This window comes from Ceratotherium simum, chromosome 38 (genome assembly GCF_057802395.1).
Source record: "Ceratotherium simum simum isolate JZ-2026a chromosome 38, ASM5780239v1, whole genome shotgun sequence".
In the NCBI taxonomy this organism is placed as follows: Eukaryota; Metazoa; Chordata; class Mammalia; order Perissodactyla; family Rhinocerotidae; genus Ceratotherium; species Ceratotherium simum.
In genome coordinates, this window is record NC_141937.1 from 10,270,432 (window position 1) to 10,807,168 (window position 536,737).

The 536,737-nt window shown below is 44.5% G+C and overlaps 3 protein-coding genes across 3 annotated transcripts; 2 read left to right on the forward strand and 1 right to left on the reverse strand.

The window, feature by feature from the left end:
* Positions 1 to 112,846: 112,846 nt before the first annotated feature.
* Positions 112,847 to 392,036, reverse strand: ZDHHC14 (zDHHC palmitoyltransferase 14). The gene is given in 11 exon segments (XM_087425093.1): positions 112,847 to 114,140; positions 115,605 to 115,659; positions 115,661 to 115,722; positions 130,072 to 130,174; positions 135,724 to 135,833; positions 136,964 to 137,066; positions 150,609 to 150,657; positions 153,908 to 154,045; positions 183,301 to 183,459; positions 224,178 to 224,338; positions 390,980 to 392,036. Coding segments are annotated over 11 exon segments (1,584 nt in total). The 5' UTR covers positions 391,225 to 392,036; the 3' UTR covers positions 112,847 to 113,741.
* Positions 392,037 to 433,229: 41,193 nt separating this feature from the next.
* On the forward strand, positions 433,230 to 470,504 carry TMEM242 (transmembrane protein 242). Its single transcript, XM_004440707.3, has 4 exons — positions 433,230 to 433,384; positions 434,253 to 434,353; positions 443,275 to 443,412; positions 468,824 to 470,504. Exons 1-4 carry the CDS (start codon positions 433,297 to 433,299, stop codon positions 468,920 to 468,922), a joined length of 426 nt encoding a protein of 141 aa, XP_004440764.2. The 5' UTR covers positions 433,230 to 433,296; the 3' UTR covers positions 468,923 to 470,504.
* LOC101387589 (L-lactate dehydrogenase A-like 6B) lies at positions 456,445 to 464,718 on the forward strand. Its single transcript, XM_087425094.1, has one exon. It carries the CDS (start codon positions 459,373 to 459,375, stop codon positions 460,516 to 460,518), a length of 1,146 nt encoding a protein of 381 aa, XP_087281220.1. The 5' UTR covers positions 456,445 to 459,372; the 3' UTR covers positions 460,519 to 464,718.
* Positions 470,505 to 536,737: the final 66,233 nt, after the last annotated feature.

The following is a 536,737-nucleotide window of genomic DNA, read 5'->3' on the forward strand; positions in this document are numbered from 1 at the left end:
CATGGGATTATAAAATGCCAGTCCTCTCATTTATAGGGGCAGAAATGAGACCAAGGGAGTTAAATGACTTACCCATGGCCACGAATTAAGCCAGAGCAGGGACAAGAGCCCACTTGTCTTATCACAATTCTCCAAAACATTTCATTTTCAAACTAAAAATATTTTAGGTGAGAAGTTTGAAGGGAGTTTTGTGAAGGTCAAGACAGTCATTGCTAAAACAGGACAAGGACTCCTGTCCTGGACTGTGCTGGGAGCCACCCACCCACACTGAAAGAACAGCAGAAGTGTGACATCCTTTCATCTCATCTCACGAAGTCCACCCGCCCAGAGGAAGAGTGGCTTCTCCCAGTCTAGAAAGTTGACTTCACTCAGATAATCATGAAGGGTCCCGGGCAAAGTTGGGAGTCTGTCTTCTGCTTCCATTTGATCACCCATTCACACCTCTTTCTTCCCTCCCATCCACTGCCCTCCCATCTACCTCCTTCCTCTGACAGGCTTCCTCAGAGGTGGTGCCTAACACAGGCTCCTTCAGAACCCAGAACCCCGGCACTGAGCCCAGCACACGCCACGTTCAGTTACTTCCTCTACGGCCTGAGTTTCCATTACTCCTGTTGGTGAGACCACAATTGATTAGCTCAGAAATTTTTGCATTGGCAGACCAAGATTGCACTTTCCAAAGAAGAAAGAGCTGCAGCCAGGGCAACAGAAGTGCTCTGTTCAGGCTTTGCCCTCTTTTCATCAGGCCAAGGGAGATGGAGTGATAAGGATTCCCAGGAAGCCTGTGCTAGTGACACAGCTGGTGGCACAAGGAAAAGAATGTCCATTAACTCTTGCCCTGGGTTTGTTCAGTAACGGTTAGGTGTTATAACTGTACACTTATGAAGTTAAAGCACTTTTGTTTTAACTGCAGAAATTAATAACTTAATGGTCATGACTCAGAAACTCTCTAGTCCAAACATTTTTTCACAGTGAAATGATAGTTTTTAAAATTCGTCTTCTAAAAACTTGAAGTTTCTTAGATACAGCTATAATGGTTCAACAAAACACAAATACAGACCCTTTCCTTTTTTCTCCCTTCTTCCTTAGGGGCACAGACTTTCCTGCTGACAGATCTGAATTCTGTTACTTACAAACCATGTGATCTTAGTACATTACTTAACTTCTCATCCTCAGTTTCCTGAACTGCAAAATGGGGATGATAATAGTGCCTATCTCATGGGTTTGTTGTGTGGGTTAAACTAGATCATGAGCTCAAAATACTTAGCATGATGTTTTGTACATAATAGGCACTCAGTGCATATTAGTTATAATTCTTCTTGTTTTTTTCTCTAGTCAAAATTAGATTGTCCTTATGTTCCAATAGCTCAGAGTCCAACTAAATGCTAGGTCAACTAATGTGAAACTAATGTGGGAATATGAAACTATGAGAAGTAATGTAGAGAGCCAGCCCTGATGGCCTAGTGGTTAAAGTTTGGTGCTCTCACTGCTTTGGTGGCCTGGGTTCGTTTCCCGGTCATGGAACCACACCACCTATCTGTCTGTAGCCATGCTGTGGTGGCGGCTCACATAAAAGACCTAGAAGGACTTACAACTAGGATATACAACCGTGCACTGAGGCTTTGGGGAGAAAGGAAAAAAAAAAAAAGGAAGATTGGCAACAGATGTTGCCAATACAACAGATGTTAGCTCAGGGCAACTCTTTCCCTGCAAAAAAAAAAAAAAAAAAAGGTAATGTGGAATGGGATGAAAATATGTGATGGTCACCTACTATATGTGTTGGAGGATGGAAGAGTGGGGAATAGTACAGATCCCCAGAGTCAGCCTGGGTCCGGCACAAGGGTATATCTTCAGCTCTCACTTTATGAGTTAAATGACTTAAAGTGAACCTCAGGGGCGGCCTTGAAAATAAACAGCAGAGAGGGATGGGACAGGTGCCTTGCCAATCACAATAAATGTATTAAGTCCTCACCTTGTCCCCAGCACAGGTACAGGTGTTGGAGATAAAAGTCCCTGCTCCTTAGAACTTGCAATCTGCAGAGGGTGGGGGAAGACAATAAACTACGATTACATGTAGAACATGCCAGGTGCTTCAGCAAGTGCTCTGCGGAAAATCAAGCAGAGCAAAGGGATAAAGAGAAGCAGGAGAGGTTACTCTATAGACGCCTTTCCCTTGGAGTTAGGATAGCCGATAATGTGTATGAAAGTGTATGGTTCTTTGTTTTGGTTAGTTGACTAATCGGTTGGTTTTAAGTTTTGTTCCATTTTGCCTAAGTCACTTCTCCCTCTCCACTGTCTGGGAGACACAAGCCATGAATAGTCATGGGACATAGTGTCCAGACCTGGAGATTTAGCGGGAATCTGATTGCTAGGATCTGAGCAGGCAGGAAGGGACCGTAGGTAACAGCGGGAAGAGGCTGGAGGTTGGTGAGGCTGCACAGATGGCAGAGGTGGCACAGGCAGGCAGGGTTAGGCTGCAACGGAGACTGCTGGCTCTGGGTTCTGTACTAGCCTATTTGCTCGGTTTGGGTAGTCTTGATGTCCCAGGAGGCAGGCTGGGATAGGAGACTGAGATCAGGGCAGTGATGGCAAGATTGGCTAACCAGTTGGCTTCCCAAAGGAGCTTCCAGCCTCCGGGATTGCTGACGTCCCCTAAAACTTGTCCCTAGGACATTGCTTTGATTCTCTGACCTGTTAGGGACAGACTCTGGTGCGAGTCCTCAGATACATCTTTACAGTCAGTGACTGGACACAAAGAAGTGAATAATAGTGGCAGTAGGAATAGTTGGGTAGCAAAGGACATTTTGCTGGCTCATGTGTCATGGCTCAAGTCACAGGCTATGGAGAGTTACTTTTAAAGCTGAAGTCCCACCTAATGTGCCAGCACGCACAAACACACACTCCTGTTCCTTCTTCGTGGAAGGCAATTCCAATGACAGCGCTTATTAAACACAAGTGCTGGACATTTATTGCTACTGCCATGGCTTAGAGTGGGCATTGTGAATTACAGCCTCTGTCCCTTGGAGTCCTGCTCTTCCTCAGGCCTTGGATCAGAAAGGCCACCCACTGTTGCGTGCTGAATGGTGAGCAGGTGGCTGTTGAGTTGGGCAGTCCTTGGCTTGAAACTCACTTCTGCTGCTACCACCTGTGTGAATTTGAGCAGGTTCTTTAATCTTGATCCTCAGTTTTCTCATTTTTAGTGAGCGTGCCCTGAGGCTTGCTGAGAAGATTCAGCACAACTGCCTTTAACTGGAGTAGCATGCTGTTCTAACAGATCTTAATAGTTATCAATAACTATCTGCTTGGTGGGCTTTACTCTGGGTGCCAGTTTCTTATTGCAGTTTTCAGATTTATAACAAATTTCCTCACATGCTGTCCTGCAATGATTACAGTTTTTTTTTTTTGGTGAAGCAGATTGGCCCTGAGCTAACATCTGTGTCAACCTTCCTCTATTTTGTATGTGGGTCACCGCCACAGCATGGCTTGATGAGTGGTGTAGGTCCGTGCCCAAGATCTGAACCCTCAAACCCGAAGTGGGGTGCGCCAAACTTAACAATTGTGCCACCGGGCTGGCCCAATTACAGTTTTTTCATTGTTCACATGCAGTACCTGTATTTGTTCACTCCTAAAGTATTTCTTACTTCTTTTCCTTTCCAGTCATTCTTCTCTTTCTTCAATATTCTCTTTCTTCATCCTCATTGTGTTTCATTTCAGTCACTTGATATATTTAATCTCTTCTCTGACGTGTCCAGTGTCTCTAGTTTCTCAGAATTTTCATAGGCACCTCAGCAATTTTTCTGCTTCTTAAGATCATTAAACCTTTGATTAAGTCAGGAAATGTCAAAATGCAAAATATTCTTTTAAGTAAATAAATGCATAGAAACTCACACTTCTTATAAACACAAACTCTGCGTTAATTTCAAAATAGGTATCAAGTTTAATGTTATACTTTGTAGAATTAGAGAAATTCTAAGCTTAATTTTTAAAAAGAATTAAATAACTGTTCAGAAACATATATGGTTCTTATAGTCACTATCTACCAGTTCCCTGGTCATGTCAATATTTGTAAAGTAAAGGTGTAGTTTTCAGGTGGATCGTTCATTGACTGGAGTGATGTACGCAAGAGGCCTGGCCCACTGCTTGGCACACACTGGGTGTTCAAGAAGCAGTGGCTCATATTAGGGCTAGTATGGTCTATTAGCTGCTTTTTATTTCATGCACAAAATATTTGAAAGCCTATTATGTGCAAAGAGCTGTGGTAGATAAGCTCAAAGTCATGAAAAATGCATTTTATGCTCTCCTAGAATTTAAAAGATCATCAGGAAAATAAGACATCCGTCCTGCTACCACATGCTGAGGCCTCAAGGACAACAGTCCTGGCTAGCTATTCACTCTTACTAAACAAATGTCTGCTCCTTCCCGGAAACAAAACTCGCATGCTCTTGCCATGAGAACCACTGGGAGAAATGCTTGTGTTTTAGGAACCTGTGGTTTCAGAAGTAAAGAGGAGGAACAGCTGTGACAAGCAGAACAATTTAGGGGAGTCAGTCAACCCACAGTGCCCCGAACCCAAACCCCAACACATTGGCCCCAGGGGTAGCACGCTTTGCAGTCATCCCCTACCTCAAATGTCTCTCATGGGAATGTGATAGTTAGAGACTAATGTAGCACATTCTTTTGAAAATGTAATTGTTTTTTGGAAGGATTAAGGGGCTATTGGTCCCTTGTAAAAAACTAGCCTGATAAATATTCAGTAAATTGAATTTATTGAAATGAAGGAGAAGTGAATAATTTTGCAACATGGTTACTAACTCTGTTTGAAATCACATACCTATGCTCTGAGCAGGCCTGGGTCACGTAAAACAGGGATCCACGTTCTTTCCTCAGTGGGAAGTTATCAGGCCTGGCTACATAATTTGCGGGGCCCAGAGCAAAATGAAAATGTGGGAACTCTTGTTCAAAAATGATTAAGAATTTCAAAAAATGAAATTAGATCCTTATCTTACACCATACACAAAAATTAAGTGGAAATGGATTAAAGACTTAAATGTAAGACATGAAATCATAAAACTCCTAGAAGAAAACACAGGGGAAAAGCTCCTTGGTGTTGGTCTTGGTAATGATTTTTTGGGATATGACACCAAAAGCACAGGCAACAAAAGCAAAAATAAGCAAGTGGGACTACATCAAACTAAAAAGCTCTGTACAGTAAAGGAAACCATCAAGAAAAATGAAAAGGCAACCCATAGAGTGGGAGAAAATATTTGCAAACCATATATCTAATAAAGGGTTAATATCCAAAATATATAAGGAACTCAAACAACTCAACAGCAAAAAAACAAATAACCTGATTAAAAAATGGGCAAATGATCAGAATAGACATTGTCCCAAAAAAGATGTACAAATGGCCAACAGTTATTTGGAAAGTGTTCAACATTCCTAATCATCAGGGAAATTCAAATCAAAACCACAATGAGATATCTCCTCATACCTGTTAGGCTGGCTATTACCAAAAAGACAAGAGATAACAACTGTTGGTGAGGGTGTGGAGAAAAGGGAACCCTTGTATGGTGGTGGTGGGAATGTAAATTGATATAGCCATTATGGAAAACAGTATGAAGTTTCCTCACAAAATGGAAAATAGAACTATCATATGATCCAGCAGTCCCACTTCTGAGTATATGACCAAAGGAAATGAAATCACTATCTTGAAGAGATATCTGCACATGTTCATTGCAGCATTATTTGAAATAACCAAGACATGGAAACAACCTAAATGTCCTTTGACAGATTAATGGATAAAGAAAAGGTGATATGGTGGAATATTATTCAGCCATAAAAAAGAAGGAATCCTGACATTTGCAACAACATGGATGAACTTCGAGGACATTATACTAAGTGAAATAAACCAGACACAGAAAGACAGATACTATATGATCTGACATGTATGTGGAGTCTAAAAAAGTCAAGCTCTCAGAACCCTAGATTGGAACAGTGGTTGCCAGGAGCTGGGGGGTGGGGAAAATGGGGAGACATTGGTCAAAGGGCACAAACTTTCAGTTATAAGATGAATAAGTTCTGGGGATATAATGTATAACTTCGTGGCTATAATCAATAATACTGTACTGTATACTTATAATTTGCTAAGGGAATAAATCTTAAATGTTCTCACCACACACAAAGAAGTGGTAACTATGTGAGGTGATGGATGTGTTAATTAACTTGATTAAGGTAATAGCTTCACAACGTATACACATATTAAATCATCACATTGTACACCCTAAATATAAATATTTTCTATTTGTCGATTATACCTTAATAAAGCTGGAAAAACAAAGAAATTTAAAAATAAAGCTAAAAAAAAGAAAAGGCAAATATCCCAACAAAAGCACAAAGTGAACAACATTGGAAAATTCAGAACAGAGTTAAGAGACAAGTGGGATGTGATTGAAAGAGAGAATGTGGGGAGGAATTGATATCAGAAGTGAAAATATACAAGCATGTTCCAAATTGAGGAAAGACATCGATCCACAGATTTGATTAACTCAACATCCCCTAAACAAACTAAATACACAGCAAACAGTGTTGAACTGCACTATGGTCTAAAAACAAAAGATAATGAGAAAGATTTTAAAGAATATAGAGGCCAAATAAGCAAGAAAAAGGCTGACAGCTGAGGTCTCAACATAAATAAAGACAGACATCAGTGGAACACTAGTTTTAAAGAGGTAAAGAAATCTTCTGTTAAAACAGAATTCTATACCCAGCAGCAATACCGCCCAAAAATAAAGATTTAAGAGAAGCTTAAGCTAAAACATTTTGTTGTTAGCAGCCTTGAATTATAAAAAATACTAGAGTGAGTTCTTAAGTCCAAAGGAAAATAATCCTAGATTGAAATCTGGAAATGCAGAAAGGAATGAATAGTAACAAAAAGGATAATATATAGATAGATATAAATGAATATTGTTTTATGAAGCAAGATTAGAAATGTCTCATGGAGATTAAAATATATGTAGAATTAAAATGCATGATAAGAGTAATACAAAAGTCAGTAAGGGTAATAGTAGAGTTAAAAGTGTTCTAAGGCGTTAGCATTTGGGGGATGTGGTAAAACTAATTTTTTAAATTAAACTATATTAAGTAAAGTATTCACGATTTAGTCATTAGTGGAACTACACAAAGATTTGTGTGTGACTGCAGTAGCTGTCACTCTCCTGAGCCTGGTTCATGTGAGTCTGCCCCTCTGATGCAGAGTCACAATTAAGGTGGTGACAAGTCTGTTTCTGAGCCTGCCAGGTGTGTGGCCACAAAGGAGTCAGGCAGATGCACTGAGGGAACATGCCACTGTGGCCCTCTTGTGTGACAGGGAACACGCTCCTCAGCATTGCTGCTCATCAAGTAGCTTCCTGCTTCTTCAAATCTCTATACAACGGGATGGAAAGGAAAGAATCACCATGAGGGATAATTTTGTTGTTGTTATTTTAATTTCTATTATGGAGAATTTCAAACATTCAAAAGCAGATAGAATGGTCAAATGAACTTCCATGTACCCCTTATCCAGCTCCAGAAACCATCAACTCATGGCCAGTCCTCTCATTCCTACACCCATCCACCATCTCCCTCCCATATCATGTTGAATAAAATACTAGATGTTGTATCATTTCATCGGTAGATATTTCAGTAAATGAATGTAAGAGACATTTTGAATGAAGAGCATGCAAGACTTGGTGACCAATTATATGCATGTGGAAAGGAAGAAATGAAGGTAACTATGGTTCTAATGCTGGATAATAATAATTGCTAACATTTTCTTAGCACACACTGGGTGCCAGGTACCGTTCTTGGCATGTTCTGTATTAACTCTTCTAGGGAAGGGAGAAGCCATTAATAGAAATGAGGTGCTAGGGAGAAGCCCAGGGTCTGACTTCTTCTGTGGCTGGGTGCCAGCACCTCTGGGATTAACATGATCTTTGTTTTTCTTTGTTTTTTGTTTTTGGTGAGGAAGATTAGCCCTGAGCTAACATCTGTTGCCAATCCCCCTCTTTTTGCTGAGGGAGATTGGCCCTGGGCTAACATCTGTGCCCATCTTCCTCTATTTTATATGTGAGACGCCTGCCACGGCATGGCTTGATAAGCAGTGCATGTGTCTGTGACAGGGATCTGAACCTGCAAACCCCAGGCCGCCTCCCAAGCAGGGCACAGGAACTTAACCACTACGCCACCGGGCTGGCCCTTAACACGATCTTTGAAAAGAGAAATTTAGTGGCCATGGCCCAGCATCCTTTAAGGAAGAGTTTCAGAATTGGAGGTGGCAAAGGGGTGAGGGGCAATGATGGCAAACATGTATGTGTTAACGATGATCAGAGGGTATGGACTAGACTTGCAACCTCTCTTAGACCCTTTCCTCAAGCCCCTCCTACCCTGATGTGGGATATTTGCTCCGACTGCTGCTGTCTGTAGCTTAGCCCTTAGTCGCTGTGTGTAAGCAGGCTTCCTTCCGGGGTGGGTAGCCCCATCTGTCCTAGCTCCCGTGTCCTCTCCCTGAGGAGGGGTCAAATTCTAGCCTGCAGCTCCCCGCAGTTGGCCGGGCTGACCCTGACTGAGTCTGAAGAGTGGGTATCTGGATGAAGGCACTCGGCAGATATTTGGAAAGGAGAATAGGGCTCTAGAGAGAGGATAGGCCTGAAAATGAAGACTTAGAGACAATAGAGCAGGATGTGAGACATTCGAGGGAAAAACTGTGGAGGCATTGCAGCCAGGACCGAAGACCAAGCTCATGTGGTATAGACGCTAACAGGGTAATTCCCAACAGGTCGGGAATGATGGAGAGAAAGGATCACGGCCTTTCCCTGTGTCTTATGATATGGGAACAAGAACACTTAATTAAAAAGATGCAGAATTTCAAACATTTTAATGCCATGGGGAAATCAATTTTTTTAATTATAAATTTTTAATTGAAATAAAAACATTTTATATTTGTAAGGGTCTTTCACAGACCTCAAGTCACTTAATTTGCATTTAATTTGAACATAAAATGATTGTATTTAAGATACCAACCCTGAAAGTATAATTTAATAACACCATGATTAAAAATGTTCAGATCATTTGAACATTATTATAGGGATTTTTTTAGTCATCACCAGCTTCTGAAAAATCACATGAAAACTTGAGAAATGAAAAGTTGTCAACAGAAACACAAAAAGGGTTTTTTTGCCTTAATATTCACTATAATGTCAAGTAGACACAGAAAAAAAAATAATTTCTAGAATCCAAGATGAATAAAAGAAACAAACAGCCCAACCCTCTCTAGCCCTTGTCTTCTCCATCAGGTCCTTTGATATGGCTTCAGCTTCTGGTGTTAGTCTTTGTCATCTTCTCTAAAAGATTCTACTGACTTCTGAAAACTATTTTTATAAGGATGATTATAAGCCTCTCTACGCTTCCACATGTTATTGTCTTTCTTGATAGCATCATGAGGATTTCCAAATAGAGACTAATGTTTTCACATGCTACAGGAAACGGAGTGTGAGGAATGCAAAGTAGATGCCACACAAAGACCCGGCCTCTCTGTCCTGGGAGGGAGAGGCTCCTGTTGCATTTGGGGGATGTATTAGTCAGCTCGGGCACTGTAACAAAGTACCAGAGACTGTGTGGCTCACACAACAGACATTTATTGTCTCACAATTCTGGAGGCTGGAAGTCTGAGATCAGGGTTGGCTGGTTCCTTCTAAAGGCTGTGAGGGATAATCTGTTCCAGGCCTCTCCCCTAGTATATTAGTTAGGGCTCCCCAGAGAAACAGGACCAACAGGATGTGTATATATTTAGAGAGAGATAGATTTAGTTTAAGGATTTGACTCACGCAATTGTAGGCTTGACGAGTCCAAAATCTGATGGGATGGGCCAGCAGGGTGGAGACCTGGGGAAGAGTTGCAGTTCAAGTCCAAAGGCAGTCTGCTGGCAGAATTCCTTCTTGCTGTGGAAGGTCAGTCTTTGTTCTATTAAGGCCTTCAACTGATTGGACAGGGCCCACCCACATTATGGAGAGTAATCTGCTTTACTCAAAGTAATTTTCAATTTCAGCATTAATCTCATCCAAAAAAACACCTTCACAGAAACATCCAGAATAATGTTTGACCAAATATCTGGGCATTGTGGCCCAGCCAAGTTGACACATAAAATTAATCATCACACCCAGCTTTTCGTGGTTTACTGGCAATCTTTGGTATTCTTTGGCTTATATACGCATTACTCTGATCTCTGCCTTGATGTTCACATGATGTTCTCCCTGTGTGTCTGTCTGCTTCCAAGTTTTCCCTTTTTCCCAGTTTTTCTCCAAGTGTTTCCAGGACACTGGTCAGATTAGGGGCCCACCCTACACCATTATGACCTCGTCTTAACTAATTACATCTACGAAGATCCTATTTCCAAATAAAGTCACATCCTGAGTTACTGGGGTTTAGGACTTCAATATATGACTTTTGGGGGGACACAGTGAAACCCCTAACAGAGAGTGGCCTCCTGGCAGGGCTTCTTCTACTTGCCCCCTCTTCCCTGCGTGGGGTACGTCGACCAGCTGCTCCATCTTGGCCTCCAAGCAGCTGGTTCTCTTCAATGTTCCCCACCTACCTCTTGGACCACTCTTTCTCAGGCTCTCTTTAAAAAATATCCTTTCATTTTTAAGTTTCAAAAGTAATACATAAAAATTGTAAAAGATTAGAATAAATAAATGAAAAAAAAAACTACTGTTAGCATTTTGGCATGTGTCCTTCCAGATTTCTTAATCTCTTCTTCTTTCCCCTGTACAAAACATTTATATGCAGTAATTCCTTATTAAAAACTTTTTTATTGCAGTAAAATATATATATATATATATATAACATAATATTTACCATTGTGACTATTTTTAAGTGTACAATTCAGTGGCATTAATTACATTCACAATGTTGTGCACCCATCACCACTATCTATTTACAAAACCCTTTTATTGCCTCAAATAGAAACTCTATACCCATTAAGCAATATCTCCACATTTCCCTCTCCCCCTCAGTCCCTGATAACCCCTAATCTACTTTCTGTCTCTATAAATTTGCCTATTTTAGACATTCTATATAAATGGAATCATACAATATTTGTCCTTTTGTGTTTAGCTTATTTCACTTAGCATAATGTTTTCAAGGTCCACTCAAGTTATGGTATGTCTATATGAGATTATATGTCTAACTTCTGCCAATAGTACATTGTCTTGAATATTGTCAGTTAATGTTAAGTTTTAAAATCAGGAATGTAAGCCTTTTAACTTTCTTCTTTTTAAAAACTGTTTTGTCGTGGCCGGCCCCATGGCGTAGTGGTTAAGTGCACGTGCTCCGCTGCTGGCCGCCCCTGTTCGGAGCCCGGGCACGCACCCACACACTGCTTGTCAGGCCATGCTGTGGCAGTGTCCCACATAAAGTGGAGGAAGATGGGCATGGATGTTAGCTCAGGGCCAGTCTTCCTCAGCAAAAAGAGGAGGATTGGCACGGATGTTAGCTCAGGGCTGATCTTCCTCACAAAAAAAACAAATAAATAAAAACTGTTTTGTCTATTCTAAGTGCTTCACATTTTCATGTAAATTTGAGAATCAGCTAGTTGATTTCTACAAAAACAACTTTCTGGGATTGTGATTGAGATTGTTTAAATCTATAGATCAATTTAAGGAGAATTGCCATCTTAATCTCCAGACTTCCTATTAAAGAATTGCTGATCTCTCCATTTATTTAGGTTTTCTTTAATTTCTCTCAGAAGTGTTTCATAATGTTCAATATTTAGGTCTTACACATTGTTCATTAAATTTCCTCCTGTGTTTTTTGAAGCTATTGCATCAAAAATTCGATCTTCCAATTATTCAATGCAAGTGTATAGAAACACAATTGATTGCTGTTTATTGACCTTATATCTTACAACCTTGCTAAATTCACTTATTTATTCTAGAATATTTTAAAAGATTACTCAACATTTTCTACATGGACAATCATGTTTGTGAATAAAGACGGTTTTATTTATTCCTTTCTAATCTGTATGTCTTTTGTCTCTTTTTCTTACACTAGCGTACTGATTAGGACTTCCAGAACAGTGATGACTAGAAACGATGACGGTAGAAACACATGCCTTACTCACCGTCTTTGATAGAAAGCTCTCATTCTTTCACCATGAAGTATGATGTTAGCCAAAGGTTTTTCATAGATGCTCTTTATTAGGTTGAGGAAGTTGCCTTGTACTCCTCATTTGTCAAAAATTCTTTGTCTTTTTAAAATCATGAATACGTATTGAATTATGTCAAATGCTTTTTTTTGTTTACCTCTATTGACATGATCATATGTCAGTCTGTTGATGTGGTGAATTACATTGATTTTTAAAATTTTAACCAAACTTGCATTCCTTGGATAAACTCCACTTCATTTTGAATATATTATTCTTTCTATATGTTGCTGGATTCTATGTGATCACACTTTGTGAAGATGTTTTGCATCTTGGCTCATGACTGGTATAGATTTTCTTCCCTGTAGTGTCATTGACTGGCTTTTGCAGCAGGGTAGTGCTGCCCTTGTAGGATGAGTTACAAAGTATTCTTGCTCCCTCTACTTTCTGGAAAGTTTATGTCAGCTTGGTATTATTTCTGCCTTAAATGTTTGACAGAATTCATTTGTAAAGTCAAAGTCCTAAGCCTGGGATTTTCTTTGTGGGAAGATTTTAAATTACAAATTCAATTTCTTTAGTTGATATAGGCTTATGTATACTTTTTTCCTTGAATCAGTTTTGATAATATGTGTCTTTAAAAGAATTTTTCCATTTCATCTAAATTGTCAAGTTAATTAGCACAGTTATTAATAATGTTCGCCTATTATCTCCTTTTATTTATTTATTTTTTTGCTGGGAAGAATTTACCCTGAGCTAACATCTGTTGCCAATCTTCCTCTTTTTTTCCCCTCCCCAAAGCCCCAGTGCATGGTTGTATATCCTAGTTGTAAGTCCTTCTAGTTCTTCTATGTGCGCTGCCACCACAGCATGGCTACTGACAGACAAGTGGTGTGGTTCCATGCCCAGAAAACAAACCCAGGCCGCCAAAGCAGTGAGAGCACCGAACTTTAACCACTAGGCCATCAGAGCTGGCTCTATTCCCTTATTATCCTTTCAATGTCTGTAGAATCTTTAGTGATGTCCTCTCTCTCACTCCCATTACTGTCAGCACGTGCGTTCTCTATTGTTGTCTGGTGCTGCTGGTCACTGTGCCCTGCAGGAGCCTGGGGCTGGGGGAGCCATGCACACTGCAAGCACAGAAGAGCCAGAAAGAAGAACTCTTCCCCTTTGCAAATGTTTCCCAAGTGCTTTCTACTGACAAAGCTTAACATCAAGCCATCTGGCAAAGGAAAAATATTTAAAGGGCCCAGATCCTTTTTCACAGAGCTGGCAAAAAGGGTGAATTTGGAGCCAAGAGGCCATAAATCATAAACCAGCACAGGATGGTTTGTTAGGCAACAAAAGCTGACTGATGGAGGTGTATATTAGACTTTTTTGGTTTATCTTTGGAGTCTCTTAACCCCCTTTTCACATTTTCCATCTCTTTATCTCTCTATGTTGCAATCTAGGAAATTTCTTGAAGACCCAAGTCTTTCCTCAGCTCTGTCCAATCTGTTGTGAACCTATCCATTGAATTTTAAATTTAAAAATATATTTTTTCATTTCCAGAGGAGGTATTTGGATCTTGTCTTGTTACATGGTCCTATTTTTTTTACAATGATTTCTACACCTTTTTAAATATAATTTATTATTATTATTTTTGTGTGTGTGTGAGGAAGATCTGCTCTGAGCTAACATATGCCGATCCTCTTCTTTTTGCTGAGGAAGACTGGCTCTGGGCTAACATCTGTGCCCATCTTCCTCCACTTTATATGGGATGCCACCACAGCATGGCTTGTCAAGCGGTGCATTGGTGCACACTCGGGATCCCAACTCGGGGCCGCCACAGCAGAGTGCGCGCACTTGACCACTACACCACTGGGCCGGCCCCCTTCAAATATAATTTTAAAGACTGTTGGTTTATCATCTCTTTCCAATTCTATTATTATCTCAAGTTCTTGCTAATCTTTCTGTTTGCTTTGTCTCTAGTGAGTTGTTTCCTCCTGTGGTTTATAATTTTTGTTTCTGAGCTCATTTCTTTAGGATTTTTTTCTGAGAAAGTCACTTGTATTTTCAACTAAGAAAATATCCATGGAGAGTAGATTATATTCTCTTCTTCTAGGCAATTCTCTTCTTCTAGAGATTTCACCAGCTTGAGGCTAATTTTCATACCAAAAGTTTAGCTTGGAAATTCCCACACAATGAAAGTATTGTAAATTTCAACTCCACACCTCTGCATGGTGTAGCTTTGGAACTTCAATATTTCATGGGAGGTATTTTTTCTCCCAGGACTCTGGGCAGGGTACACTTTGTTGTTGCTTTTCTTGGGAAAGTAGGAAGAGTTTTTTAGGCCCCCTTTTACCAAAAGGACAGCTCACCCAGGATCTTAGTTTTGTTTTGTTTTGTTTTTTGGTGAGGAAGATTTGCCCTGAGCTAACATCTATGCCAGTTTTCCTCTATTTTGTATGTGGGATGCTGCCACAGCGTCGCTTGATGAGCGGTGTGTAGGTCCACACCTGGGATCTGAAGCCATGAACCCTGGGCCGCTGAAGCAGAGCATGTGAACTTAACCACTATGCCACTGGGCTGGCCTGATCTTAGTTTATTTAAGAATCTCAGTTCCAGCTTCTTGCCTCACATGGGCCCAAGACTACATCTCCTGCCCTTGCTTGAGTGTTAAAATCCCATCCCTAGTCTTCAGGGCCTATATCCAGATCTAATTCCTGCCCTCACTACACATCTGAGACCTCAAGTTATAAGATTACTACTCACTCTGACACCTGGAGCTTTTGAGCTTAGCTATGCATTTTAAGTAATTTTTGTTATATTTTATCTACAGTTCCTATGTGTTTGTGAAAAAGTGGTAAAATGGGAGTGGGTTCTGCATTAGCTCACTATACTGTGTTTCTGGAAGCTGAGTGTTAGATTTTTCATCATTCTAGAATTTACAACTGAAGATTTTAAGCAGGAGAGGGACATGATCAAATTTATGTTACCACAACTCTGGTGGATCTAAAAACAAATTTTAGAAGAATGTGATTCGCGACTGGAGGATCAGTTAGAATGCTCTTGCAATAGCCAAGATCTGAGGATGATGAGGTAGTGAAGGGTCTCCATTCCCCCACCTCCACTCAGGGAGAGTTCTTCTCCTTTAATTGAGAAGGGAAGACTGTGAACTTGAACGGTCAAGGGAGGCTTCGAGGAGGAGGTGACAACTGCTCTCATCGTTGAAGGATGCGGAAGAATTATTGGTGAAAGAAGTTATTGGTGACGGTGAGAGGTGAAAAGAGCCTTCTTTTAGAGTGGACAGGCACAGAATGAGGCCAAGAAAGGAAAGTAGTAGGGATGCACATGGCTTAGCAAAGGACTAGGGAGTAGGACAGCATGCCCAGAGTAGACGGGCCAAATAGGGGGGCAGTGGAAGAACTGATGGAACCTGATTGGGGAGGCCATTGAATCCCCTATAGATATTCTCATTGTTGGTGATTATTAACAGCATTTTTGTGATTACTGTACTGGGCTTTGCCAGTGCAGAAGCCAAAAAGGATATTTTGTTTAGATGGACACATGATGCCAGTTGGGTCCAAAAATGTGGCCATCCAAATTTTCAGATCATCCAAATGTTCTGTTGCCATGACAATCTGAGTTTAAATTTCAGAAAGAAAATAAATGTTTGACAATTGATTTAAATCATCCACTTCTGACTATGTCAAAACAAACAGTGTTCGTTGGTTTGGTTCCTACCAGCTGCCATATTTCACTTGACTTTAAGATTATTTATTAGACAGTAGGATACAGATGGATGTTTAATTTGGTTTATATTTTAAAAAATGAGATTGGTGATTGTTTATAGAGAAACTTTAGGATGTTTTATTTTTCCCATTAAAAGTTGCATAGCCAAAATTATACCCACGGAATAATGTTTCACAAATGTGCTTCTCTCCATAATTATCAAATATTTTGGAGAGTTTGAGTAACTCTTACATCTGTTGCAGACATGTGACTCAGTAACCTATGGCATATGCAGAAATGGAGAAATGGAAATAAGGACATAGGAAAAAGCCTAGATGATGGATTTACCATACAGAGCAGAAAAGAAGCCAAGAGAAAATCTTTTCTTTTTAAAATGATGAATAGTTATAGAGTAGCTCAATTTTAGGCCAAGACTGTTTTGGCTATTTATTCTTCTTATTAGCCTCATAAAAGAGATAAACATACTTCTATTAAGTGTATGGAGTTCCAATAAAATGTTCAAATAACAACTTCTAACTCACAGACAACCAGCGAGATGGTTGTCTATTATGGTGGCAGGCACTTAATAATCTTACCCCAATACCAGACCCTTGGCCAGGAAAAACTGATGTATGTACTAAATTATAATATACAGGTCTTTTCTTACCCATCTGGGTATATTCAGTACCTGACATGGCACCTGACAGAGAGTAGACACTCAATGAAGCTTTGCTGAATGAATGTATGTGTAAATGAATACATAAAAAGATAGGATAGGGTAACATAAACTTATATTTAGATAATAGGGTATACAACAGGGGCTGTAAATTCAGTGAAAATTTTACCCAGAAGAACACTTTGAGCAAAGTCGAGTGAATCTAAGCTTTATTTTACCTCCTCAGGTGGGAAAAGTAGATTTATTTAAAATCCCATAGTTTCCAACTTTTTATTGGTGTCATGTGTTCCTTCCTCATTGGTGGTGGGATACAATGTAACTTAGCACGGCTATCTATCACAAAACATGAGAAAATTGTGCCCGGAGTCCCCTACATCTGGCAAATTGGAGCAGGTGCTGCCTGAACCCACATGAAAACAGGTGGGAGGGCAGGACTCAGAAGAGCAGGGTGTGCACTGTTTTTTAGAAAGTCAGGTCTGGAGGCAGGCTGAGGGTGGTCAGAGATGGTAGAGAAGGAAAGATGGGAGGCAAAATCAACTGGAAAGTTCAGGTAACAGTCCAGGTGAGAGATGATGAAAACCAGGATCGGGATGGTGGCCACAGGGACCGAGAGGAGGGACACTTGAGATGCTAGGACTCGGGACTCATTGGATATGAGGAGTGGGACACAGGGAGTGTCAAGAATGAAGCCGAGGTTCCTGGCATGGGTGGTCGGGTGGATTGGGATGCGATTATTCAACACAGAAGAGCCAGGGAGCAGAAAGCATGGGGGTGCAGGAGCTGCTGGGTTGCTGGATGAAGTCTCAAAACCATGCTGCTGTGACTCGTGGGCTCTAAATCTCACTGAGGGCTTGCTGCTGAACTTGCAATACCTTTGTAAGGAAAACAACATACATATTTTGTTATTTGTAAATATCAATGTGCCAAATGTTTGTCTTTTTTTAAAGCTGTGCCACACCTGGCTCCCCTTCCAGCTTCTGGGGCACCCCTCCCATGGCTCATACTGGTGGGGCACAGAGCACTGCTTCTCCTGTAGGAGTGAAGGTGGGCTCCTCTCTCCCCCCACACTCTGGCCGCCAAGACTCTGGCACGTGCCCTGGGCTCAACCAATTGGATGCTGTGATGGTTCATTTTACGTGTCAACTTGGCTAGGCCACAATACCCAGATGTTAGGTCAAACACTAGTCTAGATGTTGCTGTGAAGGTATTTTTAGACGAGATTAACATTTAAATCATTTAACATTTAAACATTGAGTAAAGCAGATTACCCTCCACAATGTCGGTGGGTATCCCTCAAACAACCCTCAAACAATCGGTTGAAGGCCTTAAGAGAAAAAAGACCCATGTATCCCTGAAGCAGAGGAATTCTGCCAGCTGCAACATCAGTTCTTCCCTGAGTCTCTAGCCTGCCCACCTGCCCTGAAAACTAAAGAGAGCCAGTCAGTTTCTGTTGCTTGCGATAATGAGCCTTGCCTAATGCAATAATACATGTTCATCTTAACAAATGGCAAACACCAGAATAGGACAAAGAGATAGAAGAAATTCACATATACCTTGATACAACTAATTTAAACACTTTTCCACTTTCCTTCCAGATTCTTCTATATGTGTTTTACACAATTGCCTTCATATATATGGTGTTTTATCCTACTTGTTCATTTAGTGTTTTATGAATGTATTCTGAAGTGTCATTAATTACTAATAATCGTACTGATATTCTTGGTCCTATTTCAGTCCTCTTGATGTATGCTTTCTGTTCATTATGCTTCCTTCTTATTTTCTTTGTGTGCATCTCTTGTCATCTACACTATTTTATTTGCTTTCATCTCCTAAAGTGATTTGGAAACGGGATCAAGTGATTTTTAGGTTTAAAAGCCACATGGTTAAAATCAATTTCTCTGGTGATTAAAGTTAAGAACAACATTTGGACAGTTGGACAGATCCCTTTTCCCCACCCTTTCTCCTAGGTTTTTGAGTTATAACATGTGTTAAGTATTTGCTTATATAAATTTTTTTTAAGCATTGTTTTTTGCTTAGTCATTTTGGAAACCATATCCTGAACATTATGTATATGTTCACTTGGTTGCACCACTTATTGCATGATGTTCTCCTAATCTTTGAATGATGTTTTAGGAAGGAATATAATGGTGTATTTTTTGAGCCCTTGCCTATATGAGACCATCTTTGTTATTTTCACACAGGAATGGCAAGTTGGCTTGCTCAGAGAAGTATTCTCATGCTATTAATAGGAACTCCCTATGGAGGAGAGTCAGAGTCTCCCTACTTTCTTTCCAGCCATCCATCACTGCAGGTAGGATTCAAAAGGATAATTTTCAACCCAACTTCATCCACTCCGAAGTTAGTGGAAATTCCCCCACATTCTGGTATATGGTTTTTCTCCCCTCTCTAGCATCCAGTGGTGTTGCGAGTTCACATACTTTTGTGTACACTCGTAGGCATTCTAATGGGAAGTTCAGAGACGGTCTAGCAAGCAAGCCATGGGATCTGCCGCCATATTGCCCCCAAATGCCAGTGCTGCGTTAGTCAGCTCTTCTTAATTTCTTAGCCTTAGGTTCTGCAGCTATTTTAGATTCTTAGACTTGTTTCATCTGGACTAGTCAAGCTTCTCTGGTTGCAGGTAACTGAAACTAACCTGAGTTAGAGTAAAGAGAAAAAGAAACTATCACAGAAGAGCACAGGAAAGTTTCATGGGACCCCAGAGTAAAAATGTAACTGAGTCTTAATAGGGAAGTGGAAAGTTCTTAGGACTCTTGTTTCTTGTTTTGGTTTCTCTCTGCGGTGCTTCATAAAGATTAATAGAAATCGCTGACGTCTACTGAGGACTTGGTCTCTGCCACAAGAACCCTCGGAGAGAGGTATTTTTTATCATTTCCGTGATACGTATGAGGAAGCTGAGACACAGAAATTAATTTGTCACCCTGTTTGGAGGTTGCAGGCAGAGTTTGGACCTCAGCAGCCTGGTTCCAGAGCTGAGACCCCTAACCTCTTCCATACTCAGGTGGGTCCTGATTAGGATGACATCTCAGAGGTCACCCCCTCGACAGCATCCAAAATCTGTTTGAACATTTTCAGTGGTGGATGGGGAAGAGAAGGTGATCTCATTTGGGGCAGCCTTAACCAAGCAAATCACTCCCTATATTGAGCTCAAATCCGCCTCTTTGAAAATGTTTCCACTGGCTGGGTTTCTGTGCCCTGGGGCCACCTTGAACCCATCTAAACCTCAATCTGCCTACCTGCCTTTGAGATATTGGAGGACCTACTGTAGTGGCTGCTTTGGACTTGACATCCTGAATTCCCTCAACTGTTCCCCAGATTTCTTAAGTGTCCCCATCATCCTGTTTCCCATCTTCACAATGTGCCCCAGATCGTGCGAGCCACCTTTGATATAAACAGATATTTATGGAGAGCATAAAATCTCATCTTTGTCACACCCAATACTCACCTTGTTCTCACAATAAGTATTTTGTAATGCCCCCCATAGTATCCAGAAGTAACATGCATATATATGTATACACACAAATATACATATATGTGAATATATATCCAGCTACCTACACACATAATTTAAAAACAAATATAATGTCCTAATTATAAAATTAAGGAGGAATAAAAGGAAAGTAATTTAGGAAAAAATAATATGTAAATGCTCAGGCACAGCCACATTAGAAGACATAACGAAATGGTTCTCTGCACTTACTTGTAATAAATGTTCATATTCACAAGAAGTGAGAAGATCAGAAGCCCCTCTGCGGAAAAAGTACAGAAAATGAAAGTGTAAAGATACAAGTATGCACTAGATAAATAACAGGCCAAAATTATTTATATATGATGAAAGAAAGAGGAAAAAAGTCTTCTTTAAAATCATGACACGTGCCAAAACAAATTATAGATAGTTGACTACGAGATATCCTCACAGGTGAGCTGTGAATTCAAAATAATTTCCTGCCCCAAACATATCTTCTCTATTGATTTCCCTAAATTCACTCTGTAGTAATTAAGCTTTGGAGGCCGTAGGCTTCAATAGGTGATGATTGGAGAGACTGGATTGGAAAGAGAAACAGTAGACCTGCGACAGAGAGGCTGTGGGGTGGACCTCTGCGGCAGTGTCAGAGGGAGACTGAAAAATAATAAGCAACTAAAGAATAAATAATTTCAATACGCAATTCACAATGTATTTCTTATCACTGTGTGACAAAATCAAGATATGTACATTTAACAATAAGAAATATTTTAAAAGAATCCTTTTAATGAAATTAAACTAGATCTTTGTCTTCATGTCTCTCTGCTAACTAAATAATTTTTTGGTTGTAAGGCAGTTAAAAGGAGACTCAAAAAATCTCTGTGACATAGTCGTATATGAAAATTGCAAAAGCAGAGTGATGAAGGTGTGTATGTTGGCTCCTCAGACACCGTGGGCAGGCAGCATTGCTATAGGTGACCTCATTTTTCCTAAATAGTGAGCAGTTTCTCGGTAAAGTTTCAAACAAGACAAAGTACAGTCTTTTCTCCACTTACATGGTAGTTGCATTCCTGGAAAATTCAGTGAATGTGCACACTGTGAAAAAACATGCTTTGCATTTATATGTAAAATGGAGTTCTAGGCTCAGATATTTATAAAAAGGTCTTTTTACCTCATGAGTGTCTGGTGGGACACTGGAGATTCATGTAGACATGGGCCAATTCTTTATCTCAGGGTTCTGCCCACACATTCCAGGAAGACCAGCATCTCTAAACCTCACCTGCTACATTCCAGTAGCACACCCCTCCCCCAATAATAGTGACAATAGAAAAATGTCCCCATGAAATTCCAAATGGCCCTCAAGGGGGATGCTGTCCCAAGGAGACATGCAGTGTTAGAGTAACTGATTTACATCCCTTCTCTAGGACACAGGTAAGCACTGGTATGTACAAATCCTTCCACACACGATTTTGATTCAGGGGACAAACTAGTTCTAAACGTGTCTCCTGAGCCACCACTTTATTCTCTAATTTTCGTTTACCATTTTCCTAGCTTTTAAAAAAAGCTGCAATAAAATACACATAACGTAAAATTTACCATTTTTAAGTGTTTTAAGTTCGGTGGTACCCAGTACATTCGCATTGTCGTGCAAATATCACCACCATCCATGCCTAGTTTTTTTATATTTGAAATTCATTCAAGCTTAGAGCAAGGTTGTAAAAATAGTACAAAGAACTTTTTCTCCTGCGCCATTTAAGAGTGAGTTGCTGCTATAATATCCTATCACCCCTGAATACTTTAGTGTGAAATTCGTAAGAACACGGACATTCTCCTAAATAACCTCAATGCAGCCATCAACATCAGTAAATTGTAACAGATAACGTTCTATCGTCTAGTCCTCAGATCCCATTCAAGTTTTGCCAATGATCCCAATCATGTCTCTTGTAGAAAACGATCCAGTCTGGGATCAGGCATTGTATTCACTTCTCATCTTTCTACAGGCTCTGCTCGTCTGGAACAGTTCCTCAGTTTATCCTCAACTTTCAGGATCTTGATACTTTCAAAGATTACTAGCCAGTGATTTTCTAGACAAATCTCAATTTGGATTTTTCTGGTGTTTCTTCACGATTAGATGCAGGTGATGCTTTCTGGCAGGAATATCACAGAAGTCATGCTGAATTCTTCTCGTTGTATCCTCTCACGTGGTATGAGATTTCAATTTGTTTTATTATAGGTAGTATTAACTTTGATCATTTGATTTTCTCTACTGTAAAGTTATTCTTTTTTATTGTGTAATCAAAAGACTTTTATGAGGAGATACTTTGAGACTATGAAAATATTCCATTCCTCATCAAATTTTCACCCACTGGTTTTAGTCTCCATTAATGTTTGCTGACTGCACTAACAGTTGCTATGTTGTCAACTGGTGATTTTCTAATTCCGTCATTCCTTGTACATTTATTAGCTGGCATTTTACTGGAAGGAAAAGCTTTCTTTTCTCCCCGTTTGTTCTATTTCATTGTGTCAGTGTAGACTTATAGATTCCTCTTTTATTCAGTGCTATCATTTCTTACCATAATTACTTATTTTGATGCCAAGTTATTTATTTTGTCCTGGATTTGTGCAGTGTGAGGCCCACTGAGCTGGTTTCTGCACCCTTTTACCATGTCTCTGTCATTCATTGAACCCTTCCCCACTCTCTGGCATAAGATATTCTAGGCCCATCTTGTTCTTTCTCTGCCCTCATCCTGGAATCACTCATTTCTCCAAGAATTCCTGATTCCTTCTAGTAGAGAATGATATTTAGAAACCAAGATCTAGACTCTAGGTGTGCACATTGTAAAGGGGGTATCACTGCTTTCAGACAGAGCTAGAGCTCTATATCTATCTATCTATCTATCTATCTATCTATCTATCTATCTATCATCTATCTATCCATTTATCCATCCATCCATCCATCTATCATCTGTCTATCCATCTATCCATCCATCTATCTATTATCTATCTATCCATCCATCCATCCGTCCACGCACACACACACACACCATGTATGTATCAGACATTTACATTTATATTTATTTATTTATCTCTCTATATTACAAACCATGAGTTCATACCAATACTTCTACCTCCAGACCTAACACCACAGGGTTCATTCTAGTTTATTTATTTTCTACATTTGTAACTTCCTTCTCTGTCAGTGAGAAACCTCGCTCCCATTTTCCTCAATATGTTTACTTATTGGATTGATGTTCTCTGTAAGTAACCAGCCCGCTGCCACCCCACTCCCTTCCTCGTCCTGTCTCAGCTCCAACACCCTGCCCCAGGCTCCCAGATATGGACACAGCCTGGTTTGCCTCCCACTTAGTGGCTTTTGAGCCAAATTATTCAGAAAGGAAGGATGGCAGGGAGGTGGGCAGGAAAAAACCTTCCTAACAATTTCAATTACATTTTTGTGTTACTTTAAATTATTTAAGTTTAATTAGAAATTATTTATGTGTTTCACACTAAAGAGCACCTGCAGTGTGCCAGATACTGTGTGCACTTTACACGCATCATCTCATTTAATCCTTGCAACCACTCTTTGAGGTATGTAATGTTATTCCTTTATTCATTTTACAAAGGAGGCTACTGGGTCTTGGAGAGGTTTCATGGTAGATGGCACAGCTAGGTGCCAAACACCAAAGATCATCCTCGATATTAATTACTAAATATTTAAGTATTTCCAATATATAACACCTTCTAGATATATGTCATTTATATATCAGCAAACAAATTTTCATCTCCTTTCTTTGAGTTTATACTTTATATTCTGGTGAGCAATAAAAAAGCAGAGCTGACTATCTTTTTGGAATAACCGAGCTCCTTTATGGAATGCAGCCACTTAATTAAGTCTCTGGACATCATCAATGCCTAGAATAGTGACTGCATATAGTGGGTACTCAATGAATAGCTTTTGCGTGGATGAATGAACAATCTATGTATCTATGAAGCACATGATTATAATGAAGTAGAAACAATGCTTGCCCAAACACTGTCCCTTCTCCTCCATTGACATATAGGAGGCCACACTTCCCTGTCCCCTTGCGGTCAGGTGGGATCTTGTGACCAGTTCCTGTCAACGGAATGAGAACAGAAGTGACTGTGAAACGCCCCTGTGGTATGCCCTAGTCACTCCCGTCCTGCAGAGGCAAGTTCCAGATGGCACAGCTACCATGTGGGGAAGGCGCTGGCAGCCTGGCTCCACCCCCAGTGTATTTCCCTCTGTCCTCCCACCGCCTTGCTGACCCACAGGAGATTTTTTTTTTGTGAGAAATGAACCTTTGAAGCCACTGAGGTTTTGAGGTTAACTTGTTTCTGCAGCATAACCTGGCCTATCCTGACTCTCTTCTCTGCTTTCAGAGATACAATTTAAATAGAAAAAAACGTTACATTCCCTATTAATAGTCCAAACACAATTGAGGCATCAGTGTGAGCAAATGCCAGTTGTGAGATTTATGATAGAAACAGCTTGTGAGAATATTCACGTAAAAAGGAAGCACTAAGGAATGCAGAAACATCAGCTAAAAAAAAAAAAAAAAAATTGAGTACACAAATTCCTGGAATTCAGCCACAATGACCGAGCCACTTGCTTCGAATCTCATGTGAATCACTCCTAAGCTTGAGTTCAGATTCGAACTTCCTTTATTCCTATAATGCCAGTTCCTCAAGTCACACTTCCTCTTTAAAGAAAATACTGATTTTGTTCACAGAGTTGTCTTTTTTTGTTAAAGATCTGACATCTTTTTTGCTTATAGGAAGGTGAGAAGTACAATTTTATCCAGCAACTGGTTAGCTTAGAACTTCCCCATCAAAGATGTTTTTACTGTTACACTAATACCAAAAGTCATTCCAACACTGAAATGGTATTTGAGGTTAAATTAGGAAGACTATTTCCTTCACCCAATGTACTTTTTAATGCTATTCATATGAAAACTTATTATAACAATTTTATATATAACAGTAGAGAGAATAATATAATTCTTATAAAACTGTCATTCTGATTTTTTTTTTTTTTGGTGAGGAAGATTGTCCCTGAGCTAACATCTGTGCCAATCTTCCTTTATTTTGTCTGTGTGATGCTGCCACAGCATGGCTTGATGAGTGGTGTGTAGGGCCTGGCTCGGGATCCAAACCTGCAAACCCCAGGCCACCGAAGGGAAGCGTGTGAACTCAACCACTACGCCACTGGGACGGCCCTTCGATTTTTAATTGTTAGCATTTTGTCATACATACGTTATTTTTTCCCTTGGCTGAAGTATTTTAAAGCTAGTCTCAGATAGAAAGACAATGAAACCTTTTTGTCCCCCAACATTTCTTCCTTAAATACTTCACTGCACATCTCTCAAAAATAAAGATAGTTTTTTTACACGATCATACTACCGTCTAACAATAAATTCCTTCAGAATATTTGATACCCAGTCCATATTCAAATTGTCCCAAATGTTCCCAAGATGTATTTTTATATTTCATTTTTATATTTAGCTTGATTTGGGGTCTAAATGAGGTCACATATTGCATTTGATTGCTCAATTTCTAGTCTCTGCTAACCAATTTACTTTATTTTAAAATTCATCTTGACAGGAACCAGATAAGGATGCCCACTGTCACCACTCCTATTTAACATAGTATTGGAAGTCCTAGCCAGAGCAATCAGGCAAGAGAAAGAAATAAAAGGGATCCAAATTGGAAAGGAAGAAGTGAAACTGTCACTATTTGCATATGACATGATTTTAAATATAGAAAACCCTAAAGAACCCAGCAGAAAACTTTTAGAAGTAGTAAACGGATATGGTAAAGTTGCAGGATACAAAATCAACATACAAAAATCAGTTGCATTTCTATACACTAACAGCGAAGTAGCAGAAAGAGAAATTAAGAATACCATCCCATTTACAATTGCAACAAAAAGAATAAAATACCTAGGGATAAACTTAACCAAAGAGGTGAAAGAGCTGTACACTGAAAACTATAAAACATTGCTGAAAGAAATTGAAGAAGACACAAAGAAATGGAAAGATATTCCGTGCTCTTGGATTGGAAGAATTGACATAGTTAAGATGTCCACACTTCCTAAAGCAATCTATAGATTCAATGCAATCCCTATCAAAGTTCCAACAACATTTTTCACAGAAATAGAACAAAGAATCCTAAAATTTATATGGAACAACAAAAGACCCCGAATAGCTAAAGGAATCCTGAGAAAAAAGAACAAAGCTGGAGGTATCACACTCCCTGATTTCAAAATATACTACAAAGCTATAGTAACCAAAACAGCATGGTACTGGCACAAAAACAGACACACAGATCAATGGAATAGAATCGAAAGCCCAGAAATAAACCCACACATCTATGGACAGCTAATCTTTGACAAAGGAGCCAAGAACATACAATGGAGAAAAGAAAGTCTCTTCAACAAATGGTGTTGGGAAAACTGGATAGCCACATGCAAAAAAATGAAAGTAGACCCTTACCTTACATCATACACAAAAATTAACTCCAAATGTATTAAAGACTTGAATGTAAGACCTGAAACTATGAAACTTCTAGAAGAAAACATAGGCAGTACGCTCTTCCACATCGGTCTTAGCAACATCTTTTCAAACACCACATCTGACCGGGCAAGAGAAACAATAGAAAAAATAAACAAATGGGACTACATCAAACTAAAAAGCTTCTGCACAGGAAAGGAAACCATCAACAAACGAAAAGACAACCTAACAATTGGGAGAAGATATTTGCAAACCATACTTCTGATAAGGGCTTAATCTCCAAAATATGTAAAGAACTCATGCATCTCAACAACAAAAAAACTACCAACCCAATTAAAAATGGGCATAAGACCTGAACAGACATTTCTCCAAAGAAGATATACAGATGGCCAACAGACACATGAAAAGATGTTCAAAATCGTTGTCAGGGAAATGCAAATCAAAACTACAGTGAGATATCACCTCATGCCCGTCAGAATGGCTATAATTAACAAGACAGGAAACAACATGTGTTGGAGAGGATGTGGAGAGAAGGGAAGTCTCATACACTGCTGGTGGGAGTGCAAACTGGTGCAGCCACTATGGAAAACAGTATGGAGATTCCTCAAAAAATCAAGGATAGAACTACCATATGATTCAGCTATTCCCCTGTTGGGTATTTATCCAAAGAACTTGAAAACACCAATGCATAAAGATACATGCACCCCTGTGTTCATTGCAGCGTTATTCACAATAGCCAAGACTTGAAAGCAACCTAAGTGACCATCAAGGGACGAATGGATAAAGAAGCTGTGGTATATATACACAATGGAATACTACTCAGCCATAAGAAACGATGAAATCCAGCCATTTGTGACAACATGGATGGACATTGAGGGTATAATGCAAAGTGAAATAAGTCAGAGGGAGAAGGTCAAATACCGTATGATTTCCTTCATTAAGTAGTAGATAATAACAACAATAAACAAACACATAGAGACAGCGATTGGATTGGTGGTTGCCAGAGGGGAAGGGGGGAGAGAGGAGGGTGAAAGGGATAATTCAGCACATGTGTGTGGTGATGGGTTGTAATTAGTATTTGGGTGGTGAACATGATGTAATCTATGCAGAAATAGAAGTATAATGATGTACACCTGAAATTTATACAATGTTATAAACCAATGTTACTGCAATAAACAAAAAATTAAAAAAAAAATTCATCTTGATTTGTTTCCTTTCGCTTTTCTTCTATTTTTTTTTTTATTCTGCTTTGCCAAATCTTTTCTTCTTTTTTCAGTGGAGGAAGTTTGAGCAAGACAATACTCCCACCTTGCATCAGAGGAAATCTAGTATTTTTTTTTTAAGTATCTCATATCTCCGGCCTTTAAAAAATATATATATATATTAGCCAAATGCTATTTTTATAAATTAAATCATTGAAAATATCTAGCTACTAGAGTGCTAGAGAGTAAGAGCAAAAATTCTTTGGATGATGTGACTTAACTTTTACATTGTTCATGTTTGCAAAGTTCATCTGTGTCAGAAAAAGAAACTCTTTTATTAAAAATATTTAAATGAAATAGCCTTCTCTCAGAATTAAGACTTTTCTTACTTATTCCTCAAAGAAGTTTCCTAGTGAAAAAAAAAACCATATTGTTTATTTGTTTGTTTTCAGCAGTCTCTAGGGGCAATGTGATATGGTAGTAGAAAAAAATACTAGCTGGAGATTTAGGGAGTTAGAAAACCTGGGTTTAGTGCTGCCTTTAATGAAATAATGATCTGAATAAGTCCTGTAAGTTTGGCCGAAGAGACTTCGTTTCTTCGAGAGAAAGTTTGGCCTAGTTGATGGACAAGATATACTTGGAACATTCTAGAATTTCATAATGCGATGTGACTGAAAACAGTGAAATCTTTTTTTATCCCCCCAACAAATATACCAGGTCTAAGTCTTCCAGATGAGGGTTGTTCTGCAAAGCAGGCCCTTTGGAGCCACGAACTAATTTCCCTGATGCTGCCACCCCTTAAAACATCCCTTAAAACCCCATTAAAAAGAAACATAAATACTTTCAGAATCAGTTTACAAGTCATACAAGAAAATAAGTACTACTACTTGATGGCCACATCTCCCCTTTTATTTCGTAAGTGTTTATTGTGGATTTGCTACTTACATGAAGAATTCGGCCAGGTGCTGGGGTTGCCGAGGCAGAGATGGGCACAAAGATGAATAAAAGTTCCTGCCTGCTATGGAATTGGAGATCTGGTTGGAGGGGGGAGACGGGCATATACACAAAACAATTAAAGGGAATGAGTAAAAATCTGGGGGGGATGGGAAATATCTGTAGAACAGCCTTTATATCCCCAAAGCCAAGATCCTTGGGTTTGAGAAATGGACCTCCTGGGCTAGGAAGGCCTTAACTTACATTTTGAGACTAAGAAAGTGACTCCCCCGTGATCTTTATCGAAAGTGGTTCTGGTGTCATCAGGCTAGCACTGGGAGGAAATATCAACAATAGCTGGAAGTGAGAAAGCTCAGAGCATCCTTTCGGCAAGGTTGCAGCCCAGATAAACACACTACACACTCAATAACTTAAATAATTAGTAAATGCTCCTTTAAGAAATAAGCACATCGAAGGGTTTATTGCACTATGAAGGAATTTTGCTACTTATGTGTTTCCAGATAATCCCAATTAAATATTCTAGGGTTCGGATGTTTTCAATGGGGTTTGATTTCTGCTGGATTATTTTTTTCCAAACCTCTTGTTAGATGATTCCTTCATAATCATATCAATAAGTGTCTCTTATGTTGACTGGAAATTTTAGTAGTCACTTGTTGATGTTACTTGGTGCTGACTCCCAGACAAGACACTGGTAAGAGAGAAGACATCATTACCCCATGCAACGCAGGAGCTTGTCCTACTGGACATAAATGTTTCCTTGAAGTGGGCTGATTAGCGATTGTTGTGGATGGACTCGCAGAGTGTCACATTACCGATGTAACACAAGCAATTTCTGCTGAAAAGAAAGATGTCACATTGCCAAGTGCTGGAGAAGTATTTGTTGAGGGAGCTGGGCACAGCTATTAAAAACATTAATTAGCATAATCATGATTCTCATTCATTTATTCAAGAAATAGTTATTGAAAACCTACCAGGGACCAGGCCTGAGTGCTGTTACGGTTTATGGTTATTTCAGGTGTTCTCAGTCATCTAAACAGGAGACCGATTGCACAGTCCTAGAGGAGACTGGTTGACATTCAAAGACAGAGACTAAATTCATTCTTCACTTAGCTAGTAAGAAAACTAATTTCCATTGCATGCAGTAAGACTACAAAAATTTCTTCTGAATGGAACAGACAACAGTAATAGAAGATTACCACCAGTAATTTAGACTCGCTGAATTAATTTAACCTACGTATGCAGTTTGGGAAGGTGAAGAATTATAGATGATATCAAAGTAATTCAGCAGCCTAAGCTAGAACTGCAGTAGTCTAATAGATGCTTATTTAAAAACTCTCTAATACAGTCTTTATAAACAAACAAAATGAAACAGCAAAAACAATCTTACTAAAAACCTCACAATCACAGACCTAAAATGCACCAAAGTGACTCCGATAAAATTTGTTCTCATCCTATGGTTTCCCAAAGGGATCCAACAATGACTATCAAAAGAGTTAGGAGCTAGACCCAAAGGGTTTAAGTTGATCCAGCTATTCCACCCTTCGAAGCACCTACCTCTGCAAGCTGCTACTGCTGCTATTTGGGGAGTGAAGAGACAGCCAGGAAGGCAGTTTCCTCCCCACGCCCCACCCCCAAGTGCTGGAGGACAAGAGGAGAGGAAGGGCAAGGCTATCTGGGACAGAGGGGACCATGGGTTGGGGACAGGGTCTGGTTGCAGAGACAAGCCCCAATTGCAGCATCTAAGCTGAGCTCAGAAGCAGTGCCAGCCCGCTCCTCTGGGATGCGGGGACTTTCCCTGGTGAGTCCTCCCAGCGGCCACACCCACTCCTTCTAGCTATTGGTGCCCTGTGTTGAGGAGAGCGAACAAGGAGGGAGCGAGATGCCAATGTCTCGCACTCCTTTGTAAATGGTGACAGAGAGGAAAAGCCGTTGGACATGATTCCTGTGCCCTTACCCTCCTTGTCAACCTCACAACAAGCTGACCACAAGTGAACAAAATCCAAGAAACCATCTGAGCCGCCTGAGTGGCTTTACCCTCCCTCTTGTCTCTGGTCTTGCCCTTCCTGTTTCAAACTCCCCGTTGTCTGTCAGCCACCTTTCTTTATTTTTTATTTTTATTATTTATTTATTTATTTATTTTTCCCCCAAAGCCCCAGTAGATAGTTGTATGTCATAGTTGCACATCCTTCTAGTTGCTGTATGTGGGACGCCACCTCAGCATGGCCGGAGAAGCAGTGCGTCGGTGCACGCCCGGGATCCGAACCCGGGCTGCCAGCAGCAGAGCGCGCGCACTTAACCGCTAAGCCACGGGGCCGGCCCTCAGCCACCTTTCTTTACACTTGCTATTCGTAGACTTTGCTAAATGAAGGGCTTTGATTTGAATAGAGCAGGTTTTGGAAAGCAGAGTTGTGTTAGAGACTACTGGTTTCCCCTCAATACCCGTTTTTCCTCCTAGTAATCCACAAGAAACGATGAAATCCAGCCATTTGTGACAACATGGATGGACATAGAGCGTATTATGCAAAGTGAAATAAGTCAGAGGGAGAAGGTCAAATACCGTATGATCTCACTCATTAAGTAGTAGATAATAACAACATCAAGCAAACACATAGAGACAGAGATTGGATTGGTGGTTACCGGAGGGGAAGGGGGGAAGGGAGGAGGGTGAAAGGGATAATTGGGCACATGTGTGTGGCGATGGATTGTAATTAGTATTTGGGTGGTGAACATGAGAACATGATGTAATCCATGCAGAAATAGAAGTATAATGATGTACACCTGGAATTTATACAATGTTGTAAACCAATGTTACTGCAATGAACAAAAAAAAAAAAAAAAAAAAAAAAAACTCCCAGAAGAAACCCAGAATAATAACTACATCTCCCAGATGCCCTTGGGGCTCGCTGGGGTCATGTGGCTAAGTTCTGACCAATGGGAAATAAGCAGCAGGGGTGTGTGCAACTTCTAGGAAGTATCTCTAAAGGGAGAGGGCATACCTTTTCTCCCGGCCTTCCCCCTTCCTGCTGGTGGCAGTATGGGTTGAGGGGGTGATGGCGGGAACTCCAGCACCAGCTGGGACCCAGAAATGGGAGCCACGTGTTGAGATGGGTGAAGCAACAAGACGGAAGGAGCCTGGTCCTTGCTGATTGTGGAGCTGCTCTAGCAACCCTACATAACTGATGCTGGGGCCAAATAAAGTCTCTCTTATTTAAGCCTTTGTTATTTTGAGTTTTCAGTTTACTCAAACCTCATCCTAACTGATATAAGAGCTGTAAATTGCTTTTAGTTAAAATAATAACTAGCATCGTTCGAGCTCTTACTCTGTTCCAGGCAATGTTTTAAGAGTTTTAGGTTTATTAACTCAGTTAATACAACAACCCTATGAAAAAGTATTACTATTATCCCTATTTTATGGATGAGGGGTAAACAGTGGTGCTAAGTCACTTGCTCAAGGTCATACAGCTAGTAAATGGCAAAGTCAGAACTTGGACCCAGGCAGTATGACCCCCGAGCATGTGAAGTCTTATCTTCTACAACAGAGGTTGGCAAACTACAGCCTGTGGGCAAACCCAGCCTGATGCCTCTTTTTGTAAAGTTTTTTTGGAACACAGCCACGTTCATTCATTCATGTATGGATTGTCTATGGCTGCTTTCACCCTGTAAGGGCAGAGTTGAGTAGTTTCAACAGAGACCAGTTGATCCCAAAGTCTAAAATATTTATTACTTGCCTCTTTACGGACAAAGTTTGCTGACCCTTGTTCTATGTATGATCTACTGTCTCTAAACCTGACTTGGAAAAATGTGAATTTATATAAAAGATGAACTAGGGGTGATTTTTTACTTTAGAAAGTAGTTGACAATAGGATTTCCTAAACGCTAAGAAAAAAAAATTTTTTTGAGAGGCCCTTCTGCACCAGGAACAGCGGTAGGCCCTTTATACAACGTTTTAGTTTATTCTTTACAACCACGCCATAAGGGCGATGTTTTTTACCCCCATTTTGAAGATGAGGAAACTGAGGCCTAGAGAATTAAGTAACTTGCCCACAGTTTCCCAGCTATTAGTGGCGAAGCTAGGATTTGAACCCAAGTTTTTGATTCCAGTCCTAGTCTCCATCCACTATATCATGCCATCTCACTTAAAGCATTTAAAATATAATTTAATTTACAGAAAAATGGGCTTTCCCAGGAAGACAGATCGTATTTGTATGTTGTAAACCTTACCATAAGGCTTTGACGACATAACAAACTTTAGTCAAGAATTATCTAAGCCTTCGTTATAGGTTGATGATTCCATATCAAACTGATCTTCAGTGGCTTTTGGTCTAACATACGCCTACCTAGAAGTCCTGGGAAAACCAGTTCTAGGATATCTTTGCAGAAGTCTGATTTTTCAGAGTTGTAAAAGAGATTAACAGTCTTTGGAACTGCACTTCAAGTATAAATGAGATCTCCTTTGAATGAGAAAAACAAAACATGGGAATCTTTCCAGACAAGCCAATCCAGGCATAGTTCATTGTTGATGCCTTAGCCAGGCAATGAGTCATTGATCACTTAGCCAGGCTATGACTTTAATCTTCTAAGGATTATAAACCTCTAAGAGAACCTCTCAATGTTTTCCCTTGAAAATATTAATATACATATTTAAACAGATTTCCAGGCCTTTGGAATGTTATTGACAACATCTTTGTTCCCTGGACCCCCAAGTTAAGAGCTTCTGTGTTAGTTCTAGTGTCCTCTCTCTATTGTTATTAACAATATGACTTTGGCCAAGTTACTTAACCATATTAAGCATCAATTTGTTCATCTGTATAGTAGGAGTAATAATAATATTTACAAAGTGATTGTGAAGACTGAGATAATTCACAGAAAGTGCTGAGCATACGTCTGTCACATAATAAGCATTCAATAAACATTAGCTATGATTATTAGAAGTGGTTTATCTGTTTCCTAACTTTATAAAGTTATGACCAAAACATATGACCATTCCATATGACCATATGACCATATGGAATATGACCATATTCCAATTGATGAGGACTCACTGACCACTGCTTATATTTAGCACTGTGCTAGGATTTGTGATATCAAAACCTCATAAAACTGGGGGCCGGCCTGGTGTCATAATAGTTAAGTTCGCGTGCTCCGCCTTGGTGGCCTGGGGTTCGCAGTTTCGGATCCTGGGTGCAGACCTATGTGCCACTTATCAAGCCATGCTGTGGCAGCGTCCCACATAAAGTAGGGGAAGTTGGGCACGGATGTTAGCCCAACTCTCAGCAAAAAGAGGAGGATTGGCAATGAATGTTAGCTCAGAGCTAATCTTCCTCACCGCCCCCTCCAAAAAAAACCCTCATAAAACCATGGGTCATTCAATTATGCTACAGAATTTAGGACTTAAGAATACATAAGGAATTAATAATTTATAAGAATAATTAGCATTCTATTAATGAAATTGAACTTTCTTAGAAATTAATATTTATAAAATATTTCCCATGTTTTCAGGATTCATGATGATGATATTGGTGACTAATGTGGATGTATCCTACACAATCTTGAGCAGGAAGTGATGACATAATAATCCCCTGAGCTGCTTCTCGCCTTGGAGGGCAAGGTAGGGATATTTAATGATGTTTCATGGGAAGCATCAGAGTATCCATGGGTTAGTGGAATGGGGGGTCATTTTTTAGATTCAACCATTAGGGATTCCTCTAGCCCCCCTCTTTGTTAGGGGCACAGAGCTCAGAGTAGAGAGACAGAGAGCTGTAGACTCAACAGCCACAGTTAACATTTCTTTCAGCAATGTTTTATAGTTTGTCAAGGTAGAAGTCTTTGCATAGCTTTTGTTAAATTTATCCCAAGTCAGCCATCAGAATCCAGTGACTGTGATCAATTTCAGACCACAGTGGCTGGGGTCCTTGGTCAACTACATTTGCTCTAGCGGGAGGTCTGCAAAGTATATTTTCATGATGACTGCAGAACTCCAGTACAATGTTTAATAGAAGTGGTGAGAGTGGGCATCTTTGCCTTTTTCCTGATCTTATGGGGAAAGTGTCCAGTATATCATCATTAAGTATGGTGTAGGCTGTAGGTTTTCCATAGGTCTCTTTATCAGTTTGAAAACCTTCTATTCCTAGTTTACTGAGATTGTTTTAAAAAATTCATGAATGGGGGCCAGCCCGGTGGTGTAGCAGTTAAGTTCAGGCATTCTGCTTTGGTGGCCTGGGGTTCCCGGTTCGGATCCTGGGTGCAGACCTACTCACTGCTCATCAAGCCGTGCTGGGGTGGCATCCCACATAAAGGAGCTACAATTCTACAACTATGATATACAACTCTGTACTGGGGCTTTGGGGAGAAAAAAGAAAAAGAGAAAGACAGGCAACAAATGTTAGCACAGGGCCAATCTTCCTTAAAAAAAAAAAAGAAAGAAGGACTTTTTAAAAAAAAATTTCATGAATGGGTGTTGATTTTTCTTGAATGCCTTTTCTGCATCTATGAAATGATTATACAGTTTTTATCCTTTATTCTGTTAATATAGTTGATTTCATTGTTAGATTTGTGAATGTTAAACTGACTTTGCAATCCTGGAATAAACCCCATGTGGTCATAATCTATTATCTTTTTTAATATATTATTGGATTTGCTTTGCTAATATTTTATTAAAGATTTTGTTCACAAGGTATATTGGTCTATGATTTTTATTTTTTGTAATCTCTCTGACAGGTTTTGGTATCAGAGTTATATTGACTACACAAAATGTATTGGGAAGTGTGCTTTCTTTTTCTGTTTCCTGAGAGTTTGTGTAAGATGAATATTATTTCTTCCTTAAATATTTAACAGAATTCACCAGAGAAATCATGTGAGAAGGTTTTTGAGTGTGAATTCAATTTCTTTGATAGATATAGGGCTATTTATATTTTTTATTTCATCCCGTATCAGTTTTTGTTAAGTTGCATTTTTCAAGGAATATGTCAATTTCATCTAAGTTTTCAAATTTATTGGCATAAAGCTGTTTATAGTATACCATTTTGATAACTATAAAGTTTGAAGTGATATACCATTCTTTCATTTCTGATATTGAAAAGTTGTCTTTTCTTTCTTTTCTTCTTGGTCAGTCTTATTAGAGTTTACCAATTTAATCTTTTCAAAGAATCAACTTTTGGTTTCGCTAAATTTTTCTATTTTTGTTTATTTTTTGTTTCATTGATTTCTGCTCTAATTTTTATTTCTTTCCTTTTGCTTACTTTGGATTTATCTTGCTAATCTTTTTCTTGCTTCCTAAGGTGGATAAATGATACTTGGATAATTGACTTTATGCCTTTCTTTCTGATATAAACATTTAAAGTTATAAATTTTCCTCTAATCACGGCTTTAGCTACAGCCCCCAAATTTTGATATGTCATAGTTTCGTTATCATTCAGTTTAAAATATTTTCTAGTTTACCTTGTGATTTCTTCTATGACTCAGGAGTTATTTAGAAAATATTGTTTAATTTCCAAATATTTGAGGCTTTTCTAGATATCTTATTGTTATTGATTTCTAATTTAATTCATTTGCGGACAGAGAACATACTCTAAAATTTCAATCTTTTGAAATTTATTGAGACGTGTTATGGCTCAGCATATGGTCTACCTTGGTGAATATTTCATGTGTGCTGCTAAGAATGGTTATTCTGAAGCTGTTATTCTGCAGGTGTGATGTTTTATAAATGTCTATTAAGTCAAGGTGGTTGATATTGTTTAAATCTTCTAAATCCTTAATGATTTTTTGGGGGAGAGTCTAGTTGTTCTATCCATTTCTGAGAAGAGGTGTTAAAATCTCCTACTACGATTGGAGATCTGCCTGCTTCTTCCTTTATTTCTGTCATTTTTCTGCTGCATGCAGTTTGAAACACTGTGAATTGTTATGTCTTTCTGATGTATAGACCCTTTTGTAATTACGAAATGTCCCTCTTTCTCTTTAGTAATACATCTTGTCTTGAATCTCTATTTTGTCCAAAATTAACATAGCCACCCCAGCTTTCTTGTGCTTATCGTTTCCATAGTAAACCTTTTCATCTTTTTACTTTCATCCTATTTGTGCGTCTGTGTTGAAAGTGCCTCATGTGAAGGCAGTGTATACTTAGGTCTTGCTTGTCTGATGTGGTTGAGTTTGTCTACCATCTTCATATTTGGTTTTCCATCGTCCCATCTGTTTTTCTTTCCTCTGTTTTTCCTTCCCTACCTTTTGCGTGAATATTTTTAACATTCCATTTTAATCCTCTCCTGACTCTTTAGCTATTAGTTGCCCTAGTGATTACAATATATGTCTTTACTTTATCACAATCCACTTAGAGATAATATTGTACTGCTCCACATACCTCATAGGAACCTTATAGCAGTACAGTTCCATATGCTGCACACACACAAACACACACACACACACATACACAAACTTTGTGTTACTGTTGTCATATATATATTTCATCTACCTCAGGCCAGTAAGGCTGATGGTTTTTGCCTATAAAGGGCATGGGAGTTCGGGAAGCTTCCTCAAGGCACAAAAAACAAAGCTACAAACTTCCAAAACTCACCAGGTACAATTTCCTTCTTCCAAGAGTAAACTCCACTCCAGTTTCTACCTGCTTTTAGTCGCTCTCCACTGCTTTCAAATATTCAAAAAAAAATTTCCCACTATTATCTCTGTGGTTTAGTCTCACCAAGCTACTCTGTCGTTACGAGGACCTAATCTCCACAGTCAACCTTTTTCAGAGAATTTTGTAAGAAATTAAGCCCTTCATTGAAATCAATCAGCAAACACTCACTGCTTTGGGAAGATGCACATGCTTAGGCTGAGACTTTGCCTTCTGAACTTAATGCAACAAGCAAACACCCTAACAGAGACAATAGCATGTGGTCATACAGAAGCGGTTCCAAACTGGGTTACTGATGACTTGCTGGCACCTGATAGCAGAGTCCATCCTATATTCTTCACGGTTTCTTGAATGGTAGGCTGTATGGATAAGTGAACCATGTGAAATGGCCACTGTTGACTGTTTCTTTGACCTTGAAAAACATGAATGTTGTACATTCAACCAAATGTTCTCTTACAGAGTGTGGGTCTCAGTCCATCTTGAACATTTTCTCATCTTCGCCAAGTCCTAAAGAAGCACTCTCTGTGTTGTTATATATAGACACAGACAGGATGGGCATCCCCTGACTATTGGAGTCACAGCTCTCGAAGACAAAACTAGGTGAGCAGCCCCCTTTAAAGAACTCTGCCCTAATGAGGAGTGTTACCTGATGTGGGCGCCACCCCACATGTTATACATTGATATTAACACCAGTAACAGGTAGTTGTGCTTTCTTGAGGCAGGAGTTGATTATTTTGATGTCTAAAAGTCATGGTCCTGGGCCGGCCCCGTGGCTTGGTGGTTAAGTGAGCGCGCTCCACTGCTGGTGGCCCGGGTTGGGATCCCGGGCTCGCACCGGCGCGCTGCTTCTCCGGCCATGCTGAGGCCGCGTCCCACATACAGCAACTAGAAGGATGTGCAGCTATGACACACAACTATCTACTGGGGCTTTGGGGGGAAAAAATAAATTAAAAAAAAAAAAAAAAAAGTCATGGTCCTGAGATGGTGCTACTAAAACCCTGTAGACCCTAGCATTGCCAGATTAAAAACAAACAAATAAAAACAGGATCCCCAGTTAAATTTGAATTTCAGATAAACAACGAATAATTTTTTAGTCTAAGTATGTTTTGCTTCTTTTATAATTATTACATGAAACATACATAGACTGAAAAATTATTTGCCATTGATCTGAAATTCAAATTTATCTGGCAAATTAAATTGGCAATTCCGTGGTCTCCATTCAGTGCTGTCAAAGCGGACAGGCTTCTGGCCCTGGAAGGCCTCAGTCGTAGGGAAATGGGCCTTTGGTTGGGATGTTCAGGATCCCATCCCTGGGAGGAAGGAGGCACCCTTGGCAGGGAGGCCAAGTTCTCAAGCCACCCTGCGAGTCAGTCACCAGCTGGATGCTCATAAAGAAAATCTTTCTTTTGAGAGCTCCTATAAAAATAATATTTAGCTTTATCTGGGGCTTTACATGTGAGTGTACTCTATAATTATTCATTTGCTAATTGCCACAACATCCTGTTGAGGTTGGTGAATGTTTCTACTATCCTCATTGTGCAATAAAGTAAACAGGACAGAGGAGGAGGCTGACTCACAGGGTAGCCCGCAGGCCAGGAGGCGACAGGCGGGAGAGCCCAGGCGGGGCCTCGTGTCCTGAGCTGCTGGTCCACAGGCAGGCTTGCCCCAGGCTGGCCCTAGCAAACCCCAATAAAAATCAGAGAAGAGGAATAAAGAAGATGCTCTGAAACGCCTGAAAACTGCACATTGTGAACAGCTTCGTTGTTGGTAAATGAAATAGACCAGAACAAAAATATGTTGAAAGGGAACTATTGAAGACAGATTTTCCCCCAAAGAAGAGACTAGATTAACCACTTTTTGTTTCTCCCCATGGAAAAGTGAATTTTCTTGTCAGTGCCTGGAAATGAAGATAGTAAGAGAAGTAAAATTGTTCCGTACTGTAATAACAATGATGGACATTAATTATCTCCTATATCAGGCAGTTTACACATTTGGAGAACTTAATCTTCACAAGTCTACATGTACTACTGACTGTCCCCGCTTTACTGATGAAAACGTGTACGCTCAGAGGGCCCTAGAGACCTCTGAGACGCACACTGCTGCTAAGTGGAGGAGGTGAGATTCAAACCCAGGCCCTGCCTGACTCAAGCGCATGGACCATTTTCTGCATGGCCCCATCCACCCACACACAGGAAAAAATCCAGCACACTCAAATCCAATTACATTATTTGTCCTTTCAAATGCCATTTAAATTAGCTTTTTGTCTATTCTGTCTCTTTATGAATTCTAAAGCAATCTCAGGACGAGAGCCGTGCACACCCACCGACAGAGTCTTGCCAAGGCTCTTAGCTCTGAATAATACTCCCCAACACAAATCCTGCAGCCCTCTCAATAACACTGTGAGGACTGTACAGTTATCATTATCTTCCTTTGCGAGATAAGGAACTGATTTACAGAAAGGGTAAGGGATTTGTCTAGGGTCACACGGGGCCAGAACACATCTTGTTGAAAGATTGAGGAAACTGTCTTCAATTGTCAAAAAGTGTCCCCAATCTGCAATTTGAGTGATACACACTTTTTCTTCACAAGTATTTTCCACCCCTTGTCCCATGACCAGCAATTGCAGACAGGACTCCCTGCTAATTCACTTTCAGGGGCTCCCTTGTTCTGGCAATTCGTGGTGTGACATGGAAGCCCTCCACCACCTGGCTTTGACCTACCTGTCTAGCTTCATCCCCTGCCCTCCCTACAGGAAGCTCTCATTCAGGCCAGGCAGGTGATGTTTATCCTCTACGACCTGCCCACAGTGCCCGCCTCCACACCTTCATCTCCTTGGTTTCCTCCTAGGAATATGTACAGTGCAGTGGACCGGGTTTGAAGCCAGGTTGCTTTTGCATCAGTTGGACCTGCGTTCCAATTCTCTCTCTACCACTGCCCAACTATGTGACTTTGGGGAAGATAGTACATCTGGAGAATCTATTTTCTAATAGATTGTAGATAATGGGGGATTAGCGATTATGTATTTAAAGCATCCAGTATGATGCCTAGCGCAGAACAGGTGATCAATAAATGGTTTTTATTATTATGACACATCCTTATCCTCAACTCTATTTAATTCCTAACCATTTTTCAAGATTCCCTCCTCCCTCAACCAGCTCAAGGTCATTTCTCCCTTCTCTGGACTTAGAACGAATTTTCCTCTGATGGCTCCCAGTTCTTGCTCTCTTGTGTTCTTTTCATAAATACCAGAAATATTCACTAGGGAGTGTTGTGGGTTGAATCGTGTCTCTCAAAAAGATATGTTCAAGTTTAACTCCTGGTATCTGTAAATGTGGAAATAGGGTCTTATGGATTTCCTTATTTGTAAATAGGGATTTTGTGGATATAATCAAAGATGTCATACTGGATTAGGGTGGGCCTTAATCCAGTGACTGGTGTCCTTATAAGAAGAGGGAAATTTGGACACAAACACATAGATACACAGGGAGAACACCGTGTGACAGTGGAGGCAGAGATTGGAGCGATGCATCTTCAAGCCAAGAAACACCAAGGATTGCTGGCAACCACCAGAAGCTGGGATGAGGCAACGAAGGATCCTCCCCTAGAGCCTTCAGAGAGAGCATGGCCCTAACAACACCTTGATTTTGGACTTCTGACCTCCAGAACTGTGAGAGAATATATATCTGTTGTTTTAAGCCACCCAGTTTGTGGTAATTTGTTACAACAGTAATGGGAAACTAATACAGGGAGATTGCTCTTTTTTCTCCCCAGCTAGACAATAGGCTCCTTGACAAGATCAAGGACTGGCCTCCTCACATGTGGTCCGTGCTCAGCATACCTCAGAAGATTGGTGAAATGTGAGAGTGACCCTGACTGCTGGGTCCTGAGTACCTCTTCAGCTCTTCTCACCACCCAAGAGGCAGCCCTGGGAGCCCATCTGACTTCAGTGCAGACCCAGCACCCCTAAAGTCCTTTGGGTTCACGCTGTTGGCAATAACACCAGCAGGAGAAATTCACTAAATAGTTTCCAATTCCCCATTTTAGCAGTAAAATAGTTCCTAAAGTATGGAGAGAAAGCATGATGATAGGCACTGCACATTGAACCTCTAGAAACTGATGCTTTCATTGGACGAGGACGTTACTGTATTGTTATTTCAGTGTTAAAGAGAGACATCTCCTAAAAACTCAAACATTCAGTTAAGAGAGCAGTAAATCTTCTGTTAATGACAGGGTGACTCTTGAAAAGAGCCCTCATTTTATATTTATTCCTTCCTTTGTCGTTCACTTTGATACTTGTTGTGTATTTACTAGGTGCATGACACTGCTTAATGTCACCTGTGTAAAGATTATTATATAATGGAACTTAAAGAAATTCATGGGCTTGGCCATTTCAATTTTATTGTGGGGAAGGACACTGATATTTGTTGAGTGCTTGCACTGAGGTTCTGTGGTAGAAACTTTAATATATGATTTCAGTCAGTTCTCCTGAGCATCCATGAGGTAATTATTTCAATTTCCATTTTATAGATAAAGAATCCATGCCTCAGAGAAACAAAGGACTCGTCTTAGGCACATAGCCAGTAAATATCAGACCTGAGATTCCAATCTGGCTCCATCTGATCCCAATGTCATTGCTCTCGCAGGAACTTCACAATCCTTCCTTCCATCAGAGACCAGGCCTCCCTCAGCAACATAACCCATGGGGATCAAGTGAAATCCCAAGGGACCTGTGGGACAGGTATCCAGGAACCCTTCATCAGGCCGTTGGCTCTCTACTTTCTTTCCAGTTATTAGCCTCCTCCTGTCTTCATTTTCTCTCTCCTGAGGTAGATGTTTGTTGTTTCTTTTGGTACCTACTTCTGGTAATGACACTCCCTTCCTTTAGGGTTTGATGGGAAAATTTCTTCCCCAGTGAGAACTTTTGAGCCTGTGGGCTGTTAATCAGGGTGTTCCCTCTTCCTGGTCACCAGAGCAATCACATGACCCAAGCCAAGCCAATCAGAGATTTCCCCCAGGACTTTTTCATACCATAAAGGGAAACAGAACATACCACTTCTCTGTGGTTGTTGTCCTGGGGTGATGTAAGCAGGATTTCTTGTGATCACAGCCTCTTCTCATTCTGCCCCATGGAGAAACACTGGGATGGTTGCTGAAATGAAAGATTGAGAGGTCCAGTGATGTCATTTGAGCCCCTGGGTCCAGTCACCCCTGTGCTTCTTAATTATTAGCTAAAAATCCCCTTTTTGTTTGTACTAGTATGAGATGGGTTCTGTAATTCAAGACAAAGGGTCCCAATTCACAAATCCAGCCACACTCAATGGGCCAATATTTCAACCTCTCTTTTGTCAAACCTTAAATTCCATTTCCCCATTTTCCTTCTGTTCATTCACCTAGAAAAGCCTTAACTCTAGGTAAATTCAGTTTCTCTGTACTTACACTTGGGCACTGAGCTCCCCTGGAGCAGACAACACTGCTGTAAAGTCCTGGTCCCCAACTTGCCTCATTTCACTCTTCTATTCTCAGTAGCAACTACTTGGAACCTTCTCCACCCTCCTCAAACTATGACTCTCCACTTCTCTCCTTCCTTTAGCAAATGACCTTGTTCCTACTCAACAGAGCAAACAGAAGCCACAGGAGGACAACCTCTTTGCTATCTCTCCCTAAATTGTAGCAGGTGGCAAATTTGTGAAAATTAAAGGTGGCTACGTTTGAACCAACTGTTCTAAGAGGAAGGGCAGAATTCCTCTTGGGGAGAGAACTGCTCTTTATTTTCAGAAAACTTCCTGCCTTTTGTATTGTGCAATTGAGGGAAAAATAAAGGTCACTTCCCACAGCACAATCAAGTCACCAGATGGTAAGAGACAAGAGAGTGTTGGCCACTGGAGTACAGACCCGGAGGGAGAGGGGCCCAAGCCTCATAACACCAGCCTGGCCTGGAGGAGAAAGACTGGGGCCACTGAAAGCCTTTTTGGTCCTCATTTTTAAAAAATTTCAAGGTTCCCAGCACAAGCCAACCAGCTAAACGTCTGTGCATGGCATTTGTATTGATCAGCAACACAGCGTGCTCTTGTACTGGTGTTCCCCAGCTCCTTTCCACGGCCGTGGGAAAGAGCCAGTGCGACTTCCCTGAGACTGGAGTGGCTGCACTGTGGGACAGGGATGCCTGATATTCCATTGTAAGTTGTTTCCCACTCTGTGCTGTGTCTCATCCCCACGCTGTTCTACAAGCAGCCTTGGGTTCCTGGTACTGAGGGGAATTAAAAGATGGGCCTCACACCTGCTCGGGGCAGGACAATGCCATGCACAGTGGGGCTCCCTCTCTCCCCTCTTCCAAGGCCATTTAGGTTGTAGGAGCACATTTCAGAGTAGTCCTGGGTTTCCAGGGGGAGATAAATAAGCAGCAAAGAGATGAGAGAGCCGAGCACATTTGACAAGGTTTGGAGCCAGGTGAAGGTTACAGCATGCACGGATACAAGACAAGGTGTAACATGGTACCCCTGCCTGCCCCCAGCTTTCCCCAGATATACCAGAGGAAGGTGACCCCTCGCAGGGTCTGCAGAGAGGGACACACTGGACTGCTCTGCTGCAGAGGGGTTATTCACATGGCAGACACTGGGGTCAGACTATGGCAGGGCCTTCCTTACCCTGCCTGAGGCTAATTAATTCCATCTGTGCTCTGGACCTATCTCTGCCCTGGACGCTCAGTCCATCAGTCATCCCCTTCTTTATACAGGCATCTTCCTCCATCTATGACCTATCTCCCTCCTCCCACTTCCAGCCAAACTTCTTGAAAAGGGTCATCTACTTTCTCCTCCCTCATCTCCACCCACTCACTCTTCCACAGCTGCAACCAGACTTTCACCTCCACTGCTCCACTGAAAGCTTCTTTCCAAATTCCCTCCTTGTGGACACTCTCCTGAACTCCTCCTGCTGGACCTCGGGCTGCATTTGGCCCTGTTGCCCATGCTTTCCTGGAAGCTGTTTCTTTCTCCAGGACCCTGCACCCTTCTGGTTGGGCTTCTCCCCTTGGCTGCCTCTTCTCAGCCTCCTTGCAGACTCCTCTTCCCTTGTTGGGCCTTCATCAGGGGTTGCTCTCCTCTGGTCTTGCTCTAGACATGTTCCTTAGGGGACCTCAGGGACCTTCTCTACTGTCAGTTCTCCAAACTCCAGAGTGAATATCCAGGAATGTCAGATTGTTCACTCAGCATCTCCAATTAATTGTCCCATAAACACCTCACGTTCAACATGCGCAAACTGAACTCATCACCTCCCCTTGCTCCTGCTCCTCCTCGCCTGCTCCATAAACAGCATCCTGTTCACTGGGACGTCATCCCTGGCCTCTTATACACCCTCACTCCTAACATCCAACTAAGCAGCACGTCCCGTCAAGTGCGCCTCCTAAACATCTAGACTCTGCCCAGATCGTCCCATCCCAGCCGTTGCTGTCTCTTGCCTAGATCACAGCAAAAGCCTCTTAACTGGTCTCCTTGCAATAATTTTGGCTCCTTTTCGGTGTTGCTCTTTGTACTGCACTCAGTTTTCTAACATGCAGATATCTCATCCTGTGACTCTTGTGCTTTAAACCTTTCAATGGCCTCTCATCATCTTAGGCTAATGCAAGCTGAACCTTTTACCCAGTACACAAGGCCCTTCTTGTTCTGGCTCCTGCTTAAGCTGCCTGCCTTGCCTGCCTCCTTCACCCCCCACTAGTAGCCCTGCTCTGTCCTGCTTCTGGACACGTGACCTCTGCACGTACACAGCCTGCATGGGGAGGTCGAGACCACACCTGCAGTGTCCACATTCTATCTCCAGCACTTGTCACATTGGCCGTGACCTCGTAGGGACTCAGTAAGTATTTGAGGAATATGTGAATGAATTTTCCTAATCAATTTGTGTTTTTTCCCCTTGGCTTTTCTTAATAAAAGAAATGTAACATTAAGGAAAGTGTGACATGAGAAATTATTGTAAATTTATTTTCTTAGGAAAGAAACGTGAAACCATGTGAAATGATGGTGGAGTTGTGTCGATGCTTAGTATGTTTTAAAGAATAGTTGTACAAACCAGTGTCTCAACTGTAATTGCTTTAGTGATTACGTAGTCACTGTTTCCGTCAGGTACTGATATCATGTTTGTAAAGGCAAGAACTGTACAGAGAAGATTCCATCTTCCGCCTTTCTGTCTCACTCTATGGTTCTCCCTGTGTGGGCTTATCTATGCTCGCTTTAATTTACTGCTTACTCCTCCATGAGTCCCCAGTCTGTATTTCTCGCCCAGATTAGTTGCTGAGCTCCAGACTCTCCCAATTGCCCACACGTATTTTCACCCCAATATTTCCCATATTGGGGCCCCTCAGGGTCAATATGCATAGACCTGGTTCCTTTTACCACACATGTCTACCATTTTCCCTGTCTCAGCGAAGGTCCCTGTAGTAGTTTTCTGGGGCTGTTGTAACAAAGTTCCACAAACTATGTGGCTTTAAAACAGAAATTATTCTTTCACGGTTCCAGAGGCCAAAAGTCCAAAATCGAAGTGTCATTAGGACCATGCTCTCTCTGAAGGCTCTAGAGGAAGATCCTTCCTTGCCTCATCCCAACATCTGGCGGTTGCCAGCAATCCTTGGTCTTCCTTGGCTTGAAGATGCATCACTCCAATCTCTGCCTCCATCGTCACATGGCATTCTCCCTGTGTATCTATGTGTTTGTGTCCAAATTTCCCTTTTCTTATAAGGACATCAGTCATCGGACCTACTTAGGATCTATTCCAGTATGACCTCATTAACTTGATTATGTCCGCAAAGACGCTGTTTCCAAATAAGGTCACAGGTACTGGAGGTTAGGATTTGAACATCTTTCCCGGGGACGCAGTTCTACCCACTTCAGTCCACTATCTTCTCCACTTCTTCTCTCCAACCAGAAATCCTTGACTCCTCCCTGTCCTCTCCTTCACTTCCCACCTCCTAGGCTATTTATCCTATTTCCTGAACATCTCTCATTTTCCCCTCTTTTCCATTCCATCATCTTCGTTCTGGCCCTAATCCAACTAGATGACTACAACGGCTTCCTCATTCTTCCTCTCTATCCTTTTGCTTTCCCTCCAATCCATCCTTCCACCAGGTGCTTCAGTGAGCCTGGTCAAATGTGAATCTGGTCACGCCCTGCTGGCTACCTAGAATTTCAAATGGCTCTCATGGCCTTTGGGGCAGAGTCCAAGCTCCCTAGCAGAGCACACAAGGAGCCTGATTTCCTCTGCAGACTAACCTCCTGGCCTGTCCTCATGTACACTAACTCCAGTCACAGGACCATTCACTGTCCCCCCAAGGTGCCCACACTCTCAGGTCCCTGTGCTCTGTTCCCTCTGCCAACAACTGCCTCTGCCCTTCTCTGCCTTGATGCCTCCTCTTGGATGCCTTCCCAACCTGCAGGCTGAATTAAGTGTCTTTCATTTGTGCCTCTAGAGCCTCAATTGTTGTATTAGGAGGAATCTGCCAAGGAAAATAAGGCCCTGATTGATGAATTAAACTTTATCGTAGGTATGTATGTATAGGAAAAAACATAGTACATGTAGGGTTCAGTACTATCCGTGGTTTCAGCATCCACTGGGGGTCTTGGGATGTATCCCCCAAGGATAAGGGGGGACTACTGTACCTTGTTGCAGCAGACCCAGGAAACCGGTACAAATGCTGTATAAATGGTATCACTTTATCTGTGGGATAAACTAAGGAAACACCATCCTTTAAAGCCCAAGGTCCGCCCTACTCCCCCGGTATGTCCCACGTGGCCCCTCAGGTGACAGCAGCTCACTGACCCTGCTCTCCCCATCCTCCTCACCTCAGTCCCTCTCTTTACCTCTTCTCTTCCAAGGGGAAAACACCAATTCCTCTCCCTCTTTGTCATATGCAGAGCAGTGTAACCCAGTGACAACTGGCCCCTGCCCTCAGAGTCACTTGAGTGACTTATCAAAGGAGGGAAAGCTTATTTTTAAGAAAATCGACAGAGTCCCTTTGATAACTGTGCATTTACTTGTCCTTTAGCAGCTATGAAAAAAGTACAAGTTGTTGAATGACTACAGCATGCAGGTTACAAACAGAAAGTAGAGATTACCTCCATTTACATATGGGGAAACTGAGGCTTAGGCAGGGTAAGCAACTTGCCTGAAATGGATCCAAGGTTTGAACCTAAAACTATTTGACCGCAAAGCCCTTCCTTTTAACTGCGTTACTAAGTCGACTTCAAAAGATGTAAATATTTGGAAGGGCTTGCCAAATTTCCCCTATTCTTCCTGTAATTTTAGCATTTTATAGATTTGGCTGCTGTAAGTGGATGTAAGACACTTGAAGAAATTCAGAATGGTGATCCATATCTCAATTATTTGTAAGAGTTTATTTTCTCATTTAATAATGAAAATAATATTTATTATTTGGTCTGGAGCCTACAAGCCTGCATAACAATTCTAGTAAATTTGTAGACAGTTCCTTGAATAATCTCTTTATTGTGTTATACCTTAAGCTTTGGAAAAGGACTGTCTCTTTTTTCTTCCCTGACGTTTAAGCATGGGAAGAGTCACAAATTTTCTTTTAAACCTTTATAATAATAATTTTTTGTCAAAAGCAAATTTTATGTTGTATGAGATTCAGGCATCCTATGAAATTCTTAGCCAAATAGAATAATAAATCACTCATTTTTAAAAAGCCTTTTCTGCCATGTGGCATACTCATTTAGCTTTGGCTTGAATTGATAGAATGTCTTAGCTTGAATTACTAAACTAAATGAAACTTGGGTGAGGGAAATTCCTGTTTGACTCAAGCAGCAAACTTGAAGCTCATGTTATTAAAATGCCCTCAGTCTCATAAGTGTCTCCAAAGCTGGTAAACAGTGAGTCTTTTGTCTTCTTCCTGTTCTCATGAACTGTCATCACAGACCCTCCTTGATATGCTCTCAGACGCAAGTTGCGCTGAGCTGGGCCCCACGAGCCTTCCTGACACCCATGTCCTGCCTGATGGGATAAATCAACAATCTCAAGGCCTTGGATGGAGGCCAAGTCCCGTTAGCCAGGCGAAGATTCTGGATAATCATGTAGAAGACATTTAGCCCAGGGCAGGACCAACTATGTAATTTGCAGGCCTAGAGTAAAATGAAAATGCGAAAGTGACAGTTCAAAAGAAAGTGAGTAAGTATTTCAAGACAGAAACAGCAGGGCCTTAACCAAGTGCTGGGCCATTCTGAGCACAGCCCACATGCCCATGAAGCCAGCCTCGCCCCTGGGGGGCGTCCTTCCAGCTTTCAGACTGTTGGTGTTCTCCTTCTTTAGCCTATCTTCTGGGGCCTCTCTCTCACCTCCGTATTTAATCAGTCACCAAGTTCCACTGATTCTGTCACCTAGATACCTTGCACATGTGCCCATTCTCCCTCTCCCTCTCCCGATGCCTTACCTCCAGTTTCACACCCACCCTGCTCTCCACAGCTGCCCTACTCACAGTAGAGATCCCATCCCACTTCTGTGGATGAGCCTTGGGAGGCTTCTCATTGCTCTTGGTGGAAGGCCAAACACCAGAACATGGACCTCCAGACCTCTCCCTTTCTGTCTTGCTTCCTTCCTTCCTTCTTCAGCTCATGCCTCACTCTCCATGGCCCTGGGTGTTTTAGTCACCCTGACCTTGTCCCATGCTTCTCTGCAAACAGGGATACTCCAGCCTCTGAGCCTTCTCACAGGCTGCCCCTTTGGCCTGGTGTCCTTTCTCTCTGTCTTCACGTGGCTCACTCGTAGTCAGCTGTCAGGCCTTGGCTTAAGTGTGACGTCCTCAGGAAGCTTTCCCTGCCTCCTAGACTAGGATAATTCCCCTGGTTCCCCACTCTCTGGCATTCTCTCTCTGCCCATTGATACAACTCATGACACTTGCTCAGTGTTTTTCCTGTCCATGAAGGTGGGGTCCCACCTTGCCTTGTTCCCAGGTGCCTGCACCATCGTAGAAACTCTACAAGCATTTGTTGGTGGGTGGGTTGATTGATTCAAGGCTGTGTCATGAATTCAATATCCTGGAGAAAGAACTACATACTGTCATTTAATAGTGAGGAAAACACGTTTGCTGTTGCTGCTACTGCATAAAAGGCAGTAGAATGTATAACATTCTGAGCAGCTATTGGCTCTGTTGAATGACAGTGTGACCCATCTGAACAACGACTGCTCATTGGAGATGTCCACTGCTCGTGTTGGTCTTTGGTGTGTTTTATTTTATTTTATTTTATTTTTTTTTAAAGATTTTATTTATTCAGCTTTTTCCCCCCAAAGCCCCAGTAGATAGTTGTATGTCATAGGTTCACATCCTTCTAGTTGCTGTACGCGGGACTCGGCCTCGCGTTGGACGGAGAAGTGGTGCCTCCGGGCGCTTCCGGGATCCGAACCCGGGCCGCCAGCATCAGAGCGCGCGCACTTAACCGCTAAGCCACAGAGCCGGCCCTAGCATCTCTATGGTATTTTATTTTATTTTATTATTTTTTTGTGTGAGGAAGATCAGCCCTGTGCTAACATCTACCAATCCTCCTCTTTTTGCTGAGGAAGACTGGCCCTGGGCTAACATCCGTGCCCATCTTCCTCCACTTATACGGGATGCCGCCACAGCATGGCTTGCCAAGCGGTGCGTCGGTGTGCGCCAGGGATCTGAACCTGCAAACCCTGGGCTGCAGCAGCAGATCGCGTGCACTTAACCGCTTGCGCCTTTGGTGTGTTTTAAAAGGTTCCATTCAGGGATTATTTGTGATCTTTGGTTCCTTCTCTATCTTTCTAGTTTGTGATAGTATGCATGTATTACTTTGATAACCATGATGACTCAAGAACTCCACAGCAAATTTTGCTTTAAAAAAAAGTACCAAGCAAGAGGAATTTCCTATTGGGGTTCATTTTCTTTGCAAATGTATTTCTTCTGGCTGGAAAGAGGAAACATCTTCCTCCCTTCTCCACACATCATAGAAGAAATGAAGAGGAAGTTAAGTACAGTGTCAATGAATATTCTTACAAAATATTTATGCAAATGTAAGAAAGCAAACACAGCCATAAAGCTATGCTATGAGTGCTGATGATCACCAGGGATGATGTTTGCTGCTTTTGAGGCCCTGAGCTATAAGAAAAGTGAGGGCGGGCCGGCCCCGTGGCTTAGCAGTTAAGTGCCTGCGCTCCGCTATTGGCGGCCCGGGTTCGGATCCCGGGCAGGCACCGACGCACCGCTTCTCCGGCCATGCTGAGGCCGCGTCCCACATACAGCAACTAGAAGAATGTGCAACTATGACTTACAACTATCTACTGGGGCTTTGGGGAAAAAAAGGAGGAGGATTGGCAATAGATGTTAGCTCAGAGTCGGTCTTCCTCAGCAAAAAGAGGAGGATTAGCATGGATGTTAGCTCAGGGCTGATCTTCCTCACAAAAAAAAAAAAAAGAAAGAAAAGTGAGGGCAATTGCCTTCTACCCCAAGGCCATGGCTGTACAAAACAATGTTTCTAGCCTCACTGGATTGTCCTCAAACACTTTTTTTCCTTCTGTTATATTTGTCTTCTGTTATATAGATAAGAACAGGAGGAAACAAAATTAAGAAAAATCTATGGATAGACCAGGCAGGGATCAGAATGTCTAGTAAGGCTAAAGGGTTAGACGAACTTGAGGCAGGTCAGACCAGCAACCGATGGGGTGACCAACAGTCCCAGTTTCCCTGGGACTGAGGAGTTACCTGAACCCACAACTTAAAACTGAGATGGTCCTGGACAAACCAGGATTGCAAGTGAGCATAAGTGAGGCCATCTTGTTATGCTAAATAGCCCCAGCCCCTCCTTTGTGTGACAACTCACTGCTCTCCACGTACTCTAAAAAAATTCACATGCCCTCCGCTTATGTATGTACTCCCCAAGAGCTTGATAAATTAAAACTTTGTTTTGTGAGTTTCTCTCCTGGAACAGGCTGACCACAGGCGGGAAACACACTTACAATGTATCCGTCACAGCTGACAGAAGAATGGAACAATGTGATGCCTGGAGCCCGTCACAGCCTGGAGACCAACATCCCTGGACCCCCTCCTTACTGCCCATTTTCCCCATATAACTGTTTCAAGATTCTGTAATCCTTGAAGATGTTTTTTTGAGACATTAGTGTACCATCTTCCCAGTTATGCTAACTAATCGTTTTAAAACTTCCCGGTTCCTAACTTTGTGATTAATTGGCTGAGATCGTAGTGAGCAGAGCAAGTGCGTTACTCAGTAACAGGATGAGCTGATCATTGTATCACATGCTGGCGTGTGAGACAGCCGATGTGGTTGCAACAGTGCCTCTCCCAGGCCGGCCCCTAACAGCCCCCAGTGTGATGCTACTTTGCTCAACATCTCTCCCCTAAACTCCACCTGAGGACCTCATAGCATTACCATTGTCCAGGGCAGTTTTGAGCATCACCTCTGGCCTGAAATTGGGAACCCACGCCATAATTTTATCTTCAGCATGTCACTTCTTTTTTTTTTATTTTCTAGAATGAAACCCCTTTGACTTTTGTTTTAAAGTGATTTGTGATTCAAGAGAAAACAGGATTGTGGTATGAACTGAGATTTTGATACATTAGAACTGTCAAAATTATTCCCTTTAAGTTGCACTGAATGCAAATTTCAGTTCCTAAAAAACCCAAATAAGGTCGTAAATGTTAAGGGAAGGAGGTCTGATCTATCCCTTTTCCTAAAATGATGACCTGGTAGGAAAATTGCCGATTGAGGAGAAACGTCAGGAGTTCATGCTAACCCAGAGACATGCTACAGAGCTGTCAGAACAATTATTCTGTTTCTGCTGCAGTGGGTAGAAGACAGGAAAGTTAGGGTAAGCTCTAAGTGAGGACTGTCAGAAAAATAGTGTTGAGCCCCACTTTATACATACGACCTCCAATGTTTCTGGGATGCCATGAAGTAGGTGACGTCATCATCCTGGTTTTGCAGAGGAAGCTCAGAGAGGTTAAGCGACCTGAGGACAGGCAATCAGGTTTGGTCGTCTCCAGAGTCAGCAACAGTCCCGCTATTGCCAGGCTGCATTTCTGTTCTTCAAAGAGGGGGAAAAAGTCTATCTTCTACCTGTCTTATAGTTCTCACGCTAGATCAACTGAACAGAGCTGGGAAGTTATACCGCCAGGGAGCTAAACACCTCCAGCTGAGTAAGAGAGGCGAAACAGAAGCTGTTTTTTAAATTTTTTTAATTTTTTATTTATTTATTTTTTTTGTGAGGAAGATCAGCCCTGAGCTAACATCCGTGCTAATCTTCCTCTTTTTGCTGAGGAAGACCAGCTGTGAGCTAACATCCATTGCCAATCCTCCTCCTTTCTTTTCTCCAAAGCCCCAGTAGATAGTTGTATGTCATAGTTGCATATCCTTCTAGTTGCTGTATGTGGGACGCGGCCTCAGCATGGCCGGAGAAGCGGTGCGTCGGTGCGCGCCCGGGATCCGAACCCGGGCCGCCAGTAGCGGAGCGCGCACACTTAACCGCTAAGCCACGGGCCAGCCCTGTTTTTTTTTATTTTTAAGAAAGATTCTCTAAGTAGACCCTTTATTGAGGGAATTGTTCTTTATAGATTACAAAGAACTTTCACATTCATTGGGAAGAGGAGGAGGAGCAGTAGCACTAACAGCGGTGATAATAATAATAGTGCCTTTTATACAGGACTCATCACATGCCCAGTGCATTGACCTATATATTTTTTTCCAGTTTTTAAAACAATCCGATGAGGACTCTGAGGCTCTGAGAGGTCGCTCAGCTGGGACTTTATCCTGAGGCTAACCCCGAAGTGCCAGCTTTTCAAGTTTTATCACATCATCAGTTTTTAGTTTGTTTCTCTCATTTTATGGTTCAGGAAAATTAAGAATCATTGAAGCTAAAGGACTTGCTAAGTTCACATTCTTGGAATGATCAGGGCCAGAGCTCACACCCAGGTCACCAGAAGCCTCTGCATGGAGGACTCAGAGCTGGTGTCTGTGGGAGGCTGCCGGTCTTTCGATGTCAAGTCAGCCTGGCACCCAGATCTCCATGGAAGGATATGATTCTGAGATAAGGATGTGTGTTAGTTAGAGATCTCTTGGTTGTATGGGATGGAAATCGTCCAGAGTTAAACAACTCAGGAAAATGTGAGTTTTCAGGAGTGTCCAACAGAACCAGGAATGAGCCTGGAGCCAGGCCTCAGGGAGGGGCCAGACATAAGCCTGGGAAGAAATCAGCGCTTTCTCTCTGGTTTCTATAGACCCACTTCATCTGCTCCCCAGTGCAAGGGATGGAGCATGGACGCTGGCTGCACCCACATTTACATAGTCTAAGTCTAGCGAACGGGAAAGATTTCTTTGTTCCATTTCCTTTTCTGGGAGAGGGGCCTGTGAATGGATAAGTCTGGGCAGAGCGGACACCCTTGCTGTAGACAGGAGGTAGGTGACATAGGACAAATGACGCCAGCCTAACTCCTTGGAGCAGGGGAACCAGGGTTAGCAGAGAACTGGGAATTATCGTTAAGCTGGACAGATGACCCAGTAGGTGTCCAGGTGTCAGAATTCAAAATAAGTTAGAATGAAGCATTACCATAACATTTGGCAAAAATCATGATGGAGTTAAACAGTGCCTAAATTAGTGAATAGATACCTAGCCAACTATTTATTTCATTAAAATCTTCTGGAAAATATGTATGTACTATAAATATTATCTTTGTTGTTGCAATTAAGTATTTAAAAAATTTTTTTGTAGTGATAATTTAGTGGGAAATGTTCTAATATAACTCCCCATCAACTATGCTGATGGGCCCAAGAGCTTTTATTAGTGTTTTGGTACAAAGGAGTCTGCCACAATAGATTTTCCTGGCTAACATCCTCCTTGTTCCTGAAGCTCCCTTGTGAATAAATATTACAGTCTTCTTGCAAGAGAGTGGGGATGGAAGATTAGCAGATGTGAAATTTTTGGCTCTTGATGATGGATGCTGTCCAATCTACCCAGGGTGCTTTCTCTCTGGAAAATTACTGAACTACATTTAAATGATAAACAAATAAATTAAAAAATGAGCACCTTGAAGCCCCCACCTCCGTAGCTGTGTGCCTCAGTTGATTGCTGCAATGCAGTGGGACTGGGAATATCGATGTATAAACGTTTGCCCCTAAGGATTTCAGATCTAATTGTTTGTGGGGGAGAGGAGGGTCGGAGTTGGGGGTCAGCTGTCTCTGAGGGTGACATTCATCACTGAATGGAGCAATCTCCTTCTCATCCTAAAAGGCTTATAACTCTTGGTCCCTTTTCAGAGACTCTGTATCACAAGTTTACACTCAGCCTTTGTTACTATTTTAAGTTGATTTGAATTATTTCCATGCAAACTCTCAAAGCATTGGTATCTGTAATTATATTTTGCAAGAGGTATTAAGCTCAGGCAGCATATTTTCCAGTTTAGTGTTGCAAGGCCATAGCTGTAACTTCTTGACACATGGTTTTTCAATTCCATACAGTACAGAGGAAGAGACTTAGTCACATCTGGCCTCCCCAAGGAAGTGTCAGGGCCACTCCACTCCAGCAACATTCCTGCTCAGTGTGGCTTCACTCCACGAGACCCGTTTCATGCCTGCCATGTGACGGCCCCACCACCAATGTCAACAAATGATTCATTGTCAGCTCGGAGGGAAAAACAGACTGTGTAGGAAGGTGCCATAGGGTGATACATCCGGGGTTTTTCCTGCCTTCTACTGGGTGACTCTGACCTTATTATCACACGTTCAAGGTGGAAATGTGACGTAATTAAACTGATTTACAAAAGCCACATACAGAAACCAGTGTAATTTTCTTAGCCTCAGTGTGGTTAAGGTTTACTTCCTCTACCCATTTATAGCAAAGGCTTTTGGACATGGCTGGTGGAGAGAGCCAGCTTCTGATAGAAGATCTATTTGCTGGTTACTGCTTCTGTAATTTATACTTTCCCTTCAATTTTACCAAAGAAAAGGCCTTCATGGCCTCAATTAAATGTGAAGGTTGTGTTTCTCTGCCTCCGTTGGCCATTCCAATGTGAAAGCCAATGAGCGTGAGCAGAATAATGATCTGGAAATACATTCAGAGAGGGCCCAGGGATGGGAAACAGATTATTTTAGATCCAGAATATCAGAGTTAAAATTATCTTGATTCAGAGCAGCAACTGGATCAAACAGAGACCTAAAAATGCATACATAAAGCAAGCATAAGTTTGCATATGTGCACTTGGAGCTTGAAAAGGCAGCTTGGACAGCTCGGTTTGTCAATTTTCAGAAAGACACCAAGGTGAGGTTAATGAACCTTGACCCCTGCTTTGCGTTCTTCCTCTGCTGTAGAAATTCTGCCTGGTGAGAATCTGGCGTACTTCATAGACACTATATTTGGAGAAAAACTGCAACACGCTAGAAACTTACTGAGGCTGATTCTAGAATGGCCAGTAATTAATTGGGAGCACTTGGCCATGTTTCTTAACATGCAGAGTTTTCCAGGATAAAATTCATACTACCTCACCTCAGTGTTTTTAGGAATTGCCAATAAAACAGATTGTCAAGCCTGTGGGAAACGTAAGCTGTTAACTGGCACAGTGGGTTGGGCCACTGGGATCAGGCAGGTGCATAGAGAGGGGGTGACTCATGGAAAAGGCGGGGTTCCACCTGGGATGGAAGCTTATCTGGGTCTCTCCAGGTAGGAAAAGTGAGTCACTAGATTCATGGCTCCCTGCTGACCCGCTCCTGAGTCAACCATCTGAATCCCAGGACCAACTCCATGGCTTGTTTCTTGAAATCTGATCTGTCCTGTTCCCTTCTCAGCCTCACTCTGTTTATTAAGTACTAGTTCACAGAGAGAGTAGGCCCTTTTCTGTAGAGACCTGTCTCTGCTTTAGTTACCTGAATTCTGTGGAGAAGTCCTGGAGATCTCTTGGAAAAATTCCTTGCATTTTGGGATGGTCTGGCCTGTAAGCTCAGGGGAGCTCCCCCACCCTACTCTCTCCCTGCCCTATGGCAGAGGAGCCCCAGGCCCCTCTCAGCATCAGAGAGGGCAGGTGGACCATGCCCGGGAGGGCTGACAGCCTGTCATCACGATGCCAGCATCAGCACCCTCTGGAAACCACTCTCCATCTGTTTTCAGGGAGCAAAGAGAAAGCTGCTGTTGTACGTTGCAGCGTACATTCTTCGTAGGGTGAGCCGGAAAGAGGCCGGAGGGCATTTTTGTTGTTTTTATTTTCCATCTGATTTGGGAGACAAATCAGGTGTTCATAGGATTTCTACCAGCTTCCTTTATAGGAGAAACATCTGTTCCTCAAAAGTGCAGCAAAGCCAAGGAAAAGAGAAGAGGATTCTGGTTACAAATCGAATCTGCCACTTGGCAAGTGGTCTTGGGGATGCTGCTCCCAGAGCTGCTTCTAGACCTAACTTTTCCTGCCCAGCCTGAAAGAGTAACTTTGAGCTTGTGAGAGGGGCAGTCCCCGCCATGTGATCACTGCTTCCTGGAATCTTCTTTGTCACTTTGCTTCCTGGAGTAAGCCCCACTCTGGGAGAGCTCTGGCCTGGCTCCCTTCCCCACTGAGCTGTTTCCCCAGTTTCCAAGTTCCAATTTTTACTTTTGTCCTCAAACTTTTCCTAAGCGCACTGTGTCTGCAGTGGAAATTGAAGTTCCAGATCAAAAGCTACATTTAACCTCCTGAGATATGCTTGCTCTGGGCTCCCCGTGCCCCCGTTCTCCCTTCTTGGATCCTGAGGAACTGAAGCAGCGCCAAGCTTTATAATATGCATCCCCCCTTCCTATACCTGGTTTCAATGAACCCTTATGATAACCCAAGAAGTAGCTAGTCAGGTATGGTTAGCCCCATTTTATGAATGGAGAAACTGAGGCTCAGAGCTATGGACTAGAATACTTCTAAGCTCATACAGTTGATATGCAACAGACCCTGCCTTTAGGTCAACCCTTCCACATCCTGCATGCTTACATCTTTTTAAAAAGCCCTTTTTAGCTTAAAACCTCTTTCTGCTCTGCAGGGCACAATGCTAGAATAATAGGAAAGTGGTGACTCATAACCAACTTCTGACTTATTTTATTGCACATACAAAACAAGGCTCCCTACCGATTTTTCCAGAGAACATGCTACATCTTTCTTTTAGAACCCTCTTAAACTCCAAGTGTAACTGACAGCACATCAGGGACCCCTGATATATATTATTGTCTGAAGGGAAAAACAAGACATGCCTTCAACACTCTAAAAATAAGTGATTCTATGAAACTAACACCACAAAAAGGAACTAAAGAAGGATGTGTCAGCTGTTCGAATACAATCAACTGATTACCTAGAACATTGTCAGAAATACACATCTGTGCCGAGGGTGGCAGCGGGTGGAGTCTGCCAGAAGGAGAAGTGCTTTATCACTGCCGTTCTTTAGAATTGCCACATGTGGTGATAATGAAAAGCAAGCCAATTAGCTGGTGTTCGTCTTCTTAAATTCTCTAGGGACAAATGCACCCTGGCTCCCATGGCTCCCTCCTTCCCCTAGGACACCACCAAGTATAACCGGTGACTCACATTACCCATCAGATCAGATTTTTTCAAAATTATTCTCGTTGGTCTTCTTTTAAAAATAAATAAATCTCACTTCCCACTGCTTGGTTGCCAGATCCTGCCTTCCCTAACCTGGTCCCCCGCCCCGCGTCCCCAAACCCGCAGCTGCCTGCAGGCTCCTCTCAGCCAGGCCTGAGACAATAAGAACTGCAAACCCCCTCCCCATTAGGGAGTGGGGACTGGGGTCAGTCTGCTGCTGGTCCTGCCCACACTCAAGCACAGTGCAGGTGACCAGCTCACTAGATTATCCTCTATCGGATCCTGGGTTTCTTCCGGCCTTGAAATCCAGCCCTGAGTGTCAGGCCAGGCACCTGGTGCCCCACTCCCTGCCACCTACTGCCTCCCTGTCCCCAAATCCTCTGTTTCCTCCCTGGCTGGCCTCTATATCAACCTGGACAGAGCTCTCTGGAACGGTGACAGTGGTATCCCCTGAAGCTAAGAAACATTCTTGTCTATACCCTCTTCTGTCATCCCCTCTCCAACACCAGCCTCACCAGACTGATTGAGGTCAATGCCACCGCCTTGGGGGAGAAACGTGGAGGGTGGTACCCTCTGGCCTGGTTTCAGTGGTGTGCTGGTAAATGTTAGCAACTGGCTCTCTGGAAGAAAAGAGCCTGAAATTGTAGCGCCTGCTCCATGGAATGAATACTCCCACCATGGCCAATCTCAAGCTGTCACCAAGACATCACCGAATGTGGAGTTGGGAAAGAGATGCAGAGCAGCACAAGGTTATGTATTATTTCCGCTGTACAGATATAACAGATGTAAATAACCTCGACAGCAGAGAAAATAGCGAAATGTAAATAATTAGGAAGTGACGAGTTTCAGGTGTTTATTACTTTTGTTTTTAGTAGGGTTTATTCCATTTGTAAGTTTATATAACTTAGTTTTAATAATAGCCTTGTTGAACAGCAGCTTGCAAAATTCCCCAAAGTTTAACGATTGGTTCTCTTGAGCCTGTCCGCGCCAGCTGCCGCACATCACTGCCTGGCGTGTCTCTCAGGCCCCATCCTCCCACGCTCCAGCTAGTCTTAGTCTTACCCTGCCAGCAGTCTGCAGGATCTCAGTATTCCTCTAGCCAGGGCCGTGTGACTTCGGTTCTCCTGGTTGCTAAATGCGATGCATAAATTCCAGTCCTTTGGGCTTCCAGGGGCCTGTGACACGTCCTCCTTGAAACTCTCCGACACTATTCTTTCTTGCCATTGTCTTTAGATCTCTTCTAAGGGCTCATGTTCCTCTGCTGGCCCTTAACCTATTGATGTTTCCCAGGATCTGACCACGATTCCTTTCGGTCTTCTATTCTCCTTACTCGGAATGTGAATGTGGACGTCTCCTCCATCTGAACCTTTGGCCCAGATCTCTCTTTTGAATTCCAGTCTCATCTATGCAGCTCCCTGCAGCCCATCTTCATTTGTCCATCTCATAAGCAGCTCATACTCAGCATGTACCATCATTCCAACCCCCCCACCTTGTTCTTTATTTATATTCCTCACTCAGGCATTCATGCAATCATTCATTCCATAAATATTCATTGATTACCTACTATGTAGTGTCACTGTGTCACATGCTGGTAATGTGGCACTGAATAAGCCACAGTCCCAGTCCTCATGGAGCTTATTCAAAGGAAATGGTGTCACCATCCGCCCGGTGACCTAAGCCGGAGCCCTGGGGTCATCCTTGACTTCCGCCTCTCCCACATCACTTATTTACAATCATTTGGTCAGTCAATCTGAGCTATTCTACTTCCTAAACAAGTCTGGGACCCTTCCTCTTCTTCCACCACGACTGTCTTTTCTTAGCTCCTTGTAATTTCTCTCCTGGATTACGCTGGAAGCCCCTCACTGGTCTTTCCATCCAGAGACTTGCTGCTTTCTCATCCGTTCTCTGTAATGCTGGTATAATGATGTTTCTGAAACCACATTTCTGATATTGCCACTTTCCTGTATGAAATTCTCCCAAGCACCCTCCTAGCCTTCAGAACAAAATCTATGCTCCTTGGCAGGAAATAAAAGCACTTCTATGTAACCTGGCCTCTGTCTACCTCTTCGTCTTTTTGTGCCCATTCCACTTGGGACCTATGCTCCAGCCACAGGGACCTTTCTCAGGCCTCCCCCGCTTTCCCTCTGCCTGGAATCCCTCCACGTCCCCCGCCACGCCAACCTCATTCCCTTCTTTGATTGCCTGCTCCTCCTGGTCATCCTTCAAACCTTGCTCTGATGCCCGTTTGCAGTACGGCTGTGCAGTAGGCCTTGCAAAACAAGGGAGGGGCACCACTGGCATCTGTACTAGTTGTAAATTATCATGACGATTTTCTGGCACATGGTGTTAAGGTGAATGGCGCCATTAAGGCCATCAGCAGGGCTGCTCCTGTCACCTCTTCCTGCAAGTGTTTACTGGCCCTTCCACGTTTGGTGACTCTTCTCTGTCACTGCCGTGTCATACCATATCGTAATCATCTGTTTATTAGTCCACATGCTTTTCTGGAAAATGAGCTCTTAAAGGAGGAGCCTGTGTCTTTTATCTCTGCATCCCTGACAACAAGGACATCGAGGGCAGGGCCCCAAGTAAGCGGTCAATAAACCCTGTTGAATGGATGACTGTATAAATGGTAATACAGTGAGGTGGCCAAGCGCACGGGACCCTGCCTGAATCCTGGTGCTTCCTCTCCCCTGTGGTGTGACTTGGTCACATCACTCCACAAACTGGCTACCTCGTCCAATGAGAGGGAAGCTTAAGAGAGAAAAGTGGCTGTGGAGCCCCCAGCACATAAGTAATAAATGGTGACTATTATAGTGACCGAGTATTTATAGGTGCTTAAGTTGCTTCTATGTTGTGCTTCACAGTTCACTTTTCTGGACTCTCTTCATCAGTTTGTTATTATTTTCATCTTCCTGATTTTTACTAAGGAAGCAGCATAATACTGATGTTATAGATGTTCTTACTGCCAGCTCTTGGGGTGGGGTGGGGTGGGGTGGGAGGGTTGGGTGTAAAAGACGGGTTGCCCTTCCAAGATTTAGTGTGGTGATGTTTGAGTTAATGTCACACACACAGATGACAGTTAAAACCCGAGGAAAGGCTGTCAAAACGATCTGGATTATCCGGCTACTCCCAATCACTCTAGGGCTCGGAGGCCAGCCTCATTTGCATATTGGCACCACTTCCTTCGTTGCTGAGATGCTCTGCTTCCTGTCGCCACCGCCCTCTGCTGGCTGCAGTCAGACCCTCCCAATGTGTTTGACTATGTTGCCCCCTAGGGATCAGGCCCAATTTTCAATGAATTTTTACTTGCTAGCTGGAGTATCTCCCACCTGTGCGTGCCATGTTAGAGACTAAGGGGGTACCGAAGTGATTCCCATTGTCAAGGTGTGAGGTCCACATTCAAGGAGCTAGAAACCGACCATCTGGGACAAGTGTAAACCAGGATCGAAAATCGGAAGAACGCTATGCATACAGTGACGTAGGAGGTATTGTGCCTGGACATGGCTTGCAATGAACGACGCAATCGTATTTATGTAGAGCTTTGCCATTTACACAGAATTGTGACATGCATTTTCTAATTTAACCCCTTCAACCACACCTGTGGGGACGATGTTAATGAAACAAAAGATATTTAGTTGGGAGATCGACCCTTGCTGTCATCAGATGTGACTATTGACAACTGCCTTGTCAGTCAGCTGACTCGATGTCTCATCTTTAAGGTCATACTTGAAACGCAGTCTAGTTTCAGAGGAAAAAAATCCTGTGAGTATGACTCACCTGCATTATCTTTCTGAAGCACCTGAGCTTCTGACTCCTGCCTCACCAGTAATATCTGAGAAACCAAAGCATGAGGCAGACAGATGCAATTACCAAAAAAAGCATCTTATGGGTAATTTTCAATTTCTGTCTTGCAACCATGATCCTAGAAATTATGAAAGGGCACTTTTAGGATTAAAAGGGTTAGGCTCCCTTTCTTTGTAGGAAAGGAGAATCAAAATCATGCTGAAACGGTATGTTTTTTTTAAAGACACAAAACTTCTTGGAAACAATTGCTTTTAAATCCCTCACATTCAAGCTTAAATCACAGCGACATCGGCACATTATAATTTATTTGAGTGAGTTAAATTGAATAGTGAGAAAGGGTACTTTTCTTCCTTTAATCTTTGAGAAAAAAGGACAAACTCCAGAATTATGCCAGACAGTGCATCAGTAGTCTTTATTGCTCCACACATTCAAAGAGAAATGTCCACAAACTCTGAGCTGGTGTTTTTCTATCCCAGATGCATTCTCTTCCCTACCAGGAAGGAAGGAGTGACTAACACTCAGGAATATGGTGCCAAGAGAGGCCACTAGGAGAGAGAGACAGCTGAGAGAGAGAATTTCTCCCTGGAGATTGTGAAATACTCTTTGTCAGGACAGAAAGCATCTTTCCTAGGAGTTCCCCCAGCTTCCCCTTGCATCTGGGTGGCCAGGGCTGGGTCACATGTCTATTTCATGTGCGTTGCTAAACTGCCCACTGGCCAGGGAAAATGGCTTACCAAGAGTGGTTTGGATGATTCTTTTTGGGTAGAATGGATAGTGGGGACTTAACTACCATTTTGGATACTGTGTCTGGAAACTTCAACAGCCAGAGCAGCTGTTCTTTGGTTTTAGGCAGATTACAGGTCTTTCTGCTTCCTATTGTGGGGGATCAGAATTTGCGACCCCAAAATGTGTCTGTTTGGCTTGGTTATTTTTAAGAACAAAAGACTCTGTAAGAAACTTTGACCTTCCTCTTAACTGCCTAAAAGAATTTAAGATAGAAGGCCTGTCCCAGGACAGGCCATCATCATAGATAACTCTGGGTGTGGTAGACTGGGAGTGTCGTGGTTAAGCCCATTTTTATCAAAGTTCTCTCTCTCTCTCATGGGTAACACTGTCCAGAGATGGCCTAGCAAACATTTGTTTATCAAACATTTGCCTTTCCATGTCCATGTGAATTGCCTTCCTCCCCTTTGAAGTCCCAAACCACTACCCCAACATTCTCCTTTGTCTTTAGCTGAAAATGACATTTAAGGTGGTGGCTTTGGCCATTTTGGTGAGTTACTCAGTTTTCCTGGATTTCTCCCATGTATACGTGTTATTAAACTTTGTTCGATTTTCTCCTTTTATTCTGTCTCATGTCAATTTAATTCTTAGACCAGCCAGAAGGACCTGGAGGGTAGAGGAATAATTCTTCCTCCTCTACACTATTGAGGATCTTTGGTGATTAAATGAAAGCAAAAAAGAGATGCAATTACATTTGTACTCCAAACTTGAAGAGCAGGACATACGTGTTATGTACATGTAGACAATTTGTGGTCTCATGGGAAAAACTTCAATCCCAGGAGCCCTCCCATCACAAGCAGGAGAGGGAATGCTTGTTGGGTCTCTCTCCATGACATGACCCTCCCCATGACAGTGGAGAGATCCTTTCGGGGCATCTCAGCAGCCCCTGGGCTAATAATGATATTGCCTGAACAACCTCAACCCCACCAATCTACTTTTAGCCAAAATTAAAATCCTCCAACTTCGGATCAGAAAAACATTATAAGTAAAATGAATCTTCTGACCTTACTTTCAGAGGGGCAGCCACTGAATGCAGGACAATTAGAGTTTGTTTTCTCCAGGATCCGTCTGGCCTTGAGACCAGCGGGATCCCCGAGGCTCAGAAGCGTCAGGTACAGGGCAGCATTTCCTTTCCCAGAGATTGTGTTCTTTCCGGAAATACCTTAGCCTCCTGAAATAGTTTCCTGGAAGTTGTAACTGGAGAGCAGTCAGACCAGCGGAGATGTTTAATGTTGGGCAAAAGTGAGGCTTGTCGGGAGCTCAGTTGGGAGACGGGGAAGAAATCCCCCTAGTCGTGTCTCTGGCTTGGGTTCCAATCTATCAAGGGACGAGCCTTTAAAGCATGTCCCCAGCAGTGTGTCTACCTTCTTGGGTGGCTGCATATCCCCGTTTCTCCCTGCATTCTTATTCTGACTACAGCATTTGATGCTGTGAGGTGTGGTAGCTGTACAGTTATGAGGGAGAGCTCTCATTCAGAAATTTTGGCACAGAAACCCGAAGGCATGGGACAGATTTATGACGTGTTAATGTCTACTTTGATGACATACGTTCATGCCCATTTCATACAATGTTATGTATGTATAGACCCACAGAGCACTTTTATGTCTCAAATCATAGTAGGCATCTGATAAATGCAGACGCTGTTTGTAGCCTACACAACAACTGCTCTGACTTCTTCCTTGCTAACAGAACCCTGATTTTGTCCGGGTCCCTGTCTTCTCTGTGTTTCTCCTGTCAGCCCTTAAAGCAGAATCTTGATGACTCTGGGCCCAGTGACCAGTTTAGAGTGAATATGTGACCCAATTCTGGCCAATGGGACATGGGGGAAACCTGGAGGCATCTGGGAAATGTTTCTTTGTTTCTTAAAAAATATATAGAGAGAAGAAAGAAATAGCCCCTTGTCTTCCTCTGGACTTTGTCAGAGCTGTTGATGACGAAGGGAACCAGCCAGAGGGCAAAACTGACCTAGTGAGTGTGGCAGACTGACGAAGTATAAATTACTTGGATCCTTGAAGATTTTGAGTTGCAGAATTAATCCACCCTGAAGCAGCTCTACCTCTGAACTTCTTGTCATATGAGATTAAATCCTCTTGTTTAGACCATACTGAGTTAAATCTGAAAGCATCCTAAACAGTAATCGATAATTAGCTATCATCTCCGTTCGCAGGCTGCTGGTCCAATTGCCATTATACCAGTTCTTCTACCCTCCATCTCAGCAGGAGTTCTTCTAAGATTTGGGAGGATCTCTGCCTGAAGCCCACTTTGAAGAACAGAAACACACATTAGCACAATCACCACTACTGATGGTAACTACTCTCATTTCTACAGTATATGCTCTGTGTGAGGCCAGTGCTAAGCCCTTGGCATACACTATCTTATTTAATTATCAAAATGACTCCAAGAGGTAGGGACTGTAATTATTCCCATTTGACAGATGAGGAAACCGAGGCCCACAAAAGTTAAGTCATAGTCCCAAGGTCTCAAAACTAGTAAGTGACAGAGCTGAGTGTCAAAGCAGACTCTGGCCACGCCCTTGAGCATCACCCTGAACTCTCTCCCCAACTAATCATGGGAACGGCAGACCCGTGTGGTGCAGAGACCTCTTCACTTGATGGCTTCTCAGAATCCACATGTGAGTTCCCCAGAGATGTGAAATCTAATTAGACTCTAGAGGTAATTGAGTATATAAACTTCACTGCTTGACGTGAATTCTCTTGTGAGTTTTATTTAACCTCTCCGTACTTTACATTCTCTACTTGTGAGGTTGTGACAAAGTGACTTTCCACCACCTACTTCCTCAGGATACGGGAAGATAAATGCGATAATGCATCTGAAAGCATTTTGCAATATTGAGAGGAAAAATACCACCAAAAGCCAGGCCATTGTTAATGTGATTTTAATAACTCCTCCCAACTCTTGGGATGTTGATAGTGTAATGGAACACCTTAATTTGTTGAAAATTTTCCATACTGCTCCTTAAACTCTCAGGAGAAAAGGCTCTGTGAAAATGAAAATGAGAAATCAGATGAATTATTAGCTGTCAATTATGTGTTCTTTAATGCTCAAGATTTTACACTGGACAGAAGACAAAGTTGTGTTAAGTATGCGGCCGTTCTAATTTTACACTAGTGTTTGTAAAAGATATGCAAAAGATGGACCCTTTTATAAAAGAAAAATTTCTTACAGATGTCTGATGTCAACCTAAATTATTTTTTATTATAACAAATATGAACAAATGAAAACTAGGTACAGAGTCCCTGTACTGCTAGAGCTAATAGAATTGTAAAACCAAGATAAATTTACAAATTAGATAAAAACAAAGTGACAAAACCAATAAAATTTGGACTAATAACAAATTTGTTTGGTTGAAATAAAATAAGTTGGGTTTAACAGTATAAAGAGCAAAACTGTCGTTTGGTTCTGCATGTTTAAGAGTTCTAGTTCTAGACTCAGGCTGTTAGGTTAAAATGCCAACTCAGCCTCTTACCAGCTGTGTGACTGCGGGCAAGTTATTTAACCTCTCTGAGATTCCATTTCCTAATAGGAAAATGGAGATAATAGCACTCATCTCAAAGAGCTTTAGTAAAGATTAAAGATGGTAACATCTATCAACTATTTAGCACATCATGAGGGCTCAATAAACGTTAACTATTATTAATTATATTATTTATTTTATTCCATTAACACTAATTAAGAGGATTCCTCTTTTCCCTAAGTGTACTTTGTATGGGATTAATAATTTCAATACTTTGTTTTCAAATTCAAGATGATCAACCCTTATATTGAAGCAAACTTTGTTAGCTAGCAATCCTTGAAAGCCAAGGTCGATGAGGTGTCACTTAACAGTATAAAACAGCCTTGACATTTGAAGATAAGCTAAATTTGAAGCAGTACTGAAATTTGCCTTAAATAGTTAAAACAATTATTGCCGGAATTAATAGAAGAATCACTTTTCATTATATGTCTACTCTTGTACTTAGTGCAAGCTGAGAGGAATGAAGACGGAACAGAAACCTGGCTGCTCCCAAAGTCAGGGACACTGACTGCTGATAGCTACTCTACACTTGAGAGTACTCACTTTGTTGTGCTTTTTTAAAAATTGGAACTATTGCTGTAAGGTATTATTTGGTCAAGTTTGGCTAAGAAATAGACCCTGTTTTTGTTCAGAACAAATGTCTTTGTGTGTGTGTGTGTGCGGGTGTGCATGCATGTGCATTCTTGTAGGCTGGTCTTTATTCTGTGTTTAGAGAATATATTTTCTCAAAGTTCATATTTCAGACAACAGTTTTTATTAATCTAATCTCCAAGGAGCCTTTGGTTCCCTCCAAAGTGCTCTGCAGAAATGTGTCCCGCTCGTCATGTTTCCACCTGGAGAGGCTCCTTCCTCTTTTTATTGCCAGCCTCCTCCTCACTCTGAGTCTCACGCTGGGTCTAGGATGGGAGGGGGGTTTTGTTGCCCTTCTTTTGGGTAGGAAGAGTAACTTCCTGAAAACCAATGACCCACTGGGCAGAGACCTGACCCCTTGAAACTTAGTATTTAAGGGCGACAGGAAACGTTCTGCCCGGCAACGGAAGCTCAGGAGTATGACTGTAAATTACTTTATGCCCAGCATCCTGTAGGCTACACAACTGCCGCAAATGACCTGTTTTGTATATTTGCATTTTTACTGTTTTTTTTTTAAAGAGAAACAACCTGTGCCATAAATATATACAAGCTCAATCATAAAATATTTCAACTTTTAGGTGTAATGCTCCTCATGTTTCAGCTTTCACAGAAGGATTACATTAAAAAAATTGATAATTAATTATAAATTAAAAAGTAACTTACAGTACACTGGATTCCTGGGGTTCTACCCGCAGGACGTAATGACGTTAATTCCAATATTCTGTGCATTTTTATTGACTGTTGTTTTGATTCTATATCTGTCTTTTTGTGCTCCAGGAGAACCAAAATTCCAGAGCTAGTGAATTTTAATGAAGAATAACAAAGTATTTATGTAACGTTCTATTTAAACAAGATTGAAAAATCTTCCCTAAATTTATTTGTTTCCATGCTTTCAAAGCATAGTTGGAGAAGGACAAAAGGGCAATTTTGGATGAAGGTAGTACTTAACGAACTGAGTAGGTTGGAGCAGTTCACATTTTACAGAGCCTGCCTGACTCCCCACGCAGGATAAGCATCTAACCACGGACACGCTCTGCCACGCATGTGTTCACTCCACTTCCCCCATAGAAGTCAATCTTTCGTAGTCTCATTCTTGGATTTGTTAAAAGAAGAAAATCATATGTTCTTTCTGTGACTCGCCCTTCCTTAGGTCGGGCAAGTGAAACTTGAGGCTAAAACCACCCCAGGCAGAATGAAAATGCCAAGCTTTCCAAGTCAACTTTTCCTGAGTTAAAACCAAACAGGGGTTGTGAAGGATCAAGTCCTCTTCTTGGATCAACAAATCATAGAGGGAACAACAACAGTGTCATTTGATACATGGGGAAGGTTACTGTGTCTGCAAAGGTGTTTATTAGGTTTAAATAAGAGAGACGAGAAGGAAGAAAAGTTCCTGAAGTTAATATAAAAATCCACGCCTGGACTTGCAGGTTAGCCCAAAATGGCTTCTTTAGCTGAGTCCTGCAGCCTTCACTGACACCTGGCTGCAGCTATAATAATTGCTGCTGTTAATTGAGCACCTACTGTATACTGTACTCTTGACATTTGTAATTTCTACTCCTCACAATAACCTAGCAAAAAAGGTAATTTTATCCCCACTTCGTAGATGAGGGGGACAGAGGCTCAGAGAGGTTTGAAACTTGTCCAAATCACACACCCAGTAAATAGTGAAATTGGGCTTTGAGCTTAGCTCTGCTTGACTCAAAACTTGTTCTCTTTCTGTTTACCATCATCTTTGCTTATTGCAGAGGCCCTGTTCTCCTTAAAGTCATAAAGAAAGATGAGTCCAGACTGAGTCAGGAAAGTGCCACTGTCACCCCATTGGGACGCTAATAAAGATCCAAGGGAAAGAGGTGCAGTTTTCCAGGCTCTTCTTGGTCTCAAGTGGTGGGGGCATGCACCCCTGGCAGCGCCGTGCATCTTCTGTGGCGTGGGAGGACTGAGTGAGGAGTCAGGGTGTTGGGAGTGGTTCCATGGGGGAGTTGATTCCACTGGAGTGAATACTGGAGGCAGGAGAAAATAAATGTGCTTTTTGTTGATTATCGTCTCTACTAATCTGCATGTGATCACTGGAATTAAATTTTCTTACACATTCCATGAGTCATGTCTTAAAATTGTATTGAAGATTATACCTGGAGATTGCACCGATATACTTAAGAGGCTACAAGAGCCTCGTAGATATATAGATCATCTGTGGTGAGATGGGAGAGGCAGGGTGGTGCACGCACAAAGGCATTGCACTGGAAATCAGAAGACAGGTGGGTTAGTCCCCGCTCTGCCACTCAACCACTCAGTGGCAGCCAGGAAAAATCATGATAGTGTAAAAAGAATAGCTGCTGTTTTCAGTATTAAGCATTTACCATATTGTAGGCATTAGATTAGTTGTTTTATATACAATACATCATTTAATTTTCATGATCCCTCCTCCAATTCACTCTCAAAAGAAAAAGATTTATTTATGATTAAAATAGATAATTTCAAGAAACAATTTGGGATGGGGGTAAGGACCTCTGAAAATCCAGTCTCCATAAAAGCAACAAGAACACTATCAACAATCATCAAAATCAACTTTTTCAGAACTCTGGAAGTTAACCAAAGACTTGCAACAATACCAGTAGCATTTATTCAAGAAAAATGGCTGAATCTCGGTAAGAACAGTGAGGTCTGTGGAGTTTTAACTGGCCCTATTCCAAGACCCGCCTCTCCAGCTCCTCAATAGCCTTGAAAATCAATAGACTCACAGCTACAGTAGCTGTGAAAATGTGGTCTATCCATACAATGGCATATCTTTAGCCATAAAAAGGGATGAAGTAGTGATATATGCAACAAGATGGATGAACCTTGAAACCATGCCAAGTGAAAGAAGCCAGGCACAAAAGGCCACATATCTTATGATTCTATTTGTGTGAAATGTCCAGAATAGGAAAATCTTTAGGGACAGAAAGTAGATTACTGTCCCTAAAGGGGCTGAGAGACAGGAGTAGCGGGAACGACTGCCAATGGGCGTGGGCTTACTTTTTGAGATGACGTAAATGTTCTGAAATTAGGTAGAGATGATGGTTGCAAACTCTGTGAATATACTGAAGACCACTGAATTGTATACATTTTAAAAGGGTGTGTTTTATGGTATATAAATTATATCTTAATAAAGCTGCTATAAAATAAAATGAATAAAGTAAAATAGAATAGGTAATTCACGTCCATGGGAGAAAAAGAAATCAAACAGCACAAAAGCATATAGAATAAAAAGTAAGTTCCCTTCCACTCCCGTCGGCCTCCAAGTATCTCTCTCCCATGCTTTATCGTGAGTCCTTTCAGAGATTTTTAATGCATATCCAGCTTTATATGTATACTCACATTTTTTTCTTTTTTAAATTTTTATTGAGGTAACATTGGTTTATAACATTATATAAATTTCAGGTATACATCATTATATTCCAATTTCTGTGTAGACTACATCATGTTCACCACCCAAAGACTAATTACCATCCATAAATGTACACGTGGGCCCTATTACCCCTTTTGCCCTCCCCCTTCCCCCTTTTTTCTCTGGTCACCACCAGTGTAATCTCTGTAGCTATGTGTTCATTTGTTGTTGTTTTTATCTTCCACTTATGAATGAAATCATACAGTATTTGACTTTCCTCATATGACTTATTTTGCTTAGCACAAGACCCTCAAGGTCCATCTGTGCTGTCAAAAATGACAAGATTTCTTCTTTTTTATGGCTGAGTAGTATTCCATTGTATATATACACCACATCTTCATTATCCATTCCTCCATTGATGGGCACCTAGGTTGTTTCCAACTACTCACATTTATATATAAATGTTAGCACACTATACATCCTCTTCAAGCCCTTGCTTTTCCATTTAAACAGTAACACTTGGCAATCCTTCCACATTAGTACATACATATGAACCTGCTTCCTTTTTATTCTTTTTGTTTATTTATTTACTTATTTTTTGTGAGAAAGATTAGCCCAGAGCTAACATCTGTTGCCAATCCTCCTCTTTTTGCTGAGGAAGATTGGCTCTGGGCTAACATCTGTGCCCATCTTCCTCTACTTTATATGGGACACCACCACAGCATGGCTTGACAAACGGTGTGTCAGTCCACTGCCGGGATCCGAACCTGTGAACCCTGGGCTGCCCAAATGGAGTGCGCGACGGCCCCTAAACCTGCTTCCTTTTTTAAAAAATTACTATAAAATGCTTTTTTGTATGGATGTGCCATAATTTGTTTATCCAGTCTCCTAATGATGCATATTTTTAGGTTGTTCCCAATTTTAGATTATTAAAAATATACAAGATCAGTGGATTTATATGTTTTCGATTTGATAGATAACGCCGATGGCTAAGTCACTGCAGTTGCTTCTAGCTCGTTGGCCAGAACTCAATCATAAAGCAGTATTTAGCTGTAATAGAAGCTTGGAAATGCAGTCTTTATTCTGGGTGGTGACATGCCCTGTTAACAATTTAATTGCAATGGAAGAAGAACAGATATTGAGGATAAGAAACAGATTTTCCTTGAAACTTGAACTTCTTTGACTTTAAAAAACACTCTCTCCTTGTCCTCTTCCTACTGTCTGAGCAATCGTCTTGAGTCTCTTTGAGGAGGGACCCTCTACGTCTGTTCTCTCCTTACTGAAATGCTGGTGTTCCCAGGGTTGGATCTTTACTCCTCACTGACATACTCTCCCTGGGCAACCCATGCATTCTCACTGACTTAACTGCCATCTCTAAGTCATGACTCCCTAATCTATACCTCTTCCCTGTGCCTGGGCAGTGTCATAGTTCTCTGCTATCTGGCATCACCTTAACAATGGACAGAACCATCGCAGGCCTAACACCTTTCAATCTCCTTTTGAAATCAAGGTTTTGTTAGAAGTCTGAGCTGGGATTCACAGGACTGAGGTGAAATTCTCGTTCCCCAAATCTCAGGTGAACCTGGATCCCTCTCAAGACTTTTCAAAGGTTGATGGGTTGGTGCTTATTAGAGTCCTTGTTGGATGTGACTCCTAAAGCAAACGCCTCCAAACTGGTGATGAAATTCTCATTTGCAGGTTTGCCCTGCATGAGATTCCTTCTACTTATTATGGGATGGGTTACTTGAGGTGGTGGCGGGGATTTGCCAAACCTGGAGAGAATTGTGAAAGATGTTTCAAAGAGGGGGATGCTTAACGTGTGTCAATATCAGATTTCTCTGTGGAGCTCAGCCTGGGATTCTACATCTCATACTCCCATGATGCTAACAGGTACCATGTGGTAAGTAAACTCTAAGAGGATAGGTTAGAATGCTCTGTTTTCTCTGTGACACCGCCCAGGAGAGCACAGAGTCCATGACCCTGGAGGTGAGACCCCAGCACTAATAAATTACTATCTACTGGACATCTCCACAGGGCTGTCTCTTGGACCCTGGGTAGGTCACTTATCCAGAACTCACGCTGCCCGCCGGCCAGCTGCCAGGGGGTGCGCTCTCACTCATGAAGGCTCAGCTCAGGTAGGGTCTGAAGCCTCTCCTGATCCCTCACAGAGAATTTGCCCATCTCCTCCTTTATGCTCTTGCACTGTCCCCCATCCATATTCCTACCACCCGCATCCCATCCCATCCCTACCCAAGAAAGGCAAATATATCTCTCAAGTGTGTTTCCTTCTTCCTTGTTTTTCATTTTACTTTATTTTATTTGAGTGTCTTCGTTAGATTGTAGTTTTTCTATTTCTAACACATTTTCAATTGTGCATACCTTTAGTTGCGGATCCAGGGAAATCAATTTTTATTGTAGACAATGTAGGACGTGCTTTGAAAATATAACGAATCAATAGATATCGGCCCAAACCACTTGATCAGTGAGCTCTGAGTTCATCTGTTTTTGTTTTTACCAAGTGTTTCAAGCCTGCCTTTTGCCCAGGCCTTAGGCCTCTGACACCACTTCCCATGAGCCTTGTACGATGTAGGAAATAATAGCTGTCTAAGGAGGTGAGTGTGTTCAGAAGCCATCTAGTACATTCTCTGTTGCCAATGGAAAGAGTGTGGCATTTGGAAACTGAAGACTTGGCTTTTTGTCCTGGCTCTGCCTCTTAGTAGCTGTGTGATTATAGAAAAATCACTTATGTGGCTGGTGGTATATCTCATCTCTAAAGTAATATCACCTCACAGAGCTTTTCTCAGCAGGGCGTTTGGGTCGTTAGACATCACCAGCATAGTGCCGAGGACCACAAAAGTGGTGGAGACTTGGGACAGATAATTAAATCCAAATTATACAAATAAAGCTTCAAAGTCAAAATTAATAAGAATTTAACTAAATGTCTGAAAAATATAACCGTAGACCCACTCCTTTAGCTGTTAAATTTAGTGTTTATGAAACTTTCATTACGTTAGAAAATTATTTGCAGATTAAATTTTTTTTACTTTGCAAAAATTCCTGAGTGTCTAGATTATCTCCAAGAACTGACTGCTGACCCTAAGTTAAATAAGTTACTTGAGCAAAACAAAAAAATTCAAAGTAATATGATACAAATCTATTTAAAGTGGGATGTGTGTGCATTTCAGTAGGTTTGCTGTGATGTAGGGTGCCCCAAAATTCAGAGTCCTAGGACCCAGGAAGATCTTAACATGGCCTTGGTTGTGAGGATTAGAAGTGTTTACATATGTGATTAGTGAATTGTAGAAAAATGCATTAACTCCTCGGAAAAATCTACAGAAGAAATACCATTGCCCCAAAAGGCCACCAGCCAGGAACCTCTGGGAACCACTAAACCCGTGGTTCCCAAATCTACGGGATCATTCAAATTGCTGGGGAAGGGAGTCGGGGTGGTGCCTGGGAATGGGTATTTTAACCAGCCCTCCAAATCATTCTGACAACTGGCCAGATGTGGAAACCAATGGGTTTTAACCACAGCTCATCCCATCTCATTTCATTTCATTTTGCCCTTGGTTTGCCCTTTTGGAAAAGAACAGCTGATCGCTCTCATCTAGACCACATTTCTTCATGAACTCTGTTGCCAAGTCTTTCTCAGCCAGGCAGGATAAGCCCAAGACCATGCATAACAGTCAAACATGGCTTTGTCTTCAGCCCTTTCCTTCTCAAACCTCTCCCAATCTGTAAGGAAGTACTTCCCAACACACCTTACCCCCACCAAGTCTCATCCTTTGCATTGTCCTTAAATTTCCTTCTCAAACCTCGGATGCTTGCTGGAAGGTCTTTTCTCTTCCCTGCTCTTTCGTTCCAGGTCACAGCTTCTGCAAAATGTTTTCTATTCTAGTTTTGCAATAACAGGCATTTGAAGGGATTTTAGGGTAACAGTGCTGTCATTGCTGGAGGTCAGGAGACTGGAAAGAGGAAACTAGCAGAGTTATAGCCCCTGAGATGTCAGCAGGGCCAAAACTGGGGTGGGGGTAGGGGGGAGGGGAAGAGAGAGGTTAACTTTTGTTCCTCTGGCACTTCACCTTTCCAGGGGCAGGAAGTCAATTCGACTGACAGAATTATGGAGCCAGATGGGGATGGCTCTTCACTAATCCAGAAGGGAGGTTGGAAGGAGGTTGTCTGCTGGAAATGTGGTAATTTTAGTAAGAGTCTTATTTTGGCTGCAAAAGTAGAGGTGGCTGCCTTCCTTCCCTGGGGGAGGCCTTCCCTTCTCGAGGTCCATGTGCTGGGTTGATTTGTGCAAGGAGAATGCCACCGGAAGTATTCAGCATTTACCAACCAGGCCTGTGGCATTCTTCAAAAACTGCAGATTTAATGATTTTTAACGGAATGCAGCTAATATAGATATTTAAAATTAAGATGAATTTTCTTGTTGCATGAGATATTTGTCACGCTCAGATTTCGCCTAATAACAGCACAGTAAACAACACCACCAGCACCGATACTTTATTACAGTGTTTCTGAATGTGCGGCCAGTGATTCACTTACGTCAGAATCACCCGGGGGTGATTGTTGAAAATGCAGGTTACTGGGCTCAGATGCAGGCAGTCAGAATGTCTGAGGTGTGAGGCCAGGAAATCTGCATGCTTAGCTAGACTCTTAGGTAATTCCTAAGAATTTCAAAGTTTAAGAGTCGTTGATTGAATGAGTACCTCATAAGTGCTAAAGACTTTCTCTGATTAGAAAAACATCTTCATAACAACCTTATGATGTAGATATGATCATCTCCACTTTTACTCTGAACCTTCGAGAAGTTGGATAACATTTCTAAAGTCACACGGGTAGTAAATGAAAAGGCCAGGATTCAAACTCAGGTCCATCTAATTCTGAAGCCTGCGCCCTTTCCAAATTGCCCCCCATTCCTGCAGAGGTCCCCATGTCTGTCAGGCCACGGAAGTGGCCTGTGACATGTATGGTGACTGAGACAGCATTGACTGGGTGCGGGAGAGCCCCTGGCAGAGGCCCTAACTTTGTGGGAAACCCGTGGCAGTTGTGAACTTCTTTTCTGACAATTGCTGTATTTATTCTCCTTTTAATTGTAGGGGGCTCACAGCTCCTGGGAGTCCATGCTCCCTGCCTCACTGGATGATTTGGCTGACTGCGGACACCCATCTTTTTGGAAACTGAGATGAGAAGCAAAGTGTGGCAGACGCTATTGGGAACCCACCCAACGCTCATTGGCTCCCCTCCAGGTATTGGGTGACTCTGTGCCTCAGGGAGAGACTGGGCCTCACCATAGCCCTGGTGTGTGATTCCTAATTAGCTCCATTATACTGGGAATTCCATTCTGCTGGCTAGTGATTCAGCAATGGGCAAGTGCTTGATTCTTGTCACTGAGATATGAGAGAATGTCTGCTGGGAGGTTTCTGAGACAGATTCCTTCCTTATCAAGAGCCGCCCCAGCTGTTCCATAGGGAGAGGCCAGGATAACACATTGCACAACTCTAGGGGGCGCCAGCACATTGAACTCTATGTGGACAGAGCCCCTTGGAATTACACAAGGGATTCTGTTCAGGCAGAAAGCAAGGTGAAGGGTGCCCCCTGGAGTTGGGCAACATGGCCACGCATGGAGAGAGGGTTTCACCTTCACCCACTGAAACGAGCCATCTGGTGTTTCCAATCCCGTGTTTACATGTTATCATCAATTGAGTAAAGATTTCGAAACACAGAACCGTCTAGGCACAGCAGGCTTTCTGGTTAAACCGTGTTGTTCCCTATTTAACAAAGGCCAAATTCTAGTGTCTCCTGAAGTTAGTTCATGCTGAAGCCCTCCTGAGAAGATAAACATCTTCAGGTTGGAATCTTTGGGAGGGTCAGGTGGGATCTTGACTGCCCAGGACTTGTTCAGCCTTTGGCAGCTTTGACGGAGCAGTTCCAGGCCACGGAGGCTCTGAAGACGGCGGCCGGGGCCTAGCTGACCCAGCCTCCCCTGGCAATGAGCTTGGCTCCTACTTGCAAAGCCTCAGCTCTCAGTTTTCTTCCTTTCCCCTTGGCCTTTAATTGTCACCTTCCTCGGGACATTCATCTTGAAAAGCCAGCTTCCTCCTCAGGCACTCTCTGTCAGCTTGTCAGGACAGAGAACTCGGGGAATATATGTCCCTCCTGACTCCATTGCGAGAAGCTTCCCGACCTGGTTGACCCTCAACTCCCTGGCAGGCCTGAGGCAAACAGCTGTAGTTTCTTAGCCTGAATCCAGGCTTCTAAATTTTTCCATACGCTCAGGAAGGGACAGGGCACCGTCCCCAAGTCTCTTCTGCCAGCATGAGGTGGTCCCTGCCTCCAGAGGGCCCTGGAATATTTCAGGAGTCTCCATCTTCAAAGAGACACCAGGCGACACAGTGACAGCCAAGGGCCAGCAGTGTGTATCTATGTCTTATCTATGTTTGGGAACCCCCAATCATCTTCGTTAAATTGGATACCATTTGTGAGTAGAGAAACTCTACTCAATGTTGTACAACAACAACCTCATTAATTATCAATGATAAGAACAACAGTTATAAAAATAATAATGAATAACAGCAATAATGATCATGATGATGATCATGATATAAGTAGTAACAATTTTATTGGTGATAATAATATAAAACTAAGGAGATGGAAAGTAAATACTCAGCAGTAGTTCCCCCCAGGTGTCAGTATTACGTTGGTTTGGAATTTATTTTTGTGTGTGTGCTCTTTGATGATTTCTTCCTTCTCTGCATTGAGCAGGTATAATTGCATTACTTGGGGAGGAAATTTGTATTTTTAAAAGCCATTTGAAAGTGTTTGCTATGTAGTATTATGTTCAAAGAAAACAATCGGGATCTTTAAGAAGAATTTTTAACCTGAATTCAGGCTAAGAAACTACAGCAGAAGCTTACACTTAGCAGAGGGATTAAATACCATCCAACGGATTTGAATGGAAGAGGGATCATCTCAAAGTGTCACCGCTTGATCTGACCATCCAGGTGCACTCTGAGAGGTCACATTTACACTTTTCACAAGCAGTTAACTCATTCTGAGCAAATATCTTAAAACGTACTGTAAATTTAACATGGCAATCAATCTAGTCTTATGTAAGAACCATGTTCTTTACATGGTTATGAGCAGGCGGTCATCAGGACCACGAGGAGACTCAGATAATGGTTTCCACCTCTGGCTTCTTAGGAAAAGAAACCACCTTCTTCTCCCCTTCCTTCTTTCCTTCCTTCCCTTTTTTCTTCCTTCCTTCCTTCCTCCCTCCCTCCCTTCCTCCCTCCCTCCTTTCCTCTCTTTCTCCCTCCCTCCCGTCCTCGCCTCTTTATTAGAGGAAAATTTTGAAAATACTAAGTAAAAGGAAAATGAAAGTCATCCATTATTCCTTCACCCAGAGGAACCACTATCGATAGTTCGGTTTATACCCCTCCACTTTAAAAAAAAAAATTTTTATTGAGATATAATTCACATACTGTACAGTTAATTCATCTAAAATGTACAATTCAAATGCTTTTAGTGTATTCACAGAGTTGTGCACCTATCACTACAATCAATTTTTGCATATTTTCACTACTCCAAAAAGAAACCCCACACCCCTTAGCCCTCACCTCCCGATCCCTACCCCCACCCCAGGCCTAGGCAACTACCGATCTACTTTCTGTCTCTACAGGTTTGCTTATTCTGGACATTTCATTTAAATGGGATCCTACATGACGTACTCCTTTGTGACTGGCTTCTTCCACTTAGCTTAATGTGTTTGAGAGTTATCCTTATTGTGGCATGGGGCTGGGGTAGTTAGGTTATGCTTAGAAAGAACTTCCTCTATGACATTTTCTTCTAATCCTTTTATGGTTTAATTTTTACTGAAACTTTTGTTTTGGGCTTTACTTTGATATAAGTAAGAATTGACTTATGCAATGCAACTCTGCTGCATTCCAAGTCACCACCAGTTTTCCTAGCACCTTTGCTTCCTCACTAATGGGAATTCTATCTTTATCATTCTAAATACCAGTATATGTATCAACACTCTATGCTACCTCTTTAAGAGAGTCTCCAACTTAAAATTTGAGAGGCAAAGCAGGGGAGGAGTTTGCATAGTGTCTTCCCTGCTGGGGTTTGACCTCCTACTTCAGTGTGGTGGTGTGGCAGGCACAGCCGCCCTTGACTTTGAATGTAGATTGCTCAAGCCTCAGTGAACATTGGAGTAACTGAAAATTGTAACCTCTGGTTTCTAATAGAGCCTTTTAAAGAAATCACCTTTGGAGGAGGTGGGAAAGAGGTAGGCAAGAGGAAATAGCCTCAACATCCTTCATTTTCACCAGGAAAAATAACCAAAGTACAGCTGAGACTTTGCTCCTAGGATCGCTGATTAACAGGCAGGTAGATCTTTAAAACCCGCTTGAAGCCCAGTGTCAGCCGTGCCTTCCTTAGAACATTAAGGGACACTGGGGGAGATAACGGGGGCCCCTTTTAGAAGAAACTGTTCTGCCTGCTGTAAATGGCAGTTCAACATTCTAAGCAAATCTCAGCGAATCCGTGACTCTGGGACTGGAGTGAGGAATCACAGGCTCCATCTCACCCTGATGGGAGGAGGGGCGATTGCTTCTGGTCTGTGCCATCATGTCATCTTGCCGTGGCGAGCAGATAACATTGTGAATTTATATCCTGCAAATGCTAAAAATAATAGTTCCAAGGGTAGATGCAAACGCAGAGGTAGAACTTTAGTTCAGACACAGGTTAAGGCAGATAAACCACGTCATATCAACAGACTCCCTCCTCTGAACCATTACCACTCATCGTTGACGTCACTAATTGGAGAATTGATTATGTTTAACCTACATGTCGACTGGAGATGACCCTGTACTTTAGGTTTTGAGTGAAATTGACTTGTACCCCCATTCTATGTGTACTTGGAGACCTAGTATTCCTTTCAGACTCTGGGGAATTCATAGGATGAGGGCCATATGTTTGTATACGAGAACCGATGCTTATTTCTGTTGATGACTGCCGTTACTTTTCTAGCGCACACATATGGAGCATGTACTGTTTGCAAGGTGCCACGCACGCATCTTATCTTTATGAAGCTTACAGTCCAGTAGGACCTGAAGCGTATAATGATCACGTGTCACAGTACTGTGCCATTAATTTAAAGTTTTATTGTTTATTATAATAAGCTCTGATTGATCGTGCTCCATCTTTTGCCCCTGTGGCATGATTATCCCACCACAACTTAAAAAAGTGGAGGCGATAGTGTTGGGAATTGATGGGATGTAATGAGTATGGCATCTCCCACCAGCTGGAGATGGTTCAGCATACTGGAAGGCCTTACCCACTGGCCTCTGATTAGCAGGGGGGATGTCTGGACCCTGTCCCCAACGGAGGATGTCAAACCGGGCGCTTGTCCCTGACGTGGTTTGAAGCTTCCCAAGGGCACAGATGTCCTTGCTATTTGTTTGTATTTGGGGCTAAATCTCTTTTCTCCTTCAACTTTGAGTTTTGGGCTCCATTTTGGGAGGGTGTTCAGAGGTTTTTATAAAATATTCATTGAAGCCAAAACAGGAAAAGCCTGCCAGGCTCTCAGCAGCCTCTGGAAGGTTGGTTTTCTTGGTGCCTGGAGGAAACCGCCAAGGGCTGAGCCTGAATGATAGATTTGGCACAGGAGGCACAAATCCAGAGTCTGAGGAAATGAAATGACAGCAAACTGAGTTTGCTGCACAACAGACCTGGAATTATTAGTTCCAGTGAGAGGTTAGCTCTCTCAGGGAGTTTTTTTTTAATGTGATTCTGAACCATTCTTTTAAGAGAACGTGGTTTCATAAGATTAAGGAAACTTTTAGTATTGGGAAAAAGAATTTTTATCATTTATGCCCTGTCTACTTTAAAAAGGGTTTTGAAGTGGCTTAAAATATTAAAGCAAGAACAAAGTAGGACAGTGAAAACGGAGATAAGAGGGAGCTCAGAAGCCAGGAGCTAAGGGTGAGGCAGATAAATTTAGTGCTCATTCTAGAAGTTTCTAATTCAGGACATAAAGGTGGTTGTGATGGATTGTACAGTTCACATTGCCTGATTAGAGAAAACCTTTCAGAGAGCTGGATATTTTCCAGGTGCTGAATTTTATGAGGCATTTTTTTGTGTGAATCCTCATACGAGGGGCCTTGGGGAGTATCTTGAATAACGTCTTTGCAGTGATTTTGTAAAAGGTGTGACAACTTAAAAAAATAGACTAAGAAAATGTGAGCAAGCATCAGTGTTCACTTGTGGGATGACCAGAGTCTTGTGCCTTCTCTGAGCTTCAATTCCTTCACCCCCTGCCAATCTCACAAGTTAACTAAAGGCAAAGAGAAAGGCTTTGCTAAAATTGCTGTGTAATAGAGCAAAAAACAGCTGCAAGAGGAGCTGACAGTAACCACCGGAGTGAAGAAACATGGAGAGAAAAGTGAATTTGCAACAAAAATAATTATAGAGGTTGGGAAGCCCTGTTACTACCCGAATACAGATTTAAGATCGTGTGACCACAGACTCAGGCGAGACTTAAAAGGGTTTTCCTCTCATCTTTTGTCTGCAGCTTGGTACTCATACCACTAAAGGAATCGTGGTTGGCTCATTATCAGACAGAGATCACAAAAGACATGATTTTTATCTTCATGTATGTCAGCCCAAAAAAGAAGGTAATTATTGGAGAAATAGATTTGACCTTTAGATAACTGAAAGTATAAGAAAAAATTACCCCTTTGCAGCTTAGAGCTTAGGAAGAAAACATCAAAACAATTTACCTCTTGAGCCGCAAGCATCTGCATCAACCATCATTGGATGGTTCTAAAGGACTTCCACCGGCACCCAGTTCCCTTTGTAGGGGAGCCTTTGAAACTGTGATCTGCAGGCACTGGCTTCAGGGAAAGGAGCTGCAAACCTCAGTGCCCGGAGTCAAGGGCGTAGTTAAGGAGAGCTGGTCTGTTTTCCTCGAGAACTTGGAAAGGCGCCACTGAACAGAACAGGGGCCACTTTAAACTCTGAAGATGGGTCTTCCAGGATTTCTGCCTGAATCTTTGCATTCCTAGGACTCGTTCATGCAATCAACACATACATTTTGAGTATCTCTATGTGGCCAGGCATCGTGCAAGGGGCTCGCACCACAAAGAACAAGAACAGACACACCTCTGCTCACTTAGAACCACACTGAGGAGCCAGGAGAAGCGCTAGGAAGGGCAAGAATAGGGTCTACCAGGTTCTACAACAAAGGAGCCTGACCTGGCCCCAGGTTGGGGTGGAGGCTGGAGGGGCGATGGGCAGACCTCCCTGGGGGTGAGGCACTGGAGCAGATGGGTAGCTGGTAAATGAGAAGGAGGTGAGAGGGAGGGAAGGGCGTTCCCTGCAGAGGGCATGCGAAGTCCCAGGAGAAAGGCTTTTAGGTTTCATCCCAAGAATGAAGGCCATTGGCCATTGTAGTGTTGTAAGCAGGGGAGGGTATGATCAGATCTGGGTTTTGAAAAGATTCCTTTGGCTGTAGTTTGGAGAAACAGTTAGAGAAGGGGCCGAATCAGGTTACTCTATCCCTTGGAGTAACTCTGATTTTACTTTTGCTTCAAGCTTAGGTGATTAATTTGGATAATGCTATGGGTTTCTATCAGTTAAGACTACAGTGACCCTGCATTCCAATTTGCCTGGAGCAGTCCCAGTTTATTGCCCTGGTATGATTATTAATAATTAGTGCCCTTTTCACTCTCAAAATCCTCTGGGTTTGGGCAATGAATTATACGATCACTCTCATTAGTGTATTTTCAAATACGTCCTATAAGAGAACACCAAACAGATTGGCTTGCCGGTAAAGGTGATTTCTGGCTTTCCTTCCTAGAGAGGCCAGAGTGAGGGCTGCTTCAGGGTTGGCTGGTTACCTGGATCCACGGCGTCTTCACAATTCTGGGTTCTCCTTGTTTCTCTACTCTGCCTCCCAGAGGGTCAACGTGATCCTCAGCCTGTCTTCTCCCTTGGTGACAACACTGTCTCAGCAGCCCAGAGTTTGCAACCACACAACACACCATGCGGAGGGCAGACGGTCTTTTCTAGCAAATCCCTGCTTGTGTTTCATTAGCCCAAACTAGGACACAGGCCACTGCTGAACCGATGCTGTAATCGTCTGAATGCCATACTCTGTGCCTGAACCCACCACTGTAGGCATAAGATAGAATTACCCCATTCTCTGTCCTAGACTAATCAAGGCCCTCACTTGATGGGGGTCCACCTTTCCCAACATCCTTGGGCTGCATGAGGTCAGAGAGGCTACTCAACGAAAATATGAATTCCCTTAGGAAAGCCAAAGGGGAGGATGGATTCTAGATGTAATCAATACAGGACATTAGGACATTGGGATTCTTCTGTAGGTGAGGAGGTCTAGAGAGGTTGCTCTTGTAGAGCTTGTTGAACAGAAGAACAGTCCTCCTCTTATGGGGAAGCTTGTCCTCTTTGACCGAGTGCACAGCTTCGGGAAGGATGCATGTGGGGTGAGGGAGGGAGAGAACACCCACCTAGCCAGACAGATCAGCCCAATCAACCCTGGCGATCATTGGGGTGACAGATGTCGCAGCCAGATCACCCTCACATCCATTGTAGCATTTTGGAAAGGGAGAGTTCTTTATCTTTAAAGGAAAACAAACTTCCTTATGACTTATATCTCCTTAGCAAATCTTTGTGATCAGACATACTCAAGAATATTCAAGAACACCCAAGAACCAGGAGACTTAAGTATTGACTCTTTCAATTCATTTTGGAATCTCAAATTTACCTCTATGTTTTTCTTTTTACTGTTTTGGCATCGCTGAGCTCCTGACATGATATATATTTTTTCCCTAATGGTGACTCTGCCTTCACGACATCATCTTCAATGAGTTACCTTCACTCAGTCCCAGGAGAGGCTGAGACTAAGTCAGGAAAAGACAAACCCGAATCGAGTTTGTCTCAGCATCTAAATGTGTTTGCCTCTGTCTTTGAGCCTTGGCTTAATTCCAAAATAAAGTGTAAATGTTTTAGAATTGACCATTATTTTGTGTTTTCTGACTTTTGGCTCTCCTCCAGGAACATAATAGCTAACCTCATAATTTTTATGAAAGACTCAGACAATTTTACCCTGAGCTTGAAAAAGGATGGAGACAATGGTTTTTTTCTTGATTCTGGAGCCACTCTGGAAAAAATCTTATTATCATTCCAGCTGCGGCCACTTGAAATGAATGGCCAGAGGAGAGGTCCATGGGGGAGTCACTGCTTTCCACCAAGAGGTGAGCCTTTCCAGTGGGTCAAGGGACACCTGGCCGGTAGCCATACTTGAGCTCATTTGCCAGCACCCCAGAAGCAGGAGGCTGTGGGATGTACCCTGGGAGTGGGGTCAGAGTGGGCCCCGAGTGGGCCAACAAGAGAATGGTGGGTGAGGAGGCCTGTGCAGGACCTCAGAGAAAGCACCTGCCACCCAGCGACACCAACAGGCAAGGGAGGACTGCGATGGCACTGGCCGACCTCCGTCTCCTCTTCACAACACATTGGAAGAAGAAGGGGCAGGTGGAGAGAGTGGTAAGAGAGCCAACACTGTCCCTTCTGATGTCAAATCTCTGAAGCGAGGGCCTCATCACTGCTGGCAGGAGGTGCAGATAGGAAACAGAAGTGGATTGACGTGGATTGGACAAGAGCTGTGTTTTTTTAATAATCCTGCATCATCAAAGAAATATGGAATCAGAATAGGATCACTAAAAGACTGGAAATATATGAGAAAAATAATTTCATACTCATTCAGTGTTCAATACCAAGTTACACTTGTCCAATAAAGCAGTTAGCTACACACGTCTAGTATGAGTTATACTTTTATTTTTTAATTCAAGAGTTCTAAACTCATAGATGTAGAGTTTCTTTATTATGGCAACGGCTTTTGTATCTTTCATGCCAGAGTTTCTTTAGAATACATAGAGACACAATGACGTAGAATTTGAGTTCGAAGAGGCCCGTGACAAGCTCAGGAGGCATCTCCATAGCTATGGCATTCGGCTGCGTCCCTAAACAGGCCCACTCAGCCTGTTACTTGCATGTGAACTGATGTTTCAACAAAACATTTACGGAGCGCCTACTATGTGCAAGGCCTTGTGTCAGGGGTTGAGAGGCAAGGTTGTTCGTTACAAACCTGCTGCCTTCTGGATTCTTCTTATCTAGGGAGCTGGGGGCAGGAAATAGCATGACAATGCAAGGATGGAGCGACCACTGAGAACTGGCAGGGAGGTGGGGGAAATCTGGAGGGGGAGAGATGGATGGTCTCCCTCCCCAGCCTGGGGATGGAGAGAAGAGCAGGCCATGCATGTGGAGCCGAGGAAGGCCTGCCTGGCGGAGCACAAGCTGCTGTCGCCAAATGAACAGGAACGATGAAGAGCAACTCTAGCTAACCCTCATTCAATCCCAACAGCTCTCCTCACTAACTCCAGACAGTACACATCAGTGGATGGACCCGGCTAGAGCCTTCTGGTTGACCCGTGCACCAGATGCTACGGCTATTACTGTTCGGTCGATAAAATGCAGAGATGGGCCTCAGGAGCGTTGAGCAGGATTCACAAAGATATTGGACATTGAATTTGCTTTGTGTTGATATTTTTTTCCTCATTCCAAAATGAGGCAATAATGGACACACGGCATAAATCACTTACTGGCAGAATGAGACGAATTTCTAAAATGGGCTGCAGCAAGCAACCAATTTCACATTGAAAGCCGCTCCTTCTAAACGCTGAAAAGCTATAACTCAACGAGCCTAATGGATTTTGTCCTGTCTATTCAATATCTTCTGGGGCATTGAATTTAGAACGTAATGCGTCAGGGAAAAAAAAGAGAAAAACCCTCCAGCAAAGCACACAAGCTTGAATATTTTCAAAGTAAAACCCTTCAAGCTAAAAGCTTTCCTTCCTCCTTGTTCCCAGGCATTTACCACTGTCTGCTGGCCTCTCCATCAGACTCAGAGCCTGCCTCCGAGTGCAGCAGGAAGAACATGCTGCCTTGCTGTGAACCTAGCTCTGCCACTCCAGATGTGGGACCACTGGCAAACAGCATCTGCCTTCGAGCCACAGTTTCTCATCCGTCCGTGGACCTCTATAGGGCTACAGTGATTATAAATGAAAAAAGGTTACAGAGGACTTCAGACAGCTCTTGTCTTAGAGTGGTTGCCTGAAACATGGCAGCCATCACGATGGTATTTTATTTATTTATTTTTTTGCTTAAGGAAGATTCACCCTGAGCTAACACCCACTGCCAGTCTTCCTCCACTTTGTATGTGGGTCGCCGCCACAGCACGGTTGACAAGTGGAGAAGGTCCACGCCTGGGATCCGAACTCGTGAACCCAGGCTGCTGAAGTGGAGCGCCTGGAACTCTAACCACTAGGCCATGGAGCTGGCCCCTTGATGGTTATTTTTAAATTTACATCCTCTGCCCCCTTAACCACTGCTTCCTCATGTCTGGCTGAGAGGACAGAGGCAGCCATTGCTGCCTTATTCTTACCCAGCCTTCTCTCCGTTCCATCTATGAGAGGGACAAAAACCACATAGGAATGTCCCTGCTTCATTAAATAGCCAAACACACCATGACCTCCTGTCATTCTAGAAGATATTCCTGGTGGGCGGGGTCCACCCAGCTCTGGTTTCAGTTAAGCTTCAGGGGAGAGGTTTCCAGCATCCCAGTCTCCTCTTTTGGGAATGGCTGGCTATTCCTTTCCTCAGCTGGGTGGGGCTGTTTTCCAGGCTGAAATCACAGAGGCCCACCCTTGCTGCTTGGAGCCCAGGGTTGTCCCTGCAGGGCCTGGGCCAGGCCAGCCAGGATTCCAGAGCCTGCCAGGTTGGTCATGAGGATTATTCTAACCCACTGCTTGGGAAACTCAGCCCTGGAAAACAAAGCTATGTTGCAAGAGTTCTTCATTCCTTGGTTGCACACCACCAAGTTGGTTGTAAATTTAATGTAATTTGAGTTTTTCTCACAGATGAGTCAGATGGCAAGAACACAAAAGAGTTGACCAAACCGAGCCAGGACTCTTATTTTTTAGACTTTATTTTGATTTTTTTTCTGTTTATAGATAGGTCATTTATCCCATAATCTTTACAGAAGAGAATAATAAAAACAGACACAGATAGGGTTGGCTTCTTTTATTTTGGTGAGGAAGATTAGCCCCGAGCTAACATCTGTTGCCAATCCTCCTCTTCTTTTCTAAGGAAGCTTGGCCTTAGGCTAACATCCGTGCCCATCTTCCTCTACTTTATGTGTGGGACGCCTGCCACAGCACGGCTTGATAAGCAGCGTGTAGGTCTACACCCGGGATCCAAACCTGCGAACCCTGGGCCGCTGAAGCGAAGCACACGAACTTAACCACTATGCCACTGGGCCGGCCCTAGGCATGGCTTCTTTATGCCAGTGGTACCTGAGGGCTTAGAAAGAGGCTTAATTCGGAAGAGCATTCTTGACTCAGGCACCGGGCATGAGAAAAACATAAGGAAGAGAGAATAGATATTCACTGCCACAGTTCCTTTGGCCTGGGCAAAGATTTGTTTCCATGGAAGCCTCCATCTGGCTAGTATACAAGCACCTGTTTTCTTTACCTTGGAATGGACAATGGAGGCCCATTGAAGAATGGCAGATTAGAGTAATCATATCAAGTTCATGGTATATATTTCATTCCCACGCTTTGTTCATGGCAGACATTGTGAATGGCACACAGTACTCTTTCTGGTACAGCCTCAGAATCCTTCTCGACCCAATACTCTGGATAGTCACCAACAATCTATCAGCGTAGCCATAAGGGATGAATTTTAGTCACCATCCCGAAGGTCAGACTATCATCTGAGCCTGGATTTATGAGAGATTGTCAGCTGTCTTGGAGTAGAGAATGACCTGTTCTCTCCTAAAACATAAACCATCAGCTGCTTCTCACATTGTGGTTGACCCAGAAAATGGTTTTAGACAGAAGAATCAATGAAATTGTTTTCTGAAGTCATGCATTCCCAGTGGGTTAGGCCACTGTAACTCCAAAGATAATACAGGTCAATGAGGTATTGCATTTCTGGGCAGAGCAAAGCTCATTCAGGCTGGAAGCAGGCATTTGTTGTCATTGGGGATGATTAGGCTGTTTAGGGCCCCCTTGAGGGGACACCTCTGGCCTCTGGCATCTTTTCCAGATTGAGGATGATCTGACTGAGCCCCTGGCAGGCAGACCTTCTCTTCCAGCGCCGAGCTTTCAAAAGCAATCAGAGGTGAGAGGAAGGGTGAATGGGTGGACTAGAGAATGAGAGGAGGGAAAGGTGGGCGGGGCCAGGGCACGGCTGATTCCCTGCCCCTCCTGGCAGAGCAGGTATTCTGCGCTGTGGGTGATGATAATGGGCTTAGTCTCAAGAGCCTGCCAGATGGCTCCCCAACCCTGACATTGCATTCCCCTCCAAGGGTGCAAATTACCTGGACCTGACTGCAATTCTCCTAGGTACAGACTACCTATCCCTGCACAAAGGGTCTACAGAAGGCGACTCCCTTCAGCTCTAAGGTGGTTTCCATGATTGGGCTGTGGACACCGTCAGTTGCCTGCCCAACAGCCATGCATTCTCCCTTCCTCTTTCCTAACAGAATCCAGTCTCAGAGGAGGATTCCAATAAGCCTAATCAATTGTGTTAACCCCATGCTGCTTGTCAGTGATTGGTTCATCAATCCAGGCTAAGCCAATCAGGGTGCAGCATCCAGTTAGATGCTCCTCTAGTGGGGGAATGGTTTGGGATGAGCTGTTTTTAAGGTTTCCCCAGTATGGCTCATACTTGCTTTGTCTTTCTTTCCCCCTCCATCCAAGAGGGGGTGAGCAAGAAATGGCCACCAGACAACATGTTTCTGGTTGCCGTGATGTGGGCAGCCCCCACCCTAACCTTGCTCATGGTCTCAGAGGTTCCTTTAGAATCTTTTAAATCTGTAGGAGTTAAAGAAACATTGTGGAGTCTAGCAGAGGTCAGGAAAGAATGTGTAAGAGAAACATCTCCTTCCTCCCCCAGTTACCTCATGCATAACTGCTTGCTCTCCAGTGGAGGAACCAATAGAGGGAGATTAGGATGCTAGAAAGTCCCATCTTACTGGGAAACATAGTAATTACCAAAGGGAAAATCTCATCCAGCCAATGTGTTGCCTTGCTGGCCTGTTCTGTGTCTGTGACCAGGAATTTCGGGAGGCAGATCCTTTGTTGGAGAGGACCCCATCCTCATGTCCTAGCAGATGCCAGCTCAGAGAAGCCCATGGTTCTGGGAGTGCTAAGCCCTCGTCTTCCTCTCCAGACTGAAATCCTAGAGCATTCTCAGGGACCAGGTTTTAGTTCTCTTCACATCTGACAGCCCACCACCCTAAGAACCATAAAATCACAATGACAGAGGTAAAAATAGCTACTACTTATGTAGAGCTACAAATTAGCTATGTGTTCTGCATGGACCATCTCTACTCCTTGAGTGATTCTGAGGAGGAGGGAGTATGATGCCCACTTTACAGACAGGGAAAACTGAGGCCTGTAGACACAGAGGAGTTCACCCAGGAGCACACAGTTGGTGAAAAGTAAGCCTCAGAGTCCATAGAGGTTGGTCGGTCCGTAAGTCGCACGCCCTTTCACTGGGCAGCACCACCTCCCACTGTGCCAGTACCACCCTTGCCTGCCAGCCCATCTCCAGCTCCTGGTCTTCACTGTGGTCTGACCTGGGAGGCCGGAGGGTGGAGAAGCCGGACTTTGTCAGTCAGCCGGCTCCTCAGCCAGTTTTCAGACCCAGGGGGTGGGGAACAGTGTCTTAAGCCACATGCATGCCCAGGAACCAAGGACCTCAGTGCCATTCAATAGTTGACGAAGCAGAAGCCCAGAGATGGAAATGGCCAGGTCTGAGCCACTCAGGGCAGTGACAGGACCAGTTATTTAGCTCAGACCCTCTGCTCCTGCCCTGGTGACAGTGACCAGTCTGGCCAGGTCAGGACCACAATTTAGACCAGCTCCCAGGAGATGCTGCCTGGGGGACAAATGTGGCTCTAATTTAATTGAACGTTGACAACCAGAGGCTCACAAAATGGGCAGGGGTTGCATTTATAGCAATGCTTTGGTGACTCTAAGGAGAGGGGACCCAGAGATGCTGTTAGGGTTTATTGAAACACACGGCCAACTGAGAGAAGGTTTCCTTCCAGGCCTTCAAATCAGGGGCCAGTGGTGCAACGGACAATCTAGCAAATGACTAATGTTTTCTGAGTTCTTATTGTGGGTCACTCCCACGATACAAGCTGTCTCATCTACGCCTCTGTCACAACAACCTTGCAATGTTGGGGCTGGCAGTGTCATTTTGAAGATGGAAAAAGGGACAGTTGCAAAGATTAAGTGACTTCCCAAAGGTCATGCAGCTTATAGGCAACTGAACCAGCACTTGAATTCAGAGCTGCCTGAATCCAACACCCATGTTCTTTACATTTCTCCAGACTCTTCAATGCAGAGGACTTTTCTGCTGCAAACTCATGTTTTTCTGGAAGCCAGAAGAACAAAGAAGGCTACCCCAGAAAAACTTGAACGATGACTAAAAAATCACTTTTTTCATTTTGATAAGCTTGAGCACCAGGTGCCTGGACCTCTCAGGTGAGTCTGACTCCACCTGGAAGGAGACGCACAGAGCCTAGATATCTTACCTGTCCCCCAGGTGGTGGTGGCTCTCAAGTGGATTCACAAAAAGTGCAGCAATTTTTGCTGTCAACTGAACTGTGCTCCCCAAATTCATATGTTAAAGCCCTAACCCCAGTGTAACTATATTTGGAGAGAGGGCCTTCAGGGAGGTAATTAAGGTTAAATGAGGTTGTAACAGTGGGGCCCTAATCCTGTAGGACTAGTGTCCTTATAAGCAGAAGAAGAGACACGTGAGAGCTCTCTCTCTCTGAGTGCACACAGAGAAGAGGTCACGTGAGGACACAGCAAGAAGGTGGCCATCTACAAGCCAGGAAGAGAGGCCTCACCAGAAACCAACTCTGATGTCACCTTGATCTTAGACTTCCAGCCTCCAGAACCACGAGGATATGTGTCTGTTTAGGCCACCCAGCTGGTGGCATTTTGTTATGGGAGCCCAAGCAGACCAAGACAAGTTTTTTTAGAGATCCTCAAAGCCCACATCCAACATAAGGCAAGCTCTGAAGTCAGGGGATCTCAGATTCATCCTGACTTCCCATTTAGCAGGGACCTGCGGTTTCACTGTACTTCCATGAGCCTGTTTCCTAAGACTGATATGATAATTCACCGAAGTAATGCATAGAAACTGCTTATTATGATGGGTGGAGCACATAAGGATATTATTATTCTTATTCTTATGAGGTTATCCTTACTCTGAAGGAACTGGCAGATGCTATTTTTTTATCAGTCAGAGGATCCTTGGGTTCAGTTGCTCTGGGTCTTTACAGGTATAGTCCAGTGGTTCCCAAGCACATAGTCCTTGACTCTAGCGCATTGTTGGGGTAAGTCTATGGAAGTCCATGGCTTATTTTCAGCATATCACGAAGTTTGTGGGAAGTCACCCACTTGCCCACAATGACCCTGCACAGGCTAACCAACACATCATGTTCCTTTGCTTTTGGCTAGAACTAAACAAACCTCACCAAGGAAACACTGCTTATCTCTAGATGACAGAAGCTGAGATCAATAGATATACGTGACCTTGATTTATAAGAAAATAGGAACATAAAATAATTATTATCTCATCCTGGACCCCACAGGATACACGGAGAAAAAAATAAAGAAAAGGAATCCTAGTGGGTGAAAGATGAGGAACCCTTGCTGAAATGGCTGCACTGGTTTTGGATATTTTTACCCCATAAATTTTATAACAATATTGTAGTGTTGAGTTGAGGGCCTGCTTGCTCTTTAATAATTATACATGGTTTAAATATATAATATTCTTTTGCTACACTGCTCTGAGTCACTTGAACCCAAGGCATGTAAAGAACCTGTGGAAGCCTGGAGGGCATTCTCACACCTGCCATTGTGCATTCGTACATGGACTCAACACCTGGTGAGGACTTTGCTCCTCCAAATGCCGGGTGCCAACTCTGCACTCCACACAGGGCTTGGAATGCCTTCAGTGACATTGCCTTTTATGTGGAGGGCAGGATGGAGTCCTCCAGTGGGGCATCTTGGTTAACCAGATTTGGCACACTGAATGGCCTCAGGAAAGGCTCTGTCCCGGGTGCCTGAATCACTCAGGTCACTGATATGAAAGGAGCAGCTTCTGATGTAAATGTAGTCCAGAACAAACAGACCACGGACTCTGGCCGACAGGGTCACAGAACACAGGATATGTGTAGCCCTGGATTAACCAGGTCTTTCTGATGTTTTGATGTTTGGGCCTTGCTGACCCTGAGGGATCGCCCCTCCCAGGACTAGCCAATTCCTGGAGTTAACAACTGGCCAGAGAGTGTGCCTTTCATATGCAAACTCACCAATCCAGAGCCCATACCCCCAACCACCTCCTCCATCGGGCTCTCACACTCCAGGCCACTCTTGCCTCAATCAGCCCAGGCCCAGGTACCAGTCACTAGGGATAGCCTCTACACTCCAGAGCCCGCTGAAATTATTCAAACTCACCAATCCTAGATCTGCCTACCCTGAGTCACCATTCCTTCCCACAGAAACCAAAATAAAGGCTCTTGCCTGCATTTTCCTCCCTGCCCTCAGGCTCCTGGCTGACCCCCGTGCTTCCCTGTGCAGCCCTGCATGGCGGGCTCTGTCTCCTGCTTCTTGGAAACTGTGAGTAAAGCTTCTTCCTCCATGACAGTCATTTCATGCCTGCGTCTTACCATACTTGATTAAAACAAATCCTGGGTATCCTTAACACAAGCCTCGAGGAGACGAAGATCAGTTCAGACACACCAGCCCTTGGCCAGCTACCGAGGGCTACACACAACCTCTGCTTGCAAATTCAAGGCAGGAGCAACAGTTTTGCAAGAGACAGCAGTGCCTGGGGAGAGTGTGCTGTTCACGACCCACCTGAAGGATGCTCGGGAGCTGTGCTAATATGGTTCATGTTCCCAGGCTTGTAGACAAGTGTGCATGCAGGAGACCTCAACAGAAGCTGTAAATGAGGGTGGAGGCAAATTCTAAGACTTGCATTCCCTGTCTCCACCTAGACTCAGATGAGGACTTGTAAGAAAAACAAGAATGTATTCTGTATTCTTGCATTTTCCCTCATACGTTTATTCATCCATTTGGTCAAATACTTACTGAGTATCTATTAGGTGCCAGGCACTTCACTGGGCACTGGAGGTCCAAAGATGAATAAGAGACTGTCTCTGCTCTCACAGAATCACAGGCTAGTTAGTGGGGGAGGCCACTATGAACACAAAGAAAAAACAAACTGTCTAAGATTAGAGACGCTAATAGGGTATGTGCCAGAGAAGGGGTAGAAGAAAGGATTGGGGGAATGAGAGGGAGTGGGTAGGGAGGGCTGCAAATGGTGCAAAGTTTCAGCTGGGTCTTGAGGGATGAACAGGAGTTTGTCAGGCACATCAGGAGGAGGCGTCCAGGGGAAGTGAATGGAGATTGAGAAAGTATTACACACTCAAGAATGTGTGGATGGAGCAGAGCATTTGGAATGCACGGGAGTGGACGAAGCTGGAGAAGTAGGATTTATATGTTGTCTCAGTTTCTATTGCCACATAACAAACTGTCCCAAAACTTAGTGGCATAAAATAACTATGATTATTAGATCTCATAATTCTGTGGTTTGGCTGGGCTCCTATGGGAGGTTCTTCTGCTCCATGCTAGCTGCCTTCAGGTGGGACCTCAGCTGGAACTGAAACACTCAGATGGTCTCACTCATGTGTCTGGCGCGTTGGCTGGGGTGGCTGGACCTCTGGGGCCCGCTGGACCTCTCTCTCCATCAGGGAAGTCAGCTTCCCCCATGGTGGCTCAGGGCTCCAAGAGACCAAAAGCAGAGCTGCCAAGTTTCTCGAGCTCAAGGTCTGGAGCTGGCCAGCATCCCTCCTGCTGCACTGTGTTGGTCAAAGCAAGCCACAGGGCCAGCCCGGATTCAAGGTGGGTGAAGGAGACTGTGCCTCTGGTTGGATGAGCTGTGCACGTGAGCAAAGATGAGAGGATATTTGCAGACAATCCCCCACGAATGTCATCCTAAGGAGTTTGGATTTTGCCTATAGATGATATGAGGAGCCAGTGAAGGGTTTAAGAAGAGAGGAACATGGTCAGATTGTATTCTAGGAAAAACGTTCTTCCTATAGTTTGAGACTAGATGAAGAGAATAAGATTAAGAGTGGAAAGGACCATGAGGAGGTTGCCATCTATGGTTTAGGCAAGAGGTGATGTTGTGGGTTGAATAATGTCCCCCAAAAAGATATGTTGAAGTCCTAACCCCTGGTACCTGTGAGTGTGACCTTATTTGGAAAGATGGTCTTTGCAGATGTAATCAATAGGATGAGGCCATTAGGATGGGCCCTGGTCCGACCTGACTGATGTCCTTATAAGAAGAAGAAAATGCCTTGTGGAGACACAGGCACACAGGGGAAGGCCATGTGACAACAGAGGCAGGAACGGAGTGATGCAGCTGCAAGTCAAGGAACACCCAGGACCCCTGCCTACCAGCAGAAGCTAAGAAGAAGCAAGGAAGGATTCTACACAGCGTCTCTGAGGGAGCACGGCCCTGCTGACATCTTGATTTTGGACTTGTAACCTCCAGAACTTAGAGAATAAATGTTTGTTGTCTTAAGCTGCTAAGTTTGTAGTCCTTAGTTACAGCAGCCCCAGGAAACTGATACAGGTGACCATGGGTTGCCTAGGTAGTGGTGGGGGAACGGAGAACGGAGGACAGATGGCAGAGCTATTTCTGAGGTTGAAAGAGCTCAGTGGCCGACTGCACGTGACGGTGAGGGAGGCGCACAGGACGATGCCACAGGTTTGGGCTTGGCAATTGCTCTGCAGGCTCCTGCTCTCTGTTTCAGCCAGAGTTAGTCTTTGCTAACGCTTGTTAGAATTTCCCGACTCACTGGGATCACAGCTGCATGTACGGGAAATGCAGGGACCATTGTTGCTCTGTCCAGCCCACAGCCAGTCCACACTGATTTTCCTTTGCGGAACCACCCTCTCCTGCTCTCAGTCCATGTGGTCTGAGGGGGGCTGCCTCTTCGTCCCCTGCAGCAGAGGGCCCCTAGGTCTGATGTAGCAGAACCCCGGTGTCCCCTGAGCTCCTGTGATTGGCTCAGAGCTGAGCACAGACCCGAGTAGGCCTCCTGAGATTGCGTCCTAGGACATGGCGGCTTGGAGGAGGAACGCTCCGACTGTCCTGCACAGGTGCTGACCTGGGAGGACGTAAACCTGCAGCCATCGGCGACTGTTTTGTCACTCTGAAGGCTGATTCTATCTGAGCGTGAAGCCAGCCTGGAGGAAAGTGAGCTGAGAGATGGAAAGAGAGAGAGAGAGACTGAGAGATCAAGTCCTTTAGACACAAACGGAGCCCTTGTATCAATCTGGTCTGATGCTAGATCATCCTTGTGAAGCAATAAATCCTCTTATTTGCTTAAGCTACTTTGACTTGTGTTTCTGTCACTTGCAACCAAATGAGTTTTTTTTTTGTGTGTGTGTGTGTGTGTGAGGAGATCAGCCCTGTGCTAACATCTGCCAATCCTCCTCTTTTTGCTGAGGAAGCCGGCCCTGGGCTAACATCCGTGCCCATCTTCCTCCACTTTATATGGGACACCGCTACAGCATGGCTTGCCAAGTGGTGCGTGGGTGCACGCCTGGGATCCCGGCCGGCGAACCCCCGGCCGCTGCAGCGGAGCGCGCACACACAGCCGCTTGCACCATTGGCCGGTCCCCCAAGCGAGTTTTGACTAATGTACTTACGTTGCTGGGTAGCCATGCAGATTAACTGGAGAGAGGAATTGCAAATTCCCGGGAACTCAGGGCTCAGTACTGCTCCTTCTGGTCCTTTTCCATCCCCATAGCTGTCTTCTGCAGAGCCTGGGGGAGCGAGGGGTTGACCCAGAGGGGTTTGCTAGAATCACGGTTTATCTTACGTAGACCTAGTTTCTTCAACACAGTTTTTCTGTTACTCTATGCAACCATCTTCTTTTAAAGTCATAGATACTGAATTGGAAATTGAGGCACCCAGAATGAATGTCCCTCAACATTTGCTGGGTGGTGCAGGTAGGGCTGGAACTCCGAAGCTCCATCCTCACTCGGTAGCATCCTCTGAGAAGCAGGGACTTCCATAGGACAGGATGGGGGAACACAGCATCGTAGTAATCTTACTCTCCCTAGGGATTTAGGAAAATCCAGTCATTTTAGAAGAGAATGTCTTTTGGTAACCACAGAGCTTCTAGAAAAACTGTTCTAAGGAGGTGCCCGTCGCAGAGGGGCAGGAAAGCCCTCACGTCCTTGCATCTTCGGAGGTAATCACACACAAAGGTGCGAAGGGGGTTTAGTTACTTCTTCCTCTCGCAGCAGCAGAATCGTCCTATATTTTTCAAACACCTTTCCTCTTAGGATCCTCTGAAACTCCTCTAAATCAGGCAGTCGGATGTGTGCGAGTCTAAATAGGGCTTTTACTCTGCAAAGGAAACCAAGCTACTGATAGTGAGGCTGAAATAGCCCCAACCCAGGAAATCCTGGACCGATTTTCCTGACTGCCAGCTTATACTGTGAACATCCCTAGCTCCCCAAAGATACCGGTGGATGGAAACGTCACATCTCAACATCCACATCTTCAGACAGGAACTGGACACTAACCAGGGGGGCTAATCCATGGGAAAGAGAGCCTGCTAGAGTCAGACTCAAGACCGAGGCCATCTGATGGGATGTTTGTTCCTGCTGTGACTTTTCATGAGAGAGATACTTGGGAAATGTCCTCTGTTGGCTTCACGATTTATCCCACCATGTAAATATTTGCTTTGATCATTAATATCATATCATTACTTTCTTGAAGATGTGGCCTGTGTTTGGTTTTTTTGGTTGTGTTTTTAAAAAATATTAATAGGCTTTATTTTTATTTTTTTTGTCAGGAAGATCAGCCCTGAGCTAACATCCATGCTAATCCTCCTCTTTTTGCTGAGGAAGACCCGCTCTGAGCCAACATCCATTGCCAATCCTCCTCCTTTTTTTCCCCAAAGCCCCAGTAGATAGTGGTATGTCATAGGTGCACATCCCTCTAGTTGCTGTATGTGGGACGCGGCCTCAGCATGGCCAGGGAAGCAGTGCGTCGGTGCACACCCGGGATCCGAGCCCGGGCCGCCAGTAGCGGAGTGCGTGCACTTAACTGCTAAGCCACGAGGCCAGCCCTAGACTTTATTTTTTAGAGTAGTTTTCAGTTCCTAGCAAAACTGAGCAGAAAGTATAGGGCTCCCATATCCCCCCACCCCTGCCACACGCACAGCTCCCCCCCATTATCAACTTCCCGCACCAAATGGTACATTTGTGACAATTGATGAACCTACACTAACACATCATTATCACCCAAAGTCCATAGTTTACCTTAGGGTGCACTCTTGGTGTTGAGCATTCTAGGGGTTTGGACAAATGTATAATGTTATGTATCCATCATTATAACATCATACAGAATAGTTTTGCTTCCCTAAAAATCCTCTGTGTTCTGCCTAGTCAACCCTCCCTCCCCCCAGCCCTTGGTAACCTCTGATCTTTTTACTGTCTCCATAGTTTTGCCTTTTCCAGAATGTCATATAGTTGAAATCATACAGTATGTAGCCTTTTCAGATTGGCTTCTTTCACTTAGTAATGTGCATTTAAGATTCCTCCATGTCTTTTCATAGCTCAATAGCTCATTTCTTTTTAGCACTGAATAATATTCCATTGTCTGGATGTACCACAGTTTATTTAACCACTCACCTTTAACCACTCATCTTGTTGCTTCCAAGTTTTGGTAATTGTGAATAAAGGTGCTATAAACATCCATGTGCAGGTTTTCATGTGGACGTAAGTTTTCAGTTCATTCAGGTAAATACCAAGGAGTGCGATTGCTGGCTCCTATGGTAAGAGTATGTTTAGTTTTATAAAAAATCACCAAACTGTCTTCCAAAGTGGCTGCACCATCTTGCCTTCCCACCAGCAGAATGAGAGTTCCTGTTGCTTCACATCCTCGCCAGCTTTTGTGTTTTGGATTTTGGATTTTGGCCATTCTAATAGGTGTGTAGCGGCCAGTGTTTCTTTTTAATAACATTTTGGGCAACATTTCACGTTCTGACTTTGGATGCTGCAGTTCAATCATCTTGAATGAAAGAAAAGTGTAAGAGAAGCAACTCATACGTTCATCATTCACTAGTCAAGTATTTTTTTGAGTGGCTACTATGTGCCAGACACTGGAGATTCTCAGATAAAAGATGCTCTCCTTGCCCTCAAGGAGCTCACAGCCCAGTGGGGAGAATGAGCAGCATAGAAGGACAATGAGCACTTGGGGTACATAGGTGGCAGGAGACTGCTGTGCTCCTGGAGGAAAGCGTCAGAAGAGGACTCTAATCTAGAGAGAAGGGGAGGGGACAGGGTGCGCATGGTGAGGAGATGGCCCAGGAGCCTCTGTTGAGGGGTTAGAAGTCATAGGTTACTATTTCACGGCTGTTGCTTCTCAGGAGGACCCCTGGACCACGTGCCAGCAGGGGGATGACAGACAGGAGGGAGGGAACTGCGGGTGTGGAGGGTGGAATCTGCAGATCCACAGGCCCAGCTGGTCCTTCTCCAAATGCCCATGAAGCGCCAGTCTTGCCCTGAGAGCGCCTCTGGTCTAGCAGCAGATTATCCAAAACCTTGCTTCCGGGATAGTTTTGACCTCTTCTCTTTAATCCTCAGAGCTGGGCCCAGAGCTGCTGACAAACTAATTCTAAAAGGCTGGGTTCAGCTTATTGATTCCCCTCTCCTTGACTCACGCTCTGGTGGAGGCTCAATGAGTCATGAAATGGCCATAAACAGGCGGCAGACATCAGAAGAGGTAAGTGAGGGGCAGGGACCCACACGTGCTACCTCCACTCTTGAGTCCCTGACAGATGGCTGTTAATATCCACCCCCCCCCCCATAACTGTAGAGTCCGCTCAGCATCTCCGCAAGTGTCTGTGCAAAGGTCACCTGTTGGGAGGTGGCGATGACGCAGGAGCTTCATCCTGCTTTAGAATGGGAGATGGCCATTTCCTTCTGGCCCTCACTGGCTTCTTTTTTTTTAAAGTAACTCAAACTAGCAGTATTTACACACCATTAAGCCCAAGCAATTATGATGACTGTGCTAAAAATCCATGAAGAGAGAAATGTAAGATTTTTCCACAAACACAGGGTATTGGTATTTCTCAAACTCATCTGAAGTTAGTAGGCAAATGACACATCGATGGGCCTTCTAAGCTGGAGCCAAGTGCAGCAGGACACACAGCAAGTGCAGCTTCTGGAGGATGGGAGCTGGGGTGTGGGTGGGGGGGGGGGCGCCTGCTGCTGCGATGTTGAGTTCCCTCTGAATTAAGATCTTTCGTCTATTCAAAAAACATTGAGTGCCTACTCTGTGCCAGGCATTGCTCTAGGAACTGGGGATACAGGAGTGAGCAAGACAGAGTCCCAGTTTTTATGGAATTTACGTTTTACTGGGGGACACAGGCTATAAACAATTCAATGTCATATATAACATGATGTCTGGAAGCAAAAACTGCTCTGAAAGATTTAAAAAGCAAGGTAAAGGGCTAGAGATTGAGGGAGGGGGTGGGTGTTTCAGAGACAGGGCTTTGAGCTGAGGGAGTTGGTCACAGGATGCCCGGGGAAGGAGGTCTCGCCCAGATAGCAAGGGGAGGGGGCTGCGTGTGCCTGAGGAGGAGAGGCCAGGGTGGCTGGAACATGGCCAGGAGGTGGGAGGGACAGGCAGGGAGCTGATTCCATCCTTGCGTTGGCCCCACAGACCATGAGGTAGAAACTCCACATGGCTGGGAACCAAGCGCCTCTTTGTGGCAGGTACAAATGTCATAGTCAGAAACTTTAGTAAAAAAAGCTAATTTTTGAGAACTACTTAATTTCCAACTCTGAGCCCACACAGCTAAAAAAACTCTGAGCCACACAGCTAAAAAATTAGTCTAGATACTTCTAGGTAAACTCAGTCTAAGTCAGGGATTTCTTTAGTTGAGTTAGAGTCTCCTCTGACTCTCACACTGGAGACTTCTCTAGAATCTGTGTGCCGTTTGAAACAGTGTCCTTTGGGAACAAGCCTCTGGTCCTTGAACGCTATCAGCTTGGTGGCCTCTGCAGAGACGTGACTCCCCTCTCGGCATCTTCGGTGTCTGCCTCAGCTGCAGTGAGGCCCAGGCTCATGGCATCCGGCTCTCGGCAACCCCATCTGACCACAGGCAGGGCCACGGCCACCCTAGGGTGCTGCTCACCTTGTAAACATTACAGATCTGTGTGTTTGCTCAGAAATGTTGTGACATACGGCAGTAAAGCACCGTCTTCTTGCAAACACCAATCTATTATGAATTTCCCCAACAGATGCAAGAAACACGTCTCGAGGACCCTTCTCCTAGGTTGTGCGCAGGTGCTCCACATGGTCCAGGCACAGGACATCCAGTTGCTTCTCTCTGCCCATCTGGGGCCTTGGAGCGAGGGGGATGGGGTTCTCTGTCTCTCTGCGTTTACCAACCTGCTGCGGTTTCCACTAGCTGCTCTTATGCCGGCTGACAGAGACTGTCTCCTTAGATGACCCAAGAAGTGAGGCCTGGTCCCGTCTGCCTTCAGATTCCTCCAAATCCCATGGAGAGGGGTAGGCCTCCCTCGATGAGACCCCACCAAGGTTTGCCCTCTATGGCTTGAACATCTCCTTCCCTCAGTCCAGGCAGAATTCTCCACTGTTCTTCCTGTGGTGGAAAAAAATGGCCAGTTGGTATCCTTCCAAATCTTTGTTTATACTCGGACTCAATAGGTCTTTTCTCTTCAAGTTACTATCTCTGCCCTGGCCTTACAAAAGCCTGTGTGGATGCTCCAGGATAAGAATTGACTTCTTTCTTCTGGGCTGTGCCAGGACCCCCTGGACGGGCCACGGGCTCAATGAGTGGAGGGTGGTGGTGCAACAAAGAACTGAGAGGAAATATCTTGTTTTTCATCCTACAGCTCATCACTGATCTTGCTGTGAATTCTTCCAGGAATGAGTGGGGCACAAATTCATAACTTGTCAGTGTCGCTCAGCTCTTATAGACGGGCTGATTCATGATTAGACAACATCACAATGTGGCCGATGCCTTGATAGAAGCTGCATTGGTGGAGGCTGTAAGTGGCTGTGGATACCACCCTCTCTACTCTCCCTTCTCCCACAGACTCTTTATCACTCTGACTTCCTGGCCTCCCTCTCCCCTTCCCCAGGAACAGACCAACCAGCCACTCTTCAGAGCAGTGTTTCTCAAAGTGTGGTCCTGAGTGGTTCTCAAAGTGTAGTCCTGATACTGATACATCAGTATCACCTGGAAACTTACTAGAAATGTAAGTTCTCAGGCCCCACCCCCGACCTACTGAGTCAGAAACTCTGAGAGTTGGCCCAGTAAACTGTTCTATCCAGCCCTACAGGTGATTCTGGTGCCCCCTAAAATTTGAGACGAGCTGTTTTAAAGGACTGTCGAGGCATCTCTGGCCCGCTGCCGTCAGGGTTGGGCAGAGGGGAGACGGGAGGTAGTTATGCAACCACTTCCTCCCCATCACAGGGCGTTCTCAAAATGCTCTATGCATTCCTGCCTCACCTGCCCTTTACCTTTGGTGTGTCCCCGGTTCCTTGTTGTTGGCATGTGACCTTCACAATAGAAGTTTTCAATTCCTGAAGAAGACCCTCAGAATTAGAAGCAGTTCCCTGTGCAAGCAGATCCACGTAGGTGACACACAGGTCTTCCTGGTACAAGTCCTGCAAGATTCTGAGGCATTATCCATCGAGTGTGGCCGAGCCATCAGTTCACAGCCAAGCAAGCCGCCATGTTTCAAAGCAATGGGACGAAGATAGGTGTGGTTCTCAAAAAGTGGCATCTAGGGAACCGACGTGTGGCCCCTGGGCTCAGTGGGCTGCAGGGCTGCTTCCCTCTGCTCAAGTTCAAGGTCTGTCCGGACCTAGGCACCTCTGTGTCTCCCTCTTAGACGACATCTTAAAACGCCAAGGCTAGGGCCAGCCCTGTGGCCTAGTGGTTAAGTTTGTTGTGCTCTGCTGCAGCAGCCCGTGTTCAGTTCCCAGGCACGGACCTACACCACTCGTCAGTGGCCATGCTGTGGCAGCGACCCACATACAAAACAGAGGAAGACTGGCTCAGATGTTAGCTCAGGGTAAATCTTCCTCAGCAAAAAAAAAAAAAAAACCCACCAAGCCCTGCAACACCTCTTGACATTTTTCAGCAACAATTTCTTTCTTTCTTTCTTTTTAAAAATAATTTATTTTTTAAATTTTTCTTTTTTTTTGGGTGAGGAAGATCAGCCCTGAGCTAACATCCATGCCAATCCTCCTCTTTTTGCTGAGGAAGACTGGCCCTGGGCTAACATCTGTGCCCATCTTCCTCCACATTCTATGGGACGCCACCACAGCATGGCTTGACAAGCGGTGCAGCAGTGTGTGCCCGGGATCCGGGCCCAGGCCGCCAGCAGCAGAGCGTGTGCACTTAACCGCTACGCCACGGGGCCGGCCCCAAACAATTTATTTCTTTAACTAAGGATTTTATCATTTTCTCTAGAAAATTGGAAGGAAAAAACCCTAAGAACCTCCTTTATTCCTGTAATCTTTTATATTTCTAAACATGTTAAACTTAGTGTTAAGAGCAACCAAGGTATATGCAATATAGTTTCATGCATTTTTTTTTAAAGATAAATTAGTCTAGGTCTATAAAGTCTCCTAGGATTAGCATTATGTTTATTTACACTTGCTCCAGATTTATTTTTAAAATGTTTTTCTTCTCCAGGATCCCAAATTCCTGAAATCCTATACCTCCAACACGTTGATCCTGCCAGGTCCTCTTCATTTTCCTGCTCAAACCTACTCGCCCTCTGCTTCTTGCTCTTTGCCAGTTAATATAATAAAAAAAAATGTTTGCTAAAATGTTAACGCTTTGTGACTCCTGCGCTGTCGGGTAACATATTTGCTCTATGAGAGAGGCCTTCAATGTCTGCAACTCAGAATTCTAGGTGCTATGGCCCGTGGGTGGGAGACAAGGTAGGTTTGGCTCCTGAACCTGGGACCAGGTGAGCCAAGAAACAGTTGAGTTCTATGGATTACCAACATGCTCATAACCAATGACGACCTCTCTATGACTACTCAAGCGGGAGTCTTCTCCCTTCACTCTTTAGAATAAAAAAATTAAAAAACCCAAGATATTCATGTGAGGTCTCTACTGCTTATCCCATTGCCTGTGTGTCAGGGACGTCCCAGGTTTGTGAACTGGGAGGAACTATCAACACTCGATTCTCTCCTGGTGTGCACCCAAGTATCACTTAGACAAGCGTTCTCAATTTGGGATGACTTGAGGGCATAGTCCTTGCTTTGCGGATAACCCATCTCCTCTCAAAGGCATCAAGATCCTCGCTTACTGCTGCAAACCATCTCAGAATTGAGTCTACAGCCAAATAATTTCCGATGTCTTGTGGATCATCTGTATATTTGTCAGCTTTTCTATAAAACACTGAGACTTGAATGTAGTTCAGCTGGTTACCATGGGTTACAAAAATGGAAGTAGATTCTATTAAAAAAAAAAAAGTATAAGAAAAAGACCTGCTTTCCTCTTAGAAAAGGCACCGCTCTCCTACACAGCTTGTAGAGGCTCCTTCTCCTTCCCAGCAGGTGAAGAGTGCTGAGGAAAGGGTGTAAGGAATTCTTCTCAGAACGGATACCACCTGATGATGCACTGATAAGGAGGTGTTGGGCATAAACAAATGCCAGTCCCTTCTGTTGATAATGCAGAATTTAAAAATAGATCAGCCACAGCAGCTGGAAGCTCACACATGAATTCTTGAAAACATATAGAAGTCCATTGGTCACGAGGAAGCGCCAAATCACTAAGAAGCTGACATGTCCAGAGGTGGCCAGTTTCCTTTCCGGAGGTCCCTAGTTTATATCCTGTACACGACAGAAGCGAGGGGGCGTCCTTGTGAAGAGGGAGGGGGCACTCAGAGAACTCCAAACCAGTGTAACAGGTGAATTTGAGGGGGCTATGAGCGTCATAAGAGGGCTCCTCATAGTCACATTTTCAGTGATCTTCCATCATGTTCTCGGATTAGATTTTATTGCAGAAAATTAATTCTCATCTAGATCTTGGGAAGCCAGCTGTATGAGGCAAGGCACCCCAGGATTCTAGTGAGATAACAGAGCATCAGTTGATGGGGCCTTCCTATGGCCTCCACCTGGCTGATCTGCAGTTATTATTTAGGGACGTGGAGAACTCTATTTGACATTTCTACGAGAATATTGGTTTGGAACAATCTTTGGTGGCTTCTAAATCCATCTGTTCTCATTATCCCCAGAAATTGTGTTTTCGAGTGCAGCTTCCAGATTGACCTAACAAATTAATTAAATTTCAATCCTCAGACTAAATTTCAATCAGAAAATACAGATGCTGCCAATAGATATGTTTGCTCAGCAGATTTCTCAAAAGGGGACGTTAAGAGGAATCTTTGCATGTTGTCATCTCCTTTGTACCTTTCCAGAGTGTTGATTAGGTCAAGGAAACCTTTTTGAGATGTTTTACAAAATAATCAATCTTTTTTCAACATGATGTTTAATGTCAGCTAGACACGCCTCAAAGCAATTACATGTTTTGATTCAAGATATTAACAAAAAAAAATAAATTTTCAGCCCCCAGTGAGTTGTCCATGTTTGGTCAAGTTGGATTGAGCTGTGGAATCATCTAGAATTTCTGCCAGAAAATTATCTCAGTTGAAATTCTGAAGGCTCCAAAGAAAGAGGAAAAGCTTGTTTTCAAGAGATACCTTAAAAGCATGGCTTTTTGAAGCAATTTAAAGCATTGAATTTAACTATTTAGAATCTCTGGAAATAGCAAATTTAAGGATTTCTTTCAGGTTTTTATTGTTGTTGTTGTTTCTAGTAGAGACTTTAAAGAAATCTGATGAGTTCCATGTGTTTCTTAAGATGGATTTAATCTATCTGGCAGTGAAATAGCAGCAGATGGGGAGTCCATGCTCCAGGAGGCTCAGGGCTCTGAGGGTTTTAGAACTAGGCTCAAGGCTCAGAACTTATGGAAGTTTGGGGTTCAGGAATGCTTAGGGGTGTTTAGATCCTAGGACTGTCATTAGTACTATTTCAGGTAAATTGTGGACTATTTTGTGGATGGCCTAGGATCTAAATACCATTTATGATTTTTGTTTCCATGAGAAAATATATTCCAAGTTCTAAGCCAATTTATGGAATATAATCTGTTGGTAAAAAGTGTACATAATATGTATTACTATATAAAAAGTAGTGTGTACTAATATAGCACAATCTCTAATACATTTGAGTATATGGCATATACTTTCATATATGAGTACACGCCACATCCTCGTGTCATTCTCAGTTTGTCATTACAGAGTAGCCTGGTTTGGGACATGAAAGGGAGCTACTGTCCATTTGTCAGTCATTTTGCACCTTCATCAAATACAGTCAGCTCGCCTAGCGCCTGTTCTGAGCACGTGGACTGATACTGGCATCAACACCAGTGACATGCACGGTGCTGTCGTCTGTGCTGGTGGCAGTGATCACAAGAGAGGTGGTGCCTGTCCTTCTGGAGTTCAAATTCTGTAGATGAGAGTTAGAACCTTAGATGGTATCTTGACACTCATTTTATGATGACCTGAACAAGTCATTTAATATTTCCTGCTCTGTCAAATGGAGAAAATAATACTGATTGCCCATTCATTTCATTGAATCGCCCATGTTTCTGTTTCAAAGTAAAAACGTGATTTTAGCGAAGTTGCATATAAATATTTATTGTGTGTCTTAATTCAAGGGCAGCTTTTACCAAAGATCTATTATCTAGAAATAAATAATTATGAGTATATGGTACATACTTTCTATGGTATATAAAGTGACGCACATTGTTCAATGACTAACACTATGTCATATGTCCAACGGATGCTTGTTAATGGAACTAGTTAACAGATTTTTATTAAAAAAATGTTTTAGGGGCCAGCCTGGTGGCGCAAGCGGTTGGGTGCGCACGTTCTGCTGCGGCGGCCCGGGGTTCGCCGGTTCGGAACCCCGGGTGCGCACTAACGCACCGCTTGTTAAGCCATGCTGTGGTGGCGTCCCATATAAAGTGGAGGAAGATGGGCATGGATGTTAGCCCAGGGCCAGTCTTCCTCAGCAAAAAAGAGGAGGATTGGCATTGGATGTTAGCTCAGGGCTGGTCCTCCTCACAAAAAAAAAAAAAAAAAAATGTTTTAAAGCATGTAATCCACAAATAATCCAAGTTATCTTACTATTGGTCACAAATAGTATATTTTAAAAGTTCTCTCACTTTTTTCTATCGATAACTGACTTAAGATCCCAATTTTATCCCAAATTAGAATGTGTGCCTTGCCATAGGAAGTGAAGGGGAAGAAGAAGAGGCCTCAGGTGGGCTTGTGGAGGTGAGCCAGACGTCGCATGAGCACTGAGTAAGACTTGCTCCTAGCTCAAGTTGAATACACGACCTCGAATCTCAACAACTTCATTTCTTTACAGTCAGGACACATAAGCGGGTAATATAGAAGGTGGCCTTTCTCTGAGGCCCTTAGGTCTCAGGATGGGGTCCCTCTGGGAGTTTGGGTCTTTGTTTCTTGAACTGTTGTCTCTGTATCCTCATCACCTCCATGCCACCTTCCTGAGCATTTGAGTGTCCTGCCTGGCAGGCCTCCATGTTTTATGGGGAGAGAGGACAGTCACATGAAAATATAAATCACAGGTAGTGCAGAAAAAGTATCAAATGTGTGACAGAAATGTTATGGAATTAGATAGTGGGGATGGAGGTGCAAACTTGTGAATATACTAAAAACCACTGAATTGTATAGTTTATTTGATTTTTATTTTTTATTTTATTTATTTATTTATTTTGGTGAGGGAGATTGGCCCTGAGCTAACAACCGTTGCCAGTCTTCCTCTTTTTGCTGAGGAAGACTGGCTCTGAGCCAACGTCTGTGCCCATCTTCCTCTATTTTTTGTATGTGGGTCGCTGCCACAGCATGGTGTGATGAGCAGTGTGTAGGTCTGCCCATGGGATTCCAACCAGCAAACCCTGGGCCGCTGAAGCGGAGCACACGAACTTACCCACTACCCCACTGGGCTGGCCCCCTGAATTGTATATTTTAAAAGGGTAAATTTATGGTACATCAATTATATCTCAATCTAAGAAAATATGTGATGGACCAGGTATTTGAGGAATTCAGAGGAAAGGAGTCCCTCAGGCTGTCAGAGATCTCACGGAGGTGCTGGTCCTTGAGCAAAGCCTTGGAAGTGAGGAAGGACTCAGAGGAGTGAGTCAGGGAGAGAAGAGAGAAGGTGGGGAGGATGGGAAGCACATGGGTCCTGCTAGAAAAGAAGAGGGACAGATAGTCAGAGAGGGAGGCACAGGAAGAAAGAGACAGAAGGATGAAAAGAGCAGTTGGGGCCAGATTACAGAGGGTTTGATGTTGATCCAAGCAGCATACGGGCAAGAAAAAGCCTTTGACAGTCTTACATCTGGGACCTGAGGCGTGCCTAGCAACAGTTGAGGAAGATCAATTTTCCCTGACGGATTTGGGAGGAGAGCTCTTGGCAGCCATCATAACACTCTGGGGTAGATAGTCAAGGTGGTAATAAAGTGGAAAAGAAGCACAGATTTGATGGATATTGTAAAGGAAGAATGGCCAGGACTGACACCTGATTGGACACGGAGAGTAAGGGAGCATCAAAGACCACTCTGGAATTTTCAGCCTAGGACCCTACTAGGGAAGCAGCAACTAGAACAAGGGTTGGTTTGGGGGAAAAGATGTTGAATTCAATTTTAGGCATTCTGGTTTTGGGAAAAAGATGGGACATCTAAGTGGACATTGAGCCAAGAGTAGCATGCATGGCGATCCCAGAAGCTATTCATTCATAGGAAAGGAAGCCAGGCCCAGAGGCTCCACATCTTTCCCAAGGCTATAGAGCTAGTTGTAGGCAAGTTGGAGCCAGAATCCTGTCTGGAGTGCTTTCTGCCTAGCAGGCGGCTGGTTCAGAAGTGGGGCTAGCGCTCGGGAGGGAGGTGAGATGGAGACGGAGAGTTTGGAGCCTACAGTGGAGGCGAGAGTAGAAGGCATGGGAATGGCGAAGTGTCTGCAGGGGAACGGAGTGAAGGAGAGCAGAGGGCAGAGGACCAAGCACTGCATGTGTCCTCATTTAGGAGGTGTGAGAAGGAGGCGGAATGCAAGGAGATGCCAACTGGAATAAAGACAGCAGTGTCGCCGAGCCAAAGTGTGGGAGCTCTGGGGAGAAGCACAGAGCTTGCGTGAGAAGGAACCTTCGTGATCATCCAACTGCATGGTCGCTTTTCTCTTCCAGAATCACCCACTGATGCAGCTCCAGAGTCCAGATGTTGAAGAGAATGTAGACCAAGGCCACTGGATTTGGCCACTGGAGACCTTGGAGAGCGCCGTCTCAGAAGCATGCCGTGAAGGGAAGCTGGGATGGAGGACAAGGAAGAGGTGGTTTGTTTTGTCTTTTAAATAGAAGATGGTTTGGTGACCTAGGAAAAGTTACTACTAGAATGAGAGAAATTGAAGATGCAAGGGAGACTGGGCTGGATCCTGCGGTCTTGGAAGAGATGGGGTCATGCCTATTGTAGCAAGTAGGAACTCTCTCTAAAGGGAGAGAAAAGTGGATGAAGATAGAGCTTTTTTGGTGGAGAGGAGAATGAATGCGACAACTCAAGCTGGAGGGTCTCATTACTCAAGCTGGAGGGTCTCATTTTTTCAGTGAAGGAGGAGGTGAGATTATCTCTTGGGATTATCTAGTAAATACTCATTTTCCACTTCTTTCTTACTAAGAGAATCCCAGTATTGTCTGGGTCAGCAATGTGCCCAGCTAAAGCACCACATTTCCTAGCCTCTTTTACAGATAGGGGTGGTCATGTGACTCAACTTTGGCCCTGGAGAAATCACAGAATGAGGTTTCTGGGAAAGCTCTTTAAAGAGAGCCGTCTTAAGCATCATATGCCCATTTTGCTCTTCCTCCCTTCTCCTTCTTTCCTTCCTGGAATATAGCTTTGAAGGCTGGAGCTGCAGCAGCTATCCTGTGACCATGAAGTGACCTTGAGGATGAAAGCCAGTGCTAAGATTGGCAGAGCAGAGAGAAAGAGGTCAGGACACTGATGACATTGTGGAGCCACCACACTGAGCCTGGATTGCCTACCTCTGGACTTATTTTGTATGACAGAAAAGACATCTCTTTGTCTAAGCCACTGTTATTTGGGGATTTTGTTACTAGAAGCCAAACACAATTCCCATCTGGTAAGGTTGGAGGCTGGTGTGTGTTAGAAGGTGGAACACAGAACAAGTGGACTGGGGGGTTGAAGTTCTGCATTGCTCTAAAGTCATTTGTGAATTGAAAAAGTTGAGAATCACAATTATAAGAAACCAATCTGGATATCTGTGATCAGAAAACCCTATTATTATCCAGATGGTGTCTACATAGTGCAAATTCATTGAATGCAAATCGATCCTACTCTTCCCTACACCTTGCTGAACTTGACAATATCTATCTTATAAAGATAGAGGTTTACATTTGATGTCATTAGCAGTTTTTATTGAAGGAGGAAAATACTTTATTTCAGGTTTAAGAAAAATTCTGCAAACATTGATTAAAACATGAAAGGCACTTAAATAAGCATAATTATTTCTGAAAACATGCAATGTTATGTCTTATGGTGTGCTCACCATTGTTCAGATTTAGGACTTTGAATCCACTAAGATTTTACAATGCCTTTTTTTAAATGCCAAAAATTTTGACTATTGTGAAATACCAACCCAGAATGCCCTGGGCAAATGGTTAGCAAGGCTTCAACCTTTTCTTTTTTTTTTTTTTTTTTTACTGCAGGCTAAAACCATCTCCAGTCATATAGAACCCAGAAAACACATCTCGTTCAATATACCATATGGCCTTTATGTTTAACAATCCATCTTAAAACATCCCTGGCAATTAAGAGAGTTGCTCATTCACATCTTCATAAGCAATGCCAAGTATCTTTTAAAAAGTCAACAATTGATGGAGGAAAAGTCTTTGCCTTAGCATGAGATGCTCATCTGCTTTCTAATCCACTCTGTATGTAATTCCTGGGGTTCATGCGATTGAAAAAATAATTTCAATTGAGGCCATTTATCTAGCTGTGTGGCAGCTGCAAATTCAGCTGCTCCAGAAACAATCTAATCTTCAACCTCCCAATTATTTTTAACATCTGGATTCGTGTACTAACCACTCGTATTTGAAAACCCATCTTGGCTGTATTATCAGGACCGGGTATAAGAGGCAAGTAGACAGAGGGTTAGCTGATTTACAAAACTCTTAGCATCTTTGAGATTTATTGGAAAGAAAATGACACTTCAGCTTATTTAATATTTCAAAGATCACTTATTCATATAAGACAGAGAGACACGTTTCAAGGGAACAAATGAGAGGCAGGTTTTTTACGAGGTAACATGAAAAACAGCATACAACACCATACGCAGACCTCCAGGGTCGGCGGAGGGGACCAGGAGGAATAGGAGTCCATTTGAAAGGCTCTCTCATTTGGATAAGAATATGCTAGACTCCCACAACTCACAGGTACTTAAAAATGTAAACATCGATTTGATTTAGGCTCAGCTTCCAAACAGTTGTAAGGCATTAATCAAAAAAGTATATTTAACATTTGTTCTCTTATTCTCTTCTCTTACCCGATCAAGAACTAAATGGGCTACACCGTGTGTTCATGTGGATGAACGAAAGACAACTAACGTTGGAAACATTCCTTCAACTATTAATGCGAACCCCTGATCCGTTCTAGCTAACTCAACAACCGTAAGCCAAGGTGGAGAAGCAGTGGTATCCTAGTGAACTGGATGGTTTGTGGGCTGAGCTTTGGAAGAGGGCAGCCAAGTTATAGAGAAGTATTTGCTGGGGTGGGGAGCACGGGGGTGTGAGACCTGCAGAGGACCCAGTCAGGCTCTGCCCTTCGGTAGCCTCTGTGTCCACCAAAAGGTGAATCCCGGATGGCTCGAGTTCCAGCATTTTCCTGGAGATGTCATCACAAGCCCCAGTGCCAAGGACATCTACTGCCAATTTTGGCAAATCCACTTTTCTTGCTGTTGAAGGCCCAGGCCCAGGGCATGAATAGCTAAGGGAAGCCAGAGAAGGGGCCTGACCCACTCAGGTCTCAATAGGAACAAGGCTCAATCAATGCTGTTTGCTTCTCGTTTTGAACCCCAGTCAGCATCCTTAACACAACAGGTGAAGACCGCAGTGCACTCAGGGGGGTGGGGCAGAGCTCTGAAAAGACTCTTCCTCTCTGCTATTCTGGACCAGAACAGGGATTCGGCATTTTGAGGGCGCAGGGCGGGGACATGCCTTCATTCTCACAGGCTGAAATAACTACATTTGAAAGCTGGAGTGAGCATTTTTCAAGTGGGTACAGCACACTTGCTGGGCTGATTCTCTCCAGGCACAGAGTGACATGTCATCATGCCCTTTCGGATGCAGGCTATTGGCTGCCCTGATGCTCCTTCCAACATCCTTCCCAGGGACCAGGGCATTCAGGCTAAATTCAGCCTTCAAGTGCCTGGGAAGCCTGCGGTCCCCAGAGCATTTCTGGGAGAATGAAAGCAGATGAATTTTTAAATAACAAAATGAGTGCGTATGTGCATGTGTTTGATAATAGTCCAAGCTTTAATAGCATGGTAAAATATTTATCTTATTTTTTATAGCTAGCATGCAATCAATCCATAACACACTGAAAGAACTTAGAAAGATCAAGGTCTACTCAGCCACAGCTAGATGGAACCACTCAACATTAAATATATATATATATCGGTTAACAGGAAATGCAGACCCATCACCAGGCAAGTCACCGTCCAGAGACTGTCCCTCCACCCAGCAGGAACAAGGGAGCTCCTGAGAGCACAATCATCCATTCTGCAGACTCTCCATTCTTTTCCAACTCACAGATTGAAGGGTTGTGGGTATTTCTCTGGTTTGGGGTTTTAAGAAGTTAATTGTCTTAGCAAATTGGACCACTCAAGTTCATCTCCCTCTTGGACCCTGAATAGTCTGATTCGTTTTACCAAAATTCCCATCCCTTCTTTGATAAATGACGCTAAGGGCATCCAGGGGACCAGGTTGAGGGTAGGGTGGGGGATTGATAATAAATTTTAGGGACATATTCATTATGTAAAGACAAATGAATGCCGATCCTTGCTTCCTGGATTTTTTCATAATGAGGTGGGAAAACGGGCTGGTCATGGGGAATCAGCAACCACGGAAGTGGAAATAGTTAGAAACGGAAGGACTCTAAAGACCATTGTCTTTGTCTTCCAGGTGAAGAAGCTGGAATGGACCGGGCCACATGGATACCAGAGTGAGAATTGAGCCACCCTTCTCTTCTCACCAGGGCTGACCCTCTCCAGGGGTCCCCGGGGAGCAGACGGAAGGAGGCAAAGAGCAGGGCTGGTTCGGGAAGTTGTGGAAGGCACATGGTGGGGCTGTTGCTCTTTGCTCACAGGCAGTGCGTGCGAGGAGAATCCCTGTGCGTTGATGACTGTGAGTGTGTGTGGTTGTGTGAGGAGGGGCTCTGTCCCTTTATTATAAATTTCAAGTGAGTGCAAGTAGTTAGGAGGTCCAGAAAATCGAAAATGGCTACACACAATTTACCTTTTCCATTTTCTATTTGCATATACAATATGAAAAATAAAAATGGTTCAGCGATACCATGATGCAAGAATTCTACAGTTATTTTCAGCACAAATTATTTTTTGGCTTATGAAAAACTGGCTTTATTCCAAATAAGACTTGAAATTGTTCTTTTCTTCTTCTTTCCTCCTTTCTGTTTCTTTTATATAAAAAAGCAACTCCTTCTCAGGAGAAACAGCCTTTTTCCATAAATGCAAATTGTTTGGGGCTTCCTGGACCACTGATCAACACATCTTGTCTTTCATATGGTTGAGAGGAGCAAGAGCATGATTTGAACTTGAGTAGATCTGGCTGTTGGATTTACCATCTGGAAAGAGGCAGGGACAGAAGCCGGCTGAGTCCCTGCAGCTGCCGCCACAGTGACTTACTCCCTTAGCACAAAGCCAGTTCCCTTCTAGACGATAAATGAACGTGAATGAAGCGGTAATTTTCTTAATTCCATTCTGATTAGTGTCTGAGTTACCTGATCTTGGCCCACACTGGAGGCTGGTTTCTCCTCCTCATTTTCTGATACCTTTACTGGACCTCAAGTTGCCCTTCTGAGCTTCGGGGATCCATTAACACAACACAGAGCCGAGTAGACGGTCCCATCGAGCACCTCCTCCCTGAGCACTCTCCCCTCTACCTGTCGTAGATTAACTGCCATGTGACCATCTGTCAATGTGGAGCCACTTCCACTAAGATTGTATCAAAAAGAGATGATTAAAGAAAAAGAAAAAAAAAAAAGATGGAAAGCTACTCTTTTATCTAAGAAATCATCCCATAAATACCCCACGATTCATTGATCTGATTTTTGGCTGTTTGGGGACCACCCCTCACTAAGGAGACTTCAATAAAACCAAACTCCCTGCAGGCCATCGGATAATTTTGTTGTCATTTAAGCTGTTAAGGATAACTGTACACAGATCCAAAGTAACAGAGGACGTCATTTTATTGGCTGTCCATGGGAAGTTTGGTCACACAAGGAGGAGAAGACTGTGGGGGGTGTGGTACAACACAATGCTCGGCTGACTACTAAACAGAAGGTTAACTGATCCTTGATACATTAGAACCCCCGCAGCCCTCGACAGCCCGGGTGCCACCTATCCATGTGCAATTAAGCTGAATAAGCTGGCGAGTGACGGCATTGTCCATTAGTCTTGGCTTGTTGCACTGTCTTCCCGTAAAACAGCACTTGAAAATTCACAAAAGTAAAAGAAAGAAAGAAAGCAGCACTTCCTCTTGAATACCAACACCACTGTAAACAGACTGTCGCGTGGCATGCAAATCCACATCTGGTCGTTTGTTCCCCTTAGGTTTTCGTTTGTGTTTTTCTTTTTAAATTAACAAACGGAATGGCATGTCTATTTCAAATATTAGTAGCATAACACTTAAGTGCAATTTCAGTCTGGCCACAGGGGTCGTAAACCTTCCGGGTGTCTGTCCCAAGAGCAGCAAGTAGACTGCATAACATCCAGGCATCATCCTTTCCTCTGAGTCTGATTGCAGCCCCCGGAGGCTCCCCCCTCCCCATGCCCACCCTTCATATTCCAAACGCCTGAAAATAGCTACTTCACTATTTTCATTATTATCATAGCGGTCAGGGTGGGGAAGAAAATTCCAGTAAAACCAAGCTGTAAGCACATGGGTCCTGCCTGCCTTTGCCATCAGAGAGCGATCCATTTACTCTCCCAGTGTGGTCTCCGTGCCTCAGGACCTGGAGTTGTCCTCGCCATCATGCCATTGGGTCATGAGAAAGTTGCTGTTGGGGGCGCCCTGTCTCCCCCTCCCACTGCCCGCAGTCGCAGGGCTGGGGCCACACGGTCACACAGAGCTGAGCTTCACCAGGCCGCGCACTGAGTCTTCATGCAGAGCGTCCTGGCTGGCCAGGCCCAGGACGTGCATGGTGCGGCTGTGCGCCAGGGGGCTGCCTGCCAGCATCCTGGGTGGCGAGGGTGCTTCCTCTGGTGTCAGGAACTGGTGGCCCATGTGCTCCTCTTTCAGGGGCAGTATGTCTGTGAGCACGGCCTCGGCGGAGAGGTTGGGCATGGAAGAGGGCGGTGTGGGCTGCCCGAGCGTCAGGCTGGCACAGGGCGTGCCCAGGCCTGGCTTTCCGGGCAGGTGCAGCTCATCGCTGGTCAGGCTGGGCTCGCTCTGCAGCAGGGGCGTGGCTGCGGCCTGCAAAACGAATTTGGTGCTCTGAATGCACTGGTCTTGGTCGCACTGAAGAGCAGGAAGGAGCCAGCAAAGAGAAGGCGAGATGAGATGACATGGGGTGGGGAAAGAAGGGGGCACAGGGGCAGGGGGAGGGTGGGATGCAAGAGAGAGAAACCCGTTAGTGACACCTCAGTCAGACAGGGGCAGAGAGCATGCACAGTAGCCCAGTTTCTTTTGGAGACACCCAGCATGTGGTTAATATCAACACGTGGCACCTACATAAGCTGCTCCAACTAACAGTCACCCACAGGTGCCTGGGGAGCAACATGCAGCCTCAGACTACAATGCTCCTGGCCCTTGTTCACAGACAGGACCTAACTTAAAAACAGTCCCAGAGTCACAGGCTTTACCACTGGCAGCAGTTGGAGGTGGCTGTTTCTTGTATGCTGAAAGCCACTTTTTTGGGTGTGTCTGAGGAAGATCAGCCCTGAGCTAACATCTGCCAATCCTCCTCTTTTTTTGCTGAGGAAGACTGGCCCTGTGCTAACCTCCGTGCCCATCTTCCTCCACTTTATATGGGACGCCCCACAGCATGGCTTAGCAAGCAGTGTGTCAGTGTGCGCCTGGGATCTGAACCGGTAAACCCCGGGGCCGCCGGAGCGGAGCATGTGCACTTAACCACTTGCACCACCAGGCCAGCCCCTGAAAGCCACTTTTACTATATTGTTTTAAATATATAGGAGCCTGTACACTCATGTTCATAGCAGCATTATTTACCATAGCCAAAAGGTGGAAGCAACACAAGTATCCATCGACAGATGGATGGATAAACAAACTGTGTTATGTACAGATAATGGAATATTGCTGAGCCATGAAAAGGAAGGGCATTCTAACACATACTACAACGTGCATGAACTCCGAGAACATCATGCTAAGTGAAATACACCAGACACAAAAAGACAAATACTATATGATTCCACCTCTATGAGGTACCTAGAATAGCCAAATTCATAGAGACAGAAAGTAGAATGGTGTCTGCCAGGGCCTAAGGGCAGGGGGAATGGGGAGTTATTGTTTAACATATGGAGTTTCAGTTTTGCAAGATGAAAAGAGTTCCGGAGACGAATGGTAGTGATGGTGGTATAACAATGTGAATGTACTTAATGCCACTGAACTGTAGGCTTAAAAATGGTTAAAATGGTACATTTTATGTTTTATATATTTTACCACACACAGAAAAAGAAAGAAAAACACAGGGGCAATAGAAGCTCCTGAGGGTCTGATCAGACTGTTCATAAAAGCCCTAGAATTCTCCTGTGCTAAATTTTCGTCACCCTCAAGCACCACTAGCTGAGCTTCTGTGGGTTTTTAACCTGTGAAAGAGAATGCCAACATTTTAGAAGATACTTCCTTTTCTTCTAAGTGTACTTAAATCATATCACATCTCATGTCCTCTGCATCACTTTACTCAGTGGGCAAAGGAAACAGTGTAGACACATTTCTAGTCGGTGGAACGTGGATCTCTGATACTTTTGTAAACCCTTCCCTTGAGCTACGGACAAGTTTCAGAACAGCCAGAAGAGACTTCACGTGATTCTGAGATCTTAAATGGGAGCCTGCATAGTAACCCGTTTCGGGAGCAGCTTTTCTGGGGGAAGGAGGAGGAACAGGTGTGGATAACAGGAGAGCATATCGGGCCTTTGTGCTCAAGCAGTAAGCTAGGCACTCCACTCCGTTCCTTCAGAACTTCTTAGAACAAACACGATTCCCCTCTTGACAGACAAAGACCTTGAGGCTCACGTGGGTGGTGGCTTGCTCAAGACCTTACAGATAAAAGTAAGGGCTGGATGCAGCATCTGGGGTTGGGATTATTCCACTGCAAAACTCTTTCCACCACTGCACATTTGACACAGAGCAGGTGCTTAAGACAGTCCCCTTCTCTCTTTCTCAGAAAACTCTAGAGTTACCGCAGAACCGCATCCTAATAGCTCTGTGATGGAGGAGCTTCACCCTCTTCCCTCCACCCAGAACTGCCATCACTCACTCACCACCTCTAGGCACAGAAGCATCCTGAACCAAGCAAAATGTGGCCTTCAGGGGAAGAGGCAGAGTTTACCCAAAGTCGAAATTCCTTTGGCTTTTATTTCATTTGCTCCAGTGTGTGTCCTTCCTAACCAAGTGGGTTTCTCTCTAAACCACAAGTGATAGGCTATCCCCTATGCTGCCGTCGCCCAAGTCTCTGAGAGGAGCTGGAAGAGCCACAGTCTCTAAGCAATTCACAGGTTTTAGAAGTTAAAAGACCTTGCTTCCAGGACAGAATAGACTCCTGAGGGAGCTCTAAGAAGGAAGGCGAGTCTCAGGGGAGATCCTGGCTTTTCTCTCATTGCTTCATCCCGGTCAAGGTGTTACCGCGGCCCCTGGCCCCATAAGACATTAACCACAACCCTGCTCAGAACAAGCCTGGCATGTTCTCTTTAGCTTACAGGAAACCACAACAAGAGGAAGGAGGACATGGCTGAGACGTAGAGTCAAAACCCCTTAAAACTGATTGAAGGCAACACCGCAGTCTGACTTGACCTGACACAGACCCCGCAGCTCATTATACGCTCATTATAATACATTACCATGCTACATAACACACCCACCTGCGCCATGACAGTTTACAACTGCCATGGTAACGGCAGGATATAACCAAATAAGGAAAGATAAGAGGTGGCACCCTTGTTCCCCAGAAAAGCCGGCCCTGTTCCCCAAATACTATGAGTATTCCTTCCCTTCCTTACCTAGACTCCTTATCACAGCTGCTTAATCACCCCAAGAGCTGAGAGGTTGATTTGTGAACATTGTTCCCACTTCTCCGTTCTTTGGCCATTGAATAAAAGCTTGTGCGTTGAATGCTCAGCTTTGGTTTCATTTCAAATCTCTGACACCAAACAGAAAAGGACCCTCCGAGGAAGAAAGGGCTGATTGTGGGTTTGAGGCCCACCAGCTCTGGGCTGTTCCTTGGGTCCCCTCTGATTGTGGGTTCAAGTCCCACCGGGGGAAGCAAAATTGGTAACAAAGGGAACGTGGAAACATTGAGATGCTGAAAAAAGGACTGGGAAGTGAGGGGAGGCTGCTCGGATGAGATTAAAACTTTTTAACAAAAAAGTGCTTGAAAGGGGCTGATCGTTGGGCATCAATTGTCATTTCACACATGCACACTCCCGACCATCACCTGTATCATTTTTGCCACAGCAGTTCTTTTCCAGTGGGTGACTGAGCTGCTTTCTCTCCTCCTGCAGGGAATTTCAGCTCGGGGCAGGGAGGCTTCCTGCTGGGGGATGCAGAGCAGCGCAGCTGTCAGGCTGCAGACAGCTCTGGTCCATGCACGTTTGGCTCTGCTCTCCCATACTGTCAGTTTTGTTCAGCACAGGACGAGGTCCATCCTGACAGCACGGAGGCGGAGAAGAGCAAGCTTCCTGATTAAACATTCATCTTCTGGAAACTATCCCATGGCTTTGGATATCTTGTGCTTTGCAAAGAACGTTTTATGAGAATCACCACTTAGTCTCCTTACTAACAAGACAGCTGAGCTTCTGCACTGCTTCCATTTCCTCCACGTAGCTCAGTCCAGCCTCAGACTCTGGGCTGAGAGGCAGCTGCAGAGATCTGGCCCTTTCCTGGAGGAGGGATCTTGTTCTCAACCTTCCTTCTGGAGCCCTCACTCATCCTAATGCCTTCTGTCCACACAATGCCCCCCGCTCGAGGGAAAGATGACATTGCAAATTAGATTCGCTTGTCTCTGTTGATCCAAAGAAAGCCTTTTTTACTAAAAACTAATTGGCAAATTCTATTTTAGGGATTAGCCCAAGTCCTTCTGACTGGCTCTTATGATTCACAGAGAAATATGTTAGAGGTCAGAGCTGGGGGAGACTTTCAGGGTCAGGAGGCACAAGCATGAGGGGAGAAGTGAGGTCCCCTCTCTCCCTCTCTCTCTCTCCCTCTCTCCTGGTCCAGCGCTCTTTTATTCTTCCTCATCACTCCTCTCAAGTCATGGCCTGCAGCAGAGCTCATGGGCACCCACCAGAACCTTCTAGGGTAAAGCTATTGCCAACAGTGGTCTGTTAAGTTCTTTAGAGCTCGTGTTCCTCAGGAGGGTCACGTGGAGTCTGCTGTGCCCTCTGAGACTTTACAAACGTCACTGTGCTGAGGTGAACAAGACGGCACACACCTGGAGGTGGACTTACTCTGAAGCTATGATGCCTAAGTTCAGGGCCCCTTGCTCACACGGGCCTCCCAAGGCCTTGCATATTGTTTTGTTTTGCATATTCTTTTCTTTCTTTTTTAAAGCCAAATGACTTTTTTTCTTCTTCCCAAAGCCCCAATACATGGTTGTATATCACAGTTGTAAGTCCTTCTAGTTCTTTTATGTGAGCCGCCACCACAGCATGGCTACTGACAGACAGGTGGTGTGGTTCCATGACCGAGAAATGAACCCAGGCTGCAGGGGTGAGAGTGTGGAACTTTAACCGCTAGACCATAAGGGCTGGCTCTTTTTCTTAAGGACGGCTCCAAACTGCATGACTGAGACCCCTCCAAACCTGGGTCCACTCCTGCACACACCTATCGGCGCTTTCCCCTGGCCACACTGACAGCTTGTTAAAACTGTAACAAACCTGTGCTCAGCCTCCTGCCAGGACCCTGTGGAAAATGCTCTCCAGTTTACCAGGGGTGAAGCTTAAATGTGCAAAAGAAAAAATGTAGCCTAAACCATTTAAGTAGAAAAAAATCCAAATGTAAGTCACTTGGAAATCTTTTCAAAATGACTATTTTGAATCCTGGCTTGTGTTATCTGACTGTGAGCACCTCTTCTGCACAGATTTGTTTAAACATTTTAAAAGATGACTGTCTCTCTGAGTATAGTTATGGATATTTCCCATGCTATAGGGCCTGCTTTCATATTAATAATTAACCTACCTTCTGTCCCGCGTCCCCTTCCCCCAGCTTAACTTGTGGCAGTGATATCGTTGAGCACAATTACTGGGACCATGAACCTAAGTGTCTAAATCCTGCTTGTATCCCATAACTTTGAAAATAATTCACTACATTCAAACTGATTTCCGTTTAGAAGACCAATTCCTTTTTGGGGTACCCAGGGACCAGGGTATTGTCCAGATAAATGGGAGAGTATGGGTTTTATTAGATTCCAACCAAGGATAGTGCAATGTCTTTACTTAGCGGAATTTATAATTCTCATAATATGAACTTTGCAAGTTTTGAACATCTTCTTAGAGAAAACTGAATGACTAGGGGATATCCGATTTTTTAAAAATGTCAGAGCTTGTCTTCATTTTGCACACTGCCAAAAGTCCAAGGAGGATGGGTTGATAAACCTTCGTGGCTGCAATTCCCATTAGAGAACTTCAATGGAGAGAACGGCCAATATTTTCAGGGTTACTCTGGAGATGACCCACGAAAAAGTGTTCTGGCACCTCTTCCTTTTTACTTTTGCCTCTGATTTTTATTTGCCCATTTCTTGCTGATTTTTCTACTTGATCTTCTTTCTCTCTGGCCCCACTGATTCTCTTTTCCTCTTTCCCCTCCATCTTTTCCTTTCGTCAGATTCCCTCCTACTTCTCTTTTTTCCTCCCTTTTTCTTCTTCTTCCTTTCTCCTCTTCCTTCCCACCTCCCTCGTTTCTCTCGTTTCTCTTAGCTTGACCTTTTATACGCCACCACCCCACCTTCCTGGCTTTTCATTCGGGGACTCCTATCTTCAACCAGCAGAGGGAGACATCTCTGTTCCCTTTTTCCTCTCAGAACTCGACAGCAGGGCTTATATTGCAGCCTTAACCCCAAGAAACCGTTCGGTATATTTTAATTTATCTAATCAGTTATATAATCTTAAAGAAAAACAACCAAGCACCCAGCTCTTGGACAGTGACAATCCATCTACTATGAACAGGAAATTGAGAAACTCCTGTTTTCATTCCCAAACAACCCTTTAGAGGTTCATATTTATCAAATATTAGGTTGAAGCGTACGAAATTGCCATTTTTAAGGTCAAAAATCATCCAAATGCTGAATACTAATAGAATAGAAACCTGATAGAGTGTCTATGAAAAGCATCAAACTAATACTGTCTGGAGTCCTGGACCATTTGCTGTAGCTCCATAAGTCACCATGACGGCTGGTGGATTTACTGCCCAAATGATGCGTTGGCATTTAACTCACAAAGAATTTTATGGCTTCAGATGTTCGGATGTCACACATATTATCACTTAGTGTTGCAATTTAAAAACACCATAGAGATAATTTACTTTCTGTTTCTGCAGATTTTCAAATAAAACTGCTCATGTTGGAATCCATTTTATTCTACCCTAGCTGACTTCTTGTCTGAAATAAACCTAGTGTGCAGATTAAATGCTGCTGAAAGCAAAGCTAGGAGTTTTCTAGAGGGTCTGTATACAAATTAAGACTGAATAAGATTATTTCTTTTGCTCCAATTCTGTCAAAAGTACTAGCATTGAGCATTGTTTATTTCTGCTTGGCTGTGAAGTCATGTTCTGGGGTCTTATGAATGCTCATATACAGTTGTGAAAGCACTACAAACTTGTCAAGTCCCCCTAAAATGTAGGCTAGGAGGAAAACTTCCTTTTTATTCTTTTATTTAACATTATTATTTAAGTTATTTTTTTCTACTCTGTGATTTTTCAGATTATGCATGGAAAGTTCTTCTGCAATACTAGTTTAATAAATCACGCAACTGCTAGGTTTAGTCTTGTTTTGACATTGGATGGAGGGGGATTAAAAATTAGGTTAAGTCAATACAGTAAATGATTTTCTAAAAAAAATGCCAACAGCTATGTACTATGTTATTATCTTTGTGTTTGGCACATGATCCCAAAGGATCTTTGTGGCTACAATGCCACATATAAACATAAATTATGACTGATGCTATATAGAAATTAAATTATTTGACAATCAAATGAGATATGCACTAAAAACTGGCCCATAACTGGATATCATGACTGTGCATACACATATTGTCATGGAAAGAACTTCAATAGTAGGTAATAATAAAAGCCACTAATGAGGAAAATAGAAATAATGAAAATATGATCCTCAGCTGGCACTGGGGTTATTTGTGTGTAAATCCAGTGTGGCTCCTCGGAATTTAATGGGCATTCAGATGACCAAGGATAAATCTGGGATTTATATGCTTCATTTTATCATTTTAGATGTCACTTCACTACTTCTCTAACATTTTCTTCCTTGGGAATTTGTAGCAGAGGAAAGATCGCTTAGGTACTAAATAACCACTACCATCCCCAAACTATGTGAGATGCTAAGTTAGTTTTCCCATTTTTGAGATAATAAATAAGACCTCAGTGGACAATTTGATACTAGCCATCTCTCAATATTTACCTAATTTTTCTGTCCTGCAATATCAGGGTGTTTATCTAAGACTTATACAGTCTCTACCTCATAATTTCTAAAATAGCACATATTTCCCTAGGAGCACCTTTCCTATCATTCAAGAAATACCTTTCTGATCTGGACTTTGGTCCTAAAATAAAATAATAGGAAAAGTTTGACCAAAGATACCTAGGACCTCTTTCCCTCCAGCCTTTCCTTCCTCTGCAAATGAACAAGCCGAGTCTGGTGCTAAATCTAAGTGTCTCCATCAAGGTGGAAATACTTTTAGGTCAGAGTAATCATGTGCCATGGCTAATTCAGTCTTTATTGTTGGTAGAGTGGGTAACAAAAACGTGTGTCTGGGCATATAGCAATGTTGGCTGCAACACGTCTTCTGATCATAGAGACAAGGCTTCTGTTCCCAGGAATGACGGATAACTCATACTGGACTAGTACGCCCCCTCTGTACAAGACAGTATATAAAACTGGCCAAAATATGTGAGGCAAATGGTTTCCAATAGTGCACAACAGATGATGGAAGATTGCACTCCTTGAGAGAAGGGAAACTCACAGGTGAGCCCCAGAGTCAACTAGCTCCTTTCTTGGGAAAATTTTCCAACCATGGTGTGGGCTGGAATCTGAGCAGAGCAGAGCAGAGCAGTTCTGCTGAGTGGAGAAAGCAGAGATCAGAGTGTAAGGAAGCTTAAGTGGCTGGATCTGTAGGGCAGGACATGGGAGAAGAGGATGCTGTGCACATAGGGGAGATCAGAAGTCCTAGTGAGGGTCCTCCACAAGTCTGTAGCCAAAGGCTGTGCTGTGCATGTGCAAGATGAGGGCCTCCCCCTAAGCTAACAAGATAGCAGCTGCAATGGGGCTGAGAGAGGAATAGAGATACTAGAGGTTGAGAAAAGTAGTGCTGGGGACACTGATCTCATTAACACCTCCAACACTTTTTAACATCCCTGGCATCCAGCTAGGAAATAGGAAGGCTGTGCCTTAGGAATAAGAATTATGCCCTACAGGGCCGGCCCCGTGGCTTGGTGGTTAAGTGAGCGCGCTCCACTGCTGGCGACCCGGGTTCGGATCCCGGGCTCGCACCGACGTGCTGCTTCTCTGGCCATGCTGAGGCCGCGTCCCACATACAGCAACTAGAAGGAGGTGCAGCTGTGACACACAACTATCTACTGGGGCTTTGGGGGGAAAAAATAAATAAATAAAATCTTTAAAAAAAAAAAAAGAATTATGCCCTACAGTGAGACGCTGGACCAGCCCTACCAAAGCCCAAATCAAATCTTGACAAGATCTTTAGGGGATACAGAATTTGGAAGTCAAGTTCCTCCAAATTAGAGGGGCCTGAGAAACATCTTGGACTTTCCACAGATCTGTACTAACAAAATATAGTACAAGCCTACACAAGTTCAAGATGATTAGCCAGTAATTCAACTGTCTGCTAAAACAAGAATCAACACTCTTCAGAAGAAGATAACAAAATCCAGAGTAAAATGTATTATCCAAAATGTCCAATATTCAACAAAATATCAATAGACATACAAAGAAATAGGAAAATGAGCTCCAGAGTAAGAGAAAAAAAGTGGTCAACAGACACCAAATCCAAGACACCCCAGATATACTTAGCAGATAAAGACTTTAAACAATATAATAAGTATATACAAATAATTATAGAAAAAAATGGTCTCAATGAGTAAACGGATAGGGAATCTTAGCAGAGAAATACAACTCAGCAAAGAAACAAAAAGAACCAAATTAAAATTCTAGAACTAAAAAGTATAATAACCAATGTGAAAAATTCTCTGGATGAGCTTAACAGTAGATTGGAGATGGCAGAAGAAAGAATCAGTGAACATGAAGACAGATCAAAAGAAATGATCTAATTTGAAGAAGTGAGAGAGAAAATTTGCAGAAAAATGCACAGAGCCTCAGAGACCTATCCTCTGGGGCAATATCAAATGGTCTAACTTATGAGTAATTGCAGTCCTAGGAGAAGAGAGAATGAGAGGAGGCAGGAAAAAAAAATTGAGGACACAATGGCCAAAACGTCCTAATTTGAAGAAAAATGATAACTTTCAGACCCAAGAAACTAAATGAACTCTGAGTAGTTGAATAGTGGAGATCACTCTTGGACCAGGTCAATAACTTACTTGGGTACTGATATGTTTTCACCTGGACAAAACTTTAGCACTTAGATTGGACTAACCTAAAGTGTTGCAAAATGGTTTGGGCTTGCGGGAGCAAGTGGAGAGAAAAACAGTGAATGTAATTTGTCATTGGTTAACACTGTCATTTGTAACAGAGCAGAAACTAGAGATGCTTCACAGGTATTTGCCAGGTCAAGTTGTAGGTTAGATTATGGAGAGGTTACACATTCAATTCTGCAGCCTGGTTTTATGAGTCACGATGGCACATTAATCATCCTTCTGCAGGGGAGGCCTGGGTGATGTGATTTCCTTAGATCTGAGAGGAGCCTTCATGCCACTCCACTCCATAAGAAGACCTTCCCACCTGGGAGACTTTGCTATATGGTTAAGGAGAGCACTTTTCCTTAGAGTCAGACTGCCAAGGACAAACTCTCAGCTCAGTCACTGGGTAGCTATGTCACAAATTTAACATCCTGAGTCTCAGTATCCTCAAAGGGGTGACTAGAATACTCACATTGAATGGTTTTGTGAGGATTAAATGAAGTAATAATGTACGCAAAGTGTTTGGCCCAGTGCCTGGCACACAGCCAATCTCTCTCTCTCTCATTTAACCAACATTTACTGAAACCAACTACCATAGGAACTGTTCTAGACAATGGAGTTATAGTGCTGAACAAACAGCATCAAAGCATTCAGTTATTACTATAATTATTATTAAAGCCAGAAATGCTTTTAATAGAGGGTAAGATCTTTCATCCACAATTGAAATTCATATATCCCTGAAATTTGGCTTAAATTTCCTTTAAGGTATACATGATTGATAACAGATCCTTTCCCAAGAGTAGATTTTGATAGGGGAGAGAGGGTGAGGATAATGGGTTGTGGAGACTGAAAGTATGTGGGAGAAAATCACCTTATACACAGTCAGTATATGCAGCTATAGTGTAGTGTAGTGTAGCATAGGGTTAAGAGCATGGACTATGGGGTCAAACTGTGAAGTCTGAGTTAGGCAAATTCGCTGAAGCTCTCTGTGCCTCAGTTTTATTAATCTGTAAAATGGGAATACTATTAGTAGCAGCCTCATAGGGTCAGCATGAGTTATCTATGAAAAAGCCTTGGGACAGCACATGGTAGGTTACACACTGGTAAAGTATAGGATATGGTAAACACTATCCCAGTGTGAGCATAAATGAACTGGAAAGAAGAGAATGGGGTGGAGACGTGCCAAGCTTCATGTTCTGCTTAGTGCTAGCCCTGCCTGCCCGTGACTGTCTCCTCTCTCTGTACTCCTGTTAATATGGTACTTTCACCACAGAAGCCCAAAAAGAACTGAAATAATAAAAAGGCACATTCTCTAGGTGCTTGAATGGCCTATAAATGCACAGGAGAAGGGAACATTATCTGGCACGGTGATACTGGCCTGTTGACAAGACTGAATGGGCTGGAGGTCTTGGATGACAGAGAAGTCTGCTGGATAAGATCTGCATTGGAAGGGACCCCAAAGGTCAATGTTCAGCCCTCCCACCAATGCTGTTCTCCTCTGTCCAGCATCACTGGGGGTGCTCAACTCCCCTAGCCTGAACATCTCCGTGGTGGGGGCTCCTGTCAGCCATGAGCTCTGGGTGTTGGACATTTCCCTCCTGGATTGAGCAGGATCTGCCTCATGGGCCCACCTTCTCATCCTGGTTCTGACCTGGGGGCCACCCAGAAGACATCTCATCTTTTTCCCCATGAGCGCTTTCAGATCTGGCCTCTCATGAAGACGTTCTCATGTATTTGGGAGCACTCCCAGCAGTGGATAGGAGCCTTGGGACCACAAAGATTTCTCCCAGCTTTAAGTCAAGTGGAAACCCGGGGTTCTCATAACAAAGGTGGCACGGCGAGATAGAAAGTGTACAGGGCTCCAAGTCGGTTAACTTGTAAATTTATCTATGAGGAACTCACTTACTTTATAATTGGTAATGATTTCTACGTAATTGTGTGTGTTCTTGGGAATTCTTATGAACTGAGACAAACCCAACCTACCAATTACTTCTAAAATATAATGAAATTTTTCATGAATGCTAAATTTAACAATTAATGAAGTTGACATATTCATGTGTCTCATAGACATGAAACATTTATTAATTTTGATTTTGCAATTTTCTTTTCAGGTCTTAGAGCTTTTTTCTTTTTTTTCAGGTCTTAAAAAATTTTCATGGTCCCTGAAAAAGCACATAGGCATTTTGCTGACAGTGTCTAATGGGTAAAGCACCCATGACCTCTGGTCTCTGGCCCATGGATTAATTTGATCCTACCAAGGCCATGACTTCATGAAGCCATGCTGCCACGTCACTGCACCACAGGGGACACCGTCCCTCCCATTCCTAGTTCCACGTTTAGGGTGCAGCCTTTTGCGGGTGTGACAAAATTGGAGGAAGGAAGGAAGGAATGAGGATAGGAAGACAGGAACAAACTAACATTTGTTCAGAACCTCCCATGAGCAAGCCCCTGTGAGGGAAACTTTCACATACATTCAACTGAACACTTAACTAGCACCTACTGTGTGCCAGGCCCTCTGTTATAAACTGGCGATGGGAGGATGAAACAGACAGGATCTCAGTCAATTCCAACCATGATCCAGGGAGGTGAACATCATCATCCCCCTCTTCATTTTACAGTTTAGGAAATTAAGCCTCTCGGGAGGAAGGGACTTGCCCACGATCACGAGCTACAAGCCCAGGGGCTCTGATCCCACACTCCACTCTCTCTTCTTTGCCCCGCTGTGTCGAGTACTTAAATCTGTCCACTTTCAAAGTGTTTTCTTCCGTTATCTTGCAGAATTATCCTGTTCTATTATCTTCGCTAATACCCAATTAGGCCAGGAAACTTGATTTGGCTTGGCGGGGGCAGAGTTGACAAGGGCGGGGGGAGAGAAAGTTAGGAAAAGATAATAAATACTGATTAAAAAAAATAATCTTCTAGAGCCAGCCCTGAGGGCCAAGTTTGGTGCTCACTGCTTCGGTGGCCCAGGTTTGGTTCCCGGTCATGGAACCTGTCTGTCAGTCGTCAAGCTGTGGTGGCAGCTCACACAGAAGAACTAGGAGGACTTACAACGAGGATATACAACCATGCACTGGGGCTTTAGGGAGAAAAAGAGGAAGATTGGAAAAAAGTACAAATCTTCAAGGGGAGAATAAGGAAGGCCTCTTTAAAACTTGGTGGCCGACTTTAAATGCTCCCCATGTGGAAAGACATCTCTGCACACTTTATCACTGGCTAGAACATCCTGGTCCAGGGACTTGTCTCCAAGACTCTCCAGGAGTTTTAGGTTTCATCTCTGAGTGGAGAAGGTGGCCCATGCTACTCACTGATGTAGCACTTCTTTACCTTGGCGGTCCATGGGCTTCAGTGGCAGACCCTGATCCTGCAATTGTAGGCAAAATGTCATGTATGTGAGCTTATGGGGACACAGATGTCATTAGGGTTGTGATGGCTGAAGCGTTACTGTGCTGTAAGGCTCATGGGGCGGACCTGCCCCTGGGTCATTTCTTTACACCCCATAGCGCTTTCAGTGCTTTGTTCTAGAAGCTCTTCAGAAAAGATCTGCGCATGCCTCAACGAAAGAAGGAATGAAGCTCTTGCCCTCTTTGTGTGTGTTGATGGCGAGGCGGTGCTGGGGGCGGTGGTGCATCTCCCACCTCCACTCAGGTGAGCGTGGCAGAGAGGTGTGAAGTCTGAGTGCACTGTCGGCCTTGGCAGGTCATCCGGGTCATTGGTCCTCACTTATTCCCCCATCACAACTCAGGACACCATGGCCTCCTTGCTCAGGACTGAAAGAGGCTCCACTGCAGGGTCCAGAGCTCCCCCTGAGTCCCTGATCTGACCAGCTCTTAGTGTCCTGTGGATGCTGCTTTCAACCCTTTCCCTCGCTGCCCATACTCGTATCTCATCCCCAGATACAGAGGAGAACAGGAGGGCAAGGAGTCTTAGAGTTCTGAGTATCCTCGTGCTTCCAGACATACAGCTCCAGCCAGAGATGAACTGATGCCTCAAAAAGAATCCACACATTGAATTGAACTATAAGCGGTTAGCTTCTTCTTAACCTCCGAAGTGTCCTTTCCAAACAAGCCTCATGGCATCACAGACCAGTGCCTTCACGGTCACGGGTTACCGGGAAGGTGGCCTTCCCATGGGAATAGGCAATTGCACCCTAAGCCCTTCTGCCACACCAGTGCCCATGGGGGTATGCCCTTGACAGGAGTTGCGTGCAGGTGCAGACTGACTGGATGCCAGAGGGCACAAGAGCAGTTTGCTGAATCTGATTAATCATAGAGAGTGAAACGACCTCCTCATTTCCTTCGTTAAACCTGCCCTCTCTGGCTATCACAGAGGCACACAGTAGGTGCTCAATAAAGGTTTGTTGAATTAATGACTAATGCCTCCATCCCATCTTGACCTAAAGTGGCTGAATGTTGTCAACACCTTCAAGATAGCCTTTGTTTATTTTTTAAATCCAGAGCAAGTGCAGAACATGGTGAGACCAGTACTATGGGAGCCAAGGGGTAAACGTTAACAGAAGCTCACTGGTTCTGACAAGGACAACCGCCATCAGAGGTCTCTTCCAGTGAAGGTTCATACGGCCTCCTTCACATGTCTGTTTATGTCCTGTCCCTGACTGCCCACCATGAGGGCAGAGGGACTGGACCCCACAAACCCTGCACCCCTAGCACCTAGTTGAGTCATTGACACACGGTAGGGACTGGGGGAGACTTGCTGAATGAATGCGAGGTTACGCACACAGCGTGTAAACACATGCACACATCAGAGAATTGATTAACGGATGCTGTGGTCAGAGTCCTGGTTAGCTCTGGCCTTACAGGACATCACTGTGCACCTGCAGGTAGTTGAGAAAGACTTCTGTGCACGGATACACTTGTCTTTATTGCCTGTATACTTGAAGGCTGCAGTATAGGAAGTGACCACAGGTGTTAGAGTCATCAGACTAGGTTTGGATCCACAAATGAGTGGCTGTGTGCCCTTGGGTAGATGATCCACCCCTCCTAGCTTAAAAAAAAAGCGAGGGGCAAGCACGCCCATATCCCACTGTTGGTTTGGGATTAAACAAAATACTGATCATCAAGTGCTTTGAACACAGTTGGTGTTCAGCGAACACCATCTCCTTTCCTGTGGGCCTGTTTACTCTCTCTGTCCTCATTTTCCTCCTGTGAAAAATAAGGAGGGGTGACCCTCAAGGGTCATTTGTGTGGGCGAGTCCCATGATCACTTATGGAGTGGAGCCGTCAGGACGGGCACATAGACATACTTTCTTTTAAAGAAGATGAATTGTTAGCAAAGCAAAACAAAACAACACAAACTAGCCGCCACCATTGCCAACAGAGAAACCCAGCAAGCTTCCACTGGGGGCTGGAGCCTAGTTTCCCTGGCTGTAAACCCGGCTGGAGGGTCACTGGGATTAAGCTATTTCTCTTAGCCCAAGTGCTTGGAGAGACTCTTGGGACTGTTGGCTTTCACCTTGTGGTTCTTTATACACAGAAACAAGGAGCCCCAGGAGACTGTCAGCCCCCACCTCCCCCCACCCCAAAACGCAGGTCTTTGACCTGTTTGTCAGAGAAATTCTGTTGTGGGAGATTCAGGTCTACAAGAAGCAAACAGTGCCCGGGGGCCACAGGCTGGGTCCCTTTCAAAAACGTGGAACTTCTTCAGGGAAATTTGTTCCGGATGAAGAAAGGCCATTGCCTTACAGACACCTAAGGAATGCTAAGGCGCTGAGGGTCAGGGCCAGGCCAGGCTGTGATTTCAGGTGCCCATGGAAAGACTCCCCATTCCCCAAGTCTCTCACCCGCAGCCTGGAACAAAGCACGATGGTCCATGCCTCCATGGATGCATAACCTGTAAGCCCTCTTCAAAGAGGCACTCACCCAGTCTTGCTGTGAATGAATGAACGCCTTGTCTGATAATTCACACTAAGGTGTGAATGGCTGATCTAAGATTTTGGCTGAAAGTGGGAAGAACTGGCAGCACTCCTCATCGCACACTTAAAGAGGGGGTGGGGAGGATCAGTACAGTTGAGGCAAAGGGACAGAATGGGACTATCCAGACAGCCGGCTCTGCTTTGGGCAGTTGTATCTCGTCCCCCAGACAACACCCTGGTTCTGTATAAGGGGCTTTCCATCAGAAGGTACCACAGCTGTTTCCGGAAGAGGTTTTGCATATGTACTTCCCCCTATACAACCCTCAACAAACCAACCACTGGGCGGCCATAAGCCTTCCTTGGATCTTGCCTTAATTTAAGGCTTCTTTTCCCTCATCTGAGCCCTGCAGTCCCTGGCTGTCCCAGGAAGCTTTCTAGATGTGCTTGGTTTGTTACTGGGTTAGCAAACACAGAAGCGGAAGAGAAGCCTCGCAGGGAGCTGCGGCCCCAGCTGCAGGCAGCCCGTACCATGTCGCTCTGCGACTGCGTGGCCCCGTACGCGGCCATCCCGTTGGAGGGCGCGGCTGGCTGCGGCGTGTCAGGCAGGATGTACCCTCTTCTGTCAATTAGGCTACAAGAGAAAACAAAACAACACAGGAGGGAGAGAGTGAATCAAAAGCCAAAGACACCATCAATGCTATTTTAATTTCCATCTCGGGGGTCCCCCTTTCTGTGACGGGCCCCAGCTCAGGCACCTTGGGGTACACCTCTGCTCACCTTCATGTGTAATCAGACACCAAATTCTGTCGCTTTTGCTTTTAAAAGTGCCTGTAGCATCTGTTCCCTCCCTGCCACCTGCTGCAGACCCCCGCCCCATCTGCTGGCCTCATGACCACCAGCCTCTGCCCCTCCCGTCCTCGGTCTGCATCGCCATTGGCGTTTTTTCTAACGCCCAGTCCTGCTCACGTCGCCCCTCCTGCTTGCACAGCTTCAAGGCCTCACACAACCTATCCCCAACTTCCCTCTCCAGCCTTAAACCCACGTCTCCTTATCACACACACGGTGTTCCTAGGGTCCTGCCTTCAGCAAGGTGTCTGAGCACCCGCTGTGTGCCAGCGCACTGCAGGGGAACAGAAGCCACAGGCCCTGTACGCACGCTGTGCTGAGCCACCTCTGTATTTTTGCTCAAGCTCTGGTTTTTTGTTGCCCAAAGTCACTTTCCCTTCCCTCTGCTGTCCACTCTTCACGGCGAGGTTCAAGAGCCCCAGCCCCTGCTCTTGCCCCTGTACCCGCTTTCTTCCTTTATCTGCTTCTCCCAGGCCTGCGTGCGACCCTCCTCATGGCGCAAATCACCGTTTGCCCAGCGTCACGGCGATGTGATACAATCTTGTCTAGCAGCCTGCGAGCTCCCGGAGGCAGTCTTCATCTTTTCTTGCCCCACAGCACCCAGCCCGTGCCAGGGGATTCGGGCCCCTCCACTGTGCCCTCGGAGCCCCCAGGCACCCGGGTCACATCCTGTTGGCACCCCCTGTTCCCACACCTGCACCGTGATGGAGTGTAAACTCCACAAGGGCAAGAACTGGGTCTTCTTAATCCTGTATCTCCATGACTGACACCTAGTAGGAGCTGAGCAAATGCTTGTGGATTGAATGAATAAAAATGACAAGTTTTCTGAATAACGTTTCTAAAGACATCTTTTCTATACTCTACGGTGCTGTTGCCCAGATAGAAGGTAAGGGTGAAGCTTTACCGTGCCATCAACAGAGTTGCCTTTTTTGTCTCCCTGAGTGAAGGCTCGGTGTTGACCTTGAGTCTAAGGGCGGAACTGCAAAGGGCCATAGGAGGTTCGGCTAATATGTGGGTGCTCGCTCCCCATGTGGCCTCCTGTTGCGTGGGGCTCAGATCACGCTCCCAGCACAGAACCCACCCTGAGGTCCTCAGAAGCTTCTGTGCAATACCCAAAACGCATCCACGTGCCCACACACATCCCCCTCCCGAGGGCGGAAGGCTGGGCTGCTGAAGATGCTCCTACTTGTCCGTCTGGCTTTTGGAAGACGGGAGTTATCATGGCAACTACTAGCTTCAGGTCTCCAAGTGACGGAATAGCAAGCCATTAAAAAATACTTGTGACAGGATCTGGAAATGGGACTGTCTCTGCTTCAGTTTCATCCCCAGGGGTTCAGAAAAAAACAATAGGCAACAAGAACCTCCGTCCTCCAAAGGGAGGTGCTGGACCCCCCAGACAGGACCGGCAAAGGGGGTTCTCAGACCCAGTTTGCAACCGCCTTCAACGGTATAAAAGATCGGAAGTGAAAAGAGCAAAGACAGACGTCTTGGGAAAGGGAGTCACCCTCACCCTGCTGATGAGAGAACCAGGGAGAAGGCTGGGGGTCGGGGGCTGGGCGAGGTCAGGCTGAGAGGCCAGACACGGGTCCCCTGGGAGAGAGCCAGTGTGTGTGGAGTTGGCTCGAAGGGGCATCTCAGAGGTTGAATTATATCCCCCCGAAAGATATGTTGAAATCCCAACCTGAGCAGGGATGGAGGAGTGGAAAGTGTTCACTTTCAATGAACTTCAGAGTTCTCATTCACTGAAATGACACTATTTTGGAGGAAATGAAAGTGCCCTGAGTCTTTTTTTTCTAAGTGACAGGAGAAATTAAGGGACTTGCAAGGGATTTCATCCAGGAGCAGAGAAAGAACTAGGTCATCAAGAGAGTCTGAAGGGCCAGCGGGGAGAAAAAACAAAGTTGTTGCCGGCCTGCATCCTATGCGTTCATCCTTTTTAACGTACCAGCCACGCATCCAAGGCTGCAGCACTATGCCCCAAGTTTCCTTCTAGCCCTCACAATTGCCCAGGAGGGCCGCACTCCCCTCATCTCATCTCTTGCCTCATCCCTTGCCCCCTCTTGCCCGCCCCTCATTCCCACACACTAACTCCTTCAGTTCCTCCTCTGACAAGCCAGGCTCTCCCCTCATCTCTGGGCCTTTGCACATGCTGTTCCCTCTGTCTCTCCTCCCACAATTCCTTTCTCCCAATTCCTACTGATCCTTTAGAATAGATCACGACTTAGACCCCCCTCCTCTGGGAAGCCCCCTAAGTGTCCCATGGAAGCCGCTCCCCGCCCACCCCCATCACAGCCCCTCCTTCACTGCAGACTTGCCATCAATGGGGCTGTATCCCCCATGAGATGCACGCTCTCTCACGGGCATCCCCAGCACCCAGCACACGGCTTGCCACACAGCACATGCCCGCTAACAGTGGCCAGGCGAATTCTTACGACTGTTGACCCACAGCACCAGCCCATAGGGTCTGACCCTGACCCTGACCCTGACCACACTGTGGGACTTTCTGTCTTTCCAACCTTCCATGCCTCCTGCCAGACTTGTATGAACACCCTCTTCCCCAAACCTGGCCATTTCCTCCCACTGCCACCCATGCCTCTGGGGACACTGTGTAGGGAACCCAATGTGGGTCTTTGCCCTGGAGGTCCGTAGCTCTCACTGGGAAAAATGAAGACGTTCTCTCTCTCTCTCATGAGTGCATCGTGACCCCACTTAAGAACATTTTAGAGGCAACTCAAGTGCACGATTCTGGGCACACAGGTGGTTCCTAGGCCCTGTCTGAGGCGTGGGGCACTACTCAGCAGATGGGCCTGGCTGGGACGCCCGTGGAAGGCCCTGCCCCTCTTAAGGGCACAGGGGTTGGGCGAGGTAGGGCAGAGGGAGGAGAGGGCAAAGAAGGCGACAGGAGGGCAGAGCAGAGACAAACACCAGCCCCCCTCACTTCTGCCCAGATCAGCTCTGGGGAGCCTGCGGGCAAAGTGGGAGGGCTCAGTGGCCCATCTTCCTTGTGCAAACCCTTGTGTAAACCCTCGAGTGATTCAACGGTTTGTTAGAGGAGGCCCATCCTCCAGAAATGCCCCAGCCAGAGGGACCTGGATTTTGGAAAGAATATAGTCCCAACTCAGCCAAAACAACACATTTAATCCAGTTGTACAAGAAATGATTTCGGTTGTGACAAGATTTGATCTATAAACGATACAGAGCAGCGCCAAATGCAAATCAAGGACGTGGGAACAAGAAAAGAGATTGGACAAAATGTGAGACTTCTAAATTCCTTTTCTGGATTCAGATGTATGGTTTAGATACGGAGAAAGATGCTTGCTCGGATCTCTTTTGTCTCTTACGCTCCTCCAAGGCCCCCAGCCTGAGTTTCATGACCTGGCCATACTTTCCACAAATAAACACACAGCAACAGGAAACACCAGCTAAACTGTGAAAAACCAAGCACTTCCTGAGGGCTTTTCTAGCCTGAAGAGCCCCAAGAGGGATCCCCGGGTGAGTCTGGAGCTCTCCTGGAGAGTCTTGGGGCTCTCTTAGCCCCTGCTGAGCAGTGTCCTTCACCTCAGACAGGGGCTAAGAGCCACCTGTGTGCCCAGAACCGTGCACTTGAGTTGTCTCTAAAGTGGGTAACAATGTGCTCATGAGAGAGAGAGAGAGAGTGTGTCTCTTGGAGGAGCACCATTGCTTGACCGGCACCCGCCTGGGCATGCCTGTCCCTCGGCCTCAGGCGGCCCCTCCATCCAGTGTCCTTGGCTGCCCCTTCCAGCCAGACTCCCTGGAGGAAGCCTCTGAGAGTCAGGTCAGGGGGACTCTAAGGGCCCCCAATTCAGGAGGAGAGTGGCACACTGCTCTCCCAATTCTCTAGGCCCAACCTGGAAAACGATCAATTTCTAATTACCCAACAGCCCCAGTAACCACAACCCAGCACCAATTAATAAATGGCCTTGGAATATGTGCCTGGAATTTTTTTGTGGGGGAGCATCACTCTTGCTTCCCTAATGATGTTTCACTGAGGCTGCTAATAAAATGAAGTTTGCATTCCATGAGCACATATCCGCAATGACTGGCCATGAGGTCTAGCTTACAGTGTGGCTGCCTTGGGAACAATCCCAGTGGTTTTGTGGTTTCTCTCCATTCAACACATTTAGAGACCAAAAGGGCGGAAGTAGTAACAGCTTGGAAACTCATTCTAGAGACCTGGAATACTTGTGCAACAAACAGTTTTGATGATGGTTTGATTAATCTGTTGGAAATAGTCTACATGGGTGTAACTCACAAATAATCAAGAGTTGACTGCGTGATCTTGGTCGCATTATTTAAACTCTCTGTGCCTCCGTTTCCTCATCCACAAAATGGGATATAATAGTACCTACCTCATAGGTACAGAGTGATCTTTAAAAGTTAATATATGTAAAGAACTTAGGGCAGAGCCCAACACTTTTCAAAAAATGGCAGCTACTGCCATTATTAATATTATTGCTGTTTTATCGTCACTACCATCTCGACTTCTTCAGCCCACACAGATCTATCCCTCTGAACTATTTTAGCATTTATCTTCTGTACAACTCAGCCCTTAGCACTTATTCCTACAGGTTTTCTAGTTGCTTCCTACATGTGTGTCCTGGCTCCCTTACTACGCGAATGGCAGCTCCCTGCTCATCACGGATGCTCAACATCATTCAATAATTAATGAGAGGGCTGGCCCCGTGGTTTAGTGGTTAAGTCCTCGAGCTCCGCTAATGGTGGCTCTGGGTTCAGATCCCGGGCGAGCACCAACGCACAGCTTGTCCAGCCATGCCGAGGCAGCGTCCCACATACAGCAGATGTGTAGAAGGATGTGCACCTATGACATACAACTATCTACTGGGGCTTTGGGGAGAAAAAGGGGAAAAAAAGGAGGAGGATTGGCAATAGATGTTAGCTTGGGGCCGGTCTTCCTCAGCAAGAAGAGGAAGATTGGCATGGATGTTAGCTCAGGGCTGATCTTCCTCACACACACACGAAAAAAAACAACAAAAAAAAAGAAAAAAAAATTAATGAGATCACACGCCTCAGTTTCCCTATTTTGATCCTTAGGAGATTTTCCCCAAACTTGACAAATTCAGTGGAAGAACCAAAAAGGTGCTGAGCATAACACAACAAATGGAGGCAGGTCTCTGTTTATTAAGGCCAGGTCTCCGTGGCGCAAAGTGGCGTGCTGAGCTGGTGGTCATTGGGGAGGGTGAGCAAACCCCCCAGTGGTGGCCAGCTCTCTACCTCGGGAGGCCTGTGCTGACACAGCTATGGTGTCTGCTGTCCCGAGATCTGTGCAAGAGCACGATGCCTTGTGAATCTTACCTCGGAGAGATGGGCCCACACAGGGCAACACAGCAATTGGTAAAGATATTCCCGTAGCTGTAGGGATTGTAATTTTCTTTACCTCTTTTATTCGACCAAGAGCCTTTAATCTGCAAGAAAAGAAGGGTCAATAACATATAACATCTTTCATACCAATGCCCCAGTTTAGGCGAATTGGACCACGAGAAGGCCGTAAAGAATGTAAATAATCTTTACTCATTTCTTCAGCAGGAGAAACTGAGATACTTTTCTCAAGAAAAACTGGATTTTACCCCAAATTTGGAGATATCTCAAAACAGCAGGACAGACTAGGGAGAAAGTAACATTCTCTGGGGACAATAATCTCTTATTTCGACTACGTGGTGCTAAAAGGCCAGCTCACAAGAGCCAGTGGAGATTTTTCCATACTCAAATTTAATGTGCTAAATAGTAATTAGAGGAATGGTAGCCAAACAGTTAACACAGCTCCCCTAGTTCCCAATTTATAGGCTGTCTGAATTCAGCCTCAGTGTTGCCAAAATAATTTCACAGATACTAATATTCATAGTTATAAAATACTAATAACCATATTAATATTCTCTTAACTCACATATCTCATCAGCACCAATTTTCTCAAGCCTTTAAGGCAACTTGACTGATTCCGAGACTTTTAATTCATCTACCGATAGAGACTTCTGTCAGACTCTAAATATTCAGACCAAAGAGGACCAGGCTTATGAAGGTACATTGTCTGATATTACATTTCCTGTTTTTATAACTCCTCTCCATCTGCATTAAGTATAGGCAGATGATCCCGGAGAAAAAGTTAAATTTTGGGTCAGAGCAATTTCCTCCAAAAATGAAACGAAGACATTAAGTATGCAAGGCAGACTCATACGTTTACTTCGAGACGTCAGCCTGCCACGATCTCTCTTCATTAGGGGAAGTGCGATAAGTTGCTTACAGAACGATTTAAAAGGAATAGAACAGAATCTCTTCCTCAGGGCTCGGAATTGGGTGTCACTTGGCTGATCTTAGTATCTAATTGATACTAAGGAAGCAAGACAATTTAGAGATTCCCAATAGAGAAACTGGAGGAGAGCGCATGAAAACGCTTCCACTGCACATTCTTTGCTCTCAGGGACTCATGTCTGGGATGGGATGTATGGAAGACCTTGGCCCCTAACCTCTTCTTTCCCTTTTCCCCTCCGCCACTGAACCCCAAAGAACACGCCCATGCCCCATACCGCCAGGAACTTACATCTTCATTCGTCGTCTGGTTGGAGCTGATCAGGTATGTGTGGAAACCCGAGAGCCCCACGATGGACCAGACGGAGAAGAAGCACACCACGGCCTCCAGCACGGTGACCTGCAGTCAAGGAGGTGAACTGGCAGGACAGGAAAAGCTCTTAGGGGCCCCAAGGAGCCGGGATGACTTGAGATTTGGACAGGAAACACCCACAGACACTTACTCAGGCCTCTTGGGTCTACCTAGCCTCACATGGTGTTCAACCCAGCCAGAGGGAGACCCTTCAGGGCAGGCATGATGCCACACTGTCCTTCACCTGCACAGCACTCATGCTCAGTCAATGATTGGTGGGCTCCCTGAACATCGCTTGTTTGCTTTTTCATGGTTGACAGTTCCTCTGACTGTCCTCCCCACCTGACCTTCACCTTTTCCTTGTGACTCACTGTGTAGCCAACCACTGTGGCTGCAAAACCAGGAAGCATGCTGGCTGGAGTTGGCAGCCGCCCAGGCCTTCGATGAAAGAACCCAATACGCAATATCACTTCAATCACAGACTAATTGTGGCTTCCGAATGCTGAGGACAGTAGTAGCAACAGGTTTCTCCTCTGACCTGATGTTGAGGCTGTGAGTAAATTGTCACACTAGCAACAGATGACAGTTGTATGCAGGGCTGATCGTGGGTGGCTATAGCCCTGGCAGGGTTTATTTTCATGGCTTTCTCTCTTCCTGGACGGCCCTTTCACCCATTGGTGGCTGCTCACCCACATCTGTGGGCGGGTTTGTCAACAAGTGGTGGCATTTCTCAGAGTGGAATCAGGGTGAGGGGTATTTTTACTTAGGGGACATTTTCCCAGCCCCTCAGCCAACCCCGTCATATAAGGCTGTCCTCAGCTAACTGATGGGGAACTGGGAGACCTGGATGCTCACCAGACACCAAGCGACTGGAAGTCTAGAGTTCCACAAGACGTGCTAACACCACAGGAGGAAAAGCTTGGCACTCTTCAGCAGAGAAGATAAATCAACCAAGACTGTGGCAATTTGAAAAGACTAGAGAACTTTTCTGTCCCCCAAATGTTTATAAAATTCTATTTACAACACACAGATGCTTCTCAGGGAAAAAAACATTCATCATAAGTCTGGGAGTTTAAATATACATATGCATCTCCCAAGAATAAATTACAGGCCAGAGAAAGTAAATACTTCTGCTTCCCTTCTACTTCCAAGGATGGAAGCCATAGCTCGTGCTTTAATACATCACCATTGATTTTTTTTCAGGATTGGATATACTTTATCTTTAGACCAGAGAAACGAATACATTATCCAGTGCAGTGCGATCACCTGCCACGTCATTATGAATGAACGCCACGGTCTGGGCATATGGGGCTGCATACAAAACAGGGCAAATGAATGGGCTCCTGCCTGTTGACTGACTATAAACCATTGGGTCTGCTCTTGGAGAAGGAGAAAAATGCTTTACTTTTCTAACGTTTAAACTTCCAGAAGCTCACAGAAAAGCACCACCCTGAAATGAAAAGGACTTCTCAGGAGGAGAAGAAATTTTCTTTGCCAGCTGGCCAAGAGGAAAACAGCCCCGCGCAGCCAGGGCTTACAGATTGCCGGCACACGGTGCTCCCAGCAGGCCCTGGCCTTTCTGCCTGGAGGAGGGAGGTGAGTGAAGGGGGAAGAAGCTACGTCTCTCGAGAAGAGGAAAACTTAAGGCGGTACTTTGGAAAAGCAGGTAAGTATAGATGGGTAGGGAGGATCGTGGGGCAATAGAGAGACGCAGAGAAGCACACCCCTGCCCAGGGCTGCCACCAGCGTGGGCAACCCCTTCATTTCTCCAACCCCTTCACTTCTCCATCTTCAAATAGTTATGGCGGGAGGCCTCGTGTGCATATGGGGACACTTGGACAGTGGCCCATGTAGCAAAGATGGTCTTGTTTTCAACTGCCTTCCCACAGGTCAGGGTTACAGATGTCCCTCCTCCTACCCTCATGTCCCCACCCAAGAGGGGACAGATGAGGGAGGCAAGCCACACGGGATTCATGCCCTGCTCTGGTTTGAAAGCAGAGGTGAACTGCAATCCAGGGAAAATGATGAGGCAAGCAGTGGGAAGACCGAGTTGGGAAAACTGTGTAAAGGGAGATGATGCTGGCAGTGACTTTGCACAGGCTGGAAGGGAAAGACAAGAGATAGAAAGATCGAAGAGGAGGTGACACATGATACGGAAGCAAGAAATGGTCAAGGGCAGAAAAGACAGAAGAAAGAACAGACCAAAAGATTTATTTTCTGAACAATACATGAAGAGCCGAACTTCCATTTCAGAAATACATATGGGTCACCAAAAGTTTCAATCCAGGCAGAAAGATGGTGATGTCAAAATATACAGAACTTTCCTATGTGTGAGCTATATAAAATGTGGCATATAAAAGCGGAGAAGGGTCACAGAATTTAAAGCGGCTACTGCCCAGCTTCTGGATGCTGTCCCTTTTGCAATACCATTTACAGTGATTACCCCCAAAAGAGGCACTGTTACCAGCGGAATGTGGAATCTTAAGGGTTTACAGCAACACACAAAAAAATGCGGTTTTCTATATTAATATCTCATGTGCTTTAGAAACGTTTTATAAATAGCAGAAAGTTTCACTGTTAGCTCACAGCTGTGTCAAAATGACATGAATTCAAGGTAGGAAGCAAAATGCAGCCCACTTTCGTCTCTCCCCCACACAGCTGACGCTTCTCCCACAGTATGTCTTAAGGAATAATCATCATCCTTCCTAACAATGTCTGGCATCATTGGCTATGTGTCAGAGGTTGTTCCAGAGGCTTCACTTGGATTAACTCACTTAATCCTCAGAGCAACCCAGTGAGAAGCACAATTCCCATTTAACTGGTAGGTAAACTGAGGCAGAGAACAGTTAAGTAGTTTGCCTAAGAAACAGCAGAGCTAGGATTTGAGCCCTGGAAGTCTGGCTCCGCTGGTACTACAGGAAAGCTGCAGGCTGCTTCCTTTCCTAATTCTTGCTGAGGGACAAGCGGCTCTAGGCTGACCCCAACCTCTGCTGGGGGACATGGGGACGCTCCTCAGCAAGGATTCTTGAATGAATGGCAAATTAAGGAGTCCATTCTCCTTCAAATTCACTCTCAGACTGAGGTACAAATATCTGAACAAACTAGCCAATAGCTAGATGTTGAAAATATCTATGCCATAATAAGATTAAGAAACATAAATTTCTCTTAAATGTATCAAAACCTATTTACTGACTTTTTTTTAAAAAGAGAAATGAGAAGAAACATGGCAACTCCAGTAGGAGCCAATTTAATAAGCAGTTGGGCGCTTATTGCATTAGAGATGGGTTCCAAATTATAGCAGTTACCACTGCCAGCTTCTATCTGTCTCCCCGCAGCCGCCAATAAGACAGTGAGCCCTGTTGTGGCCAGGGGTACGGCTTTAAATTCCCCACAGCCCCTAGCCCAAGATGTGGCACATCGTGGTACTGACTAGATGATTACAGAATTCAAAAATGCTGATAGGCAGGCGCGCTGCCATTGAGTTTCCGCACAATTCCAAAAGAGCTCGCTCTGTACCCTTCTGGGCACCCAGTTCTGCGTTCAGGACAGCAGAGGGTGGGGAAGGACACGCTCCCTGCCCTAAGGGAATAGGGGTCTGTTTCCTCTCGGGAAGGTAAGCAAGGGGAGACAGCTTTGCAGGGACGTGGAAATAGTGTCGGGCAGAATGGTGAGGAGTATTTGGAGAATCATAAAACGTGAGAGATCATGAAACCAAAGGTTTTTAACATTTTGGGTCCCCACTTTTTTTCAGAAAAAATGCACACTAACACACTTTTTCTTATAATTCCAGGAGGCTTAAAAACTCCCCTGGTGCCCCTCCATGGATATGCATGGATCCCAAGTTAATATGTCCTGATTTATTCTAATCCTTTCATTTTACAGGTAGGAATCTGAGGCCCAGAGCAGTAAAGCCACTTACAAAAGCTTATACAGCAGTCCACGGCAGACCAGAACTAGAACTTGATCTCCAGACTCTAGGAGAGAAAGAACCCTTCCCAAGGCTCCAAGCTATGGCAATGTCACATGACAGGCCCTAACTTAGGGGCCTCAGAGCTCACGACAGCAAGGCTGAAACTGCCTGTGACATCGAACCTTGTTCATCAGTCCCACGGCCTTAGAGCCACCCCTGGGTGAAGAACTCGTCTCTGTTAATACATCACTGCCCATCTCTCCACATTCCAGCCATCAGGCTGGTGACAGTATTTTTTGCCAAGTGCCAAATCCAGAAAATAGTTTATTTTTAAAAAGTTTGTATTTCATGTGGGTTTCCTCTCCGACCAAAATTCCCCGGATTCCAGACTGGCCAGGGAATGCTGAGGCCAAGGCCCTGCCTCAGGCCCTTCCCTTTCTGAGCACTGGGCCTATGAGCCCCGGGTCCCGCATGGCGATGAGGGGCATTTCTCTGTGGGTCCCAGACACGTGTCCCTGAATCCTCATGCATCTTATTCTGCGTCAGGTCTCTGTCTTGGGTTCTGATGTTTAAAACATACGAAATAGATGTTGTTGGTAATCATTTCTTTTTTTCCCCTAAAAATTACAGTAAAATAGGCAACGCTCACTTACAGGAAGAGTTTGATGGAAAGCAGATACCAGTGACACCTCCCCTTGTTCTTTAGATTGAGCGTCTACATCAGCATTTAATGCTTTTAGATATTTAGGTTCAGGAACTTGTCAGCATATTTTCCTCATCAATTAGATAACCCTATAATCCTTAGACAGAGACAGGAGGATACAGCCTGTGCGCCTGTGCCCTGAGTGCCCATCACTGTGTCTGGGGTGGGGGCTGTTGACTTTCCGATGATTTACGTGACAGACACTTTGAAAATGGAAAGTCACCGAGACCCTCCAGACTGGATCATTGATCATCATCTTTCCGTCTCTCAAGTGCTTGTCTCCTATATGCTTTTATACCAGCCAATAAAGGGGTGTAGTTGTCCCAAATTAACCTAGGAAGTCACTATAACTCCAGTCAAAACTCCAACTGGAATTTTAAAAATGGAATTCGACAAAACTGACTCTAAAATTCATCAGGAAGAGAAAAATGTACAAGAACAGGTAAGAAATTTTGAAAAAGAACATCATGGGGGTGGGGGCGGGAGAAGAGTTTTCTAGTAAACAAAACAAGGTAAGAACAGCGCTGGAACAGCAATGGGACAGGACAGAGTCCGAAACAGACATTTCAAATTAGAGCTGAAAGAACAGATCGGTGGGTTCTCAAGGCGTGGCCCGTGGACCCTTAGGGTCCCGAAGATCCTTTCAGGGGATCCTCCAGGTCAAAACTATTTTCCTATCAATAACAGAACATTATTTACCGGTTTCGCTCTCATTCTGCCATTCAGTGGCTTCTTCTGGAGGCTGCATGATGCGAGATGATTGTCCTCACTCTCAGGCTAATAGAATGAGCGCTTGTGCATGCTTGCATTTTAAATTTAAAAATTTCTCAGTGTTAATTTCAAACAGGATATGTACAAATGTACATATATATAAAATCTATATAACCAGAAGTTCTTTGGGGTCCTCAATAATTTTTAGGAGTGTAATGGAGTCCGAGACCCAAAACTTTGAGAACTGCTGGAATAGAATAGTAAGCGGTATTGGGACACTTCACGAAACATTTGGGGAAAATAAAGTTAGATCTTCAACTCACACCACGCACACAAAATTATATTACAAATCAATTACTGTGTTAAACTTAAGAAACAAAATATAAAGGTAGTAGAGGAAAATAAAGGAAATATTCATATAATTTTGGGGTGAAGTTATAAGGCACAAAACCTAGGAGCCATGTAGTATAAGAATTATAGTTTGATTTTGTTAATAAATTAAAAATTTTTGTAGAAAAAGTAAAGTTAAAAGGTAAGTGACAGATTGGGAGAAAAATACTGGCAAAAGATATTTATAAGACTATTATTGAGAACGTGTTAATAGGAAAAGAACAAACAACCCAATTAAAAATGGACAAAGTGTATGAACTAGCACATGGAGATTAGAAAAAAAAGTCAACAAACATAAAAATATGTGCAAGCTGATTACTATCCAGTAAATGGAAATTAAAACAATGAATTTTTTCACCCCATCAAATTGGCAAAAATCACAGCACTGAGAACACCCAGTGTGGGTGAAGTTGTGGAGAAATGAAGCATTGGTACAATCTCTTTAGGGGACAATTTGGCACATCAATCAACATTTAAAATATGCCTAACTTTCAACTCAGCGATTACACATCTTGTCGTCAATCCTAGAGAAATACCAACACTTGTGCGCAAAGAGTAAAAGCAAGAAAATCCACTACCTGGTTTTTTGAGCAGTAAAAAAATTAAGAAATCTAAATATCCGTCAGTAGAAGAATACACTAAAGTTCATCTATACTCTGGAATTCTATAAAGCAGACGAAAAAAGAATGAGGTAGATCTACGTTGACATGGAAATACTTCCAGGAAATATTTAAAAATCAAATTGTAGAAAATGCAAAGAGTACGATCCTTTTAGGTACAAGGAGTCCCGCCAAGCGTATATTGCACACATATGTATTCAAACTCTTAGAAGACCATCTGGAAGGACCCATGAAAACTGACAAGAGTTCCTACAGAATGATGGACGGAGAGTCAAGAGCAACGCTTCCTTTTTACTCTGACGTTTCTGACTATTTAAAATTTGTTACACTGAGAATATGTTCTTGTATTACTTGGGTGATTTAAAAAACCAAACAACATTGTCCCCCACTTTGTGACCTCATGAGACGTAATCTGATGCTTATTCTCCACGAAACTCCCTCAGTCAGACTGGTAAGGGGCAGCGGGAAAGAATCTCCGTTCCCTGGGTGGAGAGAGGGACTGGTAATTAGTTAGGAGAACAGGGTCTAGTTCTGGCAACTCCTCTGAGCATAAGTAACCTCTCAGTGCAGGGCCAGCTGTAAGAGACCTAAGGATACCTGTCCTACCTATTTTCTGGGGTCCCTCTGAGGATCAACAGATATCAGGATGGACAGGCCTTGAAAGCCTGGTGTTAGAGAAGGCCCGTGCTGCCTTCATTCATTTTCCATGGAGCCGTACTGTGTCCTTCCTTTCTGTGGTCAATAGGGCCAAATCCAAGCCTTCTACCGAATACCATTAAAACCGAATGGCCACCCACTATGCCCTCCGTGCCTTTCAGACACATGTGCCTGGAAATGAATGCAAATTGGGGATAAAAAGGCTTTCCATTAAAAGCCTCCACAAATGTCGAATCAATTACCATTTGATTTACTAAACAGTGAAAACTCTTTTCGTTTCGGGAGCGCTTATCGGGAACAATAAGTCATGATTAAAAATGACTGTAATCCTTTTAATTGGACGTTAATGCTGTTACACTGAAACGGCTGTTGATCGGCAGGGGTTCCCCTCTCTGGGCTCTTCCTCAAATGAGGCCCTGCTGCTGGACCTGCGCCTGTTCCTGAGGGCTGCCACCTCCCAGAACCCCAGAAGTCTGCGAGGAGGAGGCATGGCCACGTGGCTCCCCTGACACCGCGTGACTGCTAACATTTCCTATGAGGTGGCACATTATCTCTGTCAGGCTCATGATTTTCTCTTCCTCCCATATTTTATGCAAGTAACTACAGAGGACCCTAGAGTTACTCTAGGTTGATGGGGAGGTTTCTGTGTGATCTCTTAGGTTCTGTTGGTAAACGTACCTCAAACAGAACTCATTTCTCCCTAAACCAGTGCTAGGTGACTCCCTTGTCCGCTGTAGCCCTCTCTCCCCCAGGGCACCCAGGGTCTGACCCGTCCTCTTCCTCCTCTCCCCCTCCTGATCTGCCTGCAGAGCTTCTCCCAGCCAAGCTGTCCCTTTGTCACAGATCTCAATTTGGAGGGCCTTTCCTCTGCAAACATCTCCTCACTATTTCACTCCATTGTGTTCCCTGATGGAGGTGAATATTCTTAAAAACAAAACAACAACAAAAAACAGCTCTGATGATGTCATTCACCTGACCAAAGTCTTAGCTGGTTCGCCAGGGGAAGAAGGCGGCAGCTCCTTCACAGATATTCAATGCTTTCAGGACCCCCCACCCCTCCCTGGGAGCAATCACTCCTGATCACCCCCCATCAGGGCTTAGCTATCACAGCGCCCGCCCCTCTGGCCGCCGTGTGTGAGTCTGTCAGCGCATCTGTGTGCTTACACCGTCAGGGCGGAGGGCCGGTTGACTGGGACCACCGACGTGCTCCCGGTGCCAGCATCCTGCGAACCTCGCTGAGCAAGCGAATGAACACAAGCCCGGCTCCGGCCCTGCGGGGGGCCTGGTCGTCCCCAACACACCCGCAGCACCCTGCCTAGGACCTCTCCCCTCCGTTTCTCCTGTTAGAACTCCACCCATCTTGCCAAGCCCTGCGCAGACGCCCCCTGCCGAAGCCTCTCCCGACTTCCCTGCGGGATGTGCCCCTTCCTTCTGGACCCCACCCCCACCTCCAGTGCACTCCGTGACTTTTTTACGACACTTAAATTCTGCTTTTAAGAACTCAGAGTCACAGCCCAGCTCTTGGCATCAACAGATGTTCGTCGAGGCGAAGGATGAATCACCCTGCCCCCATCACTGCCCTTTTGATTGAATGTGCTTGGAGGGTCCCTGCGGATCCTTCTTGACTTTGTAATCCCGGCAGGTTTTGCACATGGTGGGCGTTCAGTAAAATGATTTTGAAAGAAACAGATGCCGAGCGGGTCTCCTTTGTTGGAACTTGCCGGGCTGTGTGGACTGAAGACCCAGTGCCATCCTTTCTGGAGGAGACTCTCCTTTCGTCTCCTTCCCAGGGGGTTCTTGAGAGTCCACAGTGCTGGGCAGCCAACCCACTGCCCACTGACCCCCGAGGGGCTCCACTCCACTGCCTCTGCTTCTCTGAGGCAGAGATGAAAGGGAGGGAATGGTCTCAGGTCACAGAGAGCCAGTAGCAGGCAATGGGAGGCGGAGAGGAAAGAGGGAGAAGAGGAGGGAGGCTGGGCCAGGGCCTCTGAGGCCTTAAGTGCTCCCCGCAAGGCTGACCCTGGTGGCCAAGCATCCTCCCCCTTCCCTCACCACAGACAGGGCTGAGGTGCACACAGCGAGGGGCCCTCGGAGTGCCCGCAAAGGAGCCAGGCATTCTACCCACAGCCATTTATGACGTTCTCTCCCTGCACTCCTCCCTCTTTCCCGTCTGTTCTCTCCTTCCCGGCTTTGCCACACTCTGGAACTAGACACCATCCGGTCTTGGCTTCCTTAATGAATGAGCTGGCTGATTCGTCTCTTCTCAAGTCCTGCTGGGTTTCATGTGGGCCCAAGGAAGAGCTTTTTGTTTACCAATGTTTCCATCATTCGCGTCAGTATTTCTGATAAGGTGTCTGATCGGTTGTTAATTAGCCATTTTTGTTTCTCATCTCTCTCACTTCATCAACAACATTGTTTTTTCGTTGGCTATTTTGCAGAGTAAATCCACTGGGAGAAACCTTTGCCTGTGCCCTCATTTCTCATGAAAATATTTATTTATTTTTTCTGAGGAAGACTTACCCTGAGCTAACATCTATTGCCAATCCTCCTCTTTTTGCTGAGGAAGATTAGCCCTAAGCTAATATCTGTGCCAGTCTCCCTCTATTTTGTATGTGGATCGCTGCCACAGCATGGCCACTGATGAGTGGTGTAGTCTGCATCCAGGAACTGAAACTGAGCTGCCAAAGCAGAGCGTGCCGAACTTAACCACTAGGGCACTAGGGCATCAGATTGGAGACCACAGAAAAAATTTTAAATGTAAGTTATTTTCTTGTGGAGAACTCTCTGCAGGGGTCACTTGCAAAGGTTACACCGGACTCCAGTCCTGTGCTCGGATAATTCATCCAGAATGCTTCCTCTTGTTTCAGGAACTCGGTACCCTACGGACTCTCGCTCCGCACAGTCTGCAGGTCTGGAGAGGACGAGCTGTGGGCAGCACTGCCATTGATCAGAGGACAGCTTTCATGAGCGTGAGATGTTACAGATCGGTCTCATCCATCATAAATCGACCACCTCAAAGAGACTCCCAAACTCTCAGGGCCCCTGCAGTGGAAGGGAGCTTAGAGCTCTTGAGGTTAACATTTATCTGATGCTAGACTCTCCCACCACACTGACAGCAGGATGCATCTTCTTTTCGAACACCCCTGGCCCTGTGATCTCGTTGCCTCCCCAGGCCACGCCATTTCTGAGCAGCTCCAGGGGCGAGCACAGCTTTCTCAATGAGCTGAAAGCTGCCCCGCAGAAGCTTCCGCCTAGCCATCCGTCCATGCCACGTCCACAGTCACACAGGCGTCCAGAGGAAAGGCAGGAGCCAAAAATATGGAACAGGTATCCTGATGAGAGTTAGCCTTACCTATCATATATATTATCACTAATAACCAGAACTTAGTATTTTTTCAAAAACACACCACAACCCAGTAGAACCTAAAGCATACTTTCTCTTCTTGAATACAAATTTATGATAAATCCTCAGAACTCAACATTTCTTAGTAGACTCACTCAATAGGAAGGATTCTTCTCCAAAGCATGTATTTCAAACAGAAAACACCCCATAGAACAGAGGGCCTTGAGGTAGTCACACCATTGCTTGGGGGAGGGGTGTTAGTGCCACACATAAAAAATTTATGTGCTTTGTAATTTAAAAAACCCCGCACCTCACTTCTGAGTACGGATATGTCTGATGTTCCTGAAATTCTCCTCTACTTCCAAAAAGAACAAAGAAGATCCACTGGGAGTGTTGCTCAGACTGCTCACGTCACGTCCCTCCCTGCTCATCCTTCCCTGCTGGGGATGGGCTGCTTCACCGTCAGAGTCCTCCTGAATCTCGCTCTTGGCTCTCGCTCTTCTCCAGGGGAGAAATGGGGTGGTCTTATCAGAGTCTTTTAGGTTGGCTGGGGCAGCTGCCCTCGGATATTTTGGCTTCAGCTTTAGGCCGCCTTTCTCCAGGCAGGAGCCCAGCATGACGGTGGATCAGGAGGTGCCACAAAGCCACGCGGGAGCAAGTTATGATGATGATAATCATCCCTGTAAATTGTGAAGGGTGGGCTAGTTCAACAAGGACCTCATGAGGCATTCTGTTAACATTTTCAACCTGAACTCAGGGGAGGAGACACACACACACACACACACACACACGTGTGTATATACTTATATATGTGTGTGTATACGTACATACATTCACACACAAGTGTATACATGTATATATACACACATACATGTGTATATTTTTATATGTGTGGATATATATATATATATATATTTTTTTTTTTTAAGCCCATCACCTTTTGTCTCCCAACCTCTCTCGCCTAGATTAACAGAAAGGGAAGAAAAGGGAAGGGATGATAGACATAGTAGACACAGAAGTGTTGGACTGCTAGTGAGCTTCATGGATGGGTTTAGACAGAAATCCTCTCAAACCCACCTGCACTTGAGTGCTGTTTCCCAGGTACCTCCTACCTGAAGGCCTGTGGGGTCAACAGAACAATGCACCCGTGAATACATTATCTTACATGGCAAAAGGGAGTATGCAGCTTGAAGCTCATGGACCTTGAGATGGGGAGATCATCCCGAATTATCAGGGTGGAGCCAAGCTTTAAAAGCAGAGAGACTTTCTGGCTGAGTTCAGAAAGATGGGCGGAAGAAGAGGAGGAGAGATTCAAAGTGTGAGAGGGACCTGACCCACTGGTGCTAGCTTTGAAGAGGAAGGGAGTCACGAGGCAGCGAATGGAGCAAGGAAAGAGGACCTCAGTCCCGTACGCCATGAATTTAGTCAACCAACTGAATGAGCCTGGAAGAGGATGCTCCCCACAGACTTCAGATAAGGGTCCAGGCTGGCAACACGTTGATTTCAGCCATGTAAGACGCTGGGGCAGAAACCAGCCAAGCCTCCTGGACTTCCGACCTATAGAAGTGTGCGATAACAAATGGATGCTGCTGTATGCCTCTAATTTATGACTATTTGTTACAGCAGCAACAGAAGCGACACAGCCGGCATGTGCCCGAGCAGCGCTGGGAAGGGCCCCAGCCTGGAGGACCAGGATGTCCTGGACACTGTGAGAGCCTGTCATGCACTCAGAGCAGGTTGTGGCTGCCACAGCTGTGGCCACCAAGCTCCTGAATGTGGAGGACATGTCTGGGTAACACCCGCGAAGGGAAAAAATGCCTGGCTGTTCTCAGAGAGGGTCAGCGTCAATACGGCAACACTATTTGGAAAGGCAGTGGCTGAGATTTTTATGAGTTTTCAAAAACCGGGCCATGAGAGAAACTGTCTACCTCTACATGAGACTGATATTTCCAAGGAGAAGAAACTAAAATTTGCTCTGGACCAGATAAGAGCATTTGTCTTTCCTCCCCTTTCCACATGAATAGTTTCTCTAGCAAAGGCAGCATCCCACTTCAAAGACACTGTCACTCTCTCTATCAGCAACCTTTGTCTAGTCCCCTTACGGGGAGCACAGTGCTCTTGATTATGCAGACTGTGAGCACAGCCAGACTGTGAGAATGAGCAGACACGTGTGCTCGCAAAGAAAGTTCTGGCAGAGCCTGCCCATCACATATATTGCCACAAAAAGAAGGCTCTTTGAAGTCACTCTTGCCATGCATGTAATCAATGCTTTGGTGCTGAGCATTCTCACATATTCCATGTAGTTGATTTTGTCAGCATACCATTGTCAAGCACACAGTGGTTGACTATTTTGAGTCAAAAAATTGAGGCACAAAAGGGTTAAAAGAAATGACCCCGGACTCATAATTACTTCTGGTGGAGCAGGATTAAAAGATGTTTACCCCAGTCCAGGACTCTCTACCTGGATTCTACCTTGCGATTCCTTCCGGGATTATGATATGATAAGATCCATGAGTTGGGAGGTCTGTGGTAGGCACGATGAAGACTAGTAGCAACAAACCCAATCACACACAGCTCCTCTCTGCTCCAGTGGGGAGCTGTATCTGAAAGTGATGCCAAGGAGAACCACGCAGATCAGCAGGTAGTCCATAGGACCCAGGGAAAGAAGCAACTGAAACCCCCAGGCTTCAGGTCAGCCTTTCTCCTCCTCTCCCCGCTGAGAGGAGTCCCTGTCATTGACATCCATTGTCTGAAACGCTCAACGGGCATCTGCACAGGCACACGGTTTCAGGAAAAGCCCAGGTGCCAGGGATAGAGGAGGGGAGGCAGCCGAGGCTGCCACACACTAGAGGCTTCAGCAAGCACTCCAGTTGGCAGCCCAGACCTCAATTCCAGTTCTGAGGTGCATTTAGAAAACTTAACACTGCGGGCCTCACTTCTCCTTAAACCAACCTGATTTAATACAAATCAGTGCTGGTTTCTGGGGGTGGGCAAGAATTCACACTTGGCTTTCTAGCTAGAGCACTTCAATTTAAGCAAGGCTAAATGAGTCACTTAAAGGTTCAAGCATTCGGACGCTATTAGTCATGCAAGTGAACACTAGGGAGTTCTTTGGATGATTACAGAAAGAAAAAGAATATGACTTATGAGAAGAAAAGCCAAGACACAAGATGCAGAGGTGACTGAGGACACGGTCAGTTCAATACTTAATACGTTGGCATTGGAAAAACCAGAAAAACTGGAAAGGATATCTCGCAGGACTGTCCTTCAGAGCATTGAGGAATCCTGTTTGCTGTGAACCTGTGGGAAGGAAACCAACATTTAGTGTTCAAACATTCACCTCCAGAAACAGCCTTCATGCTGAACGCTCCCTCATCTACATAAAAACAATAGGTGTCTAAAGATCAATTAAATAATTATATTTTGTATGCCTGATGGCACCCAGTATACTGAACAAAGATTGCGATTTCACTAAAGTTATTCAACAAGAACATGGCACATTCATAATTAGACCCAACATCTGCAGGAAATTTTTTCAATAAAAGCAGATGTGTGTCTGCATACTTTCCCATAAATTATAGTTCTGATTACTCCTTTGTTTTCCTCATTTTAATAGGAAAACAGAGTACTGTATGCTGTTTTTTTCTCTTCTTTTATGAAAGACTATTTTGCCAAAGTTTGTTAACTTTTGACCCTGGACGTCCTATAAACTAGAATACATGGAAAAGACGTCTTTCTCTGCACTCAGAGTAAACAAAGTCATAAAGCTGAGGTTTATTACTGACTCTTTTTGGGTTTAAGACATTTTAACATGAACTGTCTGTGCAAGAAAACATTTCTGTAGGGGCTTGAGTAAAGATGCATCTGATAAGAAGCAATTTCTATTCTAAGTATTGACAGGATGCTTTTTAAAAATAAAAGCCCATGCGGAGGAACTCTTGGTGCTCCCATCTTGGGGTGGTGACACTAGGTCCCTGCTGTGCTACAGGAGGCCATGTGTTCGGGGATATAATCTGGTGCTGGGGCAGCAATGAGATGAATATGGGGAAGTGACACAGTAGGGCTGGTTCTAGTGCATCTCTGGCATTTTCTGTTGGTGTGGCTACAACGTGGGAGCTGGAGGCAATGTCTGGACCCCTCTGTGTAACTGGAAACCGAGGCCGGCTACGGGAAGGCTAAGATGGCTCCACATTCTTCTCACTCCCTCTGTGCTGTCCTCCCCTCCTCTCTGTGCCCACTGGCCACCACTGAGGCACAAGGATGTGCCGTGCGCTAGGATGATGCCAATAGGTGGGAAAACTGATAAGGGAAGCTTAAGGCTTTCTCTTCCATCTCTGCTAGGCCATCAGGGCAACACCAGCAAGTGGACATGCTGTAGACCTCAGCACAGACACAATCTTGAGGCAAAATTGGGAGACCAAAATTTACTGAACCCAAATTGTATCACTTTTCCAAACTCTCCTTCCTCTCTCAGGAAGTCCAGGTGTCACCTTCCCAGGAATCTTTGTGACAACAGAATTCTCTCCCTGCCTTCCCCTCCCTGTCATGTCATCCCTCTCAGAGCCCATGCCCGGCAGGGAGAACTCAGAACAGTTCTCTACCACTCTCAAATCACTCTCTGCCTTTGCCTGTGTTTTCAGAATCTTAGCGGGCTCATGAGAACCACATAAAAACCTCTGCCTTTCCTGAAAGCAACCTGTGCCAAGCCAGACTGGGGGGGGGGGGGTTGTTTAGTAGGAGTTGTTGGTGGGGGGGGTTGCAGAACAAGGGGAGAGGAAAATCTTTATTTGCTTTTGTCCAAAATATTCAGGTAACTTGCACCCAGATAAATTCTGAATGCTTTTTTGTTGAAGACTGGATTAACAATAGATAAGCATAAACTACAGCAAACTCTATTTTTCTGGAGCCAAGGTAAGTAAAACTTTAGAGGAGATGAAAGTAAAGTGTACATCACAACCCAACTGTGGTGATAGGTGGTGACTTGTGTGAGTGTGTGTTCCCAGATGTTACGTGTGCAGTTGGGCAAGTGAAAACTGGCCCTCAATATCCAGAATGTAGGGACAAGGCCATAAATACAATGCGATAATACATAAATATATATGAAAGCATTTTGAAGTTGCTGAAGATGATATAAAAATGTAATGCTTAAATACTATTTTTCAGTGTCATGGATATGCTGGAATTTCTTCTCTAGTTGTAAACAATTGCTTCTTCTGTCTATTAATACGTAGATGGGACCTTGGCTATATTTTTGCCATTTTGAGACTCTGAAAATAGAGAGCAGAGGCGTCCCTGCAGAGCCAGCATTGGCATCCTTCCCAGGTGGTGGGGAAGAGGTCTCTGACAAATGTCAATCCTCTTTGTCTGATCCCCCCAAGTTATGGCTCTAAGCCTATATTACAAATTTGTGTCACATTCAGATGAAAGGATTTCAGTCAGAAAGAATGGGAACTAGAATTTAAAATGCCTATGAAAATTTGGGACAATTCATTTAATGTGCAAAGTTGACCAATATTTAAAAAGAACTAATGTGAAACTTTCCATATCACCCACTTCCCCTACCCCCCATCCCCACCCCACCAAGCGAAGGGGAGGAGAATATGCATTTCTAACTTCAGCTGTAGCTCATTCCATTTGTGGTTTTAGTGCTGCTGCATGGAAGAGGGAGGCCTGTGTGCAGATACTTCTGGAAACATTCCAGAAAGAGGCTCTGTACCTGCTAACGGGTGGTTGTATTTCAGGAATGTGGACAAGAGGCAATGCTGGTCTTTAGTGGGGCTAATGGCACTGTAATGGAAGTTTTAAAGCTCAAATGTAGAATTCAAAGCCAATTAACTCCCTTCTCATCACTCCTACTGTATTAAAGTGATTGGTCAAGAGACAAAAGAAATTCAAAGTTATGACCCTGAGAATGGGGAAAGAAAAATGCCATTTGCTTAGGCAAATGTATATTAAAATCATTTATATCCAAATCTCGTTTTTAATAAAGTTGCTTCTTTCATATGCCAGGCATTTACTAATGTTCTAGCAGACAATCGAACATCTTATCAAATGCATATCTTTAACAGATAGACTTGTGTGTAAGAAAACCCAGTCTTTATCCCCACATGTGTTTTTCTAGGGAGAGTGACTGTTCCTGCTTAAGTAGACATCACATTAAAAAAAAAGCTCTGCTGTTCTATGGTTATCAGGGCAGCACATCATCCTTTGTGAAAATGTGGGGATGATTCTTCCAGTGGATCCCTTAGCAGAAGACAAAGTGAGGTCACTGAGGCTGGAATGGGGGTGAGTGTATCAAGGCAAAAGTCTTGTGAGTGGAAGAGAGCCTGATCCAGGTGTGACCTGGCAGCTGCTGTTGGAAGGACAGGGAATGGGGACCAGAAGGGACAGAGGGAGGGATGACAAGGGATGGAGGAAGGTAGGAAGTGAGGAGGGGGAAGAGAAGAAAGAGAAAGCCCGCAATGATCAAAATATTAACTCAAAATTAAATCAGAAAACCAAAGTCAGGCAAATGGTTACATGTGTAATCTGATTTCGCCAGCATACTTACGAAGGATGACGTGCGTGATAACGAATGCAAATATAAAGACTGTCAGAAAAGACAGAGATAAAATAAACATATAAAAAAATCTGTAGTTTCTTTTCCCCACACAGTTGCCTACCCAGGGACAGTGGTGATCAAACCGTTCTGAAATGAGAGGCAGAAAAAAAGAGATGGAAATCGATTAATAAAATGGTATAATTAATTAATTAATTATTAATGGCTTTTATTTGAGGGAGTCCCTCCCCCCAAATATCCCACGACCCAATATCTAACGTGATAGTGGGATAATAGATCCAACTGATTTATAATCAACAATATAAAATGATAATATAATAAAATGATACCATACTACATATTTCCAAACTGACCACTCAGAGAAATGCTTAACATTAAGACATTTGGAGAACATCATTATTCTTTCAACAGAGCTTAGCTGTTTTGAAAAAAACATAGACTTTGCATGCTATTCTCATCACAAAAAGAAAAGTAAAGATGTCTCTCTTTTGTAAAAGAAACTTCTTTGGCTCACAGAACAATATTCCCTTAAGATGGTACCAACACTTCTGATGTTAAGTGCTGGGCTGGGCAGGGCTGGGGCTCAGCGTTTCATGCGTGTGTGGTGTTGAATGACCACCTCTCCTGGTAAATGTCCACAGAGAGGTCACTAGTGTCCTGGGACAGGACAGAGGGGCAATCCCTTGTTCTTCCATTCCAGTTACAACTGTTTCCTAGGAAATGTCTCCGCTATTTCAAAAGTTGTAGAAGAGTTGATATCATGTTTTTAAAGTGAACTACGATCTTCAAATGCAGTGTAATACACCAGATCTTTTAGCCCACAGTTCTTAGCTTCCTTACCTGTAAACTTGATGGAGTTCTTGTGGGGTTAAACAAAGTAATGTCTGGGAAAGCATTTAAAAAAAACGTACACGATGCTTTATAGTTCATCAAGAGAAGTCACATACATGAATACATTTGGCCTTGAAACGTTCCTATGAGGAAAATGATGATGTTGCCCTATTTTACAGATGAGCGCACTGAGGCTCAGAGAGAAGGGAGTCTGCTTGTATGGGGAACTAGAGCTTGAGGCCACATCTTTCAGGGCTGAGCCCATCTTCCCAATGTGTATGCTGCCTCTAGCACTTTGTCAGTGACAGAGCACTGGGGTTGGGCATTCTCAAGCTGTTATGGCATGCAACCGTAAGTACAAAGCTACGTCTTCTCACCTTGGGAATTTCGCACGAAATTTGTCATGCATTTGTGATTTGCTCTTCCCCTTGCAAGTAACGGCAAAGTGCTTCTCTTCTCTAGTACTCAGCAGATCTTCTATCCAGAAGGGCTATCCAGAGCACGATTCTAACACACCCCCTCACCTCAGACCACCTGCCCTGGGGACGGGCAGGAAAATGCTGGGCATAGGACTTATCTTTCTACTTGGGCTCTTTTCCAAGCCTAGCTTCTATCCAACTTTCACATTTTATCTCTAGGTGCTTTAAAAACATACAGAGAGGGCTAAAGGAGGTGTGATTACGGAAATAAAACATTATAAAGTTACGCGTGGCAGCCAATTCCATTGCTTTCTGGTCGCCTATCATAAATCCCTCATCTCGTGTTTTATGTCGAGTGTGAGCTTGTTTCTCAAAAAGGGCACGAGGACACCTGGAGATAGTGGTGGCAGAGGAACTGGAAGATTCACTGTTGTCTGCAAGTGACGTCAACAAGAACAGCCAGGTCACCCGAGCAGGGGACCCGAAGAGAAAGCTCCGAGCTCACTGACCTGGTGACGACCTGATAGCCTCTCAGATGCTGACACTCAAAGCAAAGTAATTCCTACTGGTATTACATGTTAACATGTGCTGCCAACCCCACCCACTGGAAAGTTAACTCCTGCATAAAAACAACCTCATTCCCCAAATCACTGATCTGCACAGGCTGTACAAGGGAGACATCTACACAAAGAAGTACAAAAAGAGAAAAAAAATCTGAATCAGTCAGATTTTCCTAAGACCTTGAGGCTGCCATTTTGAGAAACCTCTTTTCTTCTTTATACCTGAGTATACAAAATGGGAATGAGAAGTGGAGGCTGGGGGCACAAAAGCAATGTTACCTCGGATTCCAGCTGTGACAGCTGATTTCCAGATCCCAAATAGGTGGTGGACTGAGCCCCTTCATGAAAGTGAAAATCACCCATCAGCAGAGAAGACAAGAGGGCTTGGGAGGCATAATTAACACCGTGGAACCCCCATCCCAAGTACCAAGGTCTTTGCAGCCCACTGCACATCCTTTCCGTGGGGGCAGGCGGTAGTTGTATTTTTAGTTTAGAAAGTTTCCTATTAGCTAAGCTGTGACACTGCTTTCCTGAGAGAGGCAGAGCAACTGGAGAAGTGAAAGCAACAGATGATGGGCATGAGACCGTGGGTCATGGGGTCTGGGAGTCTTCTTGGGAAACCAGTGATGTCTCAGGAATGGGTGTGAACGCCTGGCTCTCCAGCAGTCCTGAGCTGACAGCAGTTTCCATTTGGAAACTTGTCTTATTGAGAACTTTTTCTTGGCTGACGAAAATCCCACTCAAAACGTAGGCTCACTGAGAAATTCTTTTATTTAATGTTTTTCATGTCCTCTTTCGTGTTTGTTGAATACACGGTGGTAAATGAGCCTAAGAGACTCCGTGGGCATCTCTGGGGAACAACGAAGCATCAGAGTCCAGGGCCGTCTGTCTAATGGCGTGTCACACTCTTTCTCACTCCCCGATCCTGGTACCCTCCTCCCACCTGCTCCCTCAGCTTTCCTCTCTGCCTGACTTCTGGTGGTGGGCTGCACTGCGGGCTCACGCTGGGCCTCTTCTCTCGCCATGGACTCTCTCTCTCACTGGGCGAACTCTTTTCATCCCAAGTTCAAATGCCCACTATACACTGAGAACACCAAAATGGCCGTGTGCCATCTTCAGCTGGACTGCCTGACATCTCAAACTTGACATGCCCCAGAGAAAACCTCCCCTTATCCCTCCCCAGACACGTTCCTCTTCAGACTTCCCAATGAACTTCTGCTCCACCCAGAATCCCAGGCACCACGCTTGACCCTGATCTTTTCCTCACCCCACATCCGGTCCATGAGCGAGTCCTGTCAGCTCTACCCCCACCTTTATCTAAACTCATCTTATTTATTTTTCACTTGCTTTTATCTGCCAACTCTACTCTAAGCCTTTAAAAAAATATCTGTCAAAAGACTGAATAAGCCCTCATACTACCAAAAGGACGTCCATATGAGCAAGTACGTTAATGTCACATAGCTAACAGTAGCAAAGCTGGGATGGGGTCAGCTCTATCTGCCTCCAGAACTCTCGACCACTAAATGCCACACTGCTGTGCCCGGCACGGCTTCAAGGGCGAGGACCACTAAGAAGAAAAACAACAACATAACACTCCATGGCTTCCAGGAGCTCCTTATCTTATTTGGTGAGGACACTTTATTTTCAGACTCCAAAATATTCCACAGACCCAAGGAATGAACTCCTAACAGAGGAAAATCTAATTTAGTGTTGAAATCAGTCTGCTCTCTCACCATTGTCGGCAGCATACAACATTCTCCCTCTACAGGTCAAGGATACAAACGGGACAAGATAAGGACGATAACATGACTCACCCTGTCCCGCAGGGCTCTGCCCTGGACGCCCTCACTCTCCCTCAGAGGAGTGGAGGAAGCTTAGGAGCCGCCGGGGGTCATTTTGAATGGGGAGGCTTGTGCTATTATTCAGTGTCCAGGGAAGAAGAGCAGACAGGAGTGGGGCACAAGCTGAGCCGAGCCGAGAGCAAGTGCTGACCAGCAATGACATACGGCCTGGCTCCCGGGACCTGAGTGGAGCAGCAATGGGCTGGGAGGGAGACATCTGGAGGAGGAGAGGGAAACCCAGCAGCTGGAGGCTAGCTGCATGCAACCACAACATCTGAGAAGTTTCAAACAACTCCTACGAGAGGTCCGTTTGTCTATTTTCCGTGTGGAAAAACTGAATGGGGTGGCCTACGTACTAAGGGTAGCGGGGGTGGGGGCCAGGTGTGTGTGATGGGAGGCTCTTTAAAAAGCTGCTTTGGAGTCGTTGCACGTCCCTCGATTCTGAAGTTTAGATCCTACCAAAAGGGAGTGGTTTCTACCCCGCCACATCTCAGGAGCGTTCCTTTAAAGGGAGTGAGGAGCTTTTCCCTAAGGGAGGCTGTTGTAGCTATGGGCACAGGAACAGAGCCTGGAGAACAGAATGGAATGTCGGGGTGGGGTGGGGGCTGAAAAGACCTAGAAGGTTCTCTAATAATTCGAGATCAGAGTTAGCTAGCGCGGGGTCCTGACCACAGCTCAGGTAACATCACGCTGCCCCGTGATGATTTGTGGACCTGATTCCCCCTCCATCCCCAGGTGAGGCCTGGAGGGGAGACATCATTCCTAGCCACCCTAATAGCGCTGGTACCTAAGTGCCTGGCACGTAGCAGACACCCAGCAAATACGCACCAAGCGAGGGAAGTAACAAGAAACGCCTTTAATAGGTTTTCAAATGATCACTGCTCCTGGTTGCCAGGTGGAGACATGGGAAAATGCTGCTGAGAGATAAGATTTGGGGCAAGCCAACAGGAAAAGGCAGGGGTCTGTGAAATTTGAATATGTTCAGAGAAGGCTGAGGGTTGTTGATTAGAGGCTAAAAGAGCTGACCAGAAGTTGTTAGTGTGGATCAGCTCACTGAGAGACGTGGCCTCTGGCAGAGGGGGCTTTATTTAAAGCTCCGCAAGACGCCACTGGGAGACCCAGAGGCTACGGGTGGAATGCAAGTCAGGGCAGCAACTTTGAAAAGTTACCTGCCGTCAGATCCTGAGTGGGGAAAGAAGATTCGATTAAAATGGCTAGTTGGGGGGCTGGCCCGGTGGCGTAGTGGTTAAGTTCTTGAGCTCCACTTTGGCGGCTTGGGGTTCACAGGTTCGGATCCCGGCCACGGACCAACGCGCTGCTTGTCAAGCCATGCTGTGGCGGCGTCCCATATAAAGTGGAGGAAGATGGGCACAGATGTTAGCCCAGGGCCAGTCTTCCTCAGCAAAAAAAAAAAGGGGATTGGCAACAGATGTTAGCTCAGGGCTAATCTTCCTCACAAAAAAATAAATAAAATAAAATGGCCAGTGGGAACATAGCGTAGGAAAACGAGTTATGGTCTTATTTTGTTAATCCAAAACTCTAAATAACAATGAAAATAATATTATTGATGATGATTGAAGTGACCATTTGCCGAGTGCCCGTGACATCATTATTTCATTTATTCTTGACAACAGCCTCGAGACATAGGTGCTATTCCCAGACTATACAGAGGAGAGAACCACGGAGGGAGGTGAGGAACCGCCCACCAGGAGCTGAAGGCACTGTGCTGAGTGACTATGCCACTCCTCTGATCACAGACAGATTCAATTTCTGGGAGAGATGGAATAGGAAAAAGAGGCCTTAAAAATAAGGAGAAATGGAGAAGTATTAAAATCAGACAGGGACAGAAAAATGCACTGAAATATTAAGGGAAAAGTATTTGCAAAAGCTGTGTTCAAAGGCTACCAGAGAAAGGAATACAATATTTGCAAATGTTAAGAATTTGAAATCTCCCAGAAGTGAGGCTCTAAACCAGGCCCTCAAGAGTGGGATCTGGAGATAGATAAAAGCATATCCTCAGGCCAGGCACCCACGGTGGCCAGGAAAATTCCGCGTTTTCCCTACAGTGGTCCTGGACTCTGGGTGGACTGGGTCTCAGCTCGGTCAGAAGGGGTATAATAATCCCAACTTCTTTCTCCAAGAGTGTCTTGAGCATCATGTGAAAACAGTAGATGTAAGTATGCAATTGAAATTTAAAACTTCCCACTGAAATGTTAATTATTTTTAAATTAAATGTTTTTAAAGGTATGAAATGGAAAATTACTTTTTCTTTAAACCTAGGACTTTTTTACTTCCAAAATTAGAAAAATTTAGAAAACCAGATAATATTGTGCCTTATACATTTTAAGATGCTTTCCCATGTAATATGTCCTCTGGTAATACAATTATATACATGCTGTAAATAGTGATGTCTCGTGACTGCCACTAAGGCCTGTGTGTTCCAAGATTACATGGATGGACGTTAGACAGAGAGAAGAGGGGCAAATGCTGATATTAATATTTATAATGTTCATAATTGTCCTCAGTTTCCCATTTCTAAAAAGGTGGTCCTTGGCCAGAAGACCCTCAGATCCTTCCTGTTCCAAGTTCTGGAGATCTAGGCGTGAAGGGCACCCTCCCTGTCCAGCACTCTCAGAGGCAGGGGTTCTTGTGGCTCAGTCCAGTTCTCTTGGGACAAGTCCCGGCTCCCCAAGTTTGCGATACAGAATAGAAGAGAAGCCAGACTCAGACAGGGAGAAGGGGCGTTTGACGCTCAGAAGTCATTTGTAGGGTTTTCCAAAATTCACATAGCACGCTGTTACTCTGCACAGACGTTCAGTCTCCTGAAGTATCTGCTTCTCCAGGTGCCCGTGTGACTGACATTTTAGGGCATGTGCCTGAGATTCTACAATGCCTTTGTCCCTTCGGTTCAAGGGTTGGTGATCTACTGCAAACACCCAGGTTTGGGTGGGTGTTGTTGGGAGTGGGTAACCCCAGTCATTCCTGTGGGGCCCAAGGGCAAGATCTGGGGGTGCATTTGGACGTCACTGATCCTCAAGCGCCACTCTTGGGCCGTTACGCTTCTCACCGATGTATTCTCCTTGGGTGAGTTCATGCTCTCTTTCCAACTGCCCGCTAGACATTTCTTCCCAACTGTTGCACAGACACCTCACAGTCAGCGGCTCCAAAGCCATATTCATTATGCTCCCCTGTACTCTCTCCTCCTCACTAACCTGCCTCTTCTTAGCAAACAGCGCCCCCACCCATCCAGTTGCCCAGAGTAGAGAATGCATTCATCTCTTGCCCTTTGCTCTTCTCCCTCAAATACAGGTGGTCAACAGGATTGTTAACTGTATTCCTGCTCTCTTTTCTATGCTTCTGCTCTCTGTCTATGAAGGGCATTGCAATGCGTATGCCCCTGTCATCTCTTTCATGAACCACTGCAAGATCATCCTGGGTCGCCCAAGTCTGTCCTCCACACTGTTGCTACAGGGACCTCCCAGAGCAGATAAAGATCATGTCAGCCCTTTGCTTGTATTCCTTGGGCGGCTCCTGTGGCTGGGCCTCCCTCTTCACTGGCCGCAGCCTTGCGGTCTGCAGAGCTAATGCATTTCCAAATTGAGCTGCTTGGGTGCTGGGAGGCCCCTCCCCCCAGTTGCTCACCTTTTCTTCCCCTTCAACTACAGCAGGTAGACCTATATCTGTTTTATATTTGAATTTCTTCATTATATTCCATTTTCTAAAATGGCCCACTGCTTAAAACCACCAAAAAAAAAAAAAAAAAGATTTACAGTCAGCTAGTAAATATTTACCATAATTATTCTAAGCAGTCCCATGTTAAGTTCCTAGTATGTGTGGTATTGCACTATCATAAAATCATAGCTTGGTGGTGCACTGTTGAAGGGACATTGGATTCTTAAGTTAGAGGACCTGAATTCAAGTCCCAGCCTTTTGCCTATTTACTGATGTAACTTGGGCAGGTTTCTGGGCCTCAGCAGTACGATATGCTATAAAACGTTCTTTCCAACTCAAATACTATGGTCATATGGCTAAATAAAACTTTTCAAGAATTGAAGTCAATTGTGTCTACCTTACACAAAATTAGGAAGTGCTGGCAGGCCCCAGCAGAAGAGACTCTATAAATAATTTATAAGAACTGGTTCTCTGATAGACCCAGGTTAGGCTGAGAACTAATTGGTGGCTCCAAAGCACTCAGAATCTACAAAGTACTATATAAATACTCCTGCCACCAGAGTCGGGTCAGCACAGACTTCTTAGACTCTAAATATAGTGTGTTGTTTTCTTGTTTGTTGCTGTTGTTCATATAAAGCATGCAAGCACTTCACTGAGTCACCATGGTCTAGTCAGCGCATCTTTAATTACTTTTCTAAACAAAGGCGCTCAAAAGAACAGGCCAAAGCTCCTATCTAATGGTCAGGATTGGCTATGTAATTTGTGGGGCCACTGCAAAGTGAAAATATATGGCATCTTATTTAAAAATCATTAAGAATTTCAAGATGGCAACAGCAGAGCATTAAATCAATGTCGGTTCCTAAACACCCACGAAAGCCAGCCCTGTTAACTGCCATAGGTTTATGGTCTGGGAATGTGATTTCCTAATTTGTGGCAAATTAATGGCTGGAGATTCCACTGGGTTGTCTGAAAGAATTTACAGAGGGTTTCTAAGAGCAAAGTACAGTGAGGAAGTTGTGATTCACTGCGAGTTAAACTTAACAGTATGCCAACATCCCATTCCATATGGAGAGCCTTGGGCAAGTGGAAAAAACTCTCCTGGCTGATACTTGCTAGAGCTACCCAGCTCAGATCAGCTGGCTGGGTAGGGAGAGGGCTCTTAGGTGCTGCTAGCCTGGGTGAGACCGACCTGATGAAGGTGTGATGGGAATGAGGTTAACAAAGGAAGAAGGATGAGATGGAGGACACAAGAGGGAGAGGCAGCAAATGCTAAAACTGTCTATCCGCTCATCTATTGTTTTCTATGAATACCAGAAACTCTGTTTTATAACCTCTAGGGCAGTAGTTCTTAACCTTTCTTTATTCCCTAATGCTTTGAAAATCTGATGAAAACTCTGGTCGCCCCGTCCTCACGCACTCACACACAGCAGTTTACATACAACTTCTGGAAGCTTGTTCTTAGACCCCATTAAGAACAGTTGACCTATGTGTTTGGTTTGCTGAAATCTAAGTAACTAATTTCAACAACTAGTGTTCAAGTTGAGTTGTTCTAAGAAGGCAGACAGGAATGTGCCTGCCTATTGCTAACTGTGCCATACTCAGCTCCTGAAGGTACACGCTCCAAAATCCCAGCCCCGCTCGGGGCTGGCACTGTGCTCGCCCTGCATAACTGCTGCAGTCACCTGCCTACACAGAATGGGAGCTGCGTTACTTGTGGGAAGAACCTACGCTTTATTCAGGGTTTTCCAAACTAAGGCCTGTGCTCAAGGAGTGGGTCATGAAGTTAATTTAGTTGGTCATGACCAGCATTAAAAAAAAAATGATGGGGCCAGCCCGGTAATGTAGTGGTTAAGTTCATGCACTCCGCTTTGGCGGCCCTGGGTTCTCAGGTTCAGATCCTGGGCGTGGACCTATATACTGCTTGTCGAGCCATGCTGTGGAGGCATCCTGTATACAAAATAGAGGAGGACTGGCACGGATGTTAGCTCAGGAACAATCTTCCCCAAGCAAAAAGAGGAAGATTGGCAACAGATGTTAGCTCAGGGCCAATCTTCCTCACCAAAAAAGAAAGAAAGAAAGAAAGAGTAGAATAGAAAATATCAAGACATCTGTAGTCAAGTTGTGTTCTGCTTCATGAAACTTTATCCAAGTATTTGTGTATATTGGATCCCCATGTAAAATGCATTTCTTACTGTGAGTTGCAGAGGGAAAAAAAGCTACCGCTTTATTCAAATTTGTAGCTGGCACTTGGCAGGCCCTCAAATATTTGTTGAGTGAATAAACATATGTATAATTTCAATTATGTCATTTCCATCCTCCCAGAACCACATCAAGGTTACTAGTTCCTGATTAGATTTAATTTAAAAATTTTTTATCATTTGTATCATCATACAAATTTTTCATTTGTACTGCTGGGAGGTTTCAGGGTGTGGGCTGTGAGTTTTATTTAGTTGAGATTGGGCACGGAAACTTTTTTGTTCCAGTTGAGGACACTAACCTAGTTATAGAACCAAAAAAGCAATTTTTTTAAAGAGAGAAGGGTGAAATAGAGAGATGAAGGTAGATACAGCCAGAGGAAATTCCAATTCTCTTTTTCTCCTTTCTCCCTACCCTTCCTTTCCTCCTTCCCTCCCTCCTGCAGTAAACATTAACTGAGCAGCTGGATGCCAGGCAAGGTGCTGATTGCTGGGAAAACACGGCAAGGGAAACAGACAAGGTCTGCTTTCTTGTAGCTTACACCCCAGGGGCAGAGATCGTCACCAAATAGGCCTGCAGTGTATCATGACAAACTGGTCAGCACTGTTAAGGCAGAGTACAGAAGCCGTGGGAGGGGCGTGCTTCCCTGAGGAACCTGCCCTGAGTCTTCCCTGCAAGGTGGGTAGGAGCTAACAGAGAGGACTGTCGCTTGCTCCAGGAACTGAGAGGAGGCCAATGGGGCCAGAGCCCAGGCAGCGAGGAGTGTAGCGCCAGCCGGAACTGGGGACGTGGGCAGGGCGCAGATCTGGTAGACCGAGGATCTTGACCTCCCTTCTACTAGCCACTAGCAGGAAAGCACTTTCAAGGAGAGGAGTTATGTGATCAGATTCTGTTTGGACTCCTAGAGGGTGGATTGGATGGGGAGAGGAGTGGCTGGTGGGGGTCCACTAGGAGACTCCTGCCCAGGCAAGCTGACAGATAATGGTAGCTTGCAGCTGGTCATGGCAATGCGAAGGGAGAGACAGACACAGATGGAGCTGGGATCCACTGAGTAAGAAAACATACAGAACCTGGTGATGGGTTAGGTAAGCATGGGAGAGGAAGGAGTCAAATACCACTCTTAGATGTTCGTCTTGTGCAACCAATGATCAGTGTTGGCACTCATCAAGGTGGGGATCACGGGGGAATACTCACTCGGGATGTCTCTGAGCTCCCCAAGTGCAGATGTCTGAAGAGCAGGTGCATCTGCAGGTCTGGAGCTCTGAGGTGAGGTCTGAGCCCGAACATAAACTTGAGAGAAAGACAGACTTTGGGAAGATAGAGGGAGAAAGACTCAGAGATGAGCACACACACTCCCCGGAGACACAAAGCCAGGACCCCCACACAGATCAAGGCAGACAGAGCAAGTCAGAAAGATGCACATATGGCGAGAGCGAGACAAACGGAAACAGACTTTCATGAAGTAATTGCTTGTGGCTTTTCTAGGTATCGAATAAAAGTATTTTTATTGCAGTTTGACAATTACAGGCAGAAAGGAGGCAAGCACATCTTGGTCAGATAAAAATAAAACCCAAGGCCGGAGATCAATCTCCTCTGGCCTAGGTCCAGTTTTACCTTTGCAATAGAACTGTGGCTGAATTTCATGGCGCTAATCCAGGATACCTTGAATATCTGCCTGGAGGCCCCAGAAATTCTGCTAAGACTTTCCTGTTGGTGGGGGATGCGCTTTCCAAAATACCCCATTAGACATGCAGTCTCTTTCTTTTGTCGAAAACAATTTTAAAATAATAAATGCACAGAATAAGAAAAGACATATGTTTTAAAATTTACTTTAAATGCATTATTAAATTACTAGAGTCTTCTAAGAAAGCATTTTTCTAAAGTGAACATAGAAATGGCTCCCAGTCTTATATAAGAGTATCAGACTGAAGTATCCAGAAAGCCCCATAGGGCAGGCCATGCAGGGTTCTACTTAATTCTCATTCCATGTTTATAAATTGGCATTCTGATTATGAATTGGCTGCCCAAGTAGCTTGACCAGAGGCAGAGAAAGGGTTGGTCCCTGGGGCAGTGAGTCACACAGTCATTGGTTGAAAATGAACACACTGGCATCCTGGCTCTGCACACTCAGTGTGAGAGTTCGGCTAACGAGGTCTGTCCCCCAGGGATGGCTCTGTCCTCGACACACCAACAAAACCAGGACTCCAATCCTGCCAAATGCAGGGTCCCAGACAAGGACGCTCTGAAAGGCATCTGGGGGGTAAGCCCCCTACTTCCCAGGGTGTGGGCCAACCTCGCCCACCTTTTCTCATATGGGTGTGCGAGCCCTCCCTCCATCCCTGCCTCATGGGGCTGCTGTGAGGCCCATGCCATGACTGATGTGAACGTGAAACGTGTGACCTGCTGGAAAAAATAAGGTCAATACCTCATGGAGGCAGGCAGTTTATGTGGTTGTTCCCACTCTAGGTCCAGATCCCTGACCCAGGGAGGATCTACCCAGTTCACCTGTCTGTAGACAACATCATCCTGGGGCCTCTAGGATGTCAACAAAGGACTCTGCTGGGAATGTCTGAAGCCCCCTCTGGGATGAGAACTATGATGATTCACCCTACAAAGTTATGGGCAAAAGTTCTAAAAAAGTGTGTTATGATGTTGTTTCCCAGTTTTTTCTCTCCAGGGAACTGCTGGTGACTTTTAGCCGGAAAGTCTAGGAGAGTGGGCCCTGGTCCACCCTAGAACCACCTCTGGGGTCCCCTTGCTTGCCCCCTGACATCCTGAGACAAGGCTCTCGTTTCTCCTGTGTTTAAACTCTCGCCCAGAGTCCAGCCTTTGTCCACGGACAGTCTGTCGTTATCTGTGGGCTTTCTGGAAGGATCTGCTTCCTCCTCTGGGCACTGTGTCTACCTCAGTGCCTGTCTACTTCCTCTGCTCTCTACCCAGTGGCCCCAGGAGAGGGGGAAAGACACTTACTGCTTAAAGCAGGATTGAAAATGGATTCTTCAGTAGTAGATACCATAGCACTTTTTGTTTAAGACCATTAACCAACCCCCCCCACTCAGCGCAAAATTCTTAATGCTCTTTATGACATCACCTTGTAAACTCTAAAGAGCTGCACAAAAGAGAGGAGAGGTCACGTTGGCAATGGGGAGACATTCTGGACTAAGGGAGCCGAGTTACTGTGGGGTCTACCCTTCAGGCCTGGCCGGCCTCCTCGGCAGCTCCTGGAGCAGCCCTGCCCCGTGTGAGGAGCGCCTCCCTCCCAGCCAGCGGCCTGCTCCTCCATCCCAGCACTGCCTGCTCCCAGCCCTTGGAAGGCTCTGGCTCCAGGACCACTGTTGTTCCATCTACCTCACTACCTCTCGCTTCCCCTTGGCATTTGCTGTTCTTGCTCCTTTCCCTTCTGTATTTCTTTTCCCATTATTTTCTAGTACTTCTTTTTTCCTTCTCTGCATCTGACTTCATGGACACCAACCCACCATTCCCAGCTGGACATACGTGGTGCTCAGGTCTGGCTCTCTGGAGCTGACTTCACTGGCTCTGGGTGCTCGTGTTTAAGCTGCTGCAGATCGAGTTCTGGACCAAGAGCCAAAGGGTTCCAGGCGGTTAAACTGAGTTACGTACTTTATAGACTCAGGTCACCACGTCAGGATTCACTTAAATTATATGAACTCTATTTTTCTTTAAAAGCATTAATTTTTAACATGGGGGAAATAATCATATTCTCAGGAGACAGAGGGATCACTCACTCACTCTTCTTTGCCCCAACTCCATGAATTTAAGGAAGCACTGAGTCTCGATAGTTCTTCCTCTGAAATATTTCTGGAATCCATCCATGTTGTCTTTCCATCTCCATGGCTACTATCCTAGTCTGGGCCATGGTGCCCTGTCCCCGCCCTGGGGCAACAGCCTTCCCACCCATCCACTTGTCACCATCCAGTTTACTCCCTGTAATGTAGACAGAGGGCGGTTTCTGAAACACAGTTGATAAGGTCGCTCCATTGTCCCCTGCCCTCAGGATAAGATTGAAACTCTTTAGAAGGGCTTGGAAGGTGTCTGCTTGCTTACCTCTGCCTCTCATTTCAGCCCTCTCTGCCTAGTCTCCACATCAGCCACTTCTAGTCCCTGGGGTCAGCCTGCTGTCTCCTGTCCTGGGCCTCTGCACAGGTCATCGTCCTACCTGCCCAGCATGTCTTTCTACTCGCCTGCCCCACTTTGCCTGATGACCAGTACTCTCCTTCAGGTCTCAGACTGGATGCTCCCTCCTCTGGGTGAGGAATCTCTCTTGTATGCTCCCACATGACCCTCTACTTTCCCCATATTAATTTGCCTCCCTGTGCCACGGGTGTCTGTTCATCTACCTGTGTTGCTGGTAGGAACCGCTAAGCTCTTCGAGAGCAGGACCATGTTGATCACATTCACCATTGTTTCCCCAGTGCCTACCCAGCACGGAGCCTGACACACAATCAATAGTCAGTAGATACTCCTTCAAGGGCGAATGAATGAATTGCTTACAGAGCCATGTGTAGAGCCCTGAAGGATTGTTCCCCTAGAAGCTCACCGCTCCCCTGAGCTCAGTGTGATAATAATTCCAGGCACACAAGCTGGCCACTTCCTGTCCTACAGCTAAGCTTCAGCATGATCAAAGATGGAAAAAATGCATTTTTTTGTTCAGTTCATTTTACTGAAAAACAAACCCATAAATCAGTTAGTAATAAGCAATGGTTTTTCAGGCACAAACCACTTGGTGGAAAACTGGTTACTTTTATCTTATGATAAATGGCATACCACACTATTATGATATTTTTGCGAATTTAACTCATAAGAGCCAAGAATATACTCTGTAACACCATCTTAGTTTGCCCAGCTTTCAATGGAAAAGTATGGGATACAAACCATTATAAAATCCACATGGGGCTTAGAAACAATCTTTGCTTTAAATTTAAGACAATACTGTATCATCTTTTGTGGGAAAGTTTTAATATCTTTAACTACACCAAGGGTTCTTTTCTTCCCAATATTTCTCAGTGGCATAAAGGGAATGAGACAAGAACAATGGGAAAGAATGAATTCTCAACAATTTTTAAAGAATTTTTAAGATGGGTTCTGTTTACCCAAGAACATGGGGCGGTGGCGGGGGGGGCAGCAGCTGGAACAGCCAGTGACACACACCCCATCCTGCCACTCTGTTCCCTTCTTTGTAATGAAAGGATTAAACAAAAGCTCCCAGAAAACAACCAAGAATTCAGAGCAGCCTGAACACCAGGCTAAGCAGGCCACATGGTGGGCGTCCAGGCCTGCCCGCCCACCCTCAGGAAACCGTGTGTGTATGTGTGTGTGTGTGTGTTTTGCACACTTGTGTTTGGGTTGAGAGAGAAAGAGGAAGAAAGAGAGGAAGAAGAAGAATGAGCCCAGTGTAGTTTGTTTTCTTTTTTTTTAAAAAAGAGCTTTTAAAAATGGCATTCTTGAAAGAAATGTTATTGTATATTGCTTGAAAAAAAAATCAACACAAACTCTCTGGTGGAGTGGAAAGGAGATGTTACCTATCATCTTAAGGAATCTATTTTCTAACAACTGAAGAGTCTAAACAAGATTTAACCAGAGGTTCCTGACTTTTTGTGTGTGCCACAAACTTCGTCAGTAGTCTCTTGAAGCCTATGGCCCCTTCCCAGAATGTTTTTAAATACATAAAATACACGAGGTGACAAAAGATATCAAAAATAAATAAATGTTTTCAAAATAATGTTTTCAAAATAAGTGTAAAATTCTGACATAATAAAATACAAGCTTATTTATTAATATGCTAAATAACAAGAACTATGGTTTATCAACTACCGTGATTTTGAAGTAGTAACAAGTGTAAACGTTATTCTGAGATCTCTGCAGCGACCGGAATGTCACATGAAAATGTCTGTGGTTTCTAGTGGTGACTAACACTACTAACGTGGTTTGTCACCCGTATTCTTAACAGAAGGAAACACTAAAATTCATTTAGAAGTTAGTGAGAATAAAGATGTAATTGTTTTTCCCATCCAATTTCATGGACACCCCGAAATTCCATCCATGGCGCCCAGGTCAGGAACCTCTGCTCTCAGCCAGCCCCAGAAGCAAGAGTCTTGGTTCCCGGTCAGGCCACACCCCTGGAGGTGAGTCAGGCCCATGGAGTAAGCTGGACTTCTGCAACAGGGCCACGGTCCTGGTCAGTCTGTCCTCACAGCAACTGAGCTCCCTCTCTGGGCCTTTCTGGGAACTTGCTCCGTCCAGGCCATCTGGGTAGATGAATGAACTTTTCCTCATGTTTGGGGCTCACTGCTTCCCCTCAACTTGGTGTATTCCATCAGCTTTCTGGTACCTTCTGACTCAAGTATGCAGCTCACCTCATTAAACTCTCCCCGTGGATCTGAAAGGATCGTGGGAGCCCTGAGGAGGAGAAGGCCCAATCCAAGGTATAGACAGCCTCTGCTCTATTGAAAACTCGGATGTGCAGGCAGTATAATTTCAGGAGGGTAATATAATCTTCATATGCCTCTATGAGAGGTTTTTAAAAATTTAAAGTTCTTACACATATATCTTGTCTTGTTAAGTTCATGATAATCCTGGGAGAATAACTAGCACGTTGAGCTTATTTATGACTTTGCATGGGCCCAACAAGGCCATGCCAGACACTTACCTTCTCTTCTCATCCTGGAGCCTTTATGAGCTATTAAAGGCTGGTGACCATAAGTGATTCACCTTCCTACTCCCCGCATGCTGTACCCCAGCCCTGGGCCCAGGCTCAGAGCCTCACTCATGGTGGACACTAAGTGTTGGATGAACAATGCATTTCCACTAGACTGGCATGGAACTTATTATCCTTTCTCACGTGTTAAAATCTTACTTGTCCACCTGCTGCTCGCTTCCAGGCCAGCTGCATTTCTCTCTGCTCTAAGTCTGTGGTCTATGAACTTTCACACAGGGGTTGGGGTCTGCCTGCTAGTTCTAGCTGCCAGTCTTGTTATCTGATCGTGGGGGAGCCCCTGCCCTCTCTGAACCTGAATTTTGTGTCAAATGGGGGTGATGCTTTCCACTCAGACTAATGCTCAGGCTGGTTGTGAGGAGCAAATGAGATAACATATATAGAACTACCTCCAAAAGAGAAAAGCCATACATATGTGTGTAATGGTATCATAAAAACAAAAGACCTATTCTAGTATAAATTGTTTTTATGTATCCATTTCACTTCTTTAACCAAAAAAGATAATAATTATATTTTCACAGCTACATTATTAGATTTTTAAATAAATGATTCTTCTTCCTTCATCCCAATATAATCTTTCCATTTCAATTAGTCCTTTATTTAAAATACGTTTCAAACTGTTAAAAATAAAATAAAACTTAACCTATTCCAACACACCACATTATTTTCATAGCTTTTTTTTTAAAAATGTACAAACTTGTATTAAGCTTTCAGAACTAAAGCACACAGGTTATTGTTCACTATCCCAGTTTCTAGCCTTTAACAGCTCAGTCCTGCCCAACTCCCACAAACGGTGGAATTCTGTGAAACAGTTATTGTTTAACATCCAACAGAGAGCAGCTGGCTGGTGAGTACGTTTCATCCTCTGTCTCCCTAACTCCCAAATCTGCTGGTGGAGGCAAATTTCAATTCTAGGCAATTCTAGGCAAATCAATAAACAACTGATTATTAGGCGCCCACTGGAAGGCACCCTACGTTTTAAAAAGATGAAGTAGATATACAACTGCTTCTTAGAAAGTAACTGGTCTTCAGTCTTCAAGTCTCCTTGCATGTGAGAGACTGAATTCCTTCAGCAAATACTCACTTCTCTCCCTCTTGAGGTGGAGTATCCTTCCCTGCCCCACTGACAAGTCATGATCAGTGTCATGTGCCTTTTTGGTCAATGGAGTCTTGGCCGTTAAGTAGAGGCTATAAGACAGATTGCATGTTTTGGTACCCCATCATGTGGTCCAGTGACCCGCCATGGGGAGATCATGCTGCTGGCAGCTGCTGTCCCTTCAGCCTGGGTTCCAGAATTAAATTTGAGGAGAAAACTGAGCCTGAGTGATGCCTGGAGCCAAGCCCAACCAAATCCCCAGAACTGCTCCAGATGACCCCCAGGCACACGGGAAAAGGGAATGCTATTTGTTCAAAGCCACTGAGATTTTGAAGAGTGTTTGTTAAACGGCATCACTAGACAATAGCTAACTAATACATCTCATCGACTCACTTGGTGTGAGATTAGTCCTCCTACAGCCAAATTTTGACCATCTCAATTTCCTGTTCAAGCATTATGCGTTAGCGGATGAGTCTAGTCTCTCTTTCTTAGACAGGATCCAAGGGCCTCAGCGTGGCTGCCATGTAATTTTTCCAGCCTTTCCTCCCATCTCTCCCCATTACGGGAATTGGTCTAACATGACCATCCTAAGGTCAGACTAAATATCCTGAGTGCTACAACCCTGTCAAATACTTCTTTATGATGTTAACTTTTCACGAGTAGGCAGAAAACTTCTCAAGGGCGGGAAGCCTGTCTTATACTTCTTTGCACTCTATCTGCACATAATAGCCAATGAATAAACACTTCGGGATTAGTTGTAAATTCTTGCTTTACAAAGCATTCTACAATATGGCCTGATTCCTCATTTTGACTCTCAACATCCACTCCTGGGCCCTGGAACAGCCACGTAGCTTCGTGGACTTCAATCATGTCAATGTCCACCTCAGCTACCCAGAGAGATGATGGCCCTAAGGTGAGTTAGAGGAGAAATGCAGCCTTATTGATGAGTTTTCATCTGTAAAATTACACTTATAATGCATGGCTTCAAACAGGCCTCAAAATAAGGTAGCTATTTATTGATATTAATTTTTCAAGTGACCTTAGCAACCTCCTTCTGGAAGTGGCCGCCTCCTGTAGGAGGCCTCACTGCTGGCCACTGCTCTCTGTGAGAGATGAGCAACTCCCAACATATCCAGATGGCCTGACCTCGAGGGTGAAACCAGAGAGGGTCAAAGTCTGTTCCCATGGCTCTCAGCCTTGACTGCATAAGAATCCTGTGGGAAGTTTGCTAAAATGCAGATTCCCAGGCTCAGGTATGCCATTTTAAGGAATTTCTATCTTAAATGTACTCACATCTATAACAAACATGTTATGAAGTAAATTTTTCTGAAAGATGAAAGACTTCATGGACTTTTGGTTATTGCTTCAAAAGCACATCTAGACTCTCAATTTTAATTTTTTTGGAAGAAATTCTTCTTAGCAGAACACGAGGGATCTTATTGTGGGGAGAGCAGGTTGAGAAACAGACTATCAGAGAAAGAGTTGGCTTATCTGGCTGAAACAAAAGGGTGGTGCCAGGTACAGCATGAAGACTCCATGGAGGATGGAGTGGACCAGAGAGGAGAGCTGAGGGACAGCCAGGGACCCAGGAGAAGGGAACCGACAGTGAAGTGACAGGAAATGAGAACTGGCAGAAATATAAAAAACACCTTACTGACAACCAGGAAGAGTTTTAAGTTGACATAAGAGGAGGTGAAAAGGCTTCCAGGAAAGAATGTTATCTTAGGGTCAAATGAGTCAGAAAGCTTACATGGAATTTTGGTGCCTGTCACTTGAGCTAATAAGACCACATCACTGAAAATGAATGACTTAATTAAAACCCCCATCTCTTTCTGAAAAGGACTTGAGCTGCTTATAACAAAACCAGGAATAAGTCAGTGCCAAAAATACATGCCCCAAGGTCTTATTTATATTGCTCAGAGGTTGGGAAATTTGGTTCTGAGCTTGTTATATCAAAGAATCAAACCCTTTATGAACAAACAACAGTCTTGTGAACAGCCGTGAAATGAATTCTGGCTCTCTCCACAATCTTGCAAAGTGTGGTTACATCACAATGATGGCAACACTCCTTGAAGTTATCTGTCATTTTGCGAGTCTCCTTAAACCCTCGGTGCACTACAATAGATTATTTGTGAAAAGAAAAACCTCCAAGTTTGTTTCCAGCTAAAAGATCTCATGACTACATCAATTCATTCCCAGTCAAGGTGGGGACACGATTATTGGCCTGGCTGAGGTCAATGAATGGGAGAGGGTGAAGACATGACTGGTGGCTTGGATCCAAAAGCATTAATTAGATTGTTTGATATATTTTTAATGTTAGTTACAGGATCTTTTGCTTAAACCAAAGAGAAAGGATGAAACTCTAGACACTAAGAAAAAACTGACAGGCTAACACGAAGGGGCTGGAAGCCCTCAGGAACAGAAGAGCCCAGCCTACGTGCCACTACAGAAAGCCCAGGGGCAACCCCCACATGAGTAGTAAAGAGTAAATAGTTTCCAGGTATCTCAGAAGACTGGCCTTTTGATGCTTTCAAATATCCTGCTGGGCAGAATGCCTTGCTCTTCCCCGCAAGTCTCTGAGCCTCTGTCCTACGTTCAGTCTGCCAGGGATGTCTACCTGTTGGACCTCCTGCTCTTCTTCTATCCAGTAACTCTCATTTACGCTGTAAGACTTGGTGTAGGGACCAACTACATGTTGAAATCTGGGTTCTCAAAGACCCCTCTCCAGATCACTTACCACCCTGTGCTGGGTTTATTGATCTCTGCCTTCCCCCGCAGACTGTAAGACCCTTCTTAACAAGAATTGTGCATTTTAATGATCACTTTGGAGATTGAAAAGACAGAAATGAACAACGAAAAAATCACTCACACACATACATATATACACGTGTGTGTGTGTGGCCCTTGAGTCACCTTCTGTTGCTGATCTGTGGGTTGGTAACACGCTTTGGACTTCATAATATCTAATAGTGCACGTTTCCTTGTATTTTTCCTTTTCCAAACTGTTATTGGTTATTATGGCTGGCTTATTCTTTTAAATGAACTGTACAATTATTTTATCTTGTCCCTGCCTCAAATTACATTAAACTTATAAATAAGTTTGTGGAGAGAATGTATCTTGATTTCTATTGTGATTCCTGATCAATGGTAACCTTTCTTTTTTTTTTTTTTGCTGAGGAGGATTCGCCCTGAGCTAACATCTGCTGCCAATCTTCCTTTTTTTTGCTTGAGGAAGACTAGCCCTGAGCTAACATCTGTGCCAATCTTCCTCTATTTTGTATGTGGGATGCCGCCACAGCATGGCTGACGAGTGGTGTAGGTCCGCACCCAGGATCCGAACCCTCAAACCTGGGCCACTGAAGCGGAGCGCATTGAACATTTAACCACTAGGCCACGGGGCCGGACCCTATGGTAACCTATTTTAATGTATTTACTTGGTGACTAACAAACCTACTAAACTTAAAAACTAGTTCTAATATTTGTTGGTAGTTACTGTTGGTTTTTGTTATCCACAAAAAAGTGATAATTTTGTTTGCTCCTTTTTGATAGTTATCTGTTTGTATTTATTTTTGTCATCTCACTGCATTAGTTAGAAAAGCTAGAAAAATGTTAAGTACTAGCAGTGATAGTGGGCATCCTAATTTTAATGTAACTAATCCAGTATTTTACTATAAAGAGAATGTTAGCTTTTTTTTCCCGTTTAAAACTCATGTTAAAGGAATATTCTTCTTTATTAGTTTTCGATTGCTGCATAGAAAGTATACCACACATGTAGTGGCATTAAACAACACGAATTTATTGCTTCGAAATTTTAGTGGGTCAGGAGCCGGGGTCAGGGTCTCACCAGGCTAAGGTCAAGGTAAAGGCAGGGGGTGCAGGTCTTGGGGGGCCTAGATCCTCTTTCTTCCAAGCTCAGTGCAGGATTCTTTTCCTTCACTGGAAGGAAGGAAAGGCCTTCCCACGTGGCCTCCTCCATCTTCAAGCCAGCAAGGTGCACTGAATCCTCCTCCTGCTTGGAATCTCTCCATCTTCGCTCTTAAAGGGCTCTTGTGATTACATTGGGCCCAGCTGGATAATCCAGGATACACTCTCTACTTTAAGGTCATTGATTAGTAAACTTCATGGCATCTGCAAAGTCCCTTTGCCATCTAAGGTGACACAACCATGGGAGTAATACCATGAGATGGAGATCACGGAGGCCCAAATTCTGCCTACCACACCTCCCAATCTTAGTTTACTGAATTTCAGAGTTAGAAATAGGCGCCAAATTTTATTAAATCTCTTTTTAGTTTCTTTTATCATGATTGTATACTTTTGGCCTTTGACCTATTGTTATATTAATAGATCTAGTAACATTAAATAATAATTGCACTCCTGGAATACACGTTTCTGTCATAATGACTAATTCTTTTATTATACTGCTAGATTAAATTTGCTATGTCTTCATGTCGGCTTTTACATACATTTATAAATGAGAATCTTTTTTTTTCCTTCATGTTATTTTTGTCAGGTTTTGGGGTTAGGGTTATGCTCTCTTGGCGAAATGAACTGAAAAGCTGTCCAACTTGCTCTAAGCTCTGAAACACTATTCAGAGCATAGAAACTAAGATTATCTAGGTCCAGCATCTTTCTTGGAAAATTCTTCAATAAACTTTTCAGTTTTTCATTGTTAGTAGCCTATTAAATTTTCCACTCATCCTTTGGCTGATTTCCCATAAAATCATGTTTCTTTGAGATTTTCAAATCAATTGGTATAGAGTTATATTATATACAAAATAATATAATTACTTTCCAATAACTAAAAAACGTCCCCTATATTTGTCTAATTTGCATCTGTTATTTCCACTTTCTTGTTATTTTCTCTTTTGGTCTTACCGGAGTGTATTTTTGTCGTTTATTTTCTGAAGAATTAGATCTAGTATCATATTTACTTTCCTGTTTTCTAGGTCATTAATTGATTTCTTCCAGTTTTTCTTGAGTTTATTTTGCTATTCTTTTTCTATCTTCTTGAGATGAGTGCTGTGTTCATTTATTTGCTTCTAAGTCCAGTTTTGTTTTTGTACTAGACTTTTTAAAACTTTTTATTTCATTGGCCGGCCACCATCCAAGTAAACTTCCTGTTTGGGGAGAATCCCAAAATAGGTGGGAGGCAGGGCCCCACCCCCCCACCCTCTTATAGAAACTGAAAGTGGGGGCAGTTCCCTCTCCCACCTTGCTGGCTGCTTGGGTGTGGATGCGAAACAGGCCCAGGTGCTCCCACCCAGATCTCTGCATCCAGAGCCCGTGGTTCTCGCAGGCAGAGACGGTCACAGTTTGAAGCTGATGGCAGCAGCAAAGTTGGAACTCAGTGGTGGTGCAACAAACATCTTGTTTGCGGTGCTTGCGCCTCCTGTGACAACGTTTCGCAGGCATGACTGGCCGTGCTCAGCTACCCAGCCTCCCCTGGCTCCTCCTGGTTTCTGAGCCTGGCTCTCTTGTCTTCTCCTGCATTTCTATGAGCTACCTGATAGCATTCCAAATAATTCCCTTTGGTGTAGGTTAACCATTTTGTGTGTTTAAAATTTAGAATTCTAACTGGCATAGAGTTTTATTTTGCATTGTTCTTATTGTCATTTTCTACATATTCCACAATTGCAGGGATTTATTTTGTGTTTTGGGGTTTTTTTTTGCTGAGGAAGCTTGGCCCCGAGCTAACATCTGTTGCCAATCTTCCTCTTTTTGCTTGAGGAAGATTCACCCTGAGCTAACATCTGTGCCAATCTTCCTCTATTTTGTATGTGGGTCACCGCCACAGCTTGGCCACTGACAAGTGGGGTAGGTCCCCACCAGGGAACAGAACCTGGGCCGCTGAACTTAACCACTAGGCCATGCGCCTGGCCCCAAAATTGCAGTGTTTTTTTTTGGAGGGAGATTGGCCCTGAGCTAACATCCGATGCCAATCCTCCTCTTTTTGCTGAGGAAGATTGGCCCTGGGCTAACATCTGTGCCCATCTTCCTCTACTTTATATGGGACACCGCTACAGCATGGCTAGACAAGCGCTGCATTGGTGTGCACCCAGGATCCGAACCTGTGAACCCCGGGCCATGGAAGTGGAGCGCACGCACTTAACCGCTACGCCACTGGGCTGGCCCCCACAATTGCAGTTTTGAAGTCTCTGTCACCCAAGAGGTATGAGGAAAAGTTTTTAAAAAAATATTACACTTGGTTAGGTGTGTGTATTTATATCTTAGTGACCGATTTCTAGTTTAATTGTGTGTCATTGAACAATATGGTCTGTGAAATATCTGCTTTTAGGAAGTTGGAAATCTTTTAGTGGCCTAGTATGATTAATTTTTGTAAATGTTCCACAGTTAAAAAAAGGTAAGTATACTTTGTAGAAACAAAGTTCAGCATATATTTATTAATTATATATTGATATCCTTTATTTTCTTATTTATATTTTGCTTACCTGAGCCATTAAAACCAGAGGTACTACTATTTCTCACTAGCACTATATTTATACCACATTATCCTTGCATTTTCTAACAATTTTTACTTTATATATTTTGATGCAATGTTATTTGGTGTATATATGTTGATGACTGAATTTTTTTTTGTTGAGGAAGATTTGCCCTGAGCTAACATCTGTGCCAATCTCCCTCTATTTTGCATGTGGGTCACGGCCACAGCATGGCTTCACGAGTGGTGTAGGTCTGCTCCTGGGATCTGAACCCACGAACCCAAGCCGCCAAAGTGGAGTGTGCCAAGCTTAACCACTATACCACGAGGCCAGCCCATTGAATTTTTAATTGTACTCTTTACCAGTGTAAAATTACTCTCTTTGACCCACGTAATATGATAAATACAATGTTTTCTGCCTTGAATTCTTCTTGGTCTGTTCTTAATAATGATCCCTGGTCCCCTAGTATCAGGCACTGTGCTAGTATCTAGTCTTTTATTTTGATGCATCTAGATACTAGCGCAGTGCCTGACACATAGGTGCTTATTAAATGTCAGTGAAAAGCAAGGATAGTGGAAACTAGAGAGGCACAGTAAAACTCCATTTGTTTTGATTCCTGGGAGGATACAAATGCAGCTCCTTCCATTCCCCCCATATGATAGGCTTTCCTACAGGAAATTAATAGCCCTCTCACCATACCCAAATAATGAAAAAGAAATTCCAGAGTACTATCCCACACCAGGAGGCAGCTGCAATTCCAAGTCTCAGATATTCCAAACCTCTTAATATTGAGTAAACTGTGGAGCAGTATCTGGGCTCATATGGGCAACAGAAGAGTGTACACACAGACAAGATATCTGCAGTCCGAGCTCAGAAACCCACATCACAGAGGAAGCAGCTGGATCAACAGGAGGGAGATCTGTGGGGCAGGGGCGAGAGTGTGCAGTAAGGAGCCCAGGAGAGAATGAGCACAGCAAGCAAGAGGCAGGGAATGAGAAAGGGAGTTTATAAGGATCTTAAAGACGGTGGTAAAGCCCTTCCGAAAACAAGAGTCACTGGACACTAAGTCCCTGCAGAGGGTGTCTGGCGGTTCTTTGTGCCACTCACATCAGAAAGGACAGAAGAGGATAGAGAAGATGGAACCAGGGCACCCCCTGTGTGAGGGGAGAGGCTGGTGCTACTGAGAGCTCCCCAGGGGCTGACACAGCCTGAGGGCTTCATGCACCATCTTCTTCGTCCTCACAGCACCTCCAGATGTGGCATTGCAGATGCAGAGAGGGTCCCCCTTGCCCAGACAGGGCAGCGGGTCTGAAATCCAGGTGGCTGTTGCCTCCAGAGGCCACCTCTCTGCCTCCAAGCTAAGCTGCCTCCTAGCTGGTCAAGGCTAGATGGACTCTTGTACAGCCAGTCTGCAAATGCTTGCAATGCTCCATCTCAGTGTTTAGCAAACTTAATTTAGTCTGCATTGTGTAATTAAATTACTTTCAACTAAGTTCCTTTTTAGTACAGGTTTGGGTTGTACTAAAAATACTCAATTCCAGTGAAAGCTGCTAGCTATTCTGACCAGGACCAGAGCCCACCAACGGACAGACTTCCCCGAAAAGGTCCACCCTGGTCAGGGAAATGTGGAGGGGACTCCCTTGGGGCTTTGGAATGTACACAGCACGGTTGAGAGGACCTCACAAGCACATGTTTGCTTTCCAGCTCCTTCGGTTACCCTTACGCTGATGATCTGAGGGATCCTAAGGATCGGAAAGAGCAGAGGTGTCTCCTTGCCCCAGCTGTTGGTTGCTTAAAAATATTTTATAACTTAAAAGATTTCCTGGGTGAACAAACAACCCAAAATACTCTGTTTCTAATGTGCAGGAGCATTTGATGGTAACACAGAGAGACAAGTGGAGAGAGACAGAAACAGAGATAAACAGAGACAAAGTCAGAGAGAGAGAATATCTTCACTTCTAGTATTGCAGATCATCCAAATCCTACTAGATTACAGAAAAATAAGGTGACGCTATCACTCTGTGAAGATGAATCTCATTCTATCTAGTTATTTGGGAGCACTACGGCAGCATTTCTCCAGCTACTCATGAAAACAATGTTAACAGCCAGAACTTCCTGAGTCAGGTCTGTACTGGGTGAGCACTGGGTCTGTACTGGGTGCTTGCTGGGCAGTATCTCACTTCATCCTTAAAAGAAACCTATGAGGTAGTACCAGGATGACCCCACTTAACAGATGTGGAAACAGCTGGGGGTGGTCAGATAACCTGCCCAGGTTCCAATATTCTCCAAAGACAGGACCAGGATTCAGTCATGGGTCTGTGTGTCCTTAGAGCTGTGTTTTTAACCACTACGCTGTCACTGGTTCTATATACCCAGCAGAGTTCGCTCCCCAAGAAAGCTTTTCCTCAGTCCTCAACTGAAAATACAGAGCCCCGACGACTTTGCTCTCATTTCAAACTTATTTAACACAGATAAACACCCTATTGAGCTGCCTGGGAAACTGCATTTTTCCTCTCTCCTCTCCCAGCGCAAAGTGACATTTATTTGTGTGCCTAGAAAGTACCGACCCAAACCCACTCATTACAAGGGAAGGGAAGCCACATGTGCGAACGCCGGCTGTCAGCACATCATTACCTTTTTTCCCCTGGCTGCAAAAAGTAGAATTCTTTCAATAAAAACGTTCTACCTAAAAATAAAATAGTGGCAAACTCTGCAATTACATGTCTCAGTTGGAGACATCTGCTTTCCACTCTATTTTCCTGAATGCAGAAGGTCCAATTCGCTGGTCTGCTAATGGGTCACAGCAAAGGCCCAAATGGAGCAAAATGAACTGGAAAACCAAAGCAATGTAGGTTTGAATCACTGTGTGCTCGTTCCAGGAGCGCTGTGAGTAGCTTGATTTTAAATCAACCATATGCTGCTTATCTCACCTGTCCTCCACGGAGCAGGGCTCTGACCAGGGTTTGCCGTGCTCCAGCCCTAGGACCAGCCCATGATGCTTAGAGGCAGCTGCTGGCAGTGTACTCTTGGACCAGTTTTTCTCCTCTTGAGCCACCCCTAAACTCTCTCCTTCCTCTCCTTTCCCTCAGCTCTTCTGCGTCTGTCTCCAATTACAGGACACCACCACGCTTGTTCACGGGGTGCTGGATTGCCACCGTGACTTGGATTTATTAGAAAGGTTGCAGAAGGGCTCCTGGATACTACAGATGGATGGCTCTTATTTTCTCAGGGGGTAGTGTCTATAAGAAACAATGCTACCTTAAACAGTTATGCTATAGGAGAAGTACACCATTAACTGGGGTTGATACATAATTTTGGTAAGGGTATTTTACATCTAATTCATCAGTTTTCTTTAAGGAACATGTAAACCCATGGGCCATGGAGGGAACAAATAAGAGAATTCTATGAACTTTTAGAGTGCTTTACAATAATCCAAAGGGAATTTTAAAACACTATGAGGTGAGGAGGAAAGTTTTATCATGATTAGGAATTAGCCTAGAAAGAAGAAACAGAGTATTGAGACCAACTGACAAATGAAAAACAGAAACAGTCAGGTGTCTACTAACAGGTACACATTTTTACAAATGATAAAGAGAAGGAGGCGCCCAGTAACCTCTTCAAGTTTGCAGATAACAACTCCCTACCTATACACACAACTGGAATAAGTCATTAGAGCTCCAGGAGAAGGCACGAAAACAACAAAAGATTTTATGTGAAAATGTATGTTACGTACTATTCCATCCCATAATATTCCGTCACGTAACATCAAAATTACAACCCAAGAAAGGGTCTTGAGAATCCTTACAGACTATTCGTTCCCCTGCAGATATTTCAGCCACTGTGCTGCTTTGATTTAAAAGTGTCCTTAAGATGGGCATGGGATGGCCACTGGGGCCAGGGTCACCAGGAAGGGTGTCAGAAATCAAACAGAGGCTGTCAGGTGCCCTTGTGGAAACCCTGGTTGCCCCCACAGAGAGGAGCAGGTGTGGTTTTGGTCATGACACCTGCAGAGGGCTAGAGTAGATCAAGAAATTGTTCAGAGAAAGCCAATCAAAAATATCAAGGGAGCAGGTAATAACAGTAACAGCAGCTAACAATTACAGAGTATTCACTATAAGCCAGACACTATTCTAAGTGTTCTATGAGGTAGGTACTATTATTGACCCCCACTGTAGTGATGAGAAAACCGAGGCATAGAGAGTTTGAGTAGCTTGCCTAAGTCACAAAGCTAGTATTTGCAGCCAGGCCACATGGTGCCAGATTCCAGGCTCTTAACTATCGGCTACTTTCTACACAGGAAAGACTGAACCAAATTCCATGCCGTTCCGCCAGGAAGGCAAAGGCTAAAAGTAATTTCTCTAAGTTAATAAAACCAAGACAAGGCCTGACAGAGAAAACACAGACTTGCTGCCAAATTGTAGATTATTAAACTCAGGATAAAGTAAATTTCAGACAAATAAATGGAAAACTGCTTTGCACAGCAGGAAGCACATTATAACATTTTATTTTTCTCAAGAAGAATTGAGACCTCAGATTCTAACAGATCAGAAAGAGCGGTGGCAATCGATAATGTGTTACAAAGGGAAACAAGGTTTGTTCTGAAGAGTCCTATCCTTTCAGGTACGCGCTAACAGAGGACTTGCATGCCTATTTGCCCAGGATTATCCTTGGTCATTTCTATTAGGGGCAGGCTGTGGCACTGAAGAAATGTGGGTCTTCCCCCGTGTGGCAAAGCCTGAATCCTTTTCTAGCTCACTTCCTGTAACTTGGGTCTTCCACCATCTCCACGCCAACCTCATCTCTAAGAAGCTCCAGACTGGGAAAGAAGATGGGCTGTGGGTGTGGGTAGCAGCTCTCAGTCTGAGGCGACAGGAAGTGCTTGCCAAATGATTCCAAGGGGGTGGGACCACATCATCTGTAGAAACCCTGTGCTGGGTTGGTAGTGGCCAAATAGTAGAGCCAAGTCTTACAAGCGAGGACCTCTGTGCTCCACGTTCCCTCTGCCTGTTTCCTAGTCTGTCCTGGAGGAAGCAAGGAGACAGAGAGGGGAGGTCTTGGTGGTCTCTGGGAAGAGGAACGATCCTAACTGTAGGCCTGGAAGTCTCCTGGCCTCTGCCTCTTTTCCTCTCCAGCAACCCACAGCAAACGCCCCTCTGAGGAGTTGGGAGAATTTCACAGAGCACATCTGGCTATACCTGCCGCCAACACCTTGGGCAATGGAGGGACATGGGGGTGAAATGGTTTTATTTCAAGTGCCTGCTGATCTGGCAGCTCCGGGGAACAAAGAACCCCTACTCTGGTATGTGTGCTCGGTAGGAGAAGGCCTAGGTCATTGTACTGGTACAGGGGGTGTTGCAGGATGTAAAAAGGAAAAATAAAAAGAGATTTGGTAACTCTTGGTGAACGGGATCCGTAGCAGAAGGCAAATACCTTGAAATATTAACTATTACTGAGTTGTTTTCGAAAGATTAAAGAGACACACACGCTGACTCTCTTTAGCACAAGGTGTATTCAAAGGAAGTCACCTACTCCATCAGTATAGACATTTAGCACAAGCGTCAGAGGCGGAACAGAGACAATTTTGGCTTCTACTCACCTACGCAGTTATCGCAAAGGCTACAATGAGAGGCACGCGGGGGCCGGAAAATCTTGCAGGTGAAACAATATTTAAGTTTCACAGTCTGGCCATTGATGATGACTTCTTTGGTTCTGGGAGGCGGGCGGTACCCCCCTGAACTGGTGCCGTTGGCGATATCTGTGGAGAAAAGAAGAAAAAGAGCACACACCCTTAACGGAGCACCTAACCTCTGCAGGTCCGGCACCAGTGCGGCCCGGGGTCTGCATTTCCAAGTGCAGTGCCCACACCCAGCCTCGGGGCACCGGCACCTTTCTGACACCAGACACAAGTGTCCTGGGGCCCACAGGACTGGCTGTCTTGCAACCTTCGCGCCCCTGGCTAGTGCTTGGGGCTGCCCTTACTATTCCACACAGGTGGGAGTGGCCAGGTGACTGAGCTCTGGCCAATGGGGTGCGAGCACACGCGGCCCCACCCAGCCGTGGGACCCTCCCCCAGCTCCGCCCATTCTCTCCCCTCCCACCTTGGAGCCGCAAACTAGGCGCTCTGCATGGCTAGGCACAGCAGGGCCGCCCCTGTGACCTCTTCCCTGGGCCGTACTGTTACATGAGCGCCAAATTCCTACAGTGTTCAATTGCTGAAGGTTTGGGGTTCGTTTGTCACAGCAGCTAGCGCTGCCCTAATTAATACAGTGGGTGATATTTACATCGGCAACACTTTCCTTCTCAGATGGTGTACTCCAAATCCAGCTCAAGAATCTCCCCACTTTGCCCGCTGGTCTTCTCAAAAATACCGGGTACTGGGCGGGGGGGGGGGGGCGGGTAGACTATAGATTTAAATATATATATTTTTTATATTTAATGTATATTTACATTCATGTATATTTAAAAAATAATTTCCTATATTTTATTGTCTGACCAGCATCTTTTATTAATTTTTAGGACTGGTTTTACAAATGTTGAATACAAATATGTATATATTTTTGAAGTTTCATACAGCTTGGTTCTCGTCCCTGAGTTCACATTAGAATCAACCAGGGAGCTCCCCTAATGCATGAACTCTGCCCCAGACCCATTAAATCAGAGTTGCCTGGGGTGATTCTAATGTGCGGCAGGGTTGAGAACCCATGCTCTGCGGGAAGATAAAAAATCCAGTTGTATTCTCATCTAGACCCCTCACAGCCCTGTTGGACCTGCCAGAAAGAATTTGGGGCACCTAGCTGTGCAGTAAGAACAGGAGGCCACGGGGGGATGGAGAACAGCAAGAATATCTGTGAGGGCTTCAGCTGAGATAAACACAGCAGAGCAGACCCTGGTGGCTGGAGGAAATTTTGGGAAACTCCATGGTGTTCTCTCAAAACAGGGCTAGTAAGGTTAACGGTAGCTGTTCTTTTTAATTCATACCCAATTAAAGGACACACTATCAGACAGCAATGGTTGCAACGTACTTTTGGTAAATTTCCAAAGTGGTAGGAATGAGTCCCATCATCCACTCAGGCCGCCCACACAAACTCAACCTGGGCAGGAATTATGTGGAGAGCTTTCAAAACTACTGATATTTTGGTCCCGCCCTCAGAGATTCTGATTTCATTGGTGGGGTGCAGTCTGGCATCAGGAGTTTTAAAAGCTCCGCAGGTATGGGAATCTGCAGCCCGAGCCGAGAACCAATGCTCCACGGCCTCGTCACTTCCAGGATGGTCCATGCAGCATCCGTGTCATCTGAGGGCTTGTCAGAGAAACAGGTTCTCGGCTGTGCACGGGAGCTACTGCATCAGAATCTGGCATTTACCAAGATCCCTCTGGACTTCGTGCACTTAAAGTGTGAGGACCCTGCTCCAGGGTGCCTGTAGATACTCCCCATCCACCCATCAGACACGCCTCTTACTCCACATTCCTCTTTGTTATGTACCCAAACACACTCACGCGTATGATAAAGAACTAAACTTAGAGACCACAGCTTCACCCACATGAAGAGGCCGCTTCACAAATAGCACCAGCCGCCCAGCGTTTTCACACGAGAACTTGGTGATTTGGATCAGCCAGTGGTGTCTGTCGAGCTGCACCCTCTGCCCCACCACGGGGCTACTCTCACTCACACAACTCCCACAACTCACCCGTCTGGACTTCAGGGGCCCCTCCCCCTCTACCCCAATCTTCTCTAAGAGGCTGTCAGGGGCCTGAAACCAGCCCCTAGCCCTTTAGCCTGAGGCTTTGGTGTTTGTGAAAATAGCAACCGCATTGGTAGGGCGAACATTTTGAGCAGTTACCAGCCATTTACTATTCCTAGAAAATTAAAGTTCCACCAGCAGGCTGTAGAAGGAGAGGGTGGAGGGTTCAGGAACACCTGAGGGAGAGAGGGCAGTATGGAGGGCAGGGAAATAGGAAGGAACACAGCCTTTCTGCTTCACGTCTACGCTGAGGACACCCTTCTACTTAGAATATTTAAACAGCTGTGGAGCCACCCCAAGGACTCTGGGTGGCCTTGCCAAGCAGGACACCCTCTCTTGGCCTGTGCCCACCTGCCTGGCACCCCAGGGGGCTGCCCTGTGAAATGGTGCTAAGTTCAGCAGGCATCTGGAGAGGCGCCGGGCTTCCAGAGCATTCACCCTGGGAAGTGGGAGGCATCTCAACCGATTCTGTAATGAGGAGAAAACAAAGAGACGACGTGGCTGTGTACTTCCCTAAGCAACAGGGTAAAAATAACTGGCTCTGAACACATCAAAGAGAAGGTCAGATCTCTACCGCTGCCAACTGGGTGCCATTGAGACCTAAATTAATTATGACCTGGTGCCTCACTAGCCTTATGTCAGCCATGAAATCTACTGTATCTATTTAGCTCTGGCAAACATTTTCAGAAAAGCTAGAAAGTCAGATATAGGTTTAAAAATAATAATAATCCAACCAACAATATTTGTGTTGATTTAATCAGAAAAGTCTAAAGACTGAATTGTCAAGGAAAATATTTTTGTTTTTTTTTTTTGTGAGGAGATCAGCCCTGTGCTAACATCCGCCAATCCTCCTCTTTTTTTGCCGAGGAAGACGGCCCTGGGCTAACATCCGTGCCCATCCTCCTCCACTTTATATGGGACGCCGCCACAGCATGGCCTGCCAAAGCAGTGCGTCGGTGCGCGCCTGGGATCCGAACCAGCGAACCCCGGGCCGCCGCAGCGGAGCGCGCGCACCCAACCGCTTGTGCCACTGGGCCGGCCCCAAGGAAAATATTTTAAAATGCAGGATGACAAACTTATCCACATGAAAACGACTACTAAAAAAGCCTAGTTCTGAGTGGCAAGGACTTGAAAAAGTGAGTATTTTCTAGCCCTCAAGACAAACTCTAGTGATCTTGTAGTTCCAAGGTACACTTTTGAAAGATTAATCCTTTGATACAAAATGAGCTGAAGGCTAGAATTCAACAGACATGGTAAACTGAAGCTTAAGAATTAAACTAAAACCAAAAACTCTTAAACCAAATATTTGGAGAGCTCTTTATGTAAAAGAAATGGAAGAATCAGAAGACCTGGACTCAGAGCTCAGCTATGCTATCAAGTGAACGAAGGACCACAGAACTAAAAAAAAGAAAGTCATCAGCTATTTATGAATTATTTACAATGTGCAAAATACTGTGCCACAGGCGGTGGAGGATCCATAAATGAGCAAATAGAGACGGCTCGTGGGGAGGGGTCAGCGAGGGGGCCTGCTGGGCTGTTAGTCTCCTGGCCACAGTGAGGCCACCCCATTCTGGTCTGCTCTCCTCATGGCCTTCAGAGCCAGCTTGCTAAGTGCAAACCTGACGAAGAAACTCAGGGCCTCTTGTGAGGCGCATGAAGTCTTCGTGCACTTGGCTCTTCTCTCTTTTGCAGCACAGTCTTGCACAGAGCCCACGCTCAGTGCACAGTGGCCTCCTTGCGTTTCCTGAACAGGCAATGCTGTTTCATCCTTCCAGGCATCAGCACATGATGTCTTATCCACTTGGGTCTCGCTATCCTGCTGTCTGTGTAGATAATCCTCATCTTTTAAGGTCCAGTTCAAGCTTCTCTTGTGGAAACGCTTTGCAAGCAGAGCTCCCTACTTCCTCCTTCGGGCTCTCACTGTACTTAACTCATTTATTCATCCAGTCAATACCTCTGTTTTGTGCTGTTAGGTGCCAGCCCTGCGCTGGGAGCTGGGGATGCAGCAGGAGCTAAACAGACTTGTTTTCTGCTAGTGGTATTCACAGGCTGGAGGGCAGACTGGGGACCTCTATTGGTGCATCTAATACAAGGATTTATTTTCATATCTTCCCCCAGATGCTGCTCCAGGGCAGGGACCATGCCTTACCCACTTTCCTGTTCCCGGTGTCCAGCAGACGGTCTAGCATACAGTAGGTCCTCAAGAACCACGTGCTGAATGGAAGGCCAATTGTCCTGGCAGGTAGTGAGGAATGATGCTGGGTGCACAGGACCGGTGTCCCCACCCCTCCAGGCCCACCTCTCAGAATCACACTGCCCAGTGACTCCTCCCTCTCCGGAATGCCTCCCACAAGGTCCTTCTGAGGCCGTTACTCCTCTTAAACATGTCCATAGCTGCTGCTGGTCCAGAGACCCATCTCGTGCAGCTGGCCGGCGCCACCTCGGAGGGCTGCACAAGATGGGAGGCTGTCTAGCTCAGGGCACCACGAAGGTGCTGTTTCTTTCACATAATAAATTCGACAGCTGCCCCAGACCAACAGCTTTCAGGCATGCCTGCACCCAGGGCAGATGTGAATAATGGGGCCTTGAAACCCAGGGCTTTGTCCACCTGAGGACAAAAGAAGTTTCTCTTCAACGTTCAGAGTGATGCCAATGGCTGATCATGAAATCTGTGTCTCATCCCTGGGAATGACGAACACCCGTGGCCCGCGTCACGGGGCACAGAAGGTGGTGTTCCTCTCCTAATCCTCAATTACTTGTGTTTTCGGTTTTGATTTCTGTTGTTGGCAACAGTTGTGCCTCTGCTTCTTAGGGCTGCTCTTTGTGGTTTTAATACAGCTGTTGAAAAGGAATAATCGCAGTCTGCAATAGCTAATGGTTAAACAACACTAGAATTTGGGGGAAGAAACCTCTAATAGTTCTGCAAGTTTATATGAGTGAGTATTTCTCAAGGACATTTTTATACACAAGCATTTTGAAAGAAAACTTAAAAGCTTAAAATGGTCTTTTCCTTCATAAAGCATCCCCCTCCCCAAATGGTTGGGAGTTGTTGGCATGGAGGCAGGAACAGTAACAGAATCTCCATCTAGAATTAACCTCACCATCAGCCTGTGGGCAAAGAATTAGGGGAACTGAGGAGAGTGGGGGGCTGTTCAGTGTGAGCTCAGGGACCCAAAACTGCCTGTTGTTTTCACTCGAAGAGAAGTCCTGGGATTGCCAGAGGTCTTAAGTAAGTTGTTTGTTAATATATGCCTATTTCAAAGCCACTCTCCAAAAAATGTCATCTTATTTCTTGAAGGAATAATAGAGCGCTCACATCCTGAGAAACCCATTTGTCTGCCATCTTATTTATTCCTGCCCCAAATGCAGGGACAAAATTGTTGAACTTTTAAAACTGTTGAACTTCACCATATAAAGTAACTGAACTCTGCTTTTTTAAAATACAAAGGGAAAAATCCCAATTTACAAAAGGTGTAGATTACGATTCTTTTCCTTTACCAAAAGAATTCAGGACAGTGGCAACCCCCCTGTGCACTGATGTTTCATAGACCATTCACCAGCTGCCAGAGTGTCCACCAGAGCAAGAGGAAACTCTGCTAACAGGTGTTTAGCTGGAATGAAGATAAAGCATCTTTGTATTAGGATATAAGTCACAGGCAAAGTGCGATTTGCTTTATACTCACGTCTTCATGGCTCTATTTATTGCACGTGCTGCAGGACAGCTGTTGGATCTAACAAATCTGAAATTTCCATAAGGCTCATTTCATTGGTGCTCTGCAGCATTAGGAACACAAACTAGCCAACCTTGGGATGGTTGATGTATCACGAAGAAGATGGTTAAGAGCCATTTAACATGGACTCTTGCTTACAGTCTGTAAACTTCCAAGCCCATAGGAAAATATTAACAATGATTAGATCTTAGACAAGTTGACTATTATTTTAAGTGTTTGAGGAAAAAAGTAGAGCAAATTCTGGTCTGACTACAGACATTGGTTGGGTTTCCACCCGACAGAGTAAAAATGTGAATGTTCTCTCACTAATAGATTGGACCGCAGCAGCTTTGCCTCTATAAATACTTATATACAAATGTGCACGTGAGGGCTCATGGAGGGGTGAGGGCCCCCAGTCCTCTTCCTCCAGTTAAAAGCTTTGTTATGTCAGTTTGTCTTGAATATTTGTCTTCAGGGACTGAAACTGACGCCTGAGGTGAGCCACACAGGAGGCAGACGAGGGGATCTCCTCTGCTTAGCGGGGCCCATCTAAGAGGAGCAGAGAGTGCCTGCAAGGCTAGGAGCAAAAGACAAGGAAAGACGATATGGGGAAGCTACAGACAAGGGCAGGCCCCATGTCAGCTGGACTGAGTCCTACAAGGAATGGAAGACATATGACATTCAGGGCCCAGTTGGTGTTTTCCAAATGGTTCACGCACTCACTCAACACCTATGAGTGTTGGCGGTACTCTAGTGGGCAACACAGACCTGGCCCCTGCCTTCAAGGAGTTTACAGTCTAGTGGAGGAGACAGATATTAATAATCACACAAGTAAATTTATCAATATGCATCATGTTATTTTGAGTCAGGGAAGTAGGGAAGTCTGCCTGGTGTGGGGACTCTTCCCAGAAGTGGTAGCATTTGAACTAGGATCTGAAGGATGATTCAGTAAGGCTTCCCTAGGCAATGTGTGTGCGGGTGTGCCTGTGTACATGTGTGCACGCATGCTGGGAGTTGGGAGCAAGGCATTTCAGGCAGAGGGAGGAAACTGTGTTACTGGTCCCAGGACAGGAGGCAGATGGTCTATCCAAGAACTGAAGGAAGGCCAGTGTGATCAGGATAGAGAGTGAGCAGGAGATAGTCAGAGAAGAGGAAGGCAGGGGCTAGATGAAACAGAACTTTGCAGTCATGTTTGGGACATTGGCCTCCATCATAAGTGCAAAAGGAATGTGGTTGTTAATTTTATGTCAACTTGGCTAAGCTATGCACCCAGTTGTTTGGTCAAACACCAGTCTAGATGTTGCTGTGAGGCCATTTTCAGATGTGATTAACATTTAAATCTGTAGACTATGGGTAAAGCGGATTACCCTCCAAAATGTGGGTGGGCCTCATCCAATTAGTTGAAGGCCTTATGAATAAAGACTGAGGTTCCCCAAAATAGAGGGAATTCTCCTCACACACAGAAACCCTAACTAGTTTCCAGCTGCTGCCTGTGAAATTTGAACTCAAGACTGCAATATCAACTCTTGTCTGACTTTCCAGCCTGCTGGCCTGCCCTACAAAGTTTAGACTTGCCAGCCCCCACAATTGCATGAGCCAATTACTTAAAATAAATCTATCTATCTTCTGTTGGTTTTGTCTCTCTGGAGAACCCTGACTCATATAAAAGCCAAGAAGGGTTTCTATGCTATGTAATAATGTGATCAGGTAGGAATTAAACAATATCATATTGGCTGAAGTCTCAAAGATGGATTGAGGTCGGGGAAGCAAGAATGGATTTAGGGCCAGTTAGAAGGGATTTGGAATACAAGCTAGAGATGATGTTAGCCTGAAATAGGGTGGCGGCTGAGGCGATGGAGAGAAATGGAAACATTAAACTGGTAACATCAATTACTCATGGATGTGGTAAATGAGACACGAGTGGGTAACCAGGATGAGCCTCGGGCTCTGGCTGGCGGAAAGGGAGCATGGTGGCAGCATCCACCGAGGCAGGGAGCATGGGGGGAGGAGATCACCTGCTGGTATTGAGTGTGAAAAAAACATCACGTGGGCAGGTCCATCTACAGAACAGGACCTCAGAGGAAGGGCCTAGGCTGGAGACAAATGTCTACCTGACAATAACATGCGGAGACAGGGTAACGTCACAAGGCATCAGAAGGTGAGAGGGCCAAGGGCTGAGCCTTGAGACACTCTTTCGTTTAAAAGCAAGGAGTGCCGGAGAGGTGAAGGAGGGCATGGTGTTGCTGAGTCTGTGTCAAACATGTTCGGGAAAACTCGAATATTGGGTTCCCTCTGGGAGACTGCCTTGAGCATTAGCATAGCAAAGGTACCAGGAATAAAGCAGCAAAGAAAACCCAGGGTTTCCCCAAGGTACCCGAGCATGGCTCACGGAGCATCCTAGGATTTACTCCAGCCTGTGGGACAGGCCAGCCTGGGAAATGCTGATGCAGGAGGGGGAAGCTGGCAGGGAAATCAGGGTTTCCTTGGGACAAAGGGGGCGAGGGCTATGACGGAGGAGTGAATGCCAGAGTGAGGCAGGAAGGAACTGCACTCCCTCTGGGCTGGACGGAGAGAACTGGAAACAAAGCTTAGCCAGGACTGGCGGCTGGCGAGAGGGAGTAATGCATCACGCCCAGAATGCCTGGACCATGTGCACAGAGACGGGAAGAGGTGGGGTTGGCCACTGTGGGAGACCAGAGACTTGCCCTCAAATGGGTAGAATAATCTAAGGATGCATAGACCTGGAGAGGGGTCCTTCATGCAGGGATGAAGGGGGCAGGGGTGGGGGAGCCTACCGCAAGGTCCTGGAGGTGCGGATCTGGAAGGGGACCTGGCACATAGCCCATATAAAGAGATTAGCCTGTCTGCCCTGGCTGAAGGCACAGGTGATGGGGTTACAGAGTTTATTCCACTGACGCTCAAACCCACTTGAGCGCTCCTGCCTTCACAACAAAGCAGGGCCTGCCAGGCCTGCCATGGGGACTGCGGTGGCATGTGAAATCCTCGGAAAGAGGAACTGAATGGGACAGGCATGGATGCTCTCTGGCTCTGAGAGGAAGTGATGCAGGTGACTGGTGCTCATGGTGTCTGACTCGCAGATGTGCCCCCAAGCCCCTCACTAGCATATTAAGAGGGGGTAAGTAGTGGGACTGATAGTGGGGACTGTGACAGGCAAAGACAGTGGGTGCTAATGACAAACCCATGTTCCACAAAGTGGCTCAGGCTTGACCCTGTCTCTCCCTGAACATGAAGCTGGTTTTGAATCATAGGAGATAACTGAGTTTAGAAACCAAAGAATTTGAGCTTATTCTGGACTTGGTCATCAAAGGGCTTGGGGGATGGATCTCCTTTCGGAGAAAACTTTGTCAAGAAAAAAACATCTGTCAGATGAGACCTTTAATAGGCACTTTCTAATCCCAGGAGAACCTGACTGCTTAGGGCTTTAATAAGGAATTGAGAAAAACACAATGAAAACATTTGTAGAGCATTGGGCACAGCCAGCTTTTTCTGTCTACTTAATAAAAAATAGGCAAAGGTAGCCTCAAAGAATGCGCTTCATGTGCTACTCTGCTGCTTTCATTCATTCATTCAAATATATCTTAGGTACCTACATATGCCACACGTTCTTCTAGATGCTGCAGATACAGTGGAGAATAAGATAAGTGCTCTGGCCTGTTGTGGCTTATACTCTAGGGAGGGCAGATAAACCCAGGGTATGGATTTTTAATAATTTAAGTGTGAAAACAAATCACATTTAATAATAGATCTTAAGCTTGGCTCAAGATCACCTAGGTGACCTTGAAATTTGACTCCAGACCGACATGTCTGGAGACATTTTTGGGTGTCACAAGTGGAAGGGAATGCTACCGGCCTATAGTGGGTATAGCCCAGGGATGCTGCTGAAACATCCCATAATGCAGAGGACAGGTCCCACAGCAAAGAATTATCCAGCCCAAAATATATAAATAGCGCTGAGGTTGAGAAACCCTGACCTAGGACCTTGCTACTCAAAGTGTGGTCCGGGGACCAGCAGTATCAGCATCACCGGGAAGCTTGTTAGAAATGAACATCTTCCTGGGTGGTTCAGAGGCACATGAAAGTTTGAGAAGCATTGCCATAGATGCAAATGCTTGTTAGCAAGCAGGACAAAAGCCTGTTGTAGTCCCCACTCTCATCCTTTTAGGTACCCTGATAAGCACATCCATGAAGGTTTGCTTACCCAGGAGGCTTCAAAGATATAGAGATTCCTGTTTCCTGAAGAGTCTTATCTGTGGTAGGGGCTAAGGATCTGTATTTTTAGAAAAGCTCCCTGTGTACCTCTGATGAAGACAGGCTTGGGATTCTTGGCAAACACTGTGTATGTAACAGCTAAACCCTCAGCCTGAATGTTTGTATCACTAGCTGGAGAATCCAAGCAGTTGCCTAAGAATGGAGACGCTAGAGAGAAACATGTGTGCCATTTATAAGATGCTAACATTACTCCAAGAGCTGATATTATCTAGTTAATTACGGAAGGTCTGCCTAATGAAACAGCCTGGCCAGGTTTTCAAACTGTTCATTTTTGTTGTATTTACAGCAGTGTAACTTTTTGTACAAAGAAAATCTTACAAAGACCCTCAATATCCAAAACAGACAAGAGCGAAATGGCTCTAGCTTACATGGACGGGCCCTGGTTGTTTCCTGCTCTGGTTCCAGGGGATGTGGTTTGAAAAATATCATGAAAGATGACAGCTATGGCCTGGAGTGGAAGCCAATTTTAGGTAAGAAAGGCCCTGCTAAATTAAACTTCATTAAAGGAAAGCTCTGGTCCACATTTGCATGCTCTCATAGAGTGAAGGACATGGCTATGAGCATGAATTTTAATTATGCCTCTGGAGTGGTAAATATCAATTTTCATTCTGTTGCAAAAATAATTCCATGAGTATAAACCCAAATATTCCTAAAAATAGTTCTCAAAGCATACATTCCAGAAAATAGGAACATAAAATGGCATTGGTGAAGAGAGTGATTTTTTGATCTGATGGAGAAAATAGGCCTCAGTTTCTCCACACTTAAACTATGATAATTTGGGTACCTGTAGTTCAGGGGCACTGTTGTTGTTTTTTTTAAAGCTATTTATTTTGGTGAGGAAGATTAGCCCTGAGCTAACATCTGTTGCCAATCCTCCTCTTTTTGCTGAGGAAGATTGGCCCTGAGCTAACATCCGTGCCCATCCTTCTCTACTTTATATGTGGGACCCCGCCACAGCATGGCTTGATAAGCAGCTCATAGGTCCACGCCTGGGATCCAGGCCTGCAAACCCTGGGCTGCTGAAGCAGAGTGTGCGAACTTTACTACGCCACTGGGCTGGCCCCTCAGGGGCATCGTAATTCATAGAAAGACTTTGAACTGTCAGATGCTATGATGTTCACAGCTCTCAAAAGCTCATTTTTAAGGGCCTGCTCAGATCCTGTAGGGCAATATATGTATAGCACTAATTAATGCAATTAAAGACAGAAGAAAAAGAAAGTGCTTAGTAGCTATGACCTTTTTAGTTTAACAAACTGAGTTAATCCAAAACATGCTTATAGCAAAAGGAAAATTAATGACTATTTTATTTTTTTGCCATATTATTTTTTCCACTAAGGCCAAAGCCTTGCCCTTCAATGTAAAAGAAATAAAGATGGCTTTGTCCTTGCAAAGTTTCAATTTCCCTCAAATTTTGTCCGAGTTCTCTGAGCACACACCCAAAACTGCTGTACTGCATAAATGAAAATCAATTCTTCTATTGAAGGCCAAAGCTAGAAATATTTGTGTATGTTTCTACTCCATGGGGCACAGTTGCTACATTGTCGGAAACTACTAAATATTGTACAATGATAGAGATCAACTTGGGTTGTCAGTGTTTGCAATATTGTAAGACAAATAGATGAGAACAAAGCTAAAAACTGGGCACTAGAAATCATGATAGGACAGGACCGTGCTTCATCATTATCACCAGGAAAATCTGATAGGCTTTTATTGAAGTTTGAGTGGCATTCGTCTGAGAGCATTAGCAAGGACTGGCTTACATCTCATTCTGTACAGTAATGTCATAAGATTTTATCTTTAGCACTGAGGAAAAGAAAATTAAGAATGTCAGTACAAAACTAGTAGATACTATTTATAAATCACTATACTTTAAAGGAAAAGAAATGCCCATCATTATGATCATATACTCTTTTCTCTTTAGTCAACACAGACTAGTTAAAATGAATAAGAATCCTCAATAAGGTGATTGATCATATAAATCAATCAATCTATCTATATATATAAACTTCAAAAGTTTTTTTATATATAATATTAGCAATACCCATGTGGAAATTATAAAGGGGTAAGATCTCATTTACAATAGAAAAGACAATCACAAAACTCTAGGAATAAACCTAACAAAAAATGGTAGGTGGGATTCATATAAAGAAAACCATATGGGCCAGCCCTGGGGGCCTAGTGGTTAAGATCGGCGTGCTCCGCTTTGGCGGCCCAGATTCGGTTCCTGGGGGTGGACCTACACCACTCCTCAGTAGCCATGTTGTGGAGGCAGCTCACATACAAAAAGAGGAAGATTGGCAACAGATGTTAGCTCAGGGTGAATCTTCCTCAGCAAAAAAAAGAAAACCATAAAACAATATAAAGACTTTAAGGAGGTTTTGAAAAACATGGAGAGACATTCTATATCCTGGAGTGGAAGAGTCTGCATTTTAAATATGTCAGTTCTTCCTAGATTACTTTATACATCTATGACAATGCTAATCAAAATCCCAATATGATTTGGGGAAATTCTGACAAACTGGAAAAACTGATTCTAAACTTCACCTGGAAAAATAAACAGAGAATATTTGCAAAAGTAAAATAATGAGGGAAATAATTGTCCCAGGAAAAAAATGAAACATTGAAACAAAATAGAACATTCCCAAATAGGTGCAGATTCTATAAAATTCAGTATTTGGTAAACACAGCATTTCAAATCAGTGGGTAAGGCATGGATTATTTAATAAATGGAATTGGGATAAACAGCTAATCATTTGGGGAAAAAAAAAATCTAAAGTTGAAGCCATTCCTCAAATCTTATACCAAAGATTTAAATGTAAAAAATAAAAACAAGAACTAGAAAAATATACATAAACTTATCAGATTTGGGGAGTGGGGAAGCCCTTTCTAAACATATATGATAAGACAGCATACATAAAGAAAAGATGGGGGCCAGCCCCATGGCCTAGTGGTTAAGTTTGGTGCGCTCTGCTTCAGCAGCCCGGGTTCAGTTCCCGGGTGCAGACCTACACCACTCTCAGCAGCCATGCTGTGCTGGTGACCCACATACAAAAAAAGAGGAAGAGTGGCACAGATGTTAGCTCAGGGCTAATATTCCTCAAGCAAAAAGAGGAAGATTGGCAACAGATGTTAGCTCAGGGAGAATCTTTCTCAGCAAAAAACAAAACAAACAAACAAAAAAGATGGATAGTTCTGACTATATAAAAATTTTAAAACTGTTATGTCAAAAAAATTCATAAAATGCAAATGATACAGTAGAAACATATTTGTTTCATATATGACAAAGGGTGATATCTTTAAAGAGCTCTTACAAATGATTAGGAAAAAGACAAATATTCCAGTAAGAAAATGGGCAGAAGAGATGAACAGACAACTCACACACAAAGAAAGAAATATCATCAGTAATTATATTTAAAAAGTTTGTGATTTGCTCCCCCAATTTCAAACAAATGAAGTCAAAAGTTGATTTTAAATGATAATATTTAATCTTGGTGAGAGTAGGGAGAATAGGCACTCTCATGTACTTTTGGCAAGAATATAAAGTAATATGACCTTTGGAGAAACAAGGTGGTTATATATCTCAAAACCTTAAAACGTATATATCCTTTGGCCCACCAAGAGCACTTTTAGGCATCTGACCTAAGGAAATTTTCATGAATACTGATGGCAACACTGTTTTTTATTATTAAAAACTGAGGACAAGAGCCAGCCCTAGTGGTTTAGTAGTTAAGATTCGGCACTGTCACTGTCATGGCCCAGGTTCATTTCTCGGTCATGAAACCACACCACCTGTCTGTCAGTTGTCATACTGTGGCGGCGGCTCACAAAGAGAACTAAACTAACAACTAGGATACACAACCATGCACTGAAGCTTAAAAAAAAAACAAAAAACCAAGAACAACTTAAATGTCAACAAGAGGGATTTGATTAAACAAATTATGACATATGATCATACAGTGGACTACCATACACCTATTAGAGATGGAGTAGCATGGTTCATAGTATATTAAGAGGGGAAAACAATCTGTTTCCAAAATAGTACAGTACAATGTGTGCCCATATTGTGTAAAAATACATTACGTAGAGAAAAAATACTAGAAGGATACATCAAAATGTTAACCATGGATATATGTGATTGGTAGGATTCATTAAATAAGTTTAATAAATTAACATTTATTTCAATTTTCTTTTTTATACTTTTCAGGATCTCTACAATCAACATAAATTACTTTGTAATAAACAAAAAATGTTACTTTTAAAACAGAGTTTGGAAAGAGGCATAAAACATTTGCAAAAGGGATGGAGATAGTTTGGCTCCCTATGTTTCATAAGTGTAGATATCAATGAAAATATCTCTGCTGCTTTGAAAAATAATTATAAATTCATAGGTTTCATCAATAATTTTAAAAAGGTGACCTCTCCACTTCTCCTAAAGTCTGGTTGTGAGTGACTAAGACTATTTTAGATTCTTTTTTCATTCCTGAAACTATGAGAAGGAGGTTACTTGACTCATCCGGGGCCACTTGTAGCTCTTGGAATTTTAATCCTCCTCCTGGCCCTCTGGCAGCGACACAGTGCTCTATGGGGCCAAGTCACAAAATTAGCTCACTCAACACAGATTATCTCAGCATAACATTTATCTCTGGGAAAGTGCCTTTCATGCTACTGGGCATTGCATTCTTCATCTGCCAAAAGACCGTCCAGATTTTGTGCCATGAGAAAGCAAGGGGAATGAGCATTTTCCTGGGAGTCAGGAGGATGAGTTGTATTGTCCACCTTGCCACCACTGAGTGACTGAACTTCTCTGGGTTATTCAGATCTGAATGATAGGGGGCTGGAGAGATGACCAGTGAGGTTCCTAACTGTTTTGGGGTGTAGGATTCCATGCAGGGCTCATGTTCCCCAACTTTCTGACTCCACTGATCACTGATTTGCTTTATGCTCTTCAACATGCTTGTGACTAAATTTGAATAACACTGAATAACTTGCCTATGTTCTGTGTGAACTCATGTCTTGTACTTTTTGCCTGAGTCCCACAAGCAGATGGTAAATGTGTTGAAGGCACACAGTAGGTAAGCACTTAATAAATGCTGGTTAACCTAATTCCAGCCCACCATTAACCTCAATTCAACACCTTTCCACTTAGAGCAATTAAAATGGAATTATTGAAGCACCTTACCTTGGATTGTATCATTGAGGACATGTTCCTTTGCTAACAAAAGCAGCTGTAAGAGCTCACCAACATGTCTCTAGCCTCTCATCCCTAGGGCCCCACACTTGTCTTAGTGGACCCACAGCAGCCCTCTAAGGACCAAACCTATCTAAACTTGCTCAGAAGATTGGCAGTAGTGACTTTGTCTGCCCTTACTGGTGCTCATTGGTACTTTAATAAAGGACTGTAAGCACTGTGAAATAAAAATATGTAAGGGTAGAACAGAATCCAGATGAATTATTTATTAGCAAGCACCTTGTGATCAACAGCAGCAAAGTCTAGATTTTGACAACAACAAAACAAACAATTTCATTTTCCTTTGTATTCTTTCCAGTGCTTACAACCTGACTTGCAGTGATAGTCAGCAACTCACTAAATGTCTCTTGTATTGGACTGGATGAGAAGAAAATTGTGTTTCCAGTTCTAGAGATTAGCATGAATTGGTCACCAATTTCTACATATTTTTAAAAAACATGTGCATAATATAAACCACAGTTTCTAAATGCCTACAATTCTCTCTCCAGCCACATAGACATATTGATTCCTCTGAATGTGATTATGTTTTTATTTTCCTTTCTGGCCAAAAAAGTGACTTTCTCAGGTCCCAAGCTTGGTTAGCATGAAGAGTGAATTAGAATCTGAATCTTTATGCTTTTTGCCTCTGATTATCCAAGTGAAGCCCGGCCCTACCCCCATTATGTGACAATCAGCAGACCCCAGGTGAGACCACCACGAAAGAACAGTTTTAATTGTAAAGAATGTGATGTTTGACTTTTTTTTTAATCATCTGGTCAGCGGGGTAGGAGTTTCTCAATTCTTTTGTTGGTTAACTTAGAAGAAGCATGGCTGAGCAATTCTTCAAGTTTCCAGCCCAGTTTCATCTCTGCAAAGGCCCTGATACTCGCAGAGTGAGGCACGGCGGCTTTTCCTTTCTGTTCTCGGCCCTTCGAGCTGGCCGGCAGACTAACCGAGTCCACCTGACAGAGCTGCTCCGAATGGCCCCATCCAGGGATGGCTGAAGACCTGAAGCCCCTTAGGCCACCAGAGTACCTCGTGTTTCCCTTTGGTTCAGGCTTCTAGAAAAGTCCCAGAACTCCAATGCAGCCCCACAACTGGACTAACCCAGCAGTTTGGCCTTCAGAGGCCCTCAGCAGCTTGTTTTTGAAACAGAGGGCGTGATGGGTGGTAACACTGCCCACTCCTTCTGTCCACACCCTTCCCTGCAGGTCTGGACCACAGCAGTCTCTGGGCCTGAGCTTCTGGGTCCTCGTTAGCACCCAGTCCTGGGCCGTGGCGGACAGCCTGCCCCTGCTGGCCAGAGGCGGTATCCAACCCCAAACCCATCTTGTTTGTATGCAACGGGAAGAAATGACTGAATTTCTTCTGGACACACACAGTGTTGATACACGGAGCTGCCCAGCCTGGACAACTGCTGGGTGGGGTGTCTCTCTAATAAGCGTCTTCCAAGAACCAGCCACCGCAAACAAGACAAGAGCACATGCTACCCACTCAGACAGAAGAAATTCTGCTGGGGGTGGGTGAGGGACCGCCGCCCCCCCAACACACGCACACAGTCAGAGCAGGGCAATGCAAGAACCAGCCACTCCTGGGTGATTTCGTGTTATCTAGACCTGCCCCGGCTCCTCTTCTAGCTTGGAGCCCCAGAGCTGGGGCAGGGCCTTCCTGGAAAGCACTTCCAGCAGCTGCCATGTTGTTCCCTGGTTCATGGGAGGTTCCTCCATCCAGGCTCTGAGTCAGCTCTCTGCCTTCTCCTCCAGACTCTGGGCTGATAGCTGGGGCAAGGACTCTGCCCTATTCCACTAGAAACCCCAGGGTCCAGCCCCGAGCTTGGCATCTGGGAGACGCCCAGGGGGTCCTCATGGAGCCAGAGGGTCCTGAGACCACGGATCCTCACCTCCAAGTGGTCCTCCTGTCTGACTGTCCTGCCTCCCTCCCTTTCACCTCCTGGGCAGCCTCCTGCCAGGAAACGAAGAGCTCCTGAGGGCTTTCTAGTCTTTTCCCTAACAGGCAGAGTGGATGCCTGGGAGGCGGAGACCAAGGATAGGGATTCTTGCCCTGACAGCTTCCTAGCTCACATGACCTCCATTCTCTAACGGGGCTGTCAGATCCCCCAGTGCTGTGTGTGCCTCGCATGTATAACATGTTGCATATGCATTTGGTGACATTTTAAGGCAGTGAATCTCAAGCATTACTGTGTAAAGGATCACGTGGGGAGTGTGCCAGAAGCAGACTCCCAGGCCCTACCTCCTGGAGACGCTGATCTGTAGGTTCAGGATGGGGCCTGGGAATCTGCATTTTAAGGAGCAGCTTAGGTGACATATCCAGGGGGTCTGCAGACCTCAGAGTGACAGATAGCGGCTTAAAGACCCCTCCTCCCACCGCTGTATATAAGCGGTACAGCTTCCGCAGACCCTCTTGTGGGAGCCCCCACCCCACATCTCTCTAGAGACGCTGCAGGGAGATCCTAAGCCGCAGGTCCTGCTGGTCGTCCCCCACCTCTGCTAACAGGAAACTGAAGATCTGCATAGAGTGGACGGAGGCGGGGCCCCTCCCTCCAAGAGCTTCCGGTGGAGTGGTTAGGAGTCAGCCCTGGGAGCTGCGGGCCTTTCTCACCGTTCTCACGGTTAGGGGAGCCTGGGCCCTGCTTCCTTCCCTCACTGCCCAGACCCTCGGTTTCACCATCAGTGAGGGACTCCCACACTCTTGCGGTGTTCAGCCACAGGCTTCAGGCTTCAGTGGGCCAGGCTGCAGCTGCAAGATCTGATGCCTCGCACACCTTTTTCCGATCCCTTCAAATGAACCTTCTGACTTCCCTGCAAGAGGCTCTCTGAGCTAAGGAACCGAAATTATTTTGTTTGATAAATTGTTAACACTCATGTTTCTTGCTTAACCCACAAAACCCTCAGATACTAAGAAAAGGAAGTAAGACTCCAAGAACTTCTATATTTTATGTGTTTAACTTTTACATTCCACTTTACAGCTCAAGAGCTGTGTATCAGAGTACCTACTCCGTGCCAGGTGTGTGTATGTGTCCCTTAGACTATAAACCAAGCGTAGCTGCTTTGTCATCAGTCTCCTCCGTATTTATGCAGGACAGTGGGTCACACATTTGGGACTTTGGGACATGCACGTGCCTTGTGGGGAATCCAACTGCTGAATCAGAGTCTCCAGAGGAAGGCGCTCACATGTGTATAAGTACATTATGGAAAAGTAATACACACATGGTTAAAAAAAAAAAAAAAGCATGTAAAATTGGACAACCCCCATGGGGATGCTAATCTGTACTAATGATGGAAACACTTGGCCCAGGCCAACGCCTGGCACTTGACAGCTGCTTGGTAGGTACCGATGAAAACACAGGCAGTGAAGCCTTCTGCCCTTCCCTCCCTCCTCGCCCCTCCATCTATGGCATGCTTCTTCCACTCACAGGCATATTGTTCGAGTGAAGCAGAGTAAATATCAGTCTAAAGAGCCGCTCTCAGTAATGACCTGGAGCGATTTCCTATAAAGGATAGTCCTTGCACCAGGCCAGCTAACACATCCAGGCTCTGAGGACCTGGCCACCCGGCCCCCCGCCCCCAGATGTGTTCATGCTATGTGCATTTAAGCGTCGGCCATTTTCAGTTTTATTTTCTCGTGGACTTTGATTCTAAACACATCATTACAGCCTTGTCAATTTCTTATTTCTTATGTTCTAGTCAGTTTGCGATTAGACACAGTAGCCAACACCATGCTATACGTCATACCTGTATAATTGGCTGTTTTCACAGTTTCTCCAGGTTAATGCATCCATTCCTCATAATGTTCCTGTGAGTCAGACAAGGCCACTGGATCCTATTATCCAGACAAGGAAATGAAGCCCCAAGAGATGATCCGTGATTTACCAAGGCCAGGCCACTGGTAAGTAGTATTGCTTAATCAACGTTTGCTGCAAAAGCACCTACTCGAGTTTATGTAAGGACATTTACTAGGGTTTCTTTCTGTTTATAAAAGTAATACATGCTCATTATAGAGAATTTGGAATATCAGAAACATACAAAGAAAAAAATTAAAATCAATTGTCAGTCCAACCACAAAGAAAACCCTGTTTATATTTCTTTCCGGTCATTTTTCTATGCTTGTGCATATATTATGGTTGCAATTTACATACATTTTTGTATTTTGCATATTTTCATTTGACATTGTGTCAAAATAATTTTCATAACTCATTAAATATTTTTGAAATCAATACGTTAATGACTTCATAATAGTGATCATAGAATTATACAATAATTCACTTATCCATTTCTCTCGTACATTTAAGTTGCTCTTAATTTTTTACACTATTTTAAGTAACTCTGTAATGAACATCTTCATATTTGTTTTTCCAGTAAGGTTTAAATTTTGTTCCCTGAGGCTCTGTAACGGGGGTGCCTATTTCAGTTTCCTTTCACATTGGATTTCTTCCATCATTTTGCTATTTTGGTTCTCACATTCATTTCTAAAACTTGATACAGTGTGGAAAGAAAGCTCCTAATGCTCCTTCCACAAATTCCAGGTCTTTAAAAGCTTTTCTTCCAGACTCTTTTTCTGGGCAAAACATCTATAACGGGTATACTACAAAATAATGTTCATGACAACCTGAAGCTTGACATGAGGAAGGACAAAACAGTGAAATAAATGATTTGAATATTAATTTAACTGAGAAATGAGAAGTGTCCATGAAACATGGATAGCACTTTTCTTCCAAGAAGGAGCCCTCTCAGATGGCAGGGGGCATTCGCTCTCTGCAATAGACGAGGGACAGACAAGTTCCTACTTTTGTCAGATTCCTTCTACCAGCTCAGGCACGGAACAACTGCCAAAGCAGCTCTCAATTTAATGGCCAATCATACCTACAGAAAGAGGCCAGTGGCTGATTCGGGAGTGGGGTTTTTCAGGAGTTCTAAGCTGTCTTGGAGAAAAGAGCATCTGAGGGGAAGGCAGCCAACTGCTACCACATCAGCCGCTCCACACCGACAGCTATCAGTACACCTGCTGAGGAAGGTTGCCAGGCAGCCAGGTGCCTGGGCTGAAACCCACTTGTCACGGAGAGATGGCGTTGCCTCTGACGGCCAACTGCATCCAGTGAATCACCTCTGTTATCACCATCAGACTCTCTGTGTCCATAATTGCCCAAATGTGCAAATAGCTATTAAAATATTGATGAAAGAAAACCAACAACCATTTATCATCACAGAACAGCAGTTGTGAACTGCTTTTATCTGGGGAGAGCTTCACGAGAGGCCTGGAAAACCTCTCAGTCATCAACACTGTTTGTGTGTTTTCAGCCGTAATAATTCTGAAGTATGATTAGAATCAGAAGGGCTCACTTTCACTTCTCTCGAAGAGTTGGAGGGGAAATCCAGCCTTGGAGACTGGGAGCTGGGCAGCCCTCCCCGCAGGTCACATTTCTAGATGTTTTCTCATCTAGCAAGCTCCTACCTCTCTGTGCTTGGCTAGGAAAGGAGGAGCCTCCAGCAGGGAAAAGAAATCTCCATTCCACGTTATTTGAACTCTGTTATATTGGTTTCTATTCCCAAAGTTCACTAGGTGATTTTTGCAAAATGCCATACCGATAGTTTTTATTTTAGTAATGACCCCCTAGAATCACCCTGTGCACTGTCAGGTGGAAAAATGGAATCATAAGGACCTGAGATGAGGATCTGAGACAGAAGAAATAAAACCAAAAACACAATTCTGAGTCTTTCATTGCTTTAGCCTGCATCCAATCTTTCTTTATTGATGGACTGTGGCCTATCTTATATTAGAAATTCCCACAAACTTGGATTCCTTTTCGGCACTGAAGTTATTAGTTTTGTTTTCCCCTAGAGTTGGTAATGGCGGGATGTCAGTCCTCTGGATGGGCCACTCTCCTCACTAAATCGCCCATCTGGGGCTCTCTGGGTGATGGATGGCTCTTAAACTGTTTCCCTGTGGTAATGCAAACTAGCCGAGGTGGGAAATGAACCACAAACCTGCATTCTTGTATGGCAAGCATTGGTCAAATGGGAACCAGGGTGACATGGATGTCCTCAAGCTCAGAGTAATTACCAGCCTCCTTCTGGAATCAAAGCACTGTAGTTGGGGATTAGTTCAGGTCTCTGCCGTCCAATATGACGGCCACTGCCACTGGTGGCTCTTGAGCACTCAAAATGTGGCTAGTCTGACTTGGGATGTGTTGCAAGTGTGAAATACCAGATTTGAATGATTTAATACAAAAAGGAGAATATAAAATATCTCAATACTCTCTGAATATTGATTACATATTCAAATAATACTGTGAAGAACTGGGTGAAATAAAGTATATTATTAAAATTAATTTCACCTCTTTCTTTTTACTACTATAATGTGGCTACTAGAAAATTTAAAATGACACCTGTGGCTTGCATTTGGAGCTCACAATGTGTTTCTATTGGACGTGCTGGCTTAGGTGGTCAAAAACATTCATTGGAAATCAGTGGAAAATCTCTCTATATATGTTATTTACTGGGGTGGTAATGGGGAGGGCAGTTCTCAGTACTCTGCCCAGATTTGCACAGCATGGAGCCTCACACTAGTGTGTAGCCTCCATATCTCTTCTAGTTTTTTGCCCTCAGAGCCATTTACTGTTCACACCTTTCTCAGTGGTGTGGGAATGAAATTAGGAAGTCTGCAGACAGAGACGGGCCCAGCCCACAAGAGATGTGCCACAAACCCTCTAAGTGTCTTGATGCTGAAGTTATTTTTAGAGTGAAATTCACAAATAAGAACAACCAAAGTCTTGCCCCTAGAATAAAATTTGGCTTTTATCTCATCCTTCAACCTAACACAATACTGGACACACACCCAGCCATGCCACCTCCAGCAAATGTGAAAATTGACTCTTCAGCCCGACTGCTCAATTTCTGTCCATTTATATAAAGACTATTACGTACTGGATGACCCACTGGAGAAAAAATCCTAACACGGCAAAAATCAAGTTTCTTTTCTCTCCTATCAGAACAACACCCCTACGAATTCTAATTGCCCCATGGTTCTCTCCCAGAGCCACTGTCCAGGCCCGACCCTCATCCCTGCCCCTGTAACTGCCACAGCCTCCTCGAGTTGTGTTTGGCTCCAGCTTCTCCCTCTCTGAGTGACCTAATCGCCACTAGGGAATCTCCCTCTACTGCTATGGTGTACAAGCAGCTGTACTAGGCCCCACATGTACAGCATCTCACTTAACTCCCAATAACCCGCAAGACAGGCAGAATTACAGTGTCCCTGTCCCAGAGAAGAGGACCCCCAGGCTGCAGGGCTGAGCAACTGGCCCAGATCACAGCTGTAAATGGCCAGAGTCAGGGTCCAGGCCTCCTGCCTCCTGGCCAGTGGCCTTTCCACCATGCGACCGTGTCTCACGTCTCTCATGGAGCCATCCCTCTGCACTCCAGTTCCCCGACACAGGCCCAGCCCCTTCTCCACTTCGAGCCTCCTTCCCACCAACCTTTCCTTCTAGTGACCCCCACTTCTTGCTGGCTTCATTGGCAGAGTCCAAATTCTTCTTCAGCTCACCTGGGACCCGCCTGGGCCCACTCTTGGCCCGTTCCTCACTTGGTGGCAGCCTTCTTTTCCCACACCCTTCCCAAGCCAGGCCTGCCTGCCCCAACGCCTCACCTGTGGCCTCCTGCTCAAAGCCCCTGCTTCTGTATCAGCCGAACGCTCCATTTCCGATTCTTAGGGCCAACGGAACTGAGTTATCTGCTTGGACTCTTCATTCCTAACTCTCCTCTGAATTCCAAGAACCCTGATATGAATTCCTGACGTTTTTGTAAACGAGAGTAGATTTTTTATTCCTTCTGGTAGATATTTTATTCCTTTCAAACCTTGTTTGAGAGCCTGGATTTCAGACCCACTCGTGCCTTGGGGTAAGGAGAACTCCATCACCCTGGCACCTCCTTAACTAACTCCTACCCCAGTGCAGTGGGTAGGACAATGGGCTTAGCGACCAGACGGGGGGGGGGGGTGGTTTAGATTGTGGCTCTGCCATTTACTAGTTGAGAGACTTTTGGAAGTTATTTGTCCTTCCTATACCTCAGTTTCTCCAGCTGTAAAATGGGAATATTAATAGCACTGCCTCCTAGGATTGCTAAGAGGATTAAATTAACGTCTGTAACATATTCAAAGAGTGTCTGGATCCAGTATGTGCTATATAAGTATCAGCCATTCTCATTCTTTCCTGGTTCTGCTTTCTGGCCTGTTCAAATCTGGACTGAGCAGCTATTATCTGCCATGACACTAACTAAATTCATTAATTATTACCCCTGACTCTTGTGTACCACCCATGCCAGCCCAAGAAATCTAGTTGGGTCCCTATATTTTCCTTTTCAGTTGCTGGTTTCTGAAACAACTCCTCCCTTCTCCTAGTCTCTGTCTGCCCCCCAATACCATCTCCTCAGGCAATCCTTATCCTTGTGTCTTCTGAAATCCAGCTCAGATTTGTTTTCTCCAGACAGCTTCCTATGATTAATCTCTCCTAATTCTCTCCTAGGCTCATGGCTTCCTCTGCCCTCACAAATTCAGTTTACATTACAGCGATGGTTCTCAAGCGGGGTGATTTTGCCTCCCAGGGGACATCTGGCATTGTCAGGGGACGATTTTATTGTCTTAACTGGGGGAGGGGGCTGCTAGTGGCATCTAGCGGGTGGAGGGGAGGGATGCTGCTAGATATCCTGCAAACACAGGACAGCCCCCACCCCTGCCACAAAGAATTCTCTGGCCCAAACTGTCAATATTACAAAGATTGCAAACCCTGCATTACCATCATCTGTCCTTGTTGATGTTCCTCTGTTTGTTTTTTTTTTAAAAAAAAGCCTTGGCCGTCTGCAAGCCAAGGAGACAGGCCTCAGGAGAAACCAAACCTGCTGACACCTTGATCTTGGACTTCTAGCCTCCAGAACTGTGAGAAAATAAATTTCTGTTGTTTTTTTGTTTTTTAAAAAAAGCCTTCGGTGGTTTCACTTGTGTGTGCCAGCCTCCAGCTAGATTTCTTTTGATTCTTCCGGAGTACTTAAGACAGTGCTGTGCTTAAAATAGATTAACTGATAATGATTAATTTTCTAACCAAACAGCCGGCCAGGAATATTTTTCATTAAATATCTGGGATATGTCATCGCAAGATAAAAAATAGCCACATAAATGTTTGAAACATTCTGTGCTCGTGGAGAGAAAAATGCAGAAGTCTCTTTGTAGTCACCCACCAGAAGTCTGTCCAGCTAGGGGAGGAGTGAGGGGAGTCAGCATCCTGTCGGTACCAGCCACGATGACATGGGCCACCTGTTCACAACAGGTTTCATTTCCGTATTCTTTTCTAAGAACTTGAACTTTTGTTGCTATTCATGGGATTAACATCATATATGACAGCAAAACCTGGTCATCTGCATCTAAGAGAAATCGTGTTTTTTTTCTAGAATGGGAGTGGTGCTGAGGAAGGTGCATCAATGATCTGAAATTGAGGTCGAGTCATTTAAGGTACAGGGGAAGCGAACATCTGGCAACTGCTCCCTCGTCTGTCATGAGTCTTTCCTGAAAAGATGATAACTAAATAGCAGAGAGAAAAGACCATCCTTCCCATTCCCAGCTCTGGTGGCAGCCCAGTAACTCAATGGGGGTTTATATAGAGCACAAGTGACCAAGCGTTTAACCCACTGCTGCCTAAAGTGAAGACGCTGAGGGAAGGTGCCTGGCAGCCACAGGCATTTTTGTGTTACTCTTACTACCTCTCTCTCTGCACGGTGGTCACCAGCATCGCGGTGGAGAACAGAGGGGCGGCCCCATCCTAAATGACCACGCTTCACTCGCTGGCTAGAAAAGCCTAGAATCCCAATCTGTGAAGGAGACCTGCACACATTGTAGGTGGAGTTTATAATAATAATCAGATAAAAGGTCTCTGACCTGGTGAGAATATGTGTTGTTTTAGATGAGGCTCGGCCAACATTCTGAGGTGAGTAAGATGGGCCGGAACTTTGGTGAAATTACATAAACTAAAAAACAAATTGAGGATCAGAGGCCTCCATTCAGAGTGGGCCTCTTCTCTGGGTGCTTTCAAAATCTGAATGAGAGCCAGCCCTGATGGTCTAGTGTTACAGTTCGGCGTGCTCTGCTTCGGCGGCCCGGGTTCAGTTCCCCGGGCGCAGAACCACACCACTCATCTGTCAGTAGCCATGCTGTAGCGGCTCACAAAGAAGAACTAGAAGGACTTACAATGAGGAGGTACAACTAGGTACTGGGACTTTGGGGAGGAAAAAAAAGAGAGGAAGATTGGCAACAGATGTTAGCTCAGGGCGAAACTTTCTCAGGAAAAAAAAAAAGCATAAATACTTAAAAAAAAATTCTGAATCAACCGTAGGACATAAGGAGTGTTACCAGGATCTGGTTAGGAAGTTCTGGCCCCACTGACACCTGGAACGGATGGCCCAACTCTCACCCTCCCAAATGGATCCATTATACCTGAGTGCAAAAGATTTCCATCTTGTAAAATAATATATGTCCCACATATCTACTTGCTAGGATTTTTGGCTTTGGAGAAGCCCTGGACAAAACACATGAGGAGGGCAGTCCCACGTTGTCTAGGACAGACAACAGCTCCAGCTGGCGTCAGGTACCAGCAGTCCTTGGACAGGGGCGAAAGGCAGGCTTCCTCTGTGAGGCACCAGAAGTGAAGCTTTCAACATCTGCTAGCACTTGGTACCCAGAGGTCCCCCTCACCCCAGCCCAAGTGTGAGCTCTGAGAATCCGTGGCAAGTGTTAAATGGCAGCTACCCAGTCCTGAGGATCTGTGCAGAGGGGTTAGCTTGGCCACAATCGGTGATGCTGGTCCCCAAAGCATAAACACAGGAAGCCTCCCTTACATGAGTCCACGCCAGATCATTCAGTCCCCGGGTAATGTTCTTAAATAAATTTCTCAAGGAATTTCCCATTTGGGTCATTACAGCTGTATCTTAGAAAAGAGGAAGGCCATCTACCCATTCCTCAACTAATCCTTTTGAGATGCATGACTCTTGTGCTTGTTCAACCCTCTTGAGATGCTGGACTCTGCCTTCAGATATGTGGAATACATAAAAGGTGAAGGATCTGAAAGGAGGAACCGTGTCTCTAACCCAGGGGTTCTCAGAGTGTGGCCTCCAGCCCAGCACCATCATCAACTCCTGGGAACTTGTCAGAAATACAAATTATCGGATCCCACCCCAGACCTACTGACTCAGAAACTCTGAAGGTGGGCCCAGCAGTCTGTTTAACAGCCCCTTCGGGTGATTCTGGCATATGCCCAAGTTTAAGAACCAGTGACCTAATCAAATGGCATGGAACTTGACCATATTAATTAACAATAATAATGACTCTGTTCAGGTATTTCAGATGATGATTCCATTGTTTATAACTTCACAATTACATTGATAGAGACAAAAAAAAAAAGAAGATACCAGTTAAGAATATAATTTGCCATTATCACAGTGCCTAGTACTCAGTAAGCACTCAATAAATGTACGGTGGTCCCTTGGTATCCACGGGAGACTGGCTCCAGGTCTGCCCGTGGATACCAAAATCTGTGGATGCTCAAGTCCCTTAGTTGGCCCTCTGTATCCGCAGGTTCCACATCGACGGCTTCAACCAACCTCGGACCCCGCGGATACAGAGGGCCGACTGTATATTGAGTGAGTGAGTGAATGAATGAATGAAGTTCTTCAAAAACAAACAAAAAAATGAAGTTAAAAACCATTCTCCCCAGCTTTTCTTTCAAACGATCCAAAACAAAATAAACAATACCTGGGCTGGCCCCGTGGCTTAGCGGTTAAGTGTGCGTGCTCGGCTACTGGCGGCCTGGGTTCGGATCCCGGGCGCGCACCGACGCACCGCTTCTCCGCCCAGGCTGAGGCCGAGTCCCACATACAGCAACTAGAAGGATGTGCAACTATGACATACAACTATCTACTGGGTTTTGGGGAGAAAAAAAAGGAGGAGGATTGGTGATAGATGTTAGCTCAGAGTGGGTCTTCCTCAGCAAAAAGAAGAGGATTAGCATGGATGTTAGCTCAGGGCTGATCTTCCTCACACACACACACACAAATAAATAAAACCCACACTAAAAAAAAAAAAAAAAATCAATACCAATAACTCTGAGCGATTTCAATAACCGTATAGGTCCAATTCTTTGTCATGTAAATCTGTGCTGTCCAATATAGTAGCCACTAGTCATCTGTGTCTACTGAGCACTTGGAATGTGGCTAATCCCAGTTGAAATGTGCTATAAATGTGAAATACACAATTGGAAAGACAGTACAAAAAACAAAAAATGTGAAAGATTTCATTAGTATTTTTTATATTAAGTACATGGTGAAATGATAATATTTTGGATATACTGGGTTAAATAAAAAATATTATTAAAATTAATTTCACCTGTTCCTTTTCACTTTTTTAAATGTCACTACTAGAAAATTTGCAATTGCACATATAACTTGCATTATATTTCTATTGGACATGCTGCTAAGTCTAGGTCCAAGTGTGTTACTTTTAGTTTTGTGAGGGTCACAGGAGATTTTAGCCTATTTCTATTCTATTGATTCCCACTGAGTGTAAGGAGCAACCCACCCATTCACTTACTCAAGGACCCTTGGACTTCAAGTTTCCATCCTTAAATGAAAATAGATTTTTTTTTTCGGTGAGGAAGATTGTCCCTGAGCTAACATCTGTGCCAATCCTCCTCCACTTTGTATACAGGACACCACCACAGCATGGCTTGATGAGCAGTGTGTAGGTCCGTGCCCGGGATCTGAACCTGTAGACACTGGGATGCCGAAACGGAGCACATGAAACTAACCACTACACCACCGGGCCTTCCCCAGGAAAATAGATTTTTTAAGGTGCACAATCCAGATTTTGATGGTATGTAATATGGCATTTATCCATTTGGAGTTTTGTTTTCTCCTGGAAAGTGTTAATCTAGGATTTCCAAATAAACGGTCTTCATTTCTGTCCACCTATGTAAGCCAAATTTTTCCCATAGGATCCTCGGAAAGTAAATTTGGATAAATTACCAATGTGAGGAATTTTTTCCTTACCAAACATGGTGGCAGGAAGAGCCCTCCCTGGAGGACCCCACCATTCTCCTCCGGTAGGACCACCCTATGCATTCTCTGTCTTCTCTCACATGTACCTTCTGGCCTCTGCCTGCTGGCTACAAGTGAGTCCCAATGCCCACATCAAACTTCGGACTACGCAGCAGATATTACTGTACTCATGTTCATAGGCAATGAGTCTTAGCCTCAGAATTTATCTACAAGAAACCAAAAATAACAGTTGATCTATCTCCCAACTTGGACTTGAGTTTTCTAGGGCACTGGAATTTTGTAGAAGGGAAGGGAGCTATAGCCCCCTACAAAACTGGCTGTAAATCCCTACTCTACAGAATTAAATTCTAAAGAAAGAAGGAGAAAGGTCACTTGGAAAGCAAACAGTGAGTTGGTTTGATCATAACCATGTTTCAGAGGGTGATGATTGTGGCATAGTGTCATTAATATCACAGACCCCAAAGATGACACCTCCACCAAGTTCCATGTGCACAGAGCATGGGAGCACATAAATGACACAAGCGCATCTATAGCAGGTAAGGGATAAGCAGAGACACCAGGAGTGGGTCGTTGGGCAAGTGCTTCTTGGTTAAATCAGATCCCTAGCCTAGACTCCAGCTGCAAAACATGCAGATGTTTATGATGAAGCAGAGTGTGGGATGGCTCCTGACTCTGTTTAAAAAAAAAGAAAAGCTCTTCCCAAGAAAACTGCTTCTTTGGCCATCGCACGTGTTTTCTATGCTTCTCTCCTGCTCAGCGTGGCGGGTAATCCCTTCCCTCACCTGCACCTTCTCAGCCTCTCGGTCTCCTCCCAGCTGAGCCCCGCCACGCCTCCTCGCCCTGGTCTGCTTCCTCTCTCCTCATTGAGTCCTTTGTCTCCTTTTACTCCTGCACTGCCTTTCATGCTGCTCCACACTTGTAATAAGAAAATGCCTCCCACTTCTGAACACAAAGAGCCTGCCCACTCTTCTGATTAACCTCCTCCGGGGGGATTTCTCTGCTGAAAAGCCATTCTTGCGCACGCACCGCGCGGCCAGATCGCTCTTTTGCCCTACACGCCCCGCCGATTCTTGCAGGAAGTGCCTTATCCTTGACTTCCCTCTAAAACCTATTGACTGAACCATTCCTCATTCAAAAGAGCTATTGTTCCATCATCTTGCTTAATCCCCCCAAGCACACCAGTTAAAGTAATAATGATAGTAATATTCCAGTGAGTCATTTAAATATCTCACTTATTTTGCGGCACCTAGGCTTACGTGTTGAATTGACATGGGTGTGCGTGTGGCTTTGCATTCTAAAATTATTAACAGAATACGTCATTCTTTCTGTTTAGGCAGCTGAACAGGCTAAAGAACCTTCTAAAGTATTTAGGTTCCTGGATTTTCATGGTCAAGCAAAGGAGGAAGAAGGATTTATTTCTTTTTTTTTTTTTTTTTTTTAAGATTTTATTTATTCAGTTTTTTCCCCCCAAAGCCCCAGTAGATAGTTGTATGTCATAGGTTCACATCCTTCTAGTTGCTGTACGTGGGACTCGGCCTCACGTTGGACGGAGAAGTGGTGCCTCGGGGCGCTCCCGGGATCCGAACCCGGGCCGCCAGCATCAGAGCGCGCACACTTAACCGCTAAGCCACGGAGCCGGCCCAGGATTTATTTCTAAAATCACAGAATGATAAAGCTGGAATCCATCTTTGCACTCAGTGGGTCTATTTTACATGCACTAAAATCGAGGCCCAGAGAAGTTAAAACACTTCTCAAGCTCACACAGCAAGGAAGAGCTGGGAGGCAGGCTCAGTCAATTGAGCTACAGAGCCTGTGCTCATATCCATATCCTTTGCCGATAATAAAAATGTATATGGACTTTGAAATCTGTAAAGCATTATCTAAAGAGAAGGTATTTATTAGTACAGTTATTATTAATAAATAATAATAAAGAATAAGATGCCATGGACTCAGAGGAGCTGCAGGGAGGTTATGACACGGAATGCTCGATGTAAATGAATCTGTAGTTAGCCAAACTCCTGACAATATGACAGTCCTGAGAGCTGACTGACTGGAGGAGGGAGGTCATAGGTTCGGTCACGGTCCCCGGTGGGAAGTGGAAAGGCTTTAGGGCTGTGTTCTCAGCTTTCATGTGAATCGCCTGCGATGGATCCTGTTAAACTGCCGATTCTGATCCAGGAGGCGGCTGGGCCTGAGGTTCTCCACGTCTAATAAGCTTCAGGCGATGTTGATGGTGCTCTACACCACCCTCTCTTTGTGTGGCAAGGATTTAGGGATTCAATTTCAGAAGCAAAGAAGTCAAAGGCGGGTAGAGTACCTGGGCGTGGAGTCGGGACTCAGGACCAGAGTCCTGGGTGTGTCACTGACTAGCTCTGTGTGAGCAGGCGGGTCTGTACCTGTCTCTCTCTGAGCCTCAGGTTACTTGTCTGTAAACTGAGGGAGTTGTCCAGGATGATCTCCATGACTGCTGAGGTCCCTTTAAGGTGGAATGTTCTATGACTCATAGCACTGCAGCCGACCAGCCTACCTGGGGTCAGAGAGGTGGGTTCAGAAAGCCCTTTTATTAGCTCCATGGGATCCATGTATCAGCAGCTCTCTCAGTGCCCCTGGCTGGGTAAGGGTGGGCCTCTCATTTCCATTAACATGCTCCACACCCTTGCTCTTTCCTTTGGCTGTATTCTTGAGCCACGTGGTCCCAATTTTTCCTTCCCTTTCATGCCACTTGATCCTTGATCTCCCCTCCTTGCAGCCTCTGGCTTCCCCTGCTCTCTGGAAGTTGACCTTTTCCTCACCCTGGTTGCTTCATCGTCTGTCCCCCTTTGCAGCCTTGTATATAGGAACTGATTATAATTACAGTACATATTTTTTTTAGCAAAGCATGTCAACATTGCTCAATGCCATCATTTTGCTGATTTAACACAAACTCTTTAAAGAATGTGACATTGGTGTGGCGAGAGAGATAAAGAGATGTCCCCTTATCTGAAATGAACTGATCCCATTGCTTTTAGGGAGGAGTTCATCGATTTTATAGAAAACACTCCACATCTATACATACATACATATACGTAAGTCAAATCTTCAACCTATTAAGACTTAATATATTAAGAGAGACAGCCAGCAGATTCAGGATGGGAAATACAAAGGTCACTAAAATACCTATGTGGATTTAGGCATTTAGACTGCTAAGCTCCGTGCAGTGGGAGCACGGAAGTGTGATCTCAGCAAGTTAAATAGCCTCCCTTGTTTCAATTTTTCTTCCTGTAAGAAGGAGGCAAATACCACTTGCCACCCACAAAACTATCTGGAGGACTGTGCAGATGATTCTGTAAAGGGCACCCCCCAGGAGAGAGGAGCTAGAGGGGGCTTTTCTATGTCATGATAATTCTCCACTCCAACCATCACACAGGAGAATGTCCCAGAATTACAAACAAGTAAACAAATTTGCATCAGAAACTGGCCTCCGTTCCAACCACATGGTGCATTCCCACAAGTCTGGATTTCTATAGGAAGAAGAAATAATAGAGGCTTCAATGAACATTCTCAATGACAAACATCCATATTCCAAACCTTTCAGAAAAACAAAATCTCCGGCTCCTTCCTTCCCACAGAACTAGACCCTTCAGAATCTTGTGGTATTTCCCCAAATACCATAATTTGAATTGTGACATCTGGTTTCCAGATCTCCCAGGCTGGGATTTTTTTTTTAAAGAGACAATCAGGAATTTTGACATTCTGAGTCGCCACCCTGCGTTTGTGTAGGAGACTCGCTGCCTACCCTTCCTTGGCATCAGTACACACTAGATGATTCTAGCATTTTCCCCCAAACAAGGAACCTACTTTTTTTTTATTCCTGGGATGCCATTTTCTTCAAAAGCCTTTGTCTCTTCCAGAAGGTATTTCAGATATGGTGGGACTCCCCCGCTCCCCACTTTCCTTAGCTCCTTCACAAACATCTAGACATCAGCCAGATTCCCACTGGACTAAAGGCAGCTATATCTTCAGGCAGCTCCAAGAGGGGCGTCATTGTCTGGAATTTTCCTGCAGTTCTTCGTTCTCTGCCCACTTGGGCCCAGGATTTGAGAACCAGGTCCTCTAGCCACGGCCTGCTGGCCACGGCTCTGTCTTCTGAGCCGTGGATGTGATGGGGAGAATCAGCGAACAGGACAGGAAAGTTGGACGACTTTCTTGGAGGATGATGCTGACAATCAGAGGGAGAGCGAATATAACTTGTGCTACCTGCTCCAGTGAGCCCGTAAGTCTCCCACTCAGGGCCTGGCTCTCCAAGGCAACAAGATGGTGGGCAGTACCATGTGGTGGTGAAGAGCACAGGGCATGAGGGCAGATGGACCCGCACTGGACTCCCAGCTCTGGCCAGATGGCCTTTGGCAAATCACTTTCCTTTCTGAGCACTGGCTTTCTCATAAATAAATAGGAACATTAAGAGTGTCTCAACATCATGCAGTGGCTGTTGTGAGTATTAAGTGAGATCATACACGGAAAGAGCTTAGCATGATGCCTGGCACAAGAGAAGCACTTAATGAAAACCAGCTATTAATATTATTCGACCTGTTCATCATGGACCAATAAACCAATTACTTTATAGGAAAAGCACAGAGAATATTTTATTTCAATGGACACCGGTAAATGCTTAAGCGGGCACATGGAAGAGAAAGTTCAAAAGCTAATAAAGCAGCATCACAATAATTCTGGAAAGAACAGGGCAGAAAGGGGCAGAGGAGAGAGAATGGTAGAGAATCCCACATGGGCGGCTGTAATTCAATTCTGGATAGAGATCTGGGGCCTAGCAGAATGCTCATGAGATGCCGAAATGACCACTTCAAATAAAAATTACTCAAAGGATAAGTTGTGGTAATTTTAGAGGTGAGTAGGGAGATGGAAATAGGAATTGGGGGAAATGGTCAGAAAATGTCACCTTCTGAAAAGAAAACTGGCAAAAACTAATCAAATCAACCACCTGTGACAACTGCCCCCCCTTTTTTTCTGTATATTCCACAGTGTGGACATTTGAGGTACAGAAGAAAAAGTGACTGCAAAGTGTATGGAAGATTTAATCACAGATCAATCATAGACAATAGATTAATTATGAGGCAAAAAATAAGAATCTGTCAAGTTTTAAAGCAATTTCATGGTGAATATTACTAGTTAGGAATAACCAACACAAAAAGAAACCAATAATGGCTTGAAAAAAATTCACGTGATAAAAAATTAAATCACCAGGAAAATTTGTCTTAGCAGAAATAATAGTTCTATAAGAAAATTGATAATGGCAGCTTTGATGATATTAAAATAAAATTGATCAATAAAAAATTTTTCAGTTATAAATTTTATGCAGAAAAGGAATTACTCCAATAAAAATAATTTTAGTAAAATAAAAATGGAAATGGGAAACAACTGGAAATAGTTTAGCTTTGCAATAGAGAAAATTGATCAAGGTCTTAAATTGGCTTAATAGTGTTCTCCTCAGAAAGTATTTTCTTCAACAAAAATCCATCAGTGTTGTTAAAATTCCAATTAAAATGTTTCTACTCTTAAACACTGAATTAAGATGTCTTTGGGGAAAAAACTCTAGCAAGTTGAATTGGTGGTGAAAACATCCTGTTCCGATGGAACTCTTCGCAGGAACTGTGCTATCTGGGACGCTGGAGAACCGAGCTGCTGAGAAGCTGCGTGTTTCCTCAGGATCCGGAAGCTGCTGTGCCATGCTTCCTAAACATCTCATCCAGAGGATATCCAGTCCAAGTGCTAATTTAGGAAATAATGGGAGATAAACTTTAGTCTCAGAAATGGTGATTGGTTCTGTGTACTACAAGAAAAATTGTTGGATGGTGAGAATTTGACCAAAGGAGGGGGGGATGGGGGAGAGAAGAAAGAAAAGAAGGAAGAGAAGGAGATGGAGGAGGAGGAGAAGGGGGAAGGAGGAGAGGAGAAGGAGGTGGAAGAGGAGGGAGAGGAGGAGGAAGATGGGGAGGAGGAGAGGAGGAGAAGGGGGAGGAGGGAGAGGGGAAGGAGGAGGGGAGAAGGGAGGGGGAGGAGAAGGGGAGGAGGAGGGGGAGAGGGGCAGAGAGAGGGGAGAGGGAGGGGGAGGAGGGGAGGGGGAGAAGAGGAGGAAGAGGAGGGGGAGGAGGAAAAAGAGGAGGGGGAGGAGGAGGAAGATGGGGAGGAGGAGAAGGGGGAGGAGGAGGAAGATGGGGAGGAGGAGAAGGGGAGGAGGAGGGGAGGGGAGAGGAGGAGAAGGGGAGGAGGGAGAGGGGAAGGAGGAGGAGGAGAAGGGGAGGAGGGAGAGGGGAAGGAGCAGGAGGAGAAGGGGGAGGAGGGAGAGGGGAAGGAGGAGGGGAGAAGGGGGAGGAGGGAGAGGGAATGAGCAGGAGGAGGAGGGGAGAAGGGAGAGGGAGGGGAGGGGGAGGGGGAGGAGGAGGAAGATGGGGAGGAGGAGAAGGCGGAGGGGGCGGAGGAGGGGGAGGAGGAGGAAGAGGAGGAAGAGGAGGAGGGGAGGGGAGGAGGAGGAGGAAGATGGGGAGGAGGAGAAGGGGGAGGAGGAGGGGAGGGGAGAGGAGGGGAGGGGGAGAGGAGGAGAAGGGGAGGAGGGAGAGGGGAAGGAGGAGGGGAGAAGGGAGGGGAGAGGAGAAGGGGAGGAAGAGGAGGAAGAGGAGGAGGGGAGGGGAGGAGGAGGAGGGGGAGGACGAGGAAGATGGGGAGGAGGAGAGGAGGAGAAGGGAGGAGGAGGAGGGGAGTGGGAGAAGAAGAGGAAGAGGAGGACGATGGCGGGGAGGAAAGAGGAGAAGGAAAGAGAGGGAAAGGAGGGAGGGAGGGAAAGAGAGAGGGAGACAGAGACAGGGCGGGAGAGAAGGGAGGCACACACATGCGCACTGCGTCTAGCACAGTGGGGTTCCAGCCAGTCAGTAAAAGGTGCCGAATGGAGGCAGTAGTTCTTCAGACGCCGCCACGGCTCAGGTGAGTGTTTTCAAGACCACTCAGCTTCCTCTGACTTGATTCTACCCTCAGCAAGCAACCCTTAGATCACTTCTTTGGTGTCGGGGTTACCGTGACACGGGGGGAGAGTTTCCTAAATGACAAGCCTTGCTTTCGGAGCCCAACAGGCCAAGTTCACATGTCAGCCCGGGGCTGACGTCCCTGTCTCGGCATCCTCAGGACTGCAGAGGGGATGGGAAGAGACGACGCACGTGGCATGTAAAGTGGAGAGGCAGTCCAGCTGCTCCTCTCCATTCTGATCCCTGGGAAGGTCTATCCCTCATTGAAAGGAAATGCTTTGATCCTGTGATTTATAACACAGTATCTCGTCATTGTTTTCCAACCCCAAATCAATTGCTTGGTATCTGATCGTCCCCGAGTGAACTGAAAAAACTGAATTTCCGAAACTGTCAAGTTTCCAAGCAGGGCTCCAGGGACCCCAGCGGGGCCTCCCTGGACCCCTTCAGCCTTCTTTGCTGTCTTTTTCGCTGCAACATAAGTTATTGGGAAAGTTTTTTCAGAAAAAAGAGAAGTGTAAAGGCTTTCAAGAGACTAACAGACTCTGAGACATACAGCCTCCTCCTCACCACCTACTCCTCTCCAGAAAGCTGGGGACAGGGGAAGCTGTTCAGATCCTTGGCAAATCTTCCATAAATGACTCAGATGACTGATTTCAAGTGGCTCTTATGGGCTTCTACTTATATCCGTAGAGATATACTACGGATAATTAGAATTAATAACCCTAATAATAAAAAGTTTCCAAATCTCATTTTTCATTCTTTAGCACAAAATAAATGTGCTAAAATTTCACTGGAACATAATCTTATTTTCCACAGCCAAGTAATATATGGGAGGACTCCTTATAAAACATTAGCCTCACACTGTAGCAGCTCTGCCATTTATTCCTAACACATTTCAGGTCGCTTTTTATGAGAATCTATGTTTGAAGAAGGTGAAGAGAGAACTGGGTGGGAAAAGAGGAGAATTTTTCTTAAAATAATACTACCATTGACTGAGCTAACCTGACAAGAACCTTACAGGATATGTGTCATTATTCCTATTTTATAGACAAAAACAAGGAGGAACAAGGTTTGGAAAGTGTACAACTAGCCTAAAGTCACACAACTGGACAATGGGTGAGACCTTCTTCCTTCCTCTCCATCTCCCTTCCTCTCTTCCTCCTTTTTATTTTTGACAGCTTTATTGTGGTATAATTTACATACTATAACAGTTATCCATTATGAGTGTACATTAGAATGATTTTTAGTAAATTTGTTAGATTGTGCAACCATCACCACAATCTAATTTTAGACCATTTTCATCACACCAGCAAGTTCTCTCATGTCTGTGTGCAGTCAACCGCACCCCCACGCCCAGCCCAGGCAATCCCCGATCTGCTTTCTGTCTCCCAAGATTTGCCCTTTCTGAACATTTCATAAAAACACAATCACACAATATGCAGTCTTTTGATCTGACTTCTTTCACTTAGCATAATGTTTTTAGGGGTCACCCATGTTGTAACATACGTCAACACTTTGCTCCTTTTTGTTGCTCAAGAGTATCCTACTATATGTGGATATACCACATATTGTTCGTCACCTCACCCACTTATGGACATTTGGGTTGTTTCCAGTTTTTGGCTATTAGATATAACGCACATACAAGGACATATGTTTTCATTTCTCTTGGCTATATATCTAGGAGTAGAATTGCTGGGTCATATGGTACCTCTATGTTTAATTTCTTGAGGAATTTGGAGAAACTGTTTTCCAAAGTGGCTACACCATTTTACCTTCCCACCAGTAATGCATGAGGGTTCCAATTTCTCCATATCCTCACCAACATTTGTTATTTATTGTCAGTATTTTTTTTTTAAAGATTTTATTTATTTATTTTTCCCCCAAAGCCCCAGTAGATAGTTGTCTGTCATAGCTGCACATCCTTCTAGTTGCTGTATGTGGGACGCAGCCTCAGCATGGCCGGACAAGTGATGCATCGGTGCGCGCCCGGGATCCGAACCCGGGCCGCCAGCAGCGGAGCGCGCGCACTTAACCGCTAAGCCACGGGGCCGGCCCTATTGTCAGTATTTTTGATTAGAGCCCCTGTAGTAGGTGTGAAATGGTACTTCATTATGATTTGCATTTCCCTAATAACTAATGATGTTGAGCATCTTTTCATGTATCTTCTTTGGAAAAATGTCTGTTCAAATCCTTTACCCAATTTTAGTTGGGTTGTTTGTCTTATTATTGAGTTGTAAGAGATCTTTATATATTCTAGATACAAGAACAAGATATTTTATCAGATATATGATATGCAAATATTTTCTCTCAGTCTGTGGCTTGTCTTTTCATTTTCTTAATGGTGTCTTATGAAGCACAAAAGTTTTTAATTTAATGAAATTCAATTTATCATTTTTTTCTTTTACAAATCATGCTTTTGGTGTCATATCTGAGAACTCTTTGCCTAACCCAAGGTCACAAACATTTTCTTCTATGTTTTCTTCAGAAGTTTTATAGTTTTGGCTCTTATATTTAGGTCTCTGGAATTAACTTTTATGTATGGTGTGAGGTAAGGTTTCAAATTAATCTTTTTCATATAGACACCCAATTTCTTTACTTGTTATGGGTTTCTTTGGATTTTCTATTTTTTCTTGAGTCATTTTTTTGATAATTGTGGCATTTTAAGAATTTGTCCATTCATCTAAGTTGTCTAATTTGCATAACGTTAAAATCCTTTTAATTTCTGCAGGGTCGATGGTGATGCCCCTGCTTTCTTTCCTGATTTGGGTAATTTGTATCTGCTCTTTCTCTGTCTTTTCTTGGGGAGAGGGGGTGGTATGGTGAAAGGTTTGTCACTTTTGTTGCTCTTCTCAGAGAACTATCTTTTGGTGTCACTGGTATTCTCTGTATTCTATTTCATTGATTTCCACTCTCATCTTTAACACTTCCTTACTGCTGCTTGCTTTGAGTTTAGTTTGCTCTTTTTTTCCAGTTTCTTAAGGTGAAAGTTTCAGTTACTGTTTTTTTGCCATACTCCACTCCAAATGAAGACAGCCCCTCAGACAGGGAAGCTGCTGGTTTTCAGGGCTTGCCTCGTCTAGATAGAACTTCCTCCCCTTTGGAATTCAGAATGGCATTGGAGCAGCCCCAAGTGAGAAGGCCACAGACTGTCACTGTTCTTCCCCAAAGGTCAACAGTTTTTCATGAAGAACCGCTTCTCAACGCAGTCCAATTCCAGAACCGTGAAACAATTGTTTCTGACTATTTTGTCCGGGTTTATCATTGCCTTTTGGGGAGAGGATGTGCCAAGCTACTCATTTCTGCCACGCCAAAGTCCTGTCTCTGAAGCCTCTCTGCTTTCCTTCGCAGGAAACAAAATGTGGTTTTGTCTTTTACCTCATCTCATTCTCTCAACGAGAGAATCTGTGATTCTGTGGGGTGGGGGTGGGCGGCGACACCGGGGCAGAGCTGGCTTCTACGAACACTTATATTAAAAAATCCTGCTCTAAGGTTATCAACTTAAAGCAAAAAAAAAAAAAAACACTTCAGTGAATCACTCAACTTCTTCAATATTAGTAAAGATGAATGGAAACTCTGTGCCTCCTAGAATCTGCGTTTAAAGTAGAGAAATCCATTGTCACTCTTTATCATCCCCTTTTAAGAAAGGCAGAAAACCGGTTCCTAATCTTGCTGATTTTGCAGATGTTTCTCGCACTAACTGGGAGGCAGGGAAAAAAAACAGGATCACAGCAGGAAAATGCTTACCGGCCAGTGTGGGGAGCTGGGCTCTGTGCGCACTGCTGGAGGAGATTTTCAAGCTGTGTGCTAACGTGATGTGGGCGCAGACTACGTACTTTCTATAGGTCCAGTTCTAGTCCTTGAAGGAAACGGCCTGATTGCCCTCTCTCCCCTATGACATGACAACCTGGAAAGAACAAGGGCTGAGATCCAGAAGATCTGGGTTCGAGGCTCTGGCTCCACCACTTTCTCCCATTTACCTCTTTGGGTCTTAGTTTCCTTATTTGTAAAGTGGGTGTATTAATAAAATCTTCCTCAGAAACTTGCTTGGATGTGATCAAATTGCATGATAGCCATGGATGGTCTTTACAAATTATTAACGTGCTGTAAATGTAAGGCTTTAAATTGTGAATTAATGCCCTGTCTTGAAATCCCAAAATGCAGTGGTAAGAAAGAGATTGTCTCCCCACTGCTGCTTCTTCCTACCCCTGCCTCAGGACACAAAAAGACTGCTCCCCAGCCGACCACCCACCATACATGCCACTATCAACTCCTTTACTGATCCCCACCCAGGCGACAGGGATGAAGGATAGAGGCAAGATGCTCAGAGAAGGGCACAGCTGTGCTTCAGGGCTTGGGGATGGTAGACCAGAGCAGATACTGTCTATTAAGACCCACACTTGTATCTCTTTACACTGTGGAAAAGGGAGGGCTCTCTCCGCTGAGTGAGGCTGGGAAGGGAAGGAGCCCATGGAGTGCGAGGAATACTGGGAGAGAACTAACTCTGTCAAATGATTTATTTTCTTTTTTTTTCCCCAAAGCCCCAGTAGATAGTTGTACATCATAGCTGCACATCCTTCTAGTTGCTGTATGTGGGACGCGGCCTCAGCATGGCCGGACAAGCGGTGCGTCGGTGCGCGCCTGGGATCCGAACCTGGGCCGCCAGTAGCGGAGCGCGCGCACTTAACTGCTAAGCCACCGGGCCGGCCCAAGTGCAAACTTTTAAGGGCAAGAAAAAGCTCTCTTTTTAATTAGAAAAAAGAACTTTAAAAGTTTGTTGTGTGAGGAATTAGGATTGGTTGTAATATCTTTAAAATGCATTGCTGTAAACTTATCCTAGGATTTCAATATCTAAGGAAAAATAAAGCTCTTCATGTCAATATGTCTCAATGTATATCTTTGTTATGCCATAATAAAGGAAATTCTGGATCCCATGCTGGGTCAATAAGACAGCAGTCTAAGATGTAACCTTTCCAGGTTTATGTTATAGAAACTGGAGTTACGCTACGATGATTAGAAAAAGGAATAGAGAGAGTCACCTTCATCTACAGGTCTTGCACTACTGAGGCACCTTCTCAGGGCAGACTCGGACACTTGGGTTTCGAAGAAACATCGGGAAACAGCTCAGTGGCAGTTCCTTGCTTGATGGCACCACCAGCCCGCCTCCAGCACACCAGCCCCTCGACCTTACCTCCGACCACTTTACATCCCACCTCCTACTCTGGTCATCCTGTGGCCGAGGGAATGAAGACTTCCCAGACTTGTCCCCAGTTACTCGTCACCGTCCAGTGCCCTGCCCCTCCTGCACGGCCGCTTCAGCCTGTCCTCCCACACTGTGGCCAAGCACAGGTGGGAAGTGACCAAAGGCTAAGGGGAGACCTTCAGGGTTACCTATTTGCCTTTCCAGGTCGGCGGCTTCATCAGGCGTGGCTCGCGGAAGGACTCCGGGGTCACTGAAGCTGGTGCGAAGCAGGGTCCCCATCACAAAGAAGAACAGAATGCCACCGACCACGGGGATGGCAGGAGTGATTTTCACTGCTAGATATGGACAGCTGCCAACAGGTTGGGAAGGCGGGAGGGGAGAGAGAAAGGAAATATAAGGTCAGTAATCAACAGTGAGCAGTGTGTATTTTCTAAGAAGCCAAAGGCTTCTTAAGGAGAGTGAAATTGATTTCCATTAAAAATCCATCTCTGTTAAGCATTTACGTTTGGGGAGGTCTGCAATTCTTTCTAGTGGACAATTTAACCCTCCCTCTCCGGCCACAATAGCCCAGGTCCTTTGCTGCCATAAGCTACTTGGGAAAGACACTGGCAGAAGAATGAAAATCATCCTACTTGTACATTCAAGCTAAGATGTACAGCGCTTGTACCCAGTGCACTGTAAACACAGCTCCTGCATCTTTGTGATCCTCCACCCTTCCCTGGAATTGCATAACATAAGAAGACACCAGCTAGAACTGTCTTCATCAGAACCTGCCTTTCCTTTCTGGGTCAAGCAACTCAGGGACTTGCAGCCAGCACAAAATGCTGAGGGTTGCGAATTTACCTTCAAAAGGCAAGAAACCAATTTTCAATATTTTGGAGCTAATCGATCCAAAAGAGGTTAATGAGCTATGGAAATGAACTTGCAGGCCAGTTTCCGAAGAGGATTAAAGGGATTTCGGTGGCTGGAATATAATAATCTCATGCTCTTCCAGAAGGCATTTGAGCTAACAATTGATGAACACGGCCCAACTCAAATCTATGACAGCTTTTCCTTGTCCTTCAGTCCTATGAGCTAACATGCAACAGGGATTGTGATGAGTCAGGGAGAGGCACCCTTGGGACAGAATAAAGTCTATGTAGGGCATGCTCTGGGGATCCAGGAACCAGGGCAGTTGTAAGCACCATGGCCTGGGCCCACTGTCACTGCCCTTTGACTGCACAGAGGCGCTGAGAGGCAGAGTGAGAGTAGCTCAGTGCCTGGTGCTGAGTGAAGGATGGGATCTGCAATGACCATGGTCAGTCTATTGTCACCACATTCAGTAACGTCATGGGTTTCCAGGAACACAACATGGAATCACGGAATTATAACGTCTAGAGTGGAAACATCTATATTTCCATCTAGAGTGGAAAACATCTCCTAGATGATCCACTTCATCATGTGCTACTCTTCCAGATACTACTCAAGACAAAACAAAGAGAGGTAGCTGGAGAAGAAAAGATTGCAAAGCTTTGCTCAAGACCAGGAGGTGGATGGGGGCACAGTCCTGGGAGTATTGAGGACCAGCACCCCACTCCTGTAAAGTGCTTGCAGGAGAGGTGGTGAGGTTTCTGATGGGATGGCAAGAGGATGTTGGCAAGAGTCTAGGCCTCAAGGACCACAGGCCATGATCCCCTTTGCTGACACCAGCAACAGACATGTTAGAGCACCAGATCTGCAAGAGCCATGGCGGCTGGACAAGTCCATGTTGAGTGGTTACTGTGAACTGAAGACCAAAGGCCTTTGCTGAATTCCCTGCTCTACAGAGACCTAGAGATTTTCCAACAACTTTAAGCTGGAAGAGTGACCCCAAACATGACTAGGTGAGATTTCCTACCAGGCAGGTGGACTGTGGTCTCCAAGAGAATTACCTGATTTAGAGAGACAAAAATATATGACATTTCTAACATGTCTTTCATCGCTCTCATACCAACTCCCCTGCAAAGACAGAACAAAACGAACAACAGAAAACACTATCATGTCACACTTCAACTGCATGGCCAGTGTGACTTCTCTTCACAGGATTCATGGGAAACCATGAAAAACTGTTAATTGTCATTCCTGCATCAGCATGATCCTGCCCAAACTCCCAGACACTTAGAGCCTTTTTGAACATCCTCAGAGATTCTCATAGGCGAGCAATATTTGTGCCAATCTTCCTCTATTTTGTATGTGGGGTGCCGCCACAGTGTGGCTGACAAGTGGTGTAGGTCTGTGCCTGGGATCCGATCCCGTGACCCCAGGCTGCCGAAGCAGAACGCGCTGACCTTAACCACTACACCATGGGGCTGGCCCCTGAAAATGACTTTTTTAATCCCACTGATTTTGCTCTGTGTGTAAAAGAATCATTGCTCTCCCTTGAGTGTTTTCAGGCAAATACTGACATAATTAATTCCCTTTAGTGGGCTTCCAGTTTTTCTAAAAAATTTGATTTTATGATTTTAGGTACTGAAAAGCTTCAAGTCAAACAAACATTCAAGAACCTTGGGGACACCATAATCTGGCAAATAGCACTTAGTGTATACTCCTGGATTTATAAAGGAAATATTTTCCTGCAGTAGAGATCTACTAGTGTTGACAATTAGAAGATTTTAAAAGACGGCAACCCTTGGGGGTGCCTCCCTTTCACGTGGTCCTGGGCCCTAGGGCCTGCCACAGAACTTGCATTTCAGTTTGAGGCATGTAAAGAATGAAAGAGTTGTCAGGAAATGGCCATCTTCCCTTTAGAGATTCAACATAAAAAGACAATCAAAATCACATTTAATACTGCATCGAACTCAGAATCCAAAACATCCGTAGGGGGCTGCATGCCGGCTCTATGATATGGTGCAGTGCCGTGGGTTACAGAAATAGATACCTTTCCAGGGCATGTCTATTTTGTTAAATGGGGCACATTTGGACTGTGACATGGAGCTTCTATGAAGAGCTGGTGATAAAGATCAATTGCTACAGTCTATTGATTAACTCTCTGACTGGGATATTCAACCTGCAGTTAACATCAAGGAACTCAAACTCTCAAAGATCATTAAAAAGTATCTGTCTCATAAAATATGACATTATCTTTGTTACTCTTATTGTCATATAAAAAGCAAATTTACATTGTATTAAGCCTTAAAAATTTGCCAGTGTCCCACAATCAGAAATAAACACAGTCCATACTGCAGGCATAAGACTGACCCTGGCACTAATAGATTTCAATTTATATATATCTTAGCCCTAAAATATTTTTTTAAAGAATCTACTCTAGGGGGACGTTTTTGTTTTGTTTTACAAAATGGTTAGGGAAATGATCACTTGTGTAAAAGAGAATTTTCTAGAGTTTAAATTCAGAATTCAACAGAAGAATGCCTATTTGAATAAAGGCAGAGAATAAAACAGGCCAATGTTTTTTCTCTTTCTCATTATTAATGAGTTTAAATAAGAAACAATTGCAACAGTTGTTAAGCAGCAACAGCCAGGGCACAGCTGGACAAGATGACCAGGACAGACGCGTCAGTAGGATGGGATCTGTCTCAGGTGTTTAGAGCTGTGATTTATTTAGCTCCATTTGGCTTCTCCAAGGATGGATACTTCAGTGCTGTCAGAACCCTCCTGTAAAGGTAATTTAGCAGTTATGGTGTCTTTGTTTTTCCCTTTTGGGTCTGAAATGTAACTTGGTTGACCTTAAAGTTTGTCTGCTCAAAGTCGCAAAGGTTGCCCCCTTAGAGCAAGACGTAGTTAATGAGTAAGCCGCGTCCTCAATGGTTTCTTGTCCCAAGTACACTGCATGAGGGGCTGTTATCTTCAAGGGCTACCCACTTCTCAGGCTGATGGCTCTGGGCACCTCTCTGTCGCCTCCCCCGACCTGCCACCAAGGATCTCTGCTGCCCTTGCTAATATCTGACATTCAGAATTAGAGATCAGTGTCTTTAAGTTTTCTATCCCCTGGCACATGCTCATCACAGACACAATACACTGGTTTAAGTTCCTTGCACTTGAGTGTTGATTAATTCCTTCAGACCTGTCCAGGAAAGGAGGAAAAGGAAGAATCTAGTTGACAAGTAAATGCCTACGACCTGCCAGGGCTGCTTCTGTGTAACCAGCTGTCGAACGTGGAGGAATCACACGTGAATCTGAAATACAACTTTTTCAGTCTCCCTTTTAAACCCGCTCCTGCTCCTATGTGAAACCTCAGGTGGGTCCCCTGTCTTTTCTGGTCGTGAGATGAAGGTAACAGGAAGGCCTTCAGTCACTTTAAGTGGCCAACAGTCTCATTTAAGTAATTAAAAGTGTAACAATCCCAGTTATTAGTGAAAACTTCTATCTCGATTTTAGGTTAAACCTCTTCCACTTCCCTGGCTGGTCAAGTGCAGTTTCTGGCCTGTGGGTGGCTGGAGAAGAAAGGAGTGGGGCCTCCAAGTGCTGATTTGAATGGCGCTGTCACAAGGCGGCTTTGTGCTCTCTGGGTCTACCAGATGTTTAAATCTGGCTCTCTAGAAGCTGTGAGTTCTTCAGAAGCTCCCAAGGGAACCTGTGCACACTGCCTTGTCCTCCTTCCTTCTTCTTATATAGAGAGCAGGCAGACTGTCTCCGACCCAGGGCCCATCCTTCCACCTTGCTTTGCCCCCATCCCCGTCCTCTCAAGAACCTCGTGGGGTGCTGCCTTGAATTCCTTGGCTCTCGGCTTCTCTCGCCGGGGGGACAGCTGGAACAGCCATCCCAGCCCTCTGCCTGCCGCACGCCCCCCTTCACTGCCCTAACTGCACTGCCAGCTCTGTTACACACGTCCCTGCTCAAAAGCCTGCAATGGCTCCCCTTTTCCTGCAAATTAAGTTCAAGCTCCTTCTCTGGCCTCCATATCCCATTTTGCCAGTCCCTCCTGCTCATCCTGCATCCCACTCCCCCTTTTCACACATATGAGGACAGCTATGCTGACCTCTCAACCTTCTCAAACAGGCCCCTGCTCACCCAGCCGTGGTGTCTGGAATGTCCTCATGCCCCATCTCAGCCTGGTGCTGATTAAAGCCTCCCCACCTTTTTTTTTTTTTTTTTTTTTGGTGAGGAAGATCAGCCCTGAGCTAACATCCATGCCAATCCTCCTCTTTTTGCTGAGGAAGATTGGCCCTGGGCTAACATCCATGCCCCTCTTCCTCCACTTTATATGGGATGCCACCACAGCATGGCTTGACAAGCGGTGCGTTGGTGTGTGCCTGGGATCTGAACCCGAGCCACCAGCAGTGGAGCGCACACAATTAACCACTACGCCACCCGGCTGGCCCCAAAGCCTCCCCAACTTTTAAGCTCCTATGAAGACTTTATGAAAAGTTGTTCTTGGCTCACCCCCAAGCAGAAGTGATGGCCTCTTTCTCTGAAGCTCCGTAACATTTTTGCTTGCTCCTCTCTATGGTATGTGTGGCTATTCGTGGACATACCTCATGGACCCCACTGGCTGGGCCCTGGTCATCGTGGTGTCCCTACAGCACCTAGGGCAATGCCTCATACATGGCAGGTGTTTGATATACTTGTTGAGTAACTGAATGAATGGGACTCACTCACTGAATTTTACAGAGTTACATGGAAAAGAGGAGGAAAGTCAAATCAGCCACACCCTCAACACCAACAATGCCTTGTGTCTAGAACTCCCTTCTCTATCTTCTAAGTTTGCTAGGTCTTGTGACTTCCTTCAAACAGGTGCTAAGATGTGCCACATCCAGGAGGCTTCCCCAGCTGAGAGACGGAGTGGATTCTCCTTAGTTCACGGAGTCAGTGTGCCATCGGAAGCATTAACTAGAACCTCTAACCCCTCCACGCTCTCAAGTTCTAGCAGATGAAGCCCCTTATGTTGATACAACTTTGTACAATACGAGATGCTCTGTGACAGTTCCCCTGTCCTCCCAGCCTCTGTGTGACAAAGGACAATATTGAGTTTCTCTTTGAAATCTTGGACAGCACTCTTCATAAAAGCAGCAGAATTCACGCCCCAAAGTAAACAATGAGATCAGTGCTCCACACACATCTTCAAATGCTTCTAGAAACAGCAGAGCACATCTGCACTCCAGGTAAGGACAAGGCAATGAGCAGAGCCTGCCCACAGCAGTGATCTCTAGACCTCCGGAAAGAGGTGAGACGAACAGGAAATCTCAGCCAACCACATCAACTGGCTTGGCTTAATAGCGGAAGTGCTGCGCGCAGCAAAGAAAATTCTTAGCCGGAGCTCAGACGACTTGAAAATGGCTCCTTCACATTTCTGAGCAACTGCGGATGGGATTTCCAATTCTGAGCCATCTGTGATGAGGAAGACTCCTTCCCCCGAGGGCCTGGATCGGATACAAGATGATGATGCAGCTGCCAAAGATATAAATGCCAAATGGAGTCCTCTTTCTGTCTGAAGAATTGTGACCTACATACAGCCCAGGGCCATGTGGGAAACAGGCTATGAGTGTCTCGTCTTCACAAAGCTTAATGGGAAAGTGACAGGAGAAAAAAAATAAGCATCTGAAAGCATGCATTTTCATAACATAAAAGAAATGAGCTAATTTAGCACCAGATGAAACAAATGCTACATGATGAAATCCTTTACAATTCACGCCCTCCTATCATATACATCAGTGTGAGCTGTTTGACTTTAGCTCTGATGATTAAATGCTTATTACAAACTGTCATCTCATCATACATTAGTGGTAAAGAAAGGTCCTTCCAGGTAATAATTAGGAAACGTAGCATTGCCAGAAGATTAGAAGGAATTTTTTCATTTCTAATAGCAATCTTCTCAAATATTTAGGAAAAATAACCACTTGTGTTTTGATGTTTATACATGAAGGGTGGAATTGTTTTCTGGGTGCTGTATTATCTGAGACTATGCAATGAGTGTGTTTTGTCATTAATTATGACAAAATTATTTTACCATCAAACAGATCCTGACATCCCAGAATCAATACTGTTGTTAATTCTGCATTCATATTTAGAGACTGGCTCACAGGTTAGAATCTGACGTAAACTGATTCCTTGGGCAAAACTCCTGGGACTAAATTAATTTCTTAAACATTTCAGATAGGAAACCTGTATTTCATTATTGGGTCTCTCTGTTTTTCCACAGGACATTCTTTGGGGGAAAATTAGCTTTACTTAAAAACAAAAACAAAGCAAAACAATATTAACAAGATGTAGCAGAGATGTTAAAACCAAGCGGCCTTTGGAACAAAAAGTAGAGAATCTTTTTCCCATATCAAAACAGTTCGAGTCATCTTTTAATTTTTTGCCTGCAAATGGATACATATACAAAAAAATATCCTGCTAATTTAGCTCATGACCCCTAACTACACAATATGGCCCACGTTTGATATTTTTGTTCTGTCCTGTACATATGAGAGCATAAACACGAGAATAACTATTCTTTATACATAGAAATGAGGTATGCAATTAATGTTTATACAGGAGGGGGACATGGCTTTGCTTCACTGGTGCTGCTCTCTAATGAAGGAGGTTTCTGTGTTTCAGAAATCCCAAAGTTACCTTATTATTTTAGATTTCAGAAACTTGATTGCAATGCATTTCAATAATAAATAGTTAAGGCAAATAAATGATCATAAAATGAAATCATCTGAGCCAATGACTCACATGTCTGAAATAATAACAGAGTAGCATTGTGAGGAATGGAGGTTGTAAGGGTTGTAATATAAATTATCTTTCTCCTTTTCATATGAGTCACTGTAAAATAAATGTATTTTTCATTTATAGGCAGGGACATAAACATCATTAGTTTTATGATTTGTTCCTTAATCACATACTTAGAAATAAATGTACCACTACAGGGCAAAGACAAGCACATCACTTGGAGACAGAGAGAAAAAGTAGCTTCAGAAATAATATCCACTTGCAACTCTAGGATGGAGAAAAAACAAATAGATGATTTCATAAAACTCCCATGAGTACCGTTCTCCTACAAGACACCCCATGGCAGCACGCAGTGTTTGAAAAGCCCCCTTCTTACTAATTGCACATAATGATGAATCTACCAATGTTATATAGGAGAACCCAGGGACCAAAGGGGAAACATATAACAAGAGAAAACTGGAAGGAAAAGCACAAAGCCAGAGCAGACCTCCACATATAAATCTGTAGACTATAAAGATGACTCCTAGTGTCATCCCTCAGCAGGCTCCTTGTTACACCAGTCTCCATCTACTTTCTTCTCTGAGAACTGTAGCTTTTAGGCTTCTTAGGAGAAGGAGGCAGGGAAAGGAGGAGAGGACAGTTCTAAGGAGTCTGCTTTCTCGCTGGAGGCCTCCCCACCTCGATGTGGTTACTACAGGGATGTCCCCCAACGCAGCACAGTCTTGCCTGAAGCCTGTAGAGCTCCTATGTGACAAAACCAGTGTCGTTATTTTCACTCGGGCCTCCCAGACCACCAGATAGGTCCAGTTATAGACACTGAACCTGGGAATCTGTTGTTTAAAAACACAGGCTTCAAATCACGGTGCATAAACAGCCCGATACACTCACCTACTATTGAGAATGTGCAAGGGCTTGTTAGGGAAAATTGTGGTGTTTCAAAGTTTTTGCCAAGTGATCTTGAGTTTGATTTAAAATTCCAGGAAGCCAAAGGCTTCTGGCTGGTGTGTGGATCACAGGGAAGAAAGCCAGCATTTCTCTGCCCAAAATGACCTAACGTGATTACTTAGGCATGGCGACCATACATCCCAGACTTTCCATTAGAGCCCTGACGAAATGAATGTCGGTGTCATTTTCAGATGGTGTGTGGCCGATGAACTGGACATAGTAACTCCATCATTTTGCTTTCAGTGCATTCTGGACCCATAAGAAATTGGTAGGGCAAGAGAGGTCCCAGTGGAAAGTTCCCTGCCTCTGGGCATGCTGGGAGTGTGTGTTGGGGGACGCCTTCATACAGATTGGCCAGAGGAGAGATCCCAGATTTGATCCCAGAATTCTAAGGTGTGGCTGCTTCTGACCCTGTTTTACAGTTGAAAGGGTGTCCACTCTACTTCCATTTTGGCAACTCTGTCCAGGGAAGTCTCACCAGGACGTTAGCTCTATTCATAATTCTGTGTTTCATCAAATCTAAGGTACCAAAATTTTAAGATGTATCATTTCAGGAAAAATGTGCCAAATAAGACAATGTTCTCTAATCACTTGGAATCTTTATCTTATACGTATTGAAAGAGCTATTTTGGACTTATTTGGACACCATTTTAAAATCTATATCACTATTTCGCATATATTTTTAAAAATGTGAGTGAGTGCAATAGATTGGCCAAAGGATTCCTAAAACATCTTCACGCTTTTCTGAATAGCTTTCTGACTCAGTGGTGTCAAGGTCAGAGGTTTTCCATACGGTATCGTCCTGGTGCCCCCCAATGCTATAGCTTCCGACTCCTCTCCTTGCTTCCTGCCCCCCACAGTCTCACATCACCAAGAGTGATGTGGTGAAAGCCTGTCCAATCACGTCACTCCTCTGCTCAAAACTAAAGCCCATGTCCTTTTGGAGGCCACGAAGCCATCTGGCTTGTGACCTTTGACCTCATCTTCTAGTCCACCCTCTTGCCCACTCTGCTCTGTCCTCATGGCCCCTTTGTGGTTCTTGGAACCTGCCAGTCATGCCTCTCCTCAGAGCTTTTGCCTTCTGCCTAGAACACCCTTCCCACAGAGAGCCACAGAGCTCCCCACCTCCTCCAAGTCTTCTCTCAAATAGCACTTTCTCAGTAGAGCCTTCTCTGACCACCGGTACCAAGGGACTAGCACCCTTGCACCCCCCTTCCGGGCTTTATTTTTCCTCATGATTTATCCCTGCTTGGCATACTGTATATATTCACTTCATAACTGTCTGACTCTCCCGCTAGAAAAACATTCAAAGCAATGAGGACTTTTGTCTCCTTGGTTCACAGATATAACCCCCAGTGGCTAGAAATGGGTCCAGCACATAGTAGGCCTTCGATAAATATTTGTTGAATGAACTGCATAGATATCTAAAAAAACACAGGATACAAAGTAGAGTAGAGATGACCCCATTTTTGTTTCAAGTGCACATTTATATTCATAACTGGAAGAATATGCCCTAAAATATTACCTCATTTATCCACGGTGAAAGGTATGAGGGTGATTTTGTGAATACATGCTTTTTGGTGGTTTCCAACTTTTCTTAATTAAACACGGCTCATTTTTGCAGTGGAAAAATATACGATTAAAAATAAATGCAAAAATACTCATTAAACTGAAAAAAGGGTGGTATTGCCAAGATATTAACATCTGCCTGTGCTTTCTAAAAATCCACTATCAAGAAAGAAGATGCTGGACAATGATGTATATTCCAGGCTGCCTTAGACTGCTCTAATTAGATGGGCATGCTTCCAGGTATGGAGTATCATATATTTAAGAATGCAAAACTCAAGTTATCTCCCATCTCAGCTCTAGTTTGTATACAGTTGCCTACGGGAATGTGGCTGGAGGAAGATCTTCTTCTGCAGTCCTTGTGGATTTCCATCTTAAACTGGATGTTTATATTCAAGGCAGGGACAACTACATCTGGTGTTTCTATGCCACAGTGGAACAAAAGCAAAACAAAACCCAAGGAGATGGTTGAGAAAGAGGTACAGGGCCACACATGCTGGGCTCAGGTCCCCGCACTTCCCAGTAAACGCTCTGGAGATCCAGAGTCTCAGACTCATCGTAGCTTCCCTTTTTCTTTCCTTGGGTTGGAGGTGGGTTCAAGGATGGCAGGATGGGGAAAGAGGCCTTCAGGAATGAGAAGGGATGAAAAGCTGCACAAATTAAACCTCCCAAACACTGGCAATGTTCATGGGGGTGATCCCGAATGGTGGGTATCTCATTATGAGCATCACTGGGGAATAGATTATTCAACACAGAGACATTGTCAACGAAACACAAATTACTTTAATCATTATATGTTTAAGAAAACCTTTTTGGGATGAAAATGCCCTGCCTTGTTTTAGACTGCACAGTGAACATCAAGGAGCCTTCTCCTCCTATCCCAAGGCACTGGGGGAGGCTCTCCGCTGGGATATGGTGCCGGGATGCCCTTCGGTGCGGTGCTGCTGGTACCACTCAGCATATAATTGTTGTTTGTGTGGCCTGTCCTCTCCTCCCTCCAGCTGGCTGTTATTCCCAGTGCTTCAGCTCTCAGCAGCTCCACCCCCAGGGCTTCAGTCAGCTCTCCCAGGTTTGTTAAAGCAATGAACTTAGCTTTGCACAGAACTGAGGCCTCCGCCATGGAGTGTGTCCCCACCCCCACCATCACACTGGGCAAAGTCCTTTCCTACCAATGTCCAGAAGTTACTGCTATGGAAAAGTGGTCTTGGGTGTTATAAAGAAACACTAACTCAGAATCTTTTGGCCTTTGTGTGAGTTTCGGAAAGTTTCTACAGATTCTACAGAAAGAGAGCAAGTACTGTGGATACTGCGGATGCCTGATGTTACTGAGCATCATTCATTCCTTCATTCAATTGCTCCACACACTTTTTTTGAGCACATACTATATGCCAGCACACTGGACCAAATGCTAGAGAATACAGGAAGATCAAGACAAGATCCTTGCTCTAAAGCGGCTCCCATTCTAGGAGGAGAGACAGACCCAAATCAGTTAGCTACAGACAAAATAGCAAGTTTGGCGACAGGAGTAGAGAGAGAGTACTAAGGGGACCAACTCAATGGGCCTGGATGGAATCAGAGAAGGTTTCCTGGACAGGGTGTTAATGGCTAAGCAGTAGTGAGACCAGCTAAGAGGAAAGGTATCAGCAAAAATGTGGAGCCACAAAACCCTTGGCTGTACTTATTGTTTCCAGGCCTTCCATGGGTGACTGACGAGTGCTAAAGTGGCGTCTCATCAGACCTACCTGGATTGGACTCCACTGCGAGTCCAGCAGGCAGGTCTTTGCAGCTTAGTCACTGCTGTCTCCCCAGCGCCCCCGACACTTCCCGCTGCAGAGTAGGCACTCAACAAATACTTGCTGAATTGAATTTAATAGAATCATCAGAGCAGACCTGGGAGATCTGGGTCCACGCTGTGGGTGGTGAACTGCCAGGCGATTTGTAGCAAAGATCGTCACGCAGTTGAAAAAATTAAAGAAACCATGTATGATGAGCAGACACTCATCTCAGTGTATTCCCTACTTCTGCTGACAGCTCCTCCTGTTCTGCTAACGCTCTCCTCACCCTAATGTCATGGTTAATTTCCTCCTATTTCTGGGAGAGAAAGGGGGCCACCTTCTTCCTTTTGCAAAGGAAGAAGAATTACCAAGTACATCTTTCTTTATATTTCCCTAAGATTGAAGAGGAATCGAAGATCTGGTTTTTAACATTCCCATCATCATAAACCTCTTAGAAGTAGATAATAGAGGAAAAAGACGGGTTAGAAATGGCCAATTGTTGAGACAGCGATGCATGTGAGTTTGGAAGGCTAGGCTATTTCACTCATAAACTCACAAAACAATGCCATTTTCAACAGTAGAGACACCACAATTTGAAAAATAGTACACAATACTTATACAAAATGGAAATAGGGTGCTTTGACCAGAGAAGAAAAAGGCTACACATGTATTTAAGAAAAAAAAGGTTCCATTTCCCAAAAGGAGAGAAATAAAAACAAAAGAAGTTGAGCAGATTAACAAGCCCATGAACCCTTTGACACCAAGTTGGAGGCCATCAGGCAAGGACAGTTTCAGGAGCAAATATTTGGTAGAAAAGTGAACAAAATGAAATTCACTAAGAGTTTCTAGATACTGGGTTGCTGTTGGGGGCTGCTGATTGATTTTTCCTGTCTCTAAAGAGGCAACACTTGGCTTTCATGATTCCTTCTCCCCCACCAAAACATTGCCCATGGTATTGACTATTCTTCTCTGTAAAGTGCCTTTGGTGAAGGCATATCTCTTCCCCGATGGTGGGGAGGATTCCTACCATGGAATTATCCAGCCCATTAGAAAAAGGCAAGGTCAGAACAGACAGATACAGAGAGAAGCTCCGCCCTTGCTAGACACACTGATGCTGATGTGGTCACAGTTTTTAAAGTAACAGGCAGCTAGACAGGGAGATTGCAGGGAGAGGATGAAAATTTACATTTTTTGATGAAGTACCTATATTTCAAGCAGTTTCACATATCATATTTCATGTACTCTCTACAAAAAGTCTATGACGTTGGTATTATGGAGGCCATTTTAGAGACGAGGGAAGTAAGCCCTAAGAAGTTCACTAATCTGACTGAGGCCACCCAGGTAGTAAAGTTCAGACCAGAAGTCAAATCAGATGTGCTGTCTTCAAGCCCATGCGCCCATGGCACATTCTCTCAATTGTACGACAGTCAGGTCTGCATTTCTGATGTGCATCCTCTGCATTTTCTCGGTAGAATACAGTAACAGTTGTACCTGTTGTCACCTTTTTCTAATGATCTCAATTACCCTCATTATATGTGATTAAGAACTCCTGGAAAACCAGAAACTTGATTTAGCTTGAAGGAGGCTTGCCCAGTTTGGGGAGAAGATGGGCTCAGGAGTCATGGGTGACGCACCTCTCAATGATGGATAGCCAGCAGATGGGCCGGAAAGGCAAGGATTCGGGGACCTGCCAAAAAGACAGCTAGGCACAGGATCCTCACTGCTGTGAGTGCGGGCTGGAGCCCCGACATGTCAGGGTGGAGGAGTGGGAGACGGCCGCTCCGTCCAAGGAAAGGCGTGGGGCAGCTGTGAGGGGTGCAGAGCCACAGCCACTAATGCGGGGGACACATTTTGGTTTCTGCATCTCCAGGGACACACAGGATCTTAAATCCCTCAGGACACCCCTTTGGTGTGAAGACTAATGAGGGAGTAACACCTTAATGTCCAAGGTCAAGAACATTTCTCTTGGGCTCTGCTCTCCGATTCCATTTGATAAACAACCAGCTCTGAGGTTTCTACATAGAACAGCGCTTGTATTCCCAGAGTCCCTGTTAACCAAGATTTGACACTGAATGGTGAAGGTTGCTCCTGTTATTTCAAAATACACTGATGCCACACAAAGACAGCACTGGCTTAGTTTTGCTTCAGTATTGGGGGGGATTCTGATGGGTATAATGCTAAAGCAAAACTTTCATTTATGAAAAAAGAGAAGCTTCCTAAAATTCCCAGGGTATGCCCAAGGAGTAACTTGCTTCCCGTGAGAACAGGGCGGGGTGCAGAAAGTTCAAGTCCCCTCACTTCTGAGAAGCCAGTGTGGAACTGAATATACTGCTCTGACATACAATCCTGTCAAGCAGGTGAGACAAAGAACTCGGAAGAATACAGGTGGAAGGTGCCAGGTGTCACCCGGAAGTCTGAGGATTTTTAGTAGATACTACTAAGTACAATGATATACTTTTTATGAAACTCTTTGAACTCGTTGGGAAAAAACTGAAAAATACCATTGTATTGTTGACCAATTAATGCCTTAACCACTCACTCATCTAATTGTGCCTTTCCAAGTATATTCTTCTGTGGTTAAACTTTCATATTTTCTCTTTACTTGAGTTTTCTTTTAAGCCACACACTTCTGATAAAAATCTTTTCAGTTCATTTTTAAATAGAACAGGTTCCTGAGGACTGCCCGGTGGCAAACACGACTATTGGTAAATTTTTAAAAAGAAGAGGTCAAAAAGCAAAATAACGCTCATCCGTTCTGGAGAAAATCGTGGAAACAACCTTAAGGGATATGGTGGGGCAACATCTGGGAAAAGCATATTTAATGAGAGATCACCAACAGGGATTCAGGCAAAGGAAATCATGCTGGCTATCCTGATGGAATTTCTGGAAGATGTTACTGCCATGAAAGGTACAATAAATTAAATGATGGCTACCATTTTCCTTGAGTTTTGCCGAGCAGATGGCAAAGCTCGAGAATCAACTGGGTAGCTGGAGAATGAGACAACGGAGAGGGAAAAAGATCAGAAAGACATCTCGCACAGGACTAGGTCCTCATCCATCTAGGGCTTGTGCCATACCTCATCCAGTTAAAGAGTCAGTAGAATTTGTGGAGTCCAAAAGAACTGTCAAATTCTAAGGATGGTATTTTACATTTCCAGAGACAACTGCCTGAGAGGGCTGTCGTGTGGCTGCCAAAAAATCACCACTTCTTGTCTTAAGCACTTGTGGGACTGAATGATGTCAAAAGGCAAAGATCTACCAAGCAGGGCCACAAAAAAATGCTCTAGCTGCACCTCTGTGCTCAGTGGCAAAATCTTGTGGCTGTCATGCTTATTCTGGAAGGTTCTGGAAGACTTTTTCAACCAGAAGTTTCCGTCAGTTTGAGTTTTGCCTCCTCTTCTTCCCTCAGTGGAATGTGTGTCTGCTGCTGCACCATGCAAGATGAAAGGATTTTAATGTTGCCTAATGTAACAGCAAGCTTTGCAAAAACACTTTTTTGAAGAGATGAGTTCTTGAATAGGCCATCTGGGTCAGAACCTAGGAAAATGGGTAAACTGAGCCAAGGAATAGCAATACCTGCTGTTCTACAAATGAGCTGAGAACTCAGCCTCTCCTGCAGAGTAGACAGGAGGAGCTGCAAGTCTGGGAGGAGGGGGACACTGAGGCAGCCAGACCTCGCTGATGGTAACCTGCTTTCAGGTCACCCAGCTGAGCCTTCAACAGGCACCCAGCGATGGGAGAAGAGGCCAAGACCTACCTTAGGCCATGTCTTAATCTGGAGGTTATGGGCTTCACAGTCTGCGGGGAGAAGATCTATAGATTCTCCGAGGGGTTTGTGATCCCAACGACTCTTTCTGGAAGGGAGGTATGTACCCATGTACCCACACAGAAGTACACTCCTGGGCTGGCTGCTAAAGATGCTGCCCTAAGTGCCTCAATGTTCCCTAGCCACTGTTCACTGCCCTAGCCCTTTTCCCCACATTCCACGGACCTCTCCATGATCCAGCAAATAAAACTAATGCTTGCCCAGGTTGGAGGCCTCCAAGTCTCTGCTCCAGCAGTTGTTAAATAATTTGGCTATCAGCTCTGCCTGTAGGTCTTAAGAGTGGAACCAGCCTTCTCAGCCAACCCTTGGTGCATATGGATCGGTCCAAAGAAGATGGGTTCACACAGTCACCGAAGTAGAGAGGAGGCAAGGGGGCCACTTGGAAGCTGATGCAAATATGAGGGCAGGAAGTGAAGTTCCTTCCTCATCCCATGAACCTGAGGGTGGGAAAGACTCCTAATAGCTGAAACAACTCCAGTGTGAAGAAGAAAAATAGCCCAAGGCAAATGGGAGAGTGTGAAGAAGGTTCTGGAAGAGACTGAGGAGAGGTACTAGCCTATCTCCAGCCTTGCCTGGAATCTGAGAACTTCGCCTTGGCCAGACCAAGTAGACTGACATTTGAGACAAGAACCTGACCCACTTCCACACCAGAATCCGGGGGTGGGTCCAGAGGGCCACCATGAAGAGTTCCATGGTGTTATGGCAAGGCCTTAGGCACTGGAAACAGGCCGACTGGCTTCAGATCTTAAATCTGGCACTTACTCTGTAAGCCTGCGAAAGTTACTTATTCTCACTTAGTCTTAGTTTCCTTGTGTATTAAATTGGAATAATGTAAATTATAGGTAATGACGGCCCCATTGTTATGCTGGTTTGAGAACGGATGAGTTACTGTTGGAAGACCTCTAGCAAGGCCTCTGGGTATTTATTAGGTACTCCCTACATTGATTATTTCCTTCCTCCTACAAGAGCTTGTCTTACACTTGTGTGGATTTCTGGTAATTTTCTATACTTACCAGTTGTTCCTTGTTTTGGTTTAGTCTACTTGGTTTCCCTGCAGTTTAAAGTAAAAGCCTATGAGAGTCGTGCATTTATTTCAGAGGCCAGTCGGGTTGGGAAGAGGTTTGGCTTCAAGGCTCAGAGAGGAATTCAAGCAGAAAAGTGATTGGTAGCCACTAGAAGAGAGGGCGAGTGAGCCAATTCCCGAGAAGTCTGTGAAAGAGAGAAGTCTGGTGGGGAAAGGGGAGCATCTTGAAACCAGTAACCGGCCCTGTGTGTGTAGCTGGCAGAGAACTCCATTCCCCCAGAGCCGCTAAACAGCGGTGGGACTACAGGGGAAATACTTTCGTGCCTTCTGATGCCCAGAATCATTTTAATTGAAACACCATGAAAAAAGTCCTTACACAATATGGTAGGTAGCCTGTTGGATGGCTCCAGTGATCCCTGCCTCCTGGTATTCACACTCATCTTGACTGGGGGCTGGCCCTAGTGACTTCTAGAAAATGGCAAAAGTGTTAGGTTATCACTTCCAAGATTAGGTTACCAAAAAGATTGCAACTTCCCTCTTGCTCACTTACTCTTGCTCTCTTGCTGGCTCTCTGTGAGGAAAGCCTGATGTCATGCTGGGCACTGTCCTATGGAGACATAGGACCTGTCATGAGGCTCATGAGGGTCGCCCCTGGCCAACAGGTATATGAGTGAGCTAGAAGCAGATCCCCCAGTCAAGCCTTGAGATGAAGGCAGCCCCAGCCCGTATCCTGATTGCAGCCCTGTGGGACACGCAGAGCCAGAGGACACAGCTAAGCTAAGCTGGATTTCTGACCCAAAAACTATGAGATAATAAATGCTTGTTGTTTTAAGCTACTAAATTCTGGGGTAATTTGTTATACAGCAATAGCTCACTAACACCCATGGCTCTGCCAGGCACAAACTATATTTAGAAATTACATATGCCAAATAAAATGGAATATTCGTCTTCCTACAGTGAATAGAACAAAATCAGTGAATGGAATAAATCCTGAACATCCTTTCTACCTGCAGTTTCCTCTGACTAGCCAAGTGGTACACAGGGATCTTTCTGGATGCAAGGAAAACTTATAAATTATTAGTTTGGACTCTGCCCTAATTATCTGAAACTTTAGTTACCTCTCTATGGTCTAAATGACTATGCTCAAGGAGATGTGAAAATTCTACAGAAACAATGACCAAGAAAATCTGCCTTCTTAATATGTAAAAAAAGATAATCAACAACTACAGCCAAGTGGCAGGGTACAAAATCAACTTACAGAAATCAGTTGCATTTCTATATACCAACAACTAACTAACTAACAGAAAGAGAACTCAAGAAGACAATCCCGTTTACAATTGCAACAAAAAGAATAAAATATCTAGGAGTAAATTTAACCAAGGAAGTGAAAGACCTATACAATGAAAACTATAAGACATTACTGAGTGAAATCAATGATGACATAAAGAAATGGAAAAAGATTCCATGCACTTGGATTGGAAGAATAAACATCACTAAAATGTCCATACTACCTAAAGCAATCTACAGATTCAACACAAGCCCAATCAGAATCCCAAGGACATTCTTCACAGAAATAGAACAAAGTATACTAGCATTCATATGGGGCAACAAAAGACCCTGTATAGCTAAAGCAATCCTGAAAAAGAAGAACAAGGCTGGAGGCATCACAATCCCTGACTTCAAAACATACTACAAAGCGATAGTAATTAAAACAGCATGGTACTGGTCCAAAAACAGACACACAGATCAACGGAGCAGAATTGAAAGTCCAGAAATAAAACCTCATATCTATATGGGCAGCTAATCTTTAACAAAGGAGCTAAGGACATACAGTGGAGAAAGGAAAGTTTCTTCAATAAATGGTGCTTGGAAAACTGGACAGCCACTTGCAAAAGAATGAAAGTAGACCATCGTCTTTCGCCATACACAAAAATTAACTCAAAATGGATCAAAGACCTGAAGGTGAGACCTGAAAGTATAAAACTCCTCAAGGAAAATATAGGTAGTACGCTACTCGTCATCAGCCATAAAGGGATCTTTTTGAATTCCATGTCTACTCAGACAAGGGAAACAAAAGAAAAAATAAACAAGTGGGACTTCATCAGATTAAAGAGCTTCTACAAGGCAAATGAAACCAGGATCAAAATGAATAGGGACCCTACCAGCTGGGAAAAAATATTTGCAAACCATATATCTGACAAGGGATTAATCTCCATAATATATAAAGAACTCACACAACTGAATAACAAAAAAACAAACAACCCAATCAAAAAATGGGTAGAGGAAATGAACAGACACTTCTCCAAAGAAGATATACAGATGGCCAAAAGGCACATGAAAAGATGCTCAACATCACTAATCATCAGGGAAATGCAAATCAAAACCACACTAAGATATCATCTTACATCCATTAGAATGGCTATAATCACCAAGACAAAAAGCAACAAATGCTGGAGAGGCTGTGGAGAAATGGGAACCCTAATCCACTGCTGGTGGGAATGCAAACTGGTGCAGCCTCTGTGGAAAACAGTATGGAGATTCCTCAAAAAATTAAAAATAGAAATACCCTATGATCCAGCTATCCCACTACTGGGAATCTATCCAACGAACCTGAAGTCAACAATCCAAAGAGGCTTATGCACCCCTATGTTCATCGCAGCATTATTCACTATAGCCAAGAAGTGGAAGCAACCCAAGTGTCCCTCGATTGATGATTGGATAAAGAAGATGTGGTATATATATATACCAGGGAATACTACTCAGCCATAAAAAAGACAAAATCGTCCCATTTGCAACAACATGGATGGACCTGGAGGGTATTATGTTAAGTGAAATAAGCGAGAAAGAGAAAGACAAACAGTGCATGATTTCACTCATATGTGGCAGATAAACCAACACACGGACAGACAGAACTGTTTGGTGGTTACCAGGGGCTAGGGGGGTGAGGGGTGGGCACAACGGGTGGAGGGATGCACTTATATGGTGACTGATAAACAATAATGTACAAAAAAATTTCACAATTAAAACAAAAAAGTAAGAGAGAAAAAAAGCATTAAAAAATATGTGAAAAAAGATATATAAGAAACTAATATGGAAAGAAAAAAGCAGATGTTTATTCACAACCATATGCCACAGAAGAGACCTTAAAATTAAACTAGAGCTGGAAACTGCTACCTATTAAAAAACTGCAAATAAATAGAAGTAAGGTTAATCAAGTGAGCACAAACAAACCATTCTGGCATTTCATAAACATCCTCTTAAATCTCTTTATTTACTCATTACATTTCTTTAGTCCTGTGCTAGATACCCAAACATCTGATTTTCCCCCCTTTTTATTTCCTAAGAAAATATTTCCATCTTTTATACAAAATAGTAAGAGAGAAACATTTTCCAGAGAGTCTTTGTTTTTTAATGAGTTTAGAGAATACTCTTTCCGGAATCAGGCTACGCCAATTTTATGCCCCTGTGGTTTGACATTATTGTGAATGGCATAAAGGAAAAAAAAGAAAGTCAAAAGTCTTTTGTGGTGGGGTTTGCATAGCAGCTGACTAGACATGTCTGATGTCCCTCTGCCCAACCTCCCATTAGATGGGATGACAGGGGGCTGCCCCGTGGCTTAGCAGTTAAGAGCACACGCTCCGCTACTGGCAGCCCAGGTTCGGATCCCGGGCGCGCACCGACGCACCGCTTGTCTGGTCATGCTGAGGCGGCATCCCACATACAGCAACTAGAAGGATGTGCAACTATGACATGCAACTATCTACTGGGGCTTTGGGGAGAAAAAGGGAAAAAAAAAAGGACGAGGATTGGCAGTAGATGTTAGCTTAGGGCCGGTCTTCCTCAGCAAAAAGAGGAGGATTGGCATGGATGTTAGCTCAGGGCTGATCTTCCTCAAAAAAAAAGAGAGAAAACAAATGTCAATAGCAATGAAGGCTGAAGATAAGAACGCACCACAGGCCAAAGTCCAGGGCGTTTTCCGTTAATATATTGTTGATGGGGATGAACTGAGACATTTTTGGATCACACACATTACATAAACCATAAAACAGAACAAAGCAGATGGCCTCGAAAGGGCAGGAAAGGACCTTAACACAGAGGAATAAATTAACATGGCCATCAACCTCACTAGCAATCAAAGAAAGACGAATTAAAAATACCATTTGTAGCTTCATATCGACAAATGCCCCCAAGGCTTCAGAGAGAGAGAAAGGGAGAGAGAGAGAGAGCGTGAGCCAAGAAAGAGCATTGTCCTCCCTCCTTCTGGTGGGAGTATAGACATCGATGCAGCCTTCTTAGAAGGCAGTCTGGAAATAAGTGCCTAGAACCTGGCAGTTTAAGGCTTCTTCTTTTTTAAACCTCTTTTGGAAAGAAGGAAAGAGAGAGAGAGAAAGGTGGTGGTGGTGGTGGGGGGGAATGGAAGAGAAGAAAAGAAAAATACCAAGAAAATTTCTACAGTGAGAAGACTTTTAAAAAGCATTAAAAATATTTTTTAAATCCTAAAATAATTTATAAAAACTAGTTTTGGTAGCTTTTTGAGACCAGAAAAGAAATCATTTCCTTAAAATCCATACCACCAAAAATTACACTACTGAATTTCCTTTCTAAGCCTATATTTCTTATGTTAGTTATTTCTCTAAGATCATAGAAGCAGAAAATGGATAAAAAACAAAAGGGCCCATAAACCAGATCACACCCCCTACACTTAATGAAAGAGCTGGGTGAACACCAGTGACACGCTGTCAAATCCATTCCTGTCTGTGAATCCAGATTTACCAGTTTCTCGTGAACATTTGAATTTAATTTGAGATTATATATCAAGTCTAAACTCTAATTAAGTGATGGTAGGATTTCTCATTTTTAGTTGTGAAAGCCATTTTTACCCGTTTGGCTTCTGACATAAGATTTGTATTTATAAAGGCAAGAATTAGCATATTGAATGAATACATCCAGGAACCTGAACCAAAGACAGCATTTAATGTTTCCCACAATCCTACGAGCAGGTATTGTGATAGATGACAAAACAGAGTCACAAGGCAACTTGTTACAGGTCATCTAAGGAGGCAGTGAAGTGGGTAAATCCATGACCGCCTCATGCCAAAGTTGAGTATCTTTGTGCAGCCCAGCTTTGCGACTTTTTAAAATGCAATTTGTTATATAACTCGAGCAATTTTCAGGTGAGTTAGGTTAAAGCAACCATCTCAGATGCTTCCCCTTTAGTAGGTGGCCTTAGAGTTTCTAAAGCAAACATTCCTCACTGTGGATTGGGTCAATCCAGGAGCACAGCTGCTCCCAGAGCTCCTAGTAGGGGAGAGGTGTGGCTGGAAGCCGAGGGTCCAACCAGAAATCACACGGTCAGCACCTTCCTTCCCCGTCCTGAGTTCCACCTTTCCAGGAAATGGAGCAGCCTCTCCTCAAATCTAAGAAGCCTCCTGCTCTGAAGCTAAGGTTCAGAGTGGAAACCACAGGAGTCCCTCGCTCAAGGCTGCTCTCTAGAGTTTTCCGAGTCCATGCTATGGGACAGGCACTGCGCTGGATTGCTGTGACTTCAAACCTAGCTATGATGCCTGACTCCAAACCATAAACCAAACCAAAAAAGATCTGGCTCCCTGTGTGGGCTCTTGAGTCTACCTCCCTGGGTCCCCACTTCTCCATCTGTAAATGAGGAAGTTGGACTGATTGCCCCCACGGACCCTTGAGTTCTCACATTCTATGGCTTTAAATACATCTTGTCTTTCCCTCCTCCCCCAATTCACTTACACATTGGTAAACAGAATGCAGGTACATTTTATGTGGATTTGAATTAATGTGAATTTGAAATGGTATGATATAAAAATGTTAATAAAGCTTCATTTTATGTGCAAAAATCTAAATCCATCTGAATTAAAAAAATTATCATGAAACATATCATTTCAAAGTTGGCAGGAAGTGAATTGTCAACTATGTAACACTATTGCCCCATCCCCTTCTAAGAACTAGCATTCAGTGATACTTTCCCAGGTAAACGGAAACACCAGCCATCCTTTGTGTCAGCATCCTATGGCCAACACTTTTGTTTCATGTCTCAGAACACATAAGTGATTTTGGTGACCACTGTGTTGTTATTTAAATACTTATTGCTATTATAATTTAAAATCTTTTAAAAATATTCTATAGAAATGCAGAATGTTGTTTCTACATTTATGCATTCATTAAGAGGCAGGTGCTAGGGCTAGTACTGGAAAACACTAGAAATTTACTAACTTTGGAAAGAAAGTTAGAGGTTATAAAACACTATTATTATATGTATATTATTATGCATTTTTGACATTTTGCTCAAAACAAGCAAAAATATCCTTTAATGGTGTAGATTTATGCCTTTGAAGACCACATCTCCCTTTCTATAAACGTATTTCTATGGAAAAATTAGTCTCAAATTATGTGAGTTCTAAATCATATGAGATCTTCAGGAACTCATCTCTTGCATAAACTGTGACTACCAGGTAATCTCTGATTAGATATGTTCCAGTAGGATTTATATGCCATGACAGCTGGGGAAGAAAGACCTAGACACAGGGATAGCTAAAGCGTATATGAGCAAGAATCGAGGGGAATAACAACTGAGCCTTCCTGCAGGTTCCTCCGTCCTGTCACAATGGGGAAGGGGCTATTTCATGGGCCACTGCCCCAGACAGGACAGGCTGGGATGGAACCCAGGGAAACTCATCTGCCTAGAGTTCTGGACAGATCACACACCTCAATTACACTCGAAATTTTAGATCTGGAAGTGACTTTGGAAATCATCCCTTGTCCTGCAAATGCCCTTCCCTGCCCTTCAACTCGGCTGAAGTGCCACCTTTCCAAGAAATCTTTCCTGAGCAACACTCGTACTCATTAGTGCCCACCTCTGTGCCACCAATGCATCCTGGGCATCCATTCACTTTCCCCACTGCACTCTGCTGATTTTCTTATTGCCCTTTCTTATCAGGAGTCTATGAGTTCCTTGTGGGCAGGGACTGGTTGGTTAGTTTTTTTTACCCCCCAGTTTTATTCAGATATAATTGACGTACAGCACCTTATAAGTTTAAGGTGTACAGCATAATGATTTGACTTACATATATTGTGATATGATTAGCTCTTCATCCCCAGGACCTAACACAGTGATGGGCTTTGGCGGGCCCTCTGTAGATGTCTGTCTGATGAAACAAACCAGCTGAATCCTTTCTTTTACAGAGGAGGAGCTAAGAGGGGAAGGGCCTTGCCCAGGACCACACAGCCCCTGAAGGCCGGAGCTAAGACTAGAATTCAAGTCTCATGGCTCCAAGGCCTTCGTGTGCTGGTCCATCCGGGACACGGCTGGTTCTGAACCTTCAGTGGATCAGTTTTGCTTCCAGGATCCGTGTAAAGGCAATTAATGTTTCTAGAATAACCAAGCAAGTGCCTTTTAGAAAATTATCTCCTTTAGGCCCTCTCTTCCCCTGTGAGCTCATCTCTCCCGGCAAGTAGATAGATAAAGGCTGCTCAGCACGCACTTACTGAGCATCTTAAGATAACAGCTCAAATAAGGAAAATCTGTCTTTCATGCAATGCCCTACTTACCACGGTGTTTATTAAGATCAGATATTGTTCCCTACAATTGTTTCAAAGCAAAACTAAATAAAGAAAAGAATAAAAATAAATACAAACTTTGTCTCTTTGCTTCTAGTTTGAAGTAAAGACGTTGTCATCATATTAATATCAGGATTGGAAAAATGCAATATAAAAAATAGAACTGAAACTTCATTGCTACTTTGCGGGGACTGGCTCCTCATACTTCAGGGGAAAAACAACAGCTCCACCTCTGCCTGTGTTTCTGAGATCCCTAATGCTCCTTTGCTCCTGTTGAGAACAAGTGAATCAAGAGTTGGCCAATAGAACACGGTAGTTAACCCAGGGGGATGCAGGGTGTGGCGACCTAAGCAGAGAGTAACAGGAGTGAACTCCGGCGGCTCCGTTGTCACCTGAACAGACCCACTCACACCGGCTGCTGTGTGGCTCGTTGCGTTCCTCCTGTTATGTGTCCCCCACGTGAAGGGAGGGCCCCACATGATGTGGTGTAAAGACTGTGCTGATCACAGCACACGTTGGAATTGGCTGTGGAAATAACCACTGAGACCAGTCCAGGGTCAGGGATCCACAAATGCGAGGCCTCTCTAGCTTAAATCGTAAGTTCCAGGAGATACATTTTGAGGTGGATTCTAAAAACCAAAGCAGACACGTGTGAAAAGCCTGAGAATGGGAATGTTTTGGGATTTATTTTTTTTGTGAGGAGGACTAGCCCTGAGCTAACATCCGATGCCAATCCTCCCCTTTTTTCTTGAGGAAGACTGGCCCTGAGCTAACATCCGTGCCCATCTTCCTCCACTTTACATGGGACACTGTCACAGCATGGCTTACCAAGCGGTGCGTCGGTGCGTGCACTTAACCGCTTGCGCCACCGGGCCGGCCCCAGGGCACAGGTTTTGGGACGGGAACTTGGGTGATAGGGATGGTGGGAGAGTCTGGGAGCAGGTTCGCGTCGCTGTGTCAGCTGGTGGGCCAGGGCGCTCTGATGTCACTCACACACAGAAGCCGGCTCTCGAGCAACTGAGATGATATTTCATTCCTTTAATGTCTTTTGTAAATTGTAACTCATTCTCATGGTAGCTTTTCAGGTCTTTACAAGCACTGAGCCCAGCAACAATTTGTTGTTTGAGGTTGTTTATAAAATATCGCCGCCCACTGCCACCACCACCTGCTGCCCTGAGAACTCAATGGCCACTGGCCTTCTGATGCCCGTAAGTGGTGGCCGTTGGGGACCACTTGCTTGAATCCCAAATGTAACTAGTGGTAAACTCATCAATTTGGCTTGAGGAAGATGCAGCAGGAGCCAGTTCTTTAACACTGAAGCTCGACTAGACTCAGGGCTGACTAGACTCAGGGCTGCTGCCACGGAGATAAAAAAGGAAAGAAAAGCAATGGCAGGTGGGTGGTCTTTGTTCTACCAGGCCTCCCACGCAGGGAAGGGAACCTCAAACTCCAAGAAAACAAACAAAGCTGCAAGCAGCCTGCTGTGTCTGAAGAAGCCAACAGGGTCACTGGCCCTCCCATCCTCCTGCCAGGCTGTGTGTCCACATCCATGAGTGCTCACACATGCACACATGTACACATGCACACATGCACCCATGCACTTACACACATATGCATCCTCTCACACATGCACACATAAACACACACATACATGCATACACACAGGCATGCACATATATGCACGCACACTCACACACATGCATGCACACATATAGACGCACAGACCTACATGCACACACACACACACCCCTTTTCAAGTTGTCCACAGGCAATGCTGTGATGACTTTCCTGACTGATCTTTTCTCAGTTAGCAGCTCAAGCTGTGGCTAACGTGGGGGCTTTGATGAAGAACAGAGGCATTGCCTACAGCCACACTTAAAAAAAATCTATTCTCTCTAGGTGACATTATCTTCTTGAAAAATAAAAAAAGGAAAAGCAAATGCCGGCACCATTTCTGAAATGTAGTGCCAAGACCATAAGTGGCTGTGTGGACCAGGGGTTCTGTATGAGGTGGGGCAGACACCGCCGACCAGCCCTTTGTTCAGCTCTGAACCTGGATGATGTCTTGGCTCAAGATCAGAAATCACTGGTCTGGGGTGTATCTGACAGAAGTTTTCAAGGCGCACTGTATGGCTGGCTGCTCAGGAGATACTTTAGGGCAGACAGCTTTTTGGGGCGCACCCCTGCCCCATCACACTGTCTAGAAAGCAGTCACTCCCTCCAGGAAAGCCCAGTCATGGCTCACAATTTCCTGAGGGTCACGAAGCAGTGCTCAAGGCAACAGAGATCCCTGTGAGAAGAATGAGGCCCTGGCCTGGGCCTGAAGTTCACTCCAGTGCTGTTGCCAGATGCCCACTTCCTGGGTACAAATACCCCCTCTACCTCCACTCAGAACTCTCAGTGCTCACTATCACGACATTGTTAGAGCTATCTGAGAGGGAAAAAAAAAGAAACCCTGCCCCTTCCCTCCCAGGCACCGCGTGTTGCGGTGTCCATGTACTACAGATGGGATGGGTACAATGGGAACAGGTTTCTTCTGGAAGACCACAGTTGCACCCACAGTGGTCTAGATATTTACTAACTTAATGCATTTCACTACGTCTGGTGGCTAACATACCCCCACAAAGGCCCAAAGAGGCTCCCCACTCACTAGCCCTTCCATTCTCTTGCTTTGCTGCGTCTCAAACTTGAAGTTCTTTTCCCTTGATTTGTCCTTCCTTGCACGATGATTGTAGCATTGTGGGATATTGCAACGGTAAAACAGAAATAAGAAACTTTAATTTTCATTTTTCCTTGCAGGCCAATAGTTTGGGTTCCATTCCCTCATCAAAACATTCATTCAACCAATAATTATGGATTACTTAGTATGTGGATTTACAATCTGGCAGGAGAAGATGGGTCACGTCCACAAAAGGCATCACGATATAGCAGGAAGAGCACTGACCGGGCACTCAGGGTCCACGGAAGTGACAATGACGTATTCCCAGAACTCTGAGAGAAAACTACGAGAGCAAACTTAGATTCAAAATAGAGTTGATTCACCCCAATGACATACACAAGATGTTCATAGCAACACTATTTATAATATCCCTAAACTGAAAACAACCCAAATATCCATCAACAGTAGAATATATTCATAAATTATATATTACTGGAATGGAATATTATACAGCAATGATATCAATGTTCTATTTGTTGCATGCAACAACATAGACATATCTTACAAATATAATGTTGAGCAAAAAGCACACTGTGAGTTTCATTTTTATAAAGCTCAAAAACAGGCAAAATTAAACTTATGATGTTGGAGGGCAGGACAGCAGTTCCTCTTGAGGGGGTGGTGGCTTAAAGGGGGATGTGAAGGGGACTTACGGGGACTGACTGTGTTCTCTTTCTTGCTTTGAGAGCTGGCTCTATGACTCCAATAACTTTGTGTAAACTTATTGAGCTGTACTCATAATTTTTTTGCTTTTCTGTATGTATATTATAGATAGATAAAATGTTTACTTAAAAAAATATATATGTGCCATTGGTGCTAACAGGCAGCTTTGGAAATAATGCAAGAGACCATCTGAAAAAGTGCAGCTAAAGAAACTTGGGATGCTCCCAGTTCATTGTGCATGATTTGGCATAAGCTCAGAAAAGAAAGCCTCAATGCGATTACAATCATGTGAGCCAGAATGCAATCAGTTACACTGTGCTCTGCTCAAAAGACAGTGAGAAAGAAGATTTAGAGAGAGGGAATTCTGTAGTGTTTGCCCTACACTGTGCATCAGAGAGGTGCTCCGTCGGGAAAGCAGGAATATTCTGGTCACTAGAGATGCACTAGATTGTGAGTGATCCATCAGGCTGTTCATCACCATTCTTGGATGATATGTCGTGTAAGGTCATCTCTCCCTTCGTTCTCATTCCCTGCTCCCCAACCACCTTCCAACCACAAATTCAATCTCCTGCCCCAGGACTAGGGGAAAAGAGTATTCTGGTCACTATAAAAATGGCTGCACTAAATCGACTGGCATCCTTGTGATGCTGCAGACAGCTGCCAGGCCTCTGAGGCAAACATCGTGACAAAATTGAGTCCCTGGACCCGCCAAGTCAAGAACCACATCTTGGACAGTGGAGATGCCACTGCAGCACAGTTCCCCCAAAGCCCAGGCCCTGGACACCCCCATGCTCTTGGAACGGGTTACTCAGGGTGTGTTTTCTGTGCCTGTACCATTAGTGGCCACTCCCCACCACCCCGCAGAAAGAGAGGCTGGCTGGCCCTCCTGAGGTCAAGGCCCGCAAGACTTTCCAGTGGTCAAGAGGCTTCAGGGCTCAAATAGCCAGAGTGATGAGTCCGTCTCCTGCCTCAGGGGTTCCCTTCGAGTTCTGTGACATTTGTTATAACTCGCTCATCTTTGTCCCACTGTCCACTAATAAACACAGAAATTAAAGTCCTACACTGGGGATCAGGGGGCCCTTTCCTATTCAACTTCCCAGTGAGATTGGAGTCCTCCACCCCTGCTCCCCAACAGGAAGCCCAAAGCCCCAGCAGCCACAGGGGGGCATCAGGGGTCTGCTCTTTGCACAGTCGACTGTGTCTGAACACAGGTGAAAGTGACCACAGGGTGGAAAGAGAGGAAAATTCATGTCATACCAGCATTTTGAACATGGAATGGAAACCCCTACAGAGGAGACATACACGCACATGTACACACATACAGATGTGCACATACATACACACACACATGCATGCTTGCACACACAAGTACATATGGATGCACAAGAGCAGTGATTCTACACCGGACCCCGAGAGGGGAGGGCAGCAGCAGTCAGCGTTGGCCTGACAGCCATGAGCTTGCTTGTTTTTTCGTGCCTAAAGGAATTTCAGAGCCCAGAATCCATTTATACCCACTTGCCTTCAATATGTCATATCCCAGCTGTTTTTCTCTTTTAATTTCTGAATCTACATTTGTCGCATTTGCTAATGGAAACTCAACTCATTTTGTTTCTATAGACAGAGCCAATTCTGGCAAAGCAAACTCATTCAGGAAGACTGGTGTGAGTGATCAGCCGCTGTCTGAGAGACAGGGCAAGGACTGGGACATCAAGTGTCACAGCAGGAAGAGCATGGTGGTCTGAAGACCACTGACAGGAGTGAGACCCTGGGCAGGTCACTGCTCTTCTCTGAGCCATGGCTGATCATCCATAAAATGAAGGGCTGGAAATCAAGGCTTCTAAGTTCTCTCCCAGATCCATAACAGATGGGTAAGCAGCCTCGTCTTCAGGTCAGAAAGGATTCTGATCTCTGATTCCATCACTAGCTGTGTGACTCGGGCAAGTTACCTAACCTCTCTGAACCTCAGTTTCTTTTTTTTTTTTTTTTTTTTTTTTTTAAAGATTTTTATTTATTTATTTTTTCCCCCCAAAGCCCCAGTAGATAGTTGTATGTCATAGCTGCACATCCTTCCAGTTGCTGTATGTGGGATGCGGCCCCAGCATAGCTGGAGAAGTGGTGCGCGCCCGGGATCCGAACCCGGGCCGCCAGCAGCGGAGCGCATGCACGTAACCGCTAAGCCACGGGGCCGGCCCCCTGAACCTCAGTTTCTTAATTTGTAAAACCAAAGCAATAATAATCATATAATAATAATCATATATAATGATAACATAGTATGTAATATACAAATACTATCATACTGTAATAGTAATAATGAATATTGGATGAAGTAAATATATATATGGCACTTAGTAAGGTGCCAGGTATAGTGTAAATAATAAATAGCAAAAAGTAAAAAGAGCCGTGAACCTGTGTTTCCATTGACAGAATCCCAGATGGGACACACACTGCAATCAGGTAACAAGTAATGGAGCAGTAACAGCCTAGGTCACGGTGTGAGTGTTCAGAAATGGCTGAATTACCATGGGACCTGACCCTGACTCTTTAAATGACTGGTGCTGGCTTTGCTGGCAGGTATGGGAGGCCACCACCCCATTCACAGCTGTGAAACATCCTTTCTATAGGCACATCAATGACAACTCCTGGGATTTTAGTGCACACTTATGGAAGCTAATGACACTAAGAGAAGAGGAATGGCGCTGAACAGTCAATTTTGTTTTCATCTTACAGAGAACAGTAAGCTATTAAGAGCAATCTGTGCTTAACAGCAAGATGTAACAGGAAGCAGGGGCCATCTCTAATAACAGCATCACCTACACCTTTATTTAGATGTGGATGCATTATTTAATGAAGTACTGTATAAACTTTATTTTGGCACATTGTTATGACAGTTACACACATGTCTTGTTCAATATTCCCAAATACTAGCATTTTGGGTTTTTTTTGGGTTCTTTTGAACTTTTTGTCATTGATAATGAAATACTAATTGTATCTAAAGGCAGACACACATGCTTTTCTGGAGGTTAGGAAAAATATTGAAGTGGAATATGTAAAATATATAATTCCTCAATAAAGATGATAAGAACGCTGTAAGAATATTTAGTATAGTCAAATCCTAAATTCTGATGAGTGTAGAAATTAGAAAATCCAGATACTGAAAGATGGATATATTTTGACCTGTTCCAACAAGTTCACCCACTTCTAAATAAGCATTTCATCTATTATTGCTCTGTTTCCCAAAAGAAGCCCACGGTGTGTGTTATGAACCACAAACTGTTCTACATAGCGCAGAAATGTTGCACCATCTTTGAAAGATGGATTGTAAAAATCCTAAGGGAGGAAATGGCCAAATCGAGAGCAGAGCTGATGTTCCAGAGGGATCTGTGAGCCAAGGAGGGGGCTCTTGGGTGGGCAGGTCAGCCTGGCAGGGAGCCCACCCAAGCGGCCGGGCAGTCAGGAGCATGGACCTTGTGTCAGGGTGACTGCATTAAAATGGTGGCTCCACACTTACTTGCTTTGTGACTTTAGCAAGTTGCCTAACCTCCCTCTGTATGAGTTTCCTTAACTCTAAAATGAGGATAATAATCGAACCTACCACAGGAGGGAACTGTGAGAATTAAATAATACATATAAAGCACACAAGACAGTGCCTGGCACTATTGTACTCAATGTAGGTTCTGATTACCTTTTGAAATGTTCCAGTTCATCATGTCCCTAGTTAGAGCACATCGTCTATGCATCTGTTTCTAATAAATCAAGACCACTAATAGGCACAATGGACACCTTTCCTGCTAGCTATCATGAATACCATCAATAATATAAGCATTATTAAAAGTTTATTTGTTTATGACAGTGTGCTAGGCACCACACAAGCATACATACATGGGTTCTCTAGAAATTTACAGTACATGAAGAAATGATAATGACACTCAGCACATGCATTAAACAAACAGGAAAATTGAATAAGCTGAGCATTTACAACACTTACAATTGGACGTACTATTATAGAAAAATCTTTCTCCCATGTACTCTCTAACCACCACTTATGCCACTCCACCCCACCACTCTACTCTGGGCAGAACGATTAGCTATATTTTACAGATAATGGCACCAGAAAGCAAATACGTTAGGAGATAAATGTCTGGCACAGGGTGATTCCTCTTCCCGCTTCATGCCTTAATATTCTTTCTGACCTCAGCAATAATCAGAATCACCATCCAGGTGGAAATGTTGAGTAATTCATCCAGGTCTTTCTGCCCCCACAGTGCGGCCCTGGAACTCACACAAACAAAAAAGATCCAAACCTTAGAAGCAGATTGAGACAACCCCGCCTTGGCTCTGAGGTGGAGATGGGTTGGCGAGGGTGGAGTTGGGACGGTTACTTCCCATGACTTTATTTTTAAACCACAAAGGTGAATTTTGATGGAAAAAAATATATCATTTACATCATTTATTTTTTTAATGCTAAAAAGAAAAAAATTTTAAAGGAAATGGCAAAAACACGAAGAGCAAGCATCCTAGCTATGGTAGCTGAAGTCACTGAAGCGCCAGTGGTTTCCAAGGAGGAAAGATGCCCCTGGAAATTTGGTGGCCATGTCTGGCCATGGATGGGCGTGGCTGCCTGGCAGGGTGCTGTGTCACACTGTGGACATGACACACATTGGCATGCCCATTGCAGTCTGCACAGGCCCATCATTCCTGGCAACCTTCCCGCCTCACTCATCTATGCCTCCTGTGAGGCCCATCCGAGTGTCTGCATTTGCTTCTCCTTTTGCAGACTGCAAAGAACAACAGCAGCAGAAGGAAACAGCCAAATTTGGAAGGCAGGCAGAGAAAGAAAAATCAGAAAACTGACTACAAAATGTAGTCAGAAAGTAGGACAAGAACCTGAGAGAGCAGCAGCAGAAAGACAAGAGGAGAAAGTCGGGAAGAGGGCAGTGGCCATACTGTCAAGTGCTGAGGGGTCAAATAACATGTGGCCTAGTGGGTATCCTGGGGTGGGCAAAGAGAGATCAACAGAAAACTAAAACAATACGTATGTGCTTGTGTGTATATTTGTGTCCAGAGCCTGCAGGACTTTGGACACTGAGAAATGAGAATCTTTTCAGAGAAAGAAGCTCAGGGCAAACCTGTCAGATTTTATCCATATCCTTTCTTCTTGAAAATCACTCCTAACATATGAGAAGCACAAGAAATTGAAAGACTAACTCCATCTTCTGTGAAATTAGGAGACATATGGAACTCCCCAAAATAATAATATATGAAAATGGAAAGAAAATGAAGACTTTGATTCTGATAATATTGCAGACTACTGCTCTGAATGGCCTCCCACCGCAGAGCAACCAGATCCTATATATGACTCACTTTTTGATGCACCGCTGGGCTCCCAAAAGATGGGGAAAGTCTTCAAGGCCCTCCCAGCTCCCCAAAAAAGAGTTGTAAACAGACCTATAGCACCGACTGGTGGGCAAATGACAGGGGGAGGACTGCACTGATAGTGGTACCAATGGATAGGTACATCGTGAGCTGAGATACTGAGCCTTGGACCTTGCCAGGTGGAGCAGCTGAGCTCAGGGCTCCGTGTTGAGCTCAAGTGAGGCTGAAGAGTTTCAGTCCTGTTGAGCCCCTAGCTCTCTATAAAGCAGACATAAATCCTCTGAAGGAAACCATCCCCAATTTAGGCCTGCAGGATTTTCCAAAGAAAAAGCACTAGCAATGAGCTCACAATCAAGGATCAGCAAGTACCAAGTACACAAGCTAAGATGAGTGAGAATCAGAAGAAACAAGAAACAAGAGATTAGGTTGTCCTGTTAGAATCAATCGTCTAATACTGAATATAGAATAGCCATGTATAGAAAGCAGAAAGTTATGAAGGATAACATCACAAAGATGAGCAAGCAACTGGAACTGAAAGCAGATGGAAGGATGATAAATGACCTAATGAGCCAAGGAAGGTCAAAACAAAGTGCCTGAAAGGGGGGCAGGTGGTGGGTAGGGAGAGAGGGTAACGCTAATAGAGGTGGATCAGTTCCTCTGGCAGGATCTAGAAAGCTCCAGAACAGAAGGCACTGGGCATTGCAGAAGACAAAGGAAAGGCCGGGGACTCAAAACAGGTCGTGCATGTGAAAGTCTGTTCAAGGAGTCCATCTCCAGATTTTCCTGTGCAGGAGATGGGAAGTACAAACTGGAAAAATTAAACCCAGCAGGCTTTGTACTGAGGGACACCAGAACAGGATAGAGATGGAACACCAGCCTGAAAATGAGATAAAATAAAAAATATGCACACTGAACAATGAGACACCAGACCCCTTCTCTCACCCAGTTAAGAAAGCCGTCAGTCAAACTTAAACTCCAATGTAGGAGATTAGAGGACCCTTCTTTTGAGAAACTTAAGCACCCTAGAAAAAAGACCTCTTGGTCACTCGGGGTCTCTAGTGGCAACGCTAGCTGAATACCCAATCATCCTACATCCCATAATCTACCAGTCAAAAAGCTCCAGCCCATCAAACAGAGCTCACCATCAGCTTAATAGTAATTCACGCTTAAACGTGAACAGATAGCCAAACGTCACCAGACATTTGAAGAAAGCCTTCAGCGTGAAAGACTGACAGAAACAAAGAGATGAAGCACTCAAAAACAAAGAAAGAAAAACACAACGCGGAGAGCAGAGACAGTACTGCACAGTGATTAAGGGCATGGTATCTAAAACCAAACTGTTTGGTTTGAATCCTGCCCCATCACTCTCTGCCTGTGGGATCCTGCACAAGTCACTTAACCGCTCTGTGCCTCAGTTTCCCCATCTGTAAAATAAGAATCATAATGTTACCTGCTTCAAAGAGTTAAATGAGTTAATACATACAGAACACTTAGAAGAGTGCCTGGTCCATTATTATATAAGTGTTAGCTATTATTTTCCAAAGAAACCATAATTTATATCTTCAGAGAAATAAAGCAAGAACAAGCTACTCTAAAAAGAAACAGAGAATAAGAAAGAGCTCTTATGACTCAAAAATATTACAGTTAAAACTAAAAATTCATTGAAAAGATTAGAAGATAAATAAATAAATGTTAAATAAATTTCCAAAAAGGACAACAAAAAGATCAAGAGATGGACAATAGAAAAGCAAAAACTCAGAGGGTTAATACAAGACATCAACACTCAAATAAAATAAAGAAATAAAAAACTCAAATCTCTACATCAACAAGATGCCCAATGCAATAACTAGTAATAATTTGGGGAAAAAAACACCAAGGTACATGATGTGAAATTTCAGAACACCAGATATAAGGAAGGGGCAAAGGAATGGTGGGTTAGATTCAATATTTGGTATTATATATAGCACTGGACTTCTGAATAGCAAATTTGGAAGCTAGAAGATAAGGGAATAATTCCTTCAAAATTCTGATTGAATATGATTTTCAATTCAGACTTTTATACCCAGCTAAACAATCAAGTTGAACAGTCCTGTGTAAGATTAAAATAAACATATTTTCAGATGTTTAAAATAACAAAAAATTACTACTTCCTAAAGGTATTATGGGGTGTGCTCTACCAAAAACAGGGAGGAAAACTATGAAGAGGAAGACCTGGGGACAAGTGATCCAACCACGAGAGAAGCAAAGAAAATCCCCAGGATGATGAAGGGAGATTCCAGAATGACAGCAGTGCATCAGGCTGGTCCAAACTGAAACAGAAGGAAGCTCCAAGTAGAGCCAAAAAAATTCAACTGTGTGTGTAATTGTATGTACATAATCTCACAGAGCTGTTGGAGAACATGGAAACGTCCAAATTGAAACAAATGAGTCATGAAATATAAAATGTTACATAAGGAAATATTCATTGTATACTACCTGGAAGAGATGTGAATAATATTTACATGTTCAATATAATAAAAAATCTGGACACAAATTTAATCCAAATTTATGATATAACTATGCTGAGATGATTAGAGGGGAGAGGGGAAGGGGGATTGATTGTAAGTGAATGGGAAGTACATAGCTAATGTCTAACATGAATGACTATAGAGAGAAATACATGCATATTCTTTAGAAATATAAAGGTTAACATCAGAAGTAGTTGAGAGCATTGAATGTGAGTCAGAGTAGGGGGTGGAGGCACAGGAGACGGCTAGTTTTGGTTAGAAGTCTTTTAGCACAACTTGGCTTTTTAAATTATGTGCATGTGTAACTTTGACACAAAGAGAAATTAAGTTTAAAAAGAAGGAAAGACTCTACTGTTCTAGGTGACACCTATCAATGGCCTCATTCACTCTGGGTCTAAGGACGCAGATGTTTAGGAAGCTTTATGCGAGCATAGCGGTATCTACTACCCAATGGCTAGAGGGGTTGTTTTCCTTTAGCTATAGACAATAGCTTACACTAACATTTCCCCTAGACCCGTATAAAACTTATCTACAGTCAGCATATGAAGGCTCATTAAAACTAAAGGGCCTTTTCACACACCATCTAAGTTCTATACCTAATATACTCTGGAAAGACTCTGGAAAGCTCTAGTTTGTCATTGCTAAGTTTACTATCATTTGCACCATTCAGGGAGAGATACCTGAAATAGAACTAAGACAACAGAGAAATAACATTCGTGGAGAATTACAGTCTGTAAAGCAGACATTCTAAATTCTAGAGCACAAATAGCAGAGTGTGAGCAAGAGGGCAGGTAAGGTTAGCCTCATGCCGACTCTAAGAGAGGTGGTGGCGGGGGACACGTGGCTCTTTACAAATAGATTCCTAGAGTCGTAGAATGTTGGATCTGAAAGAGACCTCAGAAATTATCTAGTCTAACCCTCTCATTTTACTAATGGGGAAATTGAGACAGGTTGACAAAATCACAACTGTGCAATGTAGTCACTTCCGGTTAGACAGTGACTTGAACATGGCTCAGTCTAGGCTTTACATTTGAGTGGGACACAGAAAGTTTCTAGAGGGGGATTAAAAGATTGTGCTGAATCACAGTGAATGACACCACAGCCTCACCTTCACCAGAAATAGATTTTGTTATTTAACCATTAAGAGATTCTATTACCGTAGTCCCACCTTATCCGCGGTTTCCCTTTCCACACTTTCAGTTACACTTGGGTTTTAGTTACCCACAGTAAACTGTGGTCTGAAAATATTAAGTGGAAAATTCCAGAAATAAACAATTAATAAGTTTTAAATTGCATGCCATTCTGAGTAGCATGATGAAATGTTGGTGCCGTCCACTCCGTCCTGCCCAGGATGTGAATCATCCCTTTATCCAGCATATCCACACTATATATGCTACCCACCCATTAGTCACTTAGCAGCCGTTTTGGTTATCAGATCGACCTGATATCGGTATCACAGTGCTTGTGTTCAAGTGACCCTTATTTTACTTAATAATGGCCCTAAAGTGCAAGAGTAGTGATGCTGGCAATTTGGATATGCCAGAGAGAAGCTGTAAATGCTTCCTTTAAGTGAAAAGGTAAATGTTCCTGACTTAATAAGGAAAGAAAAAAATCATATGCTGAGATTGCTAAGATCTATGGTAACTTTTACGACAGTATATTGTTATAATTGTTCTATTTTATTATTGGCTATTATTGTTAATCTCTTACTGTGCCTAATTTATAAATTAAACTTGATCATAGGTATGTATGTATAGGAAAAAACATAGTATAGATAGGGTTTGGTACTATCTATGGTTTCAGCCATCCACTGGGGGTCTTGGAACATATTCCCCACGGATAAGGGGGGCTACTGTATAGGCTAAGTTGGCATAGGAGCTACAGTGTTTTCCCACCAAGCATCAATGCCCAAAGGGGAATTTAACAAGAAATGAGAATCACCAAACAGGTGTGATGTCTACATTGAAGCTCATCCCGCTGTATTTTTGAGTCAAACAGGCCCTCATCCTCAGCTTAAACCTCATTTGCTCAGCGCCTCACCACCTGGCTGCACTCAGCATTCCCTCTAACCAAGAGATTCTCTTGCTCGTGTACTCCTCCTCCACATCATTCACTAAAATATGCTATAAGGCAGAAATTGACTGATCACTACAGAATCTAAAAGCTTACTCTTCTGCACATAGATGAAGGCTCATTTAATTCCCACTTCTAACAATTAATTAATCTATTTATTTATTAATTTATTTTTTACTTCTGATGTAAACATTTCCCCAATCCACAATGATGTCAAGGTTTTAATAACTTACGATGGAGTCTTTAATCAAAGACTTTTTCAAGGTCTAAATAGATTACAGCCACTGGCTCCCCCAACCACATGATGATTATTAATTGATTCATCAGACACACTTCCTCTTACAAGAATCAGGTTACTGGGCCAGCCCTGATGGCCTAGCGGTTAAAGTTCGGCATGCTCCACTTCAGCGGCCTGGGTTTGGTTCCTGGGCGCAGAACCACACCACTTGTCTGTCAGTAGCCATGCTGCGGCAGTGGCTCCCATAGAAGAACCAGAAGAATTTACAACTATATACAACTATGTCCTGGGGCTTTGTGGGGAGGGGAGGATGGAGAAGAAAAAAAAAAGGAGGAAGATTGGAAACAAATGTTAGCTTAGGAGAAATCTCTCTCTGCCAAAAAAAAAAAAAAAGACTCCCATGTCTTTAAACTAGATGCCTCCCTCCCACTATAATCTCTTTTCTAGCCCTTCACTTGAAAAAACAAACAAACATGTTACTTTGTCACTCTGCTGCAATCAATCACATATGCTTAAGAGCACAGTGAACCTATACTTTAAAAATCATTATGTAATATTTGATATGTACAAAGATAGATAGATAGATAAAAAGAAAGTCAAGAAGCCCCAAATAAAACAAACACATAGAATCCTACCACCCAACTAAAGATTAGATTTCATTACCAATACCATTGGGGATGACTTGGTGCTTTTCCTGGATCCCCCCTTCCAGACTACACCTCCCTAGATAACCAGCCCTGCTTTTTTGTGTGTGTGTGTGAGGAAGATCAGCCCTGAGCTAACATCCATGCCAATCCTCCTCTTTTTGCTGAGGAAGACTGGCCCTGAGCTAACATCTATTGCAATCCTCCTCCTTTTTTTTCCCCTTTTTCTCCCCAAAGCCCCAGTAGATAGTTGTATGTCATAGTTGTACATCCTTCTAGTTGCTGTATGTGGGACACCTCCTCAGCATGGCCGGACAAGTGGTGCGTCGGTACGTGCCTGGGATCCCAACCTGGGCCGCCAGTAGCGGAGCATGTGCACTTAACCACTAAGCCATGGGGCCAGCCCCCTTGCTTTTAAATATAGTTTTACCACATATGGATGTATCTTAACAATATATTGCTTAGATGTGCTTGCTTTCGAGTTTTATAAACATAGTATGTTACTGTATGTAGTCTTTGACAACTTTCTTTATTGAATATTAAATTTTTAAGATACATTCATGTTGTTGCATGTGGCTGTGGTTTCTTCATTTTCATTGCTGTATGATAGTCCATTGTGTGAATATTCCACAGTGCATTTACTTGTTCTCCTGTTCTGGGACATTTAGATTGTTTCCAGTTTTTTGCTATTATGAACAGTATTGTCATGAACATTCTCAAACATGTCTCTTGAAGAAATTGCAAAAATTTTTCTAGTATATATACTTTTGTTAAGTCAAAGGGTATACACATGTTCTGCTTTACAAGGTAATACCAACTTTTTTCCCAAAGTGGTGGTACCAAATTACATTCCCACTAGTAGTACAGGAGAGGTCCTATTTCCCCACACACATCACTGCCAATACTTTGTAAGATCAGACTTCTTAATTTTTGCCAGTTTAGTGGGAGTAAAATAATATGTCACTGTTATCCTAATTTACATTTCCCTGATTACTAATGAGGTTGAGCATGTTTTCATGTTTTTAGATTGTCTACCTCCTGGCTCCTAATAATTTTAGGCAATTCATTTTGTAGCATTGCCTATCAAACTTCATCAGCCCCAAATCCTGCATATGAGGATGGAAAATAAGACACATCAGGAAACACGAATGGCTCTGGGTCTTTGTCTAATGGACACTGTTGTTGATTCTGCAATCATTCAACTCCGTCCCCACTAAACAGCAGCCTGTGGCTTGGGAATTTGAGCTCAGCTCAAAAGGTAGGCATGCATGATCTAAGGGACTCCCACCCATCTTGCCAGTTAGTGGTTCAGGAATGGAGACGTGAACCAAGTCTGTCTAAAGAGACACAAAGAGAGGACTACTGGAGGCTTCTGGGAAAATCCCTCCTTACTCTTACAAGCAACAATGGGAAGCCAGAACCTATCTGACACTAGATGTGAAAGAGGAAGAAGGTGGCCCCACATGTGGCAGCCATCCTATGCCCACAAGGAGAACCAATTGCAGAATGAAGTTGTCTGTGCGGAAGGCAGAGCGGACAGATGGAAACAACCTGGGTCCTTAATCACATTGCTGACCTGCCAGATGAACCAACATTGAACCACTCTATCTCTGGTGCCAATTCATGTAAACCAATAAACTTCCTTGTTGCTTAAGCCATTTTGAACCTGGCTTTCTGTTACTTCAACCAAAGGCATCCTGACACAAGTTATGTGCTTTGAAAACCAACAAACAAAAACAACAAAAAACTATGAGCCATGAATAGCACACCTGACACCTGTAGAGACACTTTTCCACCAACCGCAAAAGGTGGAAGCTTGAGATCTCCTTATTGACACCGAGCACAAGCTTTCTTACCAAGGCAGGCTTTGAAACCCCCGAATAGGATTACTCAGAATAGTTGTTATTAATTAAATTCCACTCAAGGTATTGCCTCAACGAGCTGACTAATGCCACCAAAGTCTGATTGTTTTCTTATCCACTTTCTCTCAGCTCTTATGTGAAGCAGTCAGCTCATATTCAGTCATGGTGTTCTTCCTTACATAGAGTTGTCTTCTTGCTGTCTCATATAATTACCTTCTTGGTCTTCCCTTCTAGGTGTACACATCCTAAAGGAAAGCATTGCACTGTCTTCTACTTTACAGCCTCCTTTCCGTCCGTATTGGTCCCGCTGGTAACTCCTGTGGGCCCTGAGAGAGCCATCTCTAAGTCTCAATTTCTTTCTTTGTTACAAGAACAACATTGCAAGACTGCTGGCTGGATTACAACAACACATACCAAGTGGTTAATAAATGGCAGCGTTATTGTTAATGAAGGATGTTGAGTGAGTGCATGAGCACCAGGGTGGCCAGGTGTGGTCAAAAGCTGCGTTTTAGCCTCAGAATCCCTTCCAGCCCAGAACATAGAGTCCTATGTCCTAAAGAGGCTGGAAAAGTTTTCCTCTTTGGGAGAAGTAAAACATTATTAAACTATATTCTTATCAAGAAAGGAGAATCTGAGCAACATCCACGTCAGCTGAAGAATGACGATCTTATCAAATCAGATTCATCATAAAACCAACAACTGATACTCTGCTACAGGCAAAGCTACCAGCTCCATGAACCAGTAAAATGCTAAATCCATGATCTTCACATGAGGAAATCAGTGACTAGCGTGCTAGTCTTGTCTGGGCATTCCAAAATAAAACAATATTGGCTTTAAAAATGCAGGAGCACTCTGAACATGAATGCACTCTTTAATAACTTTGTGTGTTCAGACACAAAACAAGAGCTGACACAGTTTTAATATCAAAGTTTAAATTTCAGTGCAATGCAATATATCTAATCACAGGCTATAAATGTAATCTTAAAGAACAAGAAAATATTCAATTTAGCGTAGAACAGATTCCTAGGATGATTATTTATTCAAAAAAAGTTCAAGAAATGGTTAATACCCAAAAAAAATCACATTATTTCAATTTTGCACGTTTATTTTTTACAAAATTATCCTAAAGCAATAGAATAGTCGCCTTAGAAAAATTTAGAAACCATATAAAGTATGTCAAATTATTTTTTGCAGGGGAAAAATCTGATAAACAGCCTTGGAGGAAGGAAGAAATAATAACAGAACAAAAGGAAACAGGAAATCCAAAATGAGTCCACCCAACACTGAGTATTGTTTCTACAAGAAAATTATATAAAATTCCAAATGCCAGAACTACAGAGAGAAAAATTTGAATTTTCATTATTTGCCTCCTTTTCACAATGAACTGCCCTGATTGTGTCTAGGATTCCTACCCAGCAAAAGAAACTGTAAATTAAACCCAATCTTTCCAATACATTAAATAATGAACAACTTCATAATGAGCCCACGATAATGGGTCTCTTCTTCCTGGAAATTGCAATTTGCTTTATTTTTCTAAGGAACATCTGCTGTGGTTTTGAAAGGTTGCTAAGGAAAGGTTTTTAAAAAGGTGATACAAAGCAAGCAAAATCTTTATTCTTCACAGAAAATGTATCACATTTAAAATTAAAATTTTTATTTTAAATTATAAAAGCCATTTAAGGCTTTGATCATTCTTTACCTTTGTGAAAGGGCATGGGCTCAGTTACCATGGATCATATTCACTCTGGGGCAATGGGGTGGGGGTGGGGGTTAGTGACTGTGGCCTGTGGCATCTCTAACTGGAGAATAAGAGCAGAGTTGTTCCCCTGATAAGCACACCCCACATTCATCCATCACCAAATCAGGTCAACCATCAAAACACTCCTCATTCCAATTCCTTCTTATGTCTTCCATCACTGACCCCAGTCAAACCCACCCTAGTCTCTCATCGGGAACCTTGCAATAACTTCTGCATTTCGCAGTTTCCACTCATGTTCCCCTATACTCCACTCTTCATACAGCTGCTAGAGGGATTCTTTAAAAGTGACCTCCTAGGAAAGGAAAGTCTCTTCAATAAATGGTGTTGGGAAAACTGGACAACCACATGCAAAAGAATGAAAGTGGACTATCTGCTATCACCTTTCACAAAAATTAACTCAAAATGGATCAAAGACCTGAAGGTGAGACCTGAAACTATAAAACTCATAGAAGAAAATATAGGCAACGCACTATTTGACATTGGTCATAGACAACCTTTTCAGATGACATGCCTACCCAGACTAGGGAAACTAAAGAGAAAATAAGCAAGTGGGACTTTATCAGATTAAAGAGCTTCTCCAAGACAAACAAAACCAGAATCAAGATGAACAGACAACCCACCAGCTGGGAGAGAATATTTGCAAAACATATGTCTGACAAGAGGTTGATCTCCATAATATATAAAGAACTAACACAACTGAACAACAAAAAAACAACCTGATCAAAAAATGAGCAGAGGAAGTGAACAGACCCTTCTCCAAAGAAGATATACAGATGGCCAATAGGCACATGAAAAGATGCTCAACATCACTAATCATCAGGGAAATGCAAATCAAAACAACACTAAGATATCACCTCACGCCCGTTAGAATGGCTATAATCACCAAGACAAAAAACAACAAATGTTGGAGAGGATGTGGAGGAACAGGAATCCTCATACACAGCTGGTGGGAATGCAAACTGGTGCAGCCTCTATGGAAAACAGTATGGAGATTCCTCAAAGAATTAAAAATAGAGATGCCCTATGATCCAGCCATCCCACTACTGGGAATCTATCCAACGAACCTGAAATCAACAATCTAAAGAGGCTTATGCACCCCTATGTTCATTGCAGCATTATTCACTATAGCCAAGAAGTGGAAGCAACCTAAGTGTCCCTCAACTGATGATTGGATCAAGAAGATGTGGTATATATATATATATACAATGGAATACTACTCAGCCATAAAAAAAGACAAAATTGTCCCATTTGCAACAACATGGATGGGCCTGAAGGGTATTATGTGAAGTGAAGTAAGCCAGAAAGAGAAAGACACTGTATGATCTCACTCACATGTGGAATATAAACCAACACATGGACAGAGAAAACTGTATTGTGGTTACCAGGGGCAATGGGGGTGGGGGGTGGGCACAAGGGGTGAAGGGAGACATGCATATGGTGATGGACAAAGAGAAATGTACAACCCAAAATTTCACAATGTTAAAAACTATTAAAACATCAATAAAAAAAAGTGACCTCCTATTATACATAGAATAAAATCTAACATCCTCATCATGGTCTACAAGGAAGGCCCTGCCTGATCTGGCTCCTGGCCATCTCTCTGGCCTCATTTTCTGCCACTTTCCCCCTTGTTCAATGTACTCCAGTCACATGACCTTCCTACCATTCCCCAAATATGCCAGTTTCATCTCACTGCAGGGCCTTTGCACAAGCTGTTCCCTTTCCCTAGAATGCCCTTCCACCAGATATTTAAAAGTCTCAGTCCCTTACTTCTTTCATATTTCTGCTCAGTGTCATCTTTCAGAGATGCCTTCCCTGACTATTCCATCGAAACAGCCTAATCTCCCCACGTCATGGCCTATTGTCTTATCCTTCTGAATTTTCTTCTAACAGTCATAATTATCATGTGATATTGCCTTACACATCTATTTGTGGATTTGCTTATTGTCTGTTACCCCTGCTAGAACATAAACCCATTGAAGGTGGGAGCTTTGTCTTGTTCATTGCTAGAACATTGTTCTAGAAAAATGCCTAGTTCCTCACCAAATATTTGTTGAATAGTGAAAGAATTAATCTCTTGGTCTCCTAAGAGCTGCAGACCTTAAGAGTTACAAAATTCAAACAAATCCCTACTTCTTAAATAAAATATATTATACCATAATTATAAGCAGGTGGTCGCTTGTATGCTGAGGATGATCCAAGTAGCAAAAGCTAGTACATCGTGCGACATGGCACACAGCCTTCACATTGCTTTCATGCCGCGAGCCTGCCTGAAAGACGTCCTTGGGGAACTCAGCATCTAAACCCTCTTGGTGAGCTGGGTCTGGACTGCTGGGTTCAGACCAAATGCTGCTCTATGGCAAAGGACACCACAACTGTGCCCACACACACAAAGTGTTCTCTGATCCCCAGCAGAAGTTGAGCTACAAGAGTTTCATGAGCCGCAGAAGGCGAATGGGATTAAAACCGGGCAGGTTGTCAGCATTTTTGGTTTTTTCAAGTTTTCAGAACTGAATACATTATCTAACCACAAGCAAAAACAGTGTCAAACACAGTTCCACTTTACCAAAGCTATTAAGAACCCACATGAATTGAATTAACGTTAAACATATGGGGTCAAAATCTGCTCGGCTATCCCTGCATAACAGCCATTGAAGTCAATGCAAAGTAAACACAGATAAAAGCAATGGGTAGCTTTAATCTATTAATAAAGTCCCAAGTTTAGATTAACAGATGACTTGGCACTACATTTTGAATATACTACCACCTTTATTTGAATTTTCTATTTTTTATTTTAACTTTTATACATGCAAAAGAAATAAACAAAGTAGGACAAGACAGAGGATGAATAAAGTGCTAACATCTGTTTCAGTAAGATTTTTATTCTCCCTGCTCAATGGAACAGACATTTGCTAGAGATTCCAGAGATAATGTGCCTTAAAGACTTTCCACAAATAAAATCATAATATCAGTGCAATGATGACATCTATAATGGTACTTTTCTGCACCAAATCCCTTGAGTCACTCTGATTTGGACTTGACCCTAAATATTGGCTGGATGGTGCACAGTAACTCCCCATCCCAGCCAAGCTGACTGATCTGATGAATATGCTCACCAATCCACACTTTCCCACCTCTGCTCATGTTCATGCTTCCTGGACACCCTCTTCAGCCACAAACGTCTTCCGTCAAAATTATACCCACTACAGAGGCTGCATTCAATCCTTACCTCTCCAAGTTTACACTCCTCTCTCCTTTCTCCAAACTCAACAATACTTCTCCATTCATAGCGCATTTTACGGTTTTCAAAACATTTTCACATACTAGTTCAGGAGACAAGACAAATATGATTTCAGGTCACAGATGAAGAAAAGGAGAGTTTTCTGAGTTAAGGGATCTACGGAAGGCCTTTCTGCCTTCTATTGCCCTTACTGTCTTCATCACACAATGCTGGGATATTGGCTTTGCCTCTTTGATTAGGTTATAGGCCACGAGAAGAAGAAAGTATGTCTCACAGTGCTGACCACATGGCAATTACTTTAACATGTTCGTTGACTGGGATGGTAGAAAGAGCCATTGAAAATTGGATTCTCCTTCTGACTCACTATCCTCAGTTGTATGATTGGTGGCAAGTCACTGAGATTCAGATTCCTCATCTGTTGCAATGAGGGGGTTAGGTTGAAAGCTAGCGCTAACTCTCTGATCCCATAATTCATAAACAATATGCTCACAGACATTCTTTCTCCTTGGCTGATGCCTTCTGGCAGTACTATCATGAGATCCTCACAAATCTCAAGTTGTAAACTCCTCAAAATCAGGAACTCCTGTAAATGTGATGGAAGTTCTGGGCTGTCGTGGGCCCATTGGAACCTAATCCTCATAATTCCTTCCTTAGGGGATTCACACTGTGGTACACACATTACACCTGTAATCCTGATCACACCCAATATGATAATGTCATTGGACCCATTATCATTCAGTATAGACCATGGCCCTTGGGGAATACTCAGAGGGTAGTAAAAACTCTTAATCCTAATCCATAAATGCCAAAATCCCACCAGCTCTTCAAATCTATACCTTTCAAGCTCTCTATAACTACTAAACTTCCAGAGACCTCCTAAAATCTCCACCTTTTCCAATTCCTGAAGTTAATCACATTGGCAATGGAACCCACAATTGCTCCCAAAAGAAAATTTCTTCCCACTTTTCTCATTACAGTCATCATAATCACTCTCCAAAGCAAGGAATAATTCTCAAAATCAGAGAGCCTTGAAGTTCAACATCATTAAGTTATTTTGTATTTCGTCCTCAGTTTCCTTCCTTATCCCGCTCTACTCTGAGCCAATTCTCGGCTTCCTCCCATCCCTCCTCCACCTGCAGCCTCCTCCTTCCAAGGCCCCTGGTGCCTGGTCTCCATCATGGTGGCCAGCTTCACGCAACTCTTCTGTCCTTTCCCTAATCCAAACTACTCACAGCACACAGAATGACCTCTGGGTCTCTGCTTTGCACCCCGCTCTACTTCTACACCCCCAAATGTTTTACGTCACTGAGTTCACAAGAAGGACAGATAAGAAGAGATAAAGAGGAAGTGGTGAAGGAAATAATGCCTCTGATGTCTGTGAACTGTGTCAAAGGAAGCCCTTTGAAGGCTTATGTATGTTGGCGTGTGTAGTAGTGTCCTCAGGCTGCTATAACAAAGCACCAGAAACTGGGTGACCTAAAACAACAGAAATTTATTGTCTGACAGTTCTGGAGGCTTGAAGTCTGAAATTAAGGTGCTGGCAGGGCCATGCTCTTTCTGAAGGCTCTAATGGAGAATGCTTCCTTGCCTCTTCTAGCTTCTGGTGTTTGCTGGCAATTCTTGGTGTTGCTTGGCTTGTAGATGTGTCACTCTAGTCACATCTTCTCCCTGTGACTTAGTCCGTTCCAGCTGCTATAACAAAATACCACTGACTGGGTAGCTTATCAACAACATGAATTTATCTCTCACAGTTCTGGAGGCTGGGAAGTCCGAGATCAAGGTGCCAGTAGGTGAGAGCCCACTTCCTTGTTCATAGCTGGCGCCTTCTTGCTATGTCCTCACATGGTGGAAGGGACTAGGGAGCTCTCTGGAGCCTCTTTTATAAGGCACTAATCCCATTCATGAGGCTCCACCTCCATGATGTACAAACCTCCCAAAGGCCCCACCTCCTAATACCATCACACTGGGCATTAGGATTTCAACATATGAATTTTGGGGGAGACACGTTTAGACCACAGCACCCTGTATGCCTTCACATGGTCTTCCCTCTGTGCATATCTGTCTCTACATCCAAGTTTTCCCTTTTTATAGGGACATCAGTCATACTGGATTAGGGCCCACCCTAATGACCTCATTTTAACTTGATTACCTCTGTGAAAACCCTATTTCCAAATAAGATCATGTTCTGAGGGTTAGGACTTCATCATATCTTTTTCGGGGACACAATTCAACCCTTACTCTCCTGTGTGGGAGTGGACCAACCTTTGATGGGACTCCTTTACCCACATACCATATGAGTATGACCTACCTACCTACATAGGCCCTAGAGCATGTGTAGACTATAAGGGCCTACCTACAAGAGCTACCTACAGAGGCCCTAGAGATAATCCTGGGTGAACCGATGTGGCCACTATGCTTGACTTGTCCTATCCCCCTTAGAACTACACGAGGGAGACAGAGCTGGAGTTCCAGAAGTGGTGGGGTACTGGTGTGTGATTCTCGGCTCCAGGAAAGAATATGGCAGGAAGAGCAGTCAGCTTTATCTGGAGAACAGGCATTCTCGGCCATGAAAGGTGTGGAATTGGAATGAAGTATATAAAGAAATATACTTTGCGAACAAGAGGACCACAAAAGGTTTTCGATCCATCCTTATCTTTGGCCTGGTAGAAGGGTTTTCTCATGCCTTCTCCCTGGAGCATCCCGTACTGACTACACCTGTTCCAGTTCAGTAGGCATCACGGAGATCTGTGCGGCTTCTTTCCTTACACGCACCCTCTCTCCTGTGAGTGAGAATATTTAAAACATCCTCCACCCACACACTGCCTGACTGGTGGGGAACCATCAAAATGGCATTTCATTCTTTTATCCTTTACTGAAAGAGAAAAAAAAAAAAGAGGCAAGAAGAAAGCCCCAAGCTTGTTTTGCCTTCTCAAAGTGTAGCCTTTACAGCATAAGAATATCACAGATGTTAAATAGTAAGAACGTTAGCTACTTTGTTTGCTGAGTTCATGCATGTTTGCTGAATAATGCTGATAAATGTAATTTACTCTTCAAACAAATCTCATATTAAGACATTGAGTAGAGATTTATTGCACACCCACCTGCCATACTCAAATAAAAATGGAGCCACTTAAATATTGCTTGGTGAGTGGCCGGCCCAGTGGCATGGTGGTTAAGTTTGGCATGCTCCGCTTCAGTGGCCCGGGTTCACGGGTTCGGATCCTGGGCGGGGACCTAAACCACTCATCAACCCATACTGTGGCGGCATCCTATATACAAAATAGAGGAAGATTGGCACAGATGTTAGCTCAGGGCCAATCTTCCTCACCAAAAAAAAAATATTGCTTGGTGGGTTCACTATAGAAAGTTTATAATAATTCTGAAAACTTAGAGCTCACCCTAAGCAAAACATTTTAAAGGTTCTCTGATCTCTCCTTTAAAAAAAGAGTGAAAAGAAACACTAGCTTATATGTCTAAGGCCATTCCACAGTTCCACACACGGCAGCTATGCACAAAAGGTTGACTCATTGCAAACATGTCTACAAAAACAACTAGTGAGAAGTTGAGCATTTTAAATTTAATTCAAGATGTATTTGGAGATTTAGAATCAGAAAATGTAAAAGTTTAGTCCATCATAATTAGATATATTTTTGAATACATGGTTCATCATGAATAGCAAGAATTCAGGCTTCTCTGTTGTTAGTGTTTTTTGTTGAAACCTCTTTTGTTTTTTTACCAGTGAAAACAGTGCTTTACAATTCTAAAATTATAGAATGCTGTTTTTCAGGAAAGCTTACCTAGTTTAGCAATCCATAAGCCATTCACCACCTAACATGCTACAGATTGCACGTCTGTCCACCCTCAAAGTTCTTATGTTGAAACCTAACCCCCAATGTGATGGTATTTGGAGGTGGGGCCTTTGGGAGGTGCTTAGTCATGAGGGTGGACCCCTCAGGAATGGGATTAGGGCCCTCATAAAAGAGGCTCCAGAGAGCTCCGTCTCACTTCTGCCATGTGAAGACACAGCAAAAAGATGGCCGTCTATCAACCAGGAAGGAGGCCATCACCAGACACGAAAATTCTGTTGTCTGTAAGCCACCCAGTCTATGGGATTTTTGTTATAGCAGCTGAATGGACTAAGACACATCATCAGGAGGACCGTGCTAGAGGACACCCTGGGAAGCCCACAGACACACCAGGCGTCAAATCAGAGAAGAGCTTGATGCAACGCCACGTGATGAGCGTCCACCATGGGCCAGCACAGACGCAGGGACCAGCGGTCCAAAGGTGACAACGATGAGGTTCTGGTCCTAGGAAGCTCACCCTTTGAGTGAACATCCTGCTGACGTCTACAGTCTCGGATTTGCACACTTGAGCCAACCTGCTCCTTGCAGTGGCTTCCGTCGTGCCTCTTCACCCCCCTCAGAGCCTCCTCTCACCATCCTGCTCCATTATCTCCCTGTCCTTCGCATCCAACATTTATCATCGTTTCCCTCCATTGTCTTCTCTCTTCTCAACCACATCCTGGTTCTCTGAACTCAGCAGCCCCTCGCAGCTGGTTCAGCTGAGTCCCTCCACCCTGGGGTCCCATAGACCCCTCTCCCTCTCCCTCGGGGTTGGTCCTGGCAGCAGGAAACTCATGGCCTGGGCTTTGGAACCATATTTCTCTCACTCGAGCCCATGCTGGTTGTTATTCCCCTGCTCCAAAACCTCCAACTCTTCCCCTGCCAGGTAAGGCACAGACTCCCGGGCTTTCCTTATGCCCCAGCCTGCTTTCCGGTACTCCTCCCACAATTGAGATACAATCTTTGACTCGGACTTCTCAACATTTTCCCAGAATGCTTACACCGCCCTCCTTCTATACCTTTATTGATGCCATTCTTTTCTGCCTCCTCCTCCTGATAAAATCCTGCCTCCCCCACAGCGCACATCTACTCCTCCTTCCCCGAACACCTCAGTACATGTACATCATAAACATTTGCTAAACCAATGAAACAGAAAATGCAGAAAGCTTGTATTCGATTCCAATTTTAGACTGCTTTAAAAAAAAATCTCATAGTTACATAGGACAACAAAATTAGAGCTTATTGAAATGCTCCAAAATATAGAAGTTTGCATCTCTTCAGTGCTTGGCAAGAAATGTACAAATAGAAATGCTTTGGACAGGGCAGGGGGCGAGGGGCTGTTTGCAAAAACTCAGTCTCCTTGGGGTACACTTTTCCTACATCCATTTTAAAAGGAAAGAAAAACAAACCCAGAGAAGCAATCTAGGAGGCCCTAGCCCCATTTAATAGCGTAACACAGCTGTAAAGAAAAGCTAAGATACCAATTCCAAGTTACATCATTTCTAGAGAAACATGAGATAGGAAAACAGTCTTTTTGTGGCCAAGAAGACAAGAAGAAACTTTCAAGTTGTCAATGAGCATTTTATCACTTGCCCATTGGATTGGTTGTCCCCGCTATTATTTAAATACAGGATATGTATTCAGGATATGAAATGGATTTGAGATTATGCATTCAGGAAATGAAATGGATTTGAGCCCTTAGAGCCTACAAAATGCAATTTAACATTTTCTCTCTCTGAATTTATTCAATTTTTTAAAAGTTTATTCAATTTTTTAAAAGTTATTTCCTTTTGAGCTTCCTTAATGAAACAAAGTGAACTGCATTACAAAGAAAGATTTTACGAGAATAGGTGTTCTCAAAGGGGCAGCAATCTCCAAGAAAAGTAAGTTATGTTCCTCTTTAAAAAAATCTGCCTACAGTCTTGGGCCTCTTGCACGGATTTGGGAAGAACTCCAGGAGCCCTGGAGTCCAGTCCACATGCTGTGTCCCGGCTGCCCTCTCTAAACCTCAGGTCATCATCTTGCAAATGGAAATAATAACAAATGCCCGGCCTGCCCCTCCTGGTTGAACTATTCAGACGAGAGGATGGATCCATATTATTGGGGTCACTGCCATCAGGATGTCTAGACAGAAGGCCTGCAGAGCCCCAAGGAGCTGGGGTCAGAGGGGAGGTCAGGAGAGGTCAGCCGGGACAGGCATCCAGGGACGGTGGGTGTCCCACCCCGTGTCACACAGTTCTCTGGCAGAGCCCATCACTTCACAAATAGCATGGGAGTGGCCTCCCTTGCACTCTGGCCTCGGCCTTTCAAAAATTTAGAGACTTTAAGGTACCTTAGAGATGATCAGGTCCAACCCACTTGTTTTAGAGCTCAAGCAACTGAGGAAATGTGCAAAGCCACTGGCAGCGCCAGCACCCTGCAGGGCTCCTGCGGGGACCACCGTTCTTTACAAACAAGGGCAAGCAAAACCACGTAAAAACACACTCCTTGATCCCGCTCTTTTCGGGCATTACAGCTTTGATACCTAAGTACGTTGCTGCGGTGGGCTGACAATTAGAACCGATGACCAAGCTTGAAGAAGAGCCGCTGAAGTCACAGAAAGCCGCAGCGACGTGGGCAGGACCACTTCTAAACACTCACCATGGGACCGGCCCAGTGGTGCAGTGGTTAAGTTCAGTGTGCTCTGCTTCTGTGGCCCGAGTTTGTGGGTTTGGAACTCTGGGCGCGGACCTACACCACTTGTCAACCATGCCGTGGCGGTGACCCACATACAAAATAGAAGAAGATTGGCATAGATGTTAGCTCAAGGCGAATCTTCCTCAGCAAAAAAAACCCAAAAAACAAAAACCACTCACCAGCTCGAGGCCAGGGGCATATGGTCACTGTGGGTGCTGGCCAATTGCCCAGCCCAGCCAGAGGGACCTGGAGCTGGAGACACTGAGTGGCCACCTCCCAGGAGAGGCTTCTCCATTCCCAAATGTCCAAGACCCCCAGGACAGCATCGCTGAGCTGGAAGTGAAGTTCCCTGACAGAACTCCATGAATTTCCAGAGCCACGCCCACATGGAACTCGTCCTGGGGGCATGCTCCGGCTTGGTGTCCTGTTCACAGCTCCAGCTTCTCTGGGTCATCTCTCACAGCTGTGGGTCCACGGGTTGGGAGGGCTTTCATACTGTTGACTATATTCCCCAGAAAATATGTTTGACTGGCGTGCTTCTGGCTTCGGGGATTGTTGAATCAATCAGCTGCCAGGAGAGATTCTCTGTCACTCCTCTATCGCTGAGGAGCTCAGAGCAAAGCTCCCTTCTCTATGTGTGTCCTGGCCGCTCCGGAGCCCCTCACCCCCCAGGGTAACGGCCTGATTTCCATGGTGCCCTGACCCTGAGCAGCCCCGGCAGGACTCAGACCATCCTCTGGGTCCGCGGTGGTTGAGGTTATTCTGCCTGCGCACAGTCCTCACCGCAGGGGCCTGGCACCCCGCCTCTCTGGCTCCCAGTGCATGATCCACAGCAAGATCTGTGCTGTGGGACTGTGTGACCCCCAGCCTGACGCTGGGCTTCCCGCCTGCCTGCACTTTCTGTGGAACCCTTCACTCACAACGGGTGTCCCTTTCCCCCAAGGGGCCTCTCTTCGGAGGAGGGAGAGAAAGAGAAGGAGAGGCCCATGCACGAGGCTTCGGGAAGGCCGACTTCTGTCTCCAACATGGCAGCTGCTCCTGAGCACAGGGAAAGGGCAAAGGGCACAGAAGTTTCCATGAATATGCCGGAAACCCAAACACAGCTGGAAGGTCTAATTTAGGCTACAATCCTGAGGGGGCACAGAACGCACAGGCAGATTTCCTGCAAGAAGAGAGCAATCCCACGTCACAGGGTGACATACGAAAGCAAACACTTCCATCAGAATGTTTTCAGTGCTCCAGAAAATAACATTTGGAGAGGGGGGAAGGGAAGGGAGGGAGGTATAGAGGGAGAGAGAGGGAGGGGGAGAGAAGGGGGGACGGGGGAGAGAGTGACAGAGAGTGTATGCATTTGTGAGGGGACTCAAATGATGGGCAAAAACGAATGGCTGCTGTGGAAATCCCGCTGGTGATGCTGCCCTGAAGCCAGCGGAGGGTGGGGTGGGAGGGAAGAGAGCTCCTCGGAGGGAAGAGAGCTCCTCGGGGCGAAGAGGGTGTCAAAAACCACTTACTGCCTATGAGACTTTCATTGGAAAGAGTTTCTTTCCAATGAGGGTAATCCTCATTCATTCATTCTTTCATTCAAGCATTTGCTGCATATGTTCTATGTGCCACACACTGTGCTAGACACTAGGGATAAAGCCAGACACTGAAGGAGGGGGATGAGGAGGTGAGGAGGAGGGGGAACCAGGACAGGAGGAAGGGAAGGAGAGGAGGGGGCAGGGGGAGGGAGGAGGGGAGGGGGAGGAGGAAGGGGGAGGAGGAGAGGAGGTGAAGGAGGAAGGGAGGGAGAGGCAGGGGAGGGGAGGAAGAGGAGGGAGAGGAGAAGGGGGCAGAGGAGGAGCAGGGAGGGGGAGGAAGAGGGGTGAGGGGAGGAGAAGGAGGAGGCAAGAGGCTCCCCTCTGATGGAGCTCGGTTGGGTGAGGGAGACTTAGTCAAGCAGTCACACTAATTAGATGATAAGCAAACACTGAGATAAGCTCCCTGAGAAAGGAATGTTTCTTTCAGAGTGTGAAATCAAGGGAGTGACCCAGATGGTGACGCCAGCTCAGCACAAGGTTGACATAAGGGAAGCCATATTGTAGAAAGGAAACCCTATTGTAACTTTGAATGACCTCTGATTAGCTAACCCAGCTGGACATGCACTCTCCAGGAAATATACATGCTCTGTAGATTTTATGGCCTCTCCCAGCTGTGATAAGTCCATAACTTTGTTCTTTCGAGTTCCTTAGGAATGTGATGACCCCCAGACAGAGAGTCTATGCTGAGAGCCATCATCAATGACAACTGAAATATCTGGGTATAGGGCATTGCTCTGGTCTCTGATGCATATCTAGTAAAACAAAAGACCATCAGGAACTAAGATCAGATGTTTGCCCCCACCCAGAGACCAGCCCCCTATATAACTGGCCTGTAGTCTTTGTTCTGTAAGCTAGTTCTTTCAGACATTAGTCGGCCATCTTCCCCCTTGCTAGCAAGCTGTAATAAAACCCTTTCTCTCCTACCACCTCGCCTCTTGACTACTGCATGTCTTGCCGTGGGCAGACGACCCCCCTTGGGCAGTAACAATGGGAGGCTCAGGGCACAGAGGGCTGCATACCTTCTCTGAGAAGGCACATTTCCCAGATGAACAATCAGGATGAAAGGCACAGAGTGGAATCCCTGATCAAACCATCAGGGATCTGGAGTTCCTCTCATCCTTGACTCCTCTCCTCTCACATGCACATCCAATCCTTAGCAAAGCCTGTAAATTCTATCTCAAGCCACATCTCACACTGGACCACCTCTGCACCTCCTCTGACACAGCCTGTCCCAAGCACCGCCATCTTTGCCTGGACTGTTGCAATAGCACCTCAGTCGGTCTCCCTGCTTCTGCCTTTTTAAGTGCCGGGGGAAAATTTAAAACCTACAAGGTCACTCCTCTGCTTAAAATCTTCCGATGGCGTCCCATCCCTTTCAGAATAAAACCCCAAACTGTAACTCTGACCCACAGGACCCTATCCTGCCACGTCCTTATGACCTTTTACCTGCCCCCACTCCTTCCTGTCCCACTGCCTTTTTTGCTGCTCTGAGAATATGCCAGGCCTTTGCTCTTATGATGCACGCCTCCTGGAATGTCTTACCCGGAGCATTCCCTCATTTCACACAGGTCCCTGCTCAAGGCCTCCTACGGGCCTTTTCATGGCCATCTTAGCCCTCTTCTGACCCCCCATTGGAGCTGGTCCAGGTGGGACCCAGATGCTCTCGTGAAGGAGCCACTGCTAGTTCTGAGCAGGGAGGAGACAGATGGGGCTTGAATATGGAAAGGATGTGCGTGGCCCCAGAGTGGATGTGGGGAGACCTGTACTTAGCAGGGAGGTGCTGGTGGTTTAGACCAAGGTGATGGGGGAGGAGATAAGTGAAGAGGTTGGTTTTCCTCCCCTGTGAAGTGGGAATAAGAATGGTGCCCGCCTGGAGGGCTGCTGTAGGGAATAAATGAGGTGACACTTAGCCTGGCACTCAGTCACCGCAGGCAGCTGATATTATGAATACGGGAAGGTGGTTCTGGCAAGGAGGGGCACTCTGGCTTCTCTGAGCCAGCCCATGGGGGAACGCAGGAGCCTCTGCAGTGGCTGAAGTGGGTGAGCTCTGCACGCTTCTGAAATGGCAAATCGGCACAAGAGATAATTCGATAATCAAAATAATTAATCCTCAGGATTACGACTGAGATGCTTGCCACTTACAGAGTCTGTCATTACAATCACTCTCAGCCTGTCCCGCGTCCATTCCAATCCCTTTCATCTGCCAGTCTACGGAGCCAGATCTGTTAACAGGGTGACAGCCAAGCCACCTGTCAAAAAAGCGCCTTGTTATCAGACTTGAGATGAAGGGGACTGGGGACTCCCCACCAAAATGGTTGATTGGAGCCTTTGATTTCTGAATATAACAAATTAAATTTTAATGTAGAAATTCACATTCAGCTCATTCACAGAAGTTGATTAAAAAAAGTAAAGGAGGAAACCTATACGATCTCATTACAGATGTATTCAGCAAGTCCTACAGTCTTCCCATTTACCAAGCCTCTTAATTCATCTCCTTTCTTCCCATTTTCAGGGACACCAATTTTGTCCAATCAATCACTCCATGAATATTTATTGAGTACCTACTACACGCAAAGCAGTGTGCCAGGGCCTGTAGGGGAGCACGGAATGAACTTGACTCCAGGTTCCTGCCCTTGACTCCAGGAAGAATACAGAGAGAGCTCCAAATGTGGGCTCTATCCTCACCAAAAGAGAAAACCTCACCACAAAGAGAAAGTGACAGGACCTCCTGTGTGCCTGGCCCTGCTTAACACGCCTCTCCTTTCATTCACACGTCCCCCCTGCAAGGTGAGCACACACCCTGAATGTGGCAGTGCAGGATGAGGTGACAAATGCGGGTACCATCTGATGAGGCAAGAAGTGCCCTGTGTGGAGGATGAAGTGCAGTGAGAGAGGCGGCACCCTCACCCTGACCATGGCCATGGCCGGCTGCAGCTCGGACCCTCAGCACACACCCTCAGGGGATGCTGTGCCCCCTCCCCTCTCCCCCTGTCCCCCTGCCTCTCTCTATCCCCCCTGCCCTCACCAACTTCCACTCACGGATCTACTGACCTCACACACCCTGATTTCCGCCTCACCTCATCCATCTTTTCACAGAGCCAGGTAGGTTCAGACAGAAAGTGCTAGAAGACTTTAGGGAAGTGGGCCATGATTGTGGGAGACGGATGTGGGGAAATTCAGATGGGATAAGGCAGGGAGGGCTCTGCAGGCTTAGCCACCAGCATAAACACGATCTCAAGGCAGCAGGCGACCGGCACTGAAGGCCTGGCCAAAGCAGGGTTGCTCAAATGACATCTACGGAGGACGGTGCGTGCAGGCTCTGTGCAGGGGCTGAGGAACAGAGGGTGCACACATTGTGCAGGCACCAGGCGAAGACATGTTTAGAAAGGTGGATGAAACCAAGAAAGGGGTCCCACTGTCTATATTGCTCTAGAACTTACAGTTTAAACACTGGACGAGCATTTGGAGTGTTTGGGCATTTTTACTATGACAAAAAATACTTCAGTGAAAAGGCTTCTCCAAACCTCTTTGCTTGCTTATTGAGTTACAGTATTTTCTTAGAAGAAATTCCTAGGATGGGACATTAGGGTCAAGGATATGCTTTTTTTTTTTTTTTAAAGAACTTTTTGTTTGTTTTCTAATTTATTTATTTTTAATTTATTTTTTTTATTGCAGTAGCATTGGTTTATAACATTATATAAATTTCAGGGGCACATCATTATATTTAAAATTTTTTTTGGTAAGGAAGATTAGCCCCAAGCTAACATCTGTTGCCAATCCTCCTCTTTTTGCTGAGGAAGATTGGCCCTGAGCTAATATCTGTGTCCATCTTCCTCTATTTGGTATGTGGGACACCGCCACAGCATGGTTTGATAAGCAGTATGTAAGTCCGAGCCTGGGATCTGAACCTGTGAACCCCGGTCTGCCAGAGCGGAGCACATGAACTTAACCACTACACCACCAGGCCGGCCCCAATATATTTCAATTTCTGTGTAGACTACTAGAACTTTCGCAATGCTGAACTGCTGACCGAAAATGTAGCACCAATTTACATACCCAGGAGCAGTAAACGGTAGGGCAATTTCCATATCAACAATGGTTATGATTAAATGGTTACCTGTTAATCTAACAGGTGAAAAATGGGCTCTTTTTCATTTCTTTGATTATTAACGAGGTTGACTAGTTTCTCTTATGTTTATTAAATATTTGTATTTCTTTTTTTGCAAATTGCCTATACACATTCTTAACCCATTTTTTTATTGAGTGTTTTTGTCATATTGTTCTCAGGATATTAATCTTTTTTCTAACAAGCATCTTGCAAATACTTTTCCATCTTTGTTGCCTTTAAACTTAAGAGATTTTGTTTTTACCCAAACTTTAAATTTCATGTAGTAAAATCTACCAAACTTTTCTGATTTCATGTAACGCTTATAAGTGCCTTCTTCATCCAATATTATATAGTCACTGATAGTTTTTCCACTGCTTTTATGTTTTCACTTATTTAAAAGAAAATTTTAATCTATCTAGATTTGACATAAAGTTTATCAAAAACCTATCTGAGTTTATAATGAATTAAATTCTTACATGTTCTCAGATATTATTCTGTCATTAACTTCTCTAGTCTATCCTGGGATCAGAACCACACAGCTTTAATTATTATTAAATTAGTAACTTAATTATTTATAAGCAAAAATGCCCCCATCCTCCCACCCTTCAATACTTACTTTTCAGAGTTATTCCAAATATGCTCATACATTTTTTTCTTTCAGATGAACTCAAGAATTATTTCAAAAATTTCCCCCAAAAAATCATCTTGCAATTCAAGGAATTGTTAAATTTATAGACTAATTTTGGGGAAAACTGACATCTTTACTATATTGAATTTTCTATCTAGATACTTAATATAATTCTCCATTTATTCAAATGTGTTTTTGTATCCCTCAGTTGGTTTTATACTTTTTTTTTCCCTTATGAATACTCCACATTTCTTGTTAAGTTTATTCCTAGGTATAAACTACTCAGGTATTGGGTTAAAATTTTGAATGATTTTTATTATTATATTTTTAGTTGGTCATTGTATTAAGGAAGTTTTTTTTTTAATCTATAACTAGCCATCTGAGATATCTTATGTTATTTCTAATAGTTTAGGTTCTCTGACTTTTTTTCTCTTCCTGGAAAAAGGTAGACAACCACATCTTTGGCAAATAATGATAATTTTGCCTCTTTCTTTTCACTACATTATATCTTTTATTTTATTTCCTTATCAAATTGAATTGGCAATTGCTTCCAGAAGAATTTTAAGTGACAGCGCTCAAGGGAACATCATTGTCCTGCTCTTCACTTTATTGAGAATGTTTCGACATTAAGAAGGAGGCTGGCAGGGCCGGCCAGGTGGCGTAGCAGTTAAGTTTGCACGGTCCCACTTCGGCAGCCCAGGGTTTGCAGGTTCAGATCCCGGGCATGGACCTACACACCTCTCATCAAGCTATACTGTGGCAGTGTCCCACATACAAAATAGAGGAAGATGGGCACAAATGTTAGCTCAGGGCCAATCTTGCTCACCGAAAAAAAAAAAAAAATGAGGCTGGCTATGTTCAAAACCTTTGAATCCACCTGGGTGACCGTCCAGCCTGGATTTTTACCACTTTATCTGCATGGATATTATTGGTCACAAGGTCATTGTTTTATTGTGCTGCTTTAGAAACTGGAAGTTTTCAAATTACGCACTGAATCAACTCCAGACTCAAAGCTTCTCAAAGTAGCTCTTAGGGAGCTAGAGCGATGATGCTGCCCCTTCCTCGTGCAAGGGTACCCATGTTCATCTCCTCCTGCACTCTCCACCGTGGCTCCTCTTCTCATCAGGAAGGAATGAAATCACGAAGGAGTAAGGCTGGAATCCTTGTTGTCAAATCATTAGTTACATGACCCTGGAAAATTTATTTCTCTAAGTCTTGTTTTTCTTATATGTAAAATAGGGATGTTTATCTTGTACTCTTACTTTAAGATTTAAGTAAGATAATTTTTGTAAAGCTCCCACCAGAGTGCTTGGTATTTATAGGCATTCAATAACTGGTAGTTGTGACTATTATTCTTATCACTACTACCCTCACTTCTTGCTCCTCTGTGGCTTTATTCATGCACTTTCCCTCCCCTCCGCACCACCTCACCCAAGCATCTTATCTTTCCTGTCCTTTGTACAAGGCAACAGCCAACATTTCCTCCGAAGTCCAACTTATAACTCAACTTCTCCAAGAGACCCTTCTTGACTTAGTGAATGTGCCCTAAACTCTCATGTGTGTGTTCTCAACATTTTATATACAATTCATGTTACCTTATGCGCTTGATTACGTGTTGCCTTTAGAATTTTCTAGATAATTACAAGTGGAATTACTTGCTGGTTTCACTTAGATTAAACGCTTTTTAAGGCCCAGGATCACATCTGCCTCTTTTTTATCATCCACAGACCCTGGTGTCTTGAATAGCACTGTGCTTCCAGATGTACAATACATGCTTGCTTAGTTATTTTTCAAATATTAAGTAGATAAAATTACCCAAGTAATTTTCCTGATTCAAATTCAAGCATTTAAAACAGAATTGGAAAACTGTGAATAAACAATGATTATATCTGTTTAGAGACATGGAGAGTAATTTTTGAGACCTTCAGAAATCTTCATATCCCCCCACCCCCAGACCATAAAAGATCTGTTTTTGGGGTGGCCTGGTGGCATAGTGGTTAGGTTCCGTGCACTCTGCTTCAGCGGCCTGGGGTTCACGGGTTTGGATCCCAGGCACGGACCTACACACTGCTCATCATGCTGTGGTGGTGTTCTATATACAAAATAGAGGAGGATTTGCACAGATGTTAGCTCAGGGCCAATCTTGCTCACCAAAAAAAAAAGGATCTGTTTTCTCTCCCCCCAATAATTTTCCCATTTCAGTAAATGGCATAACCACCCACTCTGTTTCTCTGTCTAGAAACCTAAGGGTCACCTTTGATCTCTCCCTTTCTCTCACTCCCCAATCCCATCCCACTGACGTCAGTACAGAGATTCTACCTCCCAGATCCATCCACTTCCACTCAGCTCGTCTCCCCTGACAGCACCCAGTTCCGGTCAGCCACTCTTCCCACCCAACCCACCGATAGCTCAACAGCCAGAGCGAGCTTTCAAAACCACGTCAGATCCTATCACTCCCCAATAAAAATCCCTCAGTGACTTCCTACAGTACTGGGAGGAAAATCCACGTTCTCAGCTCCACGGCCTGAGCTCTCTGGCTCTCACCCGGCTCTCCGAGCCCGTCTTCTGGCCCTGTCGCCTTTGCTCTCTCAGCCTCGGCTGCAGTGCCTCCTACCTCTGCTCGGCCATCCCAGCCACCACCTTGCATGGCCTTCTCCTCCTTCAGGCCTCAGGCCTTTCCTACCGATTATCTGAGGTCAGTTCCCCATCCCACCCCCGAATATTTCTCTCTCTCCCAGCGCCCTGTGGGTTTCCTTCCTCACAATCTTTCCTTGTGTTGGCTTGCTCGCTCTTGGTCTGCATTTCTCACTAACTGTAAGCTCCGTGAGGAAGTGGATCACGTGTGTCTTGTTGCCTATGAAACACCCAGCAGGAGCTCGATAAATATCTGTCGAGTGTTTGAAGATGCCCAAACAATGACAGCTCATTCTAGAAAGTGGCCTCGTGGATCTGGGGAGCCTCACAGGGCACTGAGATAGCCAGTCTCCACAGGCTAGGACAGGCCTACTTTCTTTACAGGCATAGTTCCTGGTGCATACATGCTCAGTAAATGTTTGTTGAATGAATGTGGAAAGAGCACTAGTGCATCCAGATTCTGTGACTTTCCAGTCTAGGAAGTTTGAGCAAGCCATTTGGTCTCCTTGAGCCAGGGATTCTGCACGTATAAAAACAGAAATATCTGCTCTCAAGTTCTTATGAGGATGTTGTAAGGACTGAACAGAAACTGTTTGTGACAGTGCTTTGAATTACACATTGCCTTAAAATAGGCAACGTCTTCTTGTTCTTATCCTGGACGTTTTAAGACTTGCTACAGTGTGCCCGGCTGAGTCCGGCTCTGTCAGGCAGTGCCTTGAATTCTAGTCTTGTCTTACCAAATTCAGCCCCGTCCCTAAGAATAACCATCACCCCCCATTTCAAAATCCACACGGCACCCACACCGCAATGCCTCAACCAGCTTTACATTCTACCCTGAAAGCGCTTTTAAAATTTGAAACTTCTAAGAAATAAGAAAAATGTTACAACATATTTTTAACCATTCAATGAAAGCAACTGAAAGGGAAAAAAAGATGCTTAAAAAAACTTCATCATTTTGCCTCGCAAATTTCAAAAACCAATGCTTCTTGTCGGGGGATTTTCTTGGGTGCAGCTTATGCTAGTCAGCTTTTACGAAGAAAGCAGCTACACGTGAGTTTGTTTCATGTATCAGGTTAACATGACAATTTAAGTCTCCAGCGACGTTTTCATTTTCTAAACATTTCTACTCTAAATATTCCTCCTTAGAAGAGCGAGAATAAAACTGAAATGAGCAATCTGAGATTCCTTCTAAGTTTTCAGGAATAGTTAATCGGATGAGGCGGGCTGCTTACATCCTCAATTTGAAACATCTTGACCATAGGAGACCGAATTCTGCTAACAGCAAGCCCATTTACTTGTATGAAACACCATCAAGCTATTATAGTAAACAATGTAACATAGTGTCAGGTTATCTTGTAAATCCATTAAAAATGAGTAACAACTCTTTTTCCTGCTCACAGAACACACATCCTCAATTAATTTATGGAAATTAAATAGGTGGCATGATTGCCGCTGATGCACCAGCCACATTAAGGCGTCTCCACATCGAGGCTCAAAATGCAATCTCCTGGGATGGGGAGAGGCTGCCCTGAGCCTGGCGGATGCCCCTCCAGGCAAAGGTGTGTGCTATTTTTAAAGCACAACCCACATAACAAACGAACCCCTGAGACATTTTACCAGGTCCAATCAGCCTGTGGACTGCCATTCTCTACCTACCTAAAGACAGAAGTCTAGTACACCTGTAGTGAATGGTGACATGACATTTGATGACCCAGGGACCCTTGAGAGATGGAGGGCCAAGGAAAATGTGCATCTCCTCTGTGAAGCCAGGCTATACACCACAACAAAAGAAGCGTTGTGACTATTTGAGATTTGAAAATGAAGCTCTTAGATACCCCTAAAAAGGGTATGCTATTCAGACCTCTTGAGTTTCAGATTAAACTTTCTGGCTTTCTCTACAGGATGAGAGCACCTACTAATAAACACATGAGTTCTACACCCTCTTCTAGAATCAACACAAATTCAGGGGCTTTGGGACCACAGGGGAAGTGGATTTCAGATGCAAAGACCCCCAAGGAGTATGCCTTGAAATCTTTGCTTGAGTCCAAGTCAAGGAGGACCCTGGTTCCATGGTCTCCGCGGGAGAGTCCCAGGCCTGAAGTCTGATCACTGTGGAGAGAGAAGATCAGCAAACATTTTCTCCAAACCAAACCCCCTTTCACACTCCTCTCCCCAGGGATTAAGAAGCAAGTCAGCTGCCAAATGCCAGGCAAGGTCTGACTGCAAAGAGAGAAGTGGGTGCTGAGGACCCCCAGGAGGTGGGAAGAGGAATGCATGCTGGGAGCTGGCTGCCTTCCCCCTGGGAAGGGATGGTGCAGATTCTCCGATCCCATGTGGGCTGCACCTGGAAAGAAACTACTCCTGAGAAGCAGTTCACTTCCACCAAGAAGCGGAGGGGACAGTCCTCCAGCACGTGGCTCCCATCCCAGGGCATCTTGTAGCTGGATGGGGAGACGGAAGGCCTGAGAGCCTTGGAGGCTAGAATGGGGTGGAGAAAGCAGCCCTGATACACCTGCCTGGGGGTGGGAGAGGGCCCAGGGAAAGAGAGAAATCCTTGGCTGGCAGTCACAAGCTGCTAGCCTGGATTCCACCATCTTCTTCCAGCTCCTGCCTGGCTCTCAGACCCCTGTCTAATAACAACAACAACAACTATAATCATATTGCTAAAAGCTCTGACTCCCAACCATGCACCAGGCCCTGTGCTTCTAGAAGACAGCAGCCCTAGAGGTTAAATGCTCTGATCCAGGGTTTAATCCCAATTCCACCATTTACAAACTGTGTGGCTTTAGGCAAGTCAGCGTCTACACACTGGGGATGCTAACCATTTCTACCTCATAGGGTTGTTATGAGGATTAAACGGCATAATGCTCAGCAAAGGCATCACGCAGTAGAGGCTGAATGACTACTTTTTGCTTTATTTTGGATTTTCTTTAATCCTCACAGGTTTACAAAGAAACTGAGATGCAAGGCCACACGAAAGGCTAATGGTGGACAGGAGACACAAGACTAGCTCTGTGGGACTTCAAATGCCACTCATGCTCCCTCCAGTGCTGTGCTGGCACTAAGTCTACCCCAGCACAACGGACCAGCTGACCCAGATCAGCTGCCATCTTCCCTTCCACCTCTCTACCTCATCACGTGGCCCTCCTGCCTGAAAACCCTCTGAGATTGATGAAAACCATACTCCCCGACAAGGCAGCCAGGGCCAAGGGGCAAAGGGGTGTCCCCTATTAGAGAGAGACAGACAGACAGACAGACAGGGAGGAAGGGAGAGAGAAGTTTGCATGGAGGGACGACCTTGAGGTTTGGTCTCACAAAGACTCAAGTTCAAATTTTGCTCTTTCAATGACTACTTACGTGGCCTTCTGGACGTTACTTAAGCTTTCTAAGTCTCAACGTCTTCACTTGCAAAACGATGCTAACACCAATTATTTAACTCAGCTGAGACATGCAGTGAGTAGCAGCCACTGTTACAATTACCTCCCAGCCCCATCTTCTGCCATTGTCCCACAGTCACCTCACTCTGACGTGCGGACAGCTCCCCAGCGCACACCCTTCCTCTTGTTTTCTTCCCTTTGCGCATCCTGTCCCCTGAGCCTCACCCATCCTTTCCAGCCCTACCTCTCCACCTGGCTAGATCATATTTCCCTTTTAAGATTCCCCTCCAGCATGACTCCTCTGGGAAGGGTTTCCCTCGGGCTCCCTGTGAGTCCCAGAGCATCAGCCGCAGGCTGCCATCTGACAACTGACACATCCCCCATTCCAGAGGCTTGTTTGTTCCTACCTCCTCCACTAGACTGTGTTCTTTGTGAGCGCGATCAGCATCTTCTATTCCTGGACCTCAGTTCCTAGCTTTGTAGGCGCTCTCCAGGTGCTTATCAAAGTGAGAATGGACATATGTATAAATGACTCAAGATATCACTTGGAGAATTAAAATATATACACAGGAGCAAGAATCACAATTATAGAATTTCAGCGCTGGGAGGAATATGCACATTCATTTTGTACATTGCCTTCACTTTCTGTGAAGATTTGTCAACTAGAGTTTGTCGACGGCCCGAGATAACACAGGTAGGAGATGCTTGGCCTGGCAAGATTAACCAGGACACAGAATACTCGAGTACAAGTTAAGAATCATCATGTGGCCAGGCTTAGGGGTATAAGCTTAGTGATATCATTGGATACGACAGGGTGGTGACTCTCCTGCACATGGGAGAGTTTTGTTTCTCTTAATTGTCACCAAGAACACACCTAGGAGTCTGTTGCACAGAGACCCAGGGCCACTCACGTAACTAACAGCATTAAACAATAAATACCACCACCTGGAACACAGATACAGTCATCTCATTTCCTAAGTGCCAAAATGGGGGGAAAAAATCAGGAACATGGGAGAAACAAGTGTGGATTTTAAATTATAATTTTTTAAAAGGTTTAGCCTTTTAAGATTCAGTCACCGGAGCTCTGCACATCCCTGCCAGAGACACAAAATCAATGTGGGGAAAGCATGCTTTTCAGGCCAGAACAGGCCAGGGAGAGCCAGGACACAGAACAAAAACAAAAACAAAGAACCTAACCACGTAAACAAATGGGAAAAATCTAAAGAAATAGTTTTGGCTAAGGCTCAGAAAGGAAAATTTTAAATAAAAGGAAAGATACCAGCTGGACAAGGGAAATTATGTTCCAAACTTTCGTGTTCCTACACTTCCTCATGGAAACCTTTCTACAAACAAAACTGCCTCCCTGGGGTGGGTCTGGGGCATTTTGCAGAAAATGAAGCACCCCCAATCCCCAGAAAGCAGATCACTCAGTCCTGCTGCAATACTTGGGGCACTGCGGGTCTGCCCCAAACCCATACCTCCCGATGCTATGGAAGGAGCTCATAATTGACTGGGGGTTAGGGTCTTAAGTTCACTTGTAGGTCTGAGAGTCTATGATTCCAACATCTATATTATTTTTAAATAAACCCATTCTCCCACTTCTGTTGGCTTCACTCTCCCTAATTACAAGGGCGTGGGGAATTTTCAAAGGGAGGGTTTCTGGCCATACTTCTGCTCAATTGTGTTTGCATCCCCAAAGTCCTTGGATGCCTTTGTACTTTTCATTGCACAGGAAGATTTCAGCAGATTACAAATAGAAATAAAGAGAACACTGTCATGCATCGTAAAGTCCTCCAAAATAAAGAAAGCTGGCCTCCTTGTGGAGCAAGTGTGTGCACCCACATCCGACACAGAAGCTAAAGGGATGCAGAGGGTTTCACCCACAGTCCAACTACCCGACTCGCTCTCTTTACACATAATTTTGGCAGGAACAATAACAATAGCCCTTCCAGCAGAAGGGATTCTAGGAATTAGCTAGTGATGATCCTGAAATGGTGGAAAGGGTTAGACTACATGGCAGTCAAGGCCCATTGTCATTATCATTTCCGTGAGCCTCCCTTCACTTTGACATTTCCCACTGTAATTTTATATAAAAGAAAGCAAATCGCCTGTTTAGGAAAAAAAAAAATTTGGAAGAACATATTTCATCCCATGTTAAGGGTAGTTCTCGTATGAAGATGAACTTTTGGGCAAGTAATGCACTGCCTGAGGCTCCCAGGCAGACACACACACGAGAACTGCTGTTTTGTTGGGCATAACCTCCTGCGAAGAACAAGGCTCACACTGAAATGCTTACAGAGCAGCAGCAGGGAGAAAACCAATATTTCTAAAGATGAGTTGATTAAAGAAGGGCTGAGATGGCAGGGTGTGCATTGCTTCTGTGCAACATCATACCATATTTCAGCACAGTCTGCTGTGCCTGCAAGAGAATCATACTGGAAATGCTGCCCGAAGAAGTATCTGATTACAAATGCAATCAGCGTGCTCAAGGCAGCGTGGCCGAGGGCCTAAACTCACACTCGCTCTCATTTTGCCTGGATGTGCTTAGAGGATCATTAGATGTCATCAAATTCAGACTTGAGAACAGAGCAAAATGTCATACTGAGAGCAACAATTCAGGCGAATTAAGCTGGGGTGCTGAAGGGCTGTGAAGAGAGTGTTGATTAGCTGGAACGTAAGGTAGATTACTTTAAGGGAGAAACAACAAATGAAATACAGATGTTAGAATGTTCTACACACTTGTTAGTTGTCCTCCCTCTGCCTCAGGCATTTGAGCCATTATTTCCAATTGGTTACTATCAGAGGCCAAGTTTATATTTTGGCATAATTTCCCAGAAAACCCCAACTCCTAGAACTTGAAGGAGGTAATGGAATCACTTTTTCGTGAGTGTTCCCTAGGGGAGGTAGTTTCGATGAGAATGTCATCTGCCAAGAACTGACCAAGTTATGAAAAAAAAGTTTGCCTTGCTTTATCAGTTCATTGAAATTCATTCTCTGAACTCAAATCTTCTCTGCTGGCACATACACTAATGCCTGTTTCGGGGACACTGGTTATAATGTGGTGGCAAGGTAGTAGTCATCATTAAACGCAGTTTCCATGACATCTCTTCATGATCCCTTCCTAGCCAGTACCCTCTGTCCGAAGAATGCTTCATAATGGTATGTGGAACAGACATGAGCATTACAGAAAATAGTGGGTCAACCTCCTTTAGGACAACGCTTCATGGCCAACTCATTTATACATTTAGTCAATTAATATTTACTGAGTCCCCACCATGGGGCAGGCACAGTTCTAAGGGCTGGCGTTGGAGCAATGAATAACACAGATAAGGTCCATGCCCTCACAGAGCTCCATAAACAAGCAATGAACCCAGATTCATTGGACCTTTAACTGGACCAGTTCAACTACAATGACAGAAATTACTGGGACTAACCAATGTCTGCAAGGTGAAATTAAAAAGGCAGGAGAACACCATGACATGGCCAGTTCAAATTTGTACAAGCCACACAAACCTTAAACAGAACTTATAAACATGATTCTTTTCCCCACTTTTATTTCTAAACAATGAGATAAATTAAAACCAACTTGAATAGCACCATCAAAATAATACTTGTTGAAAGACACATCAACTAACAAAGAGCTTCAAGGACACGCAGAAGTGTATGGTACTTGAAGGAACTGTGGCACCAAGCTCAAGGGCAGAGATGCTCAACCACAGAGTAACACCTGCCATGACTCAGCATGAGAAGAGGAGACGGTTCTCCTGGAACTCAAAGTCAAGAAGCCTGGAGAGATGGTCACCTGTGCTGGTGGCCACTGCCGTTACCCAGCGAGCCACAGTCAACCAGGAAAACGCATCCTAAACCCAACTTCTGTCCCTGCATCTCCATTGTCGCCTCCCTGGCCTGAGCCGCCAACATCTCTCACCTGGGCTATTCCAACAGCCTCCTACTTGCTCTCCTTTCCCAAAAGGAAACATCCGGCATTCAGAAAGGGGTGACTGGAGACAGTTCAATGAAGCGGCTCTTAAGTAAAGTGTAGGTAGAATCGAGGGAATCCAACTGGAGAAGGTGAAGTGCCCCAAGGCTAGCAATAGCAAGAAGCCATTACAACCCCCAGGCTGGAAGAAAAGGAGACTACAGGAGCTCAGGTGAGTGGAGGCATAGGGGAGCGCCTCCTAACCAGGGCTGTGGCCTTAGGCAGAGGTTCACCTACTGCCACTGCTGCCCCTGGGGAGAAGACGCAGGAATAAATCCCCCAACCGCCCTCTCCTCCTGCCTCCAGTCTACTAGTGGTGCTTCCCATTGGTCCAATCCACTCGGAAGAGCAGACCTAGTGATGCGTCCACAGAGCTAAGCACAGTGGAACGGGGTTGGGGGTGAATCTGGAGAGACAAACAGAAAGTATCCTGCACACCCACCTATAAATTTGTTCTCCACACAGTAGCCAGAGTGATGGTTTCAAAACCATTAAATGGCCCTCCATCCTACTTGAAATAAAATCCAAACTCCCCACCACTGCCCACAAGGCCTGACCTGATGGCGCCTGTGATTCCCACTCTGGCGCCTTCTCACACGGCACCCCAGGGCTCAGTGCTCCTGCACACTGTCCTTTATTTCCACATGTCCTCAGGGCAGGCGGTCCGCTCTGCCTAGAACGCTCCCCCAACTCTACACACAGCCGCTCCTCTGTCACCTCTTCCGAGAGGACTTGGGGGACTCTGACAGTCCCCTGGAGGTTCTCTTACAGCACCTTGTTACCTTTCTTAGTAACTCTTATCACAAGTTATAATTACAGCCCTTCTTTTGTTGTTCAGGGACTGTCTCCCGGACCACAATGTAAGCACCATGTGACGAGATCCGCATTTGTCTCTCCCAGCACGGTAGCCCTGGCACCTCACACAGTATTTGGCCTCCTGAAGGCTCTCTATCTTTCTGGACTGCATCTGTGAATCACACTTCTAGTAAAACTGGTTGCTGCATCAAGCCTCTTGCCCTGTGTGTACAGGAACTGCTGCCAACTGCGTTTCACTTCACACACAAAGATAAGAGCAGCAATGGTCCCTCCATGACCTACAAAGAGCCACACAAGGCTCCAGTGGGCAGAGAACACACTCTAGGGATCCTCCTGAAAGCCCAGTGGCTTTCAGCTAAGGGCAGTACCCCTGCTCCAAGTAGCATTTGGAAGAGTCGGGAGTGTTTTCTGATGCCCCAGTGTTTGGGGAGAGAGGATACTGGTATTTGGCCCAGAGATGCTGGACATCCTGCAAGGACCTAGCCAGCCCCGCACAGGGAAGAAGAACTGACGAGCCCAAATGCCATTGGTGCCTCCTTGAGAAATACCTCTAGTCTAGTCCCTGTGTCTGAAATGGTTCTTTTGACCCTAAACACATGTCCACGATCTGTCTCTGGCTTGCAGAGCCTGCCCAGGTCCTCCCTTTGCCCTCAGAGCATGGGTTCACAGAAGGGTACACTATCAGTGAGGAGGACTCCTCGACAGGGTCTTCACTGGCTTACATGCTGGACTCCTCCTTCCTGTGGGCGGTGCAGGGAGGGAGCCAGACATGACCACCAGTAGAAGGTAAAGCCTGCTGGACTGTGCTCACGGGACTGTCAGGGACCATATCTTGTTCCTATTTACATCCCCACCCAACCCAGACCATTGTGTGGATGAAAATAAAGGAATACACAAACAAAAGGAGTGAAAACTGTTTCTTCCTCCACAAGGTGGTTCAGAGCTATGAGTGCAACCCAAGGACTAGTCAGGGGTTGTGGCGACGAGCAATCACAGTTAACAGAATCTAAGTCACACCTCAGAAACAAACGTGCTCCTCCAGCTAAACACATATAATAATTGAACTGATACTGACTGAGTTCCTACCGGTTACAAGGAATTGTGCTGGAGGTTGTGGAGTTGTGGGAAGAAATAGGACACTTGAGCTCTCAAAAGTCCGGCTGCCAATGAGGGGAAAGAGCTGGAGACTGACGTCTCAGCTAAGACCCGAGCCCCCTCATCAGCCAGAGGAAGGAGCCTGCCATTAGTAGTCAGCTGAGAGGGCAGGCACATGGGCAAGCATTGGGTACACTGGTTGGGGATGGAAGGGAACCCATAATACCCTGAGCTGTCCTAGCAGAAAAGACACTGAGGCTGAACCCTCCTGAGGACGCCCCAGAACATCCTGACCCCTGGCACAGCTCCTTTCTCCCATCTCTCTGGGTGTGGCTACCAACCACAGCCTGGCTGGTCCCATGCCCTGTGGACTTGGGGTTCTGCCTGCCTGTCCCCAGGGTTGCTGCAGGCTCTGGGTGCTTTTACCTTGGATTATAAGCTAGCAGCAACTCCCTCGAGACCCCTCAGACAGGACACTTGCCTCTAGGTATGCCCCAGTTCTGGCCTCTGAACTCAGCCCCACTCTTGAATCAAGGTCATCTCTCTTCAGGATCAAGCCATACACCTCCTGTTGCTTATGATCTAACAAGAGAAATGATAGATAGATTGATAGGTAGATAGATAGATAGATAGATAGATAATTCATTGATAGATGACAGAGAGATAGATGATTGAAAGATGATATATAGGTAGATAAATGATTGATAGGTAGATGATAGATGGATAGATGATTGATAGATGATAGATGATAGTTGACAGATGATAGTTGATAGATGATTGATAGATAATTGATAGATGATAAATAGATGAGATAAAAACATATATCTAGATGATAGTGTGGGAGATCAAGATTTGGCCATCCTGAAATCTATCTATTTACCTTGATTGTTTTCTCTGAGGGACATTTGATCTCCCCCACTAACTGCCTAAAGAATTTGACATGGTGGCTCCTTCCTGGAACAGATCTATCATGATGGCTGTAAAGATAATGTAGGATAGAGGTTACAATAGAAAAGGCACCAACAAGCCCATCTTATCAGAAGTTCTGTCTCTCTGGCCACATTCTCTGGATGGCCCTGTGAGGAGTTGCCAGACAATCATTTACATTTATAAGGGAAATCTCCATTTGTAAAGATATCTCCCTCTCTGTTTTGGGAAGAGGGGGGGATGGCCTCATTTCTAGAGGCTTATCATTGTGAAAGGTGAGGCCTTAAATCTGCATAATAACCTTACTCTTGTTTACTGTGCTTTAGTGGTAATCTCCTGTAACTGACTCTCCCCACCCCCAACATCCTCCTTTGTCGTTGGCTGAACATGGTATTTAAGACGAGAATTTCTGCTGTTGTGTTGAGAAACGCAGTGTCCCTGCTTTCTCCCATGTATACATGTTATTAAACTTGGTATTATTTTCTCCTGCTAACCTGTCTTGTTAATTATTTGGCCAGCCATAAGAACCTTAAGGGAAAGTGCAGAGGGAGATTCTCCCTCTTCCCCCGACAATAGACAAATTGATAATAACAATTCCAAGCATTGGGTACTATCAACACTTTAGGAATGGTGCAAAAAATAGGTAATAAAGAGTACCAAGAATGGGTCAAGGGCCGGCCCTGTGGCGTAGTGATTAAGTTTGTGTGCTCCGCTTCGGCAGAATGGGGTTCACAGGTTCGGATCCCAGGCATGGATCTACACACTGCTAATCAAGCCACACTGTGGCAGGTGTCCCATATATAAAGTAGAGGAAGATGGGCACAGATGGTAGCCCAGGGCCAATCTTCCTCGGCAAAAAGAGGAGGATTGGCAATAGATGTTAGCTCAGGGCTAATCTTCCTCACCAAAAAAAAAAAAAAAAAAAAAAGAATGGATCAAGTTCACGCACTCCCAATTGGAGTGAGCAGTGAGGACGTCCTGGAGGCAGTGACATATGTGTTAGATATAATTACTAGAGGTATATTTCTACAGGTGGAGGTGGTAAGATTCTGACAGGAATGAGAATAGGAAAGTAATGGAGGAGATGATTCTAGGTATAGGAACAATGCAAAAGAAGGTGGGAAGGTGCTGGTGCTCACAGTGCAGTCACAAGAAGAGCCCATTGGAGCAGAGGTCTGTGGAAGTGCAGGAGACAAGGCCAGGAAGGCGGGCAGGGCCCCGATCTTAACCAGCACTGCACTGGACAACTGGTTCCCCACATGTGGAAACAATTCGCTCATAACCGCCAACCTCTCTAGTTAACTGCCCATTTTCTGGGTAGACTTTCAAAGAAAGGGAAGGAAATAGAAGATAAAAACACTACCTGAGGAGACACAAGCTGCTCATCTACAGAAAGTATTGCCTCACATTTCCACAGATCATTCAGATAAAACACAATACAAATATCAACTCTCTCTCCACATTTCACATGGAAAAAACGAGAGATTCCATTGAAATATGTATGTATACTCAGAACTTCAGAGCTGGAGGGGACTTTGTAGTTGATACAGTTTAGCTCCAGGCTAAAACAGAAAATGATGCTTTAGGTGGAACAGTCCATTGCCAAGGTTTTTCACCAGCCTGTTTCAACTTACATGAACAATTTTATGATTCTCACAACAAAATAGCTGATAAAAATAAACAATGTAAAGGAAATTTTTTAAAAATTTCTATTTCCAAGATTGGAGAATAAGGAATATTTGATATTTATACCTTTCTTCTCGTAATATGAAAATTGTCTATTTTATCTCATAAAACCGATGGGGAAGCCTGTTCAAACATGTGACTTCTGCATCTGAGCATCTAACCCAGAATCAGGAACACAGTGAGTGCATTTACACTCTGAAGAGGGCTAATGTCCACAAGGCAGTACAACTACCCTCAGAGAGGGCTTTTCTTAAAACCATTTCCTTTGAGCGTCCTTCAAGAGCCTCTGATCCCAACAGTGTGACCTTGGGTAACAGAGTGGGAGCGCTTGGCCTGGTGCAGGCTGTGAGCGGGTCACCGTCTGAAAGGAACTTAAAATCAATCCTAAACCTGACAAAAGTCTGCCTGCTGTCTAGGACCCCCGTGTGCAGGTGATTTGAGAGGGCGTCAGTGATAAAATTCTCCCCTTCCTCGGGACCTCCCCCAGTGTCCTCCTTGGCATACCATGGAACCCAACAGCCCATCATTGCTAAAACAGTTCATTTGCTCTTAACAGCAACCTGTGACACAGGCAGAGAAGGAGTGATCAGAATGAACCCCCTTTTACAGATGAAGCTGGAGCTACAAAATGCTTCCTCCAGATCCCAAAGCAAGAGCGCAGGACAGCTGGGAGCTGCAGGCCCCTCCTGGGACTTTCTTCACTACGCCCTGCTGCCTCTCTCTGATGGCAGTAGGACACCTGCTCCTGGGACTCTAGGGGAAGTGGAGCAGCCTCAGCACCTTAGGGCAGGGCCCACCGCCTTCCCACTGCCATTTCTCGCAGCTTCCCGGCCCCCGGGAGGCAGGCTGCTCCCGTCCAGGTGCCCCTCCCGCAGCTGTCAGCAAACCAAGCTCCCCTGCCCCCTTGGAGCTTCTCCTCTGTCCGTGAGCACAGTCTAACTTCATAAGGGCCTGTCTCCTTTGACTCACAGAGATGGAAAGCCCTGCTTTATCAGATTCCTGTTGAAATCACAGAAATTACTCCACCCTCACACCATGGCTCAGATTCCAGCTCTCTGGGCTGGGAGGGGACAGTGAAGTGCCCATTCAGGCCTGCCCGGTGCCACCCTACTAAATACATACTAGGGATCGAGTGAATTCTCTCCTGGACGTATTTGCCCTGATAACATCGTGCTCAGGTTCAAAGGTAAAAACCTCGTTGCCATTTCTGTTTACACCTTTGAGAAGGAGAACCAGCCTCCCGTGAGCTCAGGAGCCTCAGGCGAAAGCAGTGGCTTAAAATCTATTTAAACGCTGAGAGAGTCTTCTGTGAAAAGCATGAGGGAATTTAGAAAGGGCGAGGGAAGAGAGAAGGAATTCCAAATCCTGAGTCCAGGCAGGAGGGCATTCCCAGAGCCCCGAGAGAGGCCACCGGGGCTACCTGAGAGGATGAACCCCTCCACTCCCCCCGCTGGGGTGTGAGTGTGAGGAGCCAATTTCCCAGTGATAGCCAACTAAAAATATGAACACAGGGAAAAAAATCTTTAGGCACATAAAGTAACAGCAAATTCTTACACTGTACTCACAATGTGCCAATCACGGTTCTAAGAGCTTTACATATGTGTACTCATTTAATCCTCAAAACACCCCTATGAGGTAGGTACTATGTCCCCATTTCCCATAAGAGGAAACTGGGGCACAGAGAGGTTAAGCAACTGGCCCAAGATCACACAGCTGGTTAGTGGCTGAGCCGGGACCTGAACCCAGGAAGTTGGGCTCCAGGGTCCATGCTCTGAATCCCAACATCATGGTGCCTTTCTGACAGATGGATTATAGAGGGATTATGGAATGAGAGGTCTCCAACTCAACGCAATTGGCTGACATTATGTCTCCCCACAGACTGCGCCTTGGTGCCACTGTTGGAGGTGTCATGGATCCTACTCACTTGCTAGATTCTTCATAACTATGGGTAAAAAAAATACATTTTATATATATATTTGACTTCACATGTTCAAACTGATCTTAAATGAAATGGTATGGAAACAGTCTTCCACCTAAATTTTTCCCATGAGCATTTATTAAATTATTAAACATAATGGACATTTCCGGAGTACTCAAGAAGTCCTGGGCACCATTCTAAGTGTTAGAGATACAAGGATAAACTTTCTAGCAGTTCTAATACTCAAGAGCTACTAACAGCAGACTTTAGTAGGCAGGATCATCACTACCAACCGTGACCTTCGTGGACCTCTCTAGAAACAATTAAGGTACCTCTTTGGCCATCCTGTGTGTGCCCAAGGCTAGTAAAAAGCAGTCTGATCACAGTGTTTATCATCCACTTCATGGAAAGTCACTTTCAGCAAAATTATTAGGAAGTAAGGAGAATGAAATGTGAAAACAGAAACCTCAAATCTGAATCCCCAATTACCAACTTTTTTAAAAAAAAATAAAATCAGTATTGTGGCCAAGTCTGGGGGGGTAAAAGGTTATGAGATTGTTGTAAGAGACACACAGCAGTGTTGGGAAAGCTCTGGCTCTTAGATTAGATGGTGATTCACAAATGTGCATTTCACTATGGCTTCATGACTTGTATCTGTGCTATCGAATAATACATAATAATACAAAACTCTAGAATTGTCCAACTTTGCTTCATCATGACTGCTTCCAACCAGAGGTGACTGAGGACTTAATATATTGCAAACTCCTGAGCACATGGTTAGTGCAAAGTTCTCCAATGATCTCCTAAATTAGGACCTTCTCATTAATCCAGGATGTGGCACTGTACTGTTTTAATTACCTAGTAGCTCTGTGTTACAGTCACATTGATTTAAATAGATAGATATATTAACCAAACAGCAAAGGGTATTTAATTAAAGTCCACTAGGATAAAAATCCGAGTACTAAACATAATAGGTAACTGCTAATTAATTTGCATATGTCAAAAGAAAGTTAATGTGGTTCCTAAACTATATGATAAAACTCCTAGTATGTTAATGAAAAGAGTGGGAAAAGTCTTTCGTACTCTTTTGTTCCAGCAACATAAATAAATAACAAAGATCCCAGAGGCAAAAGACTGTGTTACCACTTCCTAAATGTAAATAAACATCACAGCTTTGTGATCCAGAGCTATGCTGTGGGTGCAAATAAGCCTGAAAGAGAGGAAAATTTCAAATGATTATTTGGAATTTTATCTTTATTGTAATCCACTTTTGCCAATGTCTGCCTAATAAAGACCATTTAGCCAAATAAGTTTTTTCTTATATAAGGATATGTTTTAAAAAAATGTTTTGGAAAAAATGTAAGAAACTTCCCCAATATAGGCCAAGGAAAACAAAACACAAATGGTTTGAGGGAGTTTCTACATTTATGGATTCATGGGAATATATTCAAAAATCAAAAGTGAATACAACTCAGGATGAGCTAGAGATTTTCAGAAGCACCAATCATCTTTTTATCTTTGCTTTTCAGAGCATAGCGCCTACAAAATATTAGTTTAATTGAGAAAATTGATACACATGGTCCAGCACAGCGCCTCCAATCAACTCGGTCAGGTATAAACTTGGCACCTGTTTTGTCTGCACCTGGTTCAATAAATGCTGGAAAGCTTGAAAAGTTCCTAAGAGCAACTTTGTAAACACCTGTAAGGACCACGTAAGTGCTCTCCAATCAGATCCTTCATCGCTTTTCTGGAATAAGTTTGTGAAATATACTACTTCTAGAACATGTTTCCAATCGCCTTTCATAAAAAAGTACCATCTAGCTAAGGGGCAGAAATGACAAAGCAGAAAACCACCTCCAGACTGATGTTTTAAAAATTCACATAGTAAATGTGGATGCTGGCATTAAAATTGTGTTTTCTACTCCCAGAAGCAAGCCTCCACTCCACGTATTTGCTAGGTCAAGCAGTATAGTCTGAGGCCAAGGCAGGAATCACAGACACATGCATTCATTTACCAAACACTTATCACTCTGGGTAAGGCTCACCACAGCCCCATATGGATGCTCTCCATGCCCAGTTGAAGGTACCTTGGTTTCAAAGCCCTGTATGAACATCCCCAGGTCTCCTCCCAGGCTGATGGGTCAGCAGCCTTGGGGGGCACACTTCTGTCCCGCAAGTGGATCCTACAGCCACACTGTCAGCCACTACTAGTCAGAGAGCTGGGGCTGCAGCCCATGAGAAACAGGCACCTCCTTAGGTCCCTCCACCCCGGCTGCAGACAGGAGCTGTCCTGACCCGAGGCCCCCTTTGCTGGTGGCAGAGTGAGCAGGGCGGTGACAGAAGTGCTCTTCCCTGAGCCCACCTGCAGGAACGCCATATGCATTCTCTAATCAGAAAAATAATAGCACCGTGCTGAGCGCTCTATCTACAGCATTTCACTTGATCCATTTGGGAGGTCCCTCTATAACGCCCATTTTACAGACGAGGGAACAGACACAGAGGGTCTCTTTGAGCATCTTCAAGATCAGCTCTCCTACATCTGGCCACAAAGCATCAGCAGGACGGGCTCGGAGGGGGCATTTTCAAAGGCTGAAATGATTAAGCTTTTGTTTCGTTCCCTCTTCTCCGGCTTCCAAGACCGTCTTCTCTCCCTGGGGGCTTTATAACCACTGTGCTCAGCAAAACAGGCTCAGCTGTCTGCACAAAAGCAGCCATTTTCCCAGCTATTTGGAGCCCTCAAACTCTTAATTTTACATAGCTCCCTCCTGTGATAATCTCTTCCTTCCCAGATAAGACGGCATTAACCAGCGCAAGCCTGCTTCTGAACACACGCTGGAATCTCCCAGCAGAGGCCAGGTGTGCAATGGAAATTCCATTTCCTTAGGGAGTCTCAGGGGAGAGCAAGTGGGTCTGGGGGGCCAAGGTGTCTACAGGAGAGGGAGGCTTGGGGGCCAGAAGTCCAGCAGACACAGAAATCACCAGGAAACGTGAGAATTATAGACCTGCGGTCCGTATGTAAAACAAAGTTCCTCACACGTCTTGTTAGTTTCTTCATCTTAAAAACACATCTTGGAGGTCTTTCTGTGGGCACAAGGTCCTCTCACATGTCTACATCAGAAGCCCCCGGGAGAGCATAAAAGCAGATTCCTAGACCCCACTCCAGACCTTCTGAATCAAAAAAACACAGGAATCTGAGGTTTGTGGTTTGTTTTTTTTTTTTTTGGTGAGGAAGATTGGCCCTGAGCTAACATCAATTGCCAATCCTCCTCTTTTTGCTTGAGGAAGGTTGTCGCTGAGCTAACATTTGTGCCCATCTTCCTCTATTTTGTATGTGGGACACCATCACAGCATGGCTTGATGAACGGTATGTAGGTCCACGCCTAGGATCCAAACCCCCAAACCCTGGGCCGCTGAAGCGGAGCGTGTGAACTTAACCACTGTGCCACTGGGTTGGCCTCAGGAATCCGAGTTTTAAATCAGGTTGCAGGAGGTTCTGAAGACTATGGAGCTACTCTGAGTCAGGTGCTGGAATAGGTCTGAGAATTACAGAAATTAAAAAGACATATTTCCCCCACACAAGGCCTTCTCATCTCTGCGGGAGACTGTGGCAACCCCCCAATAACCAACAAAGGCGAGTGATCCACTGCTGAACCAGCTCAGGTCTGAAAAGCTTTGTACTCCTAAAGAATTTTTCAGGCTGCAAAACTTTACCAGCCCTACTCACATTTGGAAGTCATCATAATATGTGCGTGCATACACTTGACTGCCGAAAGACCAGGTTCTACTATTTTTGCTTTTTAAGAACATTTTATTTTATCTCTGGCCCAGTTTCTTCAACTGGGTTCATAAACCAGAGATAACCTATATAGCATTTTTATCTATGTCTACCGAGGTATTAATGTATCTAACTTTAAAATTTCTTAATAGTTTCTCAGTGCATCAATAAATGAATGCATTTAGGATATTTTTCTGAAGTCTTTAAGATTATATAACTAACACTGAAGAACACTCACAATTCTACAACTCTAATACAACTGTCATTTTTTGGTATTTTCATTTCCAGTCTTTCATGTGCACTTATTTGAACAAACTTGTGGTCAATGAATACCTACAACTTTGTAACATGTTTTCAATCAATATACGATGGTGAGTATTTTGCACGTTCTTATTGTTATATAACCTTGCTTGTTCTTTTTACGGCTACATAACATTTCACAAAGTCAATGTATCAATTTTTATGGCTATGTAACATTTCATAAGTCAATGTATCATTACTTAATCATCCTCTTACGGTTGGACATTTAATTTGAGTTCCTAGTTTTTCAAACGTATAAATAATAGCATTTTAAAATGTATTTACTTCTTGCCCTTGGAATAGAATCCCAGACACTGGCTTGTCTAGGGAAAACAGAATTGAAAGATGGTGGAATACTGGACATTTTTTGGGCTGTCAAAAACCCCTAACTTTTCATAAGTTAGCACTTCACAAGTTATCATTTACTGAACATCTACTGTGCCAGGCACGTGTAGTCTTCATAACAACACACTTCAAAGCAATGTAAGTCTCCATTTTACAGAGGCGACATGCCCAAGGTCACACAGCTAGTGAGGGGGGTCCAGGTCTCTCTGACTGAGACCCATCCCTGTTGTAATTCACAGTGAGAGAGAGAGTAGAAGAGAGGGAGGGGGGAGGGAAACTTGAAGATGCCTGTGGTAGACATTAGAGCTGTGTTCCAAACATTTCCAGCTCTCCCCCACTTCCAGGCACCTGGGTAGACTGTACTGCTGGACCCTGTGGTTGGGTGGAGCCATGTGACTAGTTCTGGCCAACGAGCTGTGAGTGGTCATAACGTGTGTGTCAATCCCAAGCCAGAGCATCTAATTGGTGGTGTGAGATTCTCCAGAACGCTCTCTCCCCCTGCCACAGCGGCCATCAACATGCGAGGTGACTGTTGCTCCATCACTCTGGGTCCCAGAGTGAGGAGCTTAGAGCAGAGTCCCCAGCTGACCTGCAGTGGTCACATAGCTTGAGCAAGAAATACACTTTTGTTGTCTAAGTCACTAAGATTTTGGAGTTGTTTGTTACCACAGCATAACCGGGCCTATCCTGCCTGAGACGATGTCTTTCAACTTCCAAAACGACTGCCACATATGCTTCTCCTACACATAGCTAGCTTCCTTCATAAGGTGATTTGAGGGGTACCTGGGGCACACCTGCCCAGGAACACTGCCTGAAATACCTACTGGGAAGGACACTCATTTGGGTGAAGGGCTATGGATGGAAACATGGAATGCAACCCCAGTCATTCACACTGGGAGGGCAACGCTTTGGAGCACTGTACCGGGGGCCAGGATGAAGGAAGCTTTAGAGCCCTGAGCGCTGGCTGGAGAGAGGTCAGGCCCAGGGAGCTCCCGAGTAGTGAGCGCTGGGCATGTGGGAGCTGCCTGTTGACCCCAGCCGCAGGGGGCTAGACCCTCTTGCCAGACTCACCTACCAAACAACTGTGCCTTTGGCCATCCTTCCCCAAAAAGGTGTGATTCTCTCATTCATATTAAGACCTCTTCCCTCCCAGAAATATCACCTCCTGGAAAGACGGGCTGAGGGGAACAGAGACCTGGGGTTTAGAGCCTTCATCCATGGCTCAGAAACAAGCTCTGCCACTCACCAGTTGAATGACCTTGGGTCCTCTGACATGTCTGAGCCTCAAATTTCTCATCTGTTAAATGGGAATAAAAATATCTACTTCACAGGATGCAGGGCTAATTAAAAGAGTAAGAATGTGCTTAGCACATAGTAGATCCTCAATAAATTGTATCTATTGGTTTTATTATAAAGCAAGTATCTCTCAGGCTCAAAATGCCACGTGGCTCGCAATCCTTGAGAAAAACCCTCCCCCTAACTGGTCAGGCATCCTAACGTGAGCAGGCCCATGAGGGCTGACGCATAGACACGGCACTCGAGCGGAAGGCGTATGCTGTACACACAAGTCGTTTCCACCGGCAACCCTGTGCACCACGAAGAGTGTTCAAGTATCACAACGAATGGTCTTTTAAGAATGTGCTGCTACCATCCCGGCTGGTTCAGCGTCCAGAGCCCAGATGCGCTTGATCAACCACTGGGAGTTCCGATTTCCTAGATGACTTAGCTCAGAGAGACTGCACAAGCCAAGCTTTGCCTAAGGCTCCCTCTGACCAAGGCGCCGTGTGTTCTATTCTGGAAAGTCATCTCATGTCTTTCCTTTACCCGGATTCCTTCCCTGGTGCTGCGCTTTGCCCTCTGTAACTCAGGAGTTGTTAGGTTCTATTATATTTTTCCTTCTTACTGGAGATTTCCCAAACTTTTGGGAATGCCGATAACCTGTTCTTGCTTTTCTGATGTGAAGCTTTTTTCTCTCATCCTCAAAGTGCTGTGTAGCATACAGTTATTTAATAGGATTAAAAATCTTCCAGGCATTATTCATAGTAGCCCAAAAGTGGAAACAACCCAAATGTCCATCAACTGACAAATGGATAAACACAATGTATTATATCCATACAATGGAATATTATTCAGCCATAAAAAGGAATGAAATACAGATACATGCTACAACATGGATGAATCTTTAAAACATTATGCTAAACGAGAGAAGTCAGACACAAAAGGTCACATATTATATGATCCCATTTATACAAAATGTTCAGAAGGGGCAAATCTACAGAGACTGAAAGTAGCTCAGTGGTTCCCTAGGACTGAAGGGGATAGGACACAGGGAGTGATTGCTGATGGGTATGGGGTTTCTTTTTGGGGTAATGAAAATGTTCTAAAATTAGTGGTGATGGCTGCACAACTCTGAATATACTAAAGGCCACTGAATCGCATGCCCTAAATGGGTGACTCTTATGGTAAGTGGATTATATCTCAATAAGCCCATTATTTAAAAAAAATATATGTATCGTTAGGTGCAAGAATTTTGTGACATCCCTTAAAATAAATGGAAACATCCTTAGGGTGTTTCCAAACTAGAGATGGAAATATGCCTCATGGGGTTTGCAAACTCAAAAAGGGATGAGGCTGGGTGTAAAGTGATAGAAAGGGGTCGGTGGCCTTTGGCCACCCAGAAACCCAGCCAATCCAGAGAGAGCAGCCACTGCAAAGCTCTAGCCAATTATTGCCCCTTAGGTGCACTGTTGGCAGATTTTCACATTTTTTAGTAAAAGACAAAACACTCAAGTTTTAGTGATATTTTCCTGTTTTGGTTTTTGTAACTAATTCAATTTTTTTCAAAAACATGGATGTGACTTCTTCCTTTTACTGTTCAGTCAACAAATATTGCCTGAATGCCTACTGTGTGCCAGGCAGTCCCAGCTCAGGGATGCAGTGGTGATGGGTGATGGGGCCTCAAGGAATGGGCTCTCTTTCTTCCCATGCCATTATGGAGCAGATGGCACTACACAGTATGCACTGAGCTATCCCAAGAGCGTGGCAAACTGAGGCCCTCAGTTGCCATGGGAACCAATATTGCTGGCAGACACATTCACACAGGTAGATGGGAGCCCACAGCCCAGAAGGCTGCAAAAGACCCTCCTCAGTTCTCCCTAAGAAGATGTGTGAGTGCGCCCAGAGGTGGCTGTGGCCCAGGCCAGGGCAGAGCAAGCCTAAATACCCAAGCTCAGACTTCTGGAAAAAGACTGAGGCACACAGGCCAACCTGCCCTCAGGGATAGAATATCTTAGTACATTACATTTTAACAAGAGCCTCATGAAAGACCAACCTTGGGACATTTCTATTTTTCTTACCCTCTCTTGCTAAATAGAATGACACTGTCTGGATGTCATGGTTCAAAGCAGTTCCTCCCAGAAAGAAGGGCTCTAACTAGCCTGTTTTATTTCATTTCGCAATGTTGGAGGTTCCTGGGGAAAATGTGTTGTTACGGGGGTGGTTATTGTTTTAATGGGCTTGGATGTTGCATTCATTGTGACTTTCTGCCCCCCAGAAGTTCTGTTCTCAAGGAGGCAATTCTCAGAAAGGCTCTCAGGCATAACAGTGAGTCGGGACCTCAAAATTGATATGCTGGTATTAGTTTCAAAGTGGGCACCTAAATGTGCTCTACTTGGCTTATGACAAGTTAGATATAATCTAAAACTACCATAATCTAAAATTTAATGACACAGTGAGAGAACTGAACACATTTGTCCTTTTCTAAAATAAAAATAAGTCTTTCTTTGCTAATTGGTCCTACCCAATAAGCAATCATTAAAATGTAAAAAAAAAAAAAAATGCTACTTTTTAATATGTCATGTGGTAGATTAAAGATGGCAGCACACTCTCTGTTCTTCCTGCCATTGAGAGAGAAAACTTAACTGCCCTCCCCTTGAATCTGGGCTGGTCTCAGTGACTTGGTTGACTAAGAAAATGTGACAGAAGTGCTGTTCCAGGATTTCCAAGGCTAGCTCATAAGAAGTCTTACAGCTTCAGTCTTGGGTTCTCGGAATGCTGCCTCTGGAGTCTGACTGTTACCAATTTCGCCTGATTCTGGTGGGACTCCGACCCACATTCGGAGAAGCTCTGAAGAGGGGCCCACGGGTGGGCCTCATACCCACAATCCATCCCTTCCTCAGAGGGTCCTTTTCTGATCGGTGTCACAGATTTGAAATGAAACCAAAGCTGAGCATTCAACAGCACAAGCTTTTATTCAATGACCAAAGAATGGAGAAGTGGGAACTATGTTCACAAATCAACTTCTCAGCTCTTGGGGCACGCAAGCAGCTGTTATAAGGGATCGAGGTAATGAAGGGGAGGAATAGTCATAGTATTTGTGGAACAGGGCAGGCTTTTTTGGGGGAACAAGGGTGCCACCTCTTTTCTTTCCTTATTTGGTCATATCCTGCCGTTGCCATGGCAGTTGTAAACTGTCATGGTGCCAGTGGGTGTGTTATGTAGCAGGGTAATGTATTACAATGGGTGTCTAATGAGCTGTGGGGTCTGTGTCAGGTCAAGTAAGACTGTCATGTTGCCTTCACCCGGTTTTAACTGGTTTCGACTATATGTCTCAGCCATCTCTCCTCCTTCCTCTTATTGTGGTTTCCTGTAAGCTAAAGAGAACATGTCAGGCTTATTCTGAGCAGGGTTGTGGTTAATGTCTTATGGGGTCGGCAGGCTGGGTAACATGACTACCCAAGACCACCAAGCCGTGAGCAAGTTGAAGCAAGCCACCTGGAGAGAGAGGCCTCCAGGCTCCCTCTGTTCCAGTCGTATCCACACAGGAGTGGTGCGCACACGTGAAGAAGCCATGGGCTTCCAGCCCAGTCCATGTTAGACTAAAACTGCATGAATCATCCTAATTCAAACTACGCAGCTGAACCAGGTCAACCCAAAGAGATAGTCATATCCAAATGAGATAGTATGACAAAATTTGTTTTGAGCCACTAAGTTTTGGGGTGTTTTATTAAACAGTGATAGATAATTGGAATAGGCAGGAAAAGAGATTGTGATTATTTTTCATAAATCTTCATTTGCAGTAAGAGGAAAAAAATCATGAATTTGGACAAATGATTCACCCTAACATACATTCACCCTAAAATCTACCTCATAAGTTACAGATGAAATTTGACGAGTAGAAGTAATCATTAAATCAGTCAACAATATTTATTGAACATCCACTATGTACAAAACTAAGAAGTGAAATATCTAATCAGAAGAACAATTTAACAATTCTTGGTCTGAATGAATTCTATGTAGTCATAGGAGTAGAAATGCGTAAAGAAATGAATTCTTTCAAAGGTGAGAGGAATTATTCAGCATATATAATTAAGAATGTTATGAAAGTACATGTGTTAAAATATACATACAAACTGAATATTTCAGCTTGCTGTCTTCTCAAGAGCAGGGAGCGATTCTAATCATCTCTGGAAACTTCAGAACTTCCAGATTAAAGAAGGATTTTCAACACATATTTGTGGCTGTAACAGTGAAATATTTAAGCACGGACTGAATTTCTATGACTGCTTATTTTTTTATCTTTGCTTACCATGATGTTTTCAAGTTTTATCATTAGTGTTATTTTTTAGACCTGATCCACAGAAGCAGTAGGGGTGGGGGAATGGGACAAAGGTCCAGCAACCTCTGCTTGCCTTGAGAATTATTGTACATCTAAGAGTGCATCAATCCAAAATGGCCATCTTCACTTGGAAGGACCTTCTTTGAGTGGGAATACTGGATGGACCCACTGGATTGTTTTCTTTTTGGATGATTCTCCCTCTAGATTCAGTAACTATTTCTTCCAGTAAGGTGCCGAGGGGGTGGATGGAGTTTAGTAAAACATTGCTATCAATACACAAATGTATAAGAGCAAGGCTGTGGATGCGAGAAATAATCTTTCATTGTCAACATCCCTACTTATGCCATAATCCAAACACCAAAGAGACACCAGAAACAGCAGCCTGTGACACTATTTTCTCAAGTATCCACTTTCCAAACTAAGCCTTTCCCACCAAAGGGTCTAGTTTCCAGCCATCTCACATGCTCTTGTGAATGTTGGCATATCTAATAACTAATATAACAAACGTTCTATCATATAATGTGCATCCACCTACTTGAACTCAGCTGACACAAGACTCGCTCTGGAAAAGACTGCTACCCAGCAGCATTTGTCTTAATGGGCTTTCAGGAAATTTCATTAGGGATTAAATGGGACCATTTTCTTCTTAATAATCGTGTGAGGGTCACAGTTAAACAACTAAAACAGTACCAACCAAATCTGTGCTGCACGGCGCATGTCTAACACCTCACGGTAAATGACTTCAGCTCAAATCTGCACGATAGGGAGGGAGGGGACCCCGGAACGCAGGGCAAGGCTGACAGGCACCATGCCAGGCACTTCAAACTCACCACCTCATCCTCCTCTCCCATTCTGTGAGAAGTAGATATGGAGAGCAGGCATCTGGGGGGAAAATTTATAAACACAATAATTTTTGTTTCTGAGAATTATAATGCACAGCAAAACAAGGCTATGCTTAATCCTCCAAAGACGTTCTCTGTCGAAAAGATCTTTAGAAGCCAGAGAATACAAAACTTCCTTCCCTAACGAAAAAGGCCAGACATTTACAAAAAAAACAAAAGTCTGGGAACCTGCGCCTTGTCAGTAAAAACTCTGAGAACAAGAGACTGCACTGCTTTTGTTCCTGATGTGGTAGAAGACAGCGCGACAACAAGAAAGAGAAAGAAAAATAGTCTTTCTTGTTAAGTCAGAACCTTTGAGGTAATTTTGTTGTTGAAGTTCTCAAAGGATCCACAACCGCACACACGACATTAGAGATCCTCTTGTGGAAACCACAGAGAACACCACCAAGAAATATACTAGGAAAACCAGAGAAAGGATGAACAGGCCATGCCCACCAACTCTGAAATTACAGAGCTAAGGAGACCACTTTGAACTGAAGGAGGTAAATTTCAGATAAATAGGAGGAAGCACTAACTTTACATGGTGGAAGAAAACCATGAAACTCATCACATAGGAGATTGAAGAGGTGGAAACTATACGTAAGCTCAGAGAAGACTTAAAGTCATGGATCTAGCGTGAGTTGTATTTTTTATTTTTGAGTTTTGCTCTTTGTTTTTTAATTATGGTGAGAACACAACGTGAGATCTCTTCTCAACAAATTTTTAAGTGTACAACACAGTATTGTTAACTACAGGCTCAATGTTGTACGCAGACCTCTAGAATTTATTCATCTCACGTAACTGAAACTTTATACCCATTGAACAGCAGCTCCCCGTTTCCCCTCCCCTCAGCCCCTGGCAACTACCATTCTACTCTCTGCTTCTATGAATTTGATTATTTTAGATTCCTCATATAAGCAGTATATGCAGTATTTGTCCTTCTGTGGCCGACTTATTTCACTTAGCATAATGTCCTCCAGGTTCATCTATGCTGTTGCATATGGCAGGATTTCCTTCTTTTTTAAGGCTGAATAATATTCCATTGCATGTACATACCATATTTTTTTTATTCATCCTTCATCAATGGACATTTAGGTTGTTTCCACATCTTGGCTTTTGTGAACAGTGCTTTGATGAATGTGGGAGTTGTATCAAGGGAAAGGAGGCTGTCCAGTGCCCACTCACAAAGCCTGCCTTGGTGCCATGTCACATGCTGGGCCAGGATCCAACCCAATAGGGCTTTCTAACATTTTTTCTAAAGCATGAAAATTATCCTAAATTAGTGGCAGACTCTTAATACGTGAGGACCTCAAGACCTAGAACGGCTCCACCCCTGGCAGAGGCTGGGTGCTCCCATGGGTGGCTTCCAAGAGAGATAAACTGCTAACTCTGGAAGCCCTGACTACGGCAAGGTACACAGAGGCTGGCTGGCAAGTGCTGGAACTGCACTGCCTGGTGTCCCCTTTCCAGGTGGAAGAGAGTATCCCTAGGTGGCTGGGCACAAATCTGGTTGCCCCGCCCACCACTGTCCCTCTCTGTTCTTCTGCCTCTGTTCTCCTTTCACAGAGGGGAGGTGTCCAGCTGTGGTCAGTATCTCCCTGCCCTGCCCTTAGACCTCGGATAAGCACTGCCATTGGTCCACACATTCCCAAACTACAGCACATACCCTCGTATTTTTATTTCATATTCAAAAGGAGAATGTGTCTGTAAGGGGGTGGGGGCTTCTAATTTAAGGACCCTAATCCCAAATATAGCTGCTGTTATAGAAATAACTAGGAACAAGGAGGCCTGACTAGGAAGCATGTTTTTTACCAATCCAAATGTCTTTGCCATTGGGAATGACATGAGCAATGGGGCCCAGGCCGGTAACAAACTGTGCCCACACCATGACTTCAGGAAGGCAAAGTTCTGCACCCCACAGTGATCTGCCTGAGGCCTGTGTGTTGCTACGGTGGTATCCTGATGTCCCTTTTAAAGCTATTTTTAGTAACAATCATTATTCACAAAGAGGAAGAGAAATTTATATCAAATGTATTCACAGAGGCACAGAGACCCTGCCCACGTGGACTGCCTTTTAAAGGCATCTTCCCACATAGAGACCCCTTTCCCCTTGCATCACTCAAAGCCAGGAACCCCTGCCACAGTTTACTAAGATTCAATGAGATGGTGTTTATCGCGGCGGCCACCTGGGAATTTCCCAGGCCCCTGGAACGCGGGTGTTATTTCAGAATCCAAAACAAAAGTACACAGCGATGACATCAGATCCTCCACCACACACTGCTTGTGCCTTTTAACAGCCCAATCACAGTGGCTAGTGGTCAGGAAGAGGAGCCTTCTTGAGCACATGCACGTTTTATTCATTGGCCCAAACAGGAAAAAATAGATACAGGAATTATTTGCTTACCTCCTGTTGTTACCAACCTCTGCTAAGAGGGAGAAACAGAACTGACCAGAGACCGTGGTCAGAAGGCACACGGCTGGTACTCTGGGCTGCAGTGCACACGTCTGCCACCCTCCTTCGAAACTCTCCCTCATTAGCTTTTCTAAAGCATCCCCAGTCATAAGCAAATGGAACATGGTTACACACAGGCCCATTTTAGTCATGTTCTTTTTGCCTCCATATAACTCAAGTGTGCAAGTAAGAACTGGACCACTTGATTAAAATGATACATATTCCAGACTTCTAGGAAGCTTTTCTATGGAAGGAGTCCTGCACCAGGTGGGAAATTGGGTTAGATGACACCTAAATGACACCTTTCCAATTCAGAGAGTTTACTTTTTTATCCTTCAAGCAGCAAGCTTCTTCAAAACCCCTCGTAGGAATGCAAGAATTGCTATGTGGTATCAACAGCGGTCTTTGGAAAACCAGACACGGAAAGATGTTTTTTTAAAAGACCTCACAGTTCTACGCTGATGGATCAATTCAGAGGAATGAAGTGGAGGCCTGGCCCATGAACTGTGCCCCTCTCCTAGCTACCCCTGCACCCCAGTGAGGAACGCACAGGCCACCTCCTCTGCCAGGTTCTCCAGGCTTGCTCATTCTGGAGATCCAATCTCAAGGCTCTCTCCAGTTGCTTCTGGTCCAAGCTCGCCAGAAACCCCAACCCTTCCCACATCAGTGGAGAGGCAGCGTTCATTAGTGAGTGACACTTAGACACAGTAAAAGCTGTCAAGCTTCAATGTCACAGAGTGGAAGGTGCCTTGTTCTTCTGTAACGCATATCGCCCCTCCAACAAAGTTTCCAAACTTCTAGCCACCACTACAGAAACAAGGGATTCGTCTCCCTCTTGACACTTGGGTAGGGAAGGGGATATTGGAAGAAGTCAAGGAGAGACAACTTATTCTGTTTATAAGGCTTGGTGTTGTAATTTGGACTTCTGTCATTTAGACAGAACCACCAGGTGCTATAGGGCACATTTTCTACATTATAAGGAACATCAACAATTTGTTTTCCAGAAAGTTCTTTCATAGACACTTTTGAAGACATACCTGTATCCTATATATCTCTAGGTTTACATATGGATCAACACTACTCTGATGAATAGTTCAGAATAGTGGTTCCTGACCATTTCAAGGATAAGAACTTTTTTTTTTTTTTGGTGAGGAAGATTAGCCCTGAGCTAACATCTGTTGCCAATCCTCCTCTTTTTGCTGAGGAAAATTGGTCCTGGGCTAACATCTGTGCCCATCTTCCTCTACTTTATATGCGGGACACCTGCCACAGCATGGCTTGATGAACAGTGAGTAGGTCTGCGCCCGGGATCTGAACCCGTGAACCCCGGGCCGCTGAAGCAGAGTGTGTGAACTTAACCACTACACCACCGGGCCGGCCCCCGAACTATTTTTTAATGTTAAAAAATTATGTGCATCCTCATATAGTAGTAGTTGTATTTTATATCTTTCGATTATGGAGAAAACGTAATTATAGAAGGCTATCATGAATTCAGTAATGCTTTTAAATTGAATTTATGTTTGATTAGTCACAACAGGAGGTACATGCACTTGAGAAAATGTAACAGCACACATACACACGTAAGGTATATACTATTTATTATTTACAGATGACACTGCACTCTGGACCCCTTGTGGTCACTGCATTGCCCCCAGCCTCCCTAGGCTAAGGCCCACAGACTGGGAACCTCTGTGGTCTATCCACTGTTGTGAATTCTAAAAACTAGAATTTTACTAGGTAATCCCAAAGGAATTTTGATTTGACATTTTCAAGAGGAAAAAAAAAGCAAAATCATTTACTATTCATTTTTGTTCCTTTCATGACACCCTTACATTCCTGTTACAGTATCAAGCCACATAATAGATATCAATAGACTAGATTTTTCCACCATTTTATGTTGTCTACATATATTAAATATGTAATAAAAGAAGATACTAATGGATCACAACACTCTCTACTCCTAGGGACTATTAGAGTCTAATTAAAACTCACAAGATCAACGCTAAGCCGATTGAAAAAATCACCATGGGAACTATCAAGAGGGAAAAAGACTTGTTAGCAATCACATAAAATTACCCTGAATAATCCCCTTTCCTTCTCTCCCCCCACGAAAACACTCCTCCAGGCTTCACCCGAAATAAATGTCAATAACCAGATTCTCGTCTATACGACTGTAGAAAGAGGACAAACAACCTCAAGTGTACGGGGTGGGGGTGGTGGGATAGACATCAGCTGTTTATTCATCTTTCCTGCAAAGCCAGATGTATTCACCAGTGTTTTATGAATTGCTTTCTTTGGTCTTGTGTTTTAATTTGTCCAAATTTGCTCATCTTTGGACAGAGACAAGGCCAGGCCCGCAACTGTAAAAGCTCTGCATGGCCGTCGAAGCTCCGTTGCTGGGGGACCCTCTCTCAATGCTGCATTTAGTTCAGAGGGAGCAAGAGGGGCCAGGCAGCGGCCACTGGATGAGACCCCCTCAGAACAACTAAAACCAAGAACACAGAGTCTATGCAGAATCTACGATTCAGATCCCAAAGAGATCCCAGTGCCAAGGGCAATTCACTTCCAGGCATAACCTTTGACATGAATATCACCTACTAGCGGTTGACAAAAAAAATCACATTTCCATAATTTCAGGTTCATGAAAAACACAAGGAAATAGCATTTAAGTGATTGGTAAAGATTCCAGTGAATATTGTGAGATCTTTACTTCATTTCCTTGTATTCTTACTCTCGCACAAAGGGAAAGGGGAGACTAGTGCAGGCTTTCTTGTCCAAGTGAAAACACGGTAGGACAGTTCTCCTCTAGAATTCTTAGAGCAAACTGCCGATTTCATAATCTGGCTACAATGACCTTGACCAACCCAATCCACAAAACAGATTCTATGGTACCTACTAGGATTCCTGCCCCTGAGCTCCAGGAGCCAAACACACAGAGCCCCGGGGCCCAACACTAAGTCATGGTGAACATCTCAACCACCCTCCCCATCTGTGGCCAACTGAGGGGCCAATGAGTGTTGATGACAACTCAGTGTTCTTACCGGCGTGTTAACGGAATTACTAACGGTAATGCAGCGTCACAGTAATTTAAAGCACAGGCGGACAGAAACAAAAAGGTTAAATGAGCTCTCCAATAATTGGAGACCTCTTTTTAAGCTCCCTCCTTTCTCCGCAAACTTTAAACAAAAAGTGATTAAAAGAGTTAGGCTGGGGTGGCCGGTGGCATAGTGGTTAAGCTTGCACACTCCGCTTCCATGGCCTGGGGTTCGAGGGTTCGGATCCTGGGTGTGGACCTACACACCGCTCATCAAGCTATGCTGTGGTGGCGTCCCATATACAAAGTAGAGGAAGACTGCCACAGATGTTAGCACAGGACAAATCTTCCTCAAGCAAAAAGAGGAAGATTGGTAACAGATGTTAGCTCAGGGCCAAACTTCCTCACCAAAAAAAAAAGAGGCTGATGTGGATCAATTTATTTCTCTACCCACACCTGTACTCTGAAGAAGCATAAGTTGCCAAGGTGAGAGATGTCAATACTTTGCCTTTATTTAATTCTCGACAGTTTTAAAAGTGCTCTCAAATCAATTACGTTATGTCATGTCCCTAACAACTCTGGGCACTGTGTTGGGTAGCTGTGGTCCTTCCCACTTTGCAAAAGCCAAGGTTCCACGGTGCAGTGGCCTTACCCACCGTCGGTCCGCACTGACTCAGGAGAGCCCGGGCTCACGGCCCAGCCTTCACATCCCACCCAGTGCTCTTTCAACTACAGGATGAGCAAGGACAGGGCTGCCTGGACCACAACCTACAAAATCGGCACCTGCATTAAGGCAAATCAAGCAAAAATATCAAGAAAGTATTTTTAGGCCCTTGAGATCAATTACAAAATCGAAAGGCTAACAGGACAGACACACGATTGGCACTGTCTTTGCTCACGCCCTAACCCAGCATCTCCATTCAGAAGCTCGTTCAGGGCCACAAGCCTGCGCAGCATCCTGGGGAAGCAGAAACCTGGAAGAGCTGCCCACCAGCAGCAGATCACCTCCTAAAGCAGAAGAGGATGTGTTTTCACAACAGCAGCAGCAATCTGACAACCTCAGGGAACTCGAACGAAACCAAGCCATCGCCAAAAAAGCGAAACTCCCATTTCCTTTGTTCTTTCTCTGATGCCTACAGCTAATTCTCTTGGCTCCCCAGATGAGTCAGATCGAAGGGGTGTGGAATGGTCCCTGGCATCTATCAAACGAAGTCATTTGACACTGAGATAAGTGCCGGGGAGCGCACTGCTCGAACACACAATGGGCCAACATGTTTCTCTAATTCCCCGGCTAAAACTAACTGCTTTATCTGAGGGAAAATGCCGTGTTCCACAGTCATCTTTCTAACAAGAGCCGCTTGTATCCCCAGTTGGCTGTAAGAAAGATTACATTCAAGTCTGTTCCTCGTGAAGAAAATGACAATGGTCCCTACATGGCCCAAGTCCCGAGAAAAGAGCAGGTACTTGTTGCGAGCTCTTACACCCCCCTGCAGGACCTGCCAACCTCATGTAACTCCAGGAGCCAGAAAACAAAACTAAAAGCCCAGCATTACCAGGGCCTCCAGATTTAAGAGAAAGCTCTTGAGGAAAATCATTCTATGGAAAGCCTAGTGGGGATTTCACATGGGAGTTACCTGTTTCACTGGGGGGGTGAAGGGCGGTGATGAAAAAGAAAACCAACTCAACGTGAACCTCCATGCCCAGGCGACCTTCGAGGCCCAAATGCTCTCGTCCATTGCTTTTGTCCTTTTGGGTTCCTGAGTCCTTCCCCCCTAAGACACGGTGATGGACCTCTCTGCCTCTCTACAGCATCTCTGGCACACTTCTGCTGCCCACGTCGAGCTGCGTCTTCAGGAAGATCAAGACCGTCTGCATCAGGGGCCATCAAAAACCCCATGGTCCCCCTGTATCCTGCCAATGCGGACTGACAAATGCTTCAAGAACTTTGGAAGAAAACGATACTGCAATAAGGGCCCCGCTCGGTTCACTCCTAAAGCTTTCTGCTGCCTTTCCAAGTGGCCTGGCAGTACCTCCCAGGAAACACGAGGCCACAGACGCAGCTAGAAAAACAGCATGGGCAAAGCTTTTCAATCTGTGATAAATAAGACTGTTTAAATGGGTGACACCTAAACTGAGGCCTGTATTCAGCCCCAAGGAACCAACGGCACTGTTCCCAGGGCTGTCAAAGGCACTCACAAAAGGATGCTTTCTGGTCCGGCTGAAATCAATACTGTGCTTAGGCTGTGGCTTAGAGAGCATTTAAACACAATGTCAGCATCAAATACAGCATTAACAAAAGAAAACACCAGGTCAGCCTGTAGGTGCTATCGAATAACTCCTTCATTAACATGGAGAAAACTATCAAAATTTTCGGAAACTATTTAATGTGCTGGAAGAAAAATAAGAGCATTTATCTCCATTTGCTTTTAATTTTGTTCATGTTTAAAGATGCATTAGAAGTATTTTAAAAATCAGTAATATTATGTTACATTTTCTTCTTTATTTTATGGATAAACACATTTCATAGCCAGGGATCTTCTAGAATTAAAGAGCATGACCCGTTACCATAAAGAATTCAGAGAGGACAGAGAATTACTCTTTGATATTAGAAAAAAGGGACATTCATAAGTAGTAAAGACTGAGGTCATGGTGGGGGAAATAAGTAGACAATGCATAAAAATGGCTGATGCATGTCTTTGGGCTTTATTTCTTTGTCACTTTTGGGGTGGCTGAAATGCAGATATAATGGCTGGAGCTGGAGCAGCCATCTTGGATTATGAGGCAATCTTGGGAATGTAGGCTAGCTCAGCTAGCAACAAAAAGGAGTCTGTGGACTTGAAGACTTTGAGGAGCAACACTGCCACACCAATCCTAGCCTATGAGAGAGAATTAAACACTTGTTTTGTCTAAGCAAATGGTATTTTTTCTATTGCTCACAGACAAATCTCAATCTAAGTCATATACCCCATACTTAAAGACTTTGAGATAGGCATAAGATTTGGAACAATAGCTGCCAACTAATAAGTAGGGCTATTTTTAGGGCCAGAATTGAAAATAATGCATTGGCCATCAGAAGTAAGTATATATGTGGGGTCCTCCGGGGTCCCCCCAGCAAAAAAAACAATAGCGTTAGAATGAATGAGGGCCAGCCCTGTGGCTTAGCGGTTAAGTGCACGCGCTCCGCTACTGGCGGCCCGGGGTTCGGATCCCAGGCGCGCACCAACACACTGCTTCTCCGGCCATGCTGAGGCCGCGTCCCACATACAGCAACTAGAAGGATGTGCAGCTATGACATACAACTATCTACTGGGGCTTTGGGGGAAAAATTAAAAAAAAAAAAATTTAGAATGAATGAAAGGTAACAGAAGTTCAGGTGGACCACCTAGGCCCCATCTGGTCTTTGAAGGAAAGATGCTGCACCTCTAGCACTTAACACTGTGTTTGGGACACAGCAGATGCTCAATAAATCACTACTGACTGAATGAAATTGAAGTCAAGGATTGTTAGTCAATCTAAGCCCAGGGGTCCAATTATTAGAGGATCCTTTTTAGTACAGAACAAAATCATAAAATATGAAACTCTCAAGTTTGTGTGAAAATGTGCCTTAGAATTAAAGCCCTTGGATAGTTGCAGTTTTACTGTAGAGTGGCACGAGAGAACGGAAGGTAACAGTTCATGAGAAATGAAAGCTTGAGTCTGTGGGATTCAGGATTCTCAAAGAGAAGAGTAAATTCAGCATTCTCAGAGCTTCTGTGTATTGATACTTTGTCATTCAGATTTCATAAAGCTTAAACATAAAAGATCAACACACAGACAGAATATCTTTTGAATCTAAAGAACACAGATGAAAAGTAGAGATCCCTGTCTGAAGAAAATGCCTCTAAGATCCTGATGATACCAAGATCAATAACACCTACCGCTATCCTAGATAAATCCAGCTCATAACCGAAGCTTTGTAGGACAGATTTCTATCATGTGAAAACTTAAATGGGATAGGTAGTGGGGGAGGGATGTGGAATACAAGAATCTTGTGTTTATTATTCTCCACTAGTGGGTCAACTGCGGGTTCTTTATTAAAAAGAACACTTCCCATGTTTTAGTGATCTTTATGAGATTTCTCAAACATTTTTCTTTTTAATGTAGGTTATAAAATCTAAGCCCAAATTTCCTAGACAGGTCATAAAATTAGGGTATCATAAGCTCTACTAAAAGCAAAGGCTGAAATTACAAAGTTTAGCAGAACATGGGGGCCACTGTATTTTAAAATTAGCATAAGGCTCTGAATCTTTAAAAAAATCCACAATGGTGTTAGGCAATTTCCATCCCGGAACATACACAACTGCACACACACACATACACTCTTGCAAAAAAAAAATCCTACCTCAGTGATATTACTGCGTGGAGATGGGGGAGTTAAACAAAGGTGGTAAGTTTCAGGTAGTAGATGGGGAAGCCAGTGTTTCCCAAAGGCTGACTCATAAAGCAGATGGTTTAAGTGGTTCTTGGACAAACTTAAACCCTTTCAAGTGAGTCCATCTGTAGAAAAATACTAAGCGCATTAGGAAATTTCACAGAGTAGGTGGTAGGCGTTTGGAAATACTGATAAAACATGTCAGAGACTGGAAATCTGTCCAAGTCCAAGGTCAGATTTGAATGGAGGGAGGGACTAGTGGGGCTCCATGACCGCAGCCTCAGAACTTGCTGACCAGGTATCAATACTGCACTAAGTTGGGCCAGCACCACATGGCCATCCCAACTTTCTGGACCACCCACCAGAGCTCACAGGACCCCAAGACTGTCAGCATTCTCTGCTGGCCCCCACAGTCCCAGGGACCCCATTCATCCCTCGGGACCTCAGCAGACACTTTCTGTTCCCTTATTCTGCTTTCTTGCTTCCCCTCAAAAGTATATGCCATCTTCAATGATTAATATTCAAGAATCAAGGCTTCTAGAAAATAATCTGAGTATGGGGTTTTTTGTTTTTTAATTTCTGTGAAATGCTTCTACCCTAAAGAATGGAGTTTGGTTTACCTGAATCAAATGCTCTCTTAATTCGTTTTACTGTAGTCCAGCAGTATGTTAATCTATTATTTCATCATTCCATGTATTCATTTATTAGTAAATGTTGATTGAATGAATACATATTTATTAAATCAATGTACCAGGCACCGTGCTAGGAATTGGGGATACACTGCCCTTTTGGAGCTCAAAGTCCAACTCATAAAATGAAATGCTTTTATTATTAAGGAGTTGGTATAGACTTCACCTTTCTCTGTCCCAGACAACACCACGTGACACAGAAAACGGACAAGGTCATCGTTCTTCCATTTGCCACTTCTCCAAATACCTCAAAAACTTATTATTTCTGATATTGATTTATGCTAAATTCATCAAAGGAAGATGCACTAAGGATTAGCATTTGTAAGCTCTGATGAAGGTCAAAGTCACAACAAAGGTTAATCGGTTTCTTTGAAAATCATAAGCGTGGCGTAGGCATTCTAGTTCATCTGTCTCAACCTGCCACCCTGACAGGAGTCAGATCTCACCCACAAAGAAGGACGCAATTAACCTCTACAGACACACACAAACACAAGACCAGATTTTTGACATCGAAATCTCTTGACACAGTCGACAATGACTATTACATAAAAACATTAACATGTTTTTGCATGTAGAGATCCACAATATTATAAGAAGTTAAAATCAGGGTAAAATAAAATGCTGAACGTGGATACGTGCCTTGAGGAATTTGACTTGAGAATCTCCTTGGACAATATTTATGGGAAGCACAAGCTGCCTTCTTCTTTATCGCTATTTGCACACCTGCATTAGCTGCCCTGAGTCCAGTTCACAGACGCAAGGAGAGGTGTGAAATCCAGTTGTCAAAAGGCATAAATAGATTCGCAGTAAAGATATGACTTTTTTAGAAACTGGTTTGTTTTTTTTTTTTTTTTTGAGGAAGATCAGCCCTGAGCTAACATCCATGCTAATCCTCCTCGTTTTTGCTGAGGAAGACCGGCTCTGAGCTAACATCTATTGCCAATCCTCCTCCTTTTTTCTTCCCCAAAGCCCCAGTAGATAGTTGTATGTCATAGCTGCACATCCTTCTAGTTGCTGTATGTGGGACGCAGCCTCAGCATGGCCGGAGAAGCGGTGTGTCGGTGCGTGCACGGGATCCGGGCCTGGGCCGCCAGTAGCGGAGTGCACGCACTTAACCACTAAGCCACAGGGCCAGCCCGAAACTGGTTTGGTTTTTGATTGAAGTAATAAGGTTGATCCATTCAAGGGCTGGTTAGTTCCAGACCCTTCAATTTGCAAAGAAAATATTCTGCACAACAGTGAGAGGAGAATACCGAGTAATCAGGAATTCCTAAACTTCATGAAACAATTTGGTGACTTACTTCTTTCTTTAGTTCTTAACTCAGTGTATTTCATGGACTTGGAACTATTCCTCTTCAAATACATTTATTTGCTAACATTCATAAATATTTACCAAAGTTGCCATGTGTCGCAAAAGCACCATCAGATAAGGCTCACGATCTGTTATGGAAAAATCTGCAAATTGGTTTGGCTTGAGCAATACCATAAATGGGTAACTTCCTTAATCTCACCTCGTCAGACCCTAGCACAGGCCTCTGACTAGACAGAAAGCAGACGTAATGGCTGGGCCTAAAGAATCATCATACTTATTAATTCTTATGATATGCCAGATACTGCTAAGTGCTTTTCAGGTAAAATCTCATTTAGTCCTCAAAACAATCCTACGAGGTATATACCATGACTATCGCCCCTTCAGAGGCAAGACCACCAGGGCCCAGAGAACCCTGCTCAAGATCACATGGTTAGAAAGTGGAGAAGCAGCAATTGAAGCCATAAATCTGCCTGATGTCAAAATTCATCAATGTACAGGGGAAAAAATGCAAAGTCGTGGTTTGCCTGAGGTGACTAGCTCTTTGAGTGAATTTTCCCGTCAATAAGAAGTCAGAAGGAATTACGGCGCCCTCTGACTCCATCCGGAGAATAAAGCCTACTTCAGGTGCCCGAAGGACACTAAGCGTACAAGTAAAAACAATTAAAAGTCGCTCAAAGTAAGTAAAAGAAGCCAGACACAAAAGACTATGTATGGTTTGATTCCACTTATATGAAATCCTAGAAAAGGCAAAACTGTAGTGACAGCAGATCCGTGGTTGCCAGGAGCCAGGGGAAGAGATTGACTTCAAAGGGGTGCAAGGGATGATGGACGGATGATAGATGTTCTTCATTATAACTGTGCAGCTGTTTTCACGATGGAACATACTTGTCAAACTCATCCAACTGTACACTTAAAATGGGTGCTTTTTATTTTATGTAAATTATACCTCCATAAGTCTTATTTTATTTTTAAGTGGGCTTAAAAGGAAATTGAATAATATTCATATAAAATACAATGGATACTCATTCTATTTCTTTTTTAATCTAACTTTCAGGTAAACCTATGTTTGGTGGGAAACTCTTGAACGTATTTGAAGAGCCAAAACCTTTCAGCGTTTGAAGCTTCCTGTTTCTTTATGAATTTAACCTCACCCCATGGAAAATTTGTCTTTCTCTGACAGACAAATGTTTGTGACTGTTTATGATAAGACTGTGGTCCTGAGTGCCTGGGAGGTGCAAGGTGTATGCAAAGAGGCCTGCCCTCAAAGTCAGATGGCTTTCACTCTTGGTCTGGCCCTTCTGTGTCACAGCTGTGTGACCTTGGGCAAGTCACTAAACTTCTCTGAGCTTAAATTTTCTCTTATATAAAATGGGGATAATAGTATCTGCCTTTATGGGTTTATGAGAACTAAATGGGTGAATTATAAATAAAAGGACTCTCTTTCCTTCTTTTTTTTTATTTTAGCTGAGGAAGATTTGCCCTAAGCTAACATCTATTGCCAATCTTCCTCTTTTTGCTTGAGGAAGATTCGCCCGGAGCTAACATCTGCGCCAATCTTCCATTATTTTGTATGTGGGTCACCACAACAGCATGGCCGCTGACTCGTGGTGTAGGTCCATGCCTGGGAACCGAACCTGCACCACCGAAGTGGAACATGCCAAATTTCACCACTAGGCCACAGGGCCAGCCCCCAAAAGGACTTTCATTTTTATTACTCTAATATGTTAAAAATGTCTCATTTTCAAAAAATAGGGAGATGGTCTCTTCAAGAAACTGATAGTCTACTCTACTGTAACATCTATAGTTGAAGCCATAAAATCTAAGGTTTTATTAAGTTTCTTATTCGTCTTCTCATTGTTCCAAGCACACAACTAGAGGTCCAAGTAGGGACCTCCTGTATTGTTCGCCGTGTCTTGCCACATGCTCAGCGCCCTTAATAACAATTTCTGGGTAATTATCTAAAAGATGATAATGGGAGAGGAAAAGGGTAGGATCAGTACATGCAGGGAGAGGCAAATGCAATAGAGATTTTTTAAAACAGTATTTGTTGAAATGAAGTGAATATTGAGCAAAATGACATTTTATGGTTATTTGTGAGGTTGCTGTATTCAACTCAGTCATTTAACAGAGCGGCTTTTATCCCCCCCACCACACACACACTCTAGGCAGGAAATATATTCATTTGGTGGATGGATAAGCCTCGTGGTAAAACCAAGTTTTGCTCTGCAATTCTCTCAAATATATCCTTCCAGTTACTTGAAGTCAGATCTAAGCATCACGGTTACAAAGATATCAAATAAAAATATTTTTTAAACACTGCCGACAAAAGCTTACAGTTTCGTTGGGGAGAAAAGCCCCGACATTTGTGGCATGTAGGATAACAGTACAAAAGAGGCCCACTTACCCTGTAACTAAATACGTAAATGTCGCTAATCAAGGTAAGAGACTTAATGAAATAGGTTTATCCTGCTTCCTTAACAAACGTACTTCACAAGGACCTGGAAGACCAAGTTCTAATCCACGGTTCTTGGACTCCCAGGCATTCCTCGCGCAGCCCCAGCCCTGGCCTTCCTCACCCTCCTTTCCACCGTGGTGCTGGTCCCTATCCCTCTCGTGGGGACAGCCCAGCCTGCAGGTCCAAGCTCTTCACTCCACCTACCTTCTCCAACAGCCATCTGGCCCACCCCCCAGTCCTAGGGGTGCACAGCCCCACGCAGCACAGGGAAGAGCCTGCACGGCCTCTGTAAGTGGGTTCAAGGTCATTTGCACAAGGAATTCCGGGTCCTGGGTACCCAGAGCGTGGTCTATAAGAAGCGGGAGGTGCGTCCATTTGGCCCCTGGACTCCTCACCCTGTGGGGAGACACACAGCAACAGAAAGGCCTGAGCAAGGCCCCTAAAACCCAAAAGAGGGGCCCCCTCTTGCCCATACTGGAGACTAAATGCACAAATAAAACCCCCAGCAGATAAAACAGTATCATATTCAGACAATATATATTTAGAAATGTATATATCTGTGTGTGTGTATATATACACATGCACATACATAAATATATCAATATATAATTCTGATATAGCAAGTAAGTGATTATGTGACACAGACAATATGTCAAGGAGTTAGCAAAGGAAGAGATACATACAACCGAAGGGTCAAGAAAAACCTCTGGGATGAGGTAGGAACTGAGCTGGGTTTTTAGGAAGGACAGGATGTGGCTATATGGAGAAGGCTCGAGGAGGGCAAACGGTAACTCTAAAGCTGAGTGTGAAGGCAGTGTGCGCATTAAGTAATGAAAGATGAGTTTCCAGAGGTGGGATCTAGTCGATAGAATATACAGATCTAGTAAAGGCTGAGACAGACGCCAAGTGTCCCTAACATCATAAATATCACCAAATAAGACTTGGTTGCAGGAAGTAAAAGGGAAGTGTGGCCGCTTGAAATTTGTTTTGGAATAAGTTTATAAACAGAGAGCTATGATCAGATTAAAGCAACGGGTAATTGCTAAAACCTGTCTCCCTGACACAGTCTCCCTGAGGCACTCCACACCCCAACCAACTCACTCTTTCGGGTCAATACTGTGTGCAGCGTCTGAGCTGGAGAAAAGGCGCTGGCTCCAGAGATGGCTTTGCCCTGGAGCCATTGCTGGGAGAAGGATATTAAGTCTGATGTCTTGGTTTCATAACTTTAAACTCTAGGCATTTGGCAGCATTGAGTTTTACATCCTAACCCCCACCCTCATCCCACCTCCCTCTCTCTCTCTCTCTCAAGCTTTTTCCAAACTAAAATCATCTTGCCTCGCTAATTTTTTTCCTGTATCTAAATATAGTTTTTAAAAAACAACAACATTAAAGGCCTAGGATCAAAAAGTGGAAGGGGGATGTTGCATTTCCAGACCAGACTCTGTTTTAATAGATTTCCCAAATAATTTCTACAGGACATTAGGCTTAAAAGAACTTCTCTGCATCCCCATGCATGGTGCCCTGCACTTTTGTGGCCCGGTCACCATCCCAAGATGGCAGAGGAGAGGCTCGAGACTCCCTGGGAGGAGATGTCAGGCCGAAGGGGGGCGCTGCACCCCAGACACCAGCGCTGGCCTCCCTAACCCGAACCCGAAAGGATCCTCTGTTGTTTTACAAATGGAAACTGTTTTGGCCAGACAACTGCATGAAATGGAGAGATGTAACAGGAAGAAGACAGGGGCAAGACAAATGAACCAAGGTTTCATCTATTTCTGGCCCAACTTGGTTCTGTTTATTTTTAATAAACTATGATGGCCGTTGTCTAATCAAAAACGCTGCAAGAAACAAAGACACAGGTGAAATTAACTCTTAGAATCCCTCTATTCCTTATCCCCAGTAATCTGGAGCTATTATTTTCAATGTTTTTACATATATACATTATATATATAAACTGTGTGTGTGTGTGCACGCGCGCACGTGTGCATATGTATGTGTGTGTGACTAGGAGTCACTGGGAGCATCCCCCTGGTCCCTGCCCTAAGCCCCCACCTCTGTTGACCTGCTCAGAATCACTACCCTCAACTCTGGCCTCCACAGGGACTATTCCTACTGGGGTCCTCGTTCCCTCTGTGTTGAACCCAACTTCTGGCCCCGTGTTCACGTTAGAACTTGGCCTTGGTCATTACATGCATCCTCCCGCCTGACCCTTCTCTGACCACCAGCTCTTCCTCCACCTGCTTTAGTCTCATCCTTGATCAACTGATCAAACCCACCTCTTAATGGGGAAATGATGGCCTGTGAAGGCCTTTTCACCAAAGACTACCAACAAAATGTCTTCTGCAACCAAGGTTAGAAAATTTTCACTGACTTTCCTGGATTTAGACAGAAAAAAGTCTGTCTTCTTACTGGAGTGGTATCTCAGAGCCTCTTCTGTTCTCAGAACTCCTTGATTCAACAATTGTTTCCTGGTGCCCACGAGCAAATATCCCATCCCTTTACAAAGGGTAGAAATGGAAACCTGTAACCCGGGATTCCGCTGCCAGCAAGGTTATGCTCAGTAACAGTGGGTTTCATTGTGGATGTGTAAACTGCTTGTAATAATATTTTGGAATATAATGGAATATGGAGTCAGACAGACAAATTAAAACTTCCACTCTGCCACTTATTAACTGTTTGACTTGGGATAAATTCCTTAACCTTCTGGTCCTCATTTTCCTCACTTATAAAATATAAAGCTCATGAGATCATTGTGAGGAATAAATGTAATATTACATAAAGACAAAGCAAAGCTTGGAACACAGAAGACATTTATAAATATTAGCTGACTCTGAAAAATAATAAAATCACAATATTCATTCATTCATTGAGTGCTCACAATATGCCAGGCACGGCTCTAAAAGCTTTACCTACATTAAGATATTTAATCTGAAACATAACTCTAGAGGGCAGGCATCTCCACTTTACAGAGGAGGAAAACTTAGGCTCAGAGAGGTCAGGGCACTACCCAAAGTCACACAGCTAGTAAGAGGCAGAACTGGGATACGAACACTTGGCAGTAAGGCCATAGTGTTATCAGATCAATGGAAGCCATAAATATCCACGTGCAGCTAATTCATCTCAGCGTGTTGGGATGGAAAAGTCTTTCAGTTGTTCATCTTAAAGCTGGACGTGTGTTAATCCTCTCCACATCGATGGGTTTCTCCATCACTGATAGCAGCCACTGTGGGTCAGTGAAGAACGTTCTGGTGGGTCCCCGGCTGCTGTCTTTGGTCTTATTAAAAGTCCACAATCTGGTTTCTTTAGAGTCCATGTTCCTCTCCCTCAAGTGAATGCCGAGGTTGAGGCATGAGGGATGGGAGCAGAGCAGAGGGAGTGGGGTTAGGGACAGATGACACTAGGGACAGTGCTCCCCGTCACTCTGGCAGTGGGACCCTAACCCGATGACCTGTGGACAGTTACCTGAGTTGCCTTCAAACTAGTAACAGAGGAAATGACTACCTCACTTTTGTCCATTGATATTCTTTGACCAAGTTCTGGATAAATCTTTCTTGAAAGAGTCTTAGAATTGTTGCTTTAAAACAAACAAACAAACCCACCAGGAACACTGCAGTGGCAGAGGATGCCTCTAAGAGTGCACCTGCTGAGCAAAAGCCAGAAACAGAGGAACAAATCATCCCTCAGAAGGCATCAGGCTTCAGGCTTGGGTGACTCTAGCTTCTTCTGCAGGGGCGACAAAAGCATATTGTTCCATGCCCTCCAGGGAGTGCTTTCGACATCAAGATAAAAGAGCCAGGGGCAAAACGCCAGGAAATGATATATTGCAAACATTTTTTTTCTCTTTTAATGGAAATAATATTTACTTTGCCACCGACAAACAGGCACACTAGGAGAAAGGGACTTAGAAACCTATGACGAGTTTTGAAAGCCGGGGAAAGAAGGCACTGGTATGCCATTACTAATCTACTCATCTTCAACCAAACTGATTCTTTAATAACAGCCACAGTTCCTGCCTCAGATATGAATGTAGCATGTGGACGTCTTCAAATAACTCTATGAATATTAGGTGTGTCTTCAGCAGAGCACGGCTTCCCCTATTCTGAGGCTGGATAATAAACATCACTACCTGAATTCTACAGTTAATAAAGCGGAGGCACCAAGAGGATAAAAGATTTGTATCATGAGTTAACTGTAATGCCAATGCTAAACTTTATTACTATTTTTTTTTTTTTTTTTTGTGAGGAAGACCAGACCTGAGCTAACATCTGCCAATCCTCCTCTTTTTGCTGAGGAAGACTGGCCCTGGGCTAACATCCACGCCCATCTTCCTCCACTTTATATGGGATGCCGCCACAGCATGGCTCACCAAGCGGTGCGTTGGTGCGTGCCCAGGATCTGAACCGGCGAACCCTGGGCCACCGCAGCGGAGCACGTGCACTCAACTGCTTGCGCCACCGGGTCAGCCCCCACAATGCTAAACTTTAAATACTCAGTAGTTGGACCTGTACTACCTCTTTTTATAAACTTGGTTTTCTTACATTATTTAACTTGAGAGCAAAGACTTATTCATATTTACCCAAATACTTTTCCTATAGCATATTGAGTAATAAAATCTTTGTAGTGAGACTACTGGGAATCTATCCAACGAACCTGAAATCAACAATCCAAAGAGGCCTATGCACCCCTATGTTCACTGCAGCATTATTCACCATAGCCAAGAAGTGGAAACAACCCAAGTGTCCCTCGACTGATGATTGGATCAAGAAGATGTGGTATATATATATACAATAGAATACTACTCAGCCATAAAAAAAAGACAAAATCGTCCCATTTGCAACAACATGGATGGACCTGGAGGGTATTATGTTAAGTGAAATAAGCCAAAAAGAGAAAGACAAAGACCATATGATCTCACTCATATAAGGAATATAAACCAACACACGGACAGAGAAAACTGTATTGTGCTTACCAGGGGCAATGGGTTTGGGCAGTGGGCACAAGGGGTGAAGGGAGACATGTATATGGTGATGGACAAACAAAAATGTACAACCAAAAATTCACAATGTTATAAACTATTAAGACATCAATAAAAAAATGACAAACGAAAAAAAAATCTTTGTAGTGGAGGGCCGGCCCTGTGGCTTGGTGGTTAAGTGCGCGCGCTGCAATGCTGGTGGCCTGGGTTCGGATCCCGGGTGCACATCGAGGCACCACTTCTCCGTCCATCCTGAGGCCGAGTCCCACGTACAGCAACTAGAAGGATGTGCAGCTGTGACATACAACTATCTGCTGGGGCTTTGGGGGGAAAAAATTAAATAAATAAAATCTTTAAAAAAAAAAAAAAAATCTTTGTAGTGGGAAACAAACAGATTCAAATGTAACACCTGTCGGAAGATCCAAAATAAAGTGTGTGGTACGAATAATTTCTAATGTAGGGGCCGGCCTGCTGGCATAGCGGTTAAGTGCGTCCGCTATGCTTGGTGGCCCGCAGTACGCAGGTTCGGATCCCGGGCGCACACTGACGCACCACTTGTCAAGCCACTCTATGGCGGCATCCCATATAAAGTAGAGGAAGATGAGCACGGATGTCAGCCCAGGGCCAATCTTCCTCACACACACACAAAAATAATAATAATTTCTAATGTAATTTTTGTTCTGTAGAAGTTTTCCCAGCGACAAAGAGTATGTCTTATGTATATGCATGCAGGGCCTCTGGAAGGGCGGATCATGAGTGCAACTGCAGGAAGTTGTGAGACAGGGAGAGAAGGGAGACTTTCCACTGACAATTCTTTCATCTCTTTTGAATTTTGAACATTGTGAATGCAGAGCCTAATGAATAAATCAATAAATAATGCTATTTACCTTTTTTTAAATAAGAAGTTGGCCCCAGATATCTCTGAAAATTTTATCTGAGGTTAAATAGGAATGTGCCTTATGACTTTACTCCCAAAGAAGTTTGCATCCAAGATCTATGCACTAGGGCTGTGATGTCCAGGATGAGTTCACTTCCCAACCTCCGGATTTAATCCTGTGCCACCGGCTGACCTGATTAACTCCAGTACCCTGACTGACACAGAGATCCTAAGTCACAGCTCTGGGCTCTGCTCTGCAGCCACCTGTCTCCCTCTTGTCATCCCACTGCCACCTCCCTTACCCAAGCTCTGGGTCTCTCTTGGTCCAGGGTCACGTGATGCCTCAGTACATGTGAGAGCACACTTATCCCAAAACACGGGACCCGAGTATTTTGAAAGTCCTGTTCACAGTTCTCAAGTCAAGACAGGTCTCAGAGCTTCTTACACAAGAGACTGGAGAATCAATCACTTCACTGTTCCCTACACTTCCTAAAGCAGTTCTCAGAGAGTTCAGATACTGGAAGTGAGGGCAAGAAACTGGGAACTTAGCTGCACAGAGCACATTGACAAACCAAGATCAAATCCCTAACCCACAGTGGTGAGGCTAGTGCAGACCTCCCCTTACAAGGGCAAAGACAAGGTACAGACTGCTGGCTTCTCCACAGACAGACTCACAACTCCCACTGTCCCCATTCCCAAGAGCACTGCACACCTACGCCCTTTGTCACATAAGCTGCAATGGGTCCTTGTAACCAGAACACACCTCCAATCCCACTGTCTAGACGGACCATTGGATTTGCTTTGGCCGATGGAAGGCGAACAAATGTGACACTTGCCACATCAGAGGAGAAGCTTTAAATTCAATGTTGCAGTCAGCGTGGCGTCTTGCTTCTGCCCTCTGCCATGAGCACAGTGTGTCCAAATTCTGCTCCTGGAATGAGAAAACCCACGCGGGGACGTGCAGCCCAAAGAACAGCCCCGTGTCGTAGGAGCAAGAAATTAACATTCATCGTTGAAAGCCACTGAACTTTTGGAATTGTGTGTTCCAGTAGCAAAGCTGACTAGTACAGTGCCCTAAGTTGCCTGAGCCATGGGACTAGTGGGTTTGATCTTCAATTTCCTTGCACAGGTGCCAATGTGGTCTTGCTAGGGCTTATTGGAAAACTCAGGTGACCAAGAGTGACACTCAACATGCCTGTGCTATTTTCAATCACCTAGACAACTGGATGGTCACCAAGACTAATGGTTGTCAATAATTGGTGGAATTTATTACTAAACAGTTGGATGTGAAATATTCTTTAAACAGGTGCACTTGTTTGGGCCAATTTGTGCTAAGTAACTGAATTCTCTAAGCTTCCTTTCTAGTTTAACCTGGACGTTCTGGTGTTCATCATTACAAATCTTGTTCATGCAAAAACTCATTCCATAAGCATTTACTAGGTTCCACCTGTATGCCAGGAACTATGCTAGGCTATCTCATTGCTGTAAGATACATACATTTCACTGTAATCACAGGTTATTTTCTTTTTGTGCAAAATAAATGGTACTATTACTATGTGCATTTAGGTGTGCAGAGTGGTCAAGCAGGCTGGGGGAGAGGTGTTAAATGCAGGATACTTTTTCACATCACTGGGTCCTTCCTCTATTTCCTGGGGAGGCCGTTGAGTACGGTAGTAAGAACACAGCCTCTGAAATCATACTGCCAGCTTGAAACACGTGGTTCTGTCACTCAGTGGCTGTATGACCTTGAGCAAAGACCTCTCTGAGCCTAGCTGCTGCATCTGTAAGAGCATCTACCTCCATGGCTTGTTGTGAGGAATAAACGAGAAACACACATAAAGCTTCAGGCACAGATCCCGGCATTGAGTAAGAATTCAATATATATTATCGACTATTATTAGTTCTGTACCCGTGGTCATTCAGTATTTCATCTTATTTTGCATGTAACAATTTTACTTCTCCCCATGTTCTCCATTAATAAATAAACTACTGTAGTCAAGATATTGAGAAACTTTCTTTCCTAATTAAATCCTACATACGAGGAAGAAGGAAATGAAGTCCATATGTGTTTTGAACATAGGCTTCCAGAAACATGAGATCTTTTCTATATGGACATGACATACATACATACCCTGAAGAATGGAAACTTTTTTTCTTTTTTCTTCTTCTATCCTTTACCTTTTTATACAAGAGGCTGTGTCTGGATCTGCACATGTGCTTGTCAGAGAAAAAAATTAACATAGGAAATTTCCCTTCCTAACTCCCACACGACACAGCTGCCAATCTAACACTTGCAGAAGCAGGGAGTGATGAGGAGGCTACAGCCTCAGAGAACAAATAACCAAATTAACAGAAATTTGGAAATAAGAACAAGTGTTTGGTGTCCACCTGGAAACAACTGCCAGCTGAAGAGCTCTATTCTCAAATATCAGAAACCTGCTGGGGGCTGGCCCCGTGGCTTAGCGGTTAAGTGCGCACGCTCCGCTACTGGCGGCCTGGGTTCGGATCCTGGGCGCGCACCAACGCACCGCTTCTCTGGCCATGCTGAGGCTGCGTCCCACATACAGCAACTAGAAGGATGTGCAACTATGACATACAACTATCTACTGGGGCTTTGGGGAAAAGAAAAAAAGAGGAGGATTGGCAATAGACGTTAGCTCAGAGCCGGTCTTCCTCAGCAAAAAAAGAAGAGGATTAGCATGGATGTTAGCTCAGGGCTGATCTTCCTCACAAAAAAAAAAAAAAAGAAAAAAGAAACCTGCTGGGACAGAATGCAGGATTTGCAAAGCCTAGAAAGATCCGAGCCACAAGTGATCCTTCCAGATGAAATGCTACATCAATTTCCCATCTCTGCCAAGATCTCTGCCTCTTATAGGGTGCGCTGGGCCCCTCTTTTTAACTTCCACTCGCAACTTACTTGCAGACACAAAAAAGGGGCAGAATCAGAAATCTGGAGAAGGGTTAGGTTCGCTCTGGGTTAGCACTGAAATGGTCAAAGACCCTAGAACAAGAAAAGTCCAGTAAGTCACATGACCCACTTCCCTCCCTGCAAACAGTTCAATGTCTAAAACAGGGCATTCTTTATCCTTTTTGTAGATTAAGGATACCAAATATTTATTGAGGATATACCATGTGCTGGGCATTGTGCCAGATTCTGCAAGAGATACAGAAATGCATGCATCTCACTAATCATCCATGAAGCTGCCTTCAGCGGACTTATACTGATTAGGAACAATATTACCAATCATTCATTCAACATATGATTATTGAGCCCTATTATATATACCTCTAGGCCCCATTCTTGATACTGAAGATTCAGTAGAGAATAAAAGAGATTCAAACATTCTGTCCTCGAGAAGCATACATTTTAATGGAAAGAAAGAGGTAATAAGCAAGATAAAAAAGTAAAGCATTATATTAGATAGTGATCAGAAGAAAGGATTAAAAATGAATTAGGAAAGGGGGAAGGAGGCATAGGGGGATTTCCAGGTTAAATAGGGTGGCCATGGGTTGGCGGGTACGCACACAACAGGAGGCGACATTTGACTAAACACCTGAAGAAAGAGAGGGAATAAGCCACGTGGACACCTGGGGAAAAGAATTCCCAGCAAAGGGAACAGCAAGTGCCCAGACCACGTGGGAGAGTGGCTGGGTGTCGGGAGCAGCGCCGGCATGGCTGGAGCATGTGGAGAAGAGGAGTGGGGTGGGGCTGAGGCTGACGGGGCAGGTCACACAGGGAAGCTCACACAGAGATTTCCCGGCCATCGTGAGGGCTGTGACCACTCTGAGCAGAGGCACAACCTCACTCGACTTCTGTTTTAAAAGATCAGTCATGTCACTGTGTTGAGAACAGGGTTAGAGATGGGGTGGGGGGAGCGGGAGACCCATCAGGAGGAAATGATGATGGAGGTCTGGGAGCAAGGCAGCAGTGGAGGTGGTAAATCATGTCCAGCAACATTCACACACAGGTTCTCTAACAGGGTGAAACAGAAAGACCACACTGGGGGGATGACCAAGGGGCATCACTCTCCAGAGCTGGGAATGGAGTGTGTTTCAGTGTTGAGTCCCTGGAAAGGCAAGATGGAGAAGTGGGGAAAGCCCTACCATGCCCTTGAGAAGCCATGTCCTCATTTATAAAGCAGGGACAACAATAATAACAGTGATCAGACCTGACGATGACCACGGGCAGCTGTGGACACGTGGGGGCGATTAGAGATGACTCCTTCAGACTACCTACATTCTTCCAGACAGAGCAGCCTGATAAACAGCCGCACGAAACGCGGAGGCTCTCACTGAGCACCAACTTCAAGATGCCGGTAACTCAAGAGGCGGCGTTGCCAACAGTAGGATGCTCTTTAAAGGAAAGCTCAAGCCACTGATTGAAACAGAAGAAATTCTCAGACACCTAGGGTGAGAGCAGGTGTGCGGGTCACCCACGGGTCTCGCAGTTGCCCAGTCTGAAGCCAGAACTCAGCCGCAGTCACTTTTACTGATCTTCTCCGGACAACTTCCTATTGAAACTGAATGCCACAACTGAACACAGCATTCTGATAGGGGTCTGCTAAACGGCCCGAGGAAGATAACTCCCAGATCTGGCCATGTCGTGCTGCTATTAATACACTGAAGTACATTTGTTTCAAAGAAACGCCACAGTACTTCATTCAGCATCTGGAAAGATGTCCAGATCTTTCGGAGCGTATTTGTCTATGACCATGGCAGTCTTTCCCCATGTAGGAGCTGTGTTTGAACTAGTCTCGGTCAAGCCTCTGTTGTTCTGATGGATAGTTTCTAATGCACAGATTTCAAGGCCACTTTGAACCCTATTCCCATATTTCAAGACATTAACAAATCCACCAAATTTGTGTCATATGTAAATGTTATAAACATGCTCACCTTTACTTCACCCAGGTTCCCGAAAATATATTAAATAACACTAGCTGTTCGTGCACATTCAGATTCTAGGACATGTAAAAAGGCTCTCTTCCCCTGCCTGAAGTGCAAACTAAAGAGGCACCCATGGCCTCTGAAACAGAGGGCTCTACCGTCATCAGAGGAGCTCACCTTTCTGAGGTCTTGCTAGGAGAGGCACACAGCACAGTGGTTAACGCACGGGCTCCTCAGCAGAACACCACCTCTGCTACTGACTTCAGGGCGACCTTGGATGAGTGGCTCGCTCTTTCTTTGACTCAGATTCCCTATCCCTAACCTGGGGATAACCCCAGTACCCGCCTCATAGGGCTGATCTGAGGATGAGATGAGTTCATACATACGGAATATAGTACAGTGCATCCATCCTCATTAAATGTGTACACATACTCAACAAATTTCTCAGCATTTATGGGCCAAGAACAATGCTAAGCTCTTTGCAAGCATTTATTTTTTTTTTTAACTTGCTATTTTGAAATAATTACAGACTCACAGGAAGTTGCAAAAATAGTACAGAGAGGTCTCGTGTCCCCTTCACCCAGTGTTCCCCAGTGGTAATGGGGGTCTTACATGGGCTTCGTCTTTTTTAATCATCACATTTCATGAGGCAAATATCATTATCAGCCCCATTGGACAGATAAGGAAACTAAGGCTTATAGAAGTGAGAGCACGTGCCCTGGGCCACACGACTAGGAATCAGCGTGGAATCTAATTCTAGAACCTCCACTCCCTAATTACCCACCACATGACACACTTGTGGAGAGGGACTGGAAAGAAAATATGGAGGGAAGAAGGAGGGCACTGCCTCTCTTATTCTGATCAGATTGCCTGCCGGATAGCTCTTCCTTTGCGCGAATCTGAGGCGTGAGAAAATATCCCTCAAGGGGCGAGCCCTGTGGCCTAGTGGTTGGGTTCGGCACGCTCCGCTTCAGCTGCCTGAGTTCGCAGGTTTGAAACCTGGGTCCGGACATACACCACTTGTCAAGCCATGCTGTGACAGCGTCCCACATAAAAAATAGAGAAAGATTGGCACAGGTGTTAGCTCAGGGTGAATCTTCCTCAGCAAAAAAACAAAGAAAATATCCCTCAAGAAACAAAAGAATGGATATTTGACAAATGCACTGTTCTGGGAGTGAATACCCTCGTAAATCCTCGTGGTAAAATTTCAGAACCCTTAGAGTGATGGGCAGTGTCTCAGGGCCCCTCAACCCACTTGGCATCAAGCTATGCAGAGGTTCTCTGGGGGATGCCCCCAAACCCTGAAGTCCAATAAGCTAAACACACTCCTAGCAACAGGGGCTCTTAGGTAGGTAGTCAGGATTTCTCGATGAACATGATAAAGTTACAGAATAATTATAATTATAGCAAACATTTATATACCACATACTGTGAGCCAGGCACTTTATATTTATTACCTAATGTAATCCCTCAACATCTCTAGGCAGGTCCTACCAGCTCCATTTTAAAGATGGGGAAACTGAGGCACAGAGCGGTTAAGTGGTCACACAGCTGGTGGGTGGTAGAGTCTGGGATTTGAACCTAGGCAGCCTAGCTGTGGAGCTCATGCTCCTAGCCACTACTCACCTTGCCTGTCTGAAGACTAAAGAGGCTGAATGAACCCCAAGTAGATTCAAATACCTTGTCTTCTAAAACAGTTCCTTGGGTGGACTAGGAAAGGATCCTGCTTCCACTCTTCCTGCCCCTTCCCCAGGCTTGGTCCAGTGAGGAGCATCTTCAGAGCGGTGACACTCTGTGTGACTCTCCTAGGTGACGCACGGTTAGGTCGGCACCCTCATCTCTCCCCGGAGCCCCTGCGACTACTTCTCTGGACCCTGGGCATTTCTCAGTGCTTGTGTGCAAATGGCTGATTTATCTAATTTGGTACCTTCCCAAATAAAGGTAAGCCATAATCAACACCTACTGAGACATCTCCTTTTCTTTTTAATAAGAGAGATCTTAGAATCAGTCCTTCTCCAATCTTTAGAAAACTTCCCATATCTTCTACAAATTTTTAAAAATAATTTCTAACCCTCTGCAATTGTAGTTGTCATTTTCTTAAGGGCCCTAAGATATTTTAAGAACGAAGAAAGGAAATCTTAGCAGGAAGTAAGAGATGTAAAGGCTACACTAGATGGGGAAAATGACAGTTTCTTTGGACGGGGAAATGTAACAACCCTAAGCGACAAGGCATTCAAGAAAAGTCACTCAGTGACCCTCACAATTCACCGCCATAAAGACTTTGCTGGCAATATGACTCTTTAAGCGGTGAAGCAGCTAACTCAGCATGAATGCTCAATTCTAGATGAATTCAGCTCTTGGAACTCACCAAAGTCTGGACAATACCCTGAATTTATCACTTATAAAATATATTTGTCCTAAGCTTTCCCTACTACCCCCCATAGCCAAATACATCCATAAATTTCACAGCTTTGGCTCAAACTGCTATTGGAAATAGTATTCTAACTTCCTGACACCAACACTAATATTTTGGCTGCTTCCAATATGACATCCAGACTTTTGGATTTTGAAAACAATGCCTGGGATAAGGGAGGAACATCCTGTGGTAAAAAATAAGGAAAAATTTCTTTTTATTCCCTGAGAAAGTCCTTTCATAAAGGCACAGGCATCTTCTACTAACAATGTTGAAATATAGTTTAATATAGATGTTACTATGGTGATCCTCACATTTGCAAATGCACATGGGATTTCAGCATTGTACTGTACTTAGATAACTGTGAAGATAATGTGCTAAGTTCAGCTGATGAAAAATAAAGAGATTTGTCTACACCTAACATTTATTTTCAAGAGTTTCACTAATTTTCTGTACTTCCAAATGCAACTCAAAGAGATTAATTTTACGATCTCTAAAATTCTCTTAATTTGGCTAACTTAGAGATTTCCTTACTCCTCTGGCAAAACAAAAATAATCACTCCATATAAAAAACAATCTTATTTCTAGAATCTGTGAGGACTTTCCATAAAGCATTTTATCTTCAACACCTGCTTTCTTCTTGCCCAGGAAAGCCCAAATTTGCAACACCTTAGCATTCAGTTCAAGAAGTATATTTCTCCAGGTAAATACTTTCTTACATTCTTTTCCACTTTCTCATTTCTTTTTGAAGATTTAGAAATTTTCACAATAGGATTACTTAAAACTACATGAAATCCTTAATGTCACTGAACTGTACGCTTAAAAATGGTTAAAATGGTAAATTTTATGTTATGTATAAAATCATTTTTATCAATAAAAAAATTATACGATAGTGGGGCCAGCCCCGTGGCCTAGTGGTTAAGTTCAGCGCTCTCTGCTTCGGTGGCCTGGGTTTGGTTCCCCAGCTTGGACCTACACCACTTGCTGGCAGCCACGCTGTGGCGGTGGACGACCCACATACAAAATAGAGGAGGACTGGCACTGATGTTAACTCAGGGCAAATCTTCCTCAATAACAACAACAACAACAACAAAATTACATGATAGGTCAGTACACATAACTTTTAGCTGGCTTAATCTCTATTTAGAAAATCAAATAATTTATAAAATAAAGTAGACCTGGATGTATTGTTTACTCCATCATCTCGTGGAAACACTAAGGTCTGTAAATTTAACCAACTTGTGCTTTCCCTCCTTCTGCAAAAATCCAACCTACGTGACCCTGTAATTTCAAATGGGGAAGAATGAATCATAGTATTACTCACAGGACTATTTTTCCAAGTTTTAAATAAACAAATTTATTATCCCACAGCAATCAACAATATAGAGGCCTCGAAGAGTTAGCAGACCTTAGTAATACATATTTAAGTGTATTTTACCCTGACGTAGAAGGCCATTTTATTAGTGACAAGAAAAAGCTGAGGCAGAGCCTTTAAGGAAAAGATTCTTAAACTGGGGTCTTTAGAGATCTGTGAACCCACTGAGTGGATCCAAGCGCTCTATATAGGGACATGAGGGAATATTTCTGGGAAGGGGGCTCACTACTTCCTTTTAAAAAGATTAAGAACCTAAATCTTTTAAAAGATTAAGAACAGATTGGTAGTTGCAAGAGGCGAGGGGTAGGGGGTGAGAGAAATTGGTAAACTGCTTTGTTTTGTTTTGTTAAATAAATTGTTTATTTAAAAAAAAGAAAAGGTAATGCTGATACTGGGGAGCAGCTACCTGAAGGCCATCCTCCCTAAGCAGGAGTGAAAATTCCTCTCCTCCCAGTTGTTTTGGGTAATGAGGGTGGGGGGAAGAAGACCAGGCACTGTGAGACGATGAATGGATGTGAACTGTAAATCACAATTGTGAATTACAGTCTGTTTTCCCAGAGACCTTTTCCTTGAGTCACTTCTGGTGTAGGGACCCTGTCACCTGGGTCATTTCACTCTGCATGTTCCCTGCACCAGCAATTCTCCATCAGGGGTGTGTGAAAGCACCAACATACGTCAAGTCATGGGGAAGGTGCAGCAATTTATGAGTTAATAAGTAATATCTGAGTTGTAAAGGTTGTACAGGGTTTTCCTTCTAATAAAACAGTGGAAAGGAGTCAAGATTATCTATGACCTCACTCTGCAGGTCACTCACATTCCAATATAGTCTTTAAATGGAAACGAAGGCAAGGGTCATGGCTAACATGGCCAGGAATTGCACATTCATAACAAAAATAATTAACTATTTTATTCCATTAAATTCTGCATTTATAAAATTGTTCTTTCATATTCCGTTGGGAATTTTTTTTTTTTAACATCTGGGAGAGCTTATTATATCATCAATGCCATACTTAAGATAAGAAAACGATTAGTACTTGTTAATGTATGGGTCATTTGATAGTATCTGTGCATTTCATGGTAGAACAGAGGGGCCATCTGGTAAATCTGACGTAAACACAGGAAGACAAGCCATGCAGTGAATCTCTGATTGGGCTTAGGAATCTCATTGTTAATTCCATCTTCAAACTTTCTTTCTCTTTGTTTAATTTTTCTATCAGTATAAATAATGAACATTGCTGTTCTTCCGGGTCCATTTCTTGCTAGAGCAGACGTTTTCTGGAAAACAAATTTTAAATGGTAAAATCTGATCTATAATCTTCAAAGCAGAAGCATCAAACCCCATTTTGGGTTTAATCATTCAGCAAGTATTTATTGAGTTACTTACTGTATTACAAGTATTTATTGAGTTAGACTTACTGCCTAAGCACCTTGCTTCTATTTCATTGATTTGATAATATTTCAAGTTTCTGGCAAGTACAAGTATCTTTAGGCATGACTAGAGCCCGAGAAGGCAGTCCCAGATGTTCAAAACAAAACAAAAGAACCTAAATCCTGCCACAAAGACAAACCCATTCAAGGTTGGGGAAAGAACGGAATGAGGGCCTGTCCAGCACGCTTGTGAGCACAGCTTAGCGCACACTGTTCACTTTCATGGCACCATTATAAAGAGAATCTACGTATCCTCTTGAGGGGAAATGGCCTCCGTAAGGAAGGACACATCCATTAACCTAATTTAGTGTTCCCACATTATCTCCGTGGGCACATCTGAAAATGAAAACGTGCTGTCCAGTGGAAACCTTCATGTGACCAGAAAACAACGACCCTTCATCAAAAGGCACTTGGTGGGGTTTCCACTGCAGCGCCCCAGGCTCGCCAGCCCTCTTTTAGGCCACAGTGATGATGAGAAAAGCCTGGGTTGCACTGGGAGGACCTGTGGTCATAGGGCAGGGCCATACCAAAGGGCCAGTTGTTGTCACCATGTCTCATGCACAACCACAGCCCCCTGCTCTTAGTGGCTGCCGAGTCTCATTATCAACGCCACTTGGCAGATGAAGGCCTCTTCTGCTCCCCCGTCCCCACTACCTGCCACTCCAGCCCCTTCTTGGGAGCTTAGGCCTGTCCTCAGCACCCCTCCCTCTGTACTCCCTCCAGGCAGCTCTGTGTAGATGATTTCCCTGTGGACTCACCTGCCTGACCTCCCTTTAGAGTTCTAGAATGGTGTGTCCTAATTAGCTGGAACTGCTATATCTGGAAATTCCACAGGCACCATGGAATCAACACGACCCAAACTGATTTCATCACCTTTCCAAAGCAAACCGTCCTGGCTCCCCTCTTTCCATCAATAGGATCATTATCCCCCTAGGGACTCAGATGCAAACCTTCATCCTCACCCTTAGTGAATTGCCAAGTCCTACAGACTCAGCCTCTATGAGGTCTCTGGCACCTGTACCCACCACTACATTCTTCCCGAAACTCCCCAATTCAAGTCCTCATGACTTCTCACCTGAGCTACTCCAGTACATACTAACTCATCCTGGCATCTCCTGAGGGATCTCTGCCTCCACTCCAAACCATCCTACTGCTGCCAGATTCATTTACCTGAAGCCCAGCCCCAATCACATCACTTCCCCACCAGAAAGGATTAGGAGTGAATTCAGAATAACAATAATAGCTAACTGTTATCAAGCACTTACTTCACTGTGTGTCAACACAGTGCCAACCACTTGACAGGTCTGACATTATTTAATCTTCCAAACAACGAAGTTCTACCTTCATTATCTCCATTTCACAAATAAGGAAGAAATGGAGGATCAGAAACTGTCAATAAGTTATCCAAGGCGCCACAGCCAACACCTGGCAGGACTCTGAGAACTGCGCTCTATAGACACTTACTGTAGCCTCCCATGGCCTCCCACAGTGTGACGTCAACCTCCTTGTCCTGCCTCATCGGCTACTACTCAGCGCCCTCTCCTTGCCCAAGACACTAGAAAAAACAAACCAGACTCTGCCCCAGTTCTTCACATCCATGCTCTTCTCTCTGCCTAAGGTATCCTCCATGCCCACATCCCTGTCAACCGTCCACTCAAACAGTACACACTGAGAACACACCCACGGTGTGCCCGACTCTTTGCCACTCTGCCAGGCCCTTGGGATACAGTGCAGAAAGGAAAGAAGGAAAGGAGGGAGGGCCCCTGCCCTATTGAACTGATAGTCTAATGCCAGAGACAGACATTGGTCAAGAAGGCACACATCTGTCTACGTCCTAGCCTGTCCTCAAGGTTCTTCCCAAGTACCATCTACTCCATGAAAGCTTTCTGAAGCACGCCCTTCCCTCCCCTCTCTCACTCACATCTCCACACGTGCTAGCATTTTCCCCGTGGTGCCCCCTTACTCCTGCCTTCTTCCCCATTTACATCCTTACCTAAGCTCCCTGGATTAGGAGGCAAGCTCCCCATGGGTGGGGCATACATAGTCAAACCGGAGACCTACCTGTTACTACCTAGCGACTTCACAGAGCCTCAGTTTTCCCATCTGTAAAGCTCTTAAGCTCGGTATGAGGACGAAGCAACATAAACGTATGTCACACTGCAGGAGCTGACATGGCAATTCCTTCCCATGTGCACAGAAACTTCTGCACACACAATGGCAGAGATCCACCATGCTCAGTGATGCCACGAACGATGTGCAGTATGTCTTTGCGTCAAGGTCAAAACAAATAAGCCGCTGGAGAAACCCAGGAAGCTCATTCTCTAAAGGCTGTGCTGGCAGTCCAGGGATGGAAACCCCGAGCAGGTGCCCCGTCCCGAGACTGCAGCCAACCCAGCCAGGGCTATTACGAAACACGTCACGCAAGGATTCTCTCTGCCGTGGAGCAGCTCCAGTTTCATTAAGCAAATAGCTCCATGGGCACTATAAATGAGGGGAGGAGACCAGAGTTGGCTTTTTTTTTTTTTTTTTAAATCTGGCTCTTTCCTATAATGTAAAGTTTTTTGAGTGCTCATCTTCGTGGGCCCCAATCCACACTGCCAAAAATTTGATAAACTGAATAAAACTGGGTGAAAGATCCATTTTGAAAGTACCCAGAGGATAGTAAAAGAAAGCCGTATTGCAGCTATTACTATGGCCTAAATCACTCACAGAATTGTTTTCAGTGACCCAAATACAATGTTTAAGGGCACTTAGGAGCATTACATGAGGAGCCAGTGGGAAGTGGCCACCGAGTTGAAATCATTTTATTAGATCAAGTCCTGGCAGGCACTCACAGAGCAGAAGAAAGGAGAAGGCTAGGGCTGCTCCAGCCATGGTCTGGGTGGATATGAAACACCGCGAGCCCGGTGTACACAGGCCTCAGGTCCCAAGGGGGTCCTCACCCCACTGGGAGGCCCCAAAAGGAGGGACTGGCCACGCCCTGACTCTGCACTCCCCCATCCTCAGTCTACGCAAGACATCAGAATAGCTCCGTGACCCTCAACTCAAAATATAATAGAACTATTGCATATGAATATATAATTTGTAGATATATATTTTATAAGCTAGCCTGTCTTATTTTCAGATTATCAGCAATTTATTATATGTTAGATATAATACTGTTTTTCTTTCCTCTTTTCTTTTTGTTGTTGGAGGTTGTGTAGTCTCGAGCTGGATTTTCCCAAAATCCTTTATCATACCTCTTGGCAGTGTCAAAAACCACATTCCCAGGCATTGTCTCTGGCATCACACGGGCTCGCAGCTCTTTACGATGCGTACACTTGGCGAAGTCACGTACTGATATAATTATGGGGGGATAATGTGCTCGTGTGAAGGGGAGTGGATCTCTTTTTTCCTAGTCGCTGCTATTTCCTTTCCACGAAAGTCCAGTGCCCCCTCAGGAAAGATGTCATCCAGCCAACTGGAAGACAGCAAAGCATCCTCCACTTTCACAGCACATGTCATGTCACAGTTTGTTAATGTCTCCAATGGAAAAGGACACTTGTCAAGGTCACTGAGGGCTACCAGCTGTGCTCTGGATTGAGGGCCCGTGCATCTGTGCACGTGTTTGCACACACACTCTGTCCCGCTGCTGTTACCAAAACCTGCCCTTCCAAGTAGCACAGTCATGTAGTCAGAGACTCTTGAGAGCTGGCAGAGATCTGGAGCTCATTGGTCCGCTCCCCCCACTGTAACCAGGACAAAATAGTCCCACGGAGGTAAGTCGTTTGCCCAGGAGTCTGCAGTTAGACAGCTGCCCCAGAACATCTTAGCCCAGGCCAGCCCCTCAGAGCCCTAAGCCTCTGGTTTTATCTCAGTCACTACTTTTGCAACCTTTGTCTTCCTTTATTTAAAGAAATTCTATGAGTTTCTGCATTGAGGCAAATAAAAAGTATTATCCAGTGGGGGCTATAATTATTCAAAGAAGACTACCTTCCTTCCATGATTAGGAAAGACACACCCTGGTATTTGGTATTTAGCTCGTAAACGTGTGCCCACGTAAAATTAAAATAATTAGTTATAAGGAACAACTTAATTCAATTATAAATTCCTATTACCCAAATAATTCTCAAGAAACAAAGTGATCGTGCCAGCCATGTGCTTGATTTCACGCCCAAATGCAAACTGGCCATCTGCTAAGGCACATGACAAGGTTTCAAAGAAAAGTGACCACAGGCCATTTAAAATCTTCATCAGAAACAGACACACTGCGTCTTGGGAGGCGCATGACAACAACAGTAGGTAGAATTGCCCTCCAAAGTGGATTTTAATGCAGAAGGGAACTTTTTTCTTAACTTCCCACTTGATCAGCAGGGACAGCGCTCCTTTTGGAACAACCATCTGGATTCAAAAACATAAAAACGGTCCCGAAAAATTCCACATGCTTAAATGTCAAGAGTATGTGGCAACTTCAAGAAGCATAGAAAAGCTGCTTTTCCTATTCTATTTTTCTAGATTACTTTAGTAGTCACCGCAGGTTGCAACAGTTGGTTCATGTCAGTGGCTTAAGTGGCATGAAAGCCATTTTGCCATTCATAAAATCATGTGGAAATAACTCTAATTAGATTTCTAGTACAAAACAGGTTGCCTCCATGCCGGCTTAACACCTTTTATTCTCTCTCACAGGAAGTCAATTTTAGAATTAAATTATAATGGAAATTATCCAAGAAACCACCTCCTACTGGAAGGCTACCAGACAAGGAAAATAAATTGCTCAGGAAAGCAGCAATGCAGGCAAACCTTGGTTGACTTATGAACTCTTCCATAAGCTTTACACCTTCTATGCAACTACTAACATTCTTAGAAAAAGCACAGGGCAAATACATCTGCTAGACAGGAAGCTCCTTGAAGCAACGGCTCTACCCTGTTCTCTTCTGTCTCACACAGTCTCTTACTCAAATGATATTTTATTAATAAAGGAATGAATAATGTGATTATTCATTCAACACAGTTGTAGAACATCCACTCTGTTAAGTACTGGAGATACAAAGATGAGTAAGATGAGGTTCTTTTGTTTGCCTGAAATGTTTTCCATTTACTTTAAAAATCAAATCCACACAGCACAAGAAGCCTCAAACTGCACCTTACACAAATTTTACCACAAACATAAAAAAATTGCAAGTGAACTCTGCTTCTTTCCATGGCCTGCTATGAGGCCAACTCATGTACCCCTTTACTTCAGTAGATTGTTACCAGCCGAGCATTTCCAAGAGTCCAAGGGGAAAAAAATTAAAGCAACATTTCATGACAAAGCGAAAAGGGAAAATGTCAGGTAACTTGTTTGCTTTACTGTGACCACCAGTTCAGACTACATTTCCTAAAGAGTTGAAGTATCCCTGGATATCCTCAACAGTGAAGAGATTTCAACATAACCCACACTAGTAATAAAGTAGACACTTGCTCCCTAATCCCTAGCAAATATACTAAGGTCATTAATCCTCAGTCATCAAAACAGAATTCTCGTCCATGGAGCAGCTCCTTCGTTCTTTCCCATCACTGACACATTCCCTTGCATTGAGTGTAGATTCTGGTACTATCATCCCCGTTATGGAGGTGGGAAACCTGAGTACACAGTTGACCCGACAAAGATTCCTGTCCAGCGCTAGGAGCCTGGCACCCATCTCCCCTCCCTGTGTGGTTCCTGAGAGAACTTTAGGGCTAGAATCCAGACCTTGCCACTCAGACCAGCTGAGTCATCTATTGGATGAATTACCAGCCCCCCTGAGCCTTGCTTGCCTCATCTCTAAATAGGGATGGTAATGGCACCTACCTCCAACCACTGTTCTGAAGATTAGATTCAAATAAGATTGCAGAGAGCCTGATGAAGGCACTCTGTTACTACTACCGACATTCACTCTCCTTTCACCCTGTGTTCCACACACAATCTGGCAGATGGGAGTAGGTGAGCCAGATGAAGACAGCTGCTATTTACAGACAACTTCACCAAGCAGATCAGCAACACTACAACAGCTCTCCAAAAGCACCACACAAGAGCATATCGCAACCTGGCTGTACGATTAACCCAGCCAAACCAGCTGTCAATCAGTCTTTCTCCTGGGACAACCAGCCAGCTCTGTATGCATGGAACTATTTATCACATCCATGAGATGCTCCCAGCATACATGCCCAGCCCGACTGTGCTCCACACAAATACAAAGCTTTGGGAGGGGCCACCAATGATAGGCAATCTCAGAATGAACTGTATGTGGTAGGCAGAATGATGGTCCCCATAAGACGTCCACGTCCTAATCTCTGGAACCTGTGAATATGTTAGGTTACATGGCAAAGGGGAATGAAGGTTGCAGATGGAATTAAGGTTGCTAATCAGCTGACCTTAAAATAGGGAGATTATCCTGGATTACCCCAGTGGGCTCAATATAACCTCAAGGGTCCTTAAAAGTGGAAGAGAAAACTGGAAGAGAGAACCAGAGAGAAGGCAGCATGAGAAGGATTCAGTCCAACGTTGCCGACTTTGAAAATAGAGGAAGGGGCCACAAGCCAAGGAATGTGGCAGCCTCCAGGTGCTGGAAAGGGCAAGGAAACAATTCTCCCTTAGCAGCTCCAGGAGGAATGCAGCCTGCTGACATCTTGATTTTAGCCCTGTAGGACCCATTTTGACTTCTGACCTCTAGAACTGTAAGGTAATAAGTCTGTGCTATTTTAAGTCACTAAATTTGTGGTAATTTGTTTCAGCAGCAATAGGAAACCAATGTACCATATCACCCAATCAAGATCTCTCCAGCAGAGATTACATAAACCCTTAGTGAGAGCATCTTCTCAAACAGGCTCCTTGACCTCTGATGATTCTCTACTATTCTGACCTTTGGCTTTTGGGTTGAAGCTCGTTACTTCTATTTTGACTTCTGACCTCTAGAACTGTAAGGTAATAAGTCTGTGCTATTTTAAGCCACTAAATTTGTGGTAATTTGTTTCAGCAGCAATAGGAAACCAATGTACCATATCACCCAATCAAGATCTCTCCAGCAGAGATTACATAAACCCTTAGTGACAGCATCTTCTCAAACAGGCTCCTTGACCTCTGATGATTCTCTACTATTCTGACCTTCAGCTTTTGGGTTGAAGCTGGTTACTTCTATCCATCTTTAGGGGAATCTTCATTGAGTCACTTTCCAGATCTCTCAGGAAGTTGTTTTGAAAAGGGAGAAGAAAAGAGATGGTTGCTGAGATCCTGGGATGATGTTGAGGAATGAAGCATGATCCCCAGATCTGTCTTATTCCAGACCTTCAAAATCAGAGCTGCTTTCCTTCTTTCCTTCCTTCCTTCCACAATAGCTATCAAGTACCTAACATATGCCACGTACCGCTAGAAGTCAGGAAATACAAGAATGAATAAATAATCCTTAATCCTTATCCAAAGAGCTCATTCAAGACTTACATCCATCTAGAGAAGTGATTTTCAAACTTTTTGGACCATTACCCATAGCAACAACTGCATTTTCACATCACAGTCTAACACATACACAAAATTGAAACAAAAATTTTACAAAACAATACTTCCCTTACCAAAGGAGATATACTCTGTTTTCTGTTTCCTACTCTATTCTATTCTATTCTTAATTCTGACCAGCAACCTACTAAATTGCTTTCATGACCCAGTTTTGGATTACACCTCTTAGTGGGAAAAATGTGACCTAGAAGTCTTGATACCTGTGCCTAGAGGCTCATTATGCAGACAGTCAAGGAGGAGAGCTCTTAGAAACTTACTCAAGGCATTAGTCAACCCCAGACCCTTCCTCTCCCCTGCCCACCATCATCCACACAGGCTGAGATGACTCAGATCTCGTTTAGATTCCAGTCACTACGATTATAGCTATCACCACCTCTCCCCACCCCACTCCCAAGCACACACACACAATCTCATCACCCCTTGAAGGGAAGGAATGAAAGGTACCGAATGTGGGAAACCATGACTCACTGTTCCCATCAACCAGGTACATGACTATAAATGTCACTCAAGTGAGATCATAGCAAGGGGCTCAGAGCAATGAAGACGGTGCCTGAAAAGAGACCTCTGACTGTTCAGACCAAACCAAGGTAAGGAGATGAGACTTGGTATGAGGAGAAACACCAGAACATTTGAACAGAACACTGAATGACTAATGTGCTATGATTAATTTCAGGAATCGCCCAACATATACTGGAAGGCTCCTCGTGAATATGCAGAAGATATAGTCTCGTCCACGGTCAGCCTGTGCTGAAGGCAACAAGCCAAGCAGGCTGGGCCTCTCCATGTGCTCACCCCCTGGTGCCACTGGCCATTAGCTTAGAGGGCACACTGTAAAGAGCAGTTGAGAAAGTCACAGCATGCTTTTATGTAAGAGTGCCTGATTTGCACAGAGATTTTTTAGAAAATGGGAAATTTCACTCTCAATTACTTGTCATTCCACCTAATGACATGTATTAAAGCTTATATTTTCACAGGTTAATTTTAGAATGAAACCAGTTCACAGATCACTAGTTTAGAAAAACACTGCCCTGCTTTGCAAATCCAGTCCACTCCCCCTACAGATCCCCATGACAGAAGAGCTGGCAAGGCAAGGAGCCCCAGAGGTGGGAGGGGTCACGTCTGTGTGGTGGGGGTGCAGCCTTCCCACTCCGCGTGGGTGCCACCCTCACAAGAAGAGGAAACAAACACCACAGTGGCTATTTCAGGGTCTGGTCACATGAGAACATGGCCCTGGCAGAGGTCTCTTCATCTTTCCAACAGTTTTTCTAGCAGCGTACTCAAAATAGTGCACATGGATGGCAGAACAACCCCCCAGGAAAGAACTCAGTGTTCCTCCAATCACAATGCCCCTGGGAGTGTTTTATTAGCTTCCTCCTTTATGCTATTCCTGAGAAAAGACGAAGACTAGAGCCCCACCATGCATTGTCCTTAGGGGCCATAACGTTATAAACAGGATCCTGATTAAAAGATGTTTCCACCTTCTAATGGAAGGTGAGTCAATTTCCTAGCACATTTCTGATTCTTACTCCTGCAGGATTAATAACTCCAGCATGTCTACTATCTCTGAAGTAAAATCCAGTTGGGCTTGTACTCTGGGATCTCAATACGCTTACTCCCCAGGCCTGCAGACCCCTGTTCTCCTCACTTCCCTCTGCCATTGGACCCCATGGTTCATCACTTGGGTTTCTCTCTTACCATTGTCTTTGGCTTTCCAGCCTCCTGGTCCTGCATTTTCTCTGCTAAATCATCCAGCCCAGAATGAACTGAGTCAACTATCCTCATCTACACACCAACCCCATGCTCCCATGCCCCGCTGGGGAAATCAGAGCAGGGGGCAGAGTCTCCAAAATATGAAGCTTCTCCAATCCTGGAGGCCCAGGAGTCCTGCCACACTTCTCTCAAGCTCTCTTCCTATTTCACAGAGTGACACTTCCAAACTTTGAATGCTTGACTCTCACATCTCTTCTCACTTGGTCTCTGACATCGAGAAGCTCAAGGCCATGAGGTGAGAAGGTCCTCAATCACCCTTCCACCCATCCTTTCTCCTTTCTCTCTTTCCTCTTGTCTTAGGGCAGGGATGGCCACCTCTGGCTAAGGCTAACACTCCACACATTCTGCCTTGTCCACCTTCCACCTTCCTCCCTCCCTCTTTCCTCTCTGGGGCCCTAGCTCTCCAGCTATTCCCTTTCTCATCCATTTCTTCTACCCTTTCCTCTAGACTGACTCTTCCCCTTCCTTCTCCTCCAGATCTTGTCTTAAATTTCTCCTTCCCTTGTATGAACAGAAAGTCTATAGTGGATGCTGCCACTTCCTACCCTCGGCCCCCAACTTTTACCCTTCAACCCACTACACTGACATCCCCATTTCCACTGAAAATGCTCTTGCTAAGGATACCAATGACCTCCAAACTGCCCAACACAGTGACCCGTTTCACCCCTTTTCTCACTTGCCCCCTCTGTAGGATTTAACTCTGGTTTCTACTCCCTCCTCACATGGTCCCCAGGTCCCATCCTCTTCATTCTCCTCCTCTCTCTTCACCATTCCTTCCAGTCTCATTTGCAGGCTGTTTCTCCTCTTTCACCTTAAAAGTCGATTTCCTCCAAAATTCTCTTCTGATTGGTTCTTCTACAGAAGATCCTCCTTCTTGGATCCTCCCCATTCAAACCCACAGCAGATGATTCCTCACTCTGCAGCCACGGCCTCACTCTCTCCTCAGCTCCAGCCCCATATACCGAATAATTTGGTGTTCTCCTCCCCTGGGGGGTCCTACAGGCCCCTCAAACTCAACAGGTCAACAATTCTGTGTTGGTCTTGTGTGTCACACGAGACCCTAACATAGTGCCTGGCACACTGTAGGCATTCCATAAATGATTGCTGGATGAATGTCCCAAACCAAATTCATTAGTTCTTCCCTCAAACCTGCTCCTCTTTTTGGAATCCCCACCTCAGCAAATGGCACCATCAAATCACCCAAGAAGAGACCTCAGGGCACTCTAGATGTCCCTTTCCCGTCCCCCACCCCTGCCTCCGTCCAGTGGTCAAGCTGTCTAGCTTTTACCTCCATAATATCTCTTGTGTCTGTTCCCTCCTTCTCATCCCCAGGACCATAACCTGCTGCTGCCCAGCTCTCATCATCTGAAGATGAACCAGCATCATGGCCCCCTTTGGACTTCCTACCCCTGGTCTGGGGCCTCAGATTTACTGAATAATCTAAACGTGTCTGCCTCTCTAGGAAGAAGGCATGGCACTAGTTTGGGGATCCAGTGCACTCAGAGCCTTCTATTAGAGAGTGACTATTGAGATGAGCTCAGAAAGATAGTAGGAGCTGTCCAGGCAAAGAAATTTGGGGTGGGGTGGGAGGCAGAATGGTGAGGCTTACAGGCAGAAGGAACAGGTGTCCAAGGAACCTAAGTTTGGAAGGCGCATGGTATGCTTTAAAAGCCACAAGGCAGCCAATGCGGCTGGAGCCAGAGAGCAAAACGGAGCATCTGCCTGGATGAGGCTGGTGATGACCAGGGGCCGGATGGCCTAGGGCCTCGGGATGCAGATGAGAATAGTTTGCTCTTCCGAGAAACGAGAAGCAGGGTAGTGACATGATCAGGTATGAATTTTTCAAAGATCCCTCTGTAAAAAAGTTTAATTAATGAAAGAACGATGGATGCCTCCCTAACATGATAAAATATATCTATCTCAACCTAAAACTCAGCATTTAGAATAGGAACACTAGTAGCATTTCACTGCTTAAGAACAAGACAACACGTCTGCTATCATTGTTCTCTGAGAAGCTGGCCAACTCACTTGAGAGAAAGAAATTAGAGATTTAAAAATCAGAAAAAAAGAGGTAAAATTATCATTATTTGCATATGATATTCTCATATAGCTAAAAACCCCAAAAGAACCTGCTAAGAAACTATTCAAACCATAAGAGAATTCAGTAAGATGGTTGGAGCAAATCAAGTAGAAATCACTAACTTGCTTGTATACAAACAATAACTAGTTAGAACAGGTATTAAAAGCAAAGTCTTCCATTTATAAAAGAAACAACAGAGGGAAATTCTTAAGAATACACGTAATTAGACACGAGCCATATGAACAGAATTTAAATTAACCTAGAGGACATAGAAGAAGACTGAAAATCCTATGGACAGGAAGATTCAACAACATAATGATGTTGCTTCTTCCTAAATTAATCTATAAATGTAATGCAAATGCAATAAAAGTAATGGGATTTTTTAAAAAATTCAGAGCAATATGATTTTAAAGTTTATATGAAAAGATCTCTCTGGCTATAGTGTGGCTATGCATTAAAGAGTGAAGTGGATGGAAGTTGGGGGAATGAGCTAGACCTTGAAGTGGTCCCAGTGACAGCTGAAGAAAGCTGGGCGGGTCTGGGGCCTGGGGGTGGGATGCAGAGAAGGGGATGTATTTGACAGATACTTACTTGGTGAAATTCACAGGACATGGTGGTTGACTGGACATGGAAGGTGAGAGAGAGATGCCCAATAGTGACTCCTGGTTTCAGGTGTGCTGATTTAGTAATTAATCAAATCTCCTGCCAATGTGTCCCCTCTTTACTAAAATCACTGCTGGTGGCAGTGTCTCGGGCCTTGGGTCTAGCAACAGATTTAACGGGCCCTCCAGAAAGGCTTCTTAACTCGTTTGTTCATAGCAAAGCCAAGCACCAAGTTTGCTTTCTGACTCTGTTCATGAGGTGTGCCATGTAGCTCTTTGAGGGACAGAATGGCTTCAGCCTCAGAAAGCCAGCTGACCCCTGTCCTTTCTCTCTATGTGCTTTTCTTTCCCCTTGTGACTCAAAGTTAAAAAAGAAAAAAATAGGGCAGTGATTATGTTTGAGTTTGACCTCATCAGACTGAGTGTTTACTTTTGCTGGGGCTGGACCATGTCTCCGAAATATCTTTACTCTTCTTATTTAATAAACAAATAAATCCTCAACGTTCAACAAAACTCCTCACCTCCACCGGTCTGTCCTTCTGTCTGCTGCAGCCTCCCTTCAAGGCTTCCTTTTTCCCCTGTTCAGAACTCTTTCAAACATATTTTCAAACAGAACAAACTGAGTTTAAATATATCACACAGGGGTTGCCTATCAAACACCTACAGGAATTATTTCAGCGAATGTGTTGTTTGATATGAAAAAGAAGTGTATTTGTTTTGGGTACAAGGCATGTGTCGGTTAAAACTCAGCTGAAACAAGCCAATGCTTGGGGTGAAGCAAGTTGAGACCCAGTTCGCCTCAAAGGTCTGCTAGGTCCGGCTCTCTCCGGGTCTGCACACAGCACCAACGAGGTGCCTGAACTGGGGCTCTGAAGCTTTCCCTGTACACTACTCGCCTGGGTCTCTTAGTAAATGTAGATTTGAGTCTGCACATCTAGGGTGGGGCCTGAGAGTCTGCATTTCTAATGAGATCTTAGGTGAAGCCTTCCTGCAAATCCACAGATGGCACTTGGAGGAGCAAGAGTTGAGATGGGCTCAGTAACACAGAAGCTACATTTCCCAAGAGGTAACCTGCAGATTGGGGCTCATTCTTCTGATTCACAACAAAGACACTTTGCACTATCTTACGCCAAAGAACCTCAGATACAACAAGTGAATGTTTTAAAGTCTCTTCAGACTTCGAATATCTGGAGGTCAGAATACCCCATTCCAATCTAACCTAGATGTTACGTTTGCTAAAAAATTTACACTTAGAAAATAATGCAATACTGAGGAAAGCCTCACCAATTTGGATAAAATAAAAAGGAAGCTTTAATTATGAAATTTAAAAAATATCATCAGGCCTATTACTCTCAATTTCCTAGGGTAAGCAAGCTTCAGGAGTTTGCAAAACAGTTTACTCTTTTAAATATTTCATATAATTCCTAACGGATCACGCTGATACTATTTCATTTACGCTGTCTATGAAAAAAAGAGAAGTCTGGGTCTTTCCAGCCCCTATATGAATTATTGCAAATACTAAATAAAAGAAACAGAATTTCAAAAGTCCTCCTGCATTTAAAATAAAAAGCCTCTAAAACTTATATGTCAGTTTCAGTTCCTTCATTAGAAACATTTCCCATCAGTGGGCTTCATTTAACCCGTTCTTGAGGTAGAAAAACCAAGGCCTAAAGTCACAGGAAAAGCCAGTAGAATTCAAGGTCTATGCCATTTTCAGGACCTTATTAAGCCGAGGAATGTCAGTGGCAATAAATTCTACCCACTCAAGGACCAGCTGCCTTGAGGGAAGGTATGTGTGTCTCCTGACAAACACGTAATCTCACAGTCTAGTTGTTGAGCCTTGGAAAACATTTTCCTTATCAAATGAAAAGTAGAAAGCATAAGAAAGAGTGAATTCACTGCTTTTTAAGAGGAAGGGAAGCAAAGCGCACACATTTAAGCTGTTTTTCGTATAACTACACAGATCCACGCTCCTGTATACGAAAGGCCAAGAGGAGAGAGCCGCTCTGTTTTGCAAGAAAATGTCCAAAATACAGAATTAAAAGGTACAAAATAAAAAAATACAAAATACAAGAAAAGCACAGAATAGGTCTATGAAAATGCCTTACACATACTATCTTTTCCTCCTCGTGGTTATCATGAATAGGGCATACCCTGCCTGTCTTGATAATAGGGGGAAATAACTTAAAAACATGAGACATCCTTAAAAATCATTAAATAAAAATAGAACTCATAGTACGCTCAAATATTAATGACTCATGAGAAGTTTTCAATTAACTTGAGTTTTATTAAGACTAGTAACCTTCCATTGATCATCTTCCCACCATATAATCAGAGCTAATTGCCTCCCTGGGTAACACTACACCAGAGGCTAAGTGAGTTTAGCTCCACAGGGGCGGACTGGTCCCCTTCAATTCATTTAAATCTGGGATGGGCGGAATGGAGGTGTGGAATCCAGAAATGGAGATGGAGTTTAAAAAAAAAAATTCTGGAACATTCATTGGACAGGTATGGGAAACATGTGCCAGAGAAAAAGTTGTTTGCATTGCTTCTCTGACAGTAACACTTGAACTGATGTCCACATTTATCTTAACAACATGGAGAGTTTTCTGACGTTCCATCCTCAACCCATTTTCCTACACTACTGTTATTCCTTTAATTAAGTAAGCTGAATGACCAGTATCCAGAGAGCATCCAGATGCCTAGAAAACGCTCTTCCAACAAGGCTGCGGTGTGACCGGTTGTAAAGGGCCATGTACTGAGATCCAGACGTGTACGTTCAAGTCACTCCTCGCTCTCACCAATTTTCTTACCTGCACAGTGGAGATAATTACCTGCCCCGGAGAGTTGTTATGAGGCTCCTGAAACCCAGCAGGGGTTCAATAAATGCTGAATGAATGAATGAATGAATGAATTTTCAGATGAGATAATTATGTCAACCACACAATCCAACTATTAGTTATCATTACTCTTTCAATACTTTTCCATCAAGGCTCTCAAAGCCCATAATATTCCAATAATTCACAGTTCACTCAGCAGGGAGTTTGCTTTTAATCTTGGTTTACAGAAAATTTTCGGACTCAAGTTCTTGGTATAAAGTCTTCTTAATTTCTACTCTGGGCTCTGCAAAACAGCAGCAATAACAACCATCCGAGACTATAATGGTGAGTGCCTGATATTATGCATTTGTCACAACCCATGGAACCGTACAACACAAAGAGTGAATCCTAATATAAACTACTGACTTTAGTTAAAAATAATTAATAAATATAGGTTGATTGGCTGATCAGTTGTAACTGGTGTACCATACTATCATCAGGGCCAAAGGTTGAAGGCACAACCCAGGAGCAAGAAGCTGGAAAATAAAGCTCCTTATTTTTGCCCACATGGGGAGCCCACAGCCCTTGCAGCAAAGAAATACTTGAACTTCCAGCCTGATTCCTAGCCTGCTGCTCCACAAAATGACCTCCAAGCCCATGAGAACATTTTAAATTTAGGACAAAAACTACACTATGTATGACATTCTAGCATTTTATAGCTCAATTAACCAAACTCAAAAGCCCAATGTAATCATCTAATCACTAAGGTCCCCTCTGCACCCCAACTCAGTCTAGTAACTCTTATCTTGGACCATATGTGTGAGGTTCTGAATGACAAGGAAACATACACCTGGTGAATTATTCAGAAATAGATCTCTGTGAGGAAGTTTGGCAGTGCATTCTCTCAAGAAGATGTTTCTGGAATACTAAACTGTTTCTATGCTGGGAGATTGGGGGAGGGGCAGGACGTAGTTATCTGATTTTCATTGTGCACTCAAAGTCATGAAGCAATTTAATAACTTAAAGGCCTCTTTCTGCCCTCAAAATATGAACAAGTCTTGTACACCCATGTTTCCAGTCCTACATTTTTTAAACCTATCATTTTCCCCACTGCTTCGGTCATCCTTTCCAGATAAAGGGCACATACTCCTGATAACAAACAGTTAATAAAAACATGTCATGTTTCATAGACATGCTCTAAAAAGCAAAGTGCAGCACACTTGGCTCTATAAATCACTTTTTTTTTTAATAATTTTATTTATTTATTTTTTTCCCCACAAAGCCCCAGTAGATAGTTGTATGTCATAGCTGCACATCCTTCTAGTTGCTGTATGTGGGACGCGGCCTCAGCATGGCCGGAGAAGCGTTGCGTCGGTGCACGTCCGGGATCCGAACCGGGCCGCCAGCAGCGGAGCGCGCGCACTTAACCGCTAAGCCACAGGGCCGGCCCCTATAAATCACTTCTTGAAAAACTGCTTGACCCTCATTCATTCCCATTCATGCCCATAGAAGTATAAACTGGTGCTACATCTTCGTAAGGCAATTTGGGAATATGCTGCAAATTTTAAAATTTAGCTTTAAAATTGCTGACCCAGTAATTCCACTTGTGGCACTTTATCCTTTTAGCAAGCACAAAAGTTGACCTCTCAACATACATTCTACCCTCGGCCCGTGAGTGGTTTAAGAATGGGTAATGGGACAGGCTAGGCATCTTCTGGGAAAGGCTTCCTCACTCATGCGAAGGACGTGCTGGAAGCGATGGTTTCACTTTTCCCCCGGATGCTGTCAGGTCCAGATGTGCCCCCTGGAATCAGGGCACCCATCCTGGAACCACGTGGAGAGTGAGTGCAGAGGAGGAAAGAGCCTAAGCCCTTGAGACATCACTGAGCTGATGAACCAACACATCCAAGAGCCTGCCTGATCTTGCGCTGCTTCTTGGGGAGATAACAAATTTCTTTATCATATAAGCTAATGCAAGTCATCATTTTCTGTAACTTGCAGCTGAAGTCATCTGATGCAACCCTACAGATAAAGTCACACATATGTGCCAACACATATGTATAAGAATGTTATTGCAGCCTAGCTAATAATAGCTAAAACTTGGAAACCTAAAAATAAATCCTGGCTACATAAATTATGGTCCACCTATACTATGGAATGCTATACAGCCCCTAAAAAGAGAGAAGGGTTCTAGATGTGGTGATATAGAAAGATACTAAAGGTATATGACTAGTTGACAAAAAACAAGGTACAAAGCAGTAGATATGGTATGATCTCATTTGCATCATATATACACACACATATTCTTTTATATACACGCATGTACACACACACTTACACACATGTTTCTGGAAGGACACTATAAAAGTGCTAATGGTTACAACTGGGGGAGGAGCAGCAAATGGGAACTGAGCTAGTTTTCATTTAATAGCCTCCGTACTGTTTGAATTTTTTACCATAGCATATACTCCTCTTATAATCTCCTAAATCAAGATGAAAAATACTTTCAAAAAGACCAAAGGACTCAATCAGCCAATTTACAGAAGTTCAAATGGAAATATACATGTAAAAAAATTACTGCCTGTAAATTCACCCAAATCAGACTTGACACATGCATTTGAAGGTGAGCCACAAAAAAATGTTGGTTTTTTAGCCCTCTCGCTCCCTTTCCTCTAAAATCTTATAACCCTTCCAGCTACCTGCTATCAGGATGGATTAGGGAACTATACACTAATTTTCAGATAGCTCACACAAAATAAAACTTAAAAGATACAGTCCAAATACACACACACACACTCCAAAGTCAAACGCAACTTTTTCTAATGCTCCATACCACTATTAGCCTCCACGAAACAAGAGTTGCCTATAATCCTTTCAGAATAACTTTAAGAAAATCCAGGTTTTATTTGGCTTTCCAGATTCACCTTCAGAGCCCAGCTTATATATGTGGCGTTTATAACTACAGTCACTTAGCACAGACACCAATTTTGAATTACACTCCAGTGTAGTTATTAAAAAGAAACACAGTGGTTCAACTCACTACCCAAAAATTAGTCCTGTCCCAATGTGTAATAACATTCCAGAGATGCTGTGCTTTTGGGGGGCTGTGGTCCCCTCTTTGTAAGGAACTTTCTCATCAGCCTCCTGGATCATGAGAATTTCTCTCACTTCCTTTGACTCCAGACCCTCAGTTTCCAGAATTTGGCTCCATGCCTTCCCTCTGGCGTCACCTCCTCCCAGGAGCCTCCCTCCCAACCCACCCCTCTTTCAGCTCTCTCCAGAATTACACTGTTCATTTGTCTGCATCTTCGTTCCCCTCCTCTACCCTGACTCTGCTCCATTGGGGACCGGGGCTTATTTAGTTCCCTGTGGTGTCCCTGGAACCTGGCACAGGTCTGGCGTTTTGGAGAGAGAGAAATCTGCAACAGGATTCTGACTCCGCCCCTCACAAGCCTAAGTAACTCTGGATGAGCTCCTTCATGTCTCTGAGCCAGGGTGTTCTCATTTGCCAAATGGAAGTAATCATATATTGTTTACAGTTGGTCCCTGTGGTAGTGACAGTAGTAGTAGTAAAGGCAATAATGAAGATAATAATAGATGCTCAGTGAATTCATTGGTCTGAGTAGCCTTGTTATCTAAGACCATTGGGCTCCACTTCAGCCAGTGGTTCCATCACACAACGTGAAGTTCAGTCTGAAGATTCCTTAAACAAACAGTCCTGGCCACATGCTAAGTAAATGACTTACTGCCCATCCATACTGAAGGTCCTAAATTCTGCATGACACATTGTCTTTCACACACATACCTATCTGTACAGTGCTAGTCTCAGCCTCGGAAGTAGTGTGACTTCTGCGGGCTTCAGGGACTCGTGCAGAGAGGGAGGAAGGCCAACTGCAAAGAGATCCACATTCTCTGGATCACACATCCCGCTTTGCATGTGGCTCAGAACAGGTCCTGGTTTTTCTTTCATTGGTTTTATAGTCAACATCCTGGCAGGCAAGAACTGTTTCTCTAGCATTAGTCAAAGAATTGTGCGAGGGCCTCAAAGAAGCTCATTTGAAGAGCTCCTTCCCCAAACTCTTCGCCTCTCCTATCATCTCCCATCCAAGTGAAATCATTGAACTTATAGGATCTGTAGAAGTAGAAGGAGCAATCCTTAAAACTCCACTTGGGTCGTTCTGAATCAATTATTTCCATAACTGAGCAGAGGCAGACGGGGCTGGACCTGATATGCGAGTGTGACCTACTTCACGGCTTTACATAGGCTCACTATACGGAGCGCTGACCTGACTCCTCGCAGTACCTTTGAGTGATCCAAAAAATAAACAGTTTTGAAAAATTGAAAATGTGTGCCTGGATATATGCAAGAGAAAAAAATCTCCCAAGGAAACAGGACTGTTTCAAATATTAAAGATGGGAAGAGGAACCGGAAAGAGTGAAAAGAAATATCAAAATGCACTCTTTTTAACTACAATGTCATCTGCTTTGGCAAGGCCTAAAATTTCAGATCCTGTACTCATGGCATCATGTCTCAGACATACAAGCTCCCTGAGGACCAGGCCTGCCTCACAGCCTGGCACGTCATCAGAATCATTGAGGGAGTCAATACGTTGTCTTTGGTAGTTTTTCAGGTTAGAAAATTATACCTCCCTTGGAGTTCTTTTTGCCACCAACTTTTAAGTCATCCTTCTACAGTATTTCAGGATTTTAAAAAATGGACATCATATCTCTGACAAGTTCTTTTCTAATAAGCTTTTCTCTCATGAAGCACATCCCATCTGTTCTAGAAAAGCCCTCATATTACCCAATTCCCATTCTTTATTCAACAAGCATATTGGATGGTTCTGTTTGTCCTTTATATAATACTACCCTGTCTTCCCTGCCTCCATCAATTCATCTGGGAGTGGTGATTTTTTAAATACTTTCCTACCTTTTGCAAAGTTCTTTGATAAAATGGCAATAAAGACAGTATCAATCGTTATGACAATATTACTTACTAGTATTACTTAATAGCTATTTAGAGCATAGCACAGCCCAGAACACAGAAGGAACTTTAAAAAAAATTAATTGATTTATCAATGGTGTATTGATTGAAAATCTAGATGAGTCTAAAATATTACTGGTATAGTTCTCTTGACAGTAAGTGGGGCCAGCCTGGCACTCCCCCTTCTCTGGCAACATCCTCCCTTTATCCTCTCTGTGAATTCTGGCCTTTTAAGTCCTCAAATTCCCAAAAGAGTGATTTTAGTGCTGTAACTAGAGAGCCAAAGGTATAGGATATACGGGAAACAATCAAATGTTATTATGATATCTAGAAAACTTGTGGTTCAGATAGACAGGAAGAATGCAAAGAATTCAGGAATCAATCAGGCAGTTAAGAGATTTGTTAAAAAGCTGCAAACCTGAACTAGAGGGTGCGGAATTGAGTTTTCCCAAGTAGGACATTAAAAACGGAAAGCAGTTGTGAAAGAGTTTCATAAGGCTGTCACTTGAACTCAGAAAAAAACACCACCAACTGTACGGTATGGACGTTGAGTATTCTCCGACATCACGGAGACTATAAACAGGGCTCCATGTGTCCATCAGTGGCTTGGGGAGAATGATCCAGCATGTGCACAGCCCACGGGTACCTCAGCCTGGACAGAAATCTCGGAATGCAGCCACAGCCCAGCAGAGATGGTCAGCATCTCACAGTCAGTTAGTGTCCTCCTGGTAACCTCAACCTACAGTACCAACACTTTCTGCAAGATTCCCTACCTCCCCAGCAAAGCATGAGCCAGTGCAGAATATTCGCTTTGGTTTTATTTTAAAGGTGGGAGAGGAAAAGCTGGCACCATGAAGAACCGGTTGTAATAATCAAGGATGCTAGCCAGCCTGGTTTTATAGATTCTCGGATCATCGGGGCTGGAGGAGAGCTTAGAGGCCACTCAGTAATTTTTACAGATAAGGAGAGGGAAGCCCAGATGGGAAGGGGAGCTGGCCAAGGGCACGCAGTGGGACAGCAGCAGAGCTAGGACTAGAAACCAGCATTCTCTCCATGAACCTATTAGGGTTTCATACAACAGAGCACCTAAAGTTGCTTTGGAATTTATTCTTAGAGACACAAGCCAAACACTCAATGTTCCGTGCACACCGCCTACCATCCCAACTTATCAAATAATCTCTAGACCTTCTCCCTTACTTTTGACAGCTCAAAGTTCTGTCATGTTAACAAACCCAGGTCTTCAGGTCTTGGAAATCCATGGGCTAATCAAAGTAGTTGGAGTCTCTATCCTGGGCGATGACTTTTCCTCATGTGATCAAGCCAGCCAAGGCAAACAAGAGTACCAGCTCACCTTCCACCAAGAAGGCCCTCGCCAAAGGTCAATGATGGCGCCTGGCTGTCACTCCTCGCAGAACCTGGAGAGAATTCATTCCCCATAGAACTTTCTAGAAGGTGTGAGGGATATTCAGCAACAGTGACCCCACTTGCAGACTCTGCTTGCCTGAAACTGGGCTGGTGGGAAAAACAGCAATTGGGTGAAAATGGATGTTTGTTACTCAGTGTTTCTGCTCTCTGCTCTGGTCAATCATCCGAAATGGCTGACCACATTCCTTTTTTTCTCCTTCTTTTCCTTACCGCTCCGTTCTTTGGTAAACACTATTAGCATTTAGCATTTAAAGACATAGCTCTAGAGTTTAATTTTGTCTGATGTATCATCACCAATGTTAAATGCTTCAGGAAATATTGTTTATTTACAGAAGTACCCAAAAAAGCACATGATAATTTCCCCATATGCAGGGTAGTGGTACTAAATATGAAACACTGTGATCATCAACCAGGCTAAAAGCTGAGGTAAAGGTACTGTGTCAGAGAGGAAAATGAAGAACGTCACGGGAATTTTAAAGTAAACCTTTTGACCAAGGTCAGCCACACTCTGGACTTCCATATTGAGAATCTGCCTTCCTCCAAGTCTCCTCCCGCATCTACGTAGGGAAGTGTCCCTCTTCCCAAAGCCAAGCCCTCCACCTGGCTCTGGATCCCACCCCTCCTGCCTTCTCAGGAACCCTGCCCTGTCAAATAAACTGACTCTTTCTCTTAGAGTCAACTAGATCCTTGTACATTTACTTAAGTCTCTACTATTATATATATAAAAAAAGCCTCTAACCTCATACCCCCCTCCAGCTGCTGGCCTATTGCTATTCTCCCTTCATGGCCAAACTTTTAAAGAGCTAGTTGCTTCCTGCCTCCCACTAATTCCTCAGCCCACTCCAATCTGGTGTCCCCAGCATTGTTCCACCAAAACAGCCCTTGTTAAGGTCACCAGTGACCTCCTCGTCTCCAAATCTGGCAGTCCTTTTTAGTCATGGCATTCAATTCTGTGGACCACTCCCTCCTTGAAACATCCTCTTCCCTTGTCTGAGCCCCAAGAGAGCCCCTCCTCCATGGCCTCCTCCTCCCTCTCTGCCACTTCTCACTATCTGTGACATCCTCCTCTGCCCAACCTCTACACGTCCCAGGAGGCCCTCTCTCATTTTAAACTTTCTCCTTGGATGCAGTCACTACCCATCATACACAGATAACTCACAGATAAACAAAAGTGCCTCAAACTCAACAAGTCCAAATGCTCGCTCACTCTCACTCCCACCACCATCCATTCAACACTGCAAACCAGGAGCCGGGGAGTCATCCACGGCCCCTCCTTCTCCTTTACCCCCATCCCCATGTCCAACCAAAGCCCAGTCAACTTTACCTTCTCCAAGATGTCTCACACCTACCCACTTCTCTCCATCTCCTCTGCCACACCTGGTCCATGCTCCACCTGGTTTTCCTCAACAGCCTCCTAATTCTCTCCCACCTCCACTCCTGCCCCTTCTAATCAGCTCCCAACACTTAAACCAGGGTTATCATTTCTTTTTTTTTTATGGAGTTTTTTTTTTTGTTTTTTGGGGTTTTTTTTTTGTGTGTGTGTGAGGAAGATCAGCCCTGAGCTAACATCCGTGCTAATCCTCCTCTTTTTTTTGCTGAGGAAGACCGGCTCTGAGCTAACATCCATCGCCAATCCCCCTCCTTTTTCTCCCCAAAGCCCCAGTAGATAGTTGTATGTCATAGCTGCACATCCTTCTAGTTGCTGTATGTGGGACGCGGCCTCAGCATGGCCGGGGAAGCGGTGTGTCGGTGCGCGCCCAGGATCCGAACCCAGGTCGCCAGTAGCCGAGCGCGCGCACTTAACCGCTAAGCCACGGGGCCGGCCCTGGGGTTATCATTTCAAAGCATCCTTTCGATAGTGTTCTATACTCCCCATCTGATAGCTTTCTATTGCTCATCTAAAAGGCCTGCTCCCCACCTTCTCTCAGTCTCTCCAAAGTGCCACAAGGAAAGCTCTCCCCTCCACCCCAACTCTGCCTGGTTAACTCGTCCGCCTTCTTCAGACCTCAGCTCGCTGGGGAAAGCCTGCCCTGGCCGGTCCCCTGCCAACCCCACCGGCAGATTAGATAGCTCCACTACACTCTCCTAGCACTGTATACTTCACTTTCATTAGAGTTCATCGCAGCTCTAATTTTACATTTTTTCGTGTGATTTTTTGGTTAATATCCTTGCCCATCCCAACTCCCATGGCAGCCTTGGGAATGCATCTCCCACACCTATTACAGGGAGCACAATGGACCAAGAAAAGCTCCAGCTGCCACCCCTGGAAATCCATCTCAGTCTGTGCGCGCTGGAGGCCATGGCGCCTAGGGGGCTCCCCAGTCAATGACTGAATGCAGCGGAAATACTAAGACAGTCCCTTTCCTGGGAGACCTGGGACCCCTTGTCCTCTGACTGACCCAACAGCTTTGCCAACCTCCTTAGACCACACAGGATGCTTCTACACAAACTTCTCTCCCTCTCGCCTTCACTAGGGGTCAGACTTGCGTGGTCTAAGTTCTCCCCCAGTTTCCAGCTTCCTCCCTATTTTCTCCCCTATTAGGGCATCTCCCCTAACAAAATCCTTGCACATTTGATCCCTCTGCATCTGCTTCTCTAAGGACCCGGACCAACACAACCCTCAAACTATAAGCCCCAGGAGTGCAAGGACCTTGTCTGTTTTGGTTGCCAGTTAGTTTCCAATACCTAACACAGTGACACCAAGTGCATATTTGTCAGATTGAGTGAATTGATTAATATGTCATTTTTGAAGGAGCCTAGAACACAAACGCACAAAATCTCTTGTTGATTTTATGCCCTTCACTTGGTGCCACACGTGTCTACAAAAAACTGAGTAAACTCTCAAGGCAGTCACTGAGTTGGGGCAAGCTTCCAAGTCACTGGCAGGGAGTCACAATGGAACCCAATCCGTTTGTCACACTGCAACGAGAGTGATGTGTTAACTTCTATGAATAGTAAATAAGTACAGAAAGAAATGCGCTGGGTAACCTTCATGGTGTCGTTCCACACTGCCAGCACTCCCTTGCCTTTCTGGAGAGGAAGGAATACAGTGGCATTTAATAAACAGAAAACTCACAAACCACAGCCAGTGGAACATCCATGAGAAACCACCATTGCCGGAAGTCTGAGTACAGGCACAAAATTTCCAGAGAAAGAAAGAATAATTTGTGGGTAGAGAAGAGCATTGAGGTTCCATGGAGACATGCTTTAGACAGAAAAAGACATTTTAGAAAATGCAGTGTAGAAAGCTTTTCAGCACCCACACACCCTTCCCACTAAGTATCTGAATGTGAGAAATTTTTGGCTGCCTTCTGACTTTAAAAAAATGCTTTAAAAGAGAGATACCTAAAAAAGAAAAAAAAACATCATTCTCAGGGAACACTGTATGCTATTTCAGGTAATTTTAAAACTACGAAATAAGAAATTCCCCTTCCTGAGGCAAATTGTCTCAGGCAGTGACATCACACCATTGAGTATCGGTAAAACAGAATCAGAGAGACTGTATCCACCCATAGGATACGCAATGATGAGATGAGAACATGAGTTGTTCATCAGTTCCCGCTCTACACATAAATCTTTGGTGGCATCTCATGAGCAAAGCCTCTGTGTTTCAGATGTTTAGATCCAGATGTTTGGTGTCATGAAGATGAAATCTTGAGCTGATGGGCAGTGAGAACCAGGAGAGTTACTGGCTACCCCTCACCTCCCAGGAGGGCCCCACACAACCACTGCTTCTACAAATATTTAATGAGTCTCTACTCTTTACCAGGCACTGTTTCGGCATTTTAAACACTTCTACTGGAAAGGATGATCTCCCCTCCTCGTTCACTTTCTCCTTCGCTTCCAAGACTTTATTCCTGAAGTCTCACTTCACTCTGTCATTCAGTAGTATAAGCCAATCTCCTTTCGCTTGCGTGATGATCCCAAACAGCTAACCACACTGGATCTCTAAAACACACATATTTGACAGCTGTTATATCTGTAACCTCTGGGGCAAAAGTTCTAATTTCTGTAAACTTTTTTCTTTCCTATAGACCTTATTTTCCAACTCTTTATGATCACTAGTGCTCTCCTTCAAATTTGTTCCCAGAATTTCATATGCAAAATTTGACAAGTTATTTTGCTCTGATGCTAACCTGTGTATCTAGTCGGACTCTGCTGCCTCCCCAACTGAACTACGGTGCTCTTCACTTCCCAGGTGACCAAAGTCACTTGAGTTGTATCATCATTTTCGCCTGAATTTTGAAGGCAATGATCATTCCAAGCTAAGACAATTCTCACTCATTCCATTACACAGTCATTGATAAGATACTCAACAAACTTCAGATCCAAGGTTAATCTTTTTCCCAGCCCTCCCCAGTTTCACACTAAACCACTGACAGGCACCAAGTACACACACATCCAATGACTGTGTCTAACCCAGTGGTTGCACATCAGAGGCACCTAGAAAGTTCTTTTTAACTTTTTATTTTGAAATAATTATAGACTCACAAGACATTGTAAAAATAGTGCAGAGTACTCAAACTTTTCATTTCTCTCTCCCTTCTTTTTCTTATTTTCCTCAACCTTAACCTTCTTTTCACAGATCTTATTTTCCCTGTAAGAAAGTATCCATCACCCATCTTGCCCCAACAGTGACATCTTACAGACTAAAGGAAGTCAGTTGGCACAGTACAATAAACTAGACCACAGACCTTACTCGAATCACGCTATTTTTTGCATGCATTGGTTTATTTGTCTTTGTGTATAATTTTATGACATTTTATCACATGCGTAGATTAATCAAGATACAGAACTGTCCTATCAACACAAAGGAACCCCTCCTGCTGCCCTTTACAGTGCCCCCTCCCTCCCCATCCCTAACCCCGGGCAACCACTTGTCTGTTCTCCATCTCAACAATGTTGTCATTTTGAGGATGTTATATAAATGGCATCATACAGTATATAACCTTTAGAGATTTGGGAGATAACTTTTTTCACTCAATGAGAGCTTTTAATATACAGCATCTCCTGAGTTGTGTCACTACTCCCACGACCCCAACCCAAGCCCCAAGGTTCTGATTCACTAAGTCTAAGGCGGGACCCAAAAGACGGCATTTTAAAAAGCTTCCCGGGGAATCTTTATCAACTGTAATGTACAGGCCACTGGCCTGGACCATCTCCTCCCAGCTAATGGATGCCTGTGGTGTTAAAGGCAGAATCAAGTAACTTCCTAAAGGCAGGTAACATTACAGCCATCACTTCCTTCACCTGCCACATCCTACAGGGCTTCCAAGGGAACTGGATTAGTCTGACGTGACTACTCCCTTATCAAGTTGCACTAGCTATTACTTCAAAGCCTGTTCTTTCTAAGGTGCCTGATAACTGAGTTTGTGATGGGTTTTTTTCAAAATTATTTCTGGCTCCAAGGTCTGCAAGGTTTTATCCATAAATTCTCACTTTTCCATTCAGAAATGATTTTTTTAATAAAATGCACTCCAGCAAATCCAGCCAATTTTACTAGACAAGTATCTTCTATGCCCAAAAAGCACTAGAATGACGTAGCACATTCCATCATGTTTTCCCCACCTTCAGTGCAAGGTGATTCCAAAATAAGTATAATATAGTTCTTGACTACAGCTTGGCTGATCTCTGGGACATGAAGGATCCATGAAAAACAGACGCCACTAGATATGAGCAGGCTCCTGTCACAAACAGAAGCCACCAGTGAAGTGCAGCTTGGGAAGAACTGACAAGCCAGCCTCACTGTCAACAGGCACTTGAAGGGCTCTTAGACCAGCTGCCAGGGAGGGGACAACAAACCTGCCCCCATGGGGCTGCCACCATGTCCTTAGAGGAAACGGGAACCACAGAGAAACACTTTCACGGGATGAGGTGAAGATAAAGAACACAAGGAAGAAATGAAAAGGCTGAGGGCAATTCATTCACTCATTCTTTCAATTCACGAATTATGGAACCTCCCCACTGGAACATCAGCTCCACGCGTGCAGACGTGGGGTACACTTTGTTCCCCACTGTACTCCAGTGCCTGATTTATGGTTGGTATCCAAAAAATATCCATTGAGGAATACATCTACCCAGCATGTAAGGGGGCGGTCAGGCCCCCCGTCAAACACCTTGCTGGAGGAGAAAAGGAGGTCACCTCAGAGAATGCAACCTGTACTGCTTCTGCAGAGAAGGGGCACCGGCCAGAGTGGGACACTCTCTGCTACCCGGCCTCTGGAAGGCAGGATCCAATCAGAGCCTCCAAAACCAAACACCAGATGAGCTGTCACATTAATGCCACAGAGGGCCCAGCCCACGTCCCACCCAGCCCAGCCTCAGATGGTGGTACCCGCCCCCTCCCGTGTGGATTCAACACACCCACCTCCCCAGGGACAGAGGCAGAAAGTGCGAGCTGGTCGTCATTGTCTGCTTGCCTCTTCTTCTTTACTAACAGAAGGTTTAGCAGGACATGCAGAAGCACGGAACAATGACTCATTTCCCAACTGCCTCTGCAGCTAGGGAGGACCCAGTGACTGAGACCTGACAAATGGCATGCAAGCAGCAGCTCTTAAGGAGGCAGCTGGGGGGTCCTCCTTGCCCCTGCTTCTTCTTCTCTTTTCCATCCTGGTGCCTGGAACGCAGATGCAATACCCAGCGCTCTGGCTGCCATCCTGATCACAAGAACAAGGGTCACATCCTAGGGAATAAAGTGAGGATGAGCAGGGATGAGCCGGGGCCTCTGAAGACCTTGTGGGACGAAGCCACTTTGCCAGCCTGCACTGACGACCTCTGACGCTTGATGTGAAAGAAAAATAAACTGTTATCTTGATTAAGCCACTGTTATTTGGGGGTTTTCTATTATCTACAGCAAACCTAGCCCTAGCTAAAACTGATGTACAAAACAGAGATACACCCCACATATCACGTCCTGCCAACAAAATGACCTCTGAAAGATTTATCATCGTTAATATCTCTGACTCCGTCTTGGGCCTCTTTCTGCATCTGGCCTTTATCATTTCTTGAGCAAAGATTTTCATATTTCCTAGCAACATGGCAGTCCAGGAGCATAGAGGACTCACAGAAAAACAACCTGCTTCCTGATTATTCGATTTCTGAGAAGTAAATGGTGAGTTTACTTGGCCAGGCGACCCACCCAACCAAAGTTTATTTTGTTCAAAGTTTACATGCCATCCTAATCAACCTGAAATAAATACGGAAACTGGGGACAGGCAACAAGAAGTGTCTGTCCATCGAACTATAATGAAATGAACACATAAGCACCCAGGTCTGCTCTTCTTGAAGATGAAGGCACACCAACTTTACTATCATCGTGTGGCCAAAGCACCCGCAGTTATTTTTAAAGGAGTCCACTTTTTTTTTTTGCTTTTACTTTAGGGCTGAGACAGCAACTGTGTCTTCTCAAATGAAACGTGACTTGGTCTGGACAGTCTAAAACAATTATTTGGGGAATTTAATTTCATAATGGGAAGAACCCTAAGGGTTAGTTTTCCTTTTAACCGGGAAGTTTTCTTGCATCCGGTAAATTTTGGCTTAACAAAGGGAAATAAGGCCAGCAAAACCTAGGAAGACTATAAAATGGCTGGGACCTTCATCCCAAATGACTCCTATAAGGCAGAGGGATCCCTATCCCCCATCGCCCTGTACACAGCGGCGATGCAGAAAAGGGGAAGGCAAGGCACCACTTCAGTCCCAGAGCAGGGCCTTCAAGGCAGTACAGACTTGTGGAGCTGGCTTGGGGTGGTGAAGTCCATGAGGGATGAGAGCAGCTCTGCAGCCCCCTGGCCTAAGTCCACATCCTAGTTCTGCCACTTACTATCTGGGTGGCTATGGGCTGGTGGCCCACCCTCTCTGAGCTGCAAGAACCACCTACATTGTAGGGCCATTTGTTGTAAGGACTAGTGATATGTATCAAAATTCCTGGCCCATAATGGGTGCCTATTACATCTATGGAAATACTATTATATATCCAGAGCACTTCTAATCCAAGGTCAAGAATGGTGCTGCTAAAATGAAAGGCAGTGCATACATGAATGCCTGATCCCCGGGTACCCGACAAGCAAGACTCTATCTCTCTTCTCCCTCCCTCCCTTCCTGACCTACAGACAGGCACAGGCTCTTCTGCACTTCAGGCAGTTAGCTCGGTGGGGCCTCAGCATTGCTAAAGAAATGGAGAGAGGGGAGGACTGGAGAAAAATGAAGCAGAGCTGCTAGTTCAGTTGCATGGTTTGTGCACTGAACAAGGGCATTACAATTAAGGGGCACTATCTACACTGTAGACAAAACAGAATTATATCTTTATTTTGACAATTTTCCAGTACAGCAAAATGTCTTATTTTAATAAAAATATTTATATCATGATAATTTTCTGACAGCTGGAAATAAACCATCTTGAAGAAAGAATGACTTCCTCAAATTTATACAAAGGTGCCATATAAGTTAGTGTTAGAACAACCAGGGCTCTGCTGGGGAAACCCTGGCTCAAACAGATACTTCCTCTGAATGTGGGAATATTCCCTACACTAACTCAGCAAGCCAAATTCCATCCAATTCTTGGAGTAAAATTTTTCTGAAATCATATTCAACCAAATGCATATTAATTCAATGTCCTAGTCTGTCAACATCACAAACTCAACATGATAACTCTGAGCCCTCTTCTAGCATTACCTGTGGACCCATCACAGACTCAGGAAGGGCCAAACAGGCACATGGGTCCCTTGCTTTGGAATCCTTTCAACCTTCTTTTTCCTTCCTGTGCACCTCCCAGCGCCCTTCCCTCCCAGATCCCATCTCTGCACCATCCCTCTCGTCCCCAACAGCAGCTTCCTGTTCAGAGCCTCAGGCCTGGTGAGAAGGCAAGAAGCTAATGCATACTCTGGAGCTGGTGTGATACACACTTAATGGATTACCTCTCCCGCTGGGAATTAATATTTAGAAGAGTACGCACTCAAAAGGACAAGGCTTAACTCAACAAATGACACCAGGGGTGGCATTATCCCAATTAGAAGGGGGAACAAAGAGGAAAAGACTGGGTGGTCAGAGTGGGACTGGGGAATCGTTATCCAGAATTCTCAGGTGATACCCCATCTAAGACTTAATCTGCACGTAGCAATGCACACCCCTCTTTGTAACACTGAACTATTACAAAATCATGACAAAAATCTCTTCGCTTGTGCAGTGCTTTATTTTTAAGGTCGATCATTATATCCAAGCACTGAACAACAGCCTCACTTGTAAAGTGGTAGCACTGCTAGGCTGTTATAATAAAGCATCATTTATGTTTGAGTAAATCTTTGCTCACAATTCAGCTCCTTACGCAAATATGTATTGTGATTATTAACAACACAACATACTTTCATCATCATCATCACTCATATAGACTCTTGGAGAGGTTTACTGACCAAATTTCCAAGCTCCTAAAGAGGAAAGAACATTAAAACAAATTTAAAAATTAAAAAATAACATTGTTGAGTCTACTTGGAGAAGATTTTGCACTGGACCTGGGTGATGCAAAAATGTTCCCAGATGGGTTTCTCTCCTGTTTCATGTTTCTGGATTCAGACTTTAAGATAATATATTCCTGAGCTATTTTTTAATAAATGAATATTTTTAATGAATGAATTTAAAAAATTAATATTTTTTATGAGCCAGGAAAATAAACAAAACAGAGGAGATTTAGCTTCACTGCTCTTCACACACCAAGGTTGAACTCCACCACTCCTCAACGCATACGTATAAATGCTCAGCACTGACTGACTTGGGAGAACTGGTTTTTTCACCCACTGCTTTTAATTTACTTGTATATCTCTTTTTTTTTTTTTTTTTTTGGTGAGGAAGATTGGCCCTGGGCTAACATCCATGGCCATCTTCCTCCACTTTATATGTGGGATGCCTATCACAGCATAGCCTGATAAGTGGTGCGTAGGTCCATGCCTGTGATCCGAACCTGCAAATCGGAAAGGCGGCCAAAGTGGAGCACACAACCTTAACTGCTACACCACTGGGCCGGGCCCATAATTTACTTGTATATCTTTTTTTCTGAAATGTCAGTAGTGCATAAGGAATTCATTCATTAACTCTTAACTTCTGATGAGAAAAATCTATCAATGGCTAAAGAGCATATGAGGAAGAGGGGAAATCTGAACAAGTTACGTATTTTCACCATTTTTCTGGACATCTAAAATATGCTAAAATAAAAATTTTATTTAAAAACAAGTTATCTAACCAAAGAAAAGGATCCAACCTCCAGTTAGCGTCTATGAGCCAAGCCCACTGCTAAATGCTCCCTGTGCATCCTCTCCTCGAATCACCGCCAGGAAATTGCTGTAAGCTATTATCCCATTTTTAGAGGAGAAAATTGAGGCTAAGACAGCTGCACTTTTGAGGGAAATGAGGAGACTCTCAATAAAGCAATTCACAAATATCCCCTAAGGCTTCTATCAGCATTAAGGAGTCTTAACAAAGCAAAGAATATTGAATAATGGCCCTACTAATTAGTTTAGGAGGACATAAACTTTTTTTTTAGAAAACACTCATTTGCCGCTTTCAGCAAATACTATTTTTATGGACAACTGGCTCTTATGATATATGATTTAATCTGTTTTCTGTAAAATGGGACTATTAATAGTACCTACTATGGAAGTTGTGTGAGGATGAGGTGGAATAAGGCACAAAAGTGCTTAGCCAGCAGCTGGCACAGGCAGGCCACAGTGGCCATGTTCCCATGCCTGTGCACCCGCTCTGTGCCGTCTGTGAGACAACTGTCTGGGTGCATGTGGGTGCTGGTCTAGCAGGAGCCCAGGACGGGGGAGATCTGGGGCCTCCTTTCATTCTCCCGACGCTGGTGGCTGAGGGTGTCTATGTTATGGTGTCACATTAGCTAATGAGATCATACTTGCTAAACTAAGCTAAGCTAATGAGCTCTGCTTAGCTAATCAACTCCACAGAAAGGAGCTTTCTTTTTTGGTGAATGGGCAGCCCCCAATGTTAATTCTGATGTTGGTTGTTTGAAACCGGGAATGCATTTTCCCGCAGAAATAATGTGACAAATGAAGGCAGAGTTCTCAGGCCAGCCCCACACCCTTTTTAACCCTTAAGAAAGGAAACAATAGTGCAGGAGTTCTGGGTCCTTGTTGCTGTGGGTTCGAGGTGCAGGGAAGAAAGACATTGCCTGTCATCTCCTCTCCTAGGTGCACAAGTTGGGTGAGGGTCAAAAATGGAAGAAACAAAAGGAAAGAAGTATCAGCGACTATTCTATTCTAACCTAACTAAATGACCACAAATTTCACAAAATGTACTCTTCGGTTCATCACCTAGAAGGTTATTTACTTCCACTGCAGCTTGTGACACATCAAAATGGTATTTGCTGGGGGGCCAGCCCAGGGGTGTAGTGGTTAAGTTTGCGTGCTGCTCCACTTTGGCGGCCCGGGGTTCGCAGGTTCAGATCCCAGGCGCAGACCTATGCACTGCTCATCAAGCCATGCTGTGGCAGCGTCCCACATACAGAATAGAGGAAGACTGGCACAGACGTTAGCTCAGGGCCAATCCTCCTCACACACACACATAAAAAAAACCCCACACACAAAAATGGTATTTGCTGAAAGGAACAAAACAAAGAAAATTTGTTAAAACCCCTTTTCCATCCAAGAGTGCTTATTAGGAATTCTATTTGCATTTCCTTGTATGTCCTAAGATCTTTAACGAAAGCAGGTGCTCTAAAATAAAGCCAAATCTATGAACTCAGGTGAAGATTAGCATAATTTTTTATTGACAAAGCAACAAGTTCAAAAAGCAATAGTATATACACATCACCAGTCTGACAATATTAATACCTTCAAACGAGGGATGAAATAGTGGCCTGCTCATCACTTTTCCTAAGGAAGAAATATAAGCTTAAAACAGGAAATTATCAAAAGAATTGCACATTGAAGACAAGTTTTGTTGACAGTTATCAGGATGGAGAACATTACACTCCCCTTCACTACCTGCATTACCTTCCTTACAGTAAGAAGGGGTGAGGCAATGGGGAAAACCCCAGAGTGGCAATCAGAAGATGCACATTCTCACCCTGTGCCTCTGTGTGACTTTTCGTAAACCACCCAGCCTCCTGGGCCTCAGTTTCCTCATCTGTAAAATGGGAGAATTTTTACCAATCCTACCATTATACGATCAGAAGTAAAAGAAAAAGACTCCTGTATGTAGCTAGCAAAATTCTAGAATACAGTTTGCCAAGAGATTGACTAGGGTCAACATGTCATGAGAAAAGCATTATTTTGAAAAGCACCTATTTTTCCATATTTTTGTGCTTCTAAAAAAAGTTTAGAAATCCATTACTTGAAACACCAATGTTTGTATGTGTCTTTGACCTCTATGTCTAAACATTGGGCTACTGATAACGGTTATTTCAATGCCTCTTGTAGAAAGGCTTTAGCATCTGACTGATGAAGAATGAAGGAGGCTAATGCAAACACCGCATGCGTGGGAACCTGGAAATGGCTGTGTGTGGCTTGCAAGGCAGGTTTTGGCTGGCCCCTCCACTCAAGGGCATCATTGTTTTAATGCAGTTCCAGAAGCATTGATTTAGTGCCTACTGTGTTCCACGCTCTAGTACCAGATGCCTCAGAGCCAAAGAGCAGTAGGACAGGCCGTGGGCTCAGCGAGCTCAGACCCGGCGGATGAGAAAACATGTACCGCGAGCTCTGGCACAGCAAGCGCCAGAGACACAGGATGAGAGCGCCATGGTACACGACTGGGTCACCACCTGGGTGTCAAGAAGGCTTCACGAAACATGCACGCTTGAGTACGACCAAGAAAGATGAGTTTGCACGCATCCTATAGGTGCACGGTCGGAAGCAAGAGGAGTGCGGGCAGAGGACACAGCAGGGGTGAAGACAGGAGGTGTAGGGACCTGGCATCGGTGGGCGGCAGCCAGTGTCTAGGGAGCTAGGCTACGGCTCAGTGTTTCTCAGTTTGCAAGTTGTGGGTCATGAAATCAATTTAGTGGGTCAGAAGCATTTTTAAGTGAAATATTCTAGAATAAAACAATAGAGTTGAATAGAATAGAGCTCACTGCACATAGTTAGAGAAATGCTGCTCCTTCCAATTTTCATTTCTATTTGTGAGTGTGTGTATGTGTGCATGTGTCTGTGTGTCCCGGCTCTCAATGATGTACTGCTTATGCAGGTCACTCTCTCAAAGTTTGAAAAAGACCCTGTTCAGGGGGTCAGGTGCACAGGGAGCTATCCAGTCATCATCCCCAAAGCCACCTTCCAGGATACAGAGCACAGTGGTGACAATGGGACTCACACCGGGGGAGGACACAGACAGGGCTCGAGAGCTGCGGCTGGCACTGTGGCTCTGTGCCAACAACGGTCTAAAGTGAGACCTCCACAACTTACCTCCGGGGCAGTCCACACAACATTCTGGGACATCGGTAGTGCAAGAGCATGAAAAACGAGAAAAGTTCAGCTTCAATGAGCTTATTCAGAATTTTGCAATTGGAAAAAGGTTAAGTTCTGTGTTTTACAATTTATTTTCATATATAAATTACACTTGGTGGTGGGGAAAGGGATGGTCACATAAACTGTTTAGTGTTTATGGCTTTTGAAAGGCTTTAATCCAGCCCTGATGGTGCCAACACAACCGATTCTGAGCAAAACTCTCCTTGCACCAAGTGTCATCCTCCCTGTCCCTTTGCAAAGTAACCTGACCAGTATCTGTGTGGTGCCCACCCTGGCACCAGGATCAGGGCCATCCAGACAGCCTGGTCCGTGGGAAGGGGTCCACAGAGAATGGGGAAGAGCAAGCATGGCCTCAAAAGAGTCGTGACATGCAAAGGAACATGCACATGTGGGAGCTACTGTCTGGGTTAGCTCCAGCCCGGCAGGGAAGCCCTGCTACAGCAGTGGAAAGTGCACGAAGACCAGATCTTTCTTCTTCACAAACCCATTAATCTTCTGGGGGGTGGGTGTTTTCTTCACAGGAGTGACAATAACAACAACTGCTTCTGTACCTTTGAAACAGGAATCTTAAGAGGGAAAAGGCACAAATTATGAGAAGAGATCCAAGGCTATCTGAAGAAAGGGCATAAACATGATGGATGATGCCAACACCTTTACTTTTATGTCATGGCATGCTGCTTACTCAGAGACTCAGAAATACTAACCTTGGCCCCAACAGTAGACAAGAGCACCCTGATTTACCTAACATCAAGGTGACTTATATATATATTGTATCTCCAACACATGGCACCTTGTGCTCGGCATGCGATAAATACTCAACAAATATTTCTTGAGTAAAGAGACCAAGAAATACTAGCAAAAGTAAAAGAAGAGTGAAAAATTCATGAAGAAAGATACGGAAAAAATAAGTGGCCTGAATGAATGGAAATGAGGCTTCTGTTCAGAGGGCTGACTTTACACATTTGTCTAAGTGCTGCAGTCAAGAATGCCAGGTCTGATCAGCCAGAGTCATCTTAGGTTCCCTCCAGAATATTGCAAAGGTTCAAAAATGTCTTAATCCTTTTGTTCAATGTATTAGACCAGAACACTTCAAGTAAAACCATTTTTCTTTGGAGGCTGAATTAACCTAATGGACTGTGGATATTGTAGAAATAAGCAAGCTATTGGCCAAACCTGCACTTCACGTTTATTACACAGAGTGTAAATATTGTGTCTATTTACACACAGTCAGAGCTTTTCATTGTGCTGGTCAGCGTAGATGCAAAGAGCAGCCTTCTTGGCAGAGGAATCACTATAACTACAGAATGCCTTTCTCAAACCAAAAAATGGAAAATAAATAAGAATAACAATATTTGCTCTAAAATAAAGAAGAAATAGTTTAATTTGATATGATCTTCTGTTCCTATAAAACACTTCGGCAGTGTTCCTGACTCAGAAGAGAGAGTACCTCTTCCAGCTTTTTCTAGAGCATCACTAATTACTCCCATTATTCTATCTTAGGTGGAAGGAGGGGAAGAAAACGATGAAATATTTTTAAATCTTCTCTGGGGGAGCTAGGCCTATCACACACTGAGACGGAAATTTAGTTATACGTCAGGTTCAGCCTGGTTTCCAGCCTCTACTTCTCTTTTCTCCCCACAAATGCAGGCTGGCTCAGCAGGCCCTAAGGTGCAGACCCAGAGAGGGAGCAGCCACAGCCCAACCATCAGGGACTTCTCCGCCTGCCAGCAGGCTACCACTCTACCCTGACACTACATCCAGTCCTAGGACCACATCCCTGCCCAGATCTCAACAGCTTCCCTGTGCTCGAGGCTCTATTCTGCAACCCTCAGGAACTGGAGTCTTGCCTGGCACTTCAGGCCCCACCCATCCCCCTGGGCACATACCTTCTTGCCGAACCTCAGTCTTGGGCCTGTGACCCTGCCCTCCACTGACACATCTCCCTGTCTCCAAACTCTACCAGATTAAGCCATTGGCTGCCCTGATCCCATCTGTCATCTGCCAGGTTGGATTCTCTCTCTCCCCTTGCAGTTGGTTGGTCCCCCCAAAGCCTGGGTCATCCCAGTGGGCAGGTGATCCATCTGCAACATTCAATGGTCCACTGTAGTGGACGCTGTTGTCAGCCAGACAGATAATCCCGCCCATCCCCCTACCCCCGGCCTGTTCTTTCAGGACAGAAGCATCCACTCCCCAAGCTGCTGGAATGTGGGCACCCACCAGCTTTCAGCCGGGTCCCTCTCAGGAAACTGCCTGCAATTGGAGAGAGTCGCCTTCCCAGGGTCTTGCCCCCTTCCTGGGGCAGCCCCCATGCAATGGCTGGTTAACGCAGGGGTATAAAGGCCTGCTCCTTTGCCCGGCAGATCAGCAGGAGACGTTACTGCAACTGCATATGCCCAATGCTGCTCCCTTCCATCTGATAGCACTCCCTGGTAAATGTCCTACAGGCAAACTTCCACCCAGAGTCAGCTTGCCTGGGGACCCCACCCATGACGTCAACTGGGTGAGTCACATCCAGTCTATGCCTGAGACACTTTGCCTCATCTCATTCTGAATTCCTCGGAATTCTGCAGATAACCAAGGGGTCCATTTGGTGCACCCATTTTATGATGTTTGATGAACAAACCCTGCTCAGAGGGTTGTAAAAAGTCTTCAGCATTTCAAGTCCAGTTTCATATGGAGAACTATAAGGATTGGGGGTATGGTAGACAGAATAACAGCCACCCAAAGATGTCTACATCCTAAGCCTTGGAACTTGTGAATATGTTATCTCACATTGAAAAATGAACTTTGTAGCTTTGATTAAATTAAAGACCTCGAAATGTGGGGTTATCCTGGGTGATCTGGGTGGGCCCAAACTAATCACGTGGGTTCTTAAAAGTGGAGAGAGCCTTTCCTGGCTGTGGTCAGAGAGAGATGTAACTACGGAAGAAAGGCCCAGAGAGGTGGAACATTGCTGGCTTTGAAGACAAAGAGAGGGGACCACATGTCAACTCTAGAAGCTGGAAAAGGCAAGGGAATGGATTCTCCCCTAGAGCCGCCAGGAGACAACGCAGCCCTGCCGACAGCAGGATTTTAGTTCAGGGAGACCCATGTCCAACTTCTAACCTACAGCATTGTAAAATAATAAATTCGTGTTATTTTAAGCCACTAAGTGTGTGGTAATCTTTTACGGCAGCAATATAAAACTAATCCCAGGGAAAGAGAGAAAGAGGAGAAAGGAAAACAACTCTTTGTTCATTTCTACACTTTAATTCTCCCCTTGCAGGTTTGGTAGGGGCTCCCATTTAGGAAAACTCGAGATCTTTCTCGAAAACATCAACTAGGGTCAACTCTGGGTGACAGGAACAAACCCACACAATGTTCTAAAATCAACAATCGCACATCCTCTCTAGAATGAGGAAGAATATTAATCTCCTGTTCTAGGAGACCACATTTTCCTGATCCAGCATTTCTTGTCTCATTGTCACCATCCGCAGCCAGGAGGCAGAAGAGCTTAGTTATAAATGAGTGGGACTCTGCTTTGTTGCCACTTCTACTTCTAAATAAAAAAAAAAGGAATGTTAATAGTTTCCTAGCTCAGTAAAAACATGTACCTTAAAATTAATACTTCTTACCTTTACTTTTTTTATCTTGAGCCAAAGAAGAAATAGTTTCTGTTTATATAATATTATTCAACATTAATTCTGACTAAATAATAATTTTATGATGAAAAGTGGGCTTCTCTAACTTTCAGTATCTATGAACCTTTAGAAAGACAGGAGCATTCCTTTTGAAATGTCTACGCAAAATATGCTTATAGCTAATGGAACAGGAACACGAACACAAACTCAGTATGTCTCCTAAACAGAGTAGTAATCACCATTTGTATGTGGGGACTATTCTGGAATCTAATTTGCATGGGTTGCTATTTCAAAGAGAAGGAGGAAAATTTATATCAAGTTAATAAGTGTCAGATAATCTGAGTCAAGAATTCTTCTCCCTGGTTAGAAAGACAAATAGACTATATATAGCTGCAGAATTTAACATGACTTTGGCTTATATGTTCAAAAATGCCCTTATCAGCCATCAAGAATGTGTGTATGGGAAATTCATGGCATTAAAAGACCCCAAATAGTACCATTCAGAAGATAAACTGCATCGATTATATAAATCTGAGGCCCACTCGGAAGATGGGATCACTGGGAGACATCAGTTGTCTGGCTGTCCACTTCTGGGGCAGCATGGCTCTGCAGACACCAGGCCACCGTAGGCTGTCATTGGAAAGCCCTCGGCAAGTCAAATGCATGGCGGGCAGGTGAGCCAGGCCCCTGACCTCCTCAATAACCCAGGAAAGAGTGAACATCCTCGTAGGCAACAGTGTCAAAGAGGCATCCGTACCAGGGCTGTGTTTCCATTCAACCCTCTCCAAAATCAACAGAAGGGACTGCTCTACACAGAGTTCTTAGAGAAGAGAGGTTCTCATCTATCACTCCTAATAAATTGTGAGAAAAACAGAAAGGCTTTGAACACCAGATTTTAACAGTTTTGTGTGGATTTACTTCTCTACACAATGGGTGTGTGAGTCCATCACTATAAATGTAAACAAACACAGCAAGGAAGGGAACTTGAGACTGGAAGCTGGGACTGTGGTCCAGACATGGGGTGATGAGGGCCTAGACCACGGGAACTCAAACTACTTTCCCACCAGGATACGTGACAAAGGACACTTCTCCCAAGGGAGATCTGGGGTTTGGCACAATTGTGGATGCATTGCCCAGCTGCACCTCCTTTCTCTCCTACTCAAGGACACACTGGAATGGAAACAGTGAGTGAGCAGAGCTAACCTTGAATAATTTTTTTTAAAAACACTTCAACTTCAGCACTCTAGCTTTAGCGTTGTTAGTCACACACTAATTGTGCATACTCCAAACCAGTCTCAGCACTTCGTTTGAGAATTTCTGGTAGTTACGTTTTCCAGTTACCATCGCTGTCTAATAAACCTCCCCAAAACGTAGTGGCTTACAACAATAACATTATTTGGTTCATGAATCTGCAATGCAGGCAGAGCCCAGCAGGCATAGCTCGTGTCACAGAGAGCACCATTCAGCTTCGAATGGAGTGGCTCAAAGACCCGGGGAGGTAGGGGAATGGAATCCTGCGAGGGCTCACTCACTCACACACCTGGCCTCTGGGCCACGAAGACTCAAACAGCCAGAGGCTAGAACAGCTGAGGGATCCATGGGCACCTCTACTTCTGTGTGGCCTAGAGTCTCTCTACATGGTCTCTGTAGTATGTAGCCAGACTTCTTACACGGCAGCTCAGGGCTCCAAAGGTGCACGTCTCATGCAAGAAAAAGACAGAGAGAGCCTTTGCACCAGGTAGAAGCTCTATCACATTTTCTAATCTAGAACCCAGGCACTGGGTAGAAGTTCTATCACATTTTCTAATCTAGAACCCAGGCACTGGGTAGAAGCTCTATCACATTTTCTAACCTAGACCCCAGGCAGCAGGTGGAAGCTCTACCATATTTTCTAACCTACAGCCTGTGTACAGGTAGAAGCTCTATCACATTTTCTAACCTAGAGCCCATGCACCAGGTGGAAACTCTATCATTTTCTAACCCAGCCTCAGAAATCACATAGCCTCCCTTCTGCTATGTTCTCTTCTTTAGAACTGAGTCACTAAGGCTGGCTCATATTCAAGTGGAAAAGAATTACACTCCATCTTTTTTTTATGGGAATACGGTTAAAGATTTTGTGGATATGTTTGAAAACTACCACATTAGGTATGGAAACAGAGGGGAAGAATACAGTCTAGGAGACGTTAAAGAAAAGGAATAGCAGAGGGTGATGACGGAAGGTATGTGAGAAAGGGTGGGAATGGAGAAGATTTCAGGATGAACTCTGGGGACAAGGAGAGTGTTCTCTTTACTGAGAGTGGTGGAGCCATGAACAACGCATTCGGTTTTCAATGACTTGCTTCCTGGGCATCGGAGGACACCTGGGTGGAGACCTCCACAGGCAAGAGGAAATGCAAGACTAGAGGGCACGTGCTCAAGCAGGGGAGAGAGAGAGAGATGAAAGTCACATTGGAAAGGCAAGAGTGATCACCATGATGATGCCAACTTGCCCAAGAGAGTAAGCAAGGCAGAAGGGGAATGAACAAAGTTAACTCAGGGCAAGGAGCAAAGAACAGATGTAATACAGGAGAAAAAAACAACTAAAGGTAAGTAGAAGATCAACATCCTAGAAGCTAAAGGAAGAAAAAGTTTCAAATAAAGAGAAAGTAGTCACAGTCTCTTTACCACTGAGAGTAAGGGAATAACAAAACCTGAAAAAAAGGATACCAGATTTTGTCGGGGAAATAGCCAGCAACACATATTTTGGTGACCCGTTTTATTTCTACTATCTGTACAGGGAGAGGCAATAATTTCTCATCTCAGCAAGTAGAACTAACGCCTCTAAGAGACTCCAGTGTTTTGTGGTAAAATAAGCTGTTTCTCTGTATTTGTGAGAAGTGTCTGAAAACCACCAAAAGATAGTAGACTCATGGAGCCTAAATTCTTTCCCAAGTGAGTTAGACGGCCATTCCTCCACTGATAAGACTATCTCAAGGCAACCACATCCAGCCCCAGAGCGCAGTTGGCTACACCCTCCTCTATCAGCCCCCTTGCCCAGCCCTGTCACACTCTGATGGCTCTCAACAGCAAGACCAGTGCCCATGGACTTTGAAGTTTGCAGTTTTTTAAAACCCAGTTTGAAGATGTACGGAAATTACTGTGTTCCTGTTTTTAAATGGTGTGTTCTGTCCAAATATGCTTAAAGTCTTCTAAAATAAAAAATTTCCTTGGGGCAGGCCCAGTGGCATAGTGGTTAAGTTCACATGCTCCGCTTTGGCAGCCCAGGGTTCGCGGGTTCGGATCCTGGGCGCAGACCTATGCACTGCTTATCAAGCCATGCTGTGGCAGCGTCCCATATAAAACAGAGGAAGATGGGCATGGATGTTAGCCCAGGGCCAAGCTTCCTCAGCAAAAAGAGGAGGATTGGCATCGGATGTTAGCTCAGGGCTAATCTTCCTCAAAAAAAAAAAAAAAAGGTTTCTTACAGTTGAAAGCAAGTCTACTTCAAAAATCTCTAGGTGGAATAGGGAAGTCTATTCTAATGGCATGTTAGCTCTCAGCTGTGAAGGGCCAAGGAGGCAAAAACAGGCCTAAACAAGGATAGTACAACTTGGACAGACTGGAGGGATGGAGTTGAGGAAAATGCACACACACACACACACACACACACACACACACACACAGAGCTGTCACCTTTCTCTTCATTCGGGGCCTGATCATGGCAGAGGGATTTTCTCTCTCATGGGGAGCACCAGAGAGACTGAAGAGTCTATAAGAGCTGAGGCCATATGTGGACTGCCATCTGGATGAGAATTCCAAGGAGCCCCAGCCACAGATTAGGTCTGCACCACCAGCCAACTCTTTCCCATGGATCTTCACCAAACACACAGCAAGAGTACACCAAGGGCTGGAGACAGGGCAGGAGAGTTTAGAGACATCTGCCTTGATACCAATGGGACCTTCCCCAAGGGTAAGGCAGGGGTCAGAGCATAAAAACGGAGAAAATCTCTCTTACGCATTTCAGGCCTTCACCCAGGGCACTGCACCAGCTCTGCAAAAGCTGGGGCTGGACAGCTGGACAGCTGGACAGAGAGAGATGTCCTAAGTATGGAAATCTGGGGCAAGACTAAAAGCAAAAAAAATGCCCCAGTAACCCAAAAAGCTGGCAGTCTGGCTGAAAAACAAATCTTCCACAGGAAACCGGTGCTGGGCTGTGAAGCATAAAGAAATCTTCAGAGTTTCGCCAGGGCTCAGATCCCAATTCCTGATAAAGGGAAAGTCCCGATTCTGCCCTCAAAACTTTTGATGTCAGTGATGACATGAATCTAACTAAAGCTTCACCAAAGCCCACACCCATTTCAATTACAAATGAGATTGACTCAGCCTGCACACTAGTGGCCTGAAACAAGGGCATGACCCTTTAAATTCCTGAAGCCTCTACAGCTCTTTTACACACCACATCTGGCATATAATCAAAAATTATGAGGCACACAAAGAAGGGAGAAAATATAAGCCATAGTCAAGAGAAGAAATAGCCAAAAGAAGCAGACTTAGAGATAATATAGATGTTGGCATCATTAGGCAAGGACTCCAAAATAACTATAAAAAATATGTTAAAGGATCCAGTAGAAAATACGGACATGAACAGATGGAGAAATTCAGCAGAAGTGAAATTCTTTTTTAAAAACTATATAAAAAGCTACTTTAAAAAATGCAGAAATGCTCAAAATAAAAAATAAGATATTAAAGAGGGTTCAGCATAGACAGGACACAGCAGATGAAAGGATCAGTAAACTTGAAGACAGACCAATAGGAATTATTCAAACTGAAACACAAAGAGGAAAAAAAGAGTAAAAAAACCATGGACTAGGTATCCAAGTTGTATGGGACTATATACAATGGTATGATATATAAATAAACGGACTTCCAGGAGAGGAGAGAGAAGAGGACAAAAGAAATATTTGAAGAAATAATGGATGAAAATTTTCCAAAACTGATGTAAGATATCAATTCACAGATCCAAGAAGCCTCAGCAAACTCCAAGCAGGATCAATATAAAGAAAACCACACCTTGGTATATCCTTGTTCAGCTGTTAAAAATGAAAAACTGGGCCGGCCCCTGTGGCCTAGTGGTTAAGTTGGGCGCGCTATGCTTCGGCGGCCTGGGTTCAGTTCCCAGGTGTGGCCGTGTAGCACTCGTTGGCAGCCACGCTGTGACGGCGACCCACATACAAAACAGAGGAAGATTGGCACAGATGTTAGCTCAGGGCAAATCCTCCTCAGCAAAAAAGAGAAGAAAAGAAAAACAAAAGACAAAGAGAAAATCAAAAATCAGCTGGAAAAAAATCCACCCATTACATACAGGGGGGAAATGCTGAAAATTAGAGCTAACTACTCATTCAAAACAAAAGAGGCCAGAAAACAACAAGCCAACATCTTCAAAATTCTGGTAGAAAAAAACTGTCAAACTAGAATTCTATATCCAGTGAAAATATCCTTTAAAAATGAAGGCAAAATAAACATTTTCAGAAAAAGCAAAAACTAAGAGAATCCGGCACCAGCAGACCTGCATATAAGAAATGCCAAAAGAAGTACTTTAGGCCAAAGGAAATCACACGGATGGAAGAAGTGAAGAGTACCAGAAATGGCAACTATGTGAGGATAAATATAAAATTCCATTGTAAATTATCTCTATTTTATATATATACAAAGGTACGAGTTTTAGATTTTATATATGTGCATATGTTTTGTTTTAATGTATCTTTATTTTATATATGTATATATATTTGTTTCTTTTAAATACTATTGACTGCTTTAAAAGAGTAACATTACTGGGTTTATAGCATACACAGACATAAAATATATGACGATAAGAGTCCAAAGGGTGGGAGAAGTAAGCTGAATTATAAGGTTTTAGGTTTCTTACATTGTTTGTGAAGTACAACATTACAACTTGGAGGTGGACTATAACGGGGTAAAGATGCATATTCTAATCTCTTTAAGCAACTACTTAAAAAAAAATTGAAAGAAACATTGCCTAAAATTTTTTTTTCTTTGGTGAGGAAGATTGGCCCTGAGCTGACATCTGTGCCAATCTTCCTCTATTTTGCATGTGGGTCACCGCCACAGCATGGCTTGACAAGTCGTGTAGGTCCACGTCCAAGATCCAAACCCGTGAACCTGGGCCGCCGAGGCGGAGTGTGCCGAACTTAACCACTACACCACAGGGCCGGCCCCCTAAAATTTTTTAAATGGAATACTAAAAATATGCAATTCACCTAAAAGAAGGCAAGAAGGAGGAAAAGAAAAAACAAAATACATATTAGATAAATAAAAAAGAAACACTAAGCTGACAAACTTAAACCCAACTATACTGGGACAAATGGCAAAATGTGAATGTGGACTGTTATATCCATGTTAAATATCCAAAAACTGATACTATTACTGTGTTTAAATAAGAGAACGTCCTTTTTCTTAAAAATTACATGCTGAAAAATTTGGATATAAAGGATATGATGTCTGCAACTTACTCTTCAATGGTTCAGGGAGGGAGAGGTTTTTAATAAAGGATTTATTTTTTTATTTATCAGAAAACTTTCTTTATACTTTTTTTACATAGAAAAATAAGCCAAACTCAACAATCTATTCTTTGGGAATGGATACATTAATTGAACCTTGAGGAAAAAGTCAAGGCTTTAACAATGACTAAGCTGAGGTGGTGGTGACCTCAGGGAGGGGCAGGGAGACGGGACCCAGCTGAAGCACAGAGAGTATACATAGATTCAAAAGTCCTGGTATTGATGTGGTCCTTGAGTTGGGTGGTAGTTTCATGGATGCTCTTTGGAGTATTTTATTTCAAAATCTGCATGCACGTTACATATAATCTTCTGAATGAATCCAACATTACACTTTTTACAGGGGGAAACTAGTTAATCAGTTAATCAGTTTGAACTGGGACCAACTTTTATATTTAGTGAAGAGCTAAACAAAAGCATTAATATGGTCCCCAACTCTTACCTGAACCAACTGACATTTTACTAGATCCAAATTCCTGGATATAACTAATTATAAGTATGCGTTGACCACCACTGTTTTCCCTTTCCTAACAAGCTATAAAAGAATGAACACACTTGCTTGAAACCTTTAATCTAAATTCTCTTGCTAAGACATCATAACTCTGCCATGAATAAATTATGTGCAACATTGTACTGCAAAAGAAAAATCTCCAGGTTATGCAGATACAGTCAATTAAATAATTGACCATCACTACTCTATTATAGGAACCTACAGGAGTCCTTTCTGCATAATTTGGTATCACTTCCCACCAGCTGAGAGAGAATGCAATAAAAAATAAGTAGTCAATAGTATCCTTAAGAGATTTATTAGATAAATTCAAGTATCCAAAGTCAAGAACCTATAAAATGTGAAATTATTCTAGGTGCTGATGATTGTTAGGTAATATTCATATATACCACAGAGTACTTTGTTTCCTTAAAGCATTGAGTTAAAAAGTTTTTAAAAACTAGAAAGAAGTCTTGATTAGCCAAGAGAACATCCCAACTCTATCACTAGTTTTCTAAGTAACTAAGAAAATCTTTTATTTCCTCTGCTTCAATCAAATGAAAAGGGATAATACTTCATTCTGAATTCAGAAGAATTATATCAAATAAGCAGTTTCTAAGGCAAATCTGTTCTATAAGACATTATTAATTATAAATTTTATCAATGTTCACAACTTTACGAAACGAAAAACTGAAGCAGAAGAAGTTATTTTTCAGAGTATTTTAATATTACCATTATTTCATTAAACAACAAATATTTACTGATAGCCTTCCATGTACCAGTTACTACTCTAGGTACTGAGAGAACACAAGTGGAATCCCTACCCTTATGAAACTTACATGTGTTGATCATGTACACAAATGAATGGGTTAGTGCACTCATGTCAAGAGGTCATTAATAAGATTTTGAAGCCACCTAAAATTCTTGTGGAGCCATTCTTGTGAGCCATAGTGGGTTATAAAGTGCCCTTGATGCCATCTACTGTGTTAATAGGGAATGTTCAGTATAAGGTCCTAAGGGTCATCTACAACTCCATGGCATTCTACGATGCACAGCAACGGCCAGCATTTGGCCAAAAGAAGACAGGACACTTTCCAGATGTTTTCTGAGATGGTGGAGAACTTGATGCAGTTCTGAATAGGACAAGTGAGAAAAGATGGGGTCCTTATATGTTATAAGGGCAGTACTGTCTACTGGATAATAAAGGATTTCCAATCTATAAGAGAGAAGTTATTATTGGAAATGGCACTTTTGTTTACTGGGGACAGTCCCTTGTTCCGTCTTCAAGGCAAACATGACCCCAGTTCCACTGGTACCAATTATTCATCAATTATTTCAGAAGGAATTAGCCAAAGCCAAAGAAATAAGAAGGAAGAGGAAGAGGAAGAAACAAAAGGAAGGAAGGAGAGGGGTAGGAAGCGGGGAGGAAAAGAGAGAAGAAAATATAGGGCTTTTTTTTTGCATCAATGGACTTCTAGTGATGAGAAATTTAAGAATGTTCCCACATTCTCAAGTGTTTCAGCCCCAGTAACAGCTCCAAACTGTGGTGACGGCACAGAATTGGGAGCCCATCAAGTCCAAGGCCTCCCCTGACCTCAGAGGATGCTCCTGAAAACATGAACCTCATCTGAGCTCCCAGTTTGTCTCCTCCTTTCTGCCTGTGTGATCAAGAGACTATGAAATGTCAATATTTCAGGATCGAAGACTTTTTATTTTTCAAAATTTCATCTCTAAACAAAAGCAGGCTGTATGTGTGTGTATGTCAGAAAGAAAGAAATTGATAATGTGCACTGATCTTTTCAAACTGCAATTCTGGGGACACGAGCATGAGGACTTCGCAGTAAGTCGTTGATGAGCCAGCCCCTCAGGAACTGCAAGGAGCAGGGAGATGTCTCAATAGCCCTTGCAACCAGCTTCCTCCCTTCCCTCTTAAACACAGCTATGAAATGCTCTCATTTTGTATCAGTAACCCATATGTCAACATAAGAGAGACTGAAAGGTAACTAGCCCCGCCCCACTTGAAAAACAACACAGGATTGCACTGAGCTGCTTCTAGTAGCTTTCTTTACAGTCTTTGCGGTTCCGGGATGGTGGCTCCAAAAATGGAAATGAAATCCAGTCCCTGCGTCTTGTAGGCTTCCTCGTGCACCTGCTCAGGGTCTGGATAAGGGCGGTCCCCAGAAGTCCCTGCAGACTCCTACACTAAAGGGACAAGAGGGAAGCCCCTCCGCAGACTCATACAAAGGTCTTCATTTTAACAGCAGACTACACAGCTCCAAATTTTTTCAGCCTTAATATGCTATCATTGTTACACTTGCTTATTGACCCCCACACTTAATTATTAACCAATAAATGGTACACACTTGCTTATTAACCAATAAATGGCATATAATATTAGAGCAAAGCTTAGAAGTAGCCGCCCAAGGTCACCGTCTTCTGAGAGCCTTTTCTGAAGCCTCCCTCCTTCAAAGGCTCTCAGAAGACGGTGACCTTGAGGGGCTACTTCTAAGCTTTGCTCTAATATTATGTGCCATTTATTGAGTACCTGCTGTGTATCAGACACTGTATTAAGTATACTTTTTCATTTAATCTTCACAACACTTAAAGGTAGATATTATTAATCCCATTTTACAGATTGGTAATCTGAGGTTTAGAAAAGTCAATTTGCTGGTAAGAATCCTGGGGTCTGTCCTTTCAAAATCCACGCTTTTAACCACTTTTCTATACTTGCAGGAAGAGCCAGCACAGTGGGTCAGAAGGGGGCACTGGCTTTGCAGTAAGAAGCCCACCCACCCATGAGTGTGTGATCTTTGGTGATCACTTAACCTCTCCAAGGCTCTGTCACTTCATCTTCAATGTGGGAAGAAGAATTTCTACCCCACCTTGCTCCCAGGGTTGAAGACAGTATGAGCACCTATCACTGTGTCCCAGGAAGGCCATTTCTCTTGGACGAACTTCCTTGTCCATCTGTTCCAGGGTGGGAAGGAGAAGTCGGGTGGCAGAAGAGTCGCAGGAAAGGAGGTCTAAATCTAAGTTTAGAAGTTATAGGTCTTAAATTTTGTATTTGCCTTTGTGTAACTTTGTGTATGGGGAAACACGGACTCTGATGTTTGAAAACGAATTCTACTAATATTACAGTTATCTAGACATGAAATGAATCAAAATAGACAACCACATAGTATGTGCTCAAAAAAGAACTAAAGGAAGGGCAGAAGGAAGGCAGACAGGGAGCAGACAACACTGGCATTTCCTCTTGATCTGTCTTCGCCTGTTGGTATTTCATTTCCTGTGCGTGTAACTAATTGGTTCTTGGAGTCTCTATCAAATTAATTTGGCCAAAGTTATTTAATTTCACTCTGTCATTAGCAATGATAAAGCACTTAAAGGCAACACAGTGACAAATATTCTTAGCCAAATCATAATATGCTATAGTTTGAACAGCTCTATGATTTTTCTCAACTGTGGCATCATGCTAAGATGGGCCTATTTTCTTGTAGTTTCTAATTGTGTAATTGAAGCAACACTCATGGAGACCAAATACACACACACACACACACACACACACACACACACACAGAGCTGATCTATAAATGAAGCTGCTAATAGTAGCTAATAAAATCCCAGTGCACATGTTTATTCTACAGCCATCAGTTAACACAACGCTGACGCAGAAGGAGATCCCTAACAACCTGCTCATGAGGACTTTGGGGAACACTTGGAAGAAACATACACAGAGTTCAAGAAGTGAAAATGCATTTATGACGGTCAGTTAAAAGCGATGTTTGAAGGAAGAAAATAAAAGACAGTAAGTAATAACTGGTGGGGGCCCCTAACCACACAGCGGGATGTGGGTGTATACAGAAAATGAAGTAGTCATCATCCTACATGAAACACACTTGTGGCTGAAGCTCTGCAACACAATCACAAAATTAACCCATTTTCTCCACTCTGAAAATTGCTCAAAAGAGCAAAAATGCCAATATAGATCACTTGGAAACTTTTTTAACATTAGGACATAGTGCATACTTTCTATCTAGAGGACCACCTACAATGATAGCCACCACTAGAAGGCTGGCATTTCTGATGCTATATGGCATTATCATTCCAGTGCCTGAATTTATTATGACTCAGAACGCAAACTCACCCAGAACCTCTGGCCCCTTCCTCCAGTTCCCCAGGACTGTAAGGACAGAGGCTGGCTCTGGATGGGAACACGGGGAGCAGGAGGAAGAACAGAGCATTTCTCCTGCCATTCCAAAAGCCTCTTCGCACCCTTCCCCTCCCATCCCCAGGTCCCCCAACAGACTCCACCAACTGGTCTCAAATGTGCACAAAAGTAAAACTCCTGGGCAAGACCTAGAAAACTGACACAGAAATGGAGGGGCTGTGTGTGGGAAAGCCTGGGGGAGGTGAGCAGCTTACATCTGAGACGTCGCTCCTCACCTGTTCTAACTCAATCCTGTTCAAGTTGTTCATCATAGCACAATGTTCAGATACAAAATGTTTCCCCTCAGAGTCAGACAGCTTTAAGTAAAGAGTATGACACTGCCGAGAGATCATTCATTTCTGATTGAGACAGCATTTGGAATATCGAACACCAAGCACAAAATCAGAGCATATTAATACTTATCAAAAGGTTTCCTTAACCCTATCCAACAGAAGCAGATGGAGACTGAGAGTATCATGCCCCATAATAACCAGGATATGGGAAGCACAAAGAACTCCAATAAATATATTGCTTTTTTTTTAATTGGGGGGGGGTTGAGGGGGGTGGGAGTGGCAGCTACAACTTTCCTTGAGCATAAGATACCAGGAATTAGGTAAGAAGCTGCACTGCAAATACTGGACCCAATAAGGGCAACTGAAATTGATTCTGGAAGGTGCTTAAACTACTTTATCTAGTACTATTAATAAATAAGATCTTTCATTAGTTGGCAGGAGGGTAGTTGCTACTGGCCAATTTGACTTTCCAGAAAATGGTGAAGACTTGCATGCACTTATTCCCAAAGTATTGTTCTGGAATCAGAAGTTACCACGCAGTGTCACACGTTTCCAGAACAGGCCTCAAGTCTCCCTTCACCTGTTCCCCAATATTGGCAGGGGAGTGAAAAGTGTGTGTTTGGAACATTTTTTATTGAAACTTTTTTAAAAGTGAAGAGTTTAGAAACCTCATGGTAAATCAGAAATCGTTGATGAAGAGGGAACACCTAAGGAGAATGAATAATGAAGTTATCCTTCCAGGCCACACTGGATGGCCTACACTTTGAAACCTAAAATAACCAAGATTCTTTATTATCCAGCGAAGGTACGTAGAAGATTTAGTAAGCTGAGCTCAAGATGCCCTACAGCTTGTGAACAAGAAAGAAAGTCGATTCTATTTATCCCTGACTTAGGAATCTGCCTCATCCCCCTTTCCCACATTAGGCTACATTGGGGCTGGTTTGCTAGTCTCAACTCAATACAGACGCTAAGTAGCAGTCACCTGCGAGGTACCACCCAACCCCTAGGAGCAACAAGGCCGGCACACCTTACAAGTGTCCCTTCTCCCTTCTCCTCTACTCCCAGAGCCCAACCCAGAACTGCATTATCTCTGGGGACCGAGAAGCAAACAAACCTTTAAAAGAAAAAGAGGAAGAGCGGGCTTCTATTATATAACAATAGTAGATAAGGCTTCTAGAAAACGAAAGTAGCGAGAGGAGGGGCAGGGGTCGGGGGAGGCGAGGGGAGCCCGGCGTCGGGGAGCTTCCGCCGCCACTTACTCGAAGGCGAAGAAGAGTCCGCTAGTGACCAGGATGAGGATGAGAGTCAGGTAGAAGACGCCCGTCTGCCGGGCCATCATGATCCTCCCGTTGCAGAAGAACTTGTTTCTTCCCGGGAAAACCTCCCATTTCCTCCGGGCCGCGATTTTCTTCTTCTTGTGGGGCGACTCCATGGGGGAGGAGCTGTGGGTGCTGATCTGACTGTACTCGCAGTCTTTCATGGGCCCGCCGCCGCCGGGAGGCATCCACGAGGGCAGCCGGCTGGGGGCGCACACCCCCAGAAGCCCCCCGGCCGCGCGGGTCCCGCCGAGCCACGACCGCCGCCGGCCGCCCGGCCGCCCCCCGAGCCGCGGCGCCGCGGCCACTAAGCGGGCTCCTGGGTCGGCGACAACTTTGCCGAGGACCCCCAGGTTAACCCTTTGGGGAGCCCAGCTGTCATAGCCCGATCCCCTTCCTAGAGGGACGGTGCTCGCCCGCAGCCCGCCGCGCCGGTCCTCAGTCGCTTCCAGCCCGCGTGCACAGGCTCCGGGGCCCCGCGGGGCTCAGGGGGCCGCCCGGCCGATCCCCGGCTCGCCGCGCGCCCGCCCCCTCGCACAGCGGCTCGATCGGCCCCGCCGACCCCCGAGCGCTGCGCCCCGAGGGGACACGAGGCGGCGGCCCCGGCGCCGGCTTCCTCGGAAACCACTTCTGCGCCTCGGCCAGGTTTATTCTAATCCTTCCTCCGGGCGCCGGATCCTCCCCAGGAGACAGCGATGGAAACTGGGAGGCAGCTGGCGGCCCCGGCAACCCCTCCCAGGGGTGGGGAAACCGAGCACGTTATTCTGTCGGGAGCGGGCTCGGCGACAGCCCGGGCGCTGCGACCCCGCGCCGGCGCGCCTGGCAGCCGAGCCGAGTCCGCGGCCCCCGCGCGAGGCTGCCGGGGCCGCCCGGGCCGAGGGGCGCGGGGCGGTTCGCGGGCTGCGCGGCCAGGGTCTCCCCGCTCCCTCCTGCCCCATAGAAGCCAGGCCCGGGAGAGGAGGGCCGCCGGGGCGGCGGAGCGCGTCTCACGGCCGCGGGGCGAGCGCCACAGACACTTGTTTGCAAGGCTCAGCCCGGCGCGCGCGCGGCGCTCCGAGCGGGTCCGCCTCCTCCCGGCCGGTGGGCGGCGGCCCGCGCCGCGCCGGCCGGGCTCCTCCTCCGGCTCCTCCTCCTCGCCCGCGCTGCTCGGCCGGGCCCCCGCCCCAGTCCCCTCCGGGCGGGCCTGGCGAGACCCCTGGGAAGGCGCTGGGCTCCCTGTGGCATCGCCCGGCGACCGCTCGGCTCGGGCGCCTGGGGCCCCCCCACAGCGCACGCCCTCCAGCAGACTTCTGTCCGCCTCCTGGCTTCTCCTCCGGGTGTATGCCGGCAGCAGCGGCCGCCTCGGGACACACATTCATACTGCCACGCGCAAACCCATTCCTGCGACTCCCGGGGACCTGAGGAACCGGCGCGGAGAGGTGACCCTCCCCGACCTGCCCCCGCTCTTCCTCTTCCTCCCCCAGCGGGGCGCGTGGTCGAGGTGCGGGGGGCTCTACTGCTGCCCGGGAATGGGGTGAGGCTGCCCCGGCCACAGGATGGGGAGTGACGGCACGAGGCAGGCCGGACCCCGGGATGGGGGCTGCGGTCGGGGGTCTCGGAGCCCCGCCTGGCCGGGTGTCTAGGTTTCCCGCGGGGACAGGAGGGGAGAGCGGAGCGGTTTGGATCCCCTCCGGCCCCGGCCCCTGCCTCCTTCCCGGAGGACAAGCCCCGTGGCGACCAGGCTCTGCCAGGGAGGCAGGGTTGCTGCCTCCCTGGTCCTTTCTTTCGCACTTCTCCGACACGGGCGCTCACAATTTGCTCACTTTATTTCTCTCCTTTCCCATGCGGGCCCCCGCGGCAGCAGAGGGACCGCCCGCGTCTCCCCTCCCCGCCCCGGCCGACAGTCCCGGCCGATCCGCTCGTGCGCTCGGCCCTGACGTTGCCGCGGGGTCTGAGCCCTCGGGTGATGGGCACAACCGGTGGGCAGAAGAAAGCGGAGGCAGTGGGCGGGGACGCTCGGTTTTCCGAGTCCCACTTTCCTTTCACGGCCCACTGGGATGTGTAGTTCTTCCTCTCGCTGTCCGGCTCGGAGAAGAAACACGACTTGGAGAGCAAAAAACTACAAATCCCTGCATTCCTTGCGGCAAGCGCGGGAGAGGCGCGGTGCTGGGCGTTCGGTGCTCGGTGGTTGCAGATGGGAACTAACAAAGGGAATGGAGGGGATCGGTTGTGCCTTCTCTGTGCTGGACACTTTACACATGACACACGTTCTTTATCTGATCTGCCCTACAACCCTGCAGGCACTATTGTATCCAGCATAGAGAACGCTCAACTACTTGCTACAGATCACGAAGCGCGCCGGTGGTAGATAGAGATGGGGTTAAACCCAGAGCCCTGAGAATTTCCCTTACAGAGCGCTGCCTTGGTGGGCAGTGTCAAAGGAAGAGAGGTTGGTTTATCCAAGAGAGAAGAACGGGCCGGTTGGGAAGAGCTTCCTAGAGTAAGGAAAAAGTGATGGGGATATGGCAATTAGAGTATGACATGAAATTATAAGGAGTTATGAATAAAAATGGAATTTACCAGGGGCCATTCCAAAACAGGTTAGGGGAATGGGTAGGATCTTAAACACGCAATCAGAATTGAGTTCAAGTGGTTTTAGGTGTTGCGTGACAGATGAGTATATTATAGGGACAATTAAGTACTTTGTGGCTGCACTACTTTTAAAAAACCTACTGGCTAGCCTCAGACATTGCAAGTGAAAGCTCTCCTATGCTTTCTTGTGCTTTACCTGATGGGACCAACAGGATATTTTTTTTTTTTAATTATTTTATTGAGGTTATATTGGCTTATAACGTGTAAATTTAAGGTGTACATTATTATGTATCAGTTTCTGTATAGACTGCATCCTGTTCATGACCAATAGTCTAATTTTTATCCATCACCATAGATATGTGCCCCTTTATCCCTCTCTCCCTCCCCCCAGCCCCTTCCTCCCTGGTAACCACTACTGTGTTCTCTTTGTCCATGTGTTTATCTTCTACATATGAGTGAAATCATACAGTGTTTGTCTTTCTCTGGCTTATTTTGCTTAGCATAATACCCTCATTCGTTGTCACAAATGGCACAATTTTGTCTTTTTATGGCTGAGTAGTATTCCACTGTGTGTATGTGTATATATATATATATATATATACACATACACACACGCCACATCTTCTTTAACCATTCGTCGGTTGATGGGGACTTGGGTTGCTTCCACATCTTCGCTTCACACATTGTGAATAATGATGTGATGAACATAGGGGTGCATAAATATATTCTTATTTGATTTATTGCAAGCACCTTTTCTCAGAGTGTCCCATTCCTGTAATAGATCCATAGACTTGATGGCTTTAAAAAAGACTCCCATTCCTGTTCTCAATTAAGACCTACTTTTCCGGCATCATGGTTATGCTTTTAAAAAGCCTTTCTCTGTTAGAGATAACATACTAAAGTATTTGCATGTGCTTCATAATATTCCGACCCATCCACCCTCAGAAAACATGAGGGTATAGATGAAATGATATTGGCAAACTCTTGAAAATTGTTGACGTTGGGTGATATATGTGTATTTGTTATCTGTTGCTGCAAATTACCACAAACTTAGTGGCTTAAAACAATACAGATTTATGGGGCCGGCCCCGTGGCTTAGCAGTTAAGTGCACGCTCTCTGCTGCTGGCGGCTGGGGTTTGGATCCCGGGCGCGCACCTACGCACCGCTTCTCCGGCCATGCTGAGGCCGCATCCCACATACAGCAACTAGAAGGATGTGCAGCTATGACATACAGCTATCTACTGGGGCTTTGGAGTAAAAATAAATAAATAAAATTATTTAAAAAAAGTAACAAATGATAGTTTAAAAAAAAATACAGATTTATTATCTCACAGTTTCTGTGGGTCAGGTGTCCAGGCACCAGGGGTCCTCTGCTTAGGGTCTCACACCTGCCATCAAGGTGCCAGCCAGGCTGTGTTCTCATCTGGGGGAACAACTGGGGAAGAATCCCCCTTCCATGCTCACTCAGGTTGCTGGCAGAATTCATTTCCTTGCAGCTTTAGAACTGAAGACCCTGGCTTTTTGCTAGCTGGCAACTGGAGACTGCCCTCAGCTCCTAGAGGGCACCTGGAGTTCACTGTCATAGGGGCTTTCCCAACATGACCCCTTACTTCATCAAGCCAGCAAGGAGAGTCCCCAAAGCGAGTCTGCTAGCGAGATGCAATTTCACATATCATAAAGTAATCACACAGGGTGTGACGTCAAATGTTTCATATTCTATTGGTTAAAAAGCAAGTCACGGTTTTGCACACACAAAGGGGAGGGGATTATACAAGGGTGTGAACCCTAGGATGAGGGGGCCAGCCTGGGGTCTGTCCACTGCAGTGTACAAGAGGGTCCATTATGCTCTTTATCACATCTACTTATGTGTATGTTTGAAATTTTCCATAATAAAAAGAAATGAGTCATTTCTTTTAAAATTATATCTAAATTACCCATTGCAAGTAAGTTTCTAGATAAGCTTATATGATTGTTTGTAGTCATCTTCCTAGGAATTCCTTATTTCTTCCTGCTCCGTGTTTTCTCAGACCTTATGGCAATTAATTCACTTAGGATGCATACTTAAAGAAGTTCACTAGAACCTGGTATGACAGCCACAAATTTTAGCTCACCATCTAAAAACTACTCTATAAAGTGTGGTAGAGTTCATTCATTCATTCGTTCGTTCATTCATTCATTCATTTCACAATTATTTACTTAGGACCAGTTTGCACTAAGTACTGTTTTAGCAGCAGGGCTATAAAAGGATCTAAGATAGAAGTTCATATTTGAAGACTAGAAAGAAGGGTGGAGAGAACAAACGATAAATGCAAACAAAATACAAACAATAAAAGCAAATAAATGACTAAATGGTAAGACAATTTCAGAGAGCAATTACAAGAATGACAACAGGGTTGTGGGATGGGGTGAGGGACCTCTGTGGAGGAGACAATTGACCAGAGAACTAAATGATGAGAAGCAGCAAGTGCCAAGGCCTTCAAGGCAGATCAAGCCTGGAAAATTCTAAGATTACAAAGAAAAAAACAGCCTGGCTGGAATGGAGTGAGGGTGTGGTAAGAAGGGTGTGTGGTAAGAAGTAAGGCTGGGAGGTGACAGGACCAGTGAGGCATCTGGAATTGATTCTGCATGCACTGGGAAATCACTTATCTGTGGCCACCATGGTGTTAAGTGTTGAGGAATCAGAAAGAAGAGGAACACACGGTACTTGCCTTCAAGGAATGTATAGATTCCAAACTTGAATGCTAAAAGGACCTCAGTGCATCTAGGATTATAGACCAAAACATTTGTTTTGCATGTGAGGAAACTGAGGCCCAGAAAAGCAGTCACCTGCTAAAGATTCCTTGAGAATGCCTTCTATAACAAATAATCCATAAATGAATCTTGAATTGAAAGAGTGCATTCTGTGATTCAAATCTTTAGCAAACTGATAATGAATAATTATTTAGTGCCTGTCATGTGCAAGGCAGTGTGATAAAGAAGTTGAATATGGCAGAGAAGCTACAATCTAGTTCAGGAAACAAGGTGAACACACATGAGAAAGTAAAGAAAGAAAGAAAATAATATAATAAAAGTAACTATCTTTTCTGGAGGATCTTCTTGTATTAGGCAATATTCTGGTACTTTATACATTTAGCTCATTAAATCCAGAGGACAACCTGACAAGGAAGGATTATAATCTTTATTTCACAGAGGAGGAAACGAGATCAGAGACGTTAGGTGATTTGACCAAGATTTCACAGCTAGTAAGTAATGGAGTCAGAATTCGAGGCCAGGTGTGTATGTCTGATTCCAGCTTTTTGTAATACAGCCCACTACACAATGGAAAGAGTATACTGTGTCTGATTAACTGCTAACTGAGTAGACAAGAGTATCTTGATTTCAGAGGAAAGAGAAATCTCTGAGGCCTAGACTGTAGCAAAGTGGAACTCCAGGACTGTAAGAATTTGGATAGACAGAGCAAAGGGGGTTAGGATCTCAGGGGAATGGGAATGGTGGGAAAACACAGAATGTTTCTAGTTGGAGTAGAATCCACAAGGATTCAAGTGCAAGTTGTTTCCTTGGAAGAGGATTCCAGAAAACCCCTCTAGGATAGTGAGGAAGTGAGATAAGAGGGAAAGAAGCCTATAAAGTATACATTGTGAAGCAAGTTGCCACTGGGGGCAACCGAAGCTCAGATCCTCCAGGGAATCTGCCCCGGGGTTACCCGACCTGAGGGGTGAGGAAGCTGAACTGTATCCACTAACTCATCCATTATTAGTTGAGAGCTCCTTCTGGGAGCATTAACTCTTTATCTTCTTTACATCTGACGGCCCTCCTAAAGCCACCTGCCACAGCCGGCACTGCTGTGAGCTCTTAGGGCACCAAGGTGGCCCTCCCTTGATTGTTGGTGGTATCTTTGATTCCAGCTAGTCTTTCCCTATTCTCTTCTGATTCAGTCAGTCCACTGACAAAAGGGGTTATGTTATTAACAAAATTAGAGCTTTGTTCCTTTCATCTGAGCAGCTCAAAGCATTCCACAAACCCACCTCAGTAATTCTCAGGATACCTCCAGGCAGCCAAGAGGAAGCATGGTCTTATCGTGAAGGGGGGAGTAAAAGGGGAAGACATTCAGATCCCAGGACATTCTGTGATTTACATACCTTTTGGGGCCAGGATGAGTGTGTACCCAGCATGGTCAAAGGGACGCCGTCCTAGAAGGGGAACTTGAAATCCCCAGAAAGGAATTTCTTCTGACAGTTCCAGGATGGCAGGAAGTGAGTGCTGAAGCTCCCACACCAAACAAGATTCTTCAGAAAATCAGACACTCTAATTCCTTCCAACCCAGAGTTTGCTCGCATTTTTACATGTGCTCAGCACATCTGGGAACATCTTGTGTCAAAACGTGTAAGATGTGTAAAGTACAGTAATAAACTCAGCGCTACAAGAAAAAATTGGATGAGACAGAAAAAATTTAATCCAAAGTTTCCTTGTAATTTTCCCCTAGTGACTTTTTCTTGCCTTTTTAACCTAAAAATATTACTTTTGAGTATTTTTATAGAAATAATACATGTGCATTGGAAAAATTATATTACACATAAATATGAAAAATGTAAAAGTTGTTCAAATTCCCATCGCCTTAAGATAACAATTATGAACATTTTGTTGACCATCTTGATATAATTCATTTTATGCAAATATACATGCACACACATAAATCTATATCATTTAACAAAAACAGAATCGTATCACGTATGCTGTTTTCATCCAGTATGCTTTTTTAAAATTTTAGAATTTCCCCCTTCATCCCCAACCCCCATTCTTTCCCAAGTAACCAATGTTAACAACTTAGTATATATCCTTCTCCAGGCTCATATAATTATAGGCAAACATAGATACACACAGTCTATATTCCATTTTCATCAATTGTTCTAATAATGTCCTTTGTGGGTAATTTTTCCCAGTTCAGGATCCAGCCCAGGATCAGATATGGCACTTAGTCATTAGGTCTCTTGAGTTTCTTTCCATGTGGAACAGTCCCATCTCTTCTTTTAGTTTCTTGATCTTGACATTTTAGAAGAGTATAAGCCATTTATTTTGTACAGTGTCTCTCAGTTTGGGTTTGTCTGGCGTTTCTTCACAATGAAATCCAGGATAGGGCTCTCACCAGGTTTCAGCCAGGTGCACACAGGCAGCGTTGCTGAAACTACAAGACACCTGCCTGGGTCAGGCCCTCTGCTTCTTCTAGGTTCCTCACACAGTCTTGAAGAAGCATGTCCATACTGCTTCCAGCTGCAGGTGCTGGAGCAAGCTGGAATGTGCCTCAAGCCAAAGCCAAAACTGACACCTAAATACAGACACTTGTTAACTGACAAGCAAAAAAGTATGCACTCAGATTTCAAGATGAAAAATTATGAAGAGGTACAAAGTCTCCAGAACTATTTTGTTGTTTACTTGTAAAATGTGCAACCGAACAGTAGACAGTAAAATAGTGGTGAAAGGAAAGCTTCCTATGGGTGAGGAGAAACAGTTCTACCCCTCTGTGGATTAATCTCCTGCAGGAAGACACAGGAGACCAGAGCGCTGCGTTCTATAAGTCGGCTCCAGTGGGAGCCACGCCTAGGTTCTCAGAACACCTACGTCTGGCCAGTCAACAGCCATTCGCTCCTCAAAGGATGCGAGCCAAACAAAGAAACACTTCTCTCAACTAAAAATGCTGCTTAGTTAGAAGGAATTCCAAAAGAATCTGAAGTGGATGTCAGAAATTTCTTATCTCCTCTGTCAAGAATGGATTTTGAGAAACGTCTAATGCTATTTCTGAACCAAAGCTAGTCAGTGAAACAACTTGTTTGACTTTTGTTTATTCTCTGAATATGTGGAAACCAGATCCAAGAACAAACTTTTCTTGGCATCCTGGGCATTTCTGGGAAATAAAAACCTCATTGGAATGAATAACCGAAGCCTACCTGCCTCAAAGGTTGGTTCTGAGATAAAAAAAATATGTGAAAGTGCCTTGTAAATAGTAGATTCTCCCCCCCATTCTTTCCCAAGAAAGGCATTAATTGTATTCTTACTCTTTTCCGTTTTCTCAGCAGTCTTCATTATTTATATCATTTTCTTCCAAAAGGAAATTGAGACCTTCATGATCATGTCTACTTACTCTTGAGGATTTCTTCTGGGAGTCAACAGCGTGATTGCTATATCAAAAAAACTGTTTGTCCTTGTTCTCCCACAAACATCCACGTGACTATGCATTAGTGAAATCTGAAGACTGTTCCTATTTTGGGTATAAAAATATCAGAGATATTCTTAATAATAAATAATTCAATAAGATAAAGAGTCAAATATATTTTCTAGAAATTTTCATTTTTATAATTTTCTATTATTCCTATAACATTTCACCTTAAGAGACATATTAATTGTTCCAGTACGGACTTATTTCTGGGTTTAAAATTATTTCAAAACATAACATAGTAACTTATACGTTAGCTATTTTGCCATCTTTTCTGGAACAACATAGATGTAAGTTTTTTTTAATAAGCAAGGATTATTTACAACCTATTTAGGTCACTTAGATACATTAAAAAAAGAAATCAGGTTATGCATTTTGGTAGGAGTGTTAGTGAAGTGATGCTGTGTCCTTCTCAGCATCAGGTCAAAGGTCAATGATGGTGGTTTGTCCTCATACTGGTGATGTTCATTTTGATCATTAGGGTAAGATGGTTCCCCCAAGTTTTTCCAATATAAAGTTATTTTCCTTTGTCATTAATAAATACAAAGACTGTAAATATCTTGTTCTTTATAAAACTCTCACCCAGTAATTTTAGTATCTATTGATTTCCTAATTCTTTCTTCCTTCTTTCCTCTTTCTCTCTCTCTCTCTTCCCCTCTTTCTCTCTCCTCCTTTCTCCCCCTTTCTTGGCATATTAGGGTAAGGAAGAACTTTCTCTTCTTCCCCATTTATGTATCTATTCACTGGTTTACTTAAATCAGTAAGGCTTCATAGATACTTATATTATTCAATGGGTTATAATCTATTATCAATATTTTGATATTCATATTGTTCCAGATTTGGCTATCGAGAGCCCCTTCAGCCTAGCTCCTGTGTAATTTGACATGATCCAGTCATTCTTGGAGCACTTGCCTCCCTAGTAACTGACTCAGTCAGATGTTCCAGGATCCTCCCGAACTTTCCCCATCCCAGCCCCGCAATCTGTGATTTCTCTAAGGGGTCCTAGTTCCTGTTAGTGGAAAATATATATGTGTTTGTATATCTCTATTTCTATCTCTATAAAAACATAGACAGCTATATTTATCTTTCTCAGTGTTAAATGTTTCTCAATGTACTGGCTGGCACCATGGCTTGGCGGTTGAGTGCCCGTGCTCCGCTGCTGGCGGCCTGGTTTGGATCCCGGGAGCGCAGCGACGCACCGCTTGGCCGGCCATGCTGAGGCCGCGTCTCACATAACAGCAACTAGAAGCATGTGCAACTATGACATACAACTATCTACTGGGGATTTGGGGAACAAAAAAAAAGGAGGAGGATTGGGAACAGATGTTAGCTCAGAGCCGGTCTTCCTCAGCAAAAGGAGCAGGATTAGCATGGATGTTAGCTCAGGGCTGATCTTCCTCACAAAAAATAAATAAATAAATAAATAAATAAAATGTTTCTCAATGTTGAATGTTAAAACCATGTTTTTAAACGGATACATGCAATTTTAATCAAAAACTACAGGCTATATTGCATGCTTCTCTCTTTCATTATCTGTAGCTCCTTCCTCCCATTATCCTCACAAATTTATTCACTTCCTTAAGCCTGGAATACAGAAAAGGTTTCAGAATTGCTAATTTATGGCACCATGAAAAGCAAACCAGCAAGATAGAGTTAAATAATTATTTACAGTTCTTTGTTTTTAATTTTAGACACTTTAAAGAGAGAGAGAGAGAGAGAGTGGACATCCTTGCATTGTTCCCAAATGTGGAAGGAAAGCATCAAATATTTCATCATTAAGTATGATGTTACCCTTAGGATTTTTATAGATGCCCTTTATCAGGTTGAGGAGGTTTCCTTCTATTTCTGGTTTGCTGAGAGTTTTTGTATATATGGATGTTGGATTTTGTAAGATGTTCTTTCTGCACCTATTGAGATGCTGTTTTCTTCTTTATTCTGTTAATATGATCTATTACATTAATTGATAATTGAATGCTAAAAAAATTTTTACATTTCTGAGATATTCCTCACTTGGTCAAAATGTATTGTCCTTTTCATGTATTTGTGGATTTAAATTACTAATATTTTGTGAAAAAATTTACATCTATGTTCATGAGGGTTATTGGTTAGTGATTTTTTATTTTTTATTTTATTTTATTTTTTTGGTCATTCTTCTGTCAGATTTTGGTTTCAGGATTCTCCTGGCCTCATGAAACGAGATGGGGATTGTTCCTTCATATCTTTTTCTGAGAGAGTTTTGTAGAGTTGGTGTTAGCAAATATTGGCAATTAGTCTTGCTAGGGGTTTATCAATTTTATTAATTTTTTCAGAAAAACAACGTTTTGCTTTGTTAATTTAAGTGATTGCTTACTTTCTATTTCATTTACATCTGCTCCCATCTTTATAATTACCTTTCATCTATTTACTTTGGGTTTAATTTGCTCATCTTTTTCTAGATTCTTAAGGTAGAATCTTAGATTGATTTTAAACCTTTTTTCTTTTCTAATATAAGTATTTAAGACTATCAGTTTCCCTCTAAGGACCACCTTAGCTGCACCCCAGAAATTTTGATATGTTGTGTCTTCATTATCAGATATCAAAATATTTTCTAGTTTTCCTTGTGATTTCTTCTTTCCTCCATGTTTTATTTAGAAGTGAGTTGTTTAATTTCTACTTATCTTATAGTTATTAATTTCTAATTTAATTATTTTGCGGTCAGAGAACATACTCTGTAAGATTTCAATTCTTTTAAATTTACTGAAACTTTTTTTTTCAAGCATATGTTCAGTTTGTTGTGGTTTTGGGTGCACTTGGAAAGAATGTGTTTCTGTAGTTCTCAGATGTAGTATTCTTTAAACGTCAGTTAGTTCAAGGTGGTTGATGATTTAGCCAGATCTTTTATATCTTTATTAATTTTTTCTCTAGTTCTTCTACGATATCTCCAACTATGATTATGGATTTGTCTATTTTTTCTTTAGTTCTGTCAGTTTTTGCTTCATGTTTTTGAAGCCTTGTTATTAGGAGCATACACATTTATGATTGTTTAATTGTTACGTATACCCAATGAATTGGCCATTTTATTGTTATAAATGTTCTTCTTTTCTCTGGTTATATTCATTGTCTTGAAGTAGTTGATACTAGACAAGATACTGTTTTCTTGTTGTTTTTTTTTTTCTTGTGAGGAAGATCAGCCCTGAGCTAACATCTGCCAATCCTCCTCTTTTTGCTGAGGAAGACTGGCCCTGGGCTAACATCCATGCCCATCTTCCTCCACTTTATATAGGATGCCACCACAGCATGGCTCGACAAGCAGTGCATCGGTGCACGCCCGGGATCCGAACCGGTGAACCATGGGCCACCGCAGCAGAGCGCGCACACTTAACTGCTTGTGCCCTGACAAGATACTGTTTTAATAGTCTAATATTAATTTAGCCAGCCCAGCTTTCTTGTATGTACTGTTTGTATGGTATATCTTTTTCCATTATTTTACTTTCAACCCCTCTGATACTTTACACAGGAGTAACTCTCTTAAACAGCATATAGTTAGTCTTGCTTTTTTATCTAGTGTGACCATCTCTGTTTTTAATGGGAGTGTTTAGTACATTTACATTTAAGGTAATTATTGATGTGATTGGATTTAGGTCTACCATTTTATTTGCTTTCTATTTGTCTGATCTGATATTTTGATTCTTTATTACCCCTTTCCTGCCTTCTTTTGATTTTATTGAAAAAACTTTAATATTTCATTTTAATTCCTCTACTGGCTTTTCAGCTATACCTCTTTTCCTTATTTTTTTAGTGGTTTCTCTAGGGATTAAAATATGCATACTTAACTTGTCACAGTATTTAGAGGTAATGTAGTGTAAATTTTTAGATGTTTAAATAGTATAGTTCTATTTACCTCTGTTTTTGCAATTGATGTCATTGCAATTGATGTTTTGCAATTGATGTCATTGCAATTGATGTTTTGCAATTGATGTCATATATTATAATTGAATGTATTACAAACCACAAAAATATGGTGACCCACTTTTTGCTTTAAATAATCATATGTTACTTAAAGACATTAGAAGAAAAACATAGTCTTTTATATTCAGCCACATACTTAACATTTCTGATCCTCTGTATTCCTTTCTGTAGATATGAATTGCCACCTGATGTCAATTTCTTTCAGCCTAAAGAAATGCTAAAGAAAGCTTTCCTTTATCTGAAATTATCTCAGTTTACTTTCACTTTCTTAGGATATTTTTATTGGATTTAGAATTCTGAGTTGGTAGGTGATTTTTCCTCAGTACTTTAAAGGTGTTATTCCATTGTCTTTTGGTGTCCATTGTTTCTGATGAGGAGCAAGCTGTCATTTGTGCTATTGTTCCCCAATATGTGCTACATCATAAAAAGTGCTACTTTTAAGATTCTGTCTTTGTTTTTCAATTTGACTGTGATTTGCCCCAGTGTTGTTTTCTTTTTATTTATCTTGCTTAAGATTCAGAGATTTTTAGATCTGTAAATTTATATTCTTCACACAATTTGGGAAGCTTTTGGTCATTATGTTCTCAAATGTTTGTATATGGCCCCATTCTCTCTTTCTCCTCTCATTCTGGGACTCCAATTCCGCATATGTTAAACTTCTTGATATCGTCCCATAGGTTAATGAGGCTCTGTGTATTTACTTTTTAAAAAGTCTTTTTTCTGTGTGTTCTTCTGATCAGATAACATCTATTGATCTGTCTTCAAGTTCACTGACCCTTTCTTCTGCCATCTCCAATTTGCCATTAATCCTAACCAATGCATTTTTTGTTTCAGATATTTTATTTTTCAGTTCTTGAATTTCCATTTTGTTCCTTTTTAGTGTTTTCCTTTCTTGCTGAGCTTTGTCCATCTGTTGCTGTATTATGATCCTATTTCCCTTTAAGTCCTCAAACACATTTATAAGCACTCTTTTAAAGTCTTTGCTAATTCCAAGATCTAAGTTATCTCATGGTATATTTATATTCATTGTTTTTTGTCTTTTCTTCATGGGTCACTTTTTCTCGCCTCTTCACACGTCTAGTAATTTTTTATTGTTGCTGGACATCGTAAATGCTCCAGTATTGACAGTATGGATTTTGTTATCTTACTTTAGATTTTTTATTCAGACAGTTAGTTTACTGACAGACCATCTTGAGCTTTTTCAGGTTGGCTTTTAAGCTTTGTAATGTAGATCTAGAGTGGTCTTTACTCTAGGGTTAAAGTAACCCTATCCCTAGAATGTGGACTTTTTGGCATGTTGAGTGCCCAGGATGCTCAGTGAGGTCTTTTCACTGTGGGTGGTTGGAATTCCTATGTCTCACAGCACTGTGAAACCAGGCCTAGTAGAGTCTTGTCCTTGCATTCACAGTCCAATATATGGACAAAGAGGTAAGGAGATCTCTAAGCAGATTTTTGGAGCTCCTTTTATGCACAGCTCCCTTCATTCTGATATCCTGCCCCACAAACTCCAGCTGCCTTAGCAGCCCTGAACTCTGTTCTCTGCCTCCGTAGATCAGTGAGACTACTAATGGCATGTAGGCTCCTTCTCCCTGCACCATGGTCCAGAAAGAACACTTAGGCAAAGAGCTGAGATGATCATGGTGCTCACTTCATTTTCTGCCTGTTGTTCAACATCCAAAAACAACTGACTCGTGTGTTTTGATCAGCTTTCTAACCATTTATGGAGAGAGGATTAATTAGGTGCCATTTACTCTGTTGTGGCCTGTAGTGGAGATCCCATGATAGGTTTTTATAAATGTTCTGTGGATGCATGCTCAGTTATGTCCTACCAGGGAAACGAACACAGTACAGTGCTGCCGTTTCTCCTGTGGATCCATGGGTCTCCTCAGAACATGCCCTTTCCAAGAGGATGTTCCTGATGCTCTTCCAGGTTCTCCACCCCGAGTCTTCAGACTCTCCCACCTAGAGGAGAAGAGCCTTGTGCTGGCTTCCTGTCTGGATACTGGCAAGGTCAGAGGTTAGCTCATCCCCTAAGTCTCAGCAGTTTACTGTGTCCAGCTTAGAAGTAGAAATTGGTAGTAAAATTGAAATAGGAAGGGGACAGTGCAGGCTTATTCAAATTGCCATTTTCTACCAAATTCAACTTGATTACAGTCTTGAATTAGATAAATGAGAGGAAAGTTTGTTGAGCACCCTTTAATACAGAAGATGAGTTTATATTTTTTATTCAATGCTCACTCAAACAAAATTCCTGGCCATGATACCTTTTATTATGTAAACCTATAATTAAATCTTTGAATCTTTTAATACCTCTATTTAAAGATAAAATTTGAGCAGTCTAGGGTTTAGATTAGTGCCCTCCAATCCCCTCTCCATTGCCTAGCACAACATTCAGTAGTAAATGTTGATGATGATGAAAAACTGCAGTTGAAACAATACCAAATGCTGGTGAGGAGGTGAAACAACAGAACTCGCATATACTGCCTCCATCTAGGTCTTTAGTACTATTCATAAGAAGACAGGTACAAGAGCAATCACTGAAGCATTGTTTTTGTAAATAGTAAAAAGAATTAAAACTTGAAACAATCTGTATGTCCATTAGTAGGAGACTAGACAAATAAATTTTGGACTATTTACAAATAGAATATTATACAGAGTGAAATGGAATATTTAGAACTACAGAGTAAACATATAAATTTCAAAAAAATATAATGTTGAATGAAAAGAGAAATTTGCTGAAGGTTACATATATATATCTTTTCTATGAATTATAACAGGATATATTGTGTATAGTTATATACATATATACATGTATACTAAAATTCCAGAAAAAATCTAAAGGGATGCTAAACGCAAAATTCAAGGTATTTATACTTTCTGCAAGGGAAGAAGGAAGGAAAGAAGAAAAAGAGGATCAAAAGTTTAAGCTGTATGATTAAAACTGGAGAGATTATTATGTTTTTTAATATTATTATGTAAACTTTTTCATATTTCTGCAATATTTCTTAATATTTTTTGGAAGAACAGGATTATCTTTTTATTTCCATACCCCAATTTGTTTAGAAATGAATAAAAGAATTTTCAAACAATGTATTTTCTCAGATAAAAATATATCCTCTGGAAACCACCAAATGTAAGAGAATTTCCTTTTTGATGCTTCCTATTCTATAACAGTGAGTCTCTTTCTGGCCTTGTCCTCTATTGATAAGAGATATCCACATACTGAGATACAGAACAGCACTTTATTAGCAAGGTTGATGGTTAAGGTTTAGGCAAAATATGAGTGCTATCAAACACAGGTTAGAAAGAATATCTGGGGGCCGGCCCCATGGCTTAGCGGTTGGGTGCGCGCGCTCCGCTGCTGGCGGCCCCGGGTTCGGATCCCAGGCGCGCACCGACGCACCGCTTCTCCGGCCATGCTGAGGCCGCGTCCCACATACAGCAACTAGAAGGATGTACAGCTATGACATACAACTATATACTGGGGCTTTGGGGGAAAAATAAATAAATAAATAAAATTAGAAAGAATACCTGGAAAAGAAGAAAGGCATGCTTTACTAGAAAAATGTAAATAGGGTAAAGTGCTAAGTTACACATTAACATTGGCAGGCCCCCATGATGGTTCTGTCTCCATGTAAAACCGTAATCACGAGAAAAACTTACCATGGTACTTGATCTCAACCAGCTCTTCTCTGATAAATATTTACTATCCCCCCCGGCAAAAGAGAAAGTGGGTAATAAAAATTCCATTTCCTAAGCTTTGGTACCTTAACAGTGAAACCAATCTAACTATCTAGATTAACACAGTTGTTCAGTGAGCTTGAAGTAAAGCTTTGAAAAATCTGTTGTAGGCTGAGAAAAAGACTATGCAAGGGGAGAACTGAGAAGAAGAAAGGAGTCTAAATTATATGAAAAATGTGAGGTTTAAACCTTAAAAGCTTTGGGTACCCAAGGTAAAGTTGAGTAATGTTGATGAACTGTATCTCATGCTTGCATCCACAGAGACCTAGGCATGTGCAATAGACTATAGGGATGCAGAGATGAGTGAGAACTAGTCTCTGACATTAACTGTAGTGACCAAAAGGTAACTAAGGACACTCCCACAGGGCAGATAATCACCACAATGATGGTGCACACAACAGAGCATAGAGCCACAGATGGAGGAATCACTAATTGTGGACAGTTTCACGGGGAAGCTAGCCTTTGACCTGGACCTTTACTGAAACTCTATTCATCCTCAATCAGAGCGATGAAAAGAAAATTCCAAAAACCAAAGATGAAAGACAACGATCATAGCATTGTTTAAATATTTGAAAAAATGGCATGAATGAAGAAGTATTTTAAAAAATATGTGTTATGGGCTGAAGTGTGTCCCCTCCCCCCAAATTCATATATTGAAGCCCTAATTCCTAGTACCTCACACTATATGTGGAGATAGGGCCTTTGAAGATGGTGGGCTCTAATCCAATTTCATAGACATATGCAGAGGAAGATCACGTGAAGACACGGAGAGAAGACGGCCATCTACCAGCCGGGGAAAGAGACCTCAGAAGAAACCAACCCTGCTGACACCTTGATCTCAGACTTCTAGCCTCCAGACTTGTAAGAAAATAAATTTCTATTGTTTCAGCCACCCAGTCTGTGGTACATTTTTATGACAGCACTAGCAAACTAAATATAATGTGGTACACTGAAAATGGTAAAAATCCTGTGTTGACCTAAAATATTCAAACCATATTACCAAGTTAAAAACAGCAGGCTATCAAACATATGTATAGAATGATTCAGTTTTTATAAAGTCATGCAACTGTATGCATAAATATAGATAGAATGATGACAAATGTTTCTCTGATGTTTTGTGTGACTTTTTACTTTCTCCATTAGACTTTTCAGCATCAGTCCATTATTTTAATGAGCATGTGAGTGGATGGATTCAAGTGGGAATAAATATGTAGAGCAAGAACAGAATGTAGCTCAGGGCAGAACCTTGGGGAATGCTGTTATTTAAGAGACAGAAGGTGGGAGCGAGTGAAGGCTACAAAGAAGGATGGGTCAGAGGAGAAAAGCCTGGAGTATAATTGCAGAGAAGCTAATGAAGGGCAAGGTTATAGAAGGAACAGGGTGCTACCCAGTGTTAAATGCTACAGAGAAGAGCTGTGTGGAATCTGGCAGGAGACTGTTGCATCTGGAAACTAGGAGGTCATGCTGTCCTCTGAGAGCAGTTTGCACGAATGATGAGCCAGTTTGTAAGGATCTGTGGAAAGAATGGGCAGTGAGGAAGGAAGGCAGCAAAGCCATGAATAGTGAAAAGAATTACAGCCATTCAGGTGTAGAAGCAGACTGTCATCATCATACTAGGAATAGCCTGAATACAAACCCGGGATGTTGAGATGCCAGTTACCTAGAAACCCAAAGAGTACCTTAGCAACATGGACCAAGCTGTTGTATTCCGCATGGTACCTAAGATGTTTTTGGACCCATTCTAGTGTAATCTGTCAATTAGCCTGTAATCTTTGCTTAATGGGAAAGATGTTTCTTTAAACCAAAGGCCTTGACAATGAAATCATTTAATAGCCCCTTTAGAACAACAAAGGTGATGGCAGCAACCAGCATAATCTGTCATTGGAAAGGTTCCATAATGTGACAAGAAAGCCCTTATAAACTCATTTGACTATGGGGAACATGCTTTCTTGTCTAGTTTCCTTACCTCTTAGCCAGGTTCCCTTGGGATGGGGACACAATAAAAATGAAACAGGCAGAGAGAAAAGGAGAGGGAGAGGGATAGGGCATGTGTTTAGAAAGTGTGCCAGGCACTGCTCTTTCTCGCTTCATCTTAGCCAGGTTGCTCTGGGATGGCATGTCATCAATTGACATGTTATGTCATGTTATGATATATATACACGTTTACCAATATGTGTATTTGAGTATCATGTGCCATGCAGCGTACTACACACTTTACTTGAATTATTTTATTTAATTTTTACACAATCCCAATTAGGTAGGTGCTGTTATTATCTCCTTTTTACAGATGAGGAAACTGAGGCTTCGAAAAGTTATCTTATTTGCTTGAGATCACCCAAATTACTTGATTAAGGTCATGTCCTGGCTACCACAGAAGGCACAAAGTGGCTTTAGACATTCTGTCTCCTGCTGAGGAAGCTGCACCCTGCTAAAACAAATTAGGCACATACAGAGTTAACCACACCTAAAAGCAGCGTATAGATGCTGTAGGAAAGAGGCCAGGTGTTCACTCATGAAAGGAGGTAGCTTTAAACTTTGCCTTTGAAGGGTAGGAGGAATTTTAATAAGTGGAGATTCCTTTTACCACAAAATCAAAGCAACATCTGTTTTTTCTACCTTTCTTTCTTTGTGTTATTCCTTCCCAGCTCTTTTCAAGCTGTCTCTAAACAGCAAGACATCACTAGCACCACCATCTTTTGATTCCCATCATCTTGTTTTTCCTTCAGGACACCGAAATTCCTTAGCAATAGCAGACAAAGCTGGGCTTGCTCATATGCTCTGATGCTAGAGCAGGCTTTAAATGCTAAACAGCTGTGGCAGGGATAACCGGGTTATAGTGCCTTCAGTGAAGGACAATAGCACGTCCCTTTGGATAGGGAGCTCTGAATGCCATGTGGACCAGCTTCTAGGGGAGGCATTGTCTGCGGCTACCAGAATTCACCCTGGGGGCATTTATGAGGACAGCTCTGTCCCATGATGAAGATGTTATTTGAATTCACCTTTAATTCTTGTCTGTTAAATAAAATTCTAAAATTCTTTGTCTCTTTCAAGTTGGAGGATAGAGGAATTGAGTGGTCAATTTCACATCTGTGAGCTGGTAACATGGGCCTTGATAGGAAAGTGCATTGTCTGGACTTCTCCCAGCACTCTCTAGCACCCATATCTGACCTTGCTTCCTCCAAATCTGTCTCTAATTGGCAGAGTTCCTCCACCAGAAAGCAGAAAGTAATTGTTAAAATCAATCAGTTTTTAAAATATTAATAACACTTTTCACATGGCTCACAATCAGATGTCTGTAATTCTGTGATCAGAAGGGAGAGGACATGTTTTTGGAAAGGTTCTTTAAGCAGAAAGTAATTTCTGGATACCTATAGAAAACAGCTCAAAGATAAGACAACTTGGAAAGAGTCATTTGTGCTTATCAAAAACAAATTATTTCTTATGAGAAGAAAAGCTCATGACAGTTGATTGATAACTCAGTCTGCTGACTTAAGAAAAGACAAGCTCTCAATAGACAAAAAAATTGATCCATTTGATTGCAGTGCCAGAGTTTCACATTTTAACAGTAGAAAAGGCTGAAGATGTTTCAATACCTCTTTCAAACACATGCGGGATATGAGGAACTTCTCCATCTCTTCAGAAGAGTTTAGTTTTAAGAACAGTTTAGATTATATAACTGGGAAAAAACCCTTATCTCTAGAATTATGATTATAAAATAAGATACTAAAATGATTGTAGCTTTAATTGTTCCTAAGAGTAGAATGGACCACCACCCACCCACTCACCCATTCCAACCTTCCTAGAATGCATTACGTGAATACTGGAGGTACAATCCCATTTGTGGTCCCAGGTAATGTAATCTAAAGAATGCAGCCAGGATGCTGTAAAACCAAAATAGTTGAATCTTCAAATATTTCCTGTGTTATTTTATATTATTTTAAAATCTGGATACCTAAAGTGTCATTTCTTCCCAGTTTATATATAATGCTATTTTTATTATGGTTTCCTATGGAAACCATTCCCCTAGGCATGGCAACAGCCGTATCTTAACAGGGAATTATTTATTTAAGCTGGTTTCCCTTGTTGAGCTTTGGATGACACAAACTCATATTTTATCCCAGTGGATTCTTTGAGGCTAATCCCTGCCCACTCTTGGAAAATCATCTCAGGCTGCCATAGCCACACTCCCAGCTGCTAAGCAGCCAAGAAAAACCATTCTGTTTCCCCAGAGTTCAGTTTGAGGAACTTCAGGTCCTCAGGGACTAATGGAAAGTTACAGAAGCTGTGACCAAATTGTCAGAACTCTCCAGATCTGCTTGAGGTCAAACGTCAGATAAAGCAGTGAGGCTCAGAAGACACATAAGCATCGCAAGAAGCCTTCTGTGCTTGCACAGGAGCGAAAGAACTTTGCCTTTGCCTAATGCATCTTTCTGATGACATCTTATTCTTCTTTAAACGTTAGGGAATGGGAAACTTCTATTGCACCAAAAAATGAGTAGCTTGTATAAGATTAACTCTCCCACCAAAAAAGCTATAAAAAACACCCTCTCCAAATAAAACAGCCATTAAAACAACAGAGAGTGACCAAAACAGCTAGGACTTAAGGAGTCAAGGTCCTGGAGAGAGAAAAAATGCATTGCGGTGAGCCAGATAGTTGCCATTCCCATTTCCCTCAGGGAATTTGCTGAAGCATAGAGGCCAGATAGATAGAGAGAGAAACAAACAAACAAATAAATAAATAATCTAGTGCTGCAGGAGTCTTCCTGGGCTGGGGAGACAAAAAGTAGAATTCAAGGTTATCAAACTGAAACGATTTCAGAGGCCAGCATCCCAAAGAAGTGAGCCCCACATTCCCGTGCAATTTCCCTTCAAGGCGTTGACCTATTCCTAAACTGAGCAGGCACAGTCCAAGAGGAAGAAACCAAGCAACCAGACAACAGACAGTCTGAGAAGCTTCTCAGACTAAAAGGGTCACCAGAGGTTTTAGTGGTCTCACGGTGCTAGGAAGACAAAACTTGGGAGTTCGGGACCCTCCAAAAAAGAGGAGCCCTGGTACCTACCCAAAACTGTCAATTGAGACCCTTGCAGGGCCACACCCTAGGAGTAAGGATGGAATAACTCAGAGATAGAATAGCCCTTACGAAACCTGAAACTCAGCTCCGGTCAGCTCAATTCCTGATTGGGTCAAAGTGATCTACTCGCCAAAATAAAATTAAGTCTTCTCTGTAGGAAGGTAATCATCATCTGGAATCTCTATAATTTTTTATACACAAGGTCTGTCATTCAATCCAAATGGCCAGCATGCCAGAAAATATGACCAATGACCAAAATTCAAGAGAGAAAAGAAAGCCAAGACAAAAGAAAGAGAATCACATGTGATCCAGATATTGAGGTTCTCAGACTCAGACTTGAAAATAACTACGATTGAAATGGTTATGGAAATAGATAAAAAATGGAGAATTACGCCAAGAACTGGAGTGTATTTAAAAAGTATTAAATGGCAATTTGAGAACTGAAAAATACAATAACTGAATTGAGAATTCAAAAACTGGATTTAATGGTAGATTAAGAGCAGAAGAGAGAATTAGCAAACTGGGAGATAGGTCAGTTCAAAAATCCAAATTGAAGCACAGAGGAAAAAAATATGAAAATAGAGAAAAGAGTAAAAGAGATAAATGTCCCATTATCTAACATGTGTAATTAAAATTCCAGGAGAGGAGAAAGAATGGAGCAGAAACTATTTCCCAAAACTGACAAAAGACATCAAGCCACAGATTCAAGAAGTTCTATGACGTCTAAGCAAGATAAGTACAAAAGTAAACCACACTTAGGCACGTCCTGGTAATAGTGCTGAAACCAGAGGTAAAGGGGAAAAATCCTAATAGTAAAAAGAGAAAAAAGACATATTACCCTCAAAAGGGCAACAATAAGACAACTCTGAGGCAAACACTATATTTCTGTATGCTAGAAAAAAAATTAGAAAATTAAATTTAAAAGATAATATCATTTACAATCAAAGCAAAAATCATCAAATAGATAGGAATAAATTGAATTGAAGATGTGCAAGATCTCTTCCCTGAATACTACAAAAAAAATCCTCAGAAAATTTTAAATAGTCCTAAATAAATGAAAGAATATTCCAAGTTCAAAGATTAGAAGACCCAATATTTTAAGGGTTAATTCTACCCAAATCAATAGATTCAAGGCAATCCCAATTTTAAAAAATGCCTGTAGGTCGCTGACAAATTGGAAATTGACAAATTGATTTTAAAATTTATGTGGAAATGCAAAGGGCCAAGAAAAGTGAAAACCATCTTGATGCAGAAGAAGAGTTGGAAGATTTACGCTCCTGGATACCAAGATTTATTAGAAAGCTAAATTAAATAACTGTTGTGTTTATGAAAGGAAATAAAATAGGTCACTGGAATATAACAGAGAGTTCAGAAAAAAGGGTGGTCTTTTCAATAAATGGTGGTGGCTTAATATGAGCAAAAATTAACCGTAATCTCCTACCTACACCCCAAAATCAATTCCACATGGGTCATAGACCTAAATGTGAAAGGTAAAATAATACAGCTTCTAAAATAATACAGCTTCTAGGACAACATCTTCATAACCCGGGGTAGGCAAAGAGTTCTTAAACAGGACACAAAAAGCCCTAAATGTGAAGGAGAAGGTGGAAAATTGGACTTTATTAAAATTAAGAACTTCTGTTTATCAAAAGACAAAACTAAAATAATGAAAATAATGAAAAGGCAAGCAACGAGCTGTGAGAATACATATATAATGAATATATATGTATGCATATGTGTGTGTCCTATAAATAATTGAGAAGGCAGATAATCCAATTTAAAAATGGACAAAAAGTTTGAATAGGCTCTTCAGAAAAAAGTATAACCAAATGGGCAATCAGCATGTGAAAGGTATTTGATATCACTAGTCATCACATAAACAAAAATTCAAAACACAATAAAATGCCACCACTCACCCAGCAGAATGGCAAAGATGAAAACGACTGACGGTATTGGTGAGGACATGAGCAACTGATCTCTCATCAGGGCCGGTAGGAGCAAAAATTAGTACAAATACTGTAGAAAATTTAAGAATGGTCACAAATTCTTCCCATCTGTGTATGTGTTTTGCAGTTAACACACAATTTGCAACTGACTCTGCAGTTTCTCCCTCCAAAAGTGGGTCTGTTTCTCCAAGCCTTGAATCTGGGTTTGGCCATGTGACATGTTCTGGTCAATGGGACATTAGCAACTTCAACTGGATCCCTTCCTCCTTTCCACTGTGTCAGTCAGAGTTCAGAGGCAGGAGACAGAACCCACTCCAGTTATCTTAAGTGGAAAGAGATTTAATACAGGGAAGTCTGGGCTTACAGAATTATTGGGAGGCAGAATTATTCTATAGGCTGACTTCCAGGAATGACCCCCAAAACAAGACCACCAAACTAGATCTCCAGTGGAGTTCTACCTCTGCCACAATCAGGCAGGTGGACTGGATGAGGCTGCCACTGGAAGTGTTGAGTTCAAAAATGCTGCATCATAGCTGCAATCCAGGTGTCAGGGAGCCACTCAGTCATCCCACAAAGGCACTCAAAACTCATAACAGTAGTGACTGGACACTTGGGAATAAGCGCAATCTCTCCATGACCTCGCCTGCCAGCAGCAGGAGCTAAAGGAAGATAAGATGAACCCCATCTCACTTCCCACTTCCAAATTTCAGGAATGTGCATATAATTGGGAGAATGTAATTCACATACAGTACACTGGCTGCATGGGAGTCTGGGAATGTAGCTTTTGGCTTTCTAGCCTCTCCAGTACAGGAAGGCCCGTAGAAAGAGATTGACATAAGTACTGAGCATTGATTCACCATGTCCACTGCACACTCCTTCCACCCAACAGAAGCCCATAGTCTCTCACACCTGGACCAACCCCTCAGTCATCTCAGTCACACATCTACTCAGTGTCTGCTGGGCACTTGGGATTGGGGTAGGTGCCAGGAATACAAAGAAAGACATAGTTCCTGCCCTCAAGGAGCTCTTGCTCTAGAAAGAGAGAAACATACCAACCAGTGATCATAAGACAGTGCGGGGAAGGGCTGTGACACAGATGTGCATGCTGCACTTGGGGAAAATGGCAAAGACGCTTCTATCTTAACCGGGGGGATTAAGGAAGTTTTCCCAGAAGAGGCCCAAACATACTTCTGAGTCATTGATCATATCTTTTCCTTTGTCCAAAATAGATCTTCCATTCCATCTTAATCAAAATCTTGTGAAAGAACTCACTCATGCGTCTTAGTAGTTAAAGGTCAATTTAAGTTAGAAAAAAATGGTCTTACTAATAGATTGTTTTTTACTGTCAAGTACATTTTTCAGAAATTAAGCTAACAATTGTAAATCCTTAGATTAGTTTTGAAAATTACAGATACGTTCCATATCAATTATAGCAAGGTAGAGCTTCTAAAAGATATGAGTGTGTTATGGAAAGTCTGTTCATATGCATATTAATTATACTACTCCAATTTTGCTTACACAATTGGTCCAGAATAAATCATACTGTCCATCATGGAGGAAAGCATCTTTTACTCAGTCCTAATTCCATTTAAATGGAATCCACATAATTTCAGTTCTATCTTTGCTCAGCTTAACAAAATCACTGTAAAAGAGGCATCGTGCTTGCTTCATCACTAGCCAGTTCTGAAACACCAGATGTAACCTCTGTGTGTCTGTGAGAGTCCAGTTTCTTACTGGGTCCCTACCACATCACTGTCATGCTTATCCTTCTCTGCCTTGTGGTGGGTCCTTATTTGTAGATGCTGTTTGTAGTTTATGTATCCAGGTGTGAGTGTAGCTGGAGACTCCAGTGGATGGTGGAGATACAGCTGGTGTGTCATTCTTTTAGTACTGTCTCTTCTCTTTGGGGGCTACTTAATTCTTTGGCTCAAAATGTGCCACTCCATTTCTAATTACTGCCAGCCAGATAAGTGCACCTTCTCTTTGCCCTGCCAGGCTCCAGATCTATGCGTTATTGAAAGCTGAGTAATGCTCATCATCTTTAAAACACAGATTCTAGTTCCTTGAGAGCAGCTACCATATGGACTTGAGGCGGAGTTAAGTGGTAATGGTGTCTGCCTAGCACTGGACTAATAGTAATCACTGATATTACTCTAGGACCAGCTTCCATTCTAGGCAAAAGCCTGAAGTGGGCAAGTTTGGGATGGAGGTGATATCTTGGGCTTTGCCAGGTGTGGTCTGATTCCACCCGATGCTGGCCTCTGTTGCTGAGGATGTTTCATTTTAGGAAAGTGTGTGCCTTTCTTGCAGTGCACTGCCCCAGAAGCAGAGCCAGATCTCTTTTTGACCCTGTAAGCAGTGTGAGTCCTTGATCCTTCTAGAGGGGCAGCGGCCCACCCACTGCTTGTCAACAAGGCCAGCCCCTCCACTAATCTCATAAAGCTACAGGGACCCCTGAACCTCTTGGGCAAAGGCTTCTGGGAACCAGAAAGGAGAAAGGCATGCCAGATATTCAAACTGAGTTTTCCTTGTGCCTCCAATTTCAAATTACAACTCTTACTCTGTTTATACATCTAGTAAAACAAGAATAATTAATTTCACTTTTTCTTTCCTTAATGACCAATTACATCAAGTTGAAAGACTAAACTCCCTTAAATAATCACTTCCGTTTACATCTTGGTTAATTAAATTCCCTCAAATATGTTAAACGGCAGTTATAAATTTAATATATTCAGTTTTCTTTTGAACTACTTCAAATGCCTATCCTAAGCAGCAAAGCCTTTCTGAATACTTAAACAACTGTAATAAATCTAATAAATTAAACCTATAAATACTCTGACTCCCAAGTTCACTTAAACATTACAATATTGTTTATAAATTTAATCAAATTTTTGTATTTAATTTAAATCACAAGTCTAAAATCAATTACTTAATTACACATTTTAAATTGGAATCACGAGGCAAGTCTGTCTTTGTTCTAATAACCCAATTCTTTTATTACAATGAAATCCAAGTACACTTAGATTTTTTCAATGATTTCAAATGTATTCCTGAACTACACAAAAGTATGAATATTATGGTTTGATTTACTTTAACATCTCCATGGCTAATTCTAAACTTTCCTAGAGCTAGAAATACAGTTCACCCAATGAGAGAATAATTCCCTCATCCCCCAAAAAGCCGGGTTGTCTTCTCAAAGTATTGGAATCACTTATTGGCCAAGCAGCCAAGTCCTAGAGGAGACTGCATTTGTCTGAGCCTGCATTTGTCCTGGGCCATCCTACCTGCAGCAATGGTGGACCCGTGAGCCTTTCTTCTAGTCGGACAATGGGGGACTCCAAGTCCTCGCCTTGCAGAAAATATTCATCTTGAAGCCCTTGCCGCCTGGCTTCAAGTGGTAGCAAGACCTAATCTTCCAAAATTTCTTTCATCATTACTGCCTGATGGGGTGCAATGGAAACCTGCATCCCCATGAAGATTTCAGTTGACGTTCTCTAGTCTCTCCCTACCTGTTTGAATTTGAATTCTTTTCATCTTCCTCTATGGTGTGGCTACCACTCTTACAGGCATTTAGATAACATCTGATTGGTTCCACACATGTGTCGTGCCTCTGTCTGGCTCTGTCATCATGCTGATGATGGTCCCACTGCACCAGTGTCCCTTCACAGCGCCCTGGCAGAGCCTTCTCTAGTGGGCTGCTGACCTTAGTAATCCAGACCAGAAGTGGCAACCCTTCTCTGTGCTCAAATACACCTCCAAACCACAGAGCTAAAAACATTTAGATAGGCTTCCCATTGATGAAAGTGACCACCAAGTGATTTTGTGAAAAAATGTAAGTTACAAACATTGATTCTATCAGGTGCCATCATGTATTCACTTCACAAACATTATTGAGCACTTATTCTATGCCAAGGAGTGTGGATACAGTGATGAACAAGACCCACCAAGTTCCTACCTTCATCCCAGTGAGAGGAATCAGATGATAAGCAAGCAAACGATTGGTCCACTCCCCCGCCAGTCATCTCTCAGATCCACACAGCCCTCCTGTGGCTGAGGATCCCAACAGCTGCCCTCCACACCATGAGCATTTGCACAGTGGGGCCCACTTTGTGGCAGCACCTGCCACCGGTTCCAACAGTCTACCCTCCAGACATAGAAGGCTTCCGCCCTGGCTGGCTATGTGACCTGGAGCAAGAGATGAACAATTCCACGGACAGCGGTTTCCTCCTATGTCAAATGGAGACACTAGTACCTACCCCACAGGTATGGGGATTAAATGAGCTCATGCAGGCAAAGCTCTTGGCCCGGTGCCTGGCACCAAGCATGTCCTTGACCAATGATAGGTAGTACTGTCTTCAATACATGCACTTTTCATGTTAGGTATGTGTCTTAGTCAGCTCAGGCTGCCATAATAGAATACCACAGACCGAGTGGCTTAAACAACAGAAATTTATTTCTCACAGTTCTGGAGGCTGGAAGTCCGAGACCAGGGTGCCAGCGTGGTCAGATTCTGGTGAGGGCTCCCTTCCTGGCGTGCAGATGGCCACCCTCTCACTGTCTCCTCAAATGACAGAAAGAGCAAGTTCTGGTCTCTTGCTCTTCTTATAAAGACACTAATCCCATCCTGAGGGGCCCACCTAACTACCTAATTACCTCCCAAAGGCCTCACCTCCAAATACCGTCACATTGGGAGTTAGGGCTTCAACGTATGAATTTTGGGGGGACTCAAACATTCAGTCCATAACAGTATGTTTCTTTGAGATTCCACTGGGCTTAATTTTTTTATTATCTCTTGAAAATGATACATTCCTGAAACCATACACAGAGGAACCTTGAGGAAGCATAGCTAAGCATTGCCAAAATTGTCCTCCATGTGCTATCTCTTTTCAAAGAACAAAACATTCCTTCAGGGAGTGAGCTGGTAATTCTCCACTTGGGCTCTCAGATCCATTCCTCATCCTTCCTCCGTTTGTCCGTGCTCCCAAGAGTTCTCATGGCCAATTCCTGTTAGGATTTGGCCAATGGGAGGCACCAGATGACGCTGGAGAGCAAGAAGAAGGGCAGTTTTCCCCTGTTATCTTCATACTTTGGTGCCTGGTTCTCGGACTACATCCATGACTACACCTCCTGCCAGGGAGAGCGCTTCTGCCTGACTCCACATCTCACTGGGCCCCCATTTCCCCTCAGGCCCAGGGTTTATAATAGCTGCCCACTGTTGTAGTCTTGGGTGCCTCACCTATCTTGTTGGTCTCCTTAACCCTGGCCACTCCTCTATAAGGAGTCCCTTCATTCAAGAATCTTCTGTTGAACCACCTGCGAGGTTTTCTATCTCCTGCTGGGACCCTGGCTGATAGATGTAATTATAATAAATTTCAATATTTTTCCATGCAACCTACTTCTCTATCAGTCCTGCTCTTGGTTTAATAAATATTTTCCATCACTAAAAAAGAAATTCTGGAGAATTTCCAACTGGCACATGTAGCTTTTGCAAGGTCATGATGATAATGGCCTGAAGGGAAATAGTCATTTTTAGTATTACTTGGAAGTGAGATTGAGAAATACAGTAAAGAAAATACAATCCTTGCTCATATCTTGATGTTTTAAGAAATATGAAAAATGGGAAGTTAGAAGTCAGCACAGGAGTTCCCAGAGTTGAGCTATCAAAAGATCATTTTGTTATTGCTCATTTGCCTCCCACTGCTCCCTCCCTTTAACGCAAAGTACTAATTCTCTTTCCATAGGAATCCGACACTTACCCCTCAGCCAATATTTAAGGGTTAAATGAGGCATTCCCTCATCTCCCCCCACCAGATCTTGGAAATTAGGGAAATAAGATTACTCTTGGAGAGTTCAACTTTAAATCACTTGTACTGGATCAGAACAGAGAAATGCAGTCACCTTAAAAGCAGAAGGACCCTTAGAACTGTAAGGCTTGGCTTTAGCTGGACTGAATATATTAAACTATCTAAAGCAAAAATATGTCAGTCAGAAGAGGCTAGCCAAAGGCGAATCACAGAAACACACATCAACTGTGCTCAATGAATTACTTGGCAGAGGAACAAGCCTGAATAACTCGTAATGTTCTGACATCTTAGTGAGACAAACACCTCAGCTTATCTCAGCCAGATGCCATTAAATAATCAATTCTTCTAATTCCCCATGTTTCAACTCTGTGCTTATCAAGAAATATTTTTATAGTAATGATTTTCTTATTTCAAAAGCAATACATGTTTATTACCGAAATAATGAGAAAATGTGGACCAAGCACAGGGATGGCGTTAATGCCTTGATATATTTTCTTCCATGCCATTTTTCACACACATAAATACACAAACATACATATTAACAAGAATAGAAATGTTTCATCCTTATTGAGATGTTCTTCACCTTGCTCTGCACTTAATAGTGAATAGTGAACATCTCTGTATGTCAACAAATATACCTCTACTACAGCAGGTTAATGGATACATATATTTTTTAAGTGCGCAATCCTATAATTTATTTAACCAGAGCTCTATTATTGCACATTTCTGCCATCTCCGTCATTTTGCAATTACCAACAGCACCGCAGGAATCATTCTTGTAGCAAATATATGCACCTCATTAACCGTTTCTCTGCACAGATTCCCAAAGGGCATGGACATTCCAAGACTTTTGATATATTAGCCAGGTTGCTTTCTAGAAAATATTATAATTGTTCCAGTGTTTGCCAATTTTCATAGGTGATAAATCATTAGGTTATTATTTTAATTTGTATTTTTCTGATTACTTGTAAAGCTGAAAATTTTCCACGAATTTATTAGAAATTTGAATGTTTTATCTTCCTATTCATATTCTTTGCCCATTTTTTAATGAAGTATCTTTTATTAATTACAGAGGTCTTTATATTAATAGGGATATTAACTTTTGTGATATGTATTGCAAAGATTTTTCCCAGTTTGCTATTTGCATTTTATTGCAATATGGTGTTTTGCCTTAAGCTCAGACTTAGGAATGAATTTGAATTTTAAGCAACAGAAAACCCAACTCCACTGGCTTAAACAAAGAAGACTTATTATGTCACAAAACAAGCATCTCATAGGGAAGAAGCTGCTGGAACTAGTTCGGAGGGTTGACAATGTGACGACTCATATCCCTGCCCCCTCTTGGCCTCCTCCTACTTGTCATCTTATGGTTACTAAATGGCTGCTGCAGTGCTAGCCATCAGGTCTGTGTTCCAGGCAGAAGGAGGAAGGAAGGAGGAAGAGGCAACACCAGCTGACTCTTGCTTATGCCCATTGGTGAGAACTAGTCACATGGCCACTCACAGCAGCAAGCCAGGGGCAGGCGAGGGCAAAGGGGAGATGGGATTAAGTGAGCAAATTTACACTGTCTGCCATATGTATAGAACAGTTTTAAGATTTATACGGTCAAATCGGTCTATATTTATTTCTTTGGTTTCATGCTTAGAAAGTTCTTCCCCAACTCAAGTATGTATTCCAGAAGTTAGACATCTATATTTTCCTTCATTACTTTCATGGTTTCATTGTAACATGAGGTAGAAATCAAACTTTTTTCCAGATGATCAGCCAGTTGTCTCAAAATCATTTTTGGGTTTTCTCCACTGATTTGAAATATCTTAATTGTTTACCAAGCTATTAGATACACTTAAGTCCATTTTGGTACTTACTATTCTGTTCCATGGATCTAGTTAGTTGTTTCTGTGCTTGGCTAAATAATTAATGCGCTATGTGCTATGTCATTTATGTGCTATGTAGTAAGCAATTAATGTAACTTATCGTGCATTTTACCATTGTGGGGCAATACAGTGCAATCATGCAACCTCATGCTAGTGCTTTTTCAAAAATTTCTTGGCCTTTCTTGAATGTTTATTATTCAGATGAATTTTGAATCATTCTCTCAAGTTTTTTAAATGATCCTATTTGGATTTCAACAGGTATTGAGTTAAATTTATAAGTTGAGAAGACTTGACAACTCTTATAGTTAAGTTTCTGAACCAGAGATATAGTACAGTCAAGTCTTCCTTCAGGTGTCAGTAAAGTTTTGTGATCATCACATAGTGGTATCTTTTTTCTCTGTTTTGTATTTTAATCAGTTATAGCTAATATATAGGAAAGCCAAAGATTTTTCTAAGATTGACTTTATAGCTGGCCACCTTACCGAACCCTCAATTCATTATAAAAATTTTCCTTGCTTGTTATTTGTCTATTTGACCTGCCAGAGCCTGAAAGAGGGGTGTCACATGCAACTTTCTGGTGGTTATCTGGCTTCCAGTGATGGTTCTTTCCATATTTTTCACTAAACAGTATTAAACTGGCATTTGGACTCATAAGCCTGATCAATGTGATTCTTTCCTGAGAGATAAATCTGCTCTTGCTCTGCTGACAAAACCAAGTATCAGAGACAGCAGAACTGAGTCACCCCATGTTCTGTGACAAAAACCTTGGAAGTTCTGTCACTAGGGCAGGAATTTCTTCTACGTCATGTCCATCAGATATTAATCCAACTTCTGCTCAGAAAGTCCTAGTGACAGGAAACAATATAATTCACAGTTCCTAATTCCATTTTGGGGACATTTCAAGTTTTTAGAAGGTTCTTATTTATAGACAAAATGTACCTAGTCTAACTTCTCCCTACGTTTCCTGGGAGATTCTACCCGCTGCTTTAGCACTTTTCCTCAACTATATTTTCTTAGATAACATGGTTAAGGTTGCCCACCATCTCAGTCACTGTCCCCTACACCTGCCCTGCTCTCTGAGGATGCTTCCTCAAACATGTACCAGAAGTGATGGAGCTGAGCAGGCAGACCTCTCACAGGCAGGCACACAACTACCTTTACTGTTTCAGCATCATTGCCAACTAAATGGTCTGTGTCTTTTTCACAGGGAGTGCTTTAGACAAAATCTCTCCCATCCTGCACTTCTATATTTTCTGATAATTTGTTTTATCCCTGTTCATTTCATTTGTTTTTTACTTTTGTTCTAGTATGCCCAAGTAATTTTGAGACATTTCTCTCATTCATTAAATAACTAAACGTTCCTGTTTTCTGCCTTCTGTAAAATTTAACAGGCATGCCTTCTAGCGTCTAGGTCCAAGCTGCCTCCAAATACGTTGAAATGGGCAGGGCTGAGGAGAGAGATCTGCAGCATGGCCTCAGGTGTCTCCTACCAAGGGATACACAAATCAATATTCTTTGGGCGTAGGTTCTCCATCAGCTTCAATACAAACAATCTTATTGATAAAGTTATGAAAGGAGGGACTTTGTCAAAAGTCTACTGAAATAAGAGTACATATTGCCCGCAGTTCTGTTTGACCCGTCAGAGATATGCTTGGTTATGGGTGCAGAGCTACAATGGAGCAGGGTGCACAGGGAGAAGCCAGGACATGGGATAAGATATGACTCCTGGAGTGAGATGCACGATGGGCTGGGGGTGGGGTTGGGAGTATTAGAGTTCACTGCAAGTAATAATAGGAAGGATAGCCAGCCACTTGGCTCACAGCATCCGTGTGGGCCCTGGCTTCCAGAGAGTGGGTGAGTGAGCAAGCATGTGGCACGTGCGTGCATGTATCCAATGATCTACTATCATAAAACAATTTTATGTGAGAGAGGGGTGCATTTTCCCAATTCTAGCAAAGATGCCATAAGGGCTAGTGACAGCACCATGAAAGATCACTCAAGTGATAGTGTGGCAGCCAGAGGAAGGGGGGCTGAGTGGGAGACCTTGAAAGAATAGCAGAGTTTCAGGAGAGAAGGAGTAGCCAAAACATATGTTGCAATATGTGTTGCAGATCGGGTGAACGGTGCAATAAATGGGCTCCTATGGGCAGAGTTGCTGGTCTACTGATGACTGTCTTTGGGTCTGGTGGTGATCTTGGTCCAATTTGCTTTGACCAGGGTAACTGGGTCATGTGACATGAAACATAGAAACCTCTACAAGTGGAACTGCCTAGAGCCATTTTTCAGAGAAGCTGAGGATATGACTGGCATACAACACATCATTGAATTTCTCCAGTACATTCTACTTCCATAACCACAGCACACTGAGTTAGTTCCTTTGAGAGAAATCATGTATCAGGTAGGATGTGCCTGAGCCAACGGGTTGCTCTACAATCAGGAGTCAAGACGGATCTGCTGCTGAATCTGTAATTTGGAGAATTTGAGTGAAATCCTTCCTGGATACAAGATGCTCTGCTACATGACCTCTCAAGGTCACTCCCATTTCCATAGTCATGCAACTCCGTGAAAAGCAACCAAATAAGGATAAATATATGGAAGGGCTTGAAATAGAACGTCTAATTCTACCGTAAGTCAGTCTATTTTGGTTTCTCAACTATACCAATTCATATTGTGCTTTGGGGACTGCATTTTTCTTCCTAATTGATTGGAACAAAGTAGATTATTCATGACCATTTTGGCTTTTGCTCCACCAACAAATAGCTCTCTTTCTTCTCTCTTAGAATGTGAAGAATAGCTCTAAATGTGATGCAGGAAAGTGAGATGTTTTTTTTGGCTTAAGTAGAATTAAAGATTTGCCCTCTTAGTGAAAACTGGTCTTCACTATTCTGACCACCCTTCGGGTTCAGACTAACTGCAGGGTGGAGACATTAAATTTTAGATTTGACCTTGAACAGCAGGAGGAAGGAGAGGCATTGCTCTCTGTCCTGTAAATGGAATAGCCTCATTTCTCCAAACCTAGATAGAATCCGAGTTTGGAGGAGGAGAAAGAATCCTAGTGACTACCAGCTCAGTATTTCTCAAACTACAGTCTCAAGTGCACGAGATGCTCCTAAATAAAGGGTTCCTTTGTCAAATAACTTACAGAATCACTGCTTTCTGTGTCCTCCTCTTGAAGACTTTGAGAAGCCCTGAAGCAAAGAAACTTGTTATATTTTGTTTGTCAAACTTATTTGATCACAAAACCTTTTTTTTTCCCCAACTAACACCTAACAGCTTCTGGAACTGGCATGCCATGAAACATACTTTCAAGAGTGCTGATTTATTCAATCCTTCTCTCCTTTTACGGAGGAGGAAAATGAGGCCCATCTTAAGAGACGTGGAGACAATCATCTCCCATTACCGGCAGGGCAGAGAAGTAGACTTTCACTTCCAGACAACTAGTCCAGGCTCTTTCTATCACCTTGAAAGAGGCATTAATGGCGGTAGCTTTGATGTGTCCCCTAGCGCATTTTCATTGTCTGGAATTTGAGGTTGTATTTATTTATAGTGCACTCAGCCATGAATCCATCAAATGCTTTGAATGTTTTAAAAAGGGCATTGGGCCCTGTACAGTTGACCTAAATAAAACACTATCTTTTAAATGGCATGTAATTTACTACACAGTGAAATATTTTCTCATGCTATATAATCACATTCTAAGAGGTTATTACTTTTATATGCAAGAGTAAATCAAAGGGGTCAAATCTCACTAAAATATGTTACTGGTGCCCAATGAGAAGTAACAATAGACACTTCTCTTATAATACAGAGAGCAATAGTTGGTGAGCCAAAATGATAAAAAATTGTCCAAAGGCCATGTATATATTTTTTTCAAATAATGTAAATTCAAGTAGTTTGGGCATGCTGGCACTCTTCAGAAGCAACATTTTTCTGACTTATTCTCTGAATTCCAAAGGCACTTTGAATCTATAGGCGTTTTAGCATTTCTTTAGCCTTATAGATTGTTTCTGAGCCCCTAGGCCTGGATACTTTAGAGTCTTTCTCAAGATTTTTTCCCAACCTAATACGCTTAACGTACGAAATATACTCCCATCAGTTGGGATATTTTAAATTGGTTTCTAGCCTCTGAATATCAAGTTTCCAACGCCAGTACTGGCCCATGCGGTACCTTGTTGTGAACCAGAAAAAATGCCTCTTCCTGGGGGCAGTTGCAGCCCTGCAGCAGGGCACAAGGCTTGGTGAGCAGAATGCAGGCTGGATTCCAGCCCCACCTGTGCCCCCAAACGGAGGACCTCATGCAAATGAAAAAGTCACACAACTAAAGGCAGGGGGCCTGTCTGCTTCCCTCCATCTCTTCCAGCCCTCCCCCGTGTAGGGCTGAACCGATTCCCACCTGCAGACTCAGCCTTCACCCTGACCTGAATCAGGCTCTACATATGGACCTTGGGCCTCTCAGCTCACCTTGCTGACTCAGCAGCAGAGTCCGGCTGACTCTATCACAGCACTCCAGTCTGAGACTGGGCTCCTGACGGTGGTCTCTTTCTGATACCCTTGCTATTTCAACTGGGATTGTACCTTGCAATGACCAGTTACCATCTCTAGGTCTCCAGTTCTGCCCAGGATTGGGAGGCTGTTATCTATGGACAAATCTCTTGGTGATGCCAGCCTTCCTCTGAAGTTCTGGACTGCCTCTCCTGCCCTGGATCCTATGATACCATGTCATCTATTCAGAAATACTTCTACTCCATCTCACAAGGAGACCACCCGGACTGCAGACCTCTCTTGCCATGACCCCTTTGGCATGCACTTTGTTCCCAGAACAAGGCTACTAGCTTCTGAGTCATTTGCCAGAGCCTCAGCTGCTGAGCCTGCTTCTGGGAACTAGCCCCTCCTCCACAGTCCCTCTGAATTCCAAGACCCAACAGTCCAGGTTCAGCCCAGATGCAGACCAATCTCCTAGGCCCTCTGGATCCACATGTACAATAACTGTTGATATTCAGAGAGGTGACTGGAAGCACTGCAGATTACATAAGCAAAAAATAAAAATGTTGCTTTAGTCCCTATTTTACTTATTAAGGCAGAAAGTAGAAGAAATACAGTTAGAAAGAAGATCAACTACAAACGTTGAAACAAAAAGATGCTTTGATGAAATTCTCACTTGCTTATAAAATTAAGTCATAGAACTATAAGCTCCAACTAGCCAAGGGCTGTGCCCCCTCACTTCACCATAGTAAACCGGTGCCTAATGGCATCACAGGTACTCAGTTAATACCTGCTGAATGAATGAAAACTAAAATCAATCTAAACACAGTATTTGATCAAGAGAGGTTTCGTTAGTTTACGTAGTCACTCTTTTATTGTACATGTGTGAGAACCTGTTTTTGAGTCGTTTTTTAGTTTATAATCTTTAACATATCAGAACAGGAGAAAATAATAAAAATAAACATAATAAACATAATAGGCATTAATGACACAAGTGGTTGATATCAGGGATCTTAATAGTAAATGTGAATGAAACATATGTGCCTGTGTATGAAATACTGAAAAAATCATAATCATAAATGGACATATATTTTACTTTTGGCAATGTTAAAGGGTTTTTCTATGACTGGGATACACATAGGACTAAAAATAATAATGCCTTATATTGCCAGAATACTTGACAATTTACAAAATGCTTGAACATAGGTGATCATATTTGATGCTCACAAGAAGGTAGAGGAATGCAGTTAAAGGAAATTAGACTCATCACTCATTTATAAGAAAACATCTAGTGGCTTATAAAATATAACAGCTTTCAAAAAGGTTTCTGGTCTATCATTAACAGTAACAATTCAACTGATAGCATAGAAAGAGATAGGAAAGATACTCTCTACAATAAAGAAAAATTGAAAGGAAAGAACCTATAATGGCAACTTTCATTTACTGTGATAAAGACAGACTTACATTATTCAACCTGAGACAGGGGATACAATATTCAGAGATAAGTAAATGAGATACCGGAAGCGAGTAATGAGATGTAAGCTTGGTCCAGCTTCAGCTCACTGAAGAGGAATTATTACCATACTTACCACTTATATTGCCCTGTATTGATTGCAGTGCACTTGGAAGTAGCTATAACTCTGGGAATCCAGGGCAGATATTGGGAAGAATTCAAAAGGCTCTGATGGCAGAGGACGTAAGTACCACGTGAGTTCTCAGCCAGCCCAGAGTCTCTCCTTATGACATGGGCTTCTCACTCTTGTTTCCTCGCTTTCCAAGAGTGTTGTCACTGGATATCCTGCTGGAGAGTTTGGTGAGTTACTCTGGAAACCTACATAATATTTCTATTTAAACAGAAAAATCCATCTTTTAAATAAGGTGATACATTTTTAAAGTGTTTTTATTGTTTTCCTTTTTCTTTCCTTTTCCTAAAAGTAATACAAGTCCCTTGTTAAAAATTTTTCCGACATTATAGAAATATGTAAAAATGTTGCTTTGATCAATGTTTTACTTATTAAGGTAGAAAGTAGAAGAAATACAATTAAAATAAAATATAATAAAAGTAAAAATGTAACAGGAAAAAAAGAAAATCTCACCTCCCCCTTCCCTCAAGATAACCTCTGTTAATAATTCAATGTAAAGTCCAGCATATCTTTTCTTCTATGCACACACTTAATTAGGCAATAACTTTTAATGATCTCTGCACTATATATACATATGTATTTTTTTTTGGTGAGGAAGATTGGCCCTGAGCTAACATCTGTTGCCAATCTTCCTCTTTTTGCTGAGGAAGATTGGCTCTGAGCTAACATCTGTGCCCATCTTCCTCTATTTTGTAGGTGGGACGCTGCCACAGCATCGCTTCAAGAGCGGTGTGTCGGTCCACACCCGGGATCTGAACCTGCGAACCCTGGGCCACCAAAGCCGAGCGTGCAAACTTAACCACTACACCACCAGGCTGGCCCTGCACTATATTTTTGACAACTATCTTACATCAAGCAGTAGTGAGAAGAATGACCAATACTCTTATCAGATTTTTAAAAATAATTCAAACTCAGACTTTAGACAGGGAGAAATTGAAGCTCCAAAGAAAATGGATGGGAAAAAAAGCCCGTGAGTGTTTGGAACTAGCAAGAGCTAGCGCTACCGGAATTCTGGGAACTGCAACGCTAACAGGTTTCTAGCTGTCAAAATTTGAAATAGAATCTACGGGGGCCAAAAGGTTTGAAATAAGAATGCGGTCAGATGCATTGCTGGTATGGACTTTCAGCTGACTAAAACAAACACCAAAATAGCAACAGTCTGTCTCAGATGAACTTGCTTTCCCAGAAGCCTCTTTTGCCTACAAGGCATTTCTATTACATTTTCCTAAAAGGGAATCATGCTTACATTGAAACAATAGTCCTGCTCACATTGCTTTGCCCGGAGCCCCCAAGGTCCAGCTCTGTCTTGCTGATTTAGAAGTAGCACCCCTGTCTTGCCAAGACACTGTGCTCTAAATGTTTGCAAGTCACCTGTTGGGAGCTTCTGTCGTGCATTCCCATAGAAAACAGTCTAGCTGGGATTTGGGGGTCCTAGAGCAGGTCAGTTAATCAGATTGCACCAGAAGTACCTAATTGTGTGCACTGCAGAAATATGAGACCTTGGTAACATTGTCTTTAAAAATGTGTTTTCTTTAAGCGTTCTATATTGAGATGCTTGGAATGTGGTTCTAATCTCAGGGCCAGGAACTCACCATGCTTGCGGCTGTGCAGGTTTCCCAGGCTCTGGAATCTCCCTCTCCCAGGACCTGGGACAGAGCAAGTCACAGGGGCCTGGGGCCAATGAGGAATGGGGTTGTAATCCCCCCATAAACTCACCTTGTCCAAGGAGCTCTCAGTTCCTCCTCTCCACAGTGTGTGTCTGACAAGGAGCCTCAAAATGCAAATTGCTCCCCCAAGGCAAAGATTACCCATTGGTTTGCTTTAATTGCTCTTCTGCCCTCCGTATACTGGGAAAGTGAGCTTTCACGTAGGAAGGAGAAAAGTTGTCCTTTACTTTTGGGAGTTAGAAAGGAGGTAGAGGTTCGTGAGCCACATCCTCAGGGATAAAAGCAGACAGGGTTTGTAGTTACCGTCTCAAAATGGAGACAGGCTCTAGAGTACAAGAAGCTGTAACATCCCTAGATTTAAAGATGCTTTATCTCTCTTCTGTTCCTTACTGTGGATAGTAATATAATCCTTAAAATACAAAGTTTCTGTGCTTTTTGAGGGGGCAGCAAGGATGGGAGAGTTGAGGATCCTGCACTTTTTCTCTCTAAGCAGTCTTGGGAGAACAGAATTCCAAGTGTTAAGGTGGATGGTGTGGATTTTAGAGGTGTAAACTGTGAGAGTAAGGCAGAGAGAAGACCATCTCCAAGTGGAACCAGCAGCAGCAGCAGCAGCCTCACCCGGGAACTCGTTAGACATGCAAGTCCTCAGATCCTATCCTAGCCCCACTGAACCAAAAACCCTGGGGTTGGGGCCCAGCAATCTGTGGTCAATGAGCCCTTCCAGGTGATTCCAATTATCAAGCTCATGCTTGAGGACCACTGGGCAATGAATAAGGACTTGAAGGAGCTGCTTTTAAATCCTGGCTCTGCCACTTAACAGCTATGTGAGTTTTATAACCACGGGCCCTCCAGGACCAGTTCAATTGACCCCATCTTATCAACAGAGTAATTAAGAACTGTCTTTCAGGAGCTGAGACCCCTTGTCCAGTTCAGGCTGGTTGAGACCACCAACCCATCAACTGGGCCTGTGCAAATGCTCCATAAGTGACCTTTTTAATGTCAAGGAGCTAAAAACTCCACCCTCAGGTCACAGTGACACCGCCATCTTGTGAATATTCGTCCTGTGAAGAGGCATGAAGCTTGACGATGCTTGCACATGTCATCAATTACCTCACTTCTCCTTACTTCCAATCATCTCTCTCCACACTTCAGACCGCCCTGCCCTTCATCTCATAAATTGTGCCCCAAGCCCTGGATCGGGGAGACAGATCTGAGGGCACAAGCCCCCTGTGTCCTTGCAGAGCAATATTGCAAAATAAAGCTACATTTCTTTTCCCAAAAGCTGATGCCATAATAATTGGCTTTTTAAATGCCCATTGGGCAAGAGAACCCCAATTTTGTTCAGTAACAAGTTGAGCAAGTTAGTTACTCTTCCTGTTTATGGAAAAGATTAAATGAGATAATATATTTGAAATATTTAGTACAACACCAGACATACAGAAAGCACTCAATAAACGTTAGCTGCTGTGGTCACCATTACGTATGAGGGGAAGGAAAAAGGATAAGTCCTAAAGGTGCTCGACAAGTTAGCACAGCATTTACCAGTTTAAAGGGCGATTTCAGACTCTGGCATTGTGCTTCCAAAGAATCCAAAGTTTAGACAAATTCTGTGTGATTTCGTCCACACAGAAATTTGAACAGAGCAGTAGTTCTCCACCTGGCTGATTATCAGAGCCCCCTTGGAGCTTTTAAACTGCCCTGCCTGGATCTTCAGAACCATAACCTTCAGCGGTAGGCCTTGGGCATGTATAATTTTTTACATCTCCATAGGCAACGCTGCAAAACAGCTCCTGGAGTTGAAGGGGATAATAACTAGAGCTGACATGCATTAAGTATTTATTTGTGCCAAGAACTATGCTAATTTCTTTATTTACATTGCTTCATTTAATTCTCACAGCAGCCCTATGACATAGGTACTATCACTTTCTTTATTTTATAGATGAAGAAACTGAGGTATAGAGAGCCTAAATAACCCAACCAAGTTCACATAGCTGAGAAGTGGTTTAGGCTCTGAGCCCAGGTTTGAGCTATTAATTGCATTTAACTGATGCGAAAACTGAGGCATTCATTTACTCGTTCATCCAACATTTATTTATTACGCATCACCAGGTAATATGCTGAGAGCCAGGGAATATAGAAATGAATAAAGAGGGGCGGGACTGGTGGTGTAGTGGCTTAGTTCGGCAGGCTCCGCTTCAGCCGCCTGGGTTCATGAGTTCGGATCCCCGTGGCATACACTACTTGTCAGCCATGCTGTGGCAGCAATCCACATACAAAGTAGAGGATTGGCAACAGATGTTAGCTCAGGGAGAATCTTCCTCAGCAAAAAAAAAAAAAAAAAAAAAAGAATAAAGATCTCTATCCCCATCCTCAAGAAGTTTATGGCTTTTTTTGTTCAGAATGAACAAATGGCAGACAGATTGCCTCATTTTAAAAGATGATGTCATGCGTCTGTGCTTGAGAGGCTGAAAAGATTTTCTGTGACTACCAGCCTCCTCCTTTCAATGGCCATTTACGAAATCCACCACCGTTTGCAAATCAGCCTCCCAGACTGAAGAGCAGGCCTGTCTGCCGGCTGCCAGCGTTTCCCCATGTGAGCGGCTCTAGGGCGGCCTTGAAGCTCTGCGTTGGCAACCCCTCCGAGTGGTCCTCAGTTCTCCCCACCGGGTTGTATTATTCCCTCCAGCTCAGCGTGCTGGCCGTCCACTCCCCTCGGTAGGCCCATCAATCAAACCGTGGGGAAGGAGGCGCGTCACCGCGGAGCTGGCAGGCTGGCTTTCTCCCAGGGATAAACCTGTCACTTACACCTAAAGCGACGACTGTTAGGAAATTTCCCAGGAAAGTAGAGAGAGAAGACTGAGGCCTGCTTTTGAGAATCGTGAAATGTTAGCGCTGGCCAAACCGTTGGACCTGGTGTAAGGCTGATCAGGAAGTCTCAAACCAGGCTGGGACCGGGCTCCTGGCGCCATTTGCGACCCCTCACTGCCTCCTAGAGTCGGGGCTGGGCATTGTTTCAAATGGACACAGTGTTCAAGTACAACGATCATCACCTTGGAGCAGGCAAATGATCCTCCCTGGGAGACGGCCTTGGCCCCGGGGCTGGGCTGGGGACACACTGTGCGGCCACCACATCTTCCCCGCCCGACCGCGAAGGCGGAGAGAGGGTCTGGGGGCTCCGGCCCTTCCCCGGCCCCGTATTCAGCTTGCACGGGTGAGGTGGCAGCGGAACCTTTCTTCTCCGCCCCGCTCTCGCTTCCGCCCGGGCCCAGTTGGCGCTGGACGCAGTCGTGGAGGCTTGTCAACATGGAGGCTGCGGGCGCAGGGACTGGAGAGCCGTCCTCTCGACTGGAGGCTTCCGGGTCCTCTGAGGACCGGCTTTTCCTGGTTAAAGGTGTGGGGAGGCGCGGGCGTCGGGGCGAGCTCGCCCGGGGCCCTGGCCTGCACTGGAGGGGCATTCTCGCACACGCTCCGCCCTGGGAGACCTTGGCGTGGGTTGGCCTGAGTTGAGCCGGTGGGTCGGGCGGCCCGGGGTGGGGTTTTGGGGTCTCCCGTGGGCTGGTCCCGCGAGCTGTTGTGTGGGTGCGGCGTTTCCCTCGTCCCCTCTGCGGTTTCTCTCTTGCTGTCCCTTTTCTAACTCCCACTGTCTTTCCTCCCGGGAAACCTCACGCCCCGGTCCTGGGGAGAAGCTTCTCTGCGCGGGGGAACCTCAGAGTGACCTCAGGTGCCAGAGGTCGTGAGGTCACACAGGTTTCCCAGCCGCTCTCATTTACCTTTGCAAGAGCTTCTCAGCTATTGTTTCTTGAGAATTTCAGAAGTGATTTAAAATGTAGTTTAGGGCTGGAGTCCGTGGCTTAGGGTTATGTGCGCGCTCTGCTACTGGCGGCCTGGGCGCCCAATGCGCACCAGACACACCGCTTCCCCCGCCACACTGAGGCCACGTCCCACATACAGCAACTAGAAAGATGTGCAACTATGACATACAACTATCTACTGGGGCTTTGGGGGAAAAAAGGAGTAGGATTGGCAATAGATGTTAGCTCAGAGCTGGTCTTCCTCAGCAGAAAGGAGGATTGGCATGGATGTTAGCTCAGGGCTGATCTTCCACACACACACACACACACACACACACACACACACAAAAAGAGTAGTTTAAATAGTATCTGAAACTTGTGTACATCTTTTTAATTTTAGAATTTTTTTTTCTTTTTTTCTTTAATCTCTCTCCCCACCCTCCATGCCCTATCCCTAAAACTTGGCAGGTGGAATTTTCCTGGGTACTGTTGCTGCAGCAGGAATGCTAGCTGGGTTTGTAACAACGTTATCATTGGCTAAAAAGAAAAGCCCGGAATGGTTCAATAAGGTTTGTGACACCAAAATCTATTCATAGCATTGTTATTGTTTACAGATAAATGGTCATTCTTTTGCATAGGGAAAGTAAAGAAAATGTTGATGGCCTTTCTTATTGCTTTAAGAAGTAAACCTATACATAACTCATAGATTCAAGAAGTGTACAAATTAATCAACGGTCTTTATTTTCTTTTAAAAAGAAGTACTTATTATGTGCTTTCTTAAATTTTAGCAGAACAAGACTTTGAAAGCTCATCCGGTACCTTTCCTATTCACAACATGACTTTAAATCTAGGTAATTCACTCTCAGTTGTAAGAGGTCCCAATATTTTATGTACCACTAAGAAAGAAAAAATGATGCTAATTAAACTCTTGACACAACACTGATTGCAAGAGGCATTTTTAATCTCAGAGATGTTAAAACGTTGAAATAAAGTGCGTCTTAGTATTGATGAAAAACATTGGTCAGCTCCTTGAATCCTGAGAACATACTTGCTTGTGCATTGCTGCAGCCCCACTCCATAGAAAAGTGCCTGGCACATAGTAGATGCCCAGTAAATATGGGTTGAATGACTACAACCTACTTAGGGCAGGAAATCCTAACTCCATGAGCAAGATTGAGCAGTCACTCTGTTGTGTTCACGTGTACCTCATTTCCCCAGTTGATGGGAAATTTCCTTCCCATTTACTTGTATTTACTTGTTCTTATAGATTGTCCTGTCTTTGCCCTCCCCGCCTCATATGGTTTATTTATCCATTACTTCATTGCTTCCACAGATGTGAACTCAGGATCTTTTATACGTCAGGCACTGTACTAGGTAGGTACAAGAGATACAAAAATGAATAAAACATATCTGTCCCTCAGGAAGCTAGTGTCTGGTACAGGAGACAGATATTAAACAAATATTTACACAAATAACTATATAATTACAGTTTGATGCTTGCTTTGGGAGAACAGTGTTATGTGAAAAATAAACCAGTTGAATTCCTCTTTCCACTTATATTTATCTTTAATAATCTAATAATCACACTTAAGCCTTATGGACACCATAATGGAAAGAGACCCCATTTAAAGTGTGTTTGGATCCCCCCTGGATACTCAGGGCTGTTATGGAAGTTCCCAAATCACTGCTCTGAACCTCGTGGTCATTCTCCTTCTATATTATAGAATATTTTCAGAGAAGAAATATACCTTGTGGCAGAAATCAGTAAAACCTGCCTGATAGTGGTGCTTTTTTTTTTTTTTTTTTTCCCCCCAAAGCCCCAGTAGATAGTTGTATGTCATAGCTGCACATCCTTCTAGTTGCTGTATGTGGGACACGGCCTCAGCATGGCCAGAGAAGCGGTGCGTTGGTGCGCACCCGGGATCCGAACCCGGGCCGCCAGCAGCAGAGCGCGCGCACTTAGCCGCTAAGCCACGGGGCCGGCCCAGATAGTGGTGCTTTAACAGTGGAATTTTGGGGGCCGGCCCCATGGCATAGCAGTTAAGTGCGCGCGCTGCGCTGCTGGTGGCCCGGGTTTGGATCCCAGGCGCGCACCGATGCACCGCTTGTCAAGCCATGCTGTGACGGCGGCCCATATAAAGTGGACATGCTGTGGCAGTGTCCCATATAAAGTGGAGGAAGATGGGCACGGATGTTAGCCCAGGGCCAGTCTTCCTCAGCAAAAAGAGGAGGATTGGCATGGATGTTAGCTCATGGCTAATCTTCCTCAAAAAAAAAAAAAACAGTGGAATTTTGGTTGATTTCTAAGCCTAAGTTACCATGTTAAACTTTGGGTCACAGATCTTTTTGAGAATCTAATGAAAGCTAGATATTCTCTCTCAGAAAAAAAAAACACATATACACGTTCACAACTTTGCAGATCTAAGATTTGATTATCACACACGCCCTTTATGGTTTAACACAGTGGTTTTCAAACCGTAGTCCACAGAACCCTGGGCATCCCTGAGACCATTTGGGGGATCTGTAAAGTCAAAACTATTTTCATAATAATACTAAGACATTTGTGCTGATGGTTCAGAAGCAATGGGGGGTAAAACTGCTGGAGCCTTGGTGTGATCAAGGCAGCGGCACCAAACTGTACTAGCAGTCATTGTGTAAAGCCATCATTGCATAAGAATGTCCTTGTTGAAGGAGTAAAATTATTATTATTAATTGTATTAAATCTTGACCGTTGAGTATACTTCTTGAATATTCTATTTGAAGAACTGGGAAGACGCATAAAGCACTTCTGCTGTATACCAAAACAAGATGTTTTTCTCGAGGAAAAGCAATTATGTGATCCAGTTGCACGCTGAACTAGCTGCTTTTTTTCATGGAATATCATTTTTACTTGAAAGTACAACTGACAAACTATAGTTATTCAGAAGTGGGTATTTGGCAGACATTTTCTTCAAAATGAACAAAATGAGCCTGTCTCTGCAATCAAGCAATTGTCAGTATTTGTTGCCAATGATAAAATTTGAGCTTTCAAGTGAAAATTAGATTTTAGAAAACTTGTATCTGCCATTGTAAGCTTGACAGCTACTCAATACTTACAAGCTTTTCTGATGAGACTGGTATTGATATTAATGATGTGATTTTTAAATATTTAATAAATGGTGTCAGTGTTTGAAAGATCTGTATAACTTGGTAAATTAATACTTTCTGAATGATCATGATGCATGCATAAAAGCTCCAAAGTGCAAAACAGACTAATGGATTTTAATGTAATAAAGTACAAAAAATACATTGATATGACTTCAGATTCCATATTGCAGCTAACCTTTAAGAAACTGTTTGCTGAATTTTGGTGTAGTATCAAAGAAGGAAGGCTATTAAAATACTCCTCCCTTCTCCAATCACATATGTGTGTAAGGCTGAATTTTATTCATATACTTCAACCAAAAAACATATTGCAACAGATTGAATACAGAAGCATATATGAAAATCCAGCCGTCTTATTACAGCAGACATTTAAAAGATTAACAAAAATATAAAGCAGTGCCTCTTTGCACTAAATTTTTTGTTTTGTAAGATAGTTTCTTTTCATAAAAATAGATTTATATTAGTCTATAATGGGTTTATTATTTTTAAATGAATCAGTAAGTAAAATTCAAGAATTTCTTAGCTTTAATTTCTAATACATTAAATACTGATAAATATAATCCACATAATCAGAAATCTTTGGGATCCAAGTATAAATGGATCCTGAGACTAGAAAATTTGAGAACCACTGTTCTGGATGGTTGAATATATTATGTAAAGTTCTGCCTCCCCTCTGGGAAGACATGTGAATTAGAGCATTACCACTGATCCAGACTCGGAGAGGGAAGCTGGTTTGTAGAGGAGCTCAGAGGCTCTGGAGCAGTTAATGAGATGACACGGAGCAAGCACCACTTTAAGAATACCACTTACTCTAATATTAATAATGATAATAATAGCTAACTTTTGAGTGCTTACCATGTGCTAGCTGCTGCTGTAAGGGTTAGGTTAGGGTTCATGAACCCCCATCACAGCCCTATTAGGTACTATTTTTGTACTGTTGTCCCCATAAAACTGAGGCACAGATCGGTAAGCAACTTGTTCACCATGGCACTCTCTCTGTCTTTGATTACTTCTGGGGAATAAATAATACTGTTTTTAGCAATTTGTTATTTTAATAGATTTCTGTCCACTAGCCTGGGAATCTAAGTATTAATTATAATACAAATTCAGATTGCAACCAAAAAGGACTTTAAAATGATCATCGTTTAGTTGGGGACTGCCTACACTGCTGTTATTCAGGAGGATGATCATCATTCCTTTAATGTCTTACTTGAATTGTCTTAGCTTAATCTCATGCTAGAAAACTGGGAGTTGAAAGGCAGTAGTAAATGCTGAATGAACATTCATTTTTCTTTGTCCTTTGAATAAACAGAAAGAGGAAGATGCAAGTTAAGGTGGCTTTTAAAAATATATGTACATATGTAATACATATATAATTTCTGTCCTTCCCAGGGAAATAGGGAATTTTTAATTTGTTTCTAAAATAAAATTTAGGCCAAAGCAGTTAAATTGACCTTAGTTTAATAGTATTTGGTTAATGGTACTGCTTCTGGATGGAAATTCAGGCCAATTAGAAGTGAGTGCAGGGGGCCGGCCCCGTGGCTTAGTGGTTAAGTGCGCATGTTCCGCTACTGGGGGCCCGGGTTCAGATCCTGGGCACGCACCGACGCACCACTTGTCCGGCCATGCTGAGGTGGCGTCCCCCATACAGCAACTAGAAGGATGTGCACCTATGACATACAACTATCTACTGGGGCTTTGGGGAGAAAAAGGGAAAAAAAGGAGGAGGATTGGCAATAGACGTTAGCTCAGGGCTGGTCTTCCTCAGCAAAAAGAGAAGGATTGGCATGGGTGTTAGCTCAGGGCTGATCTTCCTCACAAAAAAAAAAAGTGACTGCATTTGTGTCAGATCTGTGGTATCTAGGGAGCCACTCTGAAATTATAGCAACATGAGAGAAGGAGTAAGATAAGGATATATTGTTTTTATCATAGAAAAGGCTAAAGAATAATCTCTTGAAAATCTGGTTGGGTCAAGGTATATCTACAAAAAATATAAGTTAGCAAATACTGAGTATCTACTAGGTCTAGGTATGGTGGTGGGCGCAGGGACACAGATAAACAAGAGTGTTTCTGTCTGGTATCAATAACATTCACAATCACAAATCCATGCGTTAAAAAAAATCTTTATTAAATGGGTTGAGTAATATAAAGAAAATTATTCTAAAAAAGAAAAAGTAAATCAAAATATATTTCCAGATGGAAGACAGGATGTTATAAATTTGTTACTTCTTATTGGATTAGCTATATCATTCTACGAAAATGCCAACGAATGAAGGTTGAAGAAATCTTGACAGACTTTTCTCAGGTTTTTCTGGAAGAATTAATAGGCAAAAACAGCAAAGACACTTTTGAAAAAAAAAAATAATGAGTATGATCTTTCTAGATATTAAGACTTTATGATTCTATAATTAAATCTGTGTGATTCTGGCATAAAAAGTAGATAATAAATTAGTAGTACAAAAATAGCTTAGAAACAACCCTCTCTGTGTAAGTTTCTCAAATAAGTTGGGAGGAGAGGGATTAATCGATAGAGTGGTGCCGGGGCAGTTGCTAAGCTATTTGGAAAGTAAACTCACTTTAGTCATCAGCTCCCATCAAAACCAAAATAATACCAGATGAACTAAAAAGTTAGGGGTAAAAAGAAGAGACAATTTAAAAGCAAAAATACGCTAAAAGAAAAGAGAAATGACTGTGACTCTTGGACGGGGAAAGTTTTAGTAAGCTTAAAAGCATCAGAATGCATCTTTGACCAAAAACAAACAAAAAACAAGACGAAAGGAATTAAAAATAAACCAAAGTGGGGAAATTTGATAACACATATGATAGATATAAGGGCTAAAGAACATTAATATATGAAGAGAATATACAAATAAGAAAACTTTAAATGGGCAAATAATATGAATATACAGTTCAAAAGGTGTAAACATTTGGCTCATAATAACTTGGGGAAATGTTCATTCTCACTAACAATAGAAATCTAAGTTATAAATACTTTATATAAAATTTCAAAGGTTTCTTTTTGGTTGGTTTTATTTTTGTGTTTACTTTCTTGTATTTTACTGAAACCATCTACTGCTGGCTAACTTGAAACTGTCCTCATGAAACAGCATTGTAACTTAGTACCGCCTTTTGAGAAAACACTTTGTAGTGTGTATCAGCTTATAAAATGTTCATGCTTCTCCAGTCAGTAATTCCACTTTGAGGAATTTTTCCTGAGGAGTCAATTGGAAATGCAGATAACTGTTTAGGCACAAAGAAATTTCTAATATAAAAAATATTGAAACTAGTATACATTAATAACAAATGGCTAAGTAAATTATGATAAATCAGTTCAGTGTAACCATTAAAAATATTTGAATTCTTGACGTGAGAAGATGAATGTTGAAGATTAAAAATCTTTTAATGGTGTTAAACTGTTTTTAAAATGTCCACAACCAATGAAAAGGGGGAGAATGTGTCAAAATGTTTACCATGGTTGACTGTATAATAATATAGTGATTTTTTTTCATTCATCCTTATTCATTTTCTTACATATCTAATTTTCCACAGTGATTTATAATCAGAAAAAAAATGATTCAACCTTTGAGGAAGTTAAATTCTTTTTTGTTTTTGGGGCCGGTCCACTGGCATAGCAGTTAAGTTCGTGTGCTCCGCATCTGTGGCCCGGGGTTCGCCAGTTCGGATCCTGGGCGTGGACCTACTCACTGCTCATCAAGCCATGCTGAGGCAGCGTCCCACATAGAGCAGCTAGAAATGTACAACTATGACATGCAACTATCTACTGGGGCTTTGGGGAGAAAAAGGGAAAAAGGAGGAAGCTTGGCTCAGGAGGATTGAGGAAAATTGAGGAAGATGTTAGCTCAGGGCAAATCTTCCTTAAAAAAAAAAAAGTCTTGTTTCTGAGCATTTTTGATTGCTGATGTTTAGTGTTTTAGTAGATAGACTCACAGGGAAAAATAATACATTCTTAATATTTCCTAAATTCTACAGGTTCTTTAAAAAAAAGAAAGATAAGTTACATTTCCTATTCAGGTCACTCTATGGAAATTAAATGAATGTCCCATAATTGGTTATCTGGTAAGTTTAAAATTTCAAGTAGGTCCTTAAGTATTGTCACTTCTTTCTCTGCTTCCAGTGGTGTATATATTTGAATTATCCCAAGTAATGATGGGTTTTTATTCCAATTTACACCATGGATTCATTTCCATTTCAAAAGATACTTTAATTTACATTTTGTATTGTGTTGTATTTATAATCAGATATGGTAAAGGACTGAATGGCGAATTCCCCTTTGTCTGCTGAAGTGCTCCAGCTTTTTTTTTTTTTTTTTTTTTTTTTTTTTTTTTTAAGATTTTATTTATTTTATTTTTCCCCCCAAAGCCCCAGTGGATAGTTGTGTGTCGTAGCTGCACATCCTTCTAGTTGCTGTATGTGGGACTTGGCCTCAGGATGAACGGAGAAGTGGTGCCTCGATGCGCACCCGGGATCCGAACCCGGGCCACCAGCATCGCAGCGCGCGCACTTAACCACCAAGCCACAGGGCCGGCCCCATGAAGTGCTCCAGCTTTTACGGGCTGTGACACCTTGAGCAAGTTACTTAATCTCTCTCTGCATGCGTTTTGTCATTAGTGAAATGGGGATAATAATAGTACCTGTCTCACAGAGTGAGGTTAAATGAATTAATACATGTAGAATGCTTAGAACAGTGCTTGTCATATAAGAAGGGAGCAGTAGAGATATATAAGTTGTTAACTATGATACAGTATTTGGAAATGTAGAGTCTCTGGGAGATTGTAGTCCTGCAATCTAACTTAAAGATTAATCTATTTAAAAATAACATTAGTGGTCACGTAACAGTGTAAAAGGAAATGTTTAGCTTTAGTCCTTCTGATCAGTATAACTTAATCATTATATTACCAGTAAATAGAAACATTTAGAGTATGAATCCCACTTGTGCAGTTTTATTCATAAAACAACAGATAAAGAAAAATAGCTCACCACATCCATAAAATATCACCATACTTAAAAAAAATTTATTTAAGTCCCTTCGTGCTTGTCAGACTTTTACTATTTTGTTGTCTTTCTTATTATGAGCTCCTTCTAATCTACCTTATGGATGCTAACCCTAGATATTGTCCTCTAATGAGCATCTGACCAGCGTTGTGGAGAAGTGTCTTTGATTTTCTACTTCAGAGTTAAATTTTTGTGTGTGTGTGTGAGGAAGATTAGCCCTGAGCTAACATCTGTTGCCAATCGTCCTCTTTTTGCTGAGGAAGATCGGCCCTGGGCTAACATCTGTGCCCATCTCCCTCTACTTTATATGGGACGCCACCACAGCATGGCTTGACAAGCAGTGTGTCGGTCTGTGCCCGGGATCTAAACCTGCGAACCCCAGGCCGCTGAAAGCAGAGCACGTGAACTTACCCGCTACGCCACCGGGCCAGCCCCAGAGTTAAGTTTTTAACAAAAATACACTAACAACTTACTACCAGCTTACATTTTAAATTACCAAATCATAGACTTGGAGGAAACTTTAGAAGTCTAGTACACCATTCCTCCCAGTATCTATCTTTTTACAGCCACCCCTCCCGCCCCCCCGCCCTGCCACCCCCACCTCAGTGCTTCAGTGATGGGGTGGTTATTCCTTTTCGAAGCGTGCATTGCATTCTTATTCTTCTCTGGTCAAGTTCGTATGCTGATAGTCTGAAAGCTGGTCAATTATTATAATTGTAGATTTTTACCTTAATATTGTACGTTGAAACTCAGGTCACTGTTTATTTTCTGGTTTCTCATTAATAGCTACCATAAGCTGAATTTCTACTATGTGCCAGGCATTTTGCATATATATGTAAAAGTCCTCAGAATGAATTATATCACACGTCTTCTCTCAAATTTAGATTTAGCTCGCCTTTTCCAGGAGCCTGTCCTTAAAGCTACCCGTCCCTGCAACAGTAGAATAAACGTCCTCCTTCTCTGGGCCCATAATGCCCTGTATGAATAGTTTTGTTGTTGCACTTTCCATTTAGATCATAATTAACTTTTATGTATCTGTCTGCCTCCAGACTGAAATCTTGTGTCAGAAAGAAGTTGCTGTATTTACCTTTGTCTTTCCAGTACCTAGCAGAGCTCCTGGCCCAGTGCCTTGCATACTTCAGTATCTGTCAGTCATGGAAGGTGTGACTTAAGTTATGCAGTTATGAAGTCGCAAAGCTGGTATTTGAACTTGGGTTGGTCTGCATCCCAGTATTATGGTGCTTACACAGAGTCCTTAATTTTAATCACTCCCCAGATATTTATTCTTTCTGAACTGATGATTTTTACCTGAACCTTTCTGTCTTCATTGCAGGGGAGTATGGCCACGGCTGCCTTACCGGAGAGCGGGTCTTCCCTTGCCTTGCGAGCCCTGGGTTGGGGCTCTCTTTACGCATGGTGTGGGGTTGGTGTGATCAGCTTCGCAGTCTGGAAAGCCTTAGGAGTTCACAGTGTAAGTAACTGCAATCCTGTAATTGGCATCTGGAATGTTCATTCTACTTTCCGCAGTCAAAATCTTCTTGACTTTCAAATTTGCATATAGTTTGTTCACTGTCTTGGGAAGTGATGACAGAGAATGTGACTAAATGCTTACTAATAACTAGGTAACTTCTTTTTTTTTCTTTATCGTGAAATTTTTGTTGTACATTATTGTTTGTCAGTCAACTAGATAACTTCTTTTTTATTTATTTTTTTTTTTGTGAGGAAGATCAGCCCTGAGCTAACATCCATGCTAATCCTCCTCTTTTTGCTGAGGAAGACCAGCTGTGAGCTAACATCTATTGCCAATCTTCCTCCTTTTTTCCCCCAAAGCCCCAGTAGATAGTTGTATGTCATAGTTGCACATCCTTCTAGTTGCTGTATGTGGGACGCCGCCTCAGCATGGCTGGAGAAGTGGTGCGTCGGTGCGTGCCCGGGATCTGAACCCGGGCCGCCAGTAGCGGAGCGCGCGGACTTAACCGCTAAGCCACGGGGCCGGCCCCCTAGGTAACTTCTTATTACTAGTAAATCATAAATAATTTAAAGATCTGAAAGTAGTAAAACTTCGAATATAATTAAGTAATGACTTATTCATAGCAAATGTTTGTTCTATATAAATTGGTGTTAGCTACTTGTTTAGTAAAATTATTTGATTTGGAACAACTTTCTGTGCCACTTGACATCCATATATATAAACATCTTTGTAAAATAATTAAAGCATTTTAAAATTATTATTTAAATTATTAATGTGTTTTCATATTACTAGAAAAAATCCTAAAAGCCTATATATGTGTGTGTGTACATAATTTGTACCCCAAGCTAAAAAGCTATACATTGGGAATGATTGGCTTCTTTTTTAAACTACTGGTAGGAAGTTCTGTGGACCAGGCTCTTCATGACAGGTGACAATTGATGGTGGTTTAGAATAAGTGGCAGCAGGGAGTTGATGAAGAGGTTCTGGATATATTTTGAAAGTAGAGCCAACAAGGATTTGTCATAGATTGGATGCGAGAGGTGAGAGAAGATGTCAAGGATCTCCAAGGCTTTTGGCCTGAGCAGCTGGAAGATGGATAGAGACCAGCATGAGAGGAGCAGGTGTTAGAGGGTAAGGCGGGAGCTCAGTCTGGGACTTGTGAGTTTGAGATATCTGTTAGATAGTCGCGTGGAGAAGCAAGTAAGCAGTTAGATGTAGAAGTCTGGAATTCAGGGGAGAGGTCCAAGGTGAAGATATGAATTTGAAACTCATCAGTATATAAATAGTTTTTAAAGCCAGGAGACCAGATGAGCTCACCAAGACAGTGAACGTAGAGAGAAAAGAGGTCTGAGGAAGGCACTCTTGGGCACTCCTAGGGTTTAGAGGTTGGGGAATGAGGAGAAAGTAGCAAAGGTGATTTCCCTACCAGGGAGGGGGGGACAACCAGGAGAATGGTGACTTGGACGCCAGGTGAAAAAAACGTTTCAAGGAGGTGTATGCTGGGGATAAGTCACATAAGATGAGAACTGAGTTCACTGAGTTAGCATGTGGTGGTCGTGGGTGGGGAAAGCCTGAGTGGAGTGGGTCCAAAAGAGAAGGGAGGAGAGAGATGGGAGGCAGTACATATAGGCAAGGCTTGAGTTTTGCTGTAAAGGAAAGAAAGAAACGGGGTCATAGCTAGAAGAGGGAGTGGGGTCAACGGAGTTTCTGCTTTTTTTTTAAGTTGGGAGAATATACAGCATGTGTATATGCTGATGGGAGTGATTCAGTAGAGAGGGGGAAATTGCAAGGCGGGGGAGTAATAGGTATTATTATTATTATTATTATTATTATAGGCGTTATTGAGTTTTTCAGGTTTGATTTAATCATAGCTAAACATAGGCATTTTTGTACTTTTCACTCAAAATACACTGATAGACAAATAGATGTTGCTTTTCTCCTAGTCTAATTAACCTTTATTTTAAAAGTAACTATGGGGCCGGCCCAGTGGCGTAGTGGTTAGGTTTGCGCCCTCCGCTTCGGTGGCCCAGGGTTTGCCGGTTTGGATCCTGAGCGCAGACCTACTCATCGCTCATCAAGCCATGCTGAGGTGGTGTCCCACATAGAGCAACTAGAAGGATGCACAGCTGTGACGTACAACTATCTACTGGGGCTTTGGGGAGAAAAAAGGAAAAAAGGAGGAAGATTGGCAACAGATGTTAGCTCAAGGCTAATCTTCCTCAAAAAAAAAAAAAAGTAACTTTGCTGGCTAGTCATTGTTTATAATGATAAAGTGAGGATTACTTAGAAAAGGTAGAAAACCCATGACTGAAGATTTTTGATGATTTTTGTTGTTACCTCAATTTTGCTTTTGACCACTATAAAATCTCTTCCATTTCAGGCATTGTACCAATTTACACATAGCAGATTACTTAATCTCCACAATAACTATGAAGCAGATATTAATATCCCCCATTTTATAAATGAGGAAACTGGAACTCAGAGAGGTTAAGTCACTTGCCCAAGATCACACAGCTTGTAATTGGCAGGGTCAAGATTTGAACCCAAGTCTGATAGTCTTCAGAACCTAGAATTTTTCCAATGTTATCTCTCTTAGCTAAGATGGGAAATAAAGGAGTAGGTGGAAGGGGCCAGAGTGAGGGCAAGGAAGAAGTGAATCTGGTTTTGATTGTGATGTGAGCCACACAGTTCTTGATAACTTGACGGGTTTTACTCGGTGTCTTCAATGTGGGCCTCATCTCCCAACATCACAATTGACATCAGTTTGATATAGGACTGGCCATTGTTTTTGCATTAAAGAGAAGGCCTCCTTTTAGCCTTCATTTTCAGTAGAAAAATGCTTAGGATATAATGGTAAATGAAAGCAGGATTCATATCTATCTATAATATGAGAGCAGTTATTTGAAAACAAGTGGCAAAAACTGGGAGGAAATGTGTCTGGTAGAAATATGTGAATGAATTATGGATGTGTGAGTGAATTTTTTATTTTACTTTTCTATATGTTTCTTAAATATGTATTGCTTTAATAGTACTATTACTCTTTAAAAAATAGTGCTAGATTTTATTTTTATTAATTTATGCTGAAAATAAAACACAGCTGCCTAGGAGTTCACAAAACTTCCTTGATTACATATGAAATCCGCTTGGGGGGGCCTGAAATACTTAATAATAAAGTTATTAACCTTTTAGTTTCTATAAAAATGATGGTCTTTAGCACTTTACATTGACTGCATGGCATTGATAACTGATGTTTCCAGAATTTAGTAATGTAGGCCATAAACTGCATAGTAAAGTTTTAAGGTATTTGAAAATATGAATACTCTTTGATTTAGAAGAGTCATAATGAATCAATCCAAATTTTCATAGACCAACAGAATTAGGTTATTTAAACTGTATGTTCAAGAACTTGGGCTTTATGGGCTAGATTGTGCTATTTTAGTTTCTAGAATGTGGACTTCTTTGTTTTATGGCACTGCTTATTGACCCTAGAGGATTGTTACCTAAATAAAATATTTGGGGGAGAAAAATTCTTTTTTGATTGGCACTATTAAACTATGGATACTTGGAATTCTTTTATATTTCATCTTCATGTCTTTAAAAAGAGAGAATGCAAATACACTCTCTCCCTACCTGTAGGTCATTAGGCATATCAGTTTGATCTCCACGTCTGAGAAGTTTCACAGAAAAATGAACCACTGATACTTTCTCAAGGGCACATCTTTTAAAAGCAATAGTGTTCATTAATTTGTTTATTCAAAAGACATTTGTGGGCCTACCCTGAGCCAGGCACTGTGCTAAGACCCAGTAGTCTGTTATTACTAATAATAGTCCCCAGTAGACTGTTATTATGGAAGGCTTAGGTTTTAAGACTTTTTAGGGAAATTCTGATTATATGACCCTGCTCTGAGGCTTGTGGAGAGCAGTATGGTATATTTCAGCTCTGCATTTAAAGAATTCCTGCATTTAGAGAGTTTTGATGATAACTGTGAGGTTTCCCTGTCCAGGGATGAACTGTTATCACTATTTACTGCCTTATTAGGAACTATTATCATTCTATGACTAAGAAAAACAGTCTTAGTCAGAAAATATGGAACAGAATTTGGTCCAGGTCTATGCACTCAATCAATAATTGAGATGTTCATTCTAGATAAATGCAGGTAAATCAAAATCAATTCCAGTGTCAAATAATTGTTGGTAAATACCTTCAATTTTATTAAATCTCCACTATAACCCCAGTTAAAAAAAAAAAAGGGTGCCATCTAATGGCTGACCTAGAGCAGCTTACATTCCCTGTTTCAATTCACAGCTCCATCTGCTGGCCTAACAGGGAACATGCTGAAAATGCTTGAAGCAAAGGCCTTCAGTTTCTTAGAAATATTTTGGATTTATTCTTTGTTTATTCATAATTATTATGCATTTCATTTCACATAGAACATGTATAATACATCAGATATAAATATAAATTTGTATTTTACACAGTAGTATGTCATTTAATCAGAGGTTCCAAAAAAGGAGAGTTCATGGAAGCTGTCTTAGCAGCAGACCGAAGCAGATAAGCGCGCCCAGGATTTAGATAGGACCCTCCCCACCTTCCAGGAGGAATCAGGACAGGTTCAGCCTGGCATCGCCTCGCCAGCTCCACTCTGCTGCCCAGCCTGTGGGCCGGCAAGCAAGACCTGGCTGCTCAGTAAGAGTTCATCAATTACTTTGAATTATGGTATTTTATCACCTGGTTATGATTGAGGCAGCATTAATTTTATCACAGTAACTTAATTGTGAAAAGAATGAACATTTACTATAGGTTTATGGTCCCCTGGTGCAGCGCTGCAAAGGATCCTGGGAGACTGACCCATTCAGGCCAGGAGACTGCTCACCGTGGCAGTAGGATTAGATTTTATTAGGGCAGATATTTAAGTTTAGAGAATACAGTAGTTGAAGTAAATGCTCTTCAGTGAGTAAATAAGGATCTCTAGTGATACCAACTGGGAGTTCTCCAATTATCAAAAGAAAAAACCCTGCCACCTACAGTTATTTACATGTCACTCAAGAGCCATGCTTGTTAGCTTTTTTATCCTTTATTATTTATAGTAGGTATTGATACTTGGAAGGATTTCTGAAGAGGTTGAGCATATTTATGCTTAGACTGTCTTGTCTTTTTTTCTCTCCTTGGAAGGAAATACATTAGATGTATAAATAATGTCTGATTGATAGGATTGGAAGCTTTATATATAGCTTTTTACGCCTGTGGCCTCATGTTCAACATTTGTTTGAAGTGAGGTTGTCTCAAAGTGCTGGTCAGAATCACCCACTGCTAACATTTATTGTGGCTTTGATATGATGTATTGCTAACATTTATTGTGGCTTGGATATGATATATTCATGATACCTGGTTATAGTTAGAATTTACATATAATTTACGGTTGTTGCCCTCAGAGGAGCTAAAACCTCGATAGTAATAAAACCCTGAACATTCATGGGCCGGCCCTGTGGCTTGGTGGTTAAGTGCGCGCGCTGCAATGCTGGTGGCCCGGGTTCGGATCCCGGGTGCGCATCGAGGCACCACTTCTCCGTCCATCCTGAGGCCGAGTCCCACATACAGCAACTAGAAGGATGTGCAGCTATGACATACAACTATCTACTGGGGCTTTGGGGGGAAAAAATAAAAAAAAAAAAAAAAAAAAAAAAAAAAAAAAAAAAACCCTGAACATTCTTAGTTATTGTGAAATACTTTAAATTGTTCAGAGATTTAAATTTAAAAATTAACTTATAAATGGAGGGAGTTTTTTGTTTTGTTTTTTACCATGGGATAAGAGGTATTTGTTTTTATTTACACATATTGGTGTTTATTTTTAAAAAATATATTTACTACCTATCTTTTTTTAAACAAAGATGGCTTTTTTTGGTAAAAATATGTACTTACTGTTAAAAAAAAATCTGTAGAAAAGTACAAAAAAGGAAACAAAAATCACCAGGAATCTCACTGAGTTGTAATCACTTATTACAGTAGAAACATCCTTTCAGATCTTCTTCTATAGGTGTATTCATATAATTGTATATAAATGTTTTATTGTACTACTCTGGAACCTTTTTTTCTCTGAATAGTCATGGGAACGTCTTTGCACAGGAGAGTATATAAATCTCCATCACTTTTAATGGCTACATGGTACTCTATTATAATTTACTTAATCAGTCTCCTGCCAGTAGCATTTAGATTATAATTTTTCACTGTTAAATACCATAGTGAACCTCTATAGGCATACATCTTTTTGTACTTTTTTTGCTCAAGAAATTTATCCTAAAGACAGAAGATGTTACTGTTGAATCAGAGTGCATTGTAGAAATGTTTTTGATGTCTGTTGCTAAAGGGAAGGTTTATACAATTTAGAAGATACCAACAATGCATTCAAGTTTCCTAGCATCCTTGCTATTAGTGACTTCTATTACTCTGAAATTTTTGCCAATCTGATAGATGGAAAATAATCTCTTTTCTTCCTTTTCTGCATCCCACCGAAGTCCCTGCTGCTATAAAGGCTTTTATGGAAATAATCTGTGATTGGAGTCTCCCATACCTCTCCAGCCCTGGTCTTGCCTCCTCATCTGCTTCTTTCTCAAGAGTCCGGGCCTCCTTTTCTTTAAAAAGCAAAAGTAAAACATGTAAATAACACATCTTAAATATTTCTCTAAAAGTTGGCATTTGACTTTCCTATTCTAAGAAAGATCCTTTAAGAGAAGTAATGTACCTTTCTGCGAGGACAATATTGGGTGCACGCTAATAAAATTTATTTTCTCCAGTTCTTTTTGTAGCTGCTGCTAGTTATACTTTTTATGTTAATATTTAGGCTCATTTCTTAATTACCTTATGACCAGCTTTGAGGGCCTTTGCTAATTACAGTCAAATCTGTCTTTTGACTTTTTGCTAAGTTCAATTTTACCAACATTCTGGTGTATCTCGTACTAAGTACATTTATTCCTACACTGTTTTTACTTATTCGTCTCAAATGAAACAACATTGTAGTGAATGCTAGCACTCCATATAATAAATACAACTACGGAAAAGCTTAGAAGTTTTTAACTTCTAAGGTGGAAATAGACTTTATGCGATATTCTTTCATTGGTTTAGGTCAAAGATTAAAAACAAATCTGAATCTCCGGGTGAATTGTGTAATGATAGCCCCCTCTGAGTGGTCTGCAGAGGAAGTCTGAAAAGCGGCTGCAGCACTTCCCATCTGCGTCCTCGCCTGATCTAATTTCCCTGCTTCCCAAGACCTCTACCAGCGTCTGCCCCCAGGAAGCAAGCTTCAGTTTCTTATTCTGGTTACCATACGTCAGCAGACCCAGCCTTGCTTCCACATCCTGTAGTTCTTACTAGGACGCCCAGAACACAGAGTCATCGTGATCTGGCAGAGAGAGTTGGTCTGTCAAGCTCCTGGGCCTTCAAACAGCTTAAGCATTGCGGAATATTTTCCTGGAATCAGTTTTGAATTAATTGGAAGTGGCACTGTGCATCAGTTAAATTCAGATGTGAGGTGACAAGAACATCTCTAACCCTTATTTCTCATTCCATTGCCGCTCTAATGGGCTTGGCATCCCGCGTGGGGGAGGCACTCCATGTAAATGTGGAGGAGCAGTTTGGTGACAGAGAGACTGAATCACAGGGACTGGCTCAGTTTAAAATGGGAGATAATGACCAATGTACTTTCTTTATTTTAAGCTGGGGGTAGGGGGAGAATCAGCTTTTTTGGCATATTGCCAAGATACCTCTGTAAAAACACACCAGTTTCCTTTTATAAGTAAAATAGGGCCCCAAGCATTTTATGAAGTGGGAATGTGCAACAATTACAAGGAAAGATAAGCTCTGCCATAAAAGCCTTCTTGTTCCGAGGCCTGACACAAGTCAGGCTTAATCGCCTCAAGAATGTTCCCAGCCTTATTCCACTGGAGGAGAGGTATCCTTGTTTTCACTTCGGTTTTTTCCTTTGTCCTTATTTCTTATACTGACCATAGAAAACTGGACTCACATGAGCAGCTCTCAGAATAAAGCATTGTGGAGTGAAGACCTGATCACGTACCCTTTCCCCTTAAACTTTGTTTTAAAAGGTACCTATTATTGGTTAGTCACTTACGAATATCTAAAACTCTATGAAAAAATACTATATGTATATGTTGATACATTTATTTTTTTTAATTTTATTTATTTATTTTTTCCCCAAAGCCCCAGTAGATAGTTGTACGTCATAGCTGCACATCCTTCTAGTTGCTGTATGTGGGACGTGGCCTCAGCATGGCCGGAGAAGCGGTGCGTCGGTGCGCACCTGGGATCCGAACCCAGGCCGCCAGCAGCGGAGCACGAGCACTTAACCGCTAAGCCATGGGGCCAGCCTATACATTTAGATACATTATTCATTTACCAGTATATCAGAAACTAAAGTGTTCTCTCAAATTGAATTTTTCTGACTGAAATATTTCTAACGGTTTTAAGAAGAAATCTTGTTTTTTTATTGTGCTATATATATCTTTCCACAGTGTAAGTTGTGCTGAACATAATTTCACTTTTTCTTGATGACTCAGATATATCAGTTATTGTTTGCCTCTGTGCTGTTAGATGCTGGGCTTTTTATAGTTCTTTATTCTTCTGGTAATTTTTCTCGATCCTATTTTGGCTCTTATTTTTTGCTTCCCACTATCCCATTTACGTCTGAAATGCTGCTGCTTTATTTTACACACAGTTATGCTTAGGTTCCTTCCTTGGCCCTGGTATTTTCTCCCTCACAGGCTCCATCCACATGCAGAAGACTCCCGGTTCTGTGTCTCCAGCCCAGACCCCTGAGCTCCATGCTCACAGGCCCGCTTGACCAGACACCAGTGCTTGGATGTCCTGTAGGCATCACATGTGTTCCCACCTGAACAGTCATTTACCCCCCAGCCCCGTCCCCACCCCACAACCTGCTCCCGGGTCACTCACAGTGATGGGGCAGCATCATCCACAGAGCTGCCCAGAGAGAAAAGCTGGATTCTCTTCACAACCACACTCTTTCTCACCCCGTATCTAATCAGTCACCAAGTCTTGCTCTCCCCCACCCCTACAGCCACTATAGTTGGGGGCGCCTTCCTGCCCCAAGATTATCACGGTTTATTAATCACAACTAATCTCTGTTCTCCCTGCCTCCCTCCTTGCGTCTACAGTCCTTCCTCCACACTACTGCAAGCGTGCTCTGGCCTCCATCTTCCCAAACGTGCCCCCGCATCTCTACCACTCCCTCTGCCTTTCTTCACGTCACCGTGGGGGAAGTGTCCGTGCTGCTACCAGAGGCCCACCCCTGCCATTGAGCATTCAGTCCCACCCCTGGACTCTACCCAAGGACTTGGCTCCTGTAATTATCCTCAGCCTTTGCTGGTTGTTGGTTTTTCCCTCTGCTGCAGTGTGTACAGACATGCTCTCGTTTCTTGCACCTCTAAAAGTTCTCTCTTGATATTCCTCATCCTCCTCCAGCTACCAGCGCATTTGTCTGCTTCCTTCATAGAAAAGATTTCGTGAAAGAGATGCCTGTGGTCACTGTCTCCACTTCCTCCCCTTGCTCTGCTCAGTCCGGCTTCTTCCCCAGCACCCCTGAAGCTGCTGGGGTCAGGGTCACCAGTGCCTCCTTGTTGCCAGATCCAGGTCTTGCCTTCATCCTTCTGTTACTTCACCTCTCAGCAATATTTGATCCAACTGAGCATTCTCCCCCCATGAAACACTGTTTGTTTTTGGCTTCTAGACCCTTTCTACCTCACTGGCCGTTTTTGCCCATGTCTTTTGCTGACTTCTCCCCTGGCAGACCTCTAAACGCCGGAGTGTCCAGTGCTGCATACTTAGACTCTCCTGTTCTCCATCTGTCCTCAGTCCCTCAGGGCTCTCATCTAGGCCCTGGCATTTTAAAACAATCTGTACAATCGGATGATGTCCCAATAGAGAGCTCCAGCCTGACCTTCAGATTTGCCTCGCAACTGCACGTTGTCCATCTTCACTTGTGTGTCTCCCAGGCGTGTCAGTGACCCGTGTCCTAGCTAGAGCTTTTGGTTTCCTCTCCTCCCCCTGAACTTGCTCCTCCTTAGGCTTTCCCATTTCAGTAAGTGCCACTCCCATCCTCCAGTTGTTCAAGCCAAAGACCCAGCAGAGAGTCATTTTAGATTCTCTCATTTCCCTTCACTCCCTTCATCTAATCCATGAGTAAGTCCTGCTTGTTAGCTCTGCTGCTGCTGAACATAGACCAGCTCCTCTCGTCTCTCTCCACCTTCATTCATCTTTTGCTAGTGTATGGAAACAGTTTCTTGTCTAATATTCCAGCCTCTCCTTTACTTCCCCTAGAGTTTTTTCTCCACAGAGCAGCCGGAGATATAAGTCAGATCCTGCCAGTCCTTTATTTAAAACCCCTCAGTGGCTCCCGCTGAAGAAGTCTGGCAAGATGTAGCCCCACCTACCTCACTGACCTCATCTTGAAGCAGCATAGTCACCCCTCCCACCACCACCCCCACCTCACACTGCAGCGTCCGCTGGCCTTCTTGTTCCTTCAGCACTCCAGGCTTAGTCCTACTTCAGGCCTTTCTTCTAGCTCTGCCCAGGAAACTCCTTCCCCGGTCTTCACATGGCTGGCTCTGCGTTGGCACCCAGAGTTTCACCCCAAATTTATTTCAGCTCCTCAGAGAAGCTTCCCCAGACCATCTGCTCTAAAATAAAGTAGCCTCTTCGCTCCCACCACTCAGTTCGTCTCTGACATTATCCTGTTTTCTTTTCTTTGCAGTGCTATTGCAAAATGAAATTATAGTGACCATTTTCTTGTTTTATCTGTGGGCCAAAAGAATGTGAATTTTAAGAGAGTAAAGACCTCATTTACTTTGTTCGCTGTGCCCTCAGCACCTGGACTAGTGCCCAGCACAGAGGAGGGGTTTAGTCAACATCTGTTGGATAACATCTGATCACACTGCTGCTACCATTTCAATGGCTCTCTCTTCCCTTGAGAATAAAGTACAAGTTATGTGAAATGGTTTGAGTCCTTCTGTGATCTGGCCCCTACTTATTCTTTAACTCACTGGTTGTCAACGGGGGACACTTTTGACTCTCCCCCCCAGAAAAAAGATATTTGGCAATGTCTGGAGACATTTTTGGTTGTCATAACTGCGGGGTGCTACTGGCGTCTAGTAGATAGAGTCCAGGATGCTGCTAAGCATCCTACAATGCATAGGAAGTCCCCCACAAAGAATGATCTGGACCAGAATGTCAGTAGTGCTGCGGTTGAGAGTCTAGCCATTTCTCTCATAAGCCTTTGTCACACTCAGAGTCCTGGCCATGCGGAAAGGCCCTGTTCTCCTAGCCTCTGAGCCTTGTACTTGCTAATCCCCCACCCAGAACCCTCCTTCCTCTTCCTACTCTTCCCCGCTGCTGACTCTGTTCTTTGCCTAGACGGGGTCTTGAGGCAAATTAATTTTTAACCTTTACAAGATGGAGTTCATATATTTGGGCAGTTTAGAGTTTATAAAGGTAACTTAAGTTTCTACCTCACACTGAAAGTAACTTCCATACACAAACGTATTTTTCATGTCATTTTTTTAGAGGAATAATGCTGCTGTTACTGGAGGACTACAGTATTACTTCTATTAATCCAATCACAGAGAATAAATGGGGTGAATTAATAAAACAGCACCTATGCAGTTAGAGCCTATAGCCATCAAGTTAAACTTTCTCAATTCTTAGATATGATTTGGGATGTTTCAACACATACTAATGAATTACAATTTTTTTGTTTTTCATGTTTTGTGCCAGATTAAAATACTTCCTTTTTTTTTTTTTCCCATTTTTAATGATTAATACACGAGGCGGCTCTTTTACATTGCATCAGAAATTATGTGATGCCTTTAAAGAACAAAAGTGAGATTGGGGGAATTTATTAGGAGAGCTTGCCAATTCATGTTATAATATTTGAATACCATAAATAGGAAGTTGCTCCCGGTGTTGCTTTTGAATTGACATTCTACCTTTACTCCACTCGGGAGACAAAGCTTTGTGGCCCTGCTTTTGTCCTTCCCCAGCATTCCCAGTATTGCTGACAAAGGACGGTACTTCCAAGTCCTGGGATTTGTAAAGACCCCCCACAGGATTACAAAGTTATATAGATTTTAATATCTATGAGCAATAGAATCACAGGCCACTCATTTGTTTTAAAACTACAATTTGCATTTTATGAATTTTAAATCACAAAGACGACTTTTAAATAATTGTGTTCACATAATGCTCTACTTACATGCTGGTGAGTTTGTAGCTTATGATATTAATTAACACTGCTTTTATTGCATCTTCTTTTTTTCAAATCAAGAGGTTCATGCACTGATTATTTTTTAAAAGCTTTCCAAAAAACAAAAGAGTTTAAATAACTTTAAAGGTGAAAAATATTCTCTCTGCCATCACATATTTTACTGTGTTTCTAGCACTGTAGAATTTCTTTTCTTTTTTCTGTGTTCTAACTTGGTAAAGGCAGATATTGGCTTTGAAATAGTTAAGAAATCTTTTAGCTTATCCATAGCTCTATCTGAAATTTATGCATCAACCTTGCTCAGAAACCCCACCCAGGCACCTGCACATTTTCCTAACCCCTCTATTCAGAACTCCAGCTCCAGGTGGATTCTCCAGGCCTGCCTTTCCATCTCTCTCTCACCTCTAGCCTTACTTACCTCTATAGTTTTCTATAGTTCTTTACTCGTTTTCTACCACGGATATTTACTGAACCCCTATTCACGTAGTGAGCTCTGTTATAAAGGATAGGGATATGCTGGTAAAGAAAGGTGATCCCTTAGGAGCAACAGATTCGTAAGTAATTACATTTAATTGTGTGTGATAAATCCTGTAATAGAGAGAGGGACAAAGTACACTGGTGGCATAGGATTTCTAAAAAGTCACTTCTGCTGGGGGATTGTAGAAGGCTTAGGAGAGCCTGGAATATTTGAACTGGACTCCTAGATAGAAAGAGGGCAGGGAGAGGGGGAGCTGGGGGTGAGAGTCCAGGTGGAAGGAATAGAATGACTTTGTTGCAAGCATTCTTGGTCCAGAGACTTGCTGGTCATCTTCATTTCCTGCTTCCTCCCTCCTAGGTGGTGTAACCAAAAGTATTATGAGATAATCCTGCCATCAGCTATAATATTATACTGCATTTTGAAGAGATAATTTGAGTTAAGATTTCCACTCAAAAGGAATAATGAGCCACCTAAGATAGAAGGCCATTAGGGAGGTGTCTGGCTATATTTGGCTTTTCACATCTTTGAGTAGACCTAAATCTACTCTGGAGGTCATGAACATCTCTTTATCTTTCTTAGTTCTTTCCTTCTTACCTCAAGACTTACTATAAACAAAAAGCTGCTTTGTTGAGGTATTTTTATTTTGGAGAGTGTTATTTTTCTCAAAATTGATTTACTTGTGGCCAAGGGGAAAAACTGAAGAGGGAGCTATCATAGAGATTGTATTTCTGAAGAGGTTCAAACTCTAGAAAGAAAATTACTGTAGAAAGAAGCCGTCTAGCTAAGAGTCTTTTTGTCCTTGAATTTCATCCTCAAGAACACTTATCTTGGAAAATGACTTGACTGGTCAAAGGAATCATTATAGAAAGAAGCTGATAACAGGCATCAGGTTAAAACATTTCAAGTTATGACTAGGATAAAAGAAACGATAGCTGGGGCCAGCCTAATGGTTAAGTTCAGCACACTCTGCTTCGGCAGCCTGGGTTCGGTTCCTGGGTATGGACCTACACCACTAGTCAGCGGCCATGCTCTGGCGGTGACCCACATACAAAATAGAGGAAGATTGGCACAGATGTTAGCTCAGGGCCAATCCTCCTCGGCAAAAAAAGAAAAAAAAAAAGAAATGATAGCTATCAGAAGTTGGTCTTTTAAAAGGATTCCTCAAAGATGTTGGCCACTATTAAACAAAGATCATTTTAAAAATTCTAGTTTTGAATTTGAAAAATGGTGACCATAAATCTGACTGCCAGTGTGGAGAGAACTCATGTATGTGGTGCTCTTATCGTTTCGTGTGTCACAGAGCTTGTGACTCTGTACCATCTACACAGGGTGCCTGGTCCCTGCTGGAGTGCCAGCACATCACACTAAAATGGGACTGCCAAACTCCACTAATTGCCATAGTTTCCCACCCCACTCCTTTGCTGATTGTTCCTCTCTTCCTGGACTGCAGTTCAGTGGCAGGAAGAATGAGAATAGCTTTTCAAGTTTTGAATATAAAATATTCGTTTTGTCAAGATTCAATATTCTGAAACTGAAGTCTTTTTTTTTTTTTTGCTTACCATGAGGGGGCTGCATGTACCAAGAGCCCCACTAGGGGAGAGCATATTGCTCTTTTAGAAGGAGAGGAGAGCTTTGAGGAATCATTACATGGTCAGAATTCTGTTAATAATTGGGGAGAAAGTGCCATTATTTTTATTTGGACTTTTGTAGTTTATTGGGTTTATTAGGGTATAAATTTCATCAGATGCAAAGTTTATGTCTCCTTAAAAACTTGAAAGAGGGACTGGCCTGGTGGTATAGTGGTTAATTTCACGTGTTCCGCTTTGGCGGCCTAGGGTTCCACGATTTGGATCCTGGGCAAGGACCTACTCACCACTCATCAGGCCATGCTGAGGCGCCATCCCACATAGAAGAACTAGAAGGACCTACAACTAGAATATACAACTGTGTATTGGGGCTTTGGGGAGAAAAAAGAAAAAGAGAAAGATTGGCAACAGATGTAAGCTCAGTGCCAATGTTCCTCAAAAAAAAAAGTTAAAATTACTTTAAAAATATTAAAAAAAAAACTTGAAAGAAAGTTCATAAGACTGACCAGAGAAATGCAGAGGAAGGTAAGATATGCTGATGCCGTGTTGTACGAGCTAGTATTTTACTGCTTTAATTAACAGTCTGATTTGTGCGTTGGTCAAAATTTGTCATTTTAAGGACATTTAAGATATAGTCACGTGCCACATAACTACATTTTAGTTAACACCAGACTACATATACCACGGTGGTCCCGTAAGATTAGTACCAGTATAGCCTAGCTGCGTAGTAGGCTGTACCATTTAGGTTTGTGTAAGTACACTCTATGATGTTCACCAGATGATGAAATTGCATAACAACGCATTTCTCAGAATCCGTCCTCATTAAGCAACATGTGACTGTATCTTCATTTTAATAGAAGGCCACCTTTCTACTTGAGAGGTCTTCTTTAATCAGGAGTCTCAATCACCAGCTTTTGTTTGGCATGAGAAAGAAGTAACAGCCTCCCCCTGTGAGTTTTTACTGTTAGACTAGCTCACAGTCAGCCCTTCCCCTTGTTGTCAAGCTCCTGTGACTTCCCCACAGTTGTGGGTCATGTGGGTCACAGAAGCCCCACTTCTCCAGCAGATGCAAGGAAATGGTTCAGGAAGCCATTGGGAAACAAAGCACGTGCACCTTACTTTTCCTGTAGGGATACAGTACAGAAAATTTAACCTTATTTTCATCTGTACTTAATGGAAGTATTTTTACTTGGCATTATGTAGTAAAAATAGAAAATCAATAATCCCAGGGATCTGGGTTGGCCCATTATACGTATTAAATATTGAAGAGACTTCACGTTTGTGAAACCTGAACTCCAGAATTCGTTTGCTAGAGAAGCCCTTTTACCACCCCAGGCCAGGGACGTCAGAAGTACCTCGTGGAGGCCTTTGTGAGGCCACGCGAGTCGGGCCCGCCTTACGCAGCCGCAGTAGCACAGTAGCGGGCTGAGGTACCGTCCAAAGTTCCCGGCGTGCGCAGACTCAGTAGCGGGCTGAGGGGAGGCCACGGCTTTGCGCAGACGCAGTGGCGGGCTGAGGCGGGGCCAACGGTCGCGGGCTCCGTTTCTTCGCGCTTCGGAGCTTGCGGGCGGGTTTCGTCTTTACTCTTCCTCTACCTCCTAAGTGAGTGGCCATGAGCTGGGCTGTGGGAGTCCTGAGGCCCAGCCGGAGAGTGAGCGCTGTGAGAGCGAATTTCCTGTCTCCGGGGATGGCGCCGAGTCCCCGCCAGGCGGCGGGCAGCCCCCTCGGGAGGGCCGGGCCCATCACCCCCGTGTCCAAGATGGCGACCGTCAGGTCTGAGCTTCTGAAGAACTTGGCCTCGGAGGAGGCCGTTCACCGCAGTAAGGTCTCCATTGTGGGAACCGGCGCGGTTGGCATGGCCTGTGCTGTCAGCATCCTGTTGAAGGGCCTGAGTGATGAACTTGCCCTAGTGGACCTGGATGAGGGCAGGCTGAGGGGGGAGACGATGGATCTTCTGCACGGCAGTCCTTTCCTGAAGATGCCGCATGTTGTGTCCAGCAAAGATTACCTCGTCACTGCCAACTCCAGCCTCGTGATTATCACGGCAGGGGCGCGCCAGGAACCAGGAGAGTCGCGCCTTAATTTAGTCCAGCGGAACGTGAGCATCTTTAAGTTGATAATCTCCAACGTTATCCAGTACAGCCCTCGCTGCAAGCTGATTGTGGTTTCCAATCCGGTGGATATCTTAAGTTACGTAGCCTGGAAGTTGAGTGCATTTCCCCAAAGCCGTGTTATTGGAAGTGGTTGTAACCTGGACACTGCCCGTTTCCGTTTCTTGATTGGGCAGAGGCTCGGGATCCACCCCGAAAGCTGCCATGGGTGGATCCTGGGAGAGCACGGAGACTCCAGTGTCCCTGTGTGGAGTGGAGTGAACATCGCTGGGGTCTCTCTGAAGGATCTGAACAGAGATATAGGCACTGACAAAGATCCTGAGCAGTGGGAAAGTGTCCACAAGGACGTGATCGCCAGCGCCTATAAGATCATTAAAATGAAAGGTTATACTTCCTGGGCCATTGGCCTCTCTGTAGCCGATTTATCCGAAAGTGTTTTGAAGGATCTTAGGAGAGTGCATCCAGTTTCCACCGTAATTAAGGGTCTCTATGGAATAAATGAAGAAGTGTTCCTCAGCGTTCCTTGTGTCCTGGGAGAGAGTGGCATTACAGACCTTATAAAGGTAAAGCTGACCCCTGAAGAAGAGGCTCGTCTGAAGAAGAGTGCGGAAACGCTGTGGGAGATTCAGAAGGAGCTCCAGCTTTAAAGTTGTTTAAAACTACCGTTCTGAGGTTGTTGAAGAAGAGAGAGTAGTTATGGGGTTGTATATGTCAAATTCTGAATAAGCTTGAGTTTCTAAAGTTGGAAACAGGAAAGCGGGTAGAGCGACTCTCCTGTTGATTTAGCCCCCCAGCTCTTTTATTTAGCATCCAGATGCTGGATGATGCTTATTATTTTATAATTCCTAGGTGCATCAAAGAAGGTGTTTTTGTACCACTGATGTACCGGTACTTGCTTTGTCTATATGTGTAGTTGCTGTTTGGCCCAAAAGAATGTAGGATGTGGGTGTTTATTGTGTTATAGAAATTCTGATTCTTTTCATTAAGTACATGTTAATTCTTTTGTTCTGGCTGGCTTATACCTATGTTCGCTTATATACTATTTTTAAAAAGTTATAACTTCTTCCACAATGTAAAAATAAATGTGCACACAGAAGTACTTTCTGTAATGGAGCCATTGACTGCCTTCATTTCTCTGTGACAACCTATCAGCTGGGCCTTTTAAAAAGCATTATAAAGGGAGCTGCAAGTCGGGTGTGTGTGCGCGCACACACACTCATGTACACATGCTAGTGAAGCAGGATCATTAGGTTAAAATATGAAAATAATAGTGTTCTGGTTGGTAGCTGTTATAAAGTGTTTCATGCAGTAAAATACAAGCTTTTAGAAACCTGACAGTCAGAGGTGGTACAGTTACTGTCATTTATTTGGCAGAGAAAGGAAACGTCCCTAAATTTTGCAGTTACCAAAAATAAAGCCTGAGTGAAATCATTTTAGAATTGCCTCTGAGAACCTGACCTGTTAGCACATTAAGTCAAGAATCATGTAATAAATTGTTCTTATTGGGCTGGGTCTTAGCAGCAGAGTGGACCCTGGCCCTAACACGCTCCAGGGTCATCCCTGTTACTCAGTTTACTTTACATCAGCAGAAAGCTTTTAGTTTTGAATTGTGCCCTGTTGTTAATCGCTGTCATAAAAATTGGCCATTTTAATGAGTACTTCAGTGATTGTATATCTCAGAAAGTTACACAGTCACTTTTTATTCCTAAATCAATTGACTTTACTACAGATTCTAGACTTTATTCATGTGATACAGTGGGGGTTTAGGAGAAAGTGAAGATGCTTTTCTGAGTTTTACCTAAATGATAGTCCTAATAACTTAGAAAATGAGAAGCTGAGATTATTTTACTCATGTTAGCCTTCCTAATGCAGTTGAATATTAAATAATATGGTATATTCAACCTTATCTGAGGATCCATGGGAATATCAATGGGCCTAATCAAAATTGAAAGGTACCAGCATCTGCTCTCTAAATTAAGCCAGTCCTGCTTAGTTGAATTTTATGAAGGAGACATAGGACAGTAATCCAGCCAAAAAAATGACCCTTTACCGTGCTGACCAGAGCTCCCATACTATTTTCGTTGAAACCATCTAGAAATTGTTCTGATTACTCAGGAAGCAGTGTCATGTAATGGGACTAATTGATGTGCTGAGCTCCCTGAAAGTGGGAAGAGCGGTGGTTCAGTTGTTCCAGGTGGTTCTAAGAGCTTTTTAAGCTTAACTCACCAAGTTCCTCTTCCCTTTTGTCCAACCCTTGAGTTTTTATTCAGCCGTGTTTCGGCCAAGTTCAATGTAATATTGTAGAGGATCAGAACATGTCTTATGTCTATTTTGTAATTCTCTTTACCATCAATGTCAGTCAGGATAGGCTGGGTTGTACTACAGTGAAAAATAATCTCCAAGTGTGTGGCTTAAAATAACAAAGGTTTGTTTCCGTCATAAATGCACTATGGGTTTACATGACTCTCGAGGGAAGCTGTCCTCCACAAGCTGGCTCCATAGCCCAGGTTGGTTTGATCTTGAGGCACCACCATAGCAACATAGGTTTCCCTGATTGCTATGGGAAGGGAAGAGAGGCCTGGAGAGTCAAATACCTGCAATTAAATGCTTCACTCTGGAAGTGACGCACATTTCTTTTGCACACATTTCGTTAGCTGCAGCTAGTTACATGGTTACCTAACTTCAAGAGAGTGAAGAAGTATAACACCCTTGTATCCAGAAGTAGATGAGTACTGGCCATTGGTGGACATGGGTGATAATCCACCATACCATTCTAAATAAAATGGTCACCATTGCGAGAGGTATATATTTTATGCTTTTAAAGTCATTTTTAGTGAAAGCTGGTACGTGAGTAGAGGTTATAGAAGTACTGTTTTTCCAAGTCACAAAACCAGAGTGGCCATGTATGGGGACAGAGCCCTGGACATCAGTCAGACAATTGTACTTATAAACCGTGTTACCATGGATGGTAACCTCTCTGACCTCAGGTTTCTCATATGGAAAGTGGTAGTCCTCATTTATGCCCCTAGAATTGTGAAGACTAAATAATAGCCTAATGCTTGGTACAGTGCCTGGCACATAGGTGATCTCAAATGGCATTATTATTCCTGTTCAGGTAACATTTATAGTCTTACTCTGTTTTATTTTATGAAGAACTCGCATTTTTAGGTTCTTCAAAATTACTGCTGGCACTGTAATTATTGACATATCCTAAGGCTTTCTCATCAGTTGGTCCTGAAAGCTTTCATCATTCTAAGCCAGCACCGAGGCTGGCAGCAGACCTGCACCTGCAGCTGAGGAAATTGAAGCTAAATGAGCTAGTCAATGGCAAAGACATTTTAAAACTTGGAGCTTTTAATTCCAGTAACTGCCTATTTATTAGAATAGATGCTGTAAGGCTTTTCTCAAATTAATTAAATTGGGGACATATTCTGAGCTTTTAAGTAATTTTTCAGCATACTATACATTAGACCAAAAGTTTTCATGTTCTTTCGCTGCCACGACATGCATGGTAAATGTGCAGCAATATCCCGTTTCACTCCTGGCATACTGGCTACATAGCCCTTCAAAGAGCTGTTGCGGTATGAATGAGAGTAACGTTAGAAACATAATCTTGAATCTGTCCTAATATCTAAAAAGTCAATTGTAGCCAATCTTCAGAATGTCCATATTGGTGACAAATTATTTGTAATACATTTCCCAATTGTCATGATACTCTGTTTGAGAACTGCTGCCTTAGACAGTGGTACTTTTCTGATAATATTACAGCCCAGCACTGTTGGGCACAAACATTCGAGGTTCTTGGATGGGAGGCTAAGGATGAGGTTCTTGGAGCAGTGGGCTCGTTGCCTAGGGTATGCCATTGGCGTCATAGTCTTCATGGAGAGCAGCCCCGGGAGCTGTGCAGTACGCAGTGGCCCTGCTTTGAAGGGGAGCCCTGTGATCCACAGCCATGGAAAAATTCCCCCTGGTCAGAGGAAAGAGGGAAGAGGAGGACTGCAGGGAAGAGATCCCAGCATTTGGGAAATCCTTCAGAGTAAAACTGAGTTGCTAGGTGGAGACTCTAGTTCCCAGCATTCCCCATCTTCACCAAACTTTTGGGGTATAAGGTAGGGAGATGGCTCCATGGCAATAGCGGTGATTGTATTGTGGAATTCAGTACATTTATTTTATAACAAAATTCGCTTAAATGTACTCAACCCCTGAATCTTTTTTCAAGTACATTTTTAAGTAGGGGAATGTTCTGTTGGCCTGTGATAGAGTATCACTAAGACCAACACGTTCTCTGAACTGCGTATCAGAAACTGATACAGGTGAGAAAACTGAAGGTTTCATTTCCTATCCCTATACCGGTGGTGTAGCAGCAGTTGGGTTTGTGTGTTCTGCTTCGGTGGCCTGGTGTTCGCTGGTTCGGATCCCGGGCGCGGACCTGCTCACTGCTCATCAAGCCATGCGGAGGCAGCATCCCACATAGAAGAGCCACAACTGTACAACTATGATACACAACTGTGTACTGGGGCTTTGGGGAGAAAAAGAAAAAAAAAAAAGGAAAATTGGCAACAGATGTTAGCACAGGGCCAATTTTCCTTAAAAATAACCTTCTATGGATGGGCCGGCCCCGTGGCTTGGTGGTTAAGTGCACGCGCTCCGATGCTGGTGGCCCGGGTTCGGATCCCGGGCACGCACCGAGGCACCACTTCTCCGTCCATCCTGAGGCCGAATCCCACATACAGCAACTAGAAGGATGTGCAGCTATGACATAAAACTATCTACTGGGGCTTTGGGGGGAAAAAATAAATAAATAAAATCTTTAAAAAAAAAAAAAATAACCTTCTATGGAGCATCATTGTTTTTTTTTTTTTTTTTTTAATTTTTTGTTTATTGCAGTAACATTGGTTTATAACATTGTAAAAATTTCAGGTGTACATCATTGTACTTCTATTTCTGCATAGATTACATCATGTTCACCACCAAAATACTAATTACAACCCATCACCACACACATGTACCCAATTATCCCTTTCACCCTCCTCCCTCCCCCCTTCCCCTCTGGTAACCACCAATCCAATCTCTGTCCCTATGTGTTTGTTTATTGTTGTTATTATCTACTACTTAATGAAGGAAATCATACGGTATTTGACCTTCTCCCTCTGACTTATTTCACTTTGCATCATGCCCTCAATGTCCATCCATGTTGTCACAAATGGCTGGATTTCATCGTTTCTTATGGCTGAGTAGTATTCCATTGTGTATATATACCACAGCTTTTTTATCCATTCGTCCCTTGATGGGCACTTAGGTTGCTTCCAAGTCTTGGCTATCGTGAATAACGCTGCAATGAACACAGGGGTGCATGTACCTTTGCAAATTGGTGTTTTCAAGTTCTTTGGATAAATACCCAACAGTGGAATAGCTGGATCATATGGTAGTTCTATCGTTGATTTTTTGAGGAATCTCCATACTGTTTTCCATAGTGGCTGCACCAGTTTGCACTCCCACCAGCAGTGTATGAGAGTTCCCTTCTCTCCACATCCTCTCCAACACATGTTGTTTCCTGTCTTGTTAATTATAGCCATTCTGACGGGCGTGAGGTGATATCTTATTGTAGTTTTGATTTGCATTTCCCTGATAGTGATTTTGAACATCTTTTCATGTGTCTGTTGGCCATCTGTATATCTTCTTTGGAGAAATGTCTGTTCAGGTCTTTTGCCCATTTTTTAATTGGGTTGGTAGTTTTTTTGTTGTTGAGATGCATGAGTTTATATATTTTGGAGATTAAGCCCTTATCAGATGTATGGTTTGCAAATATCTTCTCCCAATTGTTAGGTTGTCTTTTCGTTTTGTTGATGGTTTCCTTTGCTGTGCAGAAGCTTTTTAGTTTGATGTAGTCCCATTTGTTTATTTTTTCTATTGTTTCTCTTGCCCGGTCAGATGTGGTGTTTGAAAAGATGTTGCTAAGACTGATGTGGAAGAGCGTACTGCCTATGTTTTCTTCTAGAAGTTTCACAGTTTCAGGTCTTACATTCAAGTCTTTAATCCATTTGGAGTTAATTTTTGTGTATGGTGTAAGGTAAGAGTCTACTTTCATTTTTTTGCATATGGCTATCCAGTTTTCCCAACACCATTTGTTGAAGAGACTTTCTTTTCCCCATTGTATGTTCTTGGCTCCTTTGTCAAAGATTAGCTGTCCATAGATGTGTGGGTTTATTTCTGGGCTTTCGATTCTATTCCATTGATCTGTGTGTCTGTTTTTGTGCCAGTACCATGCTGTTTTGGTTACTATAGCTTTGTAGTATATTTTGAAATCAGGAGTGTGATACCTCCAGCTTTGTTCTTTTTTCTCAGGATTCCTTTAGCTATTCGGGGTCTTTTGTTGTTCCATATAAATTTTAGGATTCTTTGTTCTATTTCTGTGAAAAATGTTGTTGGAACTTTGATAGGGATTGCATTGAATCTATAGATGGCTTTAGGAAGTATGGACATCTTAACTATGTTAATTCTTCCAATCCAAGAGCACGGAATATCTTTCCATTTCTTTGTGTCTTCTTCAATTTCTTTCAGCAATGTTTTATAGTTTTCGGTGTACAGATCTTTCACCTCTTTCGTTAAGTTTATTCCTAGGTATTTTATTCTTTTTGTTGCAATTGGAGCATCATTGTTTAACACAACTTGAAGCTCTGTTTATAACTTGATGTAGACTCTGGGTTTCCATTTCCACGGCTGTAAAATTACAGAAGAGGGCTACATGGTGGTCTTCATCCCACTTGCCACCCTTCTTTTATCTCACTCTGTAGCCTGTCTGTTCCTAGTTGGCTATTTTTCAGATGCGATTCCTTCTGATAGTTCAGTTACTCACTTATGACCCTGGAAACAAGTAAATAATACAATACTTGGGAAAGGAGAGGAAAAAAAAAAATCAGGCTAAGAGGAGGCAATGGGAACATAACCCCACATGCTGAAGTAGGAGCAGCTGCCTTTTCCTCTCCTGCCCGGGCCGTGTCTGCATCTCCCAGCCTCTCCCTTCTCAGTGACTGACCGTGTTCCAGATCACTGAGAAGGTGGGATGTGAAATGATCCTGTTCATGACCTGGCTATCTGATACCCCACTTGAAAACTCTGTCATTAGGCTTTGTTGTAACAGATGTTCAACCAGAAAGGTGAAGGGAAAGAACCAGGCAGCACATTGCAAGCCCTGGCCAGAGATGTCTTTCAACTGAGAAGGTCTGTGCATGGTTCCTCAACGGAGACACTACTGGTATTTTAGAGAAAGCAGTTCTTTTTGTGGGCCATCCTAGACGTTTAGCATCTGTGCCCCACCCCCAAATGTAAATAGTAGTCCCCTGTGATTGTCACAGCCAAGTTGTCATGACACTCTATTTGAGAACGGCTATTTGGAACTATATTTCCAGTCCCTCCCCGGGGATGCAGCACTGCCTTGGGCTGAGAACGTCTCAGGAAGGGGTCATCACAGTACCAACCAGAGAGCTGCGTGCAGGAGGGCTTGGGGAGAGAGACACATGCAGTGGACGTGTGTGTCTTCAGCATTGGTGTCTGGGACCCAAACGTTGAGATGGTTGGCATGGACCTCCTACAGACTACATGTAATGTGTAACCTTACGTACGTTCCAGTGTCAGAATATCTAAACCAACACGCCTGTAACTAGAAAGTAATGCTTTAACAAACACACCATAATATTTACATCCATATGAGCTTTGTTCTTGGAACACAACACATATTTTGATGATGCTGTAATGACAGTGGCTAATATATATTGAGCACTCCCATGTGTGAGGTGCTGTGCTTTGTGTGCACTATCTTCTCACTTCATCCTTACAGCCCTGTAAGCAGGTAATCATCTCCTTTCTACACATGTGGAAACTACTGCCTAGGGAGAGTAAGCAGCTTTCCCAAGTAGTGGAGTTAGGATCTGAACAGAGAGGTCTCTCTCATACCAGAATCTGTGCTGCTAACAGCAGTGCCACATGACTGGAGTAAGTGCTCAGGAATCTACGAGTCCCAAACAAGACGCACCCCCTGAATTTGGAAACAAGGTAAGGCTTCAGCTTCAAATTGAAATAAGTAAGCATCAACATAAAAAAACATTAGCCGATTCTCAAAATAACCACTCCAAGAAATGACTTGCCTGTTGCTGATGAGACCAGGGTGCTTCACAGATTCAATTGAGAGCTGTGTCCTTGAGAAATACAGCTGGAATGTGGCTGATGAGAACATTATATCTCTGTGCCGTAGTGCTTCTGAAGTATCTTCATAACAGGACTGTAGAGATGGAAAAGAATGAACCAAAGAATGTGTAGCTTGTACACTCTAATGTAAAGATCATCCAACTCCCATAAGGCAGCACCCTTAGGGTGGTTTGCACCTTAGCTGGAGCCAGGTGCTCCAAGCCAACACTGCTCTGACTCTTGGAGTCCAAATCAACCTTTGCTGGTAAAACCTCTACATAGATTTTTAAACACTGGCACATAAAAACATTCTAGTTTATCTGCCATTCATGGATTCATTCTTTATTACTGCTAAGTTTCTTCTCTCCACTCCTTCCCTCTAGCTCCAAAATTCTTCTAACTTTGAATGGCCTCAGAAATCCCATTCTCAGGTGCATCTTTATATTTGAAAGCCAACAATACATACTGTTCTTCTGGTAGGGAATAAATATCTGAAGGGTTGACAATTTAGAGCATGTGGCCTTCCAGATTCAGAATGGAGTTTTATGTTGTTTTAGGCCCAATAGATTTATACTTGGAAGAAGAAAAGAGGTGCATCTCATTTTCTTTCAAGGTAGCTAGAACACAGTCCTTACCTTTCTCTGGTCTTCCTTTGCTTTGTACCCATAGGCAATGAAGTATCACCTAGTCAGTGGTGTCCATCTCTAATTGCTTTGGCTCTTTTCCCCTTCTTTTAACATTTGATGACTTATATTTTACCTCTTTCAGATGAAAGACTTTCGAAGTAAAATGCAATCAATATTTCCAGCAATTCCCAAGAACTCTGAATCGGCTGTTGAGTGGGAGGAAGCACTGAAATCCAAATGAGATGAGCATGCTGGATGAAGTCCATAGTGATTGTTACAGAGAGAGCGGCTTTGGAGACAAGCTGTAACAGCGAAGGGACTCAATTGATGTCTCCTCAGGAACACGTGCAGATTGTTGAGTGAACCTAAGGGATGGATGGTGTTCAGTGTCCTCATAGGAGGCCGACAGCCTTTCTTTAAAATTGATGTGGGTGTGTGTGGGTGTGTGTGTGTTGTGGGGAGGGTAAAGTTTTCCCAAAGTTAGGAAGACTATTTAAAAACAATTACACAGATAACTTTTCTATGTGGAGGAGATCCCAGGGGAAGTACTTCTATTTATGGCTGTAATGGTTGAAACCAAGTTTTGTACCTGAAAAAAATTTAACATATGATGGAAACTCTTTATAATTAGACTCCTTACAGCAGTAGTACCTCAATGTGTCTAGTAAAATAAGTTTCAGCAGCCTTTCTTGTCAGTATGTGACTTTCGGAACTTGGAAGACTTGCTCCTGTTAGCCAGACTCCAACGTGACAGGTTAATAGGTAAATCCTGTCCATCGGGCAGTGGTGTGGCTCTGTGGTCCTGAATGCAGTCTTTGATTCACACGTGCCAGTTATTTACCTGATGACCTCACCTCAAGGCCCTGTAAATGCTTATACTTAGACAAGAAGCCGGTAACAGATTATGATAACTTGAAAAGGTACAGTTGTAATAATAATGATATCATGGATATAAAATGTACTTTTTTTTTTTTTGTGAGGAAGATCAGCCCTGAGCTAACATCCATGCTAATCCTCCTGTTTTTGCTGAGGAAGACCGGCTCTGAGCTAACATCTATTGCCAATCCTCCTCCTTTTTTCCCCAAAGCCCCAGTAGATAGTTGTACATCATAGCTGCACATCCTTCTAGTTGCTGTATGTGGGACGCGGCCTCAGCATGGCCGGAGAAGCAGTGCGTCGGTGCGCGCCCGGGATCCGAACCCGGGCCGCCAGTAGCAGAGCACGTGCACTTAACCGCTAAGCTACGGGACCGGCCCTAAAATGTACTTTTTTGAGAAATTGGTTTTGGGTCCCTAAACATTGACTGACAGTTTGTAGTTTTGTTTCAGTTGTCAATGTAAAAACAGCCCAGTTGTCACATATGTTAAATATTTTAACCAGAAGGTTACCTGAGTATTGAGTCTCAATGTTAAGTATTTAGTACTGCCTCCCTGGTGAAACTGCTGCTGGTAAATTCTTATATACACACCCAACCCTTTCCTGTCCTCCATGATCTCTTACAGAAAACAGAACAATATTTTCATGCAATTATTTTTACTGGAGATTAAAATTTTTAAAGAAAACTACTTTAATATGTCAATATGTCCAGAAAAATAACCTCTGGTTGAATATCAGTTGTGCAATTTCTTTATAATTACTTAGTCTCTAATTAGCAATCAGGTTTAATAAAGTACATTTGAAATTTATCTGTTATAATGAAACCTTTTAGTTCTAAGGAAGATTTCTAAATGAAATGTCAAGTGCATAATGTAACATTTTTCTCTGGACCATGTTACCCTGTTAAATTGCTGTATTGTTAATTAATTAAACAGGTGTAATCAGTATCTGGGATTCATATGTAACCTGTTAAAAATCCAAGACTAAAAAGGGAAAGGATTGTGAAATTTCTCAGGGTATGTGGAGTAGCAAAAACTCTTCACTCATCTTTCATTTTTAACTAAATCTCTGCTGAGAAAAGATTTCCAGCCTTTGAATGAAATGAAGGAAGGAGAGGCAGGAGCCCAACTGAACAGGTTGCTGTCCCTATTATTAGTCGGAGTCTAGGGGTGCGGGGGTGCGCTCTGTTCCCACAGGGCCTGGCACGTGGGAGGCCTGAGGGAAGGAATGTTTGAATCCTTGTTTATGTGGCATGCATAATGTTTACAACACCCTTTCCATGTTGGTCTGTTGTCCTTGAGGGATGGCAGGGGACTCCCATAAGAATGACCGTGCATCACCTGCTGAGAGAAGGTTGATGGGGACAGGTTCCTACAATAGGTACCAAGCATAGGCTCCGGTTGCATTTGAAAAGCAAAAATGAAGTAACAAAGATGAAAGTTAAAAGGAAAACAAGCAATATGACTAAAGTATTTTTCTACAGTCGGAACTCAGATATCAGAAGATTTAGTCTTTGTCTATTCCTTTTATACCAGAGGCATATTGTTAAATTGGTTAATGGAAAGGAAAAATGTTTAACAGATAATGTTATTCTTTATGTGAAGTACCATCTGTGTATTGAGTTCTGAACGTTCTTGGATGTGGAAGAGAGGAAATGTTATGGAATTTCAAGTTTGCCTTCTTTGCTATCTTTATCTTGGGTAGAGTAAGACAACATAATCACATTTATCTCCTGGAGCATAAAGAGTTTTAATCACCCTATTAACCAGGATGACATTTTTCACAGACTTAAAAAGGAATAGAACAGACATTATCTCCCCATAAGCAATCCATTTCATGGAGACTGAGCACTGGAAATTCTTAAAGGATGGATAACACAAGGCATTTCCATTTCACGTGTGAGCCAACATTAAGACGGCTTTCCGTAAGAACGTGGCTGAGACTGGTTGAGTGTTGAGCTTTGCGTTTAGAATCTCAGTGCCCAAAAGAGCTATCAGAGAAAGCAATACAGAGAAGACCTGGTGGGCAGGGAGGGGCGGCTCCCAAGGCCTCGGGATTCATGCAAGGAAAAAAACACACATATTCTGGTAAGTTATTGCTGTCCTGTGAAAATGTATCCATGGGCTGCTGTTATTTTCAGAGTCGAGAAAATATCCTTCCTGAACAACCTGAGAATGAAAAGTAGGCCATGAGAACTGCCTCACAAGATACCTAGCAGCCTATCTCTACGCAAAACATGGATTCTAATGATATGGAGAGCGAGCAGCCGCCAAGGCCCAGCAGAGCTGAAGCGTGACCATGGGTGACCCTCACGCTGTCGCATTGACACAGACTCACAATGGAAAAAACTTTTCTTAACCAGCTCAGTCAAAAGGTGGCACCTGATCACCTCTCCTGTCATACATTCTGCTTAGTTTTGTGGATAGTATGGGACTCAACTTGCAAATTAATCATTGCAACCTAAGGGGAAAATATAAGAAATTAAGAAAAAAAAGCCCCTGGGGACAAAAGTAATTAAAATCCACTGAATTTAGCTGTTTCACTTGGGGCAAAATTTAATCTCTCCTAGGTTTGGTTCATGGAGAATGCTGTATATTTTTACCTCATTTTCATGTATCTTTAAAAGTAAATAGTTAAGTACAAATGAAAATCAACGAGATAAAATAGAATTATTTCTCCAAAAAGTTAAATTTCTCATGAAAGGGAGTAAAATACACATTTTTATAGTATTTTATCATGACAAGTGAGATGTTTTTCCTTTCTGCCAAGAGTCATTGAATAATCTGTCAAATATTTGGGTCTCTGTATTAGTGTTATCAGGACTAATTATCAAAGGCTGTGCTTCTGTGAGTCTAGAATAGGAAAGTAAGCATCTCTTGCAAGCAGTGACATTAATCTCTAATAATGAGTGAGGCTTTTGGCAAATTCTGTCTGATGGCAGACAACTCAGTTTTGGAGAAAATTAGAATAGCAGTTACCAAGAAGCACATAGAGTTCGACTTTTCTGCCCAGTATTAGTGGAGTGAGTTAGGACCTTAATTTATATTTTTTACATAAGCTGGGTCAGGCCCTTTGTCTCAGGCCCTTGATGAGGCATGATCACTAAGAAAAAAAAAACAATAGTAAAAAACGGGCAAGAAAGCCTATAAATGTTCTTAATGACAGAAAGGTGAAGGCCACGCTTAATGGACTCTCCTAAGACGCTAAATCAGGCAAACTGAGGAAGTTTGGCACATTTATAGAACACCTAGTACCTGCTCATCTGAAAATGCTCCAAAAATTCATCTTCATGCTGCCCCTGCCACCCTGGGCTTGGAGTGGGGCCCAGGTCTGCAGCCGGACGGACAGCACTCTATGTGCAGGTGGCTGCCTGGCATGCAGGGCTCCAGCTGCAGATCTGGGTCTCCAGCATGCCTGGGCCCCCAGCATGCCTGGGCCCGCTGTCTGAAGGGAACAAGTTGACAGCACTGAGTATAAAAAAAAGCTTGGACTTGACAGTCATTACCAAGTTCTGCCGAACTCTGCAGAGTCCCTTTGCTCTGCCAACCTGGGTGGGGAGAATGTGTTTATTGTATTTTATTGTTGTCTTCAACTGCCCCTGTTGTAGGGGATGAATCCCTCTGTCTCCTACTCTGAGTGAAGCCCAGACAGTAGACATCCTCGTCTGGAATCCTTGGGCGGTTACCAACGGTGGAGCATTGCTGCCGACGGCTTGCCTGTGTCCTTCCAATCTCCCTTCAGTCCCCAGTGGCCGCGGCTACTCAGCAATCCTTCAACTGGGGTAGAGGTTACCCAGCTAAGATGATTCTAGTGTAGTAAATCTCACCAAAGCTAAAATAAGACCTCTTGTCAAAAGTCATGAATGACTGAGGAAACTCTTTGCTCTGAGCTTGCTCGTGGACTAGCCCTGAGGCTCTTTTCATAGACTTGATTACAAATGATTGTAGTAAATTACCTGCGGAAACAGCACATTATCAAGTCTACCAGCTCACTATTTAAGAGGGAGACTCTCTTCTGCAACATAGTGAGGACGCAGTGGAGGACGCATGGAGGTGGGATTGCTGTACCTTATCCAGAGTTGGAGGAGGATGGCCCTTCAACCTGCAAGGTGGGGCTCCGGCTCAACAAATCAACTTGCATCCTGGTTTTCCCTGTCTTTTCAAATATCTCTCCGGAACAAAGATAGTCCCGTGGGAATTGTTCTAACTTGACGTCTCTGACAAGCCTACTAATAATGAGCTGGGGGTGGAATCTGTATTCTTCACAGAAGTATGTTAACTTTAACTTCTCAATGTTGCAAATATTACTCAAGGAACAGGGAGTGAAGGGCTGGGTTAAAAACACAGGGTCAGGTGAGACCTTAGAGAAATGCCCACATCCCTGACAGAAGTGGGCATTCGTCTTTGCATAGTTTCTTCAGGTTCAGGACCAAGCCCATAATAAGCCCTTAGTAAATACAGGAAGGAAGGGAGGGAGGGAGGGAAGAAGGAAAAGGAGGGAGGTAGGGAGGGAAAGGGAAGACAGAAGGAAGCAAAGAGGGGAGGGAGGAGGAAGATGGGTGGAGGGCAGAGGGAGGACCAGAGAGGGAGGGAGAGAAGAAAGGGGAGGGAGAGACCGCCTCATTGAGAAGAGGGTCCACGTGCCCAAGACCACACAGCCAGCTCCTGGTGAAACTGATACTCGCCTTGTCACCTGTGTTGGCCACATTGACCTCAGCCACCAAAACTCAAGGAGATAAAAATCACATCAGAATAATGAAAAATCAGTTTCTGAGGTGGGTTCTGGGCAGGGGTTTCTGACTCCCAGTCCCATGATCAGATAGTCCAAGAATTAAAAATTAAAAGCAAGATCCTAATGCATTCGCCAACTCTGACCTACCAAGCAGGAAGAAACAGACGAGATGAGGATCAATACCAGCAAATATTCCTCAGGGTGACTTCGTGTCCGGCCAAGGAGAAGGTGGCAGTCTCCCTGTGAAGGACCTGGTCAGGCTCCCAGAGGCCGATGGGGGAGCATTCCCCCTGAAAACAAAAGAGCCCTCCCAAAAAATTCCTGGCAGTTCTCATTTCATTTTAGAAACGTTGCTCTCCTCCCATTTATTGTATTGGTGACAGCATCTAGAAATAAGGCTCCTTCCTCATCCCTGGGGGTGGAGAGTTTTACTTTGTATCCAGAAAACCTGAGGTGAAGTTTTACTCTGAGAGTACTGAGGAGTAGGAAGGGCCTTGGGCTCGGGTCACCTGGGCACAGAGTTGTTCATTGAAGAAATTAGGCAGAAACCAACCCACCATCCACTACCCTGTGCCTAACATGCCCTAGAAAAAGTCCAATAATTCTACCTAATCTACCCAACTTGTGCCTTTGATGTAAGCTTCAGCATTACATCTTACTCTGTCACTCGTCACTAAATCACTTTGAGCTGAGTGCCATCACACATTAATTACCTTGCCTGACAAGCCCTCAGCTCAGCTGGTTTTCCTGGGTTGTGTCTGCCGGGAGGCAGCGGGAGTTATTAGAAAAGTTCGGGCTGGCAGGTTAATATCATCCCTTCCGTTATCAATGTGCGATGCCACACTCCGTGCCTGGGCTTTAAGAACTAAAATTAAAAACAGCTCTCTCAAATACACCACGGACTGAGGGTCTTATGGGCCCCAACCCCTCCTGATCAGGTGCCATGGCTTTATTCTCTGTGGCTCCAAACTTCTAAATCACCCACTCATAGTTGTTGCTCGGGGGCCTAAGAGCTAGGCCACCCCACTCTGGTCAGCGGTCATATCCAGTGGAGGTCAGCGACAGGGCAGGCCAGGAGGCAGACAGTTTCTCCAAGATGCAGTCATCCCCAGTAAGGAAGTGATCAATTCCTGAGTTAAGTGGAGTCCCAGGGGGCGTGCAGCTCTGAATGCCTGTCTTTGGTCTGCCCCAGGAAACATTCCTAACACCACTTGGCAGCTTCATGTGCACCCCAGATGAATACAAGGCACCTCCAGTTTGGAAGCAGCATTGCTGGTCCTGACATAGGGCACACACGCCCCTGAGCTGCAGCCCTCTCCTCTCCATTCCTGTCTTTGTTTTGTTCTGTGGTTGCCAGATGATGCCACACCTCCCTCTTGGCCTCATTCTTCTGACTCACCTAGTCTTTCTCCCTCTCCTCTTTGTCTTCCAGGTCCTCCTCCTCCTCCATGAACGCCTGGGAGAGCAAGACAGGAGTGTGATCCTATTCACAAGCCAAGGAACATTTCCTCCAGCCTGGGGACGTCTTCCCAACCTCTTAGCTGGCAGAAGGTCAAGGCAGGGGTTCACAGTCCTTGGGTTGTTGATGACTTATGTTTCTCCGGGTGCTCTGCACCACCCCCGGCAGAAACCTCTTCATAAATCCTCCAGGGGTCACGTGGATCCTGACCCAGCACCAGCCCCAGCTCTCCAAAAGGAGACTCAGTGAGCAGCATATTGGCAGGTGAAATCAGCCTCAGCTTTTTCTATTTTTCTTTCAGAACAAGGACCTGTTTGGTGAGTGATTTGGCAATGCAGTGTGTCCAGTTCAGTTTTATTGCCTCTTCTTACACCGTGCCAACAATCTGCCGGCCACATTTCTTCATTGTGAAGATTATTTGATTCATTCTTGATGGATAGCCTGCTCTTCGGAGGCTTGTGTTCTGGGATCCCCAGTGTGGCCCATGAGTTCCACCCAGCGCCCTTTCCTCAGCTGGGAGCCTCCTTCCCGGCCCTGGGGCAGTCATTTCCCAAACCTTGTCCTCGTTCATGGTCATTTATTAAGAGTCTCTATTCAGTACCATGATACGCCAATAAACATTTTTTCTGCAGCTCAAACTCCTTTATGACAAACCCCATTATAAACATTTAAAAATTCTTCACAATCACGCAGCACCCATATAAACATCACTAAGCCATGTGGTCCCACACTTAACAGCTGGGAACATGCTGGATGTGGATTGTGGATTGATTGTACTTTAAGAGGTCTCACTGGTGCTAACTTTTCTTTTTTTTAAAGACAAAATGAGAGCGAATGGAGAGGTGTAATTGAGTGGGACCAGGCGTCGTCTCTCTAGGGTGAAATGTTTGAACTGCACGGTGGCTGTGGATGGGAGCATGGCATCCACTCTGGGACCATTCTCGGGTCCTGGTGTGACAGTGAGAGAAGGATGGGCCACTCCACCTTCCTGTCAACAGCATCAGAGAAGGCAGGAATCAGCTCGGGTTCGGGGAAGGTGGGGGTCAGGTCCTGCTGGCAGCGGCCCCACAAGACTCCTCTGGTGACTTCTGGGTCTGACCCCGTACTCCCGGTCCCACTGGGAGGGAGAATTAGATAAGACCCACTTAGGGAGGAATAGTCACTGATCCAAATAATGGTAATCACAATGGCCCTCGTGTGGCATTTACTGTACATCAGGAACTGTTCTGAAGACTTGCCTGTATTAACTCATTTAGTCCTCACCACAGCCCAGGAGACAGGAGGACACTGAGGCCCAGAGAGGTTAAGGAACTTTTCCCAAGGTCACACAGCTGGGACTCAGGCCAGAAGAAATAACCCACCCACGGTCACACATCTAATGAATGTCACAGCCAGGATTCAAAGGCACATCTGACCTACAAAGCTGCCCCCTCTCCATTTGCCAAGGTGGCAGACTAGGAGGGAAAGACAGTTTCAGCCTGAAATCAGTGCATTTGCAGGACGGCCTCTCTGGTAAGAGTGGACCCAGGGAGGAGGCCAGGTCCAGGCTGGTCACCTCTTGTAGCCCATGTGCCCGACTCCAAGCCCCGGCTCTCTCGCAGCTGCGCACTGTGTCTTCCTTGTGTCTGCCCTTCTAGCCTCAGGCTCCCATCACCTTCCTCAGAGGCCCTTGTAGTTGTCACCAAATAGACACAGTACTAGAGATGCATTGATGTCCCCTGGAGAGCTAACACACTGCTTGTGACTTTATTTTCTTTATTCTGATCATGAAACTTAAGCAAGGCTTCATGTTTCCATCTTCACTTTAGCTACCAGGGAGCTCGGCATGAAGTTTAACCTTGAATCATAGTAATTTTATCACCTTCTTTACTTCCTCCTCCTTCTGCATGAGTTTTTGATTTTCTATTCCCATTTTAGCAACCTTATCGTGCAGATCTTTTATTGGAAGCTGCCTCCAATCCTTATTAGAAGCTGACAGGACATTAATTATAAATAAAAATAAATACTGCTGCAATCTTCCCACTGTAGCTTTCTTATTTCTGGAGTTATCTGAAGTCCTGACTTGGCGTTCATGATAAAACATTTTGTGCACCGACACATTTTTAAATTTCTGTTTCTGTAAAAGATCCTGGGTTGCTGTAATCCTGGACTCACAACTGAAAACTTTTCAAGGAAAAGCAATTTGTAAACATTGTTACTTCCAGCAGTGGCTGTTTGCAACACCTCACTTAAGCCTTAATAAGTATGGTTTAAAATTTGGGATTATTCTTAGCTAGCTGAAGTGGGAGGCTGGGGACTGTAGAGTCACTTCTGCTCGGAGAGGAACAGTCTGGGGGAATTGATGCTCTAGCACAGAGATTCAGATATCACTCCTTTTCTTTCTGCCACAAGATGGACCAGAGGAAGGAAGGACGTCCTGGCTGAGATGACAAGGAGTGCAGAGAGGTAAACTGAGGCTACCCCTGTGACTAGTTTAACTCTGAAGGGAGTTCTGGTTCTAACTGATCAGAGACCCCTGAGCTACCCAGGGTCAGGACAAGGGCACCTTCTGACCTGAGGCTGGAAAAAGTGAGGGAGGGATGATGGGCATCTTTGTTACATGCCTTTATTTATCTATTTATTTATTGCTGAGGAAGATTGGCCCTGAGCTAACATCTGTGCCCATCTTCCTCTATTTTGTATGTGGGATGCCACCACAGCATGGCTGACAAGTGGTGTAGGTCCACACCCAGGATCTGAACCCACGAACCTGGGCCGCTGAAGCAGAGCGTGCCGAACTTAACCACTACACCATGGGGCCAGCCCCTACATGCCTTTATTTTTTGAAATTTTAGCCTATGAGATTAGATAGTTTACCACTTAATGCTATCAGTATTTAGCAGGTGTAATAGAAAGAAATATGGCATGGAATGGAACGGAACAGAACAGAACAGAACAGTTGTTCAAAAGAAGCAGGAAACACTCACTCACACACACACACACACACAAACACACACACACACACCCCGCTCCCCCATCCCGTCTGGCTCCTTTCTCCCCCTGGCTGCCCCTGTATCATGTCCTGACCACCACCCCACACCCAGAAGGGGAGCTCAGCACTCACAGGTCATGCATGAGCTTTGCCCTGACCCTCTCCCCTCAACCCCTGTCCACACCCAACTTGGCCCTGCCTCTGACCCTTGAGACCCGGGCTCTCTTTCCCCCTTCCCATCCTCTCTGGACACTTTGCACTGGAAGTATGCCCCTCCCCCTCAGCCACAGGCTTGTTCTTCTGGCAACGCGCCTGGTCATTCACCCTGGTTGTGTCTCCTGCTTCTCCCTGGGGCCTCCTGGTCGTGGGTCATCCTCCCACCAAGCTCCCCTGCGCTCCTCTTTGGAGATGGGACTTTCCTCGTCTTCTGGGCCACAAGAGCAAAACACCTGCCATCTGCAGAGGTAACAGGTCCTAATGGCAGGTCAGATTTTGAGGGATGAATAGCTCTCTTAAAAAGAATCTACAAAACCGAATTTATAAAATACTGGCAAAAGTCACAGCTCCATAAAGTTGGGTATGTGGCATTATTTTCAACGTGAACCGTGTCATCAAACCATTTATGCATATATATATATATACACACATCTATTTCCATGCAGTTATCACTGGGTGCTGAGGTTTGGGGGACTTTTAAAACTTTCTTTATACTCTTCTGTTCTGTCTGATTTTTTTTCAATGAGCATGGATTACTCTTCCAACTAGAAAAAGTGAAGGAGCTACTTTTTTTTTTTTTTAATTTTGAGAATAAAAAGCTACTGCCTACAGTATTTTGGTTGATCTAAAACCCCAAGCCGTCCCCAAGCCCAATGCCTCCTGGGGAAGTAGACACACCCCAACTGCCTCTGCAGAATCACAGCCCCCACCTCCCAGAAGGGTTTCTCCAGCCAGCACTCCCGCCTGCCGGGGCCTCTCAGATTAGACTAGATCATCAAGATCTCTCCAGTTCTCTCTGCACCTGGAGCAAAAGCCCAAAGCTCCCCGTGGACTTCCTGCCCACCCTAACATGCTGGGTTGGGTTGAACCATGTCCTCCCAAAAGATATGTTGGAAGTCCTAATCCCAGTTACCTGTGAATGTGACCTTATTTGGAAAAAAGCACTTTGTAGATGTCATCCAATATGACAGGTGTCCTTATAAGAAGAGGAGAAGAGACAAGGGCACACGGGGGAAAGATGGCCATGTGACCCCAGAGGCAGAGACTGGAGGGATGTGTCTACAAGCCAAGGACACCAGAGATTTCAGGGTGTCTTTCAGAGAAAGATGCAGGACAGATTCTCCCCTGGAGCCTTCAGAGGAAGCGTGGCCCTAACAACAACTTGATTTTGGACTTCTGGCCTCTAGAATAAATTTCCCTGAGAGATATCTAATACATATCTGTCAGGAAACTGACACAATGTCCTTGTTTGCCCCACACCCACCCGCTGACCCCGAGCCCGCTCTTCCACTGTCACCTTTCTCGGGAAGCCCCCTGTGCTTCCGGCCCCCAGCCCACTGAGCTGCGGGCGGCATTGCTCGTGTGCCCGGCTGTCCCTCTCATAATGAGCCAGCTCCTGGAGGAGCTGGGTCCACGTCTTGCTCCTCCGCCTCCCGCGCCCCCCGTGCACTCGGCACTCCGCACGCGGTGGATGCTGGCCCATGTCCCCGTCTCTGGGAGCGGTGGGACGCGGAGGTGAGCCTCTCCCGCTCTCCTCTGCTGCACCACGAGGCGCGTTCCTTCTAAGATCAGATCTCAGTGACTCGGCGTGCAGTCACCTCCCGGCTGCGTGGGACGGGCGGACCGACATGAGGCTGCACTTCACGCTTCGCCCAGCAGAGGGCGGCCGAGCCCGAGGCCCGAGGCCGCCGCGCGTGGCCGTCTGAGCGGGGCCGGGCGCGGGGCACCGGTACCGGGGTCATCCCGGCGCCGTCCTGAAGCCAGGGCGCGGGGCTCGCGCAGGGTGGGGCGGCTGGAGCCGCGACCGTCCATCTCTGGACGCGGTGACCGCGGTGATCGCGGCGCCGGCTCCCCAGCCTCGCTCGCTCCTCCGCGAAGTGGGCGGAAATGAACACTGGCCACCGGGAGGCGCCCCGGGGCGTTGCTTTCTTACCTCCTTCCGCCTCCTTCCCTAGACCCCGGGCCATCGAGGGCTCCTGGCAGACCCCACGGCGCCTCTCAGACCCCCCGCGGCCTAGAGGCGTGGTCACACCACGTGGTCACAGTGTCACCACCCCCCGCGCCCAAGGGGTGTGTCCGCGTCCTGGGCCCTCTACGCGTCCCCCAGGCTCCGGAGACTGACAAGCCCCCACGACGGCCCTGGAAGGCTGCAGGGTCTGTGCCCCCCTGGAGGAGGACCCCGGTCCAGCCCGCCGCTCCGGAACTCCCCCCTTACGGGCTCCCTCTAGACCCCTCCCCGGCCAGGGGGCCGCTGTGCCCCGGCAAAGATGCCCACCGCTCTCGTTGCCTCTTTGTGGTCCGACTGCGTTTCTGGCAATTTGGGAGTGATGTGTCTATTCCCAAGTGTTTACCTTTTTGAATGACTTTTCCCTCTTGCTACAAGTAACTACAATGTTCAAGGTAGAAAAAGGAGAAAACAGATAAGTAAATGAGTGAAAAAAAGTCACCTGAAAGCCCAGCTTCTGTCAGTCACCATGTTAACGTCTCGATGCATCCACCGCCACATCCTGCCCTCTGTGTGTGGGTGTGGGTGTAAATATATATCTTATTTTTCCAAAACAGGGAGCACACCCTCCCGCCCATCTCTGTCACCGGCTTTTCCACTCATCAGTGCTCGGAGAGCGTCTCTCCAGGAAGGCTGCGGCTGACACGCACCCCGGAGTCCCCAGGCCGGCCAGGGCTCTCACTGAGAACCTTCTGGGGAGCAGGAGGATCACGGGCACCCGTCCCCCGGGCTGGCACTGCCCGCACCCTCCGTCAGCTTGGCTGGTGAAGCTTCGTCCCCGGCTGCAGCCCCCAGGGCTTCATTTTGTCCTTTGAAGAGCACTCCGAAGAAAAACATCCCATTCCTGTCCCATTTCTCTCCTCCCTCCCTGCCCACCTTCGAGTGAAAACAACTCTGCCGTTTGTAGAGCGGCTCTTCTCTCTCGTTGGTCACCAACTACGAGAAATACAAAGGGAATCTCTGTTGACACATGAAGAAGCATCCTTCTTCCTCTCTGCATCCGCGTGGGGAGGGCTGGGCCTCCAGATCAGTGGTTCTCAACCATGGAGGTGGATGTGGGCGAGGCGACTCTGCCCCCCCCCCCCCACAGGGGACATTGGGCGATGTCTGGAGACACATTTGATTGTCGCGATTGGGGGTTTGCTACTGGCCTCTAGTGGATAGAGGCCAGAGATGCTGCTGACCACCCTACAATGCACAGGACAGCCCCCAGAAATAAAAAGCCACCCCACTGTCAGTAGTGCCAAGGTCTGCGACCCCTGCCCCATATGTTCCTTGACACCCTCCCTTAGGGCCCAGAGCCTCACAGCCTTGGTCAGCCTGCAGCACCCCCCCAAGAGGCCATGGCCTTGACGGGTCACTCCTGGGCCCTGTCCATTCAGCTGGGACATGAAAGGGCTGGTGACAAAGAAGGGCAAGAGGTCGCACTCTGCTGAAATGAGAGGACCTGAGCAGTGGCAGTGGGGGGAGGGGAGAAGTGAGGAGAATATTTCAGTAGCTGATGTGCCCTGTTTTATTTTGCTTCACTGTTCGTGGATTACAATAGTTTCTTAAGGTATTGGGGGGAAGACTTCTTTCAAGGTGACCCAGGACCGCCCTGCATTTCAGCCCTTTGGACTGCAGAATCCCAGAGTGAGAGCTCAGAGGAACCTGAGACATTTTCTAATCCAGATGGGATCCGGGCCCGTCTGAGCTGTACTCGGAGCTGTTTCTTAATTACAAATAACAGCATCTCCCTTCGCCAGGCACCACCTGTGCCCCGGGCACTTTCACACACATCCTCTGCATTACTCACAACAGCCCTGGGAGGGCAGGGCGGCTCGCCCCACTTCCCAGGTGTGGACACTGAGGCACTCAGACTCCAGGTGACTCACCTGAAGCCACACAGCCAGCAGGAGGAGGAGCAAGTTGACCCAGGCCTCTCTCATCCTAAACCAGACCAGGCCATGGCTCTCAGCCTTGGCTGCTCATTAGAATCATCTGGGGCATTTGAAAAATGCTGATGCCGGGGTCACACCTCCAGAGACTCTGGCTTAATTGGTCTGGGGTGCGTTCTGGGGACTGAGATTTTCAAACGCTCCCCAGGAGAGTCCAACTGCAGCAGTTAGAGAACATTCTGGAGCACACCCCCCGGCCCACACCCGACGGCCTAGGTTAATGTCAAGGATGTGACGTGGGGCAGGGAAGGGTCTACTTGAAGAAATTCGAGATCTTTGAATATCTTCTCGGTAACAAGCCCAAGTTTTGTGTGTCTAGAACCATTAGGATTGGCTTCAAATGAGCTTGCTTTCCATCTGAGAGCAAGGCCTCCAACCCTGGCCAGTTGGAGACCTGTGTTTTCTGGCTTCTCTTTCCTCCCTGGTTGTTTGGAGAGTTGAAATAAGAGCTTAAAATATACACATGGGCCCCGGGTCAAGGGACTCACCCAAACATCCCAGACCTGTGTGGGAAACAGGAAGGAACAGCCCTGGGAGCCATGTCCCAGGTTTAAGGGTTCAAGGCACCCCATCTCCCAGGGACATTTGCGTTGTCAGCAGAGACTCTGGAAAATGGAAAAAACAGAACATGTCAGAAGGTGGCGTTCCAGAACCAAGAGGCAGGAGGAAGACCACTGGGGTGATGGGCTGTGCTTCACCCCGGAACCCCACGCTGCGGCTACACAGCCCTCCCAACCCGTTCTTTCAAATGTATACGTTCATCCCTTTTTTGAAAACAGGACTCAAGTCTGAGACAAAGGAACAACCGTTACATAAAAGTTTCAGCACTCTGTTCTTCCCCTGAGTTGGATATATTGTCTGCATTTTTGTCCTTTAGTTAGAAGATCTTCTTAAGCCTCACAGAGCAACTGAGCATATTTCATCTCAGTTGACGATACACCTCAGAACAGCCCCGCCAAGCGCACGTGAGTCCTGGAGTTTTGTGGGTGAGGCTGCTGGACTCTCAGAGGGGCCCAGCCACTGCTGGTTGGAACAGGTTCTGGGCTTGTGACTCGGGTCCTCCTGCCACCACTTCAGCTGCCCCCCTCAGCTACTGGCCTCTTTCCTGGGTGCATTTGTTGTGTCTGAAAACAGGTGTGGTCTGCATCAACATTGTGTAACGCTGCTGACCCGGCCTACAAGCCCCACACTGGCTTTCTGCCCTTGGAGCTCTTCATCTCTCATGGCCCCTCTTTCCTGGGACAGGAATTCCTCCCTGTCCCATGGGAGGGATCTGCTCCTTCACGGTGTGGCCTCCATATTCCAGCTGTTTTTGAATTGCTCCGGCCCCCACCTAGGGGAGATTATGTTTCTTTTATCTCAGAACTTAGTATTTTCTATGTAAGTTCCCCAAATTCACATCCCTAGGCCAATAGTATTACAGCACTACTTTTCCCAGCTGGTTAAACGTTTTAATATGTTTTTATCTCTCCATTTTGTTTTGTTTCTTCACATTCTTCAAGCTCTAATTTGATAGGAATTTTTACATAAAAAAAGATTGATCTGGGGCCGGCCCAGTGGCGTAGTGGCTAAGTTCGCACACTCCGCTTTGGTGGCCCAGGGTCGCGAGTTCGGTTCCCTGGGGTGCAGGCCTAGCACCGCTCAACAAGCCGTGCTGTGGCGGAGTCCCACACACAAAATAGAGGAAGATGGGCACGGATGTTAGCCCAGGGCTCATCTTCCTCACACGCACACAAAAAGATGGATCCATTCTGCAAGTGTTTCTGTATGTGATTGTGGTGTGTGTGTGCATATGTGTGAGCTGTGTGAGTGTGGGTGTGGGTGTGTGTTAACCTACTGTACAGATTCTCAGGTGTGCTTCCAGAACCAGCAGCAGCAGCACCTGGTTACCTGTTAGAAATGCAAATTACTGCGCCCCACCCGAGACCTACTGAGTGGGACCCTTTGGGGTAGGGCTCAGCAATCTCTGTTTTAATATGCCTTCCAGGTGATTCTCTTGTGTGATAAAGTTTGAGAACCACTCATCTTCAGTATAAACCAGTTTTTATGATCTGCTGCCTAAGATAGAAACTTACCACCTGCTGTTAAGATCGAAACATGTAAACAGTAAGAGCTCGGACATTGCTGCAGAGGGCTCAGCAGGCTTTTCCTTTTTTCAAATTTCTTTGTTCATTATTTAACTAAGACAAGCATGTGGGCATGCGGGCACACACACACACACACCCTCACTCACTCATTTTCCAACCATCCTCCTATTTTGAGGCCTCCCCTCAACATCTGGCTCTTACTGCTAGGGACATTCTGTCATTGAGAAAGGCAGGTCTGAGTCTCACTACTTCACACTGAGGCGATGGTTTCAAAGAGAATGGCTAGAGAAAGCAATGATTAAGCCAAAGGAATAAAGCTGCAATGGTGGAATTTTAGACACCTGGCTGAGTGGTGGTGGTGGTGATGGCGGACATGATGGAAGTAGAGGTGGTGGTAGTGATGGTATTGGTGGAGGTGCTGGTGGTGGTGGTGATGATGGTAGTGGTGATGGAGTTGGAGATGGTGGTAGTGAAGGTGCTGTTGCTTGTGGTGGTGGTGGTTGAGTGTGAGGGTGATGATGGTGGTGGTAGTGAAGATGATGGTGGTGGTAGTGAAGGTGAAGGTGGTGGTAGTGAAGGTGGTGGTGGTGATGATGGTGACTGTGGAGGTGGTGGTCATGGTGCTGGTGGTGGTGGAGGTAGAGGTGGTGGTAGTGAAAGTTGTGGTGGTGGTGATGGTGGAGGTGACGGGATGGTGCTGGTGGTGGTGCTGGTGGTAGTGGTGGTGGTGATGGTGCTGGTGCTGGTGGTGGAGATAGAGGTGGTGGTAGTGAAGGTCGTGGTGGTGGTGATGGTGGAGGTAGAGGTGGTGTAGTGAAGGTGGTGCTGGTGGTGATGGTGGTGGTGATGGTGCTGGTGGTGGTGGTGATGGAGGTGGAGGTGGTGGTAATGAGGGTGGTGCTGGTGGTGGTGGTGATGGAGGTGGAGGTGGTGGTAATGAGGGTGGTGCTGGTGGTGGTGGTGATGGTGGTGCTGGTGGTGGTGATGGTGGTGGTGGTGGTGGATGTAGAGGTGGTGGCAGTGAAGGTGGTGTTGGTGTCTTTGGTGTTGGAGGTGTGGGCGGTGATAGTCATAGTGCTCCTTGCATACCAGCCCCTCAGATCACATTACCCTCCTCCCCACCCCTCCCCCAAAAGGCCTGCCATACGTTTGCATGGTGTGTGTGATGGTGCATGCGTGCTTGGACTTGTGTGAGCACGTATCTGGCCAAAGTTTACAACACCCCTACAGCTTTTAAAATAAAAACGAGTTAAACCATTTGGATCCTCCAAATTAGAAAGAATAAATGAACCACCCAGCTGTAGTTATAGGCAATTAATGTGATGCTGGGAGGGCTTCGCTGCAAGATAATGGAAAAGCTGATTATAAACGAGCCAGGAGGAACGAGGGAGGTCAGAGCAGTCCCTCAGCTCTGAAGGAGAAACCAGCGCTCCGCTCCATCCCTCGCTGGCTGCCAGGCGCAGGCCTCCTTCCACGCTGCCTTCCGCACCTGGCTGCCCACCCCGGGCCGCCCGGCAGGCAGGACGGGCAGTGCAGGGCGGGCTGAGAGCAGCCTGTTCACCCAAAGTGGGGAGGAGCGGGGGGGCTGGAACCTGGCCTCCTTTTGTGCAGCCCCTACAGCTTGAGAAAGAGAAGGCGGCTGAAAATAAACCCCGAGAAGGGCAGGGAAAATGGGGGCAGGAAGGGAGAGAGCGGGAGGGAGGTTCCCCTGAGAACAGACTAAAAACAGGACTTCTGACCTGGAAAGAGACTGGCAGGAACAGGGAGACTGGAAAACATGTGTGACTCGGGGAGCTGATGGGACGTCTCTTCACTGCGCAGCGAGGAATCTCAAAACCAAAGCTGCAGATCAACTCTGGTCCTGAAGCAGCCCCCCTTGGCTTGCACATTTGCATCCTAATTTTATCTTTGCTGTGATATATTTTTTTAACCACTCTCCTGGATCTTTTGAATATATTTAAAACATTTTATGTTTTGCTTTCTTATAACCTACTGCAAATTCTTTTCAAAAAACATATCCGAGCATGAATGAAGAGACAACACGCAAGCCCGTAGTACTTGATACTCTGGGCTTCTGTTGTGAGTGCACCAAGTTCACCAGGCAAGCTGTGGTTCGGGTAGAGCTGGGACCATCTCCAAGCACAGCCTTTGTTACTTCAGGACCTGCAGTTTCGGTCATGCCCTCTCTCTGGAGCCCTGCACTTTTTGCGTCGAGCCTCTGGGCCTCCCCATTGTTGAGTAGGATGGAAAGATCTGCTTTCCGGCCCCATTCAGCTCTCAGAGGAGCTCTCTGTCCTCCAAGTTTCTGTAGTTTTGCAGAGACAGGAGGGATGCGTCCTCTTCCTCAGATAGTCTGGCTGCGAGGAGCCCTCCCCCACTCCCAGCCCCTCCTCTGGGTGAGGAACTCTAGGACCCTTAGGGGGTATCCCCTGTCCCTTAGAGGACAACCATTTCCCCTACAAACCTAGTCTTGTCATTGGTCACTGGACCCTGTGAATAATTCATGTGACCCCTGCCGCCTTTATCTGACAGTAGTCGTGGCCAGGTTGGGAGCAAACTGAGAATTCACCTCCACAGCTCATAAAACAACAGCACTGTGTAGTGTCTAAGGACCTGGGTTCAAATCCAGCCTCCTCCTTGTACTGGCTGCGTGATCTACTTCTCCTCTCTGCACATCAATGTCCCCACCTGTCAAACGGGGATAGCAATAAACCTCCCTCACAGGGGTCCTGTGAGTATTTGGAGATGAGAGATTTAAAGTGCTTGGTTCAGTGCTGGGCACGGTGCAAATTATGATGATGATCATTTTTATTATTATTTCCCTTGTGCAGCAGGAGGCGCTGGGAGTGGGGTTGCACCATTAGTACTTTGATGGGGGTTCAAAACGGGAGCCAGTAGGAGCCACAAAAGCCTGGTAACCTGTAACGGGGACGTTCTCCCTGTACGACCCACCCCCTGACCTCACTGGTGGGCGGAGACTGTCCAGCTCTGGCTGTGCCTGGTCACCCAGTCCTGCCTCTTTTTTCCCATGAGACACCATGTTACCACCTCCACAAAGACGGATGCCAAAAGGGCCTTGGACGGAGAAACCAAGAACTTGGTTTAGGTGAAGAATATTTTTTGAAGCTTTTTTGAAGCTTCCTTTTATTTATTTGTTTATTTATTTGGGTGCCTGTGCCCCCTGTAGCAGACATTGGTCCCGTTTGTAGCTCCCCTCCGTCTTCTGAATAATCTTTCTATGTTGGAGGAGATCCCTATGCTGTGAGTCTTGACTTCTCGAAGTCAGGATTCCAGTTTCCAGCCTCCCTTGCCGCTAGGATGCGGGCTCGATCCATCAGACACGACCACGCAAGACCTTAGTTCAGAGGTGGGTTCAGAACAGGCTTGGTTGGGGGCTTCCATTCTGCTGGCCCCGGTGAGGCAATGCACCTGCTTTCGGGTAATGATGGCGGCTGAGGCTGCAGAGCCACCGTGAGCCACCAGGTCCAGTCCCAGGGCAGAAGCGGTATCAGCGTGGTGGCCACCGGGGTCGTGGTGGAGTTGAGCCCCCGACAGCTGGTGTGTGGTATGATTTTAGGCTCCGATCCTGAAAGATGAGCCTTGATCTGCTTCCCCAGCCCTCTCAAGGTTTCCGTGAACTGCCTAATACACTTGAATAATTCCCTTTTGGCTTAAACTAGTCAGGGTGCATTCCATTGTTCACAACCAAGACAACTGATGGATAAGCCACCATTTCTGGGGCGCTGGGCGCGTGGCAGGACAACATTATCTTCCCTGCTTGGTGCTTTACCCCATCATCTCATTTGATTCTCACAGCAGCCTGCGAACAGCAGCGATTGGCTGTAAAGGGTCCAGATGCCTCAGGTCACAGGTCAGGTTGTTTGGGACCAGTGACAGGCCTCTTCAGGTGAGACAGGAATTTTATGTCTTCAAACCTAAAATCCAATCCAGATCTTCTCGAGAAGAGCCTGGAACACTGAGATGGGCATTGAAGCTCACTCAGGATCTCAAAGGAGCTTCTTGGGCCACCTGGAGCGAGCTGGAAATCCCAGGGCCGTCTGGATCCCGGCCTCCCCTCCTCCTCCTCTGCCTGGAGCTCGTGGGTCTGAGGGTGAGGAGGCTGGAGCTGGGGGCTTCTGAGGAGAGTGCGCCCCCCACCCCAGGCCCACCCACCACTGCCCTGGGAGCCCTGTCGGACCTCTGCACCTGGGGCTGAGGCCACCTGCCCACTGCCTGCAGAGAACTCGCAGCTCCTCAGAAGAGACGGACACTGCCTTAGCCTGTGTGTGTGTGTGTGTGTGTGTGTGTGTGTGTGATGTGAGTGTGTGTGTATGGGTGTATATGCGTGTATGTGTGTATGTATATGTGCATGTGTGCATGTATTTGTTTCTATGTATATACATGTATGCATGTGTGTGCGGTGTGAGTGTATATGGGTGTGTGCATCTATTTGTTTCTATGTGTATACATGTATGCGTGTGTGTGCGGTGTGTATATATGGGTGTGTGTATGTATGTGTGTCTATGTGTATACATGTATGCTTGTGTGTGCGTGTATGTGTGTGTGTGTAAGGTGCTCTTCTTCTGGGCGTTGTCCTTTACCTCGGTTCCTAATTTTATTGAAGCCTCAGAGCTCTTCACTGAATACTCAGAATATTCAGTTAGTCGCGTCTATGCAGGAGCCAGGGCCGGTGCCACAGAAGGGACAGTTGGACTTGCTTTCTCTCCTTCAGATGATCCCTGTCGCAAAGCGTAACCTCAGAACAGGTAACTGTTTGTGTGAAAAGCACTCTTCAACTCCCTTAGTTACTTCCTCCAAGCCACCAACAGAATCTGAGTCCTGGAATGGGACGGCTGCGTTATGCTATTCTCTCTTGCTGAACACGGGCATATTGAACACTCTCTCTGTACCGGGTGCTGTCTGAAGCCCGGGGACCCTGTGTGAAAGGGACAAGCTGAGCCTGGAGTGCAGTGAGAGGACCCGACGCCTCAGGTGAAGACGATGGTTTCACGGGACGGAAGGTGCTGGGCAGAAAGTGAACAGGTGCGGTGTCCCAGGAGTGAGGGCACGAGTCCTTTCTGAGGCCGACTTGCTCAGGAGGCAGCGTCCATGCCAAGAGCCGGGAAAACAGGCAGCACCCAAGAAGAAAGAAGCTTGGGTGTTCCAGAGACAAGAGACTGGGGTGTGTGAACAGCAGGGAGGAGGTGAGGACAGGACATGACTTGTGGGGCCCAGTGCAAAAGGAGAAGTCGGGCCCTTGTTCAAAATTATTAAGAATTTCCAGACGGTGACAGGTGAGTAAGAAGCAAGTGTGGGACCCTGTGCGACTGCAGACGTGGCCTGCCCCTGAAGCCAGCCCTGTGTGAGGACAAGGGGTTGACAGGTAGGTAGGGTCACATCGTGAGGCCTTGGGCCAAGGGAAAGGTCCTGATTTTGTTCCATTTGCAATGGAAGTCAGAGGAAGGGCCCAGGCCATGGCGAGATCTGACCTGGTGTCAGTCTTTGAACCATCGTCTCTGCTGTGGAAGCCTGGGCTGGAGAGGAGAGTGGGCGCTGAGGGAACAGATGGGGCGGCTGGAGGAGAGCCAGGACCACGGCTTGGCCTGGGGCTACACAAGAGGAGCTGGTGGGAAGAGGGTGGGTTTGGGATCTGTTTGAGAGAGAGCTGATGGGTTGGCTGTGGGGGCTGAGAGCATGAGAAGCCCTGGAGTTCTGCTCCATATTTGCAGATTTGAGACGCCCATTAGCCACCCCCATGGGCTATGGATGGGCACCCTCTCCTGGGGAGGCAGGGTCTTCCTAAACAGACGCCCTTTCTCTCTCCTAGAGAAGTCCAATCCCGGCTCACGACCAGTGACGATGCTTGCTAGACACTCTTCCCAGTCAGAGGCCATGCTGCCAGATGCTAAATCTCCCCCAGAAGAAATCCGAAGACAAAATGTGCAGCAGCTACTGTCCAAAACCAATATGTACAAACTAGCACAGAGCCGTTAGAGCAGCAGGTGCCACAGCGGTAAACACGGGAGCCCAACGTGTTGACTTTGGCAACGCTCAGGCGTGTCTTGTCATGAAACAGAGTTTATCGAAGCTGAAAACTGGGAATAGATGGCTCAGCAAGGCTGCCCTTTCCAACTGGAATCCAAAGTAACAACAGGAACGGCACAAGTTACCATTTCCTGAGTGCACAGCATGTACATCGCATGGTCAAATGTCCTGGGGATGCCACACATTATCTGACTTAGTCCTCCCCACAGCCCCGTGAAGTTAGCCTGATTATCCCCATTGCTCAGATGCTGAAAATGGGGCTCAGAGAAGCTGAGTGATGTGTTCAGGACCACACAGACAATTAAATGAAGCCCAAATTAAAATCTAGGGTGGCAGATCCTGTGAGCTGCCAGCCCCCTTTTCCTTGCTAATCCCACCTAATTTTTTTTGTATTGACGTCATATTGGTTTATAACATTGTGTAATTTCAGGTGTACATTATTATTTATCAGTTTCTGTATAGTCTGCATCATGTTTGCCACCAAAAGTCTAGTTTTTATCCGTCATCGTACATATGTGCCCCTTTACCCCTTTCTCTCACCCCTCCACCCCCTTCCCCTCTGGTAACCACTAATCTGTTCTCTTTATCCATGTGTTTATCTTCCACATATGAGTGAAATCATACAGTGCTTGTCTTTCTGTGTCTGGATTATTTCGCTTAATGTAATACCCTCAAGGTCCAACCTTGTTGTTGCAAATGGGACGATTTTGTCTTTTTTTATGGCTGAGTAGTATTCCATTGTATATATATACCACACCTTCTTTATCCAGTCATCTGTCGATGGACACTTGGGTTGCTTCCACTTCTTGGCTATAGTGAATAATGCTGCAATGAACATAGGGGTGCATAAGTCGCTTGTATTGTTGATTTCATGGTCTTTGGATAAATACCCAGTAGTGGGATAGCTGGATCATATGGTATTTCTACTTTTAATTGTTTGAGAAATCTCCATACTGTTTTCCATAGTGGCTGCACCAGTTTGCATTCCCACCAGCAGTGCATGAGGGTTCCCTTTTCTCCACATCCTCTCCAACACTTGTTATTTTTTGCCTTGTTAATTATAGTAATGGCACCTAATTTTTTATGGCAATCTGGCTAGCCTCAGGGGATGCACTATGATTGGTCTTAGCCAGTCACAAGAATCCTGTCCCCCTTGGCCAGTGGTTGGTGTAGGAGTGAGCATGGGACCCATTCTGGCCCATGAGGTGGGAGAGAAAGCTGTGGGAGTAGGGGCTTCTGGGAAAGATTTTTCTCCCTGATTAAAAGGAGAGAATAGTCCAAGGACAAATACCCTTTGAGCCCTCCACCTTTCCTTCCTGCCTGTGGACATGCTGTGGGAGAGTAAGGTGTGGCCTAGGGCAGTCTTTTTAGATCCATGAGGTGACAAGGATAAAGCCAACCAGCTGAAGATGCAAAATGAAAGCTCGGAATGTGCCCAGGTCCAGGATGACATCGCCGGGCTATTAAACCAATCTTAGGACCCCCTGCCTCCAGACTTCTTGTTGAGTAAGCAGTAAATATCCTTATGGTTGAAGCCGCTGTTTGTCAGGTATTTATGAGTTATTTTCAGCTGAACGCCTCCCAACATAAACCCTGGTTGGTCTAACTTCACAGCCTGCGACCTTGTTTCTGTTACACTCTGATGTTTACATGGGGGTCCAGCTGTCATCTGATGTCCATTGTCAACCTAATGCCCAACCATTACAGAAATGATCAGATTTAGAAACTGAAAGGAAAACTGTCAGTTTAAAGGAAGAGGGGCGGTCAGTTCAGCACGATCAGGAATCTGGCTTCTGGCCTTAATTGCTCTTGGCATGGATCCTAAGATCACAGAACTTCAAAGCTGGAACGGACCAAACAATCATCTGGGCCAGCCCCGTGTTATGGATGATGAAATCGAGGCTTCGAGAGGCTGAAGGACTTGCCCCAAGGCCACAGGGAGCAACAGCCCTGAGACCACTGGGCTCTCCTTGTTGGCTCTCAGCCACGCCTTCTTTTCCTCACTCTCCACGCAAACTCTTTATCGACTTTGTCCCAAACTCTGATTCGCCAATCACCTCAAGCCAAACAGAGGTTCTCAATTTAATCACATTCTTGCGACAGGATAAACTTTGATGCCATTAACTGAGGTTTCTTTCACCTATTTCCTTGTTGTGTCAAGTTACCCCCTCTTCCAATGAACTCAGCAGCATAGAAATAGAAACAACCTGGAGACATTGGTTGGGGAGAGGTGGGGTGTCTGGTTCTTGGCTTTTCAGATTAAAATCAATTCTTGAATCTCATCACAGAGACAATTGTCTTGAAAGCTAGTCTGGGTACTTGAAAGTCTAGAGACTAAGCTCTGAAGGGATCAATTCAGAAGTGTGTGCCATAAACAATAAATTGGGAAGAGAAGCGATGAAGACTCAGACCACCACACCCCTTAATGAGGACAGCTCGGGCTGGAGAAGTGAACTTAGGTGCTGGAAAAGCCCCTGGAAGGGGACTGATGCCCAGAGAGAAGGGTCAGGGAGGACAATGAGGACACAAGACAGGTTTGAGGAGGAGACTCAGAACTGTTCTCAAGGGGAGTGGGGGGATCCATGACAGAGCACTAGGATAGGTTTTGGGAATCTGAGAACAGAGGGCTTGGGCCTGCTTCTTGTCTGGAGCTCTGGGAGGGCAGCAAACGTACAGGCAGAATCCATGCCACTGTGGACTGGGGAAATAGGGTAGAGATGTTTTCCTGGGAGCTGGAGAAGAAAGGGCTGGTGAATTCCTGAGTCTCTCACAGCCCCAGGGAGGTTCTAGAGGGCGGCAACATTCCTGGTGCCCTGAGAAGACATGGGCGTTGGCTGAAGGAGAGAGCCACAGCTCACAGGGCGTCATGATATAGGCATAGCCACAGATGTCACAGTGAGTCATGCAAGCCTGGGGCCATACGGAACTGTGGCCACCTATGAACACCAACAAGGGACAGTTCTGGCCAGTGGATCTCATTAGGAATGGATGTCAATAATAAAATATGAGAAGAAGACTTTATATTTATGCAAATCCTAGTGCAAGAAGGGCAGACACTTCTAGATATCACAACCTCATGTGTATCATTTATTTCCTGCCACTAAAATCCTGTATAACAAACAACAAGTCTCAACGGTGTATAGCTCATGAGTCTATGGGGTTCAGCTCACCTGGAATGGGCTCCCTCAGGTGCCCGCAGTAGCTGTGAGTTGACCAGCTGGCTCTGCTGGTCTTGGCAGGGCTCTCTCACATTTCTAGGACTGCTGGTGGCTGGCTGATCTAGGATGGTCTGGATCACACCTGGGGTGAGCAGCTCTGCTCCACATGTCTCTCATCCTTCTTCTGGGTCAGCCAGCTAGTGTGGGCAATTCCCTCTCTTGGCAAAGGCAGAGGGAAAGATCAGGTAAGTCTAATCAGGCAAGTGTTTTCCCAGCATCTAATTGCTTGTCATTTGCTGATATCCCATTGGTCATAGAAAGTCACATGGGCAAGACCAGAGTCAGAGTGGGTGGGCAACAAGGAGTTAGGTGACAAAGGGCTGAGATATATGGAGGGGTGAACAATTGGGCCACTCTTGGAATCTACCACACCATGCTACCTGTCCAACAGCCACAGAAATGAGACGCCATCAAGGGAAAGGGGAGAGAATCTGATTTTAACTGATCTTAAGCATGAAATTGCTGCTAGATCATGAAATTGTCTGAGTTCACCTGCAATTTACTAGATTAGGTTTTCTGCTGTTAGGTAGAAACGGAGTTCAGTATAAAAATTAAGTTTAATTGTAGAAAAGTAAATTTACAATTTTTGCTCATGTAATTTGTGGCTGTAATTTGTTTCCACTACATTCTTTAAGCCAAAGATTCAAAATCACCAAAACCATCAATAAGTCACACTTAAAGACTATAGAAGCCACTTTTCTGAAGACTTCCAACCAAACCGGGCAATGACATCCCAAGATAACATGGTTTTACTTCCAAAAAGCAAGAAGAGAGGTGAGGAGACATTAAAAATTCCGATTTGGCCTACAACTGTAGATTCTAGAACAAAGTGTCCAGGAGCCTCTGACAGTCTTCCTGGAATACCACCTTTCTAATAACAGCCATCTCTGTAATTACAACAACAATTGTTTCAAATGTAAAATACCACTTACCTGGTTAGATCTGTCCAGGTCAAGGCAAAAAATAACATTCAATTGCTTGTTGTCAAATGAATAACGTTATTGTCATTAAATTAGTTCTAAAGTATAATCTGGTGGGTGCTGGGTGGCTCCATTTAGGACTGGCTGGGACACCAAACTCTATAGAGACAAACGTTCCATGTTGTTCTTCCTGCCAGAGGTTTTTCTCAGTATTTGTTGTGAGAGATCCAAAATAAAAGGAGGGACCAGGGCCTAGGGCACCAGGGGTAAAACCAGAATGGACTCAACTACTGCAGAGTGGAGGAAGGGCGGAAATAAAGTCAAAAGACGGCCTGAAATGAGTCGTACAGTTACAATGGGTGAATTGTATGCTATGTGAATTATATCTCAATTAAAAAAAAAAAAAAAAGGACAGTCTGAGGTTTCCAGGTCTCTGGGAGCCTTGGAGACTCTTTCATAGCATCCTGAAAACCCCAGCCTGAGCATCAGGGCCATTTCCTTCTGTTTACAAAAGCCCCAGTGATCACCCTCATCAAGGGCTACCGGAAATGGTGTGGAAAGTCTGGAGCAAACATGCTAAAAACTGTGCAGGGAAATTCACCTGCAGAGCAGACCTGCTGACTCCAGTATTTCCCTGGGATTGCACACCACTACAGGTGTCCACGGTGGGTGACCACGCTAGCTGCCCTAATGGGTTTACAGATGAACACAACGACTTGGGATTTCAGCACCAGCTGGGACGCAAGAGCCAAAGGGTTGAAGGTCTCACTTCTGGTCCCATTTCTTAGGTCCCAATATTACTGATTTTTCTTCCCGCAGTGGGACTTGAGCCCACAATCAGAGGGGACCTGAGGAAGAGCCCAGAGCCGGTAAGCCTCAAACCTACAGCCCGTCCTTTCTTTCTCAGAAGGTCCTTTTCTGTTTGAAGTCACGGATTTGAAATGAAACCAAAGCTGAGTGTTCAAAAGCACAAGTTTTTATTCAATGGCCAAAGAATGGAGAAGTGGGAACAGATCAACTTCTTAGCTCCAGGAATGATTAAGCAGCTGTTATAGGGGTCAACATAAGGAAGGGGAGGAATATTCATAGTTATTTGGGGAAATGGGCAGGCTTTTCTGGGCAGCAAGGGTGCCACCTCTTTTCTTTCCTTACTTGGTTACATCCTGCTGTTGCCATGGCAATTGTAAACTGTCATGGCGCAGGTGGGTGTGTTCTATAATATGGTGATATATTACGATGAGCATACAATGATCTGCGGGGTCTGTGGCAGGTCAAGTCAGACTGCCATGTTGGCTTCAGCCGGTTTTACCTGTGTCCACTACAGGTCTCAGGCATCTTCTCCTTCCACTCTTTGTGGTTTCCTGTAAGCTAAAGAGAACGTGTCAGGCTTGTTCTGAGCAGGGCTGTGATTAATGTCTTATGGGGCCAAGGGCCAGGGTAACACCAACGCTGATAACCAACTCTCCATCACCAACCTCTGCCCCGACCTGGGAATAATCGCCCACTGGGGACAGAGGGCCACAGTTCTGAGATCAGGGTATTGGAGCCTACGGTGCCCCCCATGATTTTGTCTTCACATCCTGAAAACCCTCCCCCAGGGAGCTGGGAAAACTCAACCGCACCCCCAGCTCAGTGGCCTCCGACTTGAACTAGCAGCACGTGTAAAACTTCCCCCTCAGGCCCGGGAGGATGATGTCAAGGACACTCAGCTCTCCCTGCCCCGCCTTGCTTTCCAGTGCTGACCGGAAGAAGTGGTCTTGGGAAATTGTGGGTCCCAAGACCACCCCTCCGCTGGGCCAGACCCACCAGAGGGGTCCACAGCCCACAGCCCGCTCTCATCTGCATCCCGAGCTGGGTTCCACATGATTCCGATTAAAGGAAGGCATTTGTCTGCTTTAACCCGGAGCCCCTAGCTGGCCGCCCACTCTGGATAGCAGCCCAGTTTTGCACCCACCACCACCTCCTTGGGGTTCAGGCCCTGGGCCCGAGTCTTCTGTGATTCACAGCATCAGGGGTTGCCCAGACAACGCCTCAACCCAGCGCCAGGACTGCATCCTGATTGGCCCAACCCCAAGAGCACGCTAATCTCTCTGGCAGTGATTGGTTACAAATGGACACGTGATCCAGCCTGGGCAGGTTTCCTGCCTCCCGACGGAGAGCGCCCTACCTCCTGAGGCTGTGTCTGGATGTGACAGCCCGAGGGGGACCCAGGGCCCCCATGGCCTGAGCCTGGTGCCACCCTACCTTCAAACGCCTGGTGTGAAATAACGCATTGCCCCATCGACTTCGCCAGTTTCCGTCGGGTGTTTCTGTTCCCTCTGCTGGAAGCATCCTCACCACACCTGATTCTGTAAATGCTGAAACACCTCCTGGACCTTTCCGGAGCCACGTGCTGTTTTGGTTTCTCCTCTTCTCACATGCGCGGTTTCCCTCCCTTCCACACGTGCATGAGCTTTACTTGGCCTTGTCTAGCGACCCACCAAGGCTTTAGTGAGAATGGCGTCTCTTTACTCTCCCACCCAAGTCCCCCCACCATTAGGGAGAGCCAGAGCAGTGAAGAGGCTGCCATTTCCGGAGATCCTGCGCTGTGTCAGACTGTGGGCCAGGGGCTTACACCTGCTAATTCTTATCCTCACCTCTGGGGTATTATTATCCAGATTTTACAAACATGGTCACTGAAGCTCAGAGAGGTTTAGTGTTTTGTCCAAGGTCACAAAGCTGGCAGTGGACAAAAACAGAAATTGAGCCCTTAGTAGACAGTCCTGTTGCGCAGGGATTGCTCCACCGGCTGCCTTGGGACTCCGCTGTCACCCCTTCTCTCCCCTCTCCCTCCTGGCCCCTGCTCTTCACCACACCATCACCCTGACCCGGCTTCGTGGCAGAGGACCAGGAGCATGGGGCGCCTCCACTGTGGAAGGGGAAGGGAAGGGGTATCAGGTATCATTGCCACACTCATTGTGTCATAAACTACCAAGGTCCTCAGTGACACATGGTGATGAGCTATGTGTCCCTGCCCCATTGGCTCTGGGCTTGCCCACATAACTCGCTTCGGCCAGTAGGCACTTCGAGAGAGGGACACCATGATGGTTCTGAGGAGAACTTGTCTGTTCCCACTTGATTTCTTGCACTTTCTCCATCACTGTGAGAAGAAGCTTCTCTGGAGCAGCTGCTGCCCCTTGAGCCTGGGCCAAACAAGCACACGCCTGGATTCGAGTCATCCCAGCTGATCCTGAGCTCTTCAGGGAGGAGCTGAGGCTCCCAGTCAGGTCCAGGCTAGGGCAGCGACTCCCAGCCAAGTGCAGACACCGAGCGAGGCCAACTGAGGTGAGCGGAGCAGCCCCAGCCACCCGCATAAATGCTTAGCACGGGTCACTGAAGTTCTTGGTTGTTGGCTACATGCAGAGTGGTGAAGTCCATATGTGCTCTCTTTGCACCTATATTTTCATAACTTGTGCTGGCTTACCACTTTTTTGACAAAAGAAGTGTTTGGGCCTCAGAGTGCTATTTCTAGATCTTGTGGGTAAAGCACTTAACAGAGTACCTGGTATAAAGTGGACACTTGGTAAATGCAGTGATGGTGGTGGTGGTGCTGATGATGATGACCGTGGTAGTGGTGATGATGACCATAATGGTGGTGATGGTGATGATGACAATGATGGTGATGATGATGGTGGTGGTGATGATAATTCTGTGGGGCACTGGGTAGAACCCTGGCTGCTCAAGCACACCCCTGAGCTCCCCACTCCTCTCCACGGAAGGAGAACCTTCTTTCTAGAGAGAGCTTGGTGCTACAGAAAGCCTCAGCGTGGCAACCCAAGTAACACCTCCTTAATTTCAGTCCAATTACGCAGCAGCTGGCCCAGGCCTGAGTGGCTTTCTCTAATGGTATTTACCTGCTCCTGGCATTTTAGCTGATAAACACAGAAGATAACTCTTCAAAAAGAATTAATGAGACTATTATGGAAAATAAATAATCATCAATTAAGGCATCACAGAGAAATGTGGATTAAAAGGAGCTGATGTGATGGACTTTTTCATCTTGTTATTTCCGGCAGGAGGCCAAGACCTGACAAATAATGAGGTGATAACAAGGAAAAACAAGAGCTGTTATCCTTCTGTGACCTCCTAGGCTCTCTGGGGGAGGGTTTAGGCCTCTCCTCTCTGACCCCGACGGGTTTCCCAGTAAGACTTAAGCAGCTAGGGCTGCTCTCACCTAGAAGAGGTGGGTTGGGGTGCTCTGCTGTCACTACAAGGGGGAATGGGGCACCGGGAGGCACACGTGAAAGTCGATTCACTCACTCCACAAATTTGCCAGGCCCCCCGGGGGAGGATGCCCTGTCCTCGTGGAGGTGACGTTCAAGTTGGAAAGACATACCAAACAAATAAATGAAATGATTGAAGGTTCTAACAATGCTTGAAAGAACAGTAAAGCAAAAAAAGGTAAGAGAATGTTGAGGTGGGGAAAGGGGGTGTTATGGGTTGAATGGTGTCCCTCCCAAATTCTCGTGTTGAAGTCCTAAACCCCAGTACCTCAGAATGTGGCCATATTTGGAGATGGGGCCTTTAAAGAGGTGATTAAGTTAAAATGAGTTCAGTAGGGTGGGCCTCTAATCCAATATGACCAGTGTCTTTATAAAAAGGGGGAGTTTGGACACTGGGATGAACGGAAACCAGCCATCTACAAGCCAAGGAGAGAGTCTGGAACAGGTTCTCTCTCTCAGCCCTCAGAAAGAACCAACCCTGCTGACATCTTGGCAGACTCGAGGACAGAATATGTGGAGTGACACTGGTTGAATTTCCAGGCTTTTTTTTAGCAGGATTTGCTGTTATTTGCAACTTAGCAGTTACTGAAACCCATCCTTGGCCTGTTAGAAACTCAGCCACTCACCACCCATCACTGGGGTAGGTTCCTTGTCCCTCCCTGCCAGGCTCTGGGCCTGTGGCTGTCTCCCTGGTGGAGGATAGGGCAGGATAACTTGAAGGGACAGTAAGCTTCAAGAAGAGTTTTACCATGGACATTCCAACTCTGGATCCATTTTCAATCCCAGCTACAGGTCTTTGCTTGCTGAAGGCCGTCCTTACCTTCCATAGGAATTAGCGTGAGCTGTGTGGCCACAGACTCAGGACACACCACGTAACCCAGCTGCCAGCCTGCCACTGGTGGCTTCTGCTGCCCCCGCCAGGGATTCATGTTCTCAATTTCCTCTTTCATCTCTCCCCAATACTCAGGCCGCATGGTGACAGAAAATAATTTTGACAAGGGTCAAACTCATGGATTATACTTTTTGTATAATGCTTGGCCAATTACTTTGCTTAAAGCTGGAAAATGATTCGCCTGTGCAGTCCGGCTGAGCAGGTCCTCAGCAGAGAATACCTTTAGTAGGTGATGTAGAGGGCGAAATTGATTCTTCTACGAGGGTGTACATTTCTGAGTCCTCACCATATACAGTTAGATAAATTACAAGCGCACACACCCATTACTTCTATTCAGTTTGACACACTCAAAATAATGGCCAGGCTTTTAGAGGCGCTCCTGTTTTATCTTTGTAGTGCTGGGCCCGGTGTCTTTCATCTCTCCTGGTCCCAAGAAGGCAAGCTCTTTCTGTTTGACTTCTGTGTCTTCAAGGTTTTACCCTTGAGCTTTGGCAGAAAGTCCTCAAGGGTTCCAGGCTGCTGTGCCCCTGGACCCTTGAACTTGCAGAACTCTCTGATTGCATTCTCTTTTTTCTGGGCATCCGGATCCTCATCTCCTTTGAAATCCCTGTGGATAAGATGGTGAAACACGAGCGGGATTCCACTGAGATCTGAGGAGTGAGCAGCTAGTTTAACAACCGCACCTAAAGGTGCCCCAGAAGCAGATGGGTGTTAACTGAAAGGGGTCTGCAGGGGAGGGCCCGGCTGCCCTTGGCACTTCCTTGTTCTGTATTTGTGTCTGCAACAGCTGAATTCGGACATGACCTGGCTATAGAAAACATACTAGCCTAATAGTTAAGAACATGGGCTGGCACCAAACTGCTGGGTTGAAGTCCAGCTCTGCCACTTATTAGCTAATTATCCTGGGGTGAGTTATTTAACTTCTCTGTGCCTCAGTTTACTCATCCACAGAATTGGAATCATAGTTTCTACTTTAGAATTGTTGAGAGGAATCAGAGTTGAGACTCCTGAAGCACCTAGAATTTACTGTTCAGGTGTTGGTTGTTGTTATGACAGTTATCATAGTTGTAATAACAGGGAGTTGAGACACTGGTGGGTGGGATGGGGAATAAATGCACCATGACAGGATGGGATCCAGAATGTCTCACTAAGTCATAGCGACAGATGAATTTAACAATAAGGCTAATTGCTGTGCCCCCAATAGCACAGGATGAGAAAAACATGGTTTGGCAGTGGCACAGGAGAAAATGACTTGAGGGATTGTTCCATAGTGAGTTTAATGGAGGTCAACCTGATGGTGGGTTTCCCTCCAAAAAAATCTTACCTAATCTTCCCCTGTGTCCCTAGATGTGGGTGACTGGAAGAGGGAGGGCATTGGCCTTAGCCCTGGACAGACAGATAACACCTGGACCAATTTGGGGTGCCCACTGTAAAAAACAGCCTAGACAGGCAGGAATATGTGCAGAGGAGAGTGAGCTGGTCCTACAGGGGCTTGGAAGCATGTGAATCAGTAAAGTGATGCTACTTGTGCTAACAAACAAGTCCCTAACCATAAAGACGGAACACAATCGTTTATTACTTGCTCACCTAACCAATGTTCCGACGTCGGGGTCAGCCCTCCTCCAGCTGTGGGGCAGGGCGCCTCCCTTTGTGCTGAAAGAGCGTGGAAGGTGTGTATGGGTCAGGTCTGGAGATGGCCACATGCCCTCCACTTACATTCTAGAACCCCTATGGCCACACCTGCAGGAAAGGCTGGGAAGTGCAGTCTGGCGGTGAGGCCAGTAGAGGAGACACACTTGGTGATAAGCCACTGGCCTCTGCCACTCTATGCCTTGTGAAGAAGGTCCAAGAAACTGAGGACGTTGAGCCCAAAATGTGTCTCCAAACACTGGAAAGGTCTTGAAAGAGAAGATCATCTTTGTTGGTGTCACTCCAGTGGGTAGAAGTAGAATGCGTGGATGGAGGGAAGATCTAGGGAGGCAGGTAGGGTGAATGACCATCCCAGTTGGCCCTGTCTGGTTTTAGCGCTGAAAGCCCACCTCCTGGGAAACCTGTTGGTCCTGAGCAGGACGTTGGTCATCCTAGCGTGGGCCAACTTTGGGTTGATATAGGTATGTCTGTGCTAGGAGTTGTCTCAGGCAACGCTCCTTCCCCCATCCCGCCACTCATTCAGATATGAGTTACAGTGTTGTTGGTCATGAGTTCAGTGTTAATGAGCCAACAATATATATTAAATAAGATGTCTTTAAACAGAAATACATTGATCAATTGATGAAAATGTTGTGGTCAGAGACTTGAAGAAACCCAACCCTGTGTTTCCCCTAGGAGCAATGGTGCAGTATTCGCTAATTCCATTCATGGTGACTTTATAGAACATACCTACTGAAAATAACAAGAATTGACTTTATATCCATACAATGGAATATTTTTCGGCCATAAAAAGAAATGAAGTGCTGATACATGCCACAACATGGATGAACCTTGAAAACATTATGCTAAGTGGAAGAAGCCAGTCACAAAAGACTGCATATTATCTGATTCCATTTTAGGAAATGTTCAGAATAGGGAATCTATAGAGACAGAAAGATTAGTGGTTGCTCCGGGCTGGAGGAGGGAGGGGAGATGGAGATTATAGGGGAGCAATAGCTCAGGGGTACAAGGTTTCTTTTTGGGTGATGAAAATTGTCAAAAATTGACTCTGGTGATGGTTGCACATATCTATGAATATAGAAAAACATTGAATTGTACACTTTAAATGGGTGAATTGTGTGGTGTGTGAATTATATCTCAATAAAGCTGTTTAAAAAATAATCCTCATGAGTAACTCACAGGAGGGACAGAACAGGAGGCATACCTGGCTGGCTTCGCCCTCGGCACCTCCTGCATCCTTGCCCCGAGATCCCTTGCCTTTCACAGGTGGGGTCAGCCCCGACTCCCAGCTTCTTTTGGGGGAGCAGCCCCCATGTCGGTCTGCCCTCTCCAGCATGCCTCCCTCTGAACACTGGTGAATTGAATTCTCTCATCACCTAAGGAAGACTTTCCAGCAGAAGTGCCCAAATGCAGCGTGGGTGCTCCAGGAGGAAGCGTTCCTCCTCTAATTGTTGAAGCACAATTTGGAAGATCACTTCGTGGAAACATTAGAGCAGGGATCCAAGCAGCCCGTGGCAGTGGTTCTAGACCGACACAGCTGTAAGGTCTCTTCCAACCCACAGAGCCTTGCATTAGTCAGGAATGCTTTTGATCACAATCAACAAAATACCTGACAAACAGTAGCAAAGCAATGAAGAGAGGTAATTATCTCACATGGCCAGAAGTCGGGGGGTTGGCAGGTCCGGGATGGGTGCAGCTGCTGGAGGGCTTCCTAGTGCCCCAATCCGCCATCCTCAGCATGTGACTGTCCATCCTAGGCCCGCCACCTCATGGTCACAGGATGCTGCCTAGCCACAAGCATCGCGTCAACATACAAAAGCGTTCTTCGAGGCAGGAAGGAGGCAAAGTTGCAGAAAGGCTTTTTCCTTAACTGACTTTGTCTTTTTAGCTGAAAAACAAAGTCTTTCCAGAAGCCCCATCAGCTGACTTGCCCTGTGTCTCATTGACCACAACTGGATCACATGCCCGATCCTGGAGCAATCATGGAATTCCCATGATTCGCTTAGATCGGACAATGTACCTTGTAAGGTTGACATCATGGGACCCCTGTCTCTCTACCTCAACCAAATCCAGCTGCTACTGGCAGGAGAGATGGGAAAAAAGGGAATGGCTTTGGCTGGGCCATGAACAGCAAGGGGTGAGTGTAATGGGAGGTGGAAGAGAGGCTGACAGCCTTCTCTTGCAGGAATACTGTTTTGAAGTATATTTTGAGACCTACCAGAAAAGAAAGACTTTGATGCTTGCAATGACAAGCTCTAAATCCAACCAAGTTCCACCAGTGGGGCCAGCAGCGATAGTCCTAAAAGTCCCCAGGGCTTAAGACATGAGAGCCCTCACCTGGATGGTGGCCTGAAGGACACAGCCTGCCTCAAGTACGCCAGTGTGGGCACCTCTACCTCTCCGTGGAGCATTTCCTCCTTCCAAGAAGGTGAAACTTCATTGTGTTGCTGGATACACATCCCACTATCCCCTTCTTGTCCCTGCCCATTAGCAGTTCCTGATTCTTCGGATGTGGAATGTACTTTGAAAGAGATTTATCTGCACTGACATGGCTGAGTGATGGCTCATATCTGGAGATCTGAAGCGTCTGTGATGAGCAGTCGGATGCCTTCCACATGTGTGTGCATTTGCAGACACACGCACTCTAAATGTGCCCACCATGTCTTGTGACTACAGCAAAACAGCTGCAACCTTCTAAAAATTAATTGGTTTCTGGATCATTTGCATTTTTTATAGTTTGCCAACAAAAGATAGGGAGAAGGGAGGGAATTTATTAATGTTTGAAGAAATTCTCCAAAAGGGGAAGAAGCCAGCATTTTCAGCGAGACCCTGAGATGCTCACCTAAATATGACAGCACGTTGCTTTCCTAGCTGCATCTCCCGGGCAAGCCCCTCCAAGGGGAGAATTGATATCCAGCTCTAAAAGTAGACAGCTGCCGCGGACGCCGGAAACCGCCTGGGGCTGACATTATTTTATTCAGGGTCTGCACTATGGTTTGGTAACGGCCATTTTCAGAAAACAACCAAGGCAATTTCAGGATTTGCTGTCACAATAGGCACACTAAAAATAAAGTCAGCATAAACAGATTAAGAAATTGACAGAATAACAAGGCATAAAGAATAAGAATGAGAGCACGCGCTCCAGATCACAACACAGCGCTGTGCGAGGAGAGGGGAGCAGGGGGAGGGTGGAGCCTGAGCTGCTGACTCGGTGGTTTCCATGTGTCCCGACTGTGGGGAGAGCTCATTTCACAGCGACAGTTGGCACTTCATCTAATTCTGCGTTAGCGCCAGCAGAGGCTCTAAACTAACAGGAAAAGCCACTTTTGTTGTAACAATTCCATTTTTTCATGGCTGATACCTCTTAAAAGACAGATTGGAAGTTTTCCGTAGCTGAGCCCTACTCCCCAACACGAGTTTGGAGGATAGAGATGCATTGCAGAAAGAAGTGAGTTGGAAAAAATGTTTTCAATACAGTCACGACATTTGAAGAAAATGAATCTGGAAAACTAGCATGAGAGGAAAGAGAAAAACTATGTGCTAGAAACTTACTGTGTCGTCATGGGTCAGTATATGCTCACTTTGGGGAGATGGACTCTTCTTATCTAGGGGTTTCCAAGCAGTCTTAACCAGCCGGTTAATTGCAAAGCTCTGGTTGGGGCTTCTGCCCCCACCTTCCCAGTGTGTCTGGAAGATGTTACTGCTTTCTCCCACATCCCAAGCTGGGAATGCCAGGGAGAGGCGGGCAGGGAGCCTGGGAAAACCCCAAATTCCTCATTGTGTCACCCTTCAGTGATTCCAAGACATTCATTGAATAAAATAGAGCAACAGACACTGCCTTCATTGGAACATCAAATGTAATTTTTTTGGAATATCATCTCCCAACCGAGTTCCCTGGTGTTAATAGGTGTAAGGTGAAAAAAGGGTTCTTAGCATGTTTGGGAAATTTTTTGCAGGTGAACTTGCATCAGGACTTCTCAAAGTCTTGAATGTGAGAAGATACTTTGTGGATCTTACAGAAGGGATAAAGTAGACCCGTTTCTCAAATGAATTTTACCACTCAAACTCCCCCTTTTAAAAATATTTTTTTGTGGAACACCTTGGAAGAAGCCTCTGGAAATATGTTTTGTCCTGGATACAAACCACATGATTTTCAGTCAATTGAATGTCCCACCTCATCCTTCAGAGAGAGGTGGGAATGTTGAGGAACACAGCCCTCTGCATCTCTGCCTGGCCAAGACTGGTTTTCTTTGAAAAAGGAAACATTTTTATGATTATTTTTCCAGTTCAGTACTCATTCAATCATCTACAGGGGACGCGGCTTAAAGAGCCGGGACGGTGGTGCCGAGTTCTCCAGCTTGGGGAAGAGGGAGGGGACCTCAAGGTCAGTCTAAACCCTGCCTGGTGGCAGACACTTTGTTCGTGCCTTTCCATGCTGTGCTCAAGTTTTTGGCAGACATTCATTAGAGGTCAATAACAGTTAAATAAATGAAATGGGGCTCCGCTGCGGAGACATTTAATCATTTCATTAAGCGTGCTATTGTGTTCAGGTGCTTTGCCAAGTGCAGAGCTGGTTATGGCTCCATCTAATTCCTAACTGCTGGGAAAATAAGCGAGAGATTCTTCTGATGTTCCTCTCTCTCTGTGCAGCCGTCCCCAGGCAGCTGCAGGAGGAGAGGCTGCCGAGACGGGCTGCTGGAGGAGTTAACCTTCCATGTTTCCGAAAGGCAGACAGGATCTTCTAATCGATCTTCCTCTTGAAGGTTCTCCAGCCTGGTTGGAATTAAGAGAAGGCGAGGATGGGAGGTGGGGTACTGGGTGGGGGTGGGAGGAAGTGGGAGAGCTCTGGGTCCTCCAGCTTGGCCAGGGTTCCAGAGCCTCTTGGGCATCCAGAGCTGTGGTCCAGAGTGGGGAGTACACTTTTGCATTACAGGCTTCCAGGAAAATGGGGTGTGGGGGACCCTCCCACCTCTGGGAGATCTGTGCCCCACTAGGGCAAGGCTCAAGGAGCTTCAGGGCGATAGAGGAGCAGTCAGAGCTGGCTGTGGCAGGGACCAACAGTGAGCAGTGCCCTGTCTGGGCATCATGGGAGCAGAGAATTCCAATACAGGATTATACAATGAAAATTGAGACGCCTTCCAGCATAGACCCACACATGGATGGTCAACCGATTTTCAACAAAGGTGCCAAAGCAATTGAATGGGGAAAGGATAATCTTTTCAATCAATGATGCTGGAACAACTGGACATCCACATGCCAAAAAGGAACCTCCATCCAAACCTCACACTGTATACAAAAATTAACTCAAAATGAATCATGGACCTCAATGTAAAGCCTAAAGCTATAAAACTTGTAGAAGAAAATGGAGGAGAAAGTTTTGGGACCTTGGTTTAGGCAAAGATTTCTTAGCTACAACACCAAACATATGACTCACAAGAGGAAAAAAAAGTGATAAATTGGACTTTATCAAGATTAAAGATTGCTGCTCTTAGATAAAGTAACACACAGACAGAGAGAAAAGTTTGGTTACCAGGGGGAAGGGGGTTGAGGGGTGGGCACGAGGGGTGAAGGGATGCATTTATATGGTGACTGACAAACAATAATGTACAACTTAAAATTTCACAATGTTATCAACTATTGTGACATCAATTAAAAAAATTTTTCTGCTCTTCGAAAGATGATATTAGGAGAATGAAAACATATGCCATAGACTGGGAGAAAATATTTGCAAAATACCTATCAATAAAGGACTTGGTCCCAGAATATATTTTTTAAAACTCTCAAAACCCAATAAAAAAGAAAATAAACATCACAACTAAAAACTAGGCAGAAGATATGAACAATTTGCCAAATTGTCAGATAATGGCAAAGAAGATATGTGAATGGCAGATAATCACATGAAAGATGCTCAAAAAAATTCATCACTAAGTAAATGCAAATTAAGACCACAATGAGATATGACCACACACCTATTAGAATGACTAAATTAAAAAGACCATACCAAGTTCTGGTGAGGATGCAGAGCAATGGGATCTTAAATCTCAGTCAGAAATAATTTGGTTACTTTCTAGAGAAAGTTATTTCGGGAGAGTGCAATTACAAAATAATGGCTAATTTGCTGGCAGGAACCTAAATCTCAGTGTCCTGAGTCAACAATCCCAGGAAGAAGGTATTATTCTTATCGTCCCCATTTAACAAAGTAAACTGAGACCTGGAGAACTTGGAACACAAAACCAGTTCATGTTCAAGATTCAAAGCCGATGGGCCAATTCCCCAGCCCACAGCAGCAAGGATGGAGAGGAAGATGACATTTTCCCCCCAGATACACAGCTGGCACCTCTGTATCAGCAGAGATACTGTACAGAAATTTGGGTTAAAAAGGAAACCTTGAAAAGTTTGGAAACATAAAAAGCATCTCTAGGAAGAAAAGTGGAATTTGGCTGTGAATATTTTTCTGTACATCATTTCTCTTTCTTTGCTACCCTGAACCAGAAAAGAAAAAGTTATATATAGACTCTTGAGATACTTCCAGACTTATGCAAATAGACATTAGGAAGATTGTTGGAAGTTGCAGAAAACTGTGAAGTATAATTAAAATTTTTTTCATCCATCACTTAGTATTTGCCAGATACTCGTAGAGATGTTTTTAAAGTGATCATGCCATTCAATCTCTGAAGGAAAGTATTATCAGCCAGATTTTAGAGATGATTCAACTGGCATTCAGAGAGGTTAAGCAACTTGCCTAAGGTCACACAGCTAGATGGTGGCAGAGCCAGGACTGGAACCCAGGTTTGTCTGATATCAGTGCCTGCCTTTTCCATTCCATTCACTGCCTCCACCAAAAGGTTTGTCTGTTGGACATGTATATACACAGTCCTCCTTGGGCGGGTGTGTATCCTGCCTCCATTCTATTCTCTTTCATCCTTTATGTTTATGTGATGATAATGGATATGTGTTTATGGTTTGCTCTGTAATTTCAAACAGCTACCTAGTCTCTCCCCCACCCCACCAGCAGTTTATAAATACTTCCCAGGCAGACATCACAAGCGCAGAACCATCCTCTCTCCTCCCTCCCTCTTCTTCAGCAGCTGGGCCGGTGTCACTAACCCTACAGTAGAAACCTAAAACATGACCACTCCAGCCCCAGACCAGGAGAGCAGCCCCGGCCTCAACGCCCTCAAGGCCAAGTGTGGATTAACATCACTTCGGGGAAACCTCTAGACCTTCTGGTATGGGGGGTGCTTCAAAGCTTCTCCGATCAGCCGTGAAAATGAGGCCACGTTGAACAAACAGCATTGTTCCGTGCGAGAGGCAGTCAACGCACTTGGCAAGAATAGAGGCTTGGGGCCGGCTCTGTGGCTTGGCGGTTAAGTGCTCGCGCTCTGATGCTGGCGACCCGGGTTCGGATCCCGGGAGCGCCCCGAGGCACCACTTCTCCCTCCAACACAAGGCCGGGTCCCACGTACAGCAACTAGAAGGATGTGAACCTATGACATACAACTGTCTACTGGGGCTTTGGGGGGAAAAAACTGAATAAATAAAATCTTTAAAAAAAAAAAAAAAAAAAAGAATAGAGGCTTGGAACACGCCGGCGATTATTTTTAATTGGATGAGCCTCGTGGCTGTAACAAAAATCAGTGTCTTTCTGACGCGGCTGCAGATGCGCTGATCCGTCTTGGCCCTGCTGCTCCAGCGCGGCCAAAGGATGCCAGCGCCCGCGGAGAGGAGCCCGGGACTTCGGGGCCTGGGGAGCGGATACCCCGGGGCTCCCTCCACCCCTCAGACGACTCCAGCTATACGCGGGGGCGGCAGCTTGGGCTGGAGGGGCGCGGGAGGACGCGGAGGGCGCGGGTGCGTGCAGGGGGGCGCAGGGCGCACGGGGTGGAGGGGGCTGCACAGGGGGCAGGTTGGCGCCCTCCAGCCCTTGGCTTGCAGAGTCTGGCGTTTCATGGAAAACACAGACCCCCGCTGACAATCGGCCACTTCATGGGGATCCATACTCCACATCTGGGGCAGCAAGAGTCCCATGCACGACAGGGCTGAGCAGGGGGTGCTGAGACGCGGAGCCTTTTACTCGCTCTTGTTTCTGGCCAGAATCCCCATTGTGAGATAGCAACACTGAAACAACAGAACGTCACCTCCTGATGTCGATGAAAAGCACGTCTCTTCTCCAGGCGGCCAGCTGCCCAAGGTCTCTGGGGAGATGGAGTTCTTGGAGGTTTTCTGTTTGTTTTTGTGTTTTGTTTCGATTGTGGGGGAGGGAGATTGTCTAGGAGCGAAGTAGAGGAGACAGCTGTTCTAAGGAGCTTAAACAATTTTTTTTTCTCTCGTTGAAAGTGATGCATTGAGGAAAGAAAAGTAATTGGGTACTCACGCTATTCGAGAACCTTTGAACCTGGTTTAAAAGTTTTTCTCAAGAGAGACAATGGCATGCTGTCTTGGCATATGCATTAGTTTGTAGACAGAGTGACTCCTGCTGTCTGTGAGCCTGGAGGGGACCAGGGCCTGGAGAGCGGGTCCGGGAGCCTCACCAGGCGCCCTCTCAGCGAGACCCGAGACCCGGGAGCTGTAAGGGAGCAGCAGGCAGATGGCGGCCCTGCAGACAGCAAGTGCTGGATCTCCGTGTTCGCAGCTGTGGCTGGGAAGCGCTCTGCACACCGGAGGCCAGAGAGGGAGCAGCCGCCACTGCAAGCGATGTGGCTTTGAGGATTTTTGGAAGCTGCTTCTAGACCCCAGTACAGCCTTACCGGAAAGAAAGGAGGAAATTCCCTGTGGCATCTGGGGTTTTGCTGCAATTCCTCTGAATTGTGCCAAGCTGCCACTCCACTTTTCCTAACTGGAAAAGTCCCCATTTCACATTCCAAAACATCAAAAATAATTTATAGTGAGCCCAATTACGGCTTCTAATCTTTGTCCTGAGTGGGGTTAACACACACCCCCATAGACACACACACACACCTGAAGAAGAAATCTCAGAATTCGGATACCTCCTAAACCTGCCTGAGCCTGGTTCTCCGGAACATACCCTTGACATCTACATTTTGAGCCCATGGAAGCTTTGCTTGTATTTTTTGAATTTTTTTTGCTGAGGAAGATTCGCCCTGAGATAACATATGTGCCAATCTTCCTCTATTTTGTATGTGGGAGCTGCCACAGCATGGCCACTGACACGTGGTGTAGGTCTGTGCCTGGGAACTGAACTTGGGCTGCTGAAACGGAGTGCACCAAACTTAACCACTAGGCCACTGGGCTGGCCCTGAAGCTTTGCTTGTAGACTGAGTTGCATTTCCTACAAAGCCTCTGATTTTCACAGCCACATAAGCTATTTCTCTCTCAAGATGTTGCTTTTGTGTAGAAATTTATCGTATTTTTTTCCTCGGTCCAGAAGTGAATTATTTTTTTCAAATTGAAGAAAATCTTTTAAGCTGTTTTGGACTTATTCAAGCATGTAAAAAGAGTATTTTCCACCCATAGTTCAGATGCTTAGTATTTTCTCAGATAGCCCAAATAATTTGAATTTAAAACTCTGAATGGGGCCTCTTTATGTAGCATCTTAAAAGGTGCCATTGATGAAGAAAAACATGGTCATGAAATAAAAGGATACGGGAGTAAGTGATCCTGCTGGTTACGGTAATAATAGATTGGGACTCATAAATCTTGGTTTCTATTTGTGGCTCTAGAAAGAATTTATGTGTTCACTGCATTAGGCACATGGAGGCAACAGGGAGACAGACGCAAGAACTTGGATATGAAGGAAATAAGATCTTCCTGTAAAAGTCAAATTATGAAAGCCACGCATAAGAGACCAAACACATGCAAAGCCACCTTAAAGAAACACAACAATTTGCAAGTCAGATGGGGGTCAGCCGGGATTGCATGGGAGAGTCACAGAGGCAGCTACCGGCAGCTTACGTCCCAGCTTGGGGGAAGGAGGAGTGGGGTGCAGGGGTGCAGAGGGGAATGAGAGGGTGGCAGGTTACCTCTGCACAAGTACTGGAGCATTCTGCTTTGTGGGAAGCAGTAGAGTGTCCCTGGCTGACTGGGGTTTCAAAGCTCTGCTCTGCCGTTTACTAGCTGTGTGATTTTGAGACAGTTACTTAACCTCTCTGAGCCATAACAGTCTTATTTGGGAAAATGGAGATAACTGTACATACTCTACAGAGTTGAAGAAGGATAAAATGATAAAATGCGTATAAATCACTTAGCAAGGTAGTGGTAGGGAGGATTGTGGTGGTGGTGACTGTGGTCGTAATGGTGGTAGTAAGAATGGTGGTAGTGGTCATAGTAATGGTGGAGGTGATTATGATGGTGGTGGTGGTCATAGTAATGGTGGAGGTGATTATGATGGTGGTGGTGGTCATAGTAACAGTGGAAGTGATTATGGTGGTGGTCACAGTAATGGTGGAGGTGATTATGATGGTGGTGATGATGGTAGCAGTGGTAGGCCTATCAGTGCAGACATGGCCAGGTCGGGCCGGCAGAGCCTGATGCCATTAGCAATGCCCACTAGCCAAAGACACCAGGAACACATGGGTATTTGAACAAAGTTGGGCTTTTTGGAACTTGCTACCACAAGGGAGACTGCACCCCATGGGGAAGCTTGGGGGGTCTCAGTAAGGGGGTGATGGGGAAACTTGTTATAGGATTTGGGCTTGTGTTAGATGACTTTGGGGGCCGTTGTTCTGGACAGGGTATCAGAACACTGAAACTGGGTACGACTGGGCATCACTAGTGTTACATAGGCGGTGGAGGTATGGAGCCGGGCTAAGGCTGTAATTGGTGAAGGGGCCGTCATTCATACTAGGTGGGAGGGAGGGACGTGAGGTCACTTTGTGGTTTAAACAGTGTGCTTGTTTTTTCGTCTGTGTTCAAACATGATTACTGAGTGGCCTTGTTTTGCTCTCTCCATCCCGGTCACAGAGTGACCTTGTTCGATGTTGGCGTTCAGTGAAATTGTGTTTGTTCAACAAAAGACCACCACGGCCTAGCTGCAAGTGCCAGGCTGGCTCCCAGCTGACAGCTGCCAGGCCTGCTTTTTTGTTTCTCACCATCTAGCCCCAGAATCCTTGCTTCGGTTCATCACTCACCAAGTACCTCTTTGATTATAATTGGGCTTCCCACATACAGGGCCTGCAGGGGACAATTGTGGTCATACGGATCTGAGTATTCCTGCTCCCCGTGGTGACATTAATGTTGAACCATATGAAATTGCCACTCCTGGAGGCCAAAAGCATTCGAATATCAGCAATTTCACACAGAGTCTAACTATTTCTCACGTAGGTTAATAAATTGTCATTCTGAAGCCCATAACTGTCTCCTGTGGGCCCACTGTGTGAGGAAGGACTCTGTCTCTGGGTGTGAACGATTTGGGGTTTCTGATCCTTTAAGGCAGAGAGTTTAGCCTTAAGCCACACTCAAAATTATCAAGATCATATGAGACTTTGAGAGAACACCCGATTTTCCCCCCATGTCATCTTCTTTAATTTATCAAAGGGAGTCTGCCTCCACAGAAGCTTCAGCCATGTTGGTAAGTCAATCAACACATCACCTTGCAAAGTGACTGAATTATGACTTTGTCCAGGCTTAAGCATTGCCTGCTCTTCGCAGATGGAAGGGATTGGGTCAGTGGTGGTGGGTGCATGAAAAGTCAGGACACAACTACCTAGCGCGGGGGGTTGAGAATAAACATTTAACTTGAAAGTGGCTGGGGTCCAGACAAGGCAACATAAGCTGCTTGGATGCAAACCGCACGCTCAGCATCTCAGGATACATGTCCCCAAGCCCGATGGTGACCTCAGTACAATTCCAGTGGTGATCGCTGCTTTAATTGATACTTTTACCTGCCAGGAGTCGTGGAGCACCTGAGCAGCTTAACAAATTCAGGTGCACAGAGTCACCTGCGCTTTGAATGGCGCTATTCTAAGGGCACTGGCTGGGGCCGAGAGAAGGAAAGCAGGACTCTGAGTTTGTCCAAAGTTCTGCCAGGCGGGGCTGTCCCCACCATTTTGGCACTTCTGGCCAAAACCAGCAATCCCTAAGAACGTAGGAGCAGATGCTAGAAGACCCCGGGGTAAGCATGTATCTCGCTGAGCCCAGGTTTGGGGAAGAGGAGAGTATTAGTCTCTGTGGCTGCTGTTACTATTTACCACAGCTGTGGTGGCTTTAAACAACAGAAATATATTCTCTCATAGTTTAGAGGCCAGAAGTCTGGAATCAAGGGTGGGGCAGGGGTGGAGAGAGGGATCTGTCCCATGCCTCTCTGCTAGCTTCTGGTGGCTGCTGGCAATCCTTGGTGTTCCTTGGTTTGTAGCCACATCACTCCATCTCTGCCACCATCGTCACATTGCCGCCTCCTCTCCTCTGTGTCACCCCCACCCCGTCTGTCCCAAATCTCCCTCGGCCTCTCTCTTACAAGGACACTTGTCATTGGATTTATGGCCCACCCAGATAATTCAGGATTATCTCATCTCAAGATCCTTAATTATATCTGCAAAGACTCTTTTTCCAAATAAGATCACATCCCCAGGTTCTGGCGCTAAAGACATGGACATATCTTTTGGGGGCCACCAGTCAGTGCACTACAGGGAGCCTGGGGTAGCAGCCTGGCTCAGCCTGCAAGAGTCTCCCTGCCCTGGCCCTTCATTCATGGCCTAAGGAAGGTCTCTCAGCTGGGCTGGTACTTCAGAAACTCGACAGCCTTCTCCAGTGGCAGGTGTCTCTATCCCCATCCCGCCCTGGAAGCAGTGTCTCCCAGAAGTGGCTGGGCTGTTGTGGAATTGCCTCCACTGCAGCCTCTACCTCCATAAACACTTCCCGTGATCACCTTTAGACCCGGTTGGCTGGCTTCCTTTCCTCCCACCCTCTTCCTCCAGCATTCACCCCACATAGGCCCCAGCAAGGTGCTGGGGACCCGGAGTGGAGGGACTCAGACTTGCCCTTGGGGACCCACACTCTAGAGAGGCAGACAGACAGGCCCTACCTCCTCCCTTTACCCCAGGGCCGGGTCGTGGCTCCCCTTCCTTGCCTCCCTTGGGTAGCACAGCTCCCAGGTGAGGATGCCCCACAGCATCCCGGTGCTCTGGCCCATCATCCTGACATAGATACATACCGAGGATGCTCTATCCTCTGGAATGGCTCCTAATTCCCTCGGCAGTGACTAAGCACCTTTCAGTCACTGCTCCAGCCATTAATTTAAGCGCCGGCGAGGCCTCAGTGTCCTGTTCTCCTGTAGCGCCAAGGCTGTCCACACAGCCATTGATTTAAGAGACAATATCACTTGCTTCCAAGTTTATGAGGCAATAAACAGCCCCCGCATATTGATGAACGCCGAGGTGTTTGCTCAGCACATTCGCTGTGTGCATTTATTACAACGGCTGTGCTTTAAAGCAAATGAAACTGCAACTATTTTCATTTCCTTTGGTAGGGCTGTGCCCCTCCCCTAACAGCTGTCTTATCTCTTTGATCCCTGGTCCCTCTCCCCATGGCTCAGGGATGCAATAATGTAACCAGCGGAGACGCATGCCTGGTCGCTGAAAACTCACCATCCCCAATCCCTTGGGTCTTGGGGAACCTCAAGGGCCCGGACACCCTGTTGGGAGGGGGAAATGAAGAGGGTTGTTTTTCTGAGGGCCCCACCCTTGATTCCTTCTCTCTGGCCTTGTCTCTTCTCCCAGGAGAAGAGCACAGGCAATAACAATAGAACCTAGCAACCCGCCAGCGTCCACTCCCCACGTAGCATAACACACCAAATAAAATTCTTATTCATCTTGAGAAACTGGGAAGCTAAAGGCTGGGCTGCTAGTCCATAAAGATGAATCTTCAGAGCATTTACTAGCTGGAATGCCCCGCGATTCCAAACTGGTTTATGTATAAAATATTAGGAAGGTTCTGGGGAGGTGGCGAAGCCGGGTGGGGAGCAGGCAGGAGAGATTGATTGCAAACTTTGTGCCAGCTGAGCAGTTCCGTGCGCGCCAAACGGCGAGAACAACACTTGAAAAATGTATTAGATTATCCAGAACACAGCGCTGATTTATAGGTGCAGAAATCCCCATCTTACCATCCATTTCCGTAATAGAGAGAGATTAGGGTGATGGTGGTGCTTTGTTGCAACTCTCCAGCTCCGTCCCCACCCCCCCACAGCCCCCAAACCCACATGAATCATGTGGTAAAGTCAAGAGTCAGCACTTTTAACCGGACATTCTGACGTGAAGGGTTTGGAGATTTGAAGCATTTCTGAGTTTGGAATGAAAACTGACTGGATGAGGAATTTGTTTTTAAAAATCTAATAATATCGACTGCTTAAAGTCACAGTTTCCTAGCGAGCTAGAGGAGGCAAGCTCTCCAGGAGCCCTTGGGCTGGGTTTAAAACATAAGTTGCACGTTTGGAGTGGCCGGGTGGCTCACTTCCAGAGGCACCTCATGTGGTAGCTGCCAGTGGTCCCACTTGGACATTACTATGGTCCCAAGCACATGGCATGTGGGGCCACCTGAATTGGGAAGGACAGAGCCTCCTTGAGAAGATGACATGTACCCTCACCTCTGCCACTGGCCATCTGTCTATTCAGTAGACACTGGCCAATACCCAGTATGTGCAAAGCACCATTCTAGGCACATGGGAGATTCCGATATGCGGTCTCCCCTCTGCTGTCTACTAAGGGCTTTGTGAGACATTTGAGGAACCAAATCAGGGCCATGACCTCCAGAGTGTTACAATCTCAGCTGAAACTGGGGCACAGGACCCAGATGAATGAATAAATATGGAGCAAGTACATAAACCAGGTAAACAAGAACTGGCATCTTGTCAAGTCAGGGGTAAGGGAGAGTGACTGAGAACTGCTGGGGAGGGGGTGAGGTGTGCTCAAGGGGACTTTTCTTTGTGTGCAAAGGGCTCCAGGAAAGTGCTGGAGAGCGGAAGTTGTCTGGGTGGACATGGCCCATCCACAGGGCCTGCTCACCAAAATTTTCTGCCTCTCTGGAAGAACCATTACCCCTAAAAGCTGTTTTCCAAAAACCCTCTCTTCTAGGGAAATCTCATTCCTAAGTTTATTGTTCTAAGAAATAGTTTAGAGAACTCTCATCTTTTCTTCCACGGCTTGCACATGCCCAAGGCCAAGACTGTTCAAGGACTCCTTGGCAGCTTTAGAATCTCGCCAGCAAAGTCCGCTGTGCCCAAGCAGGGCAGGAGAGTCTGCCTTTCTACACATCCGCTTCCTCAACAGATGAATCTCTCGGGCCTGGGAGGAGATGATCCCACCACCCCGAGACTACCAGCTGTTATAGTTGTGTGCGTGAGAGCTGACCACGGGAGAGGGACAGGATGCCTGCCCTTGGGAGTGACCAACTGTATAGGACAATGAGATGAGACGTGCTATGCACCAAAGCTCATGGCACATACAGTAGGCACAGTCACCAGAAGAGTTGGATGATAACACTGAGACCCAATTGCTGAAAGAAAGCTTGAGGGGTGACCGCCATCACCACCAGCAGTACCATCACCACCACCATCATCCCCAATATATTACCCTCACTACCATCAGTAGCAGCACCATTGCCACTATCCCCCTCATCACCACCATCACCATTAGCACCATCGCCATCAGCACCATCACCGTCACCATCACTACCATCAGCACCACCATCACCACCATCATCCCCAGTGTATTACCATGGCTACCATCAGCAGCAGCACCATCACCACTATCACCACCACCATAACCATTTATTCTTGAAGGTGCCTGTGGGCCAGGCCTTTGCTAAGGGCTTTATACATATCTAGATTAATCCTCACAACAACCCAGTGACTGAGGGACCACTATGATCCCATTTTATAGAGGAGGGCACTGAAGATTAAAGAGATCACCCAGATAATAAGCGGCAGAGCAGGAATTCAAGCCCATGCGGCCTGATTCTAAAGCCTGAGTCCACCATATACCAAACTGCCTCCCTCCTGGGTTAGGGCCTCTGGTTGATGCTGGTTTCTTGAAGGTTCGAACTGGGGAGATTGAAAACATCAATCACTTTAGGTCATGGGCAAACTGCAGGTGTAGCAAGAGTAGAGATGTGGTCGCTACATCTATTTGTTCTTTGTATCATTCATTCATTTACCACTGATCTGGGTGGAGAAGATCCATGAAGGGGAGGAGGCAGTCTCTCCCTGGAGCAGCTCACCCATGGCCCTTCAGGAGCCAAATACGGCCAGGTCACTGCCCTCACCAGGGGGGAACACGAAGGGCAAGTGGTCACTTCTCTGTACTGAGAGCCGCCATGGGGCCAGGTGGCCGGAAGTCTCTGCATCCTCCACCTGGTGCCTCCTTTCTCTTCTCTTCCCATGATCAACCTGAATGCATTCCACACACTTTTTTCAAAACTACCCACACAAGACAAAACCCCAATCCATCTTGCCAAAGACATCTTCCCTTAGATTTAAAACCCTGTGTAATTTAAGAGATATGTAATTCATGTGTCTGCATTTAAACCATCAAAGTGCTTTTAAAAGAGCTATTTGAAATCTTTGGAGCTTTATGAACCTTTAAAGTTCTTTCTTTGAAACATGGGAATCACACACTGCCAAAGATAAAGATAGTCAAATACCAAAGGGCTAGGGGTGGGTTTGAGAGTTTAAATTCGTGACATTTCACTTGACAAAACTAAATTTCTCATCTTTAACATCCTTTTCCAATTAGGACGGCATGCCGAGGTGGAATTCTCACACCTTTGGGTGCCCCTCCAGGGCCAGCTAGGGAAACACTCCCCCTCCCCAAAACTCTGGAGTCGTTGCTCAGCCTGCACCCAGCAGAGGACCCACCCCTGGGCACCACGATTCCTGCACAGGCGCTGGCGCCGACCACCACCTGGGGCGGGCCGTGCCATCGCAGGGGGCACCTTTTCTAATGCACACCAAAGCGCCAAGAAGAGGGCCCGAGTCTGCGGGAAAGCGCCACCGAATTTCCAGCCCCGGGACTGGTTGAAAAGGTGCATTCCTGGGCCCCTCGCCCCGAGGGGCTGGATGATTGGCCCCGGGACGCCCCGAATCTGCGCGAGACCATAAGTACCCCACCCCACCCCCCGGCAGGTACACAGGTGTAGGTACACAGGTGGTGCCCGGGCTCACTCAGGCGTGGGGACCTCGACGAGAGATGGCTCGGGTCCTCCCAGCTCCGCGCCCGCCACCTCTTGCTGCCCTGGCCCCGGTCCCCACGCAGCTGACCGCGCGCCCGGGGCGCCGGTCGTTGACCTGAGTGGGAGGTGCCGCGGTCGCCCCGCAGGGCGGTGGCTCCGGGGTCCACTCCACCGGCGGGGGGCGCTGTCCCCGACCCGCGCTCGGAGGCCCTTCGTCGTCTGCGGGGGAAGCGAACACTTTACCGGCGGGTCTGGGTCTGCGTGATTTGGGGCCAGGGAGCCGGCACACACTTCAGTTTCGGGGCGTCTGAATCCTGCGTGCGCCCCAAGGAGGCGACCTCGCGGGGACGAGCCCGTGTGTCCGCAGCGGGTGTCTCCTCCGCCGCCGACCTCGGTGGGGCGCCCTGGACCGTGGGCCCCCAGCGCCCGGATCGAGCGACCCCAGGCCTGCAGGAGGGCACCTGCATCGGGGCCACGACCTGCCTCTGTCGTCCCAACCCCAGGACCGCAGCGGCACGGGGAGCTGCGCTCCGAGGACGCGCCCAGCCCCCGCCTGGACCCCCGCCAGGACCCCCGTCCCGACCCGCCTGGACCCCGGACCCCGCCCGAGCGCGTCCCACGCGGGCACCGCTCCTGCTCTCCGCCCTCCGTCCCCGCCTCCCTCCTCGTCTCTGGTTCTGGGAAGCCCCCACCCCCGCCCGCTTTTGTACCCCTCGAAAGGGGCGTTTTACTCTTCTCCCACCTTCTGCCCTGCTCACGACCGGCCTGTAACCCCCGCCAAGGCGGCCGTGGCTCCAGGGTTAATGCTGATCTGAGGAACCCGTGTGGCCTGCACTGTGGACCGCGGCCTGAGGCAGGGGAGGGCAACAGCCCGGGGCCAGTAACTGTCTTTCTCCCCGGTTCTGGGCAGAATCCTATTTTCTTCTGGTCACTGAAGGCCGGGGCGGCGGTTAGCATCCTCCTCGCAGCTGCCTGTCTGGCGCGGGTCTGTGCATCCCAGCTCCGCTCCTGGGCTCTACTCGAAGCCACCAGCCAGCAAGTTGCAAGTGCTAAGGAATGCTTTTTTTTTTTCAATTGTTATATCTGAGCAGCGGCATAAGATTTTAAATCCTGGGGCTTTGGGTTCCCTTCCAGAGCAGTAAAGAAAGCCAAAGTTGACGCAACCAGGTTATAATTGCCGGCGGGGGGTGGGGGCAGGGGGTGGGGGTGGGGTCTGGTCCATGTCCATTTTCTGCTGGGGTCCCTCCCCACACCAATGTGTCCCCCCCCCCCCGCTGTCTGAGTCTTTCCCCTCAAGCCCAGGTCTGGCCACCAGGAAGGTGAGTGACTTCCAGGTCACCATCCCCCCGCCTGAGTCCTCATGGTGTCCCCTGCTGGTGGCTTCAGCCATCTTCGGTGACTCTAGCACTGACTGAGGAAATTCCCCCTGTGGAAAAGGAAGGAGAGCATCTCCCCCTTCACACAGCCCCCCCTTTCCAACTTCCCCGCTACTGGCAATAGCTACAACCCCCGCGTACTCCGGCATCAGAGGCCTTTGACCTATGTTGCCATCCTTGTCTCCCTCGCTCCTCTCAACACCAAATTCCATCTAATCCAAATCCTGCCAATCCTCTGCTTGAAATGTCACTCAAATCCACATAATGTTCAATGAGAGTTGAGTCTTGGAGGCCAAGAGTGAGGAAGAGGGCGTTCCAGGCAAGGGAACAGCATATGCAAAGGCAAGGGGCAGCGAGAGCACCCAGTGTTGGGAACCAGCCAGTGGTTTGGAGGCCCCCGCTGGAGGGCTCACTGGTCCTCCTAGCCTCTGCCTCAGTGGTTTGATAGCCAACACATCCCTTCTAGTCCTCTGGCCTGCAAATACCTCCTCTCTCGTCAGTCCTTAAACCTATCCAAGAGCACTTGGAGTCCAGTTACATCTTCTGTCTCCATCACTTCTCGGGGAGCAATGAGCTTCTGAAGTCCTTTACCCAGGTGTGAGCAGGACTTCCTGTGCACACACCTGAGCAAACTCTAGTTCCCCTCGTGTGACACAAGCCTGTGACCCTCTTAGCCTTTGAAGGCTGGGATCAGGCCACTGCCTCTCAGGACCAAAGAGGCCCAACCAACATTTTCCACCTCGGCCTCTCCTCAAATAGGAAGATTTCCCACCCCATCCCCACCCCCCACCATCTGAACCCATCTCTGGACCTTGGCTCCTTGGAGATTGTGCCCATGGAGTAACCGGGTGTTACCCAGTGTTGCTGAGCTGGAAGGCAAGACAACTGGCAGGCAGGAAAGGAAGGCTCTCTTGGCCTGTTCACGGAAAACATTTATCTTAGTTGAATAAAGCAACAGCAATCCCACTAAGTACATGACCACTGCTGACCACACACAGCAAGTCCTCTTCTTGGAGCCAGCACGGAAAAAAAGGCCTGGCTGGGCGGTATGCTGTTCCCTAGGCTGGTGTTCGTGGGAAATGCCACAGCATCTTCAAATGCAAAAGGCCACATATGGCAACTCGAGCTCTAAGAATCCCCCTGAGCCCAGAACTCTTTACTGTGTGCCTGTGAATACGTTTCCAATTAAATACAGAGGTTTGGGTAGCAGCCCCCAGCCTTCCGACAAATTACCCAGAGATGGAGAGATTTGACTGGGGACCTTGCAAGGTCCTCCCATCACCATGGAAACGGGTGTTGTAACTGCGTGGAAGTAAAGCCAGTTGTGGACCAGATCGAAGTGTTTGGAGGGGACGGTCCCGGCCAGGCTCACCCCTGTCATCTGGACCTGGCTTAGCTGCTGCTTCTCCCACCTATGAGGTGAAGGCTGGGAAACTCTATAAGTTCTCTAGAGCTTTCTCTGGGGTTTCCTGAGGGAGCTCCTTCCCCTCCGCAGGGTGGGGTTTCAAAGGGTTTCAAACAAGGGTTTCAAAGGTGGATACTCAGATTGGAACTCGCATCCCGCCCTTTAGTGGCTGTGTGACGCTGGGCATGTCCCTAACCTCTGACCAGATTCCTCTGTGAAGGGAGCGCCTGGCCCACATTGTCCCTCGTTTAAAGGAGATAAGAAAGTGATGTGTAAATTATAAAGTGCTGTGCAAATATTAATTATTATTATGGGACTTGACTTCCCCAGGGGCTGGAATATGAGCCAGTACTTACAGAAAAGCAAGAATAATGATGAACGATTATGGAGTCCTTACTGCTCTGAGGAATAATACTTCATGTGAAGTATTTAATTCGATCCTCACATCGGTCCTACGAAGATCGAGACTGCTGGAAGCTCCATTTACAGGTAAGGAACAGAAGGATTACATGTCATAGTGTAGGTCACCAGTCAGCCAGCACAAACCCGGGCACAGTTTGGAGAGTCCATCTTTCCGTAGCTGTGTCTGCACACTAACGCACAGGACGTGTGTGTTAACATGCACACTTCTGTTCCCCATTTGGGCTCTCCTGCCCCTTGGGCCCTCACTGGGCTGGGAGGGATCTCCTGCCAAGTGCAGAGGCCCATCCACATCCCAGGGTGTCATGTTAGAGGCCTAGAATCAAGGCCCTGTTCCAGATGGCTGAGGGGACTCGTGCCTGGACACCTCTCTCTGGTCAGGTGGCCTGGCCTCTGGGGTATCTTCTGCCATCTACCAGGGAGCCACTCCCCGCACCAAGCCTTTGGAGTAGAGACTCCTGGAGGCCTCCTTGGGCCAGGGGCCTCTCCGCTGGTTTTTTGGTGCACCCCTTGGTTTACTGCCACCAAAGCATTGTGGATGAGGGTCGAATCAGATGCCACGTTAACTCCCTGCCCTGGGTTCAGCAGTGGAACTAGACTGTGTTTCCACACCGGCCACGCTCCTTCATCCCCATCTCTTGCCATCTCACCACCATCCTCTAGTTCTCTCCGTGTGTCTTCCGGCCACCCTTGGAGACTCGATCCTGGATGCCAAGTTGGGTGTTGCAGGCCCTATCGCATCAACGCTCCTCTCCATTTAAAGAGCGCCCCCATCATGCCCTCCCAAGGCGGAGGCCAAACTGCCCTTTGTGCAGACAGAAGCTGGGCCAAGGAAGCTCTCCACAGTCAGAGGAGATCCCAGCTCTGACACCTTCCGAGGTGCGGAAAATTCTCCTCTGACCAAAAGGCAGTGCAGTCAAAGCACCCACGAGGCCCACCTTGTGTAGAGGGCGGTATTTGAAAGCAAAGTGCACCTGCTACCTCGTGCAGACCCTAAATCAGACGCACGTTATTTGAGATCTCTCAAGGAAGACAATTGGCCGTGTTAATAATAACAATGCCCTCACAGTGCACTTTCTCATTTGAATTAATTTTTGTAGCTAATTCTGGCTGCTGAATGTCTTCATTTAAAATATACATATACATGTATTTTGTTCAGTATTTTAATTAGACCCAAAGGAATATACTTTCAAATTTGGGTACACTTCATTTGTTATATTAATGAAAAGCCACTCTAAATCAAGTTTCATGTTGATATTTCATTATGTATGCTGTTCTCACACATCTCTAAAAGAGATTTACGCTGCAGGTAGTAACCACAAATACTGGCAATGGACATGCTGTTAATTTAAAATGTAAAGTTTTCTTTGAGGTGCAGCAAAAATAGAAGGTTACATTCTTCTCCAGGGCAGCTCACTTCCTGGTAGACTGGCTGCACCTCGAATTCCAAGTAGAAGCCCCCTGCCACCCCCACCCTTCACCCTCTCCCGGAGGCCCAGCCCCCAGCCTGTGGGGAACTGTTGGTCACGCCACGATTTGCAGGACTGAAGACAGAATTACAAGTCGGGGTCAGAGCCCAGACTGAGGGGACGAGCAGCTGACATGGACTGTTAAGTGTTGGCAACTGGGAAGGAAAGGATTTGGGGACTTGGGGACCATTGGTTCCTGGAATTGTTGTGGTGTGGCTTAGATACGCAGGCTTGACTGTGGCTCATGCCATCTCTACACACTCACTCACACACACACACACATATACACACTCAGTGATGGTGATATCGTGCACGATCCCCTTCCCCCAATAACATGGACGGTCTTGAAGGTGGTGTTGGCCTTGCTCTTAGTGACTGCTAGATGTTTGCGTGTTCCAGGCACTGTGCCAAGCATGTCGGCCATATGCCATGTCATTGAACCCACACCGCCATGCTGTGACATAGATGGCACTGCCCCCATCCCCGTGTGGCATCCGAGAAAGCTGAGACTCATGTGGCCGATGGGTCGTGGAGTTAAGATTTGAGGCCAGGCCCGGGGCCCCTGACCACCATGTCCCCCTGAGAGCAGGTTCTGCTGGAGACAGACCTCCCCATCCCTACTGATGTTGGGGTGCCGTGACATAAACCTAGGCTTAGTGGCTGAAGAAGAAGAAAGCCTACGCTGTCAGTCGCGGTCCTGAGGGAGCAGAGTTACCCCCACAGTCCCGTCAACGCTGTCCGCTGACATTTAGCCTTCCACAACTAGGCTCCATTTTGGACACACGTCCCTGCACTAAATCTGACTTCGGTGCCTACGAGCAGTTTGTTAAATCTTCTCTCCTCGCCTCAGCAGACTGAAGGCAACCTGCATGGGAAAATGAGGCAGGAAGATGATTTTTCTGGGCTGCTCCTTCACCTGAAAGATAAGGAAAGGGAGGCAGAGTGAAATCACGCCCAAGGATTCTGAGCAGCCCAGAAAAACATAATAACACATGATAGCTACAATTTGTTGAGCACCTACTCATTGTGGCCAGGTCGATCATGTCATCAGTTCAAGTTGTACACACCTGCCTGCCAGCTCCTCCATCCAGTCACACTGGCCTCTTTGAGGACCACATCAAACTCTTTCCCACCTTGGGGCCTTTGCACATGCTATTCTGTCTGTGTGGAATGCTCACCCCTGGGCTTGCATATGGAGGCTCCTTCCCATGCTCCTGGACTCTGGGATCCCATCCCTAGCCATCCAGTTGGCCCCTTGGGATGTTCTCACAGAGCGCTGGCTTTTTCTTCCCAGCACCCTCCAGAATCCAGGAATTACCTTATTTCCATATTTCCTTATTTGTTTTCTTTCTCTGCCACTTAGAGTTGTCAGATAAAATGCAGGATGCCTAGTGAAATTTGAATTTCAGATAAACAACAAATATTGGTACTTACACTAAAAAAAAAATCGTTTATCTGAAATTCAAATTTCACTGGGCATCTTGTATATTTATTTGCTAAATGTGGCAGCCGTATTCCCACCATCCCAAAGGGTGGATGAAGAAAGAGACTATGTGACCCAACAATGTCTTCCCAGGCCCGGCCCACAGTAGGTGCTCAGGAATTATTTAGTGACCACACCTAACAAGTGGCTGCGAGGCGAGTCCATCCAGCCTAGCCGACACTGCAGCCCATGATCTTCCAGATGGTACACAGAGCAGTGTCATCCCTGGTCAGGCCAACATCTGCATCCCCGCACAGCGTGTTAACCCCCCTCCCCTGGCCAGCCCCAATCCCCATTGTCAAGAAACTAGGATCCAGAGCAGATCAGCAAAGGTTTGAGTAAACCATCTTTGAGATACTCGAAACTGGGCAGAAATCAAGAGAAATGGGGGGGGGAGTGAATCTTAGGAGACGAAACTATGTAGACCATCCATGTACATTGGTGATTTGGGGGCAGAGGAGGCTGTTTGTGAGATAGGGGTGTGTACAGGCAGGGAGGTGACAAGAGGCAGTGGGCATGACCTCGTAGGAACAGCGCATCCATCAGAGGTGCCTGTCGCCATGGAGACCAGACAAATGGGTCAGCTGGTCCAGGGAGGCAGGAATAAAGGGCTGAGGGACGGATGTTCAAGGAGAGCCAGGGAGTTAAATGGACATCACGTCGCCAAATGAAGACTCAGGGGTTGCAGATAACTCTCCAGACTCCCAGAGGAGATGTGCACGAGGGAAGGAGAGGATTCCTCACCAGGAGGCCAGCGGCTGTGACGCGGAAGGATAGGAGGAGCTAAGAAAATTTCGAGATCCATGTCAGGTAGCATCTGAGCCAGATCTTCAGGTGGCGGCATCCCCCGATATACAAGACAACTCTCAGGCCAGCGCCCATTCCTTGGTGTTTGGGCACATGCTCAGAGACCCGGGTAGTTAATGCCGGAGTGGGAACAGTCCCCCACACCACAGCCCTGTCAGCACCTCCCGTTTCTAGTCCCCTTCTTGGGGAACCTGATGACAGAGGCCGTGTAAACACCGGCAAACCTTGGAGCATCCCGCTCTCCGTCTCATTGGCCCCCCAAATCCCCAGGAGGCAGGGACACAGGAGGGAGCATTAGCCGCGTTGTGTAGCTGAAGGAGCGAGGGGCAGAGCAGGGAGGGGGCTGCCCACAGTCTTTGCACCAGTCTTGATTCTCTGTCCCCCGCTGTGGCAGCCCCCTGGGGGCCAACCTCAGGGCCAGCCTCCTCCTCCTTCCCAGGCTGGTGGAGCCCAGGAGGAAAGTGCCAGACGCTCACTTTCCCACCAGCCAGAGGGGACCACGTGACGTGGGTTAGCCAAGGATGTGTGACAGAAGTCGGCTGGGAGGCCCTGGGGGAGAAGGTCCTCCTCGATAAAAACAGAGACATGGCAGGGAATCCTCTCCCTCACCTTCTCCTTCTCGCTTTGGGTGCTTTGGTGCCTCGGCTGTGGCAGCCGTCTTGCAGCCTGAGGACAAAAGCCCACCTTCTCGCTGAGAAGCGTGGGGTGGAAGGATGGAGGGGGCCTGGGTTGGAGAAGCACCCTGGGACCACTTCTCCAGCACCTACTGTCCTAAGGGAAACAAGCCTGAGTGTTCACAGAACCGTTGTCTGTTACCCCGGGCTGGATGCCCCTGGGCAGTGTCGTGCCCCTGGGCCCATGAGGACACCTCCAACCAAGACTCGGTTAGCTCCTCAACTCAGCCCGCCCATGCCGGACCTCAGACCCTCTCCTCTCCTGGCCTCTCTATTAACGATGCTGCTTTTCTCCCACCGCCCTGCCTTCTTGAAGGTTTTGACGCCCGCTTCACTCCCCAAATCCAGCTGGTTCTAAACTCGAGAGTCTCCCACTTTATCGCCTCTGGCCTGGGCCGTGGCTCCCTGTCTCTGCCTCCCCTCGCACTGTCACCCCTTCTCGGGTGACCAGCCAGGAAAATGGGAACCCCACCCCTAGAGGATTTTAAACAGAGGGAATTGAGCATCGGCGTTGGAGGGCTGAGAGAACAGAAGGGAGCTTCCCGGAACCCGGGAGCTCAGACCCCTGAGTGGGGCGGGCCTGCTGCTGCTGGGACTGCGGGGGAAGCCAGTGCACAGGCTGCTGGGCCGATGCCCTGAGGAGGGGCAGACACAGGAAGAAGGTCCCGCCTCCCTTCCTCGCATCGCCCACCCCCCACCCCCATCGCCTGCCCCTGGCCAGCCAGCCAAGGGGCCTTGGATCGTCTGCAGACTCTCAGAGCCAGGCGGATCTCAGCTGAAAGGGGCCCGGAGGTAACCGGGGGGACTGCCAGGCCCTGGGGCCGCTCTGCTGGGATCAAACCCTCGCCATGTGGCCTGGACACTCCAGCTGTCACGGGGACGACGGGGACAGCACCTGCCTCCCGTGGTTGTGGGGCAAATGCAGTATCTGTGTAACTTGCCCAGTGGCTCTTACAGTGACCCCGCGTAAATGAGCAGCTAAAAGTTTTAAGAACATCCAGTAGGTTAACATTCCCTGATGCAGACCTCTGACCCCTTTGCCCTAAGACCTTTCTCTGGATGCCCCGTGGCTCACCAGGGTAGGGGCAGACTCCTTAGGGGGTGCTGCCCATGCCGCTGTGACACCCACGGCCTCTCCAGCCTCCTCCTGGCTCCTCAGCAGCTCTCGCCCTGTGGTCCCACCTGACTGGGCTCCTCATACCCACACCTCTGGGGCTGCCTCCACCTTTGCCCAGGGAACTCCTGCCTCATCCTTGGATGCCTTCCACAATGCCTCATCCTCGAAGAGGCTCTCTTGGTCCAATCAACCACCAACAGACTCCTTCTTGACCCGGCCCTGCCCTCCTCCCCATCTTACTCCACCTTTCCCCTGCCTCTGCCCTCTCCGTGGGGCTCCTGTGGTCCCTCCAAAGCCACAGTCTTCCCCATCACAGGGCTCTCCCTCAGGACTCTCTCTTCCCCCCTGCCCCCCAACTTTTCCCATGGTGGCGTCCTCCAGGCTTGACTTATGTCACCTCCTCAGAGGAGCCCTCCCTGATACACTGACACGGGATCCTCCTGTAATCCTCTGTTGTGTCACCTCAGCTTTTTTTTCTATTTCCATTTGTAATTGTTTTTCCATTTGTCTTCTTGGTAATTGTCTCCTCCACTTCACTCAGGTGCCCTGAGGGTAGTATCCAAGTTGGTTTTTTCACACTGTATACATAGCTCCTGGTCCACAGTAGACATCCATCATCCATCCATCCATCCATCCATCTATCTGTCTATCAATCATCTATCTACCCATCATCTATTTATTTATCTATCCATCTATCCTTCATCTATCTATCATCCATTCATCATCTATCTATCATCTCTCTCTATCTCTCTATCACGTATCTATCTATCCATCCATCTATCATTTATCTATCATCCATCTATCATCTATCTATCTATCTATCACCTGTCTATTTATCCATCCATCCATCTATCATCCATCCATCATCTATCTATCTATCATCTTCCATCTATCATCTATCTATCATCATCTGTCTATCTATTGATCTATCTATCATCTGTCTATCTATTATCTATCTATCTATCTGTCATATTCTAGGCAAATGTATAAAATATGTAATCTATATTATAGATACATTCTAAATATATAAACAATAAATGATTGACTACTTCCTTGGACACTCAGCTCACTTTGCCTGTTGGTTCCTAATTGTATTTTGTCATGATGATGATTATTTGACTCGTTGCCCTATTTCTTATTGAACACACTCCTGTTAGGCTCCAGGAGCCGAGCTTCCACTCTCTGTGTCCACTGCCCGGCTGGCCGTGGCGGGTGCTCAGTCATGCCCTGTGGACCTGACCTCGAGCTGGGCCCCTTGAGTTTCCCCTGGTTCTGATTCACAGGCAACGGGAGAAGGAGAGAGTGACTATTTACTGAGCTCCTGCTGTTCCAGGCACCGAGCAAAGAACCCCACAAACGTGACCTCATGTCACCTGAGACCCAGATCAGCGTCCCCATTCACAAATGAGAACACTGAGGCATAAATTCAATTTGCTTGAGGCCTTTCTGACTCCAATGTAAAACTGGAAACCTGGGTTTTCTTAAGTTTAAAGCATTATTTAAAAGTGCTCTCTATGAGCCAGCGCAAGAGTCAAAGGTGTTGACAATTCTGAACCTCGATGATAATGTGTTTGTAAAATTACCTGTCGCTCTGGAAGAATTCCACCCTCCACAGCCCCGTTCCCGGCCCTTCCCTGGCTCTCCCTGCTCCCCCAGCCCAGCCTACAGCTGTCTCAGAAGGATCTACTTTTTCCCACGCTCTGAAATTTGGGGAGCTGCCTCTTGGCGTCTTGCAGGGGCATTTTGTCTACTACAACCCTGAGCCTGACCTGAGGCATAAAGCTGATGCGTGTTCCCCAGTTCCCTCTGCAGGGCCGGGTGTGTAGGACAGATGACAGCATTGCAGGAATTGCAGGAGTGTCCAGGTTTTTCTCTTTCACTAGCAGCGCCCCCCCCCCCACACCTGGCTGCAGCCTTGACTTCACCTGTCACAACAAAACAGCTGTTCTCATGTCCTTGGAAAACATCAGCCTGGGAGAGCCAGCAAGAGATCCAGCAAGATCTTTAAAGCCAGCAAGAGCTTTAGTCTGCGACTAGAGAAGCGTGCATGTGTGCACACGTGTGTGTGTGGAGGTGGAAGGGAGTGTGTTAGGCAGGTTGAGTGTTAAATTCCTAGACTATGGTTTTCTGTCGGCCCTGGTGTCCAGTTTGAAAAAGCAGTGTACTCAATTCTGCCTCCATGCCCTTGAGAACCCCTATTTTAGGAAGTTGTGACCCCAGGCCCAGAGATCTACAAAATGGCCAATGGGAGAAAATTCTTGAAGAAACCCCATTCCACGGCCAGGAGCCTGGCCTCTGCGGGCCAGCTCTCCAGTGCCGACAAGGCCTGATGGTCTGGCAGACAGTGTAATGAGGTTCCTCCCAGAGCCGCCGGAAGCTAATGACACGCCGGTAATGGAGACATGACTTCAGTGGGCAACCGCCTCAGAGCAGTCCATTTGGAGGCCACATCTGAAAGGGGGGGGATGGGGAGGGGGAGAAGGAGGGAGGGAGGAAGAGGAGGGAAGGGGGAGGGGAAGGGGAGGGGAGAGGGGAAGGGAGGGGTAGGGGAGGGAGCCCAAGAGGGAGGGAGGGAGGAGTTGGTGTTACTCATTGAACGATAATCCACATTTGTTGTAGAAAAACACAAATTAAAGGAACCAAATAAAAGTTGGTAACTCCACCTCCTAGTGATGGAAATTGTTAATATTTTGAAGAATATGCTTCCAGATCACATTCTCTGTGTGGGCATGTATGCACGTGTGCATGGATGAAAGGGCTTTCATCGTCCTGGAATCTACTTTTCTTATTTAAAAATAAGTTCTTCCGTGTCACAAAATCTACATCTAAACCCACTGTGTGGATATATCATTGTTTCCTCAACCAACGAGTGGGCGAGGTTGGCCCCCATGATGCATTTCTGCAGCCGTTAGAACTGCCCACACCCAGTTTCCTGGCCCCACTCTTCCCTCCACTTTCCTGCTTTCCTCAGGGAGGACCTGGCTCCCTCTCACACCTGAGATCCTGATTAGCAGACCTGACTTGACTATTCAAGTGTGACACTCAACCCAGGCAGACATTTGAAATTCAAGTTTTCCCAGTGCTATGCTAATGGGTTTGGAGGCCTGAGCAGGCTGCTGAGGAGGGGGGTTGGTGACAGGAGAGAGGAAGATTCCAGCTCTTTGAAACGACCTCGGGCTCAAGAGGTCATTTAGTCCAAGCGATTCATTTTGCAGATAAAGAGACTGAGGTCAGAAACACAAAACTAAGGGAGAAAAAAAAGAGGAAGAAAGTGATAGAAGGATTTTTTAACGAATATAACTCATACAGATTCAATTTTTATAAAAGATTAATATTCTGGTGGAAAAATTGACAAAGGATACAAATAGAAATTTTCCAAAAAGATAAAATATAGGTGAGTTAAAAACAAATACAAAAATGTTCAATCTTGCTGACAAAGAAATAAAAAGAAAACAATAAAATGTCTTTTTTGTCTGTCAAATTTGGGGGGAAAAAGAGATACTCAGTGCTGGCTGGCTTCAAGGAGCTAGACCCTTCTGTACACTTCCATTGGGATGTTCAGTGACTCAGCTTCCCCAGAGTGCACCTTGGTGACATGTCCAAATAGCTTTACATATGCTCATCCCATTTGATACATTGTTTTTACAGGAATCTATCCTAGGAATTTATCTTAATGAATTAGTTAGAGACAGTCACAAAGATTTATCTTCTAGGATGTTCATTGCAGCATTTTTTATGATGGTGAAAATTTGGAAAAGACATAAATGTCCAACAACAGGGGATTGGTGAAATAAATGGAGCCCTAGGCAGCCACTAAGATTCAAGTTTTAGAAAAATTAATGACATGAAAAGGCTCATCCTATAATAAATTTAAAAATTTGCTTATAAAATTGAACCCTTTATTAAAGCAGACATTTCTGGGTGCCAGACTTATACGTAACTTTTATTTTTAATTTTTATCTCTATGCTCCCATACTTTTCAAAATTTTTATGAGGGACACATTTTTAGCCTAATTTTAAGAAAAGGACACAGGAGGTTGGATGATGGAAGGGAGGGTGCTGTGAGTGAAGGAAATAGTGTTTGTGAGATTATCTGCTAACTGCCGCTCCCTGTTGGCCAGTAGCCGCAGGGTCAGGGGCTCAGTGTCCTTCATGGCCCCCTGAGCCCCGCAGGGCACCCGGACGGTGGCCCCGGGCCCCGGACGCAGGGGTTCAGCCAGTCAGTGGACCCTACAGGACAAGACAATGGGGTTGAAGACCAAGGGCATCCTGCAGGCCCCAGTTTGCACCTGGTTCAAGTAATAAGTAGATAACTTAATGGATTTCCGTACATTCCAGGGGTTTCTGGCACCCAGTGCCTCTGCCACATTTCCACAGTTTCTTGTTCCTGGGACCACCTGGAGTTTTATTTTTCCAATGTCCCAACTCCCGTCCGTTATGCTCACCAGGGAGAAGGGAGTGGGCAGTACTTTCCACTTCCGTTTCCTCCTCCTGGAGCAGGGTGAGACTCGCCCTCCCTTCCCGACACTGACCCCAGCTTTCAGTTCTGGGGCCTTCCCACCAGTCTGCTCTGCTAGAAAGAGCCAGGGCCCTGAGCCAGGAGCAAGGGCGGGCACTAGACGGGGAAGAGATGGGGACAAAGTGGCAGCAAGGACACAGAAAAGAGAACCAGGGAGCCCTGCGATGGCGTCTAACACCCAGATCCCCATGGAGCCCACAGACATGTCAGCCATCCCTCTCCAGGCGGGTGGTGGTGACCTCTGGGAAGCCCTCACCCAGGCAGGTGGCACAGGTCAGGGAACAGGCTGCAGAAGGGGCACATTCGAGGTAACGCGCAGACAGGCAGCCTGAGCAGAAGCTGGCATTTCCGCTGCCTCTGCTCGATGCCATTCCGAGGAGCTGGATGAAGACCACACGGGAAAGAATTAGAGAAGGAAATTCAGGGACTGAATTCTCCCTAAATCCAAATCACGTTAAAAACAAGAGGAAATAGGGCCGGCCCCGTGGCTTAGCGGTTGAGTGCGCGCGCTCTGATGCTGGCGGCCCGGGTTTGGATCCCGGGAGCGCCCCGAGGCACCACTTCTCCGTCCAGCGCGAGGCCGAGTCCCACGTACAGCAACTAGAAGGATGTGAACCTATGGCGTACAACTATCTACTGGGGCTTTGGGGGGAAAAACTGAATAAATAAAATCTTTAAAAAAAAAAAAAAAAACAAGAGGAAATAAACACATCTGCTCTATTGGAAGGACGTTCCTCAAAGGAAATCCTATGGGATTAGTTCAGCTGGGACAAAACTCACGCATTCGGCCACATGACCCAAACGTGCTCTGTGCCAGGCGCCTTTCCAGGGTCTGAAGGTCAGGCAGTGAGCAAACAGACCCAGTGCTTGCCCTCATGGAGCTCTGAGGGTGTCCACTGATTTCATGCAAGACTGGACGTGGTGGTGAACGCTGGATGGGAAGGTTGTCAAAGAAAGAGGATGCCTGCAAAGGGAGAGGGAAGCAGCCTGGCCCGTCCCCAGGAGGGGAGCCATGGCTTAACTGGCTTTTGCCCATTTCTAATGGTATCCATTTGAAGTCATCTAATGGCTCCGTTCCTAAGAAACTTCCAGCAGAGGGCCCTTGATTGCCCTCTGGAAGGCTAATTAGTCCCAGAAATGGAGCGTCTGTGGGGCCTGCGGGACAGGGGAGCCATCAGCCAGCACAAATGGCACAGACGGCATGGGGCTGCTTTCTAATGGCTTTTTGAAGGTTGCTCTGCGTTTGATTGACAAATGCCATATGTCCCCAGTGCTCAGGGCTTTGGCCTCTCCTCTGAGCTCTCTCTAAAACAGGTTTCTCTGCTTTGATTTCATATATGTTCACGATTTTATCAGTCCCTGTTCTGTAAAGGGAGGAAATGCACACCCCATGCAACGGCTGAAAGTGGTCGCTACCTCCTCCCTCCTTGCCCTAATGACTGTGGACAAGTTCCCCAGCCTCTGCCCCTGCAGGGGGCTGGTCAGGCAGGACCCCTGGCCCCTCAAAGGCGCTGCTCCCCTGCTGCGGTGCTAAGCCGCAGGGATGAAGGCCTTGTAACAGCTGTGACTAGGGCCCCAGAAGTCCCCAGGGCTCCCCAGACTCCTGCAGCTGAAGGCTCCTTGAATGGCCCTGCCCGAAGGAGGGTGCTGGGCTCCAGGCCCAGGAGACCAGCAGGGCCACCTGTCCCTGGGGCTGCCCTTGGGACTGCGGCTCCATCATCTTCTGAGCCCTGGGCGCCACCTCCCAGGAAGCCCAGCGAGAAGGGCTTTTTCATGCCTCGCACAAGTCTTTGAGGCTGGAATTCCTGCCCTTTCTTCCTCATCCCATCACAGCCCATCACAGCTGCTGCGGCCCTCAGTATCCCATCCTTTGTCCTCATCCTCAGCCTGCTGACCTTCTCTTCTCCAGGCAATTCCGGAAACTTCTAATTGCTTTTTTCAATTTTCTCTTAGAGAGGCACATTGAAGAATCCTACGTCTCATTCCCTCACTTAGTTCTGCTGGCTGGGAAGGCTCGGCCAGGAGGACAAGCTTGCTCACAGAGGGTAGTGGGGGGCGCAGGGAAATTAGGAGACGGCACAGCTGTCAGGGAACGCAAGCGACAGACCCGTCATTGTGCTCTGACGACTGCATGGGTGTTTGCTTCGCTGTGTCAAAAACAACATCCGCATCCCTGCACGACACCCCAACACCTCTCTGCTCTAGGCATCCTTCAGCTGAGGTCTTCACTAACCATCAGAGTTCTCCTATTCTTTAGGAATGTGCCCCCCCCCAAGCTGTGTTCTCCTCAAACAATTTGCTTTCTCCCCCTTCTTAGGGAACCCCATTTTTTTCTGTCATCTGTGCACTTACCTTGAGTCCTGAACCCCCATCCAGGAGCACCCCCTGAACCCCCACTACCACCCACTCTGCCCTCCCAATGAAGCACCAGCTCTCAGAAGCCTTACTAATCCGAGGAGCCGTCTGAAATATCAGCAGAGGAAGAATTCCTTCCGGCCCCACTATGCTTGTAGCACAAGGTGTCCCCTCACCATCCGCCATCCGCTGATCCACGTGAGCCACAGCATTTCAGAGGAGAGTGACACAGAGAAGCACACGGCGTTCACAGTCCACTCTGCCACAACAGCCAGTGTCCCTCGATGGTGGAGGCCTCGGCGAGATTCCAGCAGGAAGGTCTGGGTGGGGACTGGTCCTGGCACATGGCGGTGTGTTCTCAGCTGCCACCCCCTGGGTCCTGCCCATTTTCTGAGCCTGGTGTTCCGTCTTTCTGTTGATGCTGTGAGCTGCTTGATATCCTTCTAATAAACCCCTTCCTGCTTGAATAACCCACACTGGTTCCTGTTGTTGGCAACCAAGGGCCCCTCCTGGGACTGCAGCTCCTCCCAGGGATGCTGGAAGCATTGATGGCCTATTGGGGGGAGCACGTGGAATGCTGGGAAGAGTACCAAAGAGTTAAGGGTCCCATGGCTGCCCTCACCCCCTGCTCCCTCCAGTTCTGGGGCAGACTTCCTGGGTCCGGATTCACTATCAAGGTTTTCCTGCTGTTGGGGTATTGTGAACATTTCTGGTTTGTTTGGGTTACTGGAGACTCACAGGTCATGGAATGCCATTGGGATTCTCTTTATCTACTGCACAGAGGTGGCGCCTGTCACTTCCTTCCGTTTATCAGCGAGTGTTATTCACAGGGGCCTTCTTGGGTCTGATCAGGAGCTGTTCGTTCATTACCTGTGGGGTCATTCCAGACCATCCCCTCAAAAGAAGCCCCATACTATCCTTACTGTGTCATTGTCACTCTCCATGGGGGTCCCCCCTGGTGACCCATCTGTATCTCCCCCTCCTCTAAGCAGGGCCTGGCCATCATGGCCACCACATCCGTGGTCTGGGCCCAGAGAATGGTCCTCCCCAAACAGACAGATTCTGCTCACTTCCCAGGGCTGAAAGGAGGAAGCAGGGAAACCACATGTCACAAATGGCCACACAATGCCATGGAGGAAAAAGGAAATATTGCTTTTTTTCTCTGTAACAGTAAAATCAATAAATGAACAATAAGCCAATGAGAAAACATACTTACAACTATGAACTGGGGTTTTCCCAGTCTCTTAACTATAGTCCATTTGGTAAGATTTGGAGGACCTCGGTCCTCCTCCTCCAAGATGTGCCTTTGATGCCCAGAGTCCCGGGAACGGGAAACGCTCCTGCTTGGCCCTGTGTGGACGACTTCCGGCTCCTGCCCTCAGGACTCAGGTCTGGAAACAGGGGTGCCAACGTGCTGCTGCACGGCTTGGGCACACTCAGAATATGGTGTCCAGCTCTTCTTCTCTGCTGAGGAAAGAACAAAGCGTGGGGCCCCGTGGCCACAGGAGAGGTCTGGGTGGGCGTGGAGGAAAACTCAGGGTGGCGTGGTCGCTGATGCAGTGTCGCCCCGAGAAAGGGAGATGGCCCAGGCCTCACAGACACCCTCCTCCAGTCCTGTGAGGGTAACGTTGGGACCAGGTCGGAAAAACGGCCCAGGTAAGCAGCTATCTAAAGGAGGATTTGGAGCCACGGGCAGGAGAATAAATCGTGTCATGCAAGAGATGCAGCAACAGACCCCAAGAGTGAGTTTCAGACACCAAGACATTTCTCCTACACCCTCAAAAGCCTCGTGAGAATGCAAAAATACATATAATTGTGGTAAGATCAATGGAAAATCAAGGAAGAATGCCATCAAGGAGCTGGAAACTTCCTTTCCGGAGTTGTGATGCAGACAGTATGGGGGAGATAGCCTGTGACTCCACATGGGCTGTGAGGAACCCTGCCTGAGGGTCCCCACAGGGTCATGGGAACTCAGCTGGGAGCAGGGCTGAGAGCCAGGTACAAGGATTCCCGATGGGAAGGATTTAATTTTTTTTAAGAGCAA

Bases quoted from the DNA above. Each gene is read 5' to 3' on its own strand.
- LOC101387589 (XM_087425094.1), top strand. From the start codon at position 459,373: ATGAGCTGGGCTGTGGGAGTCCTGAGGCCCAGCCGGAGAGTGAGCGCT.
- TMEM242 (XM_004440707.3), top strand. From the start codon at position 433,297: ATGGAGGCTGCGGGCGCAGGGACTGGAGAGCCGTCCTCTCGACTGGAG. The intron at 433,385-434,252 runs GTGTGGGGAGGC...AAAACTTGGCAG, and splicing joins CCGGCTTTTCCTGGTTAAAG to GTGGAATTTTCCTGGGTACT. The intron at 443,413-468,823 runs GTAAGTAACTGC...TACCTCTTTCAG, and splicing joins AAGCCTTAGGAGTTCACAGT to ATGAAAGACTTTCGAAGTAA.